Source organism: Manis pentadactyla, chromosome 5 (genome assembly GCF_030020395.1).
Source record: "Manis pentadactyla isolate mManPen7 chromosome 5, mManPen7.hap1, whole genome shotgun sequence".
Classification (NCBI taxonomy): domain Eukaryota; kingdom Metazoa; phylum Chordata; class Mammalia; order Pholidota; family Manidae; genus Manis; species Manis pentadactyla.
Genome location: NC_080023.1, coordinates 91,556,448 through 92,118,321, shown reverse-complemented (window position 1 = coordinate 92,118,321; position 561,874 = coordinate 91,556,448). Strand labels below are relative to the sequence as shown.

Sequence of the window (561,874 nt, the reverse complement as noted above, 5' to 3'; positions counted from 1 at the left end):
ATTCTCATAAAACTGTAGGTAGGCCTATATTATATTACATAAGTTTTAACTCTGGATCTGGGCTGAAAACATCACCTGCTTTAGGTCTTCAGATAGACACTTCAACTACAGAATGAAACACTTGACCAGCAAGCCACTTCAAGATTTGGTTGTAATCTATGGACTGTCAACTTGAGGGTAACTGGTAAAGTAATTTGTGGTCTCTTTTTGTCGGTTTTAATTTGTGATATTTCTCTGCAGTGAGCTTTACAAGAGAAATTGAAACACAGCTGTGCCATTGTAAATCCACAAAGTAAAATAAGCAGCATCTGGTGAACAACCAGAAGGCTCTCAGCATAGCTGCTCTACCATCCTGCTTGCTTCCTTTGCTGGAGTCCTTCCTTGTGGGCTCAGTGATGACTCATGCACTGAGGACCATAGGACCTGGGATTCAAAGGCACAGGAAGACAGAGGTTGGCCATCAGCTCAGCTGGGAATTGGGGCAGATCACTCAGCAGCAACAAAGAAGTCCTGGAATAAGAGCCCCCAAATCCAAGTCAAAACTCAGCCCCTTCAGAATATACCTGGTGATTCTTACTTGATTAAGTTGGCTCTTTTACTGTTAGGTATCTTTCAGCATGTATGCATTTAGATTTGTTAGTATCATTACCCTGAAACATCTACCAATCCAGTTTTTTGGGATTTATGGCCTGTTGACTGTGGCTTTCCAAACTGGTGTCACCCTTTAAGGGGCTTCTCTCCCACTGGCAGGCCAGATCAGACGTGATCTCCCCAAGGACCTACTCCCCCAGTTCAGCAGCCCAACTCACTAGCTCCAGAGCCTGCACATTCTCTCACCCCAGGGCTTTTAGCACAGTGCCTCTCTGGGCTTGGGTCCTCACCCTACACTCTCAGCTCAGGGATTCCTAGGACCTTTCCGGTCTTTTGCATGTGTTTTCCCTCCAGCCCTATTTTCACCCCTCCTCTTTGTCTTCAAGCATTCACAGACCATCTCCGGGTAACAATGGCCTTCCATGCTTGGTGTCACTCTCAAGATTTACCAAACCATATCCTACCCTTTGGGACAGCCTCATTCCAGTGAAGTTCAGATATGTTAAGAAGTGGTGGTAGTGATAGCATATTTTTAAAAGAAGTTTCCTACTTGAGATGGTTGAAATAAAGAGAGCTTGAATATATAAAGGGAGACTGAAAGAGTGGGCACCTGTCTCACCTGAGAGCTTCAGCCCCAGGCAAGTTCACTACGGATTCAGTGAGACAGGAAATGACAACAGATGTTGATTGTAAAAAGGAACTCATACCAAACTTTATTCTCACCATGGCAGGTCAAGCTCTAGAATCACGTCCACCCATGCACAGCAAGCCCGTCACAGTCTCTGCCTTGGCTGCAGCCTGTGCCCCAGGTGCTGCCTCCACTCCAAGCTCTGCCTCTGCTCCCCAGTGTCTGCTCTATTTTCTAGGCTCTGCTCTTAGCACCAGAGGAACTCTTTTTATAGTAAAACCCTCAGTAATGGCTGATTGCCAGCGGGTACACAAGCATGCGCCTGCGCAGTAGGCTAAGTACTACCTCATTGCATGTGCACAATGGTATCAGGTGAGGATCCTGGCCATGGAACTTCTAATTTTTCCTGCATTCACCAACTCATATCATATTATTGAGCTATTTAAAAAAATTCATTCCTCAAGTGTTCTGAAGGAATATAATTTGGTAATGTTAATATGTAGCTATATTACAATGTTCTGTATTCATTTGCTATATATATTACATTTACCTATTAAATTCTTAGCTTCTTAAGGGCAGAGAGTGAATTTTCATTTCTTAATTTCCTTGATGAATAGGCCCTCAATTTTTTTACATGATTAACTGACAGTGGCCAAGCCAAGGCCTGCATGCCAGGAGGGTGAGCTGTTGAACTGTGCACAGATGTCATCATCCACAGGAGGACAATGCCTGTGTATTGTAGATCTGGTAAATCACACTGTGTGCACATTATTCCCTCCACCTCTCCACTCAACCCCCAAACGTTGACGTTTTTATTCAGATGAAATTCCATTGAAATAAATATCAAAGAGCAACTTTGTCAAAAGAACAAAAATGGGGACCTTTAGTCAGTAAAACAGATGGGTGTGTGCATGTGTGTGTTGGCACAAAACTGGGAAAATATTAGAGTCACAATGTCAAGAAAAGGCAATATTTAGCCTGAAGGGCCTGTGGAAGCTGGAGGGACTGTGGTTGGCTGGCCATTTACCCTTCCTGAGCAAGCGTGGGTTTTGCTTGGTTACCAGGGAAGGAATGTTGGGTGGAGACCTTAACAGGACTCTACATTTCTGTCTACTACTCCGTTCTCACTGTCTCCTCTCTAGTTTAGATCATTATCATCTGGATTATTGTTAATAGTCTCTTAATTTATTTTCCTCCTCTAACTCTCCATTGTCTAATCCATGCAATACATCCTTGTCAGATGAACCTCCCCAGAGTATCTGATTGTGCCAATTATTAATCACAAATGCTCAGTCACATTTATTTCCATTCTCTTCTTCCCTTAGTTCAGCACTGGGCACCATCCACAGCCTCCCTCTAACTGGGGTTTCCTGCCAATCCCCCAGGACTCCCAGCATGCACACTCTCTTGCTCCAACACCCCCAGGGCTTCTGCCTCCAAGCTGCTTCATAGCTGGGCCTTCACCACTGTGACATGGTCTAAATCTTTCCCATCTTTGAAGAGCCAATTTAAAAGCTGCCTTGTCCATGAAGTGTTCCCTGAACATCCTTCTAGAACCCTAACCCTCTCTTTTTCCACAGCATGTGTGTTTTTATGTTCTGTTGCTTGAGAAACCTACCACTTTCTGCCTTATGTCATCTTATCCACATACCTGAACTGAGTGATTAAGGGCTCTGGGTCAGACAGCCTAGGTTTGAATCCTAGGACTGTCATTTATGTGATCTTGGTTATTAACCTTTTTAAGCCTTAGGTTCTTCAATGGACAAATTGATGATACTCATAACTATCTCATAGGTATTTTGATAAAAATTAAATGAGATAATGAATGTGATACACTTAACTCAGGGCTTAACACACAGTAAATACTCAAAAAATGTGTTGTGTTTGTTATTATTGTCATTATTTTACATTCCTTTCTAGATCCTAACTTCTCTGAGTCTTAAATCCCTTTATAGAGCAGGCATTAGTAGGCTTTTTCTGCGAAAGACCTGAAACCTTTCTAATTTCCTGTGTGGCAGGAGTGTCTTTTTTCTAATGAGGTGACCGAGTAGGCTCCTGGATGGCGCCTGGATGAGGGCTGTTCACCAGAAAGACCCAGACATTGGTTGAAGTTTTCAGCCCCACCAAGCCTTCCTCAGAGAGGGCAGAGGGGCTGGAAGTAGAGATAATGATTGGTAGTGCCTGTGTGAAGAAGCCACCATAAAATCCCAGTAGTGTGGGGTTTGGATTGCTTTCTGGTTGGTAAACACATCCACATGCCAGGAGGTGACACAGCCCAACTACAGAGAAACAGAAGCTCCTGAGCTCAGGACTCTCCCAGGCCTTGCCCTGTGGAGCTCTTCATCCGGCTATTAACCTGTATCCTTGATTACATCCTTCAATAATTTGATAAACAGAGGTAAGCATTTCCCTGAGTTGTGTGAGCTGCTCTAGGAAACTCATTGAACCTGAGGAGCAGGTTGTGGAAACCTCTGGCTTGCAGCCCAGCTGCCCAGAGGTTGAGGTAACCTGGGGCCTACCCACTGTGATCTACGTCTGAAGTGGAGCAGTCTCCTGGGACCGAGCCCTTACATGTGGGGACTCTGATGCTATCTCCAGGCAGATAGTGTCACAACTGAGTAAATCACAGGACACTCAGCTGGTATCAGGGGGGAAAAAAACACCCTAAGTATCTGGTGTCAGAGGTGTTGCAAGTATGATAGTAGTGTGAGAGTAAAGGAGACTCCTAGGGAAAAAATTGAGTTTTCCTAATACACATTTTTTATTTCATTTTTTTCTCTTTTAATAACCTTTGAAAATACAAAACTCATCCCTAGCTCACAGGCTGTTCAAAAACAGGCCACATGTTGGCTGTAGTTTGCCGACCCCTGCTGTATAGTGCACAGTGCTTAGACTAGTGCTTTGTGGACATAGAAGCACACTGCAAAATGATTAATTAGATGAGTGATTACATGACTGAGCTCTATAGGAATGCCTCTGGATTTTTTTTTATGTTTTGCAAATGACTCCATTTTGTCCCTTTCTCCTGCACCATTCTAAATCCTAAATTTTCCCTGTGAGTCTGATCCTAGGAACAAGCTGATGGCGCCCCATGGAGCAGGGATGGGATGCCCTTCCCTACAGCTGTGCCCCTCTGGGTCTTTAATCCCATCCAGCAGGAGAGCTAGAGGCGTGAGATTAAATTATTCCAGGGAGGAAAGTGGTGAGAGTAGTAGAACAATATTAACTACTGTATACTTGCATTTAAATGTCAGCTATTTATGTTTCTCCATGAATGTGTAAAATCCTCTCTCCCACGCTGGTTTTAATTGAATGTCTGACAAATCCAGCTTCACTGTGCTAAAAGAAAACAAGAATGTTGGTATTAGCATCAGGGCTTTTCCTTGTTAACGGTATTTACAGATCAACTCCTGGGAGAGCATACACTATTTTCTCCTTTGTGCCTTAGTTTTATCACAACAGCATCCCTTACTGTTGTGTTAATGGAAAGATCTATTAAGCATCTTTCCATAGACCTATAGGAATGTGAACAAGAATGAGTGGTTTAACGCTGAGAATTTTTATTACTTGCAATTCAGGCATTGGCTCTGCTTCACTCATGAAGTCTATTTTAGAAAACAATTAGTACGATATTCTAAATTTGAAGCACAGAATAAATGTGTATCTTCACACATTTTAAATACTTCCCTCTTAACCTTAAATACTCAATAATTGCGAGGCTGATTGTCATTCTTTATATTAGGTGAACTCTATAAGGGCAAACTTTTGCTCGCCAGAGCAGTATGAAGGAATAGAATCATCAGTAATATCTGTACAAATTCCATTCCTTAGCCAATTTCACTACCTTTCATACTTTCAAAGGTAGTGAAAAGATACTTCTCTGAGAAGAACAAAAACGTCCACTAGGTGTTACTGTTGTACACTGAATGAGCCTAAATAAATACAAAGTCATAATTCCAACCACAAATTTATCATACTTGTTTAAGCAATTATCATTGGGAAGACAAGTATGAAAATAAAAGGTATATAACTTATTTCTATAGATTCTTGAAGATGCTGTCATTTGCAACTTTTGTTTTATGTATGGAGAGAAAATGTCTTAGGAAAAAAGCAAGAAAGTCAATACTAACATTTATTTTTTAGTTAAACAACCAAGAAGGACATATAAACAGAGAAATTTTAGGGAATGCAAAAAAAAAATCAGAGATTAACTTCACACATAGGCTTTTGACAATGTTATGTTGTTAGCAATATTGAAACATTTTTGATTAATATAACAATTATTAATCTGGAAACTGGGTAAAATTCCACAGCAATCAAGCTAAGTCTTGAAACAAAGAGAAAACCTTAATTTTGATTATGGTTCAAAATTCAAGCCCCATTCATTTTATTTCCAGACTTATAGAGAAGTGATAGTTGCCAAAATATCAACCATAAACTGTACAATTTATGAACCATGCTTTAATTTACCTTTAGGATTGAGATGTTAAAGTTCTGTGGTGGTGCTGGCTATGGCCATACTACCCAAGACTAGCTCAAGAAGGCTAGGAGGCAGAAGATCTTGCCTTTTCTTAGCACAGACCCTACAGTTGTCATAGAAAGGTAAAGTTGAAACCATGTGGAATATTTCTCTTTTAACATTAGTTTCCATTTTGTGCCACCTATGGGGAGGAGGAGTTATCCAAACTTCAGACTGGGCGCCTTTTCCCTCCAGAGCAGCAAAGCCCACAGTGAGAGTATTTCGGCTGCTTTGGTACTTTGCTCTTATGGAACAAATGTGCAAGGTCTGTGGCAGTGATTCATAGTTCAGGAAAGACACACCTTCCAGAAGCAAAGATGAAGAAAGAAGGATATTATATGTTTAGTCTTTGCTATTTTTACACTCTTGGTTTTCAGAAATTGTGACTTAAAATCATTTAGTTATGGTGACCCATTAATTCTTAATTCACCAAACAGAAGCTCCATTTGAGTCAAAGACTCCTTTTTTTCCAACTTAAAAGAAAAAGAGTCTGTATGTTCTCATACTTCCCCTATAGTATGTGCAAAGTCTTACCAATAGGCCTGGATCATCTTGAGTAAAAATTTAGTTTCACATGAATAGATAAATAATGGTTAGTATTTTCATTAAAGATGAATAAGCATAAAGGAAAAAATTGGTTTTTTTCTGGTCTTTTCAATAATATTCACTAAAAATTACTATTGTGCTTATGAAGTATTTTGAAGATTGAAGGTGACCTTATTTGCACCTTCTGGTTGTATCATATGGCAGGGACCTGTGCCATATAAATATACCATTTATATATTTAATCATGCATAATTTCTTTAACATCTGCCTGCCTCTCCCACTGGACTACGAATACCTCAAGGACTGTTTTGTATGAACAATGTCTATGCAGTGGGTGCTTAAACATTTCTGTAGAATGAACTAGTAAATGAGTAAATGTAAATATTGCTGAGTTAAACAAATATCAGCCAAGGCTAAATGCTAGTTCAAAAATAATTTGTGAACCATGAGTGAACCAGAATATTCCTAAATCTGTCTGCAGGGGAGGCATTTAAGATGCTAAGGAACTTACTGTCTTGGTTGTTTCCTAAAATTTCCAGATCCTCCATACCTCTTCCAGAATACAGTTTTCAGCACCTTATTTCTTCACTCTGCTATTTCACAATGATTAACCTAACACTTGGATAACAGAGAGCTGCATAATACTTTCTGGTTTAATCTCTGGCCTTCAGTCACACTAGATATGCCAAACCCATGAAAACAATGATTGGTTTAAGTAATGCCAAGTGAGTATTTATTACACACTTTCTTGTGCTTGGTTCTGTGCTATATTCTATACACACCACGATGTTTTATTCCTTTGTGCTTTTGCTAATGGAAATCTTTTTATCTGGAATGCTTGCCCTTCCTTCTTCATTTGTGTAACCATTACTCATTTGTTTAAGTCATCACAGGCATCATACACCCTACAAAGTCACTTTTCCTGAGCTATAAAGCTGGGGTCCCATAAGATACAATGAATATCTGTATTAAAAGAAGTTAGTCCATTTTATTTTAGTATAAATAAACATTATCTGTTTATGTATCCATATTCCCCAGACAATGAGCTCCTCAAAGTAAAGCAATCAGAAGTAATCTGAAGAGAACTAGCTCTAATTTCTATTATCATATATACCAATTACTTGTATCTGCACCCAAAGACTCTGTCTTACTTCCTAGTAAAATGACTGGACTGCCATTGATGCATCTAAGGCCAATTCATCTACTTTGGGCACTTCCTTTGCACTTGATTTATAGTTTGTCTAAATATAAAATTCTAGTTTGGAAACAATTTCTTTTAGAATTTTGAAGTCATTCCTCCACTGTCTTTGTTTCCAATGTTGCTGAGGAATCCAAACCATTCCTACCACTCTTTTTAAAAAAATTTCTGTATTACAGAAAATTTTATATCTCTCTGAGAGAGAATAATATAATGAATCCCCACATACCTATCACTGGGCTTCCACATTATCAACTCATAGCTGATCATGTTTCATCTACAGCCCATCCCACACTTCCTATCCAACTTCCAGTTATTTTGAATCAAAATTCAGACATCATACCATTGCATTTGTGGATATTCAGTATTTATCTCTACAAGATAAATATATTTCTGATCCTTTATATGTTATTTATTTTATTTCCTTTGAAAGTTTTTAGGAAATTCCTTTTCTTCCCAGAGCTCTGAAATTTTACAGCGATACGCCCATTGTGCCTGTTTCTGCAGGCCCTTCTGCCTGTGATCTCCTGTTCTCCAGTTCCAAGAAATGTTCTTAAATTGTTTCATTGATAATTTCTTTGCCTCATTGCTCAGATGCTAGACCTCCTGGAATGGTGCTCTAGCTTTCTTTTCTTTTTGTTTCTATTTTCTGAGAGATTTTTCTCAACTTGATCTTCCTATCTACCTATCAAAGGTTTTCGTTTCTGCTATTGTATTTTTAATGTCTTAGAGTTCTTTTCTAAGTTCTCTGAATGTTTCCTTTTAATGACATCTTGCTTTTGTTTCATGGGTATGATATAATCTCCCTCGCTTTTTGTGTAATGAGACAGTTTTGAAGTTTTTCTCTCCTCCACACTTGCCTTTTTTTCTGTTTGCTGATTTGGGTTCCATCTTCTGTGGCAGAGGCTTTTCTGTATTGGACTTGTAGGCTATTGATGCTCTGCTCAAGATCAAGAAACCACAAGACTGAAAAACTGAATTACCCACTGAGGCTGTGGGAAGGACTTTTCATCTTTGAGCTTCACTGAGTAGGAAACTGGGTGGACTATTTAGAGGGGAACTTCTGAGGTCAATATCTTCTGGTCTCACTCTTGGACAGGTCAGATTCTGTGGGAAAGAATTTTTCACTTTCTTTTCTGGAGGATCCATATCTGGCTGCCGGCCTGTTAGGGGTTGTGTTGGGGAAGATGGCCAGGGGTGTCTGCATTCAGCAATTTACTAGACATGTGGCTCATGGCATCCCTCTTTTTTTTCAAGGTTGAAGTAAGGGACCTGAGATCTTACTGTTTCTCAAACAGCTTTTACCCACAGCTTCTTATATAGGAACTCTGTTTCACACTTTCTTTCAGATTTTTATGGTGTTGCCAATTTCTGACCCTTTTGAGCTATGGTGCAAATTATGTACATTTTGAACTTTCTTTGCTGCTAGCTTGGGATTTGGATTTCTCAGGGATGCTAAAGCAGTTATCACACATCCATCTGATTTCCAACTTCCAAAATTTTGTCACTGTTATTTCCTCTATTTTCCCCACACTAGTAGGTTTAGATATTAAATCAAACTAATCTGTTATACTTCCGTGGGTTTAAGGATAGAGAAAAATTGAGTGTGTATTCACATCATCTTAACCTGGAAGAGTAGCTCCCTTCCCCTTTTTTTAAATTTATTTTTATTTTTTTAGTATCATTAATCTACAATTACATGAGCAACATTATGGTTACTAGACTCCTCCCATCATCAAGTGCCCACCACATACCCCATTACAGTCACTGACCATCAGTGTAGTAAAATGCTATAGAATCACTACTTGTCTTCTCTGTGTTGTACAGCCCTCCCCGTGCCCACCACCCCTTACATTATGTCTGCTAATCGTAATGTCCCCCTTTCCCCCTTATCCCTCCCTTCCTACCCACCCTTCCCAGTCCCTTTCCCTTTGGTAACTGTTAGTCCATTCTTGGGTTCTGTGAGTCTGCTGCTGTTTTGTTCCTTCAGTTTTTTTCCTTGTTCTTATACTCCACAGATGAGTGAAATCATTTCATACTTGTCTTTCTCTGCCTGCTTATTTCACTGAACATAATTCCCTGTAGTTCCATCCATGTTGTTGCAAATGGTAGGATTTGTTTTCTTCTTATGGCTGAATAATATTCCATTCTGTATATGTACCACCTCTTCTTTATCCATTCATCTACTGATGGACACTTAGGTTGCTTCTATTTCTTGGCTATTGTAAATAGTGCTGTGATAAACATAGGGTTGTATATGTCTTTTTCAAACTGGGCTCCTGTACTCTTAGGGTAAATTCCTTGGAGTGAAATTCCTGGGTCAAATGGTATTTCTTTTTTAAGTTTTTTGAAACCATACTGCTTTCCACAATGGTTGAACTATTTTACATTCCCACCTGCAGTGTAAGAGGGTTCCCCTTTCTCTACAACCTCGCCAACATTTGTTGTTGTTTGTCTTTTGGATGTTGGCCATCCTAACTGGTGTGAGGTGATATCTCTTTGTGGTTTTAATTTGCATTTCTCTGATGATTAGCGATGTGGAACATCTTTTCATGTACCTGTTGTCCATCTGAATTTTGTCTTTGGAGAAGTGTCTGTTCAGATCCTCTGTCCATTTTTTAATTGGATTATTTGCTTTTTGTTTGTTGAGGTGTGTGAGCTCGTTATATATTTTGGATGTCAACCCGTTATTGGATTTGTCATTTATGAATATATTCTCCCATACTGCAGGATGCCTTTTTGTTCTATTGATGGTGTCCTTTGCTGTACAGAAGCTTTTCAGCTTGATATAATCCCACTTGTTCATTTTTGCTTTTGTTTCCCTTACCCGGAGAGATATTTTCATGAAGAAGTTGCTCATGTTTATGTCCAAGAGATTTTGCCTATGTTTTTTTCTAAGAGTTTTATGGTTTCATGATTTACATCTAGGTCTTTGATCCATTTCGAATTTACTTTTATGTATGGGGTTAGACAATGATCCTCTCCCCTTATTTTTTAATCCTTAATATTTTACAGCCATAGTTTAATGTAAAGGCAAAGCCTGCTCATTGCAGTGAGCTTATTGGTAGAATTTCTGGCAGCCAGAACACACTCCAATGCCTCCCAGTATTTTGGAATTGCAGTGACCTAGGTCAGTTACAAGCAGAGTCTGGTCATACTAGATGAGATGCTTTTGGTCTCTTTCTTGAAGCCTCATCCATATATTTCTGGTAATAGACTACCAGGACTTTGGAGATGGATTGGCAGAATGCACAAATGTGACCACCTTCCTCCCAAGGGCACAGAATTCTACACAGGGGGAGCTGCTCTTTGAGCAGAAGCAGAATGGACTCCAGGAGTTTATGTCACAGTGTATGGCTCAGTCACCTCCAGGGGTGGTGCATTCACCTTGATGAGGCAGTTGGCCCAGCTGTGGTATACCCAGGATATGGCTGTATTCTTGCACCCCAGGACCTGCATGGAGTGCAACAGGCTCTTGAACAGCATGGCTACTGGGGTAGGTAAGAGCTCCTCAACATGCACCTCCCAGCTGAAAAGGAAGAGTTTCCTTTTGAAAATATCTTCTTCACTTCAATTCTGGAATACTCACTTCCTCATTTTTCTTTTTTCCTTACTTTGCCATCCAACCAATGACAAATGTTTTTTGGAGTGTTTTCTAAATACTAGGCACTGTTTAAGATAATGGCAAACAATATTGAACAAAACAGAACAGGTTCTGTCCTCATGGGGCATCTATTTCCATTTTCTTTTGGGGGGATAATCCTTTTTCTGACCTCTAAATTATGTGGGGCCCCAGACTTGGTCCTTAGACCTCTTTTGTTTTTCCTAAGTGATCTCATTCAGCTCCATAGCTTTGAAAACATCTATAAAATGGTAACTCCAAATTTACATTGCCAGCCCTGACCATTTCCCTGAATTCTAATCTTATATACCACTGTCCACTCAACCTTGTCTCTTGATGTCTGAAGTGGGCTGAACAGTGGCCCTCAAAAATATATCTATGTCTAATTCCTGGAACCTATTACTTTTACCTCATTTGAAAAAACAGTCTTTATAGATTTAGTTAATGTTGAGGAGATCATCCTGCATTATCTGGATGGAGCTTAGGTCCAATATTAAGTGTCTTTACAAGAGACACACAAGAAGATAGACACAGAGGAGGGAACAATGTGAAGATGGAGGCAGAGCCTGGAGTGATGTGACTACAAGTAAGGGAATGCCAACATCCACCATCAGTTGGAAAAGGCAAGGAATACATCTTTCCCTAGAGATTTCAGAAGGTGTGTGACTCTACTGAACCTTTGATTTTGTACTCTGCCTCTAAAACTGTGCGAGAATACATTTCTGTTGTATTAAGTCACCAAGTTTGTGCTAATTTACTATGGAGGCCTTAGGAAACTGATGTAACGTCTAATAAGCCAACAAATAAATATCCAAAATAGAATTTTTGGTTTTGTGTAGCTTCTTGATTTCAGCCCTATTTTCCTTCCTGGTTCCTCTTGAATTCTTCTCCATTCAATAAATTGGGTATTCCCTCATGATTTTGATTTTGAAGATGTTATTCCATTGATTTTTTAAAAATAATTTTTATTTAATTTCAAATTTATAGTCTTGCAAAAAATAAAAACACATGGAGAGAAAGACATCACAAAAAACTATAGACCAATGTTTGTTATGAATATAGATGCAAAAATCCTCCACAAAATAAAACCAAATTCAGAAATAAATATAAATGAATATACCATGCCAAAAAGGGATTTACCCAAGGAATGCAAGGTTGGTCCAATATAATGAAAATCAGAGTAATATATTGCATCAATACAATAAAAAATCTGCATAATCATCTGAATTTATATAGAAAAAGCATTTGACAAAAACCAATATCCTTTTATGATAAAAACACTCAACAAAACAGGAATAGACAGGAAATTCTTCAACCTAATAAAAGGCATCTATGAAAAACCCACACCTAAGATCATACTTAATGGTGAAAGACTGAATGCTCTCTCCCTAATATTAGGAACAGTGTAAGATTTCTTTTGCCATTTCTGTTCAACATTGTACTAGCAGTTCTAACTGGAGCAGTTAGACAAAGCAAAGAATTAGAAGGCATCCAGATTAGAAAGGAAGAAGTAAGACTTTATTTGTGGGTGACATGATCTTGTATATAGGAAATTCTAATGACTCTACTAAAAACTACTGTAGTTAATACAATTCAGGAGAATTCAAGAAGTTCTCAGTATATAAAATCCATTATATTTGTATATCCTAGCAATAAACATTGTAAAAATGATAGTATGAAAACAATTCTATTTATAATAGCATCAAAAAGTACTCCTAAGTACTGTTAGTGGTAATGTAATTAGTTTCAGCCATTGTGGAAAGCAATATGGAGTTTCATCAAAAAGCTAAAAATAGAAATACCATTTGACTCAGTAATTACACTCCTAGGAATTTACCTGAAGAAAACAAGATCCCTGATTCAAAAAGACATATGCACCCCTATGTTAATTGCAGCACTATTTACAGTAGCCAAGATACAGAAACAACCTAAGGGTCCATTAATAGATGAATGGAAAAAGAAGAGGTGGTACATATACACAATGGAATATTATTTAGTTGTAAAAAGAAAACAAATCTTACCATTTGCAACAACGTGGATGGAACTAGAGGGTGTTATGCTCAGTGAAATAAGTCAGGCGGAGAAAGACAAGCACCAAACGATTTCAACTCATTTGTGGAGTATAACAACAAAGCAAAACTGAAGGAACAAAACAGCAGCAGGCCGACTCACAGACTCTAAGAAGGCACTAGAGGTTACCAAAGGGAAGGGGTTGGGGAGGGTGGGAGGGGATGGAGGGAGAGGGGCTGAAGGGACATTATGATTAGCACACACAATGTAGCTATGTCACAGGGAAGGCAGTATAGCACAGAGAAGACAAGTAATGACTCTACAGCATCTTACTATGCTGATGGACAGTGACTGCAATGGGGTGGTGGGGACTTGGTAATATGGTTGAATGTTGAAACCACAATGTTGCTTATGTGAAACCTTCATAAAATTTTTAATTAATACCTTAATTAAAGCAAACAAACAAAAACAAACCCTCAAACAGAAAAAAAAAGAATAAAATACTTAGATATACATTTAACAAAAGAAGAGCAAGCCATGTACACTGAAAACTATAAAACATTGTAGAAAGAGAGTTTGAGTGGAAACACATCCCTCATTCACAGATTGGAAGGTGACATTATTTTTAAGCTCACATTATTCTCCAAATTGTTCTATAGATTTAAGGCAATTTTAACCAAAACCTTAGCTGTTTGTTTTTCCTTTTTTTGCAAAAAATTGATAGGCCAATTTAAAATTCATATGTAAATGCAAGGGAGTCTGAATAGCAAATCTTGAAAAGAAGAAGAAAGTTGGAGGACTCACATTTCCTGGTTTCAAAACTTACTGCAAAGCTACAGTAATTAAGATGTATAGTCCTGGCATAAGGATAAATATATACATAAACAAAATAGAATTGAGAATCCAGAAATAAACCCTTATGTTTATGGTCATTTGATTTTTGACAAGGGTATCAAGACCATTCAATGGGAAAAAAAAATTATTTTCAACAAATGGTGTTAGGACAACTGACTATCCACATGAAAAAGAGTTAAATTAGATCTTTATCTCTTACTATAAATAAAAATTAACTAAAAATGGAATACTTATATGTAAGAGCTAAACTGATAAAACTTTTAAAAGAAAACAGCATAAATTTTCATTACCTTGGGTTAGGCAATGCACAAACAGCAAAGAAAAAGTACATAAATTGGACTTCATTAAAATGTAAAACTTCTCTGTTTCAAAAGACTCCATCAAGAAAATGAAAAGACCATCCACTGAATGGGAGAAAATAAGTGCAAACATATATCTGATAAGGGACTTCCATCCAGAATATATAAAGAACAACTCAATAATAAAAAGATAAATAACAATATTAAATGGGCAGAAGATTTGAATAGACATTCTGCTAGGCAAAATAGTGGCCCCCTAAATATGCTCATATCTCAATTCCTAGAACCTGTGCATATATTAGAAAATCTTGAATTGTAAATTTTAAATGGGCAAGTTGTAGAGTACGTGAATTTGAACTCAGAAAGCTGTTTTTCTTTAGAAGAATAGTTCAAATAACTTCCATATATTCTTCACCCAATTTCACCAGTGTTTTATATTTTGCTCCATTTGCTTTGTCATACTTTCTTTCTCTCTATTTCTGAATGTACATATATATATATGTATATATATATGTATATGCATTTATTTTTTCTAATGCATTTGAAAATCATTTGATTTGATTGTTGGAATTCTACTCAGCAATAAAAAAAAGTGAACTTTTTGGACATATACAGCATATGTGAATTTCATAATAATTATGCAGAGTGAAAGAAGCCAGACAAAAAAATAGTATGTGTGGTATGTTTCCATTTACATGTAACTACAGAAATATAAACCAATCAATAGTGACAGAAAGCAGATCTCTTGTCTGGGAGATGGGATGGGAGGCTGAGAGGGGTAAGAAAGAGAGATTACAAAAGAGCTCAAGAAAACTTTTTAAGGGTGATGTGTATATTCACTATCTTGATTGTGGTAATTATTTCATGAAGGTATACATAAGTAAATATTTATCAGATCGCATACGTTAAATATGTACAGCTTATTGCATGCCAAGTGTACCTCAATAGAGTAATTAAAAACTTTTCATGTTGTACACTTTAAATAGAAGCAATTTGGTGGTCACTTCTGCAGCACATATACTAAAAATTGGAATGAAACAGAGAAAATTATCAAGGCCCCTGCTCAAGGATAGCATGCAAATTCATGAAGCATCCCATATTAAAAATAAATACATAAATAAATATAAGCAGTTTATTATGTCAATTATATCTCAGCAAATCTGTGAAAAGAATCAGAAGACAAATGAAAACTAAAAAAAGACTTTTCAATCATAAGCAAAGGTCTAATTTCCTTAATATAACATCTCCACTAAATCAGTAACAAAAAGACCAAAACACAACTGAAAAGTGAGTTAGCATATGAGCAGTTCATGAAAAAAATAAATATACCTGGCCCTTTACCTAAAGAAAGGTATTCAACATCACTCACAAACAGAAAAATTCAAATTAGAGTACCACTGACACTATTTTCCACTCTTAAGTGAGCAAATATCCAAAAATTTCATAGAACACTGTATTGTCATGAATGTGGGGAGACAGGTGCTCCTCATATAGATGGTAAGTGTATGGATTGGTGCCAACAGTTAAGAAGGATAATTTGATAATATGGATCTCATTGGTGTATCATTCTAATATAATAGCTCCACTTGTTGGGATTTTTTTCTACAGATACACTGTGTGAGTGCAAAATGACCTTTGTTCAGTGTTATTAAAGCTTTATTTGTAGTAGTTCAAGATCGACAACAATCTAAATGCTTATCTATAGGAAACTGGTGACATAATTCAACTATTAAATGGAGTACTGTACATTGGTAAAGATAAAGAAGAAAGCTCTTTATAAGTAGGAATGAAATAATCTTAAGTGATAAAAGCTAGGTCCAGAATAGTGTGTATAGTGTATACTACCATATGAGTTAAAAATAAGTCTACGAATGCATATTTGCTACCATAAACATAAAACCATGGAAGAGCACAAAAGAAATTGGTTAACAATCATTGTCTCTGTGGAGTGGTTTGAGGGAAGATTTGGGAATAAGTCTTTCCCCTACCTCTTTTTTTTTTTTTTTCTTTTTTTGTAACACTTTACTTTTGAATCAGTTGAATGTATTTCCCATGTTTTAAAAAAGCCCCTTGATTACTGATACTAGAACCCCCCCTGGGATTGCTGATGCTGTAGCTCATTAACGAATTTTTGTCTTGCATTTCTTCTCACTCCCTTCTTTCCCCCCCTAGGGTTTAAAAAGTAAGCTTATTTTTTAGTTCAACATTTCTGGGTGTTTTGCAGCAGAAAAATATTTTGTATTTTCAGGTTACAGAGTTCATAAAATTTCTAGATATTGAGGTCCTCATTATTTCTCAACATATTTCTGAAGGTGGAAGCTGGGTGAAAAAGGTCTAACATTTTTAACACTTTGGAGGCATATTGTCAAATTGCTCCTTGAAAGATTACACCTATTTACATTCTCACCTAGAAGGTAACAGAAGTACCCCTCTTTAACTCTGATGGGTGCTTGTGCTATCATTTTCTAAAAATTCCAATCTGCTCAGCTAGACTTGTGTCTCATTGTTTTAATTTGCACATTCTAAATTGTAATGAGTTTGAACACTTCCAAATTTATATTGTTCATTTGAGTTCTTTTTTTACTTTTAAAAAATTATGTAAGTAATACATTGCATTGAGTCAAGCCATATTGAAATATATAAATGTATGTTAATATATGGTGTAAGGCAAGGAATCTAACCATATTTTTCCAGAGTTAACAAATCTTTAAAGCAGCCATTTATTAAAAGTCCACTCATTCTGTATTGATTACTAAAGTGCTCCACACATTTTAAATCCTTCTATGTTCTTGGGAGTGTCACAGAATTCAGAAACTATTTCACTGACCTATGTGTTTAACAACATGCCAGAACTACATTGTTTAGCTTAAGTGTTTTAGTTCCAGTCTTTATTGTTTTGCTACATAATTTTGGAATTGGAACTTTAAGTGTAATTACATTAAACTTGTAAATGAAATTTAGGAGATTTGAAATTTCACAACATTAATTCTTCTATCTGAGAAAAAGGTATTTTACTCCATTTATTTAGGACCACTTTTATATTCTCCAATAAAATTTTGTATTTTTCTTTATGTCAGCACTGAATATTTCTTGTTGAGTTTACTCCAAGGTATTTGAAATTTATTACCCCTTCCCAATGATTAGATTACTTTATTGTGTTCTTTTGAGTGTGTCACATTATATCACTCAACATCTCTGCAGCTCCTGCAGTCCCCTGCTGTCAGAGTAGTTGACGGGAGCTTTGAATGCCATAGGTCTGGTGGATATTATTTATTCTTCTTGTGCTTGAACTGGCCATCTCTTAGTCTCCTTTTATGGCCTGTAGAGAGTTTACACTGACCCACTGCTGGATCAAGAACCAGAATGTGTAGTAGCTCCCCTTCATTAACATAAACAGCTAGCTGGTTGGCCGTCAGCTTTTTTAGTGCCACCCCACAGAGAGTGTACCACTTGGGCTTCTGATTCCTGCTTATATATCTGATTCCAGGCACTTCCTTCCTTACAGGGCCTATACCCACCCAGGGCTTCCCGAACAGCCCTAGAAAAAAGTCAATTGCTTGTTTCCATTTAAACCCAAATAATTGTTCCTGTATTTCTTAAATACCTATATGAGATTGTATAACATATAAGAACCTAGTCCTGAATCTGAAAATTTTAAAAAGAAAAAGACAAAGATAATAGCTCTTTCTAATATAGCTCTCTGCACTTTGCACTTTCTAAGTGTTTTTTATTGTAAAATAAAAATATTTTATTAAAAAATTCCATTTCTATTTTTTCAGTTTTTTTATTATTGTAAAATACAGATAACAAAATTTACCATCTTAAACATTTTTAAGTGTTCAGTTAAGTAGTGTTAAATAATGCACATTGTTGTGCAGTCCATCTCCAGAAATTTTTCATTTCACAGAACTGAAACTATACAGCTGTTAAACAACAGCTTCTCATTTCCCCTTCTCCCAGTCCCTGGCCACCACCATTCTACTTTGTTTCTGATTGACTGCTCTTGATACTTAGTAGAATAACCTCAAGGTTCATTTGTGTTTTAGTATGTGTTAGAATTTCCTTCCTCTTTTAGACTGCATAATATTTCCTGTGTGTATATATGACATTTTGCTTATCCATTCATTGACATTGGTTCTACCTTTTGGCTCTTCTGAACAATTCTGCTGTGAACATGAATATTACAAATCTCTCTTTGAGACCCTGCTTTCAATTACTTTTTAAGCACTTCATTGGGTTTATCTAATTTGATGCTTATTACATCTTTATTATTCAAGTACTATGAATATTAATATCCCAGTTTTACAGAGGTTATGTAACTAAGTAACTCTGATTCCAGAACCCTCATATTTAACCCCACATGATACTGTTTTTCAAGAGAGACATTTAGTTGTCTTGCACAGGAAATGGAAAATAAAAAAAAAATCATGTTTGCATTGGCTGTCCATAAAGTAAGAGCAGACATTAATTTTTATCATTCACTGTATTCAAAGAATAGTGTAGTAAAAATTATACTCAGGCTATTTCTATTCTGAGAGACAGAATGAATTATAAAGTGAAGAGCTATTCAAATTCAGGAAAACATCTTGCTTTTGACTTGTCTTTTAAAAAATTATTTGGATAGTTGCTTTTAAGTGAGTAATCTTGTAAGGCTATTTCATATTTTCAAAAGTAAATGAACTCTCAATTTCCTGTTTGTATAAATACAGCCATAATGAGATAGATAAGATAAAAATTAAGAAAGAGGATGAGTTGTCTGTGAAAATCTCATGAACTGCTAATATCCACAAGTATTACTTTTAAGGAATATCTTATACACTAAAATAGCTGATATAATGATTTGAAATTTTTCTCTAGGAAGGAAACTTTTCATAGTTAAACAGCCAGTGTGGGAGTGGAAAAACTGGTGATGGTGGTTATCCTGTGTTCTACATTCCTGGACCACTGATTTGACTGTGGCACAACTTGCATATATTACATTTTTGCTTTGCAGTATAAATTCCAAAATCTCATGACAAATGTAAAAATGTGTTTTGAGGAATGTTTTTCAATGGGCCGTCTTTATGGTAAGTCTGTGTGTTGCATATATCTTGATTTTTTTCCCCATTTTTCTCAACTTAGCTGTACATTAAAATCATCCATCTTTCTTAGGTCTCAAAACACTGCTCTATTCTCAGGATCAGGAAATAAATTTATTTTTATTTCCTGCCCACCCCAAATAAATTATTTGAGTTGTATTTTTTAAGCAAAATTGTATTTTACTTCTTTTGATAATTTTTTTTACCACCAGACATATTTTCTGTTAGTGTAAAATTTATACCTAACAAACACATATTTTTCAGAAAATGCAAAGTGCTCCCTGGAGATAGAAATCATTGAGTACTTTTTTTCACAAGATTATCACCAAGATAGATGGAAAATAGTTTCTTAAGTTTGATGAGTTTTGGTTGTACAAAGATATATGTAGTGGTGGACAAATAAAGGACATTTTGAGGAAGTGACCTCAATTTAAAAATAAATAAAGCAATACCCTGCCACGGAGGGAAATATGGAGGTTCCAACTGAAGTTTTCGTGATTGTTACTGTACTTTGATCATATTTATATGATGGGGTTTTAGGGTGAAAGTATTGCTATCTCATTATAGGGATAGAGATGATAATATCTCAGTAAGTTTAATAGTCAGATTTCTTTTGTTTTCCATGAGACTTCTAGATGTTTTACACCAGGGAATGGGAAATTTAAAAAATATCATATTTGCATTGGTTGTACATAAAGTAAGAGGCAGGCATTACTTCTTACCATTCACCATATTCAAAGAGCAACATGACAAGTCATGTTCAACTCAGATTTGTTGAAATGAATAGGTGATTTTAACTGCTCACTGAATCCTAGAAAAGGTTGAAGAGGCAGAGCTGGGGTCTGGGCCTCAGAAGAGCTGGACCTAGAGCCTCTATTGCTGCGACTCTCCTCCTCTCTGCAAGGCCTCTTCCTTCTCATTTGCCCTATACCAGACCCTTGCACGTGGCAGGAAGCTCAGCCCACTGCAAGTCCTTTAATTTTCCTCCATTAGCCACTGTACCAGATGCTGCTACCCTGGTCATGTCCCTGCAGCCCACCCACAAGGTCCCTACAGCCAGAGAATTGTTCTCCTGTGTGTCCCAGGCTTCTTATGGCAAGCACCTGCATCTTTCAGCCTGAGGCCGTTGACTGGGGTAATGGGCTCGATAACAGGTAGGACAGGCCACAAATGCCAGGTGGTTAGTATGCCTAGGAGTAAGCTTCAGCCAAAGAGGGATGGGAATTGGTACATAAATACCTCACTTCCTTCATTCTTCAGAGCAATAATTCTGAGTTTTGTACTGTGGGTCTCTGAGAGGGTCCCCAGGAGGATTCCACACCTTTTATTACTGTTTTCTTCCTTTCCCTGTCTCACTTCCACACTCTCCTAACATGTCTCCTGGATCATCTCCCAAGTAAACTACATGTACCGAATCCTTGTTTCAGAATCTTTTGGGGAGAATCCAAACTAAAACAATCACCAACGAGTAACTGAATAAGTTTCCTTTGTGACCCAGTGCAAAAATCATGGAGAAATTCTTAGATTGGCCCATCTTAGGTCAAATGCCTACCCATGGCCAATCATTTGCAGTCATGGGGACAGGGACATGGCAGCTGTCATATAGCTGGTAGAGCACATAAACTACACAGAGTCAGGGCTAAAGGGAGTGGAGAGAAGGAACAGGTCTAAGACTCAGGTGAGTATTATTCACAGAAGATAGGGTATATGTTGGGATGATGCATTTGTTAGGTCTATAAAGCAATAGTTCTTTACCCATAAGGTGGCTAATAGCATACTTTATAAAATGCTTGTTCTGAGCCAATTTCTTTTGTAATTTTTGTTTTAAAATAATTTCAAACTTACGGAAAAGCTACAAGGATACAATGAGGAACTCTCATATACTTATTGCCCAGATTTGCCAAAAGTTTCCTTTTTGTCGCATTGTTTTTATAATATTATCTCTCTGTATTTATATATATATATATCTTTGTATGTATAGGTACATATATGTATGTACATAGGTATAGATACATACTCTATATGTATGAGTATATCTATTCACATATTTTTTTCTCTGAACCATGTGAGATAACATTAGAGATACCATGCCTCTTTACTCCTAAATGCTTCCATGTGCAATTGCTAAGCACAAGGAGTTCTCTTTTATCATTCAAGTGCAGTCATAAACTCAGGAAATTTATGATTGATTTTATACTATGATCTAATCTATAGCTCATATTTAAATTGTATCAATTATTTCAATATTATTCTTAATATCTACTTTCTTTCTAGTCCTGGATCTAATCCAGGAGTACCCGTTGCATTTAACTGTCAAATCTTTTTACTCTCCCTTAATCTCCAGCAGTTTCCTTAATATTTCTTTGACAGTGGCATTTCTGAAGGGTACAAACCAGGTATTTTACACAATATCCTTCAACTGTGAAACCAATATATTTTTAACTGGTGGGTATGTGGGAAATGGAGAAAGAGAAAGCAGTGAGCAGGGTCTCCACCGACAGCCTTGATGGTCAGCTCATTAACTTTGAAGTGGTTCCCATTCTACTTTACATCTTGCTCTGGAGAAGCTAAAACATGAGAGAGAATGGTCATTGATTTCAGCTAGACAATGCTGTCTTATTGGAACACGCTGGAACATGTGGATGTAATCAAAGTGTTTATGATGAATTCTTTGAATCATTTTTTTTTAAATAATACTGTTTGAAGGTGGTCTCTAACCAAAGCTTCTATACGGCAAGTGGATATGTTGAGCGTATCATGGAAATTTATAGCTGAATGGAGTTAGATATTTACTGCATTTCACAGAACAAGAACTTTAGATTTACTGAGCTTAAGAAATGTGACTATGGTTGTTGGTGGAAAGCCAAGAGTCGAGCCCACATCATCCTGGCTCCTCGGCCAGGGCTTTTTTCTGTTCTGCCCCAAGTGATCAAATGCTGCTGCTCACCACAGCTGTCATCTCGAAAGCCATTTGTGTTTTCATGGCAATCCAAATTTCAGTGTATTTGATTCGTCTCATTATCAGATAAAACAAATGATCCTTTATCAGAAAAGTTCTCATGTTAAGGGATAACACCTAAGAATTGTTATTAAAATGAAGTAGCAATTTTGTACCTCCAAATTTCATTCTGCCAAAAAAAATGCCTATATAGCTAAATGAGCAACTGTTTTGATATATTAATTTAGATGCTTAGATATTTATGTTTTAGTTACTGTTTTTAAGTAGAAGAGTCTCTTTTTAAGAAAAACACACCTAACTCATTCCTCACATTAGTGCCAAAACTATTTATTTTGACAGAGCTCTCCTTTCAATGGTGAGGAATGGGTGAAAGCTGTCTGGTGTAGTGGGAAGAGCATGGGTTTTAATCAGTCAAATGGAATTTCAAATTCTGCAGCAGTCAATACTAGCAGTATAGCTTGGTTATGGCAAGTGATCTTTCTGAGATTTCAATTTCTCATCTGTTTAATGGGAAAAGTAGTATCAATTATTTGGCTCTCTGGTAGTATAAGTACTTACTCTTCAGGATGACAGAAATGTATTTTAAAATGTCTGATGTGGTAGAAGTGCTCAGTCATGGTTATTTTCCACTGGGTAATTGCCCAAGTCTTGTGCTGTGAGTAGGTATTAAGGGGTATCATTCATTATAGGGTGAGGAAGCTCACCTTACCAGCCGGAGCTAAAAATAATCTGAGATGGCCATAAACAGCCCATATAGTTATCCTTTAAACTTGCTTTGCTCCATGTTTGAAGCTAGCAGTTAGCAATAATTCTACCCTTTTCCATCCCACTTTTCTGGAGGTTAAGTACCATTTTTTAAAAAGGCAACTTCTTTCTCTCTTCAAGTCTGCCCCAGATTTTTATTTTCATCAGGTTTCACCAACATAAAAATGTGTTGGGCTGGGGTTCATATAGTAGGACTTTGGCACTCTCTTTGGGGGTCAGGTAACACTGCTGTATTTATGTATTCCTTTCTTGACGATAGTATCACTCATCCATAGTATGTCAATGAAACTAGATACGGTAAAGAGATTTCTAGAAATTTTAAATAATCTCTATGTCTTTTGTTTTTCTATTAGTTTTCTCATCTCTAAAGCAAATTGTTAAATAAATTACCTTGTCTTTCATAGGAATATTTCTTCCCCGGTTAGTTAGTAATGTCAAGTTAGGCAAGCATTACAGAGTCTGAAAATGGAACTTATAATGGAAACTGCAACTCAACCATGTAACGACAGTATTACAAATGTGAAGCTGATAGAGGCTCAGCCTCTGCCTGAATGGAGTTCTCTTCTTTCAAGTCCCTGGGATTGTGCCTCCCCTTTCTTCTCTTCCTGTTTGAACAAAAAAGATACCATAGTAATAGCAGTTATCTTTATGAATCAACTGCCATTGAGTCTGCCAATTTAAAAGCAATTTTCCCAGCACATGAAGATCACAGAACTGCTAATTTGAGAGGAACAGAGGAGATCATATGTCCAACTTCACAGTGCACAGATGGCCTACCAGGCCTTTTATCATTCAAAATGATAAAATAAGTCATCCTAAGGCAAAAGGTGAATTTCTGTGTTTTGTGCTCCACAATCTTTTCCATTTCATTTCAATCATTGTCTTCCAGAAACACAAAATATAAAATGAAAGCAAACTAGAATACTATATTAAAAAATCTATATCTGTATCTATACAGTTGGAAGAAGACATGGTATTTCTTCTTTTTTTATTGCATTACTTTTTATTCTGTATTTTAATGGCATATAAAAATAAACACACACACATGCCAGTAAAGAATACACACACCATTCAGATACATTATTTCAGGCCACCTCAAATTATTTTTGTAAGAGCAAGTAAAATAGTAAATAAACCATGGTGGTGAGACTGCTGAGCCTGATAATGAGGACAGGATGTTTTACATATGGTGGTCACGCACTAGCCCCAACAGCGTCTCATCCCCAGGTGAGTTCTGCCTGCTCTTGCAGGGAGCTCTCAATCACCAGCTTCCCTCTCCTGGTGTCTCTGTTCCAAAAAGAGCCCAGCAGATGAAGGGAAAGCTGTAACAGCTGAAAATAGAAATAAACATGATAAAAAAAGTACAAGCAGATTTCTGGTGGCATATTTTATGCTTTATTTCTTGGTAGAATTATAGAGTAGGGAATTTTCCTTTCTGCCTGCTTTTTCATCTGTCCCTTGGGAGACCCTTTGGTGCTCAGTCCTCATCTGACGCTTGGCCTGCCGTTTCTTTAAGTGCCTCCTTGTACACAGAGATGGTGTGCGTGGTGGAGAGCCGGGAGGGAACAGCTGTCTGTCACATAGTAAACAAGGGCGGCTGCAGATCAAGGCCAAGCCGGATCACATGGCACGCTGTAGGGACAGAACAGAGCTGCTGAAAATTGAATCCTTCCTCCGAGCTCCTCAGCCTTTCAAATCACAGAGCGGGGGTTATTCTTACGGAATTAGAGTGCCTAACTTTTATTTTACTCCACACGTTTGCTTATGTTTTTACTAATAGTAACCAAAAGAAGGCCGGAAAAGCAGAGATTAATATTTCAGGAGTCTGAGTGCAAAAGTCTCCACTGAAACCTCACTTGTGCTAAGTGATGGGTGACACGGAATTCAGTTATATTTTCCACAGCTTGAGTCTTTTAGCGCTTGCCTCTAGAATGAATGATCTTAGGCCACCTTGTACTAAACATTGAGCCTACCTTACAGTTTATTATATACCAGTGGGTCATAAAAATGAAAGATTAAGGTCACTACATGTTTACTTGCTTTTGGAGATGACTTTTCAAAGAAAGCAAACTCGGTGGCTGCAGAAATGAAATGTTTAGTCATTCCTGAGCGCTGATGTGATCAAAGCAGCCTGTTTTCCAGGTTTTAGACACTAACTACTTTCAGGACTCAAGAAATTTTAGCTATTAATGCTTGCTTAGGGTTGTTCCACCTACTCACAGGGCTATTCTATCCATCAGTCATGGTTTATTAATGAATTTTTATGTGCCAAGCACTCTACCAGGTACTTGGGAGAATTACAAAAGAAGCAGAAGACGCACATTACATTGTAAACTCAGTTTGAGAGAACCGGAGAAAACAAAAATAGAAACCTGTAAATATAACGGACAAAATAAAAATTAGCCCTATTCCCTGTAGTGTAGTGGGTATCTGTATCAATAGATGTATTACTCCTGTGCCGAGGTCCCTAGTAACACATACTATTGGGTGTTCAGGAAGTAAAGCCTTCTTAGTATTTTTCTCCCTTGCCCTAAAGGTGGTAAATGTAGTACCAGAGTTCCATAGCTCCTAATTCAGACAGTGTGCAACACAGCTTTGACTGAGAAATGCTAATGTTCTCAAGTATCAGAAATGATGCTTGAATTTGGCAGTGTTCAGTTCCAGGCAGGCAGTGAGCATACTCTGTTTTAGGACTATGACCAGACTTGCACATGTGGGGTTCTGAGGCTAGACTTTCTGATTCTATGGATCCAAACTAGGCTTGTCAGTTCAGTTAATTCATTCAGGAAATATCTGAGTGCCAACTATCTGCCCAATATATTCTTCTAGATGTTGGGGATTTATGAATGAGCAACAAAGACGCCTTTCTCTCAGTGAGCTCATAAGGTGGGTGGGTGGGTAGGAAGGAAGTGTGGGTGGAGAACAAGTAAGCAGAAAATTGCATTAGCATTTGGCAATTGCTATAATGATTTTTATTTTCTGTTTTTGGATTTTGTAATAGGGTACAGGCAGTTAGTAACCGTATTGGTACTAAAATGTCTGGGGGAGGAGGATTGTGAGATGGCGGTGTTGCTGCGTATGGGTGTTGAGGGTCAGCAAAGTAAAGAACCAAATGGAATTATGCTTACTGATGGAATTCTGCTCTTCTGAGGGTAATGATTTCTTGGGTATAACTATAAGGTGGAAGAGAGTCTGTAACAACCATTTGACAGTTTGTCTGCCTTACCATTGTAGTAACTATTGTGTCTGAATCCCAGTGATCTGAAGGTTTTCCCTTCAGTGTGGGCAGGCTAGGCTATACCAGAGAATTAATGCCCTCTTCTCCTGACACCCCACCAATACCTCACAGGAGGAGGAGCATAAGTACCCCAGTGCCATCACTGCCCCAGTGGCCTGACAGAGACTTGACTCAGAGTTCTACAGAGTGATTAACTGGTGGAAGCTTTTAGGTGATTCCAGATAGTTGGTGAAGGTACTTGCATTAACCCATCTCCATCTCTCAACCCTCTTTAACCAATCCCATTTTTCTTTCCTCCACTGGACCCAAACGAAATCAGGAACTTCCACTGGTGGTAGTCCACTGATGAATATTCATGTTCTGAGGGCTAGCCTACAGACTCCTGCTGAGCAAAACTGATGTTCAATCTTTTTACACACCAGAGGAGTCATCGGGTTCCCAAACTCCATCTTCTTGAAAGCTGGCTCTGCTGTGGGTCCTGTCTGTCCATGTCTTTGGAGTCTAACCTGATTTCTTCTCTTCTGGTGTTTTTCTGTTATTGCTAGTATTTTATAGCAAACCTTCATTAATTAATTAAGGAAACTCATGATGAATTTTTTTCATTTTAAAGGTAACACAGAGATGGGAACATGGAGTTAAAATTTCACTTTTAAGAGATAAAGAACCTGAGAGCTAGTGAATAAAAGTGATGTTTTTAACAGATAAAGAACCTGAGAGCTAGTGAATAAAAGTGATGTTCTGGTGAAGAGTAAATCCTGATTCCAAACTCACAACACTTTAGACCCATACAGAGCAAACACTAGTAACCTCAGTTAAAAAAGGCAATATATCCTTTTTAAAATTAATCTCTGTTTGATGTTTATTAGGCCTATTTTTTTTCTTATGTCATTAACGACAATGTGTGTTTGTATCTTTGTTTATTTCAGTTCTAGGTACATCAGTTCTGCTGATGTGCTGGTAAATATTTAAGAACCTGCTGTCAGGAAAAAAAGGAAAGCTCTTATTTGTAGGATTTGCTAATTCCTATGATGTGAATACATACTGATGTGCATCACTGAAAATGGGGCTGGGAAGAAATATGGAGTCAGGAAGAGATGAGCAGCGTTGATTCACAAGCCAGTGCCGGTACCATTGATCCATTTTGATTCTACACATTTAATCACAAAGCCCAGGACATAGCTGTACTTACATGTTTGCTGAATTAATTCTGAGAGAATAAACTAAGGCTGGAATTTTATCTATTGGAAAAGGAAAATTTAATGTGATTGAAGACTTTAATTAGCATCTCATACCATTGCTCCATGATTTTAATGACTTTCATAAAAGAAACAACAGAAAGAAAACAAATTAAATATGTATTTATTTAAAATATATCCTTTAAATAGCTCTCTTTATTACACACTGCAACTAATCAGGCTATTTAAATACAGGCCACTTTTCAACATAGCATTTTATGGCAATAAAACACTTTGCAAATCAATTTTATTGTTCCTTTCTGCAACCTCAAGAGGTAACAGATATGAATTCCCTATTTTTACAGATGAAGAAAGTAAGGCACAAAGAGATCTTCAACATTCACATAGTGCTTTAATAGAAAAACTGGGACTAGACTCGAGTCCTGGAATTTCCCAGCCATGGTTTATTAGGTTATATTTTCTGAAATGTGAATAATTTACAATGAGACTCTAATTGGCTTTGGTCTACAGGGGTGGCTATGATTTCTGCTGGTACAATGCCCCAGACCTGAAGTTCACCCTGATGCTTGCCATACCTCTTCTTGCCCTCCAGGACCTGCCCATGATCTCTGCCAAGAAGGACCTCGGAGGCCCAGGTTTCCTACCACATTCCTAAACCCATCCATCCCCCAAACCATAGCTGCCTGGATTGGGGGTGGACACCAGGCCCAGGGGTTGTCAACTAATAGTGACCTGTGGCCTAAACAAAGCAGGACAATCATCCTCGTTCTCTCCAGAGCTTGGAATAACAAAGGATAAGAAAATGAGCATGGAAACTAGAAGTTAAAAGGTATGATATAAAGACATGCTGAAAAGGCTGTGGTGATTTGTGGGTAAGTAAAGTTATGGTAGCAACAATTTCTAGTAAGTAAAATGTTTGGCTTAGAAGACGGATGTAGTGATCAGATAAAGAAGCAAATAGAGAAAGGAAAATAAATACATGTTTGGGGAAAAAATACACCATGAGACACAGAGCATGTAGCCACTGGGAGACGAGGAGAGGGGGCGAGAGCAGCCAGCTTCTAAGGCTGCTCTGGTGACCGGCAGCTTTACGGCTTCTATCCATGTATGTGTGTAAGTTCTGCCACATGGAACAGGAACTCTGCATTAGTAGCTTAGCCTCAAGAGGGTTTTGTCGTCTTTGCATAACAAGAAGTCTGGAGGCAGGCAGTTCACGGCTGGAGTAGTGGCTGCACATCATGACATATGAGGCGCCTCTACCCTTCCTATTCACCATCCTTGCCATGCAGCTTCACCCTCACCTTTGCCATCTCATGGCCTCCAGCATCACACTCATTTCCATGCCAGAAGAAGGAAATTATGAAGAGAAATGTGTTTTCCACACACAAATTTCAAAGCTTCTGCTTTTGTCTTACTGGCCTGAACATGGACTCCCAGCAGCAAAAAGGATAGAAAATATAGCCTTTCTTTCCCCTCCCTTCCTTCCTTCCTCCCTTCCTCCCTTCCTCCCTTCCTTCCTTCCTCCCTTCTGTCCTTCCTTCCAGCTGAGCACATTGCAGCAATGTATTAAATCCAAGTCATAAGGAGGAAGGGAGAACTGGGTAAGCACCTAGCAAAGTTTGCCCCAGAATCCCCTTAGACCTCTACCAGTTGGGTAACTTGATTGAGTCTTGAACTAAATTGGGACAAGCATGGAGGTAAGAGGTGCTTGGTTGGCCCAGGGGAAGCATTTTGGCCATCAGCCATCATAATTCTCTGTCTCCCACTCCAAGCTGGCCTCTCCAGGAGAGTGCTATCTTGATTTAAGGTACTTAGAAAAAACCCAAAATGTGAATTGTTAATGACAATATGGATTTGTTCCCAAGTCTTATAAAACTAATTATGTGACTTAACAAACATTTTTTAATTGAAGAGAGAAATTCTGTAGATATAGAGTGTCTAGCTTTTATCAAGGCATTTAGCAAACTCTTTTGCTGTCATTGCAAAAAGATGGAGAAATTTAACTTGATGGTAGTATCTAAACTTAAAGCTGTTTAAATATATTTACAATATATTTAAATATATTTAAATAACATTACATTTGTATGTTGACAAATGGATTAAATTTAATTTGCAAGAAGCATTTAGAGGTGAGTCAATAGACTCTGCCCTTGACTTTGCCCTGTTCAGTATTTTTGGTGGTGGCTGGAAAAAGAAAGAGATGTTCACTCACCCAAAGTTGGAAGGATGGCTGTTATGATGGATGATGGAGCGAAAATACATGGATAGGATGGCCTTGTGATCAGAAAAATCAATCGTACAAATGTAGCAGAGAGGGGATCTGATTTAATAGAACTGTGGGAGGTAAAAATGAGGACAACATGCAATCCAAGTTAACTGTGACAATGCATGGCTTGCGTGCCCCACCTCCCTTTCTCTTCCTCACTGAACAATTCACAGCCCAGGTGAAACCCAGTCCTTGCCACCTAACTCTTGCACTTGTGTAGCTGAAAGTGGCTGGAAAAAGGTGCAGCCACACTGGGAGTCCTCACTTCAAGCTCGGGACCGAATAGGCCCTGAATGCTGCCAGTCGTGGGACCATATAAACACTCGGGGTGCACTAGGACTTGTCACTGTTTCAATCTGCTGAAGGGCCATCTCACCCACTGTCTTCTCTCCTCAAGTCCTCAGCATCTCCTCCCTAATCCTCCTGAGCTGATGCCTGTGCCCCCTACTTAACTGGGAAAACTGAAAAATCAGGAAGACGTCCAGGGTGCCAACTCCTCAGCATCGCCAGCACAGGCCTCTGTTTCTGCCCTGGACCCCACGTCCTGTCTCCACAGAGACCCGGCCTGAGCAGTTCTCCCTCCCTCACCTGCATCACCCATTGTCCCCTCCTTTTGGATGACTGCCATCAGCAGAGACAAGCTATTATTACCCTGTGAACATTTCTGGCCTTGTGTGATCTGAGAGTCGTTCGTTCCTCTTATCCCTTCTTTGGTTCCTCCCCTGGCCGTGGCGAGTTTCCTCTTTGCAGGCACGTGCTGCGCGGCCCCCAGCGGAAGCCCCCTGGCAGGAAGCCCGGCTGACCGCCACAGCCCTTCTCCCGGCAGCCTCTGCACTGCGCTTCCGCCCAGAGAGGCCTTACCCTGCCTTGGGGCTCGCTGGATTCTCAACCCAGGCTCCTCCACTCGGAGGTGTAAGATAAATTATAGCTGGAATAAGCAGGCAAAGAGAGGCAACAAAGGGCCAGGTACTTTATTTAAATACCCCCGGGTGATGTTCTAGCAGCCTGGGTACTACAAGCCAGAGAAGTCACGCCCAGTTAGGGAGGTGGGGCGCTTATAAGGGATTAGGAGGGGGAGGAGTGGGCAAGCTATCCTAAGGGGCTTTGAGAGGTATGATTGGCTAAAGGTGACATAATAGTCAACTAGAAACGTTTTTCCTTCCAAGAGGGAGGAGGCTGACATCCGGGTCTTGGCACATCAGGATGGAATTCAGGAAGAGCTGTCCCCTTTCCATATACAGCACGGACTTTGGGGTCTGGTCTATTCTCCCCCTATGGCATCTCTCTGTTCTGTTTGCATGTCCTTGTTTTTCCTTTCTCCAGCCTAACAGGGGGCCTGTGAGCTCTGGGCTCCTCCCTTCCTATGTTCTGCTGGACACGGTCTTTAGGCAGTAAACTAGGGCAGGAAAGTGACCACTCTCCTGTGCTGCCTGTTTTCCAATGTTTGGAAAAGTGTTAGTTCACATATGTTCTTTTAGGCATTGAAGGCGGAAGGTAAATCCAGGCCCTAGTGCTTCGGCGTGACGGAAGTGGAGTGAGTGAGACTTCTGGCCCAGCACGCCTTTGGAACCACCTCGTCTGGGTCATCGCTGATCTCTAGGTGGTCAAATCCAGTTCTCAGCCCCCACTCCCCTGGGCCTGTCACAGCCTCCGGTACATCTGACTGCTGTCTTCCACTGGCTGCCAGGGCTGGTGTTTCCTGACCTTCCCTGACTGCACCGGTGCTCCTCTCAGTCTCCTTTTGGATTCCTGCCGCTTCTCTCCAAGCCGGCTCCACCAGCAGCCTGCCTCCTTTGCTGACAGAAGTCCCGCCCTTGCAGTTGTTCAGGCTAAGAACTTCACTGTAGATGACTCCTGTCTTTTTCTCACACCTCATAGCTCATCCACCAGAAAATCCTCATGACTCTGCCCTTGAAATATACCCAGAGTCTGACAACTTCTCATCTCCCCAACTGCTGCAACCTGGTCTGTGTCACCATTGTCTTTCTCCCACAAGATGGCAATAATCTCCTACCTTGCTTTCTTTTCAGCTCGAGGGAAGGGAATCAATATTTAAGTCTTTCAAATCAGCATTCAGAATTATTTATTTAAAATACAACGCAGATCACTGACTGTATTCTATGACCACCTCTTGGTGACAAAGTTCTTCAGATGCAAGTTTAGACTTGCCTTTTCACATTGCAGATTTTGAAACCTGCAAGGCTCCAGGTTTCCCTCAAAGTAAAGCCATCCCCCCATGGCTCTAACTGATCTGCCCTGGTGGCTCTGGACTTCCTCTGTTACAGCTCTCCCCTCATTCACAGGCTCCACCACAGCGACCTTTTGTTCTGGAACATGCCCTGTGGGCCCACCTTAGTATCTGCGCACTGTGCTGCTGGAACACTTTTGGCTGATATACCTACCCCCAATAACCTCCCTCGCTTCAAATCTTTGTTCAGACATCACCTTCTCAAAGAAGTCTGCCCTGAGGAGCCTACTTAGTACAGCACCCTCCAAACCACCCATCCCTCCACAAGCTCACAGTAGGAACTTGATAAATAGTTGTTGAATGAAAGAGTGAATAATGGCTGTTAAGAAAGCAAATGAATTTTTGCCTACTTTAGTAGAGTCATAATGTCCAAACAAGGAATGTATACTCTTGCTATGATCTGAATTACTGATAAGAGTTTAACTCTTTGAACACTTGCTATGTGCTTTATATACATTAGCACACCACATATTCATAGCAGTAGTATAAAGTAGTCCTCTGTTTTGCTGATTAAGAAAATGGTACACAAAATGGTTGAACAAATTCTCCCATTCATACAGCTAAGAAATGATGGAACCAGGATTCACACTCTGACTCCAGAACCCCAATTTAAAAAAATTTTTTTATTAAGGTATGATTTATATACACTCTTATGAAGGTTTCACATGAAAAAACAATGTGGTTACTACATTTACCCATATTATCAAGTCCCCACCCATACCCCAATGCAGTCATTGATTTTGGCAGCAAGTTGCCAGAGATCCACTATATCCCTTCTCTGTGATACACTGTTCTCCCTGTGATCCCCCACACCATATGTACTAAACATAATACCCCTCAGTCCCCTTCTCCCTCCCTCCCCACCCACCCTCCCACACCCCTCCCCTTTGGTAACCACTAGTTCATTCTTGGAGTCTCTGAGTCTGTTGCCATTTTGTTCCTTCAGTTTTGCTTCATTGTTATACTCCACGAATGAGGGAAATCATTTGGCATTTGTCTTTCTCTGCCTGGCTTATTTCACTGAGCATAATGTCCTCCAGCTCCATCCATGTTGTTGCAAATGGTAGGATTTGTTTCTTTCTTATGGCTGAATAGTATTCGATTGTATATATGTACCACATCTTCTTTATCCATTCATCCACTGATGGACACTTAGATTGCTTCCATATCTTGGCTGTTGTAAAAAGTGCTGTGATAAATATAGGGGTGCATATGTCTTTTTGAATCTGAGAAGTTGTATTCTTTGGGTATATTCCAAGGAGTGGGATTCTGGGGTCAAATGGTATTTCTATTTTTAGTTTTTTGAGAAACCTCCATATTGCTTTCCACAATGGTTGAACTAGCTTACATTCCTATTAGCAGTGTAGGAGGGTTCCCCTTTCTCTGCATCCTCACCAGCATTTGTTGTTCTTAGTCTTTTCAATGCTGTTCATCCTTACTGGTGTGAGGTGACATCTCATTGTGGTTTTAATTTGCATTTCCCTGATGATTAGTGATGTGGAGCATCTTCTCATGTGTCTGTTGGCCATCTGAATTTCTTCTTTGGAGAACTGTCTCTTCATATCCTCTTCCTATTTGTTAATTGGGTTATTTGCTTTTTGGGTGTTGAGGTGTGTAAGTTCTTTATATATTTTGGATGTTAACCCCTTGTTGGATATGTCATTTACAAATATATTCTCCCATACTGTAGGATGCCTTTTTGTTTTGTTGATGATGTCCTTTACCGTACAAAATCTTTTTAGTTTGATGTAGTCCCATGAGTTCATTTTTGCTTTTGTTTCCCTTTCTCGAGGGATGGGTTCAGGAAGAAGTTGCTCATGCTTATATTCCGGAGATGTTTGCCTATGTTGTCTTCTAAGAGTTTTATGGTTTCATGACTTACATTCAGGTCTTTAATCCATTTCGAGTTTACTTTTGTATATGGGGTTAAACAATAATCCAGTTTCATTCTCTTGCATGTAGCTGTCCAATTTTGCCAACACCAGCTGTTGAAGAGGCTGTCATTTCCCCATTGTATATCCATGGCTCCTTTATTGTATATCAATTGACCATATATGTTTGGGTTAATATCTGGTCTCTCTATTCTATTCCATTGGTCTGTGGGTCTGTTCTTGTGCCAGTACCAACTTGTCTTGATTACTGTGGCTTTGTAGTAGAGCTTGAAGTTGGGAAGCATAATTCCCCTGCTTTATTCTTCTTTCTCAGGATTGCTTTGGCTATTGTGGTTTTGCTTGGTCTTTTGTGGTTCCATATGAATTTTAGGACAATTTTCTCTAGTTTGTTGAAGAATGCTGTTGGTATTTTGATAGGAATTGCATTGAATCTATAGATTGCTTTAGGCAGGATGGCCATTTTGACAATATTAATTCTTCCTAGCCAGGAGCATGGGATGTGTTTCCATTTATTGGTATCTTCTTTAATTTCTCCCATGAGTGTCTTGTAGTTTTCAGAGTATAGGTCTTTCACTTCCTTGGTTAGGTTTATTCCTAGGTGTTTTATTCTTTTTGATGCAATTGTGAATGGAATTGTTTTCCTGATTTCTCTCTCTACTAGTTCATTGTCAGTGTATAGGAATGCCACAGATTTCTGTGTATTAATTTTGTATCCTGCAACTTTGATGAATTCAGATATTAGATCTAGTAGTTTTGGAGTGGATTCTTTAGGGTTTTTTATGTATAATATCATGTCATCTGCAAACAGGGACAGTTTAACTTCTTCCCTGCCAATCTGGATGCCTTTTATTTCTTTGTGTTGTCTGATTGCCATGGCTAGGACCTCCAGTACTATGTTGAATAGAAGTGGGGAGAGTTTGCATCCTTGTCTTGCAGAACCCCTATTCTTAACCACTCCCTAGAGCAGGAGTGTACCTAGGGCAAAGTGACTGGATTCTAGAAACCATGTCATGTGATTGAAGACTGGAGGAACTAGCATTTTCCTCAGGAAAAAAAAAACACTTGTGGGGACATGACAATTTTCCAGTGTGTGAAGGGGTGAGGTGGGAAAAGGATGACATTTTTATATTGCTATAGAAAGGGGAACCAGAGTTTATGATAGAGACAATACAGGGAAGCAGATTTTAGCCTAATATTAAGAAAGAACATCACAACTACTAAAGCTGTACAAAATTAATATGATTTGCTATTAAAAGTGACTTCTTCTCTATCACAAAAGTTCACGCAGACCTTGGAAGACCACTTCTCAGGGACAAAGTTCTTCATGTGCAAGTTTAGATTTGTCTTTTCAACTTGCATATTTTGGGATTCACCTGTCCTTTACCTGGTGGCTTTCTTAGATGCCCAGGGAAGGGCAAAGAAGGGACCAGTGTGAGCCCAGAACTGCTTCCCTAGGGTATAGAAGAGAATCAATTGATTAGTTCAGATCCACTTGCATTCCACAGGCACCCTGGAGACAGGGAAGGGACTGTCTCAATTTCCTAAAGGTAAAATTGTGTTCCTAATATAACGCAACGAGATATAAACTTACATCACATTGTACCTTGTCCATATTTGGAAGCAGGGAATATGTTAACCGGACCCACAAGAAGGCTTGCCATTGCTTAGACTGGAGGAAGCTTGATTAAACAAATCATCTAGTTTATTTGAAAGGAACTCAAGGATTCACTGCTGACTGAATATCTCCAGAGGGTGAATGGTAGGAAAGGGTTGGAAGGATGGTGGAGGAACAAGAATGGGAAGCTCAGAGCACCAAACACCAAATTTTCCTATGTCACATGTATTCCAGATCCGGGGACCTGCTTTATTCCTTATCCTTAGTCTAGCATGACATGATCAGCAATTTGTTTGGGTACCAGTCAGATCTGAGTTCTAATCCTGCTATTCCACGTCCTGTCCTAGTGGTGAGACTGTGGATTAGACCCTTCATTAACCCCTGAGTCTCAGTTTTGGCATGTTGATTAGCACCTACCTCAAAGGGTTGATTTCAGAATCAAATGGAGAGAATGTGAACAAAGCTAAGGATGGTTTTGTTGCCTAAAAATGTTAGTTCCAATCTTTCTTCTGGATCCAGGAAGGGGAATCTTCTATAGTCATGCTGCTCAAAGGGTAATTCAGACTAGTCCATGACTGTTACAGCTAGAGATGGGCTCACACCTTGAGCCAGGATGTAAATCAGGTGCACTACATCAATTTTTCAGAGAAGAGAAAGAGGTTCTGTGGTTTCCCTAAAGGAAGCAGATCTGTTGACCTCTCTTATCCCTGTTGATTAAGACCAGCGATCTCTGGTCCTTTGACACTGCTTATGTGCCACCTGGTCCTCTCTCTACACATAAACACCACCAGGGACAATCTTTTGTGAATTGGTTTCCAGAATAATTAATACATTTTCACACTTGTAAAATACTAACATAAGAACAATGAGTTAAACACTTTTGTGTTAAAGTAAACACACACTGGTGAATGCTTTTTCTTATTCTACAAATAATTCCTCCAAAGAGTGAAATGTTGATTCTGCAATTATTTATTAAGTGAAATCAAGAAAGAATTAAAATTTAGGGCACTGTCATCCATGTGGCCCCCACACACAGGAAAACCAAACCTGTAGTTTTTCAGGGCAGTCAGAATGTGTAGCCATTTGGATCTGTGTATATTTCTGCCAGATAATCCACCTTGCTAGTCCCTTATGCTTCTACATGGTCAGCATGTATAATATCCATCTTTGCCTATGTAGTCAGTGTCTTAGACAATCTGTTTTTATATATTGTCCTTTTGGTACAGTACTTCATTTACTTGGCTTGGTTTGGTTTTCCTGTGTGTGTGGGCCACGTGGATGACAGTGCCCTAAATTTTAATTCTTTCTTGATTTCACTTAACAAATAATTGAAGAATCAACATTTCACTATTTGGAGGAATTATTTGTAGAATAAGAAAAAGCATTCACCAGTGTGTGCCCTCTCCAAACATATCTTTTCCTCATCATTTAAGGCAGGAACTTGAACTCTATTCTGGGTTCTCACAAAGGACTCAAGCCTTATAATATTACTAGAATTGACAACAGACATCGTCAATCCATCTTAAAAATGACTTTTTGTATATTTTTAGAGAAAATGGAGTTGTCAATGTCCCAGCTGTCACTCTTTTACTTTATTTTCTCTACTTCCACATCTGAGCTATAGGAACTTTTACCTACAATCAAATGAAATGACACGTTGTCCTATTAAAAAGTGTGCTTTGTGGGGTCACTTCTAATCTTTCTTGTCCCACCAGTCCCTTGGGATTGCAGGGCTAAGTTTTAGGAGCCGAAAAGATATTATTGGGCTAGATTTTTGCTGGTTTTTGTAATAGGCTCTGCTGGCTTCTCATCGACTTTAGCTTTTATGATGTTATGAACATGATCACTAAGTAACTAAATAGAGTTGATCCTTGGACAATGTGGGGGTTAGGGTGCCAACCCTCTGTGCTGTTGAAAATCGATGTGTAGCATTGAATTCCCCCAAAACTTTACTATTAGCCTACTGTTGACCTTACTGAAACATAAACTTAATTAACACATACTTTGTATATATATTATATACTATAGTCTTACAATAAACTTAAAGAAAATTATTTTTCAAATTGTCACAAATTTTCCAATATTTTTATTGAAAAAATGTGCATATAAGTGGACCCATGCCATTCAAACCCATGTTGTTGAAGAGTCAACTGTACTTTTTACAAATCTGTTCACTGGAATCACAAAATCATGTATTTCTGTGATTCCCAGTAATATTTCAAACTAACATTCGAACCCAGAATGCCTGAGAAGCAAAACAAGACAATTTTAATGATGAAGTCTAACATTAGGAATACATACTCATTTGGAAGTTGGGTCTAAACTTCTATTCATGCCCTCACCAAAGGTTCAGATGATACCAAGGAAAGAAGTACAGATAATCATTTCTTGTAAAATATGTTTTTTTTTCCATGTGCGTAATGTAGGAAGTGCTTTGAGTCTTCCTCATATCTGTCACCCAAATGGAAAACTATGATAACAGACACAACATTGAAGACAATATTGACTGTGTTTTGAGTGGAATAACCTCTCTTCCACAATTATACCTATGAGACAATTGTTGAGACCTGGAGTCTTCTCTCTCCTATATTTCTCCCCTACTCTAAGCCCTCCACAGTTCAGTCTATCCCCAAGTACTCATAACACCACCAGAGTAAATTCTTGACTCCCTCCCCTTTGCTCCTCTGCATTTCTGCGCTTCAGTCCAGGTCATTTTTATCTCCAGACTGGTTCTTGCAATGGCTTCTGACTGATCTCTCTGTCTCTAATCCTTGCTCCATATTGAGGCAAGAGTAATCTTAGGAAATGAAGATCTGATGGTAACATCAGCCTGCTTTATTCCCCCGATGCCTTCTTACTGTCTTTAGGGTAAAGTCCAAATTCCTTAGTGTGTTTAAAAATCCGTTGCAGGTCTGGCCACTGTCCATCCCCCAGCATCACCACCTATCACTCTCCTCCTTCCACTTGAGGTTTGTTACTTTCTCAAATTCACTTCATTCTCACATACTGTTTCCTCTGATAGGACCATTCACCTTCAACTTTCACCTTGAACTGCCCTTCAGGTCTCAGCCTAAATGTTTCTTTATCATGCATACAGACCCTCTGGTTAGATATCTTGCTATAGTGTTTTCATAAATGTTTGTCTTCTCTACTAAACCATAAATTTCATGAGGATAAGGGCCATCTTTGCCTTTTTAGCTCCTACTTACCTAGAACCGAACCCAGTGCCTGATACACCAGAGGTGTTAAAAAATATTTGAGAAATGAATGAATAAAGTGATTAGCACATTGCCTGGCATACAGTAAGTTTTAATGAATGGCAACTATCTGTATCTACCTCTATATCTATATCAATGCACACATTTACACACATCTGGCATGATCAATATTAATAGTCTTGTTGTATGTAATAAAAGACTTACAATGAAGACTGTGATAGGAAGGGTAGAGTCTATTTATTTGTTGAAATTATCAAAAGTGTATAAATTGGCTTTCCACCCAAACTGGAAAATAATCTTATAAATAAACATGTGCCAGTGCTGCTAAGACTTAAATTTGAATGAGCTTTCTGTGCAGTAGAGGTGGTAGAAAAGTACATGTGTAGTGAAGTTTTAGTAGCCTGTATTATTTGAACACACACAGAGTTACAATGAACAAATGTTTAAGCTATTACTGTTTAATGTGGTCATGTAGTGATGAGTGCTCACACTGTAGCAGGATACAGCGTATAATTTAAAAGTGGATGCACTTCCTTGCCAGGTGGAGTTACCATGCTCTGATATAGGAAAGGATATAACAGTTTTGGGTTTTGTTAACTCTAAGCTTTACTACAAAGCTCCTCCTAGCTTCCTGGCATATGTTAGAACTTCGTGGCATTAGAGGTGAAGGCGATGGTGAAAGGAGAGGTGATGGGGAGTGTGAAGTGAGGGAAGTAGTGGAAAAGACTCACCTTCAGTGGCTGGCTCCCAGGGATGACTTCCTCTCCAAGGGAAACATTGGTATATGCATGAGGAAAAACAAATTAGGGGGTTAGAAAAATCACAGCTGGTGACATTTCCATCATTTTCCATGACTGAAATGTTGAGAACTGAAAAGTGACTTTCCTTAGCTGAGTTCTCATTGATAAGCTCTGTTTTAGGAATACATAAACTCCGTGGGTCAATGAATCTAATTGCTTTCCTTTATTACTTTCTGATCTCAGTGTCAGCAGAACAAAAGTGTGTATTAAGAGGCTCTCTAAGTTTACAGTTTGTTTTCTCCAAGGGACACCCACTTTGAACCTCTAAATATGCAAATATGTTTTCCTTCCTAAAAATTAGAATTTGAAAGATCTCCAAAGATAATGGGTATCCAAACTGGTGACTATGCCCTGTGTAAGTATCTGCTCCCCACAACTCTATGCCATAGTACTTCTGTGTTAGTAGGCATGATATGTCTCGTTTTAGTCTGTCTACTGGTTCTTACTGTTCTCTTGTATTTAAACTATTCCAGTGGCATGGTATACTGCCCTTATTATATGTGGCTTGCGCATTGTTAAGAGATGTGAGAAGGATGTCCTTTCAGGAATCCATATATGTATGATCAAAATTAATAAATTTAGCAAATGCAATACCCAAGAGCCACATGGTGTTGTAGTATAAAAGACAACTTTCTCTTTTCTTCTTGAAAGTGTTTGACCAGATAATTGTTTTGCAAAGTTGTTTTTTTAAGAAATGCACATGACAGTATTTGTTTACAACAGGGGCAGTCATAGAACAAGGAAAGTGTGAAAGTATTCCAAAATGTGTGCCTGACTTGCTCACTGTACCCCAGCAGTGACACAGTGGCATCGCATGCTGATCCACAGCTGAAGTAAGGTTGATTATCCATTCCCCACGGGCAGTTTTTAGATTCCAAAGGAATTTTGCCTTATGAGTGTAAATAAGTCCATTCTTTGATTTTAGACACAAGGTTTGAGGTTATGTAAAATATCTTAATATAAGTACTTTTCTTCCAAAGAGTTAGTTCTTTTTTTTTGGCATATGTCATAATCATTTCCTCCTATTGATGATCTGATAAAAAGATAGATATGTTTTAAAATATAATTTAAAATTAAAGAAAAATCCACTAAGGATTTATATATTTTCAAAAAATATCAGGTATTAAATTAATGGTATATGAATATGCATTTTATACAAAAGCATTTTATTTCCTACTCTAGGAAAAAAAAGCCTATATTAATGACATACATAATTGTACATATTTACTTCTTATTCATGAGACTAGACTTAATTTACTAATATGATGTTTCCATAATTATAACTGTGACTATCTCTCTTCTTTTTTATTTTCTTTTCTCGGGAGAGCATTACTTGAAAAATGAAAACCATACCCAATGATTTGAATAAGAAAGCAATTCCTAAGAATATGTGTAATGGCTGTTCATAGTCCTGCACAGCTGTTATTTTATTTAAATATCACAATTTTAAAGAGACGCTGTCATCCTGAGACATATGATGCATGCACACGTAGTATATAGCTGCTCTAGAAAGAAGCAAGGCAAATCCCATTTTTATGGCTTTAGTTTTTAAATCCCAGAAAGACTTTACAGAGAGAGACTGACAAGAGGGACAGGTGGATATTGGCTCCAACTTGGTGACAAGTTTTCAACCTCAGCTGCATTCTTACAACAGGGGAGTGAAGAGCAGCTGGCAGCCTGGGAGCCACTGTTCTACGGATGGAATTCTTGTGGCAGAGAGAAGAATGTTCTATCTGGCTCCCCATGCTCTGTGAACAAAGAGCACAACTTAAGAGATTGAAACTACTGTTTGATCTAAATAGTGAAGCTTTAGTCTCCTTCTCTCCCTCACATATTTTATATTATAATCCTAGTGATTTATGTTTAGAAAAGAAGAAAGTTTCCCGGTTTATTGTTAGTGATTTCTCTGAACTCAATATATTCTTGTAAAGGCCCACCACTCACATTGAGGCTTGGGGCAAGAATATAAAGGCTCACACATCTTATATCCAAATATTTATAAGCTATAAATCAAGTTAGCAAACAGTTTCACCTAACTTGGACTTACCCACCAGAGCAGGGAGGTGTGAAGGGCACCAATCCTTCCTCTTCTTCCATTGCTAGCTCCGTCCCACAGAGTAAATGGCTTCACGCCACCTGTGTGGACACCCCAACTCACATTTCCCTGCTCCATCCACAACCCCTTGCTGAGAGCTGCTGGCTGGTCACCTTTAGGCCTAGAAACTCTGAAGGCAGATTGAGGATGATTTGCACAAGGAATTCTGTGGTCTTAGAATTCAGGAGGTGGTCCAGAAGGGAACTGCAGGCTCTGAGTAGGCACATCCCCTTCACTTGCAACACAGAGAAGGGTTGGGCTGGAAGAGAGCCCGAGTGGGGTCCTCACCAGCATGAGGTTCAGGACAAGGGTCCTTTTACCTGAGTTTAAAGACCCTACTTTCCTTTCAAACCACAAAGTATATAACATTGTTCCTTGTATGGCTAAATAGGAAGACTTTGTGGTTAACTTCTAAGTTCTCCATTTAATTAAGAATAGTTAAAGCCAGTAATTATTTACCTGGTGTTTATGGACCATCTGCTCTCAAACTGGGAATGATTTCAATAAGGGCAAGGTAAACTCTTTACTGCTGCACATAAAATATGAAACCTGATGGTTCAATGTGGAGATCATTCTTCCCATGCATTTCCATAGCCTTTGGAAGGATGACTGCAAATGTGTAATGACCTCCTTCTAGTCAGTTATATTTGACAGGATTTGGTCTGAAAGGTAAAAGGCAACCATTATTCTAATCCTATAAATAAGGGAACTTGGAAAAGCCTTTCACTTTATGGTTACTTCAAATACACAATAAACTATGAGAGGAGACGGCAGCAGACACAAAAGTTTTACCTGTGCTTAGAAATCAGGGAAATAACAGTTTGAGATAGAACACAGAACCAAAAAGATCCATATAATATTGCCTTTTGGTAAATCTAATAGAAATGTAAAAGAGCTGAGGAAGAAATCTACATTTGCATTATTCACAGAATCACCCATAAATTAGTGGTATGATGTAGGTGGAAACCCCCACATAGTGTTAGTCAGAAAGCTAATGTTACATAGATTTTACTTTAAGCTCCAGGGGGACCCAGCCAAGTGGAAAAATAGCTGCGTTATGGTGGAAACCAGTCACCTTGTTAAAACTGAACAACCAGGTGTTTAGGAAAAGAATGGTATGAGAGACTGGTTTCTTTCCTGCTGAACACAACCATTCACTGTGAACGCAGAGAAAAGGAATCTTTGTTACAAGCATAGAGGAAGATAAAAATGTGTGTGCGTGAATGTTTAAACACTAGCCTGTGTCACAAGTCCATTTTGGCTTTTACAAAATAGTCAAGGAGAGCTACATTTTTGAGATATATAATTATGCTCTTTTCCCTGGACCAGCTTCAGTTGGGGTATTTGTTTCAGCATGTAGCTTTTTTAGCAATTTAACTTAAATTTAGCAAATTAAACTGGGATTAATTTGTGTGTAGTTCTAGGATACATTCACTTTCCCTAGGTGATTTTTTTCCTTAAAGAAAAGTGAATTTAAACAAGTGAACGGATACATAGATCATTCTCATTCCAATATAAAAACGTTTGGTGAATATTTTGACAGTGGAAGAGAGGTTCAGAGTAAAAGAGCACATATCTTGGCTTTTAAAAAACAGCATTACCAAAAATACTACTAATAACATTTGATCTGAAAAATATAAAGAATATTTATTTCATAAATATAAAATAAGTGCTCTTGAGTGGCTTCCTGTTGTGTTGGGGATAAAACCCTGCATGATCTGGCCCCTCTCTGCCTACCCAGCTTTGTTCCCCAGAGCTCTCCTTGCTCTGCGCCAACCACCTTGGCCTTCTCTTTGTCCCTCCAACATGTGCTCTCTCTCTCATTCACAGGGCCTGATACTCTCCCCATCATTGGGCTAACCCCTTCTCCTTCTTAACTTATATGCTATTTTCCCAGGAACCTGTCTCCATTATACCAGACTAGGCCTTTTTCTTAAACACTTCCATTAAACACGGCACTTCGCCTTCTGTGCAGAAATAAAAGTTTATGTCATAGGGTGATTCTGGCCTTTTCCCTGTCCACTGCTAAAGAGTGTGCTAATTTGTTTATTCCACCATCCCGCCTTCCAGGAGGATTTTGGGATACAGGCGGAAAGAGGAAGTGGGGAAGAATCCAGGCAGATGGAAAGTGGGGAACAAATAGAAATAAAGGGAGCGATGTGCCCTCAGGCTAGAGGATGAGAGGTTCTGTGGCTCGGAGGAGTGAGGGAAGTAACAGAGGCAGTCTGTGGAAGTGCTGCAGAGGGTCAGTGTTTCTGTCCCCTTGTTGGGCGGAAGGACCCGTTGGTCCCCGGAGGGCATTCCCAGCAGCAGCTCTGAGGCTGGGTCACATGTGTCCTGGGGTGAGCAATACTTCTTGAACGGTACTAAAAAACCACGTTTTCTAATTGCGCAGTTGTTTATGTAATTGTTTCATACTCTTCTTCCCCTCTCCCAAGGCCAAGGGCAGGACTCACCTCTGTGTTGTTCATAGCTAAATCCCCAGGATTTGGCCCATGGAAAACACCCAGTAAGTGATTACTAAGAGGATGAAAGAATAAATGGCTGTGTCATTCCATTCCGTTTTAGGTTTCTAATCTCTAAATATCCTCTTTGGCCTCAGTGGCAAACTTAGGCTCTCCTCAGCCAAAATTCTCTTAAAGAAGGTGGTCTGAGCTGGTTTTCAAATGCCTATAATTAGAAACTCTTAAAATAGGTTATTTTTGTTTTCCTCACCACATTCCTGTAATATTAAGGAGTATAAGGATTAAATATTGATATGATTCTTAAAATTGAAATGAGACTCATTAAATATCTGTACTCTTTTCAATTCTTGTTAAAATACTTGCTGAAATAACCATACACATGTTAGCTGGGAGTTTCTCTCTACTGAAGAGAAAGATAAAGCCAAATAATGGCTGCTGCCTATTGAGAATTACTGTAGTCCTAGCAGTGTGTTATTGCCTACACACAGAGGGCATCATTTAAACACATAAAGGAATAAATAATATTTTGAGGGAGGAATTAGTTTCTTATTTTACTAATCAGGAGCTAAGGTTGAGTGGCTTGCCTGGGGCTCCAAAGTTAAGAAGTGGAGCTGGGGTTCAAACCTAGGTCTGCTGAGTCCCAGTGTTGGTGAGCAATGTTTATTTTCTAATTTTGATGAATAAGCTGCCTAGTTTATTAAGAGTTTATTTAACATAAATTTAACTGAGCTCACAGTCCTACTCTGCCTCTCTTTCCCAGGAATCACCTGCCCTCATCCTGCCTCTAGTCTGCAGTCAGTTCTGGATCCTTTCTATTATTTATTACATTGTTACATAAAGACTATGCATAGTTAATGTATCTCACAAGGAGTCTTATGTTGGTTGAGCAACTTGACAGAAAAAACCTACTTTAATCCAAGAATTTATGGTTGCCACTTCAGTCTAGCAGCTGCTCCTCTGAATCAATTACCTGTTGATTGTTTATTTTCTGTTTATTTTCACTAAAAATCCATTTTGGCTTTTGCTGTTGCATCTCTGTGTTATTAGCCCTCTGTGTTCATCTAGACCATCTAGAAAATTTTTTCCACATGGAAAGGATCACCCCATCCTCCTTATAAAGGTTCATGGAACAAAATATATAAATTGAAGGCAGCCATAAATTGGTCCCAGGAAAGAAAGAAAATTCCTCATTATGTACACACACACACACACACACACACACACACACACACGGTGAATTCTTATCATTTGTGATAGTTATAAAGTCTTTGGTCACAACATTCTCACCAACCAATAAATACATAACCTTGTTTACATGGCTTTCTGTTTATAGACACTTTATTTTATATGTAATTGGCTCATTAACATTGAATTCATGGTCAACATCGCTGTCATTCATGCCTGAATAAAGCTTCTTTAATACACGTATTTCCTCTGCGAGGCACGTGGTCTGCCTACACTTAGGAAGTCTGGGCAGCTCTTCATCATCATGCCTAGGGGCCCTTAATCAGCAAAACCACCAGCAAACTGCACCAACATGTGAAAGAGCCTGAGAAAAGGAGACTTGTTTGCGGTCCGAGAGCCAACACTTGAAGGCAGGGCGTCACTCTGTCCAACTCAGCAGGGAACGAGCGCAGTTGGTGACTTAGAACGCCCCCACTCTGCCTGTCGGCGAATAACTGGGCGCCCACGAGAACTGACTTTGGGTTACAAATAAGACGACGTGAATTTGCAAATATGGAATCAGTGAATGATGAAGATTGACTGTGTACATATTTCACATTAGTTAACAATGGCTGAGTGCTTGCTTTTTAAAATGTTTAAAATCAGCTTTACTTCTCATTAAAGTTCTGTAAGGTAGGTATTATTTTCTCTTGTTTTACATATTACAGAGAGAAGGGAATTTTCCCAATCCACAGCTGGGAGGTATCAGAGCAGGCACTGGACCTAGGCAGAGTGGTTCCAGAACCCACAAGTTTGTCCACAATGCTATGCTTCCACCTTTTGGGAAACATTACCCAATTAATAATATTTTTTTTAAAAGAAGGTGTTTTTACCATGGCTCATACATTCATTTCTTTACTTAGAAAATGTTTTTTCTGTACCCATTCTGTGCCAAGCCCTGTAAAGATTCAGCAGTGAAGAAAGACATGATCTCTGCTCTCATAGAATTTATAACTCAGTTTATAATTTGATAAGATAATAAACTATATAGTTAGGACTATTATTAGCTTCATATAATTTTTAAAAATATAAATTAACAGTGATTTAAGCAGGATAGAAGTTTATTTCTCTTTCACATGAGCAGAGCCTGAAGGTAGATGGCCCAGGGCTGGTATGAAGACCCCATGGCCTTCAGTGAGCCAGGCTTCTTCTATATGGCTGCTCTGTCACCTTGCATGCTGCTTATGGTCCAAGACAGCTGGTCCAAGTTCCAGGCATCCTTCCTGCATTCCAGCCAACAGAAAGGAGGGAAAAGAAAGAAGGCACTCCTGCCTTGTCTTAAGGAGACTTTCTGTACACTCTGCACTTAACTCACATCACATTTACCAAGACTTAGTCACCTGCTTATACCTAACTGCAAAGGAGGCTGGGAAGTGTACTCTGTTAGCCTAGTGGCTACATCCTTAGCCATAAATCAGATTTCTAGCCCTATTTCTAAGGTAAAAGAGGAGAATTATACTTGGGAAACAATTATCAAGCTCCCATGTATATGAAAATATTTTCTAAACTGCAAAAAGCTTTATATGAGTAAAGACTTATTCAATAGAGTTGGATTATAGTTGCTTCTCCTTGATGTTGAATCTATTGTCTAATAGTCTTCAGTCTTCTGTCTTGGTGATTTTTTTGTTCTTTAGAGCCTCAGGTTTTCCTTTGGTTTCTTCTGCAACTCAAATATTCTTGAATTTCTGCTCATCTTCTTTTATGTGTTTTGGAAACAGGAAAGCTAGATGCCTTCATATATTTTAGCTAAATTTTTTTAATGTAATGTTTTCTTTTGGCATTATACCAAAAAGAAATCTTTCAGAACGCCCTCAAGAGTTGAAAATAATCTTTTGGAGGCTAGTTAAAAATTTAATATTATAATTAAGATATTTTTAAGAGCTTGTATAAAAAAGCTGGGAAAAATAAAGTAACTATTTTGAATGGAATTTATTCTTGAACTGTTTAAGCAGAAAAGAAGTAAGAATTAAGGTACTTTAATTACATGAACATTTTGAACAGAAATCTCTTATTTTTTATTCTTTTTAAGCTGTATAAACCAGAGGTTGCCTTAATTCATGATTTTATCACTTGTACATGTATCAGTTATTGTCCTGGCACGAGCAGGTAACAAACTCAAAGGATTAATTCAAGAAAGTTTAATGGAGACTACAGAGACATGGATGCATTATGGATGGAATGTTTGTGTACCCCTGAATCCATATATTGAAGCTCTGACCTCCAGTGTGACTATATTTGGAGATAGGGCCTATCAGGAGTAAAAGATTAAATGAGATCATAAGGGTGGGCTCTGATTCTATTGGATCTGTGTCCTTATGAGAGACACCAGAAAGCTCTTACATTTCTCCCTTGCTTCCCCAGAAAAGACAAGATCATGTGAGCACACAGCAAGATGGTGACCCTCTGCAGCCCACAGGGAGAGCCCTTACCAGAAGTCAAACCCTTTTGGCCCTTGATCTTGGAGTTCCCAGCCTCCAAAAATGTGAAAAAATGAATTTCTGTAGTTGAAGCCACTCAATCTGTGGTACTTTGTTAGGGCAGCCCTAGAAAACTAACACAGCATAGTTGAGAGCCAGCAAGGAATGGTGATGACCCAGGGACTGTCGTCAGTGGGAAGCTATTACAGGGGCAGGTGGAGGAAGTGATTTTACTAGAAGCTGATATGAGCTGTAGTCATGACACAAGGACCACTCAGTAGGAGCTGTGGCCTTCCACAGAGTAACACAGTCATTGTCAAAGAAGAGCATGGCAGAGAGGAAGAGGGAGTAGGTTAGTAGGGGATGTGGAATGTATCCCCTCTGGTTTTTCCAATCCTCCAGCTCTCTCTGATCTCCTCCTATTACAAAATGGATCTGTAAGGAAAATGAAGAATAACCAGCACAATGTAAAAGGTGATTGCAGTTATTTGAATAGACCCACATCTCAGTCATTCACATGAATCAACTAATGCTTGCTAACATCAGTGTTATGCACTAATATTCCCAACCTGCCTGCTGTTTAGCTTTTCAACTGAAGATTTCAGATACTTATTTCTAATTTTAGGATATGCTGTTTTCATTCTTCTGATATTGGCTATACTTGACCCTGAAAATGGCCAGTTTTTAAAAAATCTCATGCCAGTATACAAACTTGCTAGAAGTAGAACAAAACTCACCTGATCTTTTCAACTTGACTATTAGGTTCAGTTAGTCAGATTTCTAGTTCTGAGCCCTTCTTCTATCACTTCAGGATGTTAACTAGGAGTTGACGAAAATAGTGACAGTTGACTTAATGTCATTTCAGAAAATTCTCTAAAATTCTGCTTTCAAATAGTTATCCCGTCTCTTTTTTGCCATCATCTCCTACTGGTGTGATCCTCCCATCATTAGATACCACCATTCTGGACCAGAAAATATAGAAGGAAGCCATTGATATGAACAAGGAGGAAAGAGAGACCTGTTTACCTTCTTCCATTAGCCAAGGGTTTGAGTTCTTTTTCTATTACTTGGTTTTCTTTTGATATGAACAATGAAACAAGTGCCAAGGAATTTTGGACAGGCAAGTTTTAATGTTTGGGATAGAGAAAATAAGCATAGGCCTAGGCCAAAATGAGCTGGCAGTGTGAGTGGCCTGGAGAATTGGAGAAAAGAGATCTGAGTAGGGATTTTTTTCACATGAATTATCACACTTTCCTTATTTGATCCCCATCACAACTCACTGGGTTAGCTAGAAAATAGATGATCTCTTTTTGAAAAGGTTAAAGATTACAAAACAAACAAAACAAAATGGAGGCCCAGATAGCGTTAAATAACTTAGCAAGACAAAATGGCTCAGGAGGCCAGGCCAAGAACAGGAAGCTACAGATCTTCACCATAATTATTATATGGCCAAGCGCAGACCACTTTGCTATCTGTGATTCATTTCCTTTTCTTCTTCATGGTATCAAGGAGTCTGAGAAATACAGTGAAAAGTTCTAGAAATTCCTTTTAAAAACAACTTTGTATCAAATATTAATAACCCAGCTTTCCAGTCCTTTGGCTTGAGTCAGGACTCAGCTAAGGCTTATTTTTCTTTCCCTTACTTACCCTTGGCAAAAGCAACGAGAAAGGCAGAACTGGGAGAGAGTGATGGTAAGGAGGAACATGGAACCTGGGAGGGAGTGTGCTTACACACTCTTCCAAGGACCTCTGTGCCTTCTGACTCCTGGACTCTACTGGTGGGGTGGTCAATCATTCCGATTTTTCCAGGACTGGGGGTCTCCCCAGGATATAGAACTTTCAGTGCTAAGACCAGGAAAGTCCTGAGCAAACTAGGGTGATTTGGTTGCCCTATTCCTGTTCTCCCACTTTTTTTTTACACAAGCTAATTTTCAGTGTTCTCTCCATTTCTAGGAAGATCAGTGTTTCTTCATTAAGAACCACATGCAATAGTTGACATACATTTAGGGATCTGTACGAAAAACAGGTATCTTTTAGTAATAGACTTGTGCCCAGTATGTGCCACTTACAGTATGAGCAGAGAGAGGGTCAGAAACAGAGTATGTCCTAGGAAATAGCAGATCCCACTAGAGCTCACGCTTGCACTGGGTTGTAAATTCACTGAGAGGCAATGCCATGCAACTGCAAGCATTGTTTAAATTGTTTATCTTTTCATGACCCCACCCCTCGCTCCATAGGCATGTAAAATTAAATTCACACTTCCAAATGCCCCCTGGAACTTGGTTGCTTATTCTAGGGCTGCTGTAGATTTTCACTCCCAGCAGACCCAGGATGGTGGTTAGACATGGATTCACTGGGGGGCTTTCTTTCTGAATATTAGCCAATCTGTTTTTTTTCTCCTTTTGAAGTATTTTTCTTCTACTCTGGCCCTCACTATCCAGGCTCCTTTCTCTTCTTAGTTATTAAAGGGCTCAGGCTAAAAGCCATTACCTATCATTATCCTCCTTCAACTCCAAGACTGAACTTAAAAGCTTTTCTGATTAGATGAGTATTAAGTAAGTAGCATTTCATGTATAACACTCACCTTTGTATGCAAGGACTCCAGACATCACAGCTCCAGAATATGCTCTAAACTATTTGATCTAATTAATTATTCTAACTAAGCTTAATTTATGTAATAAATTAGACATCATGGGGAATATATCGACAAAATGTGTAGATACATTATTGCAGAGCTAAAAATTTCCAACCTTGAAAATCAGAGAATTCAAAGTTACAGTTTTCATGAGGTCTATTACCTTCTCACACTTTTTGTATCACCACAATATAATGAAGTAATTTTATTGCACATTTTAAAGCCCAAATAATCAGGTGGCATTGGAGCTTACAGCAGGAAAACTAAGAAACTTGTATGCTTTTTCATATTCCAGTCATTCTGGTCATACTACCTAAAGTTCCCCAACACATCCTGCCAGTCAGCTGTGAGAAGAGGGTGAAAATAGTGAGGGATCAGGAAAAGAAAGGGAAGATTGGGAGGTCATCTTAAAGTTCCCTAGGAGGTAGCTGTGTTCGCCTCTTTCTCCTTATAACCTCTTATCTTCCAACTTAGAGCTGAGTTCTTAAAAAAGAAAAACTTGGATTAATTCAATCTGAAATTCAAGTTCTAAATTAATTTTTATTTTTTTCAAATTAAAACATGTACATAGTTAAGATGCAAATCATTCAATTCCACGTAACACTTTAAACTGAGTCCAAAAAAATTCAACTGGGCATAATATGGGGTGGCAGTATTGTGAAATCACCAGAATAACTAGAGTGAGTCTAGTACAGAGCATAGGAACCAATCACTAATTCATTCAGTTACACTGGAATTCACTGTGGGATATATCATTGGGGAGTTTCTGTAGTTCTAACACTCATGATTAGAAACAGCAACTGCCCCCTTGCCCTTTCATATCCCTACTTTCAGGCCCCAGACAAAACCTCCTTCAACATTGTGAGTTGTTCCTGCTGGTACTGGCATTTACATTTTTAGGTAATATTGGGATCAATGTTACATTATTGTGATATTTAAATATTATTCACTGAACAGTTAAGTAATAGACTATGACTTGGTTCCTTTTGCCTATTTTTTTAATGAACTTTTACTTACTTAGTTTTTTGTGTTTATCTTCAGTTCTTTCCACATGCACCATCAGATCTGCAATATATAAATTTCATTCCAAGTGCTCTAATATATCGGAATATCGTCTCTTTATGATATCAGGTTTAAGCTTCCCTTCCAAGTGGCGATTAATCAACAGCATGCTTGCTGTCTTCTGGCGTCACACTAAACACTGAGTGGGGGAAACAACAGAGACCAGTAAGGTGGAGAGTTTTATTCCATTAGATGATTGGAAAAGGTCCATTGCTTGATGTACATTTTTACTACCTTTGAATAATTACTCTATATTTTTAATTTTTTGAAAATTGAGTAAAAATTAAATTCTAGACTTGAAAGAGACTTTTTTTACTCATTCATTTTTTTTTCTGGTATCATTAATCTACAATTACATGAGGAACATTATGTTTACTAGACTCCCCCCATCACCAAGTACCCCCCACATACCCCATTACAGTCACTGTCCATCAGCATAGTAAGATGCTGTAGAATCACTACTTGTCTTCTCTGTGTTGTACAGCCCTCCCTGTGCCCCCCCAAACATTATATATGCTAATCATAGTGCCCCCTTTCTTTTCCTCCACCCCATTATCCCTCCTTTCCCACCCACCCTCCCCAGTCCCTTTCCCTTTGGTAACTGTTAGTCCATTCTTGGGTTCTGTGGGTCTGCTGCTGTTTTGTTCCTTCAGTTTTTCTTTGTTCTTATAATCCACATATGAGTGAAATCATTTGATACTTGTCTTTCTCCGCCTTGCTTATTTCCCTGAGCACAATACCCTCTAGCTCCATCCATGTTGTTGCAAATGGTAGGATTTGTTTTCTTCTTACGGCCGAATAATATTCCATTGTTATATGTACCACATCTTCATTACTCATTCATCCACTGATGAACACTTAGGTTGCTTCCATTTCTTGGCTATTGTAAATAGTGCTGTGATAAAAATAGGGGTGCCTATGTCTTCTTCAAACTGGGCTCCTGCATTCTTAGGGTAAATTCCAAGAAATGGAATTCCTGGGTCAAATGGTATTTCTATTTTGAGTTTTTTGAGGAACCTCCATACTGCTTTCCACAATGGTTGAACTAATTTACATTCCCACCAGCAGTGTAGAAGGCTTCTCCTTTCTCCACAACCTCGCCAACATTTGTTGTTGTTTGTCTTTTGGATGGTGGCCATCCTTACTGGTGTGAGGTGATATCTCATTGTGGTTTTAATTTTCATTTCCTTGATAACTAGGGATGGGGAGCATCTTTTCATGTGTCTCTTGACCACTTGAATTTCTTCTTTGGAGAAATGTCTGTTCAGCTCCTCTGCCCATTTTATAATTGGATTATTTGCTTTTTGTTTGTTGAGGTGTGTGAGCTCTTTGTATATTTTGGATGTCAACCCTTTATCAGATCTGTCATTTATGAATATATTCTCCCATATTGTAGGATGTCTTTTTGTTCTATTGATGGTGTCCTTTGCTGTACAGAAGCTTTTCAGCTTGATATAGTCCCACTTGTTCATTTTTGCTTTTGTTTTCCTTGCTCGGGAATGTATGTTCATGAAAAGTTGCTCATGTTTATGTCCAAGAGATTTTTGCCTATGTTTTTTTCTAAGAGTTTTATGGTTTCATGACTTACATTCAGTTCTTTGATCCATTTCGAATTTACTTTTATGTATGGGGTTAGACAATGATCCAGTTTCATTCTCTTACATGTAGCTGTCCAGTTTTGCCAACACCAGCTGTGGAAGAGGCTGTCACTTCCCCACTGTATGTCCACGGCTCCTTTATCATATATTAATTGACCATATATGTTTGGGTTAATATCGGGATTCTATTCTATTCCAGTGGTCTGTGGGTCTGTTCTTGTGCCAGTACCAAATTGTCTTGATTACTGTGGATTTGTAGTAGAGCTTCAAGCAAGATTCCCCCTGCTTTATTCTTCCTTCTCAGGATTGCTTTGGCTATTTGGGGTCTTTTGTGGTTCCATATGAATTTTGAAACTATTTGTTCCAGTTCGTTGAAGAATGCTATTGCTATTTTGATAGGGATTGCAATTAATCTGTAGATTGCTTTAGGCAGGATGGCCATTTTGACAATATTAATTCTTCCTAGCCAAGAGCATGGGATCCATTTGTTAGTGTCCTCTTTAATTTCTCTTAAGAGTGTCTTGTAGTTTTCAGAGTATAGGTCTTTCACTTCCTTGGTTAGGTTTATTCCTAGGTATTTTATTCTTTTTGATGCAATTGTGAATGGAATTGTTTTCCTGATTTCTCTTTCTGCTAGTTCATTGTTCATATAGGAAAGCAACAGATTTCTGTGTGTTAATTTTGTATCCTGCAACTTTGCTGAATTCAGATATTAGTTCTAGTAGTTTTGGAGTGGAGTCTTTAGGGTTTTTTATGTACAATATAATGTCATCTGCAAATAATGACAGTTTGACTTCTTTACCAATATGGATTCCTTGTATTTCTTTGTTTTGTCTAATTGCCGTGGCTAGGACCTCCAGTACTATGTTGAATAACAGAGGGGAGAGTGGGCATCCCTGTCTTGTTCCTGATCTTAGAGGAAAAGCTTTCAGCTTCTTACTGTTAAGTATGATGTTGGCTGTGGGTTTGTCATATATGGCCTTTATTATGTTGAGGTACTTGCCCTCTATACCTATTTTGTTGGTAGTTTTTATCATGAATGCATGATGTTGAATTTTGTCGAATGCTTTTTCAGTGTTTATGGAGATGATCATGTGATTTTGTCCTTCTTTTTGTTGATGTGGTGGATGATGTTGATGGATTTTCAAATGTTGTACCATCCTTGCATCCCTGAGATGAATCTCACTTGATCATGGTGTATGATCCTCTTGATGTATTTTTGAATTTGGTTTGCTAATATTTTGTTGAGTACTTTTGCATCTATGTTCATCAGGGATATTGGTCTGTAATTTTCTTTTTTGGTGGGGTCTTTCCCTGGTTTGGGTATTAGAGTGATGCTGGCTTCATAGAATGAGTTTGGAAGTATTCCCTCCTCTTCTATTTTTTGGAAAACTTTAAGGAGAATGGGTATTATGTCTTCTCTATATGTCTGATAAAAGTCAGCAGTGAATCCATATGGCCCGGGGGTTTTGTCCTTGGATAGTTTTTTGATTACCACTTCAATTTCGTTGCTGGTGATTGGTCTGTTTAGATTTTCTGTTTCTTCCTTGGTTAGCCTTGGAAGGTTATAGTTTTCTAGGAAGTTGTCCATTTCTTGTAGGTTTCCCAGCTTGTTAGCGTATAGATTTTCATAGTATTTTCTAATAATTCTTTGTATTTCTGTGGGGTCCATCATGATTTTTCCTTTCTCATTTCTGATTCTGTTGTTGCATGTAGATTCTCTTTTTCTCTTAATAAGTCTGGCTAGGGGTTTATATATTTTGTTTATTTTCTCAAAGAACCAGCTCTTGGTTTCGTTGATTTTTTTAAATTTTTTTATTCTTCTGAATTTTATTTATTTCTTCTCTGATCTTTATTATGTCCCTCCTTCTGCTGACTTTGGGCCTCATTTGTTCTTCTTTTTCCAATTTCAATAATTGTGACTTTAGACTATTCATTTGGGATTGTTCTTCCTTTAAATAGGCCTGGATTGCTATATACTTTCCTCTTTGAACTGCCTTCACTATATCCCACAGAAGTTGGGGCTTTTTGCTATTGTTGTTATTTGTCTTCATATATTGCTTGATGTCTATTTTAATTTGGTCATTGATCCATTGATTATTTAGGAGCATGTTGTTAAGCGTCCATGTGTTTGTGAGTGTTTTTGTTTTCTTTGTACAATTTATATCTAGTTTTATACCTTTGTGGTCTGAGAAGTTGATAGGTAGAATTTCAATCTTTTTGAGTTTACTGAGGCTCTTTTTGTGGCCTAGTATGTGGTCTATTCTGGAAAATGTTCCATGTGCACTTGAGAAGAATGTGTATTCTGCTGCTTTTGGGTGTAGAGTTCTGTAGATGTCTGTTAGGTCCATGTGTTTTTGTTTTAGTGTGTTGTTTAGTGCCTCCGTGTCCCTACCTATTTTCTGTCTGGTGGATCTGTCCTTTGAAGTGAGTGGTGTGTTGAAGTCTCCTAGAATGAATGCATTGCATTCTATTTCTTCCTTTAATTCTGTTAGTATTTGTTTCACATATGTTGGTGCTCCTGTATTGGGTGCATGTATATTTATAATGGTTATATCCTCTTGTTGGACTGACCCCTTTATCATTATGTAATGTCCTTCTTTATCTCTTGTGACTTTCTTTGTTTTGAAGTCTATTTTGTCTGATACATGTACTGGAACACCTTCTTTTTTCTCCCTCTTGTTTGCATGAAATATCTTTTTCCATCCCTTGACTTTTAGTCTGTGTGTGTCTTTGGGTTTGAGGTGAGTCTCTTGTAAGCAGCATATAGATAGATCTTGCTTTTTTATCCATTCTGTTACTCTGTGTCTTTTAATTGGTACATTCAGTCCATTTACATTTAGGATGATTATTGAAAGACATGTACTTATTGCCATTGCAGGCTTTAGATTCATGGCTGCCATAGGTGCAAGGGTAGCTTCTTTAGTATTTAACCGTCTAACTTAACTTGCTTATTCAGCTATTATAAACACAGTCTGATGATTCTTTATTTCTCTCCCTTCATATTCCTCCCCCTCTATTCTTTATATGTTAGGCATTCTTCTTTAGTATTTAACCGTCTAACTTAACTTGCTTATTCAGCTATTATAAACACAGTCTGATGATTCTTTATTTCTCTCCCTTCATATTCCTCCCCCTCTATTCTTTATATGTTAGGCATTTTATTCTGTACTCTTTTGTGTTTCTTTTGACTGCCTTTGTGAATAGTTGATTTTACTTTTTTGCCTTTAGTTAGTATTTGGTTGGTCTGCTTTCTTTGCTGTGATTTTATTTTCTCTGATGACTTCTATTTAGCCTTGGGAGTGCTACCATATAGAGCAGTCCCTTTAAAATATTCTGCAGAGGTGGTTTGTGGGAGGCATGTTCCCACAACTTTAGCTTGTCTGGGAATTATTTAATCCCTCCTTTATATTTAAATGATAATCGTGCTGGATACAGTATTCTTGGTTCAAGGCCCTTCTGTTTCATTGCATTAAAAATGTCATGCCATTCTCTTCTGGCCTGTAAGATTTCTGCTGAGAAGTTTGATGATAGCCTGATGGGTTTTCCTTTGTAGGTGACCTTTTTTCTCTCTCTGGCTGTCTTTACTACTCTGTCCTTGTCTTTGATCCTTGCCATTTTAATTATTACATGTCTTGGTGTTGTTCTTCTTAGGTCCCTTGGATTGGGAGATCTGTGGCCTTGCATGATCTGAGAGACTGTTTCCTCCCCAGTTTGGGGAACTTTTCATCAATTATTTCTTCAAAGACACTTTCTATCCCTTTTTCTCTCTCTTCTTCTGGTACCCCTATAATGTGAATATTTTTCCTTTTGGATTGGTCACACAGTTCTCTTAATATTGTTTCATTCCTGGAGATCCTTTTATCTCTCTCTGACTCAGCTTCTCTGTATTCTTGTTCTCTGATTTCAATTCCATTAATGGTCTCTTGTACCTCATCCAGTCTGCTCTTAAGTCCTTCCAGAGATTGTTTTATTTCTGTAATCTCCCTCCTAACTTGATCCTTTAGCTCTTGTGTATTTCTCTGCAGGTCCATTAGCATGATTATGACCTTTATTTTGAATTCTTTTTCATGAAGATTGGTTATATCTATTTCCCTAGGCCCTCTGTCAGGGATTGTCTGGGTGATTCTTGACTGGACCAGATTCTTCTGCCTTTTCATGGCAGTAGAGGTAGTCGTAGGCAGGAGGCATGTGCATCAGCTGGGAGAATAAAGTCCCTTCCTGCTTGTTGGTCACCCTGCCCCTCTCTGCTAACTATGTCAGTCACCCTCACACTGGTGGAAGCTTCCGGGTTAATCCCCTGAACTGCCGTGGGCGTGGCAGCCGAGAGCCCTGTGGGGAGAGGCAGGCGCACCAACCGGGTGTGCTCTCCTGCAAGAACGGCACCCCTTCCTGCCCTCCTTGGGCTTCATCTGTCTGTCTTTGCTGGGCACTTGCACATTGACGGCAGTCCCAGGTCTGGCCCTGGCATCTGCACACTGGGAGGAGACTCTGGGCGGCTGCTATGGGAGCAGCCACTCTCAGGCTGCTTGGCCGCTATGGTGGGGGCCACACCGGAGGGGGAATGAACATCAGGCTGTTTTCTCCATGTGGTGCTTCAGAGCTGCGCTGCTTCCCTGGGGGCTGGGGCATCCGAAGCTCCTCAGGATTCCCAGCCTGCTGGGCTGAGAGTGCTGGGACAATTCTGTGCAGCTGTGAGGCCCCTGTCTCTTTAAGACTTTCAAAAAGCACTCACTTTTCTTTTGTCCCAGGGGAGCAGGCTGTGGGGGACCTGCTTGCAGATTTTACTTTTCCGTTTCCCTAATATCCAGCACACCATGCAATGTGTGTCTGCTCTCCCAATGCGGATCACTAGGGCTGGGTATTTAGCAGTCCTGTGCTCCCTCTCCCTCCCGGCTCTGACTCCTCTCCTCCCGCAGGTGAGCTGGGGTAGGGGGAGCATTCGGGTCCTGCTGGGCCATGGCTTGTATCTTATGCCCTTCGTGAGATGCTGAGTTCTTGCAGATGTAGATGTAGCCTGGCTGTTGTACTGTATCCTCTGGTCTCTCTTTTATGAATAGTTGTATTTGTTGTATTTTCAGAAATATATATGGTTTTAGGAGGAGATTTCTGCTGCCCTACTCATGCGCCATCTTGGCCGCTCTCTGCATCTCATTCATATTTTTAAAGGGATGTTTTCAACAGATATTTTCCAACACTTATTTTGATCCACCGAAATGGCATTTTCATGGGGTTCAAATTAATTCTGTGTGTCTGGTACTCTACTAGCTACTTGTCATAATAGTGTTATCCAGTCCCTCATTTTACAAATGAGAAAGGAAAACAGAGCTGGCTTGTGAAGTTCATTGATAAAGCTACAGTAAGAACAGTAAAGAATAATATGTGTCTGAGAGCTAAACAAAAATATGATTGTTAGCATATGCATTGGAGATAGAGTTTTACTTCCTGTGGGTTTATGGTTCCTACAGCAGTTTGTTTTCCTGTTACTTTACTGTTCTAAATTTGAACATGCTGCTGAAGTCCTATGTCATAGGTGCTTAAAAAAAATGAAGGGAAAAAACTCCCTAAATTGCAGACAAATAAACACATTATAAAGTGGGAGAGTCTGAAAACATGTCTATTTATTTTCATATTAAAGTGGAAAAATCTTCAGCCTCCTGGGTAAAGATTTATTATCTTAATTGACTTCTGGCTAGTCGAGTCTTCAGAAGGATAAAAAATAGTCTGTGAGTTAAGTATATTTGCTGGAAACTACAGGACTGGAACGAAAGCAGCATCTGAATTCCACTCTGAAACCAGAAAATCTAATACAGTAGTAATGATTTAGTCTTGCTGCTTTTTCCAGGAATGATCAATAAAAGAGGGGAAGTCAAGTCTTACTTTGAGCACTGGAGTTCAATAAAGAATAAAGTGTAAGAGCTGAAAAAGAAATCAGAAGTATATTATTTGGAAGCACATACTGGTAAGAGGAAGGCCAAACAGAGGAGTGTGAAGAGGAATGGAAAGAAACAAAACTGTTCCATTAAAAAGGTGTTTAAGGGGCTTATTCTGCCTCAGCATGCATGCATATAAATTCCATTAGTGTTAATAGGACCTAAATGCATGACTCAAGGGGAGAATAGAGTGGCTGGTGTATATGTGGTTAAATGAAGTCTAGGAAAAGTCAATTAAAAACCACAAATGGTGGTTTAGGAATCTAATAGACTTACAGATATCTGCAAGAGAGGCATTTAATTTTACTCAATGGAATGCTGTGTTTTTCTTTTGCTAAAGACAAAAGTTATAAAAATGGTAAAGGGAAAATAAGTCCAGATTTAGCTCTCGAAATCATGGCTTCAAGTTAAAGGATATATTCTTGCACTCTAGATGGTAAAACTGACCCCTTGTGAAAGACTTATAATTTGCATTCAAACTGAAATACTGAGTTATATAAGGAAATCAAATCTACTGCCTATTTTTCCTAGCTTTCACTGTCAGAAAGGAGAGAGGAGAGTGGAAAGGGGAAGGGGGCAGGGAGAGAGAGATTAATTAGCCACAAAACTCTGGCCTTTGGTTATTTATAAAAGGGAGCATAATCAAAGCAGATTTTTAAAAAATGCATAATTGTACACAAACTAAGAGATGGACATCTCTTAATTAAGGAAGAAATTGTTTCTGGAGGAACAATTTGAGATTAGTTTGCTCTGCAGCTCCAGTGAACAATAAAATTCTTTATCCAAAGTAGAGATTAAACTAAACATGTTTTCCTTTATAGAGAGAAGTTGGGGGTTACAAATAAAGATTTTCTTTATGAATATTTATTACTTATGTCTTATAAGATATGTTATTTGAAACCAGGCATGTTGTACTCCTCTACTTTATTCTTCATAATTCTATGTGTTTTAAATAGGTGCTCAAACATTTAAGTAAAGAAGAATGCATGAACATGAAAATGTATTTGAAAAAAAAAACACAATGGCTTACCTGAAGTGTTTTCTTTGTCATGTCTCATCTGTCCCCTGCTTTTGGAAAAAGTTGAATTTAGCACTGAGAAATGCTTCAGGAGGAAACTGAGTACATAAGAATTTGCATGATCTCTTTTCTAGTAAAAGAACTACATTTAGGAAGAAGAATGTGAGTGAATTCTCTTTTGGCTAAGTTTAATAAGAAGCAGATCTTAGACTTGATATCCCATACTCGCATTAAGCTTTAATCCTTTATGATATCTCCAATATTACAGCATTGAAGTCTTACTTTTTGCTGTAAACTAGTAAGTTTTTAACATTGCTATGTCTTTCCCACTCACTTTATATTTAATCATTCTAAAGCATTCTTTATATTTTAGGGTCCAATACTGCAAGAATTTTAAAATAGAAGGTTTATAAAGTTTGCAGATTCACAGGACCAGTACCAGGTATATATGTCCATGACTGTTAATATCAACTAGCTCCAAGTTAGGAATTGTTAAATATGGGACACCTAAGAAGGCTATTATGATGTGCAACGTTGTTCCTTTACTAATAGTGCATATAAGGTGTCCTCTGAGCCAGATGGGTGCATTTAGCTGTGCGTACTTATTAGTACAGTGGTACTTCTGAAATGGGGCTGCTGGGGGTGTAGGGATGGAGGGTTAATGGGAAGCTGAGAACTGTCTCAATGCAGTGAGAGGTGGGTGAGTTGTGCAGCATGAATGAAAGGGAATTAAAAAAGGGCTCTGCAATACCAAGTGTCAGGGAGGATGTAGAGCAACTTGATCTCTCATATGTGACTAGTGGGAGTGCAAATTATTGTGACTACTTGGAAAAACTGTGTGTCAGTATCTATTAAAGCTAAACATTTCACATCATATGGACCAGCCTAGGTACATACACAACAGAAATATGTAGATATTCACCAAAAGACTCAAGCAAGTATGTTAGAGCAGCCATACCTATAATAGCCAAAAATTGGATCCCACCCAAATATCCACCATTAGGAAATGGATAAATATATTGCATTATATTCAAGCAAAGACATACACACAGTAACAGGAATAAATATGCTTACCATATGCAGCATATGAATGAATCTCACATAGTATTGAGCAAAGATGTTAGAGAAAGACAAGTCTGTATTGTTTGATGCCATTTATAGAAAGTTAAAAAGAAGCAGGTCAGTCTAAACTGTGCTTAGATTGTAGTTCTTTAATGGGGAACAATAAAGAGTTGTGACTTTCTTAATCTGGGCATGGGGTACAGAGTTCTCATTTTGTAAAAATTTATGGAGCTGTACACTTGATGATTTGTGCAGTTGTCTACTTTTGTATGTGTGTTAACCTCCAATAAGAAGTTTATCCTCCTTCTCAAGTATGTATAGGTCCTGTGGAAGCTTGGGGACTAAGGCCATAAGGGAAGAACTTGAGGAAGAAAGGGTGGGTGATGTAGAGCTCAAACAGGAAGAAAAGTTGGGAGGTTGGTATGATCAATGCATTCAGTTTATAATCACTTAGGGGAATAGAATTAGTATTTGGGTCATGACCCCAATCTTAGGTCACGATAAATAACAATGTGGACTGATCATGAATATTCAAAAGATTCTGACTCAAGCTTGAGTCAGAATAGATACAAATATGGGTTACAAATGAACAAGACCCCAAGTAGGGACTGACTGGAATGCCAGAGTTCAGAAGCAAAATTATGGAGCTGTGTATGAGAATTGAATCTGTAGCTTGGAACAGGCGGCCAAACCCTGCTTGGGTTTAAATTTCTCTTGCCCATTAAGTGAAGTCTTGGCAACTTTCTACAATTTGTATAGAAGGTTAAGAGAACAAAGCTACAAGACTTAACCACTTTTTAAAAATAAATCACTTACTCATATAGTCACGCTCTGTACTTGTACATTTTCCCCCATTTTTCAAATTATGCTCTGACTTCTACATGTAAAACCTGCTGTAACAAGTACACCAGTTTTTATCTGTTCCCTTAATTCCCAGTCTCTCATCAATGCAGGCATATAATTAAAACTAGCAAAAGCTGAAAATAAGATTCTTACTGATTTATGGATCTTTTGTAAAGCGAAGCAATAGTAAAAGCTAACAATTACTGAGCACTTGCTGTAGATGAGGCAACGTCCGCAATGCTTTACATATATTGTCTTGTTTAATGCTCACAGCTATCCTGAAATTTAGAGCACAAGGCACCCAGCGATGAGGGGAGAGCCAGGGTTCCAGGCCAGGTCAGTCTGACTTCAAACTGTGCTGTTTTATCCTGCCAACTATATTTAACCATCAGACATAAAAACACTTTGAAACCTCAAAGAAAGTACCTGCAAGTCTTCCTTAGCTCAGCCCTCACCAAAAAGAGAAGGCCACCCTCACCACCCTGCCAGGCCCCTTTTTTCAATTATAGCAAACGGGGCCTAACCACAGGAAGTACTCAGGACATAACAGAGTGGAGATGGTGGGAGATTTTCTTCTGGAAAGGCCGCATGATCAGCTGGCAAAGACCCTGCAATTCAGCCCCTGCGCGCTTGAACGGTGCCCCTTTGGCAGACACTCCCTCTGCACTGCTGGCCTTTGCTCGCTCCACTCCCTCCACAAAGGGTCCTGTTTCCCCTTTATCATTCCTCAGTGTAAGCTGTATTCTCTTCTTTTCTTTCCCTAATAGTCTATAAAAAATAAAGCTGCATCTTTTTCTCTCTGTGGAAGAACAAGGAGTGGTGAATCTCTAAATATACCATTTCTTCGTCTCTTTGGGGACAAGATCAACACAAAGAGGTCATAAACTCAAATACCCACAGGAAGGATATTTAAGTGATTGGAAGTGGCAGTTGTGAGGCCTTGTCTCGATTTTTTATACAGAAAAATGGGGTAAGTGTGTGTGTAGGGGCTGTGCATTTGAAAGCTTAAAATTTGCTATCTGATTCCCAGGAGAAGAGCTGGAAGCTGCGTTTATATAGTGCTTTTCATTAGACTGAGAAAGTAAAACATGCCGGGTGTGAAGGACGCTGGTGGAGGACTGATGGGAAATGTGGTGAATTGAAGAAATTAAGCTCTCCCAAAGGAGGCAGCTTCTACTTAGCTCCAGCTGATGGTTGCCAGTTGGCAATGAAGACAGTCGCCAGATCTTCTGAGTTTTCAGAAGATGGAAATCCAGATTTTTTTAAATGGGAAAACTCCTATTTTTAAAACACTGTGTGGGCCAAATCAAACACGTTTGTGGGCTGTATTCAGTCTGTGGCCTACCATTTTGAGACCTTTGATTTATAGTTCTCACAAAACATGACATTTCTGTTCCAATTTGTAATCTCGAGGCTTGTTACTTCCAGACTTAGTTCATTTTCTGTACCTCTACCTTCCTCCTTCACTTCATTATTATTTACACAAATGTCTGATTCTCCTCAGGATTCTACATGGTCTTGATGTCACAACTTGCATCCATTTATCAATTTTGTATTCTCTAAAGTTTACTATAGTGTTTAAAATAGTGCAACACTCGGTAAGTGCTGGCTAAACAGCATTTGCTAAATAATGCATTTTCAAAGCTGATCAGAAGAAACTTGAAGCTCTACTTGGGGTCCACTTACTGAAACACAATTTGCAAAAAAAAATAACTGAAAACTATTTTGGGCTTTCCATCTCCAGAAATAGTTGACTATAATTCAGCCCAACTCTCTTGCAAAGTAAACTAAAACATCTAGACAAACTGTAGCAAATATCTTATTAATAGCATCAAAGACCTAACATGATAGTGAAGAATTGCTTTGAGAGAACAGGGAGGGCATAAGAGCATAACCTGGTGGTAAGTCTTTTATCCTGGGAACATTTGCCATGCATGGGAGGTGACAGAGAAGAGGAGGAAGAGATGCCTAGGTAGGTAGGACTGGAGACTTAAGAAATGTTGGACGCATGCCCACTGTCCTTGCTGCCTCACATTATATATGTGACCTTTCTGGGGAAATAGCTGAGTGGTGCTTTGGGCTTTAGAGGGACAGGAATAGGTGCTCGGAAACCTTTGAGGTGAGAAACGTCATGGCACATGTCCTTTGTTCTGGGACAGGTTGGTGACTTGACATTTCCCATCCAACTTCCTTCTTTTGTTACTCACTCTAATAAGGTTAATTCTGAATGAAATGATTCTCAAACCTGTAGTCAGCAAACTGTTAAAGCTCTGTCAAGTGTAGGGCTTTGCCTTTTGAGAGGCCATGTTTGGATCCTCCTCCAGCGAATCCTGTCTCCAGAAAGTCAGTGGCCCACTGGGCCAAGGACATGTGTCCATCTGGTGCTATTTCTGTGCTCTTTCCCATCCCCCAGCCATGCTCAGGGTAGGGGACAGTGAATTTCCCTACCAAATGGTGCTGAGGCCCAACCGCCAGAGGGCATAGCTTAACATTGGTGTGTGCATCTCTAGGCCCCAAAGGGTGGCTCAGGGTAGGTTGTATATGTGTGTGTGTTGGGGCGGGGGTAAGTGGCGACAGATCCCACATGGTCCTTGATCACAGGGAAGTTACTGAAAAGAATTAAGTCATTTTAGGAACTTTGTGAAGTTAAGAGTTGTATAGGGTTCCTGCAACTGGACTTCTTGCCAGGATAACATGAGAGTAGCCAACTCATGTTCACAAATTGTACTTAATATCAGTCTTACTGTGCAAGTTGCATTTCCAAATCACAGAAAGTTTCTATTAAGGTGCAAGATGTGTAATAGATGTCTATGTTATGGGTGGCCTGGAAAACTTAATAAAGGAGGTGATTAAAATGTATAGGCTTCCTGGATCTTTGCCTACAGCCCATTGCCAGACCCCCCACAACCCATGCCACACTCTATCTGCTTGCAAAGATTTTCATCTAACACTAACTTCTGAGAATTTACTTCATCACATCTTAGATCCATACATATTAGTGACAAGAGTAAGAGCATATACATCATGCTAGCAAGGAGCTAAATATCCCTTAATTATAGTAAATGACATCTCAAAAATTGAAACCTCAAATATTCCTTGTGATGTCAACATGCTCTAGGAAAAATTATATGCTTTTCACAAACAAGTACTTTTGCCTTTGATAATTATTTAGAGATGTTGGAACAACTTGCCAACACAGCGAGTTGGGACAACTGAATAAAATCTGTTTTAAAGAAATTTTCCCTGAAGAAACTAAAAACTCTAACTGCATATATTATACTTTAATTTTTATACACGTCTGTGGTGGATACATTATATGAATGAGTTGCTAAAACTTGATTTGAATGTTCTCATTCTGTTGAATACTTGGTTTTATGGAAAGAGGCTTAATAACCAAGTTTTTTCTTTTTTTTACTAAATGAGGTAAATTCAGAAAGAATACAATTAACCATTTTAAGGTGTACAATTCAGTGGCATTTAGTAGATTCACAATGTTGTGCAACCACCACCTCTCTCCAGATATAAAACTTCTTCATCGCCCCTGAGAAAAAACCCTATATCCATTAAGTAATCACTTCCCATTACCCCAACCACCACGTCCCGCTAACTATAGATCTGCGTTTGGTCTCCATGGATTTGCCTATTCTGGATATATCAAAAAGAGGAGTCATACAATATGTGACTTTTTGTGTCTGGCTTCTTTCACTTGGCATAATGTTTGAGGTTTATTCAAGTTGTTGCATGTATCAGTACTTTGTTCCTTCTTATGGCAGAATAATATTCCATGAGATGTATATATACCACAATTTGTCCATTCATTGGTTGATAGGCATTTATGTTGTTTCTCCTTTTTGGTTATTACGAATATGCAATAAACATTCATGTAAACATTTCTGTGTGGATATATTTCATTCCTCTTGGATACATACTTAGGAGTGGAATTGTGTTATATGGCAATGCTATATTTAACTTTTTGTGGAGCTGCCAAAGTATAACCAAGTTTTGTATACTCTTGACTACCTTTGAATTTTAAACAATGTATTATATCTTTTAACAGTTTTACTGAGATATAATTCACATACCATAAAGTTTGCCAATTTAAAGTACTTGAATGGTTTTTAGCATATTCACAGGGTTGTACAACCATCATTACAATTTTAGGACATTTTTATCACCCAAAAGAAACTTTGTATTCTTTAGCAGTTACCTCTCTTCCCCTCCATTAGTCATAAGCTTAGGCAATCACCAATATAGTTTCTTTGTATACGGATTTGCCTATTTTGAATATTTTATGTGCATATTTTAGATATTATAAATGGAATCATATAATATGTGGTCTTTTGTGATAGGCTTCTTTCACTTAGCATACTATTTTCAAGGTTCACCCACATTGTAACAAGCTATCTCATTCCTTTAATGGCTGAAAAATATTCGTTGTATGACTATACCATATTTTATTCATTCATCAGTTGATGGGCATTTGCATTGTTTCCATTTATTGGCTAATATGAGTAATGCTGGCTTAAACATATGTGTACAAGTTTTGTGTAGATGTATGTTTTTAATTCTCTTGGGGATATACCTAGAGTGGAATTGCTAGGTCAGATGGTAACTCTATGTGTAACTTTTTAAAGGACTTCCAGTCTCTTCCAAAGTGATTGTACTATTTTGTATTCCCACCAGTAGTCTATGAAGGTTCCAATTTCTCCATATCCTCAATAATTACTCTTCTAATTATTATCTTTTTAATTATAGCCATCCTAGTGAGTGGGAAGTATTTTGTTGCAGTTTTGATTCACATGACCTTAATGGCTTAATCATGTGCATCTTTTCCTGTACTTTTTGGTCATTTGTGTATCTGTTTGGAATTTGCTCCCTTTTTTAATGGGTTGTTAGTCTTTTTATTATTGAGATGTAAGAGTTCTTTTTATTCTCTACAAGCAAGTCCTTTATCAGATTTACTATTTGCAAATATTTTCTCCTGTTTTGAGGGCTGTCTTTTTACATTCTTGATCTTTGAAACACAAAGGTTTTAAATTTTGATGAAGGCCATTTAACCTATTCTTTCTTTCATTGTTTGCTCTGTTGGTGTTGTATCTAAGAAAACATTGCCCAAACCAACGATCATGATGATTTACTCCCGATTCTTTTAAGTGCTTTACAGATTTAGGTGTTTGATTATTTTGGGTTAATTTACTTCATCATGTCTTAGATCCATACATATTAGTGACAAGAGTAAGAGCATATACATTATGCTAGCAAAGAGCTAAATATCCCATTAATTATAGTAGATGACATCTCAAAAATTGAAACCACAGTGTGAAGTAGGGTCCAATTTCATTCTTTTGCATGTGAATATCCAGTTGTCGAAGTCAAATTACATCCTTACATTGTTTTCTCTAAGAAGCTGAACTTTTTCCCTACAGATAGGTTTTCTGCCATATTTCCCCATCTCTGCCATGGTACCAACACTCCTCCATAAACTGGAAATTTGGAGTTAGTCATGCTCTTTCCTTGAATATTTTAGCCCTGGGCTCACTACTATCACTACTACTTTTGAAATTTTTTATGATTTCAATGTCCATGCAGATGATTATTCCAATACCCTGGTGTCTCAGTTTTTTATTTAACCAGTGATCCGATAGTACAGCTTACCTCAGCCTTTTCCCTGCAAGGTCATATTGTAGATCAGTAGTCCTCAATTAGAATTAGAATTAGCTGGGGAGCTTTAAGTGATACCAATGACAGTTCTCCTCAAGCTGAATTATATCCAGATCTCCTGGGATACAACCTAAGCATCATTATTTCTGATGTGCCACCAGGATTGAGAAACACTGCCCCTGATGCCGTGGCCAGTTAACTTTAATACTTTCCTTACATCAAGTGTTCCAATCTCCAGTTGCCACCTCTTAATTTTCCACCTCATTGCTTTGAATGGACAAACTCCAGCAAATCTTCCACTGGGATCTACAATCCACTTATTTTAGCATTTTTCATGGCCCTTCACATCCCTAGTGTCTGTACCTCCCTTATGCAGTATTCTGTTGTAGTGATGGACCCTAGTGATTCATGCCTTTGAGTTGGTCCCTCCACTTTAAATAGTGTTAGCTGTATGACTTGCTTTAACCACTAACGTGGTGGAAATGACACTGCTTCTTGAGGAGAAGCCCAGCTACCCTGTTGGAAAGACCATGTAAAAAGACCACACAAAGAGAATAATAGAGCAGGAGAGGGAACATGTAATAGGATCAAGGGACTCAAATAACAGAATCGAGGCTCCAGGCAGTCCAGGTGATTTCAGTGTGCAGTCCAAATTGAGAACCACTGATTTATATGCTGATGATTCCCAAATATGTATCTTTATTGTCCAATAGAACTTTCTGTTGAAGATAAAGAAAGTTCTATATAATCTACCCTCCACCCCGTCATCCCTCTAACAATCTCTACTTCTCTCCCCTTGCTTACTATACTCCTGCTACATTGACCTTGCTTTTCCTCAAACACAGTGGGTATACACCCCTTTCAGAACCTAAGCTTCTTTCCACTTTCTGTAGTACTATTTCTCCAGATAGTCCCATTTTTCACATGCCTCACTCCATCATTCTCTTCTGGACTCTGTTCAATGCAATGTAGTAAGTGCTGCATTGAGTTAATTTTGCTAGTCCTGCTGAAATGTCAACTAATAGATTTATTAAAATATGTGAAGACAAGCAACTAAAAAAAAGTGTTACAGTTCCGATTTTGGCGAGAATGTGCAGAGAGGGAAACTGTTATATATTGATAGTGGCTGTATAAATTGGTACTACAGCTTTGGAGAGTAATTTGACATTATCTTGCAAAGTAGATGTATATGTCCTATGAAACAGGAATATAGCTCAAGTGATTTAAAAATTGTGTCTATAGATTCTCTGATACCCGTCCCTTGTAGAGGTGTGGTTTAACTCTCCTCCCCTTGAGTAGAGGCTAGACATAGTGACTCACTGCTAATGAATAGATGTGAATGAAAATGACAGTGTGTGACTTCCAAGAGTAGGCCATAAAAGGCATTAAAGCTTCTTTCTTACCCTCTTTCTTGGATCACTTGCTCTTTGGGGAGGACAGTTGCTATATTATAAAGACACTCATGCAGCCCTTTGGAGTGACCCTAGTGGCAAAGAAGTGAAGTCTCCTGACAAGAGTCAGAGAAAAATTAAAACATGTCAAGAACCATGTGAGTGAGCCATCATGGAATAAGATTCTCTAGCCCTAGTCAAGCCTTCAGATGACTACAGTCCCAGTTGTCATTTTGACTGCAACTTCCTGAGAGATCTTGAGCAAAAGGCATCCAGCTAAGCCATTCCAAAATTCCTGTTCCACAGAGGCTGTGAAATAAAATTATGTTGTTTTAAGCTACTAGGTTTTGGGATAATATGTTGTACAATAAAAGATAATTAATATAACAGCCTAAAGAAATTCTGGTATTTGTGAAAAAAAAAAGTAGTGTACAGAATGCTTATAGCAGCATTGCTTGAAATTGGTGGGGGGAGGGGGGAAAGAAAAAGACAGAGACAACCCAGAAGTCTATCAACAGAAGAATGGATAAATGCCTGTGGGATAGTCATACAATGGCATGTGAACAGCAGTAAAAATGTTTGAACAGAATTACAACTTAAATATATCCCTCACATACAATGCTAAGAAAAAAGCAATACATTAATACAAATAGTACATTTATATGAAGTTAAAAAACATGTAAATCTAAATAATAGGTTGCTTACGAATATATATATATATGGTAAAATTAAAGAAATGCAGGGGAAATTAACCATCATATTCAGGATCTATTGCTTAAAAATTAATTATCACCAAAATTGGTTTAAAACAATAAACATTTATTATCTTGCAGTTTTTGTGGGTTGGGAATTTGGGAGCAGATCAGCTGGCTATTTCTGGCTCTAGATCCCTCATTATGTTTCATTTAAAACATTGGCTGGCACTGCCATCATCTGAAGGCTTAAGTGGAGCATGAGGATCCACTTCATCAACATGCTTGGCAAGCTGGTGCTGGTTATTGACAGGAAGCTTTACTTCCTCCCCACATGGGTTTCTTCTTAGGCTGATTGAATGTCTTCATGATATGATGACTTACTTTTCTCAGGAAAAACAGTCCAAAAGGGAGAAAAATACACATCTTCCCCTAAGGCCTCCAAATGCTCATCTCTAACAGCATCAGTCTGAAGTCAAGGATCTCATCAAGTCCAGGTGTGAATGAGGCTCTTCAGTTATGGTTACTTGATTATGAACCTTAAGTGCCTCAAGTACAATTACTCTTTATATAAAGACCTGTGAACTAAATAGACACGTTATTTGCCCCACATCTATCCAAATTATGATAGTGGGGCAGACATAGGATAATGCCATACTCATTCCTGTTTAATTAAAAGTGGGGAAAAATATCACAAGGAGTTACTGGTCCACAGAGCTTCTGAAATTTGGCTGAGCAAATGTTGGAATGATTAGGGCTGAGGCTAATTCCTCCCTGGTAATGATTCTCCCTAACTTTTGGCTCTCTGCCTTCTGGTCCTTTGGTTCTGTGCTCTAAGTTATCTTTTGTTTTCCATGAAATATCACCTGTGTTACATATTCAGCAGTTCCACAGTGTTCTGAGTCTGCTTCCTGCCTATAGAGGTTTCAGAGTCCAAAGCCTCTCCTCCTTTTGAATGTCTTTCAGTTCAAGCTGAAGCTTTTGCCAATATAATTTTCTTTAAAAGTTTATTGGTTTCTTATAAATATTATTGGGGCTCACTCCACTGAGATAAGCCATACTCTGGGTTTCTGCTGAGATTACTGAAGGACAACATCCTAAGCTTTTTATATGCTCTATTGTTTGATTAAACAGTCCTTTGAGGTATCGGTGTAGATATTTTTGAGATCTGAACGAAAGATTTGAGAGTCATACCCTCAGCTTTTCTGTATTTCTTTTCTGAGAGTCTCTGGATTTGATTGTGCCCCAAAGCCATTTCTTAGTATTAGTATCAACTGTCATCTGCAGAGGATAGGAATTTTCAAACCCAACTATTCTTGGCTTCTTTTTATTTCAGTCATTCTTTTAGTTTATCTATCAACTTTTCTATTTGACTACACAGAAGAAGAAGAAACCTGTTGCCATCTTCAGTGGTCTAAAAGGAATCTTCTTGGCTAAGTCACATGGTTCAGTAAGTATGCTTTCCTACTTTCCATGTTACCACAGGCAATAATGTTGCAACGTCTGCCCCTTCATAGCAAGAATATATATCTTTGTAATTCCAAATGATGTTTTCCTTACTTTCCTTTAAGCCCTCATCTGAAGTCTCCTATGAGACCATTTTGGGTCTACTAATGGAGGTTTCTATGCTGTCAGACTTTCACTGTTATTCTCTTCAAAATGTTTCTACAAAGGATTTGTGTTACGTTCAATTTTATAGATAGTGTCCAGCAGCTTTCCCAAATGCTTGTGTAAATTTCCACTTCAACAAGCAGTGTGTGAGAATTCCAGTTGCTCTACATTTATTATATTTGCTATTGTCTGTCTTTCATTTTGTCATTCTGGGAGGTACACAGTGGTATAATATGGTGGTTTCAATGTGCATTTTTCTGATTATTTATGGGGCTAAACACCACTAACAGTGTTTATTGGCTCTTTTTAGTTTTCCTTTTCTAAAAGTGCTTATTCAAGCTTCTGCTCACTTTTCTATTGGGTTGTCTAGATTTTTCTCATTGCTTTGTAGGAGTTCTTATATATTCTAGATAATAAGCCTTTTCAATTCTACAGTAGGCAAATATAATTTCCCAGTCTGTGGCTTGTTTTTTCACTCATTTATGACTTTTTAAAATAAATGAGGGCTCTTAATGTATTCCAATTTTTCAATCATTTCCTCAATGTTAGTGCTTTATGTGTCTTATTTAAAAAACCCTGCCTAAAGTCATATTCTTCTACATCTTCCAAATTGTTTATGTTATTATTTTTAATATTAGGTTTATACACAATTTCCTCTTAATCCTTACTTACTCTATGAAGAAAAAATTCAATCTCATTTTATTCTGTATGAATACACAATTATCCCAGCATAAATGACTGAGAAATCCATTTTTCACTCATTGTTCTTCAGTGTCTTTTCCTTCCTATAGTAATGCTAATGTGTGGGTTTGTTTCTAAGAGTCTTTATACTGTTTCTTTGGTTTAACTTCTGTCCCTTCAGCAAAACCAAACTGTATTGGTTAGTATACCTTTATAGGATACCCTCATATATTTTGGTAGCTGACAGATTCCAGTCCTTGTTTTGTTCTTCCTTATAAAAAGTATCTCAGTCATCTCTGCATTTTATTTTCTAAACAACTGTGAGGTGCTTGCACAAGAGGCGATGCCTAGTCGGGGTGAGCCAGGCCATTGTAGCTCCAGAAGATAACAAGAGCTCTTCCTGCCAAAATCAGGCCGGATGCAACCTGAAACAGGATGTGAATGGTTTATGAAAAGAGCCAATTACACTAGATGAGTCTACGAGCTGCTCAAAGCCTCAACTGTCAAGGGGAAGGAGAACAGAGCAAACAGCAGGACAGATCTGTAAAAGAGGGTATTATGTCAATAAAGCAGTGGCACAGCACAGGACAAGCCTCTCCTTGACACAGAGAGGCAGCAAAAGTCACAAGGACAGACACAGGGGAACATGGAGCAACAGCCTCTAGCATGTCACCATCTGTGGACCCTTCACCAGGAGGCAGCAAAGAGAGCTTAGGTATCTGCTCCCATGGTGCTCCCTATGGGATGCGGTGGAGGACAGTGATAAAGGCGCAGCTCCTTTGTAGTAACAGAGCTCTTCTGTATCGTGATGGTGGTGGTGGTTAAACAGATACATACACGGGAGAAAACTGCATAGACTCCCCCTGAATCCCCAGCCAAACATGCCTATAAAAACTGGGGAAGGCTACATAGGGTCTGTAATTTAGTCCATGGACTATACCAATGTCATTTTCCTGGTTGTGACATTGTACTACAGTTGTACAAGCTCACCAATGGTGGACGCTGGTGAAGGGGTCACTGGACTCCACTACTATTGCAAATTCCTGTGAATCTGTAATTATCTAAAAAATTTTTTTTTGAAAAAATCTAAATCTCTAAATGAAAAAAAAAGTATTCTTTATGGTTTTTGAAATATACAAAATACAAAACTTTTCATGAATATTCATAGAAGTTTCATTTGTATATCAAAAAACTGGAAATAATTCAAATGTCTACCAATAAGTGAATATATAAACAAGTTGCTGTATACAATGGAATGTTACTCTGCAATAAAAATAAAATAGCATTATATTCAACACCATGGATAAATCTCAAAAACATTATGTTGAACAAAGGAGGCCAGACACACAAGAATACATAATCTATGCTTCTATTTATGTGAAGTTCTAGAATAGGCAAAACTAATCTAAAATGACATAAAACACATTAATGGTTGCCTGGGGCAGGGAATTCTACAAATTACCTAATAGCTGAAAGACTGCCCTGATACTATTCTATTCTTATAAACGGAGACAGGACTAATATCATGATTAAGATATACAGCTACCCCATAGTGTAAGAATATACCTTTGTTGCACGTTGGTGTCTATGAATCAGTAAATTGACACTTTTAAATACTAACAGCACCAATAGAAGCTAACATTTATATTGCACTTAATATCTACCAGGCACTGTAATGCTTTATACATAGAAATCCATTTATTCATCACAAAAAAACAACAAAGGGTATATTATCTTTGTTTTATAGATGAGAAACCTGAGGCACAGAAAAGTTAAGTGAGTGACAGAGCTGGATTATGAAACCAGGCAGTCTGACCTTTGAGTCTATACTTGTAACTATGATCTGAATTAATGCTACAAATAAGTTATGTCTATGCAGCATTAAAACAAAATGTTGATTTGGTATGTTTAATGAAAAGTTGTTTCTTGTTAGAATTAGCAAGATGATTGGAAAATTTTGGTTAAATCTATGAAGTGGGGTTATTACCTTGTTATTAAAAGTCTGAGAAAAAATTCACTTCTTCCCTCCACACAAAACAAAAAACAACTAACATAAAACTAACTCTGCAAAGAGGAATAGGATTTTGAAGGGCTTATATTATACAGATTATTGGATTTATACATCTGTAAACTCCTTGCTTAACCAGGCTTGTGTAAATGGGATCAGTTCCTTCATCTGTCTGAAAGGGATTTTTTCAGTCTGTCACCAAGAGCTAAGTTCTTTTCAACTCCTAAGAATATTTATAATTTGTGATTTATTGAAATTTGCCTGGCTGTAGGAGAACTACATCTTTTAAGTTCACTTCACTGCCTACTCCATTCTATTTGAGAAACTTTGTTTTCTTAAAAAATGTTTCCCTGAGAGCACATTTGCATCTAACGTTTATGAAATAGCATGCTCAATAAAGCACACAATTTATTCTAGCATTTTCTTTATTTAGGTACTTAGTGAACACAGCGGGAAGTTGTGGGTATACAAAGATGGCCACAAATCCCTTTATACATTTGCTTCTGTTTGATAGCTCTGATGGTGAAATTTGGTTAAATTTGTGGTTTTAGTAACTAAGTAGTCTCAAAAATTAATGGTGCTATAAAGGTATTTTCTAACCAAACTAAAATATTTTTCTGTCATGTAATACTTAAAAAACAGCAGAACATGTTTATCTCAACTACTTAATTTAGTCAGAGACTCCTTCTAAGTACATAAGACATTAAAATTTTGCGTATGTGTTAGCACACCTTTATGTTATATATTCTCCTACTGATACGCCTCTTAGTGGCATATAGGAGTGGAGTACGCCTTTAAAAAAAAATTAACACTTCTATCTACTTAAAAAGTTCATTCCTCTTATCTCCTTTTTGCTTTCTGTATCTTGTTTTTTCTCAAATCATCTTCTTTCTCACTTTAACTTCTAGGCATGTCTATTTGTCAGAAATCTTTATCTCTTTTTAAAAAATTGTTTCTAGGGCCTGTAGATTAGTAACAGTAGTGCTAGCAGTAATGCTAAATCCTGGGTCAGGATCCTGTCTAGGGTAGCATTGTAGGGAAGAGAGATGAGAGTAGTTGTACAGCTTAACTGGCTTACTGTTTTTGAGTTGCTCCAATGGGAGTCATCAAAGAAATAGAGAATATTTTGTTCAGTTTAATATGCTTCAGTAGGGGGCATCCTCATTTTACACATACATTCCCAATGGGCATGTCAGTAAAAAGGCAATACATCAACATTTGAGAGACAGGGATTGTTCTTACAGGGTCTGCTTGAGTTATAGGGCATTATGGTAGTTCAATGACACTTATGATGCTGTTGCATATGAAGACTGATTTCTTGAGGCTGTGATTCTATTAGTTTTTGTGGTGCTATAACATATTACCATGAAATCAGTGACTTAAACAACACAAACTTACTCATTACAGTTCTGATGGTCAGAATTTCTAAACTCAAAGGGTTGGCAAGTTTGCATTCCTTCCAGAGGCTCTTGGAGAGAATTTGCTCCTTGACTCTTTCAGCTTCTAGTGACTGCCCATATTCTTTGGCTTCCATCTTCAAAGCTACTATTCATATCACACTGACCTCTGCTTCTACGGTCACATCTCCTCTCACTCTGAGAGCCTGCCTCCCTCTTATAAGGTCCTTGTTACACTGGGCCTACCCACATAATCAAAGAAAACCTTCCCATTTCAAGATCCTTAATGTAATCACACCTGCAAATCCATTTTGTCAAGTAAGGTAGCATTTCTCATTTACAGGTTTAGAGATTAGAAGGTGGACATCTTTGGACGTCCATTACTCTTCAAATCGCCTGCATGTTCTACCACCAGCTATGTGCCTTTTACTGCTATTGATATTCTTAGGTAGTTCGGAGTCAGGTGGACTGTACCATATTTCGTGCAATTTTTACTTTTTGAATCTTTCTCCACAGGGAACCAAAACAACAACTGTGCTCTGATGGATCTACAGAACATGGGTTCAAATCCCCAGAGCTTTCTTGATCCATGCATTCTCTGTGCTTGATGCAGAGAATCTACTGGGTTTTGAGATCTTAGTGCTAAGGACCAGTGCATTTCTGGGCTATTGTGCCCACCAAAGAAAGACAGCAAAACTAATCCTCTGGATAAAGATTCTAAATCCACAAAATGCCAGCTCTATCCCTCTACTACGATCTGACAGTTCTGAGAGCTTGCAAGAGTGCTAATGTACCTCCCCATGGCCTATTTCTATAAACATGGCATAAGAACATGCATCATCCAAATTAAATGCATGACCTACTGTTAGCATCAGTCAGCACAGAAAACTGCTTTTCTACTAAAACTTTTAAAGAGCATGCCTTGCCCTAAAGAAAAGTTCTTCATTCTCTTTATCTCCATACTTTCTTTAGAGACACTGGAGTGGAGAATGCCAGGGAAAATGTGAGCAATGAGCAAGGTGAGATGACACACCAGGTGATGACTTGTAAGACATAGGATTTCTATCCTAAGGACAAAAGGAAGTATCGAAGGAATTTAGGTAGATGAGGAGAGGAAGGCAAGGGAGAAGTCAAGGGTTATTCCTGGGTATTTTGGCTTGGGGACACTGGAGGATGGCAGCTCCATTTAGTGAGATAGGAAAAAAAGGAGGAAGAGCAGGGTTTGCAGGTAAGATACAGATTAAGTTGGGATTTCTTATGGGACATCCAAGTGGAGATGACAAACAGGCAATTGGCTATATAGGTCTAAGTCTCAGGAGAGAGATTTGGGTTTGCAATATGGGTTTATGACTTATCAGTGTTTAAGGACAGTAATTGAGAGCACTAAGATAGTGTACAGAGTTAGAGGCATAAAATAGAGACCTGAGGAAAACCAACATTCTGAGGACAAGGAGAGGAAAAACCTGCAGAGGTGACTAAGGAATGGTTAGAGAGGTTAATCAGAAAAATCAGAGGTGACATATTAAAAAAATTCATAACCATTCTTTAGATGCTATTATTGGAAACACATTTAATTACCATTTAATGTGACTTGAAAATTGCTTCTTTATGTATAAAATGAGGCCAATAATTTCTGACTTGCAGCACAGTTATGAGGTTCAAATGAAAAAATGTATTTGAAAATATTTTGTGAAGTATTAACACCAGTGGTTCTCAAACTTCAGTGTGCATCAAAATCATTAGGACTTGTTAAGTACAGTGCTTGTTTCTGACTCAGCAATAGTAGTAGTTTCTGATTCAGTAGATGTGGGTGGGGCTCCAGAATTTGAATTTTGCATAATTTCTCAGTTGACGCTTAAGTTGTTGGGTCTGGGACCACCCTTTGAGAACTACTTCCTGTCACAAATGCAAGGAATTATGCTTTTGATTTTGTAGCAAAATTCACTGAGTTTTCCTCTGATGTTGCATCTGTTTCATCCCTGAACATTTTTTATTCCTGTTATCTTACATCAATTGATGTGGTTGAAATGTCTTTACATTTCTTTATACCTACTTCATATTCGTGTACGTCTGTGAAAGATCAGCTTAGAGCAGCAGTATGTTGACTGCTTACATTAATAAGCAACAAGTGGTGGTTAGTTTGATTAAGGGTAGATTTTTGGTGTTTCCTGTGGGTAGGAGGAGATAAGAACTCTTTGGAGTAAGAGGTGGGATTTTTTCCCCCCAAAGTCAAATAGACGTAGAATACTACTTTCAAAAATCCCATTGGAGAACTTGTAATTTGATCCAGAGGGAGCAACATGAGAGTCAGGTAAGAAGAAAAATTGACCTCATTCTTGTTTTTTCCTAAATCCTGAGAAATGTGTGTACCTCAACGCTCCCTTTTGCAATCCCACAAAACAGGGAATCAGGAAAACGCATTAGCACCCTAGTGGAGACTAGGATCCCAGAGCCGGGAGGAGACTCGGCGGGGCCAGGACAGACGGAAGCGGGGAAGGGGGGCGAAAACTTTCCGTAGTCGGAGACTGCAGCGCGGCGGTGGAAAGAGAAGGAAGTGGGGGCAGGTACCTCAGGCGTCAGCCGGACACGTTGCCTCCGGGCATGCGGGAAAGAGAGGGGAGAGAGAGAAAGGCTGCAGCAGAGCCAGCCCACGAGCTCCTGCCGCTGCTTCAGAGTGGAGGATCCGGGGAGCTAGGGCTTTCTGCTTCCCTTCTGAAGGCCATTTCTCCTTATTTCACAGGGATGAAAGGGGCGCAGGGCCGACTCAGTAAGCGCCAGAGTCGCCGCCCTCCCTCCGCAGACCCCGCCGCGGCCCCCAGCCCAAGCCGGAGCAGCAGCCCTAGGGGGGCGGGAGTTACTCTGCAGGGGTGGGGAAGGCCGCCAAGCTCCTCTCCAGTCACGGTGGCCGCTCCAGCTATTTGCATATATTATGCTAATAAGACCTCCTGCGGCTCCCTCCCGCGCTCCCCGCCGGCTGGGGTGTTCCCCCGGGCCGGCCCGCGGGCTGGGTGAAGGTGAATGTATTATGATAATGACGTGGGCTTCCGCCGCGGCCACGGGAGGTAGGAGGGGGCGTCGCGCGGCGGGAGCCGGGGGCCGGGGGAGGGACGCCGCGCGCGGGGCGCGCGCGCACTCAAATACTCGCACACCAGCATCCCGGGCGGTATTTAAGGCTCGCGCACGCGAGGCTGCGGAGACACTTCGGGCTGCCGCGAGTTCAGCGATGAGACTCGCGTTTGCTCCTTGGGTTATTTCGTTTTCGTCTTTCTTCTCCCTTTTAGCCACCCTTTTTTGCGCTACGCTCGCGCGGTCTCTCTCAGCCTCGTGCCTGGAACTGAATCCAGGTGGGAAACAGGTCGGCGTGCGGAAAAACACCGAATAGGTAGAAATAAGGCAGATTAACAGACGCAACAGGTCCGGTGCTCCGAGGCGAGGGCGAGCGGCGGTCCCTCTCAGCGCCTCTCCCGCTGTCTCTTGGACCCTGCGCGGCCGCTCTCGGGACCCTCGGAAGAGGTGTCCATCCTCTGAGGGGCCAGGAGGGCCATCTGGCAGGGTTTCATTACAGTTTTTAACCTTATTGCCACCAGTCTCCGCATTGGGGGTGCTTTTCACTCCCAGCTGGGAGGGGAGGATAAAGCGGAGGATGATGGTCCACGTCTGCTGGTCTCGGCGCTGAGGAAAGCGGAGCTGCATCTCCGCGCTCCGGCTCCGACTCCGCCAACTAGTTGTGCAGCCACCGGGACTGAACTTTGGAGGAATCGTTCTTTTTCTTTCAAGATTATTGGAAGTGGTAGAGGGTGGGAGGTGAAACCAAGGCAGCCTACCCAGCCACGATGCTGGTGAAGAAACACGCAGGGAAAGGAGGGGGCCGGGAGCTGGGTGCCGAGGACCCCGGCCCCACTGGACAGCGCTGTGCCCGGACCGTGCCCCCGTGCGCGGCCCTCGCAGCCCTCCTGTCGGTGGTGGCCATAATGTCTTGTTTGTACCTGGGGGTGAAAACCAACGATCTCCAGGCGAGGATCGCCGCTCTCGAATCCGCCAAAGGGGACCCTTCCGTCCGTCTGCTTCCTGATTGCCTGGATCAGCTCAAAGCAGTGGTGCATGAGAAAGTGGAGCGACTTCTGGCTCAGGTGTGAAAGGCTAGGGTACTCTGCATGTGGATAACATCTTGCACAGGCGTGATTCTTGTACACGACCAGCCTCTACCCTTACTCTACGCATACTTGATGTGGCTGGCTGTGCATATGCTAGGCGACCAGCTGTGCTCACTGTAGCATATATTTGTATAGGCACATCCGTTGGTAGCACCTTTTCTGTCTCTGTCATCTTCCCTCAGTCTTCTGAATGTTTGCATGCGAAACATATATGGAGGACATACAAAATGCGGAAGGGTGGGCCAGAATGGCAGGCTGGCATTTTATCTCTAAATTTTCTGGAGTCCAATGTTAATCTTTTCCCATTAAGTAGAGAATATTCCTTGCAGAGATAACATCTGCTGTATCCTTCAGGTGTTGTAAGAAGGTTAGGGCCATAGGTGTTATTAATATACAAACCATAACACTCTTGAAGGTGGAATAACCCTGTATATGATTTTAAATCAATCACACATTGAATGTTTTCAAATAAGACGTTTAAAAAGAAAAAATAGTAAGTTAGTTTTTATAAAGAATGCAGTGTCAGGGTTTTTATGACTGCAGAGCCATTGGAGTTGAGAGTTGAAAGGAACCTACATTATGTCTATCAAAACCAGGGGTGGCTTCCACTAGTCGGGCTTTTCTGGAACTTTCTCTTCCTATAGGGAGGCTGTTTGGCAGTAGCTGCAGTACATGATAAGCAGTTTACCTTGATGTATATAAAATATTGGCTGTTCAAAAACCCATCATTTACCTAGAACTTCAACGTGTTAATGCCTGTTTTCTACATTGACTACATATGCCTGAGTTGAGGAAGAGGGTGGTGGTAGTTGAAGAATGGGGAGAGATGTTCTATACAAGTCCAATAGTCTTGATGCCATGTCAACAGTCATTTTCTTTTTTTAGAGTTTGGGTACTATTACCTTTCGACTTAAGTCCAAGGACATATGTATATGTTACTTGTACAGGCTATCAAATGCTAGCAAATCAAGCATATGGCCAGAAGTCCCTGAAGAATCCTTTTCTCTACAATGCTGCTGATGGTTGTTAATAACTCTTCTTTTTCTACAGAAATCCTATGAACATATGGCTAAAATAAGAATCGCAAGAGAAGCACCTTCAGAGTGCAACTGCCCGGCAGGTAAAATGGAACTTACTTAACCAAGGTTTCCTCCATAGCAGAGCATTTTAAACAAAGGTTCCATGTCTGTCAAAGTCTACTGGTAATAATAGTAAAGAAAGAATGCCGACCCAACTTAATTGAATGAAATCAACATATCTCAGTCAAAAGAATGGCAAATAAAGCCCCAAATACTATTTTAAGTAGCATACCAAGATCTGTTATGAGAAAGCAAAGGAGATAGAGTTAAACACCAAGAAAAATATGGGCAAGGTGATGTACAAAGGCGAAGTTCTCAGATTCACAGATTGAAAAAATTTTCATTAATTTCATTTAATTTCAATGTCTGGTGAAAGGACTGTAGAACACCTTAGATTCTGACTTATCTGGTGGCTAATGTTGCATTAATACAGGTTTCCATTTGTTCCCTTTGATATATGATTATGTTAGTAAACAATCTTAACTCCTCTGCCTGCTTTGATTCTTTCCTATCAAAAAGGTTCTCTCTCCTATCCCATAGTTAGCAGTGAGGACTGAAAGGAAATTACTTCTTTATTTGAGCTGCTTGTTACAAACTATAGCATTTTCAATGACTTCTCAGAGAAGACTTAGATTTTTACCATTTTTCTCTGTAGTTTTAGGGCACTGTATTAATGACAGCATATTAGTAGAAGGATGGAGAACAGACACATCAGTGAATTAAAAAACCCTGAGTAATTATTAAATCTTCATTCATAAACTTCATAGTCTTGGTAGTTTATCATCTCTTGACCTAACAATTTAGAAGCGCTTGAAATATGTCCATTGCAAAACATCTAGTGGATCCAGCTGCTAAACGCCATGAAAAATTCCTATGAATATTGAGGCTTTTATTTCAGATAATTGTTGGTAATGCATTTATAAAATTTAGCTTCTTTTATGATCACCAATGGAAAAGTGAGCTCCTACACTTTCTTTAATGTTCAGGAACATGTTACTTAGATACTCATATATATGGAGAGGCTAGTTCCTGTATTTTTCATATTCTAGGGATTTTTTTCCCTCATAATAACTGGTTTTGACACAGCTAAGCCAGACCCCATCTTTAGAAATTTCAAATGTTAACTCCTGGTTGTACATCATAAAATTTTTATTGTTTATGTTCTGCTCCATTGTGGACCATAATGGAGCTGTATTTTAAATAAAGCCCTTTCCATTGAGAAGACATATTCCTTAGGTAACAGGAAAACAAAGAGTTAATGTTTGACATCGTAGGTTTCATTCGTAGTTGTTTTAAGTTGGGAAAGACTTCAGAACTCAGAAATTCAAGGAAGCCACTTTTCTAGTGCAGGAATTAACTTGTAACAACCTCATCAGCTTGCAGAGATTATTTAAATTCCCAAGACAGTTGGTACATGACTTCACTGATCATACCACTTAAAGTCCAGTGTTTTCTGTAGACAGTACTGTTGCTAGCTGTGTGAAAAGTAACTTGTGTTTAATTAGTAAGGTTTTTAACGTACTTGGTAAGAAGTGGAGAAGTGACAGCCACAGCACTGAATTCGTTTTTTTGTGGATTTATTCATGTTTAATGTAAGCTTATTGATGTTCAATTTGTATTCTGAAAGAAAGCCATTACACTTAGAGTTTACCTTCTATTATCTAAGGAGATCATTGTGAACCATTTTTCTTCTTAACATATTGATTTAATAATAAATGATGATTTCTCCATAATAACAAATAAATACCAAATGGGGATTTCCTTGGCGTTTTTGTTGACTCAGTGATGGCTGCTTTACTTTCTTGCCACCACTAGAGCTCCACATTACATCAGTTTTCTCCAGGTTGCTTGTGAGGTGACTGTTTGAAGGTGCACATTCCAATACACAGAATCAAAGTGGTTTCTTACTGATAGATCACTGTTATAGCAACACTCTCTTCTGCTTGTGGAATAATTAGACATCATCGAAATAAATTATGTTGAAATTGGTATCTTGGGGGAAAACTAGCTATTTTGTTATGGTCAGTGAGGTATTGTCTTAGGGAATGGCCAAGAGGATTAGAAAGGAGATACAGTGCTTCCCACCTGGTTTGGCTCTAACTCCGGTTTGCAGTGACTAAGAGTTGTCACCCAGACATCTGTTTCTAGGGCAGAATGAGACAAGTCTGTGACCTCAGCTCAGTTCCTGTGGACGGATGCCCACCCCTTGAAGTTGACACTCTTGTTGACAGTCTCTATCACAGAGTCCTGAATTGATAGCATAGGACTAATGCTGTGTTGTTTGTGTTCACTTGAATCGCTTTTGATAGAACTCAGTCCCAGTGAGGTTTGTCCAGGTAGGCTACAAGGAAGTCAAGGAACTGATAGATTTTTTTTTTTAACACAGGAAGGAACTTCCGTGGGAGAGAGATGGGAAAGACTATTATTATTGAATGGTTTCTAATTGTAGGAGAAGCACACTCTTACTTACTTTTCACAATGATGCCGAGAATTAAGTATTAGTAATCTCATTTTACATATGAAGAAACCGGACTCAGAGAAGGTGAATAAACAAGATAGTAAAGGCAAGGTCAGAAGTCATGCCCACATCTGACAAAATCAAAAGCTAAGAATCTAATGAGAAATAGAGAATGAGTATAGGGTTTGGAGGTGGATGTTTCTGAGGTGGAATCCTGGGTCTGCTACTAAATAACTTTAACCTTGGCCAAATAATGAACTTGTCTATGTTCCAATTTCTTCATCTGCAAAAAAAATCCTACTTTTGTTGTAGGTTACTAATTTACCCAAATTCTGGCATATTAATTGCTGCTAATTAGATGATAGCAGCTACTACCCTTTTTAATATATTATGTGCTACCTAGCTGTAATCTTGGCTAGGGGGACACATGATGTAGGTAGGAAGACAGACCTGGAGATGTATAACTTGCTCAAAACCAAGTGGTTAATTGATGGCTATTTCCGGACTAGAATACTGTGTATAATTAAACAATTGTCTGTGGATCACTCATGCAGATAATCAAATGAGTCAGTATCTCATGGTGCTATAGCAATGAAATTGGTTATTTATAGATATTTATATTAGTCCCTTAAATTATTTTTACCAAAATTGCAGGAAAAACTTTTGACCTTGTAGGCAAACCATGATGGAAGTAAATAGAACCTGCGCTTAAAAGAGTATGGGGCTATTATAGAATGTCTTTACAATTTTGATACCAGATATTTACAAAAAAGAAGTACTTAGCTTTCTGATTAATTTTCACACTTATTTTTAAATAGCTCTATTGAAGTATAGTTTATAATTAACCATTTTAAGTGGATGTTGTAAATGTTTCTAAAATAAATTTGTGGAGTGGGCAACCATCACCACAATCAAATTTTAGATCACTTTCATCACTCCAAAAATTCATGTTTGCTTTTTTCATGTGCTCAGGAGAGGCTCTGTTTTTTGAATATTTGCTTTAAAGGATCCTAAAATAAAATTTAAAAAGCATACAAATTGGAGCTCTGTTTAGCAGAATATTAGATTTAGCAGTGGCTGAACCATGGAAATTCAGCTGGCATTTGTGGCTTGGCCTCCGTAAAACTTGACCTTCATAGGAGAGGAGAAATTGGTTCTCTGCTATGGATGTAGAATTCTGTTTTTGGTTCTGTTCTTGGAGTTCTACATTACATACATATAAACCAGGCACATCTGTGGGAGCGTTGCTATGTTCCAACTGAAAGAGAACGCTGAGAGCCAGGCAGCCAACCTACAGCTCGTGAAGTTTGTGTACACTTCACTCATTAGTAGGGGGTAACTGCCCAGGGTATTAGATGCAAGAACCACTGTTGAACAAGGGACAGAGAAGGTGAATGGGCAGTGAAGAATATGGAGTTCTAAACCTGGCTTTGTCATCAGCATGTTCTACAATCTTGGCAAGTCATTTCCAAGAATGACTTTTACAGACTCTACGTTCATATCCCCAAGATAGGAGTATTACTAGAATGACTTTTGAAAGGCATATGTTAACTGTCCTCATTGAACCTACATTTCAATGAAGATGACAGACATTTATTTAAAAATGACATGAATTTACAGTCATGATAAATGCAACCAAAAAGAAGAACTGTGTGCTTTGGAGTACATGATCAGAATTCCTTCCATGTTGTAAATACTAAGGATTTTTTGTTTTCTTGGAGAGGATAAGAGAGAAATTCATGGTAGGAGACACCAGAATATGAGAAAATTTCACTTCTGATTACAAATAATACTCTAGCAATGGATATAAACTGATTTGTATAGCTTTACCTAGTTTTTCCCTTTCCAAAAACTCAAGGTTAGATGAAGGGAAACGCAATACCTGATCTACCTACAGTGATACCCAACTGAAACAAAAAAGGGGCTTTAATATAAAAAGGGTTATGGTAGATACGATGGTGTTTGTTCTTCTGCATTTCTCCTGAAAACAGTGAGATTCAGGTTGAATAAGAGTAGAAACTTCCTGCCTGGTGATACTGAACAGTAGCAGTGGACCTAGTTCTTCTACATTCTCTGATGGCGATGAAGAATAGCACAGCTAGTCATCTGCTTGGAGAGTTTAGCCAGAGATAAAAAAGATGCACTAGATAATTTCTGAGGTCTCTGTACACTCTCCAAGTCTGTGAAAGTGATACAAAAATATATATATGTATATAGGCAAGTAAAAGTACATCTGATTCATAAGTGTGATACAGCCTTTGGTGACTGGGTTGGTGGCATCTTCTCTTTTGGGTGGAAAGAAATGTTAACCATAGCTTTAAGGTTGTGCACCCTTTCCCATCATATTAGAAGACCTATAAGTTACCTTTCTAACATAAATTTGCTTTATCATATAAAATATGTATTTCCTACTAACATGGTTTTTCACTTATACTGTATGTTTTTTCCTAACCAGCTGCACACAATGAATGGGAAAAGTGTATCAAGTACAGCATAATAATGTGTAGATGTTCAATTATGTATGGTAAAGAATAGTCAGAAACAGTTTGCAGAAAGAAAGCAAATTAAAATGCTATAAATGTTATTTAAATGAAATAGCAGGCATTCCCTTCCTCTTGTAAGGACAAACAATACAATGTGATATCATGTGCCTCAAAGCATTCATGTTAAATGGTTTTCAGTCCTAATGAATACAACAGTTTGGGTGTAACATTTTGAGTTGGCCCACTAGTGACAGCTGGCAAAATGGCCTGTCCCCAAAGCAGTGGGGACAAATTGCCTCTTAAAACAGTGTTCTTGTTTCTTAGCTTCTCTTCTGTTCTTTTGTCTAAAAGTTATTAAGAAGCTAATTCTTCAACTGTTCTTTTCTTTTTCTTACCTTTGTACTTCTGTTTTTCCATGAGCTGGGAATTATTTAAGAGAAGAGCATAAATTCTGCATAAGGGTTAATGCATTCTAGCTCATCTGAAGAAAGTATAGGTACAAGTAACCTCTCAGAGCCATAATAATGTATTGTGATTCTGGTTGGATTATAACTGTACAATCAAGTACATAGCATTAAAAAAAACACAGTTTGAATGTCAAAATTAGGTTTAGGAATGGAGAAGGAAGGTATCCTCTCATCAAGATGAGGTAAATGGAGAGATGGTGGGGAAACATGCTAGAATCAGACTGTTTTACAGTCTGGGGGTGTCCTGCTTCAGGGGGAACCTCACTAGACACTCACAAAAATAACATCACTCTATGTTACCTTGAATGGAAACCATCCAAACCCTATAATGAAAAAGTGTTTTAATACCATCCTACCACTTATTACTTGGTGGTTTGATGGAAGCTGAGAATGTCAAAACAATGTATGAGTTAGTCTGGGCTACAGGCTGTAGCCCAGTGTGTGACTGCTAAGCATCAGAGCACCCCCACCCTCCCTGGTTTGCCAGTATGGGTAAGGTTCTATGAAGTGGTTTAATGTACTATGATATTTAACACTCTTTTTCCAATCAGTGTTCTAAATAACTGTGGTATACCTGCATACTGAATCCTTCAACATGTGTAATTTTTATTTGGGATGTGCTCTGCCATCTTAAAATTTAAGAAGTGTTTTAAATTGACTTTTACAAAGGAGGAAATGCAGAAGAATGGGAAGCAGAAGTAAGTGGAATTCACTTAGAAATTAAAATTGAGCACTGTTCACTGGTATATGTATTCCTTCAAATGACTGCTCTGTGTGTCATTTAAATGACTGGATTTCTTGATGAATGCCACCAGATGGCAGGCACCTTTGTTTAGTGACTGCAGAGAGGAGCTGAATAGTGGGGCTGCTTCTGTTTTGTCAGCTTCTTCCCTACTACATTCCTAATGGACTTCTATCTCTTGACTTCCATTTGCAGTGGAAGAGACTAGTGGGGGCAACAAGTATTTTCTTCCATATATGTGAAGGCTAGAATGTCCTATCAGCTTTAATATATTTAAAACTAGTAAATTTCATATTTGTGTTAGTCAAAAAATTAATTTAGTAGAAAGACTCACAGATGTGAACTTGAGGCCAGTGTTTCAATGGCTGGCATAAATGAACTAAATGTAATTAAACTTACCACTTGGGGATTTTGTGTTCATATTTTGTCATTTCTCAGACTCAAGGGTCATTTGGAATTTTGACATCATTTCATCTGGAGTCTCCTTTTTTACTTCAGTTACCACATAATGTGATAGTTGAAATGCCATCTTTATTTTTTCATACTGTGTTCCTTAGTCTGATCTGCCAGGAATGCCAAAAACTCTGTTCATTTGGATATTAATAATTTATATTTTTAGGAGTTGTTAGGCTTCTGTATTATGTACATAAAGCTTTTGTTCTTATATTCTAAATGTGGTTAACACATATTTAAATACAATTTTCACATTTAGGCTAAGTGGCTGAGTGAATCGGATGAATTGTAGACAGCTCTAGTTTATGTTATGATAATATTGAGAATCAGAATGTCTAACTAGAAGTAGCCTGGACATGGCACAGATAGAGTCTATTTTTCTTTTCTTTACCAAGGAGTTCACATGTTAGGAGAAGGAAAAGCCACCCATATCCCATAATCTCTTGGAATCATATCTCTTTACCTTCATACTTGGTAAACCTGGTATTTTAGAGTTTCTGTTATAATGTGAATCTGGACTATGGTTACAGAGTCAAAGGAATTCTCCATTATAGCTCTGTCTCTGATACTCCCTTTTGTTCTTATAACAGCTAATGTGAAAGGATAATCTCTTAGAAGTCCCTCCTTCAGGTCTATTACAGGACTGCAGGGGTGTTCTTAAATATGATCCTTAAGATGCTAGAATTGAGTATGACTGGAAAATTGACACAGCTCTCTCCCAACATTCTTGTATCTTAGGAATTCTGGCAGCTCTCAAAGTTAAGTTGTTTGTAATACCCATTTAGGAATAATGAAACTCCATTTTGTATCTCAGGGGCTTCAGAATCCAGCTGGCATTTTTTAGATGTACATGATATGATCATAAGATAAAACATTTCCATAAACCACATACAAAAACCAACCTTTTGACTTTAAAGTCATGCTCGAAATGCTGGCAGATTCTAGGACTAAGTTAACTTTGGAATACTAAAAATAGTTTTTTACTAAAAGAGTTAGGGCTCAAGGTTAGAGCTGATGAAATTGGAATGGAAACAAGTTTCTTAAATAATTGCTTTTCTGAGGATGGTCATCAGCCTGGTTGGGGGTCAGGTGAGTTAAGTGGGTCAAGGATTAGGTGACCCTTCTGCGCTGATCCTATCCCTAGCTGCTAAGTGGACTTACGGACTAATTATATTCCATTTCCTGAGGGAGTCGGTTGGGAGTCCAATTTTACCAATCTTATTTATAAGCTCCATGGCTGAGGTTCTGTTTTGTATCTCTGTATCCCTAAGGCTTATTGCAGAGTTCTGGATGGAAGGTTTTCCATAAAACCTCATAATGAATATAATGAAAATCTGTCAACTTGACTTGGTTGAGGACTTTTATTGTGGTTTATCTCTTTACATGTTCAGTTAACTCATCCTCGTGGCTTTTTGACATTTTCTTTGAGGACTTTGTGAGCCATAACATATTAAAGCTGATACAAATCTTGGAGATCAAGTAGTTGAGCGTTTTTCCAACATTTCTTAAAGAGGCCAAACCTTTTAATCTTATTGGAAAACCCAGTAAATGAAATAAGGTACATTTGTTAGCTATCCTGATGGACCTTGAAAGTCAAATGGGACAGAGGCCAACACCCTATATGCTCTTCCTTCTGTTGTTCCCCTCTCTCCCCTCTAGCAGCCCGTGATTATCACCAAAGAACCTTAGGACTCTATGGGATACTTTTAGAAAATTCCTGAGAGTCCAATCCCCAGTGTGATTCCAGCTTCATGTCTAGGGATATCATATACTTTTCAGCACAGAACTGATCTCCAAAATTCTGGAGCATTGCTAGGAATGAAGGAAGCAAAATTATTTAATAGAATGGATGGAATCCAGAAGTGACTATTAGTGTAAAATAGTCTATTTAACGGGTTATAGTAGTCTAACAAAGGAGATGTAACCATAGTGGTAGCAGTGGGAAGTTGGGAAAATTCACTGTGTAATTGAGCATGGTACTGTTCATCAGAAAGTTAACATTCACTTCATCCTTTTTCTTAAAGTTATGTATTTTTTAAGCCTTGAAGTTGCAGTATTGTTTCTGTTTTATAATGATAGTTTTCTGTGTTTTTTCAAATTTCTTTCTTTGTATTTTTTTCTTATTCTGTAATTCTGGATATTAATGTGGGGCCTTACCATCAAGTTATACCAATCCATTGCTTTTTAAAATATATTTACTTAAAGCAGTTGATTTTTTAAACTAATAGTTAATAGTTTTCAAAATGGTATATGAAAAATAACTATCCCTCAAGTTATTTAGAGAAAATTTATGTTGTGAGAAAACTGTTATCAAAGATGCTTCTAAGATCTTTGAGACTTCATTTGATTTTTGTTGTGTCAAACTGATGATGATCATTATTTAAATTTAACTTGACAGTGCAATGAGGATATATTAATTGTGCATCTATTTTTAAATAATAGAAGGAAAAAACTTCAGGAATTAATAGCCAACAGGGAGTGATACACAGTACATTTCAGAGAAAGTGTAAATCTGGCTACAATCATACTGTAACAAGTACTGCAGAAGGAAATTTGAAAGACAATACTCTACCTCCCATGGAAATGAATGTCCACTGTCAGCTGCAGTGACATTTACTGTATGAGAAGCTGGTTGTGAACTGTAGTTTGGCCAAGCACAACGCTTTCCTCAGTAGTCTGGTTGGAGGGCAGTAGAATGACACTGCCTCTGTACATGTTGTTGAACTTCCATGAGCAATTTATTTTCTCTTTAATACTCCAACTATGGGCTTCCAGAAAGTCTGGGAGAGAAACTCTTCATTTTTAAACTACTTCAGTTACTTGGCCTTCTGAGAGAATATAACTATCACTGAAGCAGCAAAGATTGGAAGGTGAACCAAGTACTAAAGGCTGGAAAGATTGTAAATGCCACCCAAAGTTTATCATAAGTTGCAAAAAAAGAGGTTTAACCAAGCAAATATCCCTAAAATTAATTGCTAAACCATGTAGATATACTGACAACTTCCCAGGAGTTTAAGCAGCAAGACTGACAGGAGTGGCTTAGTACTACTATACTTGTTATGCATCTGGAAGTTTTTAATAAAGGAAAAGCTCTAACATGGTGAAGTTTCATACATAAAGAAACCGGGGCTTGTATGTTCAGGTATACAGTTTCCTTCTGTGCAGAGTTATTTAATGCTCTAAATTTCAGCTACTTCTGAGGATACTTGTCTGAGTATTGGTTTGGCTCTGCCATCAAGTTCTGTGTGAGGAATGCTAAGTGTTGGTAAAATTTATGTTACTGTTGTTGGAATATTAAATAAAAATTAATTTACTTTTATGGCAGAAATTATCTTTGAATTGAGAGCTCAGAGGTATACTTTCTGTTTTCTATGTGTGAGCCCATAACACACGTTAGACTCAGAATGTGTTTTGTTCATAAGAACAGAAGCTTTCATTTGTTCGAGCAAAAACCCTTGCTTCTAATATCAATCCTTAACAAGAAATCCCAGAGAAGAGTTCTGTGGTCAGTCACATTTACCCCCTATGTATATATGTGCACCATACATCATTCTCATTCTTTTCAATTTTTACAAGTCTCCATTTTGTCTAACTGTAGCCATGTGCCACTGGCATTTTGAACATTACAGGGCTTTCTCACTTATAGGATATGATGAAATGACTCATGTTCATTGAATCTCTGAAAACCGCGTGGCCACAGCAAACATCCATTGACAGAGAAGTGATTCTCTGCCAGGCTGTCAGTGAACAAGCCTCACCCTAATGCAGTTTGTTACTGCAGAGTAGACAGGATTGTGTTTGGGATGCAGCCATGTTATCTATGAATCTACAAAAATGGAGGATCTCCTGTACCCCTAAATAAGAACTCTCATGCTAGTCAGCCCACTTTTCTTTCTCTCCTCCCTCCCTCCCCTTCTCTAGCATAAATATAAACTCTCTTTTGCCTCTGTGCTGTTGATGACACTACCTGGCTCACTGTCCACCTCTAATTTGATCAGTCAGGGGCTTTATCACCCTTTGTCACCCAAAAACCCTATGCCTTTCTAGGGCAATAGCTATTCTTAGGATTACATCAGCAGCATAATTGAGAAAACATCAATGGTACATGTCAACACTTCTCTCACATTTCAGCAAGTAACTAATTATCTCAAAAATTACTGTTGAAAGGTAACTTTCAAAAAAGGTAATATCTATAGTTTCAGAATATTGAAACTGATGTATTAAATGGAGGCAAAACAGGATTTTCCACAGTGAGGGAGGCAAGTCAGAAAGAATCACATTCAGAAAGAATTTGCATGTCTACAGAGAAGAGTTATTTTGCTTTTTTATTAGTTACCTACAACTTACAGAGTTTTAAAATAGCTCCCAAAGAATCAGAATCAGGTAAGTGGAAAGGGGGCTTTAAATGATGTGTAGCTTTCATTAGAGCATGTATTTCCCCTGTATTACTGAAGCAACTTCACAGGAAAAAATTCTTCAGGTAAGCAGAAAAAATATTTCTTTCATTCTTTAGTGTAATAATGGTTGTTTATTATTCTGTCTCCATCCATGTTCCTATCTTACCAGTTATGTGGTACTTAATTTTCTTATTGTTGATAAAATTAGTTATTTAAAGGACAGTTACTTTCAGTTTGGCTTTATATACTAGACCCACAGGGGTAGTGATAATTGCTATCCTGTGTTATTGGCATGCTTTACACAAGTGGCCTTTCAGATCCTAACACTGAAAATTTGTTGAAGGTGGGGACTGCTTTGGGAGACTCAGCTTCCTATATTTTGATATCAGTGAGTAGTTGCACTACTGTTAAAGAGAGTTGCTGACCTTGCCCTCGTGCTCTGGGATAGGCTGCCCACGTGGGTAGAGTATGTACACGGGCCACACCAGCCTCAGTGTGAGCTTGTGGTTGCCTCTGGGATTTTGTGCTATTTTGGCCACCTTGGCTTTGACTTCACATCCCTTATCTTCTAGTTTGGTTTTTACTTGGGTACCTCCATCCAGTTCCCATCACATTCATCATGTGTTGCTCCTTCAGACAACTTGTCTTTAATCTCTACTCTAAGGTTTATTTGCCTGTTCTTGGCCAGTTGTCTCTCCCAGTAGCCCGTCGCATTTGATCTTGCGCCTCTACCACTTACGTCCCCACAGCGTTCACTTTATCAGCACTACAAGTGGCTCAGCCTCAGCTGCCCAGGTATATGGGTGCTTTTCTGTGCTCCTCCCTGTATTCCGTTGCTTCCACCTCCTGGCTCTGCCCCCTGGGATTTTGGCAGAAGAATGGCTGAAGGAAGATAATGGCCCTGCCCATACATTGTAGGAAGAAAGAAAGAGTGGCAGTTGAGGGCAGGTGGGGATATGCATCTGATCTTCATCCAGATTGGTGGTCTCTGTAGGGAACTATTCCCTTTATTCAGAACCAGCTTATGTTCTGGCACTCTCATTCTCCTAGGTAGACAAGAGAGTTAATTATAAATATTAAATACTTTGAATATCAGTATCTAAAACTTACATATTTTTACATATAATGTGTGGTAATTGACCTTTGTATTACCCAGCTCCTGTCAACTCTGGCAAAGGTGAGAGGATCATGCACCTCATAGTCTTTAAAAAATTTTTTCATTCCATCAACTAATAAAATATTTATTGTGATTTACTGTGGGTAAGACCTCATGCCATATACATTAGTATTTAAAGAAAGAAGTAGGCTGAAAGCTCTTGTCAAGGAATAATGGTGTCAAATATACAGACTGAAGTCTTCAAGAGAAGTAAAAGCTACCAAAGAATAGGCTCTAGCCAACTGTATCCAGTTTTAATGGATTTAAAACTATGATGAAAATTGGTATTTGAACTCATAATTCCAGTTCATTTACTTTTTGTACTTTCAGTGGTAGCAACATGTTATTAGAGAAGATGGTATTTGAATTTTTCCTTTTTTTGAAGGAAAAGTATGAAGTTCTCTGATGAGTCTTATGATTCAGTGTAGAAATGCTGGTGGTACACCAGTTAGATGGTTTTTCTGAAGAAAAATAATTTCTTGTCAGTTAGGTGTAACATTTTCAACCCTTCCCCAGGCTACCTTCATGGTAGTTGTTTTTAAGGAGACTTGCTGGCTCTCTTAAACATTGAATAAGATTCTACGGCCATGTTTTCTAGTCAAGACAGAATCTCTAAGTCTTAGCTAGACTCTTGGGTTGTAAAGAGTAGCAGTTCACTCAGGTGACCTCAAGTAATAGTGCTGCTGGGATTCTCAGCCTCATCACTGTTGGCATTTTGGGCTGGCTGATCTTCGTTGTGGGGCTGTTCTGTGCATAGCAGGGTGTTTAGCAGCATCCCTGGCCTTTGTCCACTAGTTGCCCGTTGTACCCCCTAGTTTCCACAGCCAAAATGTCTCCAGACGTTGCTAAATGTCCCTTAGGGGTCAGAATCACTCCCAGTTGAGAACATTTCTTTTAAGGATACCCAGTGAATAAGAAGTTGGGAACATCAACTCTGCAGGCTCCCTAGAATTGAAACGGTGCCCAGTATCCAATTTCTTTCCCAGGGACACTTGTGTTCCTAGTTGTTATGTATCTTCCCAACGCAAATTGATTCACATTATTCTTTTTTTTTTTTGAGAGGGCATCTCTCATATTTATTGATCAAATGGTTGTTAACAACAATAAAATTCTGTATAGGGGACTCAATGCTCAATGCACAATCATTAATCCACCCCGAGCCTAATTTTCGTCAGTCTCCAATCTTCTGAAGCATAATGAACAAGTTCTTACATGGTGAACAAATTCTTACATAGTGAATAAGTTCTTACATGGTGAACAGTACAAGGGCAATCATCACAGAAACTTTCGGTTTTGATCACGCATTATAAACTATAAACAATCAGGTCAAATATGAATATTCGTTTGGTTTTTTATACTTGATTTATATGTGAATCCTACATTTCTCACATTATTATTATTATTATTATTTTTAATAAAATGCTGAAGTGGTAGGTAGATGCAAGATAGAGGTAGAAAACATAGTTTAGTGCTGTAAGAGAGCAAATGTAGATGATCAGGTGTGTGCCTGTAGACTAAGTGTTATTCCAAGCTAGACAAGGGCAATAAAACATCCACGGATGCAGAAGATTTCTCTCAAAACGGGGGGTGAGGTTCTAAGCCTCACCTCTGTTGATCCCCAATTTCTCACCTGATGGCCCCCCTGCGACTGTGCCTGTCTTAGGTTGTTCCTCCCTTGAGGAATCTTACCCGTCTCTGGCTAACCAGTCATCTTCCGGGGCCATACAGGGAAATGTAAAGTTGGTAAGTGAGAGAGAGGCAATATTGTTTGAAAGGGTTAGCTTTTTACTTCTTTGCAGATTTATGCCCTGTGGCTTTTATGCCCAGTATTTGTCTTGAGGTATCTTTATCACTTGGAAGAATTATGATACTCGGTAAATTCAATTTGAGGCACGAATTCTATTTAAGGGTTGTAATTAGGAAGGAAGAAGAAAAGCTATAGGAGTAGCAGACAGAAGAAAACATGGGAAGATTGATTATTTCTTTGACATATCTTCTTGTAGAGTAACTTAAGCATGTATAGATTTTAAACTACTAATTAAATTGTGTACACACATTAACATAATAGGAATACAGTTACATAACCAAAGCAGACCTATAATTACCAGCCATCTCCAGTGAAACCAAGAAAACCAGTTAGGCACCTTAGGCATTTGTGAAAACTTATCTATGATATGGTGGATATTGTCCAACTGAACTTGAACAGTCTGAGAGAAATCAGACAAATTAAAACAACCCATTCTTGGGGACTGTTCACATCCCATATGTTCTTTTTTTTTTTTTTTTTTTTTTTTTATTTTTATTTAATAATTATTTTTTATTGAAGGGTAGTTGACACACAGTATTACATTACATGAGTTTCAAGTGTACAACACAGTGGTAGAACATTTATATACATAATTCTAGGTTCCAGCTATCACCCTACCAGGCTGTTACAATATCTTGACTATATTCCTTATGCTATACATTACATCCCGGTTACTAATTTATTTTACCATTGGAAGTCTGTCCTTTTTTTTTTTTTTTTTTTTGTGAGGGCATCTCTCATATTTATTGATCAAATGGTTGTTAACGACAATAAAATTCTGTATAGGGGAGTCAATGCTCAATGCACAATCATTATTCCACCCCAAGCCTAATTTTTGTCAGTCTCCAATCTTCTGAGGCATAACAAACAAGTTTTTACATGTAGAACAAATTCTTACATAATGAATAAGTTACATAGTGAACAGTACAAGGGCAGTCATCACAGAAACTTTCGGTTTTGCTCATACATTATGAACTATAAACAGTCAGTTCAAATATGAATACTGATTTGGTTTTTATACTTGATTTATATGTGGATACCACATTTCTCTCTTTATTATTATTATTTTTAATAAAATGCTGAAGTGGTAGGTAGATGCAAGATAGAGGTAGAAAACATAGTTTAGTGCTGTAAGAGAGCAAATGTAGATGATCAGGTGTGTGCCTGTAGACTAAGTGTTATTCCAAGCTAGACAAGGGCAATAAAACATCCACGGATGCAGAAGATTTCTCTCAAAACGGGGGGTGAGGTTCTAAGCCTCACCTCTGTTGATCCCCAATTTCTCACCTGATGGCCCCCCTGCGACTGTGCCTGTCTTAGGTTGTTCCTCCCTTGAGGAATCTTACCCGTCTCTGGCTAACCAGTCATCTTCCGGGGCCATACAGGGAAATGTAAAGTTGGTAAGTGAGAGAGAGGCAATATTGTTTGAAAGGGTTAGCTTTTTACTTCTTTGCAGATTTATGCCCTGTGGCTTTTATGCCCAGTATTTGTCTTGAGGTATCTTTATCACTTGGAAGAATTATGATACTCGGTAAATTCAATTTGAGGCACGAATTCTATTTAAGGGTTGTAATTAGGAAGGAAGAAGAAAAGCTATAGGAGTAGCAGACAGAAGAAAACATGGGAAGATTGATTATTTCTTTGACATATCTTCTTGTAGAGTAACTTAAGCATGTATAGATTTTAAACTACTAATTAAATTGTGTACACACATTAACATAATAGGAATACAGTTACATAACCAAAGCAGACCTATAATTACCAGCCATCTCCAGTGAAACCAAGAAAACCAGTTAGGCACCTTAGGCATTTGTGAAAACTTATCTATGATATGGTGGATATTGTCCAACTGAACTTGAACAGTCTGAGAGAAATCAGACAAATTAAAACAACCCATTCTTGGGGACTGTTCACATCCCATATGTTCTTTTTTTTTTTTTTTTTTTTTTTTTTATTTTTATTTAATAATTATTTTTTATTGAAGGGTAGTTGACACACAGTATTACATTACATGAGTTTCAAGTGTACAACACAGTGGTAGAACATTTATATACATAATTCTAGGTTCCAGCTATCACCCTACCAGGCTGTTACAATATCTTGACTATATTCCTTATGCTATACATTACATCCCGGTTACTAATTTATTTTACCATTGGAAGTCTGTCCTTTTTTTTTTTTTTTTTTTTGTGAGGGCATCTCTCATATTTATTGATCAAATGGTTGTTAACGACAATAAAATTCTGTATAGGGGAGTCAATGCTCAATGCACAATCATTATTCCACCCCAAGCCTAATTTTTGTCAGTCTCCAATCTTCTGAGGCATAACAAACAAGTTTTTACATGTAGAACAAATTCTTACATAATGAATAAGTTACATAGTGAACAGTACAAGGGCAGTCATCACAGAAACTTTCGGTTTTGCTCATACATTATGAACTATAAACAGTCAGTTCAAATATGAATACTGATTTGGTTTTTATACTTGATTTATATGTGGATACCACATTTCTCTCTTTATTATTATTATTTTTAATAAAATGCTGAAGTGGTAGGTAGATACAAGATAAAGGTAGAAAACATAGTTTAGTGTTGTAAGAGAGCACATGTAGATGATCAGGTGTGTGCCTGTAGACTATGTGTTAATCCAAGCTAGACCAGGGCAATAAAACATCCACGTATGCAGAAGATTTCTCTCAGAACGGGGGGGTGAGGTTCTAAGCCTCACCTCTGTTGATCCCCAATTTCTCACCTGATGGCCCCCCTGCGACTGTGCCTGTCTTAGGTTGTTCCTCCCTTGAGGAATCTTACCCGTCTCTGGCTAACCAGTCATCTTCCGGGGCCATACAGGGAAATGTGAAGTTGGTAAGTGAGAGAGAAGCCTTATTGTTTGAAAAAGTTAGCTTTTTACTTCTTTGCATATTTATGCCCTGTGGCTTCTATGCCCAGCATTTGTCTTGAGGTATCTTTACCACTTGGAAGAATTATGATACTCGGTAAATTTGATATGAGGCACGAATTCTATTTAAGGGTTGTAATTAGGAAGGAAGAAGAAAAGCTATAGAAGTAGCAGGCGGAAGAAAACATGGGAAGATTGATTATTTCTTTGATATATCTTCTTGTAGAGTAACTTCAGCATGTATAGGTTTTAAGCTACTACTTAAATTGCACACACACATTAACATAATAGGAGTATAGTTACATAACCAAAGCATATCTGTAATTACCAGCCATCTGCAGTGAAACCAAGAAAACCAGTTAGGCACCTTAGGCATTTGTGAAAACTTATCTGTGATATGGTGGATATTGTCCAAATGAACTTGAACAGTCTGAGAGAAATCAGACAAATTAAAACAACCCATTCCTGGGGACTGTTCACATGCCATATGTTCTTTTAACAATAAATAGTTTGTAGTTGTAAGACTTTGGAGCGCTACAATTTGCACTTCTCCAAATTCTTGGTTGAGTTCCAACAGTATAGATCCAGTCAAATTTGTTGTTTTACTGTATGCACAGGCCAGCTTAGATATCTCCTTCCTCATTCCCATGGCAAGTCCAGGAACTGGTGGGATGAGTGCATCTACAGCTGTAGCAGTGCGTGGATCTTTGTTGGGGTTTTTTGATGATCATCTTCTGGCATGAGTCTTCCAGAGAATGCTGATGTTGGAAGTTCTCTTTCATATCGTATCTTAGTTCATTTTCAGGGTAGCCCAATTAGGCTTTGATCCTCTGTATAAACACAAACAGACCCTTTGCCTACACTTTTATATGCCCTTTATACCCTTGTGTAGACCTCATTGGAGGTTACCACACAGGAACTGCCCTTTTTTTTTTTGTTTGGTTTTGTTTTGCTTTGTTTTTGGTATCACTAATCTACACTTACATGACGAATATTATGTTTACTAGGCTCTCCCCTATACCATGTCTCCCCTATAAACCTCTTTACAGTCACTGTCCATCAGCATATCAAAATGTTGTAGAATCACTACTTGCCTTCTCTGTGTTGTACAGCCCTCCCTTTTCTCCTACCCCCCCATGCATGTTAATCTTAATACCTCCCTACTTCTCTCCCCACCTTATCCCTCCCTACCCACCCATCCTCCCCAGTCCCTTTCCCTTTGGTACCTGTTAGTCCATTCTTGAGTTCTGTGATTCTGGTGCTGTTTTGTTCCTTCAGCTTTTCCTTTGTTCTTATATTCCACAGGTAAGTGAAATCATTTGGTATTTCTCTTTCTCCGCTTGGCTTGTTTCACTGAGCATAATACCCTCCAGCTCCATCCATGTTGCTGCAAATGGTAGGATTTGCCCTCTTCTTATGGCTGAGTAGTATTCCATTGTGTATATGTACCACATCTTCTTTATCCATTCATCTATCGATGGACATTTAGGTTGCTTCCAATTCTTGGCTATTGTAAATAGTGCTGCGATAAACATAGGGGTGCATCTGTCTTTCTCAAACTTGATTGCTGCGTTCTTAGGGTAAATTCCAGGAGTGGAATTCCTGGGTCAAATGGTAAGTCTGTTTTGAGCATTTTGATGTACCTCCATACTGCTTTCCACAATGGTTGAACTAACTTACATTCCCACCAGCAGTGTAGGAGGGTTCCCCTTTCTCCACAGCCTCGCCAACATTTGTTGTTGTTTGTCTTTTGGATGGCAGCCATCCTTACTGGTGTGAGGTGATACCTCATTGTAGTTTTAATTTGCATTTCTCTGATAATTAACAATGTGGAGCATCTTTTCATGTGTCTGTTGGCCATCTGTATTTCTTTTTTGGAGAACTGTCTGTTCAGTTCCTCTGCCCATTTTTTAATTGGGTTATTTGTTTTTTGTTTGTTGAGGCGTGTGAGCTCTTTATATATTCTGGATGTCAAGCCTTTATCGGATGTGTCATTTTCAAATATATTCTCCCATACTGTAGGGATCCTTTTTGTTCTATTGATGGTGTCTTTTGCTGTACAGAAGCTTTTCAGCTTAATATAGTCCCACTTACTCATTTTTGCTGTTGTTTTCCTTGCCTGGGGAGATATGTTCAAGAAGAGGTCACTCATGTTTATGTCTAAGAGGTTTTTGCCTATGTTTTCTTCCAAGAGTTTAATGGTTTCATGGCTTACATTCAGGTCTTTGATCCATTTTGAGTTTACTTTTGTATATGGGGTTAGACAATGGTCCAGTTTCATTCTCCTACATGTAGCTGTCCAGTTTTGCCAGCACCACCTGTTGAAGAGACTGTCATTTCGCCATTGTATGTCCATGGCTCCTTTATCAAATATTAATTGACCATATATGTCTGGGTTAATGTCTGGATTCTCTAGTCTGTTCCATTGGTCTGTGGCTCTGCTCTTGTGCCAGTACCAAATTGTCTTGATTACTATGGCTTTATAGTAGAGCTTGAAGTTGGGGAGTGAGATCCCCCCTACTTTATTCTTCTTTCTCAGGATTGCTTTGGCTATTCGGGGTCTTTGGTGTTTCCATATGAATTTTTGAATTATTTGTTCCAGTTCATTGAAGAATGTTGCTGGTAGTTTCATAGGGATTGCATCAAATCTATATATTGTTTTGGGCAGGATGGCCATTTTGACGATATTAATTCTTCCTAACCATGAGCATGGGATGAGTTTCCATCTGTTAGTGTCCCCTTTAATTTCTCTTAAGAGTGACTTGTAGTTTTCAGAGTATAAGTCTTTCACTTCTTTGGTTAAGTTTATTCCTAGGTATTTTATTTTTTTTGATGCAATTGTGAATGGAGTTGTTTTCCTGAATTCTCTTTCTGTTGGTTCATTGTTAGTATATAGGAAAGCCACAGATTTCTGTGTGTTGATTTTGTATCCTGCAACTTTGCTGTATTCCGATATCAGTTCTAGTAGTTTTGGGGTGGAGTCTTTAGGGTTTTTTATGTACAGTATCATGTCATCTGCAAATAGTGACAGTTTAACTTCTTCTTTACCAATCTGGATTCCTTGTATTTCTTTGTTTTGTCTGATTGCCGTGGCTAGGACCTCCAGTACTATGTTAAATAACAGTGGAGAGAGTGGGCATCCCTGTCTAGTTCCCGATCTCAGCGGAAATGCTTTCAGCTTCTCGCTGTTCAATATAATGTTGGCTGTGGGTTTATCATAGATGGCCTTTATTATGTTGAGGTACTTGCCCTCTATTCCCATTTTGCTGAGAGTTTTTATCATGAATGGATGTTGAACTTTGTCAAATGCCTTTTTCAGCATCTATGGAGATGATAATGTGGTTTTTGTCTTTCTTTTTGTTGATGTGGTGGATGATGTTGATGGACTTTCGAATGTTGTACCATCCTTGCATCCCTGGGATGAATCCCACTTGGTCATGGTGTATGATCCTTTTGATGTATTTTTGAATTCGGTTTGCTAATATTTTGTTGAGTATTTTTGCATCTACGTTCATCAGGGATATTGGTCTGTAGTTTTCTTTTTTGGTGGGGTCTTTGCCTGGTTTTGGTATTAGGGTGATGTTGGCTTCATAGAATGAGTTTGGGAGTATCCCCTCCTCCTCTATTTTTTGGAAAACTTTAAGGAGAATGGGTATTATGTCTTCTCTGTATGTCTGATAAAATTCCGAGGTAAATCCATCTGGCCCAGGGGTTTTGTTCTTTGGTAGTTTTTTGATTACCGCTTCAATTTCGTTGCTGGTAATTGGTCTGTTTAGATTTTCTGTTTCTTCGTGGGTCAATCTTGGAAGGTTGTATTTTTCTAGGAAGTTGTTCATTTCTCCTAGGTTTCCCAGCTTGTTAGCATATAGGTTTTCATAGTATTCTCCGATAATTCTTTGCATTTCCGTGGGGTCCGTCGTGATTTTTCCTTTCTCATTTCTGATACTGTTGATTTGTGTTGACTCTTTTCTTCTTAATAAGTCTGGCTAGAGGCTTATCTATTTTGTTTATTTTCTCGAAGAACCAGCTCTTGGTTTCATTGATTTTTGCTATTGTTTTATTCTTCTCAATTTTATTTATTTCTTCTCTGATCTTTATTATGTCCCTCCTTCTGCTGACCTTAGGCCTCATCTGTTCTTCTTTTTCCAATTTCGATAATTGTGACATTAGACCATTCATTTGGGATTGCTCTTCCTTTTTTAAATATGCTTGGATTGCTATATACTTTCCTCTTAAGACTGCTTTTGCTGTGTCCCACAGAAGTTGGGGCTTAGTGTTGTTGTTGTCATTTGTTTCCATATATTGCTGGATCTCCATTTTGATTTGGTCATTGATCCATTGATTATTTAGGAGCGTGTTGTTAAGCCTCCATGTGTTTGTGAGCCTTTTTGTTTTCTTTGTAGAATTTATTTCTAGTTTTATACCTTTGTGGTCTGAAAAATTCGTTGATAGAGTTTCAATATTTTGGATTTTGCTGAGGCTCTTTTTGTGGCCTAGTATGTGGTCTATTCTGGAGGATGTTCCATGTGCACTTGAGAAGAATATATATCCTGTTGCTTTTGGATGTAGAGTTCTATAGATGTCTATTAGGTCCATCTCTTCTACTGTGTTGTTCAGTGCTTCCGTGTCCTTACTTATTTTCTGCCCAGTGGATCTATCCTTTGGGGTGAGTGGTGTGTTGAAGTCTCCTAGAAAGAGTGCATTGCAGTCTATTTCCCCCTTTAGTTCTGTTAGTATTTGTTTCACATATGCTGGTGCTCCTGTGTTGGGTGCATATATATTTAGAATGGTTATGTCCTCTTGTTGGATTGAGCCCTTTATCATTATGTAGTGTCCCTCTTTATCTCTTGTTACTTTCTTTGTTTTGAAGTCTATTTTGTCTGATATTAGTACTGCAACCCTTGCTTTCTTCTCGCTGTTGTTTGCCTGAAATATGTTTTTCCATCCCTTGACTTTTAGTCTGTACATGTCTTTGGGTTTGACGTGAGTTTCTTGTAAGCAGCATAGAGATGGGTCTTGCTTTTTTATCCATTCTGTTACTCTGTGTCTTTTGATTGTTGCATTCAGTCCATTCACATTTAGGGTGACTATTGAAAGATATGTACTTAATTGCCATTGCAGGCTCTAAATTCGTGGTTACCAAAGGTTCAAGGTTAGCCTCTTTAGTATCTTACTGCGTAACTTAGCTCGCTTATTGAGCTGTTATATACACTGTCTGGAGGCTATTTATCTCTGTAAGGGGCCTCCGTGCTCCCTGCTGCCCAGGGGATTAGAGTGCCCAGAGATCCCCGGATTCATTACCTCTGGACTAAGTCTCCCGCCGTGCCCCTTTAAGAATTCCAAAAAGCACCTGTCAAAACAAAACAATGACAACAAAAGAAAAAAAAATGGCCGCTCGTTTTTCTTTATTCTCTGGCGCCAGCCTCAGGCACCCACTCACCGGTCTTGCTGCCCTGTTTCCCTAGTATTGGGGTCCCTGTCCCTTTAAGACTTCCAAGAAGCACTCGCCAAAACAAAATAACAACAACAGCAACAAAAAAAAATGGCCGCTCGCTTTTCTTTTGTCCTCTGGCGCTGGCCCCCGGCACCCGTTCACCGGTCTTGCTGCCCTGTTTCCCTAGTATCCAGGACCCCACACATGCACTGTGTCTGCGCTCTGGTCCGGATGGCTAGGGCTGGGTGTTCTGCAGTCCTGGGCTCCCTCTCCCTCCCAGCTCTGACTCCTCTCCTCCCGCTGGGAGCTGGGGAAGCGGCGCTCGGGTCCCGCCTGACCGGGGCTTGTATCTTACCCCCTTTGCGAGGTGCTGGGTTCTTGCAGGTGTGTATGTGGTCTGGATGTTGTCCTGTGTCCTCTGGTCTTTATTCTAGGAAGAGTTGTCTCTGTTGTATTTTCATAGATACATGTGGTTTTGGGAGGAGATTTCTGCTGCTCTACTCACGCCGCTATCTTGGCTCCGCCCCCACATTATTCTTTTTTAAGGCTGTAGAATAATTTTATTGTACAAATGTACCACAATTTGTTCCGTAAGAAGACAGATCACTTTGGAAAGTTCAGATAGTGCCTCTCATTCTGGTTTTCCTGTTTCTGAGGAAGAGCCCTTTGACTCCTACTTAGATTCCACATGACCTCGAGATGGATTTGTGGGAGCTTAATAAATACGTGTTGACTAAATATATTACTGGTTGACAAATTTTCTACATCCTATCTCAGAAAAGCACTGATTTGCAATATACTTGCAGATTTTGAAGATGTCAGTATTCAATAGGGTCAATTTCAAGTTAACAGAGTGACATTAGGAAGTGATATCTTTGAATATTTATTAGCTTTGTGTTTACTATATAATTTACTTCATTTTATGTTTATATAATATAAATTTTGATAACAATATTGTGTTTAATAATAGTTTTTCAAAATCCTAAAAACTGAATATTCAGCCCTCCCGGGTCAGCTTCCAGCACACACTGGCACTGATACCCCTGCTTCTAAATAGAGCACGTTGCTTATTCTTGATAATGTGTCTCAGAGTGGTAATGCTGCCTCTGATGGTATTCAGTACCAGGAGGGTCTTTAAAAAGTTATCTGGACTTCTGCTGCATCTGATGCTTGAATTCCCTCAGCGGCATTCTGGCTAAATGGTCATTCAGTTCAAGATTATCCCTTGCATAGACCATTTCAGACCACTCAGTCTTTGGACTGGTTTGTTAAAACTTTTGTCTTTTTGGTTGGTTGAAATTCACCTCCCTGTGAGTACACACCATTTGTTTTTGTTTATCATCCCCACCCTACTTCATAAAAAATAAATTGAATACTTCTGTACTATGACAACTCTTCAAATGTTTGAAATCACCTATAGATTTCCTGATTGGTGTTTTTGTTTTTGGAATAAATGGCCTTAGCTTACTCAGGTATTCCAGTTTTCTACTTCTTTCTTGAAGAGTTGTACATTTATTTGCATAAAGCTCCACATAGTTCCTGACTAGCAAATAAAAGAAGGGGAGAGAAGAAAACTTCCCGAGTTCTAGAGACTGTGCTGCTAACTAATGCAGCCTGAAATTACAATAATTTTCATACTGGTCCCATAATTCTATTGACTATCACTGAAGTTAATGTTGATAAAAACTCTGAAGTGTTTTTCATATATGTTGCTAAGTTTTGTCTTCCTCACTTTTTATTGTGTGGGTTGTTAATTTTTTTGGAAGGCTGAGGCAAATCAAGACAATATTTTTTTCACCAAAGTTTCGTCATTTTTTACAGAATCCAACTCCAGCTTTGTCAGAATTTATTGGAATCATGATTTTGTTCAGTAACTTTTCAACTCCTTTTGGCTTAATATCATTTGGAAATTTGATGAACCAACCAATAGTGTTTTCTCCTGATTCTGTAATGAAATGCCTGAGCATGAGAGAGTTCCAACCCGGCGGCTTTCTAGTCTTTCTGTTTTGGTTGCCATTCATCTATGTATGGGCACCTTTGGAATTGTCTTTTTACCAGTGATCTGTCCATTAAGTTATCTTCTGTATATAACTGAGTCCCACTGGGAACACCATTTCTTTTTCATGTAACAAATGTTCTGAGGAAGAGAGTTTTTAAGAATGTACTGGGTTAAGTGTATAAAAGCAGCTGCATTTATTGTAGGATTTGAGTGTTGTGGATCTCCCTAAAGGGTATATAATGTGTCATGTTTTCTGAACTTTTTTGGTCATGGAACACTTTTTTCCCTTTAAGATAAAATGATATGGCTAAGAGCAGATTGTTCTGTGGATTGATGAATGCTTTCCATCAGGGTAAAATATGGAGAAGCAGTTTGGAGGTTTTTTAGAACTTAAGATTGTCCAAGGTTAGTTAGGAAAGTGGTTGCTGGCTTGTATGAGTTGAGTTTGATGAGTCTGTAGAAGAGGACATGGAGGAGGAGAACAACCAGGGAGTACTTCATATAGGACTTAAGTCTAAAGCCAGAAAGCAAACTTAAATGCCAGGAAAATAATAAACATGTGTGAGGTTTGTTAGATTAGGATATCCTGTCATCAGATTGGAGTGTAAAACCCACCTAAAAACATTCAAATAATTTTTTAAAGCACTTTTCCAGGCAAAGCAAATCTCTGGATGTGTTTAGTCTGGTCTAAAGGCTGAACTTCATGATAATAGCTGCCTAACTTAACGACACACAGAGATACTCCTTTCATTTTTGGAGAAAAATTAAAGAACTTAACATTTTATATTAATTTCTTCCTTTTCAATGCAATTGTCCTGCCAAGTTAATGCTGTTTAGTTTTCTTTGTGACACATTCCAGGTATATGCAGACTGTTCTTATGTTGACTAAGAATATTATAATATTTTTCTTTACTTAAAAATAGGTTTTCATCTTTTGTTTTTTCAATGCTCCACCATGAATAGAGCAGTAATAACAGAACTTATATAGCAACTAGACATAATTAGGTATAGCAAGTATGTAAATTATACAAAGCCTTTTATGTAGAGTCTGAATTAAGTAACCTAATAACATATAACTCAAGCAAATATTCTCAAGATTTGAGTTTGTCTAGAACACAGCAAACTTAAACATTTTTTTCTTATAAAAGGAGAAACAAATAGTTTATTTCTTATCATTGTAAAACCATGCTGAATCTCTGTATAATATTCATTTCCTATAATTAACAATTTCTCTTTTTACACCTATAGATTGCCATAGCCTCCACACATAACTTTGCAGTGAATAATCTGATGTAAAGGCTTTATGTGCATCACTGATAATTACCTGTAAGTGGAATTGGTGATTCCAACATTATGAACATTTGTGCAGTGCATAATGCAAACAGTCAAATTACATGTTTGAAAGGGAATGAAAGTACTGATATCCCTGGCGTTGTAGGGAGTTCTTGAAAGGGACACCATGTAATTATGGTATGAGAAATTATCAAATGGTATTTAAGAATATTTTTAACTGTTTTTGATTCTGTAAAGAGTTAAATGGAATCTTCTCAGATTCCTTTCAAAGTCTGTTCCTTTTTTTCACCCTTGAGTTCCAATCAGCATGTTTTGGGGGGATACAGTCTTTATGATCTTTTTTTCCCTCTCATTTAATGCACTGTTAGTTTTTTTTCCACTTTTTGGCTCCTGGTTCAGTTTCTGTGCTGTAGAGGGAAAAATATTGTAATCTAAATACAAAAGAGTTTTCTAATTATAATAATCATTCTTGAGGTACTTTTGCTATTTGTGAAGTTTTATCCTGAAGACTTTGCAGAAACTTTGCTTTCTATTGCTCTTACTCCTGGGGGAGTTGTGTTTAAAGCCCAGCCAGAAATCCATCAACATTCTACTGAATTTTTTGCAGTAGCTGAGGAATTGCTTAGTGTGAACTTCAGTGTTCATATAAAAGCACAATTTTATTGAGAGATGAGCCAGTTTTAAAAACATACTTGAAGCAAAGATATAATTTAACTGTGTATGACTCACCAGTTTCCCCATTAAATTGTTTTTCAGCTGCCTGCAGGATGGTTTATTGGCAGACTCTATAAGTTCAGCTGGGAGAATTTATTATATTAATGACAGTGCATTTGACTATAACTTAGAAAGAATAGTCCCTGTTCTAGGAGTTTTCAAGGAGTGAAGTGTTTTCTAGGAAGAAAGTATAGTAGAATAACTAGCTTATATTGCTGTAAAATAAACCTGTAGTCTTAAAAGAAAATAACCTCTGTAGTGGTCTTTAGTGTTGCTCCTTATTAACTAGACGGATAAAATTTTTTAAACCAGTGTTTTTTTGGGGGGAAATAACCAGGTTAATAACCATTACATAGCCTTTTAAGAACTTGGAAGTAGCTTTTCATGTTCTTGAATGCTACTGAACTTCTTGCAAGTAGAATATGATTTCGAGTAGATTATTAGTAGTTAAACACCACTAAGTTATCCCTTTAGGTCACAACTAACTCATATCCACATGCCTTCTTGGATGTACCATCCGGCCACCTAAACCTTCTGAAAGCAGCTTGTGAGAGGTGAAGTGCTTGCAACATTGAAATTTCTACTGTTTGATTCAGAAGAAACCTGAAATGTGGAAATAACGACTCTTCTCATCTCAACAGCCTTTTGAAATACCTTACTTACTTGGAATATAAGTTTTCTTCGCCATTTTTGGAAAAGACAAGTATTTAAAAAATACAGCAACTTGATGTTGAGGATGTGTTCAAGACTGCAATTTTTAAATCATAAAGTCAATTCATAGCAACCTCGTACTCTAGTTGCTTGATTGCATTCCTAATAACCAAATAAGTTAAACAATGTCTTGAAAAATTTTAGAGTTTTTCAGCTTTATTGAGATATGATTGACAAAAAAATCATATGTATTTAGGTAGCACAGTGTGATATTTTAAAAAAGTATACAGTGTGATGATTTAATACACAGATACATTGTAAAATTATTACCACAATCAAGTTAATTGATGGTTTTAATTTTAATTGTAATTTTATTCTTTGAAAACTAGTGAATGGCTTAATAATTATTTGTAGTTAACTATACTTCTTTAGAGGCACCCTTATGTATACCATTTTGGATGAAAGTGGAGCTTATTGTCTTACAGAAAAACATTGTAAGATGTTTTCTGGTACTGTCTTAATGAATTAGTTAATTTCTTTTTCTGTTTAATATCCAAATTTAACATTTTCCTGTATGTGCTTTCTTTATCTATATATTTAAATTTGTATATCTATCGTTATGCATGTATATGTTTTGTTGAACCATTGAATGTAAGTTGCAGTCAATGACACTTCATCACTAAATATTTCAGTGTAAATTTTCTAAGTGTAAAGCTATAACCACAATACTGTTATCATATCTGAGGTTAATAATTTCTTAATGTCATCTAACATCCATAGATTATATTCAGATTTCCCTCATTGTCTTTTTTTTAGGCGGTCAAACTATCTTGATTTTTAAAAACTTTCACCTATTTTTAAAATTATAAAAACAGCATATTTCCATTAAACAAAAATATTCAGAAATAGAGAAAAATATAAAGAAAAAACACAATTCAATCCATAGATATGATTGAGACCCTTCTATTATTAGGCCCATATTTTATATATGAATTTGTACCCAACCCATTCCTATTAATATTATAAAAATACCATTAATTCTGAACGGTACTATTCTATGTTTTAGAAGTTAGTTGCAACTATTATTACTAACAAATAATTTGTAGTATGCAAGTACTGTAATTCTTTTAAATATTTTCTTATTGTATGTTTAGATAATTCCAGTTTTCCGTGATGAATATGGTTTGACTGAGAATGTCTTTCATAGCTGAGTGTTTTTCCCCAACACAAATCAAAATCAGCTCAAGATTTATATGTTGTATTTGGTTGCCAGACTCTTTAGTTCCTTTTAGGGTAGACTTTCTTCTGTTTTTGTTTTTTTAAATGACTACTTGAAGAGAACAGGTTGGTTGTCTTGTGGAGTGTCCCTCATTCCAAATTTATCTGTTTGTGCATAGTGTTATTTCACTTGTTTCTCTACTTCTTAGGTTTTCTGCAAACTTATTTTTCCTCCCAAATAAGACTTTTTATTTATCACAATTAAAAGTAAGAATTTTAAACAGGTTCTTCGACTGGTGGCTCATATCCATCAGCTCATTTAATTTTAGCACATGTCTCATCCCCAGTAGCTTTTCCAGAACTACTGATTTCACCACGAAGCTCCATGAGTTTTCCCAATTCCAACTTGGCCTTCTTCAGCATTTTTACTTTTCTAATGAAGACATCATGGAGAGGATAAGTAGATTGGCAAGCCATTTCTATGTCTCTTCCAGTGCTGTCTGAAATCAATTTATTGACCATGTATTTCCAGTCATTTGTCTGCACCTATAGGGGCGTAATTTCTGTCTTCTTCCAGACCTGGCAGACCTACTGGTGCTGAGTGTAAGAGGTCTTCTGAAAATGATTATAGAATTTTTAAAATAAAACCAGTGTGGAAGAGACAAAGTAAGTAATCCTTGGTAGTCTTGATCTCAACATGAGCTTCAGTATGATCTGCCATTTTTTTTACTATGGAGTGCATTTTTTCATGGGTGAGATCCATGTCATGGAAATTAGGCAGTTTTTTCCTGGAACATTCTCAGTAATTTGCTTGAATTTTCTTAATGTAACTTCATTCTGCAGATTGGAAGGCTTACTTCAAAAACATGACCCTTGAGTCCATCAGATGCAATTTCAGTTCCTTCAGTTCTTGTGAGTAGTATTTTTCCAGTACGTCTGATACTGGTCATAACTGGTGCCTTCTCCTCATAGCAGTCTTACAGAATGGATCATCCCCTTTCTTCTTGGTTCCCTTTTTGCTGGCTTGTTCTTGCCAACCACCATCGTGCTGCTCCGAAAGCTAAAAGGGTGCATTACCTTAAAATTGATAAGATTCAGGTTAAGCATTTTCATGAAAATGTTTTATAAGTGATACTGCTTTAACATTATCTTTTGTTGCTTTAACAGCTGACTAATATCCAATCGAATGGATGTGTAAGTTGAAAATACTCTCAATGGATGGACATTTGGGTTGTTTCTCATAGTAAAACCTCTTTTAAATACATAGTAATTCACTTTGGTGAAGAGATGGGAATAATCAAAATATGCTCATATTTTCATTTTCCTTGTTTGGTCCTGTCACAGTGCTTAATATTTATATGTTTTCTTTGGTCCAGTAGCAGACCCAGAGAGTTTGCATTCACTTGTGTGAAAGACACTAGTATAAGACCAAGGCAGGTACTTGGATCTTAGTGTGGTTATTGCTCAAGCCGTCACAAGGATTGTCACCACGTGGTGAAGTGTTTCCTCAAGGCTTCTGTGAGGGTGTGCTTGCTCTGGAACTGCGAGTGCAAATCAGCTTGGGAAGAGTTCTAGGAACTCTGGCTTCCTCACAGGGTGAGGTAAACCGTTTGCTTCTCCTAGACCCTGCCCCATCTTTTTGTGCCTCTGGGATCATTAGTGGGATTTCTTTAGTAGAGCAGACTATTCATGTTTGAACCCTTAACTGTTAGATTTTCAGAACTGGTCTGGTCCACAAACACGTTTTGTAGAATATCTTTTTGTGGTTATTTGCACTCATATACTTTTTACTTTTCAAAAAATCATGGTTTGTTGATAATTATGAGAAGAGGTATTTTCAAAAACAAATCAGTTACCTTCTTAATGGCTTAACACCTAATCGGTTGCATTCTTGATCCTTGACTATGAAAATCTCATAGCTATAATTAAGGCAGAATTTGAATTTGAATATTAAACCAACTGTAGCAAATTGGAGGGTTAGTTTACCTAAATAAATCATTTGTCGAGAGACAGAGTTCTTAAGTGAACTCTACATTATGTTCAAGTCACTAAATTCTTCATGAACAGAAGTGAAACTGAAAGGTGTTACATAGGGACAATATTGTTATTTTAACTACTTCATTAATAGAGGGCAATTTCTCTCAAGTAGTTGGACTTAAGTATTTAGTGAACATTGTAAATTTTCATGAGAAATGCATTTCTCATATATTCAGAAGTATGAGTTCTTCAGATTACTGTCAGTGCTGATAAATGGCCATTCAGCTGTAACAAATGCAGCTTTCATAAGCAATACATAGAAAATATTTCCCAAAGAATTATAGGACTAAATTCAGTAAGTTAATAGTTTAAAACATTCAGCCTTTTTCTTTGATGACACTGCTAATTGTTTCTTCTTTTAATACACCATTATAGCACGTAAGAAATATAAATACTAGACAGAAGATATAGTCTGCACATTTAAAAGGCTACATAGTTGCATGCTGTGTGACTATTAAGTAGATTTATACTGGATTTGAGATTATATAATAAAGTTCTACTATTGTGCTGCAGAGAGGTGGCCTGAGCTGATGAGCTGATTAAACTCAAGTTCATTGAAATAACTGCACAAAATTGTGGTTTTAGAAATGAGAAAGAGTATTCACATGCAAGTCATGATGTAACATAATAATAAAATTTATAATTGGGCCAAAAAAACTAAAATATTGGACTGTAAAAGCAGAGCCAAATACATGGAACTATGTAATCTAAGTTCTTTGAAAGATTCTCAAGGTATTTGCTTCTGAGTGACATTTTTATGTGATCTAGGTGCTAATATTTTCAACAAATACTCTTAATTATTATGTGAAGTGTATGAAAAAAGAGTTTTCTTGGGACATTGTTCTACATTTACATGCAGGAAAAATCCAAATCAGTTACTAGATACTTTGAGAAAAGAAATTTTTTTTATTATAGTGTCATTGACATCCAATCTTATGAAGGTTTCACATGAACAACATTGTGGTTTCAACATTCACCCATATTATCAAGTCCTTACCACCTCAATGCAGTCACTGTCCATCAGTGTAGTAAGATGCTATAGAGTCATTACTTGTCTCCTCTGTGCTGTTCTGCCTTTCCTGTGACCTACCTATACTGTGCGCGAGTTGCAGTGAGTGGCTTCCTTTTGATGTGGTGGGCTCTGCATCATTGGGAGAGTCCTAGAATTATAGTACAAATAGTTTAATTAAATACCTACTACGTGTCAAGGACTGTGTTAGGTGTACAAAATAATGTGATGTAATCTTTATCCTTGATAGCTCATCCTCTTGTAAGAGGACACACACATGTACTAAGAATAAGCATAATAACATTATCAGTTGAGAGCAGTGGATGTGGAGGAGTGAGCCAGGAAGGCATCGTCTTTAACGTTGAAAAGTGTGTAAGTGTTTGCCCAGTGGGGTGAGGTTGAGAGGAAGGAAAGCACTTATATGACTTCCGATCCAAGACTTTTGTAGGCAGGCTTTTACCACATTGTCAGTAGGTCGGGTGAGTAGATAAATCCCAAAGGCCTGTTACAACTCTCAGCTCTACCAAGTGATTCCCTTCTAAAAAAACTTTGCAGAGAGAAACCTAACATTGCATTCTATTCTTAATATTGCCTGGGGTTGAATAGAAATGGTCATTTCTATTAATATATCCTGAATAAAGAGTGAAGGAGACAGAATCATTAAAACTCTTTGGGAAAATGCCTGTTGGCATTAAAGAGCAGTTGTTTCCTAGTGAAGACAGATTCCCTCTCCCGTCCTCTTTTCTTCTCCCTCAGGCATCTCTCCCTGTTCTGTAGTTGACTGCATTCACTGTTCCCTATTTTGTGTGGCAAGATGTTACAAAGAGGGTCACTCATATCTCTCTCTTGTTTTGTGTCCAGACACACTAATCTTTTTGTTAGGCCATGGTTGGTCACCTCAGACTAAACCCTCTGAAACTTCTGGGGAAAAGTGGCTTGAGATGAACTTTTTGTGACAGACAGCCATCAGTTCAAAGCCTGTGCAGTGTCAGGGTTGAGGGAAACTACAATGGTCCTTGAGAAGAGGCTCACAGGGGGTCTTTTTCAGGGCAAAGGACAGATGGTTTTCTCTACTTGAGATCACACACAATACACAATAGCTGCACAATTTGTTTCCCAACTGTGCCGCGTGCATGCCTTCCTCATGATGGGAACATGCACTTTTTATAGACCCAGTGGGGAGACATTTACTCTTTGCTACAGTTCTTTTCAGCTCTTTGGTTGGTGGACTAAGACCGCCCTTTTGTAAAGTGACAAAAAGGGGATTTAGTAACATTGGCTCCATAAAGAAGGCCATTGTGTATGTACCTTCTGTGTAAAAACTAATTTTGTATTTTAAACACAATCAAGGGAAAGTTCAACCAGCAATCTCTCTGGGTTTCAATTATTTGTGGTAATATATAATCAATGGTTTTTACTGTGCTAACACATACTGAAAGTTGTCATACAGGAAGTTAATCATCTGTGTATTATATAAGGTACACAGTATAATGTTCCTATACTATTTGTAAGTATTACGTTCATATGTTCTGCACCAGGCTACTTAAATATCCAGTTTTACTTGCTGAACTTGTTTTTTTCCAATTATATATAGAATATGACGTCTCCATTAATATTTCCTAGAGTCTTAAGAATCTAATTTAACTTTAAAAAGAGATCATTTTTTATATTTCTCTGAATTCTTAAGCTATTTGTTTTAACAAAAATTAATTGGCAAGATAATTTTTAACATTTTCAAGTGATTGCATCTCTCTCCTAGGATATTTTGGCACCTTTCCCACATATTCAAAAATATTAATATCAAATATTAGAGAAAAGGATCTTGATTTGTATTCATTATATGGAAGACAGTAATCTGCTTACATAGTTGTCAACCAGTCTGTGGGAATGATTTAAAATGAGTAGTTGTTAACTTACTAAATCTTACTATATTACGTATTTTTCTTCTCATTTCTTTTTGTCATATCCAGAATTGGAAATTTGAGATGAAAGTAACCTGTCCCCAGGAAATTAGATTATCTTTGAAGAATCTGAAAAGTAGGTTTTGAATTGAGTTATGATTATCAAGTATTTTATAATAAAAAAAATGAATAGAACATTTGATTGACAGGAAAATAAAAGATGCTTTGAAAAATTTGGGAGTGTGCAGTCAGTGTTCTATACAAAAAATGTAATACGTGATTGAATTTTGAAGTGAATGGTACTAATTGTGTGCTTTGAAGTCAGAGGAAGGAGGGCTCAGGTCTCTGTGTTTGGTAATTTTGCTTTTTGCCATGTAAAGAAGAAATGCCCTTTTAAAGTCCTTTAGTTTATTTTTATAGTTTTCTTCTTACAGTTTATAATTGATCTCACATGAGTTATGTTATTTGAACTCTGCAGCAGTCTAGACAGAACATATGACAGGTATTACTCTCATAATTTTTATATAAGAAAACTGAGACCTGCAGGAAATGCTGCTTGCCCACGATGGAGGTGTTAGCCTTTTCTTTTTCTAATTCCTAGGGTAGGTCGTCTGCTGGTGTGCTGAGTGCTTATTTCCTTAAAATAGGATTGCTGTTATAATGAGGAAGATGGCCTTTAGTACTTTGGACAATACTGGAAACCACTGGGTCAGACAGAATTGTTTTCAATCAATTATATCCATTCAGAAGTAATCATCGTGTGAAAATATCTTCTTTGGAATTTGGCATCTTACTATTGTCCAGCAAACAAGAAGTGCAAAGTGCAAAGTACATTAATTTTCTGTGTGTTAGTGACTATTCAACAGCCCAAGTTGCTGATGTAGTTCAGAGCCAACTTTGTCCTTGCACAGGACTATGAAAGGCTCTGCATGGCACTTAGCTAATTTGAATTAAATTAAAACTTTCAATTATTAGTATCTAGTTTTATTAAAAATTGAGGACTTATTTCTTACACAGTTAATTCATTTTTAGCTTAAAAATCTCATTACTTTTTATTGGAAGACTTCTACTTACTAATGCAGATAATTACAATAATCTTTGTTTTTGTATAAACTGAGACTCTGGTAAGCATGAGGTATGTTATTGGGCCGGTGGGTGTGGGGGGTGGCAGGAAGTAATCCTACCCATGGCTTCTGATCTTTCTTCATCCTTTTTGTCATGGACTGAGTTCAGATAGCACCCTGTCCTCTCTCGTCCTACCTCCTCCAGTAGTTGTTCAGAGGGTGTGGATTGGTGTACATTTCTAAAATACAAATCTTATATCATGCTTACATATCTCCATTCACTCCCATTGCTTTTAGGATGGAGGCCACCGTAGTGCTTAGAATGAGGCCATGGGAAGCCTTCACTCCTTCAGACATACTGGGTTCCTATTCTGTGTCTTACTTCCACTGCCTGGAATGTTCTCATTCTCATTTTCTGCCTGGTATATGCCTACCCATCCTTTGAGACCCACTCAAATATCAGTCCGCATGCTAAGCCTCCCACCATCTTCTCAGCATAGGTTGAAGCTCTCTGATGACTTGATGTTGTTGCACCCATAATACTTCTTTGCACCTCAGTTATTTATTTCTGGGCCTGTGTGGCCCACACAGTGCCACCTTCATAGTACATCCTCAGTATGCATTTGATGGGAAACCGCTGTTTTAAAAAATTTTATGAAGACTTGAGAAACAAATACAGATATTGATGAGCCCATATTAAAAAGGAGATTATTTGCCTAATTAACCCTAGATAATTCTCTCATAATTACTTCTGTTTCTACATCCTTTAAATAATGGAGTTGCATTTAAATGATTTCTGAACTATGTTCTTACTTTAATGCTTGACCATGTAAGGGTAGTATCAATTTGGTGTATTTTAATGATAGCATGCAGAAAGTAGTAGTTCATTTATACATATTAATGAAAATCTTCATTCTGCATCCATCATGATTTTATTGTGATATAGCTAGAAAAAGGCTTCTTGATTCTTAACTAAACTAAAAAATTTACAAAAATACCCTGCCTGCATGCCAAGTTGAGTGAGAATTTCTGAGTAAAGTGTGTACAATGCAAATACTGATGAAATTTTTAGAGGATTTAGGATTTTTTTCCTGCTAATTCTTTGAAAAAGTTTAGCATGAGTGCTATGAAAGTTACATACTTTCCCCCAGGTTTTCAACCCTATCTAAAAATTTGAAGTAAAAAGGAACTCACTCATCAGTATGAAAAATAACTAAGGTGTCCAGGGTCGAGGTTTTCTGTATAAAGAACTCCCTTGAAAGGTGCTGGTCAAATTTCTCTTCTGCATAGTTCATAGTATGTAACTGGTACTCAATAATATTTAATATAATGAATTACAGAGGCTTTGAAAACTTAGGCCTCTGAAGACCAAATCCAAGATGGTAGATGGGATTTTCACTTTCCTGTGAAGACAAGGTAGAAGTTGACACAGTTGGTCCCCTGGGGGTGCTTCATGACATAAGTGAAAGAATTATAGTCGCTTAATTTATTTTAGCAAGGGAAAGACTATGCTCTTTAATAGCCACTTATTTAAGGCCAAAGAGAAAGGAAAGCCAGAGGAAATAATATCATTTTCAGCTAGGTAAAACAGAATTGAGTACACTAAAAAATTTGGCCTTTTCTCTCCCAAATTCCTTTAAAAGCCACCATCAGTTTATGTGCTTTCATTAAATTTACATTTTTGCTTTCCTTTTCTGTGTTATTAGGAATTTTGCATTAAAGTGTTTTTGAGAAAAATAATAATAAAACATAGCACTGTATTCTAATCAATGCAAAAAAGGAATGTTAGTTGTTTTCTACTGAGGCAGCCCTGGCAGCCAGCGGGAGGAGCTCAGGCTTTGGGACTAGACAGAGCCGACTTCTCAACTCTTTGGCCTTGGGAAAATTCTTTAACTCCTTTCAGCCTCAGTTTTCTCATCCATGCAGTTGGAATATTAATAGGAAGGTGTTTAATAAGTGGAATGAAATAGTTGTGCTGGCTAAGTCTTTTTTTTCAGTGGCCAACACCTAACATGGCCTGACACATAGCAGAGTTTTGATAAATACTCACTGAGTAAATGAATTACTGTGATTTTGTGCAAAGAGGGCTTGGTCACATAGTCTATTAGTGTCATGTAATATAACACTAAATATAACACTTGGGCTAACTCCAAACCTCAGATAAAGTCAGATTTTAGGTTGTTTTATATTGTGTTATCCATAAAGGAGACTAAAGAAGAAAAAACACAAAAAATGAAGAGTTAAAATTTCTTTTTTATTATTATGCTTAAAATTTGCAGTGGAATTTTGTTTGATCAGGGACAGTGAACATATTCTTTTAATTAAGTAATTTTCTATTTTCTTTGATTTTTTTGTCTTTCTTAGATCCCTGATTCTTTATAAATACAGTTACACAGGAAAGAACTTTTGATGTTTGAATGTGACAATGTTTTTTGTTCTAATGATAGGTAAATATGGGATTTAACCTGATTTATTGGCCATTCTTACTTTGCCAGTTCCAGGAGTGAGAATTTGTGCTTTTGTCATCAGCAGTGCTAGATGAATTTGTAAAAGTGACTAAACTGACCCTCTCCCCACCCCCCTAGAAAATCTCTGTAGACTGTTCCCATCTGGTTTTAAGAGCTGTAGCTTTGCATTCACATTCATTAGCTTCTCCACCATGTGATTTAGGATGATCTCAGATTCCAGTGATGCAATTTAATCTAATTAAGACATAATGCAGAATAAGCTTGGAGTGTAATAGCAAAAGCTCTCGGAGGACTACCAAAGAGCTGACAGCACAAAAGTCAGGGGTTGAGTTTATAACTGTAATTGCTACTTGGTTTTCACTTGAAAGAAACATGTAATTCAACTGTACAGAAAAAGGTTTGTATCCACATTTTTCAATTCATTTTTTCCTATGGTCCTCTTTTCCAACACTGAATGCATTTTTAGATGGTAGTAATGAGTATAAACATTACAAACTGAGAAGGTCATGCTGACTGGTCAGGAGAATAATTCATTTATGAAAGAGGTCCTAGATTATTACTATATTCTTTCCTGCTCTCCTTACTTTGATACGTTTAGTGCCAGTCACATAAACAATCTACAAGCCATAGTTTTGAGTCGATGGGGCATTTTTACAGTTCTGGAAATTATGCTTATGGCATAAGCTTGATACTGGCTTCTTTCTTCAAACCATTCTACTGTCCCGTGTAGATTTCTGAAGGTCATTCATCTTCACCTCATTATTTCCAGAGGATAATTATAGCTGTTTATCTTTGCCTTCCAAGAAAATAATAAAAATAATAGCTTAGTAGTCATTATACCAAATACCAAGTATTGTTATAAGTCTTTTTCCTGTGTTATGTCAGTCAGTCTTTTTTTTTTTTTAGGGCATCTCTCATATTTATTGATCAAATGGTTGTTAACAACAAAAAAATTCTGTATAGGGGAGTCAATGCTCAATGCACAATCATTAATCCACCCCAAGCCTAATTTTCGTCAGTCTCAAATCTTCTGAGGCATAACAAACAAGTTCTTACATGTAGAACAAATTCTTACACAATGAATAAGTTACATAGTGAACAGTACAAGGGCAGTCATCACAGAAACTTTTGGTTTTGCTCATGCATTATGAACTATAAACAGTCAGTTCAAATATGAATACTCATTTGGTTTTTATACTTGATTTATATGTGGATACCACATTTCTCTCTTTATTATTATTATTTTTAATAAAATGCTGAAGTGGCAGGTAGATACAAGATAAAGGTAGAAAACATAGTTTAGTGTTGTAAGAGAGCAAATGTAGATGATCAGGTGTGTGCCTGTAGACTATGTGTTAATCCAAGCTAGACCAGGGCAATAAAACATCCACGTATGCAGAAGATTTCTCTCAGAACAGGGGGGGTGAGGTTCTAAGCCTCACCTCTGTTGATCCCCAATTTCTCACCTGATGGCCCCCCTGCGACTGTGCCTGTCTTAGGTTGTTCCTCCCTTGAGGAATCTTACCCGTCTCTGGCTAACCAGTCATCTTCCGGGGCCATACAGGGAAATGTAAAGTTGGTAAGTGAGAGGGAAGCCTTATTGTTTGAAAAGGTTAGCTTTTTACTTCTTTGCATATTTATGCCCTGTAGCTTCTATGCCCAGCATTTGTCTTGAGGTATCTTTACCACTTGGAAGAATTATGATACTCGGTAAATTTGATATGAGGCACGAATTCTATTTAAGGGTTGTAATTAGGAAGGAAGAAGAAAAGCTATAGAAGTAGCAGGCGGAAGAAAACCTGGGAAGATTGATTATTTCTTTGACATATCTTCTTGTAGAGTAACTTCAGCATGTATAGGTTTTAAGCTACTACTTAAATTGCGCACACACATTAACATAATAGGAGTATAGTTACATAACCAAAGCATATCTGTAATTACCAGCCATCTCCAGTGAAACCAAGAAAACCAGTTAGGCACCTTAGGCATTTGTGAAAACTTATCTATGATATGGTGGATATTGTCCAACTGAACTTGAACAGTCTGAGAGAAATCAGACAAATTAAAACAACCCATTCCTGGGGAATGTTCACATCCCTTATGTTCTTTTAACAGTAAATAGTCTGTAGTTGTAAGATTTTGGAGCGCTACAATTTTCACTTTTCCTAATTCTTGGTTGAGTTCCAACAGTATAGATCCAGTCAAATTTGTTGTTTTACTGTATGCACAGGCCAGCTTAGATATCTCCTTCCTCATTCCCATGGCAAGTCCAGGAACTGGTGGGATGAGTGCATCTACAGCTGTAGCAGTGCGTGGATCTTTGTTGGGGTTTTTTGATGATCATCTTCTGGCATGAGTCTTCCAGAGAATGCTGATGTTGGAAGTTCTCTTTCATATCGTATCTTAGTTCATTTTCAGGGTAGCCCAATTAGGCTTTGATCCTCTGTATAAACACAAACAGACCCTTTGCCTACACTTTTATATGCCCTTTATACCCTTGTGTAGACCTCATTGGAGGTTACCACACAGGAACTGCCCTTTTTTTTTTTGTTTGGTTTTGTTTTGCTTTGTTTTTGGTATCACTAATCTACACTTACATGACGAATATTATGTTTACTAGGCTCTCCCCTATACCATGTCTCCCCTATAAACCTCTTTACAGTCACTGTCCATCAGCATATCAAAATGTTGTAGAATCACTACTTGCCTTCTCTGTGTTGTACAGCCCTCCCTTTTCTCCTACCCCCCCATGCATGTTAATCTTAATACCTCCCTACTTCTCCCCCCACCTTATCCCTCCCTACCCACCCATCCTCCCCAGTCCCTTTCCCTTTGGTACCTGTTAGTCCATTCTTGAGTTCTGTGATTCTGGTGCTGTTTTGTTCCTTCAGCTTTTCCTTTGTTCTTATATTCCACAGGTAAGTGAAATCATTTGGTATTTCTCTTTCTCCGCTTGGCTTGTTTCACTGAGCATAATACCCTCCAGCTCCATCCATGTTGCTGCAAATGGTAGGATTTGCCCTCTTCTTATGGCTGAGTAGTATTCCATTGTGTATATGTACCACATCTTCTTTATCCATTCATCTATCGATGGACATTTAGGTTGCTTCCAATTCTTGGCTATTGTAAATAGTGCTGCGATAAACATAGGGGTGCATCTGTCTTTCTCAAACCTGATTGCTGCGTTCTTAGGGTAAATTCCTAGGAGTGGAATTCCTGGGTCAAATGGTAAGTCTGTTTTGAGCATTTTGATGTACCTCCATACTGCTTTCCACAATGGTTGAACTAACTTACATTCCCACCAGCAGTGTAGGAGGGTTCCCCTTTCTCCACAGCCTCGCCAACATTTGTTGTTGTTTGTCTTTTGGATGGCAGCCATCCTTACTGGTGTGAGGTGATACCTCATTGTAGTTTTAATTTGCATTTCTCTGATAATTAACAATGTGGAGCATCTTTTCATGTGTCTGTTGGCCATCTGTATTTCTTTTTTGGAGAACTGTCTGTTCAGTTCCTCTGCCCATTTTTTAATTGGGTTATTTGTTTTTTGTTTGTTGAGGCGTGTGAGCTCTTTATATATTCTGGATGTCAAGCCTTTATCGGATGTGTCATTTTCAAATATATTCTCCCATACTGTAGGGATCCTTTTTGTTCTATTGATGGTGTCTTTTGCTGTACAGAAGCTTTTCAGCTTAATATAGTCCCACTTACTCATTTTTGCTGTTGTTTTCCTTGCCCGGGGAGATATGTTCAAGAAGAGGTCACTCATGTTTATGTCTAAGAGGTTTTTGCCTATGTTTTCTTCCAAGAGTTTAATGGTTTCATGGCTTACATTCAGGTCTTTGATCCATTTTGAGTTTACTTTTGTATATGGGGTTAGACAATGGTCCAGTTTCATTCTCCTACATGTAGCTGTCCAGTTTTGCCAGCACCACCTGTTGAAGAGACTGTCATTTCGCCATTGTATGTCCATGGCTCCTTTATCAAATATTAATTGACCATATATGTCTGGGTTAATGTCTGGATTCTCTAGTCTGTTCCATTGGTCTGTGGCTCTGCTCTTGTGCCAGTACCAAATTGTCTTGATTACTATGGCTTTATAGTAGAGCTTGAAGTTGGGGAGTGAGATCCCACCTACTTTATTCTTCTTTCTCAGGATTGCTTTGGCTATTCGGGGTCTTTGGTGTTTCCATATGAATTTTTGAATTATTTGTTCCAGTTCATTGAAGAATGTTGCTGGTAGTTTCATAGGGATTGCATCAAATCTATATATTGTTTTGGGCAGGATGGCCATTTTGACGATATTAATTCTTCCTAACCACGAGCATGGGATGAGTTTCCATCTGTTAGTGTCCCCTTTAATTTCTCTTAAGAGTGACTTGTAGTTTTCAGAGTATAAGTCTTTCACTTCTTTGGTTAGGTTTATTCCTAGGTATTTTATTTTTTTTGATGCAATTGTGAATGGAGTTGTTTTCCTGAATTCTCTTTCTGTTGGTTCATTGTTAGTATATAGGAAAGCCACAGATTTCTGTGTGTTGATTTTGTATCCTGCAACTTTGCTGTATTCCGATATCAGTTCTAGTAGTTTTGGGGTGGAGTCTTTAGGGTTTTTTATGTACAGTATCATGTCATCTGCAAATAGTGACAGTTTAACTTCTTCTTTACCAATCTGGATTCCTTGTATTTCTTTGTTTTGTCTGATTGCCGTGGCTAGGACCTCCAGTACTATGTTAAATAACAGTGGAGAGAGTGGGCATCCCTGTCTAGTTCCCGATCTCAGCGGAAATGCTTTCAGCTTCTCGCTGTTCAATATAATGTTGGCTGTGGGTTTATCATAGATGGCCTTTATTATGTTGAGGTACTTGCCCTCTATTCCCATTTTGCTGAGAGTTTTTATCATGAATGGATGTTGAACTTTGTCAAATGCCTTTTTCAGCATCTATGGAGATGATAATGTGGTTTTTGTCTTTCTTTTTGTTGATGTGGTGGATGATGTTGATGGACTTTCGAATGTTGTACCATCCTTGCATCCCTAGGATGAATCCCACTTGGTCATGGTGTATGATCCTTTTGATGTATTTTTGAATTCGGTTTGCTAATATTTTGTTGAGTATTTTTGCATCTACGTTCATCAGGGATATTGGTCTGTAGTTTTCTTTTTTGGTGGGGTCTTTGCCTGGTTTTGGTATTAGGGTGATGTTGGCTTCATAGAATGAGTTTGGGAGTATCCCCTCCTCCTCTATTTTTTGGAAAACTTTAAGGAGAATGGGTATTATGTCTTCTCTGTATGTCTGATAAAATTCCGAGGTAAATCCATCTGGCCCGGGGGTTTTGTTCTTTGGTAGTTTTTTGATTACCGCTTCAATTTCGTTGCTGGTAATTGGTCTGTTTAGATTTTCTGTTTCTTCGTGGGTCAATCTTGGAAGGTTGTATTTTTCTAGGAAGTTGTTCATTTCTCCTAGGTTTCCCAGCTTGTTAGCATATAGGTTTTCATAGTATTCTCCGATAATTCTTTGCATTTCCGTGGGGTCCGTCATGATTTTTCCTTTCTCGTTTCTGATACTGTTGATTTGTGTTGACTCTTTTCTTCTTAATAAGTCTGGCTAGAGGCTTATCTATTTTGTTTATTTTCTCGAAGAACCAGCTCTTGGTTTCATTGATTTTTGCTATTGTTTTATTCTTCTCAATTTTATTTATTTCTTCTCTGATCTTTATTATGTCCCTCCTTCTGCTGACCTTAGGCCTCATCTGTTCTTCTTTTTCCAATTTCGATAATTGTGACATTAGACCATTCATTTGGGATTGCTCTTCCTTTTTTAAATATGCTTGGATTGCTATATACTTTCCTCTTAAGACTGCTTTTGCTGTGTCCCACAGAAGTTGGGGCTTAGTGTTGTTGTTGTCATTTGTTTCCATATATTGCTGGATCTCCATTTTGATTTGGTCATTGATCCATTGATTATTTAGGAGCGTGTTGTTAAGCCTCCATGTGTTCGTGAGCCTCTTTGCTTTCTTTGTACAGTTTATTTCTAGTTTTATGCCTTTGTGGTCTGAAAAGTTGGTTGGTAGGATTTCAATCTTTTGGAATTTTCTGAGGCTCTTTTTGTGGCCTAGTATGTGGTCTATTCTGGAGAATGTTCCATGTGCACTTGAGAAGAATGTATATCCCGCTGCTTTTGGATGTAGAGTTCTTTAGATGTCTATTAGGTCCATCTGCTCTACTGTGTTGTTCAGTGCTTCCGTGTCCTTACTTATTTTCTGCCCAGTGGATCTGTCCTTTGGGGTGAGTGGTGTGTTGAAGTCTCCTAGAATGAATGCATTGCAGTCTATATCCCCCTTTAGTTCTGTTAGTATTTGTGTCACATATGCTGGTGCTCCTGTGTTGGGTGCATATATATTTAGAATGGTTATATCCTCTTGTTTGACTGAGCCCTTTATCATTATGTAGTGTCCTTCTTTATCTCTTGTTACTTTCTTTGTTTTGAAGTCTATTTTATCTGATATTAGTACTGCAACCCCTGCTTTCTTCTCACTGTTGTTTGCTTGAAATATGTTTTTCCATCCCTTGACTTTTAGTCTGTACATGTCTTTGGGTTTGAGGTGAGTTTCTTGTAAGCAGCATATAGATGGGTCTTGCTTTTTTATCCATTCTGTTACTCTGTGTCTTTTGATTGGTGCATTCAACCCATTAACATTTAGGGTGACTATTGAAAGATATGTACTGATTGCCATTGCAGGCTTTAAATTCGTGGTTACCAAAGGTTCAAGGTTAGCCTCTTTAGTATCTTACTGCGTAACTTAGCGCGCTTATTGAGCTGTTATATACACTGTCTGGAGATTCTTTTCTTCTCTCCCTTCTTGTTCCTCCTCCTCGATTCTTCATATGTTGGGTGTTTTGTGCTGTGCTCTTTCTTGGAGTGCTCCCATCTAGAGCAGTCCCTGTAAGATGTTCTGTAGAGGTGGTTTGTGGAAAGCAAATTCCCTCAGCTTTTGTTTGTCTGGGAATTGTTTAATCCCACCGTCATATTTGAATGATAGTCGTGCTGGATACAGTATCCTTGGTTCAAGGCCCTTCTGTTTCATTGTTTTAAATATATCATGCCATTCTCTTCTGGCCTGTAGGGTTTCTGTTGAGAAATCTGATGTTAGCCTGATGGGTTTCCCTTTATAGGTGACCTTTTTCTCTCTAGCTGCCTTTAACACTCTTTCCTTGTCCTTGATCTTTGCCATTTTAATTATTATGTGTCTTGGTGTTGTCCTTCTTGGATCCTTTCTGTTGGGGGTTCTGTGTATTTCCGTGGTCTGTTTGATTAATTCCTCCCCCAGTGTGGGGAAGTTTTCAGCAATTATTTCTTCTAAGATACTTTCCATCTCTTTGCCTCTCTCTTCTTCTTCTGGGACCCCTATAATACGGATATTGTTCCTTTTGGATTGGTCACACAGTTCTCTTAATATTGTTTCATTCCTGGAGATCCTTTTGTCTCTCTCTATGTCACCTTCTATGCGTTCCTGTTCTCTGATTTCAATTCCATCAATGGCCTCTTGCATCCTATCCATTCTGCTTATAAACCCTTCCAGAGTTTGTTTCATTTCTGCGATCTCCTTTCTGGCATCTGTGATCTCCTTCCGGACTTCATCCCATTTCTCTTGCGTATTTCTCTGCATCTCTGTCAGCATGTTTATGATTCTTATTTTGAATTCTTTTTCAGGAAGACTGTTTAGGTCTGTCTCCTTCTCTGGTGTTGTCTCTGTGATCTTTGTCTGCCTGTAGCTTTGCCTTTTCATGGTGATAGGAATAGTCTGCAGAGCTGGGATGAGTGACAGCTGGAAGGACTTCCTTTCTTGTTGGTTTGTGGCCCTCCTCTCCTGGGAGAACAGCGACCTCTAGTGGCTTGTGCTGACCAGCTGCGCGCCGACAGGGTTTCTGCTTCCTTCCCGGCTGCTATGGAGTTAATCTCCGCTGTTGCTGTGGGCGTGGCCTGGCGCGGGCAGCTACTCCAAGATGGTGGAGTCGCATTGGAGCAGGAGTGGCTGGGAGGCTATTTATCTCCGTAAGGGGCCTCCCTGCTCCCTGCAGCCCAGGGGTTAGGGTGCCCAGAGATCCCCAGATTCCCTACCTCTTGATTAAGTGACCCGCCCTGTCCCTTTAAGACTTCCAAAAAGCACCCGCCATAACAAAACAACGACCACCAAAAAAAAAAAAAAAAAAAAATTTTAAATAAAAAAAAAAAAGGTGGTCGTTCGTTTTTCTTTATTCTCCAGTGCCAGCCTCAGGCCTCTGCTCACCGGTCTTTCTGACCTGTTTCCCTGTATTGGGGTCCCTATCCCTTTAAGACTTCCAACAAGCGCTCGCCAAAACAAAACAGCAAAAAAGCAAAAAAAAAAAAAATGGTCGCGCACTTTTCTTATGTCCTCCAGCGCCCGGCCTCCAGTGCCCGCTCACTGTTCTTGCTGCCCTGTTTTCCTAGTATCGAGGGCCCTGCACTCTGGCCCGGATCGCTGGGGCTGGGTGTTTGGCAGCCCTGTGCTCCGTCTCCCCCCCGCTCTGCCTGCTCTTCTCCCGCCGGGAGCTGGGGGGAGGGGCGCTCATCTCCCGCGGGGCTGGGGCTTGTATCTTACGCCCTTCGTGAGGCGCTGGGTTCTCTCTGGTGCGGATGTGGTCTGGATATTGTCCTGTGTCCTCTGGTCTTTATTCTAGGAAGGGTTGTCTTTGTTATATTTTCATAGATATATGTTGTTTTGGGAGGAGATTTCCGCTGCTCTACTCACGCCGCCATCTTCCGCCCCTCTGTCAGTCAGTCTTTACAACAACCTATTATCTCAGTTTTATAGATGGGATAAATGAGCTCCATAGAAGGTAAAAATCTTTAACGTATCATATAACTATTGAAGGGGAGGTTAGCTTTGTCTTATCCCAGAGTACAGGCCTCAAATTCCTGAATATTACACCTGTTACTCCTGAAAAGGAGACTCTATTAAAAAAGCTTTAGTGAAGGAAATATTTGGAGATAGGATTAGTAGCAGGAAGAAAGGGGAGGGAATAGAAAAGTACTGGGAGAAGTGAAAGACTGGAAAAGCATTATATCAAGATGACAGAAACCCAGAGAAAGGCTGATCAGGGCTCAGTTGTAGTTTCTGTTGTTTTGAAAATGTATTCTAGCAAAATTTGATACATCATTTAATAATTTTCTTTTTTTAGGTTAAATTTCTTAGTGCTTTATCTTCCTAAGGTTGCCTGTCTTTAATTGCCATGTAGCAAGGAGATAATCAGGAAAAACAGGTGAACTCTTCTGAAAGTAAAATTTAGGAAGGTCTGATGGTATGTAGCACAGGGTCACAACAGTGTCTCTTCTGGAGAAGAATCCTGACATGGGTATTATGAAGTTGTTATATCTTTAATTCTTCACATGGTTCAAATGACATAAAAACACAAACACTGCCTGCTTCTCGTTAGCATGTTCTGTTATTGCCATCTAGAAAATACACGCAAGGATGGATGTTTCTTTCTTTAATTTTAAGCCTGTTTTCATGAAAAAGCATAAGGAAAATTTCATTGTTGATTGAAAATAATATTTTCTATTTCGTATTTCTTTTCAGTGTGCTGTTTAGATTGTCCTTTGTCTTTCAGCTCAGAGTATTTATTGCAGGTATAACCATTAGTCCAAAGCTTTAGCTCAGGCTGAATACTTTGCAGTGTGTCAGTTTTCTAACTTTAATAGATAGGCTAATAGAGTAGAGAGTTGAACCCATACAACTCATGGTTTGCCCTGAAAAGTTGAGGATTTTCTAATTAAATACTGGATGATCAGTGAGCTTTGCTCAGCATACTATATCATGAATTTTTCCATTTTAGTGACATGGTTAAAATTGGAAATGTCAGAAATGTCTGAACAAGATTATGATTCATGGGCTTGAACCTGACTTCCTTTCAATTTTCTTTATTAAAAAAAGACATTATACATAGATTAATTAGAAATTATAACCTATACCTGTTAACCTGTCTTTTAGCAAGATCATGTTTCTAGGTTGGAAAACATTTACTTCCTTCAACAAAGGTTATGTTGGTCTGTATAAAATATAATAAAACGAATTATGCAACATTAGACGTGGAAACTACATATAACCAAATAACAGAAGTGGGAACTCAATAGTGTGATCAGTGGGATTGCTGAAGATGTTTGTGACCCTGGTGGTGCCAATAACACGTGTTGCTGGATTTCATTTGAAATCTCCTTAGGGGGATTTGATCAGCAGGTCTGACCTCTAGTTGGGCATCTCAGACTCTGAGTGGCTCAGAGGTGAATTTACTGCTGCCCTTTCCCCACCTGATTTGCTCCTCCTCTGTGCCTCTGTCTGTGCATGGTGGTTGTTGTCCAAACCAGACACTCGAGAACTATCCTTGACCCCACTGTGCTCCCTGTAATGTCCCATTCACTGAGTCCTGCCCAGGCCCCTAGATTTCTCAGGTCTACTTCTGTGCTCCTGCCCCTGCTTCTCTAGTCCCGCCCAGTGATGGTTTACCTCGGTGGATGGTGGCAGCCTCATGACTGGTTTCCCCTACTCCATTTATTGTTCTCCTCTAGTCCATTTTCCATACTGCAGCCAGAGTGCTCCCGCTAAGATGAAATCTGGTAAATCCTGAAAAGGACCCAAATATGTCACCAGGGCTAATAGGACCTTTGACAAGGCTTCAGCTCTCCCCCCTCCCGGTTGCCCATTAGCCATATTGCACTATTTTCTGTTCTCTCCTGCCGCATGCCCTTTTTCAACCCCTTGGCCTTCACCCATGGTGTCATGGGAGACTCTTCACCTTCTTCAGCCTTCAGTTCTACCTTAAACTCCTCTTCTTTCCTGAAGCTTACTTTCTCCTGCTTATGTTGTTTCTGTTTGGATTCCATAGAACTCAATACTTAAAAAAAAATGACACTTTTAATCCTTTTTTGTTAGATGGTTTGTCTGCTCTGTTAAACTCTTAAGGTACATGTAGGAGAAGACCCTCTCTTGCCCCCCATTTTATGCCAAGACTTTCTCATGGTGCTTGGCTCATAGAGGACATTTAACAAATATTTACTTAATGAATGAATGATTGAGTTGAGGTGTGCCTTTTTTTTTTATTTTGGCAGAGCAGTGTCTCTTAGGCTATTCTGCAAAGTACATTTTCAAGGTAGCATGAAAGAAGAGAGTTTAAAAATCTAAGTAGAGGCGTAGGGCTCAGAGATAGAAAATGAGGCAGTTATTTTTTATTATTGATACAATGAAAGGATTACTACTCTTTCAAGGCTCATTATTGTGTTCTTTTGAAATACAGCTCTAGCGAATCTCCACATGATATATTGCGGAGGATTTCATAGTTTGCAATTAAAAAATGTTATTGCCCTTAGTTTGAGAGGTTTTGATGGACAAGTTGCCAGAAAATCATTCCTTCTAATAAAACACTGTTGTAATTAAAGAGCTTAAAATCACCTTGTGGATCCTTGGAAATGTTAATATATATTCCTATTTCAGTGCTTTGCCCAGATTGGGCTTAATTATGATCCTTTTGTCAAAGAAATGCTTAGAAAGGAATGTGTATTTTGCAAATTGGATGGCACTCTTCTTTTGAAATTAGTAACTTTTGCTAATAATTAAGAGCAATGGCTCTTTCAGTTCAATGGTGGTTATAAATATATAGTATGATGCTGTATTATATAGTACAATTTTTTGTAATAAATATAGATAAACTTGCTTATGGCTAAGATCAGGGCATTTAGAGCTTGCATTATATTGTGCATTTAAGAATACAGAAGGCAAATATATGGGAGAATGGGGAAATGACCTGAAAACGTACAGGTCAGAACTCAAGGTCATGCTGATTGTAAAGGCACGTTCTCCTACCAGTCATTCTTATACTGAACAAAAGGGAAATACCCTGGGCCAAGGGTATTTTAAATTACTATACATTAAGATACTAGATGAGTATACCGTTACTGCCTCAGTGATGAGAGCGCCTTCGCAGGTGCTTACAGAAATGCTCAGTGGGCAGAGGCTGCCACTTTCTGGGGAACACAATTGATTTCTTTATATTTAAAAACTGATTTCTCAAGAAGTATTTATTTAGCACCTATAATGTATCTAGCATTAAACTGTTTACTGTGTGGAATGTACTTAATTTTTTTTTCTTATGATGAGAACTTTTAAAATATATTCTCTTGACAACTTTCAAATATACAACATAGTATTGTATAATTTATATTCCAAATTAAGGAGTCAGTTTATTATGAAACTCTCTCTTCTCTAGTCCCCTATTGCCCAATACTCGTTGAATAAAAAGATACTTTAAAGAGCTCACAGTACATGTAATTTGAATCCAGCAGTTCAAAGAAAACATCTTCAAAATGTTAACAGTGGACAGTTTTGTATAAGAAACTGGGTTAGACTGAGGGTTTTCTTGTCTGTTCTCATTTTGTACCTGATGTGGCTTCTCCTTGAGTCATAATTTGAATTCTAGCTGTCCAAGTAAAAATTTCAGATGGCATTCATTCATCTCTTGTTAGTCACACACTAAATCTTTATTTTTGAGGCTTTCCCTATGAGTACATGCAGTGCGTGAATGATAAGGCAGCCTCTGGTTGTATGGTTTATGCCTTTTCCTTTCTGTTTTTCTTTTGTTGTTGTCTTGAAACAAGCATGGCTTTAATGGGATTAAATGGAGAAAGATGCCAGAGGTAGCCATAAAGAAATGGAAATAGAAGATAGCTTTCTAGTTGCAAACACATCAATGATTGTTTATATAAATATGAATACTTAGCAGTAGAAACATGAGTACACATCTCATGTGAATTGGTGCTTTTGGTAATCCTACTGCAGTTCTTGGAGGCTTGGGAGGGTTTGTGTCCAAAACTGTTGGGAAGACTCTGCTATTGTAGTTAAATGTAGCATTCCTGCTACATCAGCACTAGGCTTATGCCTTATGTCATGAAATTTATCAACATAACCTTTGGGCTTTATATATTAAATCAAAATAAAAATGTAGGAAAGGAAAATGCCATTCGTTTCAGTGACAGAATTGTAGTTACTATCTATAGACCTTTTCTTTTAGTCAACTATGGCAGTGAAGCTCCATTTTTCCTGTAATTAAGAAGTGTCAGCAGTATGTTTGGAAGAAACAGATGTAGAAAGAGACAGTTTAAACGAAAACTGATTCTTTAGAAATTGGAAAGTTGTTTCTTAAAGAAAAGCAGGATTTAGTATCTAAACACCTTGGATGATTCTTTTCATTGTGAAAATTAGTTTGGTTTCTTAGTCAGCGTGGTGAAACTGCTGGCACCTGGGTAACTGCTGACCTCCATGCAGACTCCTTGCAAGACACCATACTGGGGTGTGCGTAGGGTATGTAAGTCTAAGTCCCTGTGCCTACCCTCAAGGGCCATAGCCGGGGAAATAAAACACAAGGAGCTGATGTATTTGAAAGTGATTTGTAGACTTTAAAGTAATATGAAAATACAGCCTGTAATAGTTCTCACTTAAAAAATTAATTATAATGAATTAATATGTCACAAGACTATAAAAACAAGAAGTGCAAATAGATTAAAAATTGGTAGAGCATAACTTTTGGCTGGAAAACTCAGTGAAGATATCTTGAAAACGGTAGTAATTGGACTGGATTTTTAGTGATTATATTTAAGAATTTGACAATTTGAGAATAGGAAGAGCCTTTAGATAGAGGAAACAGCAAGAACACACATTCATAGTTGTATTTTAGAGGCAGTAATCCAGTCATTTCTTCATGACATTACAACATAGTCATTGAAGCATAGCTCTAGAGCCAGATTACATGTGTTCAAATTTTGGTGTCTCCACTGTTGTTATTATTTTCATGATTGTTAATAATATTTATGTTGGGGTATTGTACAATATTTAGCAGAAAAGATAATAAAGTTTTATTATAAATATTTTAATAAAATGAAGTAATTGCTGTTATTTATTGAGCACTTATTGAACAGTACAACCACTTTTTCAAGTTTATTATGTGTTAATTAATTTTATTCTTAAAATAATTATATGAGTAAGCACTATCATTCCCATTTTACATATGATAAACTGAGACACAAACTAACTTGCCCAAGCTCAAACAGCTGGAATAATGGTTACAGAATTTATTAGGTTGACTAGGGCCATACTGCGGAGCAGTTTACTATTTTCTTCAACTCTTTTAAAAAGTTTTTATTTTTTTCTAGTTTTATTGAGATGTATCAGCATAACACGGAGCAGATAAATATAAGAATACATATAGATAATGGGAAAGACGATGAAAATGAATATTGTATGGTTAGTGAAAAACCATTTTGATTTTTGCACTGCAGAGTAATATTGTCAGATAGTGTTTTAGGGAGATTAAGCTATCAAGTATGAAGTATGCACACAGACTGGAAGCTGGAAGAACAAGCTACTGCCAGTTTTCAGCTGAAAGTGAGAGGGTCTGAGGTTGGTTGGTGGCAGGAAGACTGGAAAGAGTGCTAGAAACGAAACTTCATTTGGGCTCTGTTACTGATTGGTGAGGGAGAAGAAGGTGTCAGTGATGATCTACAGGTGTTTTACTTAGTTTAATGGTTTCATTAACAGGTAGTCAGTCCTGATACATAAGCAACTACAAAGGGCTAACATTTCAACCAACCCTCTTTTGAAATTCTCTTTCCTTTATGTTGGTGACTGTTGTTGGATCTTGGTCCTTCTGTTACCTAATTTCTCCTTCAGAGTTCTTTCCTATAGTGCACAGTCCACAAAGTCTCAATCTGGAACTCATTTATTTTCCTCTTCCATGCCCACTTCATTACAAAGTGTGTGTGCTGTCCAGTTACCTTTAGTCTGGAGGCAGCCTGACTGCCTGGAGGGAGACATAGCTGGGTCTAAATCCCAACTACACATTATTAGCTGGAATACCAATGTCTTTGATCTTAGTTTGCATATTTATAAATGGGAATAATCCCTACCATATGGAGTTATTGTGAGCACTAAATAAGTCTAGGGAGATGGCTCAAAACACAGTAGTCCCTTACCAAGTTTTATTCGCTTCTTTTGTTCACTTTTTGGTTCAAGTACTTCCCTGAGGGGCCTCTTTCTATATCAAGAGGAATAGTCGTGATTTTCTTTTGCTTGCCAGATGTTAAACTGTACATTGTCATCTTTCATGGATAAATAGCATAGTGATTGTCTTAAACATACCATGAGTTAATACTCTAAAAATACAAGATATGAACTACAAAGAGATGTAATAATAAACTGGTTCTATGTGAAATTACATTTCAGACTTGGGGTGAAATTTATTGTCAAATTGAATTCTTAAGTGCAGTATGAAGACAAGTTGTTGGAAATATAAAATTTTCCAAACCCTGTACATATTTAGAAATTTTATTTCTAAGATGTTATGAATGCTATGATGATTGATCTTTTATGTAGTAGTTAGAATAGGAATTTCCTTTGATAACAGATGCTATTGTGAAGAGAATGTCTCTCAGCAAAATACTCACACAGAATGATAGGAAGCACCTTTTTTTGGTAGATAAATGAGCCTAAATGATATTTGCTATGGGGAACTAGTCAGTGTAGTCAAGTTAAGTTCCTGTTAGGGATTTGGATATGACTTTTCCCAATATCTCAAGGGTAGAATAGTACAATGATTTCAGAATATATAGAGTAGGAAGAGGTTTTGGTATGGTTAAGCTCAACCACTTTGTTTTAGAGAGGAGGAAATTGAGGCCTAAGGATCAAAAGGGACTTGACCAAGACTCCCAGTACTGATACTGGCAAGTCAGAGATCAGACATGGGTCTCTTAATTTCTAGTACTCTCATCACTTTGTCACAGAAGTCTCATGAGCATTAACATTATTTCAACCAAAGACTTATTTAGAACTAAGGCTTCTGTGAAATTGGAAAAACATGGGTAGTAGGACTTGGAACTAAAACTTCTTTTTCTGTATGTTATAGTATTTAAAAAAATTTTTAAATAAAGGTCTCTTCTTGAAGTATAGTTGATATATAATAGTACACTGGTTTCAAGTATACAACAAAGGGATCTGACAGTTGTCTACATTATTAGATGCTCACCCCAATAAGTGTAGTTACTGTCAACATAGAAAGATATTAGAGTATTATTTACAATATTCTTTATGCTGTACCTTCATCCCTGTGAATAATTTATATTATGACTGAGATTTTTGTGCCTCTTTAGCCCCTTCACCTCTTTCATTCCCCCACCTAGAGGCCCTCTCCATGTAACCACTAGTCTTTGTGTCCATGAGTCTATTTATGTTTTGTTTTTAGATTTCACATGTAAGTGAAATCATATGGCACTTGTCTTTCTCTGTCTGGCTTATTTCACTGAGCATAATACCCTCTAGCTCTAACCATGTTGTTTCGAGTGGCAGGACTTCTTTCTTTTTTATGGCCAAATAATATTCCATTGTGTATATGTGCAACATTTTCTTTATCCAGTCATCATTGATGGACACTTTGTTTGCTTCCATATCTTGGCTGTTGTAAATAATGCTGCAATAAACATAGGAGCACATTTATATTTTCAAATCAGTGATTTTGTTTTCTTTGGGTGAATTCTCAGAAGTGGAATTGATGGATGTGTGGTATTTCTATTTTTGAGGAACTTCCATACTGCTGTCCATATGGCTGGGCCAATTTACATTCCCACCAGCAGTGTAGGAGGAAACTAAAACTTCTTTAATCTTTGTCCCTGATGGTTCTTTCTACTCTATATATTTCTTTTAAAAAAATTAGAAAATCTTTAAGATCACAAAAATTCAGCTACTTCTCAAATATTTACCTGAAATAGGTGCTTCAGGAGTGTGCATCATGTTGGTCCCTGTGCACTGATGTTCTGCTGTGGAATGTGAGCTCCAGTTTGAGAAGGTGCCTCAAAGGTCACTTATGAGCTAGCTATTTGCAATTGTATGCATTTGCCCAAGATGATTTAGTCTGAAGAGAATTAATGTAACTGTCCACACATACATTTTTTTGAATGCAAAAAATCTTAAACATTTAACTGTTGATGAAATTTTACTTTATTTTGAAAATTACTGGAAACATAGCACAAGAAGGTCACTTTAAGAGAGTTTTGTATACTCTTTTGCTTTCTTCCCTAGGTTAAATCCATACCATATACACACACACCCAGATAATGCTTGAAGCGTTCATATGTGTGTCTAGTTTCTTTTTCTCTTTCTGGTGGCTCCTTTCCAAAAGGCTTCAGGTTCACGTGAGAGGAGGTGATACTTCCCTTGATGAACAATGTGGGAACTTTGTATGCTCTATTCTAATGCCCAGTTGTGACTTCTGGGCTGTCGCTTAAAATCCGTAAAACACTCATTTTACTTAACTAGGTAAAGATAGAAGAGCAGAGTGGAATAGAAAGTTTGATGTATCCAAAACTCAGAGCAAGTTTCGTTAGTAACAGATGTGATAATCATTGTGAGCTAAGTAAATATGTATGAAATTGTCAGAAAGCATCCATATTTTGAAGTTACAGAGTGTTTAATGAGGGGAATTTATATGTTGTTGCTATTTTAATTTTTTATCAGCCTCTTCCTTCTGCTTGCCTGGATTAGGGGAACACCAGAAGAAAGGTAGAAAGGTTTTTAAAACAGTCTAGTGCATAATAATAAAGGTTATTTGAAAAAAAATGAGTGAGCAGTGGTTCTCATTTGGGAGAGGGTGGAGCTGAGAGGAGGGAAAGGGCTTCACGTAAGATCCTCTAGGTAGCCTTCCCAACCACAAATATGCATCCTCTTCCCATTCTGAGACACTCTGCCTAGGGAGAACTGTGGCTTTGGGGCAATGAGTTAAAAGTAAATTTGGAAAGCACTCAAACCACAGGGCCTGTAGGCTTTTCACCAAATTTTCAACTTCAGTGCAGTCTGGGTTTGTTTTAGCAATGCAGCACTCTTTGGTTTGATGATTCAAATTTTATTTTTAAATTAAGTTGTAGTGTCACGTGAAGTTACTCTTGAAATATATGAGTTTAAATATTATAATTTATGAGCAAAATAACTTTTCATTATAGCTAAGCTCAGCATTTTTGAAAAACTGCAGAAGTCCTATTCTTATTGCTCCAGGTGACAGAGCTCTCCCATCAAGTAAACTTCCATTGAGAAGAGGTATTTCCCCACTCAAACCCTGTCAAAACAGTATCCTGTTTAAAATAGTTTAACTGCAAGATTTTGCCTCATAGAAAAAGACAGGATTTTCTTAGCCTAGTGACTCCAATTTGTCCTCAACAGATGAGATTTTATAAGCCTTGTATTAGCACTTTTTGAAACTAAGTGAAAGCGCTTAACACAGTGCCTGGTGCCTGGTGGATGCTGAAGAACTGTTAATTTTATCTTTACCCTTTTCTTTCTTCTCAAGAGATATCTAGACATGTACAGAATTCATTTTAAGGAATTAATATATTAACTGGTTTGGAAACCCTGTCAAAAACTTAGAAAAATCTCTCTGCTGGGCACTGTGTCTAATTTTCAAGTATATTGATCAAACCATAGAAACAGTCTAGCTTCTTAAAGGAATTTCATTTGATTCAGCTCAATTTAACTAAAATTTATTTACTATGAACTATACACACATACCAGGAAACTTGTGTATGCGTTGTCGGGAATGGAAAGATGAGTATAACATTGTTCCTGTGTTCAAGGAGTTTGTAATCCGGGGTTGATGAAAAGGAGGGGGCATATATACACTATATTATATAGGCACACATATAAAGGGCCTGCTTTAATGAGTATGTAATACTCAACTAATTAATGTTCTAAAATACTGAAAAAACAACTCAGAAAGTTTAAGTAGGTCATGAATGTCTACTTTAGTCTATTTTTTTCATATACACACACACACACATATTGGCATATATGCACATAAATATGTATATATATGTAGCACCCTGTAGAATCCAGGTTGCCACACTTCTAACCCATCATTCTTTTCACTTACCATATCCCTCTACTATTGGATGCCCAGCTACTTGAGAAATAAAGTGGGTTTTAATTCCCACCTCCCATTCATTTAGCCATGGTAGCCCATAAGTGCTTCAGTATAGCTCTGAAACATTAAGCTTTCTCTAAGTTAGAGTATTTGAAGGTAGCCTGTGTGGATTAGTAACCTATGTAAGTTATAGATTATTTGTAGGTAAGAATAAATTTAAAAGATATTTCAGGTACATGCAGTCATCCAACTTCCTTGCCTACAAATGTTTTATTGATAGAGGAGAGTAGAAATCTTGGTGGGCCTGCTTTAGTAAGTATGTAAGACTCAAGTAATTAATGTTCTGAAATAGTGAAAAACAACTCACTTAGAAAGTTTAAGTAGGTCATGAATATCTAGTTTAGTCTATTTTTTTAAGTTTAATAAACCTCTTTTAAAATACATGCAAATAGGAAATTAAATCTTAACTTCAACAAAGTATGATAGATTTAATATTATTGGATTGGAATTATGATTATTCTGGATTACACTCATATGTATATATAACCATTTTGTTTATTTTGTCTCTCTATTTAGATTAAAATTTTTTTTTCAGTGTCAAAAATAAAATGTTTTCTCTCAAGCATCTAATTTGTGTTGGGCTGTGGTGGACAGCAGGTAGCTGATGAATATATTGTATTCATTATTCAAGGAACTGCATTATGCTTTGAGGAATATGAAGATGATGAAGATAATGAGCTGATGTGAATCTTGACTTCAAATTACTTACAGTCTGTTAGGAGACAAAACATGTAAATAATTATAGTGGGGGATGTCATGTCTGTCAAAGAGATCCAAGTAGAATGCTGTGAGAATTTAGAGAGAAGGGTTGTTATTTTTGCCTGGCGACTCAAGGAGACCTTTCAAGAGGAGTTGGCATTTGAGCTGGGCTGTTAAAGGTCAGGTTGGATTTGAACGAAGGGAAGGCATTTCTGGACCGTTTCTCCCATGCATATGAATTAGTCAAGGTAGTTAAAATATCTAGTTCTTACTGGAGTCTAGTAGGTGCTCAGTAAGTGTATGCTGAATAGGTGCATGAACCACAGTTAATTGTATGCCCCTGGCCCACTGTCTTGTATAAATGCTGTCAGAAAAGTAATTGGAAAAATTTTACCCAGGTGCTGACTTGAGCAGTGCTTTTGCACTTAGCAAGGGCTTTAAAAGCTTAGTTTGCCTACATTCATCTTCTCATAAACATTAGCCATCATGCTTTGTCTCTGAAAAATGGTGCAGCTGCTTGGAGGCTGTTTCACCCACCCCTCACTAATCAGCTGTTCACCCTCGGCTTGATGTCTGACACAGATGATAGTCTGCAGGGAATGAGGGGGGAAGGGTAGCCCAGCAGCTGGGAAGTGACTCGGGCTCTGGCTTGGCTTCATTGCACTACTGGGTGGAGACTGATGGCTACTTATTTTCGAGCCAGGTACAAGGATAGGGAGATGCTGATAATTTTGCGTGGTACAGCTCTGAAGTTCTGTGTTCACGTAGGCAGGCAGTCCCTAGTACAGCACTACTCACAATTCACATGTCCTCACTGCTGCTGACTCCCTGCTAGCTGGGTCGGGGGACTTGCCCAATATAGCTGTCCCAAACTGAGGAAGATTCCAACCTCCCTGTAGGGTCTGGACATACCTGTCTGCAATATAAACCTTTGCCATCACTGAATATATACATGTTTATTGGTAGAAATGATGAGAATCTGAAGAGGGATGATTAATCACCTTTTGATTAATTATAACTCTGAACAAGCTAGATGAAAAATAAAAGGTTGCCAGTTACCCTGGCTAAGGACTAGAAAATAACAGTAACTACAGTCAGAGCAGTAACTTTATATAGGGCTATGTAGACAGTAAAGCATTCTCTTACATCATCTTGATTGGAGAACAAGAGGGCCTGTTCTCAGTTTTCCTTCTTTTCAACTCTCTAAGCATTGACTCTGTTGACTGTACCTCCTTCTGTAAACTCTTTCCTTGCCTTCCATGACAGCTCTCTTGATTCTCTTCTTTCTCTGATCTCTTTCTTCTATATCCCCTTATTTCTCCTGCTGGCCTAGAGTACCTCATGATTTTTCACTTGGATCTTAGCGTCTTCACATTCTTTCTCTTGCTGTCATCTGTTCCGGTGAATCCCATATACTCACTTTCAATTCTGATATTCTGGGCCGAAGCCCCATGTTCTACCTCCCTGGTGGTTCTCCCACACAGAATGCCATATTTACCTCACACTTGGCATCTAAGAACTTTGTCTGCTAAAGCTGCTCCTCATGCTGTCTGTGTATTGGTTTTTTGTTACTGGCAACAGGTCTTCCTTAAACCCCTTATTCAGTAGTTGTACTGTCTCTGCAATTGTACCAAAGCAGTATTACAACTGCCCTAATTCAGGCTCACAGTGCCAATTGTAGGCTCCTTTAATCGTCTTTGAGCTGATCATAATTGCTGTCTGCTTTGCTATATAAAAACTTCCCTTCATTGTTCCTTATCTGCTATTTCTGAGCCTCCCCTGATTAGGCCCCTTCCCACCTTCAGGCTCATCTCTCTTACTTTCCCCTGTACCACCCACTCCAGCTTATCTAGACACTTTAACATGCAATTCCTCAAACATGCAAACATCAAGCCTTCTCATTTTGGGGCTTTGAATCCATTCTTCTCCTTGATTTCCATCTTCTAGAGCCCTTTTCCAGTGCAGGTCTACCCATTTAGAAATAATTTCTTCATCATCTGAACTTTGGAGCACATACTATGTTTCATTTTAATGGCAGTTATTATAATCTGCCTTGCATTCCAGTGCTTAATTATGTGCATTTTTCCATGTAAACAGCTTCTTGAAGTTAACCCCTATGTGGTTTCATCTTTGCATCCCTCACAAATTCCAGAACAGAGGCCTCTTTCTAGGAGGTTTAACAAATTTGTAAAACAAATAAATACATTAATGAAGAAGTTTAACAGAGAGAATAAATAGGAGAAAGCGGGTAGACTCGTGGAGAAAAAATGAGCACAGTAGTGTCAAATCTGTAGAAAAATTAAATTGTAATACAATTTATCCTGAACTATTTATAAAAGTTTAAGATTTGTTGAATGTTTACTAAGAAATATTTTGATTTAGCTCTAAAGATACAATATGTAGACATCCTAATTATTATAAATATGTTAAGCAAGTTCACACAGTGAAATCTCAAATCGTTTCTGAGAAAACAAGAATGCCTTGAGATATGATGGGGTATTCATTCATCACCAATTAAAATACTATTCCTTTCCATACATTATTTGAATATCCAGTGGTCAGAATTTCATTGATGCAAATGACAATGATTAATCTCTAAAGCTTACTTTTACTTTAATGATTTGTAGTAGTACTCTAGCTCTACTGTAATGCTTACTACATAGATTTATCATTTGCATTTACTATCTCTGCTTAATTTTACTTTAAGATACAGGTCTATATTTGTGTGCAACATCTTAAGGACAATCCATATATTGATCATTATAATCATCACTGTTTTAAAATGTTGCTTTTGAGCAGCCTTAGATAATTTGAAATTCCTGCTTATGATAGTGTCTATCTTCCTTCTTTAAAAATGATTTCTTGCTACTTTGGATGACTTTGTTGCTGCTGGTATTTTAATTTTGAGTGTTACTTATACCTTTTCAGCAGAATATTTTTGTTGTTTAATCAAACGCAACTAAAGGATCTTCTATTAAAAAAAACCGGTAGCTGTCAGGCCCAGCCTCTGCATACCTCCCCTCTCCACGGCCACAGTTCTTAGTATAAGGCTACTTTATCTTTTCCTTTTAGATTTAATCTTTTGTGCTGTAGTTTTGGTAAACTATCATCTACTGTGTTTTTACCCAGTGTCCTGTGTTGGTAACCACCACTGTGTTCTACTCCCTCAGTCCCTGTAGCCAGGGTTGACATAGTAGATGTTCATTTAGTATGTGTGCAATGGTTGGATGAATGGCTCCAGCTTTTGAATTCCAGTCACACATGATGCTTGCTGATGCATTCCCTCCTTGTCTGAGTTTTTCTTTGCCTGTCACTACGCACCACATACATGGTGAGACACCTCTGTTATTTTAGGTTGGGCTTCCATTATTGCTGGCTTACCTAGAATGACCTTTTGATAGATGCTTTGACCTTCAAAATAAACTTTCTGTCCACTCCTCCATACCAGTTAATTATGTCCTGCATTCCAGTCCCAACCCAGATGGCCAAGTCCCTGGAGACCTTGCAGGCTTCTGTGTTTGGCTATAACAAACTGGATCATGTTGCTGTATGGTAGGATTGTCCACATTTCTGATTTGCCTAGGAACCATTCTGGTCTTCACTTGCTGTTCTGGTTTAATTGTTAATAGAACTGCCTTCACTCTCAAAAGTATGTTAGTTGGGATAATAAATTACATAATAGGGTCATCTAACCTCTTCCTAAGGTATGATAGTAATTAAACTTTAAAATTTTGTCATATGTGGGTCAATTTTAAGGCATATTGAGAAACTTTGAAGTTTAGTTTTGTATGATTATGTAAGATATCTAGTTTATTAATTGATTTTGAGTAGAGATCATAAAATATAAGGCTATCAAATGGACAAATCATGGCACAAAAAAATTTTCACAAGGCTCACACACTTACTGTACATTATATTACCATAGGCTTAAGAATTCCTGGGAAGCCAATTTTAAAAGATATGTTTTATGCTCTTCATCAAAGACTCCATAAAGCAACACATCACCTCAGACACTTAATTTGGTGTGCCTATAATTGTTTATGTTTAGTTATGTAAGCTCTATGGGGGACCATGTAACAAGTACTTGTTATTGAATCACTCAAGTGAGGAATGATAACAATCCTAAAAATACCACATCTTGGGATCAAAAAAAAAATATGATAGCATGCTTTTCATGTGCCATGTTGTAGAAAATGACTAGGCCCTGGTAATTATTCTCAGGGCTGCTGTCTCTGAATTAAGGCTTAAATGCCTTGAATTGCAGATGCCTCAACTCCTTTTTATTCACTTTGTAAGGTCCCCTGCAATTGTTGCAAATTACTGCGATAGGGAACAGTGGGATCTAATGAGTACATTTAAATGAAACACAATCATAGTAAAGCCTACAAAGTGACACAGCACTTTCTCTGATAAATTCTGTGAACTTTATTATTGTCCTACTTTTAGTATTCAGTGGCTAATTAGATACTGGAAAAAAGAAAAAAGATAATCTGTAGTATAACACTATGCTTTTTCTTTGTGCATGCTAACTTACCTTGATTTAGAAAGTTAAATGTCTATGTTTGGGATATTTTTCATGTTGAGGGAAAAAAAACCCTGCTTTTCTTTTTCTTCTTCTATCTTTCTGCCTATTCCAGGATAGGTCAAGAAGATGGTGTTTTTGTATGATTGTAAGATCAACAAAGTGAGTTTACTCTGGCCTAGGTAGGGCTGCTTTGCCTAAGGTCTGAGAATCCTTTATGCAGGAAAGAGCCTCTATCTCCCAGAACAATTTTGACTTTGACATCTAACTTCATGCTTCCATATGGGGAAAATAGAAGTTTTCAACCAGGATTCCTGCCTAGGTCCTGATAGTGCCCATTGTATACACATAAGAGCCTGTTTTGCACATCAGTGGGAGTTTACCCGGGGCAGAGTTGCTGGTGAGCCTGGGACTGTGGTCTGGGATAAGGAGTGGAGAGGAGTCACCCATTCTCTCCTTCCCTCCGTTCCTGGTAAGTAATTGGCCAGGCGCCTGCCAGTCACCAGGGACCCACCCACAGAGTTTCTCCTGAAGCTAGGGGTTGCGGGGAAAGAGAGAGCATAGCGGCAGGAGAGAGCGAGCCTAGGAGCCAAGCAAGATGGGGAGCCCTCAGGCAGCACTAGTGGAGAGAGCTGAGCAGCTGGGGTTCTGTTTGAGGAGAGACAGAGCTGTGAGAATAAACCTTTCATCTTCAACCCTGCGTCATTGTTTTCCTTCAGTCTCATAAGATTTGTAGAGAACTTGCCCCTGGCAGGGAACCCCTCCTCCTGGAGTTACACTCCAGTACTTTTTTTACATAAGTAATTGTGTATTCAAACAGTTTTAGAGAAGACTCAAAAATCATAGATTTTATAGTTGTGGAAGGGACACAAGAGGGTTTTATCCTCCTTCCTTCCATTAGTGCCATAACTCCCAACTCCAGGAAGATGGTCGTCTCTGTCAGACTTGAAGACTTTTAGAGGATAGTCTGTTCCAATATTAAACAAACTTGCTCTCTGAGAATCCTTTCTTAAATCTAACTAACCTAAGTTCTTCATATTGGAACTGAAGGTTATTTTCTTTGGTTCCTTATTGTAGGTAGAGAACAGCTGGTCACTGGAATAGCCTTAAGAATGTTATTAAATCATTCATCAGTCTTCCCTTCACCAGGCGCAGTGAGCTCAACTCTTTAATCTTTCCCATAGATATTACTTTTCAACTCTTTAATCATCTTTGTGCCTCTTTTCCACTTTAGTAGAATAAAAATTGAACCCTACAAATTGGGTACAGATTTTAAAGAACTGTTCCTTTTAGAATAAGGAGTAACTATCTGACCCTACAAAGCTTTTGGTAGAGTTACAGCAGAGTTGGTTCCTAGACCTTTTCCTTCTAGGCTCACAGAATGATTTTCTATCTGTGTGTTGACAGCGTGATGACCCATGGAGTCAAAAAGAGATGAAGTCTTAATTTTAAAGTAGTATTCCTTCTGGCTCCTATTTTCTCTCCCCTCCTACATTGAAAAATTTTATTTAGCTTATGAATATGACTATTAGTTGCAGGAATATTTTGAGTAGGAGAGTTAATATTGAGAAATTGAAGTTTTTAAAGATATTATAAACTACTTAGGGAAACCATTTTTTAAAAATTTAATAAGAAAAATACAAATATGAACAGTTATTGTGTGTAGAGAGCTTCTCAAACTTTGGAAGTGAAAGTGTTCAGAATGTTTTAATGAAATGAAAAAGCCAATCCCATTTACTTTCATAAAACTGTGTCTAAGTATAAATAATGTCAATATTAAGGTACTTGTAGGTATAAGATTAGTTTTATGTAACAGGGAAGAATCATTCAAATATAGTATATGACTTCTGGTCTACTGGGATTATACCATAAACCCTGTCCAGTTCAAACTCCATCTTATGAACACTAATATTGGCTAGTCTCCCAGAGTATAGAACTACCATTCTTCATTTGACCTTCAACCCTACCCCTTCACCTCTTGAAACACTTTGACAAATTGTGTGTTGGTGTGTGTGTTTATTGCGAGAATGAAGTGGAGTGCATATGGGTTAAGGACATTTATTATTCCAAGGTTATGGTTAACCTTAAAAAAAAATGAGGCTAATTACTTTTGAGCAGAATAGACTATTAGAAAAATTGCTGGTAGAATGGACTTTTTGTTATACAAATGATACAAAACGGAGGAAATGTGACTGTGAAACACAGCAGCTATTGGAGTGTTCGTAGGAAAAACAGGATGACAGGCTTACCAGCACGTGCAAAGCAAGCAGTATTCTACTTTATAAAAGTTCAGGACATTGATATCACAGTTAGAGAATGTGGCTGTAGGAAAGGTGAAGCCCGTCAGCCATTAATATTCCAGATCCAGGCCTCTTGGTCTTTGTAGTCAGCTCCCATTATTAGTTTGACACAACTCAAGGACACAAGGTGGAAGAAAGACAGGACTTGATACGTTATCTTTCTGTCAATTTTTTTTTTAAGTTTAAGTGCAATGGAAATGTATTATACTTGTAGTAAAAAAGACTTATGAACACATCAGGAATCTGTACAAATGAATTAAAGTCATGGAGGTAGTTGTCAGAGGGTGAGATTGAGGTTACTAGGTTCCACTAACTCTACTTCAACAACAAATTCTAAATGTTTCCTGTGTTGTAAATTAGAAACTACTTGTTTTTAATTAAGACCATCTGTGAGCTCAGAAGGCCTTGGGGACTAACAGAGTGCCAAGGTGAAAACCAGTGGTGTTTATGTGAGTCGTTTTATTACTCAGGCCAAATGATTTTTGCTAGGCAAACATTTCATAGCTTTGAGTTAGCACATGACCTATTTCCTCTAAAGGTTCCCCATTAAGTGGCAAACAGGTAATTTAATGATGGTATGTTCAGAAACCATCTAGGAAACTAGACCACCCTCCTTGGTGTATATATGACTTAATATAATTTTGTTTTATTAAGGTATCATTGATATACAGTCTTATGAAGGTTTCACATGAGCAACATTGTGGTTACAACATTGACCCATATTATTATGGCTTTATACAATTTTTAGCAATAGATTTTGATGATTAAAACAAGATATCTATTATTTTGGGGATTGGACAAAGAAGGTGTAAATGAAGAGACATGGCAATCCAGAAGATATAAGCTGCATAGGTGACATTTTGGAAAAAGGGTATTTAAGCAAGAAGGCAACAAATGTTGCAAAGCTAAAAGGAATAGCCTCAACATAGAGCAAGAATGATTTGGCTCTACTGGATATTAATGGTTTCTAGAATATGAGTATTGAAAGAAATATTAGAGGTTATATAGTTCAATTCTTCAAATTGGTTGATTAGAAACAAAAAAACCCTGAGTTGCAGAAAAGTCTTCCTTTCTTCTGTTTTTGTATTCTACTGAAAGACTGGTGGGATGAATACTAACGTCATGAACAGCTATTCGAAAAACAAACGGAGGCATTGTGTACTATTTTGGAAGAATTAATCTCGATTCAGATTAGCAAATAATAACATTGACTTCAGGAAAAGCAAATAAGTACTCTCAAGGATTTACTTTTTTATAATCTGCATTGTTTCAGAAAGGTTTTATAATTTAATATGGATAAAAAAATAAACAGATATACAAATTATCACAATATAGCAGTTATCATTGAACTTAAGGGACTGCCAGACTACTGGGTAGACAGCTTATATGTAGTGTCTTATTTGATTCTTGCAGTGACCTTATAAGGAGCTCTTACTGTTATCCATCCCTATTTAACAGCTTAGGAAATTGAAACTCAGATAGGTTAAATCATTAGCTCCAGTGACAACATCAGGGTTTGAACTCAAGTCTGTCTGCAGAGTCTGTTCATTACTGTGACATCACTGTGCTTCTGACTATACAAGGAAAACTGCTAATGTGCTGCAAGAAAGGTGAGTATGGACCTATATATGGAATTCAGAGCCTGGAGAAATGTCACTCTATCAAGGTGGAGAAAAAGGTTGGAGGTTGGTCTGCTGTAGATGGTGGCCCTGGTAATGGCCTCTGAAGGATGATGAGTTTTAGCCAAATATGAATGAGATGTGTGTCCGTGAAAGTTTAAGGATGCATGTTTTTTTTTAGCAGTGATGGAGTGGATTCAAGAATAGTTGGTTCAGAGATTGCCATTCCACCATCCCTTTACCAGTGTATATTCTGGGCATTAATATGAATGGAAATTTGCCAATTTTGGTTTAAAATAATCCATAGGGTACCTCCCTTGTTTCATATAATTTTTATTTCTCTTTTTTACTGCCCCGGTTGACGGTTTATACCCTTGTAAATTTTGCATTTGAAAAGTTGCATCTGGGTGAACCCTAATTTCCCCCCAGAATATGCTGAGTTCTGAAAGAGAATTCTTCAGAATACCTCAGCATGCTATCTTTTATTCATCTATTGGCAGGTGGATTGCCCTCGCTTTCTTTTCCTCAGTTGTGTCACTTATTTGACCAGTCACGTCTCAGCACTTATTTTGTGCTATGTGTAGATCACATTAGAAATGTTTATATATTTCCTTTCTGGTGTCCGTGAAGGAGAGTAAAGAACTACTACTGGGATGCTGGGGTAATATCCAGCATTTTTATGAATGTCACACCCAGAGCTGCCCAGTCTGTGCCAAGTAGGGGGTTACTTGGAAATAACACTGCCAGGGCCTATTGTAAATTATATCTTGTGTATATAATTGGTTCAGATCTTACTTACTTAGCTTTTTAGCACATTCAACTGGCTAGTTGGTAGTGTAGTTGCTTAATGAAAAAGATTTCTTTATGGAACTTTAATTTTACATGTTTCCCAAACATGTTGAATGAAGCCTTTCCTTTGTTATCAGTGATCATTCTACATAATTTAAAACTACATAATAGTGTTTCCAGAAATTTTTCCTTTTACACTTAAAAATTTTTTTAGAGGAGCAAGGAAGTACCAAAGTCTGGCTATCTTCCATAGCAATTCCTGTTGAGAACCAAATACAGTAGAAAGGATTAATATCCAATACTCATAGCTTTTAGCTTTTAACATGGTCTATAAATTGATACTTACGAAATATAAATCTTTAGGAATATTAAACCAAAGAATGTTCTCAAAACAAACAATAAACATGAAGTGTTGTAGGATAGTAAAAAACAAGGCATTTCTAGAAAATAGCTATTTGGAAGAGACTTGGAGTTAAAATGCCTTTCTTGGATCAGGATAACTTTTTCAATATAAATGATACCTAGCAATCAACTATATTTTGTGTGAGGCTTATAGACTGAACATGATTTATTCATTTCCTGAAGTATTGAATGGGGGGAAGAACTTTTTGTGGTTGTACCCCTAAGTTTTATGAGAGCTTTTAAGAATGAACTGGAGAAGTTACAAGTATGTGGGCAAAGACTTTGGATTTCATCCAATTCAGGACTAATACTTCCTGCCAGGTTCTATTGCTTCTGATGCCTGGCAAACTGGAAAATTCAAAATAGCTATTATTTAGGAAAAAAATCTGCCTTAGTTTCTTACTGAGTTCATCTTGTTTTATTCAACAGATGTATTCTTGAAAAATTTTGTGCATCATGAAGTTTTGTAAGTTAGATGTTTTAAATACATATTGGGACTTTTAATTTAAGTGATATTATAGAAGTGAAGAAATCTTTGGCAATGAGCCATTTCTCCAAAGTTTTATATATATACACATGCACATATATATATCCAAATTCTTGTACCTTGGTGATCTTCTTGAGTTGTTACAACTTTACAATAGGATATAACTTTTTTTATCTTTAAACAGTTGTATGAGGAATACGAATGGAATGGCTCTAAGTGTAAGCAATATACAAGAAGTCAGTTATATATTAAGCAAAAACAGCGTGTTCAGCTGTGTGCCCGGTCCTCATAGGATGTACAGATTGTGCCCAGAGAAGTTACACCCAGAGCTGCCCAGTCTGTGCCAAGTAGGGGATTACTTGGAAATAACACTGCCAGAAATAAGTAATAAATATTTTTGCCATAGTGGAGGTTATACTTGAACCCAATCGCAAATTCTCTGCCACACAGTAGGTTACACTGAAACCTAATTGCACGATTTGTGTCATAGATTCGGTTTCACCTATACCTTGCTGTTTGTTTGTTTCATGGTCTTACTGAATGAATTCTGTAAGATCTGATTCTCTGTCATGTGCTACCACTGTATCTCTGCTCAGTTAGGTTGGTGGTGAGCTAATGATGGGGCAGTTTTCCTTAAAGGCCTTGAACCAGAAAGTCTCCTTTACTTTGAGGCAGAGTTTTCTGTGATCCTAGATGGCTGCCAGCAGCAGCTGGGGCAACCTATTTTCTGGGTTTTTTCCAAGGGACAGAGCTGTGATGGTGGGGTGGTGGTGGGTGGGGGAGAACTAGCTTCTCTGAGTGAACCAAACTGATATACACCGACTCTTCCCCTGAAACGAATGTTAATCACTGATGGGGGAGGAATTTCTCATAGTTGGCTTGATGGAAACATTTGGACATGGAATGAATGCTGGAGAGGGAACTATAGTACTGGAAGGTTACTTCTGGAGACTAATATTAAATAAGGAGAAGACACAGTCTTACAGAAGAAAAAGAGCTCAGAACGGACAGACTGGTGACAACAATCGAGGATTCTTGCTCAAGCCTGTCTTTAGTCTTGCTTTCATCTTTATTTTTGCAGAATGCATTTTGACATGGGAAGAATATTTACTAACACTATGGAATAATGAGAAAAATCTATGTAGGCTCTACCCACTTTATTTTTTTCTTGTAACACCATAAGACTTGGAATGAGGTTGCTTTGAGAAATTGAGTGGGACAGTTGGATGGAACACTAAGAAAAAGTTTGTAAGGAGCTGAGTGTGTAAGAAATGAGAATATACTTGAAGGTGGGAAACACTGTATTGGATTTGCGTTACTCAGGTTGGGGACTTTGTTCAGAGTGCATTGTTATGTTTGGAGGCAGTAGCATGATCTGTAGAGCATGAAATTACTCAGTAGCTGGAAAAGAACAACAGAGTTGTACCTATCAAGTGGTAGTAAGTCTGGTACATTATGTTCTTTGGCTCTGAGCAGCTTATAATTACCCACTGCAGACCGCTGCAGCATGAGTGATGGAGCTTCATGTTCCATGTAGTACTGTCAGATGGCTTATTTATTAGTCATTCTTCACAATATCTTTGTGAAGTAGATCACATAGATAATTATAACAATGAAAGTATTATAATTACCTGTCTCCTACATGATGAATGAATTGAATCTCCAAAACATGACTCACATTCCCAAAGATCACACACATAGCTTACTTCATGAGGAAGTGTTTGACTCAGTTCTTCCAATGTTCATTCAGTGCTGTTCCACTAAGTTTCCTAAGCAAATGGACTTTAATATGATTTTTTTTTTCCTCACAGTCAGGAAAAGAAAAAAAAATCTATATCTGTATGCTGTTTTTTAATATGCTCTGTTTCCTAATGTTCATAAAGTGAGAGTTTCAGACTAGTTGAACCAGAATGAATATAGCCCCTCAGGGCCCGATGGAGAGAAACCTGAGGGTACTTAACATGCAGAGACAAAGAAAGAACAAGAGAAAGTGCACGTAGATTTAGCAGCCTCCGAATAATGTTATAAGTGTAAGTAATATATTTATTAAGTACTTAATTATGAGAGTGATTATGTTTTCATTTGGCAACACATTCCTCTGTCTTGCTAAGTGAATTGGAATGCTATACAGCTGATGAGTCTTAAAAAGCAGTGTCTCTCCCTTAAAGAAATAATAACAGCCTCAGGTCTTTCAATTCATAAATGTAGGTTAAAACCGTATTTGGTAGAAAGGAAGCAGGCAAAATTCATTAAGAACCCAGAAGACAGTTGTTGCTGATGTTTGGTCTAATTCCAACATTTTGGACTTCCTCTTTTCCACTGCAGATAGCAATTATCACTTTTTAATGTGGCTTTGAAATTTTAGAACAGAATCCTTGTGAAGTGCATCAAACATTCTTGAACTGTTTTCAGAACATTCTTTTCATGGAGCTGTGGAACCAGCTGCTCTTCTGCCTTAGTCAGTTAGCTTTTTGTCATTGATGCTTTTAAGAATGTGTGTATAATAAAACAGAATCTGAGACATTGATCGGGTTGCAGCTATTTTAAGGAGGCAATTATAGCAAAATGAGACACTGATTTATAATGTATTGTTCCCTGGTCTAGACTAAATTTCATAATTTGTCACAGAGGTTACCTATGTATATCTCTCAGAAAAAAAATTATGTTGATATAACTGCAGAACAATTACTTGTCTTTTTTTGCAGTGAGGGAGAATGCAGTCATATATTCAGTGAATTATTATGGGCTAAGGTTCTTGCTATCTTTCTTGATAGCCAAACGAATGCATTGAAATGATGACATAACTATTAGGATGATTCAGTCTGAAAGTCTTCCAGTTGAAGAGGGTTTTATTGTCTATATGTTCAAAAGGTGAATTAAAATTTCAGCTAAAATTATAGGAATATTGCTTAGCATGAACACTTTGTGATTGAATATTTAAAGTCATTTTTAAAATTTATTGACTGAAATGGTAATACTTAGCTATCTTACTTCTTTATCTACCTGCTATGCTAACCAATCAGTTGGTATGATAAATTCTGAGTGTATTGTGCCAAAGACCCAGAGGGAAAAATTGTCAGCTTGGATTGTGAATATGTTCTCTTGCTCATTTCATGGCTTATTGACAAAGTATTGATGCTTGTACTTAAGAAAGAACATTTTTCTCTTTTTACCCACTTACTGTACAAATTGTATATATAATTGGGTGACTTCTGAAATCAACAGCAGATATATTTGGATTTTTGGTAACATCCGGCTAACCCAAGAAATTGAGGTCATGACTTCAGAATTCTGATGTGCCAAAGAACTACCATGGATTGAGTAATTACATATAACTAAGTTCTATGTTAGATGCTGTTTATACTTTAACCTGTTTAGTTTTCCCAACACAACAACTTGGTGTACTAATTTAATTTCCTTATTTTGCACATGAGGAAATTTCTAACTTGCCTAAGCAAATTTCTAACTTGCCTAAGATCATACATTTAGTGACTGGGGGAGCTGAGGTTTAACCAGGTCTGTCTGAATTGCAACGCCTTTCCATTGTGTCATGGTGCTTCTCAGCAATAAAGAAACATTTCTCACAGTAAACACTAATGACTGTTTAGAAAATTGCATTTCGTTTGAATGATCAGGATAGAATTCACAGTAGGTTAAACAAAATAAAGGAAGCAGAGCTATAGTGCTCATCCAAATAGACTTCTTTTATCGCATCTCTGACCACACACCTCATGTCATGTAAAAAGAGCTACTATCTCCCTCCAGTTGTCTTTCCTGGATTTCTTTGTGAATCTTTGTCCTCTTTGATATATAATATCCCACAGCTCAAACAAGAATGTGGTGCAGCTTGAGATTGGCTTAAGCTGAGCTGGTAGTCACTAAAGTCTTACTGTAAAATGGGGAAGTTAAACTAAATAAAGGCTAAATCTTGGAAATTCTAAATTATAGAATTAAAAGATATATAGACTAATTTATCACATAACAGATGGCTTGATGGAGTATTTGCTGATTTTTGAATACTGAAATGTAATCAGTAATTAATAACAGTAGTTGCATTAAATTTCATGGCCATGAGTAATTTTACTGATTGACTTTTAACTTTTATCAACAATTTTGAGTTTATATTTTCGGTAATAGAAATATATTGCTATGATACCTAACCTTCATTTCTCTCTGTGACACTGATGAAAGCAGTCTGTTTGAATGTACTTTTTCCATCTTGTACAATTTTTTGATCAAGTGCTTTTGAAATAGAACCCTTGGATTGGCATACTGACACTGGCAAAGGTGCTCCCCTTCTGGACAATTTGGACAGCCTGTGTGTGACTATTAACATGTCACTGGTAAATTTTGTTGCATCTTTTGGGTCCTTAAACACTTAACAGTGTTAAACATGCCTGTAATTTAGACTGTGTATTAGAAACTTTTGATGAAATGCAACAATTGTTGATTTTCCTGTGGCAGGAAAGATAAATTACTGAAAATGGTACAAATAACACACTTACAGTAAAACAATACATTTAATTGCAGTATTATATCACTGAAAAAAGGACCTTAGGAAATGCTGCTGGGTACCAAACCTAAGATAAGGACTTTCACCTTCATAGTGAAAGCACAGTAGATGCTTGTTATTCACAGATTCTGTATTTGTAGTTCACCTACTTACAAAAATTTTCTGAAAAAACCCCAAATCAATACCTGTGGCACTTCTGCAGTTAGTTGTGGACATGCAGAGGGTGTAAAACTTTCCAACATTCACATTTCCAACTGAGGTCCAAGAAGTCAATGCCTGGCCCTGGTTCAACTCTTAAACTACAAACAATTGTCCTTTTTCATGCCACACTTTTTTTGTATCATGCTTTTTGTTGGTTGTTTCACTTTAATTTGTCCCCAAGGAATAGTTCTGTCTAGTGCTCCTAAGCACAGAAGGCTGTGATGTGCCTTATGTTGAAATTATGTGTTAGAGAAGCTTTGTTCAATCTTGAGTAATCGTTCTATTTGTTGTCCATGTGTTCAGTGTTAATGAAACAGAAAATAAGATGTCTTTAAATGGAAACACAGGTAGAACAATATCATGTGTTCAATAGTTGACAGCAGTGTGATCAGAGGTTCACAGGAACGCAACCCTGTGTTTCCCTTAAGAGTGATGGTTCCAAGTTCCCTAATTTAGTGTGTGTGGAGCCTTTATAGAATTTGACTACCGCAAATACCAAGAATAGACTATAGGTAGAATCACAACATAATGCCTCCAAAATAATTAGGATAACTTTTCAAATGTACTATTTAGAAGTCAGTTTTTCTTAGGGGAGGGGGCAACAGTACAACTTAAAGCTATGCTATGTTTTTGCCAGATGCCACTCCTGGGATTTTCCTTAAGATGTTAGTATTACTCTTGGGTAATTTTGTTCATTCTTACTTTCAAATTTTACTACTTCTTTAGATCTATACTGTAAATTATTGTGTAATTGTACAAAAATGACATTTTCTTAGTTATGCAGTTGGGCCTATTTTGTTTAAAGAAGGATGCAGGTAATGCTAGGATAGGCTATTTATAAACAAAGAGACAAAAAAAACCCCAACCCTTTGCTACATCTTATCACTGAACTATCAGGAATTCCTCTGCTGAACACTTTAGTGGATCCTGTATGAAAAGAGATCTTCCTGCATTTGGTTCTGGTTAAGAAGGGGATTGTAGAGAGCTGGAACAAGTTTTCACATTACAGAAAGAGACTGGGTAGAATTCACTTTCACCTGCTCTAATGGCCTACAAAGAAGGGAAGCCCTGAGATTTTTCTTGGGATTGGTAGAAGGTAAAGCTTGATTAGTATTGAACATACTAATTTAATATGTTCTATAGGGATTGAATGGCACTTTTCATTAATCTCTGCTACTTTTTTTTTTGTGGGCAAGTTAATATTAAGCATGTATTTTACTGAAAAGAGCTCTGTTAAATGAATTAGAAGGTGGCTGTAATGCCATGGTGGTTTACCTGATTTCTTGGTTTAAAAATCTAAGCATGTACATGCCTCAAAGGTATGAAATTGAATGCTCAGGACAGCCAGCCACAGCCAACTATCTTTAAGCTATAAAATCAATAATTTTCTTCTTTGCTTCTGCTTTTTCTCTATCAGAGTCTCTCCTCAAGCTTCTGTTGGCAGAGGGCTGCTAACCACTTCCCATTTAGCCCAGTTAGAATGGATTTTTTGCTCACATAAACTCTTAAAATTTTAAATATGCCTCAGTTTATCTTTTAGATTGATTTTAGAAATGGTAGCAGGCACCTACTGATGTGGTTATATAATTGGAAAATCTGACTTTCATGATAGCTGATTGCTGGTTCAAGGTGTGGTTCCAAGGCCGTCTGTGTAATGATCAGCGAGGGGGTTAGAAAATTGGCAGATTCCCTAGGGACTTACTCTATACTGATTAAATCAGATTTTCCGGGAGTGTGGCCCATGTATCTATTTTTTAACACCCTATGTACACTACAGTTTGAAAGGATTACTTTTCTACTGAGTTGGTGGAAAACTGGAATTTCTATTATATTTTAGTCAAGTAATGTTATGTTCTTCAGCTGGAATAGATTTGATTTTTTAATTTCTGAGGAGTATAGTTATAGCCCAAATTAAGTAAGCTTAATATGTGAAAATACAGACATCTTACAGTGGGATTTTAAATTAAGATGACTGATATTTAAACATATGTGCCAAACTTAGAAATATAATATTTCAATGCAGTCATGCAAGGGACCTCCATATATGGTTCTTCCACATGTCTTTAAGAGGTTCCACACATATTTTAGTGGGCAATTTCAGTGACTTTTTTTGATATTTCCTTTCAGAGTTTTTTAGAACCTGATTGATAACACCCCCACAACAGTTTTATTATTCTCTTCCTCCTCCTCCTTTCTTTTTAAACACAAATGATATTATCCATGAAGTACAGCACTGTTATCACCAGTCTGGACTCAGAATAACTGTGACTATTTCTAAAAGTCATATGAACTCTTAAAGGATAAAAAACACAGAAAATATAAAAATACTAAAGATTCCCAAACAGACATTAAGAATATGTTTAGAACAATGAAATGAATGTCAGTATAGCATCATAAGGTGTTTACTCAGAAGAGGACAATATAAATTCTGAGGTATATTTCAAAATTAATACACACGGATATACTTCCTAATATATAATTTATATATATTTATTAATGTCAATGTCTTATCCTCAGCACTAGTCACACACTAATTTTTACACTGTGCCTGGCTGTAAAAGACATCATTTGGTAATAAACATGGAGGACCCGATCATTTAATACCTTTACTGATACTCTGCTAGGTAGATAGAAGACATTTTGTTAGGCAGTAGATTGATTAATAAGACTTAAGTAGTAAATAAAGTGTATAAACCACAGTTCCCTGTGTTCCAGGAAGTTATGAGTCTAAGGAGCTTATAGTGCCATAGGAAGAGAAAATCTTTACCGAAATAAAGATAAAATTTAATTTCTGGAATATTTAGGAGCACTTAAAGTTGGCGGTAGGAGAGGTGCCCCACTTCCTTTCTGTCAAAAAACTTTTTTCTGACTGTGTTGGTTGCTAATAAGTCTCACCACCCGGTTCTCCATACTTCTGAACTTTGGGGACTTTGGGTTCTAAAGTCAGTATGTAGGACACATAAGTGTCATAAGTACAGTTTTGTTGGTGAATTTGGAATGTAATAATAGTGTCTGATGATTTCATGTAAAAATGCACCCCACATTTCTAAGGGAAAACTTAAGAATAAGATTGAGGCCTGTCCAGTTGCAGCTAATATGTTAGAACAGTAATATTTATTTTTTGGTCAAGTCCACAATGGTGGCCTGATTTATAGACTGACTTGATTGGAAAGATGCAAATATCTATGACAATATAATATTAAGATTTTAATTTCTATAGATGGCAGATCATTAAAAATTATAGCAGGAGGAGATGCAGGCTGGGGACAAGAAGCATTTCCTGATAATAAATAGACTTAAAATATCTTTAAGAAAAGATACTGAGGTATCACTCCTTCAAAACTTAATTCTTAGCCTATTTGAGTTTGTTTATGTGTAATATCAACTGAAGGCAAGACAATCAGCTCCTGTGGCCCCATTTAGCCCCCTGAATACAACACCCCCACACTCCCACATGCCATGTACACCCAGCCACTCATTGTAATTTAGTTGATTCTAATCATTTTTATTTAATTAATGAAACGAATTACATTTCTTTCCAGTTATATATAAGACAGAGCTATTGGAACAATAAAGTGGATTGGTAGAAAATCTATGTAGCCAGGGAGCTGTTTAGAACAGTGCAAATCCAAACACAACAGTGCAGCTTTCCCATCAGCAGTACAGATTTACTTCATCTTGATCCCAGGACCGACAGCCCCCTTTGGGAATATGTCTGGTTTATAGCTGCAAAGACAGCATGACCTCTTAAAACTCTTTTGGTCCCTGAGGAAGTAACTGACTAGGTGTGTGAAATAAGGAGTCTCAATTTTACATTTAGCACTAATGTAAAGGGAGATGGAATTTATAAGTCAACATATTAAAATGTTTATCTATGTAGTAATTATTAAATAGTTTAATATTAATTATTGAGAACATAAATTCTTAGAACCTACTAAGCAGAGGCCCAAAGCATATAAAGTTGAGTTTTTAGTTTATTACGTTTTTCTGAAAAAACAGCTTTTTAAAAATATAATTGTTTCACATGTTTACAAGTATTAGAATCAAGTTTAAAGAATAAAGTGTTGTTTGGAACACTATGAATTATAAACACAATTGCAAAAACATGATTTAATGATTGATTTTATTTTTGGATTTTATTAGTTTCTCTTGGAGCATTTATGTCTGTTATGCTACTTGCACCATTTTATTCCTTTCTCCCACTTTGTAGTTATAATAGCTTCAACATTGGTCCATGATTTCTATTTCTCATACTGAAGTCCTTAAAATTTATAACATTGAAGGATACTGACATAAAAGGAATGTTAAGATATAGTAATTGAATAATACAGTTTTTACATTTAAAATGTGATCCTGAGACCATACATTTAGTAAGTTGATCAGAAAAAGGAAGGGAAGGTCAGTACAGCTGAGTGTTTAGTAACAGTCTTAGAGCCCTTCATACAGGAAGTATGAATTGGATCTCCTAAGTGTTAACAGTGCCCTCAATCTGATAGGCAAAAACAATATTGCTTAAAATACTAGAAGTGTTGAAAGAGTTATTTTGTATTTATGTTGCAATTGCCTTCTAACCCCACTTCCTTGTTGTAACAGGTGTGAATACATGTTTTTGGATATTAAAAATGAAGCACTTACATATAATGTGTTTTAAGCGACAGCAGGCTTCTGTGTACTCTTACAAATGTTAACCATGATTTCATCCATTACTGTTTCACAAGTTGAGTGATTTGATGTGATTCCTGCAAGTACAGATTTTAAAAGCTGGCTTGACATTTTCAGAACTAATCAGAGAAATTTGTGTGAATTTTCGTATTACTCTAATTTAGTTGGAAATTAGACAAACTTGAAACATTTTGGAATTGCCTCAGTTTTCAGTGAAAACTTACTCACATAAATTGTATATATAGATTTTCCCCCTATTTTTTTTAATCAGAGCTTTAGCAGTCATTCACCACAAATTATTTGGTACTTGATATGGATAAGACATTATGCGAGGTTGGGAAACTCTTGGTTCCTAGGAATGTTTAGTTCTAAAGACCTCACATTCAGTTGGCCCATTATTCAGTCTTGGTTCTATATTTCAGCCATAAATTTTCTGAAAAGTATCCACACATACCAGAAAGATATTTGTCTGTTTTATATTCTTTTCGGAGGAATTATAGATGCAGAAAGCTCAAAAACAATGTGACACTAAAAACAGTTAAATGACAATATTATAGGAGATAAATCATATTATGTTTGGTTACTAAAAAGAAAAGAAAATTGTTTCCATGTGCTCTAAAGGAATTTGAATTTAGTTTTCAGAATTTAGGTTCCAGTAAAGTACTTTTGAACTTTTTTCTATAATGATAATCTTAGTGACATTATCCCTGTGTTATGAGTTGGTCTTAATAACGAAACACTTAAGTATATCCCATATAGTATAAAAAAAATTTCTACTCATTATGGATAGTGCTATGTACATGATATTAAAAATATTATTGCCATACTTGCTACACAGTACAATTTTTCAGTCTTCAAATTTGCATGAAAAAATAACATTAAAATTCTCTGCGTTCCATTGTGAGTATACACGAATTGCCTGGTGAAAAAACCTTAGATAGCCTTTGTGTATAGTTTGAGCTCATTTTGTTCATCAGAATCTGTTAGAGTTATTTCTGAGTATCTCATCAGCTGAGACAAGCCGCAACTACCTAAACTGAACTGGATGTCTGTTTAATCTCAAGGAATCTTTAGGGTCAGAAATATGAGTTTGCTGAAGAGCAAACTCGGTTAACTTTAAAATAAAATGCAATGAACCAGTAAAAGAACCATAGTTTGAGTGGCTGACATCATACTAAAATGTCTCCAAGAAAACAGAGATTTTTCTCATAGTATGATTTTGATGAATTTTTCCCTTATAGAATATACAAAGACTCAATTGATTGAGAACTTGAAACAACTGATGGCTATGATATGGGTCTGTTGCCTTTATTAGATTAACAGTAAGGCTATAAGTGACAAATGTTACCTTCTAACCTACGTTCAAATTAGAAAACAAATAGTATGTGTAGATTTCCCATCACTTTACTGAACAAAGTTATAAACATGCATGACTTGTTTTTCTGGAGATTATAATAGTATAGAAACAATAAACATAAAACCATTTTTATTCCAACATCACTCTTTGTTCAGTAGAATACCAAAAGAGTTGATTTTATTGGAAGCTAAGTTGACATTTTGTAATTTCATAATGTCACATAAAAGGCCATCTCAAGAAGAAACTAAAATTACAGCTATAGCTTGGACATCAAGGAACTGTTAGCTTTTCCCTTGAGACTAAGCTAAGCTAAAGTATGCAAAGTCATAGGAGGCTGCTTGTGCTAGGATGTATAATTTCCTCTTCAGCTCTATGAGAGGGACAGACAGGTATTAATGAAAATAAAGGCGTGGCTAGGAGACGGGAAAAGAAAAACTAAAAACTCATACCAAACTTTGTTTCCTTTTGGAGGGATGACATAGATAGTGATGGTTCAGGAGGCTGGGGGGTGGGCAGAGGAGGGGGGAAGAGGCAGTGAACAAGGAATGGAGATAGAGGTAAAACTGGTAAGTAAAAGACTTAAGTGATTGTTCTCAGTTATTCTTTCTTTTGTTTCTTAAAATGAAATGAAACAAAGCAAAAGAAAAACTTAAACAAAACAAAAACTCATTCTCTGTGTGACCATTAACAGTAATTGCCTCAAAACACAAGCATCTGAGAAGTGAGAAACAGCATGAATTAATGGATAGACACTGGGCTAGAAGTAAAAGACCCCAGAAATCTAGTCATGTGTAAATCAGAGTCTTCTGTAACTTCAATTTTATCACCATAAAGCAACAAATTTTTAGATTATCTGTACAATTTCTTCTAGTTCTGTCTAACTGTGATTTGATAATTCTATTGATAACAGCTTCTGAAGACTGGTTGCCTTACTTTTCTACTTGCAAGATTCCAACTATGAATTATAGACAATTTGTCCAGGAAAAAATTTCATGAATTCTTTAATATAAATTTGTTTTCCCCTAATTTCTAGAATTTAAAACTGGCCAGATTCCTCCTATACCTAGGTTGACAGTGCAGAATCCATTGGATTACTGAAGTCTTGTTAAGCATCTGAGTCCTGTGGAAATGTTGGAACTATGAACCTGTTTTGGTAGCAGATATTGTAAGGGAGGAAGAATGATCATTTTGGTCTTAAATTCCAATCTGTTTTGGATTTAAATGGTAGACATCAGTGTTTTTCATTAGGTCAAAAACTTGCATGAAAATTATGGGTACCAATTTGGTCATTTTTGCTAGATGAGTACAGGATTGACATATTCAGAACCACATGCTTAAAGGGGTGAATTTTTTTTAATTAAAGAAGATGAAAATTAGTGATACATATATTAGATTAAAACCAATAAAGTTCAAAAGCAGGTCATCGGGTTCAAATGTATCAACATTTTCTTGAAGTTAGCAGACTTACATGGTTTCTGGAACACAAGCTGAGAGAGTACAGAACTGCATAATTTGAACAAGGACATGGCAGAGTGACAAACTATATCAAAATCTGAAATGGGTGGAGGCAAAATCTAGACAGAGTCTGGATTGTCCTGAGTTTGGACAGAGTGGGGTTTTTCTTGTGTAGCTGCCATGAAGAATAAGCTTAGTTTAAAAGCCAAAGAAAATGTAGCAGTTGATTCTGCAGAACTTTAGCATTTAGTAACACTTCCCACTGTAGAACACTAATAAACCATGTCTTCTAATCTACAAAGTATTGTGGAGCTTTTGAACTTTTATTGGTTTTAATATATACATCACTAATTTTCATCTTCTTTAATTAAATCACATCTTGTCAAACAGAACAACCCGTGTTACAGGATTTATCCTAAAAGCTAGTGTCATCTTCATCATTATTGACAAATGAAAAATGATTTTAGTGTATAACTTTTAGTTGATCTACAGTACTACTGTCGGTTATTTGTATGAGTAACCTAGCTTTGGGAAAAGCATGTACTTACAGAAAGAAGACTTGAATATAGAATAGAGCATAAGGGCAAAGGCTCTGGAGCCAGGTCATCTGAGTACAAAGCTGGCTCCACCATTTCCTAGCTGTGGAAATGTACACAGAGTTATATGTGACTTTCACATGACTAAATTTCTGGCTTATCAGATCCTACTTATAACCAAGTAGACATCCTTGAGACCTATTGCATTAAACATTTCAAAGCTTTAATGTTTCTTTCTGCTAAATTAGGAAATTAATAATGTCTTTCTCTTTGGGCTGTTTTGAGGCTTAAAAGACTAATTCACAAAAAAGGGCTTACAAGTGGGTCTAACATATTGTAAGTACTTTAAAGTAGTACTATTATTATATCTTTTGTATATTTCAAATAAATATTACTAATGATTAGGTAGCCAAAGGAACAAACAGAATTAGTCCTAAAAAATGGTCAATCGAATAAAATCCAAATCTCATTTCAAAGAAATGTAGAGTACTGATTGTTATAATAATTTTATGTACAAGTCATACTAAATATTACTTTTTAAAACAAGTCATGGTGGCAAAGCAGAGTAAGGAAGGCTGTTTCCAAGCACAAAAGAGAACTTAATGTCAATTGTGGTTACATTGCTTGAAAGAAAAAGTTCTTTTGGTAGTGATCACCTTTCATGTACTTACTGGCTATATGTATAATGTATTTGGAGAAATGTCTATTCAGATCCTCTGCCTATTTTTAAATTGGATTGTCTTTTTATTACCGAGTTTTAAAAGTTCTCTATTCTCTATTAAGTCCCATATCAGATGTATGATTTGCAAATATTTTCTCTCATCTGTGGGTTATCGTTTCATTTTCTGGTGATAAATTCTTTAAAGTACAAACTTTTAATTTTCATGGTGTCTAATTTATCCAATTTTCCTCTTGTCTTTTGTGCTTTTGGTGTCATTTAAAAAACTGCCCAATCAAACGTGATGAAGATATGTTTCAATTTTTTCTTCCAAGAGTTTTATAGTTTTAGCTCTTACATTTAGGTCTATGAGCCATTTTGAATTAATTATTGTATATGGTGTGAGGTAAGGATTCAATTTGATTTTTTTTTCCATGTGGTATTGAAAACACTTTTCTCTGATGAATGGTCTTGGCACCCATGTCAACAGTTGTTTGACTATAAATGTGAGTCCCATATCCTTTTTCAAATCAGGACTTTAATTTATTCAAGTTTAATGTAAAACTGAGTGTAATTTTTTTCTTGAAGATACTTCATGATTAAGTGTTTTTTCATTCAGTTGATAAATCATCATTATTGGTAGTTTCTTTGTTTTTAGTATACCAATTTTTTTGTCTCAACTAATTTTCTTTTGTTTCTGTAAGTCAAATAACCATTGTCCTCTGTGCTGTCTATTTCTAAATTAACCTTCTATTTAGATGTTATTTCCTACATTTAAAGGACAAATAGTAATCTGACTGGACATTTTTGTGGCTAGCAAAAGGAAATATTTGAATTATAGATTCATCATATTTCTAGTTCTTTATTATTTGTGGTAAACTCAGCTAAAATTTCCGTAAGTGTCATAATCATTTGGAGCAGTGTAGTTTTCATAAGTGTGAATTCCTGAATTCTTTTTTCTTTTCTTGTAACCTTTCCGCCTAGTGTACTCTTCTTTTCTGACTAATACCTCAGTTATATGGATTATATCTTAACCTTACCCTAAAACTTCCAAGCTTTTTAAACTAAAGAAGTAGCATAGAATTGGCAAATTGAATATTTGCTTGTATGGGATTGGATAAGTAAGATGCTGAATTTTGTAAAACAAACAAAAAAGGGAAAAAATAATCCTTTCCAACAAACAACAAGAGGAAACACTTAGAATATATTAACATTAAGATGAAAACCAAGATATTTTTAGTAGCCAAACAGGTGAATACTGTATAAGTAAAGAGACATATGGAATAATTCTAAAGTTAACAAAATTTGAGATTGGGAGAACTTTCATAGCTCTCAGGGTAAATGCATTTAAAAATTGGTATAATTTCCAAAAGAAAATGAAAACTTACATTTCTCCATTGCCTTTTCTGTAAACACCACTACATTTAAATTGCAGATTTACTAGTATTCCCCCAGAGTACATTTTTATGAGACACTCTCTAATCTACGCTCTGCAGAGGCTATAAAACAAGCCACATCTGTTTGATTGACTTAGTTGCTAAAATTTGGTAACACCTTTTTGATTTTCCAGCTTTCCCCCCTTGGTCTTTTAGGCTTACCAAGATCATAGTACCAATTAACAATCTTAGCCTCTAATACCTTCATGTCATGACATGCAATGCCATTGGCAAAATCTACATCAGGTATTGAGATTTTGTGGGGACTTCAAAAAAAAGAAAATGAAATCTGAAAGGTAAGTTAACTTTCTTCCTATTAGAGAGATCAGTGAAAAATCTAAACAATATAAAATTTGCACACTCCTCTCTTTGTTATCAATATCTTGGAACTATTAGATTATATTGAATTGTATTCAATTAAAATTCATTTCCCAAACTCCCTCCTTGGATTTGAAGAAGCTGGTGTTTAAAGTATACTCAACGACCTCATTGGCTAGAGCTAAATGGTCCCAGAAATTTGGTTCTCCAGTTTCTCATTACAGCCTTTATTTTCTCTTAGAAGCTCATGTTAATTATCTGAATAATGGGTCTGGTAATAAGTGAGGGACTAGCTTGAACATGTGTGTCCGGTTCATGTTTGTACCTCACTACATATAATAGCCATATTCCTGGATATTGCAAATTAAATTTTGTAAATAGAATAATTTTGAATACATCAGTGGAGTTTACCACTCTGAGATTACCATTATAAAATGAATTGCCTTTTATAAAGCTAACCACCTCCTGATTTATTTAAGGATATATTTAACTTTTTTAAAAAAACTGAAAACAGAGACCTACTATTTTTACCAGCTAGTTTAAAAAATAATATTTGAATTTATTAGTCTGGGAAAAGCTTTTTAATGATTTAACTGAACATAGTTTTAAAGAGATAATATGTCTCCAAGTTAGGGATCTTTTCTTTGGTAAATTAATAATAGCAAAATAGAAAAATTAACAGAATATCTAGTAACAATAATTAAATATCTGTAATATGAAAAGTTACAGTTTGTAACCTAATGTAAAATATTAGCTTGTTGATAAGAAATTGAACATCAGTGTCATGCTTTTCTACTTGTTAAGATCTTGGGAACCCAAGATAAAGCATTTGTTAGCTAAACATTTGCAGTAAAAATTAGATTTTTTACTAAGAGAGGTGTAGTTAGTAAACCAAGAAAAACAATGTTTAAAAAGAATAATCTGTTGCTCTTTACTTTTTTAAAATTCCTAGTACCTAGTTTTTTAATTGTTTACAACAATCTTTTGGTTCAGTATAAATAAAAAGGTTTTAGGGAAACAAAATTTGTCTTTAATATCTTCTACTTTTTTGAGACCCCTTTCTTCCCTTAGTATACCCAGTTGTATTAGTTTCTTAAGGTTGTTGTAACAAAACGCCACAAATTGTGTAGCTTAAAACAACAGAAATGTATTCTTTCGTAGTCTTTGAGGCTAGAAGTCAGAAATCAAGATGTTGGCAGGACCACATTCCCTCGTAAGCCTCTAGGGGAGGATCCTTCCTGGCCTCATCCAGCTTTTGGCTCCAGGTATTCTTGGCTTGTGGTGGCATCACTCTAACCTCTGCCTCCATCTTTACATGGCTGTCTTCCCTCTGTCTGTCTACGTCCCTTCTCTTTTTATAAGGACAATAGTCATATTGTATAGGCCTTGCTCTAATCTAGTATGACGTCATCCTAACTTTATTACATTTGCAAATGCCCAATTTCCAAATAAGGTCATATTCACAGGTACTAGTGATTAAGGCTTGAATATTTCTTTTTGGGAAATATAATTCAACCCATAATACCCATGTATTATCTCTAATTTCCTGAGCTCTTCTGCAGCAGCCCAGTGAGGATCTTATTTTCTGTTATTTTGGATCATGTTCATCCACTCATCCATCCATCCATCCATCATCCATCCAACAAACCGAATGAAAGATGCTGGATATTGTCATACACACTGGTAATGCAGGATAGAATGAAATAAAATCCCTGCACTACTCTGTTAAATAAATCTGTCTGAACTGATTGCTAGTTATCAGTAAACCAGGGTGTTGACACACTCATGTAATATATTAAAAAGGTCTTTCCTAGAAATAATTCCTTAAGCCACAAGAGTGGCTTTTTATAGACTTGATATTAGAAGGTAGAAAAGGTGGCTTGAGGAGCACCTCTTGCTGTGTTCATTCAACTAATATGTGCTAAATGTATTCCGTGTGCCAAGCACTGTCCTAGATGCACAGGATGCAAAGTTGTGAGCAAGAAAAAGGTAGCTTCCACCTTCATGGAACTATATGTAATAAGGCTGCTTCTCAAAATCCTGATACAGTGCAGAAACTGTTCTTGAGTAACAAAGAACCAGAAGCTGGTTGGTATACGGGAAGGAATCAGTTTGAATCTGACATTACTTATGTCTTTCCTGATGATCTCTAGGCAAAAGAATATAATTTCATTAGTTGTGTAAAGACATTTTCTAAATACTTATACCTATTGAATAAGGTCATCTATTAAAATTATAGGGAGGTAAACATAACAAAATAGTATGAATATTGATGGTTGACCTTAGATAAACTATATTATTTTTCTTGGTTTTAATGTGTTTTAAGTTTATTTTTATGGTGGAAATACTGTTGTGAACTGCATAGCTCAGACATGAATTATGAAAGCTGGTATGGACCAGATTTTATTTGATGATTTGTTTATTGACATATAGAATATAGGATAAAAGAAATCATGCACTTTCATTTAAGAAAACAAATCTTCATTTTGCAGAGGACAAATCAAAGTTTGCTGAGTAGCTCACTAAAAAATGACCCAAGTTGTTACCCTGATTTCCTGTAGACTGTGTATATCTGCCAGCTATTGTTTTACTGAGATGAATGAATCTCTGCCAAAGAATTTAAAAGCTCTTTTAGAACTATAAAATTCCTTAGTGTCCAGAAATAAAATTTGCTGAGCTAAATGTTCATCAAAAGACAATGCATCAAACTAAGGGAAGAATCTCCAGGCAGATTGTACATTTAGATTTTCTTGTATATCATGTTTAAAACAAAAATTATGGAACATATCTATTATGAGTCCGAAAACCAGATTAAACCAGAATGGAACCTGATAAGACCTGTTTTACTAGTTCTATGCCAGCCATGGCACTCAGCACTTAGTAGGGCTCCTACCTGGCACCTTTGACAGACATCTCCAGTCCTGATGCTCTCCAGCTTTCCTGAAGCCCAGGATAGACATGTCCTTGCTTCCCTTTAGTGGGGGTGTTTTATCTCATGTTAATACTTTTTTCCCTCCCCACTTGGCTCTCTTCCAAATGTAATTTTTTTACAGATATTTTTATATCCAAGCTGAGACTGTCAATGTCCTGCTGTTAGGAAATAAAATGTATACATTTTAATAACTGTAAACCTACTGTTTTCATTTTTCTAACAGAGTCGATAATCTAGGACCTGTCTTCATCTTACTGGTCTCACACACAGTGCAGATGGATTCGGTGACCACTCCTGGTTTCCTAGAGACTATGTATATGAAAAATTAATTATGAAGTCAAGGAATATTACTATCTAGAATTTTTTGATTTACTACAGTGGAATCTCATTTTAATGCTGTTTTATGAAAAAGACTAGTTAATATTATGAAATTTTCTATGTATTTTGGTATTACTTTTTTTTGGCTTGGGATTAAAGTGGGTTAAAATGGACTATTTACGAGGCCAAGGAAACACATCTGCCTCTTGTGAGTTTGAAGTTTTATTTTCTTTCATGACCACACACTGTCCCTTTTGTAAAAGGTCAGCAATCTCACCAATATGTGTCACTGATTACAGAGAGAATCCAGGCAAAAGGATGAGGATGGCTTGAGGCTAATCTGTCATGACTGTGGGACACCAGCTGCTGATGTGTGATGTAGGGTTACTTTCAGGGATGAAGGTTATTGTGTAACGGACACTACTTTTCCTTTTTTCCCATCTACATGATAGAATGCCATGTTATAACAGAGTTCTGTTGCATTTCTTGTCTTGAAATAAAATGGTGAGTTAGGTGATGAAACTAACTCGTGTTAGACGGAACTCTTTATTGGGGAGCAAAGGCAGTATTTAAAGTAAGCTTACAGTTTGGGCAGTTGAAGTTAGGATACTGTTCTACTGTCTGTTTTTGTGTGATGAGCCATTCCTCAAAGAGCAGCAGTCATTTAATTTGCTCACAGGTCTGCAATTGAGTCTGAGCTTTTCTTTGTTACACGTGGAGTCACGTGGGAAAGCTCAACTGGGCCTCCCTGATCCATATCTAAGATGAGTCACTCATGGCTGGCAAGCTAGAGCTGACTGTTGATTCGGAGTTTAACTGTGTCTGTTGACCAAAGTTTTTTAGTTCCCGTCCATATAGGCCTCCCCACTGGCCTTTTGGGGCTTCCTCAACAGCATGGCGGCTGGGTTCCAAGAGCAAATATTCCAGAAGACAGGAAATAATAGCTACCAGCATATGAAGGCATTGGTCTGGAAACTGGCTCATTATCTCTTGTGCCATATTCTGTCAATTAGTGGCAGAGCTACTCATATTTAAGGGGAGAGCATATAGGCCTCACCCCTTAGTGGGAGGGCTGTCATATTATTTGCAGCTATCTGTAATCGACCACAGACATTTCTTATAGTGAGAAGACAATCATTGTGTTGGAAAAAATATAGGTACTTGGGCAATTCTGTAGCCTTAGATAAGAATCTGTCAGTCACACTCCAAAACAATAAAATGAAGTCAATAGGTATCATGATTTTAGAGTTAGCTTTCTAAAATTCATTCTAGCTTTTTTAGTGTGTTTCTGTTTCTAGGAACATTCCAACACATGAATCTTGTGTAAAATATTGTAGTAAACTTGAGGTCATCACTACTTCTGGCCAGGTACAGGCCACCCTTTATTATGGTCCCAAATGTTTTCAATTATGCATCTTTATTATTACGTGTAAAAAAAAAGTACTTTTCTATTTATATGGTGAAGAATGTTTAATAGAGACTTATGATACTAATTCCTATACTCTTATCATTTCTGCAATGGAGAACACATAGTTCCTTGCCCCTACTTCTGTTAATGAAATATTTTGAATATGTACCATTCAGGGACCAGAATACTAATAATTTAAGTTGTAAAAATAGACATTGAAAAAGTAAAAGATTAAAAATTAAGAAGTTATAATGCTTTGTTGCCACGTAGCAGAGTTTGTGCCATCATTTTTGTGTCATTCACTATTTCTTTCTCCCTTTCTGGCTTCTGTTTTCCTTCTTATCCGTTTGTGGCAGAGAGTCTGAAACAATTACCTTCTCTCTGGATGTAAGCATTCTGCTGTTCATGGAAGGGGTGTAGAGTCCCCCTCCCCTTTGATCTGGGCTGGCATTGGTGATTTGCCACCACTAGCATGTGGGGGAAGTGATGTGGGACTTTGGAGGCTAGATCCTAGGAAGGCTTACAGCTGCCCTCTAGGCCTTTTAAGATGTTGACTCTTGGGCTGCTCCCTTTTGGGACTCAGCCTGTGTGTGGTGAGAGTGCCAAGCCATACAGGCAGTCTATGTACAGATGCTCCAGTTACCAGTCCCTCTGAATGCTCAGCTGATACCAGCATCAACTGCTATCCAGGTGAGTGAACCATCTTGGATGTGCAGTCCAGTTAAACCTTCAAATGATTGTAGACGCAGCCATTGTCTCTAACCACAGGAGAGGACCACCCATCTGAGTCCCCCATAACCATGAGAGAAAATAAATAATAAATTATTCTTTTAAGTCACAAAGTTTATAGGCGGTTTCTTATGTAGCAATAGATAACCAGAACACCATTCTAACTTATTCTTCATAGTAGGTCTCCAAATTATTAATGCCCTTCTCTGAGTCATGACTAGAGATTTCTCATTAGAAACATTAAAATTTGTATATTATTTTATAGACAAGGAAACTGAGGGTCAAAGAGGTTAATCTGTCTCTTTGAGGGCAAACAGGAAATAAATGGACTTCAAAATGCAGATCTTTTAGATATGAAAACTCATATTTTTTCTAGTATAGCATTCCTCAGGTCAGACTGCATGCCACTGTGAAATAATACTAGGTATTATTTGACATGGTGGCCTGGGATGTTAAACAGATATACCAGGTAGAAGCTCCAGTTGGATCTTTGGGTTCCTCAGGGAAAACAAACAGCCAGATTAGAAATATATTTGGCAGGGTCAGGGATCCCAGCAATAGGAGTGCCTCGTGCACACTCTGCAAAAGAAAGAACTTTTATACATCTTCTAGGTTCACAGAGTGGGTCACAGAGCCAACTTACGACAATGCCATTTAAATAGTGTTCTGCTACCCATAACCCCTTCTTTCTCCACAATTAAGATCACCCTTCTCCACTTAAACCACCATTCTGGAAGGGGGCAGAATGAGCAGCTAGAAAGGGGATAAGAGGTGATCTGGCCAGAGAGAAGTCCCAGTCACCCCCCTCCCAGGTGCAAGTTTTTGTGTAGGAAGAGATGAAAAGGTTGGACTATGGAGTGATGTTAGCAGCCTTAGTTATAATATGGAATGAACTTTTTAGGTATCTAACTAATGATATTTTTCAACTTGAAGAAAATAGAGGCATTTTTATTACCCAGGAGTCATCAAGAATGTTATGATGGTCTGAGTTTCTATCCAAACCAGGGGAAAAATTTGACCCACTATGTCAATTCTAAAGAGACATTTTACCTGTTCGAAGAAAAATTTTACCTGTTGAATTATGCTGGTTCAGCTTGCCTGTCGTGTAGGTTATCTTGTAGCTAGACTACATTGTGCAGTGTTTTGTAAGCTGAGCACAAACCTAAAAGAGCTAGTGCTCTGAACATGGTTACACTATGATCTCTTTTGGAATAGAAATGATTCCAAAATCTTAAGTGAAAGAAGATTCCTTTAGTGGAAATAACAGAGACATTCAGATTCTATACCTTTTTATTAAAATTGTGAAAATTTCAGTATAAAATATTTATATGTAATCAATATAAAATGGAGTTTTCTAATGACTATATTACTGCCCTGCAACTTGTTTTGATGATTGTACTATGAGGAGGAGGCTTTTATCTCCTAAAGTGATTTTTCTAAGGCTTTTCTCCTTTATGTTGCACCCTCCCTTATTCCCTTTTTGAAATTAGTCTGTCACTGAACTATAATAAAATTAATATCTAACAGGGAACATATGTTATACTTTATATTTACTCTTGAGAGCAAGTGTTTCTGTTGACTAGTATTAGTAAAGAGTGGGAGCATCATATAATCTTTCTAGTGAGATAGATACATTTTGTAGAAATGCTCACAGTTTGTATTGCTAAGATAATAATTGTGTTTTATTTACCAAAGATTGTTGAAAGAAAGCAAATTTATTAATGTTATTAACGGTAACATTTTCTATTCTTTCTTATAGATTTGTAAATGAAATATTTTCCCCAAAGACATTAAAATGCTCTGACACATTTATGGAAAGAAATAGAACTTACCAGTTAATCCTTTCTGTTTTATTTTACATTTTAATATTGCCTTTATTTTTATTGAATAAGATACTCTTGATTTGGATGAGATTTTATCTCTGTCAGAGTTCACTGGCTTATCCAGTCAAATATGCATGTAGCAGGACCTCTCATGTTTTTTTGGCATCATCTCCTATCACCTGTTCTGTATAATAAAAGTAAAGTCTTTACCATTCAGTATTTTTATGTGATTAGCTTCACCTCCTTTTGGAAACAGAAATATACTAGCTTATTCTGAATAGCGGAGCAGCATACACCAATTGTTCTCTGGCCATCCGGGCCATTCTTTGTTGCAAAGCACTCTCACTTAGGATGTTAAATTCACTTGAAAATATTAGTAGGTCATCTTGCTTAAACAACAGATACCTAGTGGAAGAGGGTCTGCAAAAAAGATGCCTCTATTTAACATTTTTTGTCCTAGAAATGGGAGAAATATTCACTGAATATAATCAACAGTGCAATGATAAAATATTTCATTTAGTTAATTGCTGTTCATTATATACCACCTATTTTCTCAAGATAGTGCTAAGAGCAGGAGGTAGGTGTCAGAAATAGTCAAGTTTTTGTTTGTGTGCGTACATGAGAATAGAGGAGATGGAGTGGAAAATGATCCTGTTTCGGGCACTTCGTAGTCTATGTGAGATGTTTCTGTCACGTTCTGTATCTTAGTATTAAGGAAATCCAATGTGGTGTGCTAAAGGAAAGCGATGTGGACTCATGGGTATGTGTGCCTTCTCTCCAAATTGGAAATAAAAATAGTTGAATTTGCAGTTTTCCCTACAATATGATTCTTTGTACTGTCACTAAAATTAATAGTCTTTTTGCAAAACAGTATATTGGAGTCTTTAAAAAAATCCTAAAATCACTACACTGCTTAGCTTTTGAGGAAAAATTCCTGTTTTTAAATATCCTGAATGAGATCTAAAGATGCATATTTTTTTTATTGACTAATATTTTCTTTCTAAAAAAAAATTGGCCTTCAAGGGTCTGCAAGGTCTGCTGGGCAGGGTGACGTAGGGGCTGCAACTCACGGTGTGAAGCAGTGTCTGCTGAAGAAATGGCTTGGTATGTTTGCTGAATGATTGCATGAAGACCAAAAGAACATGCTGTGCTAAGTGATTTCATTATTTTTGGTGTACCTTGTTGCCCATGTTCAGAAGCATAAGAGCTAGCTAATAAAGGCAGGCAGAACCCATTTCTCTAGTCAAAGCAGTTTGTGCCAACTGTTGCATGATAGATAAACATGTTCACTCCAGATTTTATATATATTACTATATACATGTATTATTTATATTTTAGCTGTTCCAGTGGTATGATTTTTGTATTATTGCATGTTATACTCTAATTAGCTTAGGGCACACAAAAACGGTATGTGTGTGTCTCTTTCTATAATGCTCTTTTATGCTATAAGACACCTACTTTTATGATCACTGGGAAAAGTGGTGATTGCAATGAGCCTGCTTTAGAAAGACTTAAGCAAGCCCTTTCCATGATTTTGGAAAGAGTTTAAGAAAGTCTTAGGAACTGGTGTTATGATGTCGCATTGGAAAGCAGTTCTTTACTAGAGCATGCTCTGCTGAATGAATTGTAAAATAAATACTCATTTTCATTTTTTCCAACTGTTAAGTCTGGGGAGAGGAAATCCCGGGGCAAAATACCTCTAAAACTGACATCAGTCAAAGGGAGAAATAAAGTTTAAAATCTGTTTATTGCTTAGAAACTGCAGTCCGGGGCGTCTCTCTCTCCTACTCTGGCAGAAGCAAGCAACGCCCTCCTCCTAACCTCTCAGGTTCAGATAAGCCCTCAGTTGTCCAGGTAATTGCCCATTGACATGGAGATGAACTTCTCTCCACCCCTGAGGATATGCAAATGCACTAAAGCCAGGCAAGATATTCTGGAAATATTACAGTTTTACCCACACCAACTTTTTCAACATCTTGAAGATTTTTTTAGTGAGCAAAAACAAGTGTGGTTAGTAATCGCTAATTGATTGTAAATAAAATTACGACAAATCTAGAATTTTGGGCTATGTTTAGCGGTTATTTCAGAATAGTAGTTAGCCTGTTATTTCTGTTTTCTTGCACATTATCTAAACAGATAAGCTGTTTTCTCCTTAGCATTTTCTTAAGGAAAAACTGTGCAATACAAAATTACCATTTTGAGAAATTGCAGTGAAAAGTGACATTCAACAGCTGAACTGTATCCTAAGTGTTTTGTCAGTGATAGAAGCCTCAGTGACAAGCCATCAAGAGTGAGAATACAACGTTCTGAGGACCTCAGTGATCCTGCAATTCAGACTCTGATTTTACCTTACAGCACTATAACTGTGCCCCAGGATGACTGCCAAGATGTTAAAGCTTTCCCCTGCAGCCCCCAGAGCTAATTGATGATCTGGTATGGGATGCCTTGACTCAGCCATCTCAGTATACACACAGTGAGGTCCAGAGGCAGCGGGCATATTCATTGCCGATTGCTTCATTTGGCAACTTCCTAGAGCAGCATGGGGCCACAGAAACACTTGGCGTTACAAAGACGAGAAACAAAGACATTTGTTAGTTAACTCTGGCGTGTGGGTAAACTGGGTATTAACTAGGGTCATTACTGTGTTGGCTGTTAGGTTAAGGAATGTAATTTATGGGTTGGATTGGTAAACTTCTGGCTCTTTGGTTTGCCATCATAAATTTTTATTTCCAAATTCTCTGCAGAAATTAGTTACCTAGAATAGATTTTGTACACAACTAAGGAGTGTCAACTAAAAGAACACCGTTTGGCCGAGTTCAAGGCCAAGTTCAGCTGACTGGACAGGTCCTTGGGGGTCACTGATGTATTACAGCAGACAGTAGACATGAGGGAGTTGTCAGACTGCCACCGAGGCTTTCCTTTTCCCTCTTATCCCTTCCTGGTTCTTGCCAGATCTGCTTTGCATTTGAAGTTGATTGAAATGGGTCTCACTGTTAACCTGTCAACTGAAACCCCAATGATTTAGAGGGCATTTTGCTCATTCCATTGGTGCAAGAAATTGAAGTGAAAAATCTGGATCCTTTTAGAGCATTAGAGATGACCAAACAGAATAGCATCTGGACTTACCCACAATTAATGGAAAAGTGTTCTCAGGTGCAAGGGATGAAATTTTTTTTAGAAAGGTGGTCCTATGGTGCCAAAAGTTTGTTGTGGGTAATGACCTCTCTGGAACTCTTCAGAATGTACCTGGAACACATTATAAAGAATTATACCATCTTGGATTTAGGTTCAGTTATTCTTCCTAAGAGCACCAAATGCTTTCGTATATAGGTTATCTCATTTATCTTCATAACATCAGCATGAAATAGTTGGTGGCAGGTATAATTATCCCTTTTTTATGGAGAGAAAAATGGGCTGCCAAAGAAACTACAGAGCCACAAAATGTTTATGTTTTATAGTGTTTTTCTCTCCAAATAGGTGAAAATATTCTATAGATATCTAAACCTATCTTCATTACATGTGGAAGTTATTTTTTATGGGTGAATTGTGTACAGTAGAAGAATATTAACCATTTTGTGCCATAAGATAACTTTAGGGAAAAACCATGAATTGCTGTCTACTAAATCACCTTTCCTATATATTAAGCCTATTTTTTGGTGAGTTGAAAGGACTATGAATGAAAATGAATTTGCTTGAAAAAATGGGTTAAAATAATCTTGTTCATGGTCTTTGGAAACTGGAAGTTTAGTTTACCCAGGAGTAATGAAACAGAACCAGATGTTATTTTCTAGGGTAGAAAGCAACCTGTCATGAACACCTTGGTCATAGAATTTGGGGGTTAAGCCAACTTTAGAGCATTGTTACTATATTCCATCAGAGAGGCTGTGAATAAAAATGATGAAAAATTATGGAAAGTGAATTGGACTCTAAAAAAAGGTGTTTGGTAAATTAAATATGTTGTCAAGGGCCCCAGATTTATTTTGAAGGAAGTGTTAGGTGGAACTTTATTAGATAGGACACAGGGTTTTCTGAGGCAACAGAGAATCTAAAAATACAGTAACAATCAAGACAGTAGTATTTATCGCCTCTTGTAAGTCTGGACAAGTGGTTAAGTTGGTCTGGCATCTTGGCAGTATCCGAAGCCCAGGATCCTTTTGTCTTCAAACCTTCCATTTAATGGCCTGACTGTTCTTTTTTCCCTTATCGTGTCAGTATTCCAATTGGTGGGGAGAGGCGGAAGGACAATTGAAAACCTACTTCCTACTTTTGAGTGCACCAACTAGAAATGCTACAGATCAAGGCTGTCAGCGATCCATTGGCCAAAACTTAGTCTAATGGACACGTCTAGTTTCTGGAGAGGCTGGGAATGTACGCTTTAGCTAGGTAGCCATATGCCCAGCTAAATTGTGAGGAGCTGATTACAAAAGCAAGCAGGGGAGAATGGATATGGAGGAAAAATGAGTAGTCTCCAGTACAGAAATATATTGTGGGAAAATTTATTCTATTTTAAGATATGTCAATTTTATCATTGTTTTAGCATTAAATGCTACACAAAATACTTTCTAGACAGTATTGCTGAAGAATACATATTTTCTGATAGATTTTCTTTAACTTATTTGAAATTTATGATGTGACTAAATCATTAAGATCATGAATTGTACATTTCTTATATTAAAAGGGTAAATACAAGTTCATTATTTTTTGCTATGTTCTTTAATACTCTTTGTATTGTAGTAATAGACTATTTTCCCAGATTATTTGAGGAAATACATTCCTTAAACACACACACACACACATTAAGATAGTAAAATTGGGGAGAAGGATGTCACCAAGATGGCAAGCAACATAGGTCGTTCCTGACTTCGCTCCCATCAGGAGAACAACTAACAGCTGTTAATGGAAAAGACACCACTGAGAGAATCCAAGAACACAGGAGCGAGGCTGAAGCACCCCCATCCTGCCCCCCCAAACCACAGATACAAAGACAGAAGTCATTAGAAAGAAGTACAAGATAATCTTCTTTGGAGGAATATAATATCAAATAGAGGTACAAATTGTCTCTATAACCTTTCACTCAACATGTATGACAAAGAATCAAAATTTCAGAACTGTCAAGGGACAGAATTTCATTATATAAGCCATATTAAAAATGGATAATAGAGACAGAAGATACAGGTTTGAATTTATCAAACAATTTACAAATGACTTGTGATTAATAACCTCAGTAAATTAGGTCAACACAAGTTTAATTTGAAAGTAAATAAAAAGTATCCAGTGGAAATTCTGGAACTGCAACATATCATGAAGAAAGTTAAGAATTGAAACCTCATTTTCATAAAAGTGTGGAAGAATCTAAAGGAAAATTAGTTAACTAGAAGATAGAACAGAAGAAAATCCCAACTATAACACTGAGAGAAGAGTGACAAGTATAGGTAGAGTGTAAGATATATGTAAGCTATAGTGAAAGTTTCTGACATACGTATACTGTAAATCCCAAGAGAAAAGAAGAGGGAGAGTTTGACAAAAGTAATATTTGGATAGATAATTTAAAAATGTTCAGAAATTTGAAGTCATAGCTTCAGAATAAATGCAAAAACCTACATCAAACATATGTGAATACAACTTGCAAACACCAAAACAAATAAAAAATATTGAAGGCAGACAGAGAAAAAAGTGTTCAAAGAAGAACGTTAAAACTGTCTTTGGCCTTCTCAACAGCCAATAAAAGGCAGAAGGAAATGAAATGAACATCTTCAAAATTGTGAAAGAACTTTAGAAAGTTTGTCCATGTATACAAAATAACTTGCTGAGATTTTGATTGGTATTACATTGAATCTATAGGTTAAGTTGGGAAGAACTGACATCTTAACAATATTGAGTTTTCCCATCTATGAATGTGAAATATTTTTATTTAGTTCTTTTATTTCTTTCTTCAGAGTTTTGTAGTTTTCCTCACATATTTCTTGTACATATTTTGTTAGATTTATACCTATCTCTTTTATCTTTCTTTCTTTTTGTAAATGTGAAGTGTTTGTTTTAAATTTCACATTCCAGTTGTTCATTGCTTTTACGTAGAAAAGCAGTTGTGTGTGTATATTAACCCTGTATCTTGTAACCTAGCTGTAATTGTTTATTAGTTCTAGGAGTTTTATTGGCAATTCTTTGGGATTTTCTACATTAACATTCTTGGTATCTGTGAAAAAGACAGTTTTATTGCTTTTTTCTCAATCTCTATACTTTTTATGTCCTTTTCTTGTCTTGTGGCATTGATTAGGGCTTCCTGTATGATGTTGAATGTGAATGATAAGAGGGGATATCCTTGACTTGTTCTTAATCTTAGAAAGAAGGCTCTTATTTTCTCACCTTTAAGTATGAAGTTAGCTGGGTTCTTTTTGTAGCTGTTCCTTGCCACATTGAGGAAATTCCCCTCTATTCCTAGGGTTCTGGGTGTTTTTATGATGAATAGGTGTTGGATTTTGTCAGATGCTATTTCTATATTAATATGATCATAAGAATTTTTGTTGGCCTGTTGATGTGATAGATTAAATTAATTGAATTTTTAATATTGAACCAGTCTTATTTATTATTCATAGCTAGAATAAATCCCGCTTGGTTGTGGCTTATAATTCTTTTTATACATTATTGGATTCATTTGCTCTGTTGTATTTAACTCTGTTCTTTATGATAAATTACTGGGCCAAATCATACCAACAGAAAATTGTAGTTTTTTTTTTATAGTAGTCTTCTGTTAAATTAACATTAAATATGGATAGGATTTAGGAACTGATTGAATGTGATTTGGGAGGAAGAGAAAACTTTTAAAGATCTCTCTAAACTGTTGAGAATTGCTGAGAATATTAATAGAGAAAGAAAAGAGGAGAAATAAATATTTGAAAATATATATATTTGAAGATATTAAAATACATTAAAATGTGGTTCTGGTAGTATGACCAGGAGGAAATATATGTATGCAGTAACTGAGAAGCAGGAAACAAGTTAAAGTGAGATAATTTTGGGAATCATCTGTATATCAGTGACAGTTGAAGTGGTATGAGTGGATGATACTGTTAAGGGAGAGGTGGGAAAGAGATGAAAGATCTGGGGAATACTTCTACGTAGAGAAAAAAAAGAGAAATTAGAACCAACAAAAGAGACTGAGAAGACACATATTAAGGGAAAACCCAAATGATACGATATCATAGAAGTAAAAGAAGAAATTGCAGGGGTCAGGGATGGTAATCAACATTGAATATGAAGGAAAAATTGAAAAGATGGGGACAAGCAAAGAGCCATGGATTTGATAATTTGAAGTTCATTGATAGACTTTTTTCCTTAAAGTACAAGGAGTGGAAACAAGAATGCATAAGGTAAAACAGGAAGTAGAGGCAGCAGTCACAGACTATGCTTTCAGAAATGTTGACAGAGAAGAGAGAAGTTAACTCAAAGACATATTGAGGCTAAAGGAGGTATCTCACCAGCACTGAGGCATTAACTTGTCTGATTGCTGTGTGAAAGGAGCCATTGGAGAAAAAGATACTGAAGATGCAAGACGGAGAGGGAATAACAGAATAAGTTTACTGTTTAATATATTGCTGCCTCAAAATAAGCCAACATTTATGTTACTGGTTACTCAGTGATTTAGATGTCCTTTAGAAAGCTTTATACCTTAATATATAAAGGTGTCTTTCAGGTAAGGCTAGGTTGTTCTGCAATAAGGCACAATCCCCAAATATCATCAGCTTAAAATAATGAAGGTGTATTTCTTGCTGACACTTTCTATATAGTATGTTAACAGGTCAGCTGGGGGGTTTTGCTGCAGTTCACTCTCACTCTAGGATCTAGGTAACAGTGTAGTCCTCTTCTTGAGCATTGCCAGTCACCCTGGCAGAGGGAAAGGAGGCATTGTGAATTGTATACACTGACTTTTAAAGCTTTCAACTGCAAGTGACTCACTCGCATTTCATTGGCCAAATCAAATCACATGACCAGGGGTAGGGGAAGTATAGTCTTAACATGTCCATGAAGGAGAGCTAACCAGAGTATTTGCACACATCCTTAATGGCTGCCAAATGGAATATAATTACTTGCATTATTATATTGAGGTACAGTTAGATAAAAATATCTAACATTTTTGTTCATTTCTATAAAAAGTTGGGCATTAAGCTTTCTTTCAGGATAATAAACTTGTATTACAAATTTGCTTCTAAGGGAGAAATATGATTGAGTTATAGCTCATTTACAATTTCAATGCCGTTTTTGGAAAAGTGATTCCAACTATGTAACAGAAGTGCACAATGTGGTGGTAGAAATGTAGACAGAATACCTAGATTTTATCAGTTATCACGTTAAAACTAAAGTTAGAAATAATGAAATTTGTTAAATAAGTTATTAACATTTTTCTTAGAACTAGTTTACAAAGATCCTTTTCACTCTTTAAAAATTCTGGGTAATTCTTTAAACACTGTCAAGTGCTATCAAGGAAGAAAACAGAAGAAGAAACCAAGATCTGAACTTGGCTGCATTGATCAAATTCTCAGGCTAACAGTTCAGCTTCCTCTAACTGTCAGTCACAGTTTAAAACATTCCCTGCTATCCAAACAGGATACATTTTCTTTGTACAAGATACTATGTACCTTTGGTTCAGCATAGATCAGCCCCAGCTGTAATTTATAAATGCTGTACAGGGATGTGTTTAGTGTTCAAAGTAAGAGCTGTGCTTTATTATCTAGTTTCTAGTACCAGCATGATCTCATGAATCGGACAGTCTTCACAAATGTACACAAGAAGTCTTCAGGAACGCATCCTAGACAGTTGTAGCATTATTGAGGATTTAAATTGTAAACCATTTTAGATGTGGGTATGGCAGGAGTAGTTTTGTAGATTTTGAAGCTTTTTTCCATCACAGGTGAAACAGATGCAACCATAACGCTTTGCTGTATCTGTTAAAAAGTGCCGTTCCAGGGCTAGTACAGAATGCAGTTCAAGGCATTATGAATGACAGGTGACAGCCACTTCCTTGATGTCGCCTTCAGCCTTTCAGGAGCCTATGAATTTTTAATTTTTTAATTATTTTTAATTATTTTTATTTTGCTATCATTAATCTACAATTACATGAAGAACATTATGTTTACTAGGCTCCCCCTTCACCAAGTCCCCCCCCACATACCCCTTCACAGTCACTGTTCATCAGCACAGTAAGATGCTGTAAAATCACTACTTGTCTTCTCTGTGTTGTACAGCCCTCCCCGTGCCCCCCACACACTATACATGCTAATCGTAATGCCCCTTTTCTTTTTCCCCGCCCTTGTCCCTCCCTTCCCACCCATCCTCCCCAGTCCCTTTCCCTTTGGTAACTGTTAGTCTATTCTTGGGTTCTGTGAGTCTGCTGCTGTTTTGTTCCTTCAGTTTTTCTTTTGTTCTTATACTCCCCAGATGAGTGAAATCATTTGATACTTGTCTTTCTCCGCCAGGCTTATTTCACTGAGCATAATACCCTCTAGCTCCATCCATGTTGTTGCAAATGGTAGGATTTGTTTTCTTCTTATGGCTGAATAATATTCCATTGTGTATATGTACCACCTCTTCTTTATCCATTCATCCACCGTTGGACACTTAGGTTGCTTCCATTACTTGGCTATTGTAAGTAGTGCTGTGATAAACAGAGGGGTGCATCTGTCTTTTATAAACTGGCCTGCTGCATTCTTAGGGTAAATTCCTAGGAGTGGAATTCCTGGGTCAAATGGTATGTCTATTTTGACTTTTTGAGGAATCTCCATACTGCTTTCCACAATGGCTGAACTAATTTACATTCCCACCAGCAGTGTAGGAGGGTTCCCCTTTCTCCACAACCTTGCCAACATTTGTTGTTGATTGTCTTTTCGATGACGGCAATCCTTACTGGTGTGAGGTGATATCATTGTGGTTTTAATTTGCATTTCTCTGATGACAAGTGATGTGGAGTATCTTTACATGTGTCTGTTGGCCTTCTGAATTTCTTCTTTAGAGAACTGTCTATTCAGCTCCTCTGCCCATTTTTTAATTGGATTATTTGCTTTTTGTTTGTTGAAGTGTGTGAGCTCTTTATATATTTTGGATGTCAACCCTTTATTGGATCTGTCATTTATGAATATATCCTCCCATACTGTAGGATGCCTTTTTGTTCTATTGACGGTGTCCTTTGCTGTACAGAAGCTTTTTAGCTTGATATAGTTGATTGTTCATTTTCCCTTTTGTTTCCCTTGCCCGGGGAGATATGTTCATGAAGAAGTCACTCATGTTTATGTCCATGAGATTTTTGCCTATGTTTTTTTCTAAGAGTTTTATGGTTTCATGACTTACATTCAGGTATTTGATCCATTTTGAATTTACTTTTGTGTATGGGGTTAGACAGTGATCCAGTTTCATTCTCTTATATGTAGCTGTCCAGTTTTGCCAGCACCATCTGTTGACGAGACTGTCATTTCCCCATTATATGTTCATGGCTCCTTTATTGTATATTAATTGACCATATATGTTTGGGTTAATGTTTGGAGTCTCTATTCTGTTCCACTGGTCTGTGGCTCTGTTCTTGTGCCAATACCAAATTGTCTTGATTACTGTGGCTTTGTAGTAGAGCTTGAAGTTGGGGAGCTTGTAGTAGAGCTTGAAGTTCCTTCTCAGCATTGCTTTGGCTATTTGGGGTCTGTGGTGGTTCCATATGAATTTTTGAACTATTTGTTCCAGTTCATTGAAGAATGCTGTTGGTAATTTGATAGGGATTGCATCAAATCTGTATATTGTTTTGGGCAGGATGGCCATTTTGACGATATTAATTCTTCTTAGCCAGGAGCATGGGATGAGTTTCCATTTGTTAGTGTCTTCTTTAATGTCTCTTAAGAGTGTCTTATAGTTTTCAGGGTATAGATTTTTCACTTCTTTGGTTAGGTTTATTCCTAGGTATTTTATTCTTTTTGATGCTATTGTGAATGGAATTGTTTTCCTGAATTCTCTTTCTATTAGTTCATTGTTAGTGTATAGGAAAGCCACAGATTTCTGTGTGTTAATTTTGTATCCTGCAACTTTGCTGAATTCTGGTATTAGTTCTAGTAGTTTTGGAGTGGAGTCTTTAGGGTTTTTTATGTACAATATCATGTCATCTGCAAATAGTGACAGTTTGACTTCTTCTTTACCAATCTGGATTCCTTGTATTTCTTTGTTTTGTCTAATTGCCGTGGCTAGGACCTCCAGTACTATGTTGAGTAACAGTGGGAAGAGTGGACATCCCTGTCTTGTTCCTGATCTCAGAGGAAAAGCTTTCAGCCTCTCGCTGTTCAGTATGATGTTAGCTGTGGGTTTATCATATATGGCCTTTATTATGTTGAGGTACTTGCCCTCTGTGCCCATTTTGTTGAGATGTTTTATCATGAATGGATGTTGAATTTTGTCGAATGCTCTTTCAGCATCTATGGAGATGATCATGTGGTTTTGGTCCTTCTTTTTGTTGATGTGGATGATGTTGATGGATTTTCTAATGTTACCATCCTTGCATCCCTGGGATGAATCCCACTTGGTCATGGTGTATGATCCTTTTGATATATTTTTGAATTTGCTTTGCTAATATTTTGTTGAGTATTTTTGCATCTACTTTCATCAGGGATATTGGTCTGTAGTTTTCTTTTTTGGTGGGATCTTTGCCTGGTTTTGATATTAGGGTGATGTTGGCTTCATAGAATGAGTTTGGGAGTATTCCCTTCTCTACTATTGTTTGGAAAACTTAAAAGAAAATGGGTATTATGTCTTCTCTGTATGTCTGATAAAATGTTGAAGTAAATCCATCTGGCCCAGGGGGTTTTGTTCTTTGGTAGTTTTTTGATTACCGCTTCAATTCCGTTGCTGGTAATTGGTTTGTTTAGATTTTCTGCTTCTTCCTGGGTCAGTCTTGAAAGGTTGTATTTTTCTAGGAAGTTGTCCCCATTTCTCCTAGGTTTTACAGCTTGTTAGCATATAGGTTTTCATAGTATTCTCTAATAAATTTTTATATTTCTGTGGGGTCCGTCATGATTTTTCCTTTCTCGTTTCTGATTCTGTTGATGTGTGTTGACTCTCTTTTTCTCTTAATAAGTCTGGCTAGAGGCTTATCTATTTTGTTAATTTTCTTGAAGAAGCAGCTCTTGGTTTCATTGATTTTTTTCTATTGTTTTATTCTTCTCAATTTTATTTATTTCTTCTCTGATCTTTATTATGTCCCTCTGTCTGCTGACCTTAGGCCTCATTTGTTCTTCTTTTTCCAATTTCAATAATTGTGACATTAGACTGTTCATTTGGGATTGTTCTTCCTTCTTTAAATATGCCTGGATTGCTATATACTTTCCTCTTAAGACTGCTTTTGCTGTGTCCCACGGATGTTGGGGCTTTGTGTTGTTGTTGTCATTTGTTTCCATATATTGCTGGATCTCCACTTTAATTTGGTCTTTGATCCATTGATTATTTAGGAGCATGTTGTTAGGCCTCCATGTGTTTGTGGGCCTTTTTGCTTTCTTTGTACAATTTATTTCTAGTTTTATACCTTTGTGGTCTGAAAAGTTTGTTGGTAGGATTTCAATCTTTTGGAATTTACTGAGGTTCTTTTTGTGGCCTAGTGTGTGGTCTATTCTGGAGAATATTCCATGTGCACTTGAGAAGAATGTGTATTCTGTTGCTTTTGGATGTAGAGTTCTGTAAATGTCTATTAGGTCCATCTGTTCTAGTGTGTTGTTCAGTGCCTCTGTGTCCTTACTTTTCTGTCTGGTGGATCTGTCCTTTGGAGTGAGTAGTGTGTTAAAGTCTCCCAAAATGAATGCATTGCATTCTATTTCCTCCTTTAATTCTGTTAGTATTTGTTTCACATATATTGGTGCTCCTGTATTGGGTGCATATATATTTATAATGGTTATATCCTCTTGTTGGACTGAGCCCTTTATCATTATGTAGTGTTCTTCTTTATCTCTTGTTACTTTCTTTGTTTTGAAGTCTATTTTATCTGATAGTAGTATTGCAACACCTGCTTTTTTCTCCCTATTGTTTGCATGAAATATCTTTTTCCATCCTTTGACTTTTAATCTGTGCATGTCTTTGGGTTTGAGGTGAGTCTCTTGTAAGCAGCATAGAGAAGGGTCTTACTTTTTTATCCATTCTATTACTCTGTGTCTTTTGATTTGCACGTTCAGTCCATTTACATTTAGGGTGATTATTGGAAGATATGTACTTATTGCCATTGCAGGCTTTAGATTCGTGGTTACCAAAGGTTCAAGGTTAGCTTGTTTACTACCTTACTGTCTAACTTAACTCACTTATTGAGCTGTTATAAATGCAGCCTGATGATTATTTCTCTCCCTTTTTATTCCTCCTCCTCCATTCTTCATATGTTGGGTGTTTTGTTCTGTGTTCTTTTTAGGAGTGCTCCCATGTAGAGCAGTCCCTCTAAGATAACCTGTAGAGGTGATTTGTTGGAGGCAAATTCCCTCAACTTTTGCTTGTCTGGGAATTGTTTAATTCCTCCTTCATATTTAAATGGTAATCATGCTGGATACAGTATCCTTGGTTCAAGGCCCTTTTGTTTCATTGCATTAAATATATCATACCATTCTCTTCTGGCCTGTAAGGTTTCTGTTGAGAAGTCTTATGATAGCCTGATGGGCTTTCCTTTGTAGGTGACCTTTCTTTCTCTCTCTGGCTGCTTTTAATACTCTTTCCTTGTCCTTGATCTTTGCCATTTTAATTATTATGTGTCTTGGTGTTGTCCTCCTTGGGTCCTTTCTGTTGGGAGTTCTGTGTATTTCCGTGGTTTTTTCGATTATTTCCTCCCCCTGTTTGGGGAAGTTTTCAGTAATTATTTCTTCAAAGACACTTTCTGTCCCTTTTTCTCTCTCTTCTTCTTCTGGTACCCCTATAATGCGGATATTGTTCCTTTTGTATTGGTCACACAGTTCTCTTAATATTCTTTCTTTCCTGGAGTTCCTTTTATCTCTCTCTGCATCAGCTTCTACACGTTCCTGTTCTCTGGTTTCTATTCCATTAATGGCCTCTTTCATTTTATCCATTCTACTTATAAATGCTTCCAGAGATTGTTTCACTTGTGTAATCTCCCTCTGGATGTCATCCCTTAGGTCTTGTATATTTCTCTGTATCTCTGTCAGCATATTTATGATTTTTATTTTGAATTCTTTTTCAGGAAGACTAGTTAGGTCTACCTCCTTCTAAGGTGTTGACTCTGTGATTTTTGTCTGTCTCAGATTCTGCCTTTTCATGGCGATAGAGATAGTTTGCGGAGCTGGGGCTAGTGATGGCTGGGAAAACGTCCCTTCTTGTTGGTTTGTGGCCTTCCTCTTCTGGGAGAACAGCAACCTCTGGCAGCTTGTGCTGGGCAGCTCCACACAGACGGGGCCTCTGATTCTTGCCAGACCGCTATGGAGTTTAGTTCCGCAGTTGCTGTGGGCGTAGCCTGCCTTGGGCTACTGCTCTGATATGGCTGAGCCGCGTCGGAGGGTAACGGCCTGGAGGCTGTTTATCTCCGTGAGGGACCTCCGAGCTGCCCTGCTGCACAGGGGTTTAGGGTGCCCAGAGTTCCCTGGGATTCCCAGCTGGTGGACAACATGTCCTGGGATGCTTCCGTCCAGCTGTGCGTTCCCGATCCCTTTAAGACTTTCAAAAAGCACTTGCTTTTCTTTGTCCCTGGGGCACCGGCTGCAGGGACCCACTCGCAGGTCTTACTGTCCTGTTTCCCTAGTTTTCAGCACCCCCCACACACACTGTGTGTCTGTGCTCCGGTGTGGATGGCTAGGGCTGGGTGTTTAGCAGTTCCAGGCTCCCTCTCCCTCCACACTCCGACTCCTCTCCTCCCGCCGGAAGATGAAGTGAGGGGCGCTCGAGTCCTGGTGGGCCACGGCTTGTATCTTACCCCCTTCGCTAGGCGCTGGGTTTTCACAGGTGTGGATGTAGTCTGGCTGTTGTCTGTGTCTTCTGGTCTCTCTTATAGGGAGAGTTGTATTTATTGTATTTTCAAAAATATATATGGTTTTGGGAGGAGATTTCCACTGCTCTACTCACGCTGTCATCTTGGCTCCATCCCTCTATGAATTTATTGTTCAATGAGCTTTACCTAGTTATCAGTGAGTCTAAGGGGGAAAAGAAGTCTCTCTACAGTGCTAATCAAGTTCCTTTGGCACATTAAAAAGAGTGAAATGAGATGTCAAGAAGCCTGCCAGAGAGAGAACATGTAATGTGTGTGAAACACTGGTTTCTCTTGATTAAGCGCCTAGTATTAGTTGCCACATCAGTTTTGTATGTGTGTGTGTGTGTCTGTGTGTGTGTGAGTGAATAGGTGGAGTCTGATGTGGTTAATAAGTAAATTTTTGCAGTTCAGGGCACTTACAAAAGATGAATTGTTACTGAAGAGGGCCTTCCTGGTCATTGTTGTGTTGGGTTAAAAAGGCTAAAAAGAAGTAAGTATTGGCCAGAACCCTACACACTCATTTATGAAATGACTGGGATAAAACAAAATGGAAAAGATTCAAAGTTAATGCAAACAGTTGATACAGCAGTACAAGGAAAAATTGATCTTAAGACATACAAGCCAAGAAAAAGAAAAAATATTTTTATTATCAAGTAACAGAAGTTGTTTAAAATAGATTTTTATTAATGAGAGACTGAATTGGATGGATATCTCTCTGGGAACATGTTAAAGTTTCATAGTATTGTGAATAATCTGAGTTTATATTAGAATGGCATTCCACTATTACTTGTTAGTTATTTTATTCCATGGAATATAAAATATTTTGACAGGGTGAATAATTTACTCATCTGATGAACTGGTCACATTGAATCCGTGATAGTACTGGGCATATTGTCAGGTATTAAGTCTTAGGAATTTTTGTTGATTTCAAAGATTCTGGATTAAGGTGTTGGTCTGATATTTAAATAGAATAAAGGTTTAGAAAATAAGATACTATTATATTGTGAAAGTAAGATACAGGCTTTCAGTGTAGCTGTTTCGTAAAGAGTGTTGCAAATTTTAATGTGAAATTTGAAAGTGACTCTAATGGGGTATGTGGGGGGGACTTGATAATGGGGGAGTCTAGTAACCATAATGTTGTTCAAGTAATTGTATTTTAATGATATTAAAATAAAAAAATTAAAAAAAGTATTGTCATATTACCTTAAATATTTGATATCTGAGCATATATTTTGACTAAATATATGTGTTTGGGGGTTTATATATATGTGTGGTTAATAGATTTTAAATGGATCATATGTAACAAGAAATAGCAATGCTATTCATCCAAAGTCTCTGAATTTTAACATTACATGAAAATTGTGTTAAAGACTAGCCTTTCTAAAATAACTGTGGCCCTATCAGCATCTGCACATTGATAATCCAGATGCAATTGATTGATTTTCTGTGTTGCTCAGGACACCACAGCTTTCTTGTTAAATTCACTAAAGAGGTAGTAGTTTTGTTGTGTAAGATATGTAAGATTGTCTGTTCTTACTTTTACATGCAGAGAAAAACACTTTGAAATAACTTCACTTTACCCATGAGCTGCACTAAATTTTTATAAGTAGCATGATAGATTCCATATTTTTGTGGATAATTAAAAAAGCAACAACCACCTTCTTCTAAAAGATCTGAAGTGGAGAGAGCTGTCATATTCATTGTACAGAATCCTGGTAGATTTGCAGTTGAGGATACATGATTTGTGTCTGTGTTTATAATGATATAAGGGTAAACACATTTAGCATATACAAAATATTTGTGTAATACATATGTATGTAGATGTATAAACACATGTATACATATATTATAATACATAATATTTTAAAATATTTTTTGTATATTCCAAACTGTAAAAAAAATTTCTCCTCTTTTGCTTAGCCTTTAAATAGGCAATAGGACTGTGTATATATCTTTAAATGTTACTTGGTACTTAAAGAGGAAAGGAGGCTTTCTGAATGAGTTCCCTTTCAACACTGCAATAGAAATTTGCCAAAGGTCTCATCTCTCTGTAATGGAGGAACATCATCTTCTCTCCAGCTGATCCCAACAACCTGTGTACAATACACACAGAACATCTTTGTATTAGGTATGGAGTGTGAGTCCAAACCTATTACACTAGGAAAGACACAACACTTACCATCAGTGGATTATTTCCTTTACTTCTGTTGCTATTTCAGAGGCAGGGCAGAGGGTAACACTGGGTTCTCTGGAAGTATGAAATTAAAAAGAATAGCTGGAAGTCCCAGTGCTGGGAACCAAGTATACTATACCACATTCACTTCCTGTATAGAATACAAGAAAATGAAAAACATATGCGATGTCTTGTTGAGCCGATTTTTGTTCTATACTCTATTTTTGTTATGGATTTGTTTTCAGAATCAAACATTCTGAGTGCTTCTTGGTGGATACATGTGGGTTTGAAAACACCACAGCATGTGGGACCCAGTAAAAGACAAATTTCATTTATTTTCCTTGGCTTCTGTATGTCATGATCTGTTCAATATGACAATCTGGGAAACAGTAAATTTAAGCAAGTCATGAACTTCACTTGGTCAGGATAAGAGTCTGGTAATGGGAAGTAGACTGATATTCCATGTGGTTCTTCCATTTATGCAATTCATATTATTGGATTTTAGTTTCTCACTGTTGAGATTGGAATTAATTATATGTCCAGGAACATCCTGCCATAGTAATTTTTTACTCCATGTGAAGTGTCTGTTCTGTTTTATCAGATAAACAGAGTGTTAGGATCTGTTAAGGTAAGTATATATAAAGTTGTATTAGTCAGATGTTGTTACAACAATGCTTTGTAACAAGCAACCAAGCTATCTCAAAGACATAAAACAAAAAGCATATGTTAAGCTTATGTGTCTGTGGGTCAGATGGAGGTCAGCAGCTCTAGACTGGGCTTATCTAGGGCAGCTGGCTGGGTTTATTCTGTTCCACGTTTCTGTTTTTTCTTTTGGGACGGTGACCTGGGCCTTACATATTCTTCATATGGCAGTGGTAGAAATAGAAGAGGGCAAGCTCAAACATGCATGTGTACATCAGTGTTTTAAGTGGAGGTTTACATTACATTCACTGCTGTTCAGTTGGTCAAAACATTTCACATGAATAAATCCAGAGTCAAAAAGCAAAGAAATATTCTCATTTTCTTTACTGGAGGAATTGCAAAGTACATGGATACAGAGAGTAGTAGAGAATCGAGGCCATTAATGCAATATACCACAAGAGTTATTACTCATTTTCATATTCTTGATGAGGACAGATAGAGTAGATTGATAGAACCAAAGGGAGTGGTTTACAAAGTAATTCATCCCTATCTTTTACTTGACTGGGTATATAATTGCCTGATTATGTATCTTTCTCCTTCTCTTGCTTCCCCTAAACACTCTATGGAATAAGGATGATGTATCACTTAATTCATTTTATTCCCAGGGTCTAGAATATTTCTTAGCTTGAAAGCTCAGCATATATTACTGCAGTGGCTTAGTGAACTATATCTAAAGCTAAGTGTCTCCCAAAATCAATTGAGAGAACTGATTAGTTGATATTTAAAAAAATTTTTTATTAAGGTATGATTGATATTACACTCTTATGAAGGTTTCACATGAAAAAAACAATGTGGTTACTACATTCACCCATATTATCAAGTCCCCACCCATACCCCAGTGCAGTCACTGTCCATCAGTGCAGCAAGATGCCATGGATTCACTATGTGCCTTCTCTGTGCTACAATGTTCTCTCCGTGATCCCTCACACCATGTATACTAAACATAATGCCCCTTAATCCCCTTCTCCCTCCCTCCCCACCCACCCTCCCACACCCCTCCCCTTTGGTAACCACTGGTTCATTCTTGGAGTCTCTGAGTCTGCTGCCATTTTGTTCCTTCAGTTTTGCTCCATTGTTATACTCCATGAATGAGGGAAATCATTTGGCATTTGTCTTTCTCCACCAGGCTTATTTCACTGAGCATAATGTCCTCCAGCTTCATCCATGTTGTTGCAAATGGTAGGATTTGTTTCTTTCTTATGGCTGAATAGTATTCCATTGTGTATAGGTACCACATCTTCTTTATCCATTCATCTACCGATGGACACTTAGGTTGCTTCCATATCTTGGCTATTGTAAAAAGTGCTGCAATAAACATAGGGGTGCATATGTCTTTTTGAATGTGAGAAGTTGTATTCTTTGGGTAAATTCCAAAGAGTGGGATTCCCGGGTCAAATGGTATTTCTATTTTTAGCTTTTTGAGGAACCTCCATATTGCTTTCCAGAATGGTTGAACTATCTTACATTCCTATTAGCAATGTAGGAGGGTTCCCTTTCTCCGCATCCTTGCCAGCATTTATTGTTCTTAGTTCTCCTATGCTGGCCATCCTTACTGGTGTGAGGTGATATCTCATTGTGGTTTTAATTTGCATTGATTAGTTGATTTTTAAATTGATATATATATATATATATATATATATATAATTGACTTAGAACATTGTATTAATTTTAGGTGTACAGTGTAATGATTTGCTATATGTACATATATAATCAGTGAAATGATTATGATAAGTTTGGCTAACAACCATTACTACACATAGTTATATAATTTTTTAAATGTGTGTTAGTAGAATTTGTAAGATCTACTCTTAGCAGCTTTCAAATATATAATACAGTGTTGCTAACTATAGTTACCTGCTGTATCATACATCTCCAGAATTTATAACTGGAAGCTTGTACTTTTTGATAATTTTTCACCCATTTCACTTAGCTTTCTTCTAGTAACTACCAGTCTGTTCTATGTATGTATGAGTTTGCTTTTTTTTTAATATTCCACATGTAAGTGAGATTATGCACTATTTGTCTTTCTCTGTCTGACTTATTTCACTTAGCATAATGCCCTCAAGTCATCCATGTTTCAATTGGTAAGATTTCCTTTTTTATGGCCGATTAATATTCCATTGTATATGTATACAACATTATCTATTCATCCATCAGTGGATACTTGGGTTGTTTCCATGTCTTTGCTATTGTTAATAATGCTGCAGTGAACATGGAGGTGCAGATATCTTTTTGAGATAGTGATTTTGTTTCCTTTGAATAAATACCCAGAGTAGAATTGCTAGATCATACAATAGTTCTATTGAAAAATTTTTAGGAACTTCCAACACTGTTTTTCAGGTTTGCTGTGCCAGTTGTACACACAGCAGTGCACCCAGGATCATTTCTCCACACTCTTACCAATATGTGTTTCTTTTCTTTTTTAATATAGCCATTCTAACATGCGTGAAATGATAGCTTATTGTGGTTTTGCTTAGTGTTTCTCTGAAGATTGGTGATGCTGAGCTATCTTTCACATACCTGTTGGATCATCTGTATGTCTTCTCTGGAAAAATGTATACTTATATTCTCTGCCCATTTTTAAGTAACATTGTTTTTTTTGCCATTGAGTTGTATGAGTTCTTCATTTATTTTGGTTATTAACCCCTTATCAGATACATGATTTGCAAATATTTTCTCCCATTCAGTAGCTTACCTTTCATTTTGTTTCCTTTGTCATATGGAAGTTTTTTAGTTTGATGTGGTCCTACTTGTTAATTTGTGCTTTTGTTGCCTTTGCTTTTGGTGTCAAATCTGAAAATCACTGCCAAGACTGATGTCAAGTAAACCACTGTATTTTCTCCTAGAAGTTTTATGGTTCCAGGTCTTACATTCAAGTCTTTAATACATTTTGGGTTGATATTTTTGTCCATGGTATATGGTAGGGTCAGTTTCAGTTTTTTGTATGTAGCTGTCCAGTTTTTCCAACATCATTTATTACAGAGAGTATCCTTTACTCATTCTATAAACTTGGCTCCTGTGTCATAAATTGATTGATCATATATGTGTGGGTTTATTTCTGGCCTCTCAGTTCTGTTCCATTTATCTGTGGGTTTGTTTTTAGGCCCATATCATGCTGTTCTGATTACCATAGCTTGAAAGCAGGCAGTGTGATGCCTTAGACTTTGTTCTGCTTTCTCATGATCACTTTGGCTATTTGGCATCTTTCATGGTTGCACATAAATTTTAGGACTGTTTGTTCCATTTCTGTGGAGTATAACATTGGAATTTTGATAGGGACTGCATTGAATCTGTAAACTGCTTTGGGTAGTATGGACGTTTTAACAATATTAATTCTTCCAATCCATGAGCACAGAATATGTTTCCATTCATTTGTGTCTTCTTCAGTTTCTTTCATCAATGTCTTATAGTTTTCAGTGTACAGGTTTTTTACCTCCTTGGTTAAGTTTATTCTTAGTTATTTTATTCTGTTTGATACAATTGTAAATGGGATTGTTTTTAAGATTCCTATGTTAATTGATTTGTAAACTTTTATCCAACACTCATGATATATAATACACTGTGATTAACACTGTGTGTTATGACAAGTCATAACCTCTGGTCTCACAGAGAGGAGATAAGATACATGTGCAGATATTCATTTTTTTGCTTTGGTGTATGCCACCCAACTCCTCTCTTTACAGTTTATGGAAATGCCTTGCAGGATGAGGAGTCATGGCTTTACTGCAAGCAAAATATTTCCCTCTTGGCCAAATATTTGAGATCTCATCATTAAGGAGTGTGATATTTAAGTAACAAAATACAGCTAAGATACTTTAACAGTTAATGCTTAAACAGATTGCTTGTTTGACATAAATAGTATAACTTTTTTAAAGAAAGAAAATGGTATTAATCAAAGATGTTCATCAATTAATATTTTTATTCTTCAGAACTCTTTTCCTTGTCAATGGTTTCTTCCCTTAGTTGTAAAGAAGGATCAAGTTTATTATATCCTAAGTCTTTGATCTTCTGATTTCCTAGGGCCATACCATTTCTCTTCTTTCCATTGCCAGATTTCCTGAAGGCATTATTTATACTTACAGGTTTTTTCTAAATCTTCAGCTTCCACCTCTTCTTTTGCCTTCCATATTTCAGATTCTGACCACATTTTTGCCACCGCTTAGTAAGGATCAAGTTTCTAATCTTCTCCTAAGGTATGTCACCCCTGCCTCTCTGGAATGATGGACAAAATGACTATCCCTTGGACCTTTTTTCATTCTGCATATAAATTTATTAACCACTTTTTATGTCCTCAACACTATGCAAGCTTCCCGGAATAAATAGATGAATAGAACACAGTGCTTGGCTTAAAAGGATTTGCAGGTATAACTAGTTTATTGGGGAATCACAGTTTTGTGGAAGTACCAACATAAAATGTAAAAAAAATTTTGAGTCACTACCTTCAATCTTCTGTTGAATTTTCCTTTTTACAAGTTATCATTAAGAACATCATTTCTTAATAATAACTTGAAAAGATACTGTAATCTTCTGGTTAACTTCACTTATTGAAAATCCAGTCCAGGGTAGAACTTTAATCTCAAGTTTGAATTAAATCTTAGGCCATTCCTCTGCCTGGGGCTGACCTGAAGTGGGAGGAGGCTATCATCTGCTTTTTATTCCACTTCTTCACCTTGGGGTGGTGGTGGGAGGGTGTGGTCTGACCCTCACCAGCTCCACCCTTCCCTCTTCTGAAGGGTGTGCACAGCTCTCACTTTGTTGGTGTAACTGTTTTTCTGACTAATACTGACTGACATTTGCTGCTGTTCATGTAGGTAGGCCTCAAATGTTGGCTGTCTTCTGGGAGCATTTATGAGTTTATCTCACCACCCACCTTGAGGTGAAAGATCCAGATAAATCAACCTCTCCTATTCCTTTTGCAGTTCTCACCATCACAGCTCCCTGAGGTTCGGTACCCATATTTTATGTTGGTCTCTTCCCACACAGTTGTGACTCCACAATAAAGTAGATTTTCAAGCAGATCCTTGTAGGCCAAGCACTGTGTTCTCTGCACTGTTTAGTCTAGGAAGCTTGCATAGTATTGAGAACATAAGAAGTGGTTAATAAATTTATATGCAGAGTGAAAAAAGGTGTAAGGGATGAGGTCTTCTCTTCTAGTAGGTAGGCCTCTGGGGCAGGAACCAACAAGGTGGCTCAAGCCTACCTACCTTTTTCAATGTCCACTACACTTTAGGGAAGTTACACTTTATTTCCACTGTAGATGGTAGGATGTCCAGCTGCTTCACTGGCTGCCCCTCTCTGCCCTGTGCTCTTACTCTAGGTCTCTTCGATCCTGTTTGGATCGGCACAGGTGAGGAAGATGGTCAGGTCCACTGTATTGGAGAACAGAAAAACAGTCTCCTTTTATGTAAGGCACCCTCAGGCTTATCTTATGGTACTCTCAGTGGAGGCGGGTGGGGGGTACCCTCTTTCCTTTCACCATAAACACTGCTCTCCCTAACAAGGTGGGTGACTCAGCTCTTGCAGATCCCTTCTATTCGCCTCACTGCCAGTTTTCAGTTTTTATAGATAAGTGTGTGTTGTGGGGGTGTCTGTTGGGTATAGTAAGGCTGGTTCTACAACTCCTGAGTAAGTCCAGGGGAAGACATCTAACCCTAATTGTGCAAACTGTGACATCCTTGGTGCCTCTTGGGCCTTAAACTGTGAGTCTACTCAGGAGACCCAGGGATCTCCCACTCAGGAAGAGGTGAACAAAGGCACTGGAATATTACAGGTTTCTGACAAATTTGTACATCAGAAGAACAAAAGTACAAAGTAGAAGTGATGATTAAGTTCCTTCTGTATTTTGCTGCCATAAAACCAGAACATTTATGCTGAGATTACTGACCACTCGCTTACTTCTTTCTCTCAATCCCTGTCTCTTCATTTTGCTTCTCCTCCAAGTTGTGTCTTCAGGTTCCTGTTTTCATTTTTTGTAATCTTACTAAACAAACGTGTGTATTCCTATAGCCTCAACTTCCACTTGCATCAGGATGACCCCCAAGTTTAACTCTCTGGCTACATTTGCAACTACTTAATTTACACCTTTGTAAATATCTTGTCCCAGTTCAAACTTATCCTTTTTCAAACTGAGTTACGTTTTTTCTCAAACCAGTTTCCTAAAGTTCTGCTATTTCTTTGTCCTGGCTGCCTGAACTCACGTCTTGTTTCCTCTCCCCTTCTTCCTTCTAGTTGTTTCCCACTGTTCTGAAGTGATCCTTCCCCAGATGTCCACATCTGTCAATTCTTGCCTCTGTTAGGTTGCTCAGAATTGGTGGCTTACATCACAGAAATTTTTTTGTTCATAATTCTGGAGGCTGGATGTCAGTCTGAGATCAAGCTGTTGCTAGGATTGGTTTCTCTTGAGGCCTTCCTCCTTTGCTTGTGAGTGGCCGCCTTCTGCTTGGGTTTTCTTGTGGTCTTCCTTCTGTTTGAGTCTGTTTCCAAATTTCCTCCTTCTGTAAGTCACATAATAATACCAGTCATATTGGATCAGCCCCCCCCCCCCCAATGACCTCATTTTAACTTAATTACCACTTTAAAGACCCTATCTCCAGGTATGGTCACATTCTGAGGGATAGGGAATTAGGACTCAACATACGAATTTGGGGGAGGATACAACTCAGTTCATAACACTGCTCATTCCTACTGATACCCTTTTGTCCACTTATTACTTCTTGCCTTGGCTGTTGCAAAGTCTATTCTACTACCCCACCCCACCCCCATAATTTCTGCCTTTATTTTTTTCACCATTTTATTACACATGATCACTACATTAATCTATCTAAAGCCAAACTTTTTTCATCAGTGATACCTTGATCCCTCCTGGCCTGGCATATACGGCCCTCCACCCTGGCATTGCATCTGCCTTTCCAGGCTGGGCTGCCCACTTCCCCTCACCATGGTCTCTGCTCTAGGGAAACTAAATTACTGCTGTGTCCCAAGCAGAGCCTGCATTTCCCTTGGCTGACCCTCTCTATTTCTAGTCCTACCTGCCCTTCAAGACTCAGCTTAAATTGCTACTTAATTTATGTAGCTCTCCCTGACACTCTGCCTGAATGAATTCCTCTCTGATTACTACTCCTGTTACACTTAATTTATTTCTCTTGGAGAAGTTGCCATATTCTCCTGTGAAATCAGTCATTGACATGACTTTTATCTCTGGTACCAGTTTGTGAATTCCAGTTTGTAGAGATTGAATCTTGTGTTCCCACAGTGCTTTCACATAGTTGGCAGAATATAAATCCTCTTAGAGGTTATTTCCTGTAATATCTCATTTAGATGTATAAGTGCTTCTCATGGTTCTTTTTGCTATCAACATTCAATGAACAATTTAAACTATAACGCCCATTTTTTTGGACAATAGATACTGTGTTTATTAACCCTAAGTGTGTGGAGACTCTTAAGACTGAATGCACTTTCTTTTAGATGGTAAACCAATTTTCAAATTTAAATTTAAATTTTAGGAGAGTTTTATTTTATTTTATTTCAACTTTTTTAGTTATCTGCATTATTCAACACTCACCCACCCAGTATGGAGAATACAGAGTCCTCAAAGCCGAAGGTGGCTGGCCCAAGTGAGAGGCTTTCAGAAACGTGGCTGAATGCAAGTGGCCTACTAAGCCCCTCAATATTTTTGAGCAGCTGCTGAGCTCTCTGTGTTTCGCGTGTCCCTTTCTTATGGGTGACAAGTACCAAATCTCTAAGGCATGCAAGGGAACGAAAATGAGAGTTTGGGGTTCATGGCCTCAGCTGTTTGAATTTGTCACCCTGGACAAATAGCACAAATTCTCTCCTCTGTTTTGCATTGTCCTTCTTGGTTTCCCAGAAGCATGTATTTTCTCCAACCTGACAGGAAAATGAATAATTTATTTCATCACTGAATTTACTATGAAACCAGTTGTTTTTATAATGTGTGGAACCAATGTAAACAAAACCAAGAAGCATGGTTTGTAGCTTATGTAAAATACTGCTTTCTGTGTACTATTCCAGCAAGCTGTCTGCTTCTGTGATCTGGTGTGTATTAGCAACCTTGTAGGAAAATGCTGAAGCAATTCCCTTAAAAGGAACACTACTATAGCCCAGAGGGTGATATGTTTTATGCGACCAATGGAAAATAATTTCAGAACACAAGTTAAGGCCATTCTCAATGTCTTATTTTGGATTATATTTTGCTTCCTTACACAAAACAGCAGATGAAAGAAGTCTTTCTGCAGCTCTAAATGTCAGGTTTGATGTGTGCACCCAATTTATTAACTTTGAAACCTATAGGCTAATAAAAAGAAAAAGAGATACAGATTATGAAACAGTAATGTAATTGCAAGGATTAGAATATTTAGGCTCTCCTAAGTGACTGATCAATTCTTAATATATCCATCTAGTCCATATTTTCTTGAAGAAGAAATTGAATCAGCTGATCAGGTACTTTCAGTCCTATAAAACTTCATTACTTAAAAAATTTCTATCATTTTCATTCATATCATTAAGTTTGTTAATATCACACATGATTTTCTCTTTGACACTGACCAACCTATTGCCCTACTTACAACTTCTCACCTGCTCCTGCTAAAGTTGCATTGTTTGTGTTCCAGAGAGTAGCAGGTGATCCCCACATTGTGATTGCTTAGATCAGAAGGGTGTGGCTATGTTTTTGTGTTGTGTGTATGTATCTATGTGTCTTCCTTTCTCCCTCCTGTCTCTCCCTCCTAGTTTTTCCCTCCCTCCCTCCCCCCACCCTTCCTTCCTTTCTCCTGATTTGAATGCTTAGTAAATATTTTCCATATTCTTGTGATTAAAATATTTGTCAGTGTGTGTCTTGGCATTGGTTTCTTTCTATAGATTTTGGCTACAATATGATGAACTCATTTCTTTTGAGTATCTGGGATTTGTTTCAGTCCACAAGAGTGTTTCTTTGATTATGTCTTTTATTATTCTTTTCATTCTGATGGCTTTTGTGAAGTACTACAGTAATTGTCTATCTCCATATTCTTTCATCCATAAAACATCATCTCTCTCATTTCTTTACCTGCTTGTGTTCTTTTGTATTAATAGAGAACATCTCAAACTTTTCTTTCATATCACTAATTTTACGAGGCATAATTTTTTCTCTTTATTGCCTTTATGCTCAATTCATTTTATCCCTTCCTTTTTTTATATGAAAATTTAAAATGCCACTCATTTAAAAATACTACAAATTGAATGGAAGGACAAAAACTTGATGGGGGAAAAACTCCACAAACATTAAAGGATTTAATGTTAAAGAAGCTCTTTCAACTGAAAAGAATATCAACACCTACAGGTTTTTAAAAAAAATCCTACAGTTCTTCCCTGTTTTTCTCCTGTGTGCCTCCTTTCCTACTCACACAGAACAGTTCACTTTTGACATGTCTGGTCACCAAATGTGTGAGGGCTTTCCCCCACCAAGTAATTCTCTGTCACAACAGCTGGGTGTCCTTCAATTTAACTCAATTCTGACACTCTCTACAAAGAGATAGCTTCAGATCCCACAGGTTAAGGACACAGTCCTTTAAGACTGCTGCCACCCCACTTCAGATGCCAATTGCAAGTCCAGGTTGTAACTTATGCTTCTGACTGATGACGAGTTGGCTATACATCTGAGTTCTTCAAACCCCCTCTTGGAATTCACAGAACTCAGGGAAACTTGCCTATGTTTATTCTTATTAAAGGATGTGGTAAAGGATACAGATAAACATCCAGATGAAGAGATACATAGTGTAAGGTCTGGGGGGGAACCCGAGAGCAGGACCTTCTGTTTCGGTGGAGTTGGGGTGCATCATCATCCCAATATGTGGATGTGTTCAGCCTGGTAGATCTCTGGACCCCATGTTATCAGCCTTCAACACATAAGCATGATTGATCTTTAACTCCATTATCGGCCCTTCTGCCTTCTCAGGAGAATGGGGGACAGGGCTGAAAATTCCAAGCTTCTAATCATGGCTTGGTCTTTCCAATAATCAGCCCCCATCCAGGATCCCACCCAGAGTCACCTCATTAGAACAAGAGGCATTCCTATCACTCAGGAAGTTACTAGGATGTCAGGAGCCCTGTGTCAGGAACAATGGAGGTCAAAGACCAAATGTCAGAGCAAAAGATGCTTCTAATGCTCTTATCACTTAGGAAATTACAGGGGTTTTAGGAGTCTGTCTCATGAATGGGAGCAGAGACAAATATATACTTTTTTTATCCTTTCACAACACCCTAAGAGAAAAACTAGCAGAGGCACTTGCAAGCTATTTATGGAAGATGACAAATACACAAATATAGAACAAGTGTTCAACCTAATTAATAAAAATTTTTAACCAACATAATACTTTTAAGTAAGATATTTCAAAATTAAAAGTTGAGTGCTGATGTATATTTGGTTGACATGGATAATCACAATACTTGTTGATAGGAGAGTGAACTTCAGTAAACTTCCTGAAACCAATTTGTTGATACCTATTAACAATTTTAAAAAGGAGAAAATTCATTGTCTCAGCATTCTTACTTGTGAGAATTTATCTTAAAGAAATAAAGTTATTATGAAAATTATAAGGACAAGGATGCTCATTTATGCTTTAAAATTGGGAAATTTAAAAACCTAAATGTCCAACAGTAAGAGAATCATACATATAGAATACATATGTGATGTAACATTATGCATCTTTTAAAAAATCCTATTTTAATTCTTTTTAGCAAGGTCTTGTTTGTGTCTTGATGTACCATTTTCAGCACCTGTGACTTTTGAGCTGTCTGTGCACAGCCCTCTTCCTTATGAAACAGAGACTTGGACCAGGCTGTCAGGAAAGCCATTTTTTTCTCTTCATTGCACAGCTAATAATGAAGTAAAACAGAGATGAAACTTCTAAAAATCTATAGGGCCAGACTTAATAAATTAAATGCCTTATTCCTAGAACCTGCATCCTTAGGGGCTACATGTAGATTTTAATGTGTTTTAAAGAAACTGAGAAATTAATTTATGGAAAAATGATAAAAAGGCAGATGTATTTATGAAACTAAAGTAAAGCTGTATTATGGAGCAAATTATATTTAAAGAGTTCATTAAACCTTAAATGTATGTTAAAAGCAAAGAGACTTTAACCATTTCTTTCTGAGGGCAATAATGGTATTGGGCCTGGCCTAGGATTTAATTTTGTAAAATGTATCACCGTTTGTGAAAAAAAAAAAAAGTAGAGTTGAATCTTTGTTATTTTTACTTGGACTGTTGCTGCAACTATGCATTGAACAAGTAAAGTGTATTTATTTACAAAAAAAAAATCCTGTTTTAAAAGAGAGTTTAATGATGTGGGGAAAACATTCTTTTTTTTTCATTTTAATGTTAACTGAAAAAAAAAAGTGTACATATTCTTGTTAACTAAATAACTTCCTCTATTTACACACACACACACACACACACACACACACACACAGACACACACACAGACACACAGGGTATTATTACTATTTAGTTCATCCCATCTTTTAATCACACCCTATTCTCTTCTGGATTTCTCTTCTTTCATGGAAGGCATTCTATGTCTTCCTGTTTTGCATCCTGTGGAGGATTTCCTGTGGTAAATAATGTCTGGATGTCTTCTTATCCGTTAATTGATGGTCTCTTTACTTTTTTTTGCAGTACCTTTTTCCTTAGGTTACACATTTGGCCTTTTTTTTTTACCAGTCTTGAGATGGGAGGCCAGTCTATGATTGATGATTGCCAGTGAGTGGCTTTGGCCTCATTTTTGGACCACTTGGGTGGGATTCCATTCTCAAATCTGTAGCTCCCTGGAATTTTGATACATGTATCTTCTTGCCCAGTATTTCATGTCTAATTAGCTTTCATCTAGTATAGCTCAGCTGGGCTAAAATAGTGATTTCTCTTGTGTTTTCCCCCTGCACCACATTTCTCTGGCATTGTGAATAAATGAATCATGAAGAACTACAATATGGAACTCACTGCTTGCAGAGAGTTTCTTGTGTTACCTCACTTACAGGATGCAGTGTACCACTACTTCCCAGCCTCTTGTTCCCAGTCTTGTTGCCTAATTATTTCTAGCTCAGTTTCTATAGAAGGATAGTTATTGAGGAGAGAAAAGGGTAGGGCAGTATCCTAGCTGGCTTGAGAAGCAGCTAGGAGAAAGGGTAGCTGATCAATATTACGTTTGTTGTAGCCCTTGTGTTTATAAACCAAAGCAAAAATGGTAGGTGAAGAACATGCCTCTGTAGTCCCATTTTAGAGCTGACACTGCTGTTTTGATCTATTGATTGCGATTGCTGACTAGTTTTATTGTATTTATAATTTGTGACAAATTATTCCAAATTTTCGTCATAGGTCTCCCACTACTCTCATTTTTTATCATGTGACTTTCCTCCTTTTTAGGGGTGTGTCCATAGGTGCTGTATCATGAAGTTGGTAAAGATTGTTTCAGGGACTTCTTAACAAAATACAATTTTAAGTAGAAAGAAGGAGAAAACGTTTCTTCAAAATCTTTAAACCATTTTTCTTCTGTTGATATACTTTACTTGCTATAGTATGAGAGAAGACATCAGCTTGGGCAAGGGGTACAGGTGATTTTAGCAAAATGACCACATGTCTCCATTGCATTTGGCTTTGCCACATTATGTCACTGCAGTCAAAGAAGGTACCAATCACAGAGGGTGGAGAAAACATGGATGTATGGAACTATATAGTAGCTTCATTTTGAAACTATGCCACGATATATAAGTATGAATTAATAATGCTAACTAGCTACTGTAGCTCTTATAGTGTGCCAGATACTGTCTTAATTGTATATCAACTCATTTAATTCTCCCACCAATGCCATGAAGTAAGTATTCTTTTCAAAGTCTTACTGATGAGGAAACTGAAACACAGAGAAGTCAAGTAACTTGCCCTAGGTTTTATAACTGATAAGTGTCAGAGGTAGAATTTGTAATTAGGCAGTGTGGCTCCATTATCCATGCTTCTAAGCATTATGTTAGAAAACCAGAAGCTAAATGACTGAACTTTTTATTATAAAATCCCAAACTCAGGTATTTTTTGAATTTCATTAATTTAAACAGAAGAAACCTGGAGATCCCTTTTAACTAAGAAGACGATGGAAAATTTCGTTAAATATCTATATCTATTGTCGTATCCAGATCTATATATCTGTTTCTATACATCTATATCTATCTGTGTTTATATCTAATCTATACCATATATCCATATCTGTATATCTATATTTACATCAACATCTATCTTTATATCTATACATCCATCTATATTTATATCATCTATCTACAGGGAGTATACATACATATATACACACACACACAGAAATACACAACTCCATACATTAGTATTAAAAATGTAGCATCCCACTATAATAATTTCTGTAGTTCCTCTTTTTTTTCAAAGTAGTTTTAATAACACTCCTTCTTTGGTATATAGAAATGATACCAATTATTTCCCAGTATTATATTCTTAACAGTTTTCCCTGGTAACAATAATAAAATTGCAGTGGTTCTTTATTTTCTCATACTGATTTTCATATACCATCAGTAGTTTGAATTTGTAAGATAGATGAACACAGTTTTGGGTCTAGTTTTTGGCCACAGAAGAGAGCAAATCATACACTAATGTTAAATTCATGATCTTGGATCTCCTCAGAAACATTCTCTAATCATATCATCTCCTGGGAGCAGATTATTTACATCTGGAAGGCAAGCATTATGTAAATGCTTCTTCTTCCCATATTTCTTTAGAGGGACTCAGAATTATGCCCAGTTGGGGAAGTCTACATTTTGTTGTCTCCTGGGTGTAGTAACCGTGTCTCATTTGTAAAACTATGGAATGAGCTACTCTTCTGGAGGAGACCACTTGAAAGGGCTATCACAGAAGGTTTCCATTGTTTTGGGTAAGCCTTTTTGCATTTTCAAGATTCCTGAATCTGCTAGGACATTCTTAGGATGCTTTTTAAAAAAAATTGTGTTGGAATGTTTTTATCATCAGAAAAGAGGAGACCTGGCATGTATTCACTAACAAAATGAACTTTAAAGCTATAGATCTTTTTTTTTCCTGAAAATATCTACTATTTATAACAAGTTTTTCTTCAAAATTTTTGCCTTTAAGATTAAAAAAAAAACAACAAATATCTAAGAAAAGAAAAAGTGGGATAAATATGTAACAATGATGAGGAAATGAAGAACTTGGAAAAAGTTTTGTTTTCATGAATGTAAGACAATGAAGTGTTAGAACTGAGATCTCCAATGTACTGAGAAGACTGAATCTCAAAGAATTGAAGTGATTTCTCTAAAGTGACACAATCAGGACATGGGCCACATGAAGACGTCAGCTCTCTTGTTCCACCAGATCACAGTCATCTGTCAGGAGAATAATGCAAGGTCCTGGTGAGAGATGCCCTTTTCCCATTCTTCCCTCATGTATTTGGTTGTGGCAAATGGCAGAAAGCCCTGGCATTAGTGTGCTCAGGCTGCCATAGCAAAATGCCACAGACGGTGGAGCTTAAACAATAGAAATGACTGTCTCATGGTTGTGGAGGCTAGAGATCCCAGATGAAGATCTGGCAGGGCTGGTTTCTGGGGAAAGCTCCCTTCCTGGCTTGCAGCTGGCCACCTTCTCACTGTGTCTGCACATGGTGAAGAGAGAGCCTGAGCTGTGACTCTCTTATGAGGACACTAATCCTCTCAGATTAGGGCCACACCCTTATAACCTCATTTAATCTTAACTATTTCTTTAAGGTCTCATCTCCAGATAAAGCCACACTGGGGGTTGGAGCTTCAGTGTATAAATTCTGGGGGATTACAAACATTCAGTCCATAACAGACCTATAGTATCTTTTAATTACAAAGAGAATGGAGAACACTATAGAAACTTTTTTTTTTAATGAGCAAGAGGGGTTTGTATAAGCAAAATAAATGTAGGTTTAGAATCAGATCTGGATTTGAACCTGGGACTCTTCTACTTAGTACCTATGTATGGCTATGGATAAGATCTTTAACCTTTCTGGGTCTTAGTTTTCTCACTTGTAAAATGGGGATGGTAATGCTACAGGACTATTGTATAAAGCCCCTAGCACACTGTTGTTCATATGGTTAAGTGCTCAATGTATGAAAGTGATTATTGTTATTAGTCCATAGATTCAGTATAGCCCAAGAACTCCATTTGTCTTGTTCAAGTAAAACTATCATAAACAAAAATTTCCTAGTGTTTGGCTGTCTTACGATATGAATAATCATAGGAGAAGTAAAGCTATTACCAGTAAGTGTGTAAAATAGGGAAGAAGCAAAACTGTGTATATATCTTTTTTTTAAAAAAAAAGTGGTTTCACTCTCTTTAACAAGATTCTTGACTGCTTACAACACATTCTTTTACTCTACAAATGTGAATCTCAAAACATCAAACCAGTCTGTATCAGTGAAGATTTTCCACTCATTTGTTCTGGGGGAACTAGAGGGCAGAATCAGGATCAAGAGATGGAATTTCCCAGGAGAAAGATTTAATCTCAACAAAGGAAACAATGGTGGAACAATTTGAGCTCTCTGAATAAGGAATGAGTGTTCCCTTGAGGTGGTGAGCTCCTCATCTCTAAACCAGGGTCACTTGGCAGGAATATTGTGGTAAGGTTTTAAGAAATGGACAGAAAGCTGCTATATGTGACCTCAAAGATCTCTTCCACACTGAAATCTGTGATTACAGAGTGTCACTTTCAGGAAATCTCTTACGTTAGCAAAGGATGTACAAATGGAAATTACCTCACTGTCTGGCTTCTGACTTAGAAAATAGAACTCTGATTGGCCTGTGCGGGCAGTCCTGGAACTGGAATCTTTCAGACTTTAATTAAGTCTTAGAGCTACTGACCATGACTTTGGAGCTAAATATAGTCTAGAAAGTACCATTGTGTATCTGACACTAGGAGCCAGTGCAGCAGACTTGCTTCTTACCTTGGTGTCTAACACTTCATTAGACTCTGGACAGGATCCTTTTATTTGAAGCCAGCACAAGCATTTCATTACAGATTCAGGAAATGAAGAGATAAATGTTAAAAGCAATGTTTCCAAAGAAGATATTAATGGAGTGTTAATGTATCTTACTCTCTTCCCAGAGTAGAATCCTCTAGAGGGTTTTAGATTTAAGGGAATAAGAGTTAAATCCATGCCAATAGAATCCTTAGCTTCATTTAGCTACAAAGTAAATGTGAATATTAATTAAAATACCTGGTTTAGCACTTCCTTGTAAGCAAAATTCCTTGAAAACATCTCTTTGGACCAAAGCCATGTGCTTGCTCAGTGATGGAAACCTAGAGCCAAGAAAACTCATGTGTTTTTCCTAGCTCTAAAGTGCAAGACAATAATAACATTGTATTCTTCAAGCTGAAGAATTTTTAGACAGCAGCATTTTCTTCTCCAAACCGGCTTCAAAGGAGACTTCTGAAAGAACCTTTGAAAGAGTTTCCGGCACTCAATCATGTTTTAAACCCGCTGTGTGTTTTAAAGGTATTAGTAGTATGAGCTTCATAAATACTTAGTTTAAAAGTCACTTTATTCTTTACCATTTCAACTTGAACACTGTAAGTAACAATGCTATTTTGAATATTCTAGCCATCTTATTGAAATCCAGCAAGGAAATGTACATACAGGCATATGTATTATACCCTTTTTGAAAATTTTGCTTTTCAGTTTTGTATTTATTTCTGATGACAAAGAATGCTTCAAAGTACACAGCATTTTTTTTTTTTTGCATTGGAGTTTTAAATGTTCTCAAGATGCCCAAGAGAATCTGAAATGCCTCATTATAGTTCTTGATTAATATAAAGATAAAAAACTGCTTGATGTCTCTGAATCATCTTTGATGTGACCTTATATATTTGAAATTACTTGAGGTTGGAAAAAAACCCCAGAAAAGTGAAGCTTGTAAAAGGAAATAAAAGTCTTTCCATTTCTCCCACTAACTACAAAATACATGCTTATTCTTTGCTTCTGAGATGTGGTTGAGAAATGGAAACCTATGAACTTGATTTTTTGCTCGCCATTTGGTACAGGCACCAATCTTTCATTATCAGTTTTTTTCCCTAAAAAACTGCCTTTGATCCCCTTTTTCTCCTTTCCAGATTTGTGACAGATGGGTGTGGGAGCAAAGGATCAGAATCCTTGATACTGTACAATCAAGAAGCTGATGGAAACAAAGAACAACCTGGTTGTGTTAATTTATTTTATAACCTCCTTTAATACATTTTTGTTGGCATGAGAGAGTGAGGAGCTTCCTTCTGTATCACCATACTACTTAGTTTAAATAGTCCTACAAGATTAATACATGATAGTTTTAATAGTTGCACATAATGGAAGTAACTAATCCAATACCTGACACCCAGGGAAAATAGGTTGAAATATAAACGAGCAGTGAAGTGGGGACGAAAAAGATTTTGATAAAGCTAGGCTGGTTCTGTTTTTTTTTTGTGTTTGTGTGTGCTGTGACCTCTATTCTTAGAAAAGCAGCTTGAAGGGCTAATAGGAGATCTTCTGTATTATAATACAAAAAGTTCTCAGGTTGCAAGTTTGCAGTTTATCTTAACACCTGCTGGGGCAAGCACCAGGGATCTGAATCTGCTTCTGATTCTAATGGCTGTATGGTTTGTGTGACTGTAGTCATGTGCCCACAAAGTGAGTTAATTCTAAATACCTTAATTCTAGTTTTATTTAATAGGAAAATTTTAAATAAATTTATGTAGCTTAACAGATTGAATTTTTAAAGAGGAAGACTATCTTACTCAAACACTCTTATATATAGCTTTTGGGAGCAATATAATCAGATGGTAGTTTAATCTTTAGGTTCCTTTTAGGTAGTTAACGCGTTCGCTCCTTGTGGCGGTGACGACAGCGATACGTACACAGACCTGGTTCACTTCAGTTCTTTATTGTTGCTCGGAAGGTCGGGAGAAGGTGAGTGAGAAGAAGCAACAGCCGGAGAGAGCGAGTGAGAGGAAGAATGAGAGGAGAGAGAGAGAGAGAGAGCTTCTCTTTCCTGCTTATGCCTTATATAAAGGAAGCTGGCCTATGGTGATCAAGATCATGCGTGACCTTTAAGCTGATTGGTAGCATGCCTTCTGCATGAGTTGAGCACGAGCGCGGAAGCATGGGGCAAGCCTATAGGAGCAACTTCCTTATGCTAATGCCACCAAACCAGGCAGGGTGGCGCCCAAGAAGCGGGCGCCATCTTAGGGCGTTGGTCAGCTACAGTGGAAGGGCGGTGTTCAGCCATAGTGGGACTCAGCCTCGGCCGTAGGCCGGCCCCTACAGGTAGTGTTGAACAAAACTCTCCCCCTTGCTTGTACTTCCTGCTCTGCACTTAACTCAGACAATTTATGATGATAACAAAGAGCTTTGAAAGTAGTATAATATATTATGCTTGGATATTTAGCAATTGGTCTCCACTTTCAAAAAGATAGCAGTATCTCTAATATAGATAATAGTATACTCTCATGTAGAAATCAAATCTATGTTAATTATATGTAAATGATGTTTTCATTTAGGCAAATGATGTTTTGCTAAATTTCTAAATTTAATTTCAAGGTAATAATCAAATAGTCACAATTTGGAGTTGAGAGTTTGATGGATGGAACTATGATCTGTGAAACCCCAGAAATTAAATGCAAAATGATATGTGTATATGAATTTTCTGAGAGGGTCTGTAACTTTTGCTAGATTCTCAAAGAGGTCTTGTCCTCTACCCCTACCCCCACACATACAGATAATTTAAGAAGTAGAGAGTTAATGTAAAATAGAAGGAGCTGGCAAAAACTTGGTGGGCTGTTTAATAGGAAATTTTTTTAAGGATTTATTTTTAAGATTGCTGTGATTAATGACCTGAAGCTCAGTGATGAAGTGCTTCCTGGTGTCTAGAACTCACTTCCTTCACTACAGTCATTCCCAAGTGCTTCACGAAAACTTGTACAGATGACTTAGTATTAAGAGTGATGACAGTATGTGTCCAATTCTCAATTCTCCTGAAAAAAATACATCTCTAGAAATGTTACAAACTTGTGTCAAAGTATTATTTGGTAGCACATTTTACAAATATTAAAAAATTAGGCAATCAATATTTTATTTTTACATTGAAAGTTTAACTTGCAAAAATTTCTTTTATTTTGAAAGATTGCAGCCCTTTATAATGTCATTTCAAAGGGATCTCCAAACTTCAAATGTAGATTTGAAGTTTAGTTTATAAACTTCTTAGTGGGACTCTTCTTAGTATAAGAGGTTTTAAAAAAATCTTTGAATCCTGAAAGCCCTCTGTATAGTCATCACTAATGCCATCTGTGCTAGGCCCCATTCTATGTACTTTTTATATATTAATTCACTTAATTATAATAATCCTAGGCAGTTGATACTACTGTTAGCCCCGTTTTACAGAGGAGAAAACTGAAGCAAAGAGAGGTTAACTTGCCCAACATGCTCTCTCTAAATAACTTAAATGAGTGAATAAACAAATAGTTAAATTTCACTGTCCCTCTGGTTTTTCCTTATTCTAACAGTATATGTACATATATTTTTTGAGCAGAGTTGACATTTTACCAAACCCACATGGTACTCACTGCATTTCTGCATCTATTTGACAAAAGCCTTAGAATGTAACAATTAAAAACACAAATCTCTTCATTATGGGCTGATTGTATAGTCCCAGCTCCTGGAAGGGCCCTGTGGATTTCCAACAAGAAGCATTTTGTCATTACATTTTAATTGTACAAAAAAACGTAGAACTTTCTAAACCTCTATTTTAAAAAAAGCAACATTCTGATAAACTCTTCTAGAAAGTTTCCAAGTTTCCAAACTCTGAGAAGACTATATTAACAAAAATACAACCTGTTACAAACCTAAGTATGTTAAGATAGGCATGGGCCTTGTTAGAGTGAGGCCTTCATTTTAGTGCAAGTGTTTAATATCTTGCTCTCAGAATTTATTTACATAATGGAAAATTTAGGCAGACTAAAATGTAGGTTAAGTCATTAACTTAATTAGTAAAGACACACAGATGCATAAAACCTTCATATAGTCTTCCAGAAGATCTGGGAAAAATAGGTTTGTAACATAGAAAGTAGTAAGATGGGTGTTTTTTAATGCTTTTGTGATGGGTATGTCAAGTAATGAGATCTGTAGAACAGGTAGAGATGAATTGTTCCACAGTCACATGGAAGCTTCCTTTCTCTACCCTAACATGCAAAGTTTCTAACAAGGAGCTTGGTTTCTGAAATTTCAAGAAATTGAAGTGAGGGGCAAATGTTTAGGATCATGAATGTGTATCTGAAGTCTCAGGTGACTCATAGTTAAGGCTCAGGTCTGTGAGACCAGCAGCTCTTGTGGGAGCTTCTGCAATGGTAGTTGTGTCAGGACCGAGGGGGGAGTTGAGGACACTGGCAGGGCATGTGGGAGGCTGGCTGTGACTCCAGGGAGGATGCGCTGCTTTTGCCAGTTAGGAGGGATCTCCGAGATGGTGATTTAATGGAGTGGGACACAGGTGGCAACTGTCACCTTGAAGGTCCTCCTGTCACTGGTGGCAGATGATTCCCTGTCTTCAGACTTGGAAGTGAAAATACTATGTCCTGAATTCTTGTCCTTGGTGGCACATGAAAATTGGAAAAATATTTTGGGGTGTTTATTTTTTTCCTGCTTCTTTAAAATGGAAGTTTAATATTGGTGAAGTGAGTATATTCCTTAATGTTACCTGCTTGAGTTACTACTCTGCTCTCCTGTTAAGGCCTGTTGCCACAGGATATCTCCTATGTACAATATTCCATTAGATTTGAAGCTCAGAGGTTGGCTAGGTATTATGATACCTGTTTGCAGATGAAGAAACTGAGGTGTAGAGAGAGGACAGTTTGTCATTAACCTAATCGTAGCTAACAAATGCAAAGTCAAATGTAAATGTGAATCACTGGGCTCACATTTGGCTTAGTGTTCTTTCTGCGATACCAATAGCCTCTGTCTAGATGGAACGTTCTCATTATTATTATTTTTCCTTTGACTCCCCAATATTCAGGCCAAAGAACCATGTTTTAAGTAATGACTTATGGGCCCATAGTTAACAAAGCCTTACCTAACACAATTGAGAAAGTTTTTGAGTTTCAATTCCTTAGAAGACAGGTATTCAACAATTCCTTCTTTTAAGTAATTTCAGATATTTGAATTTGTTATATCTTATATGAATCATTGGCATGGGGATATATACAGGAGGGAATGTAAACTGCCAGAATGGTAAAAAAGAAACTTATTTAAATAGATAACTGAATGAGGGCAAGAAATTAAAATCAATTCCCTAGAAATCGTATCAATCTGTTCTTAAGCCTACTATAATAAAATGAAAATAGATGTTTTACTTGGGTTTAATTCACTTACACATTCTGAAGTACTGCATTTGTAATACTTCTTGGTTCTTTATAAAGCGGCAGTTTATGAGCCTAGGCCAGATTTACCTTCGCTCTTTCCTCACAAGATTAACATGTCTCTCTGCCCTTTTGCATTATTTATATAGTTATTTTTGATAACAAGCAGTTTGTAGTCACTGATGTTTGCTGTAGAGGGACCCACAGAGGCAGATTTAACTGGGGCTGTAATTATGCAGTGAATTCCATTATCTGGCAAATCATGCTCTAAAACTTGTAAATTATTCAAAAACGTTTTTTTGTGTGTTCTGGCACAACCTAATTAGCATGGCGCTGGTCAGCCAGGCTGAATCAATCACGCAGGGAGAATTCGTGTCTTGCCAGGCTTGTCACCTCCTGTTAACTCACAAGATACACTTGGCCCGGAACTCATCTTGGCTGGGAAGAGTGTAGGCTGTATGGAGAGCAGACGATGCCCACTGCATTTGGCCTAAAGGTTCGGCATCCAGTGGAGGCTTAGGGGATGGGGCAGATCTTAGGAGGAAACCTGTGGGAATAAAAGTTTTGTGGCCCACTTTGGTCCCTGGAATAATCCAAGATCCTCCATTTAATGTTTCTGAGTATAGAGTTTTACCAGCAATCCCCAAGTGCGGTGAGGGGCAGGTGGCTCTGTAGGCTGTTGTTCAGGTTTTGTTTACACTACATTTTTAACTGTTAACATTTTCTTCCTCAGTCTTACTCACTGTACATACAGTGAAAGTGAAGATCTTAGAGGAGTTTGCTGAAGGGACTTCCGGTCAGGGCCGACACAGACTCCTCTGTGTTCCATCTCTTGTCGTCACGGAGGAGAAGGTTATTTTCCAATCTGATGTTTTGTCCAACTTAATGTTGTTTCCGTATTTGTTTCTGCTGTTTGTCCCCAGACTGGCAAACCTATACACAGGATTAGTTTCCTAGAGCTGTTGTTAACAAATAACCACAGATTTGGTAGCTTTTAACAAAAATTTGTTCTCTCATAGCTCTGGAAGCTGGCAGTCCAGAACCAAAGTGTCGGCAGGGCCATGCCCCCTCGCAGTTTTAGGGGAAAATCCCTGCCTCTTCCAGCTCTTGGCAGCCCTAGGCCTTCTTGGCTTGTGACAGCGTAGCTCCTCCCGCCTCCGTTGTCACATGACCTTCTCCCCTGTGCTCCTCCTCTGCCTGTGTCTCTTCTTATCATAAGGACATTTATCATTGGATTTAGAGCCCACCTGGTTAATCCAGGGTGATCTCATCTTGAGACCCTTCATTAATTATTCTGCAAAGACCCTTTTTCCAAACAAAGACTCATTCATAGGTACTTGGTTTAGGACTTGGACATTCCATCTGGGGGGCCACAATTCAGTCCATTATACCATTCTTAGGCTATCTTAATTGACTTGGCACTCTTCTCTTTTTATAGGAACTTTCTCATTTTCACCTTTTTTTTTTATTCCAACCTGTGTTTATTGACCCTTTCTAGTCTCTGTGACAAGCATTAATTATCAGCACTTCCCCTGGGTCCTTTACTCTAACAAGTCAAGTCCCCTTTCTAGATGCTATGTGAACTCCTCTGGTTCAGGGGCTTTCTATTTTTATTTTACAGCTTCAGTGGTTGGCCCTGGTGGGAATCCAATAAATGTTTGTTGAGTAGATGAATAACTGTATGACAATTAGTGGAACTTTCCAAATATTTATGTCTCTAATGATGTTGCATCTAACAACATCATAAATATGGGGACTGGATCTTACTGGAAAAGGCATTGGGAGAAGACACTTGGTAGGTCATGAAATAGAAGCTGAAAATAACTTCATGTAAGTTAGAAAATACTGATGCCATGAACCCCCTATAAGGATGTAGATAAAAACTTATTAGATGCAAATGATATCTATAGGTCTTCATTAGACAGGATTTGACCTGCATTTTTAACTCTACCATGACATTTCGTGTGACCTTAGATATGTCTATTGAATGGCTAGAAGTTCAATAGATGTTGAAGTATTTTATTCTCAGAAAAATTGGGACAAATTATTTGTAAAAACTAAGTATCTTGGGATAAATAAACAAATAAAACTTCATGTTTTCTGAATATTGTATGGTTGACTTTATATACTAGCAGGGAAATATTTACCCTTAAAAGCTATGAGGAGAAAAAAAACCCACATATTTTTTAGATATAATTACAATTGTATATTTTGTATGAGGAATTCTGATTGGAATGCTTGCGTAGTTCATCAGTATTGTGGTTTAGTTACACAAAATTCTCCTGAACCTATGCTAATATAAACCTAGTTAAAGTTGGTTAATATAATTACTTCATAGAATAGTCCTCTAGTGGTATGAAGATTCATTCTCAGAGCCCCAGTTTTCACATTAAAATGTATTAGCTGCATAAAAGCCTAGGTTTGGATTTGGTATAAACTATTTGCTATGCAATGCGAGAAACTTGATGTCATTTTTCATGACCTTGACCATAAGTAGAAGCCCCTGGAAGCTTCCATATCCTTTTCTGACAATACAGCTTAACACTTAATTAAAATGATGGTCAGTGTGAATGAAAGGCAAGTCTGTAGTTTTGCACTAGAGCACTCCATAAACTTGCTGTTTTAATTGCCTCCTTTTCACCCCATTGGTGAAGGAAGGATTCCTGCCCTAAGGTTACAGGGCTGGTTACACACAATACCTGACACTGGGCAGATGAGATGTATAGCGGTTTCCTAGTCACGTATCATCAGAGCTGGAGGAGTAGGGTGCCACATGCCACGCAGGACCACACAGGGGTTACATAACCAAAGGCTGTGAGAGGCAGGCTTCATAGTATCCAGAAGGCGCTATGTTCCTGCTGCCCATGGGAGGATGTGATGATCTTGCTTGAGAAATTCTGAGGATTGACGGGGACTGAAGCCCTCTCTCAGGGATAAGGAAGAACTGTGCCTGCTGACTAGGGGACTTTATCTGTGGGAGCAGCGTGGGGAGGGGAATTTGGGATTAGGCCAGTTGAGACTTTCCTGGTTTCTCCAGATGTCAAGGCAACACATAATATCAGACCTTAATTTTAGTCCTTATACTACACTCATTACTTGTGATTCACAGGTTTTTAATGTTTTTAGGTACAGAGATATATTCATTTCTCATAAACATCAGAGACATAGAAGGTGGTAAACTTTTACCTGCAGTCTGTGGGCAGATTTTAGAGAGTGGCCTAAAGGTTTTATGTTCTACATGTTCTTGCACCTCTCTCAGCATTTAGTTTTTAATCCTTATAAAACTAGAAAATACAGCAACATTGAATATGTAAGAATTGTATCTGACATCTACATTTTTGAGTTTAAGAGTGATTGATCTTAAACTTACTGTAATTACTGATGTATTTTGGAACATACTAAGCTCTCATTCTGTGAGAATTTCTGTAATTGAATTTCTTCTACACTGGTATTTTTGCCAGTTTAGGCTTGCCATTTGGTGGCTCAGAGAGAAGAAATGCTCACAGAGATGGCTCATAGAGGAGTAATCACTTTAATTTACTAGTAAGGGTGTAACCACATGCCCTCATGCAGTAAAATGATACACTTCTTCAATGCAATTTATTAATGTATTAAAAATATTTTCTGTAATATAATTAGGACTCTCACTGAAGGATATTTAATTTATCAAAAAAATCTCCTGTCTCACTGCATGGCTTTACCATGTTCAGTATTAAGAACCCTAGCAACTTCTAGCAGTGCCTTCTGAAGGATCAAGCTTTTGCACATTGAAAGCTACTGGATAGAATGTTTATATACTCTGAAAATTTTAACTTCTTAAATATGACATTTAAAAAAATAACTATAATATCTTGTATTTGTAGATTGCTGATCAGGCAATCATGTTTGCTGCTTACCCCAAAATCATCTTTCTTTGAATTTGTTTTCCTGTTCACTGTACACTGAGTGTTTGAAAGAAGAAGATATGTCTGGCTTAAAGGCCCACAAAACCTCATATTGCTCTTCTTAGCCTTGAGAGATCCTAGGATGCTGCTTCCTCAATTGCATTAAAGAAACTTTTGAATTTTGGACTCAGAAAGGGATTCTGGATTTTAGTCTCCTAATAGAGCAAAAAAAGGAGTCCAGTCATTAGTTGGAGAATTGAAATAGTTTGTGGCAAAGTGGTATAATCAAGATGGATTATGGTCCTTTAGGCAGGACACTTAGAAACACAGGACAAGACAGATCAGGTCAGGACATGTATATGCGTCCAGGATTAAGTCAATGAAATTCATCTTCAGGTCCCAACCTTGGCATTATTGCCCAAGGGATACTTTTCCTACCCCTAGCCCCTCTCCCTGGGGTGGTGTCCTTGCCAAGCGCCGTATTCTTCCTCTGTTCTATTTTATTGCATTTTATTGTATTTGCTTGCAGTCTGTTTCCCCTGCTAGACTATGAACTTTATGAGGGCAAAGGCTATAATTGTGTAGTTTATTGTTTTTATTTCCATTCCTTAACACATTGCCTTACACTATAACTATTTGCTGGACAGCAGCTGAAAGGAGGAGCAAAGGGAGGTTTAAGTACCAGAGAATGTTCCAGCGAGCTCCGAAAGCAAACTGCTCCTACGTAGGCTCAGGCTTTCAGAGCTGGTGGTTCAGGCGACTCTGAAGGACATATTAGGCCTTAAAATGCCAACAGTTATTACATCAGGTCCTGATCTATTGAGGGGAAACTATTTTTATTTTCATTGCCATTTTGTGATCTATCCTCTTAGCAGATTATAGGTATATAATATTGTTAACTATCATTGCCATATTGCATATTTGATCTTATGCAAACTTCTTATCTTGCATAAATGAAACTTTGTACCCATTGACTGCATCACCCCTTTCCACTCCCCCCAGCCTCTGGCAAAAACAAGAGTTCTCACTGGATATGAATGTGCAGATACCTAAATGGTAGGTAATTGCATAGTCTATGTTAAGCTGTAATAAATTCAGCTCTCTACTTGAAATGAGCAAGAGAGCTTTTAAAAGATGCTTGTTATAGAATGTTTTTAGAAGGACCTGATACGGATTTCTGATTAAAAGTTATTAGCATATAAACAAAACTTTATCTGTAATCTTCATCTTTCCTGTTAGGGAATCTTCCCAGATACTGTGTAATTTCCTCCTTATTTGCATGTTTTCCTATGGAAAACAAAGTACTAATTCATAAAATTGTATGGGGTACACCCTCAGTTCGGATTAGTTCTGTGACATATTTATGTTCCTTTGAACTAACATTTATAGTTAGAAATACCAAATCCTTGAATTTAACATTTATTGATTTGCGCAGTTAATATGGAAGTTAATTCATCTATTATATAATACACCTTCTTATAAATGAATATATGAAATAACACAGTTTTCAAATAAGTCATGGAATTTTAAATATTGAATGTATAACTCTTGTAGCTAATTAGACAATATCAGTATAATGACATATTGCAGAGACATGCTATGTAATAAGAAAGTATAAAATGTTTGATTAGTCTCTTTTGTTCCTTACCTTTTTGGAAGAAAAACAAATATTTGTATGATGTTAGGTAAATTTGAATACATAAATCCAAGTAAATAAGTTGAAGGAAAGGTATACTTCATTATATCATTATGAGCACAAGGTGTTATATAGACTAATTTGTGTTATTTAGTCCTAACTGAAATCTGTAGAGCTGTGATGGAGTCTGATCAGCTTAGCCAAAATGGTTCGACTCAGTCTAAATAGACATTTAGAAAGCTTCTTTATTCAGCTGTCATTGAGCACTTCCATTATGCATCAGGTGGGTGTAGACAGCTATAGATACAGATATATGTGCACATGCAGGAGATAATTAAGACGGCTTTGCCCCCAGAGAGGGTGAAGGCCACAGCAGGTGAAGGATAAGGAACAGAGGCCAACATGAGCCAGAGGTGAGCAAGTTAACAGTGACAATGCTGTTAACTGTTCCTGGCTAAACTTAGAGGTTGGGAAGTTTTCCAGGCAGAGAATGGAGGGAAAGGAAAATGTAAGCAAAATGAACAGTATATACCAGAGAAGATTTACTGTGGAGCACAAGTGGGCAGAAGTGAGGTATTGCAGGTGGCCAGATGCACTGAGTGAATGCTGTAGTGTAGTAGCTGAAGCTGGACGGGTAGCTCGGGAGTAAGTTTGTATAGGGATGTTTTTGTCAAGTTGAAGAATGAAACTGTATCCTGTAGAGAGTGGGGAGCATGTAGAGGCCTTTAAACAGGAGGATGACACTCTCAGATTTTTATCTAGTGTGGAGGAGAGAAAAGGTGGGGAGAGTAGAGACACATGCAAGAGGGAAGCTGGAAGCTAAGCCGCTAGGTGTGGGCATGGAGAATGGCAAATGTGGACATTCCAGTGGCTTCTCATCAAGAGATTATAAGAAGATTTTAAGAAAATTTTAGTTTAAAAACCCTTGACTCTCTCTAGGATGGTTAATATTTCATTTATTTTATAAGCTTATGATACTAAGTAAATTTTTGTAGTAGTTTGAAATCACAGCTTGGTTTAGTTTTGTCTGGTTACAGATTAAACTTATGGCACAGCCCTGAACTAGCATCCTCTGCAAGAAAACTTTAATATGATATATAACAGCTCCTGAGAGGCATATATGTCAACAGGAAATGGAGCTTCATAGGCATATTCTGAGTTTAGCAAAAGATACACTATAAATAATTCTAAAAATCTGTAAATCGTTCACAACTGAGCATTGTTTATGTATATATGTGTCAAATGAATGCAATAAAGTGCATTGGCATGATAGAATAATTATAATAATTATCTTTTCCTATTTGTGAATAAAAGAATCGTAAGTTGTAGACAAGCTGTAAAGCAAGAGAAATATGTTACATTTCCAAAGTGAGCTAGTATAAACTCCCACTCTCTCACTGGTGCTTGCTTTTGATCACTTATATGTTTTTGGTAATATTTCTTCAGCCCATTACGGTGAGCATGCTGTATAGTAAGTTCACGTAAAATCCTCAGCATTGTAGTCAGAATAGAAAGCAAGAATGTGAAGGAATAGTTCAGAGGGATATCAATGAAATTTCACATACCTTTGAAAATAATCCTGGCCAGAGGGCCATTACAGCTCATTTAATTTTCCCTGAAGATGCAGACCTCTGTGGGAAGAAACGATGAGCCATTATGGGGGAGATGGATTCTCAATTCTTAGTTTCTCACTCCTTCTTGGGATCCTCAGAAATGGCCACCTAAAAGCTCAACTACTGACTGCTTGCTATCCATACTCTGTCTGCCCAAATTTTCTAGATTAAGGAAATTAATGATATATATTAATGGAGGCCAAGATGAACAAGTTTGACTGAATTATTTCTGTTGTTCTGGAAATCGTTAATCAATTAACCTTCCACTGCCATCTATCTGAAATCACTGATAAGCTGTTGTGTCACAATAGATGATCCCTGTTACTTGCTCTATAACATTTGAAACTTCTCCTTTTATTTTTACTTGATCAATGATGGTCTTTTCTATTAGACTGTCAAAGAGACTGTTTCCATCTTGTCAATGGGGTATATCCAGAGCTTACAGGCAGTGCCCAGCCCAAGCTAATGCACATTAAATTGTCTCAAAAGAAAGGGAAGGAGAGAGAAAAGAAGGAAAGCTGGTCTTAGAGAGTAGAGAAAGGGAAAAACTCTAAACTCCCATCACTTCAGTTACAGTTGCAAATGTAATTATACTGACACTATTCTTAAAGTGAAAAAAACATTATAATGATACATTTTTATGAATAGTGACTGGCACAATAAGTATTTTTTGTGAATGTTCTCAAAGTTGCTCTTTATCCATTCAATAAGTCATAGACAAAAAGACTATTTTGTGCTACATAGGTGGAACTCGTGATTGAAAATATAGAGGAGTTATGGGGCATAACTCAGAAAGAACTTGGCTCAAATCTTGATGTGTCCCTTGCCTCACTTTGCAGCTATATATTGCCTAGGATTTGTACACATGTTATCCTGAATGGGACTCTTGAGAGAGAAAGATGAGTTTTATAAAATGTATTTCTGGTTCAATTTCAAGGATTATTTAAACCTACTTAAGATGTTATACAAATTCCTATAGGGTTTCTTTTCCTCCTGCAAACTTTTGTCTAACAGGGGAAAGTTATCATTTTCCTTCCATTTTATAAAATTCATAGTATGTTTGTTAAAAAATTACTGAGACCTCATTAAGCATATCCATTTTCTAGAGATTTGATTAAAATTAATTTTCCAATTTCAGAGGCGCTTTTATGTGATGCTTTTCTACTACCTATAAATAACTTGCAAATTCTTGCAAATTTCCCGATCACCACCTAAAACAGAAAAAACTGTCAGTTAAATCAAATTCAGCAAAAATATCCAATATCACAAAGCAACAGTAACAACAAGAATTCAGACATCTTGAGGAAACCTTCAGTCATAATCTGTAATTTGCAAATCTGATTCATAGTCACTGAATGCATTGTTTGGCATTACTGTCAACAGACAAAAACAATGGCAAAGTGCAATATTTAGAACCTTAATAAGTAAGACTTGTGTTCTCACAGTGCCAGAAAATCTTTTGGTTGTAAATATGTTCCTTGTACCTATCAATTGACACAGATCAGTAGAATGCAAAGCCCATTTCACAAATATTTTGCTGTTTAGTCCCTAGGAAGAAATGACACCTGTTTCAACTCTGAAATGCAGAACCCAAATAAACAGCAGAGTCCCAGCACCATCAGAAGATGGCTGAATTGTTTTTATTTCTGAGCCAAGGTAATAGGGAAGATTAGAATTCTGCACACCAGATTTGTTGGAAAGCTGACTCAGTTGAATTCCCAGCCAAAATGAGAGCAGAAAAATGACATTTATTTGGTTGAGGACCTAAAAGGAGAGAGGGAAAGGGACAGAATGAAAGTTAGATTGGCAGAAAGGAGCTAATGGGTCCCAGCTGTATTTAAAAGAAAAGCTTTAAGGTTTTTTAAGCGTAAGTAGTGATGGAAGGAAAGAGATTGGAATAATTGATCTACCAGACATGTCAAATGAGATACATTTGTTCGGTGGGGAATCTGGAATATGCCACTGAATACCTTTGGATCATCTAATGAACTGTAACTAAATATACACACACCTTTACACACTCTAGATAATTCACATTGATACGGACTACAATGATTTGAAATTCAGGTACTACCAGTATGACTCTTACTAAGTAGAAAATTCGAACAAATTTCATCCTTTGTGCAAGGTTTTTAAAATGTAAAAATGGAAATCTAAAGATTGACATCTTTTAAAAGCAAGGGCTCAAGAAGTCAGAAATTTTTTATGTGAAAATTCCAGGTGCTTCAGATTCTGAGGATGTTTCAGCTCAAGGAACTTTCATATTGAATACCTATTTATGTACAAGTCCTCTTCTTGAAACAAATACTTTTATATTTAATTTATTTAAAAAGTGCCTAGAGTCATGGAAATAGCATAAGCTTAATATGAGTTGTAATTTTTTCCCCAGTTTACATGATCATGACTACTAATCATATTTTTTTAACAATGTAGAGTGTCCAAAATTCCTTTTAAAGATCTTTAAAATGGACATGTATGCACTAATTTTAATTTTTCCCCATGGTTTCTTTTTTCACATTGATGTTTGGAAGTTACTAGAGATGCTTCTGATAACCAGTTTGGGTCTTGACTTTTGTCTGATAGAGTTGGGAAGTTTTTCTTACTTAGCCTAATGCATAAGTGACCTTGTGCCTGCTTTACATAAAGTTATAAAACTTTATTTCAAAAAATTTAAAAGTTGCCCTTTCTTATTAACTGTTGAAGTTAAAACCTAAACTTAATGTATATGTTTGAATGCTTATTTTTGTTTGCTCAGAGAACAGCCAGTCTAGTTCTATGAGCAGGTGGTGTTACATGACTATCATCATATGTTGTTTTTCCATTTGGAGGTAATGGCTTTTGTTGTAAACATTTGAAAGACATTGAACTCTCTGAGTTCAGGTATGGAGTCTAAGCCACAGAAAGAAGTGAAGCTAAATGGTTCAGGGGTCATATATCTCTGAGCCAGCCAACCAGGTTTAGTAATAAGCAAATTACTAAAAAGATGGAAAATACTGACATATCAAACTGGATCTAATTCTGATTATTCAGACAGAGACTGGGCTGAAAGTTTCTTATTGCTAATTAATACCATAAACCAAATTGTTGTGGGAATGCTTAAAATACTTAAGAGAACAAAAGCATCCCTATATAACACAGAACCACTTAGAGAAATTGATTTGCATTATTTTATTTGGTCTCATCTGTTCATTAACATGTGATCCCTAAAGACCTGTTGAATAGGTGAATGAATGAGCTGAATAATCCTTAGTAACTAAATGAGTGTTGTTGACCTAGTTTAAGTTATGAATCTGAAATTGGATTGCAGTAGTAAGAGTAGGCTCACTGTTTTAAGAAGCAATTCTCCTAAATCCAGTCACATAAACTTGTATATTTCTTGCTGAGATCACACTCCAATATGGGGGATGAAGATGTGGGGTGGAGGGGTTGTCTCTGCTCAATGAATCCTTTTAGGGATCCAGGATCTTTTCACTGTGTCTCTGAACTAACATCTCCTTAGGGCCTTGCCTTCATTTTTTTATCAGGCAATGGATAGGAAAAGAAAAATCATGGAGGATTTGCTTAGAGAGTTTTAAAAATTGAATTATAGTTAATATACTATATTATATTAATTTCAGGTGTGCAGCATAGCGATTCAACAATTATATACATGATGAAATGCTCATCATAACAATTATAGTTACCATTTGTCACCATATGAAGTCATTACAATATTACTGACTATATTCTTTATTCTTGGCTTCTATTTTTTATAACTGGAAGAAGAATGGGCACACTTGATGAAGGGAATGAATAGGTATAGAGGGCTTTTTGCACAAGCTAGGGATAAAAGTGATCCATCTTACTCTTGCGCACATTCCACCATGTGCCCAAGAGAAAAAGGAAGTAGATTTTGGTGAATACATAGTATTCTCTTCCATAAGCATTTCCTAAGAAAACATTTTGCAGTTCATAATTTTTGCTAATTAAAACTGAACCATACCACTCGTTATTCTGTGTTATTTAGTTTTTACTAGTTGGATTAGGTAATTACTTAGCAGAAGTGTTGAAGCAATTTACAAGTTTATGATCATCAACACAGACCAGTTTCACACTGGTTCCAAGCTGAAGGGTCAGGAAATCCCCATGAATTATTTATTTTACTTGTATAATTAGAAATGATTCTTCGGTGTATTGCAACAGATCAGAACCAGAAACGGGCAGGATTTGATGAGCAGAGTTACAGGTGGCTTTTCATAATGAACCTGATATGAGGAATTTGGAGCAGTTCAAAGAGCTGAGCTGGCTTCCAGGTGTTCTTGTTCTCAAAGTCAGACATCAGCTACCTGCCAAAGAAGTAAATCCTCATTCATCAGAAAACATCTTTAGTCATTTATGATGTTTAGGCTTCCAAAGACTGCTGTGTGTACTCGTAGCAGAATTTCTTGCTGAGGGGAAATGGTTGATCTTCAGTAATTAGTGTCCTTTAATTTCCCCATTGCTTCTCTTCTGTATGTTGCTAGCCCACGTTGTTTTCCCTCAGTTCCTTCATATCCCATTTTAGTCATATGAAACAAAAAACTCTGGAAAATGGATTGCTATGTGGTTGCAACAAAGGCCACTGTATTTGGTAGAAACAGTTTTGTGCTGATCAACTGGCAACTTAAGTCTGTGTTGCTATTTTAATAACATTGTATACACCTCTAAACTTTGCTGGACTTGCTCAAATAGATTGGAAACTTACCAGATAGGATTTTGTTATCCTGGGATGCCCAGGGAATAGGCTGAGTGAGATGCTTATGTGCCAGCACTTTACTGGGGAGTGCAAACCCAGGGAAGCAACAATGAAGGGAAAAGAGGAACAAGGTAGTGGGGTGGAAGAGAGGTGAGTGAGTGCAAGTAGGGCATGTTTCCAGCCTGACCACAGCTTCCTAACAAGCTCCCAGAAGATTTCTTGGTCTCCCAGGTCAGCGTCAGGGAGGACATCGGAACTACTGCATGTCCAGATAGTCTCTTTGGGAGAAAGAAGAACGGATCCACTGTCTCCCTCCTGTTAAAATTAGTTTAAGAAACCCCCGATCCAGAGAGGTGGGCATTAACTCCTCTGCTCTTTCAGGTCCTGTTACTTGCATCTCTAGGAGGCTGCCTGGATATCCGTTCCGCACGAGTGCCGTCCAGCCAGCGTCAGAGCCTCGCAGGGCCAGTGTGCCCGAGCTGGTGTACCTGCAGTAGCAGCGCTCTGGCTCCAAGATCTCAGGTGTTGCTGAGGCTGCCCTGGCCACAAAGCGATGTTCCGAACTGGGGTGTGTGCCCTGAACCTACATGGTACTTAGAGAGACAATGAAAGTCAAGTAAACAAGTAAATAAAATAATTTCAGGGAGTAATAAGTGCCATGTAGGAAACAAAACAGGGTGATTGTTTTGCCAGTGGGTTTCAACCCCCGCAAGTTTACCCTTGATTCGGTGAGAAAAATGACAATGGAACATTCTTGGGGTGGTAGCATTTATACTCAAGTTTATTTCTACAGGGGCAGGTCAATCACTAGAATCCCTTCTACTCAGAGCAAGTCTGCATGCAGCAAGCTGGTCTCTGCCTCTGGGCATCTCTGCCCCCGCAGCCATCTCAGTCTCTGTCCTCGGCGCTGCCACCACTCCAGCCTCTGCTCTCATGCAGCTGTGCAGCCCAGAGCACTGAGCAGTGCTTATGTAGAGTCAATAACAACATATTGTCCACATATGTGCAGTGAGCCAGCCAACCATGGCTCAGTGAGAATCCTGGCCACAGGAACCTTCATTTTCTCCACAGTGATGCATGGCCATTGCAGGCTCCCTGAGAGTCCATACAGCTTGGCACTTAGAGGCACTCAGCCTGTTTCCTGGGCATTCCAGGATAACAAAATCCTGTTTTAATTAAAGTATACTTGACATACAATATGAGGTTGGTTTCAAATATACAACACAGTGGTTCAGCAGATAGACACATTATTAAATCCTCACCCCCTCTAGGACAGTCACTATCTATCAATGTAGTAAGATGTTACAGAATCATTGACTGTATACTCTGTGCTGTACTAACATCCCTGTGACCAACCTATATTGTGACTGTGAATTATTGTGCCCTTTTATCCTCTTTCCCCACTCCCTCCAGTCCCTCCCGCTTGGTAACCACTAGTCCCTTTTGGTGTCTGAGTCCACTGCTATTTTGTTCCTTCTGTTTTGCTTTGTTTTTATACTCCACATATAAGTGAAATTGTTTTGTATTTGTCTTTCTCTGCCTGGCTTATTTCACTGAGTGTAATATCCTCTAGATCAATCCATGTAGTAGCAAATGGGAGGATTTCTTTTCTTTTTATGGCTGAGTAACATTCCATTGTGTATATATACCACATCCTCTTTATCCATTTATCTACTGATGGACACTTAGGTTACTTCTTTATCTTGGCTATTGCAAATAGTTGGCACTTAGAAGCTTTTACCAATTCTATTTCCTTCTGCTTGGGCTTGCTAATGTTAGCAAATTCATTTCTGATTACTCTCCAATATGGTCTCCCTGCTCCAGAAACTTTAAACTATTTGCAATCATCTGAATTTGATTTGCTCATTTCTATTTTTGGGCCATTGCATGTTCTAGTCCATTTGAATAAAATGGCATTTGAATAAAAATGCCCTCCATCTCTTCTTGATAAATTTTCCCCGTTTATCCTTCAAAATCTGATTAAAAACTCACCTACAGAAGCATTTTCTCATACGCATTTCCCTTAGTCTATCTCCAATTGCCTGTTTTACCATTTTATACTAATTTGTATACATTAATATAATATAGTATAAAATTGCCTATTTTAATAACAATTTCACCATATTATACTATCACCATATTATACTAATTTGAACTGAATTCTATGTTACCTTAAAAATGTTCTCAAGTCCCTTTCAGTGTTCTTTATTCATTGTTTTCCCAGCCCCATATGCAGAGCCTTGGACCAAAGTGTTGAAATGACTGGCAGAAACCACCCAGGAAACTTCAGAGTTCTGTAGAAAGAAGATGCACTGTATATTGCCTATTGCCTGGGGTTTGGACTGAATGGCTTCTTCATAACTTACACTAATTAACACAAGATCTCTGGTTAGGTCACTAATTGGTCTGGGATCTCAGGCACTTCCTATCTTGATTTTTTCATTTATAAAATGAGAGTTTTATAATTGAACTCCAGTGTCTTTTCTAGCTTCAGTATAACTTTTTTTTTTTTGAAATTCAGTGGTTCTACTTTTATTCACTTATCCAGTAGCTGGCCTGATAGAAAGGTTGAATGGCCTATTGAAATTCATTTTATTTTTATTTTTAATTAATTAATTAAAATAGAAGTACCATTGATATACAATTTTATGAAGGTTTCACAAGAACAACATTGTGGTTTCAACATTCACCCATATTATCAAGTCCTCACTCCTCTCTCCCATTGCAGTCACTGTCCATCAGCGTAGTAAGATGCTGTAGTCATTAAACCTACTTGTCTTCTCCATGCTATACTGCCTTCCTCGTATCTTCAGTATAACTTTATTAATGTTAATATAGTAACTGGAATAATGTATCTGTTTTTGTTTTTCTGAATTAATAGCCTATAATTTCTAGAATTGAAATCTGAAAAAAAGACACTTCATTATGTAAAACACAGAAAATACTTCCTTTTAAAATTTAGAGTACAGGAGAAGTAGTAGAGTCAGGATTTATGTTTAAATTCCCTTATCCTTCATTAACAATTCAGATTCAGTATCAAGGGTTCAGGAAGCTTATGTTTAAACAACCCCGGTAATTCTATTATAGGTATAATGTTACTTGATGTCAGTATTAAGGGATAAAGGAAGACAGAATTGATGTACTTAGCTTATAAGGCAAATCAGTAACAGAATTTGATTTGCTGTTATCCACAACATTGGCACTATTGACATTTTGGCCCTGTAATCGTTGTTTTGGGTGGCTGTCCTGTGCATGGTGGAATGTTTAGCAGGGTCCTGGGCCTTTGCCGACATGATGCCAGTAGCACCCTCTAGTCACGAGAACCTGTTTCCAGAGATTGTCAAAGGTCCCCTGGGAGTATTTCATCCTGAATGAGAACCATGAACCAGAACGTGCTCTAGTTGAAATCCATGTAAAGGAGTTGAGATATGTGAAGTATTTTAACTATTTCTTATATTGGTTATATAAAATGTCCAGAGTCTTACAATATTCTAATTTGTAAAATAGAATGACTTACTATAATGAAAGGAAATAACTTTATATGTATGGTATGTATATTGTATATGGTACATAGGATGGTAAAAGGATTTTGGGTACGCTTATTTAAAAACTTTATTTTTTGAGTTTGAAAAACAGTGAATCCTAGTGAGAATTTATAGTTCTTTTCTCAGAGGTCAGGCCAAAAGGTCACTGGCTGTTCCCTGAGGTCAGTGGTTGGGTCATACAGCTCTTCCTGCTGACCTCTGGCTCACTGACTGTCTCTTGGACCAACAATAAGCCACTCTTCTAGTAATTAGAAAAAATGTGCTCAGTTGTTCAGATGGACAGACCGTGGTGACAAGAGAACTTTTAGGTGGTAGTGGCTTAGCCATGGCAGATTAAAGCAGGGCAAACTTAGATACAAAAATATAAGATAAGCAAAAGCCTCCTTTGCTTTTCTTCAATTTAAAGAAAATTTTTATATCCTTAAAGTTGAGTAGCATAAACTTGTGATAGTATTTATAATTTTGGGTCAATTATGGCCAATATCCAAGATAATTTTACTTTCTTCTAACAGTTTGCTCTATTTATAAATGTAACAAAATTTTTGCTTGACTTCATTTTGCTAACATTGCTTCAAAGATGACTAAAATGAATCAAAGAGATGTTCTCCTCAATTATACACATCTGCACAGTTTTTAAGGACTTCTCATATGTTGCCAACAAGCTTACTTGTTTTCATACTTTTGATCCTGTCAGTTAGCTCAGGAATATTTCTTCTGTTACTGAGGATTCCACTCCTTCACTTCCAAAATGCTAGAGATGGTCCCCAGTGTTGATAATATGCTGAATCCACTGTCATTCCAATCCAAAGTCCAGAACCCTGTTTTGTGAGTTTAGAATACCTGAGATTGGGGCCTTTTCCTGATAGTTTTCTTCCCAGTTAATGCTTTCCATAGCTCATTCTCTTTTATTTTGCACTACACACCCTGCTTCCTATTATCCAATTACTTAACTGTTAGTCGTTGTAGTTATTTGGCAGAAAGCCCAAGGGGAGGTAGTGCAGTGGAGGCAAAACCTAGCAGAGGTGGGAGGATGCTGCTGGGAGGTGAGGAAGTGGGTACAGAAGAATCCCAGTCATGTGTTAGTGTTGTCATGCATGCCATTGTGAAGAAAAGTGAGAATTGACTCAGTGTGCACATCATTTTACTTCTTTAAAAAATTGTCACCAAAAAGGCCACTGTTAGCACTGGAAACATTTGGTTGGATTGTAGTAAGAGCCACTTGAGTAATATATTCAACTGAACTGGTGACAGAAACTTTAGGTTTAATTAAAGCCTCGTGTACCAGAGAATACTTGCTACGATATTCTTGCCATTTTCTTTTTTTCATCTGGAATGTGTCTTATATTTTCTTGTATTTTGTTTCCGTTCATTATCTTCTTCTCTACTTTGGAATACTGTGAGAAATTTTAGCATGTTTAACCAATAAGAGAGATTTTTCCTTGATAATTTAGTATCATTGGAAGTCTGTTTATCTGGATCATTGTACTTACTACAGAGTTGCTTTTTTCCTCTCGGCTTTACTGGGGTATAACTAACAAAATTGTAAGATATTTGAAGTGTAAATTGTGATTATTTGATGTACACATACACTGTAAAAAGATTCCTCCCATCCGGTTAATACAACCAACTACAGAGCTGCTTTTAATTGTGTAATAAAATGCATAATACAGCAATAATAATCAGTTATAAAATACAGCAGAACCACAAGCATGTCATTGGTTGCCAAAGTCTTTATTAATCCCAGAAGCAACATGTGGGGTATTGTTAGAAACTCCTATGTTAACATTGGCTGTTGATAGGGAGAGCAGCTAGGTGACTAGGGACAGATGTGGCAAGGAAACTTCACCATATAGCCCTTTGTTCCTTTTGAATTTGAACCAGGTAACTATATTACCTATTTAAAAAGTAGTATTACAACTTTAGAATTTAGAATTTAAAAGTATTCTCTTTAGAATTCTCAAGTCTGTTCCCTGAAGCTTTCCATAAATCACTGAAGCAGAACACCATGTACATACTTCTATTAATCCACTGATTACATTTAATTCCAGTAATTGTCCAGATCTCTGTCTCGTTTATAAATAGTTTTGAGGCCATGACTCATTCTTCTTTTTTATCCTTGGAGCCCAGATTTGTTACTAGAACACTGTATACTTAAATAGTTCTTTGTTTAATGAATGAATAAACATCTTGTTTTTCTTTATGTTTATTTCTACCTTGCCTTATTACCATTGTGCTGTGTATTCAACATATTCTGAATAAAAGACTATATGATATAGCAAAGTGCAACTTTTTGATAGAATTTCCTAGAAACTTTTAGTAGGGAGAGTTGAAGGTGTCAAGAAAATGCTTAATCTGTTTTTTTTTCATTAACTTTAAAACATTGAAATTCATAAGAAGGCACACAGATTAGTAAATAATAGGGTAGCTCCCCCCGCCCCTCTTCCCCCTGCCTGCTTTAAAGCGTTTTGATGAGCTAAAACTTAAAGCCGTAAATGGTTATGACTTTCCATATTTGAAGTAGAATATATGCATTGAAAAAAATCAAAGAACAGATTTTATAGGAGCATACAGGGAAAAGTGGTGCACAATTTATTTTTTTTCTTCACTCCAACAGGTGGTGTGTCAACATCCGTGTAATATTATATAGGAACATTGGGAGGCTTTAGCACTGCAGAGGACGGCATGCCAGCTATGTGCATGCCTCAGGTCCCATGTGCACTTTGGTGGTGGGCATAGCACGGCACTCTAGTGGCTGCTGGGCTGTGTGCTTAGTGGCAGTTAGGCTGGTTTCTTAGGTCAGCAACGGCTTTCCTGGGTGGGCACAGGCAGCCGTACTTATAAAAGACGTATGTTTTATGTACTAGATGGTTGTCTTATTACCAATAGCCTTCCAAATTCTTCTGAGGCAGGATTGATGATTTTAAAATAAATATGAAATAAAATTGAAGCAATGGTTTTATTTGCTTCCGTTGGTTGTAACTAAGAATATATATCAAGAGCAGCTAGAGTATTAAAATGCTTTTGAATTTATTGCCATTTTTCTTCAGGGAAGTTAAAACACATTGTACATATTGTCTTCAAGGTTCCCTTGAGGAGATATGAAATAGTACAGGTGAATATTTTGGGAAACCCCACAGGAAGCACCAGAACTTATTTTGTTGACTAAATTATGGAACAGCTCGACTCTGCACTGTACTCTGGAGGTCATCTGCCAAGGATAGTTTTCTAAGCTGAGTTAATTGAAAATTGTCATGATCTTCCTGGAGTATGCTCTTTGGATTTTGGCTGTCTTAAGTCATATTTTTAAATTGAGACTTGATCCTAAAACTATGAAATTAAAAAAAGAAAATCCAGTAGTTTTTGTTGAGTCAAAATTCACTTTTAAGAACGTTCATCTCAATTTCTTCATCAATTTAGAATACCCACAATACACAGCTCCTCTTGTCTTCTGGTCACTAGGCCCTTTCTGGGAATACCTTTTGAGTTCTTTAAATTCAGGAGCTGAATGAAGGCAGTGGACTAGCAGTTAAAAACTCGAATGCAGGTGGAGGATCTTGCACGAGGTCTTGTGCTCTTGTTCCCTACAGTGCTTTTGCTTGGCCACGCTGAGGTTGAAAATGAAAAAGGTGCTCCAGATGTCATCACAAGCAGCCAGAATCCACATGCAAATTCACATAAATTTAGAACAGTGGTTCTTGAGTTTTAGTGGTCACAGACTCCTCTGAGAGTCTCATGCAAGCTATGGTGCCTGTACACAGAAAAAAGTACGTTTGCAAAACTTTTTGCATGTAGTCTTAAGAGATTAAAGGATTCTCTGGAGTGCAAGGAACAGCCTTTGATCTGCAGTTCAAGAACTGGATGAAATTGAGTGAAATTTTGTTTTGTTTCATCCTCTTTTCTTTCTTCTCTGGGATTTACGATTGAAATCTTAAGTTGTCCTTTTTTTCCATACCTTGTATTTGTTACATCCCCAACCAGGCCCTAGTTTTTGTATCTCACTGGATCATTTTGCTGCATAGTTGTTGTAATACCAAAATAGTATATAGATTTGGGGGTAATTCCAAAAGAAATTGTCAGTGATGGCAAATTTAGATAGGAAGGCAGCTTTACAATCACTTACAGATGAGTTCTTTTTATTGCTTGCTGCTTGACCACTAAGACTTCAGCATTTTTAACTAGCTAGTTTGGCTAGAATGTGACATACAGCTTGTTGTGGAACTGCTTGGTTTTCACAAAGCATATCAGCAGGCATGGGAAAAAAAAAAACAAAAACGAGCCAGCTTTCAGTGTTTTAGTTGTTCTCATTCTAGTCCAGGGAGACATACTTCAAAAACTGGGTCTCAAAGGTCCTTAACTTTTATCTAGAACAGACAGCGTGCTTGAGAAAGGTCCTTTAGTTTTTGTTTCAGTTGACACTGACACACTGGGTCAGACTTGTCCCAAAGCACCACGTCTAACCAGCTTCCTTTCTGTGTTTCTAATTGGGATTCTTTCTCAGGAGGGTCAAATGAGAGCCCCTGTGATGGGAGCTCCAGCCCTGGCAGTTGACAGCATCAGCTCAGTTCTGCGTCTTGAGACGTGTAAGACAGCCACTCAGTTTGTTCCTACAGACTTTTGACAAATGGCCCTGCTCTGGCTGTGTACCTAATAGACATTTTTTTTTTCTGGATCAGTGCCAAAACCATGGCTTTTCCTTAAGCACCTTATTTGTTTTGTTCTCTTTGCTTTTTTGCCTTTTGTTCACCACGATTCAGTTTGTTCAAAAGCATTTGCTCATTTGCTTTTTATGCAGCGTATCTAACATACTTACACAATGGTGCCTGGCTTAACCAACCTCCTGAATTTATTAACCTCTTAGGAAAATTCACTGTGCCTTGAGTGAACAAAACAGAACTTTGAGCACTTGGATTGTTCTGTTGCTCTGTTGATGAAGATAATGTGTGGTAGATTAGGCAGTGATAATATATGTTGACATTATCACTACCCAGATTAATTAATTAGCAAAGGCAGGATGTGATCCAAGATTCCTTCAGAAGATTCATTAATTCATTGATTACCTACCATATACCAGGACTTTTTAAGGAGATGTTTAGTACATTAATTTTAACCTTATTTCTGTAGCATTTTATACAGATTTTCTATGATTCCATTTTGGGTAACTTTGAAATAGGAAGCTTTTATAAAGATTTTAAATTGCGTCATACATCTGAGTTTAGTTACTGGAATTTAAGTACCTTACAGTGTCCTTTTAGAATCCAGTTGTTTTAAAGCCTGAGAAGTAATTTATGACAGCGAAAATAGGAGTGATAAATTGGAGACCAGTGTATGTGTTGCTTTTTCCCATTAGCCTGAGGGGAAACAGGGGCGGTCAGACAACTGAAGTCTGTTTCTCTTTCTTGGGTTTTGTAGTGTTCTTGTAGAAGAAGGAGAGGAATTGTTTCTAAACAGCGGACACAAGAGTGCCAAGGGACTCTTATCTTTAAATACTGTAATGTTTGATTAGCATTACCCTTCCTTGACCAGAGTTGCTTAAAAAGGGAAGATTTAATATATGAATCTACTTAACACTAAACTTCTGTGCCTTGCTTTGAAATACTTTGAGTGATATCAGAGCTCCCTTTGTGGGGAGAAAGACAGGGCGGGGGTGGGGGTGAGGGGGAACAGAGGCTAAGAAGGGTATAATAGGCTCATCTTTTTTCTGCTTGCTAGCTAAGGATACATTTGCCAGGCCCTTCTCTTGTCTACTATGGAAAGAAGACAGAGTATCTAAATGTTAGAAAGGAGTTCTTCTGATTAAAATCTCAAGAGTAGGGAAGTTAAATTAAAAGAAGAGAGCCTTTCTGTATACTTTGCTTCAGTTGACACACCTTGAGGCTTTAGCTCCTCACAGAAGATGTTTTTCTTTCTCTGCCATTTCCTTTTGCTTTTTTGCATCTGTTTCCCAGGGGTGATCCTGGATGTTTTCTTTCCCACACGTTCAGTGGTGTTTTCATGTCATTGCTGATGAGGGAGCCACGTAAGGTATGGGGATGAACAATTATCTGATCAAGGACTCCTTTAAGTTCATACAGTGCCCCCAGTCATGGCCCCATTCCATCACATAGCCCCTTACTTTGAACTCTCTATCATCTGTCTCCAGAACTTTTACCTTTCGTAACTTACAACTCTGTATGCATTAAACAATGACTTCCCATTCCCTTCTCCCCTTCCCCCAGGCCCTGACAACCACCATTCTACTTTCCATCTCTATGAAGTCTATGAGATCACACACTGTTCTTTGTGATTGGCTTATTTCCTCTAGTATTACTTCAGGGTTCACCTTATAGTGTGTGCCAGAACTTCCTTCTGCTTCAAGGCTGAATAATATTCTGTGTATGTACGCACCACATTTTTAAATCCATTCATCTGTCCCTGGACATTTGGTTTACTTTAACCTTTTGTCTAGTAGGAATAATGCCACTACATATTTGTTTTGTTTTTTAATAGCCTAATAGGCACCATTTATACTTCACAATATGACAGTTATGGAAATCCTGGTTCTTTTACATTTAATGTTATCAGGGGGGAAGAAATTTTAAGAAGAAATTTGCATAGTAATCCAAGTACTTCGAAGTATATAGTATCTTATTTTTCATAGTTAGTATGTCCTAATTTTCCCTGACTGGCTATAGTAAATCATATGCTGATGAGTTTGGGTAAAGTAAACCCATCAGAATTCAAGTATAGTTTTTGAAATTTACTAGTTGTGTTTTACTAAGTTAAATTTTGCTCCATTGTTGTTTTATTACAACAAATATTAAGATTATTAATCTTCTCTTGGGTTCACTATTGAGTTTTTCCCCAGTTATATATCAATACATTTGAAATTAAGATTCCCTTCTCTCCTTTTAGTCTAGGGAAAATTCTGCTTCCTTTTGATTAAAAAGTCATACTTTCTCTTGAAAATTAACTGTTCATATAAAAATGGTAAACTTGAAATTGCAGTTCTTTTAGATACATACATTTCATCTAGGAACATCATTAGGTAATACTGGACTAGATCTAGTCAATCATCCAAGTAAGTAGAAGTTTAGCAACTAGCTTAGAATCTTAGATTTTTCAGCACAATTCATTGCAATGAATACTTTTTAATGCAGGCTAAATTAGCTTCATTCACTGGATAGTAACCTTTTCTTTAGCCTTGGCCTGTATTGCCTGATGTAATCAGATCAAAGTTATTAAAAATTAGTTATATATCCAGATAGTTAAAAATCAGATATGAGTTATATATCCAGCACATCTTTAGAAACATAAAATATCCTATTTTCTAGAAATCAGTGAGAAATTAGCCAGATTTAGAGTAATTGAAAGGGTCAGGAAATGATGGTTCATGTATCCCAAGAGTGTGAGATTTTATTTCCAATATTTGTAGGGTTCTTAGGAATAACCTTGAGGGCTTCTTGGATCCAGCTGATATTAAGTAGATAATTTTTGATGTTATTGCTGGACTTAAAATTTCTTTTCAGGAAATCAGTGTTTTAAAAAAATTAGAGTACTAGATATATGTGTGTGTGTATATTTTACACATGTTATTTCTCCACCAAAGAATTTTAATAATGATAATGCTGAAACTGTAATGGACATAAAGGAATTATTCTGTGATTATTCCATAGTTAATGTCAGTTGTGTTATTATGGGAAAGTTGATGAAGAGCATGTCAGCTAAGTCTAGTATGACTTAGACACTGAATGGTTGTTAATTCTAGAAGGTTCTTTATAGTTAGGAAAACATCATTTCGTTAGATTGTTTATTTGTAGGTAAATTTCAACAGTACAGAAATGACCTCTATTAACATTCAAACATATTTTATTGAGGTGAAATTCACATAAGATAAAATTAACCATTTTAATGAATTCAATTCATTGGCATTTTGTACATTCACAATGTTGTGAAACTACGTTATTTTTTACTAAATATTGCATAATATTAACATCTATGGCATTCTGAGTATTTTTACCAAGTTAAAGATGTTTTAAAGAAATTCCAGATTTTTCTTTTTGAAGGTCATACCTCCTTTTCAACCAACCAAAATAGAAATAAGGAAAGGAGGAATTGATATTAATAATCATTTTCTCTTGCATTTGCAGAGCTAATACGATTGGAATTATTAAATTAAGAAATGAATAGAGAACATCATTTACTTTTTCAAAGCTTCAGTTAAAAAATATTAAAATTAAAATTTTAATTAATTTAAAACTCACAAGAAATTTAATGACAATTTGTAAATCATTTGTAGATCTAAAAATGATCAGATAGCAGAATTGTAAAAAATACAAATGTGTATGTGATATGTTCCAGTATTGAAATTTGTCACTGGACATAAAAGTTCTATGTCAAATTTAATTCTTATAAAAAAAGAGTTGTTTTTTCCTCTTTAACTCTAGATGCAATTTTCCTATCTTATATAACTAATAATTAAATTAATGATAATTATTTTTGAAACATGCTGTTAAAATAGATTAGGTAGGTGGTAGGTGCAAGAAACTTTTCACTACATCTCTGTATTTCTCCTCTTCCTATTCCTTCCACATCGAAATAACTTGCTATGTAACATCCCTGGGGTTTATTCAGACTATAAATCCCATTTTCTTGACAGTCTAGAAATTATGGGCACAGTTTTTACTCATCTCGTAAGTACCCTTAGGAGGTATTACTTGATTAATAGACAGTAGAGAACTGCCAAAGACCTTAGAAACTTAAGAAGCCTAATAGACTCTCTTTTTAAGAATCACAATGGGGTGACAGCTTTTAGAAAAATCGCTGAAAAATATATCAGAATGTGATTGTTCATTGTATTTCAGTGGCCTATGTGTGTGGCTTTACTTTCTGTATCACAAAGTAATAGCAATCAATTTGTTTGAAATAACTTAGATAAGTTAGAGATTCTGTGTGTGAACTTTACATGTTCATTATACCTTCTTATAAAACTAATTCCAGCAGGCTATCAATCCAGAAACCTTCATGAAATATGAAAACTAGAAATGGTCTCCTGATCATTTATATTTGCCTACATTATCATCCATCTAATTCTGTAGAACAGCCAGCTATTATATGCTTCACATCATTTTTCATCCACATATACATACATACATACATACATACATATACATATATATACACACATACATACATATACATATATATATATATAATATCCATTTAAAAATCCTAGTTATTTAAAAAAAAGGCTGCAAATAAAATAAAATACAGGTAGTATTGAGCCAGATATTTCATAATGCTCTCAGGTCAACATCCATATAGATGTCTGATTTTCTGTGTTTTCTAGACTCATTTACATTTAACAACTCCTAACCTCAGTGACATAACATATATCATCCTTATGGCTTACAATCAGAGCTGTGTTATGTTGCCAGTGTCATGATTTTAGATTTTAAGTTCCCATGGGCAAAGGTTGTATTTTATTAAGGTTATTTAAAATCACTTCAGTGCACAGCACTGTCATGCACTTTAGAAGGCTCAGCGTTCATTGATGAACATTTAAGGATAGTGTAGTTTTCTGAATATTTCAATATTTAATTTCTGAAATTTAATATATATTAAATTATTCAATATTTTTCAACTTTTTTTCAGTGATGGCAGATGACCCAGTAGGAAGTCATTTCTGAAATGGCTGTTAATCTTGTCTGTTGGCATTTAATGGATTCATTGCCAAAGTGTTTTGGTTCCACAAACATTTATAGAATACTGACTGTATGTAAGCACTTTAATGGAAAGTAAGGCTTTACAAATAAGCAGCAGCTCATAATTTAAGGGTAAGGAGAAATTGAGATTGAAGGTATTTCAGAAGGGTAGATATAATAATACAAATAAATGTGCTGTGATAATTAACCATTGTGGAAGAGCAATCAGTTGATTTATTTTGTGTCATTTTTGAAGAAAAACTTTATGAAGGAGGTGAAATGAAGATGTGAAAATATCTCCATTTGGAGATAGAGGTTGGAGAAGGGGGAGAAGAGAAGTGGTGGGAAGAAGATTCTGAAAGAGGGAGAAACATGTCTAGACATGGAGCAAAGGATATTTGTGAAATGATGAGAAGGCTTTCATCTTCTCTCCACCCCAAAATGTGGGTGGAGGGTAGGCTGCAGAGGAACTGGTCAGAGGTTAAAGCCAGAATATGAGAAGTCCCTGAGTACCATGCTAAAGAGCGGTGATAAGGAGCCACCCAGAGCTGGAAAAGCAGGGGAGTGATGAGATCAAAGCTGTGAGAAACAATTACTGCAACAGTCTGGAGGATGCGCTCACCTGAGCAAGGCTGGTGGCAGGGAGGCAGGTGATGAGCTCCCGGGAAAGAGCAGGGGCAGGGAGAATGGGGACCAGGTGGCAGGCTCTGGAGACACTGTCTGTAACAGATGAGCAGCTATCCAAGAGAATTTCATTTCTTTCTGATTTGGGCACTGGTGAGATGGTAGAATGGATATGTGTTTTGGATAAGTTGATTTTGAAGTTTGTAAAGGTAAGAACAAGCTATTCTTTTTTGCCTGTAGAATTAATTGCAAAATACAGAAAGTAAAATCAACTTCTGTTGGTGTTTTTAAATATTGTCAAATCTCCTTCCTGTAAGTTTAATTTCTTTATCTGGAAAATTGGTGGCTTGGGTTGAAAATCAAATGATCACTAAGATTTACTAAGATTTTAAATTCTGTGAATATATACTGCTGATCTGATTTATTTGAACTAAAACATTCCCATACTAGAACAGTAATAATAAGACTGGTACGAAGTTCAGATTCTTTATACTTACTGATACTTTATCTCTACAGTATTTATTTTCACTTAATTTATACTCCCTAGGCTCTTTTAAAACTACGTAGTGAGTGAGGAAGCTTACCCTAACAACCGGTTTAAAAAAGGGTTTGACACTCTTACCTCTATTAAATAAAAAAATCATTCATGAAAAATTCTTCATGTTAAAGAACAAAAGGAAGACTTTATTGAGGGGGACCATTGAGAAAGAAATTAGGGAATGGAGTTTTGTAATGGGGAGAGAGATTGAACTTAACTCCAGATACAGCAAAGAGGAGTGTGGGATTTATAGCCAAGGAGCAAGGTCGAGGTCAGTAGATGGAAAATTATTAAGATGAAACCTCAGGCTTAAGGCGGGTCTGGCAAAACCAAACTGACGGGATTCTTGCTGTAGGCAGGCCTGAGTGACCACACATCACCTGACAGGTCAGCTACTTGGGGGGGATCCTGTATAGAAGATGGGGGTGGCCAAACCAGTTTAGCATGACTCTTCTTAAAATTGGACAACACAGAGACAAATGTGGAAGCCCATGAGGCAAGGCCTGATTTCAAAAGTGCTCAGAAGAGCCTGACCAAAGTGTGGTTGTGGAGAAAATCGTTGTCACTTCTTGGCTCAGAGATCCTGACCCTCTGCTGCTATGGTAAAAACAACTTCTTCTATCAACAATTTGGTATCAACAATTTCTTCTTTCAAGTAGTCCATTGATAGAGACAACACATTTGTGTGTTAAGAATAATTTTTAAATATAAAATTGGGAACATTCTACTGAATTTTCAGTGGATTATCAGTACAGACCCAAAATAAGATGAACTTAAAAAGAACAAACCTGATTACAAATACTTTCTGCGAGCAAACATTTGAAAAGCAGTCTCTCCTTAACTAATTTCCCTGGGCTCCTGGATAGCCTCCCAGTGGCACAGTGAAGCCTCTTATTTTAGTGCTAGTGGGTCTTTAGTGGGAAGGCTGAGAGCCTCATGTCACGTCTCCTTAGGTTGGAAAAGAGGACTGGATTTCACTGATTTAGTGTTAATCTGTGAATTTGTTTGCAATTTAGAAATCTGCATCTAAATTCTGTTAATCATTGGGCATTTTAAATTGAATAACAATCTGCGTTCTAAACTTGGATTACAATTAGGAAAATGCAGGCAGGAAATGCAAATGTTGCCAAAGGTCTGCAAGTGCTTATCATTTCACCCCTTCTCTTGCTGTGGCCTGCACTACAAAGAGAATCCTGCAATCTCCTTCTCTAGGTGCACACGGTTTGGGGTTTCACAGTTTCACAGCCCTCCTTCCAGTCTTTGTCAGGCTCCTGTGAAGTGATTTATTGCCTATGTATATAGGTTTGGTCTGAAGACGTTAGCAGATTCTAGGGACTCACTGACTCAACATTCTTAAGCCCAGTAGTTACACTGGTATAAAATTTGAAGGTCATTAATTGAAACGAAATAATGGGAAAAGGAAAGTGCATATTCTGCAGGAGTGGAAACCCACTTCTCTGTCTTTAAGGGAAATTACTGCAGGCGGACATGTACTGCATCACTGCTGCCTCTTGACAGGTTCACCTTGGAGAGACACAAATGAAGTCCTTTCAGTTGCTGTTTTGAAGCTAAAAGTGTTTGACCGGTTCAGCCCCTCAATGGTGTTTAAGGAATAAAGAGAAAAGAACAGGAAGTTCTAATTGGCAAATTACTCCTTGTTGTTTAGTTTGGCTTCCAAGTTGGACATTCCAATAATGAGGAGCTTTGTGGGACTTGCCCTTGAGCAGAACCAGGGGGCTTTTTGTTCAATTACTATTTAATGTGAAGATATTAAAGAGACATATTGTAACATTTAAGCCATCACTTTTTATTAAACAAATATTGTTGAATAATGATTTTTAAATCTCTCTCCATGGATGCTTTTATGCTCCTGAACCACCTAAGTGAAGTGTAAATTACAAATAAGGCATAAATGGATTTTTCTTGTTATTTTTTTATAGGGGTGTTATTACTTAATGACAGTTTTCCAAAATATTAGAAAATAAATGTTTACTTCCTTCATTATGGTTATTCTAATCCTGACTAGAAAAAAAAATCAAAAGTTTTTTTTTAAGTCATTCTAAACTGAATTTATGGTGAGATGAACGATTCCTTTTAATGCTAATATTTCAATGTGTTAATGAATTTATTGGATTGTTTACTTAGTTACAGGAGACATTTTTGATATTAATTTTGTGAGGTGAACGATTCCTTTTAATGCTAATATTTCAATGTATTAATGAATTTGTTGGATTGTTTACTTAGTAAGTTACAGGAGACATTTTTGACATTAATTTTGGCAAACACTTGAACTGAAAAAAAAAGGGTTTGGATTTGCAGAATTACTTTAGACTAATTAATAATGTGGCATAGAGTTTTTTTTCATATTTGGAAATTTATCAAAGTGGTTAAAAAGAGTATTTTTCACTTTCTGTCTTGATGGAATCTCTGAACTTCAGTAGTTTGTCAAAAATTTTGAAAGGAATGAAGTAGAGAGTTAGAGTTTTCCTCAATGAAAGGCAATTTTTAGGATAAATGATTATGTATAATTTTTCATTAAACTTCACAAAATGTGTCTACATTATTTAGAAAAATAAAAGCTGAGATTTTAGTTGAAAACTTCTGTTTACTTTTATTGCATAGATAGGGTCAGGCCTTTCCTTTCTTAATTATTGGAACTTTCCATATTCACTTAACAGTTGGTTACCTGGAAAGGATTTTTATGACATCAGTGTTACTTGAAACAATTGTGCAGTTGAAATGACTGAATTAATTACCAGTTTCCTTTTTACTATTAAATGTCTCACATAGGAACAATTCATATAATGTTTTTGGAAATGCTAATGGCTCCTGAGGTACTAATCTTGTCTTGTTTCTGAATACTTACAAAATTGTGTCTCCCAGAGTGGTTCGTGGACTTATGGAGTTGTGAAGTGCTATACATAGAAGTGTCAAGTTGGTTAATGGAATAGTTTTCTCATGGGATGTGAATCTGAAAATTTTCCCCAAATGTATCTGGCTTCCCTGATCAAAAAGAATGAACTTGCTTTATTTTCTCCTAGTATTTTAACTTCTCTAAATTGGCGTGTATATCTGAAAGTAATGATAGCATTGGAAAGTGCTTCAACATTGTAGCTCTTTTGAGATGCATGTAGGACAGACTTACTCATTGATTAATGGGTTCAGCTGTTTTAATCTGATAAAAATTATACTAAACTCTTTGCAGATTTTTTTGAGAGCCTATTAAATTAAGAGTCTTATACACAGGTGTGGTTTGGGAGATGCTAGAGAAGAGGCAGGAGCCATGTTACTGAAGTATTTTTATGACTTGCATAGTAGCATAAATTATTTCCTATCATCTCATGGGGTATAAAGTGTTAAGTCTTCCCTTTTATGATCCCTGTAGCCTACCTCCCCCACCTTTTTTTGGCATTGAGGGGGATTTGGTAGTTTGGAAATGCATTGGAAGGGCACCAGACTCTAGGTGGAGATGATTAGGAGGGTTTTGCTAGTGGTCTAGGTTGGAGATAATAGAGGCTTAAATTGAGGCAGTTAGCCAGTGTATCTGAAGAGGAAGGGGGAAGATTCTACAGTTTTTAAGAAATTAATCAGGCTAATTTTTCCTCTTTTTTAAAAATTGAAATATAGTTGATATATAATATTCTATTGGTTTCAAGTATACCACACAGTGGTTTAACAGTTAACCACATTATTAAATCCTCACCCAAAATAGTGCAGTTACTATTTGTCAACATAAGAAGATGTTACGGAAAAATTGGCTATATTCTCCATGCTCTACTTCCATCCCTGTGACCAGCTCATATTATAATTGAGATTTTGTGCCCCTTTATCACCCTCACTCACCCACCCACTCCAATGATAACCACCAGTCACTTCTCAGTGTCTATGAGTCTTCTGTTCTGTTTATTTTGTTTTGTTTTGTTTTTAGATTCTGCATATAAGTGAAATCACATGGTATTTGTCTTTCTCTGGATTATTTAACTTAGCATAATACCCTCTAAGTCCACCCATGTTGTTGTAGATGGCATGATCTCTCTTTTTTATGGCTGAATAATATTCCATTGTGCCTATGTACCACATCTTTATCCATTCATCTACTGATGGACGTTTCAGTTGCTTTTATATCTTGACTACTCTAAATAATGTGGCAGTAAACATAGGGTGCATGTATCTTTTTGAATCAGAGATTGTGTTTTCTTCAGATAAATTCCTAGAAGTGGAGTTATTGGGTTGAATGGTACTTCTTTTTTCAGCTTTTTGCAGACCCTCTATACTGCTTTCCATAGTGGCTGCACCACTGACATTCCCACCAGCAGTGCACAAGGGTTCCCCTTTCTTCACTCCTCATCAACACTTGTTATTTCTTGTCTTTTGGATGGTGGCCATTCTGACTGGTGTGAGGTGATATCTCATTATGGTTTTGATTTGCATTTCCTTGATGATTAGCGATATGGAGCATCTTTTCATGTGCCTGTTGGCTATCTGTATTTCTTCTTTGGAAAAATGTCTGGTAAGGTCCTCTGCCCATTTTAAAAAAAATTTAAGTGTCAGTTGATATACAGTATTATATTGGTTTCAAGTATATAACACAGTGGTTCAATAGTTACACACATTAAATCCTCAACCCAACTATTGCAGTTAATACCTGCCAACATAAAGACATGTTACAGACCATTGTCCTCTGTCCATTTTTAAATTGGATTCTGTTTTTTTGGTGTTGAGTTATGTGAGTTCTTTATTCTTTATATATTTTGGATGTTAACCCCTTATTGGATAAATCATTTATGAATATATTCTCCCATACTGTAGGTTGCCTTTTTGTTTTGTTGATGGTGTCCTTTGCTGTACAGAAGATTTTTAGTTCAATGTAGTCCCACTTCTTCATTTTTTCTTTTGTTTCCCTTGCCTGGGGAGAAGTGTCAAAAAAATTGCTCATGCTTATGGTTGAGAGATTTTTGCCTATGTTTTCTTGTAAGAGTTTTAATGGTTTCATGTCTTAAATTTAGTTGTTTTGTCCATTTCAAGATTACTTTGGTGTGTGAAGTTAAACAGTAATCCAATTTCGTTTTCTTGCGTGTAGCTGTCCAGTTTTCCCAACAGAATTTATTGAAGAGACTTCCCTTTCCCCATTGTGTATTCATGGCTCCTTTATCATATTTTAGTTGACCATGAATGTGTGGGTTTGCTTCTGGGCTCTCTATTCTGTTCAATTGATCTATGAGTCTGTTCTTGTGTCAGTACCATACTGTTTTGATTATTGTAGCTTTGTAGTATACTTGAAGTCAAGGATGATAATATCCCCAGCAGGTTAATTGTTAACTAATTAAATTGGGAATGAGGTAAAAGTTTTATGTAGGATGCTGAGCTTTAGAACTAGAATTTTATAGCAGAAACTGTTACTTACGTTTGCTTTCATCGATGGTTCCAGATTATTCTGTAAAGCTTACTATGGCAATTTTTTGAATGTCTAAAATTACACATGGGGACATTAAATGTTCTTTTCTGCTTAAAACCCTTTAACAAATTCTCAGTCCTTTAGGTTAATGCTCAATATGATTCCTAAACATGGTGTATTAACTATCTATTGTGCTAGCAGATTACCCCAAACTACAGTGGCTACAGACAACCCACATTTACTGTGTCATCGTTTCTGTGTATCAGGTGTCCAGTTGTGGATACTGACTCATGGTCTCCCACAAAGCTGCAATCAAGGTGTCAAACAGGGCTGAAGTCAGCTTGTTGTCCAGCCTAGGGAGAATTTGCTTCTAACTCACTCTTGTAAACTCCAAAGGACTGCCTCATGATATGGTGCTTGGCTTACCCCAGAGTGAGATATTCCTGAGTGATCCAGAGGGACAGGGAACACCCAAGAGAGCAGCAATAATCTTTTTATGTGTAATCTTGGAAGTGACAGCCCATCACTCTTGCTGTATACTGTGTATTAGAAGTGAGTCAATAATTCAGCCCATACTCAAGGCTGAAGGCTACATATATTGGGGATCATTACAGCCTTCTCAGAGGGACCTCCCACATGTGGCTTACATCATTTGCATCCAAATACCCAGCTCTCCAGTTTCATGCCTTGCCAGGTTTGCATTCACATTAAATTCCAGCCAAATCAAACTTTTTTTCAGTTCCTGTAATGCTTCATGTTTTCTCTTGCCTCCAGACCTTCTCTTCACTTGACTCATGTGTGGTTTGTAGATTTCAGCTTAAGTATTACTTCCTCAGGAAGCATTTCCTTGCTATTGTTTCCCAATTTACCAAATTAGAGTAAGAATCCTGCTCCTTCTCCAACTTTCACATGTATAATTATAATTGTGTGACTTTTCTGTTAACTGTAGTCTTTATCCTTAACACTAGGGTCTTCTACCTGGAATAACACTAGATACTTATTAATATTTGTTGAATGAATGGTTAATTGAATACCCAGATACATAAGATATGGTCAGTGTGAATTATAAACTGTGTTCTTATATATATGTGTCTATCAGAGGGTCACTATGTGTGACTTCCTCTGAATATATTTTATTGAGCCAGGTGTCAAGTGTTTATTTTTGAAAAAACAAAACAGAGTTCTGTTTTATATAACTATGTTCTATATTCTCTTCTCACTTTTATGAATTAATATGTTGACCTGTGTTGCCTATCAGATTTGGAGTTTAGACAGTAAGATTAAGAGAAAAAAACTTTGTTTAAGTGAGGCTTCAATTGTCTGGTAGAAACCAGTCCTTGTTTTGACTTAAACTGCCCTCATTTATTTTCAAAGTTGATAGTTACAATAAGTTACATTCATAAGAAGAATCAAAGTTGATAGTTACAATAAGTTACATTCATAAGAAGAATCAAAGTTGATAGTTACAATAAGTTACATTCATAAGAAGAATCAAAGGAATTTACCTTGAGCATGGTGTATTTGCTTTCAATCTAGTTGGGGTCTTAGGTGGTATTAAAATTTTTGCATTGAAAAATGCAGACATCATAGTTTGTTTTTCCTGACTTCACAATTGGGGCAATTTTATGTAATTGTGAATTTCTTTTTTAATTAAAAAAAGAGAATGATAAGTTATTTTTCATGAGTAAACAATGTAGCAGTGCAGTAAGAAAGATTTAATATATTTTAGCTTATTCCAAGAGTAATCTCTTTCCACTTTAGTCGTTTCCTCAATTCCTACTCACTCCTTAGTCTGATATAACCTGTCTGCTACCTCCATGTCTTCATGGAATGTCTTCTGGCAAAGCTCACCAATACCAGCTTACTGCCAAAGGCAGGGGGCTCCAGGTACCTATCTAATTGTACTCTTCAACTGCATTCACTCTTGATTACCACCCCTTTTATGAAACTCTCTTTATTTGAGGGTTTCAGGGTACTACTCTCCTGGTGGTGATTTTCCTTCTTTCCCCCCTCCGCTCCTTCTCCTTCTTTACCTTTTTTTTCAATTTCTTCTCAACTGTCTTCCTAAGCTCCACTTTGCCCATTCACTAAGGAGTACTTTTCAGGTCGTATTTCTTCTTGGTCTACAAGAGATTCCTTTACTTGCATTTTATCTCTCATCTATGTTCTGATGTCTTCAAATCTCTAGCTCAGACTTTTCCAAATCTCAGACTTTTATTTCCAATCTCTGTTGATCTTTCCACCTGAAAGTTCTGCAAGCACCTCAGCCTCTAAACTTGCTTCTCTCTGCATCTTCTTGCCCACCTCAGCTAATGGCTCTGTCATCCATCAGTTCACACAATGATTCTATATTTCTCCTTTTCCATAATCCACTTCTCTATGCAATTATTTAATTATCATATCCTGGTGATTTTACCTTCTAACTATGTGGTTCTCAACCTTTTTCTCCCCTGAATATTTGAGAGCTATGACACACTTACAGACATTACAAAACCAGTGGTTCTCATTGGAGGAGGAGGAACACTCCTTACAGGGAGTAAAGGGGACAGGGGTAGTTTGAAATATATCTCTACTTGATTTTCCTAGACTCTAGGGATTGAGAATTGCTGTCCTACCTAAACATTGTGAGAATCAGATTCTTTCTTGCTTGCAGATGCTATTGTTTTAGTTCAAGTCCTTATTAAGCCTCTACTTGATGACTGGAACACCATTCCACCTTCGGTCAAATCTATCTTTTACATAATTGGCAGAGCAGATATCTACTATAAAAACCTGTCATCTACTGGAGAATTTTAAAGGCTCCCCATTATCTTTAAGAAAACAAAAACAAGTTCTACAATCTGGCATGTCTCCCTTTCCAGCTTTCTGCCTTTTAGTAAGTCCGTAAATCCTTTCATTAAAGCCATGTGGAACTTCTTTCTGTTTATCCTGCTCTTTTTCTCATCTTTGTGATTCCCTCTGTCTGAGGTGTTCTTTCCTTTGTTTTGTGTTTGATGGATACTGTTCATCATTTAGTACTCATTTCTTTCAAGAAACGTTTTATGACCCACATTCTCTCCCCACAGTCCTCCAAAGATATGTTTAACGTGTGCATATAGAATTTTGTGAAAATTTGAATCATTGAATTTGCCATAGGTAATTGTTATTATCTGTTTTTTGTATTTTTTCCATTGATTGAGAGTTTTTTGAGGTTGAAGACCATGTCTTATTCATCTTTATCTCTAGTGTCTAGTGTATATAAAGTCTATATTGTATCTTTTTATATGTTCATAAATATTTACTGAAGGAAAAGGTGAATTAATAGATCTAAGCAGTTTAACCATTTCTTCACTTAAAAAAGTACTTATTGTGTACCTGCTGTATGTGCCAGCCACCATCATGTATACAGTGTTATAGTAATACTTTTACTTATTAGGTGGAGTTGTGAAAAAAAGAAACACTCTATGTCATAAAGTAAAAACTAGACAGTATTGAACTGTATTAAAAATTTTATTAAAATAGGGTCTAGTGTTTCAGTTAAATTTTTACTTCCATTGTGTCACAGCAGCAAACCTTTCTTTACTATCATATAATTATAAAATTATTTCTCCAACAGCTGCACAAATTAAAATTGTAAAATTAGTTTCCTTACAGATAGATATTCATCCTAAATGCCACATCAAGAAAGAGAGGAGTTATTATATGTTACCTTTGAAACCAGGAGTGAAACCTTTGACAGGGCCATAGTTCTAGTCTACTGATAGTAGAAGTTGTCTTTCTAAACAACAATGAATATAATCATTTTCTAAAGGAAAAATCAGCTCAAATCAAGTATTTCATTAGGAAAATGAATATGTAAAACTAATACTCCCATTTTGTCTCATGAATTAATCCTCACAGCTTGCAATATTGCTATTTAGTATTTGCAAGCGGAAAAATCAAAACAATTTATTTCCATAAAATAATCAGATCCTGGAAGGTTTAAAGAATTATATTATTAGAAGAGGCTTTGAAAAACATCCTTTCCATTCTTACATCTCCTAAGAATTGAAAAATCTGTTTCATTAACTCCTTATCTTCAAAGGATAACGCATAACTGCAGAATATGTTAAATATACTGTATATGTTACATATGTACATATATAAATACACTGAATATGTTAAAATATTTATTTTTGGTTCAATAGGTTTTCCTAATAGTTAATAAAAATTTCTCCTTTCACTTTAAAAAGTTAATTCTGTGTTAAATTAATGTTGTGATGTAATTGATTAAAAATGTGGCAATTGAACCATATTACTAAACGGTCTTTTGAGGTTTTATTAAAACAAAAATTGCTTTACATATTGTCAAGAATAAAAGCAAATCTTAGCTAAGACCCTTATTTCATATTTATCAGTCATAGCTGGTCTGGCAGTATGTGGTTCCAAGAAGAGTTAGCTCTTCAGGGGTCTTGGAAGTAGCCTCTTTGAAAACTTTTCTTGAGAGTCTGGGAGCAAAACTGCACTAACAGACTTATACACATAGTATGTATCCGCACACATGTATATTGTAGTATATATATGTGTATATATATATGTAACAAATAAACATACGTTATGTACACACACACATGTATTGTTGGACATACGGTAGAGGCATCACTATTTAAAGTCAAATGACTTTCCCTCCCTGAGATTCTACTCCTTGAATGAGCACCATTGTTTCTCTCTGGAATGCTGTTTATTGGTGCATTTGTGACTAGCCATCCCTCTACACCCCCATTCTTTTTTCTTTTCAAATCTAATGTTTTGAATCTTAAAATCTCACTGGCACTTTTCAGCACCATGAGTATCCAAATCTAATTAGGATGAACCTGATTAGTGATCTTTATTTCTATCCAAGGAGAGTGCACCCTCCTGTCTGACTGCATGGTAGCTCGGTGGCCAGGGTGGAGCGGGAAGCATCACTCTGTCTTCCAGGAAATGGTGCTATTGGCGAGTGTGCTGATGTCCAGCAGGGGCACATGCCCCCACCTGGCCCTGCTGGGTGTCTGGCCGTGCACTGTCACTGTTCATGTGCACTGGCTGAGTACAGGTGAAAGTGGAGGCCAGGAGGGCTGGCTTCTGTGGTGGATATGCCGTGCTGTGTGCTGCCCTGCCCTGGGCGTACTGTACTCCACTTCTCTCCCTAGTACAGATTGTATCTGGATAATGAGGTCTAAGAGGGAGGACTTTACTGCCCTGCTCAGCAATATCTTGTTCATGTATCCGTCATATCTCTGTGCCACACTCATGAACTCTCTTCATCCTTTTTCCTTGTGCATTACTACTAAATAGCTCTAAAATATGTGGTATTAAAAAATATATGTACCATAGATATATATGTATATATATACACATAGTGTGTGTGTGTGTGTGTGTATATATAGTATATACTTATATATATAGAATACACATATATGTATGTAAGTGTATGCATATTATGTATATAAAGGTAACCTGGTTAAATCAGGCAATGAATACAGCAATTTGTTTAAAACTTTATTCAGAATAGTCTTGCTTTCATAATTATTTAAAAAAAAAAAAAGCCATGGGAATGAGGAAGGAGATATCTAAGCTGGCCTGTGCATACAGTAAAACAACAAATTTGACTGGATCTATACTGTTGGAACTCAACCAAGAATTAGGAAAAGTGAAAATTGTAGCGCTCCAAAATCTTACAACTACAGACTATTTACTGTTAAAAGAACATAAGGGATGTGAACATTCCCCAGGAATGGGTTGTTTTAATTTGTCTGATTTCTCTCAGACTGTTCAAGTTCAGTTGGACAATATCCACCATATCATAGATAAGTTTTCACAAATGCCTAAGGTGCCTAACTGGTTTTCTTGGTTTCACTGGAGATGGCTGGTAATTACAGATATGCTTTGGTTATGTAACTATACTCCTATTATGTTAATGTGTGTGCGCAATTTAAGTAGTAGCTTAAAACCTATACATGCTGAAGTTACTCTACAAGAAGATATGTCAAAGAAATAATCAATCTTCCCATGTTTTCGTCCGCCTGCTACTTCTATAGCTTTTCTTCTTCCTTCCTAATTACAACCCTTAAATAGAATTCGTGCCTCATATCAAATTTACCGAGTATCATAATTCTTCCAAGTGGTAAAGATACCTCAAGACAAATGCTGGGCATAGAAGCTACAGGGCATAAATATGCAAAGAAGTAAAAAGCTAACCTTTTCAAACAATAAGGCTTCCCTCTCACTTACCAACTTTACATTTCCCTGTATGGCCCCGGAAGATGACTGGTTAGCCAGAGATGGGTAAGATTCCTCAAGGGAGGAACAACCTAAGACAGGCACAGTCGCAGGGGGGCCATCAGGTGAGAAATTGGGGATCAACAGAGGTGAGGCTTAGAACCTCACCCCCCCTGTTCTGAGAGAAATCTTCTGCATACGTGGATGTTTTATTGCCCTTGTCTAGCTTGGATTAACACATAGTCTACAGGCACACACCTGATCATCTACATTTGCTCTCTTACGACACTAAACTATGTTTTCTACCTTTATCTTGTATCTACCTACCACTTCAGCATTTTATTAAAAATAATAATAATAAAGAGAGAAATGTGGTATCCACATATAAATCAAGTATAAAAACCAAATGAGTATTCATATTTGAACTGACTGTTTATAGTTCATAATGCATGAGCAAAACCGAAAGTTTCTGTGATGACTGCCCTTGTACTGTTTACTATGTAACTTATTCATTGTGTAAGAATTTGTTCTACATGTAAGAACTTGTTTGTTATGCCTCAGAAGATTGGAGACTGACGAAAATTAGGCTTGGGGTGGATTAATGATTGTGCATTGAGCATTGACTCCCCTATACAGAATTTTTTTGTTGTTAACAACCATTTGATCAATAAATATGAGAGATGCCCTCACAAGAAAAAAAACAAAAAAAACGGGACAGACTTCCAATGGTAAAATAAATAAGTAACTGGGATGTAATGTATAGCATAAGGAATATAGTCAAGATATTGTAACAGCTTGGTAGGGTGATAGCTGGAACCTAGAATTATGTATATAAATGTTTTATCACTGTGTTGTACACTTGAAACTAATGTAATGTAATACTGTGCATCAACTACCCTTCAATAAAAAATAATAATTAAAAAAAAAAAAAAAAAAGAATAGTCTTGCTTTCAATCTTTTACATTTCAGGCACTTCAGTATCTCAACAGCGCTGGCCAATGGAAATGCAGTGCTAGCCACATATGCAATTTAAAATTTTCCAATAGCTACATTTAAAAAGTAAAAAGAAACAGGTGAAATTAATTTTAATAATATATATTTTTAACCCAGTGTATCCAAAATATTCTTTACAACAATCAACAAAGCCATTACTAATGAGATACTTTTCCTTCTTTTTATACTACTACGTCTTCAAAAATGGCAAAGCCACCACATTTTTTATTTCCTTTTAGGTCCTGTTTGTCATATATACTGTTAAATGTGATTGTATAGTCAGATAATTTTTGCTAAATAATCTTAAATAAGCCAAAATATTGTTAGAAATATGAAATTTGATTCACTGCCTTTATGCTGTAACTCATCCCCAGTAGATATTGTACTTGAGGTGTTATGTGATAATGATATGTAATTATGATTAGCAAGATATTTAAAATTATTTTTTATTTCTCTTTTATATCATTCTCAGTTTTTTCTTATGAATTATAAACTAATCACTCAGTAATATATTTTCTAAGTAGCTGTAAATGTATGATGAATGCAGGGTCAAAATTGAAAAAAGTGCATGATGGAAAATGTTTGATGATCACTGGCATACAGGATAAAGTCCAAGTATTTTAGATTAGTATTTAGGGTCCTTCACACTTATCCACATATTAAGCCTATTGAACTACGACTACTTCCTCGTGTGGTTCCTCTAAATTAAGGCCAACAATAAAAGCCAGATTCTCCTTTGTAACTTGGGTGCTTGAACCCAGTACACATTTCTCATGTCTATGATTTGGCTCAAGCTTGTTTTCTGGTTTGTTTCTCTCCTTCATCTTTTCAGCTATAAAAAAATATTTATCCTTCTGGACTCAGCACAACTTCCACCTCCTGAAATTTATACCCAAATGATCCCTCCATCCTATATTTCTAGCTTTTTAGCATGAATTCTTGTATTCTTTTTTCTGTGCCATTCATTTTGACATCTATAGACTATCTTTTATTATTATTAATCTTCTTTAATGTGTACTATGTTTTCTCAGTGACATTTTAAGTATTTTGAAAGCCATGACTTTGCATGTCTTGTGTGACCTCTTAGTGCCTATTACAGTATAGAGAGCTACATAATATTAAATAAATAAACACTACCTGAAACAGAATTAAGATTTAAATACTCCTGTGTTTTCTACTTTAATCTTCTTCATCAATATGACCTATCTTAGTCTCTGTGGTCTAGAGGGATTTTATTGTTTAATTGTGCATGTTCTGTGGAAAGATGTGTTTAAAAAATAATTAATTGCTTTGTGAAGTCAAGGCATTTTCTGTTTTTCAGAACTCCACAGTACTTTATTCCTAAATAGTTTTGTCTTTGCAAGAGAGAGGGACAATTTAGATTTCTCTGAAGGGCTTCATAAACTTGGCGAACTCTATATAATCTCCCATAATTTGTTATTTTAATATGACAGTCCAGCAGGAATAGAGATATGGCTGGTTTGTTAGCAGAAATGCTCCCACACTATGAAGGTGAAAGATAGCATTTGACATCTGTCAAGGAAATGGGACAAATTTCACAAGTCAGCCCAGTGTGGCCCAAGTTTTAAGGTCACCACATCATATAATTTCCACTTAACTCGTATTTCACCCATGTTAATCATAAGTTGTCCTATCTGAACGTTTTTGTGTTGTATTCCTAGAACAGTTTTTGTTTTTCTAGGTTTGAAGAAGGGAAGTTATTTTATAACATATGTTAGATTTGAATGCAACAACTGGGATTTGAGTGAAAAATTACAGAAAAATTACAGAAATTATTTGACAAAATAAGATACATCTAAATAGGGGGAATGGGGAATTCTTTTTTAGTAGTAACAGAGTTGTGGTTTTGCAAGACAAAAAGAATTCTGGAGATGGTGGTGATGGTTGCACAAAAATGTGAATGTACCTAATACCACTGAACTGTGCACTTAAAAATAGTTAAAATGGTAAGATTTATGTTGTGTGTATTTTACCACAATTAAAAACAAAACAAGATGAGGGAAAAAAAGATACAACTAAATAAAAACATGCCTTATTTCACTTATTCCCAAACTTGGTTGTACATTGGAATCAGCTGAAGAGCTCTCATCAGTGCACATCTGCAGGCCACCCTTAGACCTATTGAATCAGACAGACTCTCTTTAGCCTTGGAATCTGGGTTTTATAATCTCCTCAGTTTGGAAATCTCCTGCTCCTCCTGATCCCAGTACATGGTTACAGCACAAAGTACTTCTTACCATGGTTTGAAAGATCTGAAGGTAATACTAGTTGGGGCAGACAAGCCAGAGGGATCTTGGATACCAGCTTTTCTGAGTCTCTTCTCCAAAGGAGACAGTTCCTGAAGTGACCATTGTGAGGTTTCTTCCAGTGTACCATGAGCCCTTGTTTTAGTCTTCCGCTAGTGGCGTCACTAACCTATTCTGGAATGAGCAGCAAAACAACAGCCTCTTCGTGCTCTGTTTCCAGGACTAGTTTAACTCTCAAGCTCAGGTGGATGTTCCTTGGTCAAGGCTGAGCACTTAACTGTAGGTGTTCAAGAAGCCGAACACCATTTGGCATACAGCGGACTGCAAGCCTAAGTCCCTACCATGATTTATTGGCAGAGATATTCCTTGGAGAGATGGGGACACAATTGCTAAAATAAAATGTAGCATGTCTTTAAATACCAGAGCAGTCATATCAGAGAATAACTATCATTTCTTATCATTTTTCACAATTTCAGTTCTATTTAAGTTTCTTTTACACAAGATTTATTTATTTTTTTGTTGATATATCTTTTATTGAAGTAGAGTTGATTCTTTTACACACGATTTAAAATCACTGAAAGTGAATGACACATAAAGTACAAGTGTTGCCATCTCTAGCCATTTGTGTGCACAGGTGATGGGGGACGTGGCTAGGTCTGGTGTGTACAAGATCAGTATGCACGCCTCCCCGCCCAGATGCTGATCATGGCCGCCACAATGCCGTGATGTTCAGTGATATTTCTTTACTAACTAGAATTGACTATTTAGTAAGTACTAAGTGAGTTTTAGTCCATTTGGCCCTCACACCAGTCCCAAGTTGGTGTTCTGTTCTGTTTTGTTCCCTTTTTTTTTTTCAGCTTACCAACAAGGAACCAAAAGTTCTTAGAGTAAATTATCTGACATTACCCATAATCTATGGTAGAGCTGTGTTTAATGTGCATACATGTTGGAATCCAAACCCAATGATTTTTCTACTTTAGCATACTGTTTCAACTAGAATTTACTTATGTATCAATAACTAAATTGCTCTTTGAATATAGGAAAGAAAATGGGCCAATTTATGACCAAGTGACGTTGAGGTTTCTTTGTGCCTTATGAATGTTTAATTCAAGCAGCACATACTAAGGAATGAAGGTGCGGTCCTGACACTCAAATGTATCAAAGTACTTGAGGATATTTTATGGCTAGACATAATATGCCAAACCAGTGTAACGTTCTGCTTGGTCACGAGTGATTCTGATTCAGCCTTTTGAAGCTTTTCTTTCTGTTCTGTTATTGCTCTCATCCTATGCTTCAGTGCATGAAGAAATGAGTTGCAAAAGTGAGAATGTCAAAGGGGAGTAAAGAGAGATGTAGCCTGTGAGGTAGGATCCCATAAGTTTTAAAATGAAAGTTATCAGGCCATCTAATCTAATATTTGGAATAAATATAGTAGACATTGTGTTAGATTGTAGCAGATGTCTGATACAGTTAGTGTCTTTTGTCCTTAAAACAAGAGGAGTTGCTATACTTTGGAACATTATTAAAACGTGCATTGGCTTGAGTTTATATTACACTCTAATATTATTGTATTTTGTTTTTACTGTCAGTACAGGACACAGTGATATGGTAATGAAATATTCTTGAATCCTTTTTTCAAATCAGAGCAAACCATATTAGCAAGCAAGCTCTGTCTACTTTCTTGTTTCCAGACATGAATTTAAGATGTGAATGTCATTTTTTGCCAATACATTCTGATTCCTTGAACATCTCGATTTGAAAGAAGGTGTATACAAAATGAAGTTAATTAGCCTCTAATGACTCAATTTGTTTTGTTTTAGAAAGAATGTCATCAGTTTCAAGAAAGTCTGTTTCTCATTTGTGTGCTTTATGTTTCTTGTTTAGCATAAGACTTATGAAAATACTCTGGATTTTTTAAACCTCTTTTCATTTCAATTAGCAAAATAATGAAAATTTCCCCACATACATATTTTCTTCCTAAAAAAGAACACTACAGTGCAACAAAGCACATAGAAAATAATGAAAGAACTTGGGGAATGAGAATAAAATTTTGTGTTGAAATATGAAGTGGAGTTATTTTGTGCATCTCTTCCCACCTTTTTGTTTCCTTCAAAGGAGGCACCTTAAATAGGTGGTATTTTTAGAGTCACAAAATATTGCTTACTTAATAGTCTTACCAGACAAATGGCCAATGTTGTTTTCATTTGATGTTGAAATCATGTTCAATTACTCATTTTTTCTATGTTTCTATCTACTATCAATTGCAATTTTCATCTTACCAGCCCTCTGGGGGCTTCAGAAGTAGGACAGCTGTCATTTCCTACCAGAGTTGTTCCATCTCCAGTTTACTCTGTCGTGATACCAGTGTACTGATGCCAAGTGCTGCAAATGGATGATGAGTACAACAGTAATAATCATGTTAAAATGGCTTTTCTGACAACTGCTAGCCTTGTGAGCCAGTGATCACTGGCACAAAGGCTTTAGGATTAATAATGTCATAGAGGAATGAAGTGAAATATTGACAGTTTTATACTGCAGAAATACTTTGTTTCAGATATATTGAAATTGTCTCTGTTAATCTCAGTTTTTGAAGATTCATTCAGGGCAGCTTTAGACTGAGCATGAAAATATACCCACTGAAAGAAATCAGGTGTTCAGCACCCTGTCAGCTGTACTTCATACAGAGTTTCTGTAATTTAGAAGTGTTGCTTCTTGAGAAAGCTATCTTCCCTTCACAGGGGATAAATCTATGTATTGAGTGGGCTACCTAGATTATAGCAACTTCCTTGAAAAAATGCTGGTAATTATTAGTGATGTAATATCATCACGGTTTGTTCCCTATGAGACAGCAATCTGCTACCTGCCTTCTCCTGCACGCATGCATTGTACAAGTAAGGTTTACGCATCCTTTTTATAGTTCTTAGGAAAGTAGTTTCCCATCAGTAGATATAGGCTCTATTGGGAAGTAGGGTCTTAGTTAGAATTACATCTCAGAATACTCTGGTTAATTTGTTGCTGTTATCCTAGGGGAAAAGATATTTTTTAAAATTGTATAAATACTAAGCAGTCATGATAAATAAATAGGTTACTTCAAGTTTGCAGGGTACTCAGCCAAGTATCAAGCACAGTTAAATATATTTATTGAGAAATTCCAAGTTATAGTAAAAGGCAACATAAAATAGTATTTTTAATTTTTTGCTACGTTTTTCTATACAAAGATGATCATGAGTTAGTAGAACTGAAACTGAAATATTTGGCTGTATAAGTCTGTGTTTGCTTTTTGATTTGGGGTAGAAATCTTCCTCTCTAGGAATTAGGATGATTCAAATTGAGATGGACTGTTTTGCATTTATTGTTGAGTCTCTGCTGCAGAAGAAAAACTTTACTATTTTTCGATGTTTAACACACACTTTTTTTTTTTTTGTAAAGTGTGATAACTATTCATCCTCCACTAAGCAATAAGGGATTAGACTCTGGAAGGAAAATAAAACTTCTCAATTTTTTGGTCTTTCTTTGTGCGCTCATGTTCTCTCATGATATTCTGTTAAAAAAATTTTTTAGAGCAGAAAAATAAAATAAAAAGTTTGTATCATTAAGGAGAGGTTGTAGCCAGAATGGAAAATTTCATGAAATCACACATTTTAGATGTTTATTTTAAGAGGATGATTGTAACTGATAATGTCTAGCCTCCACTGAGTACTTTGCCCACATGATTCCATGGTATAATTTAACATTATATTTTAGGACATTAATTAAAACCCCCAATTTAAGCCAGGATAAAATGTTGAGAAATATATGGCGGTGGGAGTGGAAGCGGAATCATTATCTTATTGCATAAAATTAAACACTCATTAAATAAGGAGCAGAGAGTGTCCAAAATACCATCTTGCACAAAGTAAAATGCTGATTTGATATGTTTTAAAGTCAATGTCAGTGCTTGAAATGGCATGATAAAAATGATCATAGAAAGTAGTCTTTTCTCTCTTGTATTTCTAGTTTTGCATTTTGTGAATTTCTTGTTCTTCATGAATTGAATGTGCTCTGACCTTTTAAGGTAAAGTTGTCAGTGTAATACCTGGTACTGGGCAGAATGGATTGAAATAGCATGTAAATTTTATGTATCTGTCCCTCAGCTTACATAAATTTACCTTGCTGTTTGTGTATCAAAGGCATTGAGCAGGGATCAGTAGATGCAGGGATTTCAAGATGAGGGAGAAATCGCAGGGAGGCAGAACTAATCTGTGATGGCTTTAGGGCCCAGGCCTATGTCCAAGAACAGCAGCTGGCTCCATCAAATGTCTCGGGCAATTATAATACATAAATATGTATTCTTTACACAAATGTGAAAATAATTTCATTTTTCAATTCCAATATCATCAGTATTCTTTCTTTGTAATTGTGAAATGCCTTATTCCTTAATCTTTGGCCCCAAAACAAACATATTGCTACATACACATTTTGTCAGAGAGAAGTTCGGTATACTTTATTGTTTATACTTCCATGTACTTGTTGATTTATGTAAGCCCTATGTTTTAATTTCTTATTTCTTGATTTAATATGATCAGATTGTGAAAATAATGAAAAATAAGTTTTCCTTTAGAAGGACATAGGTAAGAGAATATGATTTTGCTTTGTTAATTAAAGATTTCCAGATATAAATTAAAAGCAGTAATTCTGTAATTTGGGGCAGTAAATAACATTGGATCCTTATTTTTCTAGCTGCCATTCGTTTGTTGAGGAGGGAACACAGCCTTACCAAAGTTCTTGTTAACAGAGAAAAGTTGCAACATCCCCGCACACCAGTTGTTACACTCTACCCTTGAAAACTATCAAAACAATATTGTTGGGCTTTTGGGAGAAGTTTCACACCCCTTAAACACTGGGCTTAATTATAAGAAGATTTTACTCCTCTTGCATAGCCTTAGAGAGTCTGCAGTGGTTAAATTTAACTTCTTTTATTAAATTAGCTAATTTCAGATAATACCACCTGAGTATGATGCACATGAGTAGTGATGAACAGCACGTGGTGAAATCTTTCAGAAATCTTGGCTGTCTTGGTGCTTTCCTACTCTACCCTCTTTTATTACAATTGCCTTATTTTTTAGGACTGTGAAAATATGTGAATAAACTCAAGGAGTATATTTCTCTATGTTCATGTTTCACATATTTTTCCTGGAAAGTCATTGCTCAGTAGATTTAGTTTCAAATATATTTTTTGGTATTTCTAAAAATCATACATATATTTCTTTTTTTTCCTGTCATTGATATACTAGCAGCCCAAAATGCCTCTCAGTTAGAAATATGAATAATTTCCTTTGAAAAATTCATTGGGAAATCTTCAATTCAGAGTCCCATAATTAAAGTTGCTTATAGTTATATTTGTATATTACAATGTATAAGTAATGTCTTCCTTTTGTAATTCCCATAGTGTTTTCTTTGTGGGCATCTTGAGCGCATCTCATACACCATCTACTTTAACTGCTGAATTTGTGTTTCTTTTTATTAATTTGAAAACTTTATTTATTAAAGCAGCCTAGAGCAAAATCTAATGTAAAATACAAAGGTTTCCCATATACCTTTGTCTACCCTACCCAACCCCCACTATGGACATCTGGCTCCAGAGTGGTACATTTGTTGTTATAAGTGATGAACCTACATTAACACATCATAATCACCCAAAGTCCATAGTTGACAATGGAGTTCATTCTTGGTGTTATACATGTTTTAGTTTTTGATAAATGTATAATGATCTGTATCTGCCATTGTAGTATCATACAGAATAGTTCATTTGCCCTAAAAATCCTTTGTGTTCTGCCCCTTCATCCCTCCCGCCTTCTAAACTCCTGGCAACCACTAATCTTTTCCCTTTCTTATTAGTTTTGCCTTTTCCCAAATTTCATATAGTTGGATCATACAATGTGTAACCTTTCCATGTTGTCTTCATTTACTTAGTAATGTGCATTTTTCTACATGTCTTTTCATGACTTGATAGTTCATTTGTTTTAGCCATGAATAATATTCCATTGTCTGGATGTACCACAGTTTATTCTTTCACTTACTGAAGGACATCTTGGATGTTTTCAAGTTTTGACAATTATGAATAAAATGGTTATAAACATCCCTGTGCAGGTTTTTGTGTGGACATAAGTTTTCAGTTCATTTGGGTAAATACCAAGAAGCATGAAGCTAGATCACATGGTAAGGATATGTTTAGCTTTGTTAGAAAGAGCCAAAATTTCTTCCAAAGTGGCTGTATGATTTCATCAACAGTGAATGAGAGTTACTGTTACCCACATCCTCATCAGCATTTAATATTGTCAGTGTTTTGGATTTTTGTTGTTCTAACAGGTAGTATAGTAGCATCTCACTGTTGTCTAGCTGCAATGCCTACTGACATACAATTTTATATGCTTACTTGCCATCTGTGTATCTTTGGTAAGGTGTTTGTTCAGGTTTTTAATTGGCTTTGGCTCATTTTTTAAATTAGATTATTCATTTTCTTATTTTTTGGTTTTAAGAGTTCTTCATGTATTTTGGATAATAGGGCTTATCAGATCTGTTTTTTTGCAGTGTCTTCTCCCAATCTGTGGCTTGTCTTTTCATTCTTTTGACATTGTCTTTCGCAGAGCATGGGTTTAATTTTGTTAATAATCACTTTTTTTTCTCCTTTTTAAAAAAATTTTGATATCATTAATGTACAATAACTTGAACAACATTATGGTCACTAGACTCTCTCCACTATCAAGTCCCCCCCACATGCCCTATTACAGTCACTGTCCATCAGCATAACAAGATGCCATAGAATCATTACTTGTCTTCTCTCTGCTATACTGCCTTCCCCGTGACCTGCCCCCCCCCCACATTATGTGTACTAAACATAATGCTCCATTTTCCCCCTTATTACTCTCTCCCTTCCCACCCACCCTCCCCAGTCCCTTTCCCTTTGGTAATGTTAGTCCATTCTTGGGTTCTGTGAGTCTGCTGCTGTTTTTTGTTCCTTCAGTTTTTTCTTTGTTCTTATACTCCACAGATAAGTGAAATCATTTGATACTTGTCTTCTCTGCCTGGGTTATTTCACTGAGCATAATACCCTCTAGCTCCATCCATGTTGTTGCAAATGGTAGGATTTGTTTTCTTCTTATGGCTGAATAATATTCCATTGTGTATATATAACACATCTTCTTTATCCATTCATCTACTGATGGACATTTAGGTTGCTTCCATTTCTTGGCTATTGTAAATAGTGCTGCAATAAACAGGGGTGCATATGTCTTTTTCAAACTGGGCTGCTGCATTCTTAGGGTAAATTTCTAGGAGTGGAATTCCTGGGTCAAATGGTATTTCTATTTTTAGATTTTTGAAGAACTTCCATATTACTTCCCACAATGTTTGAACTAGTTTGCATTCCCACCTGCAGTGTAGGAGGGTTCCCCTTTCTCCACATCCTTGCCAACATTTGTTGTTTGTCTTTTGGATGTCTGCCATCCTATCTGGTGTGAGGTGATATCTCATTGTGGTTTTACTTTGCATTTCTCTGATGGTTAGTGATGTGGAGCATCTTTTCCTGTGTCTATTGGCCATCTGGATTTTTTCTTTAGAGAAGTATTTGTTCAGCTCCTCTGCCCATTTTTTAATTGGCTTATTTGCTTTTTGTTTGTTGAGGTGCGTGAGCTCTTTTTATAATTTGGATGTCAACCTCTTATCGCATATGTCATTTATGAATATATTCTCCCATACTGTAGGATGTCTTTTTGTGCTACTGATGGTATCCTTTGCTGTACAGAAGCTTTTTAGTTTGATATAGTCCCACTTGTTCATTTTTGCTTTTGTTTCCCTTGCCCGGGAGATATGTTCATAATGAAGTTGCTCATGTTTATGTCCAAGAGATTTTGCCTATATTTTTTTCTAAGAGTTTTATGGTTTCATGACTTACATTCAGGTCTTTGATCCATTTTGAGTTTACTTTTGTGTACGGGGTTAGACAATAATCCAGTTTCATTCTAATAATCATTTTTTTATTGAAATATAGTTTATATACAATATCATATGGTTTAAGATGAACAATTTGGTGATTCATCAATGATATACATTGTTAAACACTCACCATGATAAGTGTAGTTACCATCTATCACTATACAAAGATATTACAATATTATGAATTATATTCCCAATGCAATACTTCCATCCCTATGACTTAATTATTTTATAATATGAAGTTTTTGCCTCTATCCCCTTCACCTATTTTACCCATCACCCCTCCTCCTCCACCCCCGTGGTGACCAACCATCCATTCTCTGTGTTTATGAATCTGTTTATGTTTTGTTTGCTTGTTCATCTGTTTTGTTTTCCAGATTCCACATATAAGTGAAACCAGAAGGTATTCCTTTTTCTCTGACTGGCTTATTTCACTTAGGATAATGTTTTCTAGGTCCGTCCATGTTATCACAAATCACAGGATTTCTTTTTTATGGCTGAATAATATTCCATTGTATATGTGCATCACATCTTTATCTATCAATGGACACTTTGCTTCCTTATCTTGGCTATTGTAAATAATGCTGCGAGAATCTTTTTCAATTAATGATTTTATTATATATTTTTAAATTAATGATTTCATTTTATTTGGATAGATTCTTAGAAGTAGAATTGCTGAGTTGTATATGGTATTTCTTTTGAGAAACCTCCATACTGCTTTCCATAGTGGCTGCACCAATTTGCAATCCCACCAGCAGTGTACAAAAGTTCCCTTTATTCCATATCCACACCAACACTTGTTATTTCTTATCTTGTTTTTGACAATAGCTATTCTGATTGGTGTGAGGTGATACCTCATTTTGGTTTTGATTGGCATTTCCCTGATGGTTAGTGATGTTAAGCATCTTTTTGTGTGTCTGTTGGCCTCTGTAAGTCTTCTTTGGAAAAATGTCTATTCAGGTCCTTTGTCCTGAATTTTAAACCAGTTTGGTATTGGGTTGTATGAGTTCTTTATATATTTTGGATATTTGCCCCTTATGAGATGTATCATTTGCAGATTCATTCTTTCATATGGTAGGTTGCCTTTTCATTTTGTTGGTGGTTTCCTTTGCTGTAGAGAACCTTTATAGTTTGATAGTCCCACTTGTTTATTTCTCTTTTGTTTACTTTGTAGAGGTTTTAATTTTAAGGAAATACTCTTATCAGTTATTTCTTCCATGGATTGTACCTTTGGGGTTAAATTTAAAAAGTTATCAGCATACCTAAGGTCATCTAGGTTTTCTCCTATTTTATTGGATTTATTCCAAAGGAGTTTTATAGTTTTGAATTTTACATTTAAGTCTGAGATCCATTTTGAGTTAACTTTTGTGAAGGGTGTGAGATCTGGGGCTAGATTCATTTTTTTGCATGTGGATATCCAGTTCTTCAAGTACCATTTGTTGAAAAAAAGTCTTTGCATCATAGTTTTTGCTTTTGCACCTTTTCAAAAGCAGTTCACTGTCTTTGTGGGTCTGTTTCTGCGTTCTCTATTCTGTTCATTGATCTTTTTATCTATTCTCTCACCAATACCAAACTTTCTTGATTACTGTAGCTTTACAGTAAGTTTTGAAGTTAGGTAGTGTCAGTCCTCCAGTTCTGTTTTTGTTTAGGAATGAGTTGGCTTTTCTGGGCCTTTTGACTCTCCATATAAACTTGTGGCTCTGTTTGTTGATTTCTGCAGAATATTGGTGGGATCTTGATTGGGATTCTGTTGGATCTATGGATCAAGTTGGTAACAACTGATATTTTGACAATATTGAGGTTTTTATTTTCATGAACATGGAATATCCCTTCATTTATTTAATTCTTCGATATTTTTCACCAGCTTTGCAATGTTCTTCATATTGGTCTTGTGCTTATTTTTAGATTTATACCTAAATATTTAAAATTTTTAAGGTGCAAATGTAAATGGTAATGTGTTTTTAATTTTAAATTCCATTTGTTCATTACTGGTGCATAATAAATTGATTGACTTGTATATTAACCTTGCATCCTCCAACCTTGCTATAATTGCATATTCTAAAAGTTTTTGTTGTTGATTCTTTTGGATTTTCTACATAGTCATGTCATCTGCAAACAAAGACAATTTTCTTTCTTCCTTCACAATCTGTATACCTTTTATTTCCTTTTTTTTGTCTTATTGCATTAACTGAGACTTGCAGTATGATTCTGAAAAGCAGTGGTGGGAGGAGACACCTTGCCTTTTTCTGTTCTTAGCAGGAAAGCTTCAATTTTCTTACCATGAAGTATGGATATTATCAATAATTTTGTATATGTGTTTTTCAGGTTTAGGAAGTTCCTCTCTATTCCTGGTTTTCTGAGAGTTTTGATCATGAATGGTAGTTGATTTTGTTAAGTGCTTTTCTGCATCTGTATGATCATGTGACTTTTCTTCTTTAGCCGGTTTGGTGGATTACAGTAATTGATTTTCAGATGTTGAGCCAGTCTTTCTTACTTGAGGTAAATCCTTCTTGGTCATGGTGTATAAGTCTTTTTATACATTGTTAGATTCAATTTTCTAATATTTCATGGAGGATTTTTACATCTATACTCATGAGAGATGTTGGTCTGTGGTTTTCTTGTAACATCTTTGTCTAATTTTGTTAATAGGGTAATGCTGGCCTTACATAATGAGTTAGGAAGTATTCCCTCAGTTTCTGTCTTTTGAAAGAGATTATGGACAACTGGAATAATTTCTTTCTTAAATATTTAGTAGAGTTCACCAGTTAACTCATTTAGGCCTGGTACTTTCTGTTTGGGAAGGTTATTAATTATTGATTCTTTAATATAGGCTTACTTGATTGTGTATTTCTTCTTGAGTTTTGGCAGATGGTGTCTTTTAAAGAATTGGTCCATTGTATCTAGATTATTAAATGTGTAGGCATAACTTTTTTCATAGCATTCCTGTATTATCCTTTTAATGTCCATGGGATCTGTAATGATGTCCCCTCTCACTTTGCTGATATTAATTTGTGTCTTCACATTTTCTTGTTTAGCCTGGTTAGAGGCTTATCAATTTTATTGATCTTTTCAAGAACCAACTTTTGATTTTATTGATTTTTCTCTATTGATTTCTTGTTTTCAATTCTATTTATTTTCTTTTGATAACTTTGGATTTAATTTGCTTTCCTTTTTCTATTTTCCTAAGGTATAGAAGCTTAGATTTTAAATTTTAGATCTTTCTTCTTTTCTAACATCTGCATTCAGTGCTATAAATTTCCCTTCCAGCACTGCTTTCTATCACATAAATTTTCGTAAGCTGTATTTTTATTTTCACTTTAATTTAAAATATTTCTTAAATTCTGTTGCAATTTCATCTTTGACCCATGTGTTATTAATAAGTGTTTGTTTTAGTAAGACTTTATTTTTAGAGAAGTTGTAGGTTCACAGCAAAACTGAGGGAATCTTCCCATATAACCCCTGCATAGTCTCCACATTACTAACATCTCCCCTCCAGAGTCTTACATTTTTTACAATTGGTAAACATACATTGATGTATCATAATCACTCAATGTCCATAGTTTACATTATGGTTCACTCTTGTTCTGCATTCTATGGATTTGGACAAATGTGTATTGACATCTATTCATCATTATGGTGTCATACATAGTAGTTTCACTGACTTAAATAGCCTGTGTGCTTTGCCTATTTACTCCTCCCAAGTCCTGGCAGTCAGTGATCTTTTATTGTTTCCATAGTTTTGCCATTTCCAGAATGGTATAACCTTGGGCTCTTACAATATAGAAGTATGTTTTTTAATGTCCAGATATTTGGGGATTTTTAAGCTATCTTTCTGTTACTGATTTCTAGATAATTCCATTATGGTCTGAAAGCAAATATTATGCAATTTCCATTCTTTTAAATTTGTTAATGTATATTTTATTATCCAAAAAGTGTTCTTGTTGGTAAATGTTCCATGTATGCTTGGGAAGAATGTGTAATGTGTTACTGCTGGGTAAAGTAGTCTATAGATGTCAGTTATGTCTAGCTGATTGATGGTGGTGGTAAATTCACCTATGTCCTTACTGAATTTCTTCCTGCTGGATCTGTGTTTCTGATCAAGGAGGGTTGTTATTAATATTTTGATCAAGTTTTTATCTGTTAGAATAATTAAGAATATGAAAAACAAGTTTTTATTTTACCTTCACTTACTTCTTCTCTGATACTTTTTATGTAGATTCAAGTTTTTGAACTATTTAATTTTCTCTCTGTAGAACTTCTTTGCCAATTGACATGTTTACTGGTGACAAATTCCCTCAGTTTTTGTCTGTCTGAGGGTTTTTTTCTCCATGACTTTTGAAAGATACTTTCACAGCATACAGAATTCTAGCTTGGTGAATGCAATCTTGAAGGATAATTTTGCAGAGTACAAAATTCTCAACACTTAATATTTTATTCCACTGCCTTCTTACCTACACGGTTTTGAGGAGAAGTTGCATATAATTCTGATCTTTGATCCTCTGTAGGTTAAGTGTTTTCCCTCACCACCTTTTACCCCTGGCTTTTTCAAGACACTTTATTTACCTTTGCTTTTCTGAAGTTTGAATATGTTATACCTCAGTGTAGTTTTTTTGTTTTTGATCATTTATCTGGTGGTGTTCTCTGAGCTTCCTGGATCTGTGGTTTGGTGTAATTAATTTGAGGAAATTCTCAGTCTTTATTACCTTAAATATTGCTTCTTTTGCTTTCTCTCTTTCTTCTCCTTTTAGTATTTCCATTAGGCAGATGTTATCCATTTTGCAACTGTCCTATAGTCCTGTTTGTTTTTTTCATCTTTTTTCACTTTGTTTTTCAGTTTTGGAAATTTCTATTGTTGTACACTCAAGCTCAGACATTTTCCTCAGATATATATAGTCTACTAAAGGAGCCCATCAAAGCATTCTTCATTTCTGTTACAGAGGTTTTGATCTCTAACATTTCTTTTTGATTATTTCCTAGAATTTTCATTTTTCTGTTTACATTATCCATCTGTTCTTACATGTTGTATACTTTTTATATTAAAGTCCTTAGCTTATTAATCATAGTTTAAGGAAAATCCTGGTCTTATAATTCCAACATTCCTGCCATATCTGACTCTGGCTCTGATGCTTGTTCATTCTCTTCAAACCGTGTTCTTTGTCTTTTCATATGCCTGGTAAATTCTTGTTGAAATGTGGACATGATGTACTGGGAAAAAGTGTGGTGCACAGGCCTTTAGTGATGTAGTGCTAAGGTGTGGGGCAGGGTCAGTGTGCTTGTCCGATGATGAGGTCTGGGTCTCCCGGTGAGCCTGCGCTCCTAGACCAGGGCTTTCACCAGGGCCCCTCAGTTTTTCTCAGGCTGACTGGAGGGACCTCGAGTTAGGTAGTTCCTACCCCCAGTCAGTTAGGCTCTACTATTACTCCCATACATTTTGCTGTGATAAAATTGTTTCTTCTGAAAGCAAGTATTAAGAACAGAATGCCCTGGTGTATTTCAAAGTGGTTCCATTTCCTTCCCCCTGCCAGTATTCACTGTGAGGACCTGGTAGAGCTCCTGGAGGTCATACCCACAGAAGTGTGGGGGTCCCCATATAACTACTCCCTCTCCCCAGACATTTTACCTCTCATATTTGTCCACACTGAGCATCCAGAAATTCATCAATTATAGTCTGGATTTCCCCCTGGCACTAATTCTTGTGGTGGTTTCTGCTCCAATAAATCATGGAAGTTGTGATTTCTGCCTCTTTCTCCAACTTTGGGGGCAGCAGCTTGCGTTGTGACATAACCTCTCTAAAAGACTTAAGAAGAGTTGTTGATTTTTCAATTTGTTCGGCTTTTTATTTGGACAAATGTTTGTTATTTTTAAATATTTTTGTTAGCTTTTCATTAGGACAAATATTTGTTATTCTAAGCTCCTTAATTGCTGGACTGAAAGCCAGAAGTTACTTATGGCTTTTTTTTTAAAATTTAAATTTAATTTAATTTTGGTATCATTAATCTACAATTACATGAAGAACATTATGTTTACTAGGCTCCCCCCTTCACCAAGTCCTCCCCACATACCCCTTCACAGTCACTGTCCATCAGCGTAGTAAGATGCTATAAAATCACTACTTGTCTTCTCTGTGTTGCACAGCCCTCCCTGTGCCTACACACACAATATACATGTTAATCGTAAGGCCCCCTTTCTTTTTCCCCACCCTTATCCCTCCCTTCTTACTCATCCTCCCCAGTCCCTTTCCCTTTGGTAACTGTTAGTCCATTCTTGGGTTCTGTGATTCTGCTACTGTCTTGTTCCTTCGGTTTTCCGTTGTTCTTATACTCCACATATGAGTGAAATCATTTCGTACTTGTCTTTCTCCGAATGGATAAAGAAGATGTGGTACATATACACAATGGAATATTACTCAGCAATAAGAAAAAACAGATCCTACCATTTGCAACAACATGGATGGAGCTAGAGGGTATTATGCTCGGAGCTATTGACTTTTTGATATAACTATCCTTACCCTGGCTTCAGGGGAGGGGTTATGTAAAAAAATCACAATTCTCTTTATGGCCTAATGCTTTAAACTTCTCCCCAGTGACCCTCCTCACATCTCCACACAACTTTTTATAGTTTTCATTAATTCCTTCCAAAGGATGGGGTGATTAATGATGTTAGGACAGAAGAGAATAGATAAAAAAGGTTATTACTATCCTCCTAGTTCAAACAAAAAGACCTGAAAAATTTAAGCCCTAACTACTTCATTTACTAGTTCTGCTCTTTGATTTGAGGCCTACCCTTGACTTTTGAGAGAACTCTTCAAAAACCTACATTTTGATTCTTTACCTGCCCCCACTCAATCCCACCCCATAGAGTTTGGTCCACTTACAATCATCTTCCTTATTACAGGAAAGTTTTGAGAAGCATGAATCCTACAGTAGTTCCCACATCCTGAAGTGTTCAATTTAGCATGAGAGAGGAAATATTATATGAAGTGGTGAAGCTCTGGCAGAAGGGTTTGGGTTCACTTTTCTGCTAATTCTTGATGTCTTTTAGGTCTTCCTACTAATATGAAGTTGGCTCTTGTCCTTCATCTTCATGATAATCAGGTGGACAACTTTTGGATCAAACACATACACATGCGCACACATATCCACTCACACAGACATCCTTCCTATAAAAGTGATTTTTATTGAAGAGCAGTAGAGATCCACACTAAACAAGTATATTTCCCTAAATATAACTTAATCTGCCAATTCCCATGCCCACAATCATCCTACTACCATTTTGTACTCAGAGGTCAATATTACATAAGGAATGGTTCAATACAATGCTCTTTTCAAAATACCAAGCTAATAGATTACCTGCCACTTGATAGCTGCTCCCTGGCTCTCTTGGCATGGTCTAGAAATTGAACTTTTCTGTAGCATATGCAATCTCCAATTCTGTGCTAATGTGTCATGTACAATAATCTCTACAAAGGGAAAGGAGAAAAATAAAGAGATCAATTTTCTTTCTGTTCAAGCAAATCCTCCAGAAGTGGGGATGGGGGTATTCTTTCAATTGCTATTTAAAATCTAGCAGATAAGATGATATATAAGAAGCCTTTCTGATGTATAATTTTATGACTCTAAGTAATATTATAAGAATATTATACCTAACTCTAATTAAACATGTGATTTTGATTTTGGACAAAAAACATTTCAATGCATTTTGTTTCTATTTTACAAGTATTTCATTGGGTGCCTATATTTGTAAATTTCTAATAATATCTGCTTTCTACTGTTCTAGCAATTAGTGGTCTAGCTGTCTAATTTGACAGAAGTTTGATTTTTTGCCTGAACAAATACTTCATTAAAAATGTTCTTTACTATGCTGGTAAAATTTCTTGAGCCTTAAATGTATATATCCCCTCCTTTCTTCAGAGACTAAAAAAATTGAGTGTCTTAAGGATGAAGTAATACCACAATTTAAATTCAAGAGTAATTTGAGCACTTTATTTGCTACCAGTATTGTACATGCCTTGTATAAAGACCCAAATTTCTAGCATTGGCAACCTCACACTCTTGTACCTGCCAAAAGTGAAATTCCTATGTGTCGTATTGATATTCTTGGTAAATGTGTTTGAGTCCTATCTATGCTCCAGCCTTATTGACGCATTTAAATTCCCAGGACACAGACTGCTTTCTGTGTCTTCATGAATTTCACACATTGCATCCGTAGCCTAAATGTCACATTCCACCTCTCAATCCCATTTTCCAACACCTCTACACCTGTGTAACTCCTTATCTTTCAAAACTCAACCCAGATGTCATATCCTTTGGGAGGCCTCTTTTGATTCTGTCCTCTCCTTCAAGTTGGGACTGAATGTCCATACTACATTCATACTTACACATAGTTACTGTTTTTGCAAGTATATAATTTTGTAAATCTCTGTCCTAAATTGTGAACCTGTTGATCTTAGAACTATGCCATTTATCTCTGTATTGCCAGCATATAGCAGATGGCCATGTAATGTTTAATGACTGTTGGGAATATTGTCTGTAGATACTTATTTGACTATTTATTTCCAGTTTTCCTATTATACCTGCATCATGTATGCAGAACTTACTGTTATATTGACATAGTAAGGACTTTTTCATTTATTAACATATTTAGATCTTATTCTAGAACTATTATTATTGCTGCTGTTATTTTTATTTTTTGTGAGGGATGGACATTGGCAATTATTGGTTTTCTATTGTATGCCAGACCTTCTGCTAGGTGCTTAGAATATTTTCTCATTTAATGCTTATGATGATCCTTTAAGATTGTTTTTTATCGTCTTCGTTATATAATTGAGGAGCTAGACACTATGGGATGTTAAGTAATTTGCTCAATTTCCTATCTGCCAGGTGGCCAAGCCTGAATTTGCATTCTAGGTCTACCTCTTATTTACAGCTCCTACTTATTGTACTACATGTATTTATTTAGATGCATATGGAGTGCTTATGAAGTGCTTATGAAAGGCTACTATAAGAACATTTTCATTTATGGAAATGCCATTAAAGAGTGATTCATGAAATGGTCAACTCAGTCACCAACCCTCCCTCTGTTGTCCAGTTTACCATAAATGTCTATTTAGTTTTAAATATGTTTGGCTTTAAATATGCCCACTAAACAATAGCAGATTGAACATTTTTAAAAACTATATTGGTATAAAAATAAAGTCTCTTGGATACCTTGAGAATTCCAACAAATTAATAATGCTTGAACTAAAACCAAAATTGTATTTTTATCACACACACATACTCACACACACAATCCATACATGCTAAGCCATCAAGACAGAATTTTGTGTTAAAAAAAAACAGCTCTTGTGTTATTAGAGGATCACTTTGGAATTCCCTAAACATGTGATATTCCAGCTCTGCATAGTGTCCAGGATACAAGGTCTGGTTTGCACATTTGTGACAAGTCTCTTCCCAGACCTGCAAAACAATTTGTTTCTGTCATCAGGGGGTTAAAGAAGCAGTTTTCTTCCTGTGCTTTTGAGAGACTTTTTTTTCTCTAGGAGATCAGGGAAATACATCAGAAGAGGAGATTATTTACATTTGCCTCAGTGCTACTAAAACAGTTGTTTGTTCTTTCTGTCTCCAATGTAGAAGCCTTTCCTACTTTTCACTTATCAAAGAAATTGAAGAACTGCTCCTCTGTACTGCCAGAGCTGCTGATTCAGTTCTTTGGTTTTACCCGTATCAATCAGATTTTAACTTGACTGTACAGGGCTCTTTAGTTCAAAGCTCAGCTGAATTTGGTGGTCCTTCTTAAGACTTTGTGGATGTTTGCCAATTTTGTAAAACTGCTATAGAGTTCAGCTGACTTTTGCATTCTTGGCAAGATTCCACCACCAAGAGATCTGGGATAAGAATAGAAAGAACACTATATAGAGAATAGAAAAACCTTTGTGGAAATGTGATGGAGTAGTTTATATCATATACTTTCTCATTTTTTTCTGTACTGATTTGAATTTTTCAGGTTATATTAAATGTTTAATTTACATTCTTTGGAATGGGTCATTTTTCTTACTTTTTTTGAAGGTGAGATTTTTAATAAGAAATATTTCTGTATTAGTTTTACTTAAAAAATTAATATAGATTGAGAAGGCATATTCAAGGGATAAAAAATAAAATTCACTCTTTTATAGGTAGCAAAGCAAAATAGAAACATTGGCTTTTATAATTCATCCATTCATTTAAGGTAACTTTTAAAGGCATCAAGGAGAAAATATTCTTAAAGTTTTATAATTAAATTCATTAATGTAATAATGACAGTAGTAATTTTAAAGAGCATTTACTTAGTATTTATAAATAGGAACTCTTTTCAGTGTTTTATATATGTTGTTTTATTTAATCTTCACACAAATCCTGCGAGGATTAATGAACTTTTATTTACCTTTTACAAAAGAACAAAATGAAGCACAGAGAAGTTAAGAAACTTTCCTATGTTCACACACTATTTCAGTTAGTGTGCTTTTGATGACAAGCAAAAGAGAACAAAACAATAAGGACATTTATTGTCTTACCTAACAAGAAGTTCAGAAGTAGGGCTGCTCCAGGGTTGACTAACTCAATATCATCATCAAAGAGAGATTTTCTTTCCCTCTTTCTACTTTGCTCTCCTTAACAAACTGTCTTGTCCTTCCAGAGCAGCTACCTCTAAAATGGTTATTGTATTTTCAAGAATCATAAGCAGAAAACTTTGTCAACATACAGAAAAAAGAAAAAAACACCCTTTTCTCAGTTCTCCTGTTAGGAGGAATCCTTTGCCAGAAACTCCATAAGCTGTCTTCTGATGCCTCAGTGGCCAGAATCACATCATATGCTCAGGCTTAAATCAATCACCAGGGAAGGAGAAAATCACCACTGATGGGCTTAATCTCACTACTTGGAGGAGAGGGGCTTAGTTAGTTTCTCTTTGAAATAGACCCTCAGAGGAAAGTGAACCAAATGGGACTTTGTTAGCAAGGAAGACTTGTGAGGATGGGAGGGAATATGGCTGTTGGAGAGGTGGTCAACCATGTCTGTTACACTTGGCCAGTGAGTTGTGGCCTGAAATACAAACTCAGGCCCTGTCTCTTCTTAGCCTGTGCTCTTGACCACCTTGCTATGAAAAGTTTGATATTAGGCTCGTATGCAGTTTTCTGTAATCATTTGCAAAATCGTATACTCTGAAAAGCAAACAAGCAGCTTTCAAACAAGGAAGTACTTGGGGTAAAGAAAAATTTTGCTCCATCATTCACCATATTTATTATGGACAGGCAAGCTTTAGCTTAGAAAAGGCATATCTGCCTTCATGTACCTTCAGAAAACAGACTGTAGTCACTTTTAAAAATCCCATTTGTAGTAAATCACTACAGAATGGGCTGAGGAGATGAGGAGGAGTCTCAGATGTCATTTAAATATCCTGAAGAACAGTTTATTGCCCATGTTTACTTATAAGAAAATGGAAATAGAGTGAGGTAATTTAATTTGTACTACTAAATGAATTCAGTCATTCATTTACTGTTTCTTTAAACTCAATACATATTTATTTAGTGCAAATAAAAACAAGAAGACAAAGCAAAAGGGAGTAAGAGATAAGAAGGCAAACAGAAATGGGAGAGAATCATCAAAAGCATGGGGGCCTGTAATCTTTGTCTCAAAGATTAAATGTGAGATTCTTTGAATGTACTGGAATATAAATTTCTTTAATCTTATTATGCACTGGAGAAAATGACATTGAACAAGATTTTTTTTCAATCATTTTGTGATTAAACGTTAAGCATCTACTGTATTCCATGATATTTTTTGGTATTATTAATAGAAAAAAATACCATATTCTTCCTTTAAAGGGCTTATAGACTAATGAGGGAGAAAAATAGTTAATTATAACAATATGAAAGCTGTATAATAGAATTTATTCAAAACCTCAAAACATAGGACTTACTGACACTGGGAAGGTCAAGGAGGCCTTCACAGAGGAGTGTGAGCTGAGACTTAAAGGATGAGAAGAATTTTACCAGGGGATCTAGCTATTATGCAACTGGCTGGGGCCAAATCTAGATTGGCAGCATTGGGCTACCCACCGGAGTGTCCATGGAAGAAGTTCTAGGAGAAGGATTCTAATGCCAAGACAGAGAGGGCACATTACTGTTAGTTTGTGCTGGAGCAGAAAAACATAAACACGCTGTGACATAGGAGGTGAAGTAGTGGGTTATGGGCTACAGAATTTGTAAAGCAAGGGACAGCTATAGATAGAGGACTAAATGTAAGAGGGAAGCCAGAGGCTATATTGGCACTTCAAATCCAGAGCAAGCTAAGGACAACTGAAGAGTGACTGTGCTATAGAGTCAGTCCAGCACACATCTTCCTGGACTGGATTCTGCCTACTTGTTATAAAGCTGTCCATTCCTGCTGAAAGCAGAGAAGTGGAAGGCAAGATATTCCATATAGAATAAACAGTAGTTGCAAAACCATAGCATAGTACATTGAGGAATCACAGTTTCTGGCTGAATAGATTCTACATGTAGATGTTTAAGAAGAAGTTAGAGAAAAATACGGAACAGCAGCCAGGGAAAGATTTTGAAGGACCTACTGTGCCATGTGGAGTTTGAACTGACCCTATAGATGAGGAATCCTTGAAGGATTAATGTTATCAGCTTTGAGTTTTAGAAAGGTCACTCTGGAACTGCTTTGGAGGAGAATTTCAGGGAGGTGAGATTGGAGCCATTGAGACCAGGTAGGATGCTACTGCAATAGGGTGGTCCAGAAGAGATGGAGGGCTACACTGAGGTTGTGGCAGTAGATGTGGAAAGGGGGAAGGGAAATAAGTAGTATCCAGATTTCGGAGGTTTGGGAGACCTGATTTATGATGTGATACAGAGGTAAGGGTCAAGGATAAATCTCAATTTATTGGTAGACAGTGGCACCATTACCCTTGACTGAAATTAGAGGATGAATTGGAGCAGGATGAATTAAGGTAGTATGAGTTGGGGGCAAGGAGGAGGGGAGGAGTGAAGGCTTATTCTAAAATAAATTCTGTTTTGTGCTAATTACATTTGAAGCATTTGGAGATAAGCCCCTGTGAAAACGCTAATATTGACTTGGAGATCAGGAATGATAATTGAGTAAAAGCTACAGATTTGGGAGGCATGAATATTTAGGTTGAGCTGCTGAGGTAAGTAAACTCCCTCAAGAAGAAACAGTTAACAGGAAGAGTGTAAAGGATATGAACTTCAAGAAACAGTAACATTCCAGGGACAGTGAGAAAAAGTAGAGTCTGTAATTAGCAAAATGTGGTTATGGAAACCAGGAGTAAATAAGTTTCAAGGAGACTGCAGAATCATAAGCAGTACAGATGGTGAGTAAAGCTTCCTGGATGACTACAGCTGAGTAGCAAGCCTTGGGGAGAGACCAAAGCCACTGATTTGGAACCTTTATGGGAGCACCTGGTCACCTCTACCCTGTGATTCAAGAGTGGTAGTAAGCATGGCCACTAGTTATTGTAAAAAGATATAATAGTAAGTAGTATGTTAATTTAAAAATCATCTTAAAGAAGGATAGAGGAAAGGAGAGGCGTTATTTGTAGTACAGCAAAAAGGTCCAAGTTGAATAGTGCTAACAGTTCTTTGGTTAGAAAATAAGTCGCAAATAAGGACAGGTCAGCAAGAACTGAGAAAGTGAAAAATGAGATGGGTGCTCACTTGAATATCTGAGTGTTTCTGTAACAGGGCTTGCAGTGCCTCTGTCCTTGGGATGTGGTCCTGAGCATTCTCAAGAGCAGAAGCTCATCACTGACTGGTAGAGCAGGGAGTTTCATTTGATTTGTACCTTAAAGGAAGCTGGTATGGCTGGAAGGACAAGATGTCATGGATACATGTTGATCTTTGACATTTCTGTTAATCAAGAGCTACTACCCTCTTCTACCCTGAAGGATGATAGTACATTCCCAGAAACTATAAAGGAAAACTGTAGAAGAAAAGATCTTCCTAGCATTTATTTAAATCTGTAACACACAATCAATCTATATCTTCTTATATTATTCAAGGTGTGTCTATATCAGAAATAATTATTTGGACTTTGTAATACTATATACATATATTTGAATGTTTCTATAATTATGCAAATGTATGTATTTTCTGGATTAGACTGTGCATAGAAATAAATCTAACCGAACACAGTATTTGATTTCTTTGTCCACAGACAAATTTGGCATTTTTTTAACCTGAAGTGTAAAATTTTTTTAAAAGGCTTCCTACCATATGCTATAAATTGTTATCTGTATTTTCACTTAAGATATAGATTTTATGAAAACTGGCCATGTACATAAATAGGTTGTGCATAAATAGAAAGTTTGTATTTTCAGATTTTTATTTTAAAAATAAAAAGAGTGGGAAGAGTTGATGAGAGTTGATCATATGTAGTTCAAAGTTAAATGGATTCAGAAAAAATGCTGTCATACATTGATCCCTTCCTCTGCTTAGTAGTAAGCTGTGTACCCTTGAGTCTTCTATGGGGTGAAAGAAAATTTACTTATTAAGTGTGTCTTTATTTTAGTAAGTCTGTAGTAGTCATATTTGTGGTCCTCTTTTGCTTAAAGCCTATCCTTTTCTGATATTTGTTAGTAGGACTTCAGAGATGCCAGCATTATTCTCTCTCTGACAGGGGCTGGTAAAGCTCTCTGCTTGCTTGCTTTCTTTTAGTTGGAACTGCATGGTGAAAGGGGAGGTGTCCCTGACCCTCACTTCATGTTTTCTTCTAGTCTTTTCTTCTCCCCACGCCCCACCATTTCCAAGTTTCACTTGTCAACAGTGAAAAACATTCTATTTTCTTACTAAATGACATATGGTTAGTTTTCTCTTCTCAGTAGAAATAGATGAAAAATTTTGTATTAGCTCAAGGGAACTGTAATGCATAAACTCATTTCTGAGTTGTTGAGGTACAAACTTTAAAATATCTAGTCATCTTTCAGGGTGAAATAGGGGAAAAATCTGTAAATAAAGACTTTGTGGAAAATAACTCTTGAGGTATATTTAGAAACAGAAAAAATCTTTCCTTGGGTATTTCATGGAGACAGGGAAAAAAAGTGTTTTTAGTAACTGCCTTATTTTCTTCAATAGCACTTTTTATCTAAAGTGTCTCTTTGGGACTTACAGTGGGTATTGAATTTATAATTTGGATTTACAGTCAACTATTTTTGCAGTCCAAAAAAATTTTTTTTGTCGTCGGAGCAATGATTAAATTTCAAATGGATGTTGAGAATTATACATACATATAGCCCCAAAGTGATAATTAGGCTGAAATTTTGCTCAGTTTTGATAAAAGTTTTTAATTCCTACTCTTACCTGTTTTAGTATATTCTGTCCACTGTTAATAAGACATAGGGACAAATCCTTTTAATCATATCTTCCCTTACTCTCTATTTAGCATTCTTTGATTTTCTATAGTTTCTGAGATAGTTGAATATCTCTTCAAAGTATTTATGTATCATGAATAATACTGTAAGGTAACCGTGATAAAAAGACGTATCAGTTTTTTAAAATTAATTAATTAATTAATTAATTTTGTTGTCATTCATCTACAATTACATGAAGAATATTATGTTTACTAGGGTCCCCCCTTCACCAAATCCCCCCTACAAACCCCATTACAGTCACTGCCCATCAGCGTAGTAAGATGCTATAGAATCACTACTTGTCTTCTCTGTGTTGCACAGCCCTCCCCATGCCCCCCCCCCCCACATTATACATGCTAATCGTAATGCCCCCTTTCTTTTTCCCCACCCTTATCCCTCCCTTCCCTCCCTTTCTCCCCAGTCCCTTTCCCTTTGGTAACTGTTAGTCCATTCTTAGGTTCTATGATTCTGCTGCTGTTTTGTTCCTTCAGTCTTTCTTTGTTCCTATAGTCTTTGGGTTTGAGGTGAGTCTCTTGTAAGCAGCATAGAGATGGGTCTTGCTTTTTTATCCATTCTATTATTCTGTGTCTTTTGATTGGTGCATTCAGTCCATTTACATTTAGGGTGATTATTGAAAGATATGTACTTATTGCCATTGCAGGCTTTAGATTCGTGGTTGCCAAAGGTTCAAGGTTAGCTTCTTTAATATCTTACTGTCTCACTTAACTCACTTATTGAGGTATTTTAAACACTGTCTGGTCATTCTTTATTTTTCTCCCTTCTTATTCCTCCTCCTCCGTTCTTTATATGTTGGTTGTTTAATTCTGTGCTCTTTTGTGCTTCCTTTAAATGCTTTTTTGTGTAGTTGATTTTATTTTTTGCCTTTAGTTAGTATTTGGTTGGTCTGCTTTCTTTGCTGTGATTTTATTTTCTCTGGTGACATCTATTTAGTCTTAGGAGTGCTCCCGTCTAGAGCAGTCCCTCTAAAATACCCTGTAGATGTGGTTTGTGGGAGGCAAAATCCCTCAACTTTTGCTTGTCTGGGAATTGTTTAATCCCTCCTTCATAGTTAAATGATAGTCGTGCTGGATACAGTATTCTTGGTTCAAGGCCCTCCTCTTTCATTGCATTAAATATATCATGCCATTCCATTCTGGCCTGTATTGTTTCTGTTGAGAAGTCTGATGATAGCCTGATAGGTTTTCCTTTATAGGTGACCTTTTCCCTCTCTCTAGCTGCCTTTAAAACTCTGTCTGTGTCCTTGATCTTTGCCATTTTAATTATTATGTGTCTTGGTGTTGTCCTCCTTGGGTCCTTTCTGTTGGCAGTTCTGTACACTTCCATGGTCTGATCAATTATTTCCTCCCCCAGTTTGGGGAAGTTTTCAGCAATTATTTCTTCAAATACACTTTCTATCCCTTTCTCTCTCTCTTCTTCTTCTGGTACCCCTATAATGCAGATATTGTTCCTTTTGGATTGGTCACACAGTTCTCTTAATATTGTTTCATTCCTGGAGATCCTTTTATGTCTCTCTGCGTCAGCTTCTATGTGTTCCTGTTCTCTGGTTTCTATTCCATCAATGGCCTCTTGCATCTTATCCATTCTGTTTATAAATCCTTCCAGAGATTGTTTCATTTCTGTAATCTCCTTCCGGACATCATCCCTTAGCTCTTGCGTATTTCTCTGCAGCTCCATCATCATGGTTATGAGTTTTATTTTTAATTTTTTTTCAGGAAGACTGGTTAGGTCTATCTCCTTCTCAGGGTTTGCCTCTGTGATCTTGGTCTGTATCAATTTCTTCTGCCTTTTCATGGCGATAGATATATTTGTGGGGAGCTGGTGTGTGTGTTGGGTAAGAGAAAGTCCCTTCTTGCCAGTTTGTGGCCTTCCTCTACTGGGAGAACAGTGGCCTCTAGCGGCTTGTGCTGGGCAGCTGCGTGAAGACGGGGCTTCTGATCTTGCCCGGCCACTATGGAGTTTAGCGCTGCAGTTGCTGTGGGCGTGGCCTGCCTCAGGCTGCTGCTCCGATATGGCTGAGCCGCATCGGAGGGGGAACAGGCGGGAGGCTGTTTATCGCAGTGAGGGGCCTCTGTGCTGCGCTGCGGGGGTTCAGGTGCTCAGAGTTCCCCATGATTCCCAGCTGCTGGGCTAAGTGTCCTGGGGCACTTCCGTCCAGCTGTGGGGTCCCTGTCCCTTTAAGACTTTCAAAAAGCACTTGCTTTTCTTTGTCCCAGGGGCGCCGGCTGCAGGGACCCACTCACAGGTCTTACTGTCCTGCTTCCCTAGTTTCCAGCACTCCACGCATGCACTGTGTCTGCACTCTGGTGTGGATGGTTGGGGCTGGGTGTTCAGCAGTCCTGGGCTCCCTCTCCCTCCCCACTCCGATTCCTCTCCTCCCACCGGGAGCTGGGGTGAGGGGCGCTCGAGTCCCGCCGGGCTGCGGCTTCTATCTTAGCCCCTTCGCCAGGCGCTGGGTTCTCGCGGGTGTGGATGTGGTCTGGCTGTTGTCCTATGTCCTCTGGTCTCTCTTTCAGGATTTGTTGTATTTTCAAAAATATACATGGTTTTGGGAGGAGATTTCCGCTGCTCTACTCATACCACCATTTTGGTTCTCCAAGATGTATCAGTTTTTATGGCCAGTTTGTCATATAAAAAATAAATTTCAGAATGTCCTACACTGTCTTCCTTTTGGACAAATTTTAAGGTTTAGAAAACACTGTTTACACTCTTAAAGTAAATATAAGTGCCAATCTATTAATAATTACCCATAATAGGAAATTGTGGGATGGAACTGGAAAGACAGGGAACAAAGATAATAATATATATTTAATTTCTATGTTAAAATTTTGCTTTCTATATGGAGATTAAGAATGTTCCATCTCCTGTGTTCCCACCCAATTGTATGAGAGATACCAATTCATAGCAAAAATACAGAAAGCACAAGCAGTTCATTAATGTAACAGAAGATCATGTCTGAATCCTTAGTATTAACATGTTCTTGAGTAAAAATTGCCAATTAGGGTTGATATAAAGTAGCTTTGGCAAAAAAAGTTTATAACTTCAAAATTAACCATATTCAATGAATGAAAATAAAATTGATGGGTTTTAGAAGGCAGTTGAAGTATATTTAAAAGGAAAAACTATTGCTTGGTGTATTAAAGTTTGCTGAAAAGGATTTGAGGTTTTATTTAATATCTTTACCTTCTGTTTCCTTGAGAGAAGCAGACAGGCTTAAAGACAAGTATCAGAGCTCTTCCTATCATAATTTTATACTGTTCAAAACAAGGAATATGGCATATTTCCAAACAGTAGAGACTTATTTAATAGTTCTCCATTTCATTTTTTCATAGCACAGCATTTTTCCTTCTGTTACATAATATGAAATTTTCACAAATAAAATTATCTGAATTTCTTCCAATTTCATTATCATTTAGTTTGAATAAAATGAGAGAAGTTTTTCTTTTTTTAGAATTATTTTTTATCATAGACAATTAAAAATGCCAAAATATTGAGACTAGCCTAATGGAATCAGTTTGTCATTAATTAGCCTAAATAGTGATCAATATATGGTCCCTACCTACTTTCCTCTACCAACAGGATTATTTTGAACAAAATTCAAGGTAAACATCATTTCACATACAGATATTTTAGTGTTTATCTCTAAGAGTTTAGAACTCTTTGCCACAATCACAATACCATTATCGCACCTGATAAAAAGCAGTAATTTCTTAATATTATCAAATATATAAACAGCATATTCATTTCTATGATTGTGTTATGAATTTTTAACATTTTTTTGTTTGAGTCAGGACCCAAACTTCTTACAATTGGTTGATGTGTCTCTTGAGTTTTCCTTTATCTATAGGTTGCCACTTTCTTTTTTCCTTTTTCTGTTGGTAAAGAAATTAGGTAATTTGTCCTGTTGTTTCCCACAGTCCGGATTTTGTTACTGCCTTCACAAAGGTGTATTTTAATGTGTCCCTCTCTTCCCTGTTTTTTCTTCAAATTGGTAAAGCTGGAATCTTGTTCAGAATAAAGTTCATGTTTTGGCAAGACTATGTCAGAATGAGAGTTTGGGGCTTCTGTTAGGAATAAATTATGTCTAAGTTTTGCTCTTTTTCATTACCTTAGATGAACATTCACTGGAGCTGTTTATTAGGGATTGCAAGAAAAAAGGTATTTTCTGATTTTAGTATTCCTTTTTCATTTATTAGCTGAAATATTTCTATGAAGAGGAACTTTCCACCATCATCATCTGTCCAAGTCATATTGAGCTAGAGTTTCTATACTAAAGAAAGGATTGGTGCCTAATTCTGTCCCTTTATTGATTAGTGTTCAAAATAATGAGTTGGTTTCTTAGCATCTGCCAAAAGTGATCAATGTGTGTTTGTTTTAATATCACTAAAAACTCATGAATCTAATGCATCAATACTTTGAAGTTATTATCTTTATTAGTACTTCAATTGCCCCATCTTTATGGAAGTTAACTCCAGAGCCCTTTGAAAGAACTCTGATAGTCTTGATAGCTTCCTTAGTATATAGCATGACAACGTGCTTCAGGTTTATTTTATTTCTACCTCAGACTTGAATTCAAACATTTCTCCAGGAATCCTAGTTGTCAGATGGTATTTTAGTACCACAATTCTGGGCATTTAAAACATTTTCTAAGAACAGTTACTTTGAAATTTGTTTACTACTTTAAGAGAAAGTAGATACATGTGTATGTATGCAAATAAAATGTTGGTGCTTTATAGACATGATCATATAACTTCAGGTGTAATCCAAAAAAGTAAGTGGCAAATTAATTTTTATTTTACTAATGGAACAACTGATTAGCCCAAAGACCAAGTGCATAATATAAGGTAAATCAGAAAACAGAAGTATTTGGTAATGCCACCAAAAGGAACATAGACTGTAAAACCCCACTGTCTAGAGAGTTAACATTTTTGTATGTAGATTTGATTTGTGGAACCATGATTTAAAAGGTACATTTAGATGCTAAGCAGAAGAATGAATTTTCTGTGAAAATAAAGGTTAAGAAGAATCACAAGGTAATTAAATAGGTTTATCTACCTGTATAAATAATTATTTATATATTTATAGTTTTATCTGTCACATTTTATGTATAAATATATATGTACATACATTTAAAGTTGAAAATTTCATACATGTTTGAGCATAGTGGAAATGAACTAAAAGAGTTGAATGTTACTGACTGATTTCTGTAGGGCAAACATGATAATCATACTGTGGCTCTGTATGATGGAAAATGCTCTTCATAAGGAATTTATTCCCAAGAGGAACAAAATATCACACAAATATAAGTTCAGTGCATTTCATGTTACTCATTAAGCTTTTTATTAAAATTATAGCCTGGGTAATGTATGATGGGTTATTTATTTATAGAATAGAGCTCACTGAACTCTTGGTTGTGGGTTTTCATGTGGCAAGAGGAAAAACATTTTAGTAGAAGTAGCTTCAGAGCATGTGGAGGGGGAAACCCGAGAGGTACTGGAGAGGTCTTAGCTTTGTGAAAGAGACTGCCACATGTCAGCCTAAAGAGCAGCGTTTGTTTTCCATCCTGGGTAGAGTATGTCATGAATGAGATCATGAACCTGGAAAAAATTACTGAGAAAGGCAATTGGAGGAGAGCATAGATGAATTCAAGAGACACCTAGACTTGTTTCTGGAGAAAATGAATCAAGTATTATGGGAAATTCGGAGGGTTTTATTAGCTTCTGCAAAGTGGTCATATTAAAAAGATGGGGGGGTTTGTACACTTACATTTTTACATATGTTGAAATCTCTATTTTAAGGAATACCCTTCCCAAATCACACTGTTCTTTTACAAACAATTGTTTTTCAACCTTATCTTCCGAAAGTTCAGGTACGCTTAGGCTTCGGGCACCAAGAACTATTTACTGTAGCTTATTTAACAAACTTTGCTGCTACTAACTACAACTCTTTATTCGTTAACCTAACCCTTCCTTTACCCGTGATCATTGATGGTTCAGCTGCATCTGTCCATTCCTCCTCAATTCGACCTTTCTGATCCCTGTTCTGGCTAAATCACAGTTTGACAAAGTATGTTGATTATTTATGGTTCCTCCTGACTCCCTTTGAATTTTGTTTTGTACTGTTTTCTAATTGTTCCAGAACAATTCCATGACATAAACAACATAGTCTTATCACACTTTAAAGGGATAATTTTGAGATGTTGTGTCTTATATTCTACCTAGATCTTCATTTAAGGCCCTGTTGAAGTAGCCACTTTTCTAATTTCCTTGCAATGCTGACTCTAGAATTATGAGACCAGAAATAGCTTTTATTAAATTTGTCAGAAAAAAACAACCTAAATGTGAGTCAGGTAACCTTTTAGTAGTTCTCATTGTGTGGTTTTCTCATTTTCAGTTCTGAAGTCTGATTATGAGGCAATTGAATTTGGGAGTAACTTCACAGTCTCTGGGATTGCAATGTGTAAGCATACAATGTTCTTCTCCAGTATAAATCCCAAACTCTGCACCCTATAAAACAAATCTTTTAGGGCTATTTGTATGGAAATTCATGATTAGTAATCATTATTGGAGGTTAATATCTTACTTTGGAAATGTCAAACTCAGTGTTAGAAGTGTTAAAGAGACTTATTTTTAGGTTTAGAAATACTATAGGGGAATATATGTGTATATAATTTTTCTTTTTATGGCCAGAAATTTAGATAATATGAACGAGATTAGCAATAGAAAAACAATAGTTCCCCTTACTTCAATTGCCCAAAGAGAGCTACTATTAACTTGTGAGCCTATGTTTTCAGTCTTTTTTACAGAAATGGGCTCATATTTTATGTAGTTTCTGCAACTGCTATGGTTTCATTTAACAATATTTGGAAAAAATCTTTTCAATCATTAATTGGCATCCTATTTTGCAATTTTAAATGAGAGCTGGTATCCTTTGACTAATTTACTTAATGATGCTTCATTGTTGAATATTTAGCGGTTTCATCTTTTTTATGACTTGCATGTTTTGCTGTGACTAATCATGTAGACAAATCCTTGAGTACATCCATAATTATTTCCTTAGGTTAAATTATGAGAGATAATATATAAAAGAATATGCATATGTTGCTAAACTGCCCTTCAGAAAAATTGCACCAATTTTTACTCCCATTAGCAATATATGAAAATGCCCAATTTCCTGTGAATTTATGGTATCATTTTAAATCTGCTAACTTGATAAGAAAAATATTAATCTTTGTTGTTTTAATTTATCAAGAGATAACACAAACAGTTCAAGTAGTTTTTTAAATATGTCTATTGAAATTTTAATTTAAAATAAATTCACTGATCATGTCTTTATCCACTTCTATTTATGTTTCATAAATAATATAAGTATTAATTATATACTTACATTTTTTCTCCCAATTGTTGACCTCTCACGTTAATTTATGATGTTTTATATATGAGGAAGATTTAATTTTCATGTACTCAAATGTGTCATTTATTTTTCTTTTTTAAATCTTTGGTGGAACTTACTTTTAAAAGACTTCCTAACCTGTTTTATGTCTGATATTCAATTATTGATTCCATTAAGTATTTATTAAATACCTACTGTTCTTAATATTATAGATATGATGCTTAGCAAGATAGATGTTTCTGTTGAAGAGAGTTGCCTTCTCAGAATCTCTAGCTATTGAAACTTGTCCCCTACATTTACCAGTCCAGAAGGAAGCCCTCACTGATGCCAGAACTATGTGTCACGATGGCACAGGGACAATCTAGACATGAGGAGCAGTGGACCTCCAAACTTAGAGCATAGGGTTTAGTGTCTCATTATTTTATTTTCCATATAACCCGAAAAGTATTTCTGGACATTTCTCAGTCTTTTAAAATAAAAGTTCTTGAACTGAGAGAAGGGTGACTTATAGGATCTGAAGGCACTTAGAAACTCAGCAGGGTGGGTCTTATGGATGAGATGGGAAGTTTAAGATAGAAAGTTTGACTACACATGCAATTGACATGCTTTAATAGATTATATTTAATAAAGAAATATGCATGAGAGAAAGAGTGTGAGTCTAAATAGTGGTGGGTGTTAAAAATTCTTTGGGAGGATTGAAAAGGAGAGGAGTTATAGCTATGTATTTTAAGATTTGATGACAAGAATAATGAATTTACAATTGACTGAGGAAACTTTATAGCTCTATTGAAGTATGAGGGTGGTTCTGTATAACTGAAATATAATTAAACTTAAAATTTGTTGTAAATAGTCTTGGTCCTCATAGATGTGATTATATAAGCTGTGTCTTCTTCCAGAATGATTCCTTTATTATCTCAAATGTTTCTTTCATGCGGTCATAATTTCTTGATATTTTTCCCACTATTCTTTTTAGGACATTACATATAAAGATTCCATTTGTAATGTAGCCAAAGCATCATTTCCATGGAAGTTAAACAGAACATTTGGTAAAAAAAGAATATTGTGTTTTTGTCCTGTCTTCTCTTTTATATGAAAAATAGCTGTATATAATATTAAATATATTGCTTGCCTCCTGTCTAGAAATTCAGATACTTCAGCTGGAATGTAAACTTTAATGCTGGCTTTTCCAAGTCAGTTTAATATAACCTTTATGGTTTTGTTGATTTCTAGTTGCTTATTTATTGTTGAATCCACCTTTTCCCAAGGAAAGCAGTCATTACTCTATCTCACTATGAAATTCTACAAAAGATCCAGGTTGGTAGTTTTGACTTCACTATATTTTTCCTACTGTACACAAAACCTCATAAAGGAAGGCATCTTACCAAAGATATTTAGATTATTAGAAAACAGTATAAAACAATAGTAGAGTTAACATTGATCATGCATTTGCTGTGAGCCCTGTACGCCCTGAATGCTTTAAATGGCTTACTTCCTTTGAGTTCATCTTACCACAACCATTTTACAAATAAGGACTGAGCTTTCACAGATTGAGTAACCTATCTAATATCACAAAACCAGTATTTAAAACTGGAATTTTAGAATGCTGGAGCCAGAAATGAATCAAGACAATCACATTTCAAAATACGCACTTCTGATCACTATCTAATATGCCTTCTAAATCATTTCATTTGGTTTTCTAATCTCTCAAATTTTGCAATTAAAAGTGATTATCTTAATGTCGTGTGCTTAAAGTACTTTGGGGAAAAGAGGTCATTTTGTTTTCCATCTTCTTGATGAATTGTGTTTCTTGCTATCAGGTGAGATGATCTGAGCTAGATAGTGTGGTTGTTTAAATTAGTAAAGAAAACTAATGTAAATAGAAGACTGATGAAAACTTTAATGATCTAAGATCTAAGTTTTCTTCTGAGAATAAGAGGGTACAATTATCATTCTGAGAGTGAAATGATTCATAATATCCAAGGTACTTGGATTATACTTAAATTGCATCTACCACACAGGAAATATTTACTCAACTGAATACACCAGTTTCTATCATCTTATCCAAAACCTTATATCTGCTTGGATGTGGAGCACCTCACTTAAAGCAGGTGCTGGTATCAAGAACAGAAATATACCCTTGTCTACAGGTGTGGATCTTGGTCCTCAGTTTCCTCATTTTAGAGCTCTCTGCTTAACCGTCACATTGTGCATCAGGTCGCTCAGGCCCTTCCCCTGGCTCACAGACACTTACTGTGAGACAGCGTGCATCTTATCTTAGAAACTGTGTACCAGCTTAAGTGATTTAGCACTTCCATGTCTGCTTAAAGAAAAGTAGCACATCATAAATAAGTTTATAGGAAATATCCAATACTGATGGGAAGTCAGAAAAGTGGGCTGTCTAGAGCAACAAAAAGGCCTTCACATACATGCATTCAGATAGTGATAGACTAGTGTACCGAAGCAAAGGCCTTCACAAAGTTGATATGCCATCTGTCCCCAGTGAATGTTATCACTTCATCATTTCAAATGATTGTTATTTACATTTTGAGAAGTGAAATTTGTTGTTACCTAAGATAATAGAATATCAATTAATGCAGTTCACCTGTCAGCAACTGCTCCCATAATCAGATAGGAGAAATAGCTATTAGGAGCTCTGCACCGAAGTGCCATTCTGTGACAGGCCTCCTTACTTGCCTGTGGATTTATATGCAATTAAAAATAGAAGAAACTGAACTTGTAAAAGCTTCTATTATTAACAAATTGGCAAAGGGTATTTTAAATCCATAGAACTTTTAATAATAACAAAGTCTTTTGGTAATGGATTGTAGGGGAAAAAATGATAATAGGTCAAAGTTTATAACCAATACTATATTTTTTTGATATGCATGAAGAAAACATGCATTAAATTTTAGAAGATAATGACAGTTTTCATGTGATGATCATGTCACCAAGCCACTGTCTCTATAGCTAACCTTTCATTTCAGTTCCACACACTTTCACTCTTATTTCTATTCCCTAAATGTTCATTCAGTTAATGAGTTAATCTTTAATTCTGTGCAAATTTGAGTCTTAGGGTATGCAAAGATGAAATTTCTACTTTTGATAAACAGTTTCTATTGCTACCTTTACATGATTAATTCTATGATGGTCATGCCCATCAGGGTTTGCCAGAGATAATATGACAGCTCCATCTCCACTATCATTTCTAGACAATAGTAAGTATTCAGGTCACCTTATTATGTCCAGCTAGGCCTTGTTTTACAAATACTCTGATTTCTCACCCCCATCATAGCTCATTTTATTGCTTAGCCAGAATAATACTTTCAAAGACTTTTCTGAAAGCAGCTGATTTTCAGAGTCTGGGCAGGTTTGGTTTTGGATTCTCCAAGCTTTCCCAAGAGATGCATGAGCTGCTAGTCCATTGTCTCTGCATGATCTCTTGGTATGAAGCCTCTGGGCCCAGACGTATTGGCTGCACATGAGCTGCACTCCAGTAACATGCACTTAGGAAGATAAGTCAAAGAGAACCCACAATCTCTGTCCATTTCCTGGCATTTTGGTTTTGCATCATTATGCCTTCTGCCAAAAAAGAATAATGGGGTAAGTTTTCTTTGTTCCCCAAAGCCTGTCTGACCACTAAATTTTCAGTATTCCAAGGTTAAAAAAAAAACCCCAGCATATTTTTAGTAGAGAAATATATATACCATCTACTTTGTTCTAATGGAAGCTGAGTCCTCAGAAAGTGTGTCTGGTGTTCCGACAAATGTAAAATCGAATGGATTCTCAATGCATACTACTATCACTTATGAGTTATTGTCAGTATAATGATAGTATGCCCATTTTCACTATCATCAAAAGAAGCTGAGGAATATTAGAAATTTTAATTCATCACTTTGAATATCTGAGTAACTCATTTTATTACATGTACTTGAAATTTCTAATGTATTGCAACAATATTCAAGGTGAAAAGTTTTGAGTTGTTTTACCACATTAACAGTGAATGGTGGTTGAGTATATGGAATCAGCATAAAGTGTATGGTATTCTTTTAAAAAGCCTTAAAAAAATTAGACAAGGCAGAAATTTGGGCCACTGGTTCTAATGCATGAATAATACATACTTAAGCTGATATGTTTTTGTCTAATTGTTAGAAGGCTCTGCTTTACTTTCTGTAATTTTTGAAAAACCTGTTTTCAAAAATAGTCTTTGTAACTCAGATGACTAAAAAGAAAGACTTACTTTTACTCTTGGAGAGGATTTGCAAACTAATAGTCAACAATCCACATTTCCTCTGATGAATGTCTGAAATCCTGAAGTTTTCAGACATGTGGTATTGAAGTCTATTGCCAAAATGTAGTATCTTAATGCTGTGTGATGTAAATGATTTGATTAAGTTGACAGTCAGCTACCAAACATAAGAACCTTATGTCAAGTATTAGGTATGAGTATGAATCAAGCTAAGTCCAAAAGAAAGTTGCAGTTACAGTAAAGTAAAGGAATAGACAATCCCTAAGTTAGTAAATGTAAAGCCACACATTATCTTTGAGGAATCATTTTTAAAGCTTTAAAAAAAAAAGAAGGAAAGTAAAAAAAGTCATGGCACAAAGTCAACTTGAATGTTCAAGAGGATTATATTGATGTATTTAATAGTTCTCTTCTGATGGGGTTCAGTGTCTGTGCCAAGCAAATGTAATGGAAATGAGGAAAATTAAATTCGATAGTTTGCCTTGTGGAACCTCAGTTCATCTGGCAGGACCTGAATGAGGACTTGTTTGACTAGTCAGCCCTAAGTATTATCTCTTATCCAACATGTGCCTGTGGTTTGGACGGATTTCTGTTGTATTTTTGTGCAGCTGGCAATGGAAAAAGGCAGAACTCACTGTCCCCCACTGGAAGGAGATTTTACATATGTAGAAAGATTTCCAAAACCTAGAAGACACACTTTAGTCATGGTGCATTCACTCATTCATTACTTCATTCATTTATTGTATCATTTATTCAACAAACAATTATTGAAACAATTACAGGTATTAGGCTGAATTTGAATTGACAAATAATGTAAAAAGAGTAAGGCCTTTAAAATTATGGCTTCTTTGATTTGTTATGGATGTTCTCCAGATGAAGTTCCTTCAGGAGTTAAAAACATTTTTTGCATGAGAAATACTGAAAGAAATCAGTAAGCCCTGGGTGGATTTAGAAAAAGGCAGTCTTTTGATAATTTTGAAGTAGCCAAAATGTCATCATCTGGATTACATTAAGAATTACTATAACAACATGCTTTTAAAAATTTTGATCCTGATATGCTCTGCCTCAGGCATTATTTTATAGGATTGTCATTAGTTCTGAAAAATTTTCTTAGTCCTTAAACCACAGAATTTTATTTTAAACCTACTTTTTGCCTGTGTGTATTTTTTAAGAGGAAGGATTAAATTAGTTGATGGCAAAAGATTTTTAGTTGTAATTCACAAAAGGGTTGAGAGTTCCATCTTAGACAAATGGGGGATAGGAGAAGTGATATGTAGTATTATTTTGTCTTTTTCAAAGCATTATTAAAGTCATGTCTGATAGTTTCCTGTGTATTATCCAAGCTCTGTATGTGCCTGGAAGATTACCTAAGTCTAAGATTTCTTGTTTTGTTCAGGTCCAGAGGAGGATATCTGGCCAATGTTCAGGGTAATTTCCCCAGTAAGGATAAAAAAGTGATTATAATTTTACATTAATTTGTAAAGTGTTTGTCAGAGTAAAAAAAATTTTTTTAAAGCAATAGTTCATTTAACCTTCAACTCTCTGAATCTCCTATGAACATAGGTTACTGTCATCCCCCTTGGGAAGTCTGGGGTTCATACAGGTTGAGTGAGTTGCTCAAGAGCACAAAACTTCAGCTGAACTGGGACTCAAACTAGCTCTTCCCATGCCAAGTTGTGTGCTCTTTTATCCAAGAGATTTTGATGATGAATTTAAAATGCTATACCTATAGGAGGTACTAGAGTAGTCTTATAAACATTATTGATTACCTACACAGTTATCAAATTAACACTTTTGTTTTCAATTGACAGTATAGGGAGCAAGTTTTAACAGTTTTGTTTTATCTATCATTTAGTACAAAAGTACCTTCTAGTTTAGTACAAGTAGCTTCTAATACCTTAAAATTCAAGGTAGCTTCTAAAAGAGTAAGAGGGTATGGGAAGGAATCTTCAGGATTGCTCCAAAAGGAAATCTGTTCGTTGCTGAAAGCAATAGTTATTCCAGAGAATATGTGTATGTGTGTGCATGTATTTTAACTTCTTTTCAGGCTGTGTGCCTTAGTCTCAGATCTCACTGTGGACCAGTGGTAGTGGCCCTTGTGTTATGGCCACTTTCTCTGGGTCACACATAGCTTTCTTTATTACATTAGAGGGCTATAAATTTTTCGTGATTCCAAGCTGAGTTTCAACCAGTCACCTCAAGGTGAAAAAGCTCAGTATCACATTACTGTTTCCTTGGGCTGTCATCCATTGGCCCTGACCAACATGTCATAAATGTTTTAAGAGTCTGCTGCTCTTTCAGCTTTGGGCTTGGTTCTAATCTGAGGTATACAGCATGGGCTCACAGCTCAATGAAGTTTGGGAAACTTGCTCCTGCATTTGTGTATTTATGCAGAGCAGACAGACTCTTTAAAATAAGTGATGATGTGTCCTGGCCTATTTCAGATTGAAATGGATTCTCTCTGAGTCTAGTGTAAGGGACCACAGCATTGCACAGAGCTTTTTCCACTCTCAGAGTTACTAGTCAGACACATGAGCCACTCCTCATAAGCAGGAAAAGGAAGAATTGTCTCAGAAATGCTTTGGCTGCCTTCTGAAAGAGCTCTCAGAAAGAGATACAAGCTCTGGAGCACTCTCTTGTGAATGCTGTGTTAAATTTTGTGAATGTGTATGGAAGTATAGGACAGACACACACATGCGAAGGCCATTTGGATGAAAGGACTTTTTAAGCCACAGAATAAGAATGCATGAGAATTAAGAATTAAATTGTGTCGACAATTGCTGCAGGGTTTGAAAGCAGAGGGAGTACATCCTTAGTGAAATAGTTGGAGTTGTATTTTAAAAGAGTTATGGCATTGGAGGGACAAAAATAAGACAGAGGGTATTTATGAGCAGAAACACACAGGGGAAAAGGGAAAGCCTTCTAGGGGAGTCGGGTCTGATTGGAGCAAAGAGGTTACAGAAGGAGAATCAAAGCAAACAGGGGAGAAATCGAGGCCCTGGGCCAGATAACAGAAGCACTTGGCTACCAAGCTGAAGGATGAGACCTTATCCTGAAGCATTTAAAAAAATGCTTCCACCAGTTTCCTGTTCAACAATTTTTATGATTCTCTGTCTTCCAGAGATGTTGCCAAATTTGTGTTTTGCCCTTCACAGGAGGGGAAAAAGAAGGAAATCAGCAATTTTAGATGCCATTGTTGAATATAAAAAATACAGGCTTTGCTGAAGAGAGGACTATTTCATTTCTTAGACCACTTCATTTAAAAAGAAAGTTGTCTCCTTCTTTAATCCAGGCTGTAAACATTAGCAACCTTGATTTAACTTCGGTGATGTGCATTCATCCTATAAAGATGTCAATCACTAATGCTTAGTCCAGAAGACAGTTTCTTTTGTTGTCGCATCACGTCTGGTGACTCACTGTAGTTCTCAATGATGTTAATTCAGAAAATAAACTTTCCAGTGGAATTTAAAAGTGATATGTTCTACTTGGCATTCTGATCAAGACTAAGTGTATGAAACCTAAGACATAAAGAACGTTTTGTTTTTTTTAAAAAATAGCACTTTAAAATATATTATCTTTAAAAAGATATTTATACATAACATAGCTACATTTCAGCACTTGCAAGAAATTAGTAGTTTTGGCTGATGTAAGTTCTAGGATTGTGTATTTTAAGTAAGTTTTGAGAACACTTTCAGAGTTTCCTATCAACTTCTTGAATTTTTGATAAATGCAATGAAATGACTGATGACAGATGCCTTCCTCTATGTTTAATTAAGAGTCAAAGTCATTTACTAAAGGAAAAAAAAATATTATGTGAAGTTAGAATGTAGAAGAAAAATAAAGAAAACCTATTAACAATGAAATAGTAGGAGGTAATGATTCAAATTAAATTTTTATGGATAAAAATTATCAAAGGCTTGTTACAGAAGCAATTGTGTAAAATTATCAGTTCCTTATGCCTTTTATAGTTCAGGTGTATTAATTTGAACTTCAACTCTATTTAGAGAAAAAGTAATTGGCTTAAAAAATTACTTCATTTTATTCTGAAATAGAAAGTTTTTACACTTATGTAGAATTTTGTAAGCTCAAACTTCATGCAGAATACAGTGCTTCATATTATGTCAGTTCAGTTGAGTCTTTGAAAAAAATACCTATTCATCAATTATGGTTATAAAATATAGTCAAATAAGTCAATATAGTAGCTGTCCCAAATTCCTCAAGTAGGCGTAACTGTCCCAAATTCCTCAAGTAGGTCTGACCTCATTATTTATGATCATTCATATAATAATTGAGGTGTAGTTTATCTTTGCATTTTTTAATGAAAGAACAGAGCAAATAAATTCAGTACAATTATACAAAGAATTACTTCCAAACACTTTTGAATTCTCCATTTTGTAGAAAGGAAGAGAAACTAATATTTATTAGAAAGAGGTTTGCCATGTTCGTTCTTTCCTTCTATCCTGAGAGGTAAGCAAGCTAGTAAAGAAATTGTCAATCAGAAATAAAACTGGCCTGCTCAAAATGGATTCAAATTGTTTCATTGGAAGAACTTTTCTTTCCTGAGCTTTTAACAGGCATGACTTCATTGTCTTTTCCTATTGAATTCTGCCATGGAGAAGGGGGTGGTCACTGATTTATTTATTTATTTATTTATTTTCTTCATAATGATCTGCACTTTTTGCCAGAAGATTAAATGATTCTTTATCTGTAACTTTTAGGTTATGTCTCCAATTTGATTGTTTTGTGTCATCTTTCCCTGGGACATAATAACCCTCCAATTCTTCCTTCACTCAGACTTTGTGAACTACTAGTTCCCACTCCCCCTCTGTGCTCGTCCAGCCCCATTCTTCCGGTGCAGGCGCAGCTCCCTTTCCAGGCCTCTATGAAACTTTATTAATAAAGAGTTGTTAAATTTCATGAGACTAAATTAAATGAGACGAGGTTCCTGCTCTCTAGAAGTTTACAGATTTATGGGGGAGCAGACAGGTAAATCAACGATTTTAGTACAGTATGATTCTAGTGATGATAGAGATCCCGATGGGTTCACTGGAAGAACAAACATCTCCAATCTATTCTGTGACTATCCTGAGAGTTTTTTATTTTAACCTATTGATAGTCACTGTTGTTTTTAAAACAGACTTAATTTTCATATCTTCAATGCAATTTAAGTAAAAGAGAATGAGTGCTGGTCCTGAATCTGCCCCCAAGTTCTAATGTGATGAATTAATTAATCTATTCAGAAGTATTTACTCATCTTTAGCATGGGGATAAAATACTTAGGCCGTCCTAATTTGAGGGATTATGGCAACGTTAAAATGAAATATTTTAAAGATTAAGTAGTACTCTTCAATGTATCTTAATGCTCTCCTGTCATCAGATTCATTACTATTCTGTTTCTAGTGGTTAGGGGAGACTGAGTTGGCATACATTTGTGACTTTTGTAGATAATGAATGTGAAACTTAGCACAGTGCCTGGGACATTATGAACAATAAATATGAGCTGTTATAAAATGTACTTAAAATTAGTAGTATTTTCATGAAATGGTAGAATTCTTTACCATTGATGCCTTTCATCCAGATTCTCCCCCATGGAATTTGACAATGTAAAATTTTCTTGTTTATGCAGTTTGAAGGCTGTATTTTTTGATCAATTAAATTGGGAATGTAAAATTTGGTCTTGTTTAATAGTTTCTTCTTTATGAATCATATTCAGGGTGAAATCTTTATTGGCAGGCTGGGGATTTTCTTTTATATGTGGATTGAAAACAATCCAACCCTCTTACTACTAGAAAATTCTAGGAATTTATAGTTTCAAGTGGACTTTTAAAATTTGAACTGGTTCTTGTACCTTGTAAGAGGTTAAGACTTCAGAACCATTGACTTGGACATGACTTTGGTTTGACCACAGTTGGCATCGGAACCTTAAGTTGTACCCCCATGTCTGACCATCATTGCAGAGCTTAGAATTATTCCAACTCTTAGGAAGTTCAGAATTATATTTGTTGTTTGATGATACTAGCAATGTAGACTCACAAAGCTGAGAAAATAAAAGATGTTTTCAGTTTACTTTTGTTTCCATTTAACTCTTTCATTTGGGACCTTCAGCTTGAATTTATACTTAACACAGGCTAAGAAGAAATTTTTTAACAACACGTACCTATTGCCTATTTTTGAAACAGACAAAAATGAGGTTACAAAATCTATAAAACAAAGCCAGATATTACCACTAACTTTGATAATTATGGGTGACATAAAGTATCTCTGATGTTAGTTAAATTTCGTGATACATATCATTGCCCTAAATGCCTTTTAACAGGTTTTAAGAGTTAGTGTCTAAGATAAAATATTTTCTTTTAGAGGCATTGTCTCTAGTTTAGAAATCATCTTCTCTTTCTATCTGTAGACTAGTGTTTTGGTGAACACCTGTGCAGAGTACTATGTGAGATGCTTTTCAGAAATTAAACTCAGCCCCTTAACTGTGTTAAATAACATTCTCAAGTATCACAAGATTGATAAGATTAAAATGCCTTCCCATTTGTATTGATTGTTTTTAAAATATTATTTCAAGGTTTAAATATGTTTTCTGTAAAAATATATTTTCAATTTTAAAAAAGAAAACTTAGAGTCTATTCATTACTCCAGAAATTATGGAATATTAAATTACTCCTGTACTAACTTTTTGGATGCTGTTCAAGTTATCTGTATGTTTTTAAATATAATGATATGAATAGTGTATAGAATGAAAAATAATAATCAGAGAACAGTGTATGTCTCAGTCCACTGTAGCTCTTTGACCCAATATTTAGTTATTATGGGATTCCAATTATTCAAGAAAAAATACAGATAAGACATACTATGCAGAAAGCAATAAATTTGTGTGAGGACTGTATATGCTAATGTATATACTTGAATGTCTGTATTTAATAACAGAGCTTATTAAAATAAAGATAGCAGAATGAAAGTAATATGCCTTCCTAGATGTGTAGCAACCATGTCAATGAGAAACGTGTTTAATAATGTGAAACCTCAAGTAGTTTAAAAGCACTTAGAGCCACCCAAATGTGAACTGAGGATCTTGCACATCATAGAAGTGTCTGTTTCCAGTGTCCGTGTGTGTAAGTCCACTTCTACCATTCAAGCAAGGACCATACGTAGATACCTTGAGAGAAGGCTCTTAGTCTACAAGGTATAGGTTAGGTGGTTTTGTTTCTATGCCTGGGTCCGTTTTGGTAAGGTGGGAGTTGGGGTGGGTAGGTGGGCTGGAGGAGCTGGGGGATAAGTAGTGTGGGTAAATATATGTTATAGGTGCAGAATCCCTATTTGCTCTGTCCAATTGAAAGGCTTTATATAAACCTAAGGCTTCTAAGATACTTGTTATCTTAATGATATATAACTGTTCATGTTGACCTTTATCATCCTGCATATGCTAAATAAATTAAAAATAATGCTGCAGCATGAATACTAACAGAAGTATTACTAAGGGCTGGGATTCAGCCGCAGCTGTTGGATTACTTGATGTACATCTTCATTAGCCCCTTGGATCATTTTGCCCACATACTGGGGGTTGATATGTCCATATTCAGCCCTCATTATACTCACACCCACATTCTGAATAGGAGGAATTCTGCACAGGCAAGGTGACAGCAGGTGTCCCGTTATTCACTGTCTGTTAGACCCTTTTCCTGTCTTGCCTCCCTGCCCCTAGGCTCTTGCCCTGCTGGACCACATAAAAGCACCCTATGTCGGAAGCGCTTGGAGAACTTATTTGTGGCACTTTAATTTAATTAATAGGCTTAATTTTTTAGAACAGTTTTAGATTTACGGAACAAGTGAGCATGTAGTACAGAATTTCTGTATACTGCACCCCACTTCAGTTTCCCTGTTATTGACATCTTACATTAGCATGGTGTATTTGTTAAAATTAATGAACCATTGATTCAGTAACACTAACTGAAGTCCATACTTTACTAATATTTCCTTAGTTGTACCCTAATGCCCCTTTTCTGCTCTCAGATCCCATCCAGGGTACCATTTCTTAACTTAGTCATCATGTCTTGTTAGCCTCCTTTTGGCTGTGAAGGCTTCTCAGACTTTTTCTGTGTTGGACAACTTTGACTATTTTTGAGGATTGCTTCCTGATTAGATATCTGTAGAATGTCCTTCAGGTGGGATTTTTCTGATGTTTTTCATAATTAGACTGAGGTTGTGGATTTGGGGAGGAAGAACACAGAGGTAAAGTACCATCCCTTCATCACATCATCCCAAGGGTGCTTACACTTACATGACTTATGACTATTGATTTGACCTTGATTACCTGGCTGAAGTACTGCTTGTTCAGATTCTCCACATTTGTGGTATTTTGATAATGCTTTGAGAACTTTTAAGAGACCCGTAGCTAACTCTTTAAAGGTGTATAAAGGGAGGTTCATGCATTGAAGCAGTAGCTTTTCTAGGCTCCTATGAGCAGGAGGGGACTCTTCTGAAGAAGAGTTAACAGGAATTTAATTTGAATAGCCAAGTGCAGGTGATGAATAATTTTTTAAAATTTATGAAGGTATCATTGATATACAATCTTATGAAGGTTTCACATGAGTAACATTGTAGTTACAACATATTATCAAGTCCCCTCCACACCCAAGCGTAGTCACTGTCCATCAGAGTAGTAAGATGCTATAGAGTCACTGCTTGTCTTCTCTGTGGTATACTGCCTTCCCTGTGCCCCTATGTGTACTAATCATAATGCCCCTTAATCCCCTTTTCCCTCCCTCCCCACCTACCCTCCCTAACCCCTCCCCTTTGGTAACTGCTAGTCCCTTCTTGGAGTCTGTGAGTCTGTTGCTGTTTTGTTCTTCCAGTTTTGCTTTGTTGTTACACTCAACAAATGAGTGAAATCATTTGGTACTTATCTTTCTCCTCCTGGCTTATTTCGCTGAGCATAATATCCTCTAGCTCTATCCATGTTGTTGCAAATGGTAGGATGAATAATTATTGATAGTCAAGAAGTGATTCCAATGGTCAAGAATAGACCAGGTTATAATATTAATTTCTAATTTAGAAGAATTAAAAGTTCCATTTATTATAAAGACAAAATCGAGTGCCAATTAGCAACCTATACAGCTTTTAAAATTTATTTTTGAATATTTTTAACATTATATGATTCAAAACCTATTACAAAGACCTCATTATAAAACATATCTCTAAGTGAAGATAGCAGAGAGGGTATCTGCAATATAGTCATTTAAGGGCTGACCCCTCCTCCTGGGTTCTTCCTACTTTATCATCATTATTAGACAAACTGGCATCTATTCCTTCAGTTTTCTGGATGTTGAGAGTCAAACATGCAACATATGTTTTAATTTACCAAGTAGGATTCCTTTTCTTTTGGTACCAGAATGTTTTTGAGTTGAGCATTCAGCATCCTTTGGCTTGTATGTTAATTATGCATTATTCATAGTGAAAGGTTCAAATTTGTTATGCTGCAACTGTTCAGTCCTTGACAAATGACTCTGATAGGTCACACCCATTTTTAAGTAAATATAGAGCAGCAGGAACTGAATTTCATCTGAAAAATGTGTAGTACTGGGAGCTTCTTTGGCAAGTTACCATTTGCCCTTTAACTTTAAGTCTAGAAAACTCATGTGCTTTCCAACAGGCCTAATGATATTTCAGGGGGGTTCCTCCAGGGGCTGCCTTAGTAGCTTCTACTCCCAGTACTTCTTTGACTTATTCTACTCCTGAATGTAGTAAAGATTACAGTAACTGTACCTCATCTTTATAAAATATACTGGATATGTTTTCAGGGTAAAAGACTCATATATACTATCATTTATTTTCTTAAGAAATATTTATTGGACATTTTTATGTGCTGGGCAGTGTTCTTGGTGCTTGCCTTGCGAAGATGAACATATTCACTTGGAGCAGGCACAAAGAAGATTTAGCAAGTCCTCTCTGCTAAAATGCTGAATACTCACAGGGAATAGAGAGAGATAAAGTTGGAAAAATAGTAGATATTGCAGAAGACTCTGAATGCTAGAGTAAAGTTTTTGTATTCTATCCCTTGATGCCCTTTTGTACAGTGGAAATATGTAATCAGAGATGTCCTTAAGGAAGATCAATTTAAGAACAATATGTTTATTGTATTGGGGAGGGGAAAGAGGCTAGGGGTTCACTTGGAATTTCACAGTTGTTCAGGTAGATGGAATTGAACACATAAATTGAAGTGAAGTAGAATCAGAAGAATTAGTGTAAGATATATTGCAGAACAGATGAGGGAAAAAGATAGTAATCAAAGTTTATAAGATTCGAACCTGAGAGACAGGGAATATAGTATGGTTATTAATAGAAATGAGATACAAGTGGGTACATGTGAGGGGGAAAGTTCTGTTTAAAAAATGTTGTATTTGAGGAATTTGAAGGTTATTTAAGTAGATGTTTGAGACAATAGAAATGCAGCCTTGCATGTTGTAAAGGGCCCAGGGCTGGCTTTTTAATGTAGAACTGGGTCAAGTAGAGATGATGAAGCCCAAGATACAGAAAATGAGAAAGCAGACAGCGAAGATAATGAGAAAAGGACAAAAATAGGGATAACGGGCCCACTGATAGCAAAGAAGCTGAGCACAATGGTTGCAGAGGAGTGGAATGAGAACCAGGATAACATGATGCCACAGAAGCCAAAAGGAGAAGTAATGATGTTACTGTGAAGTCTAAGCATGGGGGTCGAAGAAAGAAAAAGGCCATTGAGTTTGGAAAGTTACTGGTGAATTTTGAGGGAGCTCTTTTAGAATTGTAGGGATAAGAGGCAAAATGCAAAATGCAGGAAAGAGTGAGTCATATATAAAAATGTTACTTATGATTACTCTTTGCAAAAAACAGAGGAGCACTAAGCCGTATATCCTAGAAAAAACAAACAAGTGAACAACATGAAAAAAAACAATGTGTAAACCAACCAGGCAGCTCTCACATGTGAAAACTGCTGATTTATACAAAGTGAGAGACTGGTATTGCATTATAAATGAATCATGCCAGGCTACACAACATAATGGAATATGGGCTTGGGTATTGGGTATAAAAACCTGGAATGTGTTACTTGGTACAACATTACTTGTATAACAACATACCAGAATAAATTCTCAAGGAATTCAATTTAATGTAGAAAATGGTTTAAGCTCCCCTGTAGTGTTTGAGAGCTTAAATGTGTGATGTGAAAATAAACATTCTTCAACCATCTGGGTTACCAGGAATTATCCTATCTTGAGAATCTGCAGTGGAGAATGTGTTTTTTTCCTACTTTATGTTGCTGATTTTCTTTTCTTTTTGAAAAATCAGTTTCCTTTGTTACAGTTCTGATTTTGAAATTCAACTTTTGAGAATAATATTAATCCTGTGGCCTTAATTAGGGAAAGGCACACTTGTAATATGTTCCTTTGTTTCTATTTATTACTTTTCTCTTTCAACAAGCATTACTTAGTGAAGTCCCTTCCAAACTCTATAGCACTAAGAAATTAAAGGTGAATAAGACATGCCCCTTGTCCACAAGGAACTCCTGGTCCTGTAGTAAAGACAGTTAAACAAATTAATGCAGCAATCAGCTGTCCTCTGAGACAAGCATACATATTTCAGGAGAACGGAAAACAAGGGAAAACTCTGTTCTACTATAGAGGCAGGGTCATCAGGAAAAAGCTTTGAAAAGTTTGTGACACTTAAGATGAGTCTAGAAATATGGGGTGGTGGATTGTTCCTCTCTCTTAAAAAAATACATGGAGTCTTTTTCCTTTCATGTAAATTGTTTTTCTACTGTTGAGCTTAAAAGAATAGATGATACAAAAGATGGAAGGGAAATGACCTGAAAAACTGAAGAGAGATGAAAGCTATTTTTTTTGTCCCCTTACTTTATATCTGTTTGGAAGATTCTTACAGAAATCTGTCTGTGCTGCATAAAAGTATTTATTTTAGTATGAAAATTATTGGTGTTGCTTTGTTTCGGTCACAGTGAATATATAAAGAGGAAATGAAGCAGTCTGAAATGTGTGGAGTGACAGAAATTGTTATACTTCCCTTTAGAAGTTACTTTTCATTTTTTCGACTCTTTTTTTAGCTACAAGCTAAATCACTTTTTTTTTTGGGCTTTTAGAAGCAGTGACTAAACAAACTAATTTATATAAGTAAATCAAGCAGGTGACTGTTATGAAGTTAACAATATAAAGAATTCTTAGACTAGACTTATTCTGCAAACATTTGGATTTGTTTCTCAAAAGGTCCTGAAAAAAATGAAAGCTTCTTTGTTTGGAAGTCCTATTAAATTTTCATTACAATGTCATATTTTTAAAATTGCTTGTTTCCTTTAGAAAATTTTATTTTGGGAATGTCTGTGTTAGACTTATTTTATATACCACAGTTTTCACAGGTTTCTCTCATCATATTGTATTTTTTCATCCAATAATATTCCGAGAGAGTCTTCTTTAGGAACAAACATTGTTTTGTTGAAAATATCAATCCTGAAAACATGAAACAATTCAATGTGTTTGGATTCATTGCTAATGCTTACTAAATATTGTAACAGCAAGAAATGAAAACAAATGGTATCCGTTTTTTTTTTTTTACCTATCTTTAAACTTCAAGGACATTTATTCAGAGTTTTCCTTTTTTTCTGTATAAGTGATCCAGAGCATATTTATTTGAGATGAAGCAAAAAACTCTGGTGTGTGACAGAGTACTCAAAGCTAAGCCATATGGTGTAGTAGATCGGATGGGCCTTGTGTGCTTCTAACCTGCAGCAAGCATGTATTGATCAATTCCTGTGTGTGAGGCAGATGGGCTACACAGTAACTTTAGACAGTATCCTGGGAAAAATATGGAACACACATGAAATGGTTTTGAGTTCCCTCAGCTTTCTTCCTCACCAGTAAAGTGACCTTGGGCAAATTACTTAATCTCTCTGACACTTTTCCTACCTCTTCAGGGTGGATACTTCTACTCGACTCAGAACCTGTATGGAGCTTAAGTGAGATAAATATATTATGCTTCTAAATCAGTGAGTAGCACACAGTGGGAGCTTAGTAATTTAAGGGAGTTGATTGCAGTAATTCAGTGAGAGATGAAAACTGCAAAGAAAGCACTTTCATTGAGGATGAGAAAGAAGGGATATATTTAGGAAATACTTGTAAAACGTAAGAGATAAATATCTAACTGTAGTATAGTTGTGAAAGAATAGTAATACACAGGAGGCAGAGTCTGAGATATCTAATGGGCATAAAACATATAGGAGTCCCATAGGAAACTCAGCTAGAATGCTGGGTTTAACATCTTTTGGTAATTATATTAGAAATATGGCTGCTCATCACTGTCCTTAATGTAAATTTAATGAATAACATTTAAAAATTACTCCTAATAATTTGGATTTACTTAGGTGGGAAAAAACAGAAGAGTTTTTAGAAAAGAACTCATCAGTTTTTGCAGTGTAGCACAGATATACAGAGCCCCAGAGGTGATTGGTTTCTTGCTTCTTGTATATAAACCTAACTTTTTTCCTATTAAGGTGAACTCTCTTATTGTGTGGTATGTATAAAATTATACATAGAAACAGTTTAATCTAGTGATTAAGAAACAAGACTGGAGCTAGACTGGCTGGTTTCATTTCCTGGCTCTACTACTTACTAAGTAGTTAAGAAGTTACTTAACTCCCCCATGCCTCAGTTTTCTTATCTGTAAAATGAGAATAACAATAGTACTTATCACAGAAAGTTGAAGGAGGGGTTGAATGAGTTGGTATTTGTAATAGCACAGCTCTTGGCAGAGTGGCTTGTGCTGTGTGTGTGAGTTGTTGGCGTGGTGGTGGTGATGAACACAATAGTGACACCACAATTTTGTGATGATAATGTACAAACAGAAGCTGGAACCATACATTTTCTGGAGTAAAGCAAGCCACCCACCTGCTGTGAGTGTAAACAGCTCTCTTTTGACCAGAGAGAAAGCCATTTGACTTACTTCTCTCTTCTTTCCCTTCTGTGATCTGAGTTTAAATTCCGTTTCGATACCTATTCCACATCGCCCCTGTTGTCTCTAGTTATTTCAGTAGATATGGTAAAGTTTTCTCAAAACTACTAGCTTTAATTCTTGTCAGCTCTTGGAAATATAAAATAAGACTTTTTAGGAAAATTGGAAGCATGTGACACAAAAATTAGTATGGCAGCTCCAACATGCAGAAATAGTGTGCTCTAAAATAAAATACGTTGTCTTATTTTTTGTGATCAGAAGCAGACTTTTCCCATCCATAGCCCTAATAAGACAGAATTGATTCCTTTTACTGTGTATACCTTTTGGCTCTCTGGACTTGAATTTTTTATGTCTCTTATCATCATCTTATAATCTTAGTTGTTCGTATGTCTCCTTCCACATGTTGGAATCCTCCAGTGGAAAAATATGAGACATACATGAAGTGGTGTCAGTTTGCAGCTTTCCATCCCAGGGCGTAGCACAGCACCCAGCCCAGTTAGTGCCAACATTTTTTGTTTTTGTTGAATGAATGAATGTCTGAATCAACCCGAGAAGATTGCCCAAATAATTATAAAGAACATTTTCAGCTGTATTATACACCCTCCTTTACAGTTAAAGTGGATTAATAGTGAATAATGGAGAATATTCTTCAGCAGAACAATGAGAGCATTCAACTGACTAGCGAGGGAATCTGTCTGGACACCAAGAACAAATGAAAACAAATGAAAATCTTAGGTTGAAGAAAATTCACCTGAAAGATTGTAGAGCTTTGCTTTAGTTCAATCTGAGTCTTGGGATTACTATGAAACTATATTTCAGAATAGTCTGTCTTATTTAACACCATTCTTTCATTCACCTTCTGGGAAAAAACCCCCAGAAACATAGTAACCTAGATCATCAATCTGTTTCCAGGACCATCAGCAGAAATTATAGGATTCCTCTGACCACGAGGCTCTGTACGCTTGCCAGTGAAAACAAGCATGTTTCCCTTCTTGCTTTTTGTGTTTGGTGTGCCATGGAGTGAGCAGAAACAAAAATCAGGTTTCAAAAGCTCTGTAGGCTGCTCTTCCCGCAACACTCGCCTTGAGAACTGTCCCTGGGAGCCAGCAGCTGCAGCTGCGAACACGCCAGGGGAACGTTCAGGATTTATGACAAGAGCAGGTAGGAAGAATACCTCCAGGGTTTTGGCAGAGGGTTCCCCATGCAGCGATCTGTGAAGCTGAGCTGCAGGTCCTCTACAGCGATGTAAGCACTCTAGGGCTTCCTCTTCCATCACCTGAGTCCTCACTACGCTCCTCTCCCGTGATTCTTCTTGTTTTTTTTCCCTGCGGACTTTCACGTTTCACCTAGAAAAAGCTCTTCCGCATGTTATTAGGCCTACTTACACATTTGAATGGGTTTATGGCACATGGTGTTTTTTTCCCAGAATCCATTTGAATCTTGATCCACTCTGTTTCGGTAAATGCATGATTCAAATCTGATGTGAAAAGCAACTTTACAATAAATACTTTTAAAAAATGTGCTTTATTAGCCTTTTGTTTTGTGAGGAAAGCTTGCTTGGTGGTTCTGAGGATGCAAATGTTTTGTATCTTTTAATGTATTCAGTTTAAAATATACAGACTTGAGAGTGTCTGGCAATATATGACAAGTAGATAACCTCCAACGTTATATCTGGGAATAAATGCTAAAACCTGCAAACCAGCGTGACTGATTTAAGCTCACTGTGATACGTCCTCTGAAGGAGAATCACAAGTACTGGAGGCTACTTTTAAATAACACCGAGGTCCCTAATTCTTGTTTAAAAGGCAAAGCAAAACAGAAGTTTCCGAATCATTCTAGCAAATGAGTTATAGGTGCTATTATTACAGTGTTTCTTTGTGTTCTGGAGGGTGTAGGAAAATCCACAGAAAATTAGTTTAATAGACAAACTCAAACACAGCAAAGAGCTTTGTAAAAGACAAACAAGTCAAGAGGTTGCCTGGACGGCCCCTGGAAATGGTGATGTTCCAGAGCCATACAAGAAGACATGAGAACATCCCCACCCCCACACACTGCCGCGAGATGCGTCCATCCTCTCTCCCTCCCAGAATTACCCTCTGTGGGTGATGGCCGAAGAGTTGAATATCTATAGATCAAACTATTGTAAATGTGAACATTTCTGCCACCTAAAACACAGTGAGTGGGGAGAGTACCCTTGTCAGAGTTATAAATGATTTCCTCACATTGCAGTTTGCCTTCTTCTCCAGACTTAGCCTTCGGGCACTTGATTTTAGCACAGCTTTCAACACCATTGATTATGATACAGTTTGAAATGCTTGAGGGAGTTTGCCTTTTGTCTGTTTCCGTTTTAAAATGGTTTCATTCTTGCCCTTCAGACAGTTGACATCATATATCAATGGCCGCCCATTGTTCGGTGGCTGAGATGAGGGAGGCTGGTGTTCAGTGGGGCTCTAACATGGGCCTATGGCTATTTAATACCCTCAGGCTCTCTTCAGAGGCTAGACACAAAAGTGGCTGTCAGTGTTAGCCAACTGTTTAAAGATAACGTGGCTGCTTTTGTTCCTTGGTGGGAGCTGGGGAGAGAGGCAAGAGGTGGGAAACTGGTTGTTTTAATGCAATTAGGAAATAGAGGTCTGGAAAGAAATTCCACAGGCTGACAGTTTAGCCCATGTTTGCTAGAGCAATGCCTTGGCTTTGTGCTTAAGTATTGCCACATATAATGTATTGATTCCTCAATCTCTTGTTCTCTAGAAGATTTCTGTTCTAAACATTAATTGTTTTAACATCTTTTCTTTGTATGACTTTAGTGCTTCCTGAGTTGGTTTTCCACTTTTGTTTAGCCCATGGTCACTTAGCAAACTTCATTTGTATGTGGCAATGTACCAAATAGTTTATCTGATGATTTACTTGAAACATAGCAACAGTGAACATTGCAGGACCCTTTGCTCTACCTGTTAACGTAAGAGGTATTCTTATTAGGAACTAATATGCAAAATGGTTTCATTTTTTCAACTAGGAGGCTACAGAACCCAAGGGTGAGACACATAAAAAGCACTCAAAAAGTGCTGAGTAGGTTAATAAGTGAGTAAGTTTCTAGGATTTATAAAAGCTGACAGTGGAGCAAGAGAGCAAGTTCTACTTAAAGAGAGAGTTACCGTTTTACTGGGAAGTACAATGCAGGTATTGTTTACAGTTTCAAACTCCTGAAAAATCATAGTCATGTGACCCTTCCATCTAGGAAATTCTACTAAATGCTTAGAATATAGATATATTTGTTGTGAGGGTTTAAACTTTAAACTTTTACATTGTCAAAATTCTTGGGAAGCATGTTTTGGTCTTTATATGTGCATTCATGCGAGTGTGTAAGATCATGCAGATTGTGGATTTAGCTAAGTCTGCACAGATTATGTGGAGGGTAAAATATACACAGAAGATGTGAAAAGATCAAATTCATGAAAAATTGGGTTTTAACATACTTTTGCCTTCTGTCAGTTTTGTCATTCTTTTTCAGATCACGTAATACCAATCCTTAGGATTGTCCCTTCCAGCGTGATTCTGGTCACGTGTTGACTTCAGTCCCGTATTTATGAAATAACATTCTTTACTTGTTAATATGTACATCTAGTTCCAAAACGTTTTCCATTTTAAAGTCTATAAAGACAACTAGTCTGGTAATTAAGTATTTTATTGCAATAGGATAAAAGGTACCTGTAAATCTCTTGTAAATTAAATTGTAAAGAACAAAGTAATGAGACTATTACTGATATTATGTTCGGGTTTTTGAGACTGCCATGATAGATACCAGCAATTTGGTAAATGTTGGTGTTTTCAGGATTTTGAATTGATATTTTTCATATCCATCAGAAAATGGAGAGATGATGTTGCCATCAGGGAATGTTACCAGCCTGTAGATACCTATCTGTATCTATTATTGAGAAACTCAATCACCTTTTTTTTTGGTAAAATTATAATTTTGTTTTTGGCCTGTTTGTTAGGGATACACATAAGAACAAGCTCACCTTACTTTAGTATTTTTTCTGAGGGAAACTATTTTAGGTAGAAATATATGAGTTGGGATCACCAGGTTTTTAAAGTTATGTGCATACTCCTTTCAGCCTTATTAAAAAAGAAACTGTGCTTTACTAGAACCTAAGTAGTATGAGTGGCACACTAGTAACTTTGCTCTAGTAAAATTTGCTCTAACAAGTTCCGTTCCCTTAAATAAAGCATCTATGATTTTCTTGTACTGGAAGGTTCCATTGAATGCCTCAATGATGGCCCTATTGTAGTGTAAATCATTTAATCATAGTCTCATAATTAGAATAATGTTAATTTCATTACTTAAACTAAGTCACATCATAAGTAATCCACCTGCCTGTAAATTAGATTTGGATGCAATTTAATTCACTTGGGAGAACACTTTGGAGTTTACACATTAGCTAACCCTGTTTAACTTTGCACCACTTGGCACATCAATGTTTTGTGCTTTGTTTTCCATGGTGGCTGTAGGAATTTTGAAGAGTAGTTGCTTATTTCCTCTTCAAAGCAAAGAAAGCCAGTGATACTGTGTGTATGGGGTGTGGTGGTGGTGGGACTAGAATTGGTCATATTCTCTGGAGCTACTTTGATTCATTTTATAACTGGTCCAAGTAGCCATATAATATTGACTGTCAACCCTGCTTTTACAATCTACATCACTGTTTTGTGGGTTCGAGAATTAGGGTCTGGGCAAAAGGATATTGTTGTAGTTTTCCTTTCTGTAGATTAAACTACTGTGTTTAGCTGTGGCTATTGTGTCATGGAAATGGTACTGAAAAATGAGTAGAATTGAAGAGTGAACAGGTAGGAAGTAAAGGCTTAAAGATATGATCTGTGAGAAGATATTAAACAATTGAGTGTTGTCAACCTTGATGGAAAACAACTAGGAAAGACGTGATGGCATCTTTAAAATAAGTTAATGCTAGAATGAGTAGAAGAATACTAATTATCAGTAGGCGACACAAAAAAATCAGATAAAGCTGCAGTATTCCAAGGGATGTATTTTGTCATGGTTCAGAGCTGAACCTTAAATATCTAGCAATCAAGAGTGAAATACTCTATTATGAAGCCAGAATGCCAAGGGACACTATTAAAGATTTGTCACCATTGTGTTGTTCTTTTGAATAAACACATACCAGGTGGAGTCAGATCAAAAGATAAAAATGAGTTTTATCCTTATGGAATCTCTGGTCTAATAGATCTCAGTGTTCTCATGATTTACATTATTGAGGTTATCTCTAGAGTAATTTCCAAACTCTAGAGAGGTTTTAATAAAAGATTAGCAAGATAAATTATGTTCAGGAGTTAAAGTGTTTATTCTGAGATAAGAGACCCAGGCCTTGGTTTCTCTCCTTCCTACACCAGTCTTCCCATCTGCCATCCACTTAACGCGCGCGCAAACACACACACACACACACACACACACACACACACACTCATGCAGTTTAATAGAGGTTCTCTGGAATAGCTCACTCAGATTGTGTGTGTAACAGCACAGTGACACCATCTGGAAACATACTGATAATGGGTAAATCAGTTCTCCGAAAAATTCTCCAACCTGATAAAACTAGATAGCAGGTACCAGGTCCAAACACAGTAGAGAAATAGAGGAAGCCCTTGAATTCTACACCATGTTGCTCAGCCAGGGGAGCTTGTGTTGGGGGTTGGAATGGGGTGGTGCTGAGCAGTATAGTTTAATGTGGGCCCCCGATAAAGTTATGTAACGGATTTAACATATCTGGGCAAGGAATAGCTTGGCAGCTACAGTGCTGATTACAACATTTATTATTGAGAAATAAGACATCTCAGTGAGATTGGGGATCTGGAGTGGTCATGGTGCTTGTCATTTCAGAGTAATCAAAAGGTTTCAGAGAGAAGACAGAAAACCCTCAGGGGGTTTTATGAGCTGAGACTGTGTGTGGGTCTCTTTTACAGACTTCAGGAAGGACGAAAATGGTGAAATCACTATCAACCACCGTATTTTAGAGATCCATATTGATCCTATAATAACAGGAAGAGCAATCAGGGATCCTTGTAAAATAACTGGATTTTACTTTAGACTGGAAATCAAACTTCAGTGATAATAAAAACCCAAATGCTGATTTTGAATATAACACATGAACTGTCATTGTTTCACTTGCTCTCAAAACTCACCCATACAAAAGACATATGTTGACTTTATATGAGAAGAGGTACAACTAGTAAATAGTAATAGAAAATATTCACCCCAATTAACAGAAAAAGAAATATGAGTTAAATTGAAGTAACATCTTCTATCTATTAACATAGAAACTTCAAAATTAAAGAGATTGTCTAGTACTGGCATAGATAACGGAGACTGGAGCCATCATGTATTTCTGGTCAGTTTTCACAAAAAGAATCTTTGGCTCCCTCAGCTCAGGAGTCGTATTCCTGAGACTCCATTCCAAGGAAATAATTTTTATTAAGAAAAAGGAAACCCACCTACTTAGTCTGTTCAGGTTGCTTATAACAAAATGTCATAGAATGGGTAGCTTATAAACAAGAGAAATTTATATTGCACAGTCTGGAGATTGGACGTGCAAGGTGTTGGCACCAGTATGGTCAGGTTCTTGTGAAGGCCCTCTTACGGACTGTGGGCTGCTGATGCTGATTTCTGACTGTGTCTTCAAGTGGTGGAAGGGGGAAGGGATCTGTCTGGAGCCTCTTTATAAAGGCACTAATCCCATTCATAAAGATGTCTCCCTCATGACCCAATCACCTCCCCAAAGCCCCACCTCCTAATACCACCACCTTCTGGGTTAGGATTTCAACATATGGATTTAGGACGATACAAACATTCAGGCCATAACAAACCACATGCCCAAGGTGTTTGTCATAACATTGTTTATGGTAGTCAAGATGTGTGGGTGACAAAATGTTCAGCTGGATCGAGGATTAGGTAATTTACCCTAAAATGAACATCTACTTAACCAAATGTGATTAGAGATAATGATTAGGAAGACTGATATAATATGGGAAATGATTATTATGTGGGGTTAAAAAAAGAAAAAATGTTATGTATATACAATAAGTATATCAAATATATGGTCATGAAAATATAACAAAGTCAGACCATGGTTGTGTTAGGGAAATGAGGGTTTTTTTTTTAATTGCTTTTCTTAATTTTCTAAATTTCTTATTATATAATTATCTTGATTTTATTTTTAAAAATTGCATCTTTTAAAATTTAGTTATTTAAACTAAGCAGAATTAGGCCTGTTTTATAAATAAATATGTAAAATAGTTTTCCAAATACTTAGAAGCCAGCAGTTTCCACATCTCCTAGCCAATCGTAGTTCTCTTGTTTTTCCCCCAGAAAAGAAAATAAAGTCATATTTATATATGAGTATTTCATTTCCATAGAGCCCAGGAAGTGTGCTTATTTTGTACAAAGTGCCTTAATCCCTCTCTCCCTCCCTTCCTTCCTCCTTTCTTTCCTCCCTCCTTTCCTTCCCATCCTTTCAGTCTGGCTGTCAGAAATGATAAATCTGTTGCATGTGCACCAGGTCCTTAGACTAAATATCCTACTGACCCATTACTAGTGTTTCTTCATTGCTCTTATCTTTTCATTCAAATATAATGTGTTGAGTTTGGGGAGCCTTTAATATGTCATTAGGAAGACCTTGATAAAAGAAAAGGGCAGGTGTCCCACCTGTGAAAAAGCAGTAAGAGAAGGGATTAGTTTCCCAAGTCCAGCATGGGGCTTTACTGCGCTGGCCAGCTTCCAAGCTACTGAAGATATGCACAGCTGGCCTTGGAGGAGCCACCGAAAGCAATGACACGTGCCCCAGTAGACCTCTGGGAATTTCGTAGAATAGGAGCTAAACTGAGACGACAGGTTTTTGGTTTTAGATGATTGTTGGACATTTACTGGGACATTGCTTTGGGCATCAGGCTAAAGAATATACAGTGTTGTTTACCTGTTGAAGACACTGTCCCAATAATTTGTGTGTTTTCTTTGGATGAATTGCCTGTCAATTTCCTAAGACATCCTTTAATTGTGTTGAATTCAGTTGGGAAAAAATTTCTCCTCTCTAATCCCTGTTCTTCCATCTTTTCCTTCCATTCCATTTTGCTTCTTTCCCTCCTTAAATCATTACCATAATCTTGGCCTCGAAAAATCAACATAAGCCAAAGCCAGTCTCATAAGGGAGATATTACTTTCATGTGTGGCCTAAACATAGCACATAAACTTCTCCCTGGAAAAGAAAACAAAAATTATTCACCAGGAGATGGAGAGTATATTTTCCTGTAAAGGGATTTTTCCACTATGCTTCCTGATATCCTAAAAGGTCCCCAATGTGATGAAACAAAATTTAGGTTCCAGTCTGGCAACAAAGCATTAAAAAGATTCTGTGACTCTAATTCTAAAATGCTGTGAAGATAAAAACATGTTCATTTTTTTTCCTGAAAGTTAAAAAGTTACACTGTGTTTAGCCTATTAAAGCCTGGGAGGGAGATCTGGGGGTACATGGAGTCGCTCAGGAATTAAACACTTTAAAAAAGTATGGACATTTGTAGAACACAAGTTCTAAAGATGATTTCTGTAGTGAGTTAGATGAAAGAGGTTTTTAAAAAAGTTAAAAAAATTTTTATACTCGTAGGATCGTCTCATTGCATTTTTTGGAAAGTTGCAGGAGTAAGATAAAAACCACAACTAACTCAAAAAAGAGGTACCTCGTGGGATTTTCAGTTCATCATTGCTCTCTCTCTGTGAAAGTGAAAGATTTAAAGTCCACGTGTCTATAGGGAAATCCTTACAAGAATCACAAATACTGTGCAAGAATGATAATAATTTTAACTGTAGATGTTATATTATCAGAGTGACATGATGTAATTTGATTTCTATAGCTCATTTACTCATAGATTCACCAAACAGCTGGTAATACTGTATCGTTCTTCTAGGTACTAGGGCTCAAAATGAATTAGACTGATTGGCTGTCCCCTAGATGGAAGCCTACTTCTACATGGATAATTGCTATACAGCCTAGGTGCTACAATAGTGATGACGGAGGTGGGCGGTGTGATCTTTAAAGTATTGACGAAGTGGTGTGGTGCAGGTACCAACACAACAGAGTTGATACCAGACTCAGTGCTGGAATGGGTCTCCTGCTGTGCCAGCTCTTCCTCCTTTGGTACCCATTTGTGTGCGGTTCGGGGGCTGGGGGAGGAGCGGGAAGCTTCAAGGAAGAGACCAGGAAGGTCAGGATATTTAGAGGAGACGTGCTTGGGGGAGAGGTGCCTTCAAAACTGGCTAACTAACAGCAGGGTGGTAGTGCTGTTGTGTGCCAGCTGCCGATCAACTATGGATCTTCAGCATTATAATTCATTTAAAAGTGAATGTCTAGCTAGTTCAATCACTATTATTCTAGATTGCTGTCTATTTTAAAATTCATTGAGTTCATTGCTGCAGCTGTCACTGAGCTTTGCTTCAGATGATGTATGTGTATCACCCTAGGGCAGGTGGGACATGTAAAGACTTTGATGGGACTTTGCTCAGCTTGAGGTTCTGGGTTTAAATGACTAATAGCATGTGTGGGTTCACCAAAGATATTACTGTTACAAAAGGGTAGTTATGTGCTACCTTTAATCTGACCATATTGCATTTCATCATTGGTGGCTGCAGTGAAATGAAAACCTTGCCATACAGTGAATACTTTAATCTGTCCTCTTAAAGAAGGCCTTGTCAATCTTGCCTCAAAAATCCAAGCTTAATGACCAAACTGAGGTAGTCTTTAAATAAAAATAGAGGTTGTTCAGCAGTTATCTTTGCATGATTTCCTCCAAATTAATATAAGGTATTTTTGGTTACTTCACCCTATAGAATAAAAGTTAGGAATAAAATTGAAAAGAAACTTATTCTCTAAACACAGTCACATCTATAAAGTGCAAAAAAGGTATTTACAAGCCATTCAATGTTATTTGGGTACTGCATCAATATTTTATAGCACAAAAAGACAACTGAGTGCGTCAGGTAACTAGGGAAGACAGTTCCCTACATTCTTCTGGAATGTAGAACTTCTCTGGGTAAGTTATAATTGACAAAGCTGGATGAAGACTGGCTATTGATTTCTTACAACTTGTGATGCGACTGAATGGAAGAGCCCTACTTCCGAACTTTTCTTCATGGGGGATGCAGAGTCTGTGGCGAGATCAAACAACTGTGCTTCATGACTGTGTACTCAGGCCGAATGGTTAGGGCTCCAGAGGGATTTGTGTGCCTGCATCATGCCCTGGGCACTTCCCCTCCTCAATCCCTGTGGAATTTCTCAGCTGCAGCCATCAGTCCTAGAGGTTGGATGAGACTGAAAGAAGCAGATCACACTGCTCTCCTTCATTACCACACCTAGTTCTTGCCACACTTCTTCTGAAAAGCCAAAGAATTGTGGGTTCTGGCTGATCTCCCAACCATTGCATTAGATATATCATTGCTCTTCTTCTACCTTCAATCTCCTCAAGGCAGGGCCTCCAGATTTGATACAGAAAAAAATATGACTGTAGCTGCTATCATTACATCCACGTAATGATAAGCTGGCCTGTTTGATGTGAAATCAGTTGTGTCTACTTTGGTGGACCCAGAGTTACTACTTTTATAGGTGCTAGAGAGCAGGTGTAGCCATTAGGAAATGAACTATTATCTTTTGTTTCTCTTAGAAGCTTACTGTGGGAAGAAACTCTAGTAAAATCTTTTCATGTTACAGATAAGAGATCTAAGATTGTGCAAAACTTAATGTTAACAAGGTGTGGGAGGTCTCTTAATCCTCTAATCCTACTGTCTCCTTATTTCAGGGATAAGTCAAGTCAGTATCCCACTTGATGGAAATCCTGAATTATTTTATGTGAGTTGAAATAGTAGAAAATGTTTTAGAGTGAATCAGTAGAAAGATACAAATAACCCTAAAAAGTTTGGCCTCAGTTTTGCAATTTCTTGTTACAAATTATGTAATATCATCATCAAGTTATTATATATTTTACTTGGGTGGAACTTTGTAATTATGTCTGTAAAACTGAACTTGAATGCTATAGATGTCCAAATAAAAGAGCAATGCCTTCCAAATTTGGGAGTTTACATGTTCAATTATAAATTGCATCACATCTTGAAAGAAGAAACTCAGACTGCAGAGAATCCAATTCATATTATCATGTCAATATTGATACCGTTTCCAGGCCCTTGGCTGACATCTGACTATTGTGTTAATGACAGAGGGATATTTTGTTTAATCTACCCAACATACGTAAATAGTACCACCACTTTTATTGTATAAATCCTTGGAGCTGTCTTTGACTTTCAACCTCTCCTGTTCATCCCCGACATCCAATTAAGCCTCCTAGTTGGATTGTTCTTTCAAAATTACTTCTAGTATCTCATTTTTGTCCTCATTGCTACTATATTCTTTATTACTTTTTGCCTTATCTTTTGCTAACTCCTGACAGGTTAGTCTTCCCAAAATACCACTTTCTTCATGTCATTATTTCCTAACTTTTTCTCTTGCCATTTGAGGCCTTCTATTATCTAGAACCACCTTACTTGAAACAAATACTCATTTTCCAGTGAAGGTGGTCTCATGGTTAGCTGACCACCCATGGCTGGCTGCTTTTATTCATGCCTTCCTCTCTATCCTGCCTTATCCTCCTTTTATCTACTCTTTAAGTCAAGCTAAAGTTTCACCTCTCTGAGAAGCCTGTCCCAGTTCTCTTCTCAGAGCTTCTGCGCTATAACCAATAGCCTATTCAGTGTAACACTCTGCTACATACTGCTTAACGATGTTCTCTAATTGTTTTGTTTTTATTTTAGGCTTTGTCTCTAATAAGAGCATGAAGAAATCATACATACCTAGTATTGATAGCAAAAGTCATTTTTGTCTATTCTTTGATTTAAAATAATTTAAAAGTCAACAATTGTTTAGTAAACCCACCTTTATCTCAGCATAAAATATTCATAGAACAATCAAATCCAACCAGGTATCCAGGGGATTTATTTTATTTATAGGAATCCTTTTTCATGCTGAGTATTAACAACCAGCTTCAAAGTTCTACTGATATAGAACTTTGATAAAGAACTTTTGATCAGTAGAACTTAAGAATTTTTAATAATGATTGTATAATGGGGAGTCTGAATAGGGAGAATGATTAATGAGGCATGACCTGAGGAAGCCATATATATTCCCAAATATGCATGTGGATAGAGTATGGGTGGTGTCAAAATCAACTGAGATCCTGATTGCCTCGTTCTTGGTTCACACTCAAATATAGATAACGGAGAATCCCTATAAATGAAATTTATTATATTGAACATTTTCACAAAGACCTTTGTGTAAGAAATTTATTTTACTTCTGTTATATAACAGTTTTTTTTCAAGATACCATCTTTTGTGTTTTGAAAGATACCTACTAAGCCACTCATTGGCACATTAAAAATATGAGTCACTTTACTAAGGAGCATAGAACAGATTTCATAGTACCGATGCCACTTCTGAGCATCATGGTTCCTGCTGCATTTACTATAGTCAGAATTTCCCTGGAATGTTTTCACTCCAATGTTACCTGGTATCATAAGAAAATGCCATACTTCAAAACTGTTCTATTGTATGAAAAGTTCACATGAGAGCAAGTTGCAAATATAAGAACTCAGATTCTATGTGGAAATTATCCTCTCTCTTACGACCTAAAGTTGTAACTGATGAACTTTCACCCTTGAGAGTTACTTCCCCAGAGCTCCAGGGCTGCTTTATCAGGGGTGTTTCATGTCCTTTAAAGTTGATTGGCATTTGTAGTTAGGCTTTAGACATATTACTTATTGGCCTCTGACACACATCCAAACCTTGGCATTCTTTGAAGTTCCCCTCTTGGTTAGAACAAAAGGTGATAGATTAAAAAAAACAGTAAGATTTTGGTGTATTTTTTAAATTATTATTTCAAGCCATAAGAGTGTATACCAAAATAAAAGCCTTTTAAAAAAACCACAACTTTGTATTAGTTCCTAGAAAACATAGAAAAGAAACTAAATTTCCAAAGTTATTGTGTGTTTTGGATTGACTCTTCTGCAGTTTCACTGGAGAATGTTTGCTGGCCATGTGATGGATATAGCAGCAGTAAAGTGCCAGAATTGTGAAATCATATGGGAAAACATATTCTTCATAGAAGTCTACTTGTAATGGTTTTGTATTTTAGGGGAATTTACCTGTCATTATGAATCTGAGGTTTAACTGTAAGGAAACAACTGTGTTTATTTTGAAGGAGGCAATGAAACTCCGTGGGGTGATTTGGAGATTTCAGGTGTCTTTTTTAATGGCCAAATGGGACTTCAATTTCTGGTGAAGATCACCTATATTAGCATTTTTCTGGGAGGCCAACCATAATCCTAACCTGCACTACATTTTGTCTCAGTTAGTTTAACAGGGTCTTGATTTGACATTTTTGTAGACACTTTTCATATGCATGACGTTTCATATACATCACAGCATTGAGCAAATTAGTTCCTTATATGGACAAATAGCTCCTCCTTAAGCCATGTTTTTAAATATGAAATACCATTCCTATTCCTATTTAGAAAACTGAGAATAATGGCAAAAAAAGAATTGTGAATTTTACTTTATTGTTAAAATGTTTATTAAACTAGTAATGATAGTGCAAGAAGGCAGAATTTATATCACAATTGAATCAAGTCATAGATATTTTGAAAAAAAGATCAAAGGAGAAAAATGGGCCAAATACTTGGTAAGGGAGAGGAGATTGTCACTCTTACATACCATTTTCTTGAAGTTAAACTTAAGTAAGGAAAAGACAAGAATGATGAAAGATCAGGGATTAGCAAATATTAGGCATGGAGAATTGGGGTTGAGAAATACTTTGTTCTTGGGCCAGTAACTACTTCCTCTCATATTTATATTGAAGTTATTGATCATGTATTGATCAGAGAAATTGAATGATGAAATATACTAAACTGATTATCGTTGTACTTGTATAGAGATGGATTTGGGAGAGATCAGTAAGAATTCAGAGCTTAAAAGAACCAAATGAGATAGATGTTATCTATACTTTGTAGATGAAGAAATAGATTCTACAAGGTTATCCTATTCCAAAGACACAGAACTAGTGTGTTAGAGAGTCTGGTTTAAACATATGTCTCTATGGCTGATTTCAAAAATTGTGCTAAGCTGTTTTTTGTTTTTTAACCAGAAGAAATAGTACAAAACTGTTATTCTTATTTTGGGTTTTAAAAAAATAACCATCCACTTAACTAACATTTGTATATGTGCTGGGTGCTGAGAACACAATAATGAACAAGGCACTATTCCTCTTTTCTGAAAGACCAATATTTTTCTTACTAGTCTCATTCTAAATACTTAGAACTGAATTGTTAAAACTGATGTGCATGCTATAGTTAACAATGCTGTATTGTACACTTAAAATTTTGTTAAGAGGGTATCTCATATTAAGTGTTCTTACCATCAATAAAGTTAAAAAAACTGGCATGCATGTTTAACAGTATATTAACTGAGCATATATGTAAATAATGCTAATCATTTCCCCTAGGTTAGCCAGAAGTGTTTTCAGTGTATGAAGAGAGTGCAGTTCCTTTTAGCTTTGTAAAATAAAGGTTTCACTTTTGGCTAGTAATTTCTCATGATTATTTTACCTTTAAAATAAGAAACTAAAAAAAAAGCCTATTAATGAGAATTGTAAATAGAGGCTTTCAGAAATACTCATGAATATATTCTTTCTAAGTTTATTTAAAACCTCTCTTTGCCTTAATGGCAGCTCTGTGTGTTTGTATCAGAAAATAGAGTGATCATGGTGTGCTTAGAAAACCAGCAAGTCTTCAGTTTTCGAATTCAGAATTTAGGAGTCAGCATGTCTGGGTATAAATCCCTAACCCACCACTTACTAGACATGTGACACTCTTTATATCATCACTCTTCTAAAATGCATTGAGATCATTCAACTAGTATAAGTAAGTGAAACGGTACATGGTCAGTGTTCATCCCAGTGCCAGATGGGTGATGAGCACTCTTAAACGTTAACAGTCATCATCATCCCTTCTATTATATCTCAACATTTGGTATTTTACTCACATGACACTGTGGCATCATTGGGTTCTCTGACTTCCACAGACAGCCATTGTTCTCTCGCTCCTGCTGTCATTGCTTTGTGACCTTCCTGCCTTCACGCATGTCACCTCTTCCATGTCTAGGAAGTCAAAGTCCAGACTTCCATGTTGCCTGTCCCTCTGAAGTACTCCTGCTCCTCTTCTGATGGTTTCCTTGTGGCTTTTTGCTCACTCATTTTCCATCACTAATTTTTAGTGTTAGATCAGTTCTGTTAGGATTATTTTTCCTATTGGTGACTAATTTTGGCAATAGGCAAGCTAAGTAATTCATTTAGTACCAGCTTAAAGAAATGTGGAACATATACATGTGTATAATGGTGTATGTGGTGCTGCTGTGTTTAAGTCCTTCATAAGCTGTTTGCAAAATCATTAATGAAAACAAATCCAGATTCTTATTAGCCCACTTGTTTTCCATTTCCCATAAGGAAGATTGTTTCAGTCTCTGATAAATTAAGAATTAAAGTTATTTAATTTATTGAGTATAAGACAAACTACATTCAACCATTGACCTTAGTTTTTTTCTGTTAGTTAAGAAATTCTTTTATCTTTCAAAGATCTGTTTACCACTTCATTCCATTAGAAACACATAATCTAGAGAGCTCATTTAAAGTTTTCCACAAGCTTGGGAACTAAACATTTTTAATGTTAATATATTACATTGTATATATAATAACCACTTATTATATATTATATACAATTATATGTTATATATTGTTGTATATATGAAAGCCACTCTTTATATAGCATATAATCTCACAAAGGAACAGGCACATCTTTCTTATTTCCCAAACCATACTCTCTGACATCTTGAAGTGCCCTTACCTGCATGGAGAAACAGAAAAGGCTGTCATGACAAATCCCCTGTAGGATCATGGGGTAAAACATTCTAGTACCATAATAATGAAACACTTTATGTGTGGGAGAAGAATGATAGAAATAACAACTGTGCCACATCAGACCTCATTAAAGTCAATGAGCAGCAACACCAGGCTATTTGTAGTCTCAGACAGTTTCTGTTGAATATTCTACTATATTTATTATCTAAATATTGAAAACAGCAATAAAGAACAACTCCCCATTTGCTGGAAATCCATTTCTGGAACAAAACATCCACATAAAGCCCAGAAAATGTTTCATTCCATTTGGTTTAAAAATCCCTTTTATTTTATAAGTGCAGTGTTTTCCAGTATGTTCTTCAAAGAGTCCCCTATTGTCTCATAAATGTGGCCATTTTTCTCTAGTCATAAAATTTACAAATATCAATTAATTCACAGGTAAACTTGAAATGCTCCATTTAAACCTAGCACAAGCTGGAACTGGGTTTACACTGAGATAACTGGGAAGATGGTTAAGATGGCAATTTTCACCTATTGGCCTCTCTCCACAAGGAACAGAGACTCAACCAATTTAAAAACAATTCTTATGATCAAGTAATATTGTGAATTACATTCACCAAAATTCTGATGTAAGTTACCTGTATTTATTTAAAACATTTTAATAGCAATTGTTAAAATGTCCACCGTATTTTAAATTGTAGAAATAGAGAAATAGATAAAACAAGAGTCCAGTTCTCAGTGTATTTCATGAGAAAGATAAAAACATACTTTGCCTGAAGGGCCTGCCTTTCTGTTTAAGAAATCTCCTAATGAGAAGTATATTCTGGAATGACCAACCCATTTTCTTCTAAACTAGTGGTTTTTAAACTGTTTGACTCCAACCCCAAAGAAGTATTGCTTTTTCCAGTGCACACATACGAATTCATCCAATTGGCTTTAGGTGGCCTAATGTGTAACACAGTTAATGTGCTCACATTTATTAGCCACTGAAGGGAGTTCTTTTTTACTTCCCATGAGTCACGTTGTTTTGTCCTCATTAACTGAACACAATATCTGCACATACTTTATGTTTCATAAGTTTTACTTGAAATTGTCAAAAAGTTCCTGGCATAAAAACTAGAAAATAAGTATATTTATTAAAGGAATATTCATAAACTTACCTTAATAACTTGGCATTTTTATTTGATTTTTTAAATTTCCTGTAGGAATTTGCCAAAACAACTCTAATTACTAACTTTAGGGGGCCAGTACATTATAGGTATTCATAGCCTTGTTAAAATTATGGTCTGGCCTAGTTCGGGTATGAAAACAAAATTTTAGCAACTTTATTTTTGTTGTTTTTAACTTAAATAGTAATGAACTATTTTTACTAACAAACTATTCATTTTTTATTTTTATTATTATCATAACTTGTAAAATAGAATCCCTGAGACATTTGTTAATATGTCTGTTGTGTTGTTTTAAAAAGGGAGAAATTCTTGCACAACTTTTATATTGAAATCATTGCTTTTAAAATAAAAATTGTACATCTGATGAGTAATACTACTCTCTAGTGAGGTTTGTGGAGCTTGGCTCTTGTAAACTTAAATGATTACCTATTATTTATTACGATTAGCTTCGTTATGTAAACCAACATTCTACAGAGATTAGAAACTTCAGGAAATTTGAAACAAAAACACACACAGAAAGATATTTAAAATAAACAAGGCTGTGTTACATATAGTGGAGTACATGTTGATTTAAAATATCTTGAGGCATAAATCTCCCAAATAAAGAAGTCATTTCTTTAAAACTAATGTGGTAGGAAATAATGTTGGCATGCATCAAATAATCCATAGACAGTGTTCCTTTAAAGGCTCATTGACTGATGAGCCCCATGCCAGTTGCTAGAGATGCAAGGATGAACAAGAGAATCCTTATCCTCAAGTGCTTAGAGTCTGCTAGGACACTGCAACAAGTAATAATACATCTGCCTAGGTAGTCATGTTAAAAAAGTATAAGGGAGACCATGGATAAAATGGAGCAGTTTGGAAAGTTTGCCCTGATTGTGTCCAGTCTCGCAGCCTATGGAAGGTGAGTTCAAAACGAGAGGCAGTGCAGTATGTCAAAGAGCACTGAGCTTGCAATGGGGAAGCTGGTGTCTGTTGTGTGGGACTCTGGGCAGGTTGATTTCAACTGTCTTGGCTTCAATGTTACATCTGCAGAAATATGAGTCATTGATTTATAAACTCATTGTAATCAATGAATTTATACTGTAAGTGGTTGCAATTCAATACGGCAAATTGGGCTACCCTTATAGTCAGGTGTGATGCATAGTGAAAACCTTTGGGCTGTATGACCTCCTTTGTATGTTGTGGTACAATTTTTTGAGTATGGAGAAAGTGCATTTTAGCTAATATTCTACTTCTACCAAGCGTTTGCTGTTTAAGCCTTTTACTTCTAATTGTGGAACGAAAGGCTTTGGTCTATGTTGAAAGAATTTCAGGCATTAAGCAAGCAAGCAGGTGGGAGGACTTGGGGAAGGCTCTGAAATTAATCTGTGCCTACTTGTAAGGTTAATCCAGCAGCTCTGAAGGTAAACCTGGTTTCGTTTTCTGAAAGTAGCTGGGGGATGGGGGTGCATGGTTGAGAAAGAATGACCTGCTGTCTCCTCTGTGCCCAGACAGGTTCCTCCCTCCCAAGAGTGTTGTGCAGCTGTTGGAGACCTATTCCTGGGATCCATTGGGGTGGAGAAGTGTCCTAGGTTTGCACATGTTTCTCTTGTAGGCCTCCCTACCCTGGCATGCATCTGCACACAGAGTGTCTCCATCTGTTCCCTGCTGCTTCTTTACTCTTACCCTCTCTGACCACAGGCTCAGTTTCTTTGTCTTTCCTTTGCCTCAACACTTGGGTTTTTCTGCCTCTGCAACTCTTTAGATAAGAGTATTTGCTTTATGGATTTATCAGCGAAAATGCTGTAAAATGATTGATGTCATAAAATACCTCAAACAACAGTAAATATTCCGAAGAGCATGAGCCTTCCCTTTGTTCCTTTTTTAAAATTCCAGTTTATTAATGTGTAATTGACATGCAAAAAGCTATACATATTGAATATATCAACTCAGTGTATTTGGGGATAAGTATACATCCGTGAAGCTATCACCATCGTCAAGGCTATAGACATACCCATTACTTCCCAAAGTTTTCTCTTGCCCCCTTTATTATTATTGTTGTTATTATTATTATTATTATTATTATTATCTTGTTATAAGATTTATCATTTCAGCAAATTTCACATATACAGTACATATCAGTAGCTGTAAGCACTATGCTGTAGGTCTCCAGAACTTATTTATCTTGTGTAACTGCAACTTTGTACCCTTTAACCATCACTTCCCCCATTTCCTCCTCTTCCCAGCCCCTGGCAACAACTGTTCTACCCTCTACTTCTGTAAGTTTCACTATGTTAGACTCAACATATAAATGAGAACATATGGTATTTGTCTTTCTGTATCTGGCTTATTTCAGTCAGTTTAATGTTCACTAAGTCTGTGTTATTGGAGATGGTAGGTTGTCCTTCTTTTTTAAGGTTGAATAATATTCCATTATGCATGTACACCACATTTGCATTTATTCATTGATGGACATTTGGGTTGTTTCCATATTTGGCTATTGTAAATAATGCTGCAATGAATATAGGCATGTAGGTATCTCTTTAAGACCTGATTTCAATTCCCTCAGATAAATAGCCAGATTTTTGGATCATATGGTAGTTCAAGCTTTAATTTTTTGAGAAATCTCCATACTCTTTTCGGTAGTAGCTGGACACATTTATATCCCACCAACAGTGCACTGGGGTTCTCTTTTCTCCACACCCTTGCCAATACTTGTAATCTTGTTTTTTTTAATAATAGCCATCCTAATAGGTGTGATACTGTGGTTTTGATTGGTGATGTTGAGCATCTTTTCATGTACCTGTTTGCCATGTCATCTTTGGAGAAATGTCTTTTCAGGTCCGTTCCCCATTTTTTAACTGGGTTATTTGTTTTTGTGCTCTTAAGTTGTAGAAGCTCTTTATATATTTTGGATATTAACACTTTATCAAATAATATGTTTTGCAAATATTTTCTCCCATTCTGTAGGTTGCATTTTTATTTTGTTGATTGTTTCCTTTGCTGTGCAAAACCTTTTCAGTTTAATATAATCTCACTTATTTTTTGCTTTTCTTGCCTGTGCTTTTGGTATCATATCCAAATATCATTGCCAAGACTGATGTCAAGGAGTTTTTCCCCTGTGTTTTGTTCTAGGGATTTATAGTTTCAATTCTTATGTTTAAGTCTTTAATCCTTGTTAAGTTGATTTCTTCCTTTTCTTTCTATTCACCTTGTTTCTTCTCTCCAAAAAGCGACACAGCTAGAAATGTGTGTTAAAATAGAAAGCAAGAGGTAAACAAATGCAGCCAATTATGAATTCTGAAGCTTTTCTTGAACACTTCATCCTTTTTTTTCCTATTGGACAGACAGGATACGACTTTATATCTTTTTTTTTAAATTGAAGATCATTGATATACAGTCTTGTATTGGTTTCAAGTATAGAACACAGTGGCTTAACAGTTACCCATATTATTAAATCCTCATCCCAACTAGTGCAGTTACTATTTGTCCACTTAGGAAGATGTTATAGAATCATTGAATGTATTTTTCATACTGTATTACTATGCCTACGACCAGCTTATATTATGATTGGGAATTTTTGTGCCCCTTTATCCCTCTACCTTCCCCACCCACTTCACCCCTCGCCCATGGTAACCATTAGTCACTTCTCAGTGTCTATGAGTCTACTGTTTAGTTTATTTTTTTTTCTTTCATTCTTTTTTTATTTATTATTTATTTAATATTTTTACTTTTTAGTAAGGTATGTTTGACACACACTCTTATGAAGGTTTCACATGAAAAAACAATGTGGTTACTACATACACCCACATTATCAAGTCCCCACCCATACCCCAATGCAGTCACTGTCCATCAGTGCAGCAAGATGCCACAGATCCACTATGTGCCTTCTCTGTGCTACATTGTTCTCCCCATGATCTCCCACACCATGTGTACTAAACATAATACCCCTCAAACCCCTTCTCCCTTCCTCCCCACCTGCTGTCCCACACCCCTCCCTTTGGTAACCAGTAGTTCATTCTTGGGAGTCTTTGAGTCTGCTCCTATTTTGTTCCTTCAGTTTTGCTTCATTGTTATACTCCACAAATCAGGAAAATCATTTAGCATTTGTCTTTATCTACCTGGCTTATTTTGCTGAGCATAATGTCCTCTAGCTCCATCCATGTTGTTGTAAATTGTAGGATTTGTTTCTTTCTTATGGCCAAATAGTATTCCATTGTGTATATGTACCACATCTTCTTTATCCATTCATCTACTGATGGACACTTAGGTTGCTTCCATATCTTGGCTATTGTAAAAAGTACTGCAATAAACATAGGGATGCATATGTCTTTTTGAATCTGAGGAGTTGTATTCTTGGGTAAATTCCAAGCAGTGGGATTCCTGGATCAAATGGTATTTCTATTTTTAGTTTATTGAGGAACCTCCATATTGCTTTCCACAATGGTTGAACTAGTTTACATTCCCACCAGCAGTGTAGGAGGGTTTCTCTTTCTCTGCATTCTCACCAGCATTTGTTGTTCTTAGTCTTTTCGATGCTAGCCATCCTTACTGGTGTGAGGTGATACCTCATTGTGGTTTTAATTTGCATTTCCCTGATAATTAGTGATGTGGAGCATCTTTTCATGTGTCTGTTGGCCATCTGAATTTCTTCTTTGGAAGAAGTGTCTCTTCATATCCTCTGCCCATTTGTTAATCAGGTTATTTGCTTTTTGGGTGTTGAGGCATGTAAGTTCTTTATATATTTTGGATATTAACCCCTTGTTGGATATGTCATTTAAAAATGTATTCTCCCATACTGTAGGATGCCTTTTTATTCTGTTGATGGTGTCCTTTGCTGTACAGAAACTTTTTAGTTTGATGTAGTCCCATGAGTTCATTTTTACTTTTGTTTCCCTTGCTCGAGGAGATGAGTTCAGGAAGAAGTTGCTCATGCTTATATTCAGGAGATGTTTGCCTATGTTGTTTGTCTTCTATGGTTTCGTGACTTACATTCAAGTCATTAATCCATTTCGAGTTTACTTTTGTGTACGGGGTTAAACAATAATCCAGTTTCATTCGCTTGCATGTAGCTGTACAATTTTGCCAACACCAACTGTTGAAGAGGCTGTCATTTCCCAATTGTATGTCCATGGCTCCTTTATCATATATTAATTGACCATATATGGTTGGATTTATATCTGGGCTCTCTAGTCTGTTCCACTGGTCTATGGGTCTGTTCTTGTGCGAGTACCAAATTGTCTTGATTACTGTGGCTTTGTAGTAAAGCTTGAAGTGCCAATCTGGATGCCTTTTTTTTCTTTGTGTTGTCTGATTGCTGTGGCTAGGACCTCCAGTACTATGTTGAATAGAAGTGGGGAAAGTGGGCATCCTTGTCTTATTCCTGATCTTAAAGGAAAAGCTTTCAGCTTCTCGCTGTTAAGTATGTTGTTGGCTGTGGGTCTGTCATATATGGCCTTGATTATGTTGAGGTACTTGCCTCTATACCCATTTTGTTGAGAGTTTTTATCATGAATGGATGTTAAACTTTGTCGACTGCTTTTTCAGTATCTATGGAGATGATCATGTGGTTTTTGTCCTTCTTTTTGTTTATGTGGTGGATGATGTTGACAGATTTTCAAATGTTGCACCATCCTTCCATCCCTGGAATAAATCCTACTTGAGCATGATGGATGATCTTTTTGATGTATTTTTGAATTCGGTTGGCTAATATTTTGTTGAGTGTTTTCTCATCTGTTTTCATCAGGGATATTGGTCTGTAATTTTCTTTTTTTGTGGTGTATTTGCCTGGTTTTGGTGTTAGAGTTACTCTGGCCTCATAGAATGAGTTTGGAAGTATTCCCTTTTCTTCTACTCTTTGGAAAACTTTAAGGAGGATGGGTATTAGGTCTTCACTAAATGTTTGATAAAATTCATCGGTGAAGACATCTGGTACAGGGGCTTTGTTCTTAGGTAGTTTTTTGATTACCAGTTCAATTTTGTTGCTGGTAATTGGTCTGTTCAGATTTTCTGTTTCTTCCTTGGTCAGCCTTGGAAGGTTGTATTTTTCTAGAAAGTTGTCCGTTTCTTCTAGGTTATCCAGTTTGTTAGCATATATTTTTTCATAGTATTCTCTAATAATTCTTGTATTTCTGTGGTGCCTGTAGTGATTTTTCCTTTTTCATTTGTGATTCTGTTTATGTGTGTAGACTCTCTTTTTTTCTTGATAAGTCTGGCTAGGGGTTCGTCTACTTTGTTTATTTTCTGGAAGAACCAGCTCTTGCTTTCATTGATTCTTTCTATTGTTTTATTCTTTTCGATTTTATTTATTTCTGCTCTAATCTTTATTATGTCCCTCCTTCGACTGACTTTGGGCCTCATTTGTTGTTCTTTTTCTAGTTTCATTAATTGTGAGTTTAGACTGCTTATATGGAATTGTTCTTCTTTCTTGAGGTAGGCCTGCATTGCAATATGCTTTCCTTTTAGCACAGCCTTGGCTGCATCCCACAGATTTTTGCAGTGTTGAATTATTGTTGTCATTTGTCTCTGTATATGGCTTGATCTCTGTTTTTATTTGGTCATTGATCCGTTGGTCATTTAGGAGCATGTTGTGAAGCCTCCATGTGTTTGTGGGATTTTTCACTTTGTTTGCATGATCTATTTCCAGTTTCATACCTTTGTGGTCTGAGAAACTGTTTGGTACAATTTCAATCTTCTTGAATTTACTGAGGCTCTTTTTGTGGCCTAGTATATGATCTATTCTTGAAAATGTTCCATGTTTACTTGAGACGAATGTGTATTCTGCTGCTTTTGGGTGTAGCGTTCTGTAGATGTCTGTTAGGTCTATCTGTTCTAATGTGTTGTTCAGTGATTCTGTCTCCTTATTTTCTGTCTGGTTGATCTGTGCTTCAGAGTGAGTGGAGTGTTGATATCTCCTAGAATGAATGCATTGCGTTCTATTTCCCCTTTTAATTCAGTTAGTATTTATTTCATATATGTAGGTGCTCTTGTGTTGTGTGCATCGATATTTGTAATGGTTATATCTTCTTGTTGGATTGACCCAGTTATCATTATATAATGTCCTTCTTTGTCTCTTGTGACTTTCTTTGTTTTGAAGTCTATATTCTCTGATACAAGTACTGCCACTCCTGCTTTTTTCTATTAGTTGCATGAAATATCTTTTTCTATCCTTTCACTTTTAGTCTGTGTATGTCTATGGGTTTAAAGTGAGTCTCTTGTAGGCAACATATAGATGGGTCTTGTTTTTTTATCCATTCAGTGGTTCTATGTCTTTTGATTGGTGCATTCAGTCCATTTACATTTAGGGTGATTATCAATAGGTATGTACTTATTGCCATTGCAGACTTTAGACTCGTGGTTACCAAAGGTTCAAGGTTAACTTCCTTACTATCTAAGAGTCTAACTTAACTCACTTAATATGCTATTACAAACACAATCTAAAGGTTCTTTTCTTTTTCTCCTCCTTTTTCTTCCTCTTCCATTCTTTTTATATTAGGTATCATATTCTATACTATTTGTCCCTTGTTTGACTTTGGGGATAGTTAATTTAAATTTGCATTTGCTTAGTAATTAGCTGTTCTACTTTCTTTACTGTGGTTTTATTACCTCTGGTGACAGCTATTAAATCTTAGGAACACTTCCATCTATATCAGTCCCTCTAAAATAGACTGTACAGATGGTTTGTGGGAGGTAAATTCTCTCAGCTTTTGCTTATCTGAAAATTGTTTAATCCCTCCTTCAAATATAAATTATAATATTGCAGATAAAGTAATCTTGGTTCCAGGCCCTTCTGCTTCATGGCATTAAATACATCATGCCACTCCCTTCTGGCCTGTAAGGTTTCTGCTAAGAAGTCTGATGTTAGCCTGATGGGCTTTCCTTTGTATGTAATCTTATTTCTCTCTCTGGCTGCTTTTAATAGTCTGTCTTTATTCTTGATCTTTGCCATTTTAATTACTATATGTCTTGATGTTGTCTTCCTTGGATCTCTTGTGTTGGGAGATCTGTGCATCTCCATGGCCTGAGAGACTATCTCCTTCCCCAGATTGGGGAAGTTTTCAGCAATTACCTCCTCAGAGACACTTTGTATCCCTTTCTCTCTCTCTTCTTCTTCTGGTATCCCTATAATGCGAATATTGTTCCATCTGGATTGGTCACACAGTTCTCTCAATATTCTTTCATTCTTAGAGATCCTTTTTTCTCTCTCTCTCTTTGTGCCTCAGCTTCTTTGTATTCCTCTTCTCTAGTTTCTATTTCATTTGTCATCTCCACCGTATCTAATCTGCTTTTAATTCCCTCCATTGTGCTCTTCAATGATTGGATCTCCGACTAATTCATTCCTGAGTTCTTGAATATCTTTCCATACCTCCATGAGCATGTTAATGATTTTTATCTTGAACTCCCTTTCAGGAAGAGTCATGAAGTCCATGTCATCTTTCTCAGGAGTTATATTAATTTTACTCTGAACCAGGTTCCTTTGGCGTTTTATATTTCTGTATGTTGCCCTCTAGTGTCCAGAAGCTCTACACTCTGGAGCTGCTCAATCCCTGAAGCAATGTCGGGGGTTGCAGGGGAGTGGTGTTGGTGCCTGGGGGGAGGAGAGAGCTGTTTCCTGCTTCCCAGCTGCTATGCCTTTCTCCACTGCCTGAACCTGTGGGCTGAGCACACAGGTATTAGCTCCTATGCTTTGCATTTGTAGTTGCTGTAGACAGATCTTCCCTCTGGCTGGTCTGACACCAGGGTAAGGTTTGCCGGTTTGTGAGCCCGGTGGAGCTGGCTGGGAGGAAGGCGCAGTAGGCTGCCTATCATGGAGGGGTTCCTTGGAGCTGTGTAGCCAGCCGGGAACTGGAGCACCTGGACATTGTGAAAGCTCCCAACCTGCTGGGCAGAGTGAACCCGGACAATTTTGTCTACCTGTCCTTTCTTCTGAGCATTAAGCTCTGTGCAGTCCTTGCCCCTTTAACAGCCGTCTTGCTAAGGGCTTCCTTATTAGGAAGTCTCTCAGGCTGCCCACCTTTCTTTTGTCCCAGAGCAGCCAGATATAGATCCCTGCTTTCCACAAGCGGCTGGAATTTCAGTCTCTCCTGGAATTCTGCCTTTCTTAGCTTTCCAATCTCCTAATCACGAGAGTATCATGAAAGCACCATGAAATGTAGGTTTGTGCTCCTAGAGCAGATCTCCGGATTTAGGGATTCAGCAGTTACAGGCCTCCTCTCCCTCCCTGCTCCGTTTCTCTTCCTCCTGCCGGTGAGCTGGGGTGGGGGAAGGGCTTGGGTCCCGCCGGGCCACAGCTTTGGTACGTTACCCTCTTCCGTGAGGTCTGCTCTTTTCTCCAGGTGTATGCAGTCTGGCGCAGTCCTCTTTCCTGTTGCTCTTTCAGGATTAGTTGTATTAATTATATTTTCATATTATGTGTGGTTTTAGGAGCAAGCCTCTGTCTCACCTCTCTTGCTGCCATCCTTAATCCTGTTTTGTTTTTATATTCCACAAATAAGTGAAATTTTGTGGTATTTGTTTTTCTCCACCCAGCTTATTTTGCTTAGCATAATACCCTCTAGTTCCATCCATGTTGTTGCAAATGGCAGGATTTCTTTTTTTAATAGCTAGTATTCCATTGTGTATATGTACCATATTTTCTTTATCTATTCATCTATTGATGGATACTTAGGTTGCTTCCACAATTTGGCTATTGTAAAGGCAGAAATAAACATAAGATGCATATATCTTTTCGAATCAGGGATTTTGTTTTCTTCCGGTAAATTCTTAGAGGTGGAATTACTGGGTCTACGGTATTTCTATTTTTAGTTTTTTTGAGGAACCTCCATATTGCTTTCCACAGTGGCTGCACCAATTGACATTCCCACCAACAATGTAGGAGGGTTCCCTTTTCTTCACATCCTTGTCAACACTTATTATTTCTTGTCTTTTAAATGGTGGCCATTGTAACTGGTGTTAAGTGATACCTGCTTATGGTTTTGATTTGCGTTTCCCTGATGATTAGTGATGTTGAGTATCTTTTCATGTGCCTGTTGTCCATCTGTATTTCTTCTTTGCAGAAGTGTCTGTTCAGGGTCTTACCATTTTTTAATCTGGTCATTTGTTTTTTGGGCATTGAAGCATATGAGCTCTTTATGTATTTTGATGTTAACCCCTTAAGAGATGAATTAATTATGAAAATATTCTCCCATACTCTTGGTTGTCTTTTTGTTCTGCTGATGGTGTCCTTTGCTGTACAGCAGCATTTTAGTTTGATATAGTCCCACTTGCTCATTTAATTTTGTTTCCCTTGCCTGTGGAGATGTGTCCAGGAAAAAATTGTTCATGCTTATGTTCAAGAGATTTTTGCCTATATTTTCATCCAAGAGTTTTATGGTTTCATGTCTTACATTTAGGTCTTTGATCCATTTCAGGTTTACTTTGTGTATGGGGCTAGATAGCAATCCAGTTTCATTCTCTTACATTTATCTGTCCAGTTTTACCAACACCAGTTATTGAAGAGTCTGCCTTTTTCCCCATTGTATATTCAGGGCTCCTTTGTCATACATTAATTGACCATATATATATAGGTTTATTTCTGGGCTTACTATTCTGTTACATTTATCTATGGGTCTGTTCTTGTGCTAATACCATACTATTTTGGTTACTGTAGCTTTGTAGTATAGCTTGAAGTCAAGGACAGCTTGGACACTTCCTGTTTATTTTTGGATGCTTCCTCTTTGTTTAATTGTAAGTGTTTATAAGAGATAAAAGCATTTTAAAAATACAAGTAAAATCCTGGTAAAAATTTTTTTCTGAGAGTTTCCTAAAGGCTATATTTAAGCTTAGCCTTGAAATACTAGTAGTTGTGGAGAAGAGAGGACAGATTCAAGTATATGGAGTAGAATTGACAGGTTTTGGTAATTTATGTGACAAAGCAGATAAAAAGAGTACTCCATATACCTGCAGTAATCACTTAGCTCCAAGATTGTCCTGCAGTAATCACTTAGCTCCAAGATTGTGGAAAGACCCATATGTAGGCATATGTTTACTTATAGACACAAACCTAACCTTAGAGAGGAGCCTTACCACAGGTTGTACATCATTAGTGAGGAGTGTTCCAACAATATTAGTTGTGGGACACAAGAATTGGCATGGCTTAAAACACCTTGCTATGATGTGATTTGATAAACTATATCTGTCTGCAATTGGACTTGTCAACACTGGTATTTAAAGTATTACCACTATGGCTAATTTTTACTAATTTCTGTCTCAGACTGACAGTTTGCATCATCCTTCAAGCAAAAACTCTTTTGAAAACATGAACAGTACTGGTTGTCATGAGTTTTCTTATCATGAAGAGCAGTCTGGTTTTATAGCTTCCCTCTGTTTTCTATAATTTATTCTTCATTTCATGAATTCTCTGTTTGTAACTTCTCACTTCCTCTGTTGCTGATAGCTTCTGCTCTTTCTCTTCCCATTCATATCCTTGAACCAGATTTTTTTGCAGTCCTGTCTTTCTGCTGATAGAATTCACTGATAATTTCTGCTGCAAGGATCTGGCAACTTCAGTGAATAAAGAGTCATATTCCAACTTCTATATTTGTTCTTACAGCTCATGCTTGGCTAACACTTCATCACTGGTTCTGGAATGGAGATGGTCACTATCTTTTTCAACTATTGTTAGCTTCAGTTTTGTCTGGGAAGCATCTATAATTTGTGTTTTCTGATTTTTTCATTTCATTCTGGTGATCTACCAGCTGCCCATTGTCAAATTCATCCTATCTGTATCATTTTATAATTATTTTTGCCCTTAAGTTCAGAAGCCATATCAAATAGTATCATTTGCACAGTAGACTTTTTCAGAATTTCTATTTATTCTCTTTATGTCTTTCTGAAACTTTTGTAAAATTTATTAGTTCACTAAGCTCAGTAAAATGTTCAGTCTTCTGTTTCTCATAGTAATTATAAAAACTCTACTCAGATATAGTATTTTCTTTGGAAATCCAATGGAGTTTAGAGTTCCATCTTCTCATAACTTAGTTTAGCTTCATTTTCTCTTTCAAATACAATTATCTCTTGAACCACACAGGTTTGACTTACACAGGTCCACTTAAATGTGGATATTTTTCAATAAATATGTTGGAAAATTTTTGGAGATTTGAGACAATTAAAAAATACTTTCCTTTTTCTAGCTTACTTTATATAATAATATAGCATATAATACATAAAACATATAAAATATGTGTTAGTCACTATTTGTGCTATTGGTAAGCCTTCCTGTCAAAAGTAGGTTATTAGTAATTAATTTTTGGGGAAGTCAGAAGTTATAGGCAGATTTTCAACTGTGCAGAGGTTCAGCACCCTTAACCCCATATTGTGAAGTGTCAACTGTATTATGACATTCTTTGTAAACTTTTTTCATCTTCAGTAGACATGGTTTGCCAAATACATTTGCTGTTTCCTGAGATTTTATTCTTTTTTGATTCTCAATATAGCAAGCATATTTCTTACAGCATTTGACTCATTTCTTTAAGTCTTCTGATTGAATATTTTAAAGCAGACTTGTTCAGAAATATTCCAGCTTTGTTTCTTGATTTCTTTAAAGATATCATTGCTTCTTGATCATTTTTTCATAATCTGATATCTATTAAATACTTTTTTCAAATTATATATTAATATTAATGCAACTTATTGTTTTTATTTGATGAATTCTGCTACTTAAAAGGAGCATTCTTCAGAGGCAAAATGACAAACTAATTCCAATTAACAAATAATAGTTATAGGCTTCTTAGATTTGTCATAAAGACCAGGACTGGGCTCTTCTATCACCTTTGTTGTGGAAGAGACAGCAGTCAGTTTAAGTACCTTCCACTGTAACTTTTCCTCTGGCAGTTCCTAACATTTTCTCCTTACTTCTGAATATTCCTACATCTAAGTGTGATTTATTCTTATTGCCACTTGGAATATAAGTTCAGTCTTAGGACTCCTATATTCAATTCTGGGAAATTCTCATCTTATCTATTAAACAAGGGCTTCTCTATTATTTCTTTTGAGTTCTCTTGGTGATGCAAGTAAAATTTTGCTTCTTAGCATAGATAGATGATAGATAGGCGGACAGATAGATACTATCTTAGTCTGTTTAGGCTTCTATAACAAAATACCACAGACTGGGTGGCTTACAAAGAACAAAAATGTATTTCTCACAGTTGTGGAGGCTGGGAAGTCTAGATCAAGGTGCCACCATTGGTCACTTTCTGGGTGAGGGTCCTCATCCTGGTTCATAGTTGCCATTTTCTCTCTGTGTCTTCATATAGTGGAACGGGCTAGGGATCTCTGCCGGGTCTCTTCTGTAAAGCACTCATCTTGTTCATGAGAGCTCCAACCTCAGGCTTAAGCCCCTTCCAAGGTCCCACCTCCTACTACATCATCTTTGGGGGTTAGAATTTAACATATGAATTTGGGGAGCACATAAACATTCAGAACATGATAGAGATAGGTAGATAGGTAGGTAGATAGCTAGCTAGCTAGCTAGATGATAGATAGATAGATAGATAGATAGATAGATAAATAGATAGATAGATGGATGGATGTTGCATCATCTCTGGGCTGCATTCTGCATCTTCCACCAGTTCTCTCTTCAGATATATCCAGGCAAGCCTTTAAATTAGTTTATGTATTTTCTAAAAATTCCAGTAACTACATTTTTTGTTTTCAATATTTCTGAAGGGTTTTCTTTCAAATCTACTTGTTCTTTTTAAGATTTTTAAAAAATCTGTTTACATTTAAAATCCCTTACTCTTTAATGGACATTATTTCTTCATTTATCCCATGAGAATAATTAACATACTGACCTTTGTCTGATTCTGATGGTTTCTTAAAATTAATTTTACCTGGAAAGAATTCATGAACCTATTGTTGAGTGCTGTCTTTCTTAGCATTTTGCATTTTGTGTACTCATGATGAGTAGGAGGGTGTGTGTATATATAGGTCTCTCTTATGTATGTCTGCCTGTCTTTTCCCTGTCTTCACCCTTCCTTACTTAACCATTTTATATTATCTGCCTGACCTCCCAACCCTCTAGACCAGATTGGGCTTAATAACGCCCATCCCAATTGACAGGTATATCATGGAGTTACACATCAGAGCAACAGATGCTCACTTAAGCTTCAGATGGAGAGATTATGTGTGTTCCGCAGCCTTTAAGCCAGAGAGTTTGGGTCTTTTTCAGCTTGTCTTCAGCATTTCTAAGCTGCTGGCTTTAAAAAGCGAGTCTAGGTCTGGTTAGAGAACTTTTATATGTTCTCCAGGAATAGTACCTGTGCCCATCATTTCTACTTATAGAACTGGAGCCCAGCAGGCCCGTGGCTTTATCTGTACTTCCTACTTTGATTTCTGGTCCATTTCTGTCCTGTAGACATGCCCTTTTTAAACACAGATTCTTTTAAGAACTTTCTCTTTTTATAACTGACTGTGTATTTGAAGTAGAAGGAACAAATTAGAGAGTAAACTCGTTGTACCACCTTCATAACATGCTACAAATGAATTTTCCATGTGTATTATTTTAATTTTTTCAATTTCTCTGCCTCTTTAGGAGAGGTACACATTTTGTATATAACCTATAACCCCTACTGTGCAGACTGCAGACATCATAAGTATGTAGTCATTGCTAAATCCTTCTTAGTTTATGTGATTTTGTAATAAAAAAGAATCTGATTCCTAATCTTACAAACATCCTGTATTTCAGAATATGTCAATATATATCTGTGTGTGTATGCTTCAGGGTATGTATAAATACACACTTTTCATACCTTTTAGGGTCCCACTGGGTTTATTTACATATTTATATAATTCTCCTGCCTTCAGTCTGGTGAAGAGTACTTTGAATATGGCTAAAACATCTCTTTATTCCAGAGTACAGAAAAAATTCTGAATTTCTAATGACAATTTTGGACTCTGCCATAAAACTTCTTTTCCTAGTATTTTAAGTTCATTTTATTGCTTGATTGTTTTTAACCTCTCACAGAACACAGATGGCCAGACTTATTCTGTGTAAGGGCTTGAGGGGAAACTAACTGGCCCACTGATGTTTTTATTTCTCATGATAGTGTTTCCATGTGGAAGTCAGTAGCTCAGGATCACATTGAAAGTCGACTGGATATGAAGGCCTGTGTGCCTGTGTCTTGAACTTTTTAGAGTTTGGAAGTCATCAGTCAAACTTAGCAGCTCATTCTTTAAAGCCAAGCTGTTCTGTATTTTCCTTGGCCTGTTTCTTCCAGCAAATATTGTAAGACCTCAATTTTCATTGTGGGCTAATTATTCTCTTCTGTTTGCCTGAACCATAATTCAACAGGAGCTCTTCCTACCCCAGGAAATGAGGGCAGAAATTATATAATTGAGAATAATGGCTTGAAAGACATGAATGTCTAGAATCTTGTGCTAATTCTGATACATACTAGCTTGGTGGTCTTATAGAAAATTCACTGGAAAAAAACGTTTTCCTCCACTTTTAAAGTAGGATCCTCATAAAGACTGATTATTTATTGAATGACAATCATGATATAGCTCCTTAGAAAAATGAGATCTGTAGTTACTAGTTACACACTTTCCAATGAAAAAAATGTGATTTTAAGTCATGTGGTTCTCAATTAGAAAAATTCCAATGTATGAAAACTAACATTTAATAAAATAGAAATATTTTAAGGATTTTTGACATTACTAATACATACATTTAGTTACATTTTATACATTTAATATTTTCAAGAGAATTATGAAAGGCCAGACTCAAGAGAAACTATAGTGTACTTAGTACTTTTAATTATTAATTTACTGAAACCTTCAGAAAAGTTTTCCTAAGAAACATGAAATCTCAACACCACCAATTTGCAGTGAAAGTCTTCCTTTATTGATGATATCCAAGCAAGGTGAACAACAATTCTTAATCTTTAATGTTCCTAAGTAACACTAGATGATTAGACATCTAGCATAGCTTTTATAATTAAATGAAGCTTAAATACTAAAGATAGTGCTGGCCTTTACAAATACCTGGTCCCTTTTTTTGAAGTTTTAGTTAAAAACAATGATAAAATATATGGAAAGTATTTACTAGCAATTTTGGAACCAGAAAAAAAGATGTTAAACACATTCAAAAAATTATTCTTTGTATTTCAGGCCCTCCGGGGAAGCGAGGTAAGAGGGGCCGAAGAGGAGAGTCTGGTAAGTCTCTTTCAGCTGCTCTGTGTCATTCATGTTTTGATGAGGCTCCCCATCTGTTCCTCCTAATGATTATGTTGTCTTGGTGGAGGTTGCACATTTGTGTGTGTGTGTGTGTGTATTTAAAACTTCTTGGCGAGACCTAGAATATTATTTTTCTCTCATCTTATTTCCATCACACCTTAGGTAGAAGTTTGCAAAGTATTGCTAATTACAGTTTAATAACGACACTGGCACCCAATTTTGGCTTATTTACTGTGTCAATTTAAGTCTGTCCTTTCTGTGTAAGAAACCCAGCTGAGGATTTCTTAGCTGCACACACTATCGCAGCCATCACCCATGCCTCCATCACCATAGGTGGTCAGTAAATGCAAGTTTTTTGTGAAAACGTCTGCCTTGGGACACAGGGGCACATGTCTTGGAAAGCTTTATTCTTATTTTACCCAACTGGTACAATTTTGTCATGCTTTTTGCTCTCATTCTTTTCAAAATTTGAGAATTTTTATTCCTCTTGTATAACCCTAGAGTTTTAGTGATGACAATACCCATAGTAATCAATCCAGCATTTTTATTTTGTAGTGGAGGAGCTGGAGGCCCAGAGCAGTCAAGTGATTTGGCCAAGGCCATGCGGTTTTTTATGAACAGAACTTGAAACAGAACCATTGTCCTTACACTCTCTTCAGTGAGTTTTTGCCTTCAGGCCAAATCCCTATGTGTACCTTCCTCATATCTGGCCAGGAAGAATTGATGGCCTGATGAGATTCCATGTGGTCATTGACATTTTTGGAGTCTTAGACTATAAAACAAGTAAAACAGTAAGTGAACACACTTATGGGATATCTTGGTTTCAAAAAAAAAATCTTCATTTGATTTTTCTGCTTCCCTTTGGAAGGTAATTTACGGTTTGATTATAGGGTACTAAGAAATGTTATTTTCCAGTATTTTTCTAAGTATTTATCAGTATTAAAAACAACCAATTGCTAGGTGTTAAAACAGCAAAAATACTAACCTGTCAAGAAGAGCAGACAGCAAACTGATTTTTATTTTAAACCCCTTTCCTCTTTCTTTTGGAATAAAACTGTCAAAGTAAAACAGGTTTATGAAAATTCAATAATTTGGGCAGTGTAGCTGCTTAATTCCTTTAAGAGTATTTTCAAACCTTATCTTCAAACCTCATTTAATCTAGATAATTGGAAATTTGTATACAGATCACTTTCACAAGGTACACAGTTTTATACTAGAGGATATGTTATAAATTTGTTTTGAGGGAAAAGAAATGATAAAAATTAGGGAGTCAAATAGTCACTGAATTGATTTTTGTGTCAGAAGAAAGAGGATTATGTAAAAAAGTGCAATTTTATAAGTTATAATTATAGATATTATAAATTATAGAAATTATTATAGAAATATAGAGTTACAGAAATTTTAAAAGTCATTTCCCAATTTCCTGGCTGCTTACAACTAGTGTTTTCATTGAGCACATGGTATGTACAATATTGAAATTTACTTAGCCTTTGCCTATGTTTTGATGAGAATATATAGTTTTAAAGAAACATAAACATCAGGACTTAGTCTTTTATATATTGACAATGCTACTAAATGGAAGTATTCTTAGAACAAGTAATGGGTGCATTTCTGATTTAGCCATTTTACCAAACTCAAGAAAGTTCTGTATCAATTTTCTGTAAGTGGTCTTCTGATTCATATTTTGTCTTAATATTTAGGCATATAAATTAGACAGTTTTTACTTAAGATTCATAAACAAGCCTCAGGGAATGTGAGCATTCATTGAACTTTTATGTAAAATTGTGTGTGTGGTTGGATGTAAATGCATGTTCCTGCATGGTCCCAAAGGGTTCATGACCTAGAAAAAGGTTACATCTGTGTCCTTTGTATTGCGCTGATTATGATGACACTTTAATATTTTATTTAATCTTAATATTTTGCATATTTACTAATTTCTCTCTCTCTTTTCTTTTTCTCTCTACCCCCACCCCTATAGGTCCTCCTGTAAGTATATTTGCTGCATTTTGGCTCTTGTACATTAATCAGGATCACGTATGTTGTATGTTAAAACTTTACTTAAAACACCAAAATGTAGTCTGTATTTCCATTAGAACCATGTTACTGACCTTTTAAGAGTGCTTACCTTTGGGAAATTATTTTTTAAGTACACTATTTTGGATATGTTGGCGTGCACTATGTGTTGGTTTAAAAAAAATCTTTTATTTTTAATGTGATCACAAACCAATTGCTCTCTTGGGACTTTTGGCGTAACTTAGAGCTCCTGATATTAAATGCTTTTCCTGGAATTCTGAGGTTCTTTTGCAAGCAAATCTCCCAGCGATTTCACACTTCTTTTTTCATCTGTTTAAACTTGTATCTGAAATATTTGCATTTGCCAGTCCACCAAATGTAGATGGCAACGCAATCATGGAAATGATACCCCCCAAGGGCTTAGTCTGGTGCTGCCTCCTTAGGCTCCCTTCCCTTTGAAGTCTGCTGGCGTTTGCTGGCATGAAGAGCATGAGATGGAGCCCCTGGAGAGTTGCACTTTCTTTTTTCTTCCCTCGAGTAGGTCATAGCTGCAGCATTCCAGTCTGCTTTGCACTCACAGAAACAGATTATCTTGTCAGCTTTGAGCAGATATGTTTTTGAGTAATATCCTGGATGTGTTGTCTGACCCCAGTGTTCATACTGTGACTGTGCTTTTACGGTAGCGATGATCATGGCCCTTGAGATATTTTCTCATCCTGAATAGCCAGTTTACTCTGGGGTTCACAGACTGCACCGTGGCAACTTATCTAACAGGCCAGCATGGTCCAGGGAGATAGGCTTAGCAAATACTCGCTTACTTTATTCAGAGGAAGCATTGGCTTCCAAATATCTTTTGCAGTCTTCCTGCCATGTTCAAGGATGGAACATAAATCATGTTAGAATGACTTTGTTTCTGTAACTGACTTTTAACTCCTACTTAATGCTAGGCAGATGGCATGCGGAAGGTCTAGGAGCCTTATTCTTTGGCTTCATATTTAAGCCTTTGTCTTTAAAACTAGGAACAAACCACTACTACCCAGAGGAAACTCCAGAGGTTACAGCCAGAATAGAGTATTCAAGGCATCTTTTTTGTGGATGTAAGAATTAGCCCAAGAGGCAGTTAAATCTCATTTCTACATTATGGTGACATTTGGGACTCGAGTGCTTCCTATTTGGCCTTTCAAAAATCAAGGCAGCCATATAGTTCTTGCTTTCACAGGGCCAGGGCCAACTATTTGTCCATGTTCTCTACCTTAAGATTTTGATTGGCCTTTTCTCTTTATATAAAAAAGGAAATAGAAGTAATGTTTTAAGCCCCTAGTATATGTCAGGCAGTATTCTAGGCACTTTACCCACATACTTTTTTTCATCTTGTCTCAAAATGATCCTCTGATATGTTCGTTCCCATTGTTCAGTGGGGAAACTGAGGCTCATAGAGGTTAGTTATCAATGGTTACACCATTAGAGAGGGTTTGCAAGGTTGGAATTCAATTAGATATGTCTGATTTTAAACCCTTTCTGCTTACCACATTGTCCCTATTCCTTATGAACTGTAAGTGTGTTATAACATGAGTCATTGTTACACAGGTTTGGCAAGCCAGGGGTTAAATCATATTTCTTGATACAAATAAATACATATAATGAAAGCATGACCAAGAAATGAAAAGTAGTAATCTATAAAACAAGCATTAATACTGCTCCACCTCAGCTGCATTTAAAGCAGTTACTTTAAGTTTCTTGCAAACTGCATCAAATCTGAGAAGTAAGGTATGACCATGAGTTTTCCTACTGACTAAAACATAATTCAAGTCATGCACATTTGATAAGAAGAGAAACTATTAATTGTGAAAAAGAGAAAAAATATATATTCATTTTTTTTATCTTGGCTAATACAATGGAGTCTTATCATACTTGGTACCCCATGTCATGGGAGTCATTTTGGATGAAATACCTTATAATGAAATCCTCCTCAGTGTCCAATTTCTAAACTGCCATATATGATTTTCAGGGAGTATTTGCCTTTCATCAAATTTTGCTTTAGAGCAGGTGGCTTTATAAAATATTTCCATTGTATTTCTTACATCTTAATAGAAGTTAATTAACAGTGGCATTACTGTGATTAAATGGGTTTATCAGTGGTGTGTTTATTGAGATGCAATATCTAGTTATTAACAATTATAACTTGTAGTGAACATATTCTTCCTATTTTAGCATTATATAATATCATGTGTATTTTTTCTTTCCACTGCTTTACTACGAAGTGAAATCTGAAAGTTTCTGTAGTATCATATTGGGGGAAAATTTTCCCCTAATTTTGTGGGTTTTTAAAAATAAATTATCTAATTATCTCCACATATAAGATATTGGATAAGATATGGAAGCTTATGCTGCCATTTTAATGGCAATTGCCCTTGCCTCCATTCTGTAAATTAAACATGAAGCACAAAGTTAGTCCAAGAAATTAAACAGTCTTGCTTCTGGCGAGCAATCTTTGACACAGTATCAAGTAAATTCCTCAAGCTTCCTTCTAGTCATGAGCTTCTGTGGTCTGCTGGCTTCATATAAACAGAAAGATTGTGAGCTGTAACCTGGTGTCCTGATGTGTATTTTCTTGTTTACTTTTACTTTGTTGTGAAATATGCTCAGTAATGCAAAAGAAAGCCTTGGGCACTCATCATAATAAACAAAAGACTGAAAGATCGATTGGCCCAAGGGATGATGGCAGATCTCTGAATACTGCGAGTCACCTTTTATCAGCTTAAATACAGCTTTACTTGGATCCCACATATCAAATTACTCTTTAGGAAGCTGTTCAGCTTATTACTCATTCTTATCCATTTTGACAAAAAGATGTTGCTACCATAGGAATTTTCACTATAACAGGCTTCAAGGGAGCAATTTTTTGATAATGTGTGTAATTTCTTTTTACGTGAATATTAGTTACTTTTTTCTGTTTTCTTTCTCATAAAGGTAACATGTATTAAAACGTTGCTCTAAAGGAATCCATGAAAGTGCTTGAGTTCCTAGCTCGGATATCACAAATGTGTTTGCTAGAATGATTTGCCTGATGACCATTGTGCTACCTGATCCCATATGGCATGAAATTGTATCTTCTATTTTGGATATCTTAAAAACACATTCGTGTTTCAGTAAGAAACAGGGAGTATGATCAAAACTTACAAAATGGCTTCAGTGTTTCCAAACGTAGCAAATTTTGCACTAATTTTGACCTTTTTTAGAGTCAGTGGGGGGTGTAGTTTCTCTGACCTTTTGTCACAAAAGGAAGGAGCCATTCTAATATTCACAGGTAACAGAGTCAAACAAGTCCTATAACTGTTGACAGAAAAGAGTCGGGAGACGTTTCAACTGGCTTTTTTATTTGTATCCATCTGCCAAGCCCTGTAACTGTGCTTGACTGACAGAGTTACAGTGTTATTGTTGGTAGCATGGACTCCTCTGGGGTGTGAAATAGGACGCTGTTGTGCAGCTTGTTCTGTTTATCTGCCTTCAACAATTGTCACTTCGATTTGAAGCCCAGAGTCCTGTTGACTGATGAATAAAGCAGATTTAGCCAAGTTAAGCTTACAGTGCTATTTCTGCCGGTGTGGTAGATGAATTAGGAAAAGAGATCTTTGTTGAACTTTTAGATGACAAACTCTGTTATCTTTACTTCATATTGAAAAAACAATATGACTTTTAAGTCACTAGTAAATCTTTTGCAGATATACTAAGAAGTACAATTTCTAGTGAATACCTACCACGTGTCACTTTACATACCAATTCTCATACCAGTCCTATGAACTAGAGATTGATTATACCCATTCTACAGAGGAAGAAACTGAGGACTGAGCAAGTCAAATAATTTGCCCAAGCACTCACATTTAGCAGGAGGCAAAACAGAATTTGAAACCAGGTCTCTCTCTTCAAAGCCCGTTCCCCACCCCTCCTTACTTCTACGAGGTGTTTTTCAGGCAAGTAAGATTTAAGTGTGACCACCTTCGTAAGTACCTTCTTTGTTGTCTCTTATCGCAGACCCTATTATCTATGGTTCACTTTAAGCTTTTTTGAGTTCCCTGTAGATTTCCCATCTTCTGTGTGCTCTTTCATACTGCCAATTACTCAGAATAGATTTGTAAATCATTTCATTCTCATGTAATGGAAGTAAATTTTGTGGAGGTAGGAGCTTGACTGTTGAGTCAAGAAGATCGAATATAAAATTGTCATGGAGTATTTCAGCAAATGTTTCTTTAATTGCTTTTTGGTTGTAGTCCTGCTTAATTATTAAAATATTATTTCTATTTGGGTTCAAAGGGTGTGCTTTTGAAAGTGTAGTGACTTTTACTTTTTCTATAATAGTAGGGTATTAGTGTTGGGGCGGGGAGCAAACCATTTATCTTATACAAAGCAGTATCACTACAGAATACCAGGATGGCTAGATAAATTCAGATGTACTCGCCATAAGAAACCAGAGAAACAAACAAAACAAAACTGGAGAGTTAATTTGCACTTAAAGACTGGGAACAGAGCTAGACTAGAATGGCCTTAGGCTGCTACAGACAGGTAGTTCATTTTGGGATACTACCTTTTGTCTCATGTAACAAAAGGTAGGAAAAGAGAATGTAACTGTAATTCTTACCTGGAATAGATTCCCAATGGCTTTTTAGGTCTTCTGGTTTGAGTAGCTCAGGAGCCACATCTGAAGAGGGAACTGTGCTCGCTGGTGATTTGATTCACTGCAGCCTCTCATGTCGCTTATGTAGATTTAGTGCCAGGTTAAGCAGAGCTTCAGAATTCTTGAAGGGGCAGAGAGAATGGATAAAGACCCACACTTGAGATAAATAAGGGTGTTAGAGTTAAAAAAGAAAATGAAGCAGGAGGAAATAGACATAACAAAAATATTGACTATATTTTTCTTTACATTATTTTTTCTTGTCTGTTTCTGGATACCATCTGTTCTAGAATTTTAGCTCTTAAAACAGACAAACCCTGAGTTGCTAGTGGCTTACCACTAAGAAATTTATTCCTTCTACATTTTGAGGGGCCATGCTTCTTTCAGGTACAGACTAATGAAGACTCTGCCATCTTTCACATTTGCATTCCAAGTTTATCCTGGGCTTAGGTATGCAGCCATTCGAGAAGATAAATAAGGAAAGAGGTGCAATCATAGATAGATTTTTTGGCCAGCATTAGACATACACAATTTTATGGTTTATATCACTTGTGACCACATTCCTTTTGTGAGAGTCCAGTAACATTTTCACAACTAACTCAAGGGAGGTAGAGAAATGTAGCTATGGGCTCAGAAGAAAAGGTAAACAAATTTTGTGACAGATAATCTCTGCCACCCTGTCTGGAAACAATTCCTTAACCAAAAGAAACAGAAATCCCGGGACGAATGTACATAGGTATGTCACTTGGGTAAAACGTGACCTCTGTCGTATTGTAACAATTTAGAGAAGAAAAACATTCATCGATACTGTTATCACTAGAATCCATGAACAAAGAAAGAAGAAGGAAATTTTTTGTTTGTGTTTTAAAGTAATATAAATGCCAGGAGGTAGTTTGTAAGAAGAGTAAGATTATCAGTGCCAGGCAGTGAGCTCCAGGCCCCACGGATCACTTCATAACCTCAGTGATAATGAAGACCTTTTTTTCTTTAAGCAATCACATCATCTTTAAGCACCAAAAGACACTTGTTAGAGGCTTCTCTTTCTTCTCTTTACTATTTCTCTTGCCACATGGTGACTTCATTCCCTTGTATCGTTAACAGTATTGGGTCCAGAGTGATCTTAACTGGGAACAATTCTGGTTGTCTCTCTTGTTTCATATTCCTGATTGTTTTGGTGGAAGCTTAATTTTTAGTAATATTTCTGTGGAGAAATAACAGAAACTTTCAGACTGAGTTTTATGAGATTTGAAAAGTGAACAACTGCCATTCTTATGGTGGAAAACAGGATCAAAACCAAAGAAAGTCTGGGGATGGATGGGTCCTCTCTCTTCCAGAGATAGGTGGTAGATAAAATAAGAGCTTAGAGTGTTTCTTTTTAGGTTAAAAAATAAAAAACAAACAGGTGGCACAAGGCAGTTACAATTACTGAAAGAGGAACCTCTCCATTTTAAAGTCTTTGCTGTTGGTTGTGATTCAACACTTGTTAACCTTTCTAATATCCAGTCCACAGCCAAATGGGGCGTCATGTCACTCTTCCTGTTTGACTTTGTTGTGACCAAATACTTAGTCACATTGCTGAATTCCTAGGATATATATATATTATGGGACAAATTAGGGAAGCAATTATATGACTTCTGTGGATTTGTGAGGCAGTAACTAGCCGTAGTCAAGAAAGCCAGTCTGAAGTGCTTGTTAGAAAGCAGTGTGGACACACTTTGAATGTTATTGTTTTGAACAAGTTCTAATGAGTGCTTTAAGCGTACATTATTATTTCTTCATGAGTGACTAAGCAATAATCTTTGGCAGCATATGATTACAGAGTAGACTTTAATGTCTACATTCTTCCAAACTAGCTACTTAAAATGCTATATAGTGTCCTCTTTTACAAAGAGTGGCTCTTGTTTAATTTTTAATTGTGTATTTCTAATTTCTAATTTCTAATTTCTTAATTTCTTAATTTCTAATTCAGCATGTGGTCACCCTGAAACTGGACAATATTTGGCCTAGAGTTAGCTAAGTGACCTGTTTGATCAGACCTGTTAGGTCCTGAACTATAATATAGAAAGAATTACCTCCTTTGTCTTAAATGAACTTTATTTAGTTCCTGCTTTGGTGGAATTAAAAAGATATCAAGGCTTGGAATCTAAAGTGTCTCAGACTTACCTAAATGTTCTTAGGGTTTTTCAAACATCATCATAGTGACATTTTTAATACACTTTTTAAAGCACAAGTCCTCATGCTTAAGACTTACTTAGGGTTCAAATAAAATAAGCTTTTTTCTTGGTTTCTTACTTGCTAACACTTTCAATCTCAGGAATACATATGTACATCTCTAGCTTTTATTTCCACAGAATTTTTTACGAGGAAGTGTTTCTCTTTGGTCAAGGAAATGAATAAAGGATAGAATCATATGATATGAAGGCAGGAAGAGAATTTTAATAATTAGTTCAAACAATTATTTAAAATATATTGCCCATTTGTTCACTAATTTATTCAGTAAACTCATATTAAGTGCCTCATACATGCCATGCCCTGTGTTACATATGATGGGAATAACATAGGAAATAAGACATAGCCACTATCTCCAAGGACCTTATAATGGGAACAAAACCCCCCAAAGCATAACAATATCTTATAAGAAGTACGTTCAGGTCACTTCGAAATACAATGGGAAAGGGGTAAATAATCCAGATTTGGGTGGGGAGGAGATCGGGCATTCCTCTGGATCTAAGTCATGGTGTTGTGGACGTGAAAAATCTAAGCAGTGAGGTGTTTTCAAGGAGGGTAGCATTTTCAAGGCCTTTGAAGCATAAGAAAGAATAGTTTTCAGGAAAACTGAACATTAAATAAAGTCAAAGTGTAAAGTTCAAGGAGGAGATTAGGAAATAAGTAGAGCAGAGATTGGAGTAGGATGAGGCTGTGAAGGACCTTGTGTGCCATATTAAGTGATTACCCTAAAAGTATACAGAGTCTGAAGGATTTAAGAAGGGGGTGGTATGGTCAGATGAATACTTCAGGAAAATCATTCTTGCTGAAGGACAAGAAGAGGACAAATGGGAAGAGAGAGATGATTAAGGTATTGTTACAGTTATTTAGCTAAGAAATAAAATAGCCTGGAAGAGATGTGGAGAATGGGATAGAGTCATTCAGGTGGTATTAGTAAGCTAGAAATGGCAGAAATGTATGACTAGATGTAGGGGTGAGGAGGAGCTGGGGGTGATTCCCAAGGTCTTGCCTGAGGAATAACAGTGCAGGCCACCGGGATAGAGAGTAGAGAGGAGGAGCAAGACTGAGCAGCGGTGATGCTGAGGTCGGATGTGGAGTTGCTGAGTTACAGGTGCAGTGGAACATCTAGGTGGAAACACCTGGTGGGCTGTGTCGGCATTCCACTCAGGGAAGAGGTCAGCTGAGTGAGGGCTTTAGGAACAATCAAAGCCTAGCTGGTTGTTGAAGTGATTGAAGCAGATTGGGCTACTCAGCTCATGAAGATGAGGTTCTCCCCTCAGCCCCTTAATTGTTTGTCATTTAAAAAATAACTGGACAAATTGGAGCTCATAAAGAAGAATGAGATGGAGGGCATAGAGAAGTGGAAGGGAAATTAGGACATATGACCACTATGGGAGACAAAGGAATATGTCTCAATATGAAGAGAGTGTGTCAAATGCTACAAGTTGGCAAATAGGAAAAAACAAAAAATTTTCCTTTCTTTACCAATAAAAAGGCCTTGGTCCTGCTTTTCAGTGCATCCCATGTGTATTCATTAACATTGCTTCTTTTCCTGACTATGGTCTATCAGCCAGGATAGACTGTAGTCTGTAATCCATTTTACCCAACCCGGGTTGGGTAAAATGGATGTAATATAAAACAACCACAACTGGAAGACCCTTGTATGCTCAGGATAGTACCATGTATCCTCAGGACAGATAATAAAATATCTCTTTTGATCATTCCTATAATGTGAAATAAGAAATATACATTTGGATAGAAGACACACAGAGTGCCAAGTTGCAGCTGATAGCTCATGAGCACAAAGGGAGGTCTCTCATTTAGTTTCTTGCTCCCTCCTTCTTTCATTCCTTAAGTTATTTTTAAAATATAGTCGTTGTCTCAGACAACTTTTAATCTAGTTGGAGAGAACAGTGTTCACCTATGTTTACTTTTTATTAATAATACAAATCATTTTATGCTTAAATGCCAAATGAATGAGCCAGGTAGTCACAACGCTAATTCAGAGTGAGGACCTTTCATTAAGCCTGTGAATGGCTTGGAAAATTGGAACTTGACTTGAGACTTGAAAGATGGGAATTAACTGAATCAGTGAAGAGGAAGAGGGTGGCCTAAGATTGGCAATGAGCTGTTGCAGAGGCCATGGTGTCTGGAGGGGACAATGCCTGATAAAATTAGTAGAGGTTTTCCTGGGAGGCTAGATCAGGATTCCATGTAGAGAGCCTTGAATGCCAGACTTAGCAATTGTATTTCAAATTTAATAGAAAAATCTATGGGCAATTGATGAGAAATAAATGAAAGCCTTTTTAGAATAATTGGTCTGAGAGTGATTTCAGGGTAGCGGCTGGAAGACACATGAACAAAGTCTGTGCTGGGTTAAAGGAATGCATAGAAGAAAAACTACTGAAGAAGAGTTGCAGGATTTATAGAATGGATGGGAGGAGTGACCCAGAGGCGCAGTGGAGGATGATTCCACAGTGGAGACGGAGTAGGACACTGCAGGAGCAGCAACTCTGAAAAAGGAGTCTTTATGGGGGGGAAAGATTTCAGGGTTGAGTATATTGAGTTTGAATTGTTGGTAAAATATCTAAGTGGAGATATTTTTTACTTTAAAAGATACCAAACTCTTCTTATTGTGACCCAAATGAGCACGCACTTGGGCTATATTCTCTCTGTACTGTACTTCTGACATGGCTGGAGTGAAGAGGCTCCTGGTAAATGGCAAACAAGGTACAGACTGAAGAGAACCCACTGGGTTTTCTGGTAAAAACAGCTTTGGTAGGTGTATCACTCAGGTTCTCCAGAGAAACAGAACCAACTGAATGCACAGAGATTTATTTGGGGGAATTGGCTCATGTGATTGTGGATGTTGGTAAGTGCAAAATCTGTAGGGCAGGCCAGCAGGCTGGAAACTGAGACAGGGTTTCTATGTTACCATCTTGAAGCAAAATTACTTTTTCTCCAGGAAGCCTCAGTTTTTGCTCTTTAGGCCTTTGACTGTTTGGAAGAAACCCTCCCACACTGTCGAGGGTAATCTGCTTTACTTAAAATCAACTAACTGTAAACATCAATCACATCTTCACAGCAACATCTAGTGTTTGACCCAACAGCCCAGGGCCAAAGCCAAGCCGTGTTGACACAAAATGAACCATCACAGTAATGCTTCCTGATAAGCACCTCTTCAAGCTGTACTTCTTCAGATCCCTGCTGCATGGGCACAGGGGCACCCTTACACCTCTCCTTTATTGATGTCTCCTCCCTTCTCTGTAAATCCTTCCTCCTCCCTTTCCTTGATTCAGCTTTCATAGCCCATATGCATAGCCTCGTAACTTTGGCTGTGGTGTGTACATAGATATCTTTAGCATTTTTGGCTAGTAGTTATGCAGTACATTCAATTGGAAATTAAAGATCTAAAGCCCTTTCATATAGATCATTTGGTGTTACAACCCTGCGAAGCGGACAGTGCTGATAGTATTGCTCTGTTTTACTTGTTGGCTATACGTGGAGCTCAGAGAAGGGGAGTGACATACTTGTGACGTATTGCTCATAAGTGGCATGTGGGCAGCCCTGAGCTTTGGAATGCTTGTATTTGATTTCCCTGTAGCAGATAAATACAGATTCACAAACCTTTTTGAGGATGACAACGAAAGAGTCTTCTCTACTTGGTATTCTTAAAGATGAACTTTCCTGGAAAACTGGCACTTGACCCTACCTAAAAGAAAGGGTGTTTGGTGATGGCGCTTGTGCTGCCCAGAGCCCACATTGAGATTGAGGGAAAGGACAAAAATGGAGCAGCAGGGACTGGCCAGGGGCTGAGGTGAGCCCAAGTCAGGAGGGCTGATGGGGAGGCAGCCTGGGCTGCAGACCGAGCCCAGAGGCCAGGGGCTTGCTCTTCCGCATCACAGTGCACTCTCCCCTCTTCCTGGCCTTGGTCCCCGCATATTTTATAGTGTTCTGTGGAAGGAGAGTAGAGATAGGAAAATTAGGGCATCTATACCAAGTGCCTGGATCACCACACTTCCTTCTGTTAATAAACAAATGAAATCCGTATTTGTGTAGCTGACCCATGGAAAAAGAAGGAGAATGCTTGGCAGGAACCGTGGAAACCCAATCTGGAAACTACAAATTTAAAAACAATTACTTTAAATTTCATATCACAAACTTCCTTTTGGAGGCTTCCGTTAGCTACATCTATTTGGGATATTCTTCTGGGAGTAGAAATATAAGCACTTTGAGCTTTGGGCTGCCCAGAGCCACAGATTTTTATAGGACAAATGAAAGCATGCTTCAGTTCTGCACTGCAGACACGGTCCTTTGTTCTGATATATAATTTCATTCAACAGTAGTAGACACACATACTTTGTCTTCTGATTTGCAGTTTTGGGAACCATTTCAACTCACTCCCTTCCAGAGCACATTATTAACAACCAATCGGCATACAGTTTCAGGCTTTTTCACAGGTGAGAATGAAAATTGAAAGAGTGGATTAGGGAGTTCTCTGCAGGCACCCTGGGTAATTTATCGCCCTTCTGTTGTAATGGCTGAATGTATATATCTTTCACCGTATGTAGCCTTCAATTTAGACTTCTAATAATGGGAAAGTATAAGAACTGGTTTTTAGAAACCCTTCCTTGGAGTGGAATTAATCAGCTTGTGGGTTCCTTTCAGGTACCCTGACCATTATCCACTCTGCTTTCTATATCCTCAGATGGGAAACGACCTAAACTTCCACTTCCAGTTGTGTGGATTATTTATCCTGATGCCCCCCTCCATCACCACCCAATCCGCTGCTTTGCATGTTAAAATTAAGCCTCTAATCATTGAATTTTCATGTCTGTCTGGAAAGTTGATCTGGCCTTGCCATTACGCACAAACTTACTTTGTACATTATGTGGCATGAGTTGAAAAGAAACTATTTTTGAATTCTTGTATTGTTTACCAGTTTCAAAGTTGTGTGAAAGATGAGGATTTATTCTGTCGCCTGATGAGATCCCCTGCGTTTTATTTGTTAAGAATGCTATTTTCCCATAGGCATTAAATCCCCGGTTTAGAGGGGGAAAAAAAATCCCTATTTTATCTTTGGTTTAGTTGATAGAGTATAGGAAGAAAGACTTTGCAGGGCATAAATAAACTGATGGCAATTTCAGATCGTTGGAGTATTTTGAACAAAATGAAAAATTGCTTGACCTTTTATTCTATTGTAATTTGTAAGACCTGTGCTATAGAAATTGCATATTCCCTGTAATATGAAGTTTGCTATATGCTTATATTTAATCAAAACCGCGGGAAAAAATGAATTTAGATTGGGAAACCTCCTCCCTATTTGTCATTGTGAGGAGGGGAAGCTTTTATTTTGTCATTAAAAAGTATCATTAAAGATTAGGCAAATTCCTTCATTCCTGTCATTTCTAGAACTTCTGGTACTTTCTAGAAACTGTAATAACTGAAGCACCTTAATCATTTTCTAGGCTTGTGTTCTGAAAAATATAAATTAAATAGAAAGCTTTTATTCTTTCTATATTTCATGTAAATTATTACTAGAAATGAACCTGTCTTACCTCTCTGTAGTATAGGAACTCAATCTATTGGCCTAAAATACAGTGATTACCAAGAAGAAGCCTACTTCCCTACCTTCCGTGATTTATAATACCCTTATTATATGGTCAGTAAATAAGGCTTCGTGGATAATATAAGCGTTTATTTTGGGAAGAGTTTTGATAATAGTCAAAGAAGATGGTTTAGAGTAGAATATTTTTTGTTTGGGAACTGAAGTCAGCATCATTTCAGGTGTGGAATGTTTCCTTGCTACCTTGTGCCTTTGCTCGCTGACAGTAGCTATAGCAGGTGGCTTATTACTGAGAACATGATAAATCTTTTAGAAAGTGACAATTCTTTTGTTGTGTACCTGTTCTCACCTTGTCCTACTCTGCTGATTAGCCTTCTGAATACCTTAGGATACCAAGAATGGCATCTAAATAGTGTCCTAAATTACAGATCTTCAAACTTCTTAGTTTTGAACTATAACCAAAACTAGCTAAATGCCATTTAGGGTATCATTGAAACCCAGTAATGTGAATACTTGTACTTATATAAAACTTCTATTCAAATATATGTGTTATGGGATACTAAAGGTCCTATAGTAGAGTATTAAGTTTTAGTATTTGGGATTTATAGACTTTGAATTTCCTTCTAACAAATTTGGAAATGATGCATCTGTAGCAGTTGACCAGGATGATGACTCTACAGTCAGAATGTCTTGTAACTCAAACTTTTCTGCTAAGTAGAAAAAAATACATCTGACTTTAGAAGAAGGATCTTTTTCTGAGATTTTTATCTTCAAACTGTGAAATATTTCAGAGTGCATAAATACAAAAATCTGAGGATTTTGGTTGGTTGGAACTTTGGAAATGAAGTGCAAGTTTTCTCTTGAGTTTTTAAATTAATGAACTAAAAGTGGAGCCCAAATAGGAATTTGAAGGAAGACTGTTACATTGACCCAGAAATATTCTGCAGTGATGAAAATGGACATATGAATAATGTTATATACTGTGTGTTCTATCTTAATTAATTCATTTCTAAAGGAATATCTTTTTAAACGTTTCATATTTTAAAAAGTTCAATTTGTCAAAATCAACATGTCACATCTGTTACAAAGATTTGTCTCTTGCTGAACTATGGCCAACTAATATTCCAGAAATGACATTTTTCACAGTTTATTATGTTCTCATCATCATGGCACAAACCACATCAAATGTATTTCTTGAGTGACACTCAAGATGTGTTAGCCATGTACATTCTGTGTCTGCACGTGAAGGTTTCAGTGTTTTAAGAGAAATAAGAAAGATAACTTTCAGGTTTCAATCACCCATAAAATTTAACATTTTTTAAATATTTGTGTGGTTAAGAAATAGTACAATACCATGAAAGAAATCTATATCCTACTTTTAAATAAAGCTGTCTTGTATTTACTTGGGTTAAACCTTAAAACTGTTACTTTTTAAATGCTTATGTTTTACGTTAATTTAAGTGAAAATAAGGTTAAGAGAAAGTTTGGGAATCTATTATGGAATTGAATTAAAATATTTGAGTAATTTGACATTATTTATAAACTTTTTTTTGCTCTTTTGTATTCAAATCTTATTTAGACAATTAATATCTGTGCAAGTGAAAGAATAAAAATTTATTATGGGGCAGCATAAGTTTAACTGGTATGTATGTTTGTTGTAAAAAATATTGCTGCAAAAACAAATGAGTGTGTTTTTCTACAAAGGTTAGAAGAAACCATGATTCTACACCATTGTTAAATGGGCTTAATATTTTTCATTATTCTTTATGTACTAGAGGTTCTTCATGAAAGGGAGATGTTGAAAAGAGAATTTGGGAATGTGGGAAATTTCTACCCCAGGAAGTAGGCAGGTTAAACTCTATTCTCTAGGATCCCAAAGTAAAGAAGTTTCAAATTTATTGTTTCCTTCAAAAATCTGAAAATGTGAATCATGGTTTGGTTGAGTTGCTTGACCTCTGTCTTCTGATTGGGACTACCTTCCACTTTTCCTGCCTGCTACTTCAACATGCCTATATAAATAAGGGGACCAGATTCCATTGTACTACAGATTGTTCATGTGGGAATATACACAGGAGCCAAAGGAACCCGGAATTGCACTACACCTGCCCTCTGACATCGGTGAAAAATCCTCCCTCTGCTTAATGGCAGAACCAGGTTCCTTGACTTCCTTTATGAATAAGGATAGTGCTACATAACTCTGATCTGATGTCCTAGTTCATGCTTCATATACATATATATATATTGTGTGTGTGTGTGTGTGTGTGTGTGTGTGTGTGTGTGTGTGTGTGTGTGAACTGAGCTGAAACTTCTCCCTGAACTCTCCTTTCAATGAGAAAAAAATGAATGGCTGAGGTTTGCAGTTTGTCAAAAGCTTTGAAAAGATTGCTTTAGCAGCCTTTATTTCTGGAGGTTTGTACTGCCTTTCCACTCTTTTAAGAAGGACCTGGTGGGATAGCCTAATTAACTTCATGCACACCAATTATTAATACAAACATCTATCTTGGCCTACTTCCTTTCATTTATGTGATTTCAGGGATGGCCAGTCAGCCATGCTCCAGGCAGGACATAGAACCATTTATGCACTGGAGTCTGTACTTTATTCTCTCCCCAGTAGGCTCCACACATGCTGTGGCTGCAGCCCATGAACACTATCTTTTATCCCTTGGCAGTTATTTAGAATCATTCAGGAAGAACCTGCCGAGCCTCATCAGTAGAGGTAATTTAGCCAGTGGCTCTAAAAATGCTGAGTTACATTCCTTGTCTCACCTGAGAACATTTATTTTGAGAAGAAATAAAATGTATTCAGTATACTTTTGAAGACTACATTACAGTATCTAACTTAGTTCCAGCATCACTAACTGTATAAAGTTATCTGTTAAAATAAATCAAGGTGACTTATTTTTCCATAACATCAATTTTATTGCAGTGGGAAGTGAAGACTGTAACTAGTTTTCACAATTTGGGTCTTTGTCAAAAGTTCTTCCAGTTGTTTAGGAAGAAAAGCCCAAAAAAGAATCTGAAAATGTATTAATTTGTCTGTCAATTGTAGGAAAGCAGGCAAGTGGTTGTGATGTAGGGAAGTCCCTAAAGCTGGTTGGGATTTTTTGGAGTGGAATGGGCAGGGGCACACCAGGCCGACAGGAGAGCAGAAAGAAGGGTATGCCAGGGGTCAGGAGCCTGTAGCGATTGGAGGGAGGCCCTACTGGCTAAGGGTCTTTCCAGAAGCTAAGCCAGTTCTTTGACCGCCATGTCTTACTGAGCCTTGACTCAGTCACAATGAAATGTCATTACCTTTGATAGAGTGAAAGTGAAGCTTTAAAACAGTCCTTCCTTCTGGAACTGCCTGAAGGCGCTAAGTGTCATATTTCTTCCTCTGGCATTTCAGCAGCACTTTGCTTACATAGTAGGCACTCTAACTTTTAAAGTTCTGTGACTGGATTGGTAAACTTTATATGGCTTTGTTACAGAAAATGTAGGGATTAGTGATTCATGGAAATTCTGTGGAGGTTCATCATGAGCAATGTCTAAAGACAGTAAGGATGATAGAAAAATTCAGAGTATTTTAGACAACATATTTTGCATAATTATACTTCCAAATTGAGTCCTTATTGAATAAATACAGATAACATTATTAGTATACTATGTTTTTGAGACTTTATTCCTACAATTAAGCCTTAAGAGAAAGAAATGTGAAATAACTAATGTAAAAAGCATGTTTTTAAAAACAGTTAAAACAGTACTGGTAAAAATGATCATAGATAAACACAGCAGACACTCTAAATTAAATTAATAAAAGTATCGATACAGTTAAGCTTATTAAATATAGTCTAGTGGATATATCACAAAAATAATGCCACAATAATAAAAAGAAATCTGACAGAGAGATGGATCCCACACCCCCCACATCTGCACTTTCCTCTTAACAGTTTAGATGTTACGGTCCAACATTTTAATTATGCTGTTGCATCCCCCTGTACCCCCTTCACCCTCTGTCTCTCCATCCTGGCCTGGGGAAACCCCAAGCTTAATTAAACACACCTCACCACTACGTACCTGCACCCACATGTGGTGACACTATTATCTGGTTTCATTTTAAATTTACAACCACTGATCTCAAGAGGATCCATAGTGCTGCCCAGAGCCCTAATCCACTTCTGTAATCCAGTCACTGCCTTGGTTTGTGAGCTATGTCAAACCTTCTCCTTATTCTTGAACCCACCAGCCTCTCTTCCCTATTTAACTTTGTTGTTGATGACTTCATCTCTTATTTCCATGAAAAAACAGAAGCCATCAGAACATAACTTGTAGAAATTCCACCCCCAGCTCTGTTAATTTACCCCACGTGTCCTTTCCTCCTGTCACAATGGATGAACTGTCCCTTCTGCGCAGCTGAGCGCATCCCCTCGGCCTTGCTCCGTGACTGCTCTTGCAATCTTCTCCCTCCCTATCATTGAGTTTCCCTCTCTATTGGGTAATTCTAGTCACATAACATGAAACCATAATATCTTCCATATTTTAAAATGAGAAAACTGCCTTCACCCCGTATCACTCTTTCCCTGTCACTGTTGCATTTGTTTACTCCCACCACCCTTCACAACAAAACTCCTAGGAAGAGTTGTCCACAGTCACCAAATACTGTTTTCTCATTCTCTCTTGAATCTAACTAGGCATTCATCTCTACTGCCCTGCTGAAAACATTCCTGTCAGGGTCACTAAGTACTTTGACCATGACAAATTTAGTGATCAGGGTTCGGTTCACATTTTACTGGACTATATTCAACACAGTTGATTGCTCCCTCCTTCCTGAAACTTGCCTTGCTTGTCCACTGCTTGTTTTCACTGTTGGGGTGAACCCCCCGGCTCCCCACCAGCCACCCCTTCTCAGTCCGACTAGTTCTTTGTCTTCTTCACGGACAGTAAATGTTGGAATGCTCAAAGGCTCCATCTTTGGACCTTTTTCCTTCTTTATATTGACATTCACTCTCTAGGTGATTTTCATATAATTTTATGGTTTCAAATATATTATCTAGGTGTCAAAGGCTCCCATATTTCCATCTCCACCCTGGACTTCTCCTGTGAACTCTGGGCTTGCATATCCAACCATCTACTCAACTTCTCCATGTGGGTGTTTCATAGACATTTCAAACCTAATATGGCCAAAACCAGAGCAGCCCCCTAAGGTCCCTTGCCCAGCAGTAAGCCACATCCCCATTCCTTCCGTTGCTCCAGTCAAACCTGGGAGTGATTCCTGACTCCCCTTTCTCCTCATGCTCCACTTTTTGTCTGTCTGCAAATCTGGCACCACTTTCCCCACGATATATGCAGAATCTAACCACTTTTTAGCTCTTCCGCCGCTATTTGCCTGGCCACCCATCTCATCATTTATCTTTTACTTGAATTGTTACAAAAACCTCCTATTGCCTTCTTACAGCCTTTTTCCCACAATGAATGATCCTTTTCAAATATAATTTAAATTATGTCACTTCTCTGTACAAAACCTCCTCCCGGTGGTTTCCAGCTCACCCTGATTAAAAGCCAAGTCCTTAGCATGACTTATGAAGTTCTCCACGTCTGTTCCCTCCACCTCTCTGACTTCACTCCTTACCCATCTCTTCCTCTAGTCGGGACGTGCTGTCAGTGACTTAAGCACTCTAGCTCTGCCTTATAGGACACTCCCTCACTGTTCCTTTTTCCACGTTTTCTCTGTTAAGAGTGTCTTTCCATAACCAGTCTATAAAATAGCACCCTCCTGTTGAATTGCTCTCTTGCCTCTTTATCACATACATTTTTCTCCTTAGCTGTTGTCACTACCTGCCACATTATTTGTAAGCATTCTTTCCATCTGTCTCCCCAAGAAGAGTGAGAACAGGGACTGACTTAGTTTTATTTACTATATTTCCAGTACCTGCAGAATGCCTGGCCTGGAGGTCCTTAACAAGTATTTAGTTGAATGAATAAACAATTCACCTTACCCTTCCCATATCCATCTCACACCCAGCAGACTCTTCAGAGTCCCCTGAGATTTAGGGCATGGGATACTGCCATTTCTGCTTCCTGCATCCAAATATGTTGGTATTTGTCCTCACTTTCTCCTTTTCTCACACAAAGCAATGTCCTGTCTCCTAACCGTTATTCCCTGATACCACTTCTGTGTTCTCTTACAAATTTATTTTGCTCTGCAGTCTGTTTCTTTTCTCTCTGTTAACAGTTGTGGTTTTGTCTGTTTGTGAATATTTTCAAATTCTGCCCACCTTATGGCAAAAACAAAGAAACAAGTTGTTTTCCTTAACCCTGTATCCCTTTTGGCTACTCTCCTATTCCTTTTCTTCCTTTCACAAACAGTTACTCAAAAGAATTGTCTACTAAGATTGGCGAATATTTGGTGCACATACTTTCCACTTTTTGCCTCCTGTAGACATTGCTGATTAATCCCAGTGCTCTTTCCCAAAGCCTGTAACCCAGCCTCAGAAGCTGCGTTTTCCATGTGATTGAACACATTATCCAAGGCAGCCACTGGCCACCGGTCGGAGGCACTTCAGATGACACCTGCTGGCATCTTTGGAGCTTCTTCTTGTCTTAGTACCCTCGCCTTACTGCTCAGGTAGTTACAGTAAAGATTCTGACTTTCTATTTGTTAAATACAATGACCTCTTTGAGGTCTTCGTTTAAAATTCCCTTTTTGAAATTCTCCCTAATCTTGACTTCGATAACTCTAGGTTCTTGCCATCTTTAATTCTCCTCCTCCTCAGTTTCCTCTTTAGAACACTCTTCCTCTCTTGCTCCTGAAATGTTTATATTTCTCTACTCTGGGTTTCTTGACTTAGAGTGAAAGATTCGCTAGAGAATCCACGGATGGACTGAAGGTTTTTATGTGTGTGCTCAAGTGTCTCATGTCTGGATATTTCTAACTAGAACAACTATAGCTTTTATTCAATTCAAAAAAGAGCTAAGAATCACTTATGATTACTTCTTTGGGGTGATCTCTCCCACACCACAGCATCAGCCACCAGCATGATGGAAGTGAGAGCACAAAAGCGTTCAAGTCAGACAAATCCATGTTCCAAGTCCAGCTTCCCCTTTTAGAAGCAGTATGACTTTGGGAATGTGACTCTCAGAAACTTGGTGTGATCAGCTACAGTATGATGGAAACAACCCTTATTGTAACAGGGACGTCATTTGTAAAGCTCCTGGTGTCTTGCGGTAGTCAGTAAGTGGTAGGTAATGTGATGCAACCCCAAACATCTTGGTCCCTAAAGCACATGTTTCTCAGCTTGCAGAGCCTGTTCTCCCCAATTTTAAAATAGATTTCCACTTTTTAGGGTTCCACTTGACTGGTGCAATAAGCATTATGTGACTCATGCATTATGAATTAATTGACTCTGCCGGCACACATTTATTAAGGCAAAGCATCTAGGATAGGTAGCTGTAGAGACCACTGTCAAGTTCACCTTTTCACACAATATTTAGAAAATTGGAACTGGGCACTTATATAAATTTCATCAGCCTGAGAGATGTTTATAAAGTGGCTTCCAGGATTTATCTAGCGTACTTTTAAAGATGTTAATAAACATGGCAGAAACCAAATTGTTCACTATATACAATAAAAATTGGCAGGGCAGTAAAAATTGCCTTTGCATTCTTTAAAGTGAACATGTTTTTAAAACTATGGAGGCTGAACAGGTGTCTTTTCTTCCATGTATTCCATATGTTTATTGTATACTATTAAACATATTTGTGAAATTCATCATTTAAACCTTGATAGCATTTACTAATCCCATGCTAGTGGGTGAAAAGTTTGGTACACACTTACAGAAAAAAAGGATAACTTCTTTAAATAACATCATGAAATAATATACCTAAATCCCAGAACCAAATATTGTGCAGAACAGCAAAGGCTCCCAACAACCAGCCTGGCAGGGATGCTGTTCCTCATGGAGCCATGACCTCTTCTCATTGGTGCTCGACTCTAGAACCCTCCTGCCTCTGTCTCTACTCCTAATCCACTCCTACAAGTGATGGGGCATATAAAAAAGTGAATTTAAAACCTTTATGTATTGAATTTTGAAGAATAGTTTCAAAGAATTTTCAACATTCTTCCAAGTAACTAAAAACACCTGAATTGGGAAAAAGTTGGAAAATGGAATTTAAACTCATTCATCCAAATCTTTGTGTGAGTGAATCTAGTATAGAAGAAATTAAAAAATTTAATTAAGGTTCTGATTAAAAGTTTTCTGCAGTGAACTAGGTATCAGGTGATAAATATTTTTCTGATCAAGACAGCCAAATTTTGAAAAGTATGGGAAACATTAAACCTAGAAATAGTTCCCATAATTCCACCATTCAGAAATAACCATTTTCATACTTTTTCTCTCTTCATCCCTTCCTCTTTTCCCCTTCCTCCCTCCCTTTCTTCTCTTCATGTAGATTTACAAATATACATCTGAATAAATACATAGGTATCCATATATAAAATTGTATCCCCCAAAATCTATAACCTATGTTTTATATATGGCAAATAAAATATATCAACTTTATAGTTGGAATAACACTGCACTTTCAATATATTATATATTATATCATAAGGAAATAATTAGAGGTACAGTCAAATATTTTTATAGAAAGTATAAACGTTATTTATAATAGAAAAATCTGAACCAACCTTAGTGAAATATTAGGCATCCAATACATTTTAATGCTGTAAATTAATGCAGTCTTTCTTATGTTCTGTATGTGAAATTTTTAATGACAAAAAATGCACATGATAAAATTCTTTACTTATGTTCCCGTTGTGAACATGTAATCATCATAGAGACAGTATAAACATGGCATTGTGTTAGACTATATAATAATATTTTTAATTATTGTGTGGAGGATGTGTTAATCTTTTAAAATATAGCAGTAAGTCTTCAGATAAGCTATGTTATTTATTTATGAAAGGCAAATGTCATGGAAGCTTTCAAATTTTGAATCAAATTCTATTTACTTTACATTGAACCCAACAAAACCATCACTATGTTTGCTGTCACTCTGTGACTTTCTTTTTAATTTTAAAGAAGACATATCCACCAGGTTTGAGACTACAGCTATATATTTTCCTCTAGAATAATGCTATTTCCTTCCCAGAATTAAAACCAACAAGGGTTAAGTATTTTTCAAAAAAAACCTTAAATTGAAATGCTCTTATCTAAGTATTATTATGCAAGTGAGGCTAAGGTAAGAATTATTAATGTCTATCCTGTAGGGAAACACAATGGGCAATATAAATTATGACTAATGTTTGTTTCAGTCAAGCATGTAAGAGTCCTTGGAAGCATGAACAGTTTACAGACAGTGAGAGGATTATGTAGTTTTTATAGCCACTTTTAAGTTAATGTACATAATCCATAATGCTTTATTTCTTTAATAGCTTTTTCTGTAGCATACTGTTTGCATATTAATTTGTTTTTTAAATTAATAGAAAATTTTTATCTACATTTTAATTAGTTTCATGAATTGTTGATACTGGTTTTATAGCCTACTTTAAATTACCATGCTATATTTGTGTAACATTCTATAATTTACAAAGTGATTTGATATAATATTGTCACTTTTATTAGATATGGAGGCATAATCAAACTAGGGAGTGATTTGTCTTCAGGATAGAGCTCTCATGCTTTTTGTTCTGTGGCATGTGTATATAATCCTCCACTGAAGTCTCTGCAGGCTTCTGCCTTAGTTCCACTTCTATTACTGGAGTAAGATTCCACAGAGGGGGTGGACTTCCTCTTTGACATAGATGTGTTTATTCTTCAGTGAACAGAAGCCAAGAGAACTCTTTCTGGATTACTAGATTGGGAGGCTACAATTTGAAAATATAACCCTGTAATATAAGGATAGTTAACTTCCAAAATTGTTCTTTAAAAATATTGTAAACTATCTTTGGACCAGTTAAAAATATTCTCACCTTGCAGCCATTCAACAATTGTTATTGAAACACTTTGTAACAGGCATAGGGATATTGGGGATTAAATGTGAACAGATTCACTATGCAGTGAGGATGCGCAAGATTCCAGCCTCCTGGTGCTGCAAGCATAGAGTGCATTTGTTCATGTTCTGGCACAGACTCTAGGACTGCAACTCTTGAAAGGTTAAGGGATTCTACTGAGGTGGTTTCATGATAGGATTCCTATGGGTCCTCAAAATACCCTGCCACCAAGACAGTCTTGTTGCTGCTCAGAGTTTCTAGGATGTGGTTATAAAGCTTTAATTGGATGCCCACTTCAGCTGCTATTTTCATCTGAAAGGAAAAATGAGCTTCACATCTGAATGTGTAGATTTGAGAATTTTCAAGAGATAACGAAGTTATAGTAATCATTTTCAAATGATCTTGTTAGACAGTGTGTCAAAATACAAAACATAAAAATGATTTCGAAGTATTTTCTTTCAACTCAAGAGAATGAAATAAATCTGAATCGGAGGGTATTAAAAGTAGTAGTCAAGGTTCGGTTTCTCACGGTGAGTTTCTACGTTATTGAAGGATTTTAATTACCTTGAAGCAGAGGCAGCACCTTTTAGAGTTCCATGAACAGTACTAATATTCGTTCAGGTTTCTGTAAATGAAAGTGTTTTTATTTAAAACTTATCACAGTAAAGATAAATGTGGGTCTGTTATCCTAATCAGTATTCAAAGTGAGATTGCCCTTTAAAAGTACAAATTTTGTGTGCCTATCTGTGCATGTGTTAATGGGAAAGCAGCATTTATCCCATCTGAAAAGGAATGACACAGATTTACCATCCATAAAAAAGTGTCATGTAATGAAACTAATTGCCTCAGTTGGAAATCTAAATGACTTTTTGATTTAGAGAAGAGTGTTAGCACTTCCTGGCAACCATAATTGTGATAATAGCCTAACAAAGAATGGTTAATTTTATTCGTTAATTGCCTGAAGTAATAATACATACTCCAGTGATACGTCATCTCATTTATCATGCTCTGTTGTGGTTTACTTGCCTCTCAAAACTTTGAACTTGCTTTGAACACTTTTCTGTCAAGCATCAGCTACTGGCTGATGGTTTTCCACCATACTGCTCTGATTACCACTCTTTAAAGTCAGCTTCTCCTGCTGTTTCTTTTTCTTCACGCTGGTGCCTTAGCTGCCTGGAGGGCATTGCATCAAGCTTTTGACGTACAGTAAATCAGCAACTCAGAGCACTCACATTCTCGATCTTTACATGTGTGTTCTAAAACTTCAGTAATTCTGTGATTTAACTATTTCTCTTGGCATGGCTCTTGATTATACTAGATTCAGGTTTTTATTTATAGGAACAGTTTGGTGATTTGCTTAGAAAAAAAAGGCTTTTCAGGAATTCCATTTTAAAAAATGCAACTTAAATTGCCTTTTGTAAGCTTTAATCATAACGTATAAATATTCATTCAAGGTGTTTTTTAGAAAAGCAAAAGAAAATAACTTTCGCAGTTGATTATTATTAATGGTCACTACCTATAAATTAGAGTAGAATAGAAAAATATCCACTAATGAGTGAAAATACTTCTGCTTCTCAATGAAGGACTCAGAAGCAGCTTGAAGAAATTCTGAGATGATTTCTTTCAGCAATTTCCTGTGAAGAGGTCTTCATCACCAAGTGCGCTCAGTCACCAGGAAGTTTCAGAGATGCTCTTCATTCCTGGTCTCATGTCTACTCCCCTTCTGTATTTGGCATTCCTGTGGGGAGGCTGGCAGTGCCATGCCCAGCAAACCTCTCCCCTGATCTCTTCCCCCATTTGCCCAGATGGCTGTATTATGTTGGCTGTAAGACTCCAGCTGCTAGACTCTTTTTGGACTAAAGTTTTGTAAACTTTATTGGACTAAAGTTGATGTACAACATAATATTGGTTTCGGATGCACAACATAGTGATTGGATAATTATATACATTACTAGATGCCTGCCACTGTAAATGTAGTTTCCCCTATTTCCAAACCCATGTATTACAGTATTATTGGTTATATTCTATATGTTGTGCTTCCATTCCTATGACTAACTTCTTTTTACAATTTGCAGTTTGTATCTTTTTATCCCCTTACCCTGTTTCACCCATCTTCCCGCCCCCACCTCCTATGGTAACCAACAGTCTTCTGTCCGTAATTATAGGTCTATTTCTTTTTTGTTTGATGGTTTAGATTTTTAGATTCCACACATCATTGAAATCATATGGTATTTGTCTTTCTCTGCCTAGCTTATTTCATTCAACATAATACCCTGTAGGTCCATCCATGTTATTGCAAATGGTAAGATTTCTTTCTTTTTTATAGCTGGATAATATTCCATTGTGTATATGTACCACATCTTTATACATTCATCAATTGAGGGGAATTTAAGTTGCTACTGTATCTTGGCTATTGTAAATAGTGCTGGTGAACACAGGGGGTGCATATATCTTTTTGAATTAATAATTCTGTTTCCTTCAGGTAAATTCCCAGTTGCTGGGTCATATAGTATTTCTTTTTTTTGAGGAACCTCCATACTGTGTTCCACAGTGGCTGCACCAGTTTACATTCTCACCAACAGTGTAGGAGTGTTCTCTTTTCTCCATGTCCTTACTCACACTTGTCTTTTGGATATTAGCCATTCTGACTGGTATGAGGTGATACCTCTTTGTGGTTTTGATTTGCATTTCCCTGGTGATCATTGATGTTGAACATCTTTTCATGTGTGTGTTAGCCATCTGTATGTCTTCTTTAGAAAAATGTCTATTTAGGTCCTCTGCCCATATTTTAAATTGGATTATTTGTTTTTTGGTGTTGAGTTGTATGAGTTCTTTATATATTTTGGATATTAGCCCCATATTGTATATATCATTTGCAAATATTTTCTTCCAACAGTAGGTTGCCTTTTTTGTTTGGTTGAGGGTTTCCTTTGCTGTGCAGAATGTTTAGTTTGATGTAGTACCACTTGTTTATTTTTACTTTTGTTTCCTTTGCCCATGGACACATATCCAGAAAGAAATTTCTCATCTTGAGGTTCATGAGATTCTTGCCTATGTTTGTTCTCAGAATTGTATGGTTTCCTGTCTTACATTTAGGTCTTTAATCCATTTAGACATTATTTTTGTGTATGATACAAAACAGTGGTCTAGTTTCATTCTCTTACCTGTAGCTGTCCAGTTTTCCCAACACCATATATTGAAGAGACTTTTTCCCATTGTATATTCATGGCTCCTTTGTCATATATTAATTGGCCATATATATGTGGGTTTATTTCTGGCTGTCTGTTCTGTTCCATTGATCTGTGGGTCTGTTCTTGTGCCAATATCATATGGTTTGAAACACTGTAGCTTTGTAGTAGTTTGAAATCAGGGAGTGTGATACCCCCAGCTTTTTCTTTCTCAGGATTGCTTTGGCTATTAAGGGTCTTCTGAGGTTCCATATAAATTTTAGAATTGTTTTCTCTATTTCATTGAAAAATGCCATTGGTATTTTGATAGAGATTGCATTGAATCTGTAAATTGCTTAGGGCAGAATGGCTATTTTGACAATATTAATCCTTCCTATTCTTGAGCATAGGATATACTTCCATTTATTTGTGTCTTCTTCAATATATTGCATCAGTGTACAGTTTTCAGAGTACAGGTCTTTCACCTCCTTGGTTAGGTTTATTCCTAGGTATTTTATTCTTTCTAATATTATTGTAAATGGAATTGTTTTCCTGATTTCTCTTTCTGCTAGTTCATTGTTAGTATATAGGGACACAACAGGTTTCTTTGTATTAATTTTGTGTCCTGCAACTTTGCTGAATTCATTTATTAGTTATTTGGTGGAGTCTTTAGGGTTTTCTATATATAATATCATGTCATCTGCAAATAGGGACAATTTTACTTAGTCCTCACCAATTTGGAGACCTATTATTTATTTTTCTTGTCTGATTTCCAGTACTATGTTGAATAAAAGTGTGAGAGTGAGCATCCTTGTCTTGTTCCTGATCTTAGAGGAAGTGCTCTTAGCTTTTCACCATTGAGTATGATGTTGGCTGTGGGTTTGTTGTATATAACCTTTGTTATGTTGATGTATGTTCCCTTTTTACTCACTTTATTGAGAATTTTTATCATGAATGGATGTTGAATTTTGTCAGATGCTTTTTCAGCATCTATTGAGATGATCATATGGTTTTTATCATTTCATTAATATGGCATATCACGTTGAATGATTTGCAGATATTGCACCATCCTTGCACCACTGGAATAAATTCCACTTGGTTGTGATGAATAATTGTCTTGATGTATTTTTGAATTTGGTTTGCTAATATTTTACTGAGGATTTTTGTGTCTGTTCATTAGGGATATTGGTCTGTAGTGTTCTTTTTTTGTAGTGTCTTTGTCTGGTTTTGGTATTAGAGTAAATAAATTTGGAAGTATTCTCTCGTCTTCTGTTTTTTGAAATACTTTAAGAAGGATAGGTATTAGCTACCTTTGAATGTTTGGCATAATTCACCTGTGAATCTATCCAGCCATGGACTTTCATTTGTTGGGAGTTTTTTTCATTACCAGTTCAATTTCATTACTAGTAATCAGTCTGTTCAGATTTTCTCTTTCTTGGAAGAGTGTGTGTTTCTAGGAGTTTGTCCATTTCTTCTGGGTTTTCCAATTTATTGGCATATAACTTTTGTAGAGTTGTCTTATAATTCTTTGAATTTCTGTGATTGGTTGTAACATCACCTTCATTTCTGATTTTGTCTATTTGTGTCCTCTCTCTTGTTTTCTTGATAAGTCTTGCTAAGAGTTTATTATGTTTATCTTTCAAAGAACCAGCTTTGGTGTCATAGATTTTTTTCTATTCTCTTGGTCTTTATTTTATTTATTTCTGTTCTGATTTTTATTATGTCCCTTCTTCTGCTAAATTTGGGCTTTGTTTTTTTTCTAGTTCCTTTAATTGTAAAGTTAGATTGTTTATTTCAGATTGTTCTTGTTTCTTGTGGTAGCCTTGTATTGCTATAAACTTTCCTGTTAGAACCGCTTTTGCTGTATCCCACATATTTTGAACCACTGTGTTTGTTTTCATTTGTCTCCATGTACTGTTTGATTTCTTTTAGATCTGTTCCTTGTACCACTGATTATTTAGAAGCAGTTTTGTATCCTCCATGTCTTCATGTTTTTTCCAGTTTTTTTCTTGTACTTGATTTCTAGTTTCATATCATTGTGGTCTAAGATGTTTGATACAATTTCAGTCTTCTTAAATTTATTGAGACTTGTTTTGTGCTCTAGTATGTGATCTGTTTTGTAGAATGTTCCATGTGTACTTGAGAAAAATGTGTATTCTGTGGCTTTTGGGTAGAATGTTTTATATGTCTGTTAAGTTCCTCTGATTTAATGTATCATTCAATACCTCTGTTTCCTTTTTTATTTTCTTTATGAATGATCTCTCAATTCATGTAGGTGAGGTGTTAATGTCTCCCACTATTATTATGTTGCTGTCAAATTCTTCTTTAGGTCTGTTAGTATTTGGTTTTATATATTTAGGTGCTCTCTGTTGGGTACATAGATGTTTACAATTGTTATATTCTCTTGTTGGACTGATCCTTTTATTATTATATAATGTCCTTCTTTGTCTCTTATTACTTTCTTTGTTTTGAAGTCTATTTTGTATGATATAAATTTTGTAACTCCATCTTTTTTTAAAAATCTCTGTTTGCATGGTATATTTCTTTCTACCCTTTAGTTTCAATCTGTGTGTATCTTTAGGTAGGAAGCAAATAGATGGGTCTTTTTTTTTCATCCATCCAGTCGCCCTATGTCTTTTGATTGGAGAATTTAGGCCATTTGTATTTCAAGTAATTATCAATACACATGTACTTACTGCCATTTTGTTAAATGTTTCCTAGTTGTTCTTGTTGTTTTTCTTTGATCCTTTCTTCCTCTCCTGCTCTCTTCTCTTGTGTTTTATGACTTTCTTTAGTGGTATGGTTGGGTTACCTTCTCTTTTTTGTGTATATATTATAAGTTTTTGATTTCAGATTACCATGGGGTTCTTATATGACACCCGCTGAATATAATAATCTATAATAAGTTGATGGTCACCTAAGTTCAAAAGCATTCTTACAGCACTATATTTCTTACTTTCTGTCCCCCACATTTTATGTATAGAATATCTTCTTTTATAGTGTTTCATTAAGTGATTCCCTTAATTAATCTTTAGATGCATTGCTTTTACTACTACTGTCTTTTTACCTTCATACTAGTTTTTAAGTAACTGACCTACTACCTGCTATATGTTTGCTGTACCAGTGGAAATTTTTTCTTTCTTAAGTTTCTTGCTTCTATTTAGTGTCTTGTCTTTTCCTCTTAAAGAAACCCATTTAACATTTCGTGTAAGACTATGTTAGTAGCAGTGAACTCTTTAAACTTATGTTTACCTGTGAAGCTCTTTATCTCTCCTTCAATTCTGAATGATAACCTTGCTGGGTAGAGTATTTTTCATTGGAGGTTTTTTCATTCAGCACTTTGAATATATCATGCCATTCCCTTCTGGCCTGTAGAGTTTCCATAGAAAAATCAGCTGATATCATTATGGGATTTATGTAATTTGTTGCTTTTCTCTGACTGCTTTTAAAATTCTTCATCTTTGATCTTTTACATTTTAAATGTGAATCTCTCTTGCTGTCGAACTCTTTGGGTTCATCTTGTTTGGAGCTCTTTGTGCTTCCTAGACCTGTTAGATTGTTTCTTTCCCCAGGTTAGGAAAGTGTTCAGCTATTATCTCTTCAAATAATTTTTCTACTTCTTTTTCTCTCTCTTCCCCTTCTAGGACTCTAATAGTAGATGTTAGGATGTTTGATGTTGTCTCAAAGCTTTCTTATCCCATTCTTTTTCCATTTAATTCTTTCTTCCTTCTGCTGTTCAGCTGAGTGCTGTCCATCACTCTATCTTCCAAGTCACTGATTCGTTCTTCTGCATCCTCTAGTCTAATGTTCATTTCCTCCAGTGTGTTTTTTATTTCTCCTATTTAATTCTTCATCTCCAGTTCTTTTTTAGGCTTTTTATCTCTTTCACCTCAAGTTGTGCTATTGTTTTCTCAAGTCCAGTGACTATTTTTATAACCATTGCCTAAAACTCTTTAGCAGGTAGATTGGTTAATTCTGTTTCATTTAGTGATTTTTTTTTCCCCAGGGGTTATTTCTTGTCCTACCATTTGGAGTATATTCCTTTGTCTCCTCGTTTGGTATGACTTTCTCTGCTTTGTTCTATGAATTAGTTGAAAGGGCTTGATGTTCCAGTATTGAAAGAATGGCTTTGTGTAGGAGAGTTCCCTGTAGTAGACTGTGTGTGCCTCATGGTTTGGGTAATTTGACAGCAGAAGAAATATGAGACAGGCTTTTCCTGGTGCTAAGGCTCCCAGGACATGGTCCTGGGGTTGTGGCATAGGGGGGCTGTTGGAGGGGATCCTGGGAAGAAACCTGTGGGTTTTGTGCTGGTTGTGGATAGAGTGGTGGGCCAGTGGCAGGTCGGGGGTCACTCCAGGTAAGTCCTTGGATTGGTGCCAGCTGAGTCCCCTGTGCCTTCTCAGCCATAGGCCTATGCACACTGTTGTCTTCTCAGGACTGCTCTGGGGAATTCCTGCTTTGGGTGCTTGCCACGTCCCTCTTGCTGTGTGGAGTCAGACTCTGTGCATGTTCCACCTCAGGCCCTATGCAATCTGGGCTGTCCTGGGAATTCTTACATCAGTGGCTGTAGGCCTGCTGGCATCTGGGATCAGGCACCATGTGTATGCAAACCTTAACCCATGGCCCCTGTAAACTCTCAGCTGCTGTGGAGAATTCCTATGGAGGCCGGGATTAGACATTGTCCACATTTGTTCCCTCATGGCCTCTGAGTGTTCTGGGCTGCTCCAGAAAATTTGCATATTGGCACCCACAGGTTCCCTGGGGGTTAGAATTAGACACTGTGTGGGCATGGTCTCCTTGTGACCCTTGTGTGCTCTGGGCTGCTCTAGAAAATTTGCATGTTGGCGCCCACTGGTTCCTCTGGGGGTTGGAATTAGACACTGTGCAGACATGGTCTCCCTGCAGTCTCTGGGTTCTCTGGGCTGCGCTAGGGACTTCCCGCAACTGTGCCTGCTAGGTCCAGCTGGTGGCCAATGGTCAGCCCTGCTTGTGTGTTCTGCCACAGTGCTCTGGGGAGTTGTCCTAGTGGCGCCAACCCTCAGCTTCATGCACCCTCCTTGTGAATGTGTGGAAGAGCACAAGCAGTGGTGCTGACTAGCTCCTCCTGTCACAGACTGCTTCCAATGGCTTCCTTGCCAATCAATGGGATGTTTAGTTCTGGAATTTAGATCTTTCACTTATGATCTAGTTGGACTTTAACCTGCAAGGCTTTTTTGCTGTGCCTCAGGGCAGGGGTCCATGCCTGGCTGTCCCAGCCACACCCCTGCCCCTTGCCTGTTCTGGTTGCTGTGCTGGTGGTGGAGTTCCTGTTTCTCTGTCTCTGTCTCTTCTGCCATTTAGGGGTTTTTATTGGGTATGATCTTTCTGTGCCTTCTTGTATAGAAGATGTTCACTTCAGTATTTGCTCTTCCTCAGGGTGAAATGCTCTATGCATAGGTGCAGATTCTGTGTGTAGGTGGAAGAAGGTGGATTCAGCCTCTCTCTAGTCTACTATCCCCCCTGCTTGACTGTTTCCTTACAGGTATTTGAGGGGTCTGCTAGTGAATACTTTGCACATTGAGTAAGAAATCTTGGTGTAGGTAGTCCTGAAAATCTTGTGTAATATTTGTAAGGCTTGCATTGTATAATCATGTTTTAGGGAGTGTTAACAAAATTTGTTATTTTTCTGTGAAGCCTGTTTACTAATCCACTTCCATCTCTTTTTCATTCACCCTCCACCCCCATACACACACCTGAAATATATATCTCACAGTAGGGTCATCTGAACTCCCTCATGCTATATACTTTACAGTGCCTACATAAAAGTCAACTCTTAAATTTCAACATAATTTACTATTTTTCCTCCCTATTACTAACATAAAATTCACAGTGCAGTGTGTATTTCTATATAGCAACATAAATGTGTGGAAGTTTTGCTACAGTCGTTGTTGGTTCAGTGTAATGGCAGAAATGCCACACTTTAAAGATAGACAGGAAAAGTCTGACATAGACAGTACCTGGAGAAATGGTAAACCCAGAGAGGGGCTAAGAGAGAGAGAGGAGAGTCTTCTCTGGGAGTTGTATCAGCTCCATGCTTTTCTATTTAATACCCAATGGCATACAGCCGATACAGTAAGATTGACCATAGGAATCAAAAGTTCTTAGCAATGATGCTGAAATATGTTCTTCTGAAAAAAAAGTCTTTCTGATTTTAATGATTCCTACATTTTCGTTTTCACAAAAAAAAAAACCATATAAGAGATATAATTTATTCTGGGATTCTATAAGAGATACAGGTTCACATTTTTGAGATTGAATTAATTTAAAACTTCAGAAAGATCAGAAGCTTAAAGCATACAGAGAGAGAGCTAGAGTGCAGGCAAGAGTAAGCCCATATTGTAACTTAATCCATTACATGGATCTGGGAACAGCCGTCTTTGCATGTAGGTGGAGAGCTCTGCCTTGATAGGCTCTCCATATTTAGAGCTGATTTTAGGGCTGTCTGTTACCCTTGAGAACCTTGGCTGACCTGGCTACTATACGGGTATCAGTTACCAGGCGGAGTGCCTGTTGGTCCTAGGTCTGCATCTGCAAGCATAGATTTATACATCTGCAACCTGGGAGTGGTTAGGATATTGAGCGTCCACTTACTTGAAGAGTGCTTTAGTACCATCATTGATCTGAACAAGTCTGTGTGCAGCTGTGAATTTAAACTTCCAGAGTGAAAACTGACCTCATGGGAGATGCATGAACTTTGGAATGAGAATTGTGTTTAAATTCTGGCTTTTTCACTTCCAAGATGTGTGATTTTTGCTTATTTCTGTGAACCTCAGTTTCTTTATTTGTAAAATGTGAGGCACATATAAGGAATAAATGGAATAACATGTCTGAAAGTGCCTGGTATTCAGTAGATAATGAATGAATATTAGTCTCTTTCTTTCCCTCCACCACTAGACAGTACAGGAGAAGGGTGAGTATCATCCACAGTAATTGGCTTGGCTTCTCTTCCTGGTTTGATTAGATAACCCTGGCCAACCACATTTTCCAATGAAATTCATGTAAGTCATCTATCACCAGTTAGTTAGAGAACAAGTACCTGGAGAAATGCTAAACCCAGAGAGGGGCTAAGAGAGAGAGAGAAGGAGAGTCTTCTCTGGGAGTTGTATTAGCTCCATGCTTTTCTATTTAATACCCAGTGCCATATACAGCCGATACAATAAGATTGTACATTATTAATTTATTTTTTAATTCCCTAACTTGGTGTGAACTTTTTCTTTCATCCCATCTTACACAAAACCCAACTGGAGGTTTTAAGAAGGTGATGTTTCAATTTATGTTATGTGTGTTACAATTATGCTGATTTAAAATTTTTATCAACCTAAGCAACAAGGAAGTAACATTCAAAATGAATTAGATTGGCCAGGGGTAACATAATCTATTGACTGAGTGTGGAGTTTAGATGTACTTTAACTGAGCCAAAGCCCTCTCAGTTTCTTTTAAAATGTCCTTAGGTTAGATTATGCAGAGTAAAAGATATATGTTTATTTTTTTTTAATTGACTGAAAATGTTATTGAAACAATGAGAAATTCAAGGACTCAGTAAGTCCTAGAATGAAAATATCTGTCTCTGTTTTCCTTAACTCTGCCATCTTTGTTTTGTAGCCCATGGTTATAGTCCCTTTAAGTAGCCCCCTTCCTTGTGAAATGTAGTTATAATGTGAAGTGTAGTTCTCTTCTGCCTTCCCTTTCTCTGGTTTAATTATGGAGCATATGAAAACCTTTGACTCATTTTGGAGTTACATATAACAGACTATAATATCAAGATTTTAGATAAATAGCATAGAGTGAAGATATTACGATAGAATACTATTGTCTAAATTTGTATTATTACCCTCAGGAATACTTTGACAAGATTTTCAGAAGTAGTTCAGATTTTGGTCATGAAAACATTCATTTAGGAAAACAGTTCTGTAATTGTTTTTCTTTTTTCTTTTTTTCAATTTCAGGGTCAGCCTGGTCATCAGGTAAGTGAACTCTTTTCTAACAAATTAATTCCAATTTAGGATTTCCCCAGAGAGGAGGTTTTTCTGCAGTTCTTTTAAAGAATATTAAAAAGCTAGGAAGCAGTAATCATGACACCACACAGTAGACCAAATATTTCCCAGGAGTAAAGCTTTGGGGCCTCTCCAGGGTTGAGTGAGCCACATCAGCTGTTGGACCAGATGGCAAATTTAACAATGTACCATCATATAAAGCAAAACTCTTAACTGATCTGAAACAGTGCCACAGGACTTTCATGTAAGATAAAATGACTTAGTAGATGTCGGGTATGAATGGGTTTGCATTAGGTACTGATTAATCATGTACTAATAGTGCTGTAAAGCCACACAGACTCTGATTATTTAGACTGTGATACTACCAGCTACTTTTGATTCATTATATATAGATATTGAATTTGTTCTACACTTTCAATATAAGCCAACTGCTGAAGACATGACTTATAATTAAATATGAATGAAGTCAATGGGAAATCTTTTCAGCTCTAAATCATTTTTAATAAAATGAGGATGTTTTAGGAAAGGGAAGAGTACTAAAGTTGAAAGAACAAAAGAAAGGAGTTGTCAAAATGAAGAGTTAATAAAAAATGACAAACTCAATATTAATACTTACTGTAGCCTTGGGAAGCGAGAGAGAAGGAAATGCCATTATTAATGTTTTACTTTTAACCCCATAATATCTATTAACATAATTGTTTACTGGGTCCCTTTACATCTCTTTCTTAAATGCTACTTCTGTCCTAGGTTGTTTCATAAATAAATGATTTTCATGGTATCCTTTTGTACTTGATGTCATTATCTATTGTTTGTTAATTCTCAAACCAGACCATGAGTATATTATTCAGTTTTTATGAGCTCTGTGTATAAGAATGTCTAACAAAGAGAACCAAAGACTCCACATACTTAAGAAGAGCAATCTTTTTCAGACTACACATGAGAAACATTTGATGTGTAATTAATTCATGTTCATATCAGAATACTCTCATTATTTGTGATTTTCACTCTTATATTCTAAGCTGGCTGAAGGTAATTATTGGAGGGGAAAAAAACCCATGAAAGAAAGTTGTAGCTTATCTCCTAAATTTGAAACTTCTACATTAAAACGAAGACAAAGTAAAAACTGCCTTGCATGCTTTATCTTACTTAACGCTTACAATAGCCCTGCAGAGTACATGCAGGATCAGAAGAGATAAATTGCTCTCATGAGGTGACACCATAAAAGTGGGAGCAGAAGTCAAGTCTGTCTCTCAAACCCTCATGCTCTGTAGCACTCAGCTCTCAAGAGAAGAGTAACAGGTCAGATAATAGATGGTGAAAGGAGTTGGAATGTTCGTTTTGAGAGATGATTATAATCCTTAACATATTTTAAGTTTTAATAGGACCTCTGTGTTAGACTGCTCGTTCTACCCCAAAGCAGTCCCGAAGATAAGGATTTGGGTACAAATAGTTTCTGTGGTAGATGATACCAGAAATTTATGCACTAATTTCCTTTCCCTCATTGTTGAGTGTCAGGCCTGGGTGTGACCTCGCTGGCGCTTCTGGCCCCAGGCTGCAGCTGCTGGAGGAATGTGGACAACCGCCGGGACTGGGGTCCTGTATGGCAGCACTGTCTTAGAGGGAGGCAGTGGCGCGGCTTGGCACCTACATCTGCCACAACATCCAAGTGCAAGTGTCCTGTAAACAAAACAGTGAGAAATTCAGATATGGATATAGAGACTTGGAAATTTGGATAGTAAGACAGCATTAAAAGCGTATTAGTTAATGGAATTTAAAGGACATAACTGCAAAAAGAAGAACATGGTCATAATAAATCTTGAGTCTTACAAACACAGTTCATGAGCAGAAGATGATTAACCAGCATAGGAAGCCAAGAATAGACAGAACCAGGAATATCATGGATCACTCTTGCTAGGATTTGAAAGGGTACCATGGCACTTAGGAATATCAAGTCTTATATTTACTATGGCTCTTCAGAAAAATAAGGTCTATCTAATTGTACATGCTTGAAAATTTTTGCAACTTTAAAGGATAATAGGACTGGCATTTTCAAATGGTGAGGTGCTCTGGTTTTTTTTCATTTGTCTACTAGTTTGCCTTTAGTAGACTCTCAGATCACATGATCTTTTCAAAGTTCAAAATGCCGCCTTCAGGTCACAGCAAAGGGAGAGCAGTGGACTCAGGAAGAGTAGGTCTGATGGGAACTGTGAACTAACAAATACCCTCATGTTGTCTTTTCTGTGGCACAAAAATAGGCAAAGAGTTTTGTTGCTATGTTCCTAAGGAAAAGTCTGACCTACCTCTTGTCATTACATCGCTATCGTATTTTTCAAAAAAAACTTCCACTGTTAGATTTTAAATTAAATAATTCTTAATGAAGTTGTTCATTTAGTACCTGCTGATTATTAAGTTCGCTCTGAGATTTTTATAATTACAGATGAATTTTCATATACTGGCTTCTTTCCATCTATATTCTTCAATTTCCTTACTACCTGCTGCAATCTGTTACTTTTCCAGCCCCTAATCTGCTCTTGGGAAGTTTCTTTTGAAAAAAATTGGATCTTAAATAGGCTATTAACTCCAACAACAAATTTTATCTATCTAAAAATATAATACTTAGGAATGACCTATGTAGTATCTATAATTATCAATATGTGCTGCAAAATTATAGTATTTTCTGCAATTATATCTTACATTAACACCATAAATCCATTTTTTCCTTGAGTAAGTTTATATAAACTCTACATTAAATCTGTTTATGACAGATCTAGAATTTACACACAGTGAATAAGCAAGTAATGTACATTTAAGGCTTAAATTAGGAAATTTTTATGGGTTCTTAAATAGTTGAAAGGTTTCTTTTATTTGATCAAATTTCTTATACAATTTTCATGTTCCATTATTCAGCTCACTAAAAACCATTTTATTCACATACAGTGTATTTATAATAACAGGAACTTACAATTTGGGGCACATCCTCCTATTTTTCCTTCGTTTTTTTGGTGACTTAAAATGATACCTACTTTTTTCTTAAAATGTTGACTTCCTCAATTTTCCTGTTTTTGTAAGATTTCTGAGCTAAAACTCTTCATAACATACTTTTTGTTATTTATATATGTGATTCAATATAACTGATTTACTTACATTTCTTCCCTGCTAATCCTTTCCTCCCTCATCCCTGTATCTACAGAGTACATACTGTTACCTGTGGGGACAAAAAAGGGTGTGAACATTGCAAAACTTTGTCCTTCCCATCTCTTCCCATCTCCTTTTGCAATTAGTCAAGGGAGAGAAAGGAAGAAGTTGCTACCTAGACAAGCTTTCTCCAAACAAGTTCCCTTAACTAATGCTCAAACCCAGATTTCCTACCTGCGCCCTGAGCCATAACCGTGTCACCCAGGGACGAATCTTACCTAGTCTATCTACTCTGTTGAAAATCCACACTCCCTCTGACTGTGTAGTATGAGAGAGAGACTTCTAAAATCCCAAAACCCAACTTGCAATGGATTTTCCATTAAGACAGCATTACCAATAGTGTTTCTGTTGTACAATATGAATTTTTTTTAGGTACATTAGGGATAGGCATTTGTGAATTGGGCTGGAAAAATAAACTATATTTATATTATGATTCCTGTGGGAAGATACAATCAGATTTCCAAGCAACTGACTTCCAAAAAAGAGTTGTAAATGTTTGAGTTGGGATATTGCACATCTTTTAAGGTTTAATAAAAGATTTGGGCAGAATTATAATTGGCAACTTGTTTTTCATGTGCAAATGTTTATGTCAGTGAGGGTTTTCTTGCATATGTTGAACACTCCCACATCATCTTATTCACAGTATTAACACAGAGAAAACTCTTCCTTAGTGACTTGAGAAACTCAGGTCTGCTTCTTCAATACCACATATTCTGTAGTAAGAACTTCCAAATTAATAAGGTTTTATTTTGCAGACCCAGTGGTAGAAGGGGCAAATGTCTATTATTCAGGGAGTTTTTCTGATCACCCTCCTAAAGTTGGAGACAGCTTAGATGGATTTAGCTTAGACATAAAAAAATTTGCCAAGACTGGTAGTTAACTCTGTTGCAGTAATAGTGTGAAATTGAATACAAAATAGGCCTAAGGGAAGAGAGGTGAGTCTTTGCATTTACCTAAATGGGTGAGAAAATGGTTCTTGACAAGGGAAGTTAGATGGTGAAAGGGTACTAGAAAGAAAAAAGACAATTCTCACAGCTGTGGTTAAGATGGGAAAGAGGCAGGGAAATGAATAGAAAGGAAGTGGCTGTGGACCCACTGAATCAAAGGAAATAAACTTCTTGGAGAGGAAAAGGGATGGGATAGAGTAAATGATTAAATGATGTCACAGAGGCTTAAAAAATGGCTGGATAAAAAAAAATAACAAGTGGCAACACAGAGTAAGTGAAGGAAGAAGGAAGAAAGGATATTAGAAAAAAGGAGAACATTTGACTTCAAACTAGAGGTAATGAGAATTAGCTGGCGTGGTGGGGCATGTGGGCAGAATTAATCTATTGAAATGAAAGTCACCCTGATAATTGTTCATTAATTCATAATTTAATAATTCAAAGCTTTATTTAGCCCCTACTATGTTCAAGGTGCAGTGAAGGCTGTGAAATTGTAGTAAATAAGACTGACTCCACCTCTGCTCTTTTGATAGTTTTTTTAATGTTAATAGTCAAGTAACCTGTCAAAGTTTGCTCATTTCTTGTAGACCCATCATTTCAAGGATGACTTGAACTCCACCTGGAAGTCACACCCTGCACCTGGCACACCTCGGTGACCCCCAGGTTCAGTCAGGGCCTTAAATATGAGGCATTTAAGGAAGGCTTTTTTCAGTGTGCAGGTGACCCAGGGTCAATGCCAGTGCTCAAAGTGTGGTTCCGATGCCACACTCTAGTTCTAATAATTAGGTTTCTGTCCAGATCTAGGCACCCTTGTTCTGGTAACTAGTCCTTTCCTGGCCCCCCATGCCTATGTTCCTTTTCTACAGTACTCTGTTCATTCCAGGTCGTACTTTTTGTTCTCCCCCTACTACCAGGTATTAGAGTCATCATGTTAATGTGTGTGCAACCTTGCTAATGGCTGGTGGAACAGTTGTATACCCTGGCTCACTGCCTTCATGACAGGATCCCACATTTTTTTCTTTAGCCCCTGACTTCCCCATTGCCATCTGTGTACTAAGAAGACATGCCTGTCCTTAAAGTTTTCAAAGACATGGAAGAAGAGGGAATACTTCCAATCTTATTCTATGAAGCCAGCATCTGTCTAATACGAAAACCAGGCAAAGACCCCACCAAAAAAAGAAAATTACAGACCAATATCCCTGATGAACCTAGATGCAAAAATACTCAATAATATATGAGCAAACTGAATTCAAAAATACATCAAGAGGATCATACACCATGATCAAGTGGGATTCACCTCAGGGATGTAAGGATGGTACAACATTCGAAAATCCATCAACATCATCCACCACATCAACAAAAAAGAAGGACAAAAACCACATGATCATCTCCATAGATGCTGAAAAAGCATTTGACAAAATTCAACATCCATTCATGATAAAAACTCTTAACAAAATGGGTATAGAGGGCAAGTACCTCAACATAATAAAGGCCATATATGACAAACCCACAGCGAACATTATACTTAACAGCAAGAAGCTGAAAACTTTCCCCTACGATCAGGAACAAGACAGGGATGCCCACTCTCCCCACTTCTCTTCAACATAGTACTGGAGGTCCTAGCCACAGCAATTAGACAAAACAAAGAAATACAAGACATCCAGATTGGTAAAGACGAAGTCAAACTGTCACTATTTGCAGATGACATTATATTGTACATAAAAAACCCTAAAGACTCCACTCCAAAACTACTACATCTAATATCTGAATTCAGCAAAGTTGAAGGATACAAAATTAATACACAGAAATCTGTTGCTTTCCTATATACTAACAATGAACTAGCAGAAAGAGAAATCAGGAAAACAATTCCACTCACAATTGCATCAAAAAGAATAAAATACCTAGGAATAAACCTAACCAAGGAAATGAAAGACCTATACCTTGAAAACTACAAGACACTCTTAAGAGAAATTAAAGAGGACACTAACAAATGGAAACTCATCCCATGTTCTTGGCTAGGAATAATTAATATTGTCAAAATGGCCATCCTGCCCAAAGCAATCTATAGAATCAATGCAACCTGTATCAAATTACCAACAACATTCTTCAATTAACTAGAACAAATAGTTCAAAAATTCATCTGGACCCATCAAAGACCCCGAATAGCCAAAGCAATCCTGTGAAGAAAGAATAAAGCAGGGGGGAACTTGCTTCCCAAGTTCAAGCTCTACTACAAAGTCACAGTGACCAAGAAAATTTGGTACTGGCACAAGAACAGACCCACAGATCAGTGGAATAGAATAGAGAGACCAGATATTAACCCAAACATATACAGTCAGTTGATAAACAATAAAGGAGCCATGGATATACAATGGGGAAATGACAGCCTCTTCAACAGCTGGTGTTGGCAAAACAGGACAGCTACATGTAAGAGAATGAAACTGGATCACTGTCTAACCCCATATACAAAAGTAAATTAGAAATGGATCAAAGACCTGAATGTAAGTCATGAAACCATAAAACTCCTAGAAAAAAGCATAGGCAAAATCTCTTGGACATAAACATGAGTAACTTCTTCATGAACATATCTCCCCAGGCAAGGGAAACAAAAGCAAAGATGAACAAGTGGACCTATATCAAGCTGCAAAGTTTCTGTTTAGCAAAGCACACCATCAATAGAACAAAAAGACATCCTACAGTATGGGAGGATATATTCATGAACGACATATCCGATAAAGGATTGACATCCAAAATATATAAAGAGTTCACGCACCTGAACAAACAAAAAGCAAATAATCTTAAAAAATGGGCAGAGGATCTGAACAGACAGTTCTCCAAAGAAGAAATTCAGATGGCCAACAGACACAGGAAAAGATGCTCCACATTGCTAATCATCAGAGAAATGCAAATTAAAACCACAATGAGATATCACCTCACATCAGTAAGGATCGCCACCATCCAAAAGACAAACAACAACAAATGTTGGTGAGGATGTGGAGAAAGGAGAACCCTCCTGCACTGCTGGTGGGAATGTAAATTAGTTCAACCATTGTGGAAAGCAGTATGGAGGTTCCTCAAAAAATGCAAAATAGAAATACCATTTGAACCAGGAATTCCACTTCTAGGAATTTACCCTAAGAATGCAGCAGCCCAGTTTGAAAAAGATACATGCACCCCTATGTTTATCGCAGCACTATTCACAATAGCCAAGAAATGGAAGCAGCCTAAGTGTCCATAAAGAAGATGTACATATACACAATGGAATATTATTCAGCCATAAGAAGAAAACAAATCCTACCCTTTGCAACAACATGGTTGGAGCTAGAGGGTGTTATACTCAGTGAAATAAGCCAGGCAGAGAAACACAAGTACCAGATGATTTCACTCATATGTTGAGTATAAGAACAAAGAAAAATTGAAGGAGCAAAACAGTAGCAGACTCACAGAACCCAAGAATGGACTAACAGTTACCAAAGGGAAAGGGACTGGGGAGGATGGGTGGGAAGGAAGGGGAAAGAGGGAAAAAGGGATATTACAATTAGCAGACATAATGTCGGGGGTGGGGGTCATGGGGAGAGGTGTACAACACAGAAGATAAGTAGTGATTTTACAGCATCTTACTACACTGATGGGCAGTGACTGTAATGGGGTATATGGGGGGGGACTTGATGATGGGGGAAGTCTAGTAAACATAATGTTGCTCATGTAATTGTAGATTGATGATACCAAAATAAAAAATAAGTATGTAAGTAAGTAAGTAAGTATGTAAAGTAAGTAAAGTGAGTAAGAGATGCCTGTTGCCTGGCCAGTGAGTCATGAAAGGAAACATGCCTTTTTCCTGTCTCTATAGTGGAGACATCAGGGGTTAGGATAGAGTGTAGCATCAACCAATATCATCCTGAATATGTCTGTCAGATAAAGTTTTTCTGTCATGGTTCTGATTATGTTGATCTTCTGAACCCAAAACTTTGAGTTTCAATGTGGTTACCATTTAGAGTGCAATAAGTTCTAGTTCCTTTCCTGACGTTCAAATCCTTTAATTTGGTCTGTTTTTCTAGCCCTCTGTGCCACTGATTTTTCACTAATGCTCTCTCTAGACACTATGCTTCATCCAAACCCCCAAAAAAACCATTTACCTCTCTCTCTTCAAATATGTTTTTCTTCATTTGTCTTTTCTTAGAATCGTCTTCTCTCCCATAGCTTAATGTAATTTCCTCCTTGTGCACTTTTTATGTACAGGTTTTTATATTACTTTACACTTACAGCAAAGGGGCATAGACAGTGAAGCCAGACAGATCATAAGTCAAATCCTACCTCTTCCACTTAAAAGCTCTGTGATCTTGGGCAGTTCTTCAGTCTCTCTGAGTCTCGTTTTCCCCATCTGTAAGGCAGAAATAACAACATTTTATCTCAACAGATCGTGTGAGGATTAAAATAGAATAATATATGTATAACTTTTAACATGATGCCTAGTACATGGCCAGCACTCAGTTAATATTAATTATCTCCCTCTCTTTTCCTCTTTCTGTTTTATCATATTGTTTATAAACATCCTTTCTCCCTTTATGACTAGCTTTTACGATCTCCAAGAGTGGGAGCTATGCTTTCATCATCAGTGGCCTCCCCAACACCTAACTTAGTTTCTTGTACACAGGGGAGGTTCAACAGCTGCTAATTGAGTCATGAGTGGTATATTCAAGAGCTTAAGCAAAAGAAGAAGAGCAAAAACTCTGAGCTTTTCATAAGTGCAAAGGCCCCAGCAATACCATGTTTTATCTGTAATGCCATTAAAAACATGTCTCAGCGGTTTCTAAGCTTTGAGATTTTACTGGACATTATCAATTTCAATAACTCACTTCCACACATTTTGGAGAGTTTGGTTACTTTTGTTTCCTTTCATGATAGTAGTTTATTTATATTCATATTTAATCTTTGGTGAAAATAAAAAGATAGCATTAACCAAGGGCCATTCTTATGACATATTAATTTATTTGGTAACAATTTATTTGTAGGGTTCAATCCTTGGCTTTGATTTTTAACAATCAAGACAGTTACAGGAACTTTTTCCCGGTGGTTGTCTATAATGCCACATTGCTTAAACAGTAATATTGTCCCACCAATAAACAATTTAATAGGAATTGTAGAAACTAGTTGTTTTTAAAAATAAAAAAAGCTCATATACTATCTTGTACATTTTGTTGGTACATATTGGCCTTTTGTTTGCCCCAGATAAACTCCCTGAGTATATTAAATAGAAGACAGTGAAATGGGGGAACCACTGTATTAAGTGAAAGGTAGCCCTTCCATACTAAGGGCATTTCTTTTGCATAAACATTTTTGTATTTCAAAGCCCTCCTCATAACACCCCTTTGGAGTCGCATGTGAACATAAAGGAGATATAATTCCCTTAGGAATTTGGAGGACTAAAGCGGTGTGCATGTTGTAATTCTGTATTACTCAGTGAGAAAAAAATGTAAGAGAAAACCACAAGCAAATACCATCAAACAACTGCACATGGAGGCGTGTGGCTTCCATTTGTATTTTTTCAGATGCACTTGAAAAAAAGTGGAAGATGTCCCTTTGCCTTTTTTCCCCAAATACCTTTTTGCCCCCTTTTTTTTTGATGGTTCTGACATTGTCATTGCCATTTCACAGCGTTTTACTACAATTTTCAAAGATCAAGTTGTGTGTGTGCCTTGTAAGGAATTATCCCTAAATAAAATACTATATCTTGGTGCAATATTTTTCTGCTCATATGTTTTTAATTATATACTAAGCTCCTTCTAACCTAACACTTTAGCAACTCCCATATTTCATGTTTGTGCTCCAACCCAGCCCTTTTCAGATCCAAATAGCCTGACTTGGGGGCAGGGGAAGCCATAGACATTCTTCAAGAAATTTTAAAAGCATGCATCCGTGTGTGCATGTGTGTGTGTGTACGTGTGTGTACAGAGAGTATTTATTTCGCTCAGATATAACAACTGTCATATTAAACTAGTAATGTATCCTGTCCTGAATGAATCATGCTAAATTGACACAGTATTACCATTGCCTATTATCTATATTTTATGTGGTGGTTATATGAGAAAGAGAATGATTATAAAAGTCTTAATGTTTTAGGTTTTCTGGTATCTTTTTAAATAAGTGGTTTATAGGATATGAAAGGTGCCATTGTACTTCAAATAGCTTTTATTTTTAAAAGTACACATTGTGCAACAGCTTTTTTGTTTTACTATAACCCATATTTCTTTATCTTTGCATGACTGCTTGTGAATTAAACTGGTATAACATCATCTCAAGGTTTAATTTTAGCTTAGAATTCTTTCCCACTGAAAATAATCGAAGAACTTCAATTGCCAACCTTATGCTTTGTTATCTATCAAATGTATTCCATTTAATTATGTCTGAATAAAAGTGCATAACACATAACCTTTCATGAATAATTAAGTTAATCTGGCATTGATTTTTTATCATTCACTGAATTTACTGTTTGTGTCTCAGTTTTTTTATATAGTATTGCTATATTAAAAAATGCATCATGAGTTTTTGTTGAATAAATGTGTACACTTAACAATTCAGATTTAAATTTCTATTCATTTGATGATGAGATGACTGAAACAACCGAAAATATCAGCTTCCAGCAGCCTCTTTTTAAAGCAGTTTATGGAATACATTGAACAGGGCTAAGGGGATGGGTTCCACGGGCAAACGCCTGGGCTTAAATCTTGGTCCCCCATGTATTATGAACTGCATGACTTGGGGCAAGCTGTCTTTTGTCCATTTAGTTTTTCAGTGTCAAATAAGGATGATTGCTTTGTCTTAAGATGTGACTTAAGCACTTAGAACAGTGTATGCACATATAAGTGTAATTATTAAAGGCTTATTTATGAACATGAAAAACCTACATAAATACCTTCTTACATAAGCACTCACACTGAGACAGAGCCATAAACATATTACCTTTATAGTGGTACTTGATCCACCAGATAAAAATCCAATCAAATAATGGCCTCAAAGCATATAGAGGTTTAGGAAAGATAGTTCAATTTTAAAATTAAGAAATTCATGAAAAGTGATTTTCAACATTGGATATAGTTATAGGATTCTCTATCTAAAACAAACATTTATGTGCACCTTTGTAACTGTGTCTAATCCTGACTAAAGATGGCAGAGTTTTAGTTGGAAATAATGTTCTTCAGTGAAGTAAAATTCCGTTTGAAATGTTCCAAACTTTAAAAATTTCATTTATAAGTTTTCTCAAGCATATTATATATGTATGTGTAATTTAATAAATATATATTTGTTTATTCTTTTGATAATTTTGCTACCCTAATCAAAATTCTTAACAGGCTAAGGGAAGGAGGGGAAAGGGGAAAGGCTCCTTATCTAAATTTATAGAGTCTCAATTTGGGCCATTAGGACCCTGAATGAAGTAGGTGCCGTCTACTCTGAAGAAAGCCGACCAGAGTCTTAGTGGCGTCACCATGATCCGAGACGAGGACAGTGCATCCTGCCTGGAAGAAATGTGGAGTGGGCAGTAGGCACAGTCCCAGAGAGAAGCCACAGCTGGGGTACGGAGTAGACAGAGTAGCTGTAACTGTGGAAACTAGTGGGATGCTCAGAGAAGTGTGTAGAGGGGAAGAGAAGCAGGCATGGGTCAGAGACATGTCAGTTATGAGGAAGAGGTAAAGGAAGGTCTCCTCCTGGAAGGAGCAAGGAGAGGACCCCGAAGAGGATGCTGCCCAAGGAGCCGACAGAGGAACGGTCAGCAGTGGGGACTGTTGTCCTAGGTTTGCGATTTCGGGGTCACTTAGCGACTTTGATACTGTGGTGGTTTTCTCATCAATGTTGCCATGGTTTTAGGAGTGACTCAGTATTGAAAATGTAGGGAGAGTGAAAACAGAATACGTTTTCTAGAAGTTTGGAGTCACAGGGAGAAGGGAGACAGGAACCAAAAATATCTGCCCATGTCTGAGATATGAGGAGAAAAATATTTCATCAAATAGAGTTCATCTCATCTTCAAGAGACTGTGCAAAATTGTTTTATTTCTTTTACTATCAATCTTAACTCTTCTAGAGGCATAAGTCATCAAATGACAAGTTTAGTGATCCCAAAAGGCATAATATCTAACTGTGATCAAATATACCCATATAAGCATTAATTGGAAGCATGTTGGGCATATGAATATCTGTGACTGTTTGATTGACAACAGGCTATTCAGGCAATACTACTTGTGGCCCTGATGTTTTGTTAGAGGCCTCTGTTGCAGGACATCTGATAATATATTTATTGGATACTTACCATGTATAAGATACAAGGCTACACATTTGAATGAGGAAGAGAAGAGGAGAAGGGAAACACTATTTTCAGAAGACATATGTTCTTTTAATTCCTATCTGCAACTCCCATGCAAAGTAAATTACTGTTTGTTCCATCTTACAGATGTGGAAACTGAGGTTCAAAGAAGTTAGGCAATCTACCAAAGGTCATATGCTGGTACATATGAGAGCCTTCAAAGTCAGGGTTTGTCACACTTCCCCATACACCTCTTTTCATGCTCTTAAGGGCCCTGATGGTTTAGCATGAAGCATAAATCTTCTATTTACCAGGGTGAGCTGAGTTTTGTAAAAGAGTCATAGGTGCTTTGGGAGTTCAAAAATAGGGAGAGAACATAGAAAAAGGGGGTCAGGTAAAACTTAGGGAAAAGACGTCACCGGATGGGCTGTCTGTTAGACAGTGACATGGTGGAGGGCGTGGAGATGAGACTTCTACTACAAGGACTAACCTTTCTTTCAGAAACTCAAATACTGCTATGTTTATATTTTTTCCATGTAGCTTCATAGCTCAGGTTGCCAGTAAAGAAGTTTCAAGGAAGGTATGCTGTAATTATTCCAAGCAAAATGGTAATTGGTGATGTTTACTCAGTAGACAGAATCACATAAGCAAATATACAGAAAGTGACAAGAATGAGGGGCATTCTAAGAACAGCTGGTATTCAAGGCTGCTTGGAGGAGAGGATCCTTATGCTGAAGCAGTCAGGGCTGGGACAGAAGGTAAAGAAGAAACAAAGTTAGGAGCAGATTATGGAGGACTTTGGACACAGGCAGATGTTAACACTATTTTGTAGGAATCTGCAGCGTTGTCTAAAATACATTTTAAAATTATATAACTACTTCTTTTTGGACTTCTCACTACCCAGTTTCATGAGTTATCAATGGCTTCAATGAATTATCATTGTTTCATGATCCCCTTCCCCTATATTATTTTGTTTTGCTTTTTTTTTTCTTTTGCTTTTTTTGCTGGTGTATTTAAAAGCAAAACCTAGATATCATGTCATTGCATCTGCAAATACCAAAATATGAATCTCTAACTGATAGGGCCTTTCTAAAACATAACCTTCACTTCATTATTAACCCCAATAAAATTAACAATATGTTCTTTATCATCATACCCAGTTCATATCAAATTTCCTCAATTGTCTCAAAAATGTCTCTTTAGAGATGGTTTGTTTGAATCAAGATGCAAAGCCCACACTTGGCATTTAATTGCTGTAACTCTTCAATTTCTTTTACTCTATAGCCTCTTCCTTCCCTATTTATTTTTTCATGTCACAATTTTTTCCAGAACATTTGGCCTATGTGTAGAATGCCCCACATTCTGGATTGGTCTGGCTTCTTCATGGTGCTGTTTAACTCATTTGTCTATCTGGTTTTCTTATAAACTGCATTCCATTTAGAGATTTGATTAGGTTCTACTTTAATTTTTAGGAATAATCTCTTATAAAGGTGGAGAATACTTCCTAATTCATCATATAATGTTTGATTGATCAGCAGGTCAGGTGTTACTGACCTGATTCCCCATAACCTTTCACCGAACAGTTTTTGTATCCATGGAGGATCATTGCCTATAGCAACCTTTTCATTGTGGATTGCAAATGGGCCCTTAACATTTTTTTGAGCTGAGGAATGGTATGTTCAGAAATGTGTTTTAGAAATGATTTGACAAAAGTATGTAGGATGGAGAGTAGTTAAAGGGGAGACTGGGAAGGCTTGTAGATTATTTCTGTTTTCCAGGAACAAGGGTGCTATCAATAAACATGGAAAGATGGATTCAGGCGATTTTTGTGGAGAACGAAATCTATAGACTGGGCAATAGATTGCATTTACTGAATCAAACATATCACTGAGCTTCTAGGCTTGGAGGACGAGTAGTGTGTTTAACAAAAATAGAAGTTATGCAGGCTTGAAATAGAAGTTGAGAAGTTTGGTTTGAGAATATTGAGTTTGAGCTGATGATGGCATATCATGGCTTAGATATCTAGTGAGCAGTTAGGAATGCAGGATGGCAGCCTGGAAAAGAGTTTAGGACCTAAGTCAGGTGATAATTAAAGTCTTGAGGCTGTATTTGATAGATGATGGAGTAAAATGAAAAGACCAAAGGTTTAGACACAAATTTGGGCAATCAAGACATTTTCGGACTTTGTCAACCCTTCGTCCCCAGAGCTCCAGTTTATTTAGTTCTAGTTTAGCCAGGGTCTCTCCTTTTCAGGGCCCAGGAGAGTGACTCAGCAGTTTCCCTTTCCATAGCTCAGCTTTCTTCTTCCTAACAGAAAGAAATGCCCCCAAGACCAATATGTATTTCAACTCATGTTACTTTATTATTCCCAAAACCAGGCTGTAAAAGCATGACTTCTACTCTGCTTCCTCCTTTCTCTTTCTTTGTATGACCAGTCTATTATTTAGGGAAGTTTGGTGATACAGTAAATTGATAGGACCTAAATGAGGGAATAGAGAGCTAAGGAAACTTTTCTTCTCCTTGACTTTGGGAGAGGGCAAATGAACATGCTTGGAGACCCAAGGGAAGAATCCCAGGGAACCACAATGGTTGAAGAGACAAGTGAGAGCAGCAATAAATAGCAGGGCAAGGTGGGGAGGTGGCAAGAGGTGAATAGGCACAATATTACCTTCACTCCACAGAGAGAGGAGAGTGAAGTTAAAATCGGGAGATGGAGAGCATGGTAGTTATAGAAGCTTACATTAAAAGCTTTTGATGTTTTTAGCTATCAACTGAGAGTGGGAGAGATTAGGTTTCTAATTTACATTGGAACATGAGAATAATAGACAAACCCTGACATTCAGGCTCTCTCAGCCTCTTCTGACAGTGATCTTTTTTTTATTCCTTCTGCATGTTTTAGTTCCTTGTGCATTTTTAAAGGCACATCCTGCCCTTATCACTGTGTTGTGCTCAGTTGCCCTTCACAAAACTTGCATTGCTCTAGAACACTCTGCAGTTGGCTCTCGAACAACATGGGTTTGAACTGTGCAGGTACACTTACATGTGGATCATTCTCAGTAAATATATTGAAAAAGTTTTGGAGACTTGTGACAATTTGAAGAAACATTTTCTTTCCTCTAGCTTACTTTATTGTAAGAATACAGCATATAATATGTATAACATACAGAATATATGTTAATTGTCTGTTTATTGGTAAGGCTTCCAGTCAGCAGTAGGCTATTAGTGGTTGAGTTTTTGAGGAGTCAAAAGTTATACATGTATTTTTGACTGCTCACTAGGTTGGTGCCTCAAGCCCTGTGTTGTTCAAGAGGCAACTGTACAAATGAAACAAAAAATCACACTTGACCTACAAACCAGGCATTCTTAAGGAGCCTGGGCAAAATTATATTGGGACAGTATATTAGGAAACATGCTGAAATAGAGGATTGCAAATTAAACCAAAGGTTTAAAATGGATGTACCTCTGAATACATTTGAATTACATTGAGGACAGTAGGAGTATTGTGGAATAGCTTCTGCCATTAACTGTAAAATCACAGGGCTACTGTGGACATGAGAGAGCAAGCTGATACTTTCTTTCGACAAAAGGAATGTTTGGGATTCCAAGTCTTTCACCATGGAGCTCATTTTACTTGACCTCTTAAAAGTAAGCAAAGAAAAAAAAAAATTCAAAGTTAAACAAAAATGTTTTAGCAATCTCCCAAAACGTTTAGATGCAAAGAACAATGCTAGAAAGATGGGACCCTTGGTTTTGATTGGCAGGGGCAGTAGTTTGGCTGTATTTAATTTGTATTGTGTTAGAAAAGAAAGGCAGAGTGAGCTTCCCCTATTCCTGCTGTTTTATAAGCCCTTACTTCCATTGAGCTACATCAGTCAGTCTTACTTATGAGAGTCCTTTTTAATGCTTGGTTTTTCTAAATATTCTTTTAGTGGTAGACCCCACTAATTGTTTCCTTATGGCAGCTGCTTATGATTTAAGACTGATCCTGGGCACATATAGTCCCTTGTTCAGGGCTCAAAGTGGGGCTCAAAGTGATATCACAAAAGAACTTATTATAGTTACACTCTCACCACAGAAAATAACTGCAAAAATTAGTTTTGCAATAAGTGGGGCTGGTTTTGATATTTTAAATTGTTTATATCTACCCCCTTTGTTGCTTGGTTTTTTTTTAATCTTCAGTGAAAAATAAAAGGTGTAAAGTCTGAAGCTATAAATCTGTTTATAGGTATCATTCCTTTCCCCAGCGTAGCAGAGTTTGACACTGTAATAAACACGGTTCTTCTGCAACAACATTGAATCTGGTTCTTGTATAATTCTTTATATGTTGCTGTTTTGAATATGGAGAGTTTTACTGCATTCTTTTATTTTTGGTGTTTCTAGTCAGCAAGAATTGATTGAGCACCTACTATATGCTAGGTGTTATGAGGCAATTTTACAGCCTAAAGTTTAGTCTTGGTTTGTCATTAAAGCAATGTGGTTAACACTATGGTGAAGTGTTTCTGTTTTGCTTTGTGTGGTAATAGCTCTTCAACACTGAGGTAAACTATATTAAATATGCATGTTCTCCAAATATTTTCAAGCCTCCAGCTCTCATATTGCTTACCACATGGCCTTTTGATTTTAGGAACTCAAAAAGCTTTGCTTTTCTCAGGACAAGTATCAAAGAAGTTTTATTTTATGTTTACCAAGATTAAAATATTAAAAATATCAAGTGTGTAATTAATAATCACTACCATTGGTAAGGTAGATCAGGTATTTCACAAATTGCTTCATGAACAGTGTTTCATTTTAGTCTAACAGTAAGCATTATTTTCCCCATTTTACAGATGAAGAAACTGAGACTCAAAGAGGCTAATTAAACTGCCAAAGAGCACACAGGTGATCAGAACTAGAATTTCAATCTGCATCTGTTTGACTCCAAAGCTTGAGCTCTTAACCTCCAAGATACGTTGTTTTATGTACTTTATTTTAAAGTAATTCCCCCAAATTATATGGTTACTTTTTATTTTGTACTTTTTTTTCCATAACATTTGTATAAGGAAATTATACACAAGCATACATGCACACAGACACACTTTAATCTATACTTATATATAGGAGCTCCTACATTTTCACGTCAGGTTTTGCATAAAACGTTAACAATTTATACATTACCAGCTGAAGTTATTTGCAAAGTTGAAAGTCTCTGGAACAAAATATTTGTTGATTTAAGAAGAAATGTCCCTAAAAAATATGTTATGCTAGTAAAACAGAAAGCTATTTGTATGAGTTCAAGTTGAGGTATGTACTGGAAGAGCACAGGTTCACATTTTAGTTAGGGGTGAACCTATACTAAATGCATAAAACATTTTATTCAGAAATAGCATAAATTAGTCTACATGTAAATAGTTAAGCTCCCTATTTTGTCAGTAAACACTAAATTTTTCCATTGTTAAAACTTTTTATAGTAGGATTTCATGCAGTTTCAGATACCTGCTAAAAATGATGGTACCAAGCTTAATTTCTTCATGAACATATGGTTTAAGAGTATTTATGTCAATGGCACAGTGGGCCAAGTTAGTGATGCAGTCAGGAAGTAGGCAGAATCTTACAAACAGTAGAATTGAGGCTTCTATGCTACTGAACAAGGGAAAACTGGTTATTCCTTGTTTCCTTCCTCCCTGGGAGACTGTGAATGTAGCTGAAGTATGGTTTGCAAGAGTGCCTGTGTGCTCAGACATCAAACGTGGTGGCCACCGAAGTGCTTCTGAGAATGGCCAGGACAGCACATGTCTGCACAGGACTACAAACGTCGTCTTTGTCCTTAAAAGACTAGGGAAATTACGGCTTTTAAAATACAGTGAACTGTGTTACAGCTGTGGTCTAAAAAGTAAAGGAAGGGAAATGTTGTAAAGTTATACTTTATTCCTAAGTTAGCCCAGAAGAAGGATGGCTTCTGCATGGTGGCAGCGCAGTATGGCTGCCATGTGTCACGTGCTCCTTTTATCCAACCATGTTGTGAGAATTCTCTCTCAGCTATTTCTGATGAGGTCAGCTGAAGCTGCCAAAGATCTCTTTGTATCTGAAATACACCCCTAAGACCAGTTTTAAACCTCTGATGATTCAGTTGGTTCTGGAGCTGCTGTTTATCAGGGTTGAACGGGCTCAGGGCAACGTAGCAAATATACTAAATTGTGAACTTTCAAATTGGTAGGACTTCATAAACCACGGCAATGATCTGTCAGTGGCTCCCCTGTCCAGTCAGTTAACAGGTCTTGTTGCTTCTACCTTAGAACTGTCTTCTGAATTGAGAACTTGCCCTGTGTTCCCGCTGTCGCAGTCTTAATTCCGATCTTAACTCTCTCTCTCCTGGACCAAGGCAAGAGCTTCCTAAGAAGAACAGTGTTTCATGCTCTTGGGCTTCCACGAAGCACGCTTGGCCTCACCACTCCCTTGTTAAATCGATGACAGGCTCTGGCCTAGGGACCTGGTGTTGTTAGCCAACCTTCCCACGTCTCTCCTACTCTACCCCATCTCTCCTTGCCATACCACATAATGTTCCTACTACTCAGAACTCCTCATCTTTCTCTGATAGCATGATGCCCTCTCCACTTATGTAAACCTTCGGCCTGAAGTGCTTCACCCCCTTATCTCTGGCCAACTTTCAAAAGCCAGTTCCAAATCATCTTTCCGATTCCAGCTCTCCTACCCTCTTTCCTCTCGGTACTCCCACAACACAGTGTTTATTCCTTGATTATAATTGTGTTTACACATGCCTCCTCTAAACTCAGAGCAGACGGCCTGGGTGATACTTGGCCATAAATCCTTAAAAATTGAAACTTGCTTGTCCTCATGATTCTGTAGTAGTAAAAAGATTAATCAGAAAAGGGCTTGTTATATTTAAAAAATAAAAACAACCTATACTTTCCTGAGATAGAAATCATAACTCCATTCTTATTCCAACAGCAATAAATAGCTGCCAAGAATTACCCAGATTTGTCCCTTTTCCATTTTTTTTCAATTTCTAGTGGACTTTAATTTTGTTTTCATGATTGCCATCTTTTAAAAATCATTCCTTCTCTAGCTCTTGCCACTTCAAAGTAGGCACAATTTACAGTTCTAGTGAATCAAAGACCTTTATTGGGAAATCCAACCCTTATGAATATGTTCTGCCTTTTCCGGCTGTATTTCAATTACTTCTATATGTATTGAAATCCATTATTTTCCTGAATCTCTTTTATTGTGCCTCTTACTCATTGTGCTTTTGGTTTTATCATTTAATTGAAATAGGTAATAGAACATGGAAAAAAAGCTAAAACCTTAGTTATTTGGATAGAAATGGATTAGGAGAGGCTGAAATTGGTACAGACCAACACCCACAATAAAGGCTTGGCACAAATGGAAGGACTATTACCATGAATTCTAAATGTGAAGTCATTTGAAAAGAGGCTAATTTGATGTTTGCCTCTGATATTTATTGATACTTTGGTAGAAAATTAGTAACACCATAAAAATTTCTTGAAGAAATGTTCCAACTACTGAATAACAACACTAATAATAAAAACTTGTAACAACTTTAAAATTTATGTAATCCTAGTAAATTACATAAAACTAATGAGAAAGATCATTTCATATTTTCATATTTATTTATGTAAGTGAACATTGTAAAAGGTCTGACTCTAACATACTAGACCAGACCAGAAAGATAGGAATCCCAAAGAAAACTTACATAAAGCTGTCACTCACTGTTCACTTATATATGAGCACTAATTTTACCATATTTACTTCCCATTGACCTCAAACTTGCTTTAGCAACAAAGTTTTATCTTCAAATAGCTATCCATCATCCACTGATACCAACACTTGAACAGTAAGTATGTCCACTAAACAGTAGGTTGTTAGCTTGCTATAGTTGGAAACAACTTGCCATTGCAAAGTACTCTGTGATTCAAATAATTTATTAATTTGTATCACTGCCTATCCATTGATTAATACAAGTAAGGTTTTTTTTACTCTAAAGACCAATAAAATAAAACACTTAATGACCCAGCTTTAATTTTAAAAGTTAGTAATCAAAAAATCTTACTTTCATATGTAATGTTTTGACCTAGAAATGAACCATCGTTTCCAAATCTTGAAGTACTGTCTGTGTTTACTAAGGTAGCCTATGTGTTTCTTCTAATTAAACCCATATTTGCATTAAAGATGGTTCAATTCAGAAAGAAAAATGGGATTTCAATCAGAGCAGAAGAAAACACCTGCCATTAATCCCAAGAGCACAAGTGGGGTCTGGAGTGTCCGAAGCAGCCGCCACAGCTGTGAATGGAGGTTGACCTCTGCTTCGGTTTTGTCTTGAGCTGGCAGGTGCCACGACGCCATTCTGTCTGCCCAGAAACACCCACTTTTGAAGCAGCAGTATTTATTGCTCAATTGTGAATTCAGATTTTCATGTGTTCATGTAAGCATCCTTGCTTATGGCAGACTGTCTAAAGAGCACTAGCTGATGCGTGTGGCTTGGTCATTAGTAATCGGACTTTTAGAAAAAGAGTCATTTCTGTTCCCCACTATAAAATTATTTCAGAAAAGCTTTGACTTCAAACATGCCATATAACCTAATAACGTGCCTTTAGAGGACTGGTACAGTGAGAGACTTGGCCTCTGGAGTCTCACCAGCAAAAGCAAACAATTTTAAAGAAGAGAAGCTTTCAATGGGGAAGTGATGAAGAAGGGAGGGGTCCACAGTAATTGTAAGTGACCTTGCAGTAGGTGGATTTTCTAGGGATTATTTTTCTTAATGCTGGTATATGGGAAGTGTTTGACTGCAGCACTAGACTATTTGGCTTTTCCAGAACAGGCTGTTCAACTTTTCTGAATCAGCTTCTCCCACCATATTCTCCACCAGTGCTTAGAACATTGCCAAACTCTTTATATGCATTCAACAAATGTATATGAAAATCAAAATCGAGTTAGATAGCATGTTACTTAAATGAAGACTAGAACTGCCATTGTATTTCTTAAATTTGATGGTAAAATTAAGTATCCTGTCATTCTTTTCTTTGGGTGTCCTGTGTCTCACCCAAAATAAAATATTACTTGTGGAGTGTTAGTGAGCATTTTGCATGTGGTAAAAATAACCAAATAAATTTCTTAAACTTAATTTTGCAGAGGTAGACAGAGAGACTGAACTAATTACTCACTAATTCTGATGCAAGAAAACATAAATAAAAACATTACAATTTATTGAAAATGTTAAGAAAAATAATTTTCTTAGTGTCCCTTTTTCTTTAATGGCAAAATTACATTTTGAGTAAGAGATTAAAGGGTTAGCTTAGCTGATTCCATTATCTTAGTCCCCCCACTCCCTCACCCTTTGATCCTCTCAGTTCCTGTTGCTCACATCTTAAACTTGAGATCTTGGGGGTCACTGCTCAGAGCACTGTGGGAAATTCAACTGGGAGGCATTTTGGAAGGCACACGGTTGTCAGTGTTTCTGAGAACCTAGTTCTAGAGCTGTGTCCCAATACTTGGCGTCCCAAACCACTGAATATAAAGTCACACAGACTAGGTTAAAGTCCTGGCTAACTCAAAAGAGGCCTTGACAATCTTTGAGGTTCATTTTTGTCACCTATAAAAGGCATATCATAACACTTTCCTCATTGCATGGGGAGAATATTAAATGCAGTAATGGGTGAACTTTCTTTGTTGATGGCAAAAATATAAGATATGACATTATTGTAACTACGAATTTCATGCTAATCTCACAGCTGTTACCACAAGTGTCACACCTGAGGATAGGAATTTGGTATAGTTCCTGTGTTGCTGATCCTTAGCAGGAGCCACTTTGGTAGGCAGAGCATTCCTGCATCCCCACCTGAAGTGACATGCCTCTCCCCACTGGGCCTAAGACGGGGTTCTTTACCTGAACCTCAGCTCTACTTCTGGTCTACACTTGTCCTTGTCTCATGTTCCTGGTAAAGCAAAGGTGACAGATTGAAGGTAACTCTGATGTGTCCCATTTCCTCAGTTAAGCCAAGTCCTAAAAGTCAGCTTCATCTTTAGAGTGGGGAAAAGAAGTATTGATGCCTGTAGAATTGGTACTTCCTGCTAGTATTCTTTTTGTTGTTCAAAGGTAAAGAAAATCTCAGTGTGGCTCAACAATAGACAGCTGCCCAACAAAACAGAAATTCCTAAAAATGACCATATGTATGGTCATCTAATTTATGACAAAAATACCCCTGTGCTGCAGTGGAGAAAAGATGCATTTTCAATAAATGGTGTTGGGTTAATTTGATATCTACATGGGAAGAAAAAACATCTTGAGTTTGACCTCATATCATGCACAAAATCAATTCTTCATTAATTTAGAGCTAAATATGAAAGATACCATAATAAAGCTTTTAGCTTTTAGGAAGAACATAGAAGAACCCTTGTGACCTTGGAGTAGGCAAAGATTTCTTAAGTGGAACCAAGAAAAGATAATTATACAGAGAAAAAAATATGAAATTGAGGTTTATTAAAATGAAGAACTGTTCATCAAAAACACCTTTTAAGAGAATATAAACACAATATGCAGAGGGGGAGAATATGTTTGCAATAAGTATACCTGATAAAAGACTCATATTCAGAATATGTAAAGAACTCTTACCCTTCTCTCTCCCTCATGTATTGTATATTATAAAGAAATTAACTAATCAAAAGGACAACTCAGTAGAAATCTAAGAGCAAAAGATGTGAACAGACACTTTATGGAAGAGGATGCAAAATGGCCAATACATGCATTAAAAGGAGTTTAACTTAATTAAGTGCTAGCAAAATGCAAATTAAAATACAATGTAAAACTACTATATCTCCCACTAGAATGTGTAAAATGGGAAAGATGGAAAATAGCAATTATCGATGACAATATAGGGGAACTGAAATTCTCCTACATTGCTGACTGGAGGGAAATAGTTAGAACCACATTGGAGAACTACTTGGTGGTACGTACTAAAACTGAAATATGTATTTCTGTAACCCAGTAATTCTACCCCTAAATATACACCCAACAAAATGCATATAATATTTAATCAAAATAAATATACCAGGTTGTTTGTAACAGTACTATTTTTAATAGTCAGGATCCAGAAACTCCTGAAAATAAATGGTCATTCACAGTAGAATAAATAAATAATTTATTTGTGAATAAATAATGGTTTATTCATATGATGGAAATTGTAAAGCAATAAGAACAAATAAGCTACATAAAATTTGCATGAATTTCATACATATTGAGCAAAAGAGGTCAGACATGTAGTGTAAGTTACCATTTACATAAAGTACAAAAACAGACCATTCTGTCTGAGGTCAGAAATAGTGGTTACTGTTGGTTGGTTGAGAATAGTGACAAGGAAATGTCACTGCAGGTGCTTCTGAGATTCTTTGGCTGGGTTCTGCTTGCACAAGTTGGTTCAGTTTGTGAAATGCATTCAGTATATTATGTACTTATGACACACATACTTTTTTCTTTGTATGTGTGTGTGGTATAATGGTATAACTAAATATATAACCATTGCATCATATATATAAAATAATATATATGTATATATTTACTATTTTCACATTCAAACTGTATTAACAGTTTAGAACTCAAAAATTCTTGTGAAAGCTCTGTGTTCTTGCATGAATCTTACAACTAACTCTAACTAATCTATTCAAACTGTAATTTTGTGAAATTTATTTAAAATTTTTTTTCTCTTTTTCTTATTTTTAGGGCCCTCCTGGTCTAAAAGGTGATAAGGTAAGAAAATACATAGCAGAAACAAATAAGTTAGTGGAAGTCCATTGGCATGACCTCTATTATATTTTGGTCTTTTTAAGAAGGATCACGTGCAGACTTTGTGTTAAAACTATCTATCATCTCATCTCTCTACTCTACAGGGAGAACAAGGTGATCAGGGACCTCGGGTAAGTTATATTCTTCCAATCCTGGGCAGAAGATTAGTTTTCAGCTCCCAACTTACTGAGTTAAAGTAGCCCTAGCTTTGTAACTGCCTTTGTGTCACGTGGTTTAGTAATGGCTGGCAAATACCCTACCACTTGTAAGTGAAAGAGCCTTAATAATAACTAATGTGCCTATCCTGTTGCATTATCTTTACTTGATACCTGCAGATACGACACTCTACAATAATTAACCATACTGACAAAGGGCCAGAGTCACTGCCAGAAGTCAGCAATAACCACCTTTCCAGTGGCTGCTGGGTCCTTCAGGTTTACATACATTGTATTGCAATGTAGAGGCCATTTGGATTCCTGTGGAATTTGGCCTTTTTCAGCAGTTGAACTTTATGTGCTATTGCATAAATACGTTATCGATGAATATATTAATGCATTTTATATTTTTACTCTTCATCATAAGTTCAAATGATACTTATTTGAATTTATTTTTTACAGATTTTCAAGCAGATAAAAGATGCAATATAATTTAGCATTCTAGGGAGGAGGAATATTCTTGTATTCTTCTCAGATGTGGCTCTTTTAGCCATTATAACACAATGGTGAATGTGTTGTTGTTACCTTGGTAGTGCCAAGTTCCCTGCCTCACATCTGTGCCTTATTACCCAAATGTTCAGACATACTGTTCCAATGATGTAGTGGCTCCGTTCAGACATACCTCTCAATTTTCTCATGTCACTATGCACAAAAGCGAGTATTTGGTTGAAGAGTCAATTTTTACAATGGAAAAGCACATTTAAAACTTGCAGGTTGAAAACAGAAACTGTAGGTTTTTGTAAAATGTACTGCGCATAGTTAATTATTGAATTGTTTATACTGCAGTAGAGGTTTATTGCGAAAGATGCAGTTGACATAAACCTGAAAGGTTTATAGCATTATCTTCTCATGTTTCCTAAGCCAAATAAACATTATGCTATGAGTTACTTTCCTTATATCAGCCATTTCTTCATATAGAGATAATGATTATGCCTCAGAACATTGGGTTTCTTGTGGCAATGCTGATGACTAATACCTACCTAAAACCTTGTCTTAATGGCCAAGGAGATTAAACATCACGATACCTGTCATGGATGTGAATGGAATAAAAATTTCATAACCTTGCACAATGAGAATATAACCACTTGTGCTGTATGTGGTGATTATTTCACATGGCACATCTCCATGTATTGAGTATCGCTTCTTTCTACACGCAATATCAAAATCACTCCACTGGCCCTTTCCAGGTAAGAGGGAAACTGTTTCCATTCCGAGAAATCTTTTGGCAGAGGAAGCGAAGGGGTGGTTCACAGCTTAGCTGTCATCAGTATGCATGCAGTCCTCATTTTCAAAAAGGTGTGTTGGCTTTCATCGTTCCAAAAAGTGATGATTGATTATAAAGCTAGGCCAAATTTTCAGAGTGAAACCTGAAACCATGTGAAATTCACCTGGTTTCACATTGCATTACAAACTAAGACTTGGGCCAGGTTCCTTGCTAGTTTGGCCAAAATTCATGAACTACTTTGAGAACCCAGACTGCCTTTCTTACAGATTTCAGCCAGTTTTCACACTGACTGGGGCCAAGTTTCACACGATTCAGGAGCCATTTAGCATTTCAGGTGGGAAGTGTCAAAAATTAATTCCATTTTCCCCTGGATTTTGCTTTGTATTGAAGGAATTTGGATTGAATTCATAATTCAGGATGAATCTCCTTGGATCAAAATCCAATGTCCTGGGTGGTATGTGAGAAAGAAAATGAAAACCTGCCAGATTGCCTGTCCTTCCCTCAGATTCATAATTTAGAAACAAGACAGGTCACATTCAGTGCTCCAAGATTTTATAAACATTATTTTCTGGTAAAATAGTACTAGCTACTTATTAGGAAATTTATCATATCAAGATAGTAAAATAAAGGTTTTATATTTCCAGAAAAAATCAAAAGGAAGTTAGAACTAGAAAAATCTTCAGTTTTAGTGAAAATTACCTTTACCCACATCCTCCATAGGCACACTATCCCAGCTGATACTTACAGAGACTCTCTTTTTTAAAATGTAGATCTTTGTCTTTGAATACCCTGCCCATTTTCAGCCTATCACAGATTTTGAATCCTACTCTTTTCACCTTGTGTTGCAGCTGATTTCTTTCTTCCACATTAGCTTAACAGTGTGGCCTTCCGTCATTGCAGTGCTTTGTCAGCTGGCTTTCCATTGCGTGATATGAGCCAGTTCCTTGAATGTGAGGTGCTTTTTTTTATTTGGCTCCCTGCATGTCAAAAAGGAATATATTAAACCATAATATGTGAATCAAAGCAGGAGAAAAATTAAAGATAATGTAGTAATTAAGAAGGTGACACTATTTTGGAACATTTGGACATACATTTATAGTAATATATATTTTTAGCATCTATCAGGTTCAAGATACCATGCATAATACTATAGATATTAAATGTGTCCATTTTCTTCTTCTACTGCCAAATTCAACCTATCAGTCTCATGTTCTTGATTATTAGAGTAGTCTTCCAGTTAATCTTGCTTCCACTCTTGACCCTGTATGATGCATTTTCTACACAGCAACCAGATCATTTTACATTGTATATTAGATCACGTTACTTGCAGTTTTAAGCCTTAGAATGAAATCATAACCACCTTGCTCGGCCTCCATGGACCTTCAAGAGCTGGCCCTTGCCTACCTCTGTAACCTCATCTTACACTGGTCTTCCCCTCCATCCATGATGCTTCAGCCATACTGTCCTCCATGTGTACTTCAAATACACCACCCTCACCCCCAACTTAATGACTTTCCTTATGCTCTCTTCTGGTCTTCTTGTGATTGGGTTTTTCTTATCATTGAGATTTTATCTCAAATACCTTCTCTGGGAGAATTTCCCTGACTACCCCATCTAAATCTGACATTATTCTATTTTGTTCATTTATTTACTTGCTTTTTGTCCATAAGACATGCTCCTCCTTAAAAAAAAGACTCCATGTGAGCAAGGACCTGGTCTGTCTTGTTCATACCACTATCACCTACAGCAGTAAGGGCTCAATAAATATTTGTTGAATGTTAAAATAAAATATTATTACAATCATTACAACCTCCAAGAGCTTATAATCTTACAGCTGCCTAAATAAGAAAACTATATCGTTGTGTTATGTCTTAATTAGCTATGCCAAGAAATGCTAGATAAGTGTATATTCTTCCATTTTAAATAATCACTGGAGACTGGAAGAAAGGACACTTGAGCTAAGACTTATAAATGGGTAATCTTTAAAGGTTAACAAGAGCAAGGCATTCTAGAAAGAAGAAATAGAAAACAATATTATGCAAGGGGGGAAATGACAGGATTCATTTAAGGACAATAATATTCCATTTGCCAAGGATACAGGTTAAATATAGAAAACTTGTATAAGGCTGAAATTTTTCATTGAAGTTGTCTTACGGAGCATTTTGAATGTCCAGTGTGCTAGGCAATAGGGAGCCATTGAAGATTTTTTAATACATCATTTGATGTATATTACCAGCAGACTATTTGGTGTTGTTACCAGATGTTCTTTATGAAAATCTATTTGGTGATAGTGTCTAGTATGGAATGCAGGGGAAGAGACCAAGCAGGCCAGGAAGATAGGTAAGTTATCTCTGACAAAGTCATAAAAATCTGGGCTGTAAGAAGAATGTCCAGTTCTTGGTGGAGAGGTGATCAGAGAGGATGGACTGGCTCCTTCTGAAACATCAGGTACCAATGAAGGTAAGGGGCCATCCTAGAGAGAAGGCTCAGGGTCAGAATAAGAAGCTCAGCAGTGGGGACGGTGGTGAGCCAAAGAAGAAATTCCAAAGCGTCCACCTAAGTCTGGAGGAAACTGTATTTTCTGTGAGGTCTGGGATAGGAGTTTATTTTCCTCACATAGTAAGAAGTTCAAAGAAGACTGTTGATGTTATTATTTATATACTTCAGTGATGTCAGCGTGGAAGTCTCTGAATCTCTTGGCCTTTCCCTTGATCGTTGTAAGAAGGCTACTTCAAGTCCAACATCACATCTGTAGCTCTGTCAGTAAGTAGGATAAAGGAAAAAGGGTCTGTATCAAGGAAACAAAAATTTCCCCATGAATTTTTCATAGCAGACTTCTGCTTATGTTTCATTGGCCAGACAGTGTCACACAGTCACCTCACAGCTGGCATGAGCCGTGGAGAATGGGCTTGAAAATGTAAGTTGGGTCATCTCACCAATAGGCTTTGCTACAGTGCCAGGCACAAACGTGGGCAAACGAGAAGGCCAGAGATGACACTGGTAGAGGAGAAATTAATTAAAGACAAACCTTAAAGCAGGAGGTGGGGGATGAATTCAGTCTGTATTGGATTTATACCCAAGATCTGTGGCCACAGGTGGTATTGTGGCAATGTTAAAGTTAAAAAAAAAAAAAAGCAGGGAATAAAATGGAAAATACTGAGGTGAAAATTCAGCACAAGTCTTGGAGCTAATTAGATGTAGGGGCCGAAGTTGAAGAAGAAGATAAAGATAAGCCTGAAGTTGCTGACTTGATAAAATTGGTCAGAAGAAAGTCAGGAGAATAAATGACAAATTGAATTTTATTTGTGAATTTGTGATCTTGATGAATTATTTCACTGCAGTAATGTGGCAAACAGTTGGAAAAATGACACTGGAAACCTGAAGTGGTATCACAGCTGTGAGGAAACAATTACATAGCCAAACTGACACAGAGTGAGAACTGAATTTACACAAGTAGAAAAATAGTGGATAAAGAGTGAGGCGAGAACCATGTAGAAATACTCACATTTGGGGAATGGGGCCAAGGGGAAGACTCAGAAAAGAGAGTGAGCACTCCCAGGAAACACCAGGGCGCGGCAATGTCTGAACACTCAAGGAAGAACTGCTTTTTACAAAAATGAAAGTGGCCAACAGAATGTTCTTAATAATAGGAAAGCCACAGGGATGAAGTCCACAAGCTTTTGGATTTGGTGTTCTCGAGTCATGGTATGTCAAGGGAGTGCATTTTGTTAAGTAGTGAAAGTTGAAATCAGGTTACAAGAAGTTAAAAGGTAAAGGTAGGAAGGTTGACCATCTTTGAATACTGTTGATGCATATGATTTAATGCAGAAGAAAGTGGACTAACATTTTTGGCATGATCTTTCTGTCAATGTACATTGAACCAATTTTGAGCTTACAATTTTAGGTATAATATAATCATAGGTATCATTTGGTTTTATTCTACAAGACACTGTGTTAGATTTCCATAGATGAATGCATCTTGACATTAGAATTCCACTTCCCTCTTTGCTTCTTGGGGAGATGTCATTACAGATTTGCCATTAATCTACAGTTTATTTTTGCAGTCAGACATGGCACTTGAGTAGCTAGGCCTTTAGGCTGTATGTTGGGATGGTGTTTTTTCTATGCTGTCAATCACCATGCCATGCTCAGTTTTCTTCATTTCATCCTTACAGGTTTGTATTACAGAGTTTGGAGGCTAGGATTTTACTCTGTATAAAGCAGAGATGGGAGGGGACTGTAGGGTCATTCATTCCGAGACTGTATGAACATTTGACTAGGATATAATATCTCACATAATTGATGGCTAATTACTTAGAGTCTTAACAGTTTGCTGAACACCTTTCTGGGTAAGTTGCACACATCATCTCTAAGCCTTCCTATAGCTCAGCAAGATAGGCTATCAGGAAGAAAAACAAGAAAAGTGAATGCAGCAGTTAAAATGATTATATCCACATGGGCTGGGGTCAGGCTGGACAGGGATTAAATTCTAACTCTACCACTATCTGTCTCTGTAGTTATGATAAAGATTAAATAAAATAGTGTATGAAAAATCTATAATAAATCCTTAATAGATTGTAGCTGATAATTCTCCCCATATTTCATATGAAGAATCTAGGGTCAAGTAACTTGCCTGAGTTCACATAATTTGTAAGTGGTAGAAATGGGAGTCAAACCCAGATCTTCAGCCTCTAGTCTGTGCTGTTCCCACAGTCTGAGTCAGACTGCTTCCCTATCAGTAATGTGGTTATACTCACCAACCCCAATGTGAAACTACAGGGGTTACAAAACTATCTATGGCTCAGATAATAGCAGTAATAATGCTCAATAATTGTATTGAGTTCTTAAAATATGCCAGCCACTTAATGAAGACATGTTATTTCAACAACCTTATGAAATGGTTACTTTTATTATCTCCATTTAATAGATGAAGAAACTAAGCTTTAGAAAGTTTAAATATTTTGTCCAGGATAACAGAGCCTAGATTTTAGCCTAGGTACTTAGAAGTTACATTTTCTATGTATTTTCTCATTTATCCTCAAAAGTAACCTATGAGCTAGTAACCCAAACATTAATGTGACCTTTTTTTTTTTCTTCCTGAGGAGGCTTGAGCTCAAGCAGGTTAAATGACTTGTCTGTTGTTTCACACAGTTCTACCAAAAGACAATGCTGGGAGGCAAACACAGGTTTCAAGTTCTGTTCTCTTGCCATAATACCAAGCTGCTTCCTGATGGCTGCTAGGACGCTTTTCAATTTTAAGTTTCCATGCCTCTGTGAATAAGATTGGAAAAGCTGGGGAACGTGAATGCAAATAGGGCATCTTTTTTCTTTGCAATTATAATAGTGTCAGTCTTTACATTCCATGCACTGTCAACCCTCCAAAAAACTAATAGAAGTGTTAATGTCGCCGAGTAATACCCTAGAGCCTCCATCTGGAGCTTGGGGAGGCCAGGCAACGCAGGTCCCTGGCCAAGGGACATCAGATTGCCCAATTAGCTTGTTACAATAAAATTTTACTTCTCAGCTCCATGGCACCAATTTGAAGAGTGTATAATATCAAGATCCTGGTATATTTGTTGTTAGTGACTTTTTACCTTCAGGATAATGAGGTACATGAAGTCTGTGTTCTGTCCTTCATAATGCTGTGTTTGCATGTTCTACAAGGTTGTTTGTTTATTGAGCTTTTGTTCTGAGTCAGTCTTTACAAAAGATTGAATTGTGTTTCTTGACCAGTAACAGAACCTGAATGTCAAGTATAAAAGACACAAGACTTTTAAGGCTTTTCTTACTGTCATCTGCAGCCACTTCTACTATCTCTACGGCTCTTCATTATTCAAGAGAACTCCTTGTTTGCCCAGTTCCTAAGGGCCTCTGCCCTGGTCATGAACCACAGCCCTGGGAATCCCAGTGGTACCCAGGGCTTTGATGTTATGGCTCATATTTCTTTTCTCTATTTCAGTGATTTAAAAACATATCTTTAAAAATAAGCAAAACTACTTTAATGTTTAATACTGTCTTTTTAAATTAGGATACTAGGTCCTGAAATTGTGGCAAATTTATTAATCAAACTTAGGCAATAAAATGAACAAACATCATGAAGTTATCTTTTGAAGATATATTAATCTTCTAATCAGTTGGCAACCATCACCTTACCAAATGACGTGGAGGCCTGCTAAATAAAAGACTTAATGTTTATTGGTCACAATATCATCAGCCAACAGCTGGTTCTAAATGAATCTTGGGCTGTCACAGTTTCATTAAGCCACCCAAGAGCTCTGCTTAATTATTTTCATAGAATTCTTTTCTCTTCCCAGTGTATTCAAGGAAATTTTCATAACAGCTGGACCTATGCAAAACTGATAGCATCTTAAAAATATCTTTGGCAAGACAGATTAAGTTCCAGAAAAGGAAAGCATTTAGAAGTTTATTTTATTATCTTAACCTTTGTTGACTTGAATGATTAAACAGATTCTTGGCTCTGCTAAAACATTTAGGCCAGGATATTAATTTGATGTTCATATTTACTTTAACTCTTGCCTTTCTTTTTAGTCCTAATGAATACCCTACTCGTTTGGGAGTGAATGCATGGCCTGTGAAAAGGGAATGAATATAACACAATGGAAAGAAAGAAATTGTGAGAAAATGATTTTAATGCTTTCCAGATTGAGCAAAAGTTGGCATGGAAACAGCAAGCTTGTTAAAATTTGCAAATGTTCTTGTTGTATTTTATAATCAGGGTTCTCTTTTGAGTGTTATCTATCATATTTCAAACCACTAAGAGCTGATACTGAATTGACCCCAGGAACATTTGTAAATTTGTCTTGATGTGGGTCAATTTAAAAAATGAATTATTTTTACAAACAATTATTCATGTGTAGACAATACTTCCCTTGGAATTCAAAATTGTTAATTATTTCTCAGTTAGCAGTTGTATAGCTGAGTTCATCAAATAAGAAAAAAGATACTAAGAAGGGTTAAGGAATAATGACTCTACCTACTGCACATCCCTTTAAATCTTGTACATTTTTCTCTGATGTGAAAGATTATATAAGCAAACGTGTAAATATAGTAATCCAGTGGGGTAAACTCTTCTACAAAATATCTGGAAGTAAAAAAAGTGAACATTTTACAAAACCCCTATATTAAAACAACAATGACATAATAGTGGAAAGTCTGAGATTTGAGCCCTTAATTGAAAATTCTATTAGTTTCTACAGATGTATTAAAAGAAAATAAAAATCCAATCCTAAGCTTATCTCTGACAAGGAATTCTGGAGAATGATGCCAGCTAGTTTAGCCACTGGACTTTCATTTATTGTTTTAATGCAGTGACCTTTGTAAAATAATTACTTATTCCACTTTATGAAGTAAAGGGAAGATTTCATTTGTCTATATTTTTTTATTCATTGCTTATATCAACTGCAATATTTTTTTTACTTTTCTACATGATTTATCTATAATCTTTTCAGGATAATGTGAATCATTTCACATTTTTCTTGAAAATGAGTGGAATGAAAGATTTTAGATGAAAGAGGATATATAAAATAATAATATGTGTTACTCAGTTTGCATTTATTTTGTTTGGATTTTTACAAGTGCTGCTTTCTGTAAGAAATTTTCTAAATACTTCAAAGAATTCCTTGATAATATTAATGATCCTTGGTCAAACAAAACTGTATAGTAGATGGATTTCTCTTTGTCTCATATTTAAGCAAGCTAATTTTCACTTGAATTCAAACATAAGAGTCTTACATTTATTAGTACATATAATATGGAGCTATGATTGGCATTAATGCCTGCACTGAAGTATATAGTAAAATGTAGAGGGAAAGATAGATTGAGGGTTGGTGACTTACAATATTATACAAGGAAGAAAAGGTAAGGTTTTAGGTAAATACATTAAAATCTGTATTTGAAATGGACAAAAATCAAACACACTGTAGTTGGTGGTATCTGTGAATAATGAGCATATTATAAATAGGAAATACAGAGATTTATAAGCAATTTACACTAACAGAATCCAATACAATTACTACCATTCTTTTTCCATCACTCCCAAATGCAGAAGCATAGTTGCAACATAATGTTAATGAGGTAGATTAACCAAACCAAAATTAAGAAAGTATGAAACAACAGATTTTTAATGGTGTATCAAGATTTGCAAAGGAGAATAGAAGGCAGAGATGATATTTTTTATTCTTTCCTTCAGAATGGGTGGAATAATGGCTTATGCATTGACAGAACACGTTTAGGGAGAACAGTTCCTGTAGGTCTGAACGAGATGGGTCTCTGGAAAGTCATTCAGTGCCAGACAGCAGCATCCTTTCATAAGCATACCTGCACTAATGCGTCCAGCAGTTCCTGTGGCAGACACAGCCTGTAAATCACAAGTGGCAAACAGGACTGGCTTTGTGGGAAAAGGATGTCAGTCACAAGGTCCTACTTCAAATAGCAATTCTATAGTGGTTTCAGAGGGAGTCAGGAAGCTTTGATTTTTCTCTCAGACATCAGCTAAATTTTGTTTGAAAAATGTTGATATTCAGAGAAACCCTTACCACTACTTTTTTTATCATCACAAATAAACTTTTGAGTGATTTAGCACAAACATTAATAATTATAATAACAGCAATAATGATGATGATGCAACACCATTGCTTTCATAGTCTCACATACCAAGAAAACTTCTGGGCATTATGATGTTGCTTTAGCTTGTGAGTTAGCATGATTCTGTTGATGAAAGAGCATTCATGATGGAAAAGGTGTCATCCAAACACTGTAATGTAACATTCAAAACATCAAGAACTGGTAACATAGGACATTCTTTCCAGGACAAGAACTTTAGTTAGCTAAAGGCCTAGGAATTTATTAGAATTAGGAATGAAGATAAGGAATGATGGTGAATAAGCAAGAGGAGAGAGAAATTGGCATGGCACGGTGTCAGTGCTGTTCTGTTTTGCAGCCTGTGCCCCATGATGTGTCAGCAGGAACTAACTCTAACCTAGGAAGTGCAAGGGAAGGTCAAGTGGGAATTCCTGCCTCATTTACCACGTCTTCCAAAGCACATGTTAGACTGAACATTCTGAGTTTATTGGTGGGGGAGGAAAAAAGCTGTATGAGACACTACCAAAATTTTAGTTAAGAATATATTCCATTGTTTTAAAAAATTTCTTATTCCTTGAGCTTGTTCTTAGAAGCCAAGTTAATCTGTTTATCTAGTCTATTAAAATTTTAACCCAACCCTGAAATAGCTCACCCAAGTCTTGAGCCCCAGACATTAGAGAAGGTTGTCACTGTCTAAGAGTTCCAGGACTGCTGAAGGGAAATTCTTCTATTGGTGAAGGAGGAAATACAGAATGAAAGATGTGACTGAGGGAACCACACCCAAATCCAGAACACACTAGAGAATCTTTTAAAACATGTCTAGTTCTAAGTTACATATGCCATGTTATTTTGTCTTTTCAAGGTTTACAAATTGTTTCTCATGTTAAGAATTATCAAACACTTGCTTTTTATACAACCAATCATTTAAAATATACTGTATATCATTCTGTATGTAAGTGTACATATATCACTTCTCATTAAAAGGAAATATACCATCTATAGAAATACATATTATAGCAATATTTTTATGTATTTGATAAGTATATACACATATACCTGTGTGAATATTTACTTAAAATTGCAGTTGCATATAGTATCTTTGTGAAACAGAGTCTCCATGAGTATGGATTATTATCCACACATACAAGATCTAAGAACACACTCAGAAGTGAACCTGCTCTTGTATATAGTCTAATTTCTATTAAGAAAAGATAGGCAAGAAATAACAGGTATTGGTGAGGATGTGGAGAAAAGGGAACACTCCTACACTTTTGGTGGGAATGTAGACTGGTGCAGTCACTATGGAAAGCAGTATGGGAGTTAATAAGAAAACTGAAAATAGAAATACCATGTGACCCAGCAATTCTTCTGGGAATTTACCTGAAGAAAACAAGATCTCTAATATGAAAAATATATACACCCCTGTGTTTATTGCACCATTATTTACAATAGCCAAAATAGGGAAATAACCTACATGTCCATCAGTAGATAAAAAGATACAATAAAAACACGTGTATACATGGTGGAATATTACTCAGCCAAAAGAAAAATGAAATCTTGCCATTTGTGACAATATGGATGGATGTAGAGGGTATTATGCTAAATGAAATAAGTCAGAGAAAGACAAAGACCATATGATTTCACTTATATGTGGAATCTAAAATAATAAATGAACAACCAACCAAAACTGAAATACACTCATAAGCATAGAGAATAGACTGGTGGTTACTGAGGGTAAAGTGGGGCAGTGGGTGGTGAAATAAGTGAAGGGGGAACAATTAATGGGAATGTTTCATACCTTGATCTGGGCAGGGAGCAATGGTTACATGAGTGTATACACATGTCAAAATTCATCAAGCTGTACACTGATATTTGTGCATTTTATTGTACATACCTCAATATAAAAAAATTTAAAACAGATTTTTAATGACAGCTACTCAAAGCAGTCTGAAGTTTTTTTAATAATTTTTTAAAATTCATTTTATCATTAATCTACAATTACATGAAGAACATTATGTTTACTAGAGTCCCCCCTTCACCAAGTTCCCCCAACAAACCCCATTACAGTCAATATCCATCAGTGTAGTAAGATGCTGTAGAATCACTACTTGTCTTCTTTGTGTTGTACAGCCCTCCCCATTCCCCCCCTCCACATTATACGTGATAACCGTAATGCACCCTTTCTTTTTCCCTGCCCTTATCCCTCCCTTCCAATCCATCCTCCCCAGTCCCTTTCCCTTTGGTAACTATTAGTCCATTCTTGGGTTCTGTGATTCTGCTGCTGTTTTGTTCCTTCAGTTTTCCTTTGTTCTTATACTCCACATATGAGTGAAATCATTTGGTACTTGTCTTTCTCTGCCTGGATTATTTCACTGAGCATAATACCCTCTAGCTCCATCCATGTTGTTGCAAATGGTAGGATTTGTTTTCTTCTTTTGCTGAATAATATTCCATTGTATATATGTACCACATCTTCTTTATCCATTCATCTACTGATGGACACTTAGGTTGCTTCCATTTCTTGGCTATTGTAAATAGTGCTGCAATAAACATAGGGGTGCATCTGTCTTTTTCAAACTGGGCTGCTGCATTCTTAGGGTAAATTCCTAGAAGTGGAATTCCTGGGTCAAATGGTATTTCTATTTTTAGCTTTCTGAGGAACCTCCTACTGAAGGGAAATGAAGATAAGGAATGATGGTGAATAGCAAGAGGAAAGCAACCACTTTCCACAGTGGTTGAACTAATTTACATTACCACCAGCAGTGTAGGAGGGTTCCCCTTTCTCCACCTCGCCAACATTTGTTGTTGTTTGTCTTTTGGATGGTGGCGATCCTTACTGGTGTGAGGTGATATCTCATTGTGGTTTTAATTTGCATTTCTCTGATAACTAGCTACGTGGAGCATCTTTTCATGTGTCTGTTGGCCATCTGAATTTCTTCTTTGGAGAACTGTGTGTTCAGCTCCTCTGCCCATTTTTTAATTGGATTATTTACTTTTTGTTTGTTGAAGTGCATGAGCTCTTTATATATTTTGGATGTCAACCTTTTATCGGATCTGTCATTCATGAATATATTCTCCCATACTGTAGGGTACATTTTTGTTCTGTTGATGGTGTCCTTTGCTGTACAGAAGCTTTTCAGCTTGATATAGTCCCACTTGTTCATTTTTGCTTTTGTTTCCCGTGCCCAGGGAGATATGTTCATGAAGAGGTTGCTCATGTTTATGTCCAAGAGATTTTTGCCTGTATTTTTTTCTAAGAGTTTGATGGTTTCATGACTTACATTCAGGTCTTTGATCCATTTTGAATTTACTTTTGTGTATGGGGTTAGACAGTGATCCAGTTTCATTCTCTTACATGTACCTGTCCAGTTTTGCCAGCACCATCTCTTGAAGAGACTGTCATTTCCCCATTGTATATCCATGGCTCCTTTATCATATATTAATTGACCAAATATGTTTGGGTTAATGTCTGGAGTCCTATTCTGTTCCACTGGTCTGTGGCTCTGTTCTTGTGCCAGTATCAAATTGTCTTGATTACTGTGGCTTTGTAGTAGAGCTTGAAGTTGGGGGGCGAGATCCCTCCCACTTTATTCTTACTTCTCAGGATTGATTTGGCTATTCAGGGTCTTTGGTGTTTCTATATGAATTTTTGAACTATTTGTTCCAGTTCATTGAAGAATGCTTTTGGTAATTTGATAGGGATTGCATCAAATCTGTATATTGCTTTGGGCAGGATGGCCATTTTGACCATATTAATTCTTCCTAGCCAAGAGCATGGGATGAGTTTCCATTTGTTAGTGTCCTCTTTAATTTCTATTAAGAGTGTCTTACAGTTTTCAGAGCATAGGTCTTTCACTTCCTTAGTTAGGTTTATTCCTAAGTATTTAATTCTTTTTGATGCAATTGTGAATGGAATTGTTTTCCTGATTTCTCTTTCTATTAGTTCATTGTTAGTGTATAGGAAAGCCACAGATTTCTGTGTGTTAATTTTGTATCCTGCAACTTTGCTGTGTTCCGATATCAATTCTAGTAGTTTTGGAGTGGAGTCTAGGGTTTTTTATGTACAATATCATGACATCTGCAAATAGTGACAGTTTAACTTCTTCTTTACCAATCTGGATTCCTTGTATTTCTTTGTTTTGTCTGATTGCCGGCAATCAGACCTCCAGTACTATGTTGAATAACAGTGGAGAGAGTGGGCATCCCTGTCTAGTTCCCGATCTCAGAGGAAATGCTTTCAGCTTCTCGCTGTTCAATATAATGTTGGCTGTGGGTCTGTCATATATGGTCTTTATTATGTTGAGATACTTGCCCTGTGTACCCATTTTGTTGAGAGTTTTTATCATGAATGGATGTTGGATTTTGTCAAATGCTTTTTCAGCATCTATGGAGATGATCATGTGGTTTTTGTGCTTCTTTTTGTTGATGTGGTGGATGATGTTGATGGATTTTTGAATGTTGTACCATCCTTGCATCCCTGGGATGAATCCCACTTGGTCAGGGTGTATAATCCTTTTGATGTATTTTTGAATTCAGTTTGCTAATATTTTGTTGAGTATTTTTGCATCTACATTCATCAGGGATATTGGTCTGTAGTTTTCTTTTTTGGTGGGATCTTTGCCTGGTTTTGGTATTAGGGTGATGTTGGCTTCATAGAATGAGTTTGGGAGTATTCCCTCCTCTTTTATTTTTTGGAAAACTTTATGGAGAAAGGGTATTATAGCTTCTCTGTATGTCTGATTAAATTCTGAGGTAAATCCAACTGGTCCAGGGGTTTTGTTGTTGGGTAGTTTTTTCATTACCACTTCATTTTCTTTGCTGGTAATTGGTTTGTCGAGATTTTGTGTTTCTTCCTTGGTCAGTCTTGGAAGGTTGTATTTTTCTAGGAAGTTGTCCATTTCTTCTTGGTTTTCCAGCTCGTTAGCATATAGGTTTTCATAGTACTCTCTAATAATTCTTTGTATTTCTGTGGGGTCCATTGTGATATATCCTTTCTCGTTTCTGAATCTGTTGATGTGTGTTGATTCTCTTTTTCACTTAATAAGTATGGCTGGAGGCTTATCTATTTTGTTTATTTTCTCAAAGAACCAGCTCTTGGTTTCATTGATTTTTTTTCTATAGTTTTTTTCTTCTCAATTTTATTTATTTCTTCTCTGATCTTTACTATGTCCCTCCTTCTGCTGACTTCAGGCCTCATTTGTTCTTCTTTTTCCAATTTCGATAATTGTGACATTAGACTATTCATTTGTGTTTGTTCTTCCTTCTTTAAATATGCCTGGATTGCTATATACTTTCCTCTTAAGACTGCTTTCGCTGTGTCCCACAGAAGTTGGGGCTTTGTATTGTTGCTGTCATTTGTTTCCATATATTGCTTGATCTCTATTTTAATTTGTTCATTGATCCATTGTTTATTTAGGAGCATGTTTTTAAGCCTCCATGTGTTTGTGAGCCTTTTTGCTTTCTTTGTACAATTTAGTTCTAGTTTTATACCTTTGTGGTCTGAGAAGTTGGTTGGTAGAATTTCAATCTTCTTGAATTTACTGAGGCTCTTTTTGTGGCCTTGTATGTGGTCTCTTCTGAAGAATGTTCCATGTTCACTTGAGAAAAATGTGTATCCTATTGCTTTTGGGTGTAGAGTTCTATAGATGTCTATTAGGTCCATCTGTTCTAGTGTGTTGTTCAGTGCCTCTGTGTCCTTACTTCTTTTCTGTCCAGTGGATCTATCCTTTAGAGTGAATGGTGTTTTGAAGTCTCCCAAAATGAATGCATTGCATTCTATTACCTCCTTTAATTCTGTTAGTATTTGTGTCACATATGTTGGTCTCGTGTATTGGGTGCGTATATATTTATAATGGTTATATCGTCTTGTTGGAGTGAGCCTTTTATCATTATATAATGTCCTTCTTTATCTCTTGCTACTTTTTTTGTTTTGAAGTCTATTTTGTCTGATACTAGTACTGCAACTCCTGCTTTTTTCTCCCTATTGTTTGCATGAAATATCTTTTTCCATCCCTTGACTTTTAGTCTGTGCATATCTTTGGGTTTGAGGTGAGTCTCTTGTAAACAGCATATAGGTGGGCCTTGTTTTTTTATCCATTCAGTGACTCTGTGTCTTTTGATTGGTGCATTCAGTCCATTTACATTTAGGGTGATTATCAATAGGTATGTACTTATTGCCATTGCAGGCTTTAGATTCATCATTACCAAAGTTTCAATGTTAATTTCCTTACTATCTTAGAGTCTAAGCTAACTCACTTAGTATGCTGTTACAAATACAATCTAAAGGTTCTTTTCTTTTTCTCCCCCTTTTTCTTCCTCTTCCATTCTTTATATATTAGGTATCATATTCTGTACTTTTTGTCTATCCCTTGATTGACTTTGGGGACAGTCAATTTAATTTTGCATTTGCTTAGTAATTAGCTGTTCTACTTTCTTTACTGTGGCTTTATTACCTCTGGTGACAGCTATTCCACCTTAGGAACAACACTTCCATCTATAGCAGTCTCTCCAGAACAGACTGTGGAGGTGGTTTGTGGGAGGTAATTTTTCTCAGCTTTTGCTTATCTGGAAATTGTTTAATCCCTCCTTCAAATTTAAATGATAATCTTGCCAGATAAAGTAATCTTGTTTCCAGGCCCTTTTGGTTCATGGCATTAAATACATCATGCCACTCCCTTCTGACCTGTATGGTTTCTGCTGAAAAGTCTGATGTTTACCTGATAGGCTTTCCTTCATATGTTATCTTACTTCTGTCTCTGGCCGCTTTTAACAGTCTGTCCTTATCCTTGATCTTTTCCATTTTAATTACTATGTGTCTTGGTTTTGTCTTCCTTGGGTCCCTTGTATAGGGGGATCTGTGGATCTCCATGGCCTGAGAGACTATCTCCTTCCCCAGACTGGGGAAGTTTTCAGCAACTACCTCCTCAAAGACACTTTCTATTCCTTTCTCTCTCTCTTCTTCTTCTGGTGTCCGTATAATGCGAATATTGTTCTTTTTGTATTGGTCACATAGTTTTCTCAATATTCTTTCATTCTTAGAGGTCCTTTTTTCTGTCTGTGACTCAGCTTCTTTGTATTCCTCTCCTCTAGTTTCTATTTCATTTATCGTCTCCTCCCCCGTATCCAACCTGCTTTTAATACCCTCCATTGTGCTCTTCAACTATTGGATCTCTGACGTGAATTCATTCCTGAGTTCTTGGATGTCTTTCTGTACCTCCATGAGCATGTTAATTATTTTTATTTTTAACTCCCTTTCAGGATGAGTCACAATATCCATATCATTTAAATCTTTCTTGGGAGTTGTATTAACAATTTTACTCTGGACCAGATTTCTTTGGTGTTTCATGTTTGTATATGGCGCCCTCTAGTGTCCAGAAGCTCTATTCTGGAGCTGCTCAGCTCCTGAAGCAATGTTGGGGGTTGCAAGGGAGCGGTAGTGGTGCCAGCGGGGAGGAAAGAGCTGTTTCCCACTTCCCGGTTGCTGTGCCTGTCTCCACTGCCTGAGCCAGTGGGCGGACCACACAAGTATAAGCTTTTGTCTCAGAGCAGCCAGATATGGATCCCTGCTTTCTACAAGCAGCCACAGTCCCAGTCTCCCCAGGAACTCTACCTGTCCCAGCTTTAGAGCCCCGTAATCAGAAGAGTATGATGAAAGCACCATGAAATGTATGTTTGTGCTCCCAGAGCAGATCTCTGGAGCTAGGTATTCAGCAGTCCCAAGCCTTCCACTCCCTCCCTGCTCCGTTTCTCTTCCTCCCACTGGTGAGCTGGGGTGGGGGAGGGGCTTGGGTCCCGTGGAGCCACAGCTCTGGTACGTTACCCCGTTCGGTGAGGTCTGCTCTTTTCTCCAGGTATGTGCAGTCTGGCGCCGTCCTCTTTCCTGTTGCTCTCTCAGGATTAGTTTCTCCAATTATATGTTCTAATTGTATCCAGTTTTAGGAGGAAGCCTCTGTCTCTCCTCTCACACCACCATCTTTAATTCAGTCTGAAGTTTTTTTGATGTATCTTCAGCTATTTAAAAAAGCATCTTTCTATTCATTGTGGCGTTAGAGAATTTTTAAAAGAGAATCTAAAGTAACTTTTAATAATTTAATTATTAATTTTTCTTCTTGATGTCCTTGCCTCCAAGGAAAACCATTCTCAATGATCACAAAGTTAGATGGAAATAATCACAGTAACAGTTCTAGTTAAGAACTCAGTTGCTGTTTCTTAGGTATCTTATTTTTATATGTCTTAGTGTTAAGACAGCTAACTCAAAAGTTACTGGAATGGAAGCACCAGGCTTCTATTTTAGGGATGTAAACTTTTTGATATGGAAGGAACTCTTAACACATTCAATCATTTAACATGAGTTAGAGCAGCCCTTTGTAAGTTTTCAGCCTTACTTGTTCCTTACTCTCAATTTATTTTATCCTACTGAACTGTTTTTTGAGAAGGTAAACATTGGAACAATTATAAATCATTTGTATGGTTTCATCAGTTGCTTTGAGAATTGGAATCCATTATTTTGTGATAATAGCATGGCTATTATCCACAAAAAGCCAAAAGCCGCCAGCTACAATTTAACTATTTTTATTAATTGTTTTTACATTTCTTTGATATTATGTCTTGTTGTTTAAAGAATTTATAATCAATAGGACAATCACTATAATTTTGATGATGAAAACAATAGTAATGAAAATTTTAGCTGGTAATAATACGTTATTCTTCCTCTGCCAAGTAGATAACTGCTGTATTTTAAGAACTTCACCCCATACACACAAGACTTTCATTTTCTGGCATAGATAAACATACACTATTTCTACTTCAATAAAGTGAAGTTGCTGAAGGAATCTTCAATTTTAGGACATTCTAGAATATAACATTATAAAGCCATCCTTTAGAAAGCCATTTTTGTTACCTTTCTTGCTTAGTACAAAATTCCTTTTTGGTCTTATAAACTTTTGTTTAGTAGTCATCCACAATTATTTAATAATATTGTAAAAGGAAATTAATTCTGAGGAGTTACAGGAAGAAGGGAATATCTGGAGATCTATTAGACATTTTGGATTTTTCAGAAAATTAATGTAGAGATTTACAACTTCACCCTTCATTTTACACTTTTAGGCAGAAAAGTCAAACAAAATCGAAATGGAGAAAGCTTGCTATGTCACCAGTACAATGCTGAATGTTAATGCTGTAACTCTATCCTGGTCTGTGGTATTATTTTGACTTTGGAGCCCTGTCTTTCTAATAAAATGTGTCAGAGAAGAATGCAAAGTTTGAGTCATGGTACCTACCCAGAATTTTACATGGTAACTATTACAATAATTCAAGATTTTTAGAATGTGTCAAATGAAATGGCATGTGCCAACTGAGTTGTAGTTTGAGAAAATGTTGCAAATTATATGGGATTTCTTTTCAGGATAGCGAGTAAAAGCCTTGGTGTAGCAGGGGAAAAAAGTTCAATGTCTTTATTTCTCCTTATTTTTCAAATATATACACTATTATGTGCAATCTTCCCTCTGTGTTTTGAATTGATGATTCTCATGAGGCAGCTTAGAGGCTACAAACTAGTAGCTATGGGCCAGATTCTGAGAGGAGATAAATTTTATTTGGTTTTCCCAAATTAGTTGCTAACATTTTGATATGGGGCAATTTCATATAAATCTTATTTTTTATTCCTCTTGGAAAATTGGAAGGTCTGGCATCATTGGGTGCACATTCCTTTGTAATAGCAGCTGGCTGAAGCTGAATAGACTCTAGCTGCTTTCAATGGAGCATGCCTTCTGCATTAAGCACAGTGACACCCAGCCCACTTCATTTAATTACGTATGAACACTGTACCTATTGGCACCAGAGTTGCAATACCTGAATTAGATATTAAAATGATTTTGCTTTTGATATTACCATAACAAAGTCCATCAAAATGTGCAGACACTCAGGCAACAAAACAACTAATGTCAGGTCATTTATTTTCTTGAAAGAAGGTTGCATTATTGCCTCTAATTTAATTTATATACCCCTTGTTTTTAAATTAGAATTCTTCTTACATTAGTGATTATCAGTCTATGGTACTATAGAATTTTTTTTACTACCATACCAATTCTGTTAAAAGGTTAAAATTTGTATTAGTTCAAACATGGTAGTTTTTTTAATCAAGATGCCAGTATAATTTATGCTATCTTTAAGAATTTTAAATCATGTTGAAATATGAATTGTAGAGTAAGAAAAATATTTTAAAGTTACTCAGTGGTATAATACAGAATAGTAATTAAATAACATGCAAATAATATTTTTAAAGTAAATTTTAGTCCTTTAGTTTGGTATGCTTAAAATAAAAAATAATCCAGACTTAAAGGCTTGCACTTCAGAGTCACTCCTTTGGGAGAAAAATGTGACCCCAAATTTCAGAATTTCCCCTAGGTTTTTCTTAAAAGTATTTATGTTGGTTTATTCCATAAGTTGATATAGCTTAGACAACCACCTAGGTTGTAGCTGAAGTTCATAGATATTTATAATCATAATATAAATTTAGTTGCATAAGTTTTTTTTTGTCAAACCCAAATAATTTCCTTATAATACTTGTCAGTATACTTCTAGAAACATTTATCTTTTAAGCTACTGTATATATTTTTGGGGGTTTGTTGCTGGAAACAGCTCCCCTTATAAATATTCCTAACAAAATTGCCCTGATGTAGCACCAATAAAAAACAATTTTATAAATTGTTTGGAATTTCCTTTTTTAGCTATACTGACAAATCTTAAGGAAAAAAAACAATTCAGATTACTCTAATTTGATCCTTTTTTCCTTCTGTGTCCTCCATGATATAAAAATAAATTAAAACCTGATTTCTCTGAGTGCAACAAATACAGGATCTAAGGGTGTGATACAAACGATTTTTAAAAAGATGGTTTTAAAAGGATCTTATAAAGTAGATTGTATTTCCTCTTATGGAATGAGTTGCATATGTTTGAAATATTTTTTTCTTACAGTGTTTTCAACTGTTGGGTAATATAGGATCTAAAAATTGGCTTTTTGTGAAAATTATAAATCTTGGGGCAATGGGCTTCTAGAATAAATCTTGATTGTCCTGTTTTAAAATGGCAGTGAGGGGGAAGATAATATGGGTAGCAGAACTCACTTGCTGATCTATCATATATTCTCATATAACTGCAAAATAAACCCATTTCATAGCCAGACTGTTGCCTAAAACTCACATAGGACATCCTAAGCTCATGGTTCTTGAGTTTTATTCAAACACCTCTGATGGCAAGGAGTTCACTCTCATACAAAGCAGAATAATAATTACAGACAGCTCTAAATATTACAGACTAATTAGTCATTCATTCAACAAAGATTTATCACCTTCTTTTGGATCAATATCTGCTGTTCTCTATTTCCTTTATCTTTAGTTTTAGTTTTGCTTTCTGAACTAATGCCTCTTCCACGTGACAACCATTCAGTGATTTTATAGAAACACTGATGAAGTTCAAGGTTAGAATGAACCCCAAAACCCTTGTAGTTCAACCCCTCGTCCACTATATCCCTCAACAAGTAAAGGGTCCACATAAGCCTGAATCTGCCTTGTGGTGGTGGAGGTGGTTATGTGTTACATGCAGTTCTGAGCCTATTTAAAGTAGCTCTTATATCCCATCTCATCTTCTGCTTTGACCCCAGCTCCTTCATCTGTTTCTCACATGACAGTTTTGTGTTTTCTTACTATCCTGGGTGTTCTCTTCATATGTTCTTGTCCATATTCCCCTTAAAGGGTAAAGCCCCCGAATTAAACATACTAGTTCAGGCATAGCCTAGACTATGCTACCTGCTTATGTTTCTGTTTATGTTAACATAGCCTGGAATTAGATTAACTTTAAATAACACTGGCAGTCCTATCATATATTGATGTGTAAGCTTATTATAAGTTTAAATTCTAAAGTCTTCTTTTCCTCACTAACCATTTGCTCCTCGATTGTGTCTACATGTAGCTGGTTTATCGGATCCAAACACTGTTCATTATCTTTATTCCCATGTGATTGGCACACTCTTTCCTGTTGCAATCCTCTGTAGAGTCTGATTCTGCCATACAGCAACAGTGCATCTCTTCTGATGACCCATTTTCTGGAGATTTGAGATTTAGATATAGAAACACAGACAGAGAAAAATCATTCCCAGACCCTAAGTTTAAGAAGGCTAATTGAATCTCTGATACAGATGTTGAATGGATCAGGACTGAGAACATGAACTACTGAGAACGTGACTAGTTAAGTAGATTGCCTCTGTAGATCTAATGAGTTGGTTATAAATCCACTATTTTTATTGGTTTTCAGTTCAGTATCTAAGGATAATATGAGAAGCCTTCATGTATCTCTTGCTGTCATCTGGTTATATGTGTATATCCATCTATAATAACCCTTATAAAAAGGAAATGAAGATAGTATTTTTAAAGTGCACCTTTTTTTTTGCAAAAACCTCCAACAATCCTTTTAGTAATCTATTCTAGTTTTGACTTAAGTCAATAGAATTTTACCTATCTGTCAATATTTTGCAAAATTTGTCTTCCTTCTTTTTTCTTCTATTCTATCCACAGTTCCTGAAAAATGATGTGAATGGTCTGATAATTTTTTGGCAAATGTTTAGCATTTTGAGAGTGATTTCTTTAGACTAATTAGATTCCCAAAGTTTTTGTTGAGAGTTCTTCATTTTCTTGGCACTTTATACTACCAATATTCTTGCCAGTTTTTATCCAAATATCTTTTTTTTTTCCTGTTTAACAGGGAATTAGAACCTAAAGAGGAACTGGCTACTATTGTTTTCTATCAACTATTAATATTTTACTCTCAGTTGACTGAACAGAAGAAAAAGAACTATACTTTCATTATTCTTTTTCTGATTCTAACTGAAAATACTTTTCTTGCCCTTAGTATTATCTCCCAAACTCAGTGGGGCCTTAGTGTTTCTGACATATACCCTAATGTCCCATGCCATCTCCAATATTAATTCTTAGCTTGACTTTCATTCCTTTTCCTTTCCTTCTTTACATCTAACTATGATTGTCATAACAAAGGAAATCCTATGAAGAATAGGGGAGTGGAAGGGAAATTAAGAGCTTAATAATTCACAAGTTGGATAATGATGCTTTGTGCCAAAGTTGACCCTGGCAGTTCCTTTGAAAATATTTTTTTTAGTCACTTTTTTTTCATGCCATTTCCCAAACATTTAATAATTTCCCCAAACATTTTGTAAGTCAAGAAACATGGGAAATTGTACTGTTAATGTTTATGAAGCTTCACTGCAGCCGTATGTAATGTTATGAAGCTTCATTCCAGACCTGGAAAAGGATAAATTTTTCTTCCTCAGTTTTGTGTTCCATAATTGCTAATATCTCATATCACACAAGGAGAAAGAACTGACAGTACCTTATGTGTAAATAAGTAACTTTAGTTTCAATAATGATATGATAAACATACATCTTGTAATTTTTTTAGCCGCATATGGGAATCATAAAAGTTGCAGCTGATGAGGTGGTAGAACTGGTTACTTATCTGAGTAAACCAGATACCACATGCGTTTTAAAACATAAACTTTGTTCCTTACGGGTGCTGAAATTGGAGATGCACTGATGAAAAAATAAGACCTGTGAAATATGTTTGTATTTTGCAAACTAGACCATTGCTTTTAGATCATTTACAACATCAGAGGAATATTTTTTCCCTTGGTCTTACTTACATTTAATCCCATCACTTCATTTGTTCAAACACACTATAGTTATTTATGGTTGTTTTTTCTCTTTTCTTTTACTGGTAAATAGGCAAACATTTCATTTAGTTTTTACTAAATTAAGAGACCATGTTGTACTTTGAATTAATTCTTGTAATTACAGGAATGAAAAATCTTGCTTCTTTTATATGTGGTAAGTCCTTTGATAAATAGAATATTAAGTGTATTTAAGTAAAGAGAGAACTGACCACATCAGAAATTGTACCTACAGCTTATTTTGAGCCCTCATTTTCAGTAACTTGCCAAGTTAATCTTTACTTTTAACTGTTTTTGGTCAGCTTATTACCATCTAAATATTTGAAACTGGGAGGTATAAAAGGAAATTTGAGGTTAAAAAAAAGTTTGATTATTATCAGTGTAGTTCTTTCAAGTAAATTGCATGTTTGAATAAATGTCACTTTTAGAAATTAAATATAATAAACATTATAGCATGTTACAACTTAATATTTAAAATGTACTACATTTCATTAAGTAACTTAATCATCAACCACAGCCAGGAAATTAAACCCAAAAAGTAGCAAGTTTATAGGGTTCCTAATATCCCTGTCATGATAAAGTTTGGATTTCATTCCACAGGGGTCAGGGAATTCTGTTCTGAGAACCCCAGAGAAACCCTAACTCTCACATAGACTACAATACCTCTCTTGCGAGGAGCTCAGATTGTGGGCTTCCCCCTACAAGGACCCAGCACTGTGGGGCGCGACTCCTCCGTTCCTGAAGGGAAGCACACCTGGTTCTGTGTGTCCTCCTGGTGTCCTGTATGACAACGAGACTCCGAGGTTTTTATGATCTAAGAACCAGTGTTCCGAATTACAGCATGGGATTGAGGCAACAAGACCTCACAACCCTTTCTTCAAATGTTGATACAACAAGATAAACTTGCTTCAGTGGGCTAAGTTACTGTTTTCTCTTTGAAGCAAAGCCCGTCTACATATGTCTTGAATTCAACATTCAAAAACACCAGATCAGTAGATTTTTTACTGGTTGTCAGTGAGCTAAATCCTCCCCTCAAATGTATTTTTGTGGACTGTAAAATGTGTTAAATTTGAACTGGTAACAGATATTTAAAATCTGGAGCATTCATAAAACTAAAAAAAAAAAAAAAAACCTACGTGTCCGGCCTCTCCTGAAGCCTGTGGAGATGTGGCAGACCAGGGCAGCTTTTCCCGGAGGCAAACTCAGGTTGCCTTTTAGCCCCACCATGGCTCCTTTTCCACCAAGTCTCCCCGCTTTTATCTTAAACTGGCTCTCTTCTTCATGTTACCTACCAGGTCCTTATAGTCATTTGAGTTGACTCCTTGTGCACCAGTGACATCAAATATAAAGATAATTATAGGGCAGTCAAGCTTGTCCTAAATTGCAGTCGGTATTTCAGTCCTGCCCCGGAGCATGCACATTTTGGGGACACTTTCAAGCCACTGACAATTTTACCTAGAACAGACCCTAGGGAGACACTAAAAATGTGGGATGTGGACTCAAGGAAGCTGTCAGAGAATAGGAGCAGTTACCTCGTGGAGGAAGGTACCAGGAATAGTATTACTCCAAGTAACATTACTCTCCCATGACCTCTTCCAAGTCCTTTTTTATCCTTTTGTTGCTAGGATCATATTTGAAGTGTTCCATTATTCCAGGAGGCTCTCCAGCGTGTTCTGAGGACTCAGCTTATTTATGGGGAGGATGAACTTCAGAGGTAGACTAGGATACACAAAGATAACTGTCCACCCATTAGAGCTGAGCCCGTGGGATTCTCACCAGCCCTTTCAGAGGCTGGCTTCCAGCCATCTACCTCTTCTGTGAGAAGAAAAGAGGTCACTGTCCAGGGATTACACCCCAAGGAACTTTAGAGCCAACTCAATCTACTAACATACAAAAGAAGTTAAGCAAATACCCAGTAAGCCAGACACTGAATAGAGTTTCTAGGGAACAACAGGACACTTCTGCTTTTTCTCCCAGAAGAATGCAAAAAAGTTGAATTTTTCTCACAGACTACTGAACAAATGCCTATTTTCTATTTTCCCTTCAGTATAAGATGCCCTGTCAGCTAATGAATCCCCTATTTTCTTGGAACTGTTCCTTACTGATCCATGCTGTGCCTCCTGTCTCAGATGTAGACTGTTTCCTTTGAGAAAATGGGTAAGGTGTATTCAAGTTGAGGCGAGCCCTTGAACTGGGAACCTCAGCTAGAGAGCACTCCTGGTTTTGTAGAACTGTAGGTGCAAAATATTATTGTATTGTACACTACCATGATACTATAGCATCTTAGATTCCTTGAGGATTAAAAGATTCTCAGGTTGGGCTCCATAATTAACAATTTTTATTTCAAATGCAAATTGCATGAAATTCAGATGAGGTGGAATTAAAGCTTCTTGTTGCTTTTTTTCTTTTTAAGGTGGGGAAGTTGTTAAGCAAATTATTATTCAGTGTTTGGTAATCAAATTGGATGTTCTGAACAAGACTTCTGGAAGGTTGTTTTTTTAATTTCCTAAAAGAACAAAGTTTTCACAGGTCTTTTTTTACATTTACTTGCAAAAGATAAATGCTAATTATAATGTGCTTATTTATTCTTAAAGCAATTAATTAAAAGATGTATACTACTAATAATTGTTCAGGCTGGTTCTGATTAATATATAAAATTGAAATCATATAAGTAAATTTATTTTTAATTACTATTAACTAGTACAAATTTTGATACATAATTGAGATTTCCATATATTTAGACAGGGCATTAACCAGACTAGCCTTTATTAACAAGTGTAATTGTTCAAAACTAAATTCATTGCCTTAAATTCAAAACTTACTACTGTTCCTATAAGCTTCAATTCTGCTAAAAGGATCTTTATTATCAACTTAGAACAAGCTCACAATCTTTTCTTAAAACAATCAAAGTCAAATGTGTTTCAGAATCTAGAGTTTTTAGGCATTAGAAAGTTAATATTGCTTATACACCACATCCTGTCTGACACCCTTACAGAGGCCTGAGACACCCTGTAATCAAACCATCCATTTCTGCAGTGAAATGCATACATGTTCACACTAAGGATTATTAGTGACCACAAATGTCCTCATATCTGTTCAAATAAGTTTTTGCCACCAAATGAATTTACTGAAAACTTAGAAAAACCTTCAGTTAAACTTACAACGAAATATTTTATTTTTAGGGACTTTGGATTTTGGAATCGCAGATAAGAGATCATAGACTGTATCTTGAAATTTTTAATCTATTCACAGTTTTACCAGGATTGTCTTCCTCAAATCCACAGAAGTCTTCGTTATGTAAGCATCTTTAGATCTTCCCACTACTTTGCCTTCAAGCTTCTCTGAAGACCTCCTACATCTATATGTCTTATCAACTTTTCCAGGCTCTTCCCTAAGATGTGCTTCACCCCATCTAAACTCAGTTTACCAGCAATGACTGAGTATACCTTCCTCCTCTTTGCTCACTGTGCTTCAGACCGGAATACCTTCTTCCAGAAGCCCTGAGTCCACACCCGACCTCATACACCATCGCCCTAGGCATCCTTCCTCACCCGTCTCCAGTCCTGCCTTTGCAGAAGCCTGACTCCGTTCCGCAGTCAGAATGTGCCTGCGTAGTGTACTGCCTGCTCCTTTAGTTCCAGCCCTAATTTAGCATATTTTCCATTTGAATTGATGTTCATGGGATACTGACCCCTCCTTACTAGGTTTAAATCCCCACTGCTTCTTTCACTGTGCTTGGCAGGTAACATACATAAGGGACATTTGTTATAGGAGGGGTAGAATGTTTTCATTCATCTCTCTCTTAGGCTCATCGATCTGACCTCCTGCAGGAATCATATGCCCCGTAATCCTTATCCTTGCCCTTACTCTAACCCTCCCCAAACAGAGAACAGAGTCTAGGTCTCAACGGAGTGCCTAGAACAAGACCTGATCTTTGTATTCCAAGTGTAGGTTCAATATTCTTTGGAAAAGGAACATATTTTATTCTTGGTTCCAGTATTCATCTTGATGATACCGTCAGGAATGAAGGGTGGCAGTGCCCTTTGAGAGAGGCCAGGCACCAGCAGCCTGTCAGACTACTCCATTCTGCAGGTCTCAACTTCAATATCACTTCCTTGGGGATGTCGTCCCTGACTCGCTCTCCTGGCTGAGACCCCCATCTGTGCACTCCCATAGCTTTTGTTTTGTTAAAAGTCATCATAATTGCTTTTGGGATATGATTCTTGATTCAAAACCTGAGGTAAGTAAGAAATAGGACAACTTTCTATAGCGATCTGACTCTGAATCTTATCTTCCATTCCTCTGAGCTGACAAAAAAACCCAGCCTTGGTCTTTATAGGATCACCACACTTTCCTCTTCATTTTGGCCTGCTTCACAGTTCTGGGGTCCTACAGTAGCAAAAGGTTTATTAGAGGCGAGAATTGAGAGGCATCTGATCTTTGGCCATCAATCCACATGGTTTGCTGCTGAGTAGGAAGTGTGGCTTGGCTGACCTGCATGGCCTTTCATATTCAGTTTGTTATTGCTGTATGTATGGGACTTTGGAGACTTTCTGCTATATCTGTGCCATGCTTCAGATGGGGACTCTTTTGCAGGGCTGCCTGTGGTCCCGAGCATCTAGACATGTCACATGGCCATTTTCCTTTGAGGAATCGCTGACATCCTGGAAGTGCTGCTGGGAAGTAGGGCTACTCTCAGGGACCATAGATCTCTTTCCTCCCTTCCATTTTGAGGGAGCATCTTCCTAGATGTCTTTGGTTTCTAGAACTGCGGGTAGACAAGTTTTGTTATCCACCCTGCCTCCTCCTACCTTTCCTGAGGCAATAGCAGATAACCAACTAAGAATTTGATTGAGGGGCAAAGGAAATGGGGAAATTTAAGGGAAAAAGAGCATAGCTAAATATATCAAAAGAGATCCCAGCCACATTTGTAATTGCTTGTTTAATGTCTGCCTTTCTTGATTATACTCTAAGCTCCATGAAACGAGGGCTAAGGCTTTCTAATCTCAGTGTCCAAATATTGCCTTGTTTATGGTAGCATCTTATTAAATTCTTCTTGATAAGTGAATAAATATCTGGGAATAAAATTCAGAGTCAGTGAAGGATTTGTGGGAAGTATAATGGCTAAGAGCGTAGACTTTGGAACAGGTGGCCAGGGTGTGAATCTTGGCTCTGCTACTTACAATTAGGTGGGCAAAACCCTTAACCACTTCATGCCTCAAATTCTTCATCTGTCAAATGGTTTTTGTGAGGATTAAAAGAGTTAATATTTGTAAAGTACTAAGAATAATACCTGACATATAGTATGTATCATATGAATAACTACTATCATTACCATGATCATCATCATTTATTATCTTTATTATTATTAAGACACCCTAAGACAGGAGTGTTCTCTTGATGTCCACTTAGAAGAGTTCTGATCCAATGAGAGCAGTATTTTTGTGCAGTCTCCCAACTATGAAGCTGTTTCTGTGTTCTCCGCAGTGTCCTGTGTCTACAGTTCTCTGGTTCCCTCAGGGCAGGACAATGCTTCTTCAGGAGGCCTGCCATTTTCATGGAGTCTCATCTTCTGTTGTCCTTTCTTAGCTTTTCTTTAGGAAGCACTACAACCATCCGGGGAATCCTCTATTACATCATGTATAAAAATAGAGCCTTTTTCAGTATGTGTATTTTAGGCATTTTTTCTTATCCTTTGCACTTGCCAGTGTTGAAGTTTTTCTGCCATCTTTTTACTTATTCATGGATCTTTGGCAGTTTGTCTTTACTTAGGATTTTAGTAGCTACAGTATTTCATGACATTTATCAATGTAGAAATTGCATTAGTCTCCTTCTCTTCTAAATAATTTGTAAATTCTTATTTATCTTTTTTAAAGATAAATAACATTTATGAGAGAATACAATAGAATGGAACTTAGAGTACCTATAAAAAAATAGAAAATAACTTTTTGAGCCAATATATTTCAACTACAGAAAGCTAGTCCTTCCTCTAATTAATACTTCCATAAGGCCATCTTTTTCAGTCAGTTATAAATTCTGATTTTCACAGACCCCGGTGCTCAAATTATTGGTTGTTCAAAGAATTACTGTAGCTATTTAGCTTCATGATTGATTTTTCTATTTGGACAGATTTTATATATATATATATATATATATATACCATCTACTACAACACAGAATGATTTAGCAGCAAATTTCTTTCTCTTAATTTCTTTTCTCTCCCTTATTTCACCTTTTAATAGTACCTGCTGTTAAACTAAAGTTACTCTTTTACCTAAATAATTTTGCATTCTATTACAACATTTCCCCATCTGGTCTCTCTTAGCTAGAAATCATCTTATCAATTTCTAGAAATATTCACCTTTATTTATGCTGTACACTTACCCATTGTAATGCATGATATGTTTTGGGCAAACAGAATCATGACACAGTTACATTATGAGGAAATGCAGGGATTTTCATTTCTGAGCATACCAGATATATTTTTCTTCCAATAAAGATTTGCTGTTGGGGTCCCTTGACTGTCTTATAATTAAAATAATTGCTTTTCTTTGTCTTCTGTCCTTTGTACATATCAGTGAGCATCCATGGTCAAGGACACTGGCAGTTGTTAGCCTCCAGATTACCTGTAAGTGCAAGAGTGATGGAGGAATCAGTGAATGGTCAATTCAGTTTATGTGCATTTATGCAGCACAGCTGGTGACATGGTTTTCATTAGTAGTCATTTTGAGTCATTTGCCTGAAGAGAACTTTTGTGAGGTGAGCTAGCCTCCCTTCTGCATTGACAGCCACTTTCCATTATTTCTCTTTGTAGTTGCCCCTTCCTCTGCTCATTCCTTAAACCAAAGTCTGTCCAAAGGCTCTGTCCTAGGTCTGCTCTCTCAACAGCTCCCCTAGATGACTTTGGGCAGCCCTACGATTCGTGACTGCCCCCTTTCTCCCAACTATTTTTATGCATTTCCAACTGCTGCTCCTTGGGTGTCCATAGACACCTCAAATTCAGCAAGTCCCTACCTGACTTTTTCATCCAGAACCCCTTACCTGCCCCGGAAAGCCCCTCTCTTCCAGCGTGCCCTCTACGCTCCTCCACTGCTCAAGCTAAAGCCCCAGCAACACTCTCGGCTCCTCTTTCTCCTCCAGGTTCTCAGTCAAGCTACAAGTCCTGAAAATCCCCCCTCCTTAATATCACTCAGAACTGTAAATTTGTCCCTCCTTTAGTTTTAAGACACCGTCCCTCAACTAGACGACTGTAACATTTTCCTAAGTGGTCTCTGCCTTTGGTTTTCCTCTTGCTGTGCAAATTCCCCTCCCCTCATTACCTGTCTCAGGCAGTTCTCCCATGGCTTCTCAAACCTGGCAGTAGGTACACGTTTATTTCCTTTGTAGCTCCACTGCTTATCCATCATAATGGTTATCATTCCATATGATTACTGCCTGCTCATTTTCCCTATTTCTCCCCAGACATTAAACCCTGTATACTTGGGTCGTGCTCACCGTTCAAGCTCCAGGGCCTAACAGAGTAAATGCTGCATGGAAGGCACCAAATAAATGCTTCCTGAATATTGTTGAATGCTAGTTAGTTTCTAATATTTAAACTATAAACTAGAAAAGAAGTAGAGAGAAGTAATAAACACATAGATTGCTTGATGACAAAGTCTGGAATTAGAAGTTCTGGATGAAATTTCTGGCTCTATCATTGTCTTATTATTCAGTAAGAATATAGAAAACAACATTTTTTCACTATAATGTAATCATATAACACTTATTACTGAATACACAATAAAAATGACAATAGCATCTTGAATTTATGGCTCCTATGTAGTTAGAAGCATTGCTTATGAAATATTTATTCATTCAACATCTTGTAAGGGAACGCTTACATCTTCCCTTTTAGGAGGCAATGAAGGGACATAAACCTTCCTATGATGGTGTCAAAACACTGGTCCTGAGATGTTACCTACTTCACAGAATATTAGGAAGGTTCATGAAGTTGTCTACATATGTGCTCAGGAAGAAAATGGGTTGTATAATGTAGTTGTACACTTTTGCTCATCCAGTTTCTTAAGAATTCAAAATATTTGGGAGTGAAAATTGTACAAATAATTTCAGTATTTCAGCTTAACCCTGGACTCTCTCCATGTTTTTCTGGAGACACATTTTTTTTCCACACCCACTCAAACCATCTGTGTACCAGGCAAGTTTTCCAAGATGTAAAACCAAGTGAAATATGTCCATTCCACTTATTTAGACTCTGACTAATGATACTGTGGGGAAATGGTATCATTAATAAAAAAGTGTGTTCCCTGCATGAACAGCTAGGGAAGCCTAACAGTTATGGCCATGCAAGGCCATGACCTACAGATCAGTATTCAGCACCTATTTTTCAAACTTATCCTCCAAAGACTTCCTGCAGGAAGGAGTCAGTTCAGTGTCCACCTGTGTCCCCTGTGAAATGAAGTTCTCTACCACCATCAAATGGTAGAATTTTTAAAAATATGTGCAGAGTTTGCATTCTATGCTGCAATATGACAATGCTTACTTTACATAAAAATGTTTCAAATTCTTAACCACCAATTAAAATTGATTCTTCAGGAAGATATGCCTTTAAACACTTCCCCAGGACACTAGCAGGTACCTTCAAACATTAGACCAATTTGAAAAACACAAGGTCCTAGGCTAGTGCAGCCCAAGCCATGGGATCTTTGGGAGCATTTAAGAGAATTCTTCTATTATGTTTCCTTTCTACTTTGCTACATGTAAGCTCCTGAGGTCCTTTTGCCTAGCTCACTAATGAAATCTCTAAAATGTAGCGCTAAGTACCTAATTGGTACTATGTCCACAGTTAAGATGATTGAGGACTATAAAGCCAGCTTCTTCAAATAGTGGTTTATTATTACTGAATACACAATAAAGACTACATTGAAGAAAAGGATCTGAGGTAAGAATTACCTATTCACTTCCCTCTTTAGATCTTGTTAACACTGGAAACCAAACTAATAAGTTATAAAATGTAATGCATTTTTTTGGTGAGCATTTAGAAAATATGATCAGACAGAAAGCTGGTCATGCTCAGATATGAGTACAAGAAGTGACTTATTTATACATTCAGATTTCAAAATACTTGTAAGACCTACCATGTGTGCTGTTAAAAGCTTTTAATTTTAAGTTATTTTTGTTAGATAATCCTGTTTAAAGTGACATTATGATTAATCGCCACTAATCAAGATTCTGATCCCTCATAGACTTCTTGTTTGTATCTGTTTTTGTTCTTTGTTACATAAATATGAGGTTTATATATAAAATTCTGACTGTGTAATATAGGGCTAATGAGTCACAGATGGAAAGATGCTGGCACATTACCATCTAATAACATTTTAAACTCATATTCCATAGTAAAACAAAAGCAAATTGTACACATCTGTTTTCCAACTTGTAGCATTTCTGAATTTGTATAGAGTCTGTGTTTAAAGGACGTTTATTTAGGGAGAAGAAAAAGAGGATACAGGTCTCCTCGAAACTACATAGCCACTTCATAGCTTTATCAGAAAGGATTTGGCCAAATAAGATTTCCTCTGCTTTGTTTCCTGAGAAGTCCCAGTGCCAGAGGAATGAGAATTAAAAGACACTTGGGCTAAAGAGATGTCTTCCTAGAACAAACATAAGTTTATTGGCTCTCTTAAAAAGAAAAATATATCCCTAATAAAGGGGAAATAAGGGAGAAAATAAATAAACCAAGACTAGTAAGATTAACAAACTAGAAACTTTCTGGCCTTGATGAAAAATATTCTCAAACTAGCTTTGGGTGGGAGGCAGGAAAGGGCGGAAAGGAGCAAACATCTAGGAAGCCTGCAGACACTTGAAGCCCATGGATTGCTGTGGTTGTCACTTAATTTTCTTTGTATGATAAATATGTTCTGTGTGGGAGAAAAAAATGAAATAAAAGGCTCCAATATCACATGTTGCTGGAAAATAAGTAGAATAAAGGCAAAATTTTTCTCTCACACATGCAATTAATAAGGCCTGTGAGGACAAGTCAGTGCAAGTTAGTGAAGTATGTATGGGTCCCTAAAACATCTCTCCCCCATTCTCCTTGGCTAAAGAATTCAAAGCCACTTTTCTGCTTGAAGGGGTTGTGTGAACTGTCAAGTTCTTTTGGAAAAGTTACATGACAGGAGTGATTACTGCAGAGTGTGACCATAAATTCCCCTGATGTGAACTACACACGTTTATAAGAGACAGGTTTCCATCCACCAGATCTGCGGGAATTCCTGCAACAGGAAAGACCTGAGACTCATCATCTGATTAGAGAAGAGAAATTTTGATATGCGGGTGGTAAAACTGTATTTTTTGAGGCATACTGTGTTTATTCTGAGGAATACTCCTGATCTAATTGCAAACTGCTGTTCGCTGTTGTCCAAAAGAGAATTAATACACGTATTGTATATCCTGAGTTGTAAACAGAATGTCAATAGAAGGAAATTACAGTGTTGTTTTCATAACAGTGTCTGCAATTATCTCCATTTTGTACTAACATTTTGTGTGTGAGATTCCAGAAATGTCCCAAGTGTATACACAGATCCCAGTGTACCTGCCACAAGCAGCAGTTCTGAGGAGCTCTCGATCTGACCATGCCCTTTCAGAGATGGCATATTTTCCTGGGGGCCTTGTGTGTCTGACTTTGTTTACAGTGTGTCAGACACAGTAAGACTTAGAGCTGGGGCAGGGTGGCATTAGGTACGTGCTTGTTTTGTTTGTCCATCAGTGAATGTCTGTGTGACGTTCTGTGTCGTGTTGTTTTCGTGCTGTCCTGTGTCCATAGGGTCTGCCAGGCTTCCCCACAGTGGCCGCTCTGCACAGTAATCAGATCCTCACCATCAAGGTTTGTGGTTGGCACCCATGGTTGCTCAGTCAGGGCCTGCAGTCAGCATAAGAGTGAGCAAGGACACTGAATTGGCGGAGCAGGTGGCCGCGGCCGGTTGCTCCTCTTCGTTTTATGCATCAAGTTACTGGTTTCTTGAGACCTCCTGTCCATTAGTGAGCTCAAATATATAAGAAGGAGAATCCTGAGCAAAATGAGAGGAGGATATTGATATTGAAGTTGAGCAGACAATGAGGAGAGGCAGGGACCTACCTAGGCCCGTGCCACACCTCCTCAGTTTAATTTGCATCCATTCCAATGCTCTATGATATTTTTCTGTCAATTAAATAACCCTAAATACTCTGGATTTAAGGCATTTATAAGTTGAGAGTCGTGTTCATGCCACATTATGCTGGTTGACAAGCCTGACAAATTGAACTGGGACTTTGTCACTGGACTCTCTGCTTAACGTGCAGGTTGCAGGTGACAGGAGCCTACCTGCTTCTTTAACGTACTACATTCAAAGGGCCCAACACCCACAGCAAAATGATGGGACACAAAAAAGACCCATTTCTAACTAAAAAACTGATCCAGCCATCCTGTTCCAGGGCTGTATTTCTTTCCAGACGAGCCAGAGCGTCTCATGTCAGACACAAGTACCAGTTCTGTTTTGTTGAATGGTCATTATAAGTCTAATGTGTATATCTTTATTTCTTTCTTGGGGCCTTCTGATGTCTATTCTTCAACTCTCTCATCTCTGAACTTCACCTTTGACCTCACCTGACTGATCAGATGGTGTTTCCTAAAATCAATCATGGGTTTCTCTCTGCTGATCAGCAGCTCATTAAACGCCGCCTGATTAAGGTAGTGCTTATTCTTGCTCAAGTCTGCTTTCTTCTTTACATTCAGTTATTACTCTGCATACTGTGGCCTTAACCATTTATCTCTCACAAGTGGGAGTGGGGTTGGTGGGCATCTACTTGGAAATGTACTGCAGCAAAATTATGTTTAGTGAGCTGCATTTGTTTGAAATGTTGATGAAAGTACCAAAATTAAAAAGAATAGAGAGCCTGTTTTTTCTTAATTGAAAAAAAAAGAAGGCTTAAATTATATCTAGTCATAGATCCGGTTTCTGAGACCATTAGCTTTGGTAACTTATAAATGATTATACAGTTTGACAAAAAGCACTGTATGCTTAAATTTATAGGTTATGAAAAAGTGAACACATTTGTCCAAGTGCAAATGCAGCCATTTTATTAAACAAGGTGAATTAACTGATGCAGTATTGTCATGGATAAAGTTATGCAAAAGTTTTATACCAGCTCTGAATACAGTGATAACATATATGCTATTTCCAAGAGCTGAATGTACTGGTTCCTGAGCTGCTTTGATTTTAATAGCATCTATTCAGCTCACACAGCATGAATATTTATTTGCTCTCTGCTGGCAGGCAAATTGCCTGCAGGCTTCACATTTCTGGTTGTTCTGGTTCTTTCCATAGTGTACATGTGGATTAGATAATACAGAGTTACTGTGTTGAGAAGAAGACCTGGGTCTTTTATCTTGCTTGGTCACTTTTGGTCTGTTCCCTTCTCCATTGTAGGGTGACCAAGGGCAGGCTGGTCCCCCAGGCCCTCCAGGCCCTCCAGGCCCAAGAGGGCCTCCTGGGGACACAGGGAAAGATGGCCCCCGCGGAATACCAGGAGTGCCCGTGAGTAGCTTTTTAGATCAATGGTTCTCACAGGTTTTGTTTCATTTTAAGGGCTTAGAATTGGGATGAAGTTGGAGGGTTAGGGGTTCAAGTGAATGGGGTGGGTCATAGAAAGTGGGATGATAGGAGAGTCCCCAAGCAGAGAGAGCATTGTCAGCAGGATTCTGCTTTACTGCTCAATCCACGGGGAGCACACACAAACCACGAGACGCAGACAACAGCTAAACTCGTTTTCAGGTAAGCCTCAAGAAGTCTGTGATTAGAGATGCCTGATCTGTATTGTGTCCTGATTGCCTCAGAGTACATCAGTGCCTTTGGTTTAAATACAGATGAGCTTGAAGAACTAGATGGGAGATTAATAACATTTTCCAAAGGATCAATAGCAGTGATAATAGTGCTCCTTATGATTTATGGAAAATAAAGGAGATAAATATTTCCAGTATTTAACTCCTTGTAAATAACTTGACCCCCCCACAAAGAAAAATTGCTAATAAAGCAGTAAAATTAGTGGTTAAAACATCAATGGATATGGTTCAAATAGCATTTGTCTTTTGTATTGAAGCTTCCTAGTAGAAATGATTTAAAGGTGATCTCAATACTTAGATCTAAGAACAAAGTTGCTAAGTACTTAGTTACTAAAATTGGTCGAGTGTCAATAACATAATAGTTCGGGACACTAGATAAATGGTTTGGTTTGGTTTGGCAGAGGTAACCCAGCAATTTAGAGACATACATGGAAAAGGTAAAAAAAAAATCCATTTATATTGTGACTTTAGGATTCAAAATACAGATTTAGTGCCAATTAAATTACTTGTTTAATGTATTGCTTTAACTTAACTCATTTTCATTAGTGGTGTCATAGAACAAAACAAGGAAAATACCCCCAAAGAAGGAAAATTTGAAGTAAAGACAACCAAAAAAGTAAAACTAAAAATCATCCACAGTCATTAATGTTTTGGTATATTTCATTTTTATATCCATACATTTGTGCATTTTTTCAAAGACTAATTCTCTTTGTAAGAATATAGAGTACTTTAAAACTTTTCTGAGACAACCTTCTTACAAACCAAATTTCCCTTTCTGAAAGGTGCTGTAAATTTGTTATATGAAATGAGGAATTGACTTTCAACATAGGATTTGCTGGTTGTTTGCATTGCTTTCACTGAACCATCAAAGTAGTGGTTTCTTCCTAAAATTGTCTTCTACTGTCTTACCTTTCCTTGGGGTGACACTCCAAAGGAGAGAAAGCTTGAGGGATATTGGAAGCTCTCCAGTTGATTGCTGCTTGCCAACAAAGATACAAATGTCCTCTCAAAGAAGGAGAGTAGTTAAAACCACTTTGTGGTACAAAATTAGTCAGATTATTGGGCATTGTATACTCTAAGGAAAATTCGAGGTACACATTACTTTCAAGGAACAAGATAAAGGTAAGGTGCAACAAACTGTAAACTGTCCAAATATTATGTCATCCTTTAAGGGAATACAGTTTATTCATCTAAGTAAGAAATGGAACTCTTTAAGCACAGGTATGAATCATTGATTTTGATTCCACAAATGTAATTTAAACAGGATTTGTAGCCCAGAATTAATTTTTATACACTACCTAACCACTAGGAAAAGGTTTTATAAAAATAAGTTGAGAAAGGTATTACAGAATCGCTGTCTATATTCTCCATGTTATACAAACCATCCCTGCGACCAACTTATATTATGATTGAGAATTTTCGTGTAACTTTATCCCCCTCACCCTCTCCATCCACTCACCCCAGCCTCTAAGTACGTATTTTTAAAGTTCAACATCTACATAAGTTGGCATTGCAAGCACAGTTCTTCAAAAAATATCTGTAAACAATGACTCTCTTTACAGTAATATGACAATAAAACATGACATAAAATTCTATATGAATCTGAGTATTAGAAAATTATGATAGTGGTATGATACAGCACAAAATCCTATTTTAATAAATGCTATTAATTTTAACAAAGCATGCTGCTTCAGCCATCATTAGTCCAGGAGAACCAAAATTCAAAATCAATCTCTGTTCATGCTGTTATTTAACTCCTGCAGTAAAAACAGTTGTCTTTCTGTCCTATATATGGAAGTTCTGAGTTCTCATACAAGGGCACAATTTCATCATTTTTATGTCATCATAAACAGGATATAATAAATGAAATGCTAATGTAGTTACATTAAATATTTTTCTAGGACCATTTATTGACTTACAATATAATCACTCCTACTGGTTTTATTTAGAATACATTCTTGGCATAATTCTTAAATTTGTGCTGTAATTTAAACTCATTAGCTCCTAGAATGTTTATGAAATGAATTTGAAGAACAAATATCGGCTCTCTTTTCATTGCATTGTGCTTGCATTCCTCTGTTTTGCCTGAAAAGTCTATTTGACATTTATGCATTCCAGTGGTATTGTGAAAAAGAAAAAAGAAAAGGTTGAAATTGATTTTTAATGTTTATAGCATTAATAAAATTATCACTATTCTTTTTTAAGGGTGAACCAGGGAAACCAGGAGAACAAGGCTTGATGGCAAGTATCTTAATTTATCCTTTCTATACTAAAAATAATGGAAGTCCAGGTTGTTCAGAACTGTGGTCAAGTTTGTGTGTAACAAATATGTGTGTCACATAACCTATAACAGAAAGAGTAAAAATCAGTAAAAGTTAAAAAGTGTGGCCTATGTATTATATGACAGAGGTCACAAGACAACAGATCTACAAAACTGACACAGGAGAAGAGGGTGGAAATTCCAGGTGGATGAGCAATAGAGACACACCAAGGAAGGTCAAAGGACAGAATCTGCTTTAAACAGCTCTTCTCTAAGGGAGACTAAACTCAGGGATATGCCTCTTAGCTTAAATAGAAATGAGTGTTCCAAAGGACCTGGTGTGACTAACTGAATTAGCATAGTCAACCTTCCACAGTGATTCAGAGTTTTTCTTTTGTTGAAGGACTCCAGCCAAAGAGAAACAGTTGTGCCCTCTTGATCTCCGTCACTAAAAACAATCATGACTATGCTTTAATTTTAAAAAAAGAAAGAAAAAAGAAATTAGTAAGAGGGGTGTTAGATTAAAAATCTGTACCCAAAAGGTAAACTGCATTTCTTATACCCAGAACAAATGGCTAAAAATGTAAATTTTTATGATACAATTCAAAGCACCAATAAACATTTTTTAGATACCTAAGATTAAAAAAGAAAAGATCATGAAATGACTCCACGTGGACTCGCCCATAAACATGCAGGTCCTGTTATTCATGATTTGTTGGTCCTTTGCCAGTGAAAGACAAGTTGGGGCACCTTGCTGAGCCTTCCAAAGTAGTGTTCTTCTGACCTACCTCTCCCTTTCTTTTCCCATCTGTCTCTGGGGCCACCTTTCTGACCTGTTTTATGACATGAAAAATATTGGGGAACACAAGGCAATGTTCTAATAACCCAAATTTCAGGAGGCAGCTGTGTCTCACACTCATCCTGGATGCCGTGAGCTCCATCAACTTGATCATGTCCATTCTGTGCACTAGGTGGCAGGCAGCATGCAGGTGTTCACAAAAAAAAAAAAAAAAATTTATTTTAAAAAAAATAGTGAGCTAGGTCCTGGAGAAACCAACATGCCCGCAAAGGAATATGACAGTTGGTCCAGAATTAAAACGAATGTGTGAATGGATTTAAGGTCAAAGTCTTCTCCCCCAGTGGAGTGCCTTCAATAGCTGTCCTGAGGAGAAGCCCACCGGGCTGTGGTCCTCACTGTACTGTGGCTGCCTTCAAAGCTTCGCCCCCAAATCTGACCCACCACCTGGAAATTCTCTATTCCTGACCTATAATATCAAGATAGATCATTGATACAGATAATTTAGGGAGGGCACTATCATGAATTCTTTTTTAAAAGAATAAAATGAAAACAAAACAAACAAAAGACCATATGTAAAAATGAAAACCTTTGCCGTCCTTGGTAAAAGCATACAAGTGCAGCATTAGCTTTTAAGGGCTCCAGGGGGTGAAGGATTCTTAGAAAACAACAGCATAAACTTCAAAATCACTTTAGCAGTTGAATACATCTGTAGTTTCTATCCTGGATGATGGTCAAAACATATTCCTCCCATGCGTTCTTATATTGAGGGAAACTTGGGATTCTCAGGAATCCTCGCATGTCCCCCCCGGTAGGCACATCCTCCTCAGGCTTTTATCATTGCCAGTGGCTTTGTACCCTGATGTCCAGTACAGCATCCTAATACACAGAGTTCTAAAATAAAATGGATATTATTTAAAAATTACAATCTTTAAATTCGTATATATAAAGTTAGGGATATACTATGTGGATAACAACTGAATCCCATTTCCCTACATCATTGCTTAATGTCATTAAATACAAATGTTCACCTAGTACTAAAAGAATTATATTATTGCCTTAGTTTGCTCCAGTTTCCCGTTTCATGTAGTAACCTTTCAAATGAAGATGATCCTGAATACTTTTTCTATAAACTTTTTCTTCTCTCTTTGAAGTCTTCAATTTGGTTCATAGTCTAATTTTTTAAATGCAGCTAAAGCACTTAATGGAAATCACAAATGTTCAAAGAATATGTGTAATGTAATGATCTTCTAAAGTGCATCATACTGTTCTTAAAGATGTCAAAAGAAAACTAGAATATATATAAAGTAGACAAATCATAAGTATATATCTTGATGAATATTCACAGTGAACATAGCAATGTAACCACAAACAAGTCAAGAAATAGAGTGGTATCATATCCCAGAAACCTTCCTTTACCTTCCAGTCACCATCCTCCTCTTCCCAAAGTTCACCACTACTCTGACTTCTGCCACCACCGATTATTCTGCCTGCATTTGAATTGTACATTAATAGAACTGTGAAGTATGTACACTTTTGAGTCTGGCTTCTTTTGTTCAACATTATATTTGTGAGATCATCCACCTCTGTTTTAATAGTCTTCACAGCTGGTTTAAAAAAATTAAGAGGAAAAATCATACTTCCTTGACTACTCTGTTAAAACAACATCACTCAAATGGCAGTAAATGAATGAATAGTTTGCCTGACCTCGGGCAAGTTGCTTAACCTCTCAATTTCTCATCTGTAAAGAAAAGCAAATAATATCCCATCTGCTTCCCTTATAAGATTGCCAAAGACAAATGTAATAAATTAGGGGAAAGCACTCTAAGATATATAATGAAGAACTATATGAGTATGTTATTATTATTATCACTCAGTTGTTCCCTCTAGAGTAAATTACAGGTGAGCATGGATTTATATAACAGATGTATTCTTATAACGTTCTATATGAATCAGATTTTCATAAATCAACATATCTTAAATGTTCTGGGGAATTTTGCTATTTAAAGCAATACTATTCAGAGTCTTTTTGTAAAGCTATAAAATCCCCTAATTCCTCTTCCCAGCAAACTGAATTTTTATTTCTTATATTTGCTTAAGTGAAATATTCATATGATTTACAAAAAAACTATTTATGTTTGTTAACTTAAGTAGCATCTTTGTATTTTAACCCATCTCAAAGAGGGGAGAGAATACTGGAGATATAACAGTTTTCATGAGGAGAAAAGATGCCTTAAATTTTTTCTTTTTTCTTTTATATTTAAATATTACATGTGTGTGTGTGTTTTGACTCAATGTCTGGTAGGGAGAAAAGTACATTGTACCAATAGTTCTGGCCTCAAAACTGCTTAGGAGTGTATGACTACAGTCTGTGATCCTTTTAACTAATCCATAAAAGATAGGCAGTAATTCTTATTTACCAATCTCCCTGGGGTATGGTGAGAAGCAAGTGATATAATAATAGGAAAATGCTTTCTGAACTACAAAGAGTTCCATAAGTGAGTAGTATTGCTGCTAAAACAGATGCCCAGTGACATAACTCGGCATACAGAAAGACTACTGTGTGAAACTGGAGGCTAAGGCCCTGTGGCGACAGCTGTCAGTCAGATTACAGGGTGGCCAACACTGTGCTTGGTAGTGTGACTTACTCCCTTTGCCTATTTGTTGTCAGTGTTTCTCTCCTTTTACATATTACGTAGTCTTATGTTATAGTTTTTCATAACATTCCCCATCTTGTCCAGCAGTTAAAGCAAGGATAATAAAAACCACTGCCCTCATCTTTTCCATGCACCACTTATTAGTTTGTGCCATGCAGTATTTGCTTCCATGAGGGTCTTGAGAGGGTTAGGAGAATTTTTAAAAATTTTAAATGCCTGTGATGATGAAATTAAAAAAAAACTAGAAATGATCTAAAATTAGCTCTTACAAAACTGTTTATGAGTGTGTCAGTTGGGGGATTACTTTTCATAATCCAGGATATATATTTTATATTGCAAAAATAATCATCTGAAGATTAACAGCATCTCTGATAGAATACAAAAGAGGACCTACAGCTCAAGCAGTTCCATATTTATTTAATTCTGCTGTGCATCTATTCTGTTAACATGACCAGATTTTCTGAGAGGCTCAGGATAAGATTTTAAACAAGAGACTTTTGAGAAATTGGATTCCATCTAAATAAGAAGAGAGTCACAAAACTAGACCCAAGCAAGAGTCAACCCGTGGACTGAGCACAGTTGAGAGTGCTAACGTTCTGGACCTTAGCACGAGTGATCTTTATTTTTCAGGTCTTCAGAAGCTTAAGTAGTTGTTAACATAGCATATTTAAAGGTGCCTTTCCTTTTTATAATCTTACTATTTCTTTCTTGGACAAATAAACTACAAGTTCTCAAAAGCACAGGAGAGAGATGGTATCTGTATATATGCATTTATTTAATATGCCAACTAGTCCCAGTTTCCTGGAAGTTATTTTTTTTTGTTCAAGTGTCTATATCCAAGGTTTCATAGATGAAGTCCCTTTCCCAACTCTGAAACTCTTTCTTCATTTCTCTCCCTACCCCCAAATATATTCAAAATCACAGCATATCTGTTCATCTCTCACTGAATTATGAGTATTTACTATGTCACTCATTGGACCCTGGTGGTGTCTGAGTGTTAGAAATTCAGAGAAATTTTGTTGTTACTGTTCCTTAAAGTGAAATTTGGACTTGTGTCTGAAGATGTTATGATTTTCAGTTTATTTTAGTTTCTGGTTTAAGCACATTTAAAACATTTGGGTCAAGTGAATATAATGCAGTTTATGTTAGCTAATAACAAATGCATAAGTATTTGTTTCTGCTTCATTTAAAATAAAATTGAAATTACAACAGATAATTCTATCCAACAGATAAAGATTTCCTTATATTTAGTTAAATGCATTGCTATTCAGCAGATTTGATAAAACTCAGAGTTTAACTTAATTGTACTTTGCCAGCTCTCTTTATCAGCAGGATGGCAGGCCTTCTCAGACAATGGCAGGCTTCTCTTCATGATTTTAACCTGGCAGAGAAAGCAAAACCCCAAACCTTCAAATCACAAATAACAAAAATGACCCAAATCATCTTAGGGTATTTAGTATTAGACTGAATTTTAACAATGAAATCTTGTTTGGTGAAACTGCATGTACTTCAGTTGTGCCCACTGCCTGCTGGGGTGCCTTAGCAACCATTAGGAGGCTTTATTATCCCCACTCAATCTGATTGTCCATGAAGGACTTAAATGCCACACTGGCAGAGTCCTTCCCACCTCCTCAGTGCTTTTGTCCAGAGCCTGTAGTGCTTGGCTTTCCAAGTGCACTAAGAGAAGGTAAAGTAGTGCTGCCTGCTGGTGCTACCCCGCTGCCCCATCCCATTGCCCAGCTCAGGGAGCTCCTCTGTGTGGACACCTGTGGGCATGGACTTCTGTAGAGATGTCTGCAGGTCACTTCAGTGTGGGAATAAGCAACGTTTGACTGTCCTTTAAAGATGGTTTGCTGTGGTATGTAGTAGCAATTTAAGAGCACAATCAAGTCTGTATGAGAACACACACACACAAGAACACTTGCACACACCCAAGAGCACTGAAGCATGAAAAGATAGTCTAGAGGCTGAAAGATGACTGTCTGTATTCTTCTCTCTCTCAGTTTGTTTTTCTTAGCGACCTCTAGGCTGTGAATCAGCTCTATTTTTAACTCTCTTATACTGGTTCCAATTAAAGATCTGATAAGCTACATCATATTGGACAAATTAAAATATCAAGGCTTTAGATTCCACATCTACAAAAGTGGTGAGACTAAACAATATCTGAGACCCCTTCCAGCTCTAAAGTCCTGTCATCCTACTATGTGTTCATTATAAATGTGCAGATGTATATTATATAGCTATTTATCTGTTATATATGCATACCTATGTATTTTGTAAGTAGTACAATGAGCAACAGTTACATACTAAGTTTTAAATGGAAGAAAGCCTTAAAAATTGTCTCCTTCAAACCTATTATCAACTTCTCTAGGTATTTCTTTTAACTTTAGAATCCAACATACTGTAGAGCAATATACTGATGCAAAATGTCATTCTTTTTTGAGGATATTCATGAAATTATAATTGATCTCTTTAACAAATTCTCATATCTCATTAGATTAAGAAATCTTTCTAATTAAGTTGGGTCCCTGTAAGGCCTGTGCCTTACATCTGCATATTAAGGACAAACACACAAATTTTAGGGCAAGATGGAGGCCTTTCTACAGTATGTCTAAATATTTAAAAGGTAGAAACCAAACTATTAAACTTGTAAGTAAAATATGTTCTATCCTATGACCTTCAGAGATATGTGCTCATAATGACTTGGCAAATTCAAGTGCAGAATCGCTACACTAGGTGGAGACCCAAGCCAAGTGAGGTGGCGTAGGGGGAGCTGTAACCCCGCCCCAGCCCCTGGCCCTGGCCTGCTCCCTTTCTCTCCTACACCCACTTCACCCATCAGTGTTATGAGACTGGACGCTCATGTAGATATTCTGGGATGGTCACAGGATCAGATCTATCCACACACCTCAAAATACCCACCTCCTGCCTCCTCCAGTTTATTGTGGCACACTCCGATGGCATGGCTCGCCTTTGTGAAAACAGACCAAAGTAGAAGCAACTCGGAGTCCTTGAGGTGAGCTCCAGGCACAGCAGCAGAGAACCCCGGGCCCCCCCCCACCTGGGGCCTACACCATAGTCTGAGCTCAGAGGTGGCTGCCACAGGGGTGGGGTGCAGCCAGGGAAGAGCTCTCTAAAGCATGGGCTCCAGAGAAAGAGCCCTCTTGCCCAGAGCTGAGGGCAGTACAGAGTCCATGTGTCTCAGTGGATTCTTAAAAAAATAAACTTCTGCTTTGGTGACCTCGTTCAAGAGAACTTCACGCACCCGCACACACTCACTCACTTGCGCACATTCACACACACACCCCAAGCTAAGTTAGAAGTTGCTATCTCCCTCCTCACAGCATTTACCACATCATCATACAATAATTGTGCTTGGTTCTTAGCATGTTCAACAAACTGAATAACTCTATGGTGTGAATCAATGAATTGGTAAACTAGGTAAAAATACAAAGGAATCAGCTTTATATTTTTCTTGCAAATGATGTCATGCATTCCAGGATTAGGATTAGGCAGGACCAATCCAACAAAACTGCTTTTTCTCCTGCATTTTCTTCTATTCATTCGTGTACTACAGGTTATTTGGAGTAGATGTGTGTCTGTGAATATACATGGTGTAACTAAAAGGCTGATTTTCCTGAGCACAGTGGAGAAGTAATTGTATCAATTTCTTGTCATGCTATGTGGCTATTTTTAAAGTAGAGCATAAAAGATGTGTAAGAAACCTTAGGTAATAGCGAGTTTATCACTTCACAAACAGAGAAACAGCATCAGTGATTAAACAACTTGACCAAGGTCACAAGGTAGGCAATGGCAGCTCACTAGAATCCAGTTCACCTGATTACAATCTGACACATTTCACAGTCTGGTCTCCTACATCTGCACTTCCCAAGACAGTAGCCATTAGCCATATGTGACTGTTTAAATTTCAGTTAATTAAAATGAAATAAAGTTTCAAATCCAATTCCTAACAATTGTACTAGCCACGTTTTACATGCTCAATAGCTACATGCGGTTAGTGGCTACCATACTGAATTAAGCAATACAGATCATTTCCATCATTCCAGAAAGTTCTGATGGACAAATAGAGAACAAATCTGAATAGTAGATGAGCATATCAATCACCCTAAATTTAAGTCCTCCTCCTGCTGATCGTGCAATATTTAATTTTAGCACCTAGTGTTCCTCAGCATTGTTGATTTAAAATAGGAAAGGCACTTGCACTTAACTCAGTAAAAATATTTTTTACAGTGTGTGGTGTAGGATGATGGGCCTTGGCGAACCATAAACTTGTTTCCTTTATGGTACACCAGGGAAGTATGTTCAATCACAGAAGGCAGAGGAAGCTTGTTAATTTTTCTTTCTTTATGGGTCATCTCCATTTTGGGTTCAGCAACAAGAAACATTTATTAAATATTTAGAAGAGATGGAGTGAGCTCATTTCAACCCTGGGTATCTGGTGAGAGGTGGTAAGGGTCTCTGTTTGGGAACCAGATCAGAACATAGATTCTCCAGTACCTAGATCTGTCTTTAATCTGCTGGTGGTATTTAATGCTCAAAAATCAGTCTTGGATCCTGGTTTTGTCAAGTGGTGAAAAAATACATTACTTCTTTAATTTCGTGAGCTTTAGGAGACCTCCCTTACAGAGGTCACAGCTTCATGATTTGGAGAAACACCGATACATGACTCATCCTTTTTTGCTCCAGAAAGTCAGCACATGAGATAGAAGTCAAAAGGAATTTATTCTTTTTAAAAATACTTAGTCCATTTAAAACGTTTTTCATCAAATATTCATAAATTAATATAATGACATGCCATCTTCTTGACAGACTCTAAATGAAACCTGTTGTAAAGGAACGTCCTCAAATAACAGAAATTATATGGAGTGATATTATTGAAACAAAAAACTCAGATGGTTACACAGAAACAACTGCCTCAAAACTGGGAACTCTTTCCAGTAAGAGAAGTTTGATAGCTGAGTAGTAAAATGATGGAGGAAATCTGGTAAATAGGATTTAATAGTTTTTGTAGTCACTAATTCGTTGTTTCAGTTTGTTCAGTAATTATTTATTTATTTGTTAGGCAGTGACCTGGGTGCTGAGTGTAAAATATATGGCCTGAGGAATTTGCTGCCTAGTCAAGTAGATTTTATAAATATTTAAATATTTTAAAATATAGCCAGTTAAAATGTGCTAGAGAAACACAGAGGATAAAAACTAGCTCATCCTGGGTGCATGGAGAAGACTCACAGAAGAGGTGAGTTATGACTGCTGAGTCTTGAAGAATTATTAGGAACTTCACAGGAAGACTAATAGGAGATTCCTTGGGAAAATATAAATGATTAAGTGTGACTGAAAACAGAGTCCATGCAAGACTCAAAACAAGATATAAGTCTCTCCTGTCTCAGCACTGTCCTGCTCTTTGCTTGTTTATGCTGTGTTCCTTCATACCCCGTTCAACTAAATCATTGGATTTTACCTTGAAAGCATTTCAGCACAACACTCTCTTATATTCTAAACATTTCCCAATAGTTTCTAGTTTGGCATTCCCATACACTGAATCTATGAAATCTGAATATTATAAAACATTGCTAAATTAAACTCCAGACATACATATAATAGTAGCTAGAGTTTATGTTTCTTGACCCTCCCTCATCAAACATCCAAGCAGAGCATGGAATTATATATAATTATGTTTCAAATGAATCCTTCTTGAGCAAGACAAATTTCTATTGTTTATTTCAAATTTGCCTCCTACTGTTTATAAGCCAAGCTAATATATTTTCTGACCTCGTGATGCATTTGACCGGATTAATGTCTTTCAAAAAGTTGTAATTAAAGTCTGTTGCACCAAATCCTGAGGAAAGTCTGATACTAACATTTTATGACTCCATGGGTTAGGTTATCATTATGCTCTATAGAACCAGACTTTAAAAACTATTCTCTTCATTTTGCCTAGCTTTTATGAAATCATGGGAAACTTCCTAACTCAAAAAGGAAATCATTTTATGTGTCTTAATAGTTTGGGGCTTTTATGCTCCCCTTCACAGATGGACCACCTCTTTTTTGTTCCCTGTGTTTTTTTATTACAGAAGCTGGGTTGTATATTCTTGCGTCCAGAAATGACCAGCAGCTTTCAGAGCTTCAAATTTTACTGTTAGCCATCAGGGACAGAACAGGAACTGTGTCCGCCCCCTGCTCACACAGAACATCATTTCCTAATAGCAGGCAACCAGAACTTGCCTTAAAACACCTCCCAAGAGGCATCCTAAAGCACATCATTCAGAAACTCTGCATCCTGTTTAAGCAATTAATACTTCAATCAAATTTATGCTAACATCAGTAATGTCAGGAAAATTCATTGATTTTTTTTCCATTCCATGAGCTGTCAAGCAAAACACTTTCTTTAAAAAAGGTTGTTTTGTTTTTGTTTTCTGTTATTACAGACTGGAAAGTACTGCCAATGCATAATGGTTGTAAAAGCATCCATTTCCTAACTGCCTGCTTTGAAGATTCACTTGGGTTGATCATTCTTCCTACTGTTTGCATAATGGCTTTCTAAAGTGCATTAGGGACCTTAAGCCTACATTCACATCTCTCTGTGTTAATGAGACTGTGTAACTAAGATGATTTTTGCTTGGCTGTTTTAATATAAAGGCCATGTACTGAATTCCTTCAATCCCTCTTGCAGTTAGATAATCTAGAGGCTATTAGAATAGGCAGTAGTGTTAGATGGACTCAGGTGAATGCAAAGGTGAAATGTCATCTTGTCATTCCTTTCTTGAAGACACTGTTGTCTAGGTGCAAGAAAAAACTCGATTTACTTTATGTATTCATTTTTTCATTCCTATTGTTTTTAATCATACTCAAAATAAACACCATTGTGCTTATAAGGCCATGCAAGTATGATCTCCCTTCCCTATCCATATCCCCAATTTCTGCTACCTACCTATGGCCTCCTTGGTGTTCTTTAAACCCACTTCACTTGTGCCCACCTCTTGGCCTTTGTGCTTGCTGTTCCCTTGCCTGGAACATTCTTCTCCCTTCTATATGCCTGGCTCCCTGCCTGACCTCTTACAGAGCTCCGTCCACTTTATCACTGAGGCCTTTCCTGATGCCCTAATTTAAAATGCTACTACATCTACTTCTCTTGCCCCATCCCCTCTCTGCTATAGCACTCACCACTTGACACAACTTTATATTTTACTTTTTTGTTTACTGTTCTTCTCTGCTCACTAGAATATGAAGTCCAGGATGCCATGCATTTTTGTTTGTTTTGTTCACTGCTATGTCTCAGTACACCTAGAACATTACCTGACACTCAATGGGCATAGAAAACTCTTAAGTGGATGAGTTAGTGAAAGAACTCAAAAGGATTCACTGAGCAGTTACTATGTGCCTGGCACATGGCATAAAATACAGAAATTTAAGGTGAAAAGAAAGACATAACCAGACAATTACAGTGCTGTTGGTAGATTCTGTGAAAGAAGTGCTGTCACTTCTAGCCCCAAGGACGAGGGCACTGAGCTCTGAGTTACACAATCACTGGAGGGGAAAGGACCAACAAGAAAAAGCCTACTATAGAGACAACCAGCCAGAGGTACAAAGGTGTCAAGATGTGGAAACATGGCTTCTGTGTTGAGCTACAATTATTATAAAGTGTGGCTTTTTCTCAGAAGCTACGGAAGCAGTGAAGGGTTTTTCAGTAGAGGAAAGGTATGGATCTATTAGTCTTTTAGAAAATTCACAGTGGACTGAAGAGTGGCCCTGAGGAGATTTCTCACATTAGCTGAGAGAGAAAAGGCTAGAAGAAGAGCATGGCCCCACAGCTGGGGAAGAGGGCCGGACCAGGGGGACTGGACTGAGTGAGTGGTGGGCTTGAGAAGGAGGAGTGAGGATCACTCACTCTCAGGACTGAGCAGCAAGCCTTTCATAAAGGCAATCGCCAAGTGGGACTATAGTGTTTCTTTAACTTACTTGCTCATCATATTCTACATAATATTTTACACTATCTTTAGAAATGAAATCTAGCATAAGTCAGTCAACAGCAAGGAAAATTGACTGCACTGTGTGATTTCTTACTTGTCTATAAGTTTTAACTTTGCATAGTTCTCCATGGTCTTTTCCAAAGCATCATGAAAATTTGGTGTAAAAGTTTATTTGCAGATAAGTGACGTTGTTACTCCACACTTAAGATTTTTCTATGACTCATTTGGTTTTTATCTTTTGAATAAAGTTATGTCTATTTTGCAGGATCTTTCAATTTTAAAAGCTCATACATTTTTATATCACCCAGAACCTGTATTGAAATGAGTGTATTTTAAGGTTCAAATTGTAGTCAACACTTCCGGAGTTAAACTTAAAGAAACACAGCTTAATATGTTGAGGTTCTAAATGTTATACACTTTTTAATCTTGAGACATAGAAAGAATTTGAAATATAAAAGAAACCAAATTTTTCCCATCTTAATTGGTGGAATACAAAATATATGCAAATATAAAGATGCCTGCCAAGAAAATGTCTAAGAAAGGAACAATTCATTAATAAAAATGGACTGAAAAGACTGACTCTGGTTTGGAAAACTATTTGTTCCTAACTTTTTAAGTCATGGGGATAACAATAACGGAATTACTTTCAAAATCTTGGAACACAAGAACAATTAACTTTAATTTTAGTAGTAATAAGAAGCCCTGGTTTGACTAGTGAATAATGAACTTATGGCATTCTTTATCCAAGTCATTATTTACGACTTGAGCAAGCTGAAAATATAAATAAGCTTAAGAAAAATTAGATAAGTTAGTGAATGGTTCTATGGCATTTCCCCATTACTTTATAAATTTATATTTGTATTAGAAACCACAAGACTAATCAAATGTAGACATCTTAATTATCCGGTAGCAATATACCTTAACTTCAAAACCAAGTTTTGAATGGTGAAGCCTTCATTTGTAAGCTGAAATTTAATGGCCGCAATGTCACAGATATGTAATAGGATAATTAATCTGAGGATACGCAAAACATGTACATACAAGCAAAATCTTGATTAGTAAAATAACCATTGTGTGTGGGTGTCGGGTATGTGTGTGTGTCTGTACTTACTCGAATGTATATCTGTATTTTATAGTCAACTGCTTTATTCTCAGTCCCCTCCTAGTAAAGGATGACATTATCCTTGGCTTGCTACCATTTTTCCTGCCAGTGAGATCAAAGGAATATATGCACATTTTTTGGCAGCTGGGAATATATCCTTGGCAACGTAGTTATGAATGATCCATAAGACATGTATTCACAATTCAGATTCATGTTACATCTCAAATTTTTGGAGTTTAGCAAAAAAACCAAAGCAGTTTCCCAACAATTAAGAAAAGTACTATATTTTCCTTATAGTTACCTTTGACTTTCATTATATATTGTTAAAATATATAATTAATATGATTTTATAGATTTCAGAGTTTGAATTAGTCTTTCTAACTCTCTGATTTAATGTGGTCATTCACAAGGGACCAAGTTAGAAAATATCAGATATGTTAGTCTATAGTTAAAATAGTTGATTTAAATTCGTTCTTATTTTTGTATGGAGTAGATTACCTTCTAGAATTATATACATCAGTGTAATGAGCTATCCAATTTTAGTGAACAGTGTTTTTCCAAGTGGCAAATTTAGGCTTGTAATGGGAAACAAAAGCTTTTTGAATTGAACATATATGCATTCTCAGTCTAAACATTGAATTAATGTGCTTTTTGTTATATGATATCCTTTCTAACATCAATATTTTAAGAAGTGAAAAGTTTGGAAAAGTAGAGTCACAGAGGTTGTAAAACCCATCTTTTCTTCACACTCAGATCTCCTATCACTACAACTTCCAAATTCTGCCTCTACTTAGCATTAACATTCCCCCCAAAAAACAATTTACCCAAGTGAGGAAATGATTAAACATGTTTATGTGTTAAGGGAGAGAAACTAGTGGAAAGCGGGCACTCTGATACAGATGCAGGGAAAATTGATGGAAAGAGTTCCCTGAGGACAGAGGCAGGGATGGATTCCAGTGTACTGGTTGTATTCACCCCACAGAGACGACTGCTTATCCTTCCTCTGATATTGGATGAGGTCCACATGGGTTTAAATTGGTGCAAGACATGATATTGAGGGAGTTTACACCTGAGAGCCTCTATTTGCTCTGCAAAATCTAAAACAATTTTAAATAGGAGCAAGATGAGTAGGGATAATGTGTGATCACACAGAGATGGCAGATAACTAGTAAATTAAGAAGTTGGTTATCTGAGTAAATCAAAAAAGAAATATAGGAAGGTGATATTGCACAGTGCACTTTCAGTAACCTAAAGCTGATTATATGAGGAAATTCTTAGTCTTCCTGTTAGGATTACACAATGATTTCTGAGAAACAGATTTCTCTTAAAGCTCCCAAACATTGTGTATTTTTAATTTAAAAAATCATGCATGACCAATTGTTCCTCTAATGACCACTCTAGTGCTTTATTTAAAGTTACAGAGTATGAATATAAAATGTTGATTAAGCGAAGTGTCACACATTGAAAATAAGCTAGCTATAAGTGTAATGGGCTAAAAAGCTTTCAAATGAAATGATACAGTATAACTTTGTTAAAATACTTTGAAAGGAATTGGGAAAAAAAAGTGCCTAATATTTTCATTTAAAAATAGACATGAATAGTAAGAATGATGGCTGTATCTCTTTGTGTCCTTTTCCACTGTCCCAAAGCTGTGCCTTGTTCTAGATAAGGCCAGCAGAATCCCAACACTGACATTATGGTTAAAAAATGCTTAATCTCAGAATTGCCACATTTCTCTTTTATAGTAAATATTCCCATTCATCTTCCTAAAAATTACATTACCCTCTTAGCCTCCTCTGCCAGTATAACAGTTTATGCAACAGCTGACAGCATCTTTTGTTCTGCTTTCTGGCACACACTAGGTGCCTCATTGACCTGAGCATCCCATAATTTGTAAACAAGTTTTCATGCAGGTCAATTGGCAACATTTCATAAGAGCAAGAATAGAACAAAATATGGTTTTTGTACTGCTGTTCAATTAATGCCTTTGCAAATCTGCTTACTGAGGTTTTGCCGATGTAGAAGTCATGTGATGTGTCAATTTGGTGGGAAACTGTATTGCTTTTTAACTGCTGCTCGCAGCAGCATCTCAGGCCCTCTAAATGAGATTGATGGGATAGCTTTGTAGGCATTTGAAGAAACAGATGTGCTGAAATGGCAAAGATTCTTTTTTTTTTTGAGGAGAAATCAGAATCCTACTGCATATGCTTAATATTTGTCAACAGAGAACAAGAAAGAAGAAAAGACCTACTGTGTATTTGCAACCACAGATCTTCATTTTTCCTGATGTACAAAACATCAGCCTATTTCAGTATAGCAAAGAGAACCCCACAGAATAAGGACAGTTTTAATTGGTCATTTAAATGGCTATAGTATTGTGTTAATTGAATTGTTTTTCTTTTTTTTAGGGTCCTCTGGGGCCTCCAGGACAAAAGGTAGCGTATAAACAATACTGTGGGAGTAATTATACTCTCATTGCCTAATGGCTAGCATGAGACGTGAATGGAATTAGCTACTGTAAGCCCGTGCTGAGGCAGTCTGGTTTGTGCATTCTGCTTTCTAAAAATACCATCATGTATTGTGAACCATTACATTTCTAATAGGCTCCATTACAGAAAATCCAGTAAATTCGGAGCAGACTCTTTTCAAGCTGTCTGCGAAATGTGCAGGTTATTGAATTTTTAATTCAAACTCTGGTAGAACATTTGACAGAACTTAGAATGTGATGGGTCATACTACATAGCCAGCTAAATGCATGGCCTTGTCAAACATATGATCGCCAAACAACCACAGAACTAGCCAGAACAAAAGATGTGCTTGTTGCTTGGTGGCCTCATTCAAGTGGCCCACTAATGTCCTCCTTTGTGAAGGTAACCTGAAAAGTGACTTCCTGCTAGTCATTTCAACATCATCCACAGTCATCAGAACTGACCATTACATTCTGATGGAAAGGGTCTAGCACTTCTAACATTTCAGCAATACTACAGTAGTAAATATATCAATACTAATACTGCAGTAGTAAATATATCAGTAACAGGTAAATGGCTGCTAGCCAACAAAATATCACTAAGTCTCCATTCCCTGTTCCACCTCCCACCCCACAAGGGGGAAAAGAAGATTATTTAACCTGCAGAAACTAAAGAAAACAATTGTATTGCAACAGGTGGAAAAGTGATTATTCTTTATCTTTGGAATCTATCAAAGATAGACTTTTTATCCCCCAAGCACTGGGCATGTGGCATCTGTTGAAACATAATCCTACAAACCAACTAAAAGCCAATGAGTTGTGAGACAACTTGTGTATAGGAACACTTTGTCCTTCGCAATAATGTCTCTATTAAGCATGGTGTGAAATTGTAAAGCTACCCTAATCCACATGCCACCAGGATAAAATTACTGCCTCAGGCTTCGGGAAGTCATTTAATGACCTGCCCCATATAATTACCTAAAGCACTGAGGGATTTGCTGTCTCAATTTGTGTTGCATATAGTGACTGTATTTTTGATACACTAAATTTTTGTAGAGAAGTTTTAGGTGTACAGTTACTCTTTTAAGAAAAGTTTTCCATTATTATTAAAGAAATTTAAAAGCATACATCTCCTAAGAGAAGTCTGTTTTCTAGAGCTAGACAAAGAATAAGCATATTTCATTTAAAAATGGTTTCTCCAGAGCCCAAAGGGGAGGTGTGTGGAGGGAAATGACATACTATTTGAAAACATTTGTTAATGTTTCTATATCCTGTTGAATGTCATAGATTTTCTCAGGTAATAACTAATTTTTTATTCTCCACTGACCCTACCTACATTCAACCTACCTACATTCAAGTGATTCATAATCACTCCAGCACGCATGTGTGCTCATGTCCAAGTGCATGTGCGTGCACATGCACACACACACACTTAATATTTATGCACAGTTGTATTCTAGTCGGTGTTTAACGTTTGTAACAGCTATATGCAGTGTGCTTTGAAAGACATTCACACTCACGTGGCTTAAATGTACTCCCTGAAAACCAGGAAAAAGTCCTTCAAATATAACAGATTTGAGTTTACATCATGGTTCCCATATTTGACTTGTGGAACAAATGGTTGTCATTTTAGTTACCTTTTGTTGCATGATATTTAAACTCATGAAGTTCAAGAGTTCCTCCTACTACTGTTTTTTTCCAGATGGAGCTAAGCCTATTTATTTCTTAAAACACTTCAGCTTAGAGCCATGTAGCCCTCTGATAGATATACATCTCAATTTATAATGTGAATTGCTTTACAATTATGTTGTGATTAAGTGGATATTTAGAAACATAGTTACATTTAACTGCATAATTTCTGGGAAAGCTTGATGAATCTGCTTACATTATTGTACATTTGAACACAGTGGAAAAGATTTGAAAACACAGCCTCCCATCATGGTTTAGCAAGATAAAGTTATGGCCGACGTAATTAATACAATACAAATTTAGAAATGAAATATTCTATGATTATGATACCAACTTCATTTAATCATGTGTCTCCTTAGGGTTCTGTTGGAGCACCTGGAATTCCAGGGGTAAATGGGCAAAAGGTGAGTTCTACAGAATACAGTATTTTTGATCATTTGGAGAGGATTAAAATTACAGTTATTCTAGTCAGTAATGTTAGTAATAGTTGAAATACTTACAAAAACAGTACATATACTATTGAAATATAGGGAAACTGTGGAGTAAATAATCAAATTAGTTTAATTTTTAAAGCTGCATTTAATCATTAGGAACTCAGAAATTTTCCCATTTTATTTTGATAAGTTATGTATGAAATACGTACTGTATCTTTCTCATACATATATACGGGGTAGGGAAAAAAGCTATATTTAATATGAATTGTGATGAACAAAATGCACTCTATTCTCAACATGTCAGAAGTAATATGTATTATTTCTTTGGTTAACAAAACAATCTTACAGAGGGAATCTCCTGAATTTAGCAACAATTTTACTTTTTACTGTCAAGCAAAAAATGGGATTTAACTAGACTTGCCAAGCTCTGGTAGTACACTTCTATTGTACTGTCAATAATGAGGGGAAAAATGAAGAAAATCCCCACAACTCCACACAGGTCTAACTGTGTGCATGTGGACATTGATTACTGCAGTGTACTTGCTAGTTGGACGAAGCATCTCTCCCACAGGAGGGTCTGGAAATCTGTGCTCCCCAACAGTCCTGACTGACTCTTCAAACTGGAACCTCTACAGAGACCAGTAAAGCCACTGTGGCAGCTAACAAAGCCACTAGCTGGGCCAGTCCAGCAGGAGCCAGGGAACTGAGCTGGGGCTTTCCTGTCTCCCTCAGAGCTTCTGCACTGGCCCTGTGAAATCCTGTGGCCCATTTGTTTGTCTTCCCGAGAATTTTAAATCCTACACTCTGGACTGAATTCTGAAGTTACAAGGGGCCTAACCTTTACAGGCCGAATACATCTCTGAGTCACCTTTTCCATCTTCTTCAATTTTCTTCTCTTTTAAGACATAAACCTTCACAATTTAAAACGTACTGTGAGGCTAGCCAAGGGCACGAGCCTGAGGTTCAGAGGCCATGTGAATTTTGGCAAACTTCTTGAATTCTCTGGCCTCAGTTTCCTCACCTGTAAAAGGGAGACAATAACAATTCCTACCTATTAGGGTCAACTTGAGGATTAAATGGTAAGTAGACACGATGCCCTTATGACCAAGTGTTTGATATTACCATTAAGCTTTTCCTTCATTTCATTTTAGTGAAATGTTGGAAATTTGGACAATCTATATTTTAAAAGGGGTTGTTTCCAGAATTGCTCAGTTCCCAAGCAAAATTAATGTTCTCAAGCAAGTTTTATGGGATCCTTTAGTCCACAAATCAAACATAGCATACTCATAAATAGTGGCCTGCCCATGCCACAGCTCTGTTTTCCACTTAGTCAAATGCATATCCATCTGCTTCGCAAGTCCTGGTTAAAGAGAGAGTAACTTTCTGTTTAGAACATTGTGGAGAAAACAGAAGCAAAAAGTTCAAGGTATATACCTTCTAAATTGGGTTTGAAAATTATGTAAGTCAAGATAATATTTAGAAAGGACAAAATACAAATTTAACATAAGCATTTTTAAATTTGGTGAAAAACTAAAGCTGTGCACCTAAGGTTAATGTTTTGCTTTTTCTTCTTTGCTGCTTTTCTTTTTTCATCTTTGAGACAATCATGAAAATTTATAGAAACCTTTGACCTGAACAAAACAACTTTAAAACTGTCACATACATGTTTAGGAAGACTGCAGATTCTTTATTTTTGGAAAGGAAATATGCAATTTCCTTAGTGAGAAAAAGGAATGTGACATTTTCTTGTCCTTGTCACTGAATGTAAATTCTATTTCAAGGAAATAGACAGTTAATATATGCAGTTTTATGTCTTGTTATACATCTTTGTGGCATTTTTAAGTGTTTTCTATAAAACCTAGAGAAGCTAGATGATTTTACACTTTTATGAAAGTATTGTCAAAGTGTAGATTAAGATTGTGTTTCCTACTCCTAAGCCTATAACTTTGTGTGTGGAATTTATGATAATCCTAGTCATTATCTAACATTTGTAATATTTGCTATATCGTTTTTAGGAAAATTAAATGCAAAAACCACAAGTCCTCTTTGCTGAAACAGTAAAAACAAAGTTGGAAATAGAATAATAATAATTCTATATTTAGAGCTTATGAAATGTGTCTTAGATTTCTAGAATTTGTTTTTCTAAGAAAAAAGCTTACAAAATGGCATAATCGTTTTTTTTAAGAACATAACTATCCTTAAACTATATTGAGACAACGTTTTTTCCCCACATTACAACTTCACTTTTTCCAAAGAAGTACTTTGTATGCTTAGGAAATAGTTTTCAGACAATGGTTAAGGAAGAGCGTGATTTCTAAGCCATCAGAAATACGGCAAATAACAATTAGAAAATCCAAAGAGTTTTCTCTTATTAAAAAGAAAGAAAAGGAAACTATTTTAAGAAAATACTGTGTTTGTTTTCTGCTAGAACATTTTCCACCCATTCAGATTGACAAAATTGGTCATAGGCTTTGGTCAGTAAACTTGGTGATGACATTTTTTTACACTATTTTCCTTTAAATATTGGTCACCTTGACTGTTAAGCTGAATATTTTTTATTTTTGTAGTGGTGTTCCAGTTCTTCAGATTGTATCAGGGAAAAGATTTACATCAGCAGTAACATGGCATTAAACTCCAGTCTGGCTTCTTCTGGCATCACCATCTACAAAGGGCTACTAAAGCATCCTGTGAAAAACGGGAGGCAGCGTGTTACAGAGGGAAGAATGTGAACTCTGCAGTCAGGGAAAGAGTGCTGCAAGTCCTTGTCCTCATTTGGGCAAGTTACTTAATTTTTTAAAGGCGTGGGTATAAATATAAATGCAGATTTTGCAGTATGAACTAGATAATATCTCCAAAGTGCACGTGGTATAATAGGTGCACAAAAAATGTTATCAAGTGTCTTGTAATAGTAGGTATCGCACTTGCAGAGCTTCAGCAAGTGAGCTCTAGGCATACCCTCCAGCAGGGGCAGAAGCCAACTGACTTCATGATAGGAAGAAAATGAAATGCCAGATTACACATGAAAGTAAAATGCCTGTCTCCTTGCTCTCCCTGCTCACCGCACCCCAGGGGCGCCGTCCTGGAGTCGGGGTACCTGTGCTCTTCCTCCTCAGGGGCAGTCTTTCAAAGACCCATTTCTTCTCTGGGCTGAAGGCAGCTTCATTTGTAAAATGAGAGAAGAGGTTGTAATAATTTTAAGTCTCTAAGAGATATTGTATATCCACAAAAAGTCACTCATGTCTCATTTCCAATTCAGCCAGCTTCTAGCGTCCTCCGTTCCCAATTCTGAAGGCTGTTGTTTCCATAATTTGGATTTTTTTCCAAGAGTCGAAGCAGTGAGGGCAGATTTGATGCTGTCTTACCTAAAAATATGATACTACCCTCCTCCCTCTTCTTCTCTGCCTAATTGTACACAAAAACTTTTGTAGTTCTCATGAATAGATGTTGCTGATTTAAAGGTATAATTAACATTTTTAGTTGTGCTCCATGATTCATTTGCCCTCTCTTTCCTTTCTCTCTCTCTATCTCTCACACACACACACACACACACGTGCACACATGTGCACACACGTGTGCGTGAAGAGGTGTATATCTGAAATATTTGTCACTAAAACCTTACTTCTCAGATATACTAGAGAAGTGGGAGATTTGAAAAACAATTTTGTGGTAGAACTATTTTTTAAACTGAAAGATTCTTTCACAAAATAAATTATTGTCTACAAATTTTATATGTATATATATATATATATAAACACATATATGTATTTTGACGTATATCTGTCAGGGCATTAAAAATCTCAACTCTTAATAGGTATTATTAGAACCCTATATTTTTCTAGCCTTTCCACATCTTCAGATTAATTGCCCTCCATAAGAACAAATCATCCAATGACAATTTATTAGAACAGCAGTCAGTGCCCAGTACTGGGCAAATACCACAGAAGAGGAGATTTGGGACAGAAATAGGGTACATTAGAAATCTAATGCATGCACCTCATAGTTCACATCTTTGCTTCTTTGTTACTATGAAATAATAGTAAAGGTTTTTCAAGATTAAAAACAAGTTATTCTGTCTAAGCAAGTGAGAATATTTCTGAGGCCCCAGAGTGATAGGCATTGATTCCAAAGGAAAAGAGAAATATAAGAGGATTTTGTTTCATGTATTTTTCGAGTATTTTCTAGAATTCATTATTTTTAAAACTCCAAAATATAAATAAAAAATTGATGTTTGTATCATCTATGAATCTATCCCAAATAGCTATGTGATTTTTAAATAACATTAAATTTTAATTAGCTTATAGTTATGGTATTAAGTGTGCCTATCATCTCTTATACATAATTTCATAGTTCCTCACTGACATTAATCCTCACAGCATGCTTCTAGTGGCATTTTTATTATGAGTATATTTAAAGAGCAGATAAATTGAAGCTGTCAGACTTCCAAAGGTCAAGCCATTAATTTGAGTCTGTCTAGTTAGCTACACAATAGATTCAATAATTTTTATTCTTGATTCACTTACTGTAACAACTAAATACACTTTTTCTTTGGCTACCTTGACTCTATCATCCAACAGTCTGAATTCAATCCCTGAAGGATTTGAATATATTTAACCCTATTTGTTTTCTGATGCATTAGCTTAAAATTTTCCTCTGGCAGAATTTACCCAGCTATCTACTTACTCAATGTATTTATAACATTACGACTTTAGACTTAGGAAAATATATTGAGAGCAAATGGCGTGATTGATTTCTGATTCCAAATTAATTCATAGTTCAGGGAAAGTATCTTAGAGCAATTCAATTCTTTTGCTGGTTAAAGCTGAGAATTAAATTATTTTTATTTTTTTATCTTTTAAAGTTATTGATGTGTATGTTAGAACTCTAAGAACACATGACTGTAGTAATAGGATGCATTCTTTCTCTCTGAAGAAATACTATTTTCCTATTACAGGATATTTCATATAGTCAAATCACTACATCCTGCAAAATGATTCATATATTCTCAGGTATTCTTATATACAAGCTTACTCCTAAGTAGACTTTTCCCTCAATTCTACTTTTTAAGTGGAACAGTGATATTTCTATTCTTTATGCAATTAACTTTAAGTTCCTTTATAGAGGAATGAAGTTAGTTGAAAGAGGTAATTTAATGCTGGTTTGAAATAAAACAATTATAGTAAGATTCCTCTGACATCATTTACGCATGTTAGTATAATATTTGATCTAGTTATCATACTACTAAGTGAGACTCTTTGGAGGGGGAGACGAAAAAGTTGAAGGAATAGTATTATTGATGGGGAGAGGGGTGTGAGACAAAGGGAAGCTGCTCACAGGTGTCACAAAACAAAGCAAATGTCTCTGAATGAATTAGGACATTATCAAGTCCATTTGTTTTCCATTTTAACTGAAAAGACATTATGTTTTATAAAAGGGATCACAAAAATACTGATTCACTACATCTGGTTAAATTACATACATAATCTGAAGAAGATTTTTTTTTAAACTTCCATTAAATCTATAACATGGATTCACTTACTGATTTATTCAAGTATCTCTTCAATGCTTACTGCTAAGTGCCAGACACCATCTGAGCACTGATATTAAAGCTGTCTCTGCCCTCTTGTAATTTCCATCCTAACTGGGGCTGGGGACAGTGAATGAACAGTTGTACTAAAAACCTGCTAAATAACAGTACTGTTAAGTACTGTGGCAAAAGAAGCCTGGTGCAAAGAGTCAAGGAATGCTGCTCTGAATACGTAGGTGACTTTAGGTGAGACTTGAAAGATGAACAGCATTTGGTAAGGGGAAGAGAAACTGCTATGTTGTAGTACTTAAAAATTAAATTACAGACAACTGTGGTCTTAGAAATCTGTTACTGAAACACCAGTATTATCAGCCATATAGGGATTTTCTATCCATCATGGGGTACCTTGATGTCTCAGTGCAGAGAACAGCAGAGCGCAGTACATGACAGTTACTGGCACGCATTCAGCATTTCCTGTCAGACCCTCTCCTAGATGTTCTATGCATATTAGCTCACTCACGCCTCACGGCAGTCCCATTAGTTTTAGCTCCATTTTAGTAATGAGGGAACTGAGGCACAGAAAGGATATTTTGCCCAGGGTCACCAATGTGTTAGTGATAGAGTTCAGCTTCAAAGCCAGGCAGTCTGCCAGCACTGCCTAAGAGTCGGCTTCCACTGCGGAGAGTGGGGATTTTAAATTCAGGTTATGCCAGCGGTGCTCTTAGTATTTGTATGACCTTGGACAAGTTATTTACCCTTTCTGAGCCTTAGTTTCTTCATTCATCAAATGAAGATTATAATATTTGCCTCAAAATTTAATCAGAAAAGGTAAAGGGATAAATGTAATTGTTTATAAAAATAAATTATTAAAGAAGAGCAGACTCTTTTCCTCTCTGAATCAGAAGCATTAATATCACCGTAACTCAGAAACCTCCTGGGTGTCTAAGTAAATGTTAAGAACTATTATGTCTTTCTACTACTCTTCACTGATCTTAAGCATTACTCCAATTGAACTTAACTATTTAACATTTCTATTAATAATCAGGCACTTTCTGTTCCCAAGAGAAAAGATAATTTAGCATTGAAACTATACATAGATTTATTATTAAGAATTGTGCTTCAGGAAAGAAGAAAGGAGCTGGGTTTTAAAACTTAAAAAATGGATGTGTTATCAAGGGCACATTTTGTTGCAAACATAGAATACTTAACAAGTTTTTAAAATAAAGGTATTTCTTGGTCATGTAACTAATGCAGGCTTCAGTTCTGCTTTGCTCTGGCAACTAAATCTCCTGGCTAAGAACTTGAGTCTTTCTTGTTTCATCCTAGTTCCTGCTCTCCTCTTGGTCTTTAGGTGCCCGTCATGCCCCAGGCCTCATTCTTTCCTGTCTACATTCAGAGAGTGGAATGAGTGTCTTTCCCCAAACAGCAACAAAGCTTTTGTGTTCCTCTGTAACTGGATACCCAGCGGCCTCCCCGTCCTTCCCTTGCAAGGGGAATGCTAGATACTGATTGGCTAGTGCCTCTGTCGTTGCTTTCTTAGCCACCTAGCCTCATGGGCAGTTGCCATAAACCCTTGATCATCTAATTTAGAAGAGATCTGTGTAACTCAAGGGAGCTGGACCGCTGTGTCGTATCTGACTTGCTCTGGTTCTAAGTTCTGCCATTTCACATAACTCCCTTCACTCATTTTGATATTTTGTCTTCCTAAATCATTAAGTCTTTGTTCTTACTTTTGTTTTCCATTAGAGAACAATTTTTTATATTCCAGAAAAGAGAACCATCTGTGGCTTCCTGCTCTTTGGCTGGTTTTCATGCACTTTGGCCCCTTTCATAAGTTATTTTAAAAAGAAATACTGGATAGTGTTTCCCTTAGACCCAGGCAAGCAGATGAGGATGTCTTGCCTCCTTTGTCCTCTTGTGCTGTGACCCTCCCCCTCACAGGGTGAGGAGTTCATAGGGCTAAGGAGACATGCTTACTTAAAGTCTGGTCTCCCCACTTCCAGGTCACATCCCAGGTAGTTATCTCAGGTATGACCCAAGAATTCCTGCCTAAACTGTCTAGATTCTACTTCCAGCACCTGTTGGCCTCTTCCCCTGGTCCAAATTCCCAGGGGTGAACCGCACAGCTGGTGTGTGCACCCCTAATCCTGTAGGTGACCTTGCAGCAGCTTTCAGTGGGCAGCCATGGGCAAAGCTTGCAGGCTGTGGTGCTCACATGCAACCCCTACAGCCCTTCCTGGAGAATAATAGGGCCCAGGTTGGCAAGAGAAGGGAGGACACCAGCATTGTGGGGTGGGAGGCAGGTCATCCATGTGGGCTTGTACCCAGACCTTCAAATTTCAAGGGTGTGCCCAAAGTCCAGAAGAATTCTCCTGTGTGTACATTCCACCCAAATAAACCCAGCTTAGCTATTTTCTGTGATTCCCTAAATTCTTAGCTATCCCTTTGCTTTTGAATTTCTTGTTCAAATTACATTCTCTACATTTTGTACTGACCAGCAGACTTATTTCTGAAACATTCCATACCGTAATATTATTGCTACAGCTGTCATGTTTTCTTATTTTACATGTTTAGAGGTTTTTTTTTTAAAGCATAATGAAGGTTAAGTTACTAGGTTTAGTTTAGTTACAACTTTAATCAGTATAAGACCCATTTCAGTCAATTATCTGAAATAGGATATTTTTATTAAGTTCCTGGCTGATAGACCTGTTTTCTTTTCTACTCATTATTATTCATATTACCAGTGTAGACAAACAGATTCTAATTTTAGGGAGGGAGCTTGCTGATTAGTGAGACAAGACCAAGTCTACCAGGATACCAGCTCTCTGATGCATGACCAGACCTAACCCCAGGGTAAAGGTTTCCTTGTTTTCCTTTCATGTCACAAAGCACCCCCTGCCTCTTGGATGGAAAGAGAAAAAGAATTAGGGATTGGTATGCAAGGAGAAGCTTTCCAAAAACTATGAAATTGCTCCAAGTAAGAGAGAGTGAAGCTGAATTCCGAGGCTGGTCTAGGAGGGAGGGAGAGAGGGAAGAAGGTGAGATGGAAAGGGCGGAAGGAGAAGCCAGTAAGATGAAGAAAGACTGCTGTGACATGACACCTTCTCAAGAGAGCCAGACATTCCACCCTGAGCTTGCAGAAGGCCCAGAGAGAGTGGGGTTCTTGAGGCAACTGGTGAAGACCCAACTGACCGTCTAACCTGGGCTTGGGCAAAACAGAGATGACTTGCATAGATGCAAGAACTGAAGCCAAGGGGCCCAGGAGAGCAGGTCGTGGACTTCCGTACCTGTGCAGCTGGGACTTGAGTCCGGTTTAACCATATGTCCGACGATGAAGGAACCACTGGGTGACACTGCTAGTCCAACAACAAATAATCGCATCATTATGTGATATCATGAGTTTAATAAAATTTTGTCAGTTCTTATAAACAGTAATAAGAAAACCAAATCTTAATCCTTTAGAGCCAAGAGAAAGCAAGCATTTAACCCCACATACTGCAGAAAAGCGAAGCCGAGCCTCAGAGCAGCTCCTGTAATTTGCTCTATGTTACAGGATCACAAGTGGAAAGCCTGGGATTGGCCGGAGGCTTCCTGAAGCCACTTTCCTATTGTATGTCCAAATCAAACAGCAAAGAAACATAATAAAAATGAATGAGTTTTTAGACATAAGTTTCACAAGACGGGGACTTGGAAGACTGGGGCTCAAATCTCACATCTGCCTCTTTGCAGGTATTTGCCTCTGGAAAAGCTGCTTTCCCTCTCTGAATGTTTCTTCACCTGCTAAGAATGACTGGCTTGGCTCCTTTCAACTAAAATATTTGTGAGGGCTCCTGCTTAGGGAAAAGCAGATGTTTGTTAGAGTTCATGAGGTAAACGATGACACGTGTAAATTCTGGAAAGGCTCTTTTGGGAACAAACTTGAGATGACATGATAATGTACATAACCAGCATTGCCCCAGCTACTACACGCCCCTCACCTGAGGCACATGGGGTGCGGGAAGGAGCAGACAGAAGAGGGGATGAGATAACCAAATACACAGATACATTTATAATGGCCCAGTCTCTGTACCCACAGGCAGAATTGTTAGTCTTTAGTCCTCTAAGCAGCCACTCTTTCCCCTGACAAGAGTCCTGGAGGGGCTCAGGAGCTTCTCTGGGAAGTCGTGAAATTTCTGCTCATTCTTGGCATCCTTCGCGGGACTCGCCCTCCCACCCACTTGGCCCTCTGTTTGTCCCACTCTCTATTTACGTTCTCTATTCTTCAACTCTAATATTTTAGACTGACCTGCCTGACCTGGCGGTGTTCCTGCTGGGATAATCTCTCTCCCATTTTTTTCCTGGGTCCCCTGAGGTTTCCCACCCATACCTGCCTTGCTGTAGTTGAGATGAAGAGCTCTGCCTTGCCCCATAGTTACAGGTCTGTCCAGTTGCCCAGGAGAGAAGTCTTGTGGTCTCCATCTCCTACCAGACCTCCAAGGGCTTCACATCTTCACGTGGGCTTATTGATTGTTTCTCCTGTATTGTCTCATTTCTCCATCATATATATACTCAATTATTATGTGTGAGGTACAGTTTCTAGGCAACATGGAAAGGGGAGTGAACAAAATAGACAAAGTTCATATTCTAGTGGTGATGAGAGAGTGCGGGTGGGAAATAGGGTCACCAAATAAAATATAGGGTGCCCAGTTCAATTTGAGTTTCAGATAAACAACTCAATTTTAATATGACTGTGTCCCACCTGGGATACACTTAACTAAAAAATTATGTCTTGTTTATCTGGAATTAAAATTTAGCTGGGTGCCCTATTATTTCCCAAATCTGGAAGTCCTAGTTTGGGAGACAGAAAAGAAACAAGAAATTATGCCTTAGATGATAACTAGTGCGATGGAGAAAAAAAATCAGGTAATGGCTGTAGGGAGGGGTGTTGTGGTGGTGCTGGGGCATTGGGGAAACCGCTGTGGTAAGACCTTTGAGCCAAGCTTCCAGAGATGAGAGGGTAAATCCCTGCAGAGAGAGAACCCCACGTCCAGAGGCGCAGGGCTCTTTCCTATTTAGCATCTTGAAATAGAGAGGGTAGTGAGACTGCAGCGTGAGTGAGGAAAGCAGCCGAAGGTGAGGTCAGGGAAGCCTCAGGGACAGACCACGAAGAGGGGGCCCCTGTAAGGATTTGGGCTCCTATTCTGAGCACAGGGGCATGGCCTGAAGAGGGCTGAGCAAAGGGCCATCTGCCTGACTTGTTTTTCAGAGAACGTTGGGTATGGTGGGCCGTTAGGAGGTCCCCAGATGAGCCTCTAGTCCGTGTGCTGAGGCCGACGGAGGCTGTGCTGCCTCACTCGCGGGCCTTGCTCTCCCGCCCCAGCTCTACCCTCCACCCCCCACAAGCCGCCCTCTGTCGGCGGAGTCCTGTGGATTTTATGCGCAGTCCACTCGCCGTTCCAAAGTCTTGCAGTATGTTGACTTTCCTTCATCCTGATTGGGCGCTTTCCCTGCTTTTAAAGGGTTTTGGTTCATCTGTATTCTAAATTATTGAAGAATTTTATGCTTTAAACCAATGCTGTTTAATAGAAATTTAGCACAAGCCCCAAATACAAGTCACATAGCTAATGTGAATTTTCTTAGTAGCTACATTTTAAAAAGTAAAAGCAGGTAATATTAATTTGAACAGTGTTTTATTTAATTCAATATTTATATAGAACTGTCATTTCATTATATAAATTAATACTTCAAGATTAATAATATACACACTATTGATGAGATATTTACTTTTTTTTCCCTTCTGAGTCTTCAATATCCATATTTTACATGTTTCCAGCCACATTTCCAGGGCTCAATAGCCACATGTGGCTAGTGGTACCATATTAATAACACAGGTTTACACTCTGCTTATTTGCCCTTATCACAGTCTTTAGAGCCTGGGCACATAGAGTCAGCAGTTTTAGAGAGAAAGGAAAGTGGGAAAATTGTCCAGAGAACAAACTATATCAAATAATGTGGGAATGAGAACATTTTTCCATTTAGATTCCAAAAACATTGGTGCCACACATCTGTAAGATGATGTATATATCCAACAACAAATAAATTACTATTTTTATGGTTATTCAATTAGTTTGCTTAATGTAAAAATCTAATATGGACTACTCCAATTTCCTTATGGCTCTGTGGCTCAATTTTTGGTTTTTAATTCCAACTTGTCCCTCTTCTTTGTGCCATTTTAGTACCAGGTTGTTCAGTCCTAAATGTGTTTAGCTATAATGTTGCCGAGGATTTTCCTTCTTATTGAATGCAATAATTAACAATCTCCAGTACGCAAGTGGGTTGTGTTTTAGATTTCAAATATGTACAGATAACATAAATAGAAAAAACTGTTTCCAAGGATGAATAATGTGTCAGGCCAACCCACACAAACTTATTAAAAAGTGGAGCTAAGTTGTAGTAGTATTACTGTGAACTGGCTCTCCCTTAAGTCAAACTTCTTAAAATTGGGGTGTCTAGGGAGTTCAAAAAAGTGCAGGAAAACAAAAGAAGCAGAGGATTTTTCTAGAGCATTAAGAACACGTGAAAATTAGGGCTGGGGTTCTTACCTTATTGTGTGGTAAAATGTCACGTTTCTGTACATTTCAAGATAAAATATGTTGGTCACCAAGCACCTCTTAGGTTCACCCAAGTTTATGTTCATACCCTTCTGCCATTAGGGGATTAGAGTAAAAAACTAAACTGGAGAGAGAATAAATATTAATGGAGAGCAGAAGCCCCATTTTCAGGACTTTTTCCCCAAACACTTATATCTGGAAGTCGCTGTTGGGTGCCTCACTGCTTTCAGAGAGTCCTCCTCTACCAAGTGTCACTTACCCAATTGCTACCAAAGCCTTTTAGGCCTTACAAAGGGACAGCCCCCAGGCCCCCATGACTGCCAGCAGTAGAAGAATGACTAAAGACCAATCCTGCTCAACACTCAGGCCACTATGATCCTTCTATGCACTGTCACCTTCGGGAAGAAAGACCCAGTACCCCCAACATTTTAGAGAGCTACCAGTGACCAGCAGGGCCCATCTTTAGTCTTTATTTTATTGCACATCCACACTGACACCACCATTTCCAAGGCTGGAGAAGAACAGCCTTAAGCCTCATGCCTTCTGATGCTCTATACCACTCTGTCCACCCACCACTGGTCTGTGTTCCTTGTAGTTATTTTCCTCTTCTGTTCGAGTAAGTTCTTTCTGAAAATGCAGTACTTACGGGAAACAAATCCATTTTGACAAGTGAATGTAAAATTATATTATACTGAAAATTTTAAGCTACGATTCATTTTAAATTCCGATTGCCAAATGGAAACAATTGTGATTGAGTGATAGCAAGCAACATTACTGCTAAATGACCTATTTCCCTGTAGCACTCAATTTTGTAAGAAATCAACATTCCATTCTACCTTTAAGTATTTTTCAAGTGGTCCCTGAACAGCAGTCTGGGAACTAATTGTAAAAGCCTTGAGTGAAGTTTTAGGTGAGAGTTCTAAGGTGTTTGATTTAAGAGCAAGGGAAGGAAGAGAGGGAGAGAGGAAGCAGCAAACATCCTTCTTAAAAGCCAGTCCACATTATTCTCAGTTTAAATAAAAAACAAACTGTCACTTGGGAGCAATACAATTGGAGTAGCATTAGAATTTAAAGAACAGTGGAGAAAACCCTGTCAATCTACCTGTGGTTAAGATGTGCACTGTTGTTTTTCTTTATTACTATCTTTGGATGTCCTTCATTATTTGTGATTATGAAATGCATGAGAAAGAGATAGATTATCTAACAAACTTGAGACTAGCTCTCCACACCCATGAAACTTAATTCCCATCTTTTTGGTCTGCTTTTCTGATACATTTCTCTGTGTATGTACATTTTTACTACATTGTGTGGTAATAGAATATCATTGTAACTTTATTTGAAGAGACCTCATGATAATATTTTGTTCTCATAAACCAGAAAATATTAATACACTGAATGACATCCGGTTCATTCTTCATTAAGGTTTCCCTTTGTTTTTCTGTTTATTATCCCTCCTTAGTTCATAAAGTGCAAGAAAATGGCTTTAAAAAAAAGTTCTGTGACCTCAATTAGATGTCCTCTTAAGTCATTTGTGTATATGTCTTTTCTTTAATCACTCAAAAATAAGCTCTTTAAGCACAGATACCTCTCATGTCTATTTCCTCTTGATATCCCATGAATACAAAGCCCAGAGTAGAGCATACAGTAAATTTCACTAAAGGCTAATTAAATGAATTAATGCCTTCCAGAATCCCATAGCCTGGCCTTAGTACTAAGAGTTGTACAGCATTTTATCTTTAACATACCTTTCATACAACCTGAAAACTAAGTTTGGATAATAGAGGAATGCTCCAGAGCCTCCAAGTATTTGAACAGATTTTTCTTGATGTGACTTCTTAGAAAGGTAAAATGCCAACAGTCATTTCTCCTTTTTATCCTGCTTTGATTCATTCAGAAAATACTTTTTTTCACATTTTAGCTTTAAAATTACAAACATATGAAAAAGTATTTACCCTTACAAGTGATAAAATTTAAAACCGAGCAACAATAAACTTGTTTGTGCTTATTAAAACAGCCATAAAAGTAATCAAAATTGTGATATCCAATGCTAATGAAATTGTGAGAGAGTAATACAGATTGGGTACCTACAAAAGCAGATAAAACTCAGAACTAGTTTGGAAAGCAATTTAGTAATATTTACAGAGGTATTTATTTTAGTTTATCTTTAATAACAAAATTGAGAACAACCTAAGTATTGGACAATTTGGGACATATTAAGCAAATAATCACACCTGACATTGATAGGCGATAAACTATCCACAAGACAATTATGAGTGAAAACAATGTGTGGCATAAATTAATAAAAAAATCAGAACGTCAACCTTTGTAATAAGTTTACAATTATTTGAAAATATGTTAGCATACTTAAGAAAAACAAGAAGGAAACAGGACAAAATGCAAACAATTATAATGGTGTGATGGAATTATGAGTGCAATTTTTGCTTCTTTTTACATTAAAACATTACTTTAACAATGTATAAAATCAACGAGAAAAAGGAATCAAGTTTTAATCCCTCAATATTCATGTATTAAGGAAGACATTCTGCGGATACGTAACAAACATTTATCTTGCTTACTTCAAAATATCAGCATATATTTTTTCCAGTCCAGGGTTTTATTATTATTCTGGCTGCCATGGTTATTCTTTGAAAGTCAACAAAGCTTGTATTGTTCTCTGGCAGCATCTCTTGTTTGCATTAAGCCATGAATTATGATATTAGGGCATCCTGTTGGAGATTCCTTGAAGAAAGCAGACTTGATAGCTCTTTTTCTGGTTGCAATAGTAAATGATAGTCGTCTTTCAGGGCATATTCTATTTCCAAGTTCTTACCCTTTGCAGTGCACAAATGGTCTATCAAAATTTTTCTATAATGGCCATCGTTATTCTAAGTCAGCATTGTTGCCATTTTTACCAAGGAAAATGCAAGAGTTGTGATTATAGTGTAACTATATGTAAGAAGCAGAATTTCTTCCAGGAATTTAAGACTAACAATTAAAATTATACAGTATAATAGTAAAACTTTTTTTTGGCTCTTCTTGAAAAACACAGTAAGGTTCACATTGCTTAGTTATTCTGTAGCTGTATATAAATTACGTAAATTATATTTAATTCAGATTTCTACTCCTTCTGAAAGGTCACTTATAAATATGGAATATAAACCAAATGATAATGAGTATGGAAATACTTATCATCTACTCCTAATTTCTAGATGCATTCATTCATTCAACAATGTATCATATCTTTAAGAGCACAATCTCTTAAGCCAGATCATGTTCAGATCTTGGTTAAAGTTGTGTAAATCTGGAAAAACTACTTACCCTCTCTGTGCCTTAATTTCTTCATCTGTTAAATAGAGGTATAGATAGTACTTAACTAATAGAGATTTGTGAGAGTTAAGTGAGTTCATGAATGTAAAACTCCTGGCACTTAGGAAATGTTACTGTTATTATTAATGTACCTGCTTTTAAAGCTGAGAGCCCAAGTATAAAAATGGCACAATCCCTGCCCTCCAGGTAACCGAAAACATGCTTAAAAATCAAGTTTTCTGTAGAACCCCAAATTGCTCTAAAAATAAAGTCTGGGATTTTTTAAAATCAGCTAAGAAGCACCTTTATGATCCTTAGTGGAAAGAAGAAAGTTGTCCAGGAGTTGGAGCACACAGTTAAGACCTTTGGGGATCTTCTTAAATGAATACGAAATTCTAGTTGATGGAAGTTGGAGCCACATGGAGGCCCTGAGAGCCAGTTTCCTTCCTTTGCTTCCAGGCACTTGAAGGGACATCTCCTCTTTGGAAACAGTTGCTGGGTCAGTCTAGAAAGACTGGCATGCATCTTCAACTTCCTGGAATGGGAAACTTTTCTAACCTAACAGCCATCATCTTTTCCCCAAATTCCTCATCATTCAATGTAACAATGAAAGCCACAAGTCTGAGTGTTTTATTCTAATTATTTTTACAGTGAAATTGGAAAAAGAAACCAAAGCCATTTTTACTTTTAACTTTTGAGCCAAATGTGTCTAAATGAAGTAGGTTGATATTCAAAGATGTGTATGTTCTTCAAGATTTAGATTTGAAAATTCTCATTTGATTAAGTCTAACAAATACAATAACTTAGTCTTTATTTTCCTGAGCTGATGAGTCACTTAAAAATGCTCCATCAAGAGGGTCTTATGTTTTCAGATGTGCCTTTACTCATTCAACAAATATTTATTTGATGCCTGTGCCTACATTGTACCCAGCACCGTACTAGATATGCATTTCCACTGGTAAGTTGCTGCAGCTTTCTTAATGGAGAAAAGACTGAACGAAGGAAATTAACCTGTGGAAATTAACCAAAGGAAATTTTCTCCTGGTCTCTTAGCACATAGAATTTTGGACCAAACAAGCTATCTTGAATTTAAACTAATAGTCATTCATTTTCTATCTAATTCCAGAGTGCTATCAGATAGCTATATCTGCTAATGATATATGTAATGGTTTGATCTTATCTATTTTATTTAGTAGTATCTTCTTTATTTTGAGGGTGAGCTTGGGTTGCCTGGAGCAGGAGGACAGAACGGAATACCAGGACCAAAGGTTAGTAAAAATAAAACCAAGCAGTATCATGTAAGACATGAGTTTTCATGAAATGTTAAGCTAGTACAATTTTTGTTTACATTTCACTGGCTTATCCTGGATGGCATTTTTTTTTTTGTCGGTCATATAATATGCTACAGTATACAACTTTGTGACTGATGAATAAATTATGTTTGTGATTGATTTTTTGTTAGCATTAAAAATGCAGAAAAACAAATAGGATATGATTCTCTAAAAGTCTTTATTCTGGAATACTTACATAGCATGAGAAAGTCCATGTTTCAAAAATGACTGTTGTTATTTTGCCACATAATAAGCATATGAAAATGTCGGCCATGTCCATACTGCCTAAAATTTGCATGACATTTACAAGACTTACTAAAGATGATGTTTACAGTGCCACTGTGGCTTTTCCTCAGAATTTGGCCACCACCAACACTTATACCACATAACCAGTTAATAAAATGAAGAGAAGACTAAAGATGTGGCATGTTTAAAATTTTTAAGTGGATGTAGTCTGAATTACTAAATAGGGAAAAAATGTAACGAGGACCTTTTTGAGGGGGTCGGGGACTGCAAGTTTTCTTTGTTTTTGGAAGAACAAATGATTCTATTAAATATAAAAAGATTGGTGACGGTTTAGTTTAAACCACACAGGCACATAAATCTCAAATCCTTTGATGAGTGAACATCCCTTGAAGTACAAAACTAATGTCTAATCCCATCAGCTGTGCTGATGTGTATCCTTACACACAGATGCCTGTCAGCTGATTTTACAGATCACATTGCTATTGACAGGCGCCTAGGACAGACTTAAAATTTATAGACCTGTCCTGTGTCCTCCAGGAGAGGAAAGAAAATGTTCCTTCTGGGATACAGCCATTCTCTTGTCTTCTTCCCTCCCTTGCTCTGTGCTAAAAAGCCAAATGACAGGAGTTAATGCTTAATGCATGTTCTCAGTGCTATTCTTCTGTTGCCTAGCAACCATCAGGATGGATGTTCAGCAGAGAAAGGTGGCCAGAAATTCAGAAAGCCAAAGGGTCAGAGTTCCAACAAATGAATAGTCTTGCCTCCAAACTGGCTTCTACAGTGGGTTATAATTTTTAAAAAACACAATAATCACCTTAAACCATATTTTAAAGCAGCTTGACCTGATGCCAACCCAAGTACTTACTCATGCTTTGCATAAGGAGAATATTATCGTAGTATATATGAGTTACTTTAGAGCTCTCCCACTCCATTCCCCATCCCTTCCTGGGTAAAGTGAGAATGAGATTCTTTTCAGAGGACAGTTTTGCATTTCAGTCCTGATACTGTCCTGGTTATCATTTTAAGTAAAGACATTCTCCTAAACTCACTTTGATTCTGTCCCATGTTAGTGTCTTTCCTGAAAGTACCAGTGCCTCCTAAAATATACCTGATCTGGAACATGCTGGTGAGCAGCGGGCTAAAGAGAATTCATGACACCGTGGGAGGGTCCAAGTTCAGGACCAAGTTTATGGTCATGTCAGGGGGACACAGACTGGGGGGCTGCTCTGGGATCCTGGCTGCTGAAATAACCCAGGCCTCAGGGGCTGCTGTATATAAAAGACTTCATGGAAGCGCGTGTCAGCTCACCTTACTGATTCTGAGTTTTGGCAGAAAAAAAGTTGTAGACTCCAGAGCAGCTCAAGACAGTGAATTTTCACCACACTGTTTTCCTTAGTGCCCCAAAAGCTGGGTTTTAGATGGTAATTTTAAATATCTTTGTTTTGTCCTTTAAAAGCAAAAATTAATATTACATTTGATGTTGATATTCATGCCCAGTTCTCCAGAAAACTCATTTTACCATTTGTTTTCATGTAGTGGCTATGTATTGTCAAGATAGAAAGTATCGTGCATAATTTCCCTAATATGTTCAATCTGCCTTTGGTGTTCCTTAACTAGGTGTTTTATAATGTAATGTGTCACTCAATCTTTGTTCTTTTGCCCAGGGAGAACCTGGAGAACAAGGAGAAAAGGTGAGAATGATTCTGCCTGTGTGTCTTTTTTCCCCAAAGCGGTGCCAAACTGAACTGTATATAAGTATGGATGGCTAGATGCAGATACAGAACTAGAAATAGATGTAGATACAGAGAGATATAATAACAACTGGTTTTTTCAAACAATCAATTTGTGGAAGGAGAAAATAATGTATTTCCTATGTATGGACAGAGGTTTGGGGGAAAACACTGAAGAAAATAGAAGGACAAGGAGCACATTTAAACATTCTATGTCAGACTTGTAAATGGCTTTGAAAATCCCTCTGTCTACAATATTTCTGTTCTACTTACTTGCTAATGCAACCCCGAGTACTCCTCTGAGCATCCGCATCTCTCTCTACTGCTTCTTAGGTCAAGTTAAAGGTATACAGATGTTTACCTGCAACAAATATACTGAAAGTTGCCCCACAAAGAATTCCCATAAAAACCAAAGAGAAACAAAAGCAGGGTGCCCTGTGTGAACTTTCTCTTAGCTGTCCCTCTTCAGTACTTTGGGGCATGTCCTGAATATTTGTAGACTCTTGGTGCATATTGTGATGCTAATTTTCCTGCTTCTCATGCTATATACTTTACTAGTGTTTGTGAAATGTGATGTCTGGGTAGGAAATTAACAAGACCCTACATAATGCTCTTCAGAAGCGATCTGATCTATCTGACAAATCAGTATCACCACCTCTAATCCCCAAAGAAGTACATCGAAAGATCCAGCAAACTTCATGCATGTAACTGTGTTTTTCGGCACTATGAAACAAAAATTAGAAAGACATTTATTTAAGCAAAAGGACAGCAAAACAGAGGAGGCTTTACTCAGTCGAACCCTTCATTTCGTGACTGCTTTGAGCCAATTCTCCTAATAAGAAAGTTTGTTTTGTTTTTTAATAAAGGGATTTCCAAGCAGTTTCTTAAAGTATGCTAGTCAGCTGCCTATCAAAGTTTCCTCACAACATATTCTCAGTACGTTTGTTTGGCATCCAACCAGTTTGTTGTGATGAACTTGCAATTAATTTTCAGCCATCAGATGATTCTTTTGTGTAGAAACTGAGGGAAAAGGAGCAGTGCCAGCACTATTCCAGGGGTTCATCAGACAAAGCAAGTCCAGCTCACAGGGCTGGCTGTGGTGTGCCCACCGCCTTAGACAAATTCCTGAGCAGGTGAGCTTCATGCATATCTGAAACAGGAAAAGAAAACAGAGAAAAAGTGAAAGTTCCCCCTCACACACATTCCCCACCTCTCCCGGGGAAACCGTTATCAATAGTTTCTCTCTTATTTTAAGGAAATTTTTAAATAATAGACAATGACCTCTTATGAAGCTAATCAGAAGGGCCTTCCAGCTTACAGAATATATATGAACAGTAACTCGTTGTTGTTAATGGCTGTCATTAACAGCTTTTGATGTGGCAGCCAGTGTCCTAGTTGCTTTATGCACAGTATATTGTTTATTTCTAGTAATCCCATAAAGTATTCTTGCCCTTATATTACACAGGAGACCTGTGATGCGCAGAGCATTTCATTTGCCCGGTAGGCACCGGAGCTGGGCTCTCCATCTCTCTCTGGCTCTGAGGTCCTTATGTTTCTGCTGTAATGTGCCATAAAACTCAAATTAACAAATTCAGAATCCAAAGAGGCAAAGTATGGATAATAAATGAATGCTTTTTTTCTTAATAAACTGCTTTGTGGGTAGAAAGGAGACGTCCATGACATAATAGGCATAGAAAATCTCAAAAATAACCACAGAAGCATCAACTCCCCAATTTATTTCACTGCAATTTTTTTAAAGAGTTTTCTAATAAAATACAAAGCATTCATTTCACAAATGCAGAACAGACAGGTGCAGATAAATCAATATTCGGCCCACAGATTGTGAGGATCATGTCATGCACTTGGAGGCTCTAGAGATTTGAGATGGAAGTGAGGACAGAGTAGGACTTACACGGACGGAAGGGAAAGGAGTCAGGCAGCAGGAAGGGGCCGGGAAGGGCCCGAGGCGGGAAGACCCAAGGTGTGACGAGGAAACGGTCAGGAAAGAGTGTCTGTCACACTGGAGTGTTGAGCTGAGGAGAAAAGAGTTAAGAAGGCTTCAAGTGCGAGAACAAGCTATCAGAAGGCAGAGAAATTTCTGTTAATATCATGGAGTAGTTTCAAACTCTCAGCCATGTTCATTGTAATAAACTTTATCTGGACTAGTTGATATCAGGCAGCTGCCCAAGTAAAAGTGCATTGGCTCCGTAGAACATGTATGGCAGATGTCAATGCATATAGTGCTTATGAAAGAATACAAAATAATGAATGATACCCTTTGAGTAATGTCGCCAGTGTATTTTACATGTGTTGCTTTTCCCCTCTTTAGGGAGATGCTGGAGAGGATGGCCCCAAAGGTGACACAGGCGAAAAGGTACAGTATCGTGAAATATGAAAGAGGATATGTGGGGGCAAGAATATTATTCCATATATATGAAACTGGGAGATTTTGAGAGAGGTTAAGTGAGTGGTTGGTGGTAGCTTCGTATGATAAGATCAGAGATAATCATACAAGTTTAGGAAAAATTTAAATCGTCAGTTTATAAAAGGTGATTATTCTATAAGATCCCAGCTACAATTTAAGTATTTTAAAAATAAAATGGTATGTCACAAATTCTAGAAAAGATGTAGCTAGATTTCCAGTAATATGGCTTTCAATGAATACAAACATTTATTCATGGATAAATGGAACAGTCCCTTTATATGCAGAGATAAAAAAAATAGAGTTCTTAAAGTGTTTCCATTTGTCCCAATTTTAGGACAGAACATGTCAGAGAACTGGGGTGAGATTTAAAACTTTGAAAGGAAATGTCACTTGATTACAGCTTCTCACGCAGTCTTGAAATTTGCCTCAACTTGAAAGCACCTAAATCAGGATTTTGTCAGCCTTTGTATTGTCATTTTTCTCATCTTATAAACCATTACTAGCTTTTATATTACAGTGGTCTTGTAGATCATCTTCCACCAGCTCTTTTTTTCCCTAGTCTATCATTATAGCTTTTGTTTAGATTCATACTTTACAGACATCTCTGACATAAGAAGGATATTTTACTTCCCTTGTGCTGTGTATGTTAAGAATTAAAAGATCTTTTAAGAGACCAAAATAGAATAGGCAGTCAGATTTTAATTTAAATCAAGCTAAGTAATTGAGTGCTGAAAAAAAGAAATGTTCATTTAGGCTGAAAATTATTACAGTACAGATGGATAATGGTTAGTCATAAAAACATACCATGAAATAAAGAGAAATCTATTTTTCCCATCCTTATAAATATTAATATTAATATGGCATAGGTGGTAGGAATGAATGAATGTCACTATGTAGCAATTGTGTTTGCATTCAAGGAGCAGTCGGGGGCCTAGGGTGGGCTTTCAGTTTCTTGGCAGCAGTGTGTCCCGCCCCAGCCTCAGTGCTGCCGACACAGTGGGCCAGGTCATTCCCTGCTGTGGAGGCTGTCAGAGGGTCAGCACCGTTCTGGACCTCTGCCCACGTGGAACCAGGAGCACCCTTAAGTTGTGAAAGCCTGACCTGTCTCTCGACACTGCCAACTGCTTTTGGTCTCAGTGTTTGTTCCTGGGGGCGGGGTGGGGTAGGGCAAAACTCAGGATTTTTGTTGTTCTCACCCCTAGTTGAGAACCACTGCTGTAGACCCATTTTATTTGCCTGTCAAATTTAATTATCATGCCGCCATCAAATATGGCATGACAATGTTTAGCGCTAATGAGACCAACGACATACTTCAGTGACTCTCCAAGTCAAAATTGCAAACCCCAGATATATATATATAAATAGGGGCGTTATATTTACCTTTCTTGTTTTTGCTTAAAAGCAGAGGTCAGCAAACTTCTTGTGTAAAGGGCCAGAAAATAAATACTTTAGGTGTTGCAGGCCACGTGGTCTCTGTCACAACTACTCAACTCTGTCATTGTAGCATGACAGCAACCAGAGACAGTATGTACACAAATGAGGGTGGCTGTGTCCCAATAAAACTTTATTTCTGGATGCTAAAATTTTAATTTCATGTAAATTTCATGTGTCATGAAGTGTGATTGTCCTTTTGATGTTTTTAACCATGTAAAATCATAGAAACGATTCTTAACTCATGGGCAAGACGAAAACAGGCGGCTGGCTGGATTTGGCCAGTGGTTCACAGGTGCCAACCTCTGCTTAAAGAAAGGAAATCTTCTAAACAGGCAGCAGTTTCTTCAAGGGAAAAAATAATGTATGCTAAGTCTGAACTATACCTATGTGAATTTCTGTAGAGAATTTACTCTTTAAAAGATGTACTTTTAAAGCTTCATTTTTGAGAGTTAGGCCAATAATTGTTTCTTTGAGCACACATTTTTAAAATTTAGTTTTCCAATAGTACGACAATTTTTTTTCTTTGAAAGTCCAAGTTCATCTCAAAGGAATACTGTTCTTACTTTTTACGTTAATGCAAATCATTTACCATACTGACTCACACACACTAAACTCTTAATAAATGTTAGCTTTCTTACCACATGGATATTGAAATCAACTACATCGGTCATTCTTCTTTTTTATCAAAAAATTTTGTAAGTCATCTGAAATAAAGTACAAAAAATGCTTCATTTAAAACAAGTTATTTCTATAAACTTTCAGTGGGTCTAAACAGGGAATTGTAAATAGGAATCAGTAAGGTCGAATATGTAATCTGACCTGACCTGTAGCATTCATCCCTGAGAATGCTGTAATTAGAATATAATTTTTGTGTCTTTTTTTAAACATTTCCTGCTTCTGTCATATAATTTGTTTCCAGCATGTTGGAAACACTCCTTTCATGGCCTTTGGGTTTAGTGTGTGAAATTCATTCATCATTTACCAAGTTGGAGATGTAAAATCAAAAAAAGCTTCTTTTCTGCCATTGATGTAGTAAATTATGTCATTGACTGATTCATGTTAATAGGATTTTTTTCCTTTTGCTCCAACTCAGTGTCTTTGGATGGTAAAGCAATCTAAGCCTTTCCAGACTGGTCATCTGGAAATGCTGTGGAGCTAAGGAAACCGTTCGGCTGGTTTTCTCTGTGGCCAGCAGCTTTGGCACCCTCTAGGTTTAAGAGTGACCTGCCACAGATTTCAATCATGTGACAAGTTACTGTGGACAAATTATGTTCTGCTTTTTGAAGTGTTAATCCCACCAACAAATGTAGAAATGGATTCTTATCTCTTTCCTTCCATTGAAAGTAGATGTGTGTGCAGCACACTGAAAGGTTAGATCATGCCACTTGATCATTCATACTTTTCCATGGATTCAGAAGCCCCACCTTCAATTTCTTGGGATTACCTTCCTGGGCCTTCACTTTCTGTGCTCCTGCAGTCTCCATTCCCGTCAATACATTGCCTTCTTAGCTTATGCCTGTAAAACATCTTTGATTTGCATCTTCTAAGCCTTTCCAGAAGCCATATCCCAAGTTGGAGCCACCAGTTGAATTATCTTCTTTTCTTAAAGTCACACATGAAGGCCTTTCCCAATGGGCGCTCCCATCCTGGTCAATGCAGGGCCCTCTCTGACTTACACACGATTCCCTGAGCTTAGAAGTCTCTTGCTCTCTGTACACCTCCACCGCCACCTTCTAATCCTATTCTTAAATTCACTGAAACCTTAATGTATAGTCATTTCCCTGGGACAGCCTTTCAGTCTCCTCTGAATTGGTTAGGTTACCTACTACGTGCCTCAGCAGTCTTTAAAATCCCTTTCATAATCTTTCTCATATTTATCATAACTCCTTGTTTAATTCGACATCCAGCTCACTGCTAAAGAAAAAACAAACAAACAAAAAACAATATGGTGCCAAACTGTTCAATTCCCAGCACTGATCCAAGTTCCTGGCCCAGAGTTGGAAGATAATAAATATTTATTGAATGAACGTTTTAAAAAAAATTTTTTTTACTTTCAACTGTTTCTCATTTTCATTGAATGGTAGAACTTTTTCCTATACCATGCATTTGCTTATGGTGCCTTCTGTGTTTATAGAGTGACACAGAATTTCCCAAAATGAAGATCTCTTCCTACCCCAGACTTTTTTTAAATGGCAAAAAATAAAAAAGAGTATTTCCATGCTTTTCATCAGTATTTGTATATTTTAAGATATTAGTAAATGTTTCATGAGCACAGGACAAGAGCAGGGATTGTAACTGAATTGTTCGCTGTGGTCTCCCCAGCTCCTGGCATCTCTGTATCCAGAATGTGGCTGCCACATACTTGGTGCTTAGTTAATATTTATTGAATGAATTAATGAATGATAGAAACATCAACCACATTCATTTTATTTATCCACATAGACTTTATTAATACAGAAATATAATTATATACCAAGTGTTGTATTTCCAAATAATCACAATAAAAAACAGAAACTCTTTATGCTTGAATGATCAATAGTGAAGTCAAATTCATTTATCTCAAGTATCTTCTCCAAGTATTTTCCCATTTATGACTTACCCTGTGGAAATTTTTATTTCCAAACCAACTGACTTATGAAGCTAAGAGTATACTTAAGACATTGCTGAGGGGTTTTTTTCCCTACTTTAATCCTATATTCATTTTCACTTTTAAAGGAATGAAGATTATAAATAATGAATGTTTTATTTCCACTATGTGCAGCATTATCCTTTAAAATGTTTAACTTATGAATGGCTTTCAGCAATTGCCTTGCCACTTAAAAGTTATAAAAATTCCTTGAGATTTCACAGTTCTAAGTTTTTAAAAAGAGACTTAAAATATCATTCATAATTGCCCATCAAATAAAACTGCTCTGATTTCCATAAATAAACCATACTTTCAGATAACTGTCCTTTTCATTCCAACCACTTTCTGTGAGAATAAAACTTTGTCCTTATTCACATGAGTGGATCATCTAGCCACTTTCCATTAAAACCCTGAAAAAATAGTTTTTAAACTACAATTAATACAAGCAAGTTCCTTTTATTTACAACTTACTATAACCTTTGTGCCCTGTTGTCAAAATGAAATAAACCAATAATTCTTTTCTTATTCCAGTAAAAAGAACATGGCAATAGAATTTCAGGAATCCAAATTCATTGAACTCTAGTTGCTTCTTTATCTTCATCTGTTAAATGAAGTAGTAATTGCCCTGCCTCATCAGGTTTTGTGAGGTGCAAATGAGATGAACAAAAAAACTTAGCAAAGTCAAAACTGATTTTATAAATACAAAGGTCTTATTATGCAGAATGTCACAAACCTGATTCATTGGTGTTGATGGCTTTCAGACTTGATTTGGTAGAAATAGAAATGCGTGCTGTTTTAGTGGCCACATTTATTTCACTTCCCATTTGGAACTCAATTGAATGTTAATAATTAGAATGAGAAATTAGTATTACTCTACAATAAGATGGAATAGCAGTCCTCTTTTTTATGTTTTGTCATGTTTTAATTTTTCTTTGGGTAATAGCAATTACAGATGTCAAACTATATATATATATTTTTTCTCAATAAACAAATTTATTATTTCCTTCTCCTTCCTAAGCTATTTTTCCTTTCTAAAGGTTTTTTCATTTTGACTGCTGACGTGCTGAACACATTTGCTTAAGATTTGTGCATTCATTCACTGTATGTTTATCAAGCACGTATTAGGCAGTAGGCACTGGATAAAAGTAGACATAGATTCTGCCTGCATTGAGCTCTGTGCATAGTGGAGGGACAGATGGTGAATAGGTAGAAAACAAATCACAAAGCGAGCTATACAGGTCATGGACAGAGCTCACTGATGCACAATGAGACATGTAGTTGAAAGGGCAAGTGACTAGGTTGGTTGCTGAAGTGTACTTTGAGGCAAAGCCACTTCAGTGGAGACCTCAAGAAAGTGGAGGTGCCAACCATGGGAAACAGGAGGAGGAACTGAAGGAGGGGACAACTCTTCTATGCACAGACACCTTAGGCTTTATGTCTGTCTCTGAAAGAGATGGATGAGCAGCTTCCTAAATCTAGAACAAGAAAATAGACCCCAGGAGCTCCTTGAGCACTTGCACAGATAAGACAGCTGAGGAAATCCCCGTATGTGCCTTCCTCCTGTGGCTGCTTCTGCCTTCTTGACAGTCTCAGATGACTACATTTTCTCACTTTCTTTGCTTTGTAGCATGTTCGTGGGACAGAGGACTAGAGGGAGCTTGAAAAGTCTCAGCTCTTGGCTGGCCTCATTTTGGAAATAAGCAACAACCTTAGCTATCCTTCCTGTTCTTTGCCACTAGTCCCTGGCTGCTTATTTTATAATATGTGCCTCAGGAATGTAGTCTCCCTTTATGAAATCGGGTGGAATACAGTGCCTTTTAGAAAACTCAAGACTTCTCTCACATTTGCTGTGTGTCCCTGTCACCTACAAGTCATCCATCATCTATCATTTTCCAGAGACTGCGTTGCAATGAAATAAATGTACAGCTAGAAAAAATGTGCCGGTTACAGTGCTGTGTGGCTTTTTCCAACTCCACATTAACCCTTTGACTTCATCTGTTGAACTCTGACTTCCCAAAGACCAAAAGGGTCAGGGAACTTCTAGTAAATGATAACCAGTGACATTAATAAAGTCCAGAAATAGAGAAAACCAAATTCTAGATCCAAAAATTATAATTTATTGCTTTAGAATACAGTGTTAGCACTGAATCAAGGAGAGATACATATTAATACATTTATTCCAAGGAATATAGATGTTATGTATTTTGCATTCAAAATAAATCCATGTTTTTTATATTGTTTATCTTGGAAATGTTGACATGTTGGTAAGTTCTTAGGCAGCCTAGTTAGGCCTCTTAATTATGGGGTTCCCTTGAGTGCCCATATTGGTAAATATGTGCTAGTATGTTTTCTGTTCCCATAAACTGTGGAGTAATTGCTCATGGGTTTCATTGTAGGGTGACCCTGGATCGTCTGCTGCAGGAATTAAGGTAAATAGCCTTACAAGGCTTTGAACCCAAGCAGTTGCAGTTTTGATTTTGATATGCCTCTGCTTCCTTTTCCCTTTTACCAACTTTGAGGGTTGTAACCATTTGTATTCTCCTGCAGCTTTTGGCTTCCAAACACAACAGGATGTATCTGCTGGAAATCTGATAAAGGTTTAAATAAGAGGGCTTGCCTTCTCTTCCCTTTATGATTTGTTTTTATGGAAATGTAGATTTGTGTATGAGCTATAGGTATATTCACAGCAAAAAATTAGGCTGTGTCTACTGACATGTAGAATAAGAGAATGCAATGAAGGAAATGCACATTGAGGAGTCTGGGCCATCTCCAAGAAAGTGTCCAGAGGCCTAATGGTTTTGGAAAACTCTTATAAGACTGTCCTTTTCATCTTTGGCTCTTTTCATCCAGGGAGAACCTGGAGAATCTGGCCGTCCAGGGCAGAAGGTAACATTTCCATTCTGTGTATTCTTTGTACTATCTCATTTTCACCATTTTATTTCTACTATCCAGTGTAACAGAAGAACGGTTATTGAAAAAATGAGGCCATTTTCATGTTTGCATGCAGAGTGATCTTGATTATTTCACCTTTTGAAAGGGTTGAAGTTGACTGTAGTAAAATGTGGAAGCACACTCTATACATGCAAAAGGATGCTTTATGAACTTGAGTCTGTGTATGCTGAACCGTGTGAGACTAACAAAGGTCATTTGGGTTGGAATGCCAACAGCTTACCGTGCATGTTTAAAGACATTCTGCATGTTTCTGTCTTTCCTGAGAAGAAATGAGTATTTGCTAAACTATCTCAATGGGGACTGATGGACAGTTCTTTTAAAATTGTATTCTTTTTCCTTTCATTTCAAATATCTCCCTGGTGATAATTTTTTATGTGAATCATATCTACCTGTGAATGTTATGTTATACAAAATAGATTTTTGTTAATAAACTATATTTTAATTGAAGACATCAGCCAGTACACTTTAACCAACCTACAGATGCATACATTAATTTTATCAGTTGTGCTTCACTTCAGTGATAAATTGAAGGACATGCAATGAGTATCTTTAGATTCATATTCTCATTTGAGTCTGAGGCAGGAAACAACTGTTAGCAGTTTATTGTCAGAGCGTGTGGATATCAGTGCCCCATGCAGTCAGATTTTAGGTAACAGATATATTGTAGCTGACAAGTAAACATGAATTCCACATTAAGCTTAATCTTTTAAGATTCTTACTCTGCCTTTGTCTAGCAATAGCTGATGTTGTAGAAAAAATATGAATAGAAGCATATAATGTACCTTACTAATGGAAAGGAAAAGAGAATAAATCCCATTGTAGTAGTTTGGAACCTTCAGACATGATAACATAATGTTCCCACGTTCTTTAAGTCATTGAAAGGATCATAGCTTTGTTTGCAACACTTAGGATTAAAGTAATTTTTGAACAGGTCTTTCATGTTCTTTTAATGTTTCTCTACGTTAAAAATAGATTTTTCTCTTGAAACTAAGAATCTAATGGTAATGATTCATCAGGCCCCATTTCAGGTAAAACTGAGACTTTTACAAAGAGCCCAGCAGAACTCTCCAAGTTTTGTTGCTCAATTCCTAAGATTTCCTACTGATGCTCCATGTAAAACATTTGAAATTAGTGGGATCTTCTAAGAGCCATGGTCTGCTTTGGTTTGAAAAAGCAGCTAATCGTCTCAGATCATCTAACAGTAGCTCCCATAGTCTTTAAAACTTAAAGGCTAAGTTTAAACTGTTCTCTGAATCTGTGATATGCTAAAAGAAATGTCTGCAAAGACTGGTAGGTCCTTTTAAAAAAATATAATGAAACAAATTTCTATGGGCTTGTACAGGTTCCTCAGTTTTCTGAGTGGAAGGTCCTAATTGATTTTCAGTTGCTTAATAAAACATTGCCTTATCATGATTATATTGAAATACAGTTTAGATTCATTTCTGGGAGTTTATAGATTTATGTATGGATGGAAACGTTAGATTTCCTTGGCATTTCATTAAAAACCTGTTTTAAATTATATTGAGAGAATGGATAGATTCATTAAAAGCTTATAATCTATCTGAATAAATATGTGCCCTAAAATAAACAGCATCTTTTTCATTAATTTTGGGCCAGATTCTGCCCTTTGATGCAACCTCACTTTCCCACAGTATTTATGACTTCCTTGGTCTAATATCTGAATTTGACAATACTTACCCCAAGACTGATTTAAAAGTAGACTATTTCCACACTTGCTGCTTACTTAGATTAGAAATGATAAACAGAACTGGGTACAGAATCAATTCAAGAGATTTCCGTGGCATTTTCCTCACCATTGCAGAATTGTGTTGTAGATTCACTGGCACTTAAGCTACTGTGTTAGGGATGTTCCCAAAAAAGCAGAGGATATCATGACAGAATGAAAACCCATTGATTAGCTTTCCACTGTCTGGTATTTTCCAATATGAAAGTTTATTAGAGTAAAATTCATAATGTAGGGGTGTTTTTAGTATAGTTTTTTTAATTTTTATGCTCAACAGTGAAGTGTGTGATTGATACGTGAGTTAGAATGTATATATATGTTTGTAAAGTGAGTGTGCAGATTTATAAAATAGGTATTGTGTTTCATCACATAATTCTTTCCTACCTTCTCCACATCTTTTCAAAATATGGTTTTTATTTTTAAAGGGGTAAAAAAAAATACTTGATCCTCCACTGGAAGGGACCCTGACAGTTGAACTTTATTTAGATGTAGACGACACTGTAACAAGGGTGTGGGGTGAAAGCACAGTCCCAACTTGGACAGCAGACAAGGGTCTCATGTAATGGACAGTAAAGCATGAAAGGGAAAGAAAAAAGAAAAGTATAATGTATATGTCCAAAGTTTAATCTACTTTGGCAAGTTTTCTTCAAATGGAAAAACAAAATAATTCTTAATTATGACCCAGATCTTTGGACTATGCATGCTCAAGAACTCAACTCAGAGAAGCTCCTGGGCCAAGTAATAGGCAAGACTAGAGGAGGTAGTAGCTGAAAAACTCTCTTAATTGGAAGATAAGCCTTCATGGTAAAAGACAGGAAATTTATATAGGTGGAAAGTCTTCCTAAAAATGTTATAGATGTTCCACAAAGGGTAACATTAAATATTGCATAATCTTTCATTATGTTGACGACTACATTAAATAAACATAAATTTGGAAAGGCCAAATTTATAAAAATCCAAGACTATGAAGTACGAATTCCTGAAACATTTGTTCATTAAAAAGTACATTTACAGGCTAATATACCTACATACATACATATTGATATAGGGAACAGCTCAATGCTCAAAGTCTCTGTAAGTATTCAATCTACATTATAAAATGTTCTGCAATATCATCTTCATCTTTCTCAAAGCTAGAAAACATGGGTGTGTGTCTATGTGTGCATGTATAAATAAATATCTTCTTTTTAAAATAATCATATGAGCCTTTTAATTTGGTTGGAAGAGATGGGTGTGGTGAAAAATCCTGCAGGGGAAGAGCATTATGGCTTATGTATTTCCACATGTTTCAAATAGGATGTCCTGAGTTTGGGAGGACTTTTCTAAAATAATACAAAATTTATCACCAGTATGTTCACTTTTTTAATTGTATATTCTACTGCAATTTACTGTGTATTCAAGGGCCTTGCACTGAGAAAACCTGAGAATTTTCAGTAAAATATGGATGTTAGCCCTATTTACTGGATCTTCGTAAATTTATTGATTGAAGAGAAAAAGGGAAAGGAAAAAATCAAATTTATAATATTGTGTAAAGTTTAATCTTCTTGGACAAGTATTCTGTGAATGGACTATCAAAGCCTTCATAGTCATCCTTTCTTCTCTGGTTTAATCTCATCTTTGTCTCACTGTTCACAGTGGAAACTTTCACGTATATAATTTCATCCAGAACAGGTTTTCTTTTGCATTCCTGAAGTACTTTTGACCTAAGCCATTTTCCGTTCTACGGCTAACCATACTGCTTAGTAAACAGTCTCTGAAGTCATTTTGTGATAATATCAGAGCACATTTTGGCTCTTCATAACTTGAAAGTAGTAACATTAAAGATGAAATGGCTGGTTTTTCTTAGTAGCTTTTCCTAGGAATAAGGATTGTTGAAGCATTTAGATTCAAAGAAGTGCCTCTGTCTGCCACTTTTACTGGTAGTTAATGCTCTCTTTCAGTTATCATCCCACTGACTGCCCATTTTAAAACAGCATGCCCCTTTTACCTTTGAATGTTATTTCCACAAATAATAGTCACCTCAGTCCAATACAGAAAGGACTGTCATTTTCTCTGACAATCCCTTTATGCTTCTTTAGTAGGATTCAGGAGATTTTCTAAGCAATATGACCTCTTGACATTATACTTTGTACTTCAAATAATGTAGACAATTCTGTGAAAATGAGATTTAGCTTGACTCCAGTGTGCTCACCCAAAATGTACCACTTAATCTCAAACCTGTATTCAGGAACAGCTGCATGGTACCATTAGCCCTAAAGTGCTAAGCAAGGTTACCCAGACTCAACAATTGTCAGAAATACGGGCTGGAATTAAATATAATCTTAACCATGCATTTATCTTCTCATCATTCAGGAATGGAAAAGAAATATTACTATACTTTTAAGGGAGCAAGACTTTTAATGTATATCATCTTGATGTGACCATCTGTTCACACAGCCAACTCTTGATTATCTGAGGTGAGAGAGCACTGGAATAGGATGCGTTATTGAAATGCATGCATGATCCACATTTCAGCAAAATGCTTCAGCCTCCCCAGCAAATCATTTATGAGGAAGTAATAAAATATAGGAGTTCCTTCTCCTTTGATTCCTCTTTCTCATCTTCTGGTAGAGATACCAATGAGCAGAGAACTGGGAGGAAGAAGGAAAATCCTGAAAAATCTGCAAAATGATCAAGCAATCCCTGAATCAAGAGTTGACTGGACTGTACAATCTCACCAAACTTGAAATCAGACTATATATATATGTGTATATATATATATATATATATATATATATATACACACACACACACACACACACACACACACACACACACACACACACATATGCAACAAGTACTCCACTGGGAACATTTGCCATGTTTTTCTCCAGATACTGTGACTGTGTGACTACTGCTCTATAATGCCATGTGATTTTCCTGTGTAGGGTGAACCAGGGCTTCCTGGGCTTCCTGGACTTCCGGGGATAAAGGTAAATACTGCTCTGACAGTTTCAGTTTCATAGAACTGTAATTGTGAGGGTCACAAAAAGTGGAGGAAAATAGGGAAAAAATGAAAACTAAAAATGTAGTGCAATTCTTTAAATACTCTCCAGTCATCTCAACCAATTAAAAATTTTTAATTAAAAGTTAAGCACAGGCATTGCTAACATTTGCCATTGCTACCTGGACTGAATATTCTGCTGTTTAACCTCCTATACCCCTTAAATAAATACATGTGCCACTTGATTTGAAGTCACTGGAATTCTTCAAGTCTAGAATGTCTCCTTTGACATTTTAATTTTATTCTTAAGATCCTATCAGATTTTGACTAGAATTGGTCTTGGATCCCCATAAATCTAACATTCAGGCAGCTGTCTTTGTGGTTCATTCATTAAAATAACCCCTCTAAAACATTTTTTCTTCTACTTCCTGTCAGTAATTCTCACTACTAAGTATAAATCATGTTACTAAAATATTTTAACCCCATATACTCTTCCTATAAGTTTTCTATGTATCTTCTGAAATAATTACTTAAAGCTTAGTTTGAAAAAATTGTTTGAAATTTTTCATGTGGCGCCTGACTGGACTTACAGTTCTACTGCCTTAGCTGCAGTTACTCCTTTAAAATCAGCTTATTTTAAGGTTTTGTTTTGTTTGGCTTTTAATTCTAGAAGTGTTTGATGGAGTAACATAATGCAGGTAGATTTCCTCTTACATTGTTCTGACAGAGTTTGAAATCAATCTGTGGTGTGCATTAGACCTTTCTAAAATTAAAATTCCTAGTTTCAGTATGAGGGTTGTGTATACTGTTTAATGGAGTATGTTACATGAAATCATAGGATCTTGGAATAAACATGTTTGATTGAGTTCCTAGAAATCATATGGTATCATATGTAATATTTTATGGGTATATTTGGTGTAATGAAACCAGGAAAATGTGAAATATATACATATGGAAATGAAAGACATGAAAGCTGTGTCTTCCAGGTTGGCACTCAGAAATTTTGGTTCTGTTTTTTGTTTGATGTTTCTAGATTAGCATCATAGACACTTAGATAAGTCCTTTTGGTATATTTTTAGTCTTTGGCTTCTTCAGTGAAAAAGTACACTCTCTGACAGCAGTTTACTAAATAGTCAAAGTCATTCCCTTATCATTGTCTATTTAGCAAAAATAACTTAATAAAATTAATATGTGACTTCATAGTGCAGAGTTAATTTATGGCAGTTCCTTAGTAATTCCCACACATTAAAAAAAGAGCATTTTACAAATGATTGGAGGATCATAGATTTTTACAACAAGTTTAAGAAAATTATATTCAACATTAGTGTAGAAGAACCTGGTAGCATTATAAATAAGGGGGGAAGCATTTGAAAGGAGGCAGTTTGGAGGTGCTGGGGCAGGGTTTTCTGCAGCTGTGTGTGTAGGTTAGCAGGGCTGACCGCTCCTGCTGGCTCGCGGGCAGGGCCCTTGGTGCTGTGTTAAAATCCAGTTTTCCCTTCTCCTGAGCGTTAGGCACTTTCTTGGTGAGAAAACGTACTGAAGAGTAAAGGTTTGGGAGTTTTTCCCCTCCAAAACAAAAAAGCCAAAAGCAAATTTCAGTTACTGCTATTTGTTGTCATTATCTTTTATTTATTTTATGTCACCCATGAAAAATATCCCATAGCATTTCCCCAGCCATATGTGAACTACTCTGAATGTTTTGAACTTTTTGAAGTTAGAAAGATGGTGGTGATTTGCCACCTCCAGTGAATGCTTTTATTCCTCGGCTGTAGGAAATTGCCAGATGTATTTTGTCACGATCGTACAGGTGATATTTTCCTTTGTTTTTCTAACCTTGACTAGTGACTATAGTGACAATAAGCAATCAATTGGCAAAAGCCTTTTCATATTCACTAGAGATACTTTTCTATGTGATTTCAAGTACTGTTAAGTAACTATCCAGTATTTGATTTAAATCACAGATTCTGGTTTTGGTGTAATTATCTTTGTCTTCTTGTTCTCTTTCAAGTAGTGAGCAATATTCTTTCCATATAATGTGGTAGGTGCTCAGTCTAATTAAATAATTTTTTAAAGGAGGCAATTTAAGAAATTGTCATTAGTAGTCAGTGGATATTTATAAATGTGTTAAAACTTTATAATTTTATGATATGGCTTCACTAGCCTGGGATGTCCTTTATTCCTTTATATACCTCACTTTTATTAGGTTGCTAACCACAGGACAGTTGCCCATAATTTTATAGTTTGAACGAGTAACAATATTTAGAGAGGAAACCACCATGTACGGATTTAGAATATGTGGTAGCAAGGACATTACTCATAAGCTTCCTAGACTTGTGTGTTTGTTTATGCTTTGGAAATACTTCCTGCTGCTATTCACCTCCTTCTTATCTGCTGGTACTCCAGAGAGCATGCAAAGGCCATCATTATTTCCAAGACTTGAGGAACCCAGCCATGGCATACCGGGGAAGCTTTGATCCACCACCTGTTGCTCTAGGAGAATGGTTGGAAACCTAATGAGCATCCACATGCTTTCCACACAGCTCTCAGGAAATGAGCAAAGTGCCTAAATACAGACAGCAGGCTCATCTATCTATCACCTCAGAGTCCCACTCAGAGAAAGTGCTAATACCTTAGGCATACATAATAAAAGTCACTAAGAACAGGCACAACTTAATTTCAAACTACTCTTCAGCTTCCTGCACAAGTATTGGAAAGTTCTCTTTCCATGTGGAAGTCATTTGAAATTCCTATTTCATGCATTCATGGTTCATATAGTGTCAGAATGTTCAACTGGGAAAATTAAATTGTGCACCATGTACCATGCAGACATTGATCTTCCAGAATAAGGTTTGCGCTCAGAAGATTATTTTTATAAACAAGCCTTCAAATAAATTTTTCATGGACAAAACATTGTAACTAGCTTTCCTGATATCCCATAAAAGGGAAAGATTCAAAGTTCCTATTTTGTTTTAATTCATGTCTCCACAGTTATTTTGAAAAATGTAAATATGTTACCCCCTTTTTATGATCATATTACTCTAGTAGTTAAGCAGTCTAGAGCAGTGAAGAGCCTTACTTTAACACCAGACCATCAGTGTGCAGATTCTGCTTCCAGCCCTCGCCATTTAATGAAGCTATATCATGACATTGAACAAGTTATGTAATCTTTCTGTGCTCCTGTTTATGAAATGGGCATCAAATTGTCATTGTACGTAACTCAGAGAGCTGCTGTGAAGACTGCTTGAATTAATAAATGTGCAATTCCTAAAATATTGCCAGGCAAATAATAAATGCTATATAAATTTTAGCTATTATTATCTCTTTCTGTTGGAGCAGCTCAGAATATTAGAAACATTGGTTATGCACCTGTTCCTTATAATCTTTCCTTGTGTGATTGATTTAACCTAGAGAACATAAATCCTTTCACACTCTACAGGTCAGTAGATGTAAACTCTGAAAACTCCTTTGCAGTGATGGGTAAATGCTATCTTTAAGAGCCATAAGATAACCTACTTTCTCTTGAAACATGACATCACACTATTGCCCTTTTCTTATAATCAAAAAATATTCCAGAAACAAAGGATGAGGGAACACAATGTTTTGAATATAAGACTTGGTACTGTTGAAGTCTCCTTCCTGACACTGCTCACTGGAAGAGCAAACCAAGAACAGGACATGTAATGATGGAAATCATTGCCTGGGACATTTTTAACAAATACAGATATTCAGTGCTTGCTTTTCTCCTTTCAGCACAGACCACCAGTTTATCTCATCATATTCAGAAAGTAAATGGGAAAACATTTGCATAATACAGAAATATTAATACAGTAGGGAGATGTAATACAGTAAAAAATACCACAAATCTGAAAAAAATCATTTAGGTGGTAAATAAATTTTTACAGTATTTTCCCTCAATTTGGTATTTTTGCTCTGGCTTCTACATTAGTGAAAATTTGACATTCAGGTCAAGAATTTGAGTATAGAGAGTATAGAGAGGGTATGAGACAGTAACTATCCCTTGTTACATGAAATCATCCTTGGCACTAAATCACATAAAGACTAACTTTTACAGGTGGCAGAAACATGTACTTTGGCACTCTTAAGATTAATTATCGTGTTCGGTAATCTAGTAGAAATTTATCTTCTAAATCTGCTGGGGATGAGCTTGCTTCCTCAGAAACAGCAAATCACATTTTAAAAATAGCAGAAGAAAGTTTCTGGAAGTAACATAGGATATGAAATGAATTCCTAAAATAAAAAAGAAAAGACATACTGGTTATAAGGATAACATTGTTAGTGTTACTTATAATTATTTCCTGCTTGCACAAAGTGCGCCTGAGCAGTTGAGTAATTTAAGAGTCCTATTAGGAAATTCATACAACCAGAAATCAGAGATTTTTAGCAGCCGTAAGGAAACCTCCAATAAATACACCAAAATGTGCTTGCATGATGTCATCCTATTTTTAAAATAATCAGAAAAGTATGTTTTCTAAGTTTTAAATAAACCTGCTATCATAGTTCATTTTCATCATAGCCACCAAGATGTTTTAATTTGTACTCAAATTTGATCCTTAAGTTTTGGGGACAGACTCTTCTTACTTTCTCATTCTTTTTTTCTTCCTCAATAATTTTACAAATCAATCATTACAAAACCTGGCTGCCTGGAGGTTCTTATTACAACAAGTTTTCTTCTTGTAATCCTTAAAAGCAGGTATCATGCTGACTTGAATTCTAATTAGCCTTTAAGCAAGAAGATTATTGTATGGCTAATGCATTCAGTGTCAGGACACATTAATCAAAATTACTGGTGATGTTTTTTAGCACCCAGGCAAATCATATTTTTTAAGCCCTGTTGTACTATTTTTTAGGCAATGAAAATTGGATCTGCTTGGGGAGTGATAAATATCATGGAAAACATGACTTGGTTTAAGATGATATATCAGATGTTTTTTTTAGACAGATTAAAAAAAATACTATCTCTTCCTGCTTTAATTGATAATGACTTGTAAAAATAAAACAAGTGGTAATAAATGAAAAACCAGAGATTTTTCTGTGGGCAAGAGCTAATCAGTTAGGTCTTTCTGACCACCATTACATTTAGCAGATGGTAAGTTCTGGAAGTTTATAGGGAAACACCTGATGAGCATTTCTGTGTGAATGAAACTGTCTCTTCCTTTCTTACCTTGACTATTAATCTATATGAAGGACATCCTTTATGTAAATTTGACAAAAGAGTGTTACGTGAACTGTCCCAATTGCCATTTAAAAGATAAAGTAAGGTCATCTGAAATACTTTCTTGCTATGTATTAAATGTGGACTTAAGAAAAATTAGTCCAGATTTTATTGTGGAATTCCAAGGCTTAATGAGACCTTGATGGTCATTGTTAGATTTCAGAAAAGTCATGCTCTTAAGGATTTTCCTGGTTTTTCCTTGCGTTTTTGTAATACAGAAGGCCCATTTGTTATCCTTTTGTGTTGGTAAAGATGGTAATTGTTTGCATTGTTTGGGGGTATTTTTATTTTGTTTTTCCTGGGGTTTTTTTTTTTGGCCAGAATACACAGAAGTTAAGCTATCTCAATAGGCTGTTTGAATTTTTAAAAAGTAATAGTAAATGAGTTGAGCAAAAGTGGCTTCAGTCAGAAATCTTATCTTTGTGGTATCATGTCATCTTACATAATGAATAGATCCCACCTTCCTATAGAAATCTTCTTGTAGTTTACTTCATTTCTCTGTGTACATGTTGCTAATTTATGAGAGAAAGCAAATGGAGAAAGAGAACTCTAATAATGACACTCTAATCAATAAGAGAACTTTTTGCGTGGTGCAAAACCATGATAATTTTCAAATACAGTACATATTCATTACTCTGACTTATTTTCCTTGAGCTTAATATTACCAGCTCAAAGCTGTGGCTGAAATTGGAAAGATCTGTGTGAAACCATTAGGCCCTCCAAAATTGGTCGTGAGAAGATACGCCCTTGATTTCAGCTGTAGCTATTCGCCTTAGACTTGCATCATTATATGCCCTGGCTGTTTAAAGCTTTCATTCAAATTAGCAACCTGTGTCAGATTCTCAGATGGGTCTGCTTGCTCCCAGTAGCTTGGTAGGAGGCCTGTTTTGTGCTTTGCCCTGAATTAAGCTCATTTCTCCTGCCCACCTCGAATCCCAGTTTAGTTGCCAAAGCCATCGCACTCTATTATTCTTTCCTATCAGCTCAACACAGGGAATAAATGTGTTACACTCGTCGTGTTGAGACCTGGTTTTTGAACTCATTGGTGGTGAGCTAACTAATTAATGTTGCTAATAAACGAAGGACAGAATTCATGAAACAACTCAGGAGGAAATCAGACACAGTATCCAAGACAAGAGCAGAAACTCATACCAAACTTTTCTTCATTTTTGAATTTGATGCCGTATTATTGCCTTATTACAATAGCACTAATGGAGCTGAGATTTCTCTGACAACCATGTATTCTCTGGTTAGCCTTTGGCCTGGGTAGCAGGCTATGCTGCCAGTTATTAATTGTGTTGTAGTGATTAAAATTTTAGATAGTATTAAGGGTTATGATAAATAGTGCTGTATGTATTTTACCTCCAGGCTTTAGTTCAATCATAGCCCTGTGTTTATTTCAAGAGTTAGATATTATATTGTTTATGTTTTTCTATGTCTGTCCCATGGGTAAATGTATGTTGGATGTTTCCAGGACCAGTGAAAACAAAACAACCAGCACAATAACAGATTAAACCTGGATTTAATTGTTATGGTCATGGTAGAGGAACAGAAAATTTAAGATGCTTGTTCCTTTTCCTATTTCCTCTCTCTTCTTGTCTTCCTCCCCCTTTCTCCTCATCCCGTCCCTGCATTCCTCCACTGTTCCTCCTCCTTCTCTCCCTTCTTTTTACTTTTTACTCTCCCTGTATTTCAGCACTAACTTCTCCAGCAATGACATATTCAGGCTGGCAGTCTGTTGCCTTCACTCCTGATTCCCTTCCACACAGGATCAACAGGACCGACATGAATAGAATCCCAATTGACTTTGCAATCTTGTTCTCAACAGTAACAAAAGTAACCTAAGATGCTATCTCACTTGAGGTGGTGAGTGAATAAAAAGAAAGGTGGAGAAAAATTTAGAATACACATATGAAATGAGAGAAAAAGATATATATGTGAAACTTGAGAGAAAAACAGATTAAAGTGGCTCTGAAGTAATTAACACTCTTCTAAACTTACTCTTACATTATTCCTTGGTGCCCTGGTGTTCATGACAAACCAATGTTTAAAGCCTATGTCTTTTCTCCATTCTTCTTAGACTTTGTGTTCATTAAAAAGAAAAGCACTAACACATCAGAAACCAGAAAGATTAACATTGTTTCAGAAAACGTCATGTTTTATTGTTTCCACTTCAGTGGTAGAGCTATCTGCCTTGCTGTTTACCTATAAATTCCACATTTCCCTGGTTATGACGGCCAGCATCTGCCCTTTTCAAAGGAGCTCTGCCTTACAGTCCTATGATTTTCCTAAAATGTTCATTGAAATTATAATTTGAATTTTCTAATTCATGTAATTGCCTTGTAAAAAGGAAGAAGAAAAACAGCTCCAGGTTTAATTGTTCCTTCATTAAAAGTAATGTAAGAGCTTAATTCCATTACAGTTCCCATTTCCTCTACTGCATCTCTCCCCCACCTTGTTTACTCCAACAAATACATGTGAATTATTTCCAATTTAACAATCTCTTATTTCCCATTGATTAAATGAGATTTGTACAAATAGCTCCAAGGATCACTCATTATATAGTCCAATACAGACAGTTTAGAATAACGTAAGTGAACCATAAATGTTTGTTATCACTGTAGCCCTCCTGTTTATTGCCCTGAAAACTTACGTAACCTAATTTTTGTGTAATCTGATTCACTCCAAAGACAGTTTCCCAAAAGTGTTTTGTGTTTAAATCCTAATTCAGGTGCTTTCTGTTACCTTCACATGACCAAGTCTCCTTCCTCTATCCTGGTTCACTAGAATTGTTACTATAGTAGAATAACCACTTGCTATTTTTTTTATCACATTAAAAAGTATTTATAGAAACATAGGTTGTCATAGCCTTTCTAAACATTTCAGGAAATTCTTGAACCTTTAAGCTCTACATCAGTCCATGTCAAAGAGGCAAGATTTTTTTTATGGGTTACATTTATTTAGGGAAATTCAATAGGAATGACCACTTTCTCTTTCCCTTCCTCATGAGATGAAAACTCATTCTTAATAAACCTGTCTCCTCTGCCCTACACACTTTGGGTTTGTAATACTAAATGCTCTGGCAGATGGATATTCTCATAAAGTGATGCTATATTCACATGAGAAAATTTAAATGCAGGGCTACTTCTTGAAAGAAGTTGAAGCATTGAGTATAGCCCCATATAGGTTGTAAAGGAACAGGAAATCACCTCATATGTCACCAGCTAGTTACAGAGAGGATGTAATACTGCCTGTAGTGTTACTGCTGGGGCTATTAACAATGTGATGGTGGTGAAGATGGTGGTGGTGATGGTGATAATGGTGGTGGTGGTGATCGTGGTGATGGTGTAATGGTGGTGGTGATGGTGATGGTGGTGATCGTGATCATGATGGTGGTGATGTGATGATGGTAATGGTGATGATGGTGGTGATGGTGATAGTGGTAGTGGTGATGGTGATGATGGTGGTGATTGTAGTGATGGTGGTGATGGTGAAAATGGTGGTGATGGTGGTGATCGTGATCATGATGGTGATGTGATGGTGGTGATGGTGATGGTGACAGTGGTAGTGGTGGTGATGATGATGGTGGTGATTGTAGTGATGGTGGTGATGGTGATAATGGTGGTGGTGATGGTGATGATGGTGATAATGATGATGGTGATGATAGTAGCTATCATTTTTGAGTCTTAAGATCAGGGCTACAATGATAATACACATTTATGGTTCACTTACATTATTCTAAAAACAGCACTTAAGTGCTTTACTTACATTATCATGTAATAAGTCTTGACTAAACCACCCTTTAATGATGCCAGAATATTCTATTATTTGACACCTTAGGGTTCCATCTAGCAAAGCCAGACTTTAACTCAATTCTGTACCTTTGTGCCAACAGTCCTCAAACATTTTGGTCTCAAAATCCCTTTACACACTTAAAAATTAGGATTGAATGACATTGCATTTATGTAGGTTGTAGCTACTGATATTTTTTGTATTATAAATTAAAACTGAGAAATTTAAAAAACCCATTATGTGTTAATTATAAATATGTTTTATGAAATATAACTGATTTTCCAGAACAAAAAATAGCAAGAAGAGTGACATTGTTTACATACACACACACACACACACACACACAATTTATTTTTTTTTGGCAAATCTCTTTAATGTCTGGCTTAATAGGAGGCAGCTAGATTCTCATATCTGCTTCTACATTCAGTCTGTTGCAATTTGTTGTTTTGGTTGACGTATATAAAGAAAAAACAGCCTCAAACAAATATATAATTGGACAAGGGAAGAGTTAATAACCTTTTCGTAAAATTACAAGAAATTTCATATTCTTTTTTGATACTACTGCAAGCTCTACAAGTGGTAGTTTCTTTAAGATAGATGAAATGTGGACTCTGAAGCCCTGTCAGTGAACTTCTACTGTCTTCCTATTCTGTACACTAATAAGGGTAAATGAAAGGCACTTTGAGAGCCCTTGGTATAAGGTTAGGAAGGTTAAAAACAGCCCAGGCAGCTCAAAAACAAGTTTTGTTTATGCCTTATTTATTCCAACAATTGTCTTTCAAGCCTGAGCCAGAGAAGAAACCAATGACTGTTTCCTCCCCTTTCTGCCAAGACACAGAGGGAATGGAGATAACGTCTCTAAAGGGATTGAGAGCTCTGAAATTAAATAAACATAAAACTATCATCCTAAAGTTATGTATGCTATTTTTCCCCTCGAAATAAGAAGTGAATGTATCAGTATGATAGATGATTTCTTGGAGTGTCATGATAAGGTACAACTAAACATATTCAAAGCCTTTAAAATTAGCCAGTGCTAAAATTGTTGTGACTGTTAAATGCATTGCTAATTTTATATCTGAAAATAAAAATTTTCCCCTGAATATTCTATGTAAAGGAACTTCATGTACACGTTCAGGAGAATTTCATATCTGTTCTTTTTTTTAAAAAGAGAGATGCGACATTTTTGTCACTGAGGTCCCAAAGCCATATTTATTTATTTGTAAATTATGAAACTGCATGCTTCATCTTTTTATAAACTAAACACTAACCTGAATAAGAAATATGTTTTTGCAACATTTACCCTTTCTTCTTTACTAGTATACTTTAATGGTGCTTCTATATGCTTTGCTAAACAGTGAGATAATTTTATTTCTACTTGAAGATGTGCAAGAGTCTTGTCTGCATGTAAACTTTCAAACTATTAACTTTCATTATATTTTCATGACAGTAAGTCACTAATGATATGCATTGACTTTAATACAGATTTTTTTCTTGAGGGTGGAGAGAGAACATTTATGTATTTGTATATGTGATTTAATTGGGAGAAATGTCTTACTTGTAAGTAAATGTATTCCTTTAAAATAACAAGTCAGACTCTTTTACAAGAAGTGGAATGGTCATTATTAATTTCTAAGAATATAATTTATTTTCACTTTAGAGTACTAGGAGATCCATGCAAAATTATTTGTTCAGATTTTCCTTTACATTACATGTAGGGATGGGACAGGTGGAATATAGTTAAAGAAATTTCACAATGGGAAACCTAAAGCATTAATAAGGTTTTATATAGCATGTTTTAGAAACTCACTTATTTCAAAAATATTTGATGACATTTTAACACTTCTTATTAAACATCCTGTCTGTATCTTCCTGCTTAACTCCAAGTATCAAGAAACAAATGTTGAAATATTGCTACCTTAGGAAAAATCAAATATATCAAACAACATTAACAACTTCAGAAATAATCCAAAGAGTAGAGGTGGGAGGGTCGGGTGCGGTGAGGAGGGTGGGCGAGGACAGGAAATGCAGAAACAGAGCCATTACAGGTTTGGCTATAACACTTCACTCTAGTTTTAGGAAGTTAGGCTCTTACAGTTGAGCTCACAGTCTTAAAAAAATTAAACTTTATGAATATTAAAAAAAATGTGAAGACTGATCGTTTGGTGTTTTCTGACACCAAATTCAATACAAGGAGTCTTTTCCAACACCAGTTCTCCAGTTCTCTGATTCTCTGACACCAGCTGCACGTCCTGTTATTCAGTCCTATTATGACACTAACTACTTGAGGACAGCCTGAGACTCCTCAGGGCTCCATCTCTCACAAATCTGCCCTTGCTTCAGACCCCAGTCCCCAGTTCTCATCCCCCCATTACCTGCACTTCTGTCTGAATTGGCTACAAATTAAAGAGTACTCACAACCATCCACTTCCACCCCCATTCATTTGATAATTTGATACAATTACTCACAGAACACAGGAAAATACCATACTTACTGTTACAGTTAATTATAAAATATAAAAATAGCCAAATAAAGAGGTACATAGGGTCAAGTCAAAAGGGTCTTGAGTGTAGGAGCCCCTGTTCACTTGGAGCAGGGGTGCACCCTCCTGCCAGCACATGGATGTGTTCATCAATTTAAAGCTCTCTAGTCTCCACTGTTGAGGGGTTTAATTGGAGGTTCCATTACATAGGCATGGTTGACTACATCATTGGTCATTGGTGATTGAACTCATCTCCAGCCCCTGTCCCATCTCTGGAGATGGTGAAAAAAGGAAAGGCCAGACTTCCTGTCACACCCCGCATCCGCAGGCTGTCTGGGCCTGCCAAGAGTCACCTCATTAACATAAACTATGGCATGTTTGAAAGGGGCTTGTTATGAATAACAAAAGGCATTCCTGTTACTTTCATGACTCAGGAAATTCCAAGGGTTTTAGGAGCTCCATGCAAGAACCAGGAATAAGAACATATATGTTTTTTATTACACCATACTGGGTTTCCTCCAGGTAGTGGAGAAGTAGAGAAGAGTTATAGAGGTATGGCAAGGAGAGGTATTTTTCTTTTCATGCTGAACATTCCTGAATCTCTTCCCTAGCCACATCTACTCTATCAGTTATTTATGCTGCCTGCCATATTACCCCCAAAACTGGAGTAGCTTAAAATAACAATTGACTGACTGTTTTGGAGAATTAGGAATTTGAGCATGGCTCAGCTAGGTGTCTTTGGTTCAGTGTTTCCCATAAGGATTCAGTCAAGCTGTCAGTAAGTCTGTGGTCTCATCTGAAGGCTCTACTGGGGTGGAGCCTCCACCCCAAGCTCACATATATCACTGTTGGCAGACCTCACACCTCACTATGAGCATCTCCCCATACGATTGCTCACAGCATGGCAGATTGCTTTCCCCACAGCAAGTAATCCAAGTAAGAGATTATGGGAAAGAGCCCCTGAGATGGAAGCCATAGTCTTTGTATGACTTAGTCTCAAAAGTGATATCTCGCTACTTCTGCCATATCTGTGTGTTAGATATGAGTCAGTAAATCCAGTCTACTCTCTAACAGAGGGACTGTATAGAGGCAGGAATACTAGGAGGCAGGATCAATGAGGCCTGTCTTCCAGTCTACCTCCCACACCCACCCAAACAAAATGGATCTTAATTTGATAAATGATAAGAAACACTGGACAAAAGATGAGAAAGGAAATTATAAAGAATTTATCTGGTTTCTTTATCTCTTTGACCTTCTAAAGTTTCTGCAAAGTTTTGTTCAAAGTATTTTCACTGATCAAAACCAAATCTGATTAATTTTATAGTCAGTAAATGGATCTCAGTAAGTAAGTTGTATACAATTAAAGGAGCAAAATTCCAGTAGAGAGAAATCAGTTCGACTTTACTTAATTACTATTAATGAATAATAATCTCATATGCCTATCTTTTTAAAGGGAGAACCAGGTTTCATTGGTCCTCAAGGAGAACCAGGCTTACCAGGGTTACCAGGAACAAAGGTAAGCAGAGTCTTTTTTCCTTCATTTTCTTTCTGAAATTTTTTGTCATATAATTTTAATCCATTATGTTGAAAAAGAGGTGGAGTGACTTTATTATTTAGGTGATCAGATATTTTTGCATAGAGAACTAAAGCAACCAGTCACCCATTACCAACACTTCTACTGGGAATGCCATGTTAAGTAAGTAATAGGAAGTTAATTCCAGAAAGCCTTGGGAAAAACAACAGGATGGAGGAATATATTGGTTGTTTCTGTTGTCCCCCAAATTGATAGGATGCTATTAGTCTCCTGGCCATATGAAAAAGTAGAGGGATTCTGAGAGGAGAGAGAGACCTCATTAACTCCTGCTCCTTATCACCGATTTTTGGGCATACTTGTAAATCAAGCTTTTATTGCTATTCTCCCAACATTCCCTAGATTTCAAAGGCAAGAACTGATGTCATATAGATTCCTAAGTGCCTCATCCCAAAAGGCTCCATCCTGAATAACGTCTGCAGAAAGGTTCTGAAATGAAAACCATCTCATGATCCTTCACCTGGCAACCGTAGAGAGGGCCCTAAAAGCAAAATCTATATACCACCATATAAAAAATTATGTTGCTACAAGTATAGTTAAGCCCATAGTTCTCTTTTTATCTGCCCAGTAAGACATAAAAAGGTACAGCTCTGAGGATGGAACTTCGCTCATGACAGACTCATGAATCAAAGAAGGGACAAAATTAGATCAAACTGCATTCTTTTATTTTTAAACCATACTAGTCTTTGCCTCAATGTCTATTGCATTCACCAGAAATAAGCCAGAATGATTTCCAAGAGCTAGAGAAATATGTTCATGGTCTGTTCTGACAGAGGGGTCCTCATTTCCGCTGATCAAGAGAAAATAACTGTAATCCTAGTAAATGGAAACTATGTGTGGCCTAAGGCGGACTGAAACCCAGTCGAATTTATGCAAAATTGCAGTTTTCTCAAGCAATTTTTTTTTCACATAATGAGCTGTCAGGCTTATTAACAAAATATGAGGAATGCCTGTTTTAGCCTGAACAGATTCACACAAGAAATGCACTTTCTGGAATAAAAAGAGAGAAAGCAAAAGAATAATGAGCATTCGCTGTTCATTTAAGAACCATTGTGTTTATTCAGCTTGCAGCCTCACAGCCAGGTAACGAAAGAAGGAGCCTCATGGATAAGCACAAAGAAATGGGAAACCTGGTCAGTACTGGAGAGAACCAGCCATGACTTAGATCTCTAAGTGTTTGTGTCATTTTGTTTGCTAAACAAGGGAAAATAGAAGAAACACAGGCAGTAGAGAATGGAGTTTATACTTAAATATCATTTTAGTTCATTTATTTTAAATTATTCCACAGTTTCAAAAAAATCCAGATGTAAAGTCATAAAATCAACATTAATTACTGTTCATGAAGAATCCAGCCTGATGTTATAGACCAGATACTTTAATAACAGATACTACTCTGAACTCCCAGTAAAAGCACAGAATGTACTCTACCTGTTTTGTATTTCCACAAGAAAGGATGTGGATAAGAAATTCATTTTATTGACAATCTTTTGAAGTTGATTTTCAGCTGAATTGCCCATCTGACATGACTTTGGTATCATAATGGAGAAGTCATGATTATTTTAAAAATCTCTCTCAGCTGAACACCAGTCCTTTTCCAGTTGTGTAGGCAGTCGGGGTGTATACCACTAGATCCAGATGTAAAAAGTAAACTAACACTGCATTTTTTACCACCAACACAATGAAGAGAGATCATAATGAAGGAAGATGGATAATAGCATCTAAAAACCTGTTTATATGCTGCTGTTCCCTCACTTTCTATATCAGTGCCTGGGAGAGACCTATGTCAGTCTAAGGAAATGGGGTTTTATTATGAGTAATTTGGAATACTTTGAACAATGCTGTTTATTCATTAATACAACACATTTTTTTTTGTCAAACATTTTTATAGTATTTGAGAATGGAGAGTAAATGCAACAAAAACAGTCCCTACTCTCCTAGTTTACATTCCAGAGTGTGTGAGAGAAGGGGAAGAAGGAGAGAAGGAAGAAAACATAAACAGTATGACTCCAAAGAGTGATAAGCAACTAGTTAGGGGCATTGTGGTAAAAAAATGATTCCAGGTAAACATGTAGAGACTCCACTCCTGTGATATGCTACAGACCAATGATTTTCTAAGGTTTTTGTTTTTCTCTAAAATAAGTATATAGTTACTATTTTAGAATTCTTCTGTAAAATATTAAAAGAAGCACCAAGTGTAGTACATTTTGTTTTTTAAAAAATAAAAATTCTATATACCAACAGAAGCTTTCAGTGTCTAATCCCCAGAAGAATCTCTTCTGAAACATCTTTTCCATCTCCTATGTCCAGTCAGGTCCCTTGCTCTTTTCCCATCCTCTCCATTTTCCCACCTACTCTTCTAAGTTCATGCTGAAAAACCAACTAGTGGTCTTTAATCCTTGCCTCATCTATTTCACCTGCCCTGCAAACTACAAAGGCTTCCCAAAGTGGGCATGATGCAGATAAAGATCTTGGAATTTAAAGCCCAACCTCACCCATCATGGGTCCAGTCCTATTTTCTTCTCCTTTCCAAGATGATTGGTTCCTTCAGTGAGCAGGGTTCCATCCTCACATTTTCTCATCCATAAACATGTTTATCACCAGTCTGAATTCCAAACCTTTTTGATTATTGAAATCTACCCACCATGCAGGAAGCCAGACGTTGCTCTGTGTTCAGGGGGGTTAAAACAGCAATGCCTTCCTGGAGAGCCATTTGGCAAGCTTTTAAAATGTTAATACTTTTGACCCAGCAATTCCCCAACTAAGAATTTGTCTTAAGAAAAATGACCAGAAATATGCAAAAGATTTACATACAGAAATATTTTTGCAAAAAATTGAAGATTGAGCACAATCAGTTTTAAATTACAGCTTTCCCATTTTAAAAGCTTTGTGATTTGGGGCAATTTTTCTGAGCTCCAATTTCCTCATGCATTGAGTATGGATACTGACCTTTCTCATTCTTCTTGAGGGTTGAATAAAATACTGCATGTAAAGTGTTTTGTGCAGCTCCTGCACTCATCAATAGCACCATTGTAAACAGTGATTATAAAATCACCTTACCCATCCATCCTCAGGATGGGACTCAAGTTTCACCTCCAGGAAATTGATCTGGACCATTCAGAACCCTTTGGGACTTCATCTTCTCTCACATATAGCCTTACTTTGCTCCATAATTCTTAAATATTTTGTTCATGTGGATCTTGTTTAACTAGAACACTAGTTCCTTGAGGACAGTGGCCATGTTCTTAGTTTGTAGTGCCATGAACACAGTAAAAAGCTGTGACACCTATGTATCTTGCTCTATTCTGAGTACTTTACAAATTACAAGATCAGTACTATAATTTTCTCCATTTTACAGAGGAAACAGGCTTTCAGAACTTAACTAACATCCCAGAACACAGAACTGGTAACAGAGCCAGAATTAAAATCCAGGATATCCGATTACAAAGCCAGGCACTTAACCACTTTACCATGCTTCTTCCCAGTAGATCTTAAAAAGTGCTGGCAGAATGAAAGCTATGTCCATGCCTGCCTCAAAGTATGATGGCCCTTATCAACTCCCCTTAAAGGTCGTTCTCCCTACCAACACACACATCTGACAGGCATTTACCAAACCATTTCCTTGTCTTTAAAATGGGAATGACAATACAAGCATTGAATAATTTTTATGATTATTAAATGAGATAATCTGTGTTGAGATTTAATTCACTGCTGGACACATGATAAATAAATTGTAACTCTCTTCTTTCTTTGATTTTATTCAACTCAGTTTACAAGGACCAGCCTGAGGGCTGGGGAGGGGCTGTTGCCATTTATTTGTTTTCTGATTTGTGGCAGGGTGAACGTGGGGAGGCAGGGCCTCCTGGAAGAGGGGAGCGAGGGGAGCCTGGGACCCCTGGACCAAAGGTCAGTTATTCTTGCATTGGAAAGTAACATCCTGTGGTTTGTAAATTTGTGCCACTTACTTTAGAACATGAAATTAAAGCAAAATTCTTCAACAGGTTTTAAAACAGCCAAAATCACAAATAGTTTATTGAAATGTATACCAATAAGTTCTTTTCAAAGGGGATTTTACAACTCAACCTTTCCAGTTTACTCTATGCTATTCCACGAACATATTTAATAACTTATCCAAATGTAAAGGGGGAGATACTTCATATTAACACACTATCACTCAGTGTATAGTAAAACTTACTGAGGAAAATGTTGATCCATGGTGTGTTCGTTTCTGCAGTAACTTGATGGTGTGCAACACCTTGAAGATATTAGAGCTAAAGATTTATTTGACTTTCAATCTTTATTATTTTAAATTTCCTGCAAACTAATATGGTAACACTTTATTTTAGTAACCTATCCAAGAGACACAGGAAATTATTTATTCTTTGATGAAAAATTCATGAAAACAATTTTGAGACTAATGAGACTTATTCACACTACTCTTCCCATCCACTGATAGGTGGGCAGTCTTCAGAATTGTAATGGAGTGTAGGACCATAGAGAGACCAGGGAATAGACTAATGATATGACAGCACAGCAGACCCTTGAACAACATGGGTTTGAACTGCACAGGTCTGCTTATATGTGGATTTTTTTCAATAAATGTATTGGAAAAGTACTTGGAGGTTTGCAGCAATTTGAAAAAAAACAGTTTCTTTTCTTTAGCTTACATGTTCGTAAGAATATAGTGTATGCTATATATAACATAAAAAATATGTGTTAATTGGCTGTCTATGTTATCGATAAGGCTTCTGGTCAACAGTAGGCTATTTATAGTTAAATTTTAGGTGAATCAAAAGTGGATTTTTGACCATATGAGGTCAGTGCCCCTGAACCCCATGTCATTCAAGGGTCAGCTGACCTTATGTGTAGTGTTACAATAGCTATGATATAGAACCATATATCGAGGTAGTTAAAGTTTTTCCATTTTTCTTCATTATTCTGAGTCACTGCTAATTTCTTTTTTCTCTTCTTATCTCCTCTGTCATCTTCTCTTTTTCATCTTCACATTCTCCTATAATAGGGGAAACAAGGTGAATCAGGAACTAGAGGCCCAAAGGGGTCAAAGGTTAGTAAACGGGTAACCATTTTAATGTAACATGAGGACTTCAAAAGCTGTACCTTTTGCCTCTTCCTCAGAGAATCGTGTTTGAGATTAAATTCTTTCACACACTGGGATAGCAATAAATTCATTCTTATGATGATATCACAAAAAAATTCATCAGTTTTGTCTTGTTTGTTTCTATGTGTTCTTGTGCTTCAGACTATTCTGTAAGAGAAGTTGTATTTCTGTTTCATAATAGCTGCTTTGGAAAAAATTCGGTGTTTTACTTAATTTAAATTATTTATGGTATAATTTAATTTTTTTATTTCCTGGCTATCCTTGTAATAAATGTTCAAATTATGTTTTGCTTTTAAGTTAGTTCACTTCCTTCATTGCATTAAAAATTTTACCACCAAGTGCAATTCTTTCCTTTATCATGTTCTTTACAGTATCCACAATTATCTGTGCACTGTTGACAGAAGACACGTTATTTAAGATGCTGTTAGCTAATAACATGGAATAATGGGTGCAAAATGAGGAAACCACCAGAAAAACTTTAATCCCTTTTCCTGCTACCTTCATTGGTCCTTACCCAGTTTATAGGAATAGGTAGAAAGACATATTAAAAATGCTTAGAATTCCATTTAGGAAGAGGATCAGTAAATTTAAGGCTATTTTAAAGAACCTTCAAATCTACTCACGTTTAAAGGTTCTGTTTAGACTTCTGAGAATATTGAGTATTGCCTCAGAGTGATGCATGTGGAGTTTGATGCTTGGACTGTTCCTGGAGCCTCTCCACGTGGGGTAATAACATCATAAATGGAAATTTAGAGAGTTTTCATGTTGTACTGAAAAAAAAGGCAGAGGCAGGTTTGCCCTGCCCGTGACCTGCAGCCCTGCCAACCTGTTCCAGCCAGCTCCTGTCCACTCCAGCACCTTCTGAGCGTTATAAGGCCTATACCACTAGAAAACCTTTTCCTTAGATCCTTATCATCAGAAGGAGGCTCGCTGATGAACTTTCCCTCCTAAATCTCTCCAGAATGAGCTCTCCTAGTTATCTGCACTTCTCAGAGAACAGACAACCCAATAAGTTGGCTCTAGTTCCCCTTGCCCCAGATCTCTTCACATAAAGGCAAATATGGCTCAACCTGAGATGTAAAAGCTTACTCTGGGTGTTATAGAAACCACTTTGTTCTGGAAGATTTCTAGTGAGAAAGTTACCATATATATTGTTGTTCCAAGATACTCCGCCACCTGAAGGAGAATTTTAATTCACTCAAAGATGCAACTTAAAGATGCATTTTGCCATGTCAGTTGTTATTGTTTTTCTAGTTGTTATTTTTCACTTCAGTAGTTCACTTTAAAGGTGCCATTATATTATATTATATTAAATATATCCCTAGATTTGAGATATTTCTAGATGTTGGTGCCACTGCTAATTATGTGTTTTTCCCTTTTTATGGGGGAAAGGGTGATCGTGGAGACAAAGGGGACTCTGGAGCCCTGGGACCGAGGGTGAGTGTGAATCTCATCTAAGCTTTTGGTCCCTGCAAGCCCAGATTTGACATATGTATCCATGTGGTTTTTCATAAGACACTGGACTAAAAATACCCAATAATCGCCCTGGAGGTAGACTACCGTAATTACTCCTGCTACCCCCCTCTTTCATTTTATTTTTTATTTTGGTCACCAGGAGCAATGAATGTGTAGGTTCAACATCTAGAAGAAGTTCCACAGGAAGGTCTAACAAACTCTTTCTACTTCTCTTTCTGCTAAATAAGCAAGCCCATAGCCATCCAGCTAATAAAACTTTCCATTTTTCAATTAATTCAATTATTTAAAAAGCAATAGCCCATATATTTTAAAAGCCTTTTTAAAACCCAGGCAGGGAATTAGTTGACTACCTTCATAACTAATGGGAATTCAGTGGCAAAGTGAATAGGGTAGAAATATTTAAAATCTTAAAATATTAAATATCTTAAAAATATTTGTTCCCTATTTGGTTTAATTTTAATGAAATTCTATTTCTGTTGGCAAATCAAGCATTTCCTACAAAACTGTGTTCTATCTTCTTAAAGAATGAGGAGTAATCTGTGAGGTGTAGATGAGTAGAAGGAGGTCAAGGGTTGCTTTAATAAATATGGGTAAAGCCCACAAATTTTGCAAGTCAAAGCAGATGAGCCTATATTTTATAATTTTCAGAAAACAGTTTCAGAGATTGAATCGTGTCTCTGTTTTATCACATTTCATATCTTTAACCTGCACAGACAGGAAGTTAGAAATGGTTTGTCTTCTTTGAAACAAGAACAAAATTTGAACATGATTATTTATTCTAAAACTGCAGGTAGGCATTACTAGGAAATTGATGGTCAGAGAGAGACGCATGTTGTTATTTCTGTTTTTGCAAGTCCCCTTTACATCCCAGCCTAACCTTCTGATTTTCCCTTGGGTGGTTTTTTCATAGGGTCCACCTGGCCAAAAGGGTGATCAAGGAGCCACCGAGATCATAGACTACAATGGCAACCTCCATGAAGCCTTGCAGGCAAGTGACTGCTCCCCGCCCTGACCCAGACACTGATACTGATGGGCACCCAGGTAACATGTGTAAATGTTACCTGCTTTGGATCTCAGAGGTTTCCACAGCTCAAAGTGCACCTTCTCCCTGATCTCCTGGGCCCATCCCCTTCTCTCTACCCCAGTTTATCCTCTTTATTTCCTAGCATTTTTCAGTCTTCCCTTTTCTTTCCCTTCTGCCTTCAGATATGCTTTAGTCTCATCTGGTTAAACCTTGTGTTAGTCAATATTTGTCCATCTTTGTCTTCTTGCTTGAAAAGCAAGCCTAGCAAAGCAGTTCAGAGTTCTAAGGTTCTGGAATTAGAGCTGCCTGGGTTCATATCTCTTGCTTACTAAGTGCATGACCTAATGCAGTCATTTAACTTCTCTGTCTCAGTTTTCTCATCTGTTAAATGGGGATAGTAGTAGTAGCTGCCTTATAGGGTTGTTGTGAGGCTAAATAAATATTATACACTTAGAATGGTGCCTAGCACATAATAAGTTCTCTATAGTTATTTTTTATGACTGCTACCATTCAATCCTTTTTCTTCCATTAAGTAAAAACCCACTGAGTATATGGCTTGTCCATCACCTTTGTTTCCTATTCATCCTTTTCATGCTTAGATGCCTGCATTCTAGCCTGTGTCATCACTCTGTTGTAACTGCTCTTACGAAGGTCAGCAACAACCTCTAGGTTGAGTCCATTGTACTCATTACCCTTGACTTTGCTGTGACTTTTATACTAAACTACCTTCCTTTTGTAACTCTTTCTTTCAGGTTTCTCTTACCTTCTATTCTCATTTCTTCCAATTTTCTTCTTTGATGGAGCCATTCTGTTTTAATGTTTCTAATTTCTCTGTCCATCTTCTGATTTTTGGTATCCTCAAGTCTCTGATCTTTTCTTGGTTCAGCCATTCCCTCTATATTCTTCATGTTCTGGCTTCCAAATCATTTATCTCAGGACTCACCTAAACATATCTCCAGCTGTCTGAGAACATTCCCAACGGATACACCATTGCTTCAACAGCTGCCAACAGGATGCACAGTTTTACTGGTTACCTTTTCCACTTGCCAAATGATTCCCTTCTTTAGCTAACCAGTTTCTGTTAGTGACACCGTAAGTCTTTGAATTTCTTGAGATAGAAACTTTAGAGTAATTTAAAAACTATTTTTCATTCTTCTTCCATTATATCTCACCAGATGCTGCTATTTCCTTTTTCAAAGTGGCTTCTGAGGTTGCCCCATTCTCTCCATTCCCAACATCTTCTTCATTTCAGGTTTAACACTGCAACAAGCCCTTGACCAATTCTTCTGCCCCAAGTGCTTCCTTGTCCTTCTAATCCATCTTTTATATCATTCCAAAGCTCAGCTGTTACTATTTTGATGGCTTCAATCTGCTCAGAAACCTAAATGACCTCCTTGCCTACTCTATCAAGCCCTAACTGCTCCATCTGACTTTTAATTCTCCATAATCCTGCCTTTCCTGTACAGATTTTTCTATTTCTCCACAACACACATTTTCCCCTAGAGTAGTCATATGATCATATCTATAAAAATCCCCTCTCATTGCCAGTTCATCCCATTCTTCCCCTCCCTTTCATCCCCTTAAATCCTATCCAACAATCCCCAGCTGCCACCCAGATGGGTTCTTCCTTCTAATCCTTTTACACATTAGCAGCCAAGGCCCAATAGTTTCATATTTAATTGTTCTCAAATCACGTAACTTATTTTAGTTTTGCCTTTTACCAGATTGCAAATTTCTTGGTGACAGAAAATGTGTCTTAGGCTTATTCCATTTCCCCCAGTGTGTCTTGCACCAGGTCTGGGCATGGAAATACTAAATAAACTGTTACTGGTTGAATGAGTGAGTATAGTCAGCTCATATGTACAGTTCATTCTTTGCCTGAAAGCCAAATTCGTTGTTTGAAATATTTGCCATTTTGGATTTGTTTGAATTTCTTTCCCATCCTCATGATTTCACTAATATTATCTAATTATGGTAGGTCTACACTTCTATGGGTCCTTTGCACACCTTCCATTTTTAACTAGTAACACATTCATTAAATAGTTTTATAGAATATGCCTTCAGCTTAGCTTGTTTTTCTGTTCTACTCAATTCTCTTTCTTCTGGTAAAATGCGGGGAGGGATGCTCACTGCTGGGAGAGAGGTTGATTGAGCAGTATGTCCAGTCCACAGCCTGAATTAGTGCTCCTCAGTGCAAGTGGGTCAGACACAAGCAGTAGCTTCTAGGCTATTATCGAGTTCTAGAATGAGTTTTCTGAATTGTTCCCTTTTCCCCAGAAATTGATAACTGTGTGTGGAAGAAAAGAGAGAAAGAGAACAAGAAGTTTTGGTGTATGTACCATGTTAAAGTTCTCACTTATAAAATACGAGGACTTTTAATTAAACTTAATTTACTAGCAATGTTATAAATTGCCCTTAAACTGCTTTCAATGGTGCTCTTATTCTTACTGTCACCTTTAAGTGGTATCCATTCTCTTATCTTCCAAGAAATGTTCCAATATTACGGGCCGTGGCCATTTTCTGCAAAAATTATAAAAAAAGCCTTTTAGAGCATCCTTTGCATGAATAACCTAACATGAAGCAAGCTACTGTTAGCCTAAAACTGAAATCTGTTTACCTCCCCTCTGTTATTAACTAACTGGGTCATTTTGGTGAAATCAATTAATGTGTCAATATTTCATTGATCTTCTCTGTAAATGAAGATATTTTTGGAATATATTTTTTGAGTCCATAAAATTTAATATTATACTTAGGACTTTTTTTCAGGAGCTCCTAAACACTCTGCTGTTGTGCCTAAACACATTGATTATATTTTTTTAATTTGACATCTGCAGCTTGATGTAAAAGGATGTATGTGCTTAGTTTCTTTTTTCAAGTCAAGTTCTATATGACTGCAAACCAGTCAATATCTATCATAATCAACTAGTTCATGTTTATATTTCAACCTAAAAAGTTGTTACTCTTACGGAGTTGTTAGGGCAGCTGTATGTTGTGAATAGTTTATAGTTATTTTTTTCACTTCAAAACTATTTATTTGTTTTCCTACTGTAGTACTTCAATGGATTAGGGGGTCTCTGGTAGAATCAATTAAACTAAGTAGCCATTAGATTAAGAATAAATGGTAGACACTTAATTCTTCTAATTCTCTAGCCAATGATAGACACTCACACGTTTACCAATTTCACTTCATTATTGCTTCCCCTAAAAAAAAATCTGTAAAAAAAGTAAGTTAATTAGATAATAGAGGTGTTTTACCTTAGAAATATAAAATTATGCTATTGCCTCTATTAAAAATTGTTATTCACATGGACATTTGCCATTAGCCTTTTATTTTTCTATAAGACGGTTAAGTTTCCACATTTAGCAGTGAACCCTCTCCATTTCCTAACTCAAGGTTTTAAAAACTCTCAACACCATCTAGACTAAATCTGTTCTCTAGCGTAAATCATGAGTGATTCCCTGCTTGCATCATTATGAGAAATGAAAGAAAATAACCTTCAAATCTAAAGAGATTCACATAAGCATCTTGGGGAATAAATCGCAAAACAGCCTGCTAGGCTTCAGCCAATTTCCCATTGCTCTAGCTCATGCCTCCCAGGTTACATCATGCCTAACTGGAGAATGACGTGTCTTTCTCCATCACTACCAAAAATTCTGATTTTCAATTACTGGAGTTCAAGAGAGAGCACTGCTGAGTGCATACAGGTTTAACGCAGAGGAGCCAGATACAAACAATCCAAAGTGAGCCAACTTTCGGACATCTTTGTGCGTCTGCATGCTGGTGCTTCTGGAGAGTGGTTAAAACTGGGTTGTTAAGAAGGCAGCTTAGTTTACTGCCATCTGTTCTTTTACTAACTGGATGGAACCTGCCCTGTACAATTATTGGGTATCATAAATACAGTTATTTAACAAGACCATTTAAACCCCTTTGTTAGATAGTTCGGTTACCATTAATTATACTCTTTTATTATACAACTCATTATGAAACATGTTGTTACCCTTAAATTTTGAAAAATAAAAACTAGTTTTATGTTCTGGTGGCAAATGGTCTTCCATATGGCATATGTTGGAAAACCTCAAAGAGTTAAAATTGTAAACTCCCTTCACTTTCTAAGGTTTTATGATTCTGCTTTGTAGTTAAAAATTTAATACATAATTGGAAGAGAATGATAAATTGTTTCTACTCTATAATATTCTAACAGCCTTTTTAAAATGACTCATCTACCTATAGGAGCAAAGGTGTACCTTTCTCATAACCATAAATCCAACTCTTGATCTGAATGAACCCCTTAAGAATAAAGTAAGTGGTCCCTTACGTTACACAGGTATGAAAACCTGGGCATTGATTTTTTTTTTTTTAACTTTGACCCAGTTTGTGGCCATTTTGCATTTTGTGTTAGAAGCACCAGTTGTTTTTTTTCCTAGTATGTTTTCAGTGAAGCTTTAATGACCACATCTTATTTTATTGTAGAATACAAACTTTAACCATTTGTACACATGCTTAAATACATTGTTTTCTAAGGAATGATGACACCATATCACTAGAGGCTCAAGTGTTTAATGTGAGATAGATAATGTTAAGATTATTTTTTACAATGATAATAAAAATACAACACCAACCTGAATCAGAAATTGGGTGGAGTGATAGAAAACAAAGGGATGGTGTTAAACCAATATTCACAAGTTTACATATAACTGGATAATGTTTCTCTATGACCAGACTTATCATAATGGAAAATGGAAAATGTTCTCACCTCTGTGATCACATGAAGTGGGTATAAGCCTTATAGAACTTTTGGCACAAGACTTAGACTAGAAAATGTCAATACAAAATGATTCATGGATTAGAGATCAGGTGCTTTGGAGATTCATACTTTGAGGAATATATTTTGTTACAGTACTCCAGCACTTTAATAAACTAGATGAATCCCATGTCAACTCCCATCTTTAGTCCTGGTACCAAAAATAAAAGCTACAGACTAAAAGAGAAAAAAAAAATTACTTATAAAGTTGGATATTTTCATTTTCTCTAACTGAAGTATTCTAGAACAGAGTTCTTATGAATAGCAGTTTCTCAGTTCAGTTACACTCTGACAAACCCCTAGTGTATACTACTTTCATGTATAAATTTTTTAATCAAGTTGGATTAAATTTTAAACATTTTCATTTTTCCTGATCCATGTTTTTTAAAAAATATAATTCTAAAAAAGATCTTCATTAGGTGGTGAATAGAGTTCTGATCCCTCCCCAAAAGTCTCTACAACTATACTGTATTCATGTGGCAGTAGGATAGTATGTCCTCAGTATCTTACTAATTCCTTATAAGTCATCTTATAAACTTGCCCATACATAATTAAAAAGTTAATTATTTCAGAAGTATATTATTGGACTTTGGCACACACAAAATAGGTAACTCTTGTTTTTGTCAATACATTTTTCCCAACAGAGGATTACCACCTTAACTGTCACGGTAACTCCTACTGCATGATTTCTGTGGTTTGTGACTTTATATCTGGTGTCATGCATGCCAGTCATAATGGTACTAATGTAGCAGTTGTTTTTTTCTGGTATTTAATGTTTCATTGTATAAATAACCTTTTAAAATGGTTGCCCCAGTTTAGTCTCTTTGTCTGTTTAGTGAAAAAGTCAAGGAAAAAGTTATTTTTCCTAAAATCTTTGGCCTTATCTAATAAATAATATAACTTTGTTCTTTAGTATTTGGGAAATCAAACCCTTTGTGTGTGTGGCAGGTGGAGGTGGGGGGTGTCTAGAAACACAGGTAATATCACTAAGCTAATTCATCCCAAGAAGATGAATGTGGGACATGGCAGCAATTATACATTGTCTTAGTGAGTCAACTCAAAAGCATATTCAATATTATTTTAACTTAAATATATTAATAGTTTTGCATGTAAGTAGGTAGTTTTTGTAATTATTTAACTGGTGAAATTTGTCCTCATTGCCAATCAATATTGGAGGATATTTGATTACAATAGAAATAAGGGAAGTATACTTACTATTTAAAGCATAAATTTTTATACTTATGCTTGCCACTTTTTAAAACTTTGTCTTTTCTTGACTTAGGGTCCCCCTGGACCACCTGGACCTCAAGGACTGCAAGGGCCAAAGGTTATTCTTTATTTTACTTGTTTCCTTTTACCCCATATGGTGCAGAGCATCCCATATTAAATATTTGTATCTTTGAAGATCATTCTTATGAAATACTGGAGAAACTAAGATAAACAACATTGCTTAAGAGAGCCAAGAATGGAAACTGAGGAAGAGGGATCAGAAAAAAAGAAAATTAGGAAAGGAGAGAAATAGAAATGGCATTACATTTAGAGGAGGACACTGAGTGAAACAGAGAGCATTAAACAAGGGAAAACAAGTTCTATGGAAATTATAAGCCTAAAGAAATACTAAATGTGGTATATAAAAAAAGAAAAATATTTCAACAGATCCATCACTCCAAATCTTTTGTAAGAACAAGGCACGCTTTAGCATGATGCGTTCATAAATGACAATTTGAGGAATCGTTTTTGAGTCACTTTTTTCTAACACGTGCGGTAATTGTATGTACTCAGACATTCTGCCATGTAAGTCTTATCTAAGGAGCTTAATAAAACATACCAACTATGAACAACAGAAATCTAGAATTCCTTGATTATATATCAGATTTATTGGTGGTTTTGCTTTCTACCTTTCTGAAAAAAAGCTTACTTATTCAACCACATTTGATCAATTAACACTTGGCCAGTGACTCTGCCTTTTGAGAGCTGAGCTACACATGTTGAAATATGACATTTGTCACTGGATTTTTGTGGGAGATTTAAGTAGTTTCAAAATCTATCTTAGGTTATGCCTCTTAAGGCAGTTTATTTGCTAAGTCTGTCTCACACATGCACACACACACGCACACACACAATCAGCTTTGAACTCTTTCAAATATTTAGAACACTACCATATAGAAACAGTTACTTTTCTATTACAAAAAGGAATATAAAGTAAAATATTACTCAGGTCCTTGCCTATTTGAGATACATTTAGAACATAGATCCTAATTTCAAACAGATTTAATGTATAACATTAATATAAGATTTGGGGTTTTTAACTTCCTATTCCTCCACCACATTCTGGCCACTAGGAGACATAACAGGTGCCCCAGTCAGACACAGTCTTTATTCCTGGTGAGCAAGTCAGCCTGAATCCCTAGTCTTTAGTATCTTGGTGAGCTGGACTAGACAACCTAGGAGGAAATTGGCAGATTCCTTTTCCTCCGTGTAGAGACTAAGTTACTTGCTGGTTCTCCTCACTTGACTAAGTCTGCTGAACCCAAATTGTCTCCAGTGCTACACATGTACCGTATTCCTGCAAACCTCAAAGCTTCTAGGACTTTCCTCTTCTTTACAGCCCAAAGGCCTTCAGAAGCCAGAAAGGTGTGCATCTTTGACCTAACGAGTCAAAAAGGAGCCTAGCCAATAAGGCTATATAATCAAAACCTATATCCCCCTTGTTTTCTAATCCAACTGCTATTTATTTACTAATTTAGTTGTCCAGGAAGTAATGTTTGAAGCCTCTGCTCTGTGGTAAAGACTAATATCTAGTAAGAATACTAAGACATAGTAAGGGGCTTCAACAAGGAGCTTACAGCCTAGGGAGGGAGATAGCCAGGTAAAGCCACTATTATTAATAAAGTAAGTGCTTTGATTAAAAGCCCATACTATGGATGTGCATATGAGAAGGTCCTCTCAGTGTTGGGAGTCAAAGATAACTCCCTGCTGAAACTAAAAACTGGATGAAGGTAGCCAAATGAAGTCTAGGCAGGTGGGGTTGGTCATGCTCCCTTACCTCTTGCTCCTGTCCCCTTCCCACTGTGCTGTCACTCTACCCCACCCCACATGCACCACAGTGATCTTGTAATTAAGATCTTGGGTTAATTGATATAATCTTTTAACATTTCCCATGATCTCTTCTTGAGAAGGTTGGGAGAATTGTGTAAGATGTACCTCTGACCACATCGACAAATGCACCCTGAGTCGAGCATGGAACCCATTCTCCCTGGGAGCTCACAGCCTCTGCTGAATGGGAACCTATTCAATTAGCATCTCCCCTTCATTTATCAAACAAGGATTGTTTGACTTCCTACACATCAGCTAACTCTTTACAAACTACACTTGCTGGGTGAAGGATAAATTAATAACTCATGAATTATGTTTTTCTTTTAAACACTCAGAGGTCCCATTTTTAAGGCAAAAGCTAAACAAAATAATCATTATTGGACCCAGAGCATTGACAGGTATTCAGACTGAATAAAACTAGTGCTTAGCCAGGTGCATCCAACCTTAGCAGACCTGTTTGTGACAGCATAAATTTTGCTGCTACCACAAAGAGCAGGAAATCAGGAATGAGGAAAAACCCTCTCTTTTTTCCTCTTTTTAAAAAAGTTTGTCACATCTTCCTTAAACGTTGGAAATCTAAAATTTCATGCTTTTGCTGATAGCTCTTAAAGGTTTTATCTGGGAAAGGAGCTCTAGCCATTTCAATATTGTGGTTTATGACATCACCAAGTAAACCCTTTTAGAAGAAGACAGCCTCAAGTCACCTCCCTTGAAAAACTGTCTGGGAGGCAGCCCACTCACACTCCAAAGGGCTGATTTTACAAAGTTTCCATGGTGTGGGAAATAGGAATATTTATAATGGGATCTACATAAATGATTCAGTGATATAAAATAGTATCTTGCCTTTCAGAGAGTTTATTAGTACCTTTCCAGCTGAAAGGTAACTTGACATTTGTTGTTTGAAAAATCTCCAGCACACTATTAAAATTTGTTTTTAATGGAACATTTCTAGTTAAGAAAAAAATCTCTAGTTAAAAAAACTTCAGGGCTTGTCAAGGGTTCTAGTAAGTCACAATATCAATAATAAATTTTAGTGCATTCCAGACATAGTATAGGAAATTGAATTGATCTAAAAGTAATTTCATGTGGATTAAGATAGTATCTGATTTATTACATCCTTCAGTGAGGCTGATCTGGAAATAGCACAACAGTCAATTCACTGTTCAAATGGTGCCAGTTAAGATATTGTAAACTTAGGGGTCTTTGCATTTTGTTCTTTCCTAAGCTAGCTGTCATGATTTTACTTTGTCCTTAAATTGGAAAAGCAGAGAAATCATGGAGATTTTTTAAGAAGAAAAAAATTTACCTGAGACATATAGGTTATTGTTATAAGATACAGTCAGCCCTCAAATGATCTCTATCCATTTTCTTTCTCCAATTTTTACTTTTAGCCTGCATCTTATACAGGGAAGAAAGTGAAGACTCTGGATCTTAGCTACATATAAGTAGTGGTGTATATAATCTTCAAGAAAATGTTATTTCATGTATTTTAGACATGTGGCATGAATAATAGAGTGTTCTTGGGCTATGATGCATTTACCGAAAGTCAAATTGTACTGTTTCCAGCTGGTATCACTTTTATTTTGTGTAGTATGCTACCAATGATAAATGGAGGCAAGCCATCGCTTTCTATCTTAACAGGGAGAGCCAGGTTCTGCAGGAATTCCAGGAGCTGATGGAGAGCAGGTAATTTTCAAACATATATATTGTCATGTAAAGCATTATGGATCACTACTTTTACTATAAGTTTGAAGCCAAAAAGGCATGAGTGTTGATATATGTATGATGTCCTCTTTTTTTTTCACCATCTGTTCTAGAGACCACATTAACTCTAAAAAGCAATTGGCTTTAAGTTACATGTTGGTTTTCTTTGTAGAAACACACAAGCTATATCATGCTCTAATTTTGTCTTAATATTCCTTATCAATCTACCAAAGACTAAGATGACTTGCTGTTACCATTCAGAGATCACATTAGAATTTAAAAATCTGGTTGTTTACTTTTCCCACTACTATTCATTATAAATAATTAAGTTGATGTGCATAATGACATACTACATAACCCCTATTTTTTTCTATAGGCTTTAAAAGGTCTTCTTCTGCTACTAAGTCCAGTGGGTTGGCTCTCCTGCTTCTCCACATCACTAGATTCTTGAAACCAAGCAGGGTCTGATTACCCAGTAGGATCCATCTACCCATTCAGGCACCTGCCCACCCACACACCTAGGGATAACATGAAGTAGGAGTAATGAAATAGGTATAAGTAATGAGAAAAGACATGTTCCTGTCCTCAAGTAGTTCTTAGTATAGAAAGGATGAACAGGTTTGCGTAGCCTGGGGGGGCCCTACTTTAATAACCGTGGTCACCTCTGCTGAAGAATGACCCATCTGGTGATGCTGCAGTGAGGTTCCTCGGATGAAAATGCTCAACAATATAAATTAATTTCAGTATTAGTATCACAAAACTCAGTTTTGTTACCTTCAAAATACACATTTAACTACTTGATCACTATAAAACAAGAATAAAAATAACATTTGGAATTGATACCTCACAGAGATGTCTAAGCATTGATTGATTGACATTGGTGTGCAGTAAATGACTTCCCTGTGTGCATATTGGACCAGTGAAAATTGGTGGTGACTGGAATTTCTGCCTACTTATAAGGAGAGTAGGGGTGTAGTGAGTGGAGATGGGAGAAATTTATTAGATCCTTTGTTAAAACTAGTCCTCGTGAAAAAATACATATTGTACTGTTGAGAATTAACCCCATTAAATTGTTCTCAGGACTAGTAATACAGAATCAACTGATGGGAAAAGATAATGAAATCAGAAGAGATGATGTCAACACATAGGGTCATATTTTTCATACTTAAATGGCCAAAGTTAATCCTTTCCTTTACATGGAGAAGTACTATTGACTCAATGTAGAACAGTATTGACTCAAATGGTATTGATTCAGTGTAAAAGAAATAACTGTACCTAAAAATGGAAATCAGAATCATCTCAACATAGGACCTGCCTGTTGACAAAATTGATCTAGAATTCTGTTTTCCCTAGGATGTTACTATCAAGGATCAATACGATTCTTACATGCAAACCATATCATTTTTAGGGACTCAAAGGCTCAAAGGGAGATACGGGGGACCCAGGTATGCCAGGTGAAAAAGGAGGAATTGGACTTCCTGGGTTACCGGTATGTTTATACTTTCTATGATGTGTTCATATTAAGAAAAGTTACATAGTTAGAACAGCTATATTATTAGCTGTAGTCTCATCTAGTGGTTCGTATTTTTATTTCTAAGGATTTGAGGTATTATTGGTTAGTTACTCCAACTAGAGCACTAAAACAAATTTTAAACCATCTAATCAAATAAATCATAAAGTAAATTTTGATGTTTTCCTGAATTGTTTTCACTAGAAAACAGTAAATAAAATATAATTGATTTTAGTATGTATTAGATGGTGGTAACTGATCATTTTAAATAAACCATAATAAAAAAATAAATAATATAAAACAATTAAAAAACAAGTTATTCTGGAAAGTGTTTATTTGTGTGTATGACACTACGGGATGGTGTTTTTATGGTTTTTTCCTCATAATTTTTACTGAGAATTTGGGGGGAGAAATGTAGAAAAATGAAGGAAAAAGGCAGAAAATTTCACTGCCCTAGATCTATTTTAAAAGAAGTATATAAATAAATGTCAGTGAAAACTAAAGTTAAAAGACTGACCTTTGCTACTTAAAGAGAGCACCACTGTTAAAAAGAAAAAAATAACATTAATAATCTAAGGCATTTAATAATGTATCAGTTTAACCCATCAAGCCTAACCTAGTATTTTATTTACTTTATCTTTATTTCGCGTCATCACCCACCATGCTAGGGATTTGGGGAAGCTTAATGTTTGGGGCTAAACCTTCTTTTGTATATCACGGGCATGATATTATAAAAGTTTCAAGAGGATATTGGGTTTGGGGAAGAAATTCAGTTGTTTCTTACACTTTGGAAATAACTTTACAGCTCATACAGCTCAGCTGTCTTACGGTTATTTGCAGGGTGCCAATGGGATGAAAGGAGAAAAAGGAGACTCTGGATTGCCAGGTCCTCAGGGACCTTCCGTAAGTTCATGGTGGCTGAACGTCCATGCTTCCCCAAGAACTCTGAAAGAGGCCTGTGAATTACCTAGGTCACCTGTGCCAGGTGGCTCATCAACGGTGGAAAGACAGTGCACCTTTCAGTTTGTCCGATAGCAGAAATACCTGTGGGCCTTGTACAGTGAGAGACAAAGTGCCTCTGAGGTCTGAGTCCCAAGCAGTTTTTCAGAGGACTGTCTAATCCTGAGGTGAAAAATCAGTGGCTCTCCCAAAACACCCATGGATAGAGCTGTATTGTGAATACAGAACATGTTCTGTTTCTCTCCAGAGCCCTGTTGTTGCTTAGTGAAATATTTAGGAGTTTAATAATGATGGTTTCTTGGTAATTAGTTGTTTCCTTTTCCTTTAATGTACTTGTATTTATTCTGGCTTTTGTAGAACAACTGTATTTTTTAAAAGTTATTTGTTCTCATAAAGAAATTTCTAATCCTATAGAATCAAATGCTTCACTTCTTCCAGTATCCTTCCTCTTCAGCTATTAATAGCCTTAGCACAACACCAGCACAGCATTCAAGCCAAAATGCCTTATCTAAAGGAAATAACCAAATCTGTGTTTATTTTTCGGACATACAGATCATAGGCCCACCAGGCCCACCAGGTCCCCATGGCCCACCAGGCCCCATGGTAAGTCTCCCTTCTTCCAAAATGTAATCATTTATGAGCATGGTACTAGAGAAAACACGAACACATCCTTCAAAACAGTCAGCTTCTATTTTGTACTGCTCACTGTAGAATGGACAGAAAATATGAGGCACTTTGACATGTACTGACTTTAGTGTTGTCTTTCTCTCCCCCTACACACATCTCTTGTAAAGAGATAGAGCAATTTTGTGATAGGAGATTTGAAGATAGACTGGCGAGCTTTACTCCAACCTTACAATCACTGTTCTAAGCCATCAGTAGCATAACAAGATGAATTATAGCGGTTAATGAACGTTTGTAACCATCTTTGAGGACTGAGATCCCTTAATGAAATGTTCAGTGAGAACATTTTAAAAATAATACTATAAAAATTGAAGCCCACTTCTACAGATGACATATATTGTTGATCTTTTCATTTTTATGGCAGTTTAGTAGATACAGTGTTTACTGTAGGCACCCCTCAGTGACCGATGGAGGCAGTGTCCATGCCTTCATAGAACTTACATCCAGTGAGGAAGGCAGCCATTAAACTAGTGTAATTCTCAAAATGGCTATGTAATGACAGTTGTGTGAAGTGTAAGCATAGAAGGCTTTTGACTGGGGCAGGATGGGAATAAGGCAGGCAGCTTTATCTCTAAGGTCACATTCATCTCTAAGGTGAATATTCCATAAGCCATGTGTGTTCAGTCATACAGATTAAAGAAACTGGGGACCACTCTTTCCTCTCCTGTGCTCAAAGAAATGGCATCATTGGAATGATCTAAGCAACAGAGGGTTGTCCCAGACCCAATCATCTACTTCTTAATAACTACCATTTCTATTTCATACCACAAAACAATTATAATTAGCCTTATTTTTTAAAGCTAAGTAGTTTATTAAGAATTAATGAAATGGCATACTGTTGGCTTTTTTTATATACTCCCTCCACTTGTTAGAAGATTAAAAATTCTATATCCTATTCAAATCATACTGTAATTAAAGGACTTTTAAAAGAATTTTAAACCATTATGAAAGTAAGATAAGATAAAGTAACAGCTATTTCCTGAAAATATTGCTGCACAGCATCTCTAAAGGGAAAAAATTATTCCAGTGTAGACATAGGTACACATATCTATGTATTATTTGATAAAAAAAACTTCTGCTGTTGTATGATTTCACTAGTGGGTATTTACATACTCCTTTCTGCAAATACAGGCAAACCTTAGAGATATTGGGAATTTAGTTCCAGACCATTGAAATAAAGTGAATATTACAATAAAGTGAGTCAAATGGATTTTATGGTTTTCCAATGCATATAAAAATTATGTTTACACTATACTATAATCTATTAAGTGTGCAATGGCATTCTGTCTAAAAAGCAGTGTACACACCTTGATTTAAAAATACTTTATTGTGGAGGCTTAAAGATGGCGTCATGAGAGGTGAGACAGAAACCTCCTCCCAAACCACATAATATGAAAATATAGCGAATACAACTAATCCTGAAAGAGCAACAGGAAAGAAGGCTGTGGCAGACTGCCTGCACCTGGGGAAAATAGCAGACCTCAAGGAAAAAGGTAAAGTACCAAAGCCATGATCTGGAGGGATCCAAGCCCTTATCCCACCCCACCTCACTGTCAGGAGGAAGAGAAACGGAGTGGGGAGATGGTGGATGCCTAGGATTGCTGAATACCCAGCCCCGGAGATCTGCTCTGGAAGCACGAACCTATATTACTTGGTGCTCTGCAAATTACTGGGGTTGGAAGGCTAAGACAGGCGGAATACTCAGAGAGACTGAGATTCCAGCTACTGGTGGAAAACGTATCCACAATCGGCTGCTCTGGGACAAAACAAAGGCAGGCAGTCTGAGATACTTCCTAACAGTGAGAGGGCTGCTAAAGGGGGCAAGGATTGCACAGAGTTTACTGCTCAGGAGAAAGGACAGGTGTACAAAATTATCAAGACGCACTCTGCCCAGCAGGTTGGAAACTTTCAGGAGCTTCAGGCACTCCATCCCCCTGGCTGGCAATGCAGCTACAAGGCCTCCCCACCACTATACATAGCCTGCTGCTCCCTCCTCCCAGCTGGCTCTGGCTTGCAAACCAGCTGCCCCTGCCATTGCACCAGGCCAGTCAGAGGCAGTCAGCCTATGGGAACTACAAGTGCAAAGTATAGAGGCTTCTTCCTATGCATTTGGCCGACTAGCCCTGACAGTGAAGACAGGCGTTGGAGCCAGGAAGCAGGAAAGAGCTCTTCCTTCCCAACAGGCACCAGCACCACTCCCCTGTGACCCCCTGCCATCGCTTCAAGGGCTGAGCAGCTCCAGAGATTATAGCTTCTGGTCACTAAAGGGTGCCACCTACAAATATGAAATATCAAAAGAACTTGGTTCAAACCAAAATCCCACAAACATCAGAAAGATGTCCAAGGAAACTGAACTCATCAGTCTTCCTGAAAGAGATTACAAAATAAAAATCGAATATGCTCACAGAGCTACAGAAAAATATTCAAGAACTCAGGGAGGAATTCAAGAAAGGGATGGAAATTTTGAAAAGTACAGAATCCAAAATGAAACACAATGGAGGGATTTAAAAGCAGATTAGATGAAGTAGAGGAGATGGTAAATGAAATAGAAATTAGAGAATAGGACTACAAAGAAGCTGAGGCACAGAGAGAAAAAAGGATCTCTAGGAATGAAAAATATTGAGATCACTGTGTGACCAATCCAAACAGAACAATATTCTCATTATAGGGATACCAGAAGAAGAAGAGAGAGAAAAAGGGTCAGAAAGTGTCATTGAGGAGGTAATTGCTGAAAACTTCCCCAGTCTGGGAAAGGAGATAGTCTCTCAAGCCATGGAGGTACACAGATCTCCTAACACAAGGGACCCAAAGAAGACAATACAAAGACATATAATAACTAAAATAAAAAAGATCAAGGATAAGGACAGAGTATTAAAAACAGCCAGAGAGAGAGAAAAGATCACAAAAAGGAAAATCATCAGGCTATCATCAGATATCTCAACAGAAACCTTACAGGCCAGAAGAGAATGGCATGATATATTTAATGCAATGAAGCAGAAGGGCCTTGAACCAAGAATACTCTATTCAGCAAGATTATCACTTAAATTTGAAAGAGAGATTAAACAATTTCCAGAGAAGCAAAAGCTGAGAGAATTTCCATCCCACAAACCATCTCTACAGTGTATTTTGGAGGCACTGCTGTAGATGGAAGTGTTCCTAAGGCTAAATAGCTGTCACCAGAGAAATAAAACCACAGTAAAGAAAGTAGACCCATTAATTACTAAGCAAATACAAAGTCAAATCAATACCTAAAATATAGGGAATGAAGGAAGAAGAAAATGGAAAAAAAAAAAAGAACCTTTAGATTGTGTTTGTAATAGCATACTAAGTGGGTTGAGTTAGACTGTTAGATAGTAAGGAAGTTACCCTTGAACCTTTGGTAACCATGAATCTAAAGCCTGCAATGGCAATAAGTACATACCTATCAATGATCACCCTAAATGTAAATGTACTGAATGCACCAATCAAAAGACACAGAGTAATAGAATGGATAAAAAAACAAGACCAGTCTATATGCTGCCTACAAGAGAGTCACTTCAAACCCAAAAACATAACCAAACTAAAAGTGAAGGGATGGAAAAAGATATTTTATGCAACTACTAGGGAGAAAAAAGCAGGAGTTGCAATACTTGTATCAGACAAAATAGACTTCAAAACAAAGTCACAAGAGACAAAGAAGGACATTACATAATGATAAAGGGGTTAGTCCAACAAGAGGATATAACCATTATAAATATCCATGCAACCAACACAGGATCACCTACATATGTGAAACAAATACTAACAAAATTAAAGGGGAAAATAGGATGCAATGTATTCATTTTAGGAGACTTCAACACACCACTCACTCCAAAAGACAGATCAACCAACAGAAAGTAAGTAATGAGACAGAGGCACTTAACAATGTATTAGAACAGGTGGACCTAATGGACATCCACAGAACACTGCATCCAAAAACAACAGGATACACATTCTTCTCAAGTGCATATGGAACATTTCAAGAATAGATCATATACTAGGCCACAAAAAGAGCCTAAGTAAATTCAGACAGATTGAAATTATGCCAACCAGCTTGAAACTAGAAATAAATGATGCAAAGAAAACAGAAAAGCCCACAAACACATGGAGGCTTAACAACATTCTCCTAAATAATCAATGGATCAATGACCAAATAAAAAACAGAAATCAAGCAATACATGAAGACAAATGACAACAACTCAACACAAAATCTGTGGGGCACAGCAAAGGTCATGTTAAGAGGGAAGTATATTGTAATACAGACTTACCTCACGAAAGAAGAACAGTCCCATATGAGCAGTCTAAACTCACAATTACTGAAACTAGAAAAAGATGAATAAATTTCACCCAAAGTCAGTAAAAGGAGGGACATAATAAAGATTAGAGCAGAAATAAATAAAATTGAGAAGTATAAAACAATAGAATCAATGAAAGCCGGAGCTGGTTCTTCGAGAAAATAAGCAAAATAGATAAACCCCTAGCCACAGTTATCAAGAAAAAAAGAGAGTCTACACACATAAACAGAATCAGAAATAAGAAAGGAAATACCACTACGGACACCACAGAAATAAAAAGAATTATGAGAGAATACTATGAAAAATTATATGCTAACAAACTGGATAACCTAGAAGAAATGGACAACTTTCTAGAAAAATACAACCTTCCAAATCTGACCCAGGAAAAAACAGAAAATCTGAATAGACCAATTACCAGCAAAGAAACTGAATTGGTAATCAATAACCTACTGAAGAACAAAACTCCTGGACCAGATGGTTTCACTGCTGAATTTTATCAAACACTTAGTGAAGACCTAATACCCATCCTACTTAAAGTTTCCCAAAAAGTAGAACAGGAGGGAATACTCCCAAACTCATTCTACAAGGCCATCACTCTAATACCAAAACCAGGCAAAGACAACACAAAAAAACAAAATTACAGACCAATATCCCTGATGAACATAGATGCAAAAATACTCAATAAAATATTAGCAGATTGAATTCAAAAATACATCAAAAAGTTCATCTATCATGATCAAGTAGGATTTATTCCAAGGATGCAAGGATGGTACAATATTCGAAAATCCATCATCATCCACCACATCAACAAGAAGGACAAAACCACACGACCATCTGCATAGATGCTGAAAAAGCATTCTACAAAATTCAACATCCATTCATGATAAAAACTCTCAACAAAATGGGTATAGAGGGCAAGTACCTCAAAATAATATAGGCCATACATGACAAACCCATGGCCAACATCATACTTAACAGCAAGAAGCTGAAAGTTTTTCCTTTAAAATCAGGAAAAAGACAAGGATGCCCACTCTCCCCACTTTTATTCAACATAGTACTGGAGGTCCTAGTCACAGCAATCAGACAGCACAAAGAAATAAAAGGCATCCAGATTGGTATGTAAGAAGTTAAACTGTCACTGTTTGCAGATGACATGATATTGTACATAAAAAACCCTAAAAGAATCCACCCCAAAACTACTAGAACTAATAACTGAATTCAGCAAGGTTGCAGGATACAAAATTAAAACACAGAAGTCTGTTGCATTCCTATATACTAATGATGAACTAGCAGAAAGAACAAACAGAAAAACAATCCCATTCACAACTATCAAAAAGAATAAAATACGTAGGAGTAAACCTAATAAAGGAAGTGACAGAACTATACCCTGAAAACCACAAGACACTCATGAGAGAAGTTAAAGAAAATACCAATAAATGGAAATACATCTCATGCTCATGGATAAGAAGAATTAATATTGTCAAAATGACCATCCTGTCTAAAGCAATCTATAGATTCAATGCAATCCCTATCAAAACACCAACAGCATTCTTCAATGAACTGGAGCAAATATTTCTAAAATTTATATGGAACCACAAAAGAGCCCGAATACCCAACACAATCATGAGAAGGAAGAATAAAGCTGGGGGCATTATGCATCCCAACTTCAAGCTCTACTACAAAACCACAGTAATCAAGACAATTTGGTACTGGCACAAGAACAGACCCATAGACCAATGGAATAGACTAGAGATCCCAGATATAAAACCAAGCATATATGGTCAATTAATATACAATAAAGGAACCATAGACATACAATGGGGAAATGACAGCCTCTTCAACAACTGGTGTTGGCAAAACTGAACAGCTACGTGCAAGAGAATAAAACTGGATTATTGTCTAACCCCATACACAAAAGTAAACTCAAAATGGATCAAAGACCTAAATGTAAGTCATGAAACCATAAAACCTGTAGAAGACAACATAGGCAAACTCTCTTGAATATAAACATGAGCAACTGTTTTCCTGAATGCATCTCCTCAGGCAAGGGAAACAAAAGCAAAAATAAACAAATGGGACTACATCAAGCTAAAAAGCTTCTGTACAGCAAAGGACACCATCATCAGAACAAACAGGCATTCTACAATATGGGAGAATATATTTGTAAACAACATATCCAACAAGGGGTTAACACCCAAAATATATAAAGAACACACATGCCTCAACACCCAAAAAGCAAATAACCCTAATAAAAAATGCACGAGGATATGAACAGACACTTCTCCAAAGAAGAAATTCAGATGGCCAAAAGGCACATGAAAAGATGCTTCACATCACTAATTATCAGGGAAATGCAAATTAAAACCACAGAGAAATGCAGATATCACCTCATGCCAGTTAGGATGGCCAACATAGAAAAGACTAGGAACAACAAATGCTGGGAGGATGCAGAGAAAGGGCAAAGGGAATCCCTCCTACACTGCTGGTGGGAATGTAAATTAGTTCAACCACTGGGAACAGCAATATGGAGGTTCCTCAAAAAACTAAAAATAGAAATACCATTTGACCCAGGAATTCCACTCCTAGGAATTTACCCAAAGAAAACAACATCTCAGATTCAAAAAGACATTATGTACCCCTATGTTTATTGTAGCACTATTTACAATAGCCAAGATATGGAAGCAACCTTAGTGTCCATCAGTAGATGAATGGATAAGGAAGATGTGGTACATATACACAGTAGAATACTATTCAGCCATAAGAAGAAAACAAATCCTACCATTTGCAACAACATGGATGAAGCTAGAAGGTATTATGCTCAGTGAAATAAGCCAGGTGGAGAAAGAGAAGTACCAAATGATTTTCCTCATTTGTGGAGTATAACAATGAAGCAAAACTGAAGGAACATAACAGCAACAGACACAGACTCACAGACTCCAAGAAGGGACTAGTAGTTACTATAGGAGAGGGGTTGGGGAGGAAGGGTGCAGAAGGAGGGAGAAGGGGATTCAGGGGTATTATGATTGGTACACATGGTGGGGGTGGGGCCTGTCACAGGGAAGACAGCATAGCACAGAGAAGACAAGTAGTGACTATGGCATCTTCCTACACTGATGGACAGTGACTTCAGTGGGGTATGGGGGTACTTGATAATATCAGTGAATGTTGTAACCACAGTGTATTTCATGTGAAAACTTCAAAAGAGTGTGTATCAATGATACCTTCATAAAAATACTTTATTGCTAAAAAATGCTAACAATCATCTGAGCTTTCAGCATTTCATAATCTTTCTGCTGTGAAGGAGATAGCTTCAATGCTGATGACTGCTGATTTATCATAGTGGTGGTTGCTAAAGGTTGGTTTGGCTGTGGAATTTCTTAAAATAAGACAACCGTGAAGCTTGCCACATTGATTGATTCTTCCCTTCACAAACGATTTCTCTGTAGCATGTGATGCTCCGATAGCATTTTTCCCACAGTAGAAGTTTCAAAATGGGATTGGCTCTCTCCAACCCTATCACTGCTCAAATAACTTTATGTAACATTCTAAATCCTTTGTTGTCTTTTCAACAGTCTTTACAGCATCTTCACCAAGAGTAGATTTCATCTCAAGAAACCATTTTCTTTGCTCATCCATAAGAAGCTCCTCTTGCATTCAGATTTTATCATGAGGTGCAGCAGTACAGTCTCCCCTTCTCATCTTCAGGCCCAAGGAGAGGGAGAGAGACAGGGGAAGGCTGGTCAGTGGGGCAGTCAGAAACCACACATTTCTAATTTATGGGCATGGTTCATGGTGCCCCAAAACAATTACAAGGGTAATACCAAAGATCACTGGTTGCACATCACCATAACAAATGCAATATTGCAGGAATTACCAAAATGTGACATGGAAACCAAAGAGAGGAAAAGCTGTTGGAAAAATGGCACCAATAAATTTGCTCTTTGCAGGATTGTCACAAACCTTCAATTTGTAAAATACACAATATCTACCTGTACTTTATTTAAGTCAGTTAAAAAGTTTAAAGCAATTCACAGTAACTTTTAGTTAATTTAGGTTGACTAATTAGTCTCTATATTTAGGTTTTCCACAAAATATAGGGAAAAGGCCCTGATTCATGTGTACATACTTACGTCCTTTCATTGGTAAGCAATTTTACAAGAACCTTGAAGAGTTCATCTTTGTAAAAATAAATGCATTCTAAGTAATAATGCTTAGCGCTTTCATGTAAGAATCCTTCCCGTAGTCTTATGTAATTGATGCAACAAGGTTCCAAACCTGACTGTCATCTCATTTTGCTCCTCTTTTAGATTCCTCAGTACCTGAGTCTAAAGCCCTTAATAACGGAAAGGTTTCCTCTCTGCTGGTACTTAAAGTCTGGAACTTTACTTTGGCAAATTTCTGTTTTTGAGGACCTACCTCTGTTTCATATAAACTCATCAAGTATCTCACATTTGCCAAATGTATTTTTTTAAATGGAGCTTTGGAAAACAGGAGTAGTGTGGGTTCACAATACTTTTTTTTTCTGTTTTTTCAGGGACCCCATGGACTTCCTGGACCAAAGGTAATCCAACAAATCCCTAGATTATATGATTTGTTTCCTTGTTGATCATGGAGAAGCATGATGGAAGCATGTCTGTCCTGTCTTATTTGTCAAGTAACGTTGACAATCTTTAAGCCTTTAAGTATCCAGATGTTTATATCTCACAACACACAGTGACAACAAATTCAACTGATATCTCCTAGAAATTAGTCATCATTTTGTCTTTTTCTGTGGCACTATGTACGTTTCTTTAGTTATTCTTCATAATACACTCAAAGTCAGCCATTTAGAAGTGAAACTGTTGAGATTCTCAGACTAGGCCATGTGCTCTTTCTTATTATGGTATCTTTAGCTGTATACTTAGATATTATTGATTATTCTTGCTTGTCACTTAGCAGCACTGCATCTAGATGCTTTGAGTACTCTACATCTTGATTTTGTACTTTCTCAGAAGGCACTGGTCTAAAATGAGACTGGTTTATCAGGTGTGCTATACTGAAGAGAAGATTGCATCACATATATGTACTGCATACTCTGGACTACAAGAGAACAATGGAGAATAGCCCCTCTTTGTCAGAATTAGTGCGAGGTTGTATCATGAAGATGGTTTCCATGTGTAGAGTGAGAGGACATCTTGAAGGATTAAAATAAGCTCTGAATGACAAGTTCCTTCTTCCAGGAGGCATATGCAAGGAAGACCTATGGTCTAATCTCAGCTTTGCTACTGATAGGCTGTGTTTCCTTAAGTAGACTATTTACGTTCTCTGATCTTTCATTTACTCAACTAGTGTTGTCATGATTTAATGAGATACGATTATAGAACACTTCGCAAGATACCCAGTGAAGTTGTTTGATAAACACTGAATAAATGTCTGTTGTTATTGAAGTCTTGTGATTTGATCTGGGACTTTATGCTGAACAGAAAAATTTAGCTAGTCCTCAAGGCTACTTAAGAGAAGTTTCAAGGATTCTTTAAAACTTCTCAGTAGTGAGTTGGTGCATTTAAATGTGAAGGGTAAGGGAACACTTAAATGCAATGTTGGCACTAGTTATCAGAAAGCTGAGAGGCAGCCCACCATCCCCTCCGGGAACTCCCTCTTGCCCACCCAACTTTGGGGGACTGCGGATACGGGGGCATGCAGAGTTATTGATCTGACTCCAGAAACCTGAGTTTCCTTTTCATAGTCAGACAAGTGACTCACCCAAGAATGGGAAGAATTCATGCCTCCTTGTTCTTAGGATACCCCATCTTCCGATAAGGCCCGTGAGAGACAGTGTCTCAGAGGCATGGATTATACTTTGTTGTAAGAATGTTGTCTGGGGCTCAGAAGAGAAAGCCCATCTATCAGCTTTTCGGTCTTGGTAGTTATCTAACCTCTCTGGGCCTCTTAGCTTGCTCTGGACTAAACAGTTTCCCTCTGTTGGCTTCTCCTTGGATTTTAAGGCACCACTCAAGCTAAAGCCTCAAGACTGTGCTTTTAATTCCATGAGTGATTCAGATACCCCATCACCATTAGATTGATAGATGTCCAAGATCTTTTTGATATCTAAACTGCACTGATTTATTTTGCCTACTTAACTTTTTATTTTATTAACTATTCTGCCAACTTAACTTCAGTTGTTACTTAAATCATAGATTTCAGAGAATTGTAAGGTGGAAAAGACTTCACAGATTACCTATGCTAGGTCCTTGATTTTGTAGATGATCAACTATAGGTCCAAGAAATTTAGGTAATGTGCCCTAAATTGCACTGCCAATTAAATGACAGATCTGGGACTAGAATTTAGGTCCAGAGTTGAAATTTGGTCTTTTTTCCATTGAATTTGATTGTTTATAAACTCACCTTCTCAAATAATGCTCACTCCCCTCAAAGAATTTCATAGCCTGTCAAGGTTCCCCTGCCTATTCATCATGTCAGAATCATTTGCTACAAGTTCACATACACGCAAAGCCATCGACCTCAAGTTTGGACCAGTTGACTGAAGTTGACTATTGAACTTTGGCTTGGTCTCACACTGATTAGCTCTGTGACATTTCCAAGATCATACTTACTAACCGTAGCCCATTTGGAATTCCTACAGTGGCAGCATTGCAAACATCCAATCCTTAGAATCCCAAAAATCCATGTTTATTATTTTTATGACCCTTTTGAAAGTTCAAATATATAGCATGATTTCATGAATGAATCTAGCTTAGTGTTTCCCAGCGTTTTCTGATGAGAATAATCACTTGAAAGGCTTATTTTTAAAACCCATTCCTGTGCTACCATGGTCTAGGGGGGCTCTGTATTTATGTTTAACAAGCACCAGACTCATTTCATCATCAGTCAAATGAGGGAAATACTGTCCAGGTTAATAATGCCTCCCACCAGGTGAGCATAATCTCTCCCCTCTCCCACCCCACCCAGCAAGACTTTGTAGGTCATTTGAGACTGAAATTATCTTCCTTTCACAAGTCTTTCAAGATCTATTTTTTTTGATGAAATGAATGTCTATACTTAAAAGTTGTAAAGTGAACAGGTCAAAACTATCATGATGCTGCTGATAGAAAATAGGTGTGCTGTATTTTAAAAAACAAAGAGAACCCATCACGATGACTTTTGTAATGTCACCTTATGTTAAAATCAAAACCTCTTTTATTCTAACATTGGGCAGACAGACAGTTAACAAAACTACACTTCAATTCTGTGATCTTCATGTTCTCTTCTGGGATTAGCTATTTGTTGTCTATTCTATTGATTAATCCACGTAGGGAGCTGACTTGGCAATGTCAGTGAATGAGAACTCACTACATGGCATTACTTCAAACATCAGCTGTTACATTTTTAGCTCATTCTTCTGGGAAAGATGCTTAAAGGCTTAAAATACCTGTGTATAACACTGTCCTGCATATTCCAGTTTTCCATTCCAGCAGAGTGGGTTTTTCCTCCTGAACCTTCTTCATTACCCACCACTCTTTGATTTGCTTGATTACAACAAATGGGTTTCACCAATTTCCTTGAGGTAGAACTGAAAAATTCAGGAACTGTATCATATGTATTTTGATTGTAAGGAACACACTTCCTCAGGAGTTTTGCTTCCTAGACTATTATTTAAATGTCAGTTTCAGTTTATTAACTGTTAAAAATTTATTAGTAAAATTTTCACAGTTTCATTAATTTTGAACTTACGCAGGACAAATCCAGCCTGACTCTGCTGCTACCTAAAACTGGAATCTGCAACCGTTTCAGAGACTGGCTCTCTTCTCTCGCAGTTGAAACACCCATATAGCAACCAAAATTGGCATTTGCTTTTGCATTTAGGGTGAACCAGGGTTAAATGGTGTTAAAGGATTGAAGGGTGAACCAGGTCAAAAGGGTGACAGAGGACCCCTTGGTCTTCCAGTAAGTAAAGAAAACTTTCCATTTCAGTGCAAATCTCAGACTTTTCTTTCTACCCTAGTAACAACTCTGGTTTACTCAGTAACTATCTTACCATTGAGATTTCTGTAATTGAGAAACATACTATGTTAGAGTAGAGCCCAGCCCAGTTTTGTTTTCTCTGATATCTGCTTTCATGTCAGCGGGACACCCAATAACGAACAGGGCCATAATGTTCTGTCACTCAATCACATACATGCCAGCTTTCCTCTCTTAAGGATGACAATTCCATCACCCTCCGCCTTTAAAAAGTATTGCACTGAGAGATTAAAGATGGTGGCATGAGAGTATATATCAACAATACCTTAATAAAAACAAAACAGAACAAAATAATGAAATTTTAAAAAGTATTGTACTGAGTTATTTCAGAATTTCCCCAAATGTTTTTATAAAGCAGTGCAATTTACTTTACAATTCTCCCTCCGTTTTTTGGTTTTTCTCCTTCAGTACCAAAAAGTATAGCCTTCTGTCAATGGCAGATATGCAAGTGCCATTGTTGATGGATGGTGTGAGGTCTGTCCTGTGACTCCTTTTTAATCAGTCACATCATGGTCTCCATGTCGCATGTTGTTTGTTTTGGAAATGCCCTCTTGAGAGAGCCTTATGGCAATAGCGGAGAGGCTGAAGTATTTTGCAGTAGTCTAGAGATTTTTATTTTTAATGAACAGGGAATTTTCACCTTTCATGCACTGTATGCCAGTCTTCTTTCCACAACTCTAAAAAGTGTCATTTTTAAAAAATTATTAAGTATGATTTTTTAGTTTCAAGCTTTTAATAGGCTATCTATTCAGTGACTACAGCTGAGAGTCAGTAAAGAACACAATAGATCACATTATTAAAAGATCACAAAATTAATAGTAGAAATAGTTTCTACACATATTTTACACATCAAAAAAGCTGTTGACCACTTTTATTTCATTTTTCCCATGGGTACTCGATTTTAAGCACCAAAGTGTTTTACTTGATAAGCAATCCCTTAAATAAATCAGGCACAGTTGCTCAGTATGCTCAATATGTAGCTGCTTGATATGTATTCATTTACAGATTGAATGATATAGGCCTTTTAATAGAAAATAGGTTAAATCATACCAATTAGGTCAATGGGCCATATTCATAGGAACTCTGTAACATATGTGAATCATTAATGCACACTCCAGGTAAATACAGCATTACATCATTGAAACAAAAATTCTGTCATCTCCCTATTCATCTTTAAATGTTAAAATGGTGACTGAAGAAAGTATCAATAGGCAAAAGAAAGTTTGGATTACATTTTATTTAAATCTTCAATCTTATTCCTTACAGTTTGCCCTATTCAAAGTTAGGGCCAGTGATAATTTTTACACAACATTTAGCTGAGAGCTCTACATACAATAGCATTAAACAACCAATACCAAGTTTTAAAAGTTTTTGATCATTGCTAACTAAAGATATACTTGTAGTTATTGTCTGACTCATAATAGGAAGGAATTGTAAAATAAAAAACTGAAAGTACCCAAAATATATATGGCATAGCATCACTGTTAGAGTTTGCAGCTGGAATAGATTTTTTCTTCCATGTTACATTATTAACTACATCTGAAGCATAAAATGGGGAAATAGTTTTCAACCTTGCCAAGAGAACTTAGAGACCTAGAGCATTGTCTTTCTTAAATACTCATTGATCTAATCAATATTTGTAAAGCACCATAAATATTTGAGTTTTGAGATACAAGAGCCATATTAAAGAGTAACTGTCCTTGTTCTTGAAACATGCATTGCAATGTCGCCTTTTAATCATACACTATGCATAGGCTAGAGTTCAAGGTAAAGAGAAGCGTGCATTGCCTGAGAATGCCATTAAGTTTTTAAAGCATTTCTCATTTAGATTTTGATGCAATGATTATTTGAAGTGAATTGAGGAATGACTTTTTTTGAAATAGTTGTTTTCTGTTTGGACTCATGAAATTTTTCTGGCTTTTTGCTGTTACTAGAAGTCCCTCTAGTGGTGACTAAAGTGAACGCAGTAAGAACCACCCAGAAAACAATGAGTATTGTTCATGTAAAATCCACGTTAAAATTCTGCATTTGTTATTCATAAATGTTGTTTTAACAAGCAAAACTAGAGTTCTTTTCTTCTCTGAAATTCTAACTGTGTTCGATCATTATAATGAGCCCTTTCTTAGGTGTTTGGCATTATTGTTTCTTTGGAACCTAAGGAAATATGTTGTAAATGGTATACAGTCTTTAGAAAATGAATTTCATACAGAAATTAGCAGACTGTCACTGTTACCAGTAACTAGTTTCAAGCCCACTTTATAAACCTCATTATCTAGATTTCTAAATAATAATTTGTTGAATGGAAATGTCATTAAAATGCCATCATCTGTGGGGTGTTAAGCGTCGTGTGTTTTGTTTTTGTTTTTGTTCTTCTTTTTTTTTTTTGAACTAACAATTTGTAGCAATGTGATATTTATCCCAGAACCCTGTGGCTGCATATTATGTTGTATGAAGTGTTGCATTTGTGCATCGGTACCTCATACTAATCTCTGTTCTTGTCATTCGTGTTACACCCACCAACTCTGCTACCAACAAATCACACAGGGAGCATCTGGCTTAGACGGAAAGCCAGGATCCCGGGTGAGTCAGTACCTCATCTTGCTCCAATGTGTTTTGTGGCTATGAATTTTGTGCTTCAGTACAGAGCCTTTTGCCTCACTTACTCTTATCACTTGATGGGAGGTACATAGGACTGGAGTGAAAAAAGGTGGACAAAAGTAGTGGCAGGAGCAAGAAAGGTGGACAGAGCGTGGGTTGCAGCTCTGTTTGACATACAGCCTAGACTGCAGAATGTCTTTCTGAAACCCAGGTCTCAGTCTGGATAACTCAAGTGGGAAGAATGACCAATCTAAGTGGCTTCCTTGTCTTAGAATCCTAGACAAATTTTTCTATAACCAATGGATATTTCCTATAATTTCAAGAGAGGGGCCTTCTGAGGGGATTAAAGTAATAGGAATTTATTTTACCTTGTTTTTCTTTTTATGTTTATGTCCATATTAAAAACGTAACTTCTTTTTTGGAACTAACTTTCAAATCTCTGTTCATCAAAATAACTTGTCTGTCTTCTGTCATTTTGTCTTTTTTCTTTGTTCCTTCACAGTTCCATCTCTTAAATTTCAGCGGAATATACTCATATTTAGAAATCTTCTGAGTTTGAGTTCAGGTAGTAAGAAAAATATCAGTTAAGATGATGAGACTTCACCAACTTTAGAATGAGTTTAAAATCCTAAGTAATTTTATGTCATAATGCTTTAATAGAATCAACAAGAATAGTAGAACAGAAAGAAGAATACTATAAAAATCATGCTGGGATAGTTCTAATGTTTGAAAATACTATAATAAATTATTTGTAAATCAAAGCAGTCTTCCTAGAAATGAGCAAATATACTTCAAGTCCTTAGTACATTTTAAGACTCAAAAAGAAATCCCGAATTCTTCAATCCTAAAAACCTGCTTCAGGCAGTCACTGTTTTCGCTGGACCTCAGTGTTCTATGTTCATTCAGATACTAGCTCTTCTGCCAAGAAATCCTAATCCTGAACCAGGAGGCCAGAGGGCAGTTATGCCAGTAAATCATCCAGCTGCCTGGCTTGTACCTTGTAAGCCTGGTGACTTCAGCCACTACAGCAGAACCTATAAGAATAATTTCTTCCCTCTAAGCTCCCTGCTGCTCCCAACAGAGCCAAAGAAAGTTTGAACAGTTACACACTGTTCTCATTTATTTAATATTTTTTCCACTTGTATAACTGTTCAAGCCTCTTAAACATCTGAAAACAGAGCGTTAGAGCATTCGTGGCCAAGGAGAGGAATGGGGGGACATGGATGTGAGAAGAAGTGATGCAAAGAAGAAACCGTTACATTTTTCTCAGGATTATAGGGACAAAGTGAAGATGTTCCATTTAGTCCATTTAGAGAAATATATATTTAAATATGATGTACAGCTTTTTGTGTGTGCCCTTTGTTGAAATATGCAGTTATATAACTCATCCCTTTTGCATGTGTTTCTTGAAAACTGCTGGCCTGAAAGGAATCAAGTATAAAACCCTTTGAAAGGAGATGAACAGACCTGCTGACATTCTAAGGCATCATTCATCCAGGAAAAATCCAGGATAAATTATAACTGCTTTTATTACAGCCCTTGGGATATGTCTCATGTTATCTTATTTTTATCTTCTTTTAGGGTACAGATGGCCCTATGGGACCCCATGGCCCTGCAGGTCCCAAAGGAGAAAGAGTAAGTTGCCCCTGAGGTTATTAAGCTGTGACCTAAAGAAAACACATAGAGTGTGGCTTTTCCATTTTAGTTGAACTGAACTGTTCGTTGTCCAGAAGAAATAAAGAGCCAGCTAATTAAATAAAAATAGATACCATCTGAAGTTCTATTCAGACTCCTCACTTGGAGAGAAGAGAACAGCAGAGCACTAAAATAGAAATGGCTGCCTTCATAAAAAAACAATAGGTACATTTACATAGCTAAAATAAATAGCTCAGCCCCTGCCTCCTTAACCCATATTTTCATTTGGCCTTAATCCAGAGAGTTGAAGTCAATGGAGCTAATATTTCCAGGACTACAAATTCTGGTTGATAATCTTTTATTTAAAGCTACTGTATTCATTTAGAGTAAGTCAGGACTTTTTTTTAAAAGGAAATGAAAAAACCTAAAGTATTCTCTGCACAGTTACACATGCTCCATTTTTTTTTAAAGCAAAAGAATAGCCTGTTTTTCTTGAACCATAAGGAAATAATTTCAGTGCATTATAAAACGAAAACCTTTCCCTAACCTCTCTATTGCTAGGCCATGTTTCCATATCCTTTGGAAAAAAAAAAAAAAGACATTCAGTGTGGAAGATAAATATCTGACACGAAAAAATGTCTGCAGCATCAGCCACTCATCGTCTGGAACTTCTCTCCCTCTTTCTGTTTTTCTCCCACTTTTTCTTTTCCACACCTTGGAAAACTCAGAGTTTTTTTGTGTGTCTGCATGGAATTGTGTCATCAATTTCCCCACCATCCAGGATAGGATGTAAAGAAAGTATCCTGATAGTGAGGGCTCCAAGTGTGGGAATGATTCATCGTGCAAGTTTGTGGTCTTTTTAAAACTAGGCAGGGTTTCATCAGGCTGGGATAATTTGCTTTAAAATAGAAGGCCGCACAGTGAGTTTTTCCTCAGCATGCTAGCTGTCTTAACTGGATCGTGTATCAGTATCTCCAAGTGCCCCTCACCCCAAGTGCTAAACTGGTGTGTGAATCTTAAAGTTAATTGATTGAGGTGCCATCTGGAGTCTCTTGAAAAAGTTTCAAACTTTAAAGAGGGAGGAATCAGGAAAGAGGGCCATTCTTGAAGAATTCCTCAGTGTAGATAGGTGAATTTAAGAGCCTGAATGAAATTAAACCATCCCTATTCCATAATTTTGTGTTCTATAAAGTGAATTCATTTCTTCAGTAAATATTTATCATGTGTTACTATGGACAAAACATGGTGTATTCCTGATGTACAGTGGAAACACTCTCCCCCACTATGTAAAATCTATTTTGCTAATTTGATCCAGTGAATTGAGTAATATCATTATAATCAATCCATCACCCTATAACGTTTTATTATTACACTGTATATATTTACTCAATACTGTTACAGGATCAGGGAATTGCAAAGGAAAAAAATAATCTGAAAGCAATAACCAGATGAGGCCAAAGCAAATACAAATAGTTCAGGCTGTACATATGATGACGAGGACAGCTGGCTTTCTCCAGGAATGTTTCTAGACAGAGACCAGTCCTAAAGGAATAAATAATCTAGATCTTCAATTGTCTCATTTCTAAGATCAAACCAATGACTTATGAAGATCATCTTAATTAAAAATATTTAAAAGCTAAAAGCTTCATGCTACTGACGCATTCAGGCATTGTATAAAGAAATCCAGTACATGTACTAAAAATGGAGCAGCAAATCTCGAGTAGTCTTTTGGCAGAGTGCCCCGGGGCTCAAGAGGGTTTACCATTCGGTAAATCAGCTGCTACTTCCGAAAGCTCCACAGTGTCACAAGAGTATCAGGTCTCGATGCTGGGTCAGGATTAACCCAGAGAGCAGATGAAATCGCTAAGAATTTTTGAAGGCATAGTTTAAGTCAAATGGTGTGCAGTGTAAAGTGTTACACTTGTATTTCCTCAGCATGCTAACTATCTTAACTGGATCGTGTATCAGTATCTCCAAGTGCCCCTCACCCCAAGTGCTAAACTGGAGTGTGATTCTCAAAGTTAATTGATTGAGGTGCCATCTGGAGTCTCTTGAAAAAGTTTCAAACTTTAAAGAGGGAGGAATCAGGAAAGGGGGCCATTCTTGAAGAATTCCTCAGTGTAGATAGGTGAATTTAAGAGCCTGAATAAAATTAGACCAGCCTGAAGAAAACCAGGCATTTGACAGACAGTGTCATTCAGAAATTGTCAAATACATGACTGACAGCGTTAGTATTCAGTTCTTCAAGAACCTGATGGTCCTTACCTTCAGCTGATTTCTTCATCTGGCCTTGTAACTGCTTAGGAACTCTGTAGAGGGTGTTATACTTGAAGGGTTCAGAAGTTCTTTTGAAATTACTTAATTTAGGAAAGGAAGTTGCACATTCAAATCCCTGGATGAATATTTCATTCCTAAAAGTTTTCAAGCTGGGACAATTAGAATGCTTTTGGCTCTCAGTAACAGAACCCCAATCCTTACACAATAAAGAAATGTATTATTTTACATAATAAATCATTCAAAGGAGGGACTCTAGGCTTTGCTTCTGTGCCCTTTCCAGTGTGGACCATAAGCAAGCTGGTTGCAGGGGTCCCCAGCCTCCCCTCCAGTGAGGCGTCCACAGAGGACAGTCTGTCTCCCCAGTGTCTCCTCCTCAGCGGTGAGGAAATCTTCCCCTCAGCGTCCCAGCTGACCTCCCCTGCCACCTCATTGGCCAGGTGATCATATGTCCACTTCCGAAGCAGTCTCTGGCAAGCGAGGGGGAATTGTCATTAGTAGCTTAAAGTAATTGTTTGGGGTGGGCAAGAGGAGTTCCACAGACAAATGTTTTAGTGGCAGCTTACTTCGAGTAAGCCATGGTATATTCATTCTAGAAACAGAATAAAGCCAGAGTAGCAGAGGGCCAAGGGAGTAGACATATCAAAATAATCTATAGAGAGTTTTCAAACAAAGTCTACTCTAATCTGTTTTTTCAAACCAGATTTCCTCCAGGTTATGTGACCCCTCCTTCAATTCCCCAGCTCGCACTACACACACACACACACACACACACACACACACACACACACACACACACCACTACTACCATTTAAAAAATTATAAATTACACTGTCAGATCAAACCAAAAGCGCTGTATTTTGAATTAGTGCTCTTTAGGTTGCCGAGCCCTCTTCATGAAAGACCTCTAGTGGTACCATCATAATGATAGCTACTATTTGTGGGACATATTATTTGGCTATATATAATTTCACATTTTATAAATCACACTGAATCTTCAGAAAAATTCTTATAGAGTATGTACTACTATTCTTATTTTATAGCCAAAGAAACTCAGGCACAGAAGGGTTAAGAAAGTTACTCATGGCCACAGAGCCACTAAGTGCCAGAACTAGTGGCCAGATTCAAATTTAAATTGGTTTATTTCGAAGCCTGGCCACTTTACCAAATGTAATTGCTGCTCTTTCAACAACAGACCTAAAGTAACAATGAGTAAAAGCTCAGCAGGCTTTTATCGTACTTATTTTCAGTAATCCTACTATACTGTATGTGCTTCTAGGTGACAGGACTAATGAGGTCCACTAACTCTTTAAGTTTAGATTAGAGAAGCATGTTAACAGTGACTTGAAATTTGCTCACTCAGAAACGTGGAAGATGGAGAAGCACAGCATACTTGGACCCACATGCAGTTATCTGCTGACCTTGGCATTTTACCCATGACAAACATTTGCCAACCTTCACACTTCTTCAGGGGTTTGATAAAAGAAGGTAACAATTTCTGTTCAGTCACTCATGTAAACATCAGCGTTACTCCTAAAGTTCACATTGTTTGCATTCTGAATACTGACACACACTTTAATTTTGGAGATGGCAGCAGAAAAAAACCCTATTCGACATACAGAAGGTCTCTTTCTTGCCACAGATATTTCATATTCATGGGACCACCTCTGATTACACTTATTCTTTATAAACATTCAAGATTATCAGTTAAGCCAGGCAAGCTGTTTAGTTTAAGTAGCACATAGCGTGATAAGTGTAATATATGTCTACCTTATTAGGCATTTAGTAGAAGGTCTAAAAGATTTAAACTCCCTTTTTACAGAAAGGAAATAAAACGTGTATGATTGTATTTATTTTGCTTCATTCACTAATTCAACAAATATTTACTGATGTACCAGACCCTTTTGAGAGGCATGGGGATGCGGGAAGGAGCAAAGCTGGAGGCCCTGGCACCTCGTGTGCCTATTCCAGTGGGGGCCTCATCAGAGAAAACACAGACGGTCACATCTGAGTCTCCTGGTGTGTGAGTGCTGGGAGGAAGCTACGGCACAGTAAAGGGTCCGGCAGTGAAGAGCAAGCAAGGAAAGGCTTGCAAAAGAACATTTGATAGGGAGGAGAAAGGAATTTTATTCTTAACATTGAAAAAAGGTAACAAAATAGTGACAAATAAATGTTTCACACTCATGCCAGAGAAGCCCAGGTGCAGCATCCTCACTCTGCGAGTGCCTTTGCACAACCTGACAGCCACAGCCTTCCTCATCGCAGCCCGGGGGGAAGTGGTGGCATATGCTGGTGTGAGTTTCTCCGATTCTGTCCCTGGCAGCAGCCCTGGAAGAGTCTGAATCTTTGGAATTTGATAGAATGAGACTTCAAATAGAGGCTTTATATGCAGGCTGCCAGGGAAAGTGTGTGGATATAGGTGCTTGTGTGTGATTTGAACTTTCTGCCTTTCATTTTAGGGTGAAAAGGGAGCTATGGGAGAGCCTGGACCCAGAGGGCCCTATGGTCTGCCTGTGAGTTCTCTGTCCCGTGCATGGTCTCCACCTTCACCATGCATGGATGTCCTGACACTGGCATGGTTAATTAATCACTTTAGGGGAGCAAACACAGTTCACTAATTCTGTACAACAGCGGCGTACCCATGTCCTTCCGAGAGAGGCCGTGTTCATGTCATATTCCCCCACTCATCTGCTGACACACCCACACACGCCACCACATGGGGAGGCTCAGAGGTCGCACTAACCTGAGCGCAGGATTCCCACCGTCAGTGAACGCCCTTCCTCCACCCTCTGACTGGGTGCCCCTAGTTGGCACTTCCTCGGAAGGTCACTGCACCAGAAGTGGGTGTGGAAGCTTTATTAAAACAACATTTTTCAGATTTTGTTCTCATATGTTGCTTACTAAAGCTACTCTTGCTAATAAAACTTATTTCTCAAATTGATGTTTATGATGACTTCGATGTTTCTAACCTTTCTAAAATTACTGTGATAACAAGCAATCTTCAGAACATAGAATGTTAATGGTGCTCTGTCTTCTGAAATTTTTCCATTACACAGACTTCACATTACAGTTTTGGGTTTGCCTCGGAACATTATCTTTGGGAGAATTATAAATGATTCAATGGGGTAGGGTAGGGCTACAGTGGAAGCATATACTGTATTCAGGTTTTTAACGCCTGTGTACCTTCCACACCCTGTGTACCTTCCAGTTTTTATGAACTGGAGTAATAAAGTTAACCCATGATTAATTCACTGCTAAAAGAGATGCTGATTTTGAAATAGATTTCAAAATCTGATCGACAGAATCAAAGCAACCTATGTGTACTTTGGGTGGATCGTTTGTGACACAATAGGATCATTGCCCTGAGAATCTGCATGGGGGTGGTGAATATTATCATCATTGCACAACAGTCTTATGGCTGCTTTTATATTTAGGGATCATTCATTTACAAAGCTTACTTACAAATAGTTTTTAAGTTGTGACCTTCACGCCCTCAATATTTATAGACAAGGTGCACATCTAGCCAAATTGAAACTGTATTTAACAATAAACAGTTTTCACGTTCTTCTCGTTTATGAGCTAACTACTATGTTACCAAATTAAAGTAGCATTGAATTGCATACTGTGTTGGGGCCAGTGTGTTTTCAAATCAACTAACCAGTATTTTTGCTTTCAACTTGTTCCTGGATTGATTAGTTGGATGCCAAGCATTAAACTTCAGCAAAATATCAGACTACTTAACTCAATATATAATAAAAAATGTTCATGACCCTTAACTAAAACATTAAGTCACTTCACTTGATTTAGTGGAAGGAATTTATATTACTAATCAATGGAGAATATTTGTCATATTTCTGGAAAAAGTGTTATAATACCACTGTTGCATGTCCAGACAGCCTTAAGTAAAACAATAACCTACTCATGAAACTGAGGGACACTAATGTAGTTACTGTGGTTCTTTGGCAGGGGAAAGATGGAGAGCCTGGTCTTGATGTAAGTAATATGTACAATAAACATCTTTGTATTATATATTACAATGCTGATGGTCTCCATCATCAAGTACAGCAAAAATACTTATTTTTTCCTGTGCACAGTTATGTATACACTGTAAGTTGCAGTACATGTGGACAGCAATAGAAAATACATCACTAGTGTCTGCACAAGACAAACATAAAAGCAAAAGACATAATGATCTGTCATAAAATTAATAACTGGCAGTTGATCATGGCACTTGAAAACACCTTCCCAAATTAGGGGCACTATTAATATCAACAGTTGAACCACTTACTTAAAAATATGCATAACATTGAAATATCTTTCACATCCTATCCTTAAAGAATAGTATATTATGTTTACTCTCAAATGTGCAGTATTTTTTCCTTTTAGCATATATCTTATAGTAACACAATTCTATAAAAACAGAGAATGTCAAAGTGAATGCCTCTTGAAATGATGACTGCCTATCCTGTATTATGTGAATAATAACAATAGCAAAAGTAACAGTAGTGACTGTTTATTGAGCATCTGTTATGTGGAGGCATCGTTCTGGTACTTTATATACAGCATTGCCTGTAACACACACAACAATAGTTGTGTTGTAGTTAACATTTAACCCCATTTTATGGTCAAGGGACTAAAATGCTGTGAGGTAAGTGAATTGCCCAAGACCACACAAATCAGTGAACTTGCCAGGATTCAAACGTGGATCCTGACATCCTCTCTAATGTACCTTTCTTAGGAGAAAAATCAAGAAACCTATTATATGTATAACTGAGATGTTAGAAAACTGTTATTTCTAAGTGCTGCTTTACCTAAGTTTTGAGATTTTTGGGTATGCCATTTTTGCTTATATTTGGGTTCAGAAACACAAAATCTTAAAATTTTTTAAAATATAATTTTGCCACCATTACAGTAATAGATCTTTGTGGTTTCTGTTTTATCCTGTAGGGCTTCCCTGGTCCACGAGGCGAGAAGGGTGATCTCGGAGAAAAGGGAGAAAAGGTGACCTCTCCATCCTGATATGTGCCCTTTGGATGTTTCTCGTGCTGTCTGCTTTGCTGTTCACCCTGTGTGATTCTTTCCTGCATCTAATCTTTCTACATCCTGTGCTCCAAAAACACCCTGATGATGCCTGATCTAAGGAATCAGGCCTTTGCAGAAGGCCACATGCCAGAAATGAGGGCACTGTCTAGTATAAAAGAAAAAAATTATATCCTTAGATAGCCAGGCTACAATCTTTCAACTACCTGACACCAATTTATTGAAAGATACAATATCCAAGGATTCTTTAAAAAAAAAAAGGGCATTTATTACATTAAAGTAAATTAAATGGCATAGATCTGCAAAGGTCTTCAGGCAGAACTCACCTCACACTGGGAAGCCAGTATCTCACGCACTCTCACATCGTGCCTGGTAGAGACAGGTCTGTCCTGTAAGCTGATCTTTTGATTGATAAATGGAGGATAAGCCATGTGACTGTTAAACCCCAGTGAGTCCATTATGCAGGGAGTAGAACTTAATGCTTGCAGATGCTGTAGATATCTTTAAATTAAGATGTTGGTGTATTTTATGAAGTTGGTGTTTAGGATCTATCTCAGGACCATCAGCTCCAGGGCAAATAGGAGCCAATATCAAGAATTATTTTATGTTTGAAAGCAAACTTGGCTTATGAATTTTTTTAATCATTTGTTCCTTTCCTCTCCCCTCTGCTGGGGCCTTTGAAGAACAATTTTTTGCACTGGGCACAGCAAAAGGAACAAACAAAAACTCAGCCCTCAAAACTCAGCACCTCAGTTGAAGAGTAAAAACCTTCAATTGGCCAAAATTGCACTTTGAACAGTTCAAATTTAAACTGATTATATTTCTTAGATTAATTCATGTCCTGCTCTGCTTAGCAACACACTGTTTTCAAAACACTAAATTCTCTTTAGTGGTGAAATCTGTAGCTGCTGAAAATCAAAGCCAAATGAGAGCTGTCAAAGAAAGCGGGGTAGGCCTGCTGTGTATTCTTCAGGCCTTAAACATGACATAGCTTCCCATCAGTGAGAGAGTGCATGTGAGTTGCTGTGTAAAAGCGCCACGATCACCATTATCACCATCATCACATTCATGGAACACTTACTATATGCTCTCCCAAAGTTTTACATATGATACATCTTGTCATCCTCATAACAATCCTCTGAGGTTGGTGCCATTATTGCCCCCATTTCATAGAAACAGAAACAGAGGCATAAATGCGTTCTTTTATTCTGAGTTATAAATTCTAACTATAAGATGTACTTGTTTTGAGATGAATTGTGCATGCAGCCTTTTAGTCCAAGGTGTGTATGCCTTTAAGATTCTAAGCATTTACTTTATGTTTACCTAATGGGTTGTATAAGTCTAAAATCTTACACACTCAAAAGTGTTTCACCAGTATGAGGATACTCATTTTAATGATCTTTTAAACAGAGAAGAAAAATTACCAGTATTATAACTGAAGACATAAAGCTGCACATGTAATCTTCAGAATAATGTTTGTCACCCATACAAAAGTATTCCGTATTTTAATTCCATAATTAGAAGTTGTATATTTAGGAATATTAGATAAATGTGAACACTTTATATCATTTTTTGACACAAAGAGAAGAAAATCAGCAGGACTCCTGTGCTCACACCCACAATGACAGATGGTTCTGTGTTACACAGGGAATGGCTGTTACAAAAGTATGTTGATACATAATGCATTGTACAATGATGCCTGTTTAGGAGATGAAAGAAGAGATAAAGCTTGAGATTCCCTAAAATATTACTGAAAAATGATTCCCATAGCCTGTTACAGTCAACCTTCATAGGACAATACTTTTCTGTTGAGTGATTAATCTGAGTTGATTCCCCAATCAAATAATGAATTGTAAATTAAGAATATGCAACACACCTGGTGTCAGCCACATCTATGTGAAGAAGAGTCCCCTGCCTCTAGGAAGGGAAGAGGTCACCTAAACCACTTTAAATCAATTTCATGTCATAGCCCTGAAGTCACTGACTGAGGAAGGACATTGATTCATCTTGCCTGAGTGACACTTTACTCCAAATGCTCCTCCCATCTTACTTCCTATCACACCAGCTCTCGTTGCACCCGGGCTTCTTTTTGATTCCGAGCCTTCTGATGCAGTCTTTTTGGCACACAGGAGATAAATGAGGCGCTTTCACTCACACAGAATGAATGCATTAATTTGAATGCATATCTCATGTATATCTATTATGTAAATGTCTTTGGATATTCATGTCGGTTTGCTTCTAGTTCATTTTTATTGTAACTGCCATCCTGATTGCAGTGAATACACTAATTTAAATATGTATTGCATAGTATTTTGTATTCCATACGGCACCAGCTTCTTGTCTATAAATATGCAGAGATATTTATGTGAATGTGAAACAGCTGAGGTGCATTCCTTCTTTCTCCTCCTTTTGCCTCTTTTCCTTTATTCCTCCATTGTTGTGATCCATGCAGACTTCCACAACCTTTACCTTGATTCCTAAATACTAATTTTCATGGCTACATTCCCACTGTCATTATCCTGCCTACCTCATTATTAATGTTAGCTCAACTAAGTCCAAACTGCTTTTCTTCTCTTGAACAGAATTTGGTTTTGGTTTTGGTTTTATGGGCTCTTGTTATATTGTAAGCTGGAAACCCATTTACCATTGTGAACACCTGGCATGAGATCAATAAGAGTGAATTAAAAAACATCCTGGGTTTGTGAATAAGTCCTTTTCTCCAATTGGCATTACTGAGAAGTATTAGTACTTTTAAAATTGGTTTACCTGACTTAATAAAGTATTCACTTTTAGTTTCCTGAGGAAGAATGTTAAAAGATACAGAAGCATATTTTTAATACATTGAGTATTTTTTAGTAAGAGCTAGAAAAAATAATGTCATAAAATTGGATGCATACCTAAAAGGTAAAAGCTGTTAATCTTCTTCCCCTTTCCTCTCGTTCAGTGTAGCTTCCATCTGTAACAGGGTTACCAAAAGGAGCAAGCTGACAGGTATTGAAAATGGGGTGAAGTATCCATGACTTCTCTGAAATTCCCCTGCTGCTGGCTGGCTTCAGTGTGGTTGGCGTCTGGCGCGCGCTGCAGGTGCACGGCAGAAACCCCTCATTCACCAGCACGAGGCACTGCGCTCCGGGGCAGCGCTGGCCCTCCCTTCCGAGGCGACGGCCTCTTAGGTCTGCTTTCATCTTGTTGAGCTTAAATAAAGTCCCGCGTGTATCACTACCCAGAATACACTGTCGCTCAGAAAGCAAAAATTACTTTTTGTAATTTCATGCCTAACCTAAACCAAAAACAGTGGTAAATGCTCTTCCAGACTTGTATTGGCTAAACCATCTTTTGAATCGCCATTATTTACCCCTAAATAAAACCTGTCTTTTATTTAAACCCTTGTATCCACAGGGGGAAAAGGGAAAGAAAGGCAAAAAGGGGCCTAAAGGGGAGAAAGGAGAACAGGGTGCTCCTGGATTAGATGCACCGTGCCCGTTGGTATGTCTGACTCATGGACTCTTGTCTCCGGATGTCACGTGTGAAGGGCTGAGTGGGAGAAGAGCAAGCTGGAGGGACCCGTAACAGTGGCGGTGCTGACTGGGGTTAGCAGAGACGTTAAGGTCCCAGAAACGTCTATCTTAGGTTCTTCTCGTATGTTCCACACCTTGTCTCAGGCTACCGGCTCTGCCTGGTTTCTTAACACTCAAGTGTTGACGTGCACCTTGATTGTGAGTGTAGGATCCAGGGAGGAGCCAGCGCTATGCCATACCACTCAGAAGAGGTCTTTGTTCCAGATAAGCCCTAATAATAGTGCTATGTCACACTTTTATTTTGTCCAGCTTCGCTGAATGTTACTCTTCCCTTCAGAGTTGCTCCTCTCCCACCTTCTCTTACTGTAGTTATTTCTTTAGCTGAATTTGTGCTTAAGTGATTTCTTGTGTTAGTAACATTATGAGTTAATCTTTACAAACAGGGATTCCGTGGCGTTAAGGGGGAAAAAGGGGAGCCAGGCCAGCCTGGCCTCGATGGGCTGGATGCCCCTTGCCAATTGGTACAGTATTTCTCTTTCCTACCACCCTGCATGCAATTCCTTTGTTTCTGACATATTCATCTCTATCAGTGTAAAGTGATACTTCTGGAGCAAGCTTTACATGATAAACATACTACATGCATGTGTATGAACAGCTCCTTCAGCGACTCTGCAGAATGAAGAGAGCAAGCATGCATTTCTGTAGTGACTGCAAATTAATCTCCTGACATTGTTCTCACAACTGATTGAACTGCCTTGTCTGTGTTCTGGGGAAATTCACTTATTCAATAAGTATTTAAAGAATACATTTAAATTACATAAATATGTTTATGTATAGGCACTGCTAGGCCACAACCTTGGGTTTTACCCCTGAATTTAGCTTCTTTGTTTTTAAGCTTTCTCTAAAAGAAGTAAAGGCATTTTTGCCTCATTCACTAAATTTCCTTCAAGCTGTAAATAAGGCCAAACCTACAGAGCTAAGCTTCTGTGGTCAAGATTTAACCATTTCAAGGGAATGCTGCTAAGAGACCGGAGGGGAGAAAACCAAACTTCTCCGAGCTTCTAAAGATGATAATAGTCTGCAGCCCAAACCCTCTTCTTTGTCACATAACCTTTTCAATTTAATGGTCTCTCCTTTTGAAACTCACTTTCCCAAAGTAGACAGAACTCCCCTATCTCCATTGGCATGAACCCAAAATCCTCCTTATACTAAAATCTAAAATTCTACTGGGTGATCCTTCTCCTTGTACCAATCTGGCATTGCCGAATTTTCCCCAATATCTTGTAAAGCTATTTCAAAGTGTTTTTTTTTTTACATTTTAAAAGAAAGTACGTTCATATTTTCTGGGGCACAAAGAAAAATTGTTGGTAGTTGTGTTGTGTTGGTAGTTACACTTGGTGTGCACGTTCTTACATTATTTTTCAGTGCTGAGCATGGTTCTTTACAGATTGCTATGTTTCTCAAGTCTTTTAAGGATTGTATTTATAGAAAAAAAATTTCATTCAGCCAGGAATTACAATTAGAAATTCCCAATATGCAGTCCCCAGTCTTTTATTTAGTTTGCTTGTATTGATAGTAAATAATATTTTACAACATTTGGTTAGGGGGAAACACAAGCATGCCTCATAATACACCAACTCCCCCTGCCTTCTTTATATCATTTGTATCTGAAGGGTGCTTACATTTTAAATGAAAATAAACTTTGTAACATTCTTGTTTATTCAGAATCTGTTAACCAGCCTCTGAAGAATTTCAATGAAAAAAAAATTACAAATGTTATGGATAACATTTTACTGTAAAGATAGAGATAAGCCACCTATCTTTTAATTGAATATGTTCTCCCATATCTGCTTTCAGAATAGAAAGTGAAAGATACTGGCATGTGAAAAGCTATAAACTTCAGAAAGAAATGGTTCATCATTGATTTTCATCATTATCATGCATTCAACTGTAGACCCCAGTGACCAGGAAGAGATGTTATTTCGGTTTATTTAATAAAGATAATTGTAAAATGTGTTTCAGTGAAATCAAGGGGAATAGCACAGATTTATTATCTAAAGGTGGAACTGAGTAGACTGCTATGCTTTGTAAATTGCTTTTTCAAAACAAGGCATAATTTTTTCTATACTTTATGTTTTCAAAATGTGTGCTTACCCTGGAAAACATTTGCATCTTCTCCATTTTTAACTAACTTTGGGTATGCTATTGGGAGTTGATAAATAGAAAAAGCTGCCTAAGACTAAAGCCACCTAACAGGTAGACATCCATTTTTTAAACCTCTGTGCATGTGAATTATGAAGTATGATCTCTTTTGTGGAGCCTCAGGAATTCTTATTCTTCTCTTTAAATCAGGGACCAGATGGATTACCCATGCCCGGCTGTTGGCAAAAGGTAGGCTTTATGGAATTACTTCTAAAAGAAGCACTCTCCCTTTCTCTTCACCTGGCTGAGCCTTTTCCATTTAGAACTGACCTTTTGAATTTGTTTGGTCATTAAAAAGCAAAGGATTCCATCTCCAGAATATATTTTGATTAATATGTTTAGTGCTGATTTCTTCCTAAACAGAGAAGTGAAAACAATTTTTTAGCAAACACTGTAATTTGAAACCTTCCCTTATTTAATCCTTTCTTTGGAATAGAAAGGGCCAGTGCATCTTGATAAGGGTTTGCTTGTCTTTCAATAAACTTCTTGTCATCCTATTATTTAATACTGTTCTCAGTTGCTATTCTTTTTCTGTTTATATTCAGTTACTTAGGCAAACATGCAAATACATGGTAGAACTCTGTCAATATTAGTCACAAGCTGAGAAAGCAGAAAATGTCAGCATGATTTTTTTTTTCTTCAATGGCATCTTGATTTATTTAGGAGTGTCTGGTTATATTTAAGTTGGCATCGTTGGTGTTTATTCTAGCCTCTTCATATGGCTACCCATGGTTGCTGTGTATATATCCTTCATAGCGAACCTTCTGTGTATAAAGGCTGTGTGATGAGCCTTTTCATATAGGGGATGTCATTTTATTTAACCCTTACAGTAACCCTATAGGGTATTATCCTGGATGATGCTAATGAGAAAACTGAATTTCAGAGAGATTAAGTAACTTAGAAGGGCACAGAGCTAGTATGGGACATGATGAAGAGAAGCAGACAATGGAAAGCCATGGTAGAAATTGATACAGGGAGATCTGCATGCACTGTGTTGTTAGAGAATACCAAACCTTTGCACAGTCATAGGGGGACCTAATTATATAAGACTAGGGGACCTAATTATGCCAGACAACAGTGTATGCTACTGAAGGATAAAGGAATTCCACCTATGTAAAAATGAGCTAGGAGAAAGTATATATGCTTTTGAAATTTTTTCTCTAATACCTTGTGGCTTATTCAGTAATTTTTGACAGACATGCTTCACTGGCAAAACTACACAAAACTAAGATTGCAGAAACATGGAGAGAAACATGACTCTCCTAACTGCGCTCAGCAGCTTGTTTGGTGAGGAGGTCCTGCGTAACTCACTCCCTTGCTCAAGTCCTTTCACTCAGCCAGGGAAAGGAACGCCTTGTCCCTCAGTAGTGTCATTTATTTAGCAGCTTCCCACACTTCACTTTCAGCCTGTGTAGCAAGGAGCCCAGCCACAGCTGCGGTCAAGTGGCTCTCAGGAAGGGAGGCCTGCCACCCTGTTCTTCACCTGAGAAAGGTATCCTTTCACCATCCTAACCCTGTGCTCAGAATTTTTAGTACCATCCTGAGCTGGGATTACCATTTGTTCTTTAACCTTTGCCTTGTAATCTAAGGCTGTAATGATTTTTTAATAGTCCCTGTATTAGATACATAGAGGGATATGTGAAAGGCTTACTTTATCCAGCCTCCTGACCCTACTCAGAACTTGGGTTCACATCATTTTTGGCCACTTCTAACTCACTTTCATTTTGTGAAGCATAATAATAATAGCAACAAGGAGAGGACTTACCTTGTTTTTGTTTCATAAAATGGCCAAACCTAGTAATGATAAAAGTAGCAGAAGAAAATCAGGACTTTCCCTTTTCACTACTCATTTTCCCACATGATAGAGACTGTATTCTGTGTAAGATTAAGGATCTTTTAAATCTAGCATCTTCTTAAGTAAAGAATAATAACTCAAAACTTCAGTATTGCTTACTATATTCCACAACACACAAATGATATCATTGTGATCAACTTCTCCCAATAGCTCCTTCCCCCACCTAAAAAGAGAAGAAAGAAACAATTAGGAAAACAAAATGTTCTAAAATGGCTTATGTGGTCAACTCAGCTATCTCAAATACACTGTTATTTTAATTAAATCAAATAATTAAATCAAATTATTTGTAAAATGATATTTTAAAAAGAAGGCCAATAAGTTACTTTTATTTAGTCCTGTTTTATGTGTACCATCCTTTTAAACATTGTTATATTTATTTGCCTCTAGAGCATGATGGTTTTTGACCGAAAATTCAGATTACAACTGCAGTGTAAATCACTATGATTAATGAGCAAGTCCCTTTGGTCATGCTACTCTAAATAATAATTTTGTCACGCAAAACCATTTGATCTCATTTACATTACTTTTCTTTCTAGATAGAGTTCAGCTTTCTAAATTTTGAAGACTATGATGTATCAGTTCACACTGTAATTTGTACAGTGAGTAAATGACAAATCATGGTTGAAAAAATTCTTACAAGCTATTAAAGTCATCCATCCTTGTCCACAGATTAAAAACTAATATGAAAAATCCCTATAGCCTTCATATTTTTTAATGTTTCACTAAATTTTATTTTTCCAGATAGTGCTGACAGGTTTGCAACAGAACCTTTCCAAAGCAAGATGACAGGATTTTTAAATTAAGTTTTAAAATCCGGGGGATAAAGTAGATCTTAAAAGTCTGTAGAAAACAAACAAAAAAAAAAAGTCTGTAGATTATTTAGAAAACATTGGTACTTAAAAATACATCTATTTGAAATTTCAGATAAGTGAGAATTTGGAGAAAGAAAGACTCCCTATATGTGCATTCTCTGGTGTGGCCATGACACACGTGGACATTGAGTGAACTCCGTCTCTAAAACTCACAGCGTATCTGCCCTCATAGCATACTTAATATAGTTTCTTGGAAATTGAAAAACAAATTATTAAACTGTATACTTTTCTTATTGGTTTCTTTTCTTTTCTTTTTTAATTAAAGTCAACATCTCCAAGATCGGCTCCCTATGCATATACCTGGAAAACTACTATTCCTCAGTTTTCTCAGACTTCACTTCAGTTGTAGGAAAACCTTAATAATTATGGCTACTCAAAATGAGGAACCAGCAATTTATGTATCTCAAATCACAGTGGAACCTACAATACAGCCTGAAGGCCTGACAGCAGGCAGGTTTGCCTTGCACACCATCCCCAACAGTGCAGGACTAGCAGAGGAAGAGGAAGCAAAAGCCAGAGGAGAGGGGAGTCAGGGTTGGTGATGTGAACACGCCCCAGGTCAGAATCCTCAGCCTTTTCCACAGCGTGCCTCAATGTTTGGACAAGATTAGGTAACTTATAAGCAGGACATTTACTTTAATTATGGCACAGAGTTGGTAAAATCCCAATTTTCTGCTTTCCCAGGAGAGTTACTAAGATCAAATACCACACGCCTCTTGGTGGCAAAAGAAAAATGTGAGTTGAACCTAGGATGTAAATTATGATGACACCCTGGAGTTCTGAAAAATAACATATAGGACACATATCAATTGGCTCAATGATTTAAAACAACAACAACAACAGAAAGACTCTATTCAGGGTTCTACCAGTTTCCTTAAAATGAATGTGACTTTGGAGTTTTTATCTAGACTACTAATTCTTTATATTTGTCTTTCTTGTTGTTTGTTTTTCTGCAGTGATGACTCTAACCTTCCGAGCATGAAGTTGTGTGTATATAATGGTCCACTTTTTATATTTATAGTTGAAAATCAATTACAGATTTTACAAGTCTGAGATATGTTTACATATAGCTGCTTCTTCCTGTTTGCAGTAGTACACACGTCTATCCTTTCTTCACTTACATCTGAAATTGGACAATAAGTGAAACCAGTGAGAAGCCTGCAAAAAATGTAGATCAGTATCTCTTTATCTTATGTGAAGATATGTATTTATATGGACGTATCAGTGATAGAGAATGGTTGTTCTTGCTATTTTCTTACTTTAGGCTTGTTAATTGCATGGACAGCAAGTGCCATGAAATAGTTTACATGAAATTGTGACCAAATATGGACCCAAAACTATGGAAATGTACTATACTAACTGATTTTAAAGAATATCATCACATCCCTCCTCACCTTCACCACTAGCTTCACACCCACACCACCCACTGAAACAGACTAAAAGCATGGCTGTGTACCAGACCTGCTTGCTGTGCAACCTCAGATGCTAGCATGCTGCTTGCTGAGTCCTTTGATCACATCTGAGCTTTTCTTTCTTTTGTCATCTCAAGGGGGTTACACCGTGGCTTATTGCCAAAAAGAGATAAGGTGGCGGAGAGCGCACACACACATGGTCTTGTATTTTGAGGGAGTTGCAGTCCCGACTGCAGATGTACGGCTTCCAGTATTGAGGGCTCACAGGGCCACCTTGGTTGAAATATCAAGGGGTTGAGCTGGTTGCCACCGCTAGTTTCCCCCGGCTGCCCTTGGCAGTGAAGACAAGGGAGAAGGACCGGTTTAGCATCCTGCGCTGTCTCTCCTGTGACCAAGTAGGAAAGAGGTTTACAAATGTGGGCACTCAGAACTACAGGCTGTCTTCTCTTTAATAGACTGAATTCCAGCAAGTGTTAATAAGGGTGCTTTTGGAAAATGACAGAGGTATACAGCACTTCTTTTGGGTCGGAGATCTTGGAAAGCCAGCCCCTGTTCCTGAGGACAAAGGGTGTGTACCTCCCACCCCCAAGAGGAGGTCAGCCGAAGTAACCTCTGAAGATGTAGGGGGTTCACCCTACCATCTCTACTGAAGCTGACATGAGAGCTTCCCTTCCAAGATCCAACCCATTGCAAACATTTTCTACAAAGTTTCAGAAATAGAAAAATATTTAATACATTTTCTTTTCTTCTCTGTTTTTAGTTTCAGGAATATTATGAAAAGATTTGTTTCAGTTTTTATCACATTTGTTTTGAACAATTTTTTTAAGAAAAGTCTTCACAGCCTAATAACCTGGTACCAACAATCAAGATGACCTTTCACTAACTACTCTCTTGTTCTGAATAATTGAAAAGACTATAAGAGAAGCTCCACCTTCAGTTCAGTCATTATAAAGCATCAAAGGCAAGCAATTTAAAATTTTTAGTACTTTTTGACTGTTTTTCATATGACTATAATATCCACAGTACTTATCAGTTAAGATAAAGTCAAGATTTGGTCATATTTGATAGTACAATTTATTTCTATTTCTTGTAGTACTGTTTAGGTCTAAGTTTTGTCTATATTTAGATCTTATCTTTTTTTTACTTTTCTGTCTTATGAATAGACCAAATCTGAGATCTCAGAAAGCTGTGAAATATGGTTGCCATAAAGAATTTTTTTCCTCTAGTTGCTCAAAATTACCTAATTGTATTAGATTGAGCATTTCTTTGCACAGGAAAGTGTTGGTAGCATGTTTTGAAATGGCTTATTCAAAGTGGAAGGGTTACATTAGGAGAAGCATCATCAATGAGGAGTAGTCACTTTTTCAGCTCATGGAACAACATGATCTCCTGACAAATGCCATTTTATGGGAAAATTCCTAGTTTCATAGGTCAGTTTCCACCTCCAGAAGGGAAATTAACTAATCTTTGGCTTATGGAGACAACAGTTAAGATATAAGACGTGGATCCTAAGATCCTTATGATCTCTTTCACATTATATAACCAAATGCTCAATTATACACTGCCCTTTTTTTATTTCCATTAAGTTTTCAAGATTAGAAAAATACTCGAACTATTAGATCAATCTAATTGGTAACATTTCTAGGAACATTCCACACTGCAAAGCCAATTTGGCATTTTAAAAATAACAGGGCATTTTCTAACCATCTTTTGAATGAAATGGTTAGGATAAGGTATTGTTAAGTTTCTAAAACAGTTTGTCTTAAATGGTTTGGAAAAATGAACTAAAGCGTTAGAACTACAGTCTCTTCAGGAAAACAAATAGTAGTGTCTTGAGAAAAATCTGGTGGCTATATTTCTTCCCACCTTTCTTTCTACTCGTCTAGTAGAAAGAGGTATTGAGATGGATCACTATTTAACACTTGCACAGCTTCCAAACAGAATAGCTCAACATCAAAGAGAAACATTTTACATACAAAAAACTTTTTTTGAACACACTCATTTAAGAACACTGTTCTGTCTTATGTGTATATTGGAATTTTGCTCTACAACTGATTTGACAGCACTGACTTGAATTCATAATTAAAGGAAGCTATAAACTTCCACTACATTTATTTCCTTGAGAAAAACAAAGAGATGATGATACTCTTTTTTCGGTGGAATTACTTGGGCTTAACCATAGATAATCTCAAACTTTTAGTTACTGAAATATTTCCAGCCATCTGCTTTGTCATCAATATAGAGAAACCAAATAATTGCCAAATGAACTAAGGAACTATGTCTGCTAATATACGTGTTGGTGGATACATATTTTTCTTAAAGGTTTCCTTCTTTTATATTTTATTGGATAGAGGGTTGAGGAAAAAATACATGGAAGACACATTGGAAATAAGTCAGGATCAGGTTCTATTTCTGATATGCATCTTTTAAGGATGCCAAATTGCTATGTGTTTTAGCTTTAAAATTGTTTTTCCATTCATGTTGGTGCTAATGTATTTCTTTTCTTTTTCTTTATGAACAATGCAACTCTACTATGGATAATTTCGTTTCTGTATTTAATAGCATTCCTAAATGGTTAGTGTGTGAGTTTGTTTTTAAAGTTCATGAATTTGCTCTAATTATGGTTCGATGACCAGTCTTTTTTAATATAAGTCAGAACAAAACAGTGCTTCTATAGATGATGTGTATCTACTTGGGTCATGGATCCTCTTATTTCATCTTCTCTTCATATATCATATGCCTTTATCAACTTTCATTCTCATTTTTTCGCTTATTTAATTTGATGAAGCATGGCAAAGCCAGTATCACAGAAGTCTGCACACATTCATAGAGTACCTGACACACAAATATGCCTAAATTTTTCTTCTCGTTTTCATTTTATTTATGAAAAGCAGTCTTGGAGGACTTTTCTTTCTTACTTGACTTTATAGAAAACATGAAAATATGTTGAATTTCTACCCCCCAAAAAAGTCTGTCCTTGAAATTGCTTTCTGTGCATGATATTCTGTTGGGACAGTAAGAACTGTCATCTAGGAGTTCATTCTACATGTCCTTGGGCTACTACACATCTCTATTATTAATCTGCTGGTTTGAGAAACGATCAAGTCAGTATGTCGGTACCTATGGAAAAAAAAATTGTCTGGTATCTTATATTTTTATCACTTAGAAAATACACTTAATTTTCCAAGTGTTTTTTTTAATGTTACTATTGCAGCATAAGAAGTGGATGCCACTTTCCACCCTTTTTGTTTGTTTGCCACTGTATATTATCTTATCCAGAAATAATGGTTGTAAATTATGCTTGTATGGTGGGTGGTGTTTTAATATCTTCTAATAAGTGATCATAGGAATATGCAGATATGTTGGTATTTGAAACCTTGTTTTTCTTTGTTTCCTGGTAATCAAATTATAGTAATAATTAACATTACCAAAAATGAACTTGGTAATTTGTACCCCCAAAAACAAAAATGAAAACCCTATCTCTGATAGTCAAATCCATAGCAAGCTAATCTTATTTCCTCAAAAATAATGACTGGGAACAATCACATGTGATTCTGGCTGATAAAATCACTCATTCCTAGTGGAATTAATACCAATTATGATTCCGCTAAATCATTTTAGAATTTAAGGACCTTCGGTCCCTACTTTTTCCCACTTTTTTGAAATAAGCTTCACATTGGCCCTATTTACTCTTTGCCAAAGCAGAGATACCCTCTCAACTTAAACTTTTAATGAATTTTGTTTTTGCCAACCCAATACTGAAATATTTTAATGGCATTTCTGATTTTTTTAATGTATGTAAATGTATAAGATTCCCTATGCTGCTTATTGACAGAACTGTCCTGTTGGGAATAGAAAGACTTTTTCAACCTTTTATGTTATATTTGATGTATTGATAAAAAAGTTCCAACATTTCTCAAAATGCAGTAGATATTCTCACATATCTCAGATATATTAATAAGTTGAATTCACAAAAGAATGTCTTACATATTGTTGACATTTCTGTGAATATTCTTTATACTGTTGTAAATGTTTCATGCAACTTAATAACATTTAAAAAAGATGTATGTATCTGATTTTCCTTTAGAAAATATTATATTTTTATTTGTATTTTTTACATTTTAAAGTTCACCTCTATGTGCAGCTATTTTTCTATTGCCAGAAAACCATGTAAATGCAAAAAGAGAAAATGCAAAAAAAAAAATATTTTGGCAAGCATTACACTGCATATTTTTCTTAGTGTTTTGTGGGCCAATCTCATGTAACTGATTATTCTAAGAATGTGTTGTGTCTTATCACTGTAAATACGGCACAAACCTGTTTTTCTCAGTAGTGTAAATAATTGAAAGATTGAATTCTCCCTGTTGGATTTCTTATTTCAATTTCATTATAATTTCTCCAGCTGACGTTGCTGAATCAAAAGATGTGTGTGGTTTTGATTTGCAGTTTAGAGATAATTACATTGTGTTTAGTTTCTAACTTGTTTTTATTTGCTTTTTAAAACTTGTTTTCAGGGCTCCTAGTTTGTGAGAAGTTGATCTTCAGAATTATTTTTACACTATTTATGACTTATTTTCATAATGTAAAAAGTGTGTAATTATTACAATATTAATCCAAATAATGGTAATGAATTGTATTGTTATAAAGCTTTATTGATGTTCGTGAGAGCCTTGGCCTGTTTTCTCTGATTTAGGCACAGTCCATCAAGAATTTTATTCTACCCCTCTACAATATTGTAGAGCCACTATTTATCTTAGTACACATACCTAGTCATGGCTATTTTCTTTAAAAAAAAGAATAGCACTTTCTATTAGGTAGTCACAATACTGTCTGTTACATCACCTTATTCTCTTCAGATTGTCCTAAACACATTTAAATCTATTCAGTTATCTTCTATTTTTATAAAAGCTTTTCCTCAATGCCATATACCCCTTTAACTGCTACCCTCTCTCTTTCCTGCCTCCCCTTCAAAGCTTCCAGAAAGCCGATTATATCTTTACCCTACCCATTGCTTCACCTCCCATTTCCTCCTCACTCCACTAGTAAGCTCTGCCCGGCCCCCACCACTCCACCAAGCTACTGCCTCTCATAGTGAACCCCTAAAGCCCTATGAACTCAGTTACCATCAATATGCCCCAATTTCTCTCCAAACTCCAGCTTTGACTGCAGCTGCGTACTTTTGGATATGCAGTAGGCATGTCAAACTCAGCGTGTGCAGAACTGAAGGCTCCTGCCCCGTGATTGTGTTCTCCCTCCTGTGCCCCACATCTCAGGGAATGGTCATGCCATTCACGTAGTAGACAAAACCAAAACATAGCCCATGACTTCTGACAACCCTCTCCCTCATCATCCCCATTCATCTCCAGGGTCAGCTGATTCTCTTGGCTCAAGATACACTAGCCTATCATTTCACTGCATTTCCATGGTAACAGCCTAAGGCCAGATAACTTGTATCTCCTGCTGGGATTACTAGAGTCACAGGTCTCACAATAGTTGGTCCTGCCTTACACTGTAGCCAGAATGATCTTTCTCTGCTTTGAAGTCTTTTAATTGAAGAACTCTTTTCTCTCAGAATAAATTTCAAATTCCTTACTTTGCTTTATAAGCTCCTTCTATACTTAATCCCTCTCTACTTCCCCAGCTGTAGCTCTGTTTTCTCTCCCTTTACCTAAACAACCACAGCACTTTTCAGTTCTTCAACCAGGCTCTGCTCTCTCTCTCCCAGATCTTACCTCTGCCACTTTTTCATCCTTTCTTTACCTAAAAACCCACTTTACCTACCTAACTCATATATTCTTCAGGTCTCAGTTCAGATATTCCTGCATCAGAAAGCTTCACTAGATCCTCAAATCTTGGTTAAGCACCTGCCCTCTGTGCTCCCTTGGCATCTGTATTTCATGTATCCTAGCACATTTTACATGGCATTGGTCTATGGAGACAGAGGTGTGTCTGTGTTTGCTCTTTTGTTCTTAATGTCCAGTGCCATGCCTGGAACATAGTTGGCACTTAATAAATATTTTTGAATAAATAAATAAATGAAAGTAATTACCCAGAAGGATATAGAACAAGCTGCCCAATGATGATATAAGCAACTGGGTATGAGAATATGCAATGCAACAGGGAGCATAATTCATGATAGAGTTCGCATGACTATTCCATTGACTCAGGTATCTTAACAAGGAATCCCTCACTATAAGAAACATCATTTCATAAGCATTTTCCTTTAAATTTTACAAATCATAATTTCAACACCAAATAGTGATAGCAAAAATCCTAGGGGGAGTATTCCTCACTCTTTTCTGGACCCAAGTTGTGTTCTCCAGAAAACAAATGTCCTATGAGATAGTAATGGGTATTTGTACAATTAGGCATGTAATATAAAAATATAAACTGGAATGCCTATGAAAGGGATAAAGGATACAGTTTCCATAAAACACAGGTTGGAAAAGGCTGCTGTACAGTATTATTTGATCTAATTCATTCAATACATGCCACAGCTCAGGTCTGCAGGCAGACGGGGTACTCTGTTGCTCAGTCAGCATTCCTGTCACAGGAGTTGTTCCAAGGAGTGACTCCATTCAAAGCTTTATTCCTTGGTAACACCTCACTCTGTGGCCTCCTTTTCACCTGTATTGCTGCCTCAACCCCTCTCATATCTCCACCCTAAAGTATACTAGGGTACTTAGTTTGAATTGGAAGTGATTTCAGTGTCAACCCAAATCCATCATTCAAGGGCATTGACAATATCCAAAACTGATGAAGTCCCATTTGTGAAATGTGTTTCCCAAATGTACATAATAAACTGTCAACAAGAAACCAAGTTGGTTTGTTTACGAGTTTGTACTCGCAAATTAAAGAGAAGGTAAAAGTATGAGAACTAGAAAGAAGGTGAGCCACATTTATATAGAGCCAATATATATCAAGCCACTGATTGAGAAGATAGGAACACTGAGATGGTCAGATTGTGGAAGAAGTAGTTGTTGACTCTATGGCTGACGTGTTTGAGAGACGGACAAAGGATCAAACATCTTTGCCATTTGGAGATTGAGTAATTTTAGAGTTTCCTAGACTATTCTGTCTTCGGAAAGTAAAAATAGCACAGAGAAGGCAGATACTGAATCTGTGGCATCTTACTACACTGATGGACAGTGACTGCAGTGGGGTATGAGTGGGGACTTGATAATATGAGTAAATATAGTAACCACATTGTTTTTTCATGTGAAACCTTCATAAGAGTGTATGTCAATAATACCTTAATAAAAATAAATAAAATAAGCTTAAAAAATAGCAAGTGATATTGGGAAAATTGTGTGAAGCTATTTGACAAGAGAATTTGGCCTTAGATGGTTTTAGCCACATAATTTGCTGTCCATAACTTACTTCATTAATTAGCTCTCACTTCTCTTTAACTCATCTAAAAATCATTGCTGCTCTGAGAATGCTGCAACAGTAAAGGTATATTCTTCTTTTAGGGTTAAAGGGTTCATTAATTTGAAAACTACTTTCCTTATTTATCCTTCCCAAAAATACAATAAGGGGAAAAAAAGCCTAATTAAATTTTGCTTTTGATTACAAAAAAAAAAAAATGAAGGAAATATATAAAACAGAAAAGGAGAAATTAGGATATAACATTTGAGGAAATTAAATAGGTATTCCTGGAAAAATTGAAATGGAATAGAGTTTCCTTAACCTGATACGGGAATGAATATATTAAAAACCCAGAGTAAACATCTTTTTTAAAAAACACTTTGTTGAGGCATAATTGACATACAAAAAGCTGTCTGTAGTTAATGCTTACAACTGGATGAGTTTGGAGAAAAGTATGCACCTGGGAAACCAGTCACCACAATCTATAAACATTTTAATAGCAAAAACTTGGAAATGTTCCCTTTAAAATCAAGAACAAGAAAAGGATATTTAATATCACTGTTATTACTAAATAATACTGAAAGTGTCAGCCAATGCAATTAGAAAAGAAAAAATAAGGTAGAAGTGTTGAAAGAAACGAACTTCCCATATTAGTTTTCTATGGTTATCTTCGAAGCCAGGCTCTGGCCGCCTCCTGGTGCTGCCATCACTCTGGTCCTTCCTCTTCTGCCTCCCTCTTCCTCTTTAAAGGACCCTTGTGATTACATTGGGCCCAACTGGAGAATTTAGGATTATCTCCCTACTTTTAGGTCAACTGATTAGCAAACTTAATTTTTCTGTAAATGTAATTCTCCTTTGAACATAACATATTCACAAACATAGCATAACAGGTTCTGGGAAGTAGGACACGGACATCTTTGGGGGGGTCATTATTCTGCCTACCACATTGCCGTTATTCACAGGTTATTTGTGTAATTAGAGAAGCTTAAGGAAACTAAAAATGATCAGATTTTGTAGTTTTGGTATCTAAATAATTTTAAGTAGTTAGCATCGATATTTTTGATAAAATAGAGATGCTATTCATGTCATGTATTTCACATGATGTGCCACTAAGAACTCTTGTCATAATATTTAAAATGTATTGACTTACATTTATCTTCAAAATACTATGGTGTGTGGTTTTTGTTGTTAGTTCAACTGGAAAGCTATTTTTTCTTTGTTTTGTTTTGTTTTAAGCTATTTGAGGATTTCCTGAGAGACCATATGACAGGATACCACTATTACATGCTGTCACACTGAATCCTCATAAAACCAAAAAGTAAATATTATTCTCTTTTATAAACAAAAAACTGAGACCCAGAGAAGTTAGATCACTAGTTACCCAGTAAATAAGTAAATAAATGAGTAGGGATGAACATGACAGCTCTGGAAAGCTCTACCACTTCATAGCTCCAACAGTCTGCCCCCAGGCAGCACTTGGTGCCTCTACTATTTCTTTCTACTCTGAGATAACATAATTTTGTATATGACAAGTGACAGTAAACAACAATATACCACTTTATGTTTCCACAGCACTTTATTAAATCATATATAAGATGAAAAACAGTGTATTAATATTTTCATATGAGTAAAGGATTCAAAGAGGATGAATGACTTAGCCAAGATGACACAAAGCATGGACCCAGAACCTCTTAATTCTTTGAGCATGCCCTTTTCACCAAGAAATAGAGCATAGCATGAAAAACCCCCAAAGCACACAGTGCTCCAAAAACCTTTAAACATGTATTTTCCATGAGAGATTTAGGGTAGGGGAAAAATCTATTCTAAAGTCTCATCATTTTCTTGTGAATTAAGCTCTTTCCTTTTTTTCCTGCAGTATTAGGAACAAATTGTTTCTGGACTGTTCATATTGGTGTTTGCTAAATCTTGGTATCCAAAAGACAAGTCATTAGTATTTAAGAACACAGTTACTGGAGCCAAATGGCCTGTATTTGGATCCCTGTTCAACCATTACTAAGGAAGGTTATCTAACCTCAGTGGGCCTCAGTGTCCTAGTTTGTAAAATGGGAATAAAAAAGTACCGACCTGAAGGTTGTGAGCTAATATATCTATTCAGTGAGATAATGCATAGCATGCCTAGGTCAGAGCCTGGCCCAGTCAGCACTCAAGACCACTAGCTATTCTTCCCTTCAGGACTAAAGCCCTGCATATCTATTATCTTGGTGGTAAAGTTCGTAGTGATTAGAAGATTCCATTCTGGGTTAAGAAATTGAGAAATTTGTTCTTAAAAACTAAATGCTTTATCTTGTATTTCAGTGACCATTTTACTCTCCTCAAAGCATAGCTATACACCATGTGTAACAGGCCCGCCTAAGTATCAGTTCTGATAGGAAAGCTAATGAGGGAAGATAGGTAGTTTTCTTCTTCTTTTTGCCAACTTTATTGAGGTATAATTAACAAAAACTGTATACATTTAAAGTGCACAGTGTGCTGTTTGATATACCTATAGATTGTGAAATGATTATCACAATCAAGGCAATTAATATGTTCATCCTTTTACATAGTTACCATTTTTTGTCTGTACATAGTGAGAATACTTAAGATCTACTCTACCAGCAAATTTTAAGTATACAATACACAGAGTATTAACTATAGTCACCATGCTGTACTTTAGACCTCCAGAACTGATTAATTCTAAAATAAATAAAACTTTGTACCCTTTAACTGAAACCTCCCCACTTTCCCCTACTCTCAGCCCCTGGTGACTGCCATTCTACTTTCTGGTTTTAGGAGTTCAGCTTTTTTAGATTCCACACACAGGGAAATCCTTCAGCTTTTGTCTTTATGCATCTGGCTTACTTCACTTAGTATAATGGCCTCAGTTGCAACCACATTGTTAATGGCAGGACTTCTTTCTAAGACTGGATAATAGTAGTTACATATTTTTCCTTATCCACGCATCCACTAACAGACAATTTGGTTGTTTCCATGTCTTAACTGTTGTGAATAATGCCGCAGTTTAATTTTCTTCTAATAACTTGAGCTCAAAATGCAAGTGATACCACCTCCCAAGACACTATGCAAGTTTCCTTGTGTAAGGATGGTAAACTATTGACAGGAGAAAGATTTGGGACTCTCAGGAATGAACAATTAGAAGGAAGCCCATCAAAAGAGAGCTGCATTGAAACAGAGGCATTTTACTATATTTTCACCCACGTTTGCATGGCCTTGTCAAACCACGGGACACACTAGAACTCCGAGTGTCTTTCTCAAGCAGTTCCACGTGCCAGAACATTTATATAGCCCTGAATTTCTGTGTTCCAAGTCTCACACTACATGGTATATTATAAAAAGTTAACAAAGGCAGAGATTATCAACACTGAGCTTAGGGTAATGGGCTTTTCATGAACTAGTCTATTCCTGTTTAAATTCAGTAACACAAAATTTTATTCATATCCACTAATGGTTAACCCATAAAAATAATGTCACAGATTACTCCAGCACTCTTTTTGCTGTCATATAACTTCCTGGCAATTCAATGTATGGCTGTGTTTTCTGAAAGATAATTGCACTTTGACTAAACTAGCTGGCATTGAAGGGACAGCAAGAAGCCGATAAGTAACTCTGGTGATGCTTCCTCTACAGCAGTAATGCCTCCCACCCACATGCATCTGAGCTGTTTGCTAATACCAGAGGTAGGTTTGCAGTGAACCAAGAAAATGCTCTTGTTCAAGGTCCTTTGAGGCCAGTAGCATGAGTTTAAGCAATCTAACCATGTCCAAACCTAGCTAGTTCCTTGGCTTTATATAACATTGGCCCTATGTGACCAAACTCTAACTGATAGATTCAGTTCAACAGTCACAGAGAGCTGCTACCAAGCTCTGTAAAAATAAGGCACAAAAGGAATTCATAATCTATGCAGGTAAAGAGGTGAGAATAACATGTCATTTAATGAATGCTTAACCACATACCATTTTGCCAAGCCTTCACATATATTACATGTCATTTAATCCTTACAACCACCCTGTAAATTAGATATTTTATTGTTCTCATTTTACACATTGGAAAACAAACTCAGAAAGGGTAAGTAATTTCCCCAAGCTCACACAGAAAGTAGCAGAGCTACAATTTGAAACTGAGCACTCATTCTACACTCTCACCCACAATGCCTTGCAGTCAGTGCAAAGTTAGAGGTGGGTTCAGAGTATGATGCAGCTTAAAGGAAGAACACTTGGCCAAACCAACTCCATTTCTCACTCTGTGACTCAAGAATGCTAAGGCTTGTGGCTGGATTCATGGGGGGAGGCTACAAACCCACCCAAGACCCTCTGGGTCCCCAAATATCTATTCCCAACAACTGGAATTGGTCCACTGAGAAACAGAAGGGTGATCTTCCCCCTCCTAAGACAAGAACCAAAATTAGGAATCGTGATACTTGCTAAAGATGTTTCCTGTCCCCTCCATCACATATATCAAATCCCATATTAAATTAGGTCACTCTCTCTTGATGAGTTTCCCATGTTTAAAAGCTAGTCACAGGTCAGTACACCTCTCTTTCCATCTGATATAATCGATTTTCTTGTCAAAGTAAATCTGAGAACAAGAAGCCAACTATAGTGGTTAAGGTGACACAGACTTCAAATGTAACTCTGGACCCACACATCAAGTGCAAGCATGTAAATATACATGTAAATACTGCATGTAAATATTTGGGTCTCAGGATAGCTAGAAACACAGCAAGAGCCAATCCTGGGATGTAGAAGCAACTGATCCATATTCCAAAATATACAAGCATAAAATTAAGATATAAAAAGTGAAGAACAAGTCTCACTACATGATGAAGGTACTGCTTTTGCTGTAATTACTGTACTCTGAGAATATTCAACCATTTTTACTAAATTCACTAATGAAAAATCTAAATCAGATAATGAAAAGGGATGCCTGAGAAAAAAACATAATCAGAAAAAATTTAGTTAATGTTTAAAATATTCTAAGTTAGAACATTTTGGGGTGGAGTGATCCTAATCTCAATTAATCAGCCTTTTCACAGTGAAAGAGGAGATCAGAATCAAAGAGCTCATGTAACTGCCATGTGTCACGTGAGGTTGGTCATTATAATAAAAGCTTCCATTTAATAGTGCTCAGTAGTTGACAGCCGTCTCCTGAATAATACCACCGAAGAATAATCTTATTTTAAATTCATAGTGACCTTGTCTTCTGAAGTGCTGTGGTCACCTTCACATATAAATTGTAAGCAAACAGACCTACCTGGGGACAAGGCGACAGAGTCAGTGAAATGTAAGCAGGAATTATTTGCAGTGTCTTCCAGAACACTAGTGAATACAACATCCAAAAAAACAAAATCTGACTCATAGACAAATGGGAAATGGGAAGTAAAAGATACGATTGGATGTCAGAGTACACGCAGGGAACCACACAGTGAACATGGAGACAGAACTGGCACGGTGGTGGCTCAGAGCACTAGTTTCCGATCCTTCGTGTGCTCCTTGGCTAGAAGGTGCCGGTCGTCCTATGTCTTGCATGGTCTTGTCTCTGTACATGTCTCTCTCTGTGACCAAATTTCCCCTTTTTACAAAGATTCAGTCAGATGAGATTAGAGCCCACCCTAATGACCTCATCTTCATCATCTGCAGAGACCGGCACCCTCTCATATCACCTTCACACGTACTGGGGGTTAGGACTGCGACATCTTTGGCTGGGGCAGGGGGAGGTGTCATTCACCCAGAATAGGATAGAACAGAAGCAAGTAAGTTGAGTACAGGTATAGCAGGTATCACCCTGGGAGCTTTGCTTTCCTATCTGGAACATCATGGTACCCAGCAAACTGCTCAATAACTGGAAGCCATTTCCTACGTTTTCCTACTTTTCTGGGAGTGATGCTAATAAAAATAGGGCTTGGCATATAGCACATTGTTTCTGCTGGGTGCTTTTTAAAAAGACAGGGTTTCATTAAGACACTTTGGTTTTGGTATTCCATGAGGTTGTTTATTGATAACAGATTCTTATGCAGCTAAGACAGGAATTTACTTATACTTCAGACTTCACATATGTTTACAAGATGAACAACTCACAGCTTGGAATAGGAATCACTTTTTAAGTTATGAAAATATCAACATGTAAACCCAGTTAGGCCCCTGAGCCCACTCATAGGAGTAATATATTAAAATATGTTTTCCTTCTCCAAGACTCCTCACATATATTAACGTTTAATACAAAAAAATCACATGAGAACAAAAGAATGCAAACTAGTACATAATCTTAATATTTGTTTGATGATGCATTAAACTTTGTTTTAATGAAGTTGTAAGTTTGTTACATAAAGTTGTATCTTCATTATAAATTAGAAA

The 561,874-nt window shown here is 37.0% G+C and overlaps 1 protein-coding gene and 1 non-coding gene across 2 annotated transcripts; both read left to right on the top strand.

Moving 5' to 3' along the window:
* The first annotated feature begins 15,264 nt into the window (after positions 1-15,264).
* On the top strand, positions 15,265-15,372 carry LOC118930107 (U6 spliceosomal RNA). The gene has a single exon (XR_005031885.1). It is a non-coding gene; the product is annotated as a U6 spliceosomal RNA (small nuclear RNA).
* Positions 15,373-79,161: 63,789 nt separating this feature from the next.
* Positions 79,162-547,819, top strand: COL25A1 (collagen type XXV alpha 1 chain). Its single transcript, XM_036920918.2, has 37 exons — positions 79,162-79,466; positions 80,541-80,610; positions 332,090-332,134; positions 334,134-334,141; positions 367,746-367,763; positions 391,957-391,983; positions 392,124-392,150; positions 427,446-427,517; positions 428,257-428,364; positions 430,875-430,910; positions 445,881-445,907; positions 447,988-448,032; positions 464,697-464,750; positions 466,724-466,750; positions 469,119-469,163; positions 475,671-475,703; positions 476,125-476,160; positions 480,898-480,942; positions 493,912-493,974; positions 497,884-497,952; positions 499,067-499,111; positions 500,558-500,602; positions 501,552-501,629; positions 507,112-507,135; positions 507,750-507,794; positions 511,205-511,249; positions 512,676-512,756; positions 513,618-513,680; positions 514,290-514,340; positions 523,269-523,295; positions 530,912-530,965; positions 535,699-535,752; positions 537,206-537,232; positions 538,187-538,240; positions 542,241-542,318; positions 544,150-544,188; positions 547,683-547,819. Exons 1-37 carry the CDS (start codon positions 79,170-79,172, stop codon positions 547,683-547,685), a joined length of 1,965 nt encoding a protein of 654 aa, XP_036776813.1. The 5' UTR covers positions 79,162-79,169; the 3' UTR covers positions 547,686-547,819.
* The last annotated feature ends 14,055 nt before the right edge of the window (positions 547,820-561,874 follow it).

Excerpts from the sequence above, each read along its gene's own strand:
- COL25A1 (XM_036920918.2), top strand. The coding sequence starts at position 79,170 with ATGCTGGTGAAGAAACACGCAGGGAAAGGAGGGGGCCGGGAGCTGGGT. Across the intron at positions 500,603-501,551 it reads CTGGAGCCCTGGGACCGAGG|GGTCCACCTGGCCAAAAGGG; the intron begins GTGAGTGTGAAT and ends GTTTTTTCATAG. Across the intron at positions 535,753-537,205 it reads GAGGGCCCTATGGTCTGCCT|GGGAAAGATGGAGAGCCTGG; the intron begins GTGAGTTCTCTG and ends GTTCTTTGGCAG.